This window comes from Helicoverpa armigera, chromosome 28 (genome assembly GCF_030705265.1).
Source record: "Helicoverpa armigera isolate CAAS_96S chromosome 28, ASM3070526v1, whole genome shotgun sequence".
NCBI classification, from domain to species: Eukaryota; Metazoa; Arthropoda; class Insecta; order Lepidoptera; family Noctuidae; genus Helicoverpa; species Helicoverpa armigera.
Window position 1 is genome coordinate 1,619,305 of NC_087147.1, and position 523,435 is coordinate 2,142,739.

The window sequence follows — 523,435 nt, forward strand, 5'->3', positions numbered from 1 at the left end:
TACATATCAAGTCCTCATACCTACATTATTTTTAGTTTTTTTCGGTTCTGGAAAAGCAGCATACTTTTCTAAAACAAGCCATTTTCGCCCGGTTTCACCCACGTCCCGGGAAAACTTCTCACCGTACCTGGATAAAATATATCCTATGTTTCTCAAGAAGCATATAGCTTTCCAATAGTGATTTTTTTCAAATTGGTTCAGTAGTTTCAGAACCTTGGGGTACAAGCAAAAAAATATTTTATCTTTATTATCTTAGGTGAATCTCGTTATAAAAAAAAATCTAGGAAAGTCATAGAAAACAGCTATATTCCTGTATATTGCCACGCCAACTTGGAAAATCTTTAACATATTCATTCTTTCATAAATGCACAAATATGTAGGTTCATGCATAAAAATATAATATGCATTTAAAGAACACTATTACTACGGTCGCAAACAGTGCAAATACAGGGTGTATTTTTTCAGTATCAGGGTTCTGTTTTTGAAAAAGTAGTTTTTTTCTACCTATTTACTAAAAACTAACACTAACACTTTGTAAAAACTACGGCTGGTCCCGGGATAACATACAGTTGTATATAATGTTACTCGTAAAGAGTGCAGCTTAATAACATTGAAATATTTTTTCCAAATTGGTTCAGTAGTTTCGGAGCCTTTAGTGTACGAACAAACAAAAAAATATTTCCTGTTTATTATAATAGTACCTACCTATAGAAATTACTTTTTTTATAGCCTGCCTATTTAATTAATGTTTCTGAAACTGAAAAGCTTTTCGCAAATAACTACAGCAATTCATTTAAACAAAAACAAATAACAATACTACTAAGAAGTCTTAGCAAATCCTTCGACTTTTCCTCCCTATAAACACAGCAGTTTGCTCAAGGGATAAATAAATTAATCCTTACTAATGAGGACGGAACCAATTCATTTATTTCCCAACCATCCTGTATACAGGCAATATGTATTCATTATCTATACTAATATTATAAAGAGGAAAACTTTGTTTGTTTGGTTGTAATGGATAAACTCAAAAACTACTGAACCGATTTTAAATATTCTTTCACCATTAGAAAGCTATATTATCTGCGAATAACATAGGCTATATTTTATCCCGGTGCGGGCAGTAGCTCCCACGGGACGTGGGTGAAACCGCGGGAAAACGGCTAGTGATATATATTCTTTCAGAAATCTGATATCAGTAATATATTATGGTAATATCAGTTAGTTTTATGTACGGCTGATCATCGGCCGAATATTAATTCGGCTAGTCAGCTTAGTGGTATGGTTTGAATGGGTCTTGCAGGCGTTTTGTCTAAGCCTTTTTGTTTTTGCCTAGAAAGGTATCGGATTTCAGTCTAACTTGATGGGTGAATATTCTAGAAATCGTTTATATCATATTCTTGCTCATTTCACTAGCACTATTTTAAGACAAGATTTTGAGGAATTTTCCTACTTACAAACCTTTAAATTTTTATGACTGATAATCTACCAGTAGCAAAAAGATACATACTGAATGGAAAGCCTTCAAAAACCTTCAAGGATTTTAGCTTATCCACAGGAATATACGAACTATCAAAGCAATCATTAAACCTAAAATAGGTATAAATTATATGATTCCGAAATAATCTGTTAATTTCCTGGATATTTTACAGAAGATTGCTTTAATAAGATTAACCTTAATTAAAGACGTAATTATTAAAAGTAATTAATAGAAAATTAATGTGTGGAAATAATTACTAGGTTAATTGAATGTTTCTCCCACAAACTATTTCACCACACAACTGACCTAAATTGATCTGTATGTGAAATCTTTAAAAGCTTAAAAAATATACAGGTAAATGAATAGTTAAAGAAACACTAGAAAAACACGCTTTTACAAATGCGCGTAAAAATCCTTTTTTATGTACTTTCTCATGTATCTACATCCTCATATACCTCCTTATGTACTTTAATACGTAGTCTCTTATGTACTAGCCTTATATACCTTTTTATGAACTTGCTCATATACTTATAGATATGCTTTCTTATACACTTTAACATTTCCCTTATGTACTCGCTATATTAAGTTATGTTTGTTTTGTGAGATATTATGGACTTGCCTTATATACTTCTCTCTTATGTGCCTTGTGTTCCCTATTAGCCATCACGACTTACCATACTATTATATCTGAGAGAAATAGGTAGTATTTCTACAGATAACATCGTCGGCAAACACAAGTGTATAATTTTAAATAACGATTACAATATCGTTACTTTACAAACCATGGAGAACAAAATGACGAGCGGAGATGTCATAGCGCAAAATCTCTTAAGAAAGTAGCGCGACAACATGCGGGTGTGCGGGGGACGAGGAACGTTACTAGCTCCACCCTTACACGCCTTCTTTGGAACGCGTCAATTATTTTCATAACAAAATTACAAATCAATCAAGAGGACATATTTCTTTTCATTTGACAAGGAAGCAGAACGCCTCGTTAGTTCTAGTAACTGATCACACCTTCCGTACGTTACTTGACCTACAAGAAGGCGCCTGACCTACCTTCCTTATGGCATCTCCGCTATCTTTCCTTCCTCCGTGGTGAAAACACATACATTTACTTTCAATATCTACATTCTAATGAGTTCTGGAGATTGCAACCGATATGCGATAAGATTTCATTGCAATTTAATCGCATCTAGAGTTATTATTAAGTTGATAGAAATACAAGAAATTCTAAAATAGTTAGTAGTTAATAAGTCGTTTTAACCTAAGCTTGTGGTATAGTAATTCATTTGTTTATTTTATTTATAAGTAAAATTATACTTTTGGCTTTACTTTACGTCATATTTATGCATGGATGCATGGACTAAAGCTGAACGATATGTCATTCGATTTTCACGAAAAGATTTATAGTGTTAGCTATAAGCACAAACTTAACGAAGAGGTTAAGTTTGTAAACATACGACGTTGTAGAATTTCTGGATCTCCTGAACTGCTTTTGAAAATTCTTGCTTCTTCAAAACTGCGAGAATTAGCTAGTGTCATAATTGCGTGTATTCAAGTCGTCAGTAAAGTATAGCACTCTTGAGTATAATATTCATATCTACAAGTTTTTTAGACGTCGACGCTAAAAGTTTCACCTTTCATTACATATTTATAGTACTTAAAAAATCATTGTTCAAATCGGTTGATAAACGACAGAGTTACGTGCTATCAAACATAGAAAAAAACAAACACCCGAATTGAAAACCTCCTCATTTTAGGAAATCGGTGTAAAATATGTGTTGTGTACCTAATAATTTCAGAGAAAACTAATGTGTGTTTAACATGAACTTATATTGTACGATGTAAAGCAAGGACCGTGTGGCCTAATGGATAAGGCGTCGGACTTCGGATCCGAAGACTGCAGGTTCGAGTCCTGTCACGGTCGAAAAACCACTTTTTGTTTTCTTTTCTTTTTCTTAAATAAATATGAATGTATGTACAACGTTTTCGTTGCTAAAAATATCTTTGATGACACCGTTTATATACTTGCTTCAGCATTACTAGAACAGATCATCAGACTAATAATATGAAAACTTTTACTTATGTGTGATTGTTACTTCTTTAGCTTAAGGGATGTGGTTAAAATAACAGATAGGCTGCTTTTTGTCTGAATGCGGGAAGTGATTCCATCGGATAGTGGGTGAAACCACTGGCGAAAGCTAGAATGCATACAAAAATAGCTTCTAAATATGAGTCTACTTGTAACGTTTTTACTCCGAAACGGTAACGATTTGTTTTACGTTAGATTTTTACCAGTGTAAGAGCCATTTATACCTTCAAACACAGGCAAACACGCGGGAAACAGCTAGTACCGCACAAAATAGTCTCTGCATCATTAAAATACAGTTTTAACAAGCATATCCATTGAATAAAGCCAGTAATATAGAAATAATCGATTTAGTACGCGCGAGTATAAAACCCGGTATTGTCTATTAGGCTAAACGGGAAAACGGTTACACCGGAAAACGGTATTACGTTATTTACCGGTAACCTAAATACCGGTAAACAATATGACTGAAAGTGGCATTAGAACTCCCGCACACTGCAAACTTTTAGTCGGCCGATAGTTTGTTTGGGCTCAGAAATCAGTATGCAGATGAATGGTAGTACGCACATTACAAAAATCAGGTATTTAGCCGGTATCAGACCGACTGAAAACTTTGTCAGCAATCATGGGAAAACCCCCACCGCACGTTTCTTGATGTGGGGGTTCTAAAGCAAACCTACAGTCTTCCTCGATTAATAGTTGTCTAACATTGCAAGATGATCTTTTAATCGGAACAGTAGTTCTTGTGTTTAGAGTGTTCAAACAAAAAACATATTAGTACAATCATTTACCCGCGGTTTCACCCGCGCCCCGAAGTAACTACTTAATCCATTTAGATAGCAAGGTAATCAAGCCAGCAAATATATTATTACCTATATAGCTGCCAAGTTTTATCAGAATCCATCCAGTAGTTTTTACGTGAAAGAGGAACAAACATCTCTCCATGCAAACTTTCGCGTTGATTAATTTAAGTAGGATACACACCAACCCGCATTGAGCAAGCGTGGAGATTAACGCTCAATCCTTCTCCGTGTGAGAGGAGGCCGCAGCCCAACAGTGGGACGATAAAAAGGCTGTTACAGTACATACACTATTTTCCTCAGTAAACTATAGACATACTTAAATCCAGAAACATAAACTCAAAACTTCCTGTCACTTACGTACTCAGTTACTTAGGGAAATGCACCGGCGGCCATTTTAATGTGACGTCACTTCCTAGAGAGCAACCGTGAGTGCAATTGCAGTGCATCTATGAATAATAATTTCTTGATATTATGCACTAGACCGTGTTTTAGTTCGTTTTAACTTCCGACAGTAGATATTGAGTGTATAGGTGCATTAGTGGTGCACTTGAGTGCAGATAATTTGGGCCAGGAGCAAAAAAATCGCACACCTTGAGCAATCCGGTAAAAATACTAAGGCCAATTACACTAATATATGTATTAAAAAAGTTTTTGTTTAAATAACCGATTGTTACGTAAAGGACTGTCAATGAACTGTAGGTACTTATTGTTTACGCACCTAAAAGTAATGTATTAGTTTTCACTCATGTTTGGAAAAAATAATAAACTCCTACCAGGAATCGAATCAACTATGGTGGATATTTGATAAGGCAATTTTTTGTCATTCTGTTGTAAAGATAATCTTGATTCAATTTAAAGTTTTCAGTTGGTCTGATGCTGGCTAAATAAGTACCTGATCTTTGTAATATTCATCTTTTTACCGTTGATTTATGAGCCCAAACAAACTGTCGGGTGACTAAAAGTTTGCAGTACTCTTAGTCATAAAGAGTACGATACGTTCCCAGACTCGAAAAAAAGGGAAAAATAATGCATAAGAACTTTAAAGGTAAACAGAAATTAACTTAACTATGGCTTAACATATTAATAACACCAAAATGTATGTTTTAGTTAAATAATAAACGGAATAATACTTCATAGGCTATTTACATAGTTAACAAGCGTTACTGTTTGTCTGACTAATATGGATGTTAAACCGAATGTTGTAATAATTTGGACATTGAACCAAAGTTATTGAAGATAGGTTATTTTGGCACGTGTTGAAGATTTGAAAGGAATTTAATTAGACTTTGTTATCCTCCCCGGTTTGACCCGCGTCCTGAGGGAACTACTTTTCACACCCGGATAAAAAGTAGGCTTTATTTTATTTTTAGATACGTATAGGCTATGTCACTGTCAAGTTTCATCAAAATCGGTTCTGTAGTGAGTTACTCTTTCACGCGAAAATTACTGGTTAGATTTTGAAAAGACTTGAGAATTTGGGATGCGGGTGAAACCGCAGGTGGAAGCTAGTACTACGAGCAAAGTAGGGTAGTTATCTGCCCTTTAAACTAGAGTAAAGTAGAACTTGAAGACACTCTCTTAGAAATACTACATTGCTACCTGCTTGAATGACCTGGAATCGAACCCGGAACCTAGCGCTTGAAAGGCAAAGGCTTTACCCGCTAGGCCACCCTTCCCTGATCACTATTGGAATTTTCTAAAGTTAGAAGTTCTATGATTGAACAAAAATTTTTTTATACTTACTTCTAGGATTCTCTGATATTTCTCGTAGATCTAGATAGTATATGATTATACATTTTATAGGTCCTGAAGACACCTTAGAGAACTCAACTAACTGGAGACGCCAGTGTCTGCCAACCGTAGGAGAGCGCGAAGCGAGTGTATTTCAAGATGGTCAGCAACCCAGTACCTTAGGGCTAAAGCCTGCAGGGCGTACATAAAGGGCTTAAGAAGGATCTTGATGGGTTTGAGTCAGCAGGACACTCCCTCATGCTGCTTGCTGTGAGGGAGTGTCAGACTCTTCTTTATTCTTACTTCTATCTACTTTCTTATTATAAAACACACATCGGAAATTATTTGAATATTTTCCACCACAAAATAAAAAAGTTGGTGTCAAGGTTATGTTTATGTTTGTCAATTTATCCGTACCCATCCCTTTGTAGTGTTAGTTTTTTTGCTATAGGTGATAGTTTTAAATTTTTATCGTAAATATTTGTAAATGTGTTTGTAAAATTTTAAATTTTGTGATAGAAAATGCATGAGTGAGCTATTTGTTGCGTTCCCTCGCCTACCGCGTAAACTGACAGACTTTCGCATAGAGATTTGTTCTCTAGGCGGTTCCAGTTGGTTCAATGCTCTTAGGTCCTGACAGAATCTAAAGGCCCGCGTTTTATAGTTTGAGATAAAAATATAGCTGCAATTGGCTATAAAATGGAAACCGTTATCATAAAATACTTTAATTAAAAGGTTACTTGATTGACAAGGATAATGGAAATAATTGTTTCTTGAATTAAGTCATTATAAATAATCATACTATCGTCATCTGTCTTTTTATCGTCCCACTGCTGGGCACAGGTCTCCTAAAAAGAAAAAGGAAAAAAGAAAGAAAATAAATTTTATTGCGCAATAAAAGACGCATACACATTAGACGTATTTTATAAAAATAATAATAGAAGGGGAAAATATGTGTCTCAAAATGCGCAATACGACCCTCCTCTCACACGGAGAAGGATTGAGCGCTAATCACCATGCTTGCTCAATGCGGGTTGGCGATTTCTGGCGCTGTGGGTCCATGGATGAGCATGGTGAGTTCCTCCGTTAAATTGGTGTGTCTCGGCTGTCAGTCTCACCAAGGGATAACTGGGTTGATGAAGTCAAATAGACAGTTTCTCCTTGTAAAACATTGCTTCTTGACTGCCAAGAACTGACTAAAGACGCTATAAACTAATTTAGAAAAACAAAACAATTAAATATTACAAAGTACACATCTTAAAAAATCTAAAATTGTTGATAAAAAGTTAAATGTAGCTTTGGAAAAGATACTTTCTATAGAGGTAAATTACATTAACTTTACATATGTATGCTATTTATATCATTGTTTTGTCTTTAGGGAGTATGCAAACAGCCTCTAGGTTTATTTTAAGCTTAAAAAACTTTTCAACGAAACCTGTAGGCTTGACTGAGTACTGAAATCTGTACCCTTGATGTGTATTTCAGAGGTCATAGGAGGTAATCAATTTATAGTTATTTTATGAGTAAAAAAGTTAATAGAAAAACTAAAGTAATTTCAGATTAAAATAGGATTTTTATCAACAGAATCAAATTATGACATGTCTAGTCTACCTACATGATTTTGTGAATGATTGATAGATTTTATTACTTAGTTATATTAAATTATCTTCGTACTAATATATCCTCAAAAAAAAATGTTTCTTAATTTTGTTATGTTCCACAATTCACAAAATAATACTAAAAAAAATAATACTAAAGAATACGGTAGCCAAGCCATATATAGAGCAAAACTGTGTATTTACATTCATTAGACCGCTAACTCATGAAACTCAGTTTACATCGCGGCGCCAATTGCAACTGTTTATCAAAACAAATCTCATAAACAGCTGTGCTATAAATGATGTACAAACATGACGCAATAACAGACATCTGCTTTATTTTATTGCTTGTACCGTCCAGTTACATTTCGTGTAGCTAATTATGTATTTGTTTAATTAAATATGGAAATTATAATGATGTTTATGATAATGAAATGTATCAGACAGTATAATGGTTGTTTTTATCTATGTCTAATGGTTTTTAGAAGTTATTTTTGTTTTGTTCGTAATGCTTTTGTAACACGAAGTACTTGATTGTGCAGTGGTACCTACCTACATGTAAAATCAATAGGTTTTTTTTGAACATACATGCGAAAGTATCTCTGTCTGTATGTTATCTAATCACGCTATAAACGGCTTCACAAATTGAAAAGAAATTGGCACAGAAAGAGGTAGCCCTTTCCAACTATGTTGAGGTCGGCTTCCAGTCTAACCGGATGTAGCTGAGTACCCGTGTTTTACAAGGAGCGACTGCCTATCTGACCTTCTCAACCCAGTTACCTAGGCCACCGTTGGTAAGACTGGTTGCTAGATTTACTGGCTTCAGACTACCCGTAACGACTGCCAAAGATGCTCAAATGACCGCCGGGTTTATTAAGATAGAAAAGTCTGATTGAAAAACCCTTTTTTTCTGAAATCAATTCAAACTTTTTAACTTCACAAAATTAGAAGAGATACGTCCTAATTCTTAAGTTCTGTAACCGTGACTTGAAAGTTACCGGTGCGGTTAAATTGTCAAGAGGACTTAAACTTGCGCTCTGAACTTCCGTTAACTTTGTACATGATATGGGTATTAGAGAAGACATATTTGTTAACTTGTAGGTATTTTTATAGACGACTTTATGACTCCAGAAAAGGCACCAAAAATATAAGTAGGAATAATAATTATAAACCGGCAACTCACTATGCGTGAAAAACATAACCCTTCATGGCGTTGCTTGGCCATTTTTTGTTTGTTTATTTGTACCCTAAAGGCTCCTAAATAAATGAACCGATTTTAAAAATTCTTTAGTTGTTGGAAAATTAGCTTTCCGAGTAACATAGGCTATATTTTATTCCGGTGCGGGCAGTAGTTTCCACGGAACGCAGCTGAAGCAGCAGGAAACGGCTAGTTCAATATAGAGGCAATTTAAGTAGTTCTTTTGAAGTACTTAGTTATAACTTTTAAGGTGGAATAAATGATTTGATATTGACTTTGCCGTCGAGGAAAAAAGTCGATAGCGCTACCTATATTTTTGTAAAAGTTTTCAATTTTTTTTCTATGTTAGTATTTTTCTGTTAACCCTAGCCAATTCTTAGTACGAAACTAACAGTTGCAGAAAACTATCAAAATGTTTAATTCTAGAAATGTACGCGATGCTACGCAAACGATTCATGAGATGCAGTGGGTGAGCGCTCAAGCGGGAAATAGAGTCGCGATGCACATACATACAAACGAGTATACATACATATTGTGCATGCTTAGAGCATTTAAATAACTGGAGACGCCGTTCCTGTGCTAAAGGTGACGATGATGAGGTCCTCCTAGCCGATTACCGGGTACAGATTTTCGCATACTTATAAGGAGATCGGGCAACTGCGCAGGACATATAGTGCAGGCGCATTTGCTTGGACACAGGTGCACTCCCTATTCCTTCACTCTCATAGCCCGATGGGACGGCAATCCGACACCACCGGAGAGAGATCAGGCGCGGGACCGACATTTACGTGCTCTCCGATGCTCGGGTGTATCAATCACCAACTTTCAGACTCCGGGCTGGTTTGTGAAAGTCTCTAACACAATTTCGACACTTTTTCGCAAATTTTGTGTTCATTTTGTCTACGGTTGTTTGAATGCTCTTAGTAGATATGTATGTATTGTGTAGCATGTCTCGCGTTTGAAGCTCGCGGATAAATAACAGTTTTGTTCTAACGGGTGAGGTTAAGCTGCGCTTGATGCGGCTGGTTATATGATGGGTGACCGCTTTTGTAAGACACGTAGAAACACTTTAAGAAGGCGTATTTGTATAATAGGGTAAATAAATAAGGTAGTCCTTCAAAAAGAATATCGATACCTATATAAACCGTTTCTGGTAGCTACTAAGGACAGCTCTAAATGAGGTGAGTGCAGCTATTGTCAGCAGTTCATTATATTACCTACATAAATGTAACAAACATTTTAATGTTTCTTTAATAACTATTTTTATTTCTAAAAGTAATTAATATTTAAAAACGTAAATACTTATATGTTTTTCAAGAAAGTATGTCAAATACCTATACGTGCATTTTTCTTAACATTTTAAAGAAACCCGTAATTAATATGTCTTGATAAAATAAAAATAAATTGAAACTAAAAAACGCCTTAACCTTCAGTTTATCCTACGTCCAATACGATCAGCTGCTAACTTTCCCACAATATAAGCTTTGTAATTGACAGTTGATTGAGACCGAGTATTAACGGGCAACTGTTGGTAACCTAATCGATTGGTTAAACAAAAACTTATTTAAAACGACGAAAAAAACTTAATTTTGTTGCATAACCTTGCGTGTATAATCAATAGTTTTGAAAATACCTTATTTTCCAGCTGAGTACCAGTGTTTTACAAGGAGCGACTGCCTATCTGACCTCCTCAACGTAGTTACCCAGACAAACTTTTCGAAGAACGGAAGAACTCGTCATGATAAAGTAGTTACCCATCCACGGACCTACCGCACTAAGCATTGCTTAGGATAGATCGATCGTGCTTTGACTTAGCTACGAGCTCTTCGAGTTTTAGAAATGTTAAAAAACCCTAAATATTGTTTACCTTCGAATTTTAGAACTGTTAAATTGTGGTTTATAATCACTTACTATTTCCTTAATCGGTCCGTCATCTAGTTGGTGAAATTGATCTTCAAGCTCGCTGCGGACAGCTTTATTAAACTGTCGGCTAAGCGACGAGTATGCACGTGTAATAATAGTGTAATACCTGTCATTATTTGTTTATTGTTCACTTCAACTTGCCAGTGCGGTTACACTGCGGAGAGTGCATTGAAATGGCGTCCATGAGTGTTGGTACTTAAATGCACGTCTAGTGCACCTCTGGCTTATATTTTGGCACGTTATAGCTACCTAGTGCAGAAGCTATTACTATAAGGAGTTGTATATGCACCTATGGATTCTAGCGTTACCACATTGCAAATATTTTTATTATGATTTAATAGTTATGATAGTTGTTAACATGTAAAATACTCAGCTGCATCCGGTGAAACTGGAAGCCGACCCCTAGGCAAGATCAGGCTAGACAGTACCTATCTATATGGTATGTATGTATAATAATTTGATTGTACTTACTAATAATAATGTTCAGAAACATAAGCCAGATCGTGTATGTGTAGCAAGTTTCAACTGATTCGGCATTTAAGCAATTACATAGGTCATGTTCAGACATCACTAGCAGAAGCCCACATACATTAATTTAGACATTGAAACTATAATGGAATATCTAGCCTGCAGGCCATTCCTAGAATACTAGAAACCTTCACCTAAAGACCTGGATTTAACAACTCTGAAGCTAATTCCAATAGGTGACGAGGTTAGGTCATGTCATTGATACCTAATTGCAAATTCATTAAAACTTTAAAAGCCATTGGAAATGCAACGACTTACTGACGCATTTTTCAATGAATATTTTAAGTTTTATGAGAACTGATTATCCATAGGTATTATTTAATATTATAAAGTTGAAGTTTAAGTTATTTGTTTGCTTGACCGGGCTAATCTCAGGAACTACTGGTCCTGTTTGAAAAAATATTTCAGTTTCAGACAGCCCATTAATCGAGTAAGGTTATTGGCTAATTTTTAGCACAGAAGTTTCTACGGGATGCGGGTGAAACCGCTGGCAGAAGTTAGTGTGCCATACTTTTGCAAAAAAAACGACTAAAGTCTTAAAAATAGAAATAATTTTAAAGAAAATTTGAACCAGGGTCAAAATTCCAATTGTTTAGTGACACAGTAAGGTTGATCTTAATCTAGAAACATTAATTGAGCGCCGGCGCTGTTTCTTTTCTTACAGCACGTGCAAAAAATACCTAATCTTCAAAATTAAGCCTATTACTACCAATGACTTGATTTGTTCTCATAATAGATCATGGAGAATGAAATGACGAGCGGAGATGTCGCGGAGATGTCATAACGGAAAATGTGCTATGAAAGTAGCGTCGCCAAAATGTAGGTGTTCGGTTGACGAGGATCGTTACTGTCTCCGCCCATCTATACGCCTTCATTAGAACCAAAAATCATTGACAGATGGCTCAATGAACGCCTCGTAACTGATGGTTTTAGTCAAGCCCACCGTCCGTATTTGACCTACAAGAAAGCGCCTGACCTATCTTAATAATGGCATCTCTGCTCTTTACTTACTCCATGTAATAGATCAATATATCTAATGTGTCCGACAAAAAAGTTAATCTACATGAAGATTGATAGCTATCAATCATTCAAGGTTAAAAAAATACCAGCCATGAACAAACGTTTAATGACTGTGTACTTTTGTACTCGTTTGTACAGTAGTAAAAAGTACCATAATGAAGATTAATTTCGATATTTATTTAATCGACTTATCTGTAACGAATGGTTCAGGTAATAAATGATAGGTATTTAAATATTTAATCACAGTAATTTAGTATGGAAAAGAAATATTTTGTCTGTAACCTTGTAAAGGGTGTTTAGTGTATTAAACTGTAATGATAAATTGTATACTTTTGTGTTACAATTTAAATTGACATTTAAGTGATCTTAATAGGGCTTCACTGTGTTGGCTTTGGCATCACGTTCCCTTTCCAAAAATCTGGTCTGGCGGGCACAATCGAAATATTTCAGAATAAAATTAAGAATTGTAAGTTTTGAGGCACTTTTTGCCTTTTTGAGACTTTATCTACTAATAAAGGAGAGAAAAAGTTAAATCTAGCATTCTTAGTACAGTTTCAAAAAAGTAAACTTTAGCTAAATGTACAAAAGACAGCAAAAAAATCGATACAACTGTAGTTATCTAATCGATACAGCTAGTAGTAATGTAGTAATTGGCTACTCCTTAGGAAAATTATTTATTCAGTTAAAGTGTACGCTGCACTAAAAGGTAGAGGTACCTCCAATTTGAACAGCAGTGGTCGATAATAATGATTGCTTTGAAATTTTATTGAGATTGAATGTTAATTAATTTATGACTTTCAAGTTGCTCCCCGAATTTATTAGCTACTAGCCGTTTTCCCGCGGTTTCACCCGCGTTCCGTGGTAACTACTGCCCGTACCGGGATAAAATATAGCCTATGTTACTCGTGGATAATGTAGCTTTCGAATGGTGAAAGATTTTTTAAAAACGGTCCAGTAGTTTTTGAGCCTATTCATTACAACCAAACAAACAAACAAAGTTTTCCTCTTTATAATATTAGTATAGATAATGCGCCTTGCGGGGCCCTAAAAATCATGTCGGCTGCCAGTCTAACTAGATGCAGCTGTGCACTAGTGTTTTAGATGGATTAACTGCCTATCTGACCTCCTCAACCCAGTTACTTGGTCAACTCAATAGCCTTTGGAAGACTTACAAGATAAGGCATAATAAACATCACTAAAATCATATCTGCACACCAAATCTAATTGTATTTAATTCAGTGCATTTTGCTGTAAAAGCTCTCATCTGCCTAGCCTTTTCCCAACTGTGCTGGGGTCTTCTTCCAGTCTAATTAGATGCAGCCGATTAAATCGCTATACAACAATACATAAATCATATATAACAATTTAAATCACAAATATAACAACTTAATTCTCTCCACAGCCAAAGGTCTCCATAATTTACATTACACACCCTGGCAATAGCAACGGGAGTTTATTATGGTATCCCAGTGAAGTCAGACAAGTTAAATGAACTGAACTAGTAGGACGGGGTTTAGAATAGTTCACGTTAAATAATGCAACAGCTGGTTAGGGACGCTAATTCTAGGGCATAGTGGTTTAACTGTTGGACCTTTGTCAATTAGGTTGCGCGTATTATACATATAACTTGCATTTTTTTTTGCAAGATTTTATTACGACTCTTTTTTTTATTTTATACAGAGTTATTTTCATATAACCTTCATTAAAAATAAAGAGTGAATAAAAAGTGGATGCTGATTTACTTAATAACAAAAAATAAAACTGACTACCTAAAATACCTAACACCTTCTAGTCTGTAAGTCTGACAAATACTATTTTGAATACCATATCAAAATCGGTTCAGCTAAACGTGAGATAACCGCACATAAACATACATACCAACAGGTCAAACTGATAACCTCCTTCTTTTTAAATGGGTTCAAAATATATAGTTTTGGATCAGATACCTACCAAAAAGAAATCCTTTTCACTATCAAAAAACGGGCATTTGTTATGCATAACAAACGAGGAACATTTGGGACGAATCTAAGGTTTTATGTATAAAACATAACGTGCAAAATTACCTATTAATATCTAATGTAGGTATGGGAAGCGCACAGTCCCTTGTCCGATGAAAACTACTGAACTGAAATTGATGTGACAGCGTGTCAATCGACCGGCCATGACATGCCACCTATTTTTAGCTATAAACTAACTAAAACCCGCCTCGTAATATTCGCCTAAGAAACAAGGAATTATAACAACATTTATATTTAAAAGGTCTCGCCAAAGCCTAAGGCTTATCAAGTTTAATTACCACGCAACACTAATTTCGGCAGCCACGAAAATAAAACAGCAATTAAAATTTCAACAGTGAAATATTTCGTGAAATAATGTTATTTTACTTACCAAACTTAAAACTAAAAAACGGTAAACAAATCCATTCATTAAATTGTATTAACAGCTTTTTAGTATCAGGAAGCCAACAGTTGGTTACACCCTAATTAAAAATTCGAATTTGGAATATCGATAAACGCCCGCTCTATTTTTTTTGTGCGAGCTTACACGATTTCGCTGCGGCGCACGTCAGTCGGGCTTCTACGCTCGTGACGGTCGGACGTTGAGACACGTCGCGCGCGCATTCTCACCAAAATTACGTACATCGTAAAATTGACGAAATACAGATGGATTTCAGTGTTACGTTTACCAGTATAAAGTTTTAGCCTACAAATGGGTTATTTTATGGAGTTTGGTGTGTGATCAAAATGTTTTATTGTGACGGAATTGTGTGAAATAAGATTTATTTGTGGTGTGGTTTGTGTTTGACTTGACGGTTAAAGAATTCTGGGATATTTTCGTGTCCGTTTTAATCAGGTTTGTTTGTTTGATTACTTGTTTTTAATGCGTACAACTGCTAAGTATTTAAATGGTCTAAGCTTACCTGTCTAACTCGTCATAGCGTCCCATGTTCAAGAAATTGCCTATCGGTGGTATTAACCGATAAGACTCGGGAACAAGATTGTAGGTGTCATATATTTTATTTATTCAGTCAGATACATAGGCGTGTAGGCATGGTCAAATCTCAGTTTTGAATTTTGAACTTTAAATGGCATCCAATAATATGAGTGATCTAGTTCCAATAGTGTTTTCGTAGGTATCAATTTCTGAGTGCTTACGCACGGGTGTAGGTATTTATGATGTGGCTAACTTCTTCACAAAAGTGATGAACAAATTTTAATGCTGAGATTATTTCAGTTAATCTTCCATTATTTAAATAATATTTAGGAAGTCGTGGTGGCCTAGTGGGTAAAGGACCAACCTCAAGTACGAGGGCGCGGGTTCGATCCCAGGTCAGGCAAGTACCAATGCAACTTTTCTAAGTTTGTATGTACTTTCTAAGTATATCTTAGACACCATTGGCTGTGTTTCGGATGGCACGTTAAACTGTAGGTCCCGGCTGTCATTGAACATCCTTGGCAGTCGTTACGGGTAGTCAGAAGCCAGTAAGTCTGACACCAGTCTAACCAAGGGGTATCGGGTTGCCCGGGTTACTGGGTTGAGGAGGTCAGATAGGCAGTCGCTTCTTGTAAAGCACTGGTACTCAGCTGAATCCGGTTAGACTGGAAGCCGACCCCAACATGATTGGGAAAAGGCTCGGAGGATGATATTTAAATAATATTTAGGTAGGTACCTATCTCTATAAAAATCGAACTGATGTGCCAGACACGATTCATAATTGGTTTTATTTTTAAAACATACCAACTGTTTTAAATTAGGTATCAACATTATAGAATGCAATTGATTTTCGCAAATTACCTATAAGTACCTACATTTTAAATTACGCTCATTGTGGAATGCAATAAAGTATAGCTTTTCGCAATTTACCTAGGTACATACCGTGTTCCAAATAGGTATAAAATCATTAATCTTGGTGAAAAATCTATCTCGATAATGACCTACTGATCAATTTACTATGATTGATAATATAAGGGCTAGACTGCGGTTAGGTATTATAAACTGTTAAACGTTACTAAGCTAGGTATTTTTTGAAAAATCTTGAATATCGGAAATACCAACTAATAAAACAAACATCATAGTTTTAATTTCCGTTTATTCAAACATTCAATTAATAGAATACCCGCATAGAAGTTGCATTTAATCGTTATATTATGTAAATGTAATTTGTTTAAAACAAATTATTAACGTTTTATCACTATCGGCGCATCTATTTCAAATGTAAAAACGTAAAAAGATACCTAGGTAGTCTTGATAGTGGCTGCCATTTTGAAATTCCGCATTTTATGTTTCACGGCTCAATGTTTTCAAAAGGAATGTGAACCAAACTCCTTACGTTCCAGATTTAATTTAATATTTTAATAAGAATTCTATAATTGTATCTCATTATGGGTTTTCTGCAGAAATTGGCCAAGTATAAAAATACTTAAGCTTTTAGTCACTCTCATTTAACTAATTTATAAGTTGTTAAGTACCTACCGTGGTTTTATGTTAGAGTAACCGTTTTCTCTAGGTTCCATCCGTGTCCCGTGGGAACTAGTCTAAGTAACGGGATAAAATATAGCCTATGTTACTCGGGAAGAGTGTAGCTTTCCAACATGAAACAATTTTTCAAGTCGGTTCAGTAGTGTCAGAGCTTTAAGGGTACAAACAAACCAACCAACGTTTCATCGAGTTATTCCCAATTTGTCATTAGTACCGATTGGTCACCAACTATTTTTTCCATACACCAAATCCCAATTTGTCATTCGAGCAAAATAAATAATTTAATAGTTAAATTTTGAGTTCCGATTGGTCACCCGCATAAAATTTCACGTATTAGAGTACCGTCAGAAATAAAAGTGTTAGAAGAAATTTTAAATGAAGAACTTCGATGTAGGTAAAGGTATAGCTCTCATATAAATATAATAAAATTTACATTAAAACACAGGTGAAGACAACATGGGCATTTTATAAACCCGAAGATGTGACTCGATACTTTTTGTGCCGGTAACAAAAGTACCAGGGGCCCATAACTAGCAAAGAGATTGTATACATAAAATGATGAATGATGGTGTAAATTAGTATGTTTATCTACAATTAGGAAAAAAACGTAAAATCCTGACACTCTTGACTGCTATACTCCTGTAAGTTATGCGGTCCTAGTACACGGTGGGCAGTTCCATGGACACTCGTTGATTGGTATATTACTCATCTGATCTATGCGATCCTGCTATTTTGGTTTTGGCCGTGCGGTGTGTGACGCCGTTGAAATCGCGATTTTATTAATAGCGTCTTGCCATATTCGGAAAAAACATAACCAAAATAAATAAAAAAAACATATTACAATATTGTAAAGCTTATCTTGTTGACAGTACTTTTTACAAAATAAAGTACGGATGACCAATTGGGACTAAGCAAAATAAAATATTTTATTGAATGACCAACTGGGACACGTTTTTTATGGATGCCAAATCACTAAAATGACGAATCGGGCATAACTCGTTTCATCTTTATACCTACCTATGTACTTTATTAGTTTAGATTGCTTGTCTAACGATAAATAAATAGAGCTAGGTTATGAATCTAAAACTAACTGACATAATGAATTTACTGATCCATAGATAGACTACCTACGACTGCTAATTCTGTGAGAGTATGTGTATAATGTGTATTCTGTGAGATATATGTATATGTATAAGGTAAGTGTAAACTGTAATAAAGCTTTATTTGGACACTTTAGTGATGAAATATATTAGGTATCTATTCGATTTTATGTGAAATAAGAGAGGATTAAGCCTTACACGTTTTATAGACAATCTAGCCAGCCAGATAGACGTATAAATCTGCCATTCTCAATGAGGCACTCGTACTTATTTTTATGAAGCTGCCTAGGTAGGCCTATCGCTTGATTTCTAACTGTCTATGGCGTGAAAGAGAAATTTCTAGACGTAAGGTAACCTTGTCTTTGGAAACTTAGGAATTGTGACAGGTAGGTAATTCACATTATTTGCTTTTTATTGAACCGATTTATTTCATGAATGAAAATCAATACCTACTTAGGTATTTTAAATTCCTAGATGTAGGTACGGGGTACCTATTATTATCCAATACCCACCTACCTATAAATATTCTTAAGAATGGGAAACTTTTATATGTACCTAATTTTGTTCTGTGTACTCGTGTTTTACAAATAAATTGTCTTTATATTTGTAGGTACCGTACCTACATGGTATTTCAACATAAGTACATACATGTATAGGTACCGTATGTACCTATGTATGTACAAAACAATCTAAAAATAAGTTGAAGCTACCTATGTATTGTTCAAAATAATCTTTCTTTCCTATATTTAGGTACTTAAAGACATAACGTCAAAGGTCTCAGAACTTTTCTAAAGATAAAAATAAAAGATAGATAGGTACTTAAGTAACACCTATTTGCAACTTGCTTGAACATTTTTTGCGTAGGCGCACTTAATTTGCTTCCTAAAAGAAAAAGTGAGGTATTTTCTCGAGAAAAATGCTTGGTGCTATTTCTTAGATATTTAATTAGGTTACGAAAGTACCTGGGAGCTTAAATAAAATAAGGTTAGTAGGAATACGGAATGTTGTAATGCAAAGTTTTAAGTGTTATTTTCATCGGATACTTGGTATTATTGGTAGGTATTCCATTTAGCACATACCTATTTTAATAAATTGTACCTATGTAAACAAACCATATAAAATTAAAAAGCATTCCTTCATACGTCCATTTTTTTATTTCGGAATAAAATTCTTACTGAGCTCAGTATAAACGTCGAATAAGTGAAAACAGAATGAAAAAATTCGATAACATTTTTATCCTACCCGAGCATCGAACCTGAATAATTATTGTCAAAAGTCATGTTTTAACCTCTAAGTAGATACCTAGGACGGGATTGTTCGAAAAAGTTATCACGGCCCTGGTACATAAAAGGCCTACGACGGAACACGACGGTTTTTAGTCAGTAAGAGTCTGACACTCCCTCACCGCTGCTAACCCACAGCAGGAGGGGTTTTTGATGATTTTTGACGTCGTTAAAAAAAAGAAGGTACCTAGGAAACCAAAATAAACATTCTCTAGTCGTACTTTGAACACTGAGTAGTCTTAAAAACTTCAAAATTTTCTCCTGTACAGTTTTGCAAGCACGTTTCAGATAGAAGTCTGAAATATTTGTTCCATGTAGAAACTTTGTCCATATTTCTGTCCCAGTGAGAATAAAAATGCATTTCTGACCATTTTCTCTCGTTTTACCTATAAACCACGTTTTCCGGTCGTCGGGTTGATTTTTATCAGGTACGGATCAATCTATTGTTTTTATACGTTTTCATGCTTGCGAAAGTTGACATTATATTATTTTCATGAACAGATTTTGATGAAACTTGACAATAATGAGCTGGATTACAATAAATGAAAATGCATTAATAGTTTTCAAAACCTATTTAGAAAATCCAATTTAAGTAGACCCTAGTAGTTTTTATGTAACATATATTTTTTATCTTTATCATTATATACCTAGTTACAAAAAAGATAAGTAGATTACGTATGAAAACAATGGCGGAAATACTCTACGCTTCTTGACTTATAAACTTTATAACGATGTTATAATAGCAAAATAACTAAGCTACCATCTACAATCCTATTATTAAAAATGATATTTCGAAATAATTAAACTAGGCAAATCAAAGGCATTTTATAAATGACTAGTTCATGTATTCACGGAAGAAGAAAATTACATAGGATTTGTTTTTGACCTTTAAGAAAGTTAAAGTAAGAAACATTATTAATAGTTACTGGTATAGTTCCATTCATAAATGGTTTGACCCCATTATATTCCGTAACTAGCCGTTTTCCCGCGGTTTCACCCGCGTCCCGTGGTAACTACTGCCCGTACCGGGATAAAATATAGCCTATGTCACTCGTGGATAATGTAGCTTTCGAATGGTGAAAGAATTTTAAAAAAACTGTCCAGTAGTTTTTGAGCCTATTCATTACAACCAAACAAAAAAACAAACAAAGTTTTCCTCTTTATAATATTAGTATAGATTGTCAATTTCACTTAAATATAACCGTAGTTCAAGTACATAAATTGTATACCTGTTAGTAAAAAAAAAAAAATGCGAATATGAATACTTCTTTATCTGCCTAGCCATTTCCCAATGTTGGGGACGGCTTTCAGTCTCGCTGGATGCAGCTGAGTACCTACTAGTGTTTTACAAGGAACCACTGCTTACCTTATCTCAGAAATTAACTACAACGAACGCACAAGAGAGTGCTTACTCAAATGATATAGGAGATGTCAAAATCACTGCTAAAATCCATCAAAACCAATAAACCTAGTTAAAAGATTATCCTCAAATGTTATTGGTTATTTTAACCAATGCCGACATGGTTAGGCTTAAAACCATATGGGTACAGACTCAATATGTCTGTGTGTCTGACATAGGCTATGTAATGAGACAGTTGATAGGTGTTGAATGAATTGGATATCAGTAACTCTACTATGAGTTGAAATACATAGTATTTGTATACTCGATAAATGTAGAATAAGTCAATTTTTATGTATGACAGTAGAGTATTGACAAATATATGTAGGTACAGATCTAGTTACTGAAAAATCATCGTGATTTATTTTGACAATAGCTTTTGTTGGTTTAGCTTATATGTTATTTTGATGAACCTATACGCTAGATTACTGTCAAGTTTCATCAAAATCCATTCAGCTGTTGTCGCGTGAAAAAGTAACAAACATTAGTGCTTTAGTAGATAAAGTTAAGTTAAAGATAAAGTGCAGTTAAAATATTAGGTATGGTGCATGTGAGTGTTATGATAACCAAAGCAAAAATGCAAATGATTAAAAATGTCCTCCTGTTTGGATATTGGTTAAAATTTCGTAACTGAAAAGCAAGTAAGTAATTATCTTTCAGCTTTCAGATACTGAAAACTATTTTGGTTATTACCTAAAGAATTTGGTAACATCGTGTCTAGGGTCGTTTAAATAATGTCTGTAACCTTAAACTGCGTAATAGCTTGGAAAATTTCGAAATTAACCAAGCAAGAAAACAACATTTTTGGCGATCATAATAACTACTGACACGCCAAGCTACCTAAAAATAAACAAGGACTAAATTATTGTTTCTTTCTCTATTTTTATGAAATTGGTATGGGAATGTCACTATCTTTACATACTTTATTTAATATCCTACCCTGTTCACTTATCCTTGCCAATATTTTGATGTCAAAGTATCACTGTGTTTTTCATGTTTATATTAATTACGTTGTCACTAAAAACTACCAAACTACTTTCGGTGGGTATAGACAGTTTAAAATCTGACTAACCAGACTGCCTTTTACTTGGTATACCTACTAATAATGCATAAATAGCTCGAAGCTAAGCTAGGAAATACCACCTATGTACCATTCTTATTGGATATTTCCTCAAATAATAATAAAATAATATAATAATGTCGGGACAAATAGCTTGAACTTAACTAGCAAATATTATCTATGTACCATTGCTATCAGATACTTATTTCCTCAAATAGCTTGAAGCTTAGCTAGTAAATAGTACTATATACCTTAGGAATCCGGGTAAAACCGTATGACACATTTAGTTCTCCCTAACAAGACGAAATGGAGTGCAAACGTTTGCATGGAGAGCCTCACGTCAGACTCGGACAAAGCCGAGTCGTCAGATTAGTCTTACAACTAGGTTGCGTTCCGTTCTTTGGTAACTGACGAGTATGGTTAAGATCTGTTTAATCCAAGGGTGAATTTAGATTGAACGAACAAAGAACTAAGCTGTTACAAGACCATTCTTTATCCTTCTTCTTCCTGCCGTGTTCCCAAGTCATTTAGGGTCTGTATTTTTCTTCCATACCTCTCTGTCAGACGTCGTACTAACATCCACTCCGTTCTTATTCATGTCCTCATTCAGGCAATCAATCCATCTTTTCCTCGATCTACCCCTGCCTCTCCATCATGACCAAGACCTTCCTTTATCCAATATCAAATAATTTATTCTTATGGTTTGACGATTATCTTAAAATTAATGGAAAATACAGTTCTTTTATTATGCCTTCAAATTGAGCTGCTGAACCGAATAAGATGATTCGCAATTGTATTTTTCCGAAGATATGAAGTATGTAGTTGCTTCGGAAACTAGAATACATTAAACTTAGTTTATAAGCTACTTATAACAAAGGAGTCGTGAGTGAAACCACGTGAAACACATGGCTAACTATATCTAATAAGTCTAACAATCCTACAGCCACACAGTCACAGACAAAACCGGGTCGTCAGCTTAGTGTTACAACTGGGTTGCGGTCGGCTTGCAGTCAGAATTCTCAGTACTTTACCGTCTGACAAATATGTTAGACTTTACTAAGTCTGACGTAGGTATTCTAAGGTATATGGTGAAGTTTCTGCTATGTAAGTAATTCTGGATACTATATAATAACAGGCTACCTGTTTTTACTCTGAAAAGAAGTGTTATGTTGTTATTTGTGGCTAGAAAGGTCGACGTTCACCATATTTTTTTACATGAAAATATTTAAACTTAGTTTAATTAACAACTTAGATGCTATTCTTACGCCTTATGATATATTTTTTTAATTTGGTTCTGCTCTTTACTATTTAATTTTTAGTACACTTTCGAGCTATAGACGTGTGGAATTGATGAATTAATAAAAACTCAGAACTAAACGATAAAGAAAAAAGTAACTTATTTAAAGTAGGCTGAGAATAAGCACATTACCAACAACGACTTTAGTAAAGACAGCACCCAAAAACGCCTGCTCGTCACCACTTTCTATGTGTTTTTGACGGCAAGAAGAAAAGGTGGAACAAACTCCCCAGTTTCAACTCACCTAATCCCATATTATATAAAATCCCTTAATTCGACCTAAAATAAATAATTAGAACTAAAACAACAGACACTGCAGGCATTATTTACGCTTTGTGACACGGAATCACAAAGTCAGTAGTTGGCAGTTTGCCGAAACACAATCAGTGCACTTTAGTGAATTCGATTCATTAATCTAGGCCACAGGAATTAACGGAACTTGATTTCACTAGTCCGCTATAAAAAGCTAAAGGTTCAATCCACAATTGAGCATTATTAACTTTATTTTAAACTACGATTTAGTTCCATTGTCATCATCATCATCCTCCTGCCCTTATCTCAATATTATTTGTGGTCGGCGCAGCATGTTTTCTCCTTCCATACTCTTCTATCTGCAGTCATCTCGAAATTTACCTGTCTACTCTTTGCCCAACTGCACTCTCGGAATAAAGGTTTGGGTTGTCATTTGAACATATTTAGCATTCATTACTGGTAGTCAGAGTCCAGTAAGTCTAATAACCAGTCTTACCCAGGGGTATCGAGTTGCCCAGGAAACTAGGTTAGATAGACTGTCGCTCCTTGTAAAACACTGGCACTTAGCTGCATCAGGTTAGACGGATCGTGGTTTGGTCCCTGCCAATTTTTTGAATAATCTCTCTAATCTTTTTACAAAAATGTTATGAGAACTAATTTATAAGGAGCGACTGCCTATCTGGAGAGGCCTATGTCCAGCAGTGGCCTGCGATAGGCTGATGATGATGATGATGATGACTGCCTATCTGAGCTCCTCAACCCAGTGACCCATGCAACTGATGCAACCCAATACTGCATGGTAAGAGTTTGTCAGACTTTCTGGCTATTGACTTCCCGTGACGACAGCCAAAGGCATTAACACTTTAAAACCTTTGGCTTACATAAAGGAATATTAATCTAGTATTCAGAATATAATGAGACATCCACATTCAATTTTATTTCTGTATGTTTTTTAATACTAACTTGTTCTTTCATAGAAAGACCTGACTTAAACCGAGATCAACTTAATCCGAGCCTAATTAGTGGTTTTAGTGCAATCGGTCCTTTAGTTCAGTTCTAATCGAGATGCATCCGATGCGGATTCATGCATAAAATCATGCTTTGAATACAAAGCCTTATATTAGTGAGAAAGTTATTACATGCAGTATGATATTAAGCGGATCCGGGGTATGTAGTATGTATAGGATCGTATTAGGCGAATAGACTTTGTGTCTGTTTTGTGATTGGAATAGGAAATAAGTAGGTGCAGTGTGAATACTGTTATTTACTTGAATACAAAGTCATCATCATTGTATCAGTTTCTGGTATCGTCGTTTCTGTAGAAAGACGTCCACTGCTGGACTGCTGCCTCGATCTTCAGCAACCCGCATCCACTGCTTCCAGGCGACCTTGGCCAGATTTCCAGTACCTATAATCATATGCCTATCTGACCTCAACCCAGTTACCTACGATTCCCATACGCGTTTGTAAAACTGGTTGACTGACTTTCTGGCCTCTGACAGCCAATTTAACGTGCCTTTCGAAAACTTGGAAGAATTCTCCATGACAAGATGGTCACCCATTCCCGACCCGTGTGGCTTTTACTCCCACGAGTTCCTCCTAAAACGGTTAATACAATTAATTTAATAACACAAAAAAAAATAAAAGAAACACTATAAACTGGGATAAAAATAATAAAATAAACGATGATGGACGCGTTCAATTAAGAATAACAATTCTTACACTAACTGGGGGAACTTGTAATTAATGGTTTAGATAAAATGTCGAGGACAGTCTTCCACGAAATTACTAATAGTTATATCGTACTTTAGTCTTTTTCCCGCGGTTTTACCAGGAACTTCTGCCTATACCGGGATAAAATATAGCCTATGTTACTCAGGAAGAGTGTAGCTCTGTGAAAGAATTTTTCAAATCGATTCAGTAGTTTCGGAGCATTTAGGGCACAAATAAACAAACAAAAAACTGATTATGCATACATAGCAGTATGATGTTGTAGATAAATATAATACAAGCTTTTTTTTAACGACGTCAAAAATCATCAAATGACCCCTCCCGCTGGGGGTTAGCAGCGGTTAGCAGCGGAGTGTCAGACTCTTAAGCTTTGGTTTCCTAGGAAAGCGGTGCCGTCATATAGCGACCGTAATACAGCGGTGAAAGACATCACCAGAACGTTGTCTATGTAAACAAAATGGAGCGGTTTCCTAGAGAGCGGTAACTGATGCCGTAACTTCAAAAAGCGGTGCCGCCATTTGCATGACGGCCGTCTTGACGGTGTCAGATAGTTTGGTGAACGTTTTATTGAAAGCGGTGAAGCTTTTTTAATACGTATTTGTGTTTTTTTTTTTCGGAACAACGTCAAAAATTTGTTACAACTCTTGGAGCAGCGAGGACGACGAAATTTTAATAGATTTCGTTCGAAACCACGAAGGCAATATCTAACATAAAAAGTAAAGATTATAGAAAAGTCAACTAAAACAGAATTGGTGTTGTGAAATTTGAGAAATCTATACATATAATAAAATGATAGGAAAGTCAAAACTGTACATTGAATATTTTTTTAAAAGAATACTTGGGGGGTGATCCATAATCGATTCTGAACCCAAATATGTAGTTTTTAGAATTTTTGTCTGTATGTCTGTTTATCTGTTTGTCTGTATGTTTGTCCCGGATAAACTCAAAAAGTACTGCATGGATTTAAATAAAATTTTGCAGGACTATTACCTGGAGGCCGGTTCAACACATAGGCTATATAATATCACGCTATCACCTACGGGGGTTGAGCAATGAATGATTAAATAAACGAAATTGGAAATTCTATACTGCTCACGCAGACGAAGTCGCGGGCAACAGCTAGTATTAAATAAAACAGGTTAGTAAGTATGATACAACGAACAAAAAGTTCATGACGGTGTGTTAAAACGGCCGTGGAACTTTCCACATGTAATCACCGTAAAGACGACCGTCTATTTGCGTCCGTAATAAGACGGCCGCTATATGACGGCACCGCTTTCCTAGGAAACCCAAGCTTAACTGACTAAAAACCGTCGTGTTCCGTCGTAGGCCTTTTATGTACCAGGGCCGCGGTAACTCTTTCGAACAATCCCATATAATACAAGCTTAGAAATAAAACACATGCGTCAAGAATTTCATTTTCGAAAGTCCCCAATATCATAAAAAAAAACTATATATCTATGCACTTCTTCGTAAAACCTCTTTCATACATAAGTAACATAGCATTTTTAAAATAAACGACCGAATGTATCCAACGGCTGGCAGTTCCAATGAATTCTGCAGGACATGATGTAATAAGAGTACGTTCGTTCGTTCGTTCGTTCTCTACTTCACTCGCCCGCTCTTTTGGTTCCGGTTCATTCGCTCTTTGAACGGGGTTTGAAATTTCAAATTTTGAATTTGGAATTTCGAACGAAAGGGTTTTGTGAAGCTGGCGTTTTGAAGAGGGTTTTGTACTTTTGTTGTGTGAGAATGTATTTAAGTTGAGAACGTAATAAGTCGAGAGTGTGAATTGTACAACGTGTGATTCTAATTTTAAATTCTTGCTAATGTCATAAACGCGAAACCGCTGAATAGATTCAAAATTGAATTTGGTTGGAAAAATTTAGAGCTCGAATAAGGACTTACGTCCCCTTTTTATCCGACTGCTTAAAGTGGTAAGCGGAGGAAAAGCTAGTAATTAATATTTTTAGAGAAATTACACGAATAAACATACCTGCGCTTGTATTTGAAACTGATCTCGCTGGAATAAAAAAATATAGGAATCCTCTAAAATTGGAATATTACCAATTGCGATGTGGTTTTTAAATAATTTTCTTTAAAAAGTTTTCAGTACTTATAAAGTACTTTGCAGATTGAGTAGCTAAACGTAAAAAAAATCTTTACACCGATGATATTCCCGTCATCAAAACAATGTGAGCAACAAAATTAATTAACAGGCATTTAATAAATAAATACTGAAAACATAACACCCTTTTCATATCACACGAAAAGACTCAACACCACCTCAAACAAAAAAAATACATCAAAAAACCCTCATAATTTTTACATTCAAAAAATCCACAATTTTATTCCCATTAAAATTTGACCTCCTGTTATGGGATCCGACAAATCAACCCTCTTTATCCTAAAAAGGGGTCTTTTGAAACAAAAGGTGTCGACAAGACCCCGCGCCCTGTAAAAACCTCAACCCCGAGGAAGCTATTTTTCATTCCTACAACTTTTTTGGACCATAATACAGGTTAGATGCAGAAGTCTAACGATATAGAAATAGGGAATTTCATTTATTTGAGGAGTATTTTCCACATTATACATTAGGTACATAGATAAAAATAAGTTTTGTATGTATAGGAGCTATTCCTACTTTACATAAGTATGATTTGTATTTTTTTTTTAATCTTTCGACTTAAGTACCTAAGAAGGGTTTGTGCATTTAGATCCGGATATTTATGTGTATTATACCTGCGTCTTAATCTTATTTCTTTCTTAGAGAATTCGTCTACTTATTTTACAATTCCTTTACTTTCCTTATGTTAGGAGGCCTTTACTTCCTTGCCCATGTATAAAAATCAATCAGTTCAGTCTACCCCCCCCCCCCATCCTTAACAACAATCGTCACAATTTAAATCCTCAAAACAAAATACCTCACTTTCCACAGCAAAAACTTCAACAATCCAATAAAACCTACCGCACCACATAAACTAAACAAACAAACAAACAGATGCAGAACTGACTTTGTTGCGGACAGATCACATGCACGGCGTATCTATTCGCTTTACTAATATTTGTTCTAGTAGGCTCTCAAACGTTCTAAGCATCATTTAAACAACTGGAGGAGTCGCCGCGTCGTGAGCATCATCTCTAGGTGAAAAAAGTCTGTCAATTAACGCTCAGGGGAGTGGCAACGCAATAAATAGTGATAGATAACTGATGCATTTTCATAATACACACAAGAACATTGACACACAACCATATCATCATACCAATCATACATCTTCATCATCTGCCTAATCTTTTTCCAACTATTTATGTTGGGGTTGGGCTCCAGTCTAACGGGATGCAGCCGAGTATCTACCTGTCTTTTACAAGGAGCGACTGCGTATCTGACCTCCTCAATCCAGTTAGACCTTGGTAACACTGGTTGTCACACTATCTGGCTTCTGACTACCCGTAACCACTAGCAAAGATGTTCAAATGAGAGCCGGACCTATCAATATATGATGTATTCCAAAACACGGAAGAATTCGTCATGACAAGATTTGCGTCCATCCACGGACCGACCGCGTCAAGCGTTGCTTGGTTTTGACTTAACCCGTAACGATAGTGCAGAGAAGAAGACGCATCAATGGCTTATCCAGTTAGTTCAATGCTCTAAGTCGTAGGCTGATGCAGTGACGTTCCCCCTTGACATTTAGGTCGACTGAAATCTTCATCGCGTATCGAAGCTTTGCACAGTGATTCACGTTCCATACAAAGGCGGCCATAAATACGAAACTCACAAATACTTTTAATTAATTTATTTTACACGTTGAAATATGTTCAGATAAGTGTAAATTATTAAAATTATAACATAACCACATTCATTTAAAAAAAAATATCATACTATTTAGGTGTAAAAATGTCTCGCAGTAATTTTGTTTTAGACGATAAACCTAAAACATGTCATACTGCGACTTTTAATGAAAAATCGATATAAATAATGGTTATTTATATTAAAAACAACCATAAAAGAATAAAATAAAATAGCAAAAATACATGAACAACCATTTTTGGAAATACACACAAAACACAAAATATACCAGAATACATTCAAGCTCAAAAGTATTTACTACAAACAGATAACAAATCTAGTACAAATTTTGATAGTACACCTTTTGTTTTTGACAGGTAACTTTCGTAAACTTGTTAGGAAGGAGGAATGAAGAAGTTGATGGTTGGAACTTTGTCAGACTTCAGGGACCCGATTCTCCTAATTTTACTTTAGCGCCATTCGATTGACGTTCGACTCGATTCGACTGAGATCCAATCCCGACTCGATTACGATTGAAGCGTATGTGGCATTCCGCTATTTTTTCTTTGAAATAAACGTTTTTATCCTTTTCTGTCATTCAATAATAAATCATTGTGTCTGCAAATGATTTACGATTGCAAAATTATTGTACAGCAAACTGCCGTATAGACCAAAATCATCAAAATAGCAGACCAATCGCACACCAATCAAATGTCAATCGAATACGATTGGTCTTTTATTAGTAGCAGAATGCCCGATATGGTTAAAACTGCTATTACGATCATATTGCGATTCGATTTCTATCCGATTTTGACATTATTAACTTAGGAGAATCGGGGCCCTGAGATACATGTAACTCAATTCGCTCTACATCAATATTTTCAACTACATTCAGCCAATCTGAATATTTCTCTATAAGCTTAGACCTACTACGATTTGATTTTGCCCAATAATGAGAAATTCGTTCATATACATTCATAATTTTATTACTTAAAGTCTCTAGTTTGATATTTCCGATGTCATCCGAAAGGCACGATGTTTCGGTCAAAGTATTCAGGACATGTTACATTTTTCATTTGGACTACCCTCTTTAGAGTGCCAAATGTCAAAAATAGTCGTCCTCGAAACAGAACATTTGAAAGCTTTACCTAAAACAACATGAAAGCTGAACTTAAAATATAAAGTTTTTTCAATACAATGGACATGCATACTTTGACACTCCTTTAACCCAAGAAGGGGCAAAAAGATGCAGATGAAACTTATATGGTTTTATAAGAACATCCTCTTTATTCGAAAAACATTTGCCTCAAGTGCAGCACTGAGCAGCAAAAAGTTATAGGTCCAAATGAAATCAAAGTATACCAAACAAATCTTCAAAAACGCTACCTTCAATAAAAAAATAAAATAAAATATTAAGCGCATTAAAAAAAATAAAAAAGTAGTTGATAATAGAAGTACATACCTTGGTCTTTGACCTCCATACTGTCACCATACGTAAACACTTGATTTAGAATAGTGACACTCAAAAACAAAGTGTTAAGTTTTGATGACACACACGTTGCGATAATTAGACTCGAGGTGCGCTAACTTCCGATGCACAAAAGTGGTTAATAAGTTGACCTTATGACACGGGTATTTAGAGTTTTCGGAAGCTTCTAAACTTGTTAATCACTTAGTAAGTAGATCTAATGGGAATAAGCCAATGACATTTTTCGATTTATGGCCTTAGAGTGAATCACTGTGCTTTGGTTGGAAATATCGCGCGGTTAAAAATACAGGGTTAGTGAGGTTAAGTGGAAATGAGATTTTTTGTTTTTTTTTTCTTTAATTTTTTTTGTGGATTTCGTATTTTTGAAATGCTTTGTTTTTGTTTAGTCACAGTCAGTTTTTTTTTATATGAGTTGTGCTTATTGTGTAATTCTGCGAGTTGTGAGAACTATTTCGCGCTCCCGGAAAAAAAGCCTATCTATAGGCTTCCTCGATTTATGGGATATCTAATATTGCTTTGTTTTTCCAAATCGGTATTGTAGTTCCTGAAATTGGAGCGTTCAAAAAACAAACAGCATTATACGTCAGCTTTATTACATAAAATTAGATTACCAAGTACTGCAAATTGTAAGAGGTTTTGAGAATAATATTTATTATTTTGACCAAAGACAAAATATACTAGTACTTCTGCAAGTTTTCTGTCTTATGTCCGTCTGTTCGTAAATGATAAAAACAGTGGATTTGTTGGTGAAGACTAATATTATCCACAGATTGACTCCCAGCGTGTTTGGTACAGGCATGTGATAACATTAACGTGCTCCTTTGTTCTTTATGACAAGTATTTTTGATGTATACTAACTCAAGTATACTTCCAGCACTTTGATAAAAAATAACCTATTTGCTACTCTTTTGTAAAGCTACATTATTGCTAAGTTTGCGCGTCGAAAAGCTATAAAATATGTATGTTATTTTCATGCCATATTGTATACTTATCAGCTAAATTAATGCCCAGCATCATCAAAATCCGTTCAGCTATTTTCTCTTGAAGAAGTAATAAACAAACTTATTACAATATTTAGTGTTCGGAAAGTAGGTCCTTCGGGAGCGGGTGAAACCACTGGCGGAAGCTAGTTACTGTTAAAAAACTATAAAACTGTATGTTTTCCTTCATGAAAATCTTTTCATCTTTGACCTACTGAAGAAATTGCATGAAATAATAACTTTTTGATTTAACTAATCGTAACTTTGAACTTTTGTCTTGCTTCTTAAGGCTTTGGGGACACTCAATCAGCTTGGGGACTAAAACGGCTCTTTTTTCTTCTTCTTTTGTAGGTTAAATGTGAATCAGACATGGTGATAAGTTTCCATGCCTGGCATTTATTATATTAAATTACTTAAATTACGTTGTTGGATTAAGTCAAAAAAGTAAATTTTTTGTATCCCTTTTTTGCACTCGTATATATACCTCCTTGAGAGTTACAGGATATAAGATTCACCTTTTGCCCAACAACAGTCTAAAAATCCTGCTATTTCCATCTTCTTCCAAACTTCTTTAGCCATATTGACTTTCACAGTCTGCCCATTGGTTCTTTTTATACTCTTCCTCTACATCCCTTCAAGATGTTACCCATAACATGATCCTCATTCCTCCCCATGACATGCTTATACGCTGGGAAGTGATCTATTGCTGCGGGATTGTTCGCCTGAGTTACCGCGGCGCTGGTACACAAAGGGCTCCAAAAGGAACATGATGGGTTTTAGTCAGTAAGAGTCTGACACTCCCTCACGCTGCACTCACGGCGGGAAGAGTCATTTGATGATTTCCTACGACCAAAAAAGTGACTCTATGAGGCCCTTCGAAAATAAGGCACGGTGTTTACTATCTAGGATATTATTATATTAGAACTTTGAATGATTTATTTCACAACCGTTTTCCTCAACCGTATTCAATAACTGCGGGTCCCCAAATAATGTTTTTCTTAGTAAACAACATAAGATTATTAAGCAAGTTTTTTTGTTTTGCGATTTCTTGGTCCTTATTAATAATATCAAGATATTAAGTGTATTAGAAGTGGTGTTTTCTATAGTAATATTTGTTATTTTTGTGTCCCTTGTTGCCACGTGGCAACACAGTGTGAGAAACAAAAATATATGGTACAATGAGATGGAATGGAATATCATATTATACGAAAATTGAAAATGTATTCAATTATTTTGTTTTTTTTTGTTCAAGTATGTATTTGCTTATAATTATTTATTTTTTTCATATTTTTTTGTACTTACTATTTTTATCTCCCTTTAACCCGATGGTTGACCTGTAGAGAATGACTTTTCTCATTATGTCCGCCAATATATACTTTTTTTTTGTACATGAAGTTTCATAAAAAAATATATAAATACACCCTATTGTTATAATAAATTATGAAACTATATAAGTAAAATAGATAATTAAGAATCAATAGAAAAACCTTCTTTCTATACATCAATTTTCTTCACAATTTTTTTTACAAAAATAAGTTCAACGAACAGCAACATTTTCCCATTTCTAACATTAGTATGACGTGCCAAGATTATTTACACTTTAAGGCCAAGAAAGATAGAAGCTGACCTAAATATAAAGTAGTTACTTAGCAAGAGCGAGCACTGATCGATCCAATTCAAACTTGGACCGAGTTTTGTAAAAAATATCGAAATGCCATTTTTAAGGGTGGTGTTCAATGATGTGGTACACGAAAAGATTTTTATTTAAAGTATGTATTGGTACGCTTAAAGGCTGATTTCGAATAGTGTGCCAAAAAATAACGCAATGATCTTATGACGCGTTTCTGGTATTTGTGTATGTTTAAACTAGAGGTTTCAATCACCTTTTAAATCCTCTGTAACGCAATATTTTTAGCAGAAACAGTGGTAACTTTAAGATACATTTGTTTTTTTATGCTACTTAATAAATGTTATAAACGCGAAAGTATATAAGGCTCTAGTTGCCACTCTTACGCCCTTAAACTACTAAATGTAGTTTAATGAATGCTATGACAAAAAGACTTTAAGGCTAAACCACTCACTACTGTTTTTAGCCATATTCGGGAAGTAATTCCTTGTGTCATAATTACTGACATTTCGCCTGATTACATTTTGAGTTTATTTGTATTTAAAATCTCGAATAAATTAAAAATATATATTTTAAATCTAAAATCTTTCCCGTACCACATCAGTGTGCACCAATCTTAACCAACAAGCAGCGAAGTGGTATTTGCACTGCGCTGAGTGAGTCTGACTTGACAGTTCATATTGACGGCCCGATAGAGATCAGATGAAATAATAGCTGCATTATTTCAGAACTGAGAAAACATTTTGACTTATTTATCCTTTGAATATTTGTGAAATCGGAAAGATCAATCGCTTTTCTGTTGTGATTTGATCATCATCGTGAGTGAGTCATCATCTTTAGGCCTTGCGAGTAACAAAAATCACTTACCTAATTCAGTCATCTGTCTAACCTTTTCCGAACTATGTTGTGGTCGGCTTCCAGTCTTAGGGGAATGTAGATGAGTACCAGTGTTTTACAAGGAGCGACTATCTGACCTCCTCAAACCAAATACCCGAGCCCTAGGTCTTACCTACTCTAGTATTTATAGTATTATTCTTAATAATATATAAACGCAAAATTATCTCGTCAGTCTGTTTGTCGCGCTTTCACGCCTTTTTGCGTAGAAGGGACGGAAACAAACATCTTAGTTCTGCATTTATAATATAAGTAAAGATACATCCTACAATGTTTTCTTTCAATTACTAAGTTAAGCAACATTCTACAGCACTTTTAATAGTCATGTTTGCGAGAACTAAGCATTTACTTAGTATGCGGTTAAGTTTAACTTTATTGCGAGTGCTAATTGCAGTTGTGAATGTTTATCAGTTAGTTTTAATAGACTATTGCAGTTTTATAAATCTGGTCTTGAACATAAAACTCGATCGAACTAATGTAAGAGGGATTTTGAATCTATGATTATTATGATGATATGTAATCTCTGTATTATGCTGTTAAAGTGTTTACTTGAACGTTTTAATCTCAGGAACCACTGGGCCGATTGAAAAACTCTTACTTTTATTGATATTTCGGTGCAATTTAACCGATGAAAATGTATGGTTATTCCTTGGTATAATTCAATCCGCGTATGTATATTAATAAGAAGGTTTCAGTAATCTGTGTGTCTATAGATTAAAAAAAATTAGTCTCAAACATAATTATGTGCTTACACATATGTTTATGCTGTGCCTTATAGGGTCCATATTGTTTCTAATCATAATATACCACCTGTATAACATATGGAATGCTAATAAAGAATTGAGTATTGATTATTTTTTTTTTTGAAATTTCACTAATTTTGCGTCCTAAAATACATATCTACTTAAGTAGGCTACTTTATTCCTATTAAAAGTAGTAGCAAAAGTAAAATTATAAAAACATACGTCAAGCTTGTCTATTAATCTGACAGATCTGTCTGTCTGTATGTCTGTCATTTGTCGGAAGCCGGTATTGCTTGACACTAGTAGGTTATGTTTAGACTAGATTTGTTTTTAATTGGTTGAGAGAAATGATACAAGTATATTGATAGATGCTATTTTCGTGGTTAACCAAATAAATAGTTTTGCGATTAGATATTGAATTTTGTCATAAGCTTCATATAATTTTGTTTTTAATCTCTATTGGCAAAACCATGGATAAATCTTTTATTGAAATCCACAGAACGTCAATAAATCATACGATGAGTGACCAACCATCTTAGTCATTACGACTTCCTCTGTACAGTCTCTGTGACGGGTAGTCAGACGCTAGTAAGTCTGACACCAGTCTAACCATGGGGTATTGGGTTGCCCGGGTAACTGGGTTGAGGAGGTCAGATAGGCAGTCGCTTCTTGTAAAGTACTCTTCTGAATCCGGTTAAACTGGAAGCCGACCCCAACATAATTGGGAAAAAGGCTCGGAGGATGATAACTTCCTCTGTGTGTAAGTTTCCGTGATTGGAAAGAGAATATTTACTTGCCGCTAATAATTATATTGCTGCGTGCTAACCCCGTTTAAAATAAAAAGCTTTAATTTGTAAAACCGTAATTAAGTAGCAGCTCAGTATATCAGCCGTTTTGCTGGTTAACGATGGACGTTTTGGACATAACGGCAGTTTGGTAAATGTTCATAATATTTAGTCGGTTTTACGGTCTTCATATTTGTATTTTCCATGGAGTTACTGTCTATGTGAAGGCTGTTTTGTTGAGCTGCTGTTTAGTGATCAATTTACTTTTAGGCACCTAAAAGCTGACGTTTACATATAATTATATATTTCTATTTAACAATAGCTTAAGAATCTAGTCCATCTTAAAGCACTTTATTATTTGCGGGCTTAAATAAAATCTATTCCATGTCTTACCCAGCTGTCATACCCAACCCATCTAATTTGAATAAGGAAGCAAGTTATTTGAACTAATCAAACTATTCAACATCTAAATCAGTCTTAACCCTTTCATGATTGTGAAAACAGACTTTAACATAAACATAATGTACCCAACAATTCCCTTTGTTATTTGTCCGAAAATAGCCCACCAGACTGGCCGGGCGAAAGTTTGTTTATTTACGAAATCTTTCAACTGAAAACCCAATATCGGATAGGAACAGTTGCATAATAAACATTACCTAGAGCTTTTCCTAGAAGATTTGGTAAAGGTTGACTATTCTAGTTATCTTGGTCAAAAAAGACTCGTTTTCAGAACCAAAAAATGACAAAATATGCAACACTTTCACACTAGCGGATTCCACATTCGGTTTTTTTACGCGCGACACATTCCGATCGGCAATAAATCGGTAGCTCGGATTTAAATGTCAACTTACGTACCGAGTTGACAGTGCCAGAAAATCAGCGTAGAATATCCTCTAGTAAGGCATTCGGAAATAACCCTTATCTTTGGCGGGTTTTTTCTTTGGTTTGTTTATCTATTTATTATTCTTTAAAAATATTTCAAAACCTTACAACTATCATAAAAATCATTAATTCAAACTTGACTGCAAAACAACACTTTTTGAACGTCAAAATTTGCAAAAGACAGCCCCCAAAACGGCACCACTTCCTATGTGTTATTGCTGGGAAGAAGAAGTGGCGCAACAAACTCCCCAGCAAAAATGATAAAACTAAAAATAACACACGATCAACAAAAGTGATATAACCTTGATTTTGCCTTGAAATTGCTCATACTGACAAACAGGCGTACGTCACATCCGTGCAAAAACCTATTGTTTGAAAAATATTCTAGGTTCTAGGCATTGTAATATTGCTTGTCAAATATGACCTTGTTTTAAAAAGAACAAACCCAATATGGCGACCTCAAACAAGAAACGGCATTTTCTCTTTTGTCATTTTAAATATTAAGTATGTTTTGCAAAACCAACGTTTTTTTTTATGTCAACGTAAACGCCAAACGAAAAAACGGCGTACAGATTTTTTTTTTTGTCAAAAATTAAGCATGATTTGCATAATTTTCTTTAATTTAGTAGGATGCAGATGTGGGTGTAATCAGAAATTTACAAAAAAGGGAAATAAATATTATTCGTGTTAAAGATACACAAGGTAATACAAGCTGTAGATTTTTTTGAAAAAATAAAAATCTAATACACTTAGCTGATTAAACACAGCTTACCAGTTTTTTTTGGGTTGTTATTTTTTTTCTCGTAACATTAGTCTGAAATCGACACCCGGCATTTGTGTGACCATTTTTTCTGCAAGAATTTACGTACATTAAGTAGGTACATAAAAATCACAAATTATTACATTTCAAGTTAACACCATATGTTAATGTTTGCTTTAAGACCTAACAGGTCTCTTATCAAAGCATCTGCTTGGATTTCCTGTCTTTATCTCTACATCCTTAACTTAACATCAAGGAAAAACCAACTTTAATGTCTTGTGTTAAGAGAGTTAATTGCTTGACAAGGTGAAGGTGTGTCTACATCCTTAGTATCAAGCAAAAATCAACTTTAAATTCTTGTGTTAAGAGCGTTAATCGCTTGATAAGGTAAAGCTGTGTTTATGCTTTGCTTATGCGCAGGCAAACAGTTTGATTCGCTTTCTTAAATAGAGGGAGATTTACTTAGGTATGTTTGTGTATTTTATATCGTTTTTAAGCACAAAACATGTAGGTTATAATGATATGAAAATAATATTATATCCGTAAGTTCAATTTCAGTATTTCTTCATACAGCTTTCGTTACATAATTTCACATAGTGTTTGACGAGAACTAAACAATTTTGTGAACATGCAAACTCTGAGTCTACTTAACCTTTTCAACACTACAGCTACGCATAATTGAAAAACTATTGTTTCTGAGGTCATCGGTAGCTTTCAAAGACTTTTAACAATAACCTTTGTGGCTAAACATATGTAAATTTTAACAAAACTGTGTATATTTAAACTTATTCGTCATACATAACCTTTGCCAATATTCAAAATCCATTTTCTACGAACTTTAGGCCACTCATTTTTAGCTGCATAAATTACGCTGCGCTCACGGTTGGCTAACCGCCCCTTTCTTCGTAATATTTTACTATACCTATGCAAAGGGACAGGATCACGGAGAACAAAATGACTAGCGGAGATGTCATAACGCAAAATCTCATAAGAAAGTAGCGCGACAACATGCGGGTGTGAGGGGGACGAGGAACGTTACTAGCTCCACTGTCGCACGCCTTCTAGGGAACCTGAAGATTATTTACAAAATAAAATCATCAATCAATCAAGACCTATCTTTGACAGATTGGTTTTGATTTCACAAGGAATCCGAACACCTCGTTAGTTCTAGTAACTGATCACGCCTACCGTACGTTGCTTGACCTACAAGAAGGCGCCTGACCTACCTTCCTTATGGCATCTCCGCTATCTTTCCTTCCTCCGTGCCTGGGATAGAGTATTCGTGCGTAAGATTTGAAAATGGAAGCGTGTAAGATTTTTTTTATTTTTCCATGTTGGTAACAAATTAATTTGGCTAATTTAACGGGACTGATTGTTCGTGGAAGGATGACTGACTTTATTATTGTTACCTTTTTTGTATACGACCTAATGTTCATTTATTTTGCGGTAAAGAAGATTTGTTTATATGATATACCTACTAGATTTTGCCTGTAAATTCGTAGTTTCTTCGTATTAATGATAGTTGTATCTTGTTTATGCGCGTTTTGAGCGAAGTATTTCCACCTGAAAAAAAAAAATATTATTATTCATGTCCAAGAAACCACCTGTCTCTATGCCAACTTTTATGAATATTGGTTCAGCAGATTTTCCGTGAGAGCGACTCAAACAAGTAAGGACGGCCCTGCTATTATATTTTGCGAAGTTTAAGATATGTAGGTACTCTGAACATTCATACGGCCTGGTGTCCAATTAATTCATACGGTATATTGTAGGTACGTATTTCACAATACGTTTTAGCTAATTGTCTAGCATCAAATACCTTCGATAGAACAACGGTGTATCTGTGCGAGAGTAACAAAGGGTCAGTGGGTCAAGCAAAGGGCCGCTTGTAGAATAAACGCGCTTACGTTTTTATGGCAAACTCGAAACTTTTTATGGTAAACTCGTAACTTATTATTCTGAAAGCGGTTGCACTCACTTCCCAAGGGAACTACTTCCCGCAGTCGGGTAAAAAGTAGTCTATATGTTGTTTTAATACTGTTTGTTGATATTATGTATAATGCCACAGTAGTTTGTAAAAAACTGTGTCGCGGCCATTAGCGCCCACCTCCAAAAGGCAGACGACAAATATTATCTAATATTAAAAAAACCCACGAATTGACAACCTACTCCTTTTGGAAAGTATGGTAAAAAATAAATGCTACTGTCATTTATGTATTATATCATGTATGTAATTATATCAGTCGTTACTAGTAGTCAGAAGCCAGTAAGTCTGACAACCAGTCTTACCTAGGTATAGGGTTGCCCGGGTAACTGGGTTGAGGAGATCAGATAGGCAGTCACTCATTATAAAACGCTGGTACTCAGCGACATCGGGTTAGACTGGAAGCCAACCCCAACATAGTTGGGAAAAAGGCTAGACAGCTGATCACTCTCACACATTGCGAGTAGCAGAATAACTTATCAAAATAAATGTAACTTCTGCCTTATATTATGTTTAGCTTCACCTGTGTTTGTCCCATATCACATTCAATAGTATATCTATATTGCACCCACATTTTTGTTACCATTCAATTCCCAATATAATCTACATCATCAATGACCAATAACAATGATAGGTAAAGTCAGCCATTGTGAACAAAAACCTATTGATTCCATTTGTATAGAAACCCATGGAATTCGTTTACCTGTACAATGATATTTGTGGTTTAGAATGTTTAGATAATTGAATTCCAAAAGGTATGGGTATTACCTGCACGCATCGCATTTATAGTTTAAATATTATCGAAATTGTGTTTTAGTCTAGTAGGTATTGATATTTTGGTCTAAAAGAGAAAGGGCAAACATAGGTAATGTTGTTCGATAAGGCATCAATCGGTCTAATATTTTCTATTAATCGGTTTATTTCATGTTATTTTTTGACTTAGTCGATATTTTTTTATCGATAAAGCCTCCTAGCGATGTTACGATAAACAGTCTCCTTGTCGCCGCGTTTAATTATTTCAGCATTATAAATAATCCAGCTAAGAAAAAATTGACCATGTTTGTTGATAAGTTTTTGTTACATATACTATAGAGGTGCATTTATTAGAAAATCTATCACCTAACGTCGCTAAGCGACAAAAGCTTTTTTAAAAAAAGCTTCTGTCTGCTGTTCTTTGTCTATTATAAATACCATCAACAATATCCATATTATACCTTTAATAATCGTAGTTCTAACCATAGAGACGTCAAACTCAGATCATTAAACAAGCAGACTTTAAACTTTATTACTATGACATTAAAGTTTACATTCGCTTTTACGAGCTCTAACTGTGTTGACAATAAAATTGATAGTTCATTTGTGATATGAGTAGGTAACATATAAGGTAGAAACATTGTTAAGTATTTTTTTGTAATTCAAATAAAATATATCAGACTTAGCAACGTCAAATCATAATATTGTAATTTTATCTACACTACAGAATCAATTAAAAAAAGTTTCTTAACAAAAAAGTGTTGGGAACAGTCGATAGTTTTTTTGTCGATAAACAATATAACAATATTCGGATATTGGTGCTTTCAATGAGAGGGGCTTTCGATCTTTTTATTTATTCAAGCTTTATGAAAAGTTCAGGTTTATCAAAAGTTAGTTAAAATATTTCACGTTATTTATTTTATTCGGTTGTGTTTTCAGCGTTATATGCAAAGAAAGATGATTGAAAGATTAATGAAAAGTTATTTTTTTACATTGTTTGTTGATTGATATACAGATTGAACTTTATTTTTCAAAGAACTACGTACACGTATCAAGCCATTACAAAAATATTTAAATACCTACAATCTACATGTTATTCCATTTTACGTTTTAAATACCTTTTTCTGTTTACTTTAGAAAAATAGTGGTTGGTGTTGCTATTTCCAAGTTCCATGCATTAAAAACACCACTAATTGGCAAAGAAAACGTGTATTTGTTTGTGTTCTCATATTCTCGGAAATTGCTGTGTTAAAATTGTTATTCTAAGTTGTCAGTCACGCGACTTGAATATGGGTTTTTGTTGCAATTTATTATGATTAATTGTGTTTTCGTTAAAACTGGGGAAAGTTTGTTTTTTAAACGACAGAGGTGTCAATTAGTAAAATTGGTGGATTTTGGCTTGTCACCTTGTTTTATTAGTGTAGGAATTAATTTTAATTATGTGGTTCATATAAGCGCCTTAAAACACTACATATTAATTAAATACTTTTGTGTTTAGGTGATTAAGATGTTCGTGAAAACTTGAAGTGTGATATTTTTAAGCTACTCGTATTACAAAAATTTGCATGATACATATTATAATTACTTATTTACCTACTTACGAATAAAAGGTAAAATTCATTATTTATTGTAATTATTTATACACTTACACTAGCACTACTAAATTGATGATAGACTTCTCGAAAATTTTAAGCTCAAAATTCTGAACTCGTTCAATACCTCTTAGAACTTAAGATTAATATAAGCACCTTAAACTTAGTAGATTATACATTATAGTAGATTTAGGTAAATAATCAGGCAGAGTGGGTTCAAATTCTAGATTATTTTGAGATAATCGTGTCATAAACTTGAAAAGGCTGAGTAGATTTGTCTTAGCTAAATCCTTGTTTACTGGTATTGTTTTAGGCGTTGTGTAACCAGTTGAGTATTTCTTGATAAAGTCTGCTGTCCTTGGTACGACCGAGTTAGTTTGGTTATATAAAGTTTTAGAAGTAACTGTTCATGGTTGTACTTGGTATCAGAAGATTACTATTGTTTTTGCTAGATTTTATTTAGCTTATATTGTCTCACTGCTTTACAAAGACCTCGCCCATACTCGGCCATCCATTTATGCTGGAAGAGTCCTGTCAATAGTCGGCGAGGGAGGTATCCAAAACTTCTCAACCAAGGCAGGTTGCCTTCCAACAAATGTATCATTTAGTAGGTAAAATATGTGCACATGGATCTTGATACCTTTTCTCTCATAAATGTTAAAGGTTGGTACTTGCTGCTAGTACTTAAATAGAGTCATGATCAGCCTTGTCTTTTTTAATACTTTTATAGCTAGACTCTTCTCGGCTTCAACAAAAATCACGATTTTCTAAGGCTTTTCATCAAATTCACATGTTTCTTCAAGCAAGTTTCAAATTGATACCTAAGTACGTTAACCGCAGTTTCTCAGCACGAACTCATTTAGTAACAGGTGTGAGCTTATATTAATTGAGTAATGATGTGCTCTTAATCTCCGTAACACCTCAGACTTCGAACCCGATACCTCATTCCTCAAGTGAGCAATTTAATTTACTCCACCTTATTTATTAGACTAACAAAGTGAGCCCACAAAATGTTCTCAACAAATTGTCTCCAAGTAAAGTAGTAGGCAATTTATTTGCCTTGTACTCGTAAAAATGTAGACGACATTATAACTGGTCGTTTGTGTAAGTCTGTTTGCCTAATAGGGCTTTTAGAATAAGAGTACTCAAACATTGTAGACTAAACAGTCGGCCGACAGTTGACCCGGTTTTTGGCAATTTTTTTTAAGAATATCTTGATTCCAATCAAAGTTTTCAGTCGGTCTGATACCGGCTATGTAGCCTGATCTTTGTAATGTGCGTACTACCATTCATCTTCATACTGATTTATGAGCACAAACTATCGGCCGACTAAAAGTTTGTAGTGTGTGGGTTCTCTATAAGTGATGATTGTGTAAGTCTGTTTGTATAATGGAGCTTTTAGGCTTCGTAATGTAAGTACATAGACCAAATGTTTGCCCTAGGATGTAAAAAGACACGCCACTTAGAAGTAATCTGAGCATGTTGACTTCAGAAATAACATTTGAGCGAAAAATTGTGGTTTAACACAGACTTTATATAACATCAGAAGTTCTGAACTGTCTTGTATTCTTGTGAAGTCTATTCCACTGGCAGGCAGACGTTTACAGGAAGCTTTATTAAGTTTATTTTCTATAGATTCATTATTTTTCCATAATGTTTGCCATATTGGCTGGTCCTGATGCATCTAAGGTCTTCATTTCATTACTTGATTTCTTTCTTGGGGTTTGGATTACTAGTTCAAGCCTGCAAACTCTGGTGTTAGTCTGATAGTCTTTAATATTATGCCTTACCGCCATCTAACCATATATCTTTTAAGGACTTCCATAAACCTTAAGGAACTTTAGCCTAACGAGTGTTTAACATGGAGTGATTGCCTATTTGACCTCTCCAACACTAGGCAACCCCTTGAGCTTGGTCAGCGAGGTAACAACCAAATACATATTTTGGTCAATTTTATACTTTTTTGCAAAAGCCACTCTCCCGTTGGTCCTGTCAATACAATTGCCATATTCGTCATAAATAATTCCACCCTATTTAATTCAGCCCTGTTACATAAAGCATAAATATTAATGACCACCGTCCAACTCGAATTAATATTGATAAATAAGTTTATAACAAGTTCATTAATAATTCCACTTGGATAAGATTCTGTCTATCAATTAGTTTTGAAATGGTAACTTCTTGAATTTCATTTGACCCTCAGGTTAGGTGGGTCATCACAGATTGAGGGCAATTTGTAGTTATAGAATAACTAGCTGTTCCCTGCGGTTCCACCTGCTTTGCTAGGCAATAACCTCCCGCATCTGGATAAAAAGTAGCCTATATAATTGTTCTGGCTGTGGACTTACCTGTGCTCTTACCCATTTTTATAGATCGATTCAGGGGATTTTGGAGTGAAAACGCTACAGAATTAATTGCTGTTTTATTAGGATTATTTTAGGTTTTTTTATATGTATTGTAAATATGTAAATAAATAAAGTTATCCCAAAATTTAATTGCTGGTCAATATGACAAAAAAAAACAATTATGTGAAAGAAAAGAGAAACTACCTAAAATAAAACAGAAAAAGTACACGTGTAAAAAAGTTTTGAACGGTTAAACTTTCATTCTTGTACGTCGAGGGACTGGAGTTTGAAAGTGTTTTAAAAATTGATGACCTGCCGTCAGTATATTAGTGTGGGTTTTATTTGCTGAAGAAAAACTCTCAAACACGTATCATTTGTTCTCTTTTGGTTAGATTTTTAATTTACCAGATTGAAAAATTTGTGTTCTACATGGTTTCATCCGCGTCTCTATGGACCTAATTCCCACATTCGGCAAATTAAAATAGTAAAAAAAAAAACAGTTCTGTACCTACATTTCAAGATTACCTGCTCCATTTAGTCATAAAATCATAATTCACAAACATTAAATCTTCATAATATTAAGTATAGATTTCTTATTACAACAAAAAAAAGCAACATACTCAAACATCCTTCTCCAATATCGATAACGAATCACATCACTATTTTATCGACCTTACCAAACAATACGAGATACGTAATAGAATTTTTACGGTAACATCAGTTACGTTAGTTTTACTAGTTGCAACAATTCCATTGGTTTCGGGTGTAATCGTAAAATATAATGTTATTCGATTCAATCGTAGGTATGAATCACGGCGGAAGGAAAGGTAGTGGAGATGCCATAAGGAAGGTAGGTCAGGCGCCTTCTTGTAGGTCAAGCAACGTACGGTAGGCGTGATCAGTTACTAGACTTATCGAGGCGTTAAGATTCTTCGTCAGTCATCAATCAATCTGTCAAAGATTAGTGAGTTTATTTTGAAAATTGGTGGGTGCCATAGAAGCCGTGTAAGGGTGGAGCTAGTAACGTTCCTCGTCCCCCGAACACCCGCATATTATCGCGCTACTTTCTTAGGAGATTTTGCGTTATGACATCTCCGCTAGTTATTTCGTTCTCCATGGTATGAATCGTAATCGTAAAAATTGAAGGACGTCGTTGACCGAAATGTCGGAATATGTCTTAAGTTTTAGTACAGAAATAGTTTATGAGCTTTTGTTGTAAGTTTCGAAGGGATTTGGGATTCACTGGTTGAATTGTGTAAGCGGATACTTGAAGATTTGTTCTAGTTGTGCCGTATTTTGAAAGGGTTTTAGGCAGATATGTAGCTAGTTATAGATCAAGTTCGCATGCGTCTCTATTCATTAGATGTTAATTAAAGTTTTGAAATTAAATGCTTTACGAGTGTACTATGATGTATCTATGATAGGTACTAATCTTACTTGTGTTTTTTTGCTGGTACGTGCTTATCTCAGAAACTACTTTCTCTACTGGGTTCGATTTGAAAAAATATTTCATTATAAGATAGTCATTTGTTGAGAAAGGCTATTGTTACATATTAGTTAACACATTTACTAATAGGCTACAATTTATTCGGTTGCGTAAAGTAAATATCCCATAGGAAACGCGTGAAACCGCTGGAAGAAACTAGGATACCTATTACTAAAGTAAAAGAAAAATAACAAATCTTTCAATATCCCTTAGAAAACCACCTTTCTTCACCACTATCTATACGAGAAACATCTCCACACAAGCACAGCACTTGCAAGTTACAATGTAGGCTGCATCTCTACCATTTTTCACCGTCACAAGACCAATTTGTCACTACTTATGCACTATGCAATTCCGACGCCAGAATGCACTTCAAACTGTTTGTATGTAGGTATGTGTAGGTTTTTATTTCGGATCTACGAAATTGGGGATTATTATGGTTGAAGAATGTTGAGTTTTGAAGTTCTGGGGTGTTGAGGATATTTCCTGAGTATGAACGTGGACGGATATAGTGGAAAAGGAAGGCAAAGAAACGATGGATGGATTGTGTGAAAGCAGATATGGTAAGAAAGAATGTTACTAGTGAGATGACGGCAGATAGAAGAGTATGGAAGGAAAGAACATGCTGCGCCGATTCCAAATAAAATTTGGATAAGGGAGGATGCTGATGATGGGGATATTTCCTGACATTTGGCTTCATAGTTTATTTCCTTAATGGTTAAAATATAATGCTAATATTAGAGGTCGTTTGAGAGCTTAATCGAGATTATCTCAGGAGCCATAGGAACTATTTGAAAAAACTTATGTTTAGACAGGAAGGCTACGGGTTACTTAGGATCGATCATAAGGTTAATCAAATCAAATCACCTTTATTGTCAGGCATCAAAGGCCCATAGATAAATACCTTAAAACTAGCATACATATGTTATACAAAATTATTAGTAAATAAAAACTTAAAACTATGTTAGTAGCACTATGACACTGTGCGGTCCTGTGGCAGCGACGGAACACCACGTCCTGTGGCCAGAAGTTTTCATCCAACACGAGGTGCAGGAAACACGTCGGTACTCGCACCACGAACGCCTTGAAGTTGGCGTTATGGCGCGACTCCAGCAGCTGCACTCTCGGGGCGTACTTCAGCTTCTGGCGCACGTACTCCGCGATGTCCTCCGCCTTAGTGGTGTAGTGTAGGCGGGAGATGTACACCGGGGTGTTCGGCTTGGCGGCACGAATTTTGATGTTTGGCTCAATAGGAGCCGTGCCGCAACGATTCTTGTTGGTTCGCTGACGGCGCTTCCTCCTTTGCACCGTAACGAACCCCTCATCGTCAGCCCGATTCTGTCCCTTTACGGGCACGGGCTTCTTCGTAGCATCAATTTTGCTACCGGTGACGCTAGCGTAGTCTCGACGTACATGTACGAAGCCACGCTTTACAAGCTCTGAATATGTATGGGTGACCATCTTAAAATGGTAACATCCTCCGTGTTTCCAAAGTTAAATTGGCACAATTTTAACCAGCTGCAGAAAAACTTTTACGACTTTATATTATACGTGCATCAAGCAGCTAATACAAAACCTAAAGTAGGTACAAATATTAGAATTTTGTTACCGCTAAAAATGTCTCCTTTCAAACATCAAAATTTTGATTGAAAGCAACCCTTCACTCACACAATATTAATAACCCTTCAATCTCCTTTAATCTGAAGTTTGTTTACTAAAATCAAATCAACAAAGGCTCGTATTTACAATGACCCGAACACTCGGAGTAAGGAAAAGTTAGCGGAGATGCCTTAATGCAGGTAGGTCAGGCGCCTTCTTCTAGGTCAAATACGTACGGTGGGCATGACCAAAACGATCAGTTATGAGTGAACCAAGGAAGCGTTCGGGTTCTTTGAGACATTTGTCAACGATTTTTGGTGCTACAAAAAAAATCGGGTCCAAAGAAGGCGTATAAGAGCGAAGACAGTTCGTCGTTCCTCGTCGTCCGAACACCCGCATTTTGGCGCGTTACTTTCTTAGAAGACTCCGTTATGGCACCTCCGCTAGTCATTTTGTACTCTGTACCCGAACCCAATGGACCTTCAGCTCCGTTTGTGACGTCACAGACGCCATTTTAATCAACTCTGAATGTCATTCTGTTGTTAAATGAGTCAATAATTTAATTTCCGTAGTTGCAGTGAATTTATGTACTTGTCTACCTACTTACATTGAATTGGGCGTGCCTTTCGGTGGGACGGGTTACCGATTCTGAGTAACGATTATCGATTTGTCATTGGTTGGTGTATCGAGTTTAAATCGATAAGTTTCGTGTATGTTTCGTCTCAGCCTTTTTATCGTCTCATTACTGGGCTGCGGCCTCCTCTCACACGGAGAAGGATTGAGCGTTAATCACCACGCTTGCTCAATGTGGGTTGGTGATTTCAGACTATATAGTCCAGGCTTCTTCAAGATGCTTTCCCTCACATTTTGATCAGCTATTAGTGTCCAAGATGTACCTGGAATGTACATTCAAACTTAGAAACCTTGCATTGGTACTTGCCTGACCTGTAATCGAACATACACATTCATACATGAGAGGTTGGTGCTTTACCCACTAGGCCACCACGACTTATGTGTAAAATATTTATAAATGTGTGTGTGAAAGTGTCTTTCAATGATACTTTTTGCCAGGAAGATGAAGTAACTTGCCTAGAATTCTAGAGGAAGCAATAGTTTAATACAATAAAATGAAATAAAAAGTATATTGTCAGCAACAGGTCAAGACTTATCCTGACCTGCTTCTCAACTAATTATAGTGTAGTTTCCTTTTGTTCTTATTTAATAAAGTACTGGAAGGAACCTCTTTTATTTCTGTTTCAAGATAACTTGTTGCTTTAAGAGTTTGGCGTTTTGTTGATGTAGTCAACCTAAACATAACTACCCTTGACAGTCGGGTAAAAATAAATCTAATCCATCATCTGCCTAGCCTTTCCCCAACTGTATTGGGATCGGCTTCCAGTCTAACCGTAAGCAGCTGAGTACCAGTCCTTTACAAGGAGCGACTGCCTATCTGATCTCCTCAACCCAGTTACCTGGGCAACCCAATACTCCTTAGTAAGACTGTCAGACTTACTGGCTTCTGAATACCCGTAACGACTGTCAAAAATGTGCAAATGACAGCCGGGACCTACAGTTTACCGTCCCTTCCCTAAAAATATATCGAATGAGGAATAAAATATTTACGAAAAATAAATAAAAACAGAAACATTGCAATGACGAAAATACGTGAAGCTATTTTTACCGAAACGCTTTTAAAACAATTAAATTATTTTTGTATTTGGTGTACATTTTGCTAAAACCTTTGACATTTCAAATTAAAAGTGCAAACAACACAGTAAAAATAATGTTTTTGACATCGGCTAACCAAATGTCTACCTACATCACTTGAAAACATTTCTAAACTACAAATATAAAATTCGTTCAAAAAACGTAATATCATTATAGTTTTCAAAAGTTTTGCTTTTAACCGACTTCAAAAAAGGAGGTTTTCAATTATACTTTAAACAGCATAGTGTTTTTCAGACTTAGATAAAGATTTAAGGTGTATCCACGCTCTCCTTAAAGAGATGCCAGCAACCCCAGAGGGGCCCAACAGGGCCAAGGCCTGCCGGGGCTGCGGGATTGTTCGAAAGAGTTACCGCGGCCCTGATACATAAAAGGCCTACGACGGAACACGACGGTTTTTAGTCAGTAAGAGTCTGACACTCCCTCAACGCTTCTAACCCATAGCGAGAGGAGTCATTTAATGATTTTTGACGTCGTTTAAAAAAAAGGTGTATTACTGAACTCGGTTTAGTTTTTATATTATATTTCCTTTTAAGATTATATTAGGTTTTCTTGAAGATTTTCCTCACTGCAGTCTCATCTAAGACACAGTTAGACACGCTTCGTCGCGTTTCTTTGATTATAGTATAAAAAGTTGCATTCAAATGCATTTTTATTTCTGCAGTTTCTGTTAAAGTAAGCTGTAGTCTTGTTCCGTAAGAGTGAGAAAGGCAATTCGGTTTTGTATTTTGCTCTTTAGAATAGAAACGAGGTTAAGATTCGTTTTTATTGTGGTAGTTTAAGATAATAACTCTATTAAGATATGGATGGTTTTAAGAATTTGCAAGTTGAAATCAAACTAAAAAAGGAAAAAAAGCCCGTTGCAGTTTTATTTTTATGTTTCAATTTAGACAACTCTTTATTTATTTAAGTCTTGTGCTCCCGTGAGTAGGTACTAAGTACTTTGCGCACTCGATCAAAAAGTTGTCTTAAAATTGGCCTGATAGTTTCTAATAGCGCCCTGGAACTAAGAAATTTTCAGCTTTACAGGGCCCATTATTAGCATTCATGGACCATATACAAAGTCAAATATAAAATGTCTTCAATCCAAACATACAAAGGCAGTACAGTTATACATACACCTATCCACTGCGCAAAACAGACAAAAAAGAAAAACTAACTATGACTGACCACAGTGACCACTAACCTTGTCACCACAAAAAATACAGTCCCACTACTGTCAGTTTAACTAACATACACTCGCATTAACCCTCCATTTTCCCTCCCATAAGCCATGGGCTATTTCACCATAAAAACTGGGCCATGCCATAAAAAAGGTCCACCTGAGTGGTACAGGTGAACTGTCAAATGGAGTGTGAGATCATGGCGAAAGTTTGTGTACTTAGAAATAGAAAATATTTATTTGCAAAAAATGTAAAAAAGACTCCAATATTCCAATATTAATACCTAAAATTGAAATTATTATATGGCCTACAAAATATCTTACAGAACAATAGTATTTACTTATTAATAGTTTGCTAAGTTTATATTTTAATAATTTTATGACTGTTTAAAACGACTGAAGGGTTTTTGATAAGGGATTTATTTTATTCAAATGTATTCCACATAGGTACAGTAGACTGCACATTAGTGGTAACTGTCATGCACCTTAACTCAATAGTAATAAGTACGATTTTCATATAAAACTGTTACCACTGACCTGAAGTTGACTGTACTATAATGCCAAGTTTCATAAAAATCCATTCAGTACTTTTTCAAGGAGTAACAAATGTACATCCACTTTACAATAAAGTAGGATAATAATAAATACACCTTGCAATTTACTTTTATATTGAACAGTAACATTCTTACAATAAACAACCCCAACGAGGAAGGAAAAAAGGGGGGAATTTATAATAAGCTCCCCAAAGGGTCCAATATTTACCCATGTTGTTGACATCTTACCTAATATTAGATGAATGAGCAAGGAAATAGACGAACAAATATTAAATAATCGATTGAATGAGTCCTTTCATTTGTTTTGGGAGTAATGTTTTTATGGACTTCTGTAAAAATAATTTAATCGCTAAATAAATCTATTTTTGTTTCAGGCCAATAGGGTTGTTTCCAATTTTCGGAAATCTATTTAGATAGCTTCTAAATAATTTTAAGATCACCCTCTCTTTCATTTTTCGTCTCAAATCTTTTTATTTTTTATGTATTACATTTTTTTCTATTTCTCTTAAAATATTGCTCGGAAAACGCTAGATCACGTGACTGTGACGTCAACGTTCTCTGTTCATTCCTTTACATTTTAAAGCACATCTAACGAGAAAAAACTAACATACCAACTAATGGATTTCTTAATTTTTAAAATGTATTTTTATAAAATAGCTACAAAAACTATAATATTTTATACATATAAATTATTTTTATACATTTGCACAAAAATAAAATACCTCAAATGTTTTGAGTTGTGTACGCGGAAAAATGAAACGGTGCAAAGAAACGTAAAGTTTGTGTTTATTTATATTGAGGTTATGTTTGTGTCCGCGTTCAAAAAGATTTGATGCTTTTTCAAAAAACTTAAATTAAATGAATGTCTACAAGGTTTGTGTTGTGCGAGACTGGAAATACGACCATTAGTGCTCCAAATAAACTGTTCATCCACGTTCCGCTGAAAAATCTTGGTTATTGGCAAAGAATTGAGCGACCATAGAAGAGTCTACTCTTGGCAGATTGGAACTATCAGCTTTCATAAATCCTTTCTCCATAATTCTTTAGCAGTTGTATCACTTAAATGCAATTAACACACAGAACTTCACAGAAGCAAATAAACAAAACATTAATTCTGAGGTTATTTCGATATATCTGTCACAGAGAGGATGACGTCATCGGTCTCTTCTCGTCGTTTTTAATGGCGTGACGTCATAGGCTCTAAATTAAGATTTCATAAATTAATTAAAAAAATATATGGTCAGTTATAAATAATATGATATAGCTTATCGTGTTTCTAGTTTTGTGAACTTTCGGTGCATTTATTTATTTTTAACTAAATGAATACCTACTAGGAAACAACCCTATTATATTTTTAACCGACTTCCCAAAATCCGGTTTTCAACTCGGATGTTTGTATTTTGTTTAAGCTTGGAATCTCTATTTACCAATCAGTTATTAGTAGAAAGAAAGATTAATTAAAAAATGTTTTCATTTGCAGGTACTTAATTCAATCTATATTGCTGTGGAACAGATCGACAAGGGCGCATAAGGTAGATGATAAGATACATGATAGTAGATTAACTAAGTTATATAATAAACTAGCTTTTCCCCGCGGCTAGACCCGCGTCCCGAGAGAACTACTTCTTTCTGGACCCAGTACTTTAAGCTATTTTTCATCCATATGCGGGAAGTTGCTCCCTCAGAATGTGGATGAAACTGCGAGACGAAGATATTTGTTACTATTTTCACGGCATTGCTATAAAAAAAAGACATCGTAGTCTCAAAATAAAATCAAATTAAATTAAAAAGCTTTAGGACAAAATCTTCAGAAAATACCAACATGACAAAAATATCTTTCTATCTCCATCTTTCCTATTGTATATCTCACATAGCAAAGAAACATGGTTGAATTATATTAAAATTCCTGCGCACCTATGTCGCTTTTTGACCGTGTACGCCAAATAGGTATTTAATTTAGAAAGGGTTGCGTAATTAGTTGCTTTTCGAAAAGGGTCTCGGGGGTTGGACATTTTTTCTTGTTAAATGCCATTTGTGTTTTTGGGATTGATATTAAATTATTTATTTTGGTTTTGTTTGGTAAATAGAAGTTGGTACAATACAGTTCCAAAAATAGACTCTTGATCTGCCTCTATACTGTCAGATTCGGGCACAGTCCTCTATTTTAATGCAGAGAAGGAATGAGCGTTAATCACCATGCTTGCTCAAGGCGGCTTAGCGATTTTTTTTAAATCGTTGAGCCCAATTTCCCAAAGATATCTCACTTGATGTCTAGAATATACTTAGTAAGTACTTACTTAGAAAAGTCACAATGGTAATTGCCTAACCTTTTTTTTTATGGGAAATCATCAAATGACCACTCTCACTGTGGGTGCAGCGTGAGGGAGTGTCAGACTTACTGACTAAAACCCACCATGTTCCTTCTTTAGCCCTTTGTGTACCAAGAGCTATTTTATGGCCCCTAGGGTTTGGCCTTAGTTTAACGTTTCGAAAGAGATTTTTTGAAATAAAGTAAACGAATTTTAATAGGAAATAATATAGTCGGGACAATAATATAATATAGTCGGGACACCTTTTTCACACACGGTCGGTTAGCCCCATGGTATGTTATTAATGAACTTGTGTTATGGGTGCTAACACAACTGATAGACTACATAATATACCTACGTATATACATATTTATAAATACATATTGTAACACCCAGACCACGGCCAACAAGCATGCTCATCACACAAATGTCGACCAAACCGGGAATCGAACCCGAGACCTGAGGTTCGGCAGTCCGGCATGGTTACCATTGCGCCATCGAGATCGTCAAAATAGGCCAATAATATAAATATATGTCGGAAGCGCCATCACGATGGCTGGCACTATCGTCCGACATCAGAGAGGGTAATCGTACAAAAGAGATAACTCAAAGAGAACTCAACACTCAAGAACGTTTATTCAAATTAGTCAGAACAAAAGACATCCCCCAAAACGCCCGCCCTTCGCCACTTCCTATGTGTTTTGGCTTGGGGAGAAGAAGTGGCGGAACAAACTCCCCAGCAACACATGTCTGTCTGTCAGGTTAGAAGAACCTTTACATTTGAATCTACAACGGTACTACAACGCTAGGCAATAACACTAGGTACACTAGACGTGACGTAGGGTAGTAACGCCACGAACACTCAATGAAGACTCGACCAAGACTCAACCGAGAGTGAACTAAGACTGAGCTCCGCGGACGCCGCGCTGACCGCCACGACTCCGCCAAGCGCGCCAAATTGTTGTTTCACCGAAAACGCCACCAGAGGGCGCGCTTGCGTCTCGTTCAGTGACCGTACTATTGACTATCTCCGACACGGCCATAACTGACATACACACGTCCTCGTGTGGCTACACATTGTACCTGGTGACAGAAGAAAACAAAACTGGAGTAACTTTTCAGCTCGGCCTACCTGACTACACGATTAGGAATGACAAAATAATTTTAAACAGAACAGAAACGAAATGTTTAGAAAGAATGCCACAATCTTAAAATCAATCGAAATCAGATCACTCAATCTCGAATCAATGCACCATGTAAATGATCCAGACAGACCTAAGTCAATCAGGAATCGATAGGCTCCAGTCCTTCTCACTGGGCGTGTCAAAGATGAAAAATGATCAGTCCTTCTCACTGATAAGTTGTCACAATGACGATATCTTTGACACAAGCATTCCAGTCCTTCTCACTGGAACACTCCTAGGGTCTACCCAAGGGATATCAGTCCTTCTCACTGATATGGTAAGGTAGGAATTGCATCTGAACAATGAACTTTGCAATGGAATTAGTAGCATTAACTTGAAATAAAATCAGTGAAATCAATTCGCACAAAATCAGTCACAATTATCAGTCAGATACAATTATCATGCGTGCACTAATTAGAGTTCGATGAAGTACCTAATCAACAGTAACTAAATCTCATTCAGCAGCTTGGGGCATCCTTATATCGTGGGCATACTTCTAGGTTCTATTACCAGTTAAAGATTTCAAAACATAGCGATCGCTTTTAAGTAACTCAAGAATTTGAATGGCCCTCTAAACTTAATTTCTTTTCTTTTTAATCAAAACTAGGTTACCAAGTTATCAACGAGACAGATGCCTCTCAAGTTTAAAAATGTCGTAAAACAAATAACGTCAACATAAAGCAAAAATGGATCGGTCTCACCGGGTTTCCATTCAACGAGCACGACGATGCGCTCATCGCTATTTTGCGCAGTACAGCGAGGCTTTTGCGGACGTGAAGCCACGGAGATGCACGAGCACCAACACTCCGAACTCACGATAACACACGACACGTTGGGCTCCTGGTAGGCAGCTGGGATGTTCCATTCAACGTCGTAATTTTCTCGCCGAATTACACAATAACCACCGTCATTGTTGAAACATGAAAAGAAAGAAATTCGATTAATTTTCTAGCATACCCTCCATAACTCCATAGCTCGACATGTAAAAATGTCAAACGATACCATTACCATAACCGTGGTTACCATACTTGTACCTTCGCTGAAATTCTTAATTCAAATTATCGACGTTCCATTTTTTTTTTTTGTTAGTGGGTAGAAATTTATCTTCGCATGGCGAATTCGAAACGCATGTGGGCATTTGGATTGCATCCCACTTCTGATGTCGGAAGCGCCATCAGGATGGCTGGCACTATCGTCCGACATCAGAGAGGGTAATCGTACAAAAGAGATAACTCAAAGAGAACTCAACACTCAAGAACGTTTATTCAAATTAGTCAGAACAAAAGACATCCCCCAAAACGCCCGCCCTTCGCCACTTCCTATGTGTTTTGGCTTGGGGAGAAGAAGTGGCGGAACAAACTCCCCAGCAACACATGTCTGTCTGTCAGGTTAGAAGAACCTTTACATTTGAATCTACAACGGTACTACAACGCTAGGCAATAACACTAGGTATACTAGACGTGACGTAGGGTAGTAACGCCACGAACACTCAATGAAGACTCGACCAAGACTCAACCGAGAGTGAACTAAGACTGAGCTCCGCGGACGCCGCGCTGACCGCCACGACTCCGCCAAGCGCGCCAAATTGTTGTTTCACCGAAAACGCCACCAGAGGGCGCGCTTGCGTCTCGTTCAGTGACCGTACTATTGACTATCTCCGACATATATATGTTTTGGTAATAATAACTATATTATCTACAATCTAAATATAAGTTCAATCATCATTTCAGGAGTCAATATTTATTAATAGGTATATACCTGTCCTTCGTACTGATGTTCGTGATAACTTACAATTTGATGTCGCATGCTTGAAGTCGTTTGTCAATGATGAATGATCCGGCGCAATAATAAGTCAAAGCTATAAATATCTACTTAGCATTGATTTAGTTGAGGTTACTGTGGATTTGAAATTATTGATTTGTTATTAGATTTCTTATTAAAAACTAGTTGTTTTCTGTACTTCCACCTGGTTTCTGAGAAAACTAATTTACGCAGCCGGTTAGAAGTAGCCTATATTTTCTCTTCTCAGGCTCTAAAGATTAAATTTAAATTCAAAATTCAAATATTTATTTGCTAGAATATGGTATATGAGGTGTTACTTTAGACTGTCTGTATACCACATTTAAATCGATTCTGGACCTTCATAATTGATAATTAATTTATGCTTAATTTCTACTTCTTTATTAATGCTCAATCCTTCTCCGTGCGAGAGGAGGCCTGTGCTCAGCAGTAGGACGATAAAAAGGCTGTAGCAGTATAACTGTACCTTCTTTGATTTCTACACATTTTTCATATCAAAATAATCTGTTCAGTAAACGCGACAGACAGACAGAATGAGTTGCTTTCGCATTTATTATATTAGTAAGGATTGAATTTTGAAGCAACCAGCTCCAAGTAATTTATCTATTGCTTTATTTCAGGTAATTACAACAAAAATATAATGCGAAATATGCATTGATTGAAAGCACTCAGGAATAATATAACCCCACCCATTAGTAAAATATTACTGTAATTGATATTCAATTTATATCAATATTGGTATTAATTATTATTTTGAAATTATTCCTAGAATATGACCAATACTTGAAATCAGATATACCTAGTACCTACTTAGTAATCGCTGAAATGAATATTGTTTAATTAACATTAATATCGTTCATTTCATAGAATTTTACTATTTTCGTTCTCCCCAGGTTACACATACAAAGACAATGTGCATTTACATTCACACACACACGTATGGCCCACCCGCTTTCGTAAAACAAAAAAGCGGCCAAGTGCGAGTCGGACTCGCGCACGTAGGGTTCCGTACCATCCAAACAAATATTCAATATATATTTATGGATATCGGGCAAAAATGAGCAAAAAAATCACGCTTGTTGTATGGGAGCCCAGAAATGTTTGTTTTAATTCTTGTTTTCAGTATTTGTTGTTATAGCGGCAACAGAAATACATCATCTGTGAAAATTTCAACTCTCTAACGATTACGGTTTATGAGATACAGCCCGGTGACAGACGGACGGACGGACGGACGGACGGACGGACAGAGGAGCGAAAACAATAGGGTCCCGTTTTACCCTTTGGGTACGGAACCCTAAAAATTGTACATAAGTACACAAAAGCTACGTCCACTATTACTAAGTAATACACCACAATTTCTAAGTACACGAAATGTAATTTGACATTCATAGTAAAACACCTCAGCAGTCTAAATCACTTGTATTTCTGAGAAAATTCACATCATAGTGCATAATGCTTTGCAACATGCATAAGATGATATGCACCCGATAATTCAAATTTCATTACTTTGCTAAGGTGTTTCAGACGGTATTGTGCTGTCGAGCGGCAGTTTTTATTTACCAAATATTTTTCTCCAAGTACTCTCTATTACTTATCTGTAATGATGAAGTAAATAATATGAACTTTAATAGCAGTCGGATAGCAAAATAAATATGTAGAGGATGTAATTGTTAGTTGCTTTGTAATAGAGCATAATGATTATGGCATTAAAATCCTTACTTACTCATTCACGCTAAAAACGAAACGAATTGGATTTTTTTTCTCCATTAACTCGTAGGATATTGCTTATTTATAAAATAGACATACTGCATAAATATAGAACCTGGGATAATAGTCTTATTTGCACCTATTTAATTTGACGAAAATAAGAAGACATTTCTCGCCCAGGAACTCATAAAGTTAGGAATCGATGCGACGGCTCACTGACAAGCGCACTTGTAATCTTAAAACCAAATCGTCGCTACACGTCCATGACGTGTGTGACCCCTCTAACATTGGTGTAAGTGAAATAAATTAAAAAATACAACGTCCGTCGAATAGGTAAAGCCAGTATTTTGTACTGTCGAATGCCCCTTTTGCGTGTACAATACTCATTTGAAAACCTTTACAACGAACAGTGGATGGTGTTATGCAACGACAAGGTTTTTTTTGTGTATACCAATATTAAAAAGGGGGAAAAATTGTATTTTTGTTCGTAATGGATACGCTCAAAAACTACATGGCTGATTTAAAAATCCTTTCACCAATTAAAAAGGTGCATTATCTGCGAGTAACAGTTTTTTGTTTGTTTGTAAAGGCTCCGAAACTACCAAACCGATTTGAAAAATTCTTTCACTGTTGGAAAGCTACACTCTTCCCGAGTAACATAGGCTATAGTTTATCCCGGTACGGGCATTAGTTTTCACGGGACGCGGGTGAAACTGCGGGAAAAGGCTTTTTTTTAAATATTTACATTGGGGAGAAAGGGTAACACTTATGGTATGTCTGCGCCTTTCTCCTGACTGGTTTTGGGTTGGGGAGGTATTGTGGAGGGGTTTTAGATGATGTGGGTAGTTTGAGGAGGGATATGTTTTATCAATTATATAATATATACATACATAATAAATAAAATATAAAACTAAATTTACATATATGGTACAGAAATTATGGGATGATGTAATGTTGGGAAATGGTGGGATGATGGTATGGTAATCGGCGGTTACAAATGGGCTAGTTGTTGTTGTTAAACCGCTTGAGCTGCCTGACAATCTGAAAGATGTGATTGTGCATGGTGTCCATAGCTTCTGGCGTCAGCTGGGTTATGTCATAGGGGCTCGAACCATCCGCCACAATCAAGTGGTCATTCCGAGTGGAAGAAAAGCGAAGACATTCCTGAGTCAGGTGTTTCCAGGTCTGAATGCTAATCCCGTCACATGGACACAGATTATCGGGGGTGATGTGGAAGCGGTGAAGATAAGATTTGTGGTAGCCGTGGTTGGATAAATATTGCGTGATCGCGAAGTTTGGTTTGACTGACGCTAAATATATTTGGAGCTGCTCATAGCTGGGGATAAGAGTTTTGAAGTACCAAATATAAGGTTTGTTTGATCGATCTTGGATACGTAAAATAATGCTGGCATTTTGATATATTGTGAAAAATATTAAGATTAAAAGCTTTTTTGCTGAAGATTTTCATGTTATTTTTTTTTCGTTAAAGTGAGATATAAATCTTAGAATGTCTTTTAGCACTTTCTCTTTTATTATTTATCTTGATGCTATATTTATTTCGGGTCGGAGTTTTCTTTGAAACGTTAAATAGGTATTCAAACATTTCAATACGACCCATTTCATTCAAGACGTACTTTTTTTACATTACAGAATTCTTGGTTTTGATTTATTGTACTGAATAAATTACTTTTGAAAAATATTACTTACTAGCCCATTTTACCACGGCTTCACTCGCGTCCCGTGAGAACTACTGGTTTGTACCGGGATGAAATGTACCCTATGTTAACCCGTAAAGAGTGTCGCTTTCCAATTTTTCAAATAGGTCCAGTTGTTTCGGAGCCTTTAGAGTACAAACAAACGGACTAAAAAAATCCACTTTATTATATTAGTAAAGAAGTATAGGCTACTTATTCTTAACTAAGTGCTGAATATTTTAACCTAGAAAATAAATAAAAACTACACACATCAATACAATTATAAATGATACGTGAAATAATAAAAACTTCCTCTTTATTAAGCTGAATAACGATATTGGATATAAAGAAAAATAAAATACACAATAATATGTTCCTTTTCCTTACCCTCGGTTAGTTGAGGGAGCAATGTACCTATTACTTACCGAAATGACGGTAGTTATTTCCTCGGGAAACGAATCCGTTTTGGCAGACATTTTACTTATATTTTAGGAATTACTTACGTAACAATAAGTTCTCAAATACAACCATTTTTTAACTGGTAACGTTACTAGAATGATTCATCATCATGAGCCTTTGTATCGTCCCACTGCTGGGCTGCGGCCTCCTCTCACACGGAGAAGCATTGAGCGTTAATCACCACGCTTGCTCAATGCGGGTTGGTGATTTCAGACTTTATAGTCCAGGTTTTTCTATGTTTTCCTTCATTTTAGTCATTTTTACTTTTTACTTTTAATTTACTTAGGTATATCAGGATTCTATAAATTCAGTTCGAAATTCGGTTTAAGGCGTTGCAGTTTCTTACTAACAAATTAATTTGTTAAAACATACCTACGTATTAATTTACCCCAAGACAGATTAAACAAACAACTTCGAGAATTTATTTAAAACGATAAATAAAGCTATTTATACCCATAATTATATTGAAATTGCATGTTCCATTCTAACATTTATTTGCAGTGTCGATTTAATTTACTACTTCTCAATTTTACCATAATATACTAACCATTTTACCGCTCGTTTTTAATCTTGTCCCTTGGAAACTACTGTCCGTACCGGGATAAAATACAGCCTATGTTATTCGGGAAGAGTGTGGCTTTCCAACAGTGATAGATTTTTTCAAATCGGTTCAGTAGTTTCGGAGCCTTTTGGACACAAACAAACAAAAAATGTTTCCACTTTATTATATTTGTAGATTATAATTAAATCATCATACTATTTGTTTGTATTGTAAATATAATTTACTGCTTCACTACTACATAAAACTGGCATTCTTAGTTGCGTGTTAAAAAGAGACCGACTTAATCAATGAATGCATTACAGATTTATACTAATACTATTAATTAAACATGTAATAACGGTTTATTGAAAGCTTTCTTTATTTTATTTTAATGGATTTTCTATGAAATAGAAATTTAATTTACGAGAATTTAATATTTGAATAGCAGCTGCACGCGATTGATCATAAGGTTAAGCAATGCTTGGAGCCGTCAGTTCGTGGATGGGTGACTATCTTGTCATGATTAGTTCCTCTATCTTTCGGTAAATTGGTGGGTCCCGGCTGTCATTTGAACATCTTTGGCATTCGCTACGGGTAGTCAGAAGCCAGTAAGTGTGACAACCAGTCTAACCAAGGGGTATCGGGTTGCCCGGGTGACTGGGTTGAGGAGGTCAGATAGGCAGTCGCTCCTTGTAAAACACTGGTACTCAGCTGCATTCAGTTGGATTGGAAGCCGACCCCAACATAGTTGGGAAAAGGCTAGGCAGATTAGATGATTGTTAGACTAAGTTATTTGTGCGTGATTATTGGTTTAGATTTCCGAAACCAGTAAATTGATACAAGGTTTTTCCATATAAGGTTTCTATTTATAATTGTCATATTATAGTTAGCAATAAGACCTAGTGAACTAACGCAATTAGTAAATATTAACTTCAAAATTATAATTAAATTCAATATTATGTAAATCTCCAAGGCTTCCTAGAGGCAATCTGTTTACTCCTTGTCCTAGTAATTTACTCCTAGCTGGCCTAGGCAGATAGAAGGTTGATAATTAATCAACTAGTTACAAGTATTATCTTGGGTTGTAACATTAAATATACCTAAGTTATTACAAGTACTTCGGCCTAGAATCCAGGTATTATAAATAGAAGTTAGGCTTTAAATATCTGTGTTTGTGCAATATGCAACACCTGTGTTTAATTGATGTCTTAATTTAAGGCTAGGCAGAATAAAGTACCTGCGTCTTTTGTAAGCATATAATTATAGGTTTCTGTTTGTTTCTATATGAGAGGTCGATTTATCTCTGACTAGCAATATTCATTCATCAATGTATACTATGTATTATTATAAATCCGAGGAGTTGCTTGTTGATTTGAAAGCGGTAATCTCAGGAACTACTGAACCTATTTGAAGAATTATTTCAGTGTTATATAGAACATTTGTCGAAGAAAGGCTGTAGTGGTTCCACTGGACGTGGGTAAAACTAATAGTGAGAAATAAGTGGTCATAGATAGGTCGTATCTTTCGGAAAATAGATAAAAAAATCCTTTAACAAAAAAGAAAAACTGACTTTAATTATTTAACTTTCTTACAGTCTGATAAATACTATGCTGTAAACCGCATCAAAATCGATTCATACTGGTCAAACTGAGAACATCCTTTCTGAACTCGGTTAAATAGGCTTCCCCTCACTGGGACAAATATAGGCCATCGCAAGCATATTAATCACGTTACCTGACCACCTCAGGGTTTATCAGTTAATAAGCCATGCGACCCAATACCTCGTTTCTGCAGTCGGTGCAGTTTGCAGTAACATCGCTGCGATTTGTGTCACATTGGGCTGACATCAATTTCTGGACTGATTTAGCGAGGCTAAAATAGTGGGGTTTATTTCCGTAGATAGATAGATGATGGTCGAATAGAGGTTATTTTGCGGCAGTGTGGGGCAGCTAATGGGTTGTCGGAAAGAGCTAAAAGGTTTTAATTTCAATTAAAATGTCTGAATATTTGTAACGATTTAGGCTGATGTAGATTTAGTTAGAAGTAAGTAGAATGTTTGGAGTAAATGTTTGTACTGCATTTTAGGTACTGTTTCGGATGAAGACATGATCAAAATCGATTCATTCAGTAATTCTAGAGGAACAAGAAAAATATCTAACAATAGGAAAATAACTCTGTCACTTAATTCTGTATTATTTTACAGTTAAACTATCGTGAAACTACAATTGCATTATTTCTTAGTTAAGAAACTTCAAAACGCTTTAAAGCCAAAGCAACTAGTAACAAAATAAATAGCATACATTACAAACAGACATATCTACTAGAAAATCTTCTTAAAATAAATGGCGTGTTCTAAACGGGTTACCCCACGGTTACCCACAACAATTTGTACCGGCAAACTGCAAACTTTTAGTCGGCCGATAGTTTGTTTGGGCTCTTAAATCAGTATGAAGATGAATGGTAGTACGCACATTACAAAGATCAGGTATTTAGCCGGTATCAGAGCGATTAAAAACTTTGATTGGAATCAAGATTTTCTTTAAAAAAAATTGCCTTCCATCGGGCAACTGTCGGCCGACTGATGATAGTAAAAAATATTTTTAATTAATATATCGTGAATATATTCAAAGTATTTCGTCGGTCTGATACCAGTCAACTACCTGATCGTCGCGTCGTTAAGTGTGCACTTCCATTCATCTTCCTACTAATTTATGAGCGAAAACCAACTATCGGCCGACTAAAAGTTTATAGTCTATGGGTACTCTTAAAGACCGGGATATAGATTGATTCGCAAGCTATGATTAGTTGACTACCATTGCTATTTATAAGCTTCAATTTACTAGTTAAATATAACCATTGGTATTTGTAGATGTAGTCCGATATGATGTCTGTTTAACACAAGGTTATTTGGTTCCTTTATATTTGTATTGCTACTGGGATTGTTGCTACTTGATTAATTTTACCCGGTCAAAGGCCCAGAAGCAGGCCGAAACTGGTTGGTGGTTGAATGTCGTAAAGAAAGACATGAAAATCTGTGAACTCGGAGAGGAAGAGGTCCTGGATAGAGCGAAGTGGAAGAAGAAGGTACGGAAAGCGGACCCCGTCACAAGTCGGGATTTTTTTATAAACTTTAAGAATAAGAAGAAGCTATCTGACTGATTTTGAAGAAAAAATAATATAACACTTACAACATGTATAGAAGAAATCCGAAATAGCTATTTTTGGAAATAAAATCCATTGGCATAGCAACTAAAATAGTTTTATATTTCTGTTCTAAACAGGGTTTTTTTGGTTCGTTTAAAATCTTTAACAAGTCTATTTAATTAAAGGTTCGGGGCTATTTTATCAACATCAAAGCTTGTCTTGTCAGAATCCTTGGACGGGTTAAAGAAAAAGTGAGACCTACTTACAAAAAAGAAAGCATAATTCTAAGTTTTTAAATGCTTCAAAAATCATCAAATGACCCCTCCCGCTGTGGGTTAGCAGCGGTGAGGGAGTGTCAGACTTTTACTGACTAAAAACCGTCGTGTTCCGTCAGAGGCCTTTTATGTGCCAGGACGCATGTTAAAATTAAAAAACAAATAGACAAATGATGATAATTTTGCTCATATTCTTTGCTTATTCTTCATTCTTAAGCTTAGTATAAAGTACGATAATAGCATAGTAAGTAAGAAACCGCAAAAATTCTAAGAAGCATTTTATTCAAATCTGAATTTAATATCTACCCCATTTCTCCAACAACACATTATTTCATATTCGAGTTCTTATGATTCACATGCTTAGCACGCGTAAAAAACGACGGGTTTTCTATTAAAATATAAACGCGGTGAGTTTTTATGAGGCTGTTAACGTACTTTCACACTGTAGATTAAATAATCGGCCGACAGTACAAAAAAATAATTAAAGAAAATCTTGACACCAGTCAAAGTTTTCAGTCTGTCTGATACCGGCTAAATACCTGATCTTTGTAATGTGCGTACTACCATTCATCTTCATACTGATACATGAGCCCAAAAAAACTATCGGCCGACTAAAAGTTTCCAGTCTGCTTGTACTCTTAATATTTTTCTTTATCATACCATTTGCATCGGAGTCGGTTTTCCGAATAATTTTATGGTAAGCGAACCTTTTTGGACGAGTATGTTTTTTCATGTCATTTGTGGTTGAGCAAAAAGCGAGGTTCGATTTGTTAGGGTTAAGGTTCGGTTGTTGCGGTCGGTCCGTGGATGGGTGGTCATTCGTATAGAAGAGGGTATCTTCCGTGCCTTGAAAAAAACATTTTCAATGGTTTGAAGTTATTTTGGAATTGGATGATAACCAGTGACTGGTTTGGGGAGATCAGATAAGAATACTATACGTTGCTTGGTGGTTTTTCATAAAAAAAATGCACTAATATTTCCTGGAAATGGTATTAGTAATAACTTTAGCCATGTAGATAAATTAAATATGAATGGTCTTATGAACTTTGCTGTTTCCAAACAAAAGTTAAATAAAGTCGTAGTTCGTTGACCCCTAAGTAAAACTTATAAGTAAAGGTTAGCCGTAGGAGTAAAGTTCAAGGCTTCTGCGGTCAGTTTGTGACCATAACTTGGAAATATTGCCGCCTGAAATAAGTCAGCAAGTTAGGAAATTATTTATTCTTATCTATATGAGAAACATCACGAATCACTTTGGCAAAAGTATCTTGCCTAGCTAGAGCGTTTACGCCATCATCTGTCTAGCCCTTTTCATCACAACTATGTTGGGTTGGGTGGCTTGGTGTAAATATTTCATTCTTTTCCAGTAAAAGAAAATAAAATATACGTATTTTAATACTTATTCGTTTTCGAATTTTGAAAAAAAAAAAAAAAGCTATCCCAGACTAGCTTCTGCCAGGCTGTTTCGTGTCAAGTGGGAGTTAAAAAAAAGTAGAAAACTGCCCTTCCTAGTTAAATGGACTGTCTAACACTGAAAGTTTTTTCAAATCGGTCCAGTATTTCCTGAGATTAGCGCGTTCAAGTATACAAACTCAAATCAAAAAACTTTTTGCCCAATAGAATGAAATTCCCGCCTTCCGAAATTTTAAACATTGCATTGCAACATTTCCGCATAACTTTTCTTTCATTTGAAAATTATAATTTGCGCCGGGAAATTACCGCGGACTTTGAGGATCCCTTTTTAAAGTTTCAAGGAAAGTTGGGGTCTTTTAGAAAGAAAGAAAGACGGAATGAAAGGAACTGTTTGGTTGTTGATACTTTTGAGTCTAGTGTTCTCTGGTAGTGGTATTGGTCAAAGTTTTGCTTTCATTGTTTTCTTAGAAATGTGTAGACTAAGACACTGCAGACTAAACTCTCGGCCGATGGCTGACAGTTTATTTTCAAGGCAATCGTAAATCCAATCAATTTAGTCAGTCTAATGTCGACTGAATATATGATCGTTGCAATGCACGCATTTCATCCCCATCGTTACTTTTATTTATTCATTTATGAACAACAGAATGAAACTATCGACTTATTAAAAGTTTGCTCTCTGCGATGTTTCTAAATAATTCGTATTCTTTCTATTCTTATTAATAAAAATAATTCTTCTATAAGTAATAAAAATATGTAAAGATTCAAGAATATGTTTTTCAATCCAGTTGGGCCCGTGATTAGCACCTTGAAGCAGATAAACTCTTCATTTCTTCAGCTTTGAATTTTAACTGTACCTAGATGTAAATTATTTTCGATCCCTAGTCACAATACAGACCATATCTATCCATGACCTCCTTACTACTCAAATCTGTCCCATCAAATAAGGAAGGGGTAAGATTGAAACCCCGATATCTGGCTCAGTGGTCGCTTAATCAAACAAATTTAACTTACACAAAGACCAAAGGGTTATTGTTAAGGATTTGTTAAGAACTCCTCTGCACAACAATGGTATTATTTTGACCTATTTTGTGGGAAAAACTGTAGTTATGTTAAACAGCTAGGCGTTAATAAAACGACGACATTTGGTTAAATGTTATACCATCTTAAAATGCAGAAATGATATGATGATTACTCTTGAAGTAACCGAAATCTGTAGACTAAACAGTCGGCCGACAGTTGATCCGATGGTTGGCAAACCTTTTTGAAGAAAATTTTGATTCCAATCAAAGTTTTCAGTCGGTCTCAACCAGCTAAATACCTGATCTTTGTAATGTGCGTACTACCATTCATCTTCATACTGATTTATGACCACAAACAAACTATCCGACTAAAAGTTTGCAGTGTGCTCTTAAACATACACTTAAATGAAGATACTCTCTTATATCAATAGATTCGGCTGTGAAAGGCAAGTATTAAGTATAATATACTTACTGAATCCAGAAAGCAATTCATACAGTCCAAGTTAATGTGGTCTGCGATTTATAGGCCGGTTTCAATAAAGAGGTTCCTATAGAAATGTAATAAAATCTTCTAAGGCTGTGTTCAGACGACGCGTTCATCGCACGAAAATATCGTTACTACTCGCGACTGTTTTCCGTGTCTCTTTAAAAAAACATTAATAAATTAAATTGCATTTAACCAGCTCCAACTGAAAATTATTCTAATGCCAATTTTTGTCCCTTTTAAGTGCCTTAATAAAAGTCAAATTGAATCCGAATGCATTATGCATGCATAATTGCATAGCCAAGGAGACCAATTTTCTGACATAGTTTTGCCATATTACTATCTGGAAGTATTTCATAATATTAAGTGTGATGACACGCGTAACGTGTAGGCCTATGCTATGTATGGTAAGCGCAGCTATAATTTTTTAGTTTTAAATGTTTCAACGCCCCGCTTTAGGTGCAGAAGAAGGTACTATCAGACTCACTGATTAAAACCCGCCATGTTCCTTCTAGAGCCCTTCATGTACCAGGGCCGCGGTAACCCACCTACGGGCGAAAACTAGTTAGGTAGGTATGTCATGGTATGTGACAAAATTATTCTTTGCATGTCTAATCTTGATTTTTATATAGAGCGCTCTGAAGGAAAGCGTACGGGGTGGGCCGATTTTTTTGCACGCAAGTGTATATGTATGTTCCTTCTAGCCGCGGTAGCTCGCGCGACTTCACGGCCCGTCTGAACACAGCCTTATCCTCAAGGTTTATACTCAATGAATTACTGGGCTTCGAGATGTTCGCTTTTCCGCCATTTTGAAGATAAGATGCTTTGCAAATGGTCGTGTTTATAGGGATTGTGGTTTTTGGAGAAAGTATGTGTTGGTACGTTTGGCAGTAGTAAATATGGGACTTAAACAGCTTTGTAAAAACGTCACGCATGGTTTTTTCAAAAGGATGATTGGAAAAAAAGTTTCGTTTCTTGAATATGAGACTGAATTTGCCCTGTAATTTAAAAAATAACCTTCTTTTTGAAGGTCGGGTAAAAATATCCGCTTCCTTTTATTTGTAGGTATATTTCTAACATAACACCATAGTTTTACACCAATTACAGTTTCTCAAAAAGAAGTGTTTTTTTTTTATAATTTTGTATTTAATTTTAATTGTATACCTATATAGTTGTAATAGAAAACCTATAAAGTTGTAATTGTATATAATTTATTACATATCAATAATATTCCTATACCTATATAAATAACATATCAATAATATTCACAAACTTTCTCACTGACCTATTTAATTCCAATAAATCTGAACCGCACAAGCAATTAACTGAAGAATCGATAAAATTAATTAACCACCACCTCGACTCTCAAACTCTTTAAAGAAAGTGTTGGTGTTCCAATAAACACTAATAACAGCCAACACTCAATAAAAACAATTAGGACTACCGTACATTTCTACTAATTAATACACGATGAAATTTCACCCACTCAAGCAAAAATCAACCTTAAGTTTGAGATGTAAGGTTGATTTTTGATTGGAGGGAAAGAGCAAATTAAAATATCCTCACTTGCAAGAACTCCCCATTGTTTTCTAGTGTTAACTTTAATAACTGACTTACAGAAGTAATTGCACTTTCATTTGTTTATTAAAACATCTTGTGAGAACAGTTTGTTTTGATCGCGGAGGAAGGAAAGATAGCGGAGATGCCATAAGGAAGGTAGGTTAGGCCTTCTTGTAGGTCAAGCAACGTGCGGTAGGCTTGATCAGTTACTAGAACTAACGAGACGTGAGGGTTCCTTGTCAAATCACGACCAATTGGTCTTGATTGATTGGTGATTTTATTTTGAATATAATAGATTAGTTCCATAGGTGTGTAACGGCGGAGCTAGTAAAGTTCCTCGTCCCCCGAACATCCGCATGTTGTCGCGCTAATTTCTTAGAAGATTTTGCGTTATGACATCTCCGCTAGTCATTTTGTTCTCCATGTTTTTGATGTTCTTGCTACCAAGCGTTTGGTAAACTTGCTTTTTAAGCCTTTTTGAACAAGTTCTCCTGTTTTTGAAGTTTACTCGAAAGTTATGAGATGCTAGTTCATTTTTGCGCTGTTAAAATAGTAAGACAGTTATTATGACGAGATGGGGAAAGTTTTAAAGTTTGGATGCTGTTTTGAGATTTGCCTTCACATGTCAGAAAGTGCTTTCTTTAATGCATGTTTTAGTTTTTATTAACTGTATAAAATGTTATCTAATTTCGTCATTATAATTTTACGTCTGTTTTTGCTTGAGAGAAATACAAGGCCCTTTCTTCTCCGGTAAAATCTATTTTTAACCATAAGCTGCTCAAAATTTTCTCATTAAGATTTCCCCAAAAATGCTTTCAAGCAAAATTATAGCCCTCAAACAATCGTGAGTATCATTCCGGCAAAAAAATTGCGCAAATAATTAAAAGCTCCAGAAATAAATGAACCGATCCACAGGGCCATACAAAAAGCCGTTAAACTAAATTAACTTGGTCCAAAAGAGACGGAAAAAGATTAATTGTGTAACGAACGGCTTCTTAAGAAATCAATAAGTATTTTTCTCCCCAAGTTAGGGTAGAATATTCAGCATACTTAAGTAAATGAACTGGAGGTACGAAGCCGGCATTATTACAAGGCTGTTGTTCCCCAACTTCTTTAAGAATAAATTCAATTACGTTGAAACTTTGGCTCGGAAAGTCTTAAGGATGCAAGGGTAGGTATTCAGAGGAGCGTTCCCGAAGACTCTTAGGCTTATGAGTTTGTTAGGCCGTTAAATAGGTCACTTCCTCTGCTGTTTGGTTTTGGAGATAATTGAAAGAGTGGTGATGGAAAAAGAAGTCAAGGGAGGCGATCGAGAAGTATTTTCTTTTATTGAACCACTTCAAAGCATAGATCTCTTTTCATAAGGAGAAGGGATAAGTGTTAATCACTAAGCTGACTTAGGGATGTTTCAGGCTTCAGTTTTCTCAAGATGATTTCCTTAATCTTTAGCAAGTTGAGGGGATTGCTGTAACCCTAGTTTACCACGAGAGGTGCTTTTATCTTTTTTGACTCTATTGGTCGATCAGACCACACAACTCGATTGTTAAGCTAGCCCTATAAGGAATCACCAAAAATGGGAAATACTTGCGGAATCTCCAATTTAAGATACCTCTTTTAATTTTACAATCGATTTGTGACAAATATGGGTTTAAAGAACTAGTTCAGTTTACCCATTAGAAGTTTTTAGGAAGTATTGTAATGGGATTATACTGCCCACTTAAAATTTTAGAACCTCCGCAGACTGCAGACTTTTAGTCGATAACACTTCTAGATAAAATGTTATAATAGAAGGATGCAAACCACAACATTATGACTTGATATTGGTTTGAATGTTAACTATTTCCCCATAGTAATTGATACACTTGCTATTCCAAAACCGCAAATGTATATTATAATGAATGTTGAGACGTTTCCTTGACTACCGTGTGATTCCTCATGCGTACATTTAGTATTTATTACATTCAGATTTCTTTATTAGATAGATAGATAGATATACTTTATTAGGTACACCATTTTTACATTTTTGATCTTAATCTAGTTAAAGTAGGTGACATAATGGGCGATCTTATCGCTAAGAGCGATCTCTTCCAGACAACCCTAGGATGGATTGAGACGAGAAGGAAAAGATTATACATATAGGCAGTTAGTTGTCTTTAATTTAGATTATTACTAGAAATATCAGGAGTTTTCTGATTAAGAAAAAGAAGCTGGCGGGGTTAGCCCATAGTCATCGCGCTGGTCATGAAGTTTTAGCTTTCCGGTATTGATTCTTTTAGAATATTTGGTTCCGTTTAATGTAGCTTTAGGATGCCTTTAGCTATGAGCAGAATTCAATAGTAAAGTGTTATTTTCTTGCCTTATTTCGGAGCTCCAAAAACCACCTTACACATTCCTTTTTCGTATCCAACTTACTTCCCTAATTACATCCTCTACCCCATAATTAAAAACCTCAGGAACCACGAATGCTTAATAAAAGTCCGGTACAAAGGGAGTAGGGAGACATGTTTGCTTAGGCCTGCTGTCCGGATAATCCGGTAATCAGGGCTGTTACGACATGGTTAGACCGGTTGTGGTGTTGACACTGTTGGGGAAAGAGTTATGGATTGGTTCAGGGTAAATTTTGTCTTTTGTGTAAGCTTGTCCGATATATGATTTGGTGAAGAAAGATGGTGACAGAAAAGTACTTCGCAAACAGTATAAATGAGAGAGTATGGGCATGATTAACATAATGTTCGGAGTTTAGGCACATAAATATACACTCAAATTATAACGCTAAAGAAGTTGTTTGTTTGTTTGCTTGCTTGCTTGAACGTTAGTCTCAGGAACTACTACGCCAATTAAAAAAATAAGATTGCTACCTACCTACAAAAGATACCATTTATATGATAGGATGCTTTTTATTCGGTTTTGCGGAGTAACTTTTACAGAACGTGGGTGAAACCGCAGGCAAAAGCCAGTAATACATATTGACCTCAAGTCTGGTAGGAATTCTTTCAACAATTCCTTAGTTACACAAGTCCTTACAGAATTAATTAATCGTCTACTATAGTTCGGCCGTTCAGAGAATGCGTTCCTGACACCTATCAGTTAGTCAGGACTAGTGATGGGCACAACATAACACTGAGTTCGTTACCGTTCCCCCAAAATAAACCGCCGCATTATTTTAAGATTATTTTCGTTTTAAATTGGCGGAATCATTTAAAATTTATATTTTAGTTATTTAAGTGGAAACCAAAAAAAGGTAATATTCATATAATAAAATTGTTTTATTTATTCTTTGTTACAAAGTTACAATCTGTATTTCTATGCAATAAAGTAAGTACATTGAATTGAATGTGCGTACAGAATGTTAATCAGACTCCGATTCGCTTGAGGAGGTGGTGTCTTCATCATCATCTTCGCCTACGTGTATATTAGGTATTATCAATAACAGAATCAATCCTGATATCTCGGTCAAAATCTTCCTAAATCAGGTTTTTAGAGCTCTACCTCACTGGGACGCCATGGCGACGTCGCCAGCGGCACAGGTCTGGCTACTTCTGGCATCCAAATGTCGCCAAGTCGAGTGGCCATGGCGTCTCGACAGTCAATTGTTTACGTCGTCGCTCAAGAAATTGCAAGCTGACTGGCGACCACATTGGCGACTGTGTGAGGGAGGTGCGCTTTACCGTGTACATTATAGTGGCTACTGTGGCCACGTCGCCAAATTGCCACGGTAGCCAGAAGCCACATAGGGAACTGTAGCTCGTGGCCACGCCTCCAATTTGGCGACGTTACCAAACCGTCGCCAAGTGAGTTAGGTTCCATACATTTCAATACTAACTGCTTGGATACGTAGCCGGCGACGTCGCCATTGGCGTCCTAATGAGGCAGGGCACTAGCGCACGAAACGACAACAAATGACTATTTAGCGTCACAAAATGACGGCCCATGATGCCATTTGGGGTTACCATTTTCAACCTAAATATAAAAATGCTACTTTCTTTCGCGCGTTCACATTGATCATAGTTTTATTTTTATATTTCATAAAAGTTATCCTATAGTCCATTATTTTCAAATTCTTAAAAAGAAAAACAAAACGTATTATTTTATATTATAAGTATAACTGTATAAGAACCATCAACCAGAACAGATTACGATACTTGCCTGTTATTTTTAGCACAGCACTACAAATATAAAGCGCTGACATAACCTTGTAATAGCGCAGTATAGATTTAGAAAAATATTGTTTACCAAGTTATTTGACACTCAATTTGGCACAAAATTACAACATTCATTGATTATTATTAATATAATAATGTTGTTTTAATGCTCAACAATTGTTAAAACGATAAACAACCAGCAAAAATATTTTTATCGTACTGCAACGCCATTACAAAGTTACGTCGTCAGTTCAATCGCGATGTGTCAGAAACGCATTCTCTGAGCGGCCGAACTATAAATTAAATTTCCTCTGAAAACACAGAAAGCTGATCGTTGAACTGAAAAAATAAAGTTTCGGGACAAACCAAATTGCTTGTTCCCTAGACCTCATATTTTCAGCGTGTTTTTATTTAATTATCGCGGTGCGTAAAAAGGCCTTTTTTAATTACAATTAAATTTTAATAAATTAATTAACCAATGTTTACTGTTCTCGATGGAAATGAGGGCCAACAGTTTTTCCGACATCAGATATGTTACGACGTAGCTATCTTATTTTACCTACCTACCTACATACAGTTTAACGTGCCCTCCGAAACATAGTCATTGGTGTCCAAGATAAACTTAGACGGTACATACAAACTTAGAAAAGTTGTATTGGTACTTTCCTGACCCGGAATCGAACCCACACACTCGTACTTGAGAGATTGGTTCTTTACCCACTAGGCCACCACGACCCTACACACACGACGAGGGATAAAATTACATGCTATTGATAAAAACTTTTTCAATTTATTTCCCGTCAAGCACTAAGTTTTAATTACTTCTTCGACTTGTTAAACGTCTAAGAATAACGAAAAAAAGCGCTGATCCAACCATCCCTATAGAGCGATGGTGTATCGAAATCATGGAGAACAAAATGACTAGCGGATGTGCCATAACGGAAAATCGCCTAAGAAAGTAGTACGTTACTGTCTTCGCCCTTGTACCATTTTTCGTAATACCAAAAATCATTGACAGGTGTCTCAAAAAACCCGAACACCTCGTAACTTCACTCTTAACTGATCGTTTTGGTCATGCCCACTGTACGTATTTGAGCTAGAAGAAGGCGCCTGACCTACCTGCATTATGGCATCTTTGCCCATCTTTCCTTACTCCGAGATCCAAATTAATAGTCCCAAATGACGGATAAGAATTAATTGAAGTCAACGGGACAAATTTTTAGCATTATCAAGTCTTTTTATAATTTAAGAGTTACAATTTGTACCAAAATTCCATCTTAAATTGAAAATGGACATTTTGGAAACCACTGAACTGTTCTTTTGATTAAATTAATGGGTTTAATTTTTAATTAAAGTTGCTGTAGCAAGTGAATTAGATAGAATTTCTTGGGAACTGGAATTTGAACAATTCAAGAGGCGAGCGTATAAGAGCATTTTCTGAAAGGACTTTCAAGAGCACTTCCGAATGAATGAGCAATTAATTGGCGTGTTTTTGAAATAGATTAAGATTTTTCTATTTTTTATTTATACTTTTACAAGATTTTTATTACACTTTATGTTTTTTACACATTTTCCCTTTGGTGCTGTTGCCAATAAATAAATAAGTAAAAAAAGTGAAAGATTATTAAATCTCGGATCATAATTGACTACATAAAACTCTCACAACGTAAGTTATATTCTGTACAAATTAACACAAATACGTCTGAACGTCAAATATTTCTCACCACCGGCCACCCATCCACGAACCGACCGTGCCATGCGTTGCTTAACCTTATGATCGATCCGCGCATTTTTGACATAGCTACTAACTCTGTCCATTTTGTCATGTTGTGCACAAAAAAATACCGCATTTTCTAAACGAATCCGGAACAGCATCAAGATTTAAAATTCCTACCCTCACTTGCAAATGATATGGAAATGTATGCTGCTCTGAAAGACGGAGGAAACAGGGCTCATTCTACATATGTATAGGTTTCTGATTTATATGCTTTGCGTTCTACATAGGTAGGGTTTCTGTTAATAGGAAGGGTTTTTTGGACTGTCTATGGGGTTTTGTTGTAGAGTTCATAATGATTTTTAAATAGAAAGGACATACTTAAGTACATATTAATTCATCTCAAGAGATTGTTTTTCAGTGTGCGATTGGATAGGAAATATTTTGTTCGTTTAACTAGTTACCTATATGTATGTGTCAGTTCGCGGTAAAAGGTACCTTATGGGTGTTGGCACTTACGACATTATGTTTTTTTAGTCTAAGCAAGATTGTAGAATTTGTATCTCCAAATGACTTAAGCGCCAAAGTCCATAAGGTACCTTTTGTCATGAAATGACAAATATTATTTATGTTTATTTTCTTATTTCACTTACCCATAATTATGTTCTATTTCATCCATCATATTTTTTCTATGTTTTCGAGGAAAGCTTAAACAAAGTACCTATGTAATGTACCACATAGTAAAAAAATTGAACTTAAATATCATTTTTCAAAAACGTATAGTAAAAAATAGCTTATAAACAACCTTAGTACAGTAATATTCTGAGCAATCAAACCTAGGATGACTAAACCAACCAGGTTAATAACTCAAAACACTAACCAATCAAATACTCATACATTACGAAATTTCTTTTATCGGCTAACCATGATTACAGGTTACACCGTCTACACTATATGGGCACCATAACAATTTTATGGGATGTCATAATTGAGCCACCGTGGGCTGTAAACCCCCATATCCTTTTATAGCATCTCATTAAGGTATACCACAAAAAATGTGGTTGTTTATCATAGATATGGTTGTTGTTCGTTATTTTTTATGGCAAGTCTATTTATGATGTGGTCTTTGGTTTTTGGTTTAGTTTTTGGGTTTTAATTAAAATTGTGGTTAGGTGGTTTCTTTGGACTGGTAGATGAAAGGTTAAGCTGTGGTTGGTGACGTTGGTTCGTTGTTGGGTGACCGTCTTTAATCCTAAAGATTTGTTGAGACCTATAAACTGTAAAATGAGCAAAAATATATTATTTGTTTTATCCTATTATTTAAGTTTCAAATTATTTTAAAAGAGCTATCTTTCGATTTAAATTTGTGAAAAAAACAATCTCGCTAAATGTTCGCTTTTCTTTTGAATTGTGTGTTATTCTATCTAGAAGTATAAAGTATATAGTAGGTACTGGTTATCAAATAAACTGCCCAGAATTCTTAGTTGAAAAGTGAAATTTTGGCACATTTTCTCTCCTTGTGAAAATAATATTATGGACTTAAAGTAGTTACCAGAACTAAGTTGTATCCTATTAGTCTCAAAGCCAAACCCAAAATAGTTGCGAAAAGCCTTAAGACATCTTAATAAGATTTCGGAGTCAAATATTCTTAGTTGCCTTACACCTCGAGCGTTTTACCAAAAATAGTATTTAGCTTTTGACACATTTTTGGTCTTTAAGACCAATTAGTAGCATAATTTCTGACATGGAATAAACCTAACTATTCATACAGAAAATACCAAAAGGCAGTATTGAATATTATGCCGGTTTCACAGAAATCCTTTAATTATTTCTAGGTACGTAGCTTAGCGCTAATTAACTGGTTATATTAGTTTTCGGTATACCTATATTAATATACGGTATATCTATATTAATATTACCTCTATACAACGGAAGAGTTTATTTGCTAAAAGCTTAAATCTCAAGAACTACTGGACTAATTTGCAATATTTTATCTCTGTCTGATAGCCAGTTAATCGAGGGAGGCTTTAGACTCCTTTTATCTGGATGTGTGAAGGTATAGCGTATAGAAAAAAATATGGTATTTTCTACAACGATATCCTTGAAAAAATTACTCCATTACCTGTTGTATTTATACTCAAGTCTAACTCCAAAATTGCTTTATTATGAACTGTTGTTATATTAAACGCTATAGGGAATTGTGCAGCAAAACAATATTTTTTACAACTTCCCTCAGTTGCGCGAATTACTTTAGAAGTACCGTCGTATATTTTAATAGGAGTTCATTTTGAGTTGTATACGTCAGGTGAGGACTCCTGCTGTTTTTAACTTGGGAACATATAATTTCGTTTGTCATGTATGTTGTAAATCTTATAGTATTATTACAAAATTATCTAACGGGGTGTCCTGCGTGAGCGACGAACGCGACGCGACGCGACGCAACACGACGCGACGTAATGCGACGCGATGCTATACGCGACAAATGTCCTACGTGATTTTGTCATTACTTCTCAAATCATGGCGAAGTACAGTACAATTTTGCTTGAAAGTTCATATTTAAAGTACATACAGCTACATTCTTTCAGTTCTTTGTACTAATAAACGATTTCTATAATGTTTATGTTTTTTGTCCTACAACGCTTCTGAATAGTTCGTGGTGTCGCATCTGGTCGCCCTCAAATCAAGTGCGCGTTACGTCGCGTCTCGCCGCAGACACTCACATAGGCCACATGTAGGGCATGCCGTTGAGTTGATCGTGTTCGTCGCGTTCGCAGCGTCGCGTCGCGTCGCGTTCGTCGCTTACGCAGGACACCGCGTAAAACTGCCTTGCCTAGCGTTCACTTAACGAATTGTAAGAAAAAACTTCGACCACTGAGAAAAACAATCAAGTATGTATTGATTAAAGTGACCCTTTATATTTTAAACCGGGGACCTGTTACTAATAAAGTGTCTGATAGCCTACGAGGATATTATCTGGCAGATAAACTAAAACTTTTGGTTTTACAGGTCTCGGACAGCAATATCTGACAAAAGAGATAAGCAGTCTTTATCTAGTAGTTATTCTTGTTCTGGATTTTATTAATGTAACTGACATTTTATCGGTAACCAGTGAGTCCGGGCCTTAATCCCAAACACCGAAAAAGTATGATCTCCCAATAGTTTTTTGCATTAAAAGTAATGTGAATGTAGTAATGTCATAAAAACAGTACGATATTTCGTCAAAAGACAAGTAAACAACAATTGTAGTCTTTAAAGCGATTTCCTCCGATAGTTTCAACAATTTCCCTTTTAATTGAGCATCAATTTACTTAAAAAACTCTTGCCAATTAACTTGGGTGCTTAATAGCAGTAATTTGGGTTGAATTGGAGTGTTTTCAGGGCGTTTTCAGCACACTTCAGTGTAGGAATTTTCAAGTTGTCTCGTTTTATGGCCGTTCAGAAATTGAATTTCTCCTGTTTTGTCAATGTAGCTGTAATTACTGTTTTGAAATTAAATGCTGGAATGTTTCTGTCGATATTTGTACTTAATATTTTGCTGAACATTTTTGGGTCAACGCTTTACCCTCAGGAACTACTTAAGACTTTCAACTTAAACAAATCTTTCAGTGTCTTAATAGAGAGTCCTATTCAAGGAGGAAGACTAGGTTACTTTTTATCCGGGTGCGCAGAATGGTCCCACGGAACGCGGGTGGTATCATGTGGAACAGTTGGTACAAAAAGAAAGACCGAGATATGACTTCGAGAAGGGCTATTTTTATCCAGGTGCGCGGAGTTTCCGCGGGACACGGGTCTCATAGGAAATAGCTAGTCAGTATATAAAAGTAAATCCTATATTTGACTTTTACAAAAAATTACAGCTTTTATACTTTCAATAAAAACACCGGTTTAAAAATTGCATAGAATGAAAATGATAGAGAATTCCGGTAGCAACAACTTTTCTTGAGGGAATACTCGTTCTTCGTCAAGTATTGTAAGGCTATTGTACCGTAACTGTGGAATTACTAAGCGTTTTTAAATTATGACGCTACAAAAAATGAGGATAGTTGGAACAGTGCATAAGTAGCAAAATATTTTAATGATATACCCCCTTACTTATAAAATCTCTAATCACCTTCTAAGCAACATTTTAACTAATCACTACTTTAAAGTCTTAAGTAGTGATTAAATGTTAGTTAAGACACGCTTAAGTATTACTTATATTTAATTCACGTTTATAAGTAAGGCTGATAATGTTTATCTGTACTAGGATATAATAATGCTCCAAATAGGCTCCAAAACTGCTGAACCGATTTGAAAACTTTTCACTGTTGAAAAAGTACACGCTTTCTGAGTAACATAGGCTATATTTTATCCGGGTACGGACAATAGTACCGATGGGACGTGGGTGAAACCACGGGAAAACGGCGAGTATGTTATATATTCGCGGTAAATTGACTGAATTCTTTTAGAATTTGCTCCAGAGATCATCATCAGCTTTTTTATAGTCCCACTGCTGGGCTGCAGCCTCCCCTCACACGGAGAAGGATTGAGCGTTAATCACCACGCTTGCTCAATGCGGGTTGCTGATTTCAGACTTTATAGTCCAGGTTTCCTCAAGATGTTTTCCTTCATTTGATACAAAGATAGTTGAGGCAAATAGTTTTGACTTCTAGTTTTGATTGCCTATGGGTGCTTCAAGTAGAACTCTCGATAGCATTAATATATGAAACAACGGTAAATACACAGTTAATCTTGTCTCACTATCCAAATCCTCAAGATTTACATTTAACCTACTCACAGACGATTCATCACATCCCTTCTTTACCCAACTCGGATCGCGCGAAAATAAATAATAAGACCATAGAATGACTTTCATTTATAAAAGTACGTAAGACGCCCCCTAATGGGGCTCCGCTGTCATAACTAATGGGGCCCATAGAACCCCTTGGCAATATTTTGGGCTCAGTTCACGGTTATGCCGCTTAGATTATAAAGGTATGATTCCGAACCACGCTGCACGCAGCAGTGTTGCCGCAGCAGTGCTGCCACTAAGGTTCTGCCCAGCAGTGCTGCCTGCCGCGCTGATTCCGAGCAACGCGGCAGTGTCGCTCTGTTCGTGGTGATGCGTTGTTGTGTATTCGTTAGTTTACTTTTAGTAGACAAGATGTCGATTGATGACCAACTTTTATATTTATAGTGTTGGAAGAGGAAGAAGTCTGAGTCAGAGAAATTCATCATTTTGCTGTCAATTTACGTGTCAACATTCAAGTAGGTACTCTTGCTGCGGCGGCAGACGCGTCACTACTGGTCTGTCGCGGCGGTAGGGCGTCACTGACGCGCAGCAGTGCTGCCGCTACATTGCTGCCGCGACAAGGCTGCCTAGCTCGAAATGTAATCTCATATAAGCTAATTGAAATTGTACGGGGACCAGTAGTGTCGCGGCAGCACTGCTGCGTGCAGCGTGGTTCGGAATCATGCCTTTATGCTGCTAAGATTATAAGGAGAATAAGCCCGATTGTTTGGGGTTAATAGAATATTTTTGCTTTGATGAAGTTGTATGCCGTTTTCTTTGTGGACTCGCTTTCAGGAAATGCGTGATAAACGTATGTGAGATCGAGGATTTGCAAGTTTTAGTTTATGTCTAAGCTTTTCTCCTTCTTTTTACGTACATGGAAATAACTTGGGTTTCTGGTCAATTACTATAGAAGTATCACTTAAGTAGATGATGTTGATCATGGGTCCAATGTGTTTGTAGAAACTGTTTTTTGATTTCATAAATTAAATGAATCTTTTTCTTTTTTACAGGTATGGCTCGTTCTCCAATTCTTCAACACGTCTTCTCGCAAGCCTGAAATGTGAACCCAGGTATAATTAAAGTTAACTGTATTTATGGATACTATCTTTTTCGGGTTGTCATACACGAGGAGCTCGTGGCTAAGTAGGTACCAGCTGGAGGAATGAATTGATCATAAGCAACTCTTAGTGAGGTTGATTTATGGATGGGTTATGGACCACCTTGTCATGACGAGATCCTGTGGGTTTTAAAATACGCGTCAAACTAGTGGGTCCTGGCTACCAGAAGCCAGAAAGTCTTACAACCAGTCTTTCTGACCAGTATCAAGTTTTCCGGGGAAAAGGTTTTGCAGATAATTATAAACTAAGCTCTTCAAACATGAACCTACATATATGCAGTAGTTCACAAATACGAATCAGCATGGCTATCATAAATCCCCTTTTCCAGGTATCATAATAATCGATATTAAATTGCCATCGGTACGGAACCCTGGCCTATAAAAGTTAATTACTGTACCATCTAATTTTGCGGTTCACAGCGTCTAATGAACTTGATGTGTTTTTTCTTTTATTTCATGACGTGTCAGAGTCTTCCTTTGTGAGTGCAAAATTGAGGTCTTTGGTAGGATATTTTCATAGGTCTTTGCTGTAAATTTTTGTTTATCCGTTAGTGGGGAAGTCCAAAAAGTTTTGTTACGGTCTACGCTGATTAACGGCATTGTATTTTTAATCGACAAGAATCCGTATTAAAAGTAACTGTGATTGTGTGCAATTAAGCTTTCGCACCAAAATTACGGAATCAATTTAAATGAAGTTTTCGTGCAAAGTCTACTAGAGTCTAAGAAAAGGCATAAGGCTTACTTTATCTGGCTGCCGAAGGTTCCCTCGGGACGCGGATGGACCATTGAGGAACAGCCAGTTAACTATTGGTATGATCACAAGTGTTATTCGTTAAATATAACTACAAGGTTCTTTGTAGCAACAAAACATGAAGATAAAAAAGGCAGTTGGCTGAAAAATGTTTTATGCTACGAAAGCACCCCCAAAGCTCAGACTATTTTCCGCAAAACCCCCAAGAAAATGGGCGTTAATCACGAACGTAGATTATACCAGAACAAACAAACTCCGGTATAATTGGCGTAAATCCTCCAAGTAACAAACTAAACAAAAATAATTTAGCCGTTTAATATCCTAGCATAAGCCGCATTTTTGCAGCTCTGTAATAGGGTTCCGGCATGCCTTAATAAGCTACGGCACCTCCATGGCTTAACCATATCGGAGGACGGTGGCAGAAGTTCTATAGTGAAGAGGGAAGAGCAAGATATTATGTAGTTGCAATGTGGCAAACAAGCGGCTAGTATTTTGGAAATAATACAAAAGTTCTTGGGTATACTAACTACGGAGGAGTAGGAACAATTGTAATTCTTGTGGATTCGATTTCATTTTCTTAGCGATGTCAATACTGTCTGATTAAGTACTAGAAACATAATATAGTATTGATTTTATAGGATAATGAGGACCAACATCGAAGTTTTCTATAGTGTTTTCCTAACTTAAGGGCGGCTTGCAACTAACTTCAGCGATTCACTGATGTTAGGCGAAATCTATAAAAAACTTATAACTTTATTGTTGTACATACTAGGTCCTAAGTTGTCCCTGATGTGATTTAAAATTGTATCACAAATTATATAAAAAGACTAGCAGTATTTCACACTAATTTTAGGTTCACTAACCAAGTAATTCTTACGGTCAGTTTTCTCAAACTTCCGTATTTATGCATTGAATTTTATTAGACCAACTGCAGTCTTGAACAAAACGAACCTTCTGCCTACACCATCTCACACAATGGTTTACAAGCCAACAAGGCACGAAGCTCCGGGTCGTAATTGGCGTAATAATATTTCAGTAACGTGAAGATCTGGGTAATAAATTCACATGGAATCATCTTAGAAACTACGCATTAATGTCTGAGACCCTAGCTATGTTTATGGGAAGAAGATTATGGGAAATTTGAAGTTAAAAACCTAGTAATACTGCAATGATGCTCAGTCTCTCACCGCTCGTGTCGGATTGCCGTCCCATCGGGCTATGAGAGTGAGGGAATAGTGAGTGCACATGTGTCTGCGCAAATGCTTGTGCACTATAATGTCCTGCGTAGCTGGCTGATCTCCTTAAATGAGAACAGCTGCCGACCTGGATGACAGTTGTTTATTATTACATTTAATTATGAAAATGAAATCAAAGACACTTTAGTCTTGGTTTGAGATCTGATAAATCAAGATATCTCAAACGAAACAAATTATATTCTGAGACCTAAATAATTTATTAATATTGAGGAGTTGTTTATGTAAATATGTCGAACTGGACCCGAGGGTCTGGTTTGAGGTCAAACTATCAAAGGCCAAAGCTAAGCTTCAGAACCCTTCTACGTCATTCATCTTTGTAAAGCATTTGCAACTTAATTAACTACAGTATAGAAGTTATTTTCGAATGGCCGGGTCGGGAGTTTAGGACTTAGGAACCTCTCGTTTTTAGTTGAGAAAATTCTATTTTAGGGTTTTCTTCGGTGTATGAAAGTCAAAGTTGAGTTATAAATTAATTAGGGTTTTCAAGGTCGCATACTAGGTTAAGACTTACTTATACCTAATATTTTCAAGATTAGGTGTCTACGCACTAAACAGCGGCTAGTTTCTCTAGAATATTCCATGAATAAAATAATATAGTCCATAAATATGTACTGTCATTTGAAAATCTTTGGCAGTCGTTAAGGGAGGTCAAGAGCCAGAAAGTCTATCAGCCAGTCTTACCAAGGCATATTGGGTTACCTGGGAAACTGGATTGAGGTGGCCAGATAATTGATTGTAAAACACTGATGTAAAACTCAGCTGCACCCGGTAAGACTGGAAGGAAGCCGACCCCAACATAGTTGGGAAAAGAATAGGCAGTTGATGATTCTCTACTTGTCGGTATATAGGTAATTTACTGTCCCAGAAGGTGTCCTGAGAAAACCTTTCTTCTCATAATCATCGCTCCGAGAAAACCCTTTTAATCCCAATAGTGGACAAATCCTACACTTAACATAAACACATTGTACCACCGTTAACTTTTTTGACAAATGTACCCCCATTTAGTGCAACTTAACCCTAAAACATACATCATAAACATAACAAAACAAACGTAGTTTTAGTGTCCGCTAACCCGCAGACTGCAGACTAAACAGACGGCCGATAGTTGACCCGATAGTTGCCAAAAGTATTTGAAGAAAATCTTGATTCTAATCAAAGTTTCCAGTCGATCTGATACCGGCTAAACACTTGCCGTCTTACCACAAAAACTCTTAAACGTCAGTTTAACACCTGTCTAAAAAATGACAAATTATGACGTTGAAATAAGGTCAATTTTGCAGCCACACTTTTTGTAGACAAGTGTTTGTCACATGTTTAAGTTTTTGTAGTAAGACCAGCTTTATAATGTGCGTACAATTCATTTTCATATTGATTTATGAGCACAAACAAACTATCGGCCGACTAAAAGTTTGCAGTGTGGTCCAACTGTAGCCCAAAACTATAGATTAAAGTGACATTTTCCGGGTTATAAATAACCGATTTCATTTGCGCAAGAGTTTTGGTTTTAGATTTATGTTACGTAGATACTAATGTTATTGCGTTTGTTAATGTGTTTGTGGGGTAGGAATTAATCCTCACTTATGTTAGATTGTGTGTGAGTGTGAAATTATGATGTTTAGCCTTTAAACCTATGATGCAAAAAGAGGGCATAGAAGTTTCACAGCTTTCAGGCCTTTCAAAAAAAAGGGTTGGTTATGCATAAGTTTGACCGCTATGTATGTATGTATGTGGTGGCATCGTAGCTCTTAAATGGATGAATTAATTTGATAGGGTTTTTTAAGTGAATGTTGATGTTCTAGCGGCTATCCTTAGACTTGTTTCATTAAAATGGACATGATAGATAGATAAAACATTCGATCACAATGAAATTACTTGAAAAATATTGTTAAAATAACTTTGGCACATAGCACTTGAGACACGACAATCATAGCAAAGGAAGCTGCTAAAACCAAAATGACCAGTTACGAAAAAAAAAACAACGTAAACAAACCACTCATTAAAATATTCCTTACAGCAGAACTTACACACCATTTAAATCCAACATGGGTGCCCAACTGGTTTCCAGTTGCTGCAAATTGCTGGTCCTACCATGTGTTTCACTGATTGGCGCAGGTAGGGTAAGATCACAAGGCTAGGTACAACAAGATTGTATGTTGGAAACTTAAGACGTATGGGATAGAAATGGGATATGTTTTTGTGTGGGAAAATTGGTAGAAGTCACGACAAATAATTTTGCTGCTGTGAAGTTTTCTAATGATGACTGCAAAACAGTAATGTGTTAACAAGACACTTAAATAAAAACCGACCAAGTGCATGTCAGACTCACACATATGACACATATGAAAAGTTCTGTACCTATATAACTGTACCTATGTATCTATAAAATGTGCAAAAAAATACGTTTGTTGTATGGCCCCTAAAATACTTATATTATTAAATTTTTCATTATTTGTTGTTACACTGGCCACATAAAGGAGAATGAGCATTTTGGTCTAAAGCTTATTTCATGTGGAGTATTTTCTTGTATTGCGGCTACTGTCATTTGTTAGTATTAAGACAGTCAAAACTCGTTTAATGAAATAATAGCTACATGAAAAATAATATGTATTGATGAAAGGCAGGCTTGTAGACTGTATTTCATGGTTCATGCTTAGCCTTTCAGCGGTTTTCAGAATAGAATTTGAACCTGATTTGAAGCGTAATAAATGTATTAACTGTATAGTTATCTGTACTAATAATAGTCAGTTATTTTACAACGCAACTCGCGTGAAAGCCTAATAACTTAAAATAATTAGTATCGTTAATTAATTAACCAATGCATTTAAGAGTTAATAATGCACGAATTAAACGCTATTTTAACTGTACTTATGTGCATGGTTTAAATATTTATTTCATTTACTATATTACTATTATATATTTACTGATATTGTATAAATACAACAGCTGATTTATATCTTTTATATTTATAAATAAGTACATAATTACTAGAGTTAATTATTAAAAGGCTAGCTGTTCCTGGCAGCCACCACCATCCTGAGAGAACTTCTTTTCTGCACATGGATTTTCCAAGGATCTTTTTCTCACACATAAGTTTCGAGATCCTCCAGATACACTACTGTATACGTACTTGTCGTTTTTATGATAATGGTTTACAGAACAAATTCAATAGTAATTGGTGTTAGAACACTGATATCTGAGAACGGAAGAATATTGTGGAAGCCAGAAATGGCGGCTCAAATTGGAACTAGATCTTTGAATTTCAAGTTACTGTAAACTATGGTTGTTTAAATCGCATTATTGCGCCTTTTATGTAAACTAAAGGTTCTAATAGTGTGGTTAAAGAGCCATATATCGTTTGTTCTTTCCCACTCTTGTTGGTATCGGGTTATAGACTAACTGCCTGCAGCTGAGTACCAATGTTATACAAGGAGCGACTACGTATCTGACCTCCTCAACCCAGTTACCTTGGCAACCCGATTCCTCTTAGTCAGTCTTTGATGAACAATGATAACCCTCGGAAAGAAGGCATATAATATGCAGCAGAAGGGAATACTACATAAAATATTGGTTCCAGAAATGTATCAATGTTAGATTACCTAGCCATTTATCGAGGAAAGCTATAGTCCTTAATATACTTCTAAATAGCCATATCTGATTAACACTAAACAACTGGAGTGCTTAAAGTAGCTTCCTCGGTTTACCAGTGTAACCTTTGACGGAAGTTGGTATCTAAATAAATTACGAAATATATCATAGTCATATCCTATAATAATATAGTCTCAATACAATAACGATGACGTCACTATGAACAGAGGGATATTCTGATGACGTCAGGGAGTAATAAATGAGCTGTTTAATGATAGTCGATAGAGTAAGAAAAGAGCGGAGATGCCATAATGCAGGCAGGTCAGGCGCCTTCATCTAGGTCAAATGCGTACAGAAGGCATGAACAAAACTATCAGTTAAGACAGAACTAACGAAGCGTTTAGGTTCTTTGAGACATATGTCAACGATTTTTGGTATTACAAAAAATGGTCGGATCCAAAGAAGGCGTATAAGGGTGAAGACAGCAACGTTCCTCGTCCCCCGAACACCCGCATGTTGTCGCGCTACTTTCTTAGGAGATTTTCCGTTATGGCACCTCCGCTAGTCATTTTGTTTTTCATGTGATAGTCTGTAATGAGCATGCGTAAATCATAATGACCGTGTGATGGGTGGTTTTCATACTTATATTCTCTATGATTATTAGAAGTGAATCTTTTTTTAACCGACTTTAAAAAAGAGGATGTTCTCAGTTTGACCTGTATGTATGTTTGTGCGCGATTATCTCGCGTTTGGTTTGGTCGTACCGATTTTGAAGCGGTTTTCAGCATAGCATTTGTCAGATTTGGTATAAGGTTTTAGGTATATTATTGAAGTCTCTTTTATTGTTTTGAAAAAAGTTTTTTACTGAAATACTCATATATTTTTATTATTGTAGTTAGGTTTTAAAACAATGAATTCATGTAAATAATACGCTTTTTTTGAACATATTTTTTCTTCTTCAATTTTGCTTATTTGGTCCGCTTCTTTTCCGTATATATTTTTTTACCCATTCGCCTACAAAATAATGCTATGATTTTTCATAGCCAATACTTTTTGAAGGCAATTTTTTTATGAAATAATAAAACTTGAATTTTCAGCGTCCATTAAAAATATTGAATTCTTTTTGAACTGGTTTATTTTAGGCTCTGTAGTACGAAATATTATTTTACTCTCTGCCTTTGTCGGCATAATAAACTTCACAAAAGAGGCACTTTGGTAATCATTTTATGTTCTAAACGAGGTTATTATTTTCTTCACAGCAGGAAATCTCCACATGACATTTAGTAGTTCGATACATTATGTAAGTAAGGACAGAAGTATTAGTAGAAGTAAGGAAGAAATTACAAATATTTCTTCTTGTCTACTCGCTCTAGCAAACAATGAAGATTGCTTGCGAACATTTTCAAAAATGTCCGCAAAGCAGCTCTCGAGGAGCTCGTGTCAAAGAAACAGCTACACGGGTTGATCCATCATAAGGTCAAGTAACAATTGACGCAGTGATTCAGTGGCTAGGTGACCATTTATGTCATAACAAGTTGGAACTGCAAGTTTTGACTGTCATTTGAACTGCCTAAGCAGTCTTTACGGGTAACAGAAGCCAGAAAGTCTAACCACCAGTCTTACCGAGATCAGCAGGCTGGATAGGTTGAAGACATCAGATAGGCAGTCGCGACTGCCTATCTGATGTACACTGTAAAACAGCGGTACTCCGCACCTGGTTGAACTGGAAGCATACCCCTAATACCACCACCTGATATCCTGAAGATCTGATCACTATCAATCAATAACTTTATGAACCTTCTGTCCTCAACCGTTAAACACAGTAAAAATTAAATATTCCTCTTATTAATAGCCGCGCTGAGTTGTATATTACTGTAGCTATAACTATTTAACGTTATTCAGTTTATTGCGTGTAATAATGCCGTGATTATCATTAAAATTGTTCAAATTTATTATTGGTTTACCTACAGAGTTGAGTAAAACAGCATTATTAGGTGTTTTGTTAATAAGTGGAGAATCAAAATCAGAAAGGTTATAATGGCGTCCAAGGCCGATTTTGACCACGGCGTTTGTTCTCATATAAGGAAATCAGCCAGTTGCGCAGGACATATTATAGTGCACAAGTATTTGCTTGGACACAGGTGCACTCACTATTCCTTCACTCTCATAGCCCGGTGGGACGGCAATCCGACACCACCGGAGAGAGATCAGGTATTGAAAATTCAGCTTATCATGTTCAAAGAGGCATGGTAACCTATTGAAATATTCTGCTTTCACGCAAAAACTACTGGATGGATTATGATGAAACTACTTGTATTCATGTGCGAGGATTAGTTCCCATAAGGACGCGGGTGTCACAGCGTTTGGAAGTTAGTAGGAAATAACTGTCTATCAAAGTAAAGAGCATTAACATGCTCTCACGAAAATTAACTGATTCATATTTCAATTGATATTGCAACATTAATTGGTCTGAACACGTTAGATCAAAGGAAATAAATTATATTTTATTGAGATCTAAACGGAGTCTAGACATTTAATTAACAAGGATACAACTCTGTTCATGTTGTTTTACGGAAAAATCGACTTTATTTCTTATGCCGTAGAGTAGATTGGAAACACATTTATGAAAAAAAAAAAATAATTCTAACCCGTTTCCATCATCAGATCCTGGACCTGATGACAATGAGTCCAATTAGGAAGTACAACCCTTAAAAAAAATATTATTAAAATCAGTTAGTTACCGACCTCTTTTTTGAAAAGTCGGTTAAAAAGCGTGAGAAAAGGCCTATTGTAGATATATGGGAAATCATCAAATGACCCACTGCGGGTTAGCAACGTGAGGGAGAGTCGGACTCTTACTGACTAAAACTCATCATGTTCCTTCGTAGGCACTTTCTGTACCAAGGCCGCAGTAACTATTTCGAACAATCCTACAGTCCCGGCAGGCCATGGCCCTGGTGGGCCCCGCTGATGAGAGAGGAGGCCTTGTTAAAACTAAAAATAAATCATTTACGTTACAGCACTAGTTTTAAACCAGTAGACCGGTTAAAACTCCCGCAGCAGTTTAAAAACAACTATAGTCTGTTTTTTAATCTCGTAGACTAAATTGACACTTGCAAAATGTCAAACTTTCTAATAATTTTGCTAGCTCTGTGGTGCAGTGTTGTACTTACGATACCGGTTCATTGAATCGTAACTTTTTACAATAAGTCATCCTGAAATAATGGGCTTATCCTTGATGATTACGCATGGCTTTGCGTGGTCAGATATCCCTGGCAGTTTGTAGCACGTCGTACAGCCATGTGTACGAACGTGAATTTTAAATATAAAACTTTGAATGAATATTAAATTCGTCTATTATAGATAAAAAGTTACGATTCAACGAACCGGTATCAAAGTACAACACTGCACCACAGAGCTAGCAAAATTATTAGAAAGTTTGACATTTTGCAAGTGTCAATTTAGTCTACGAGATTAAAAAACAGACTATACCAGTCGTAAACTGACGTTTACGAAGCAATGTTGCTAACATTGTATCATCTAATTAGTTGGTAACATTGTATGTCAGTGTTGCCAGTTACAGCTAAATAAGGTTATTTTTTTAGTTTTACTGACATCTGTTGCTGTTGAAGGGAAATCTATACTAACACTAGCTTCTGCCAGCGGTTTCACCCGCATCCCGTGGGAACTTCTTCCCGTACCGGGATAAAAAGTAGCCTATAGCCTTCCTCGATAAATGGGCTATCTAACACTGAAAGTAATTTTCAAATCGGACCAGTAGTTCCTGAGATTACCGCGTTCAAACAAACAAACTCTTCAGCTTTATAATATTAGTATAGATTATAAACCTCTAGATTGTTTTGCCTTTTGAAACCGCTTCAGAAACTACTTTTTAGATTAAAAAAAATGTGTTGTACATATGTCAGTTTTAGATAGCCATTGGTCAAAGACTACCTTTTATCCGGATTCGAACAACAGTTCCCATGTCACGTGGATTTATGTTTTCAACAAAGTCTAGCTAGAATCATTCCATTGAAAACCTCTTGACCACTATAATATCAGCAGTAGATATATTAAAAATAAATATTAAAAAAATAAATAATAAAAATCTGAGTATACTTTTTCAAATTGGTACTAAATTCTTATATTTTGTTTTAAATCAAATCTTCAGATAAGCAATATTTATCATCAAACATTTCAAATAATTTTGGCCCTTAAATAAAACCAATATAATTTTTACATCGGTTTTAAACAGCAAAATTATAACCATAGCGTGCCCACCACGACTTGATACTTACATCAAAACAAAACATTAGCACAGAAGTAAAATGAATTTAATTCAAGATTAAAGTGGAATTAAATGGATGTTCTCTTCGTGAGAGCTTTGTGCTGTACTGAGAGAGATATTACGTGCAATTACTCATCTTAGTGGATGATAAATGAACTGAAACATGCATATTTTGATAAAGTTTTGAATTATTAATAGTTTTATATACTTACCTATGTATTATGTAAATCTAGTATATTTTTATCCTTCTGAAAATGTTATACAAAAAAAATATGCGGCGTCGAATTGGCAGGTTGACTTCCTTTTTTAAGTCGGCCAAATAAGTCCGTTGTTCTCTCAAAAGTATTGATTTAGAGATTTACCACTATGTCTGGGCGATAAAGGTTAATTTTTATCCTCGGTACGGGAAGAAGTTCCCAATGAACGCAGGCGAACCCACTGGAAGAATATTTTATGATTTCTGAGCCTGATCCGAGAATAATTCAGAAACCTTCCATTTATAAGAAGAGGCTCCTGTCGAACCGAAGAGCATCTATGCCTTATGATCTGTTAATTACCTACCTATTAAACCACCAACACTTTACAAGAGTTCAAAACAATATTTAAAAAACGGCGATAATTTGCTCTCATCACCATAAAACATAACCAGAGGTTAACCTGCAGCTATAATAAGCAGTTTCTTAGAAAGATAAGTTGCATTAAATCTGGTTTTGTTTGCAGAGCGCTATGATTTGCTCGCTAGCTTGATTCTTAAGTAATTGCTTGCAAACACTTTAACTTTGGACTTGAGCTTTGTTTGGGTAAGTTTATTATGTACTAGCTGTTTCATGTGGTTTTACTTGCGAATTTAAGGCACTACTTCCTTTGCTAAAATACAGCCTACTCGGGGAAAGTGTAACTTCTCAATGCTGAAAGATTTTTTCTGATCGATTCAAAAACAAACAAAAAAAAAAACAAAAAATTGATTCCTCTTTATTATATTTGTAAAGATTAGCTGTTTCCTGCAGTAACTACTACATACACCTGGTTAAAATATAGCTTATAGCACCAACGATAAACGTAGCTTTATATGGGTAAAGGAATTTTCAAAATCGGCTCAGTTAGATCAGATGCAACGTGATCTTACAATACGTCTATTTAACAAAGTTGTTTGGTTCAACAGTCGAATTTTTAGGAACAAAACCGTCCAGTTCCAACAGCCTAGATTATTTTGTCAGTTGGCAGAAAATAAATCACAGTTACATTTAGATATTTTATTTTATACCCAAAGAAAGTATGTCATATAATACAAATATATAGGTACTTCAACAAAAGAAATAAAAATCTTGATACTTGAACGCAATCCAAATTCAAAGACTAGACAAACGATTAATCACAAAACCCTTTTTGTTTTCAACAACTTAGTATTTATTAAAATTGTTGTTGATTAATGGACCCTTTTGACATCTTGGAGAGCTAAAAGCTTACCCCTGAAGAGAAACTTGAGTGAAAAAAAAAACTTTTCGAACAAAAAACTTGAATGGAGACTGGAAATGTGCTAAGACTGTTTTTGTCATTATTCAATGGGTTTTAGGTTAATAGAGTTTTCTGAAGTAAAATCTGAGTAACTTAATTTTAGGGCGAAAAATTTTGAACTATCTAAAACAAAGGACTGTTGAAAAGGCTTTGTCACTTTTCATAAATTCTTAAATTATCTTTAGTATAGACTTACTCATTAAACATTATGCTATTCCGCTTAATTTTAAACCAAAAATTCTGATAAAATCTGGTCTATTTTCTGAATAAGCCTTTAATAATACATTTTCTGAGCGAGGATCAAGACATGTTTAGCCTGATTGAAGCACAAAGGGCGAATAAAAAATACATCAACCATCAACTGCTATCTTTTGAATTTAGAATATCGTTATAATACGTTCTCAATTTGAATAAATGCGAAAATCGCAAAAACGGTTGCACGTAAATTCGAAATTCTAAATTTGAATTATTAATGTTCACCCATCGTATAATGTTTGACATTCATTGTCCTTATTTGTATGAATTACACTCGTATTCAAACATGGAACGTTACATTTTTGAATCGGTAAAGCCTCGTTCACACTTTGTATTCTGTGCGAGTTGCTCGCTTAATGAAAACATTTTCAATCATTCGAACATCGTGTGCGTTTGTTTGCGATTGGTTGGTTTTGGCGAGTGAATAATGACTTGGTATATAAACTAGTATTTAACAGAACATTATTGTTGGCCGCACATTTGCTGTTATACAAGCACTAGATTTAATTCGAAAACATCTCCCATTTTGTAAACTACAGTACAAATGTGTGTTATTTTTCAGCAGAAAAATAATTACATATTTTATTACGCTCATCTCTCTTAAAAATTATTAATAAGTACTCGAACAGAAAATAAGATATTTTTTGATATGCAACTCCTTCGTGTACTCATCCATTTTTCGTGGAAAGAACGAAGTGTAAACAGGCCTTAAGCAAGGCATAATTGATGTAAAATAAAAAAGAGATTTTCATTTTTGCCCCAATTTTCCTTGTACATTTAATAAAATATGTTTGCCAGATGCCATTCGAGTTTTCATTCAAAAATAATTCTTAAATAAAAATGTTTTTGAATTTGATTTTAATTTTAAATATCGAACGGAATGGTTTATACTGTTTAAATAAGCTGCATAGGATTAAATTTTGATTTGTAGCGTGTACCATGTGTGACTTTCATTTGTTTTTTATTTATTGCATTTCACGACGCGTTGAATTTTTGTGTTATTTTGGAAAAACATTTAGTATTTTTTTAAAATATCTAGTTATTTTTTTAAGTATTGTACAACATGTATGTAATAAACATGTACGTAATAAATGTGCACAGCATAGGTAGATGTAATTTTACATAAAAAAAATAAATAGGTAAACAAATGTTTTTTTTTTAATGTAAAATTACACATATTTTTATATTCATAAAATTCTATGCATAGAAAAATCTTTGTCTATTAATGTTCCAGTAAGTAAGTAGTTGAAGTGACAAAATAATAATGACTAAAAACTCTCGTCAAAGACTAAAAAAACAGTAAAGTTCTCACTCACACCAGTCACTTCTACCTCTTATTTGTCTGATTACACAGATTATGTCTCGCCAGAGGCTACTTTCCACACGTTCTTCCCCGAATTATCACTTCACGTGTTTTTGCCTACTAAGTACCGTCCGAGTGTGATATTTTTTTTTTATGAACAAGGAGGAACCGTGAGGAAAAGACTGGTATTGGAGAATTTGTGACACGACAATATATTAGTTTAATTATGTTCAGGTACTGTATAACACTTACTGATGTCATAATAATCACTTCATCTTTATGAATAAGTAGTAGGTATGTGTTATGTAATTGTTTTTTATTTAATTGAAATCTTACGAAACTCGACACACTCTTAGTTTTATTTATTAAAATCGCCGAATCGCAGAATTTCGTATGCAAATAATTGCTTACCCTTCAATAAGAAAAAAACTTCTGTTATTTTTGCAGCGGCTACCAAACCCAGCAATCATAAAATCATCTCGTCTGTCTGCGTGTCTGATTGGTTAACCTGCCACTTACGTATATTGTACCACCATTTCGGGAACTATAATCATCTTCACCTTTTTAGGGTTCCGTACCCAAAGGTTAAAACGGGACCCTATTGTTTTCGCTCCTCTGTCCGTCTGTCACCAGTCCGTATCTCATGAACCTTGATAGTGAGATAGCTGAAATTTTCACAGATGATGTATGTATTTCTATTGCCGCTATAACAACAAATACTGAAAACTATAATAAAATAAATATTTTGGGGGGTTCCCATACAAAAAACGTGTTTTTTTGCTCATTTCAAATAATGGTACGGAACCCTTCGTGCGCGTTTCCGACTCGCACTTGGCCGGTTTTTTGTTTCTGTGTAATTAGGCATTTGATGCGCGGTGTCGCGTCTGATTGCTTGTTCTTTGGGTCATTTCGGTGGGTGATGAACCACACCTACTTTGACTTTCATCAAAGATTATGGATTTATTAATACCTATTTGACCGTCATTAAAATATACTTAGTATCAGAATAAAGATTGTTTCTTATTTTTATCCTAAAGGCTTCCAAACTACTGAAACGATAAGAAAAAATATTTTACCGTTGGGAAGCTCCACTATCACCACGAGACATAGGATACAGGTGAAACTGAGAGAAACAGTACCTATGTATTAAAATAAATTCAATTAAATAGATTTTTTTGCAATATCTCAACTAATGCTAAGAACGAAGTCGTTAAAGAGAGAGCCTGTTTGCTAAGAAGTAACCTATTCACTCTTGACTTAAAGTCTTTCAGTTCTCAATTTCTAAAAACGAGTGAAATTATCAGGAAAAACAGTCTCAAGTGGGGAAAATTCCACCCTTTAGCTTAACTCGCATAATAAGTGTTCCAAAAACGTTAAAAGCTTAAACAAATAACCTAATGGATTCTTAGAAAACTAATTCTACTTCTAAACCCTTATGTTATCACGTTATACTTAGTCATAATATAATAATTAATTCAACGTTAAAGAACTCATTAATTATAATTATATTTTGCTCGCAAAATACTTCATCTAATATTATAGGTGGAAAATTGTCTATATGTTATTCTTATAATAATATATAGTCATTGCTAAATTTCATCAAAATCCAATCAATATTTTTTGCGTGAAAGAGGAACAAACGTCACTACATTTATCTATGTATCCACACATACATGTTTGTATAATATATGCAGTTTATACACTTTGTAATTACATAGCTTACATATATATCAGAATAACATATAGACTACTTTTTATCTGGCTGCGGGAAGTAGCGCCCTCAGAAAGCGGGTGAAATCGCTGGCAGAAACTAGTTAAAAACAATTATGCTCGCAAGACACCTTAATCATATAATTTATATGCTTACAAATTCACTGAAGACAGTCTTATTCGATCCCTAATTGTAATCGCGAGTTAATTTACCCTAAAACCTAATTAATACCTAATTGCTATGCTAGAATGTGCGCCAATACATGGAGAACAAAATGACTAGCGGAGGTGCCATAACGGAACATCTCCTAAGAAAGTAGCGCGACAACATGCGGGTGTTCGGGGGCGAGGAACGTTACTGTCTTCACCCTCATGCACCTTCTTTGGACCCTAGCATTTTAGCCATACAAAAATCGTTGACAGATATCTTAAACATGGGATGGGGCTGCGGGATTGTCCACGCGAGTTACCGCGGTCCTGGTACATAAAGGACTTAAGAAGGAATATGATGGGTTTTAGTCAGCAAGAGTCTGACACTCCCTCACGCTGCTGACCCAAAGCGGGGTCATTTGACGAATTCCCATAAAAAAAGATGTCTCAAAGAACCCGAAAGCCTCGTTAGTTCACTGGTAACTTATTTTGGTCATGTCCAACGTACGAATTTAACCTAGAAGAAGGCGCCTGACCTACCTGCATTATGGCATCTCTGCTCGTCTTTCCTTACTCCGTGGCACTTATCGGAATGTATATAACAATCACACTAATTAACTGCAGGATATGGTTGACATGTTCTCAAATTGATAATACATTTAATTTGTCACAGATTAGGGAGTTTCACACGAGCTGACGTGCATTTTGTGTCGCTGCGTTTTGGTTGATGTTGATTACGTTATTTTAGGGTGTTTAGGGGAATTTAATTTGTTAATGTAGGTACACATTGTTAATAGATGAGTGATATTGAAGTAAATTACTTCGAAATAATGTGAAGTGTTAGATATAGAGAAGTATGTATGATGTGAAGAGTTTACTGTGTATTAAAAATGTTTTGCATGTTTTTACGATATTTATTAGATTTTTACTTTTAACCATAATTTTTTGTACCGTCTAGAGTTATGGCATATAAAAAGATGGCAAGTAAAAAAGATGTTTAGTAAAAATACATTATTGTGTCCTAAACAATGGATGCTTGTAATTGAACAGATGACAGTTTTCATATTTTTTCCATCTAAATACTTCTGTAAAAATTCAAAACTTTTTTGTAATTTATTAAGTGTTTATTACACTATAAATAGAACACCTTTCCCACCCAATTTCTCAAAACCGACAATATCACACATATAATATAATCCATTCAATTTTCAGAAATTCCCAGCTCATCAATTGAACACACGAATTCCGAAACTGACAGTTCCACGAATTGGCGTGATTAATTAAATATCTTGTGACGTCACAACGGTGACGTCGGCAATTGGCTTCAAATAATGTTTAACGTGTTTCACGTGAGATGTTTTGCTCTAATGATGTTACGTTCTGTGTTACGTTAAATTATTTGTTGAGTTGACGATCATTGTGTTTTGGTGCTATTTTTGGATATCATTGTGGATCTGTTTTCTTGAAACAACTGGTTGGTATGAATTTATACTTTCAATTTCTAAAGTTAAGAATTGTTTTATGAAAAACAGACCTTTATATTGTTGGTGAAATTGTGCCTAAGGAATTTTGCTGTCTTCCTAAGTTTTACACAAAAATCAAAACAGCACTTTTTGAACGTCAAAATAATATGAGACTGCTTCTAAAGCGCCCGCCCTTCACGACTATCTATGTGTTTTTGCTGGGAAGAATAAGTGGCGGAACAAACTTCTTGACAACACATTCTTCACACTTTCATTACTCACTGTTTAAATTGATTTAATTACGTATTTCAATTAAATAACAAAAAAATAAAAACCACAGAAAAAAACGCTACGTCCGTCTGTGCATACCTTAAGACAACTGCACCATACACTTAATTGCAAAATAAACCTTATCTACCAACATGTAAGATCCGAAACGCAAAAACAGACCACTCCCAATAATTTTATACTCAGTCACATCAAGCCATTTTAATATATTTTTCTCAGAACTGAATTTAGCTGGAAGGCATATTTTAAAAATCTTGACACTTCCTTGTCAGGTTTTAAACTATGGATAATAAGTATATGTATAATATGTAATATTGCACAGAAGCCATTTTGTTGTAATTATGTTCAAGCTGTTTATAGGATAATGAGTAGGCAGGAAAGTGGGTATTTTTTTCGTCAAGTAAGTGTATCTTCCTGGGTACTTGAGAGTAGTATCGGCTTATTACTGAAAAAAGTTATGCTAATCGAAGTATTATAAATAATCAAGTGATGTCGGAAACCCGTCAGTATTGAATTCGTTTGGCAGTCAGAAACCAGTAAGTCTGACAACCACTCTTACTAAGGGGTCCTGGGCTGCCCGGGTTGGGTTGAGGAGGTCAGATCGGCAATTGCTCCTTGTAAAGCAATAGTATTCAGCTGCATCTGGTTAGACTGGAAGCCGACCCCAACATAGTTGGGAAAAGGCTAGGCAGATGATGATGATGAAAAGTCATAAAAATTCAAGAGAAAATAGCAAAAACATGACAGAGATCTTTGCCAACCAATATGAGTAGAACACATAATATTTATATGCTAACCATATAAAAACTTCATTTAGAAATAACGCTCCAAATCATTCCCCTCTAAAAATATCATAATTCCTGTCAAAACTAACAAGTTGAGATTTTTCCTCAAAAACTATACCTTTTTTCATACATTTTTATCTGAAGTATCCTATTTTCTTTTGCAGGTACGTCAAATAAGCTTGCTGAGTGGATCCCGTTTTCAAGATCCGGGTTATCCGGATAAAGGGCGAGTGTTAACCCTTTCGATTTACCTGTAAAACCCTTCGTAACTAGATGGTTGTTTGTTCGGCACGCGGGGGTTAAGATTTCATGTGACGTTTCAAGTTGTTTATTGAGTGATGTGTTTTTTTGGATGTGTATGAGTGTGTGTGTGTGTGTGTTGATGTATGGGTGTGTGAGTGATTATGATTTAGGTTATAGGAAATATGGATTTAAATTGGTCAACAACTTTTAATCATTGGCCAACAGATTTGCAGTGTCCGGGGGCTCAGCGTTTAAATTTTGTTGAAATGTATGAATTGAAAATATGTAAAAAAAATAGCTTTAATATCAGGATCTAGACAAAATAAATATTAATATTACAAAGTATGTGTAAATGCTTTTATTATTTGACTATATAAATCAGAACTGTAAAAATCTTCAAGAAAAACAAATCTATTCCAGCATTGTTTCTCAAATATTTCACTAACGCGATTATAACAAAACCGAACTCTATTTTCCAAAAACCCCAGTTAAACACAAAATAGTTAAAATAAACCAGAGCAAAGTTGACAGTTTTCCAGCATTTGGCATCGTTACAGAACACAGCGGCGTTCAAAAGGCTACAAGTTAACTTTAACTGTCAACGTTAAACAGCAGACTTGGCTAACCGTACTATTATTAGAAGTAGACCGAAACGGTTATTTACCTGAATAACATAAGGATATATCTGATATATAAAAGAGGATTTTTTACTTAAAAGAGCCGAAACTACTTACTGAAATGATTTGAAAAATGCCTTCACTAATATATTTTGTCCAGGTACACGGAAGAAGTTCCCTCGGTATTCGGGTTATACAACAGCAAATAGCTAGTTATAATCCTTGCTATTTATATAGCTGAGACTAAGCCTTGATGTAAGAAATGGTTAAACCAATTTATGTGGAGTTTTATGTCAAATTGCTTAAAACTCAATATACCTCTTTTCATTTGCATCCGGTTAAGATGATAAAGGAAATACTTCTTAGCATTACTTTAAGTGCATAAGGCAGCTTGAAAATAATGCTCATTACCCCAGTTCCCACTCCTTTAAAATCATAAGTTCATAACATGAGAAACCAGACATTCAAAAATGTCTATTACAACAAATAGCTTCAAAAACTATTCTACCAATATTATTTTGAACTAAGCAAACTAAAACCGGTAGTTTTTATCCCCGCATCAGCAGGGATTACCGATAAACACACGTGGATGCAAAAACCGGAAAACCGTCAACGCTATCTTTCGCAAAGATAGGGAATTTTCTTTAAAGAAAAAAGGTAAAGATACAAAAACGTACTAGGAGTGCAAAACCTTGAAGTTGTATTGAAAAAGGGTTAGAATAGTGTTTGGATAACTGTATTCGTTTAGGTAAACTGTTTGCTCAATTGAGACAAGATTTTTTACAGAATAAGATGTTTTAGGTAAGTATTTTGATTGAAAAAGTACCTATGTTGTATCATCATTTGTAAATACTTTTTGTTGGCTCTATCTATCTTGAGATATTGATATTTCTCTTTTCCAGGTTTTATAAACAGTTAATTTACAATTTATTAATACACTTTTTGGCATAACTGATAGCAGCACTTAACTAATTTCTGAGCACTAGTGAAATATGTCCCCTCACGCCAGATCAGAGTCATATTTTCATAAAGAACCGATTGTTATGTTCCCAAAGAATATTACTTGTCAGATAATGGCATACAGAAGAGTACGGAAGAAGAACACATGCTGCGCCGACCTCAACTAAAACTGCGATATTGGGCAGGAGGATGATGATACAACCAGACAAAAACGTTAAGCTTGACAGCTACAAAACATGTACAACAAGATAAAAAACCCGGATCCTACATAAACCCTAAATCAATTTGTAGACAAAGTTAAAAATCCTTTATGTCCACGCCTTAACCCCGTAAAACTTGCGACCAGAGCAAGGAAAGATAGCAGAGATGCCATAATGCAGGTAGGTCAGGCGCCTTCTTATAGGTCAAATACGTAAAATGGGCATGACCGAAACGATCAGTTACGAGAACTAACGAGGCTTTGAACTTCTTTGAGACATCTGTCAACGATTTTTAGTATTGCAAAAATGGAAGGCGTATAAGGGCGAAGACAGTAACGTTCCTCCTCCCTCGCACACCCGCATGTTGTCGCGCTACTTTCTTAGGAGATTTTCCGTTATGGCACCTCCGCTAGTCATTTTGTTCTCCATGCTTGCGACTTAACCCTCGGCTCTTCTCCATACCGAGTGAAATATATTCGGGAGTCCAGCACGAGTTATAATTCCCAAAATGCTCGTATTCTAACACTTTAGTCATATAATATCCTTTATGGGGCATCTAGAATTGGTTTGTGGTTTAATTTATGAGCGCTAGCGACGAAAATTTATACAGTCTACTTTATTTGTAAACTTAATAATAAATTTAAAAAGTAGGTACACACTGCCCGTATCGGTATATAATATACCCTATGTCACTCGGGAAGAATGTAGCTTTCCAACAGTGAAAGAATTTTCAAATTAGTTCGGTAGTTTCGGAGCCTTTAGGGTACAAAGAAATAAACAAAAAAGTTTCCTTTTTATTATATTAGTAAAAAAACAGGGAAGTGGTCACAATTAATTTAAATAACAAAAAATATCTCAATTTCGTAGTTAACGAGCGAATAGGCGATATTAGAAGTAAAACTAAAGAAAATTGAGTTTTAATATTAGAACGTATTATTACTGAACGAAGTGTAATGAGATTTTGATGGAAGCTAGTTTTATTTTTAGAATATTATACAGATCTAGTAATAAAATTAAACCTACGCTTTTTACGTAAGTTTTTGAGTAGGCTAATTTACCTGCGTAGATCAGGCTTGGAAAACTTTTTTAGTTCCTAATAATCAATATATTTCAGTGCTAGTTTGTGGTCATGCAGTCACAAAAGTTCATATTTTGTATGATGTTTTGTGTTCAGTAGTTTGAAAAGTTATGCCTTAGTAACCTATTGATTTGGTATATATGTGGCATGTAAATTGAAGTAAGGAATGACAGCAAAATATATGTATTTAAATCCAACCGCATGACACGATATAAATCATATTTTCTTAATACCCTAAACGCTGCCGCTACCGCTAATGACTTAACCCTAGCACTTCAACAGGACTTCTTATCCTGAATAAGGACTTAAGAAATTGAATTTCTTCTCATAACTGAAAAACAGCTAAAAGAAGAATTATTTTAATTCTTTCGTCTAGGTGACTTCTTTGGCAGTCGTTATGGGTAGTCTGAAGCCAGTAAGTCTGACAACCAGTCTTACCTAGCCGTATTGGGTTGCCCGGGTAACTGTGTTGAGGAGGTTAGATAGCCAGTCGCTCCTTGTAAAACACTGGTACTCAGCTGAATCTGGCTAAACTGGAAGCCGACCCCAACATAGTTGGGAAAAGGCTCGGAGGATGAGACACTAAAAATAGCCACTTAATCATATGCATAGCCCATCACAAACACCACTTTAAACTGTAATAAATATTTGACAACAAAAATTTATTTCGACTCAAAAACAAAATTGCAGAAAAATGTAGCCACTCCAATACTTTCATTTTCTTCACAAAAACTAAACGTAAAAATTCCTTACAATACAATACAAAGCTTGAAAAATCTTTTCACATGTCAACAACCCTTGTTATGTCATTGTAAATGTTTTTTCGTCCATAGATCGCTCAGTAATGGGATTCCCATCAATCATTTACGATTTAATGTTGAATTCCCATCAATGGTACATACGTACATTTCTGTTTGTGAATATTTTAGCTTTTTGTTGTGTCCCGTTTTTTTTGCAATCGAGTGTACGTGTATGTTTTTCGTTTATCCTTTGGTAATGGTATGTTAATGAATTGGGATTTGATGTTTGACTGAAGGTTTTAAATTTTGGTCTTGCTTATAGCTAAGTGTGGTAATATATGATTTGTTTGTTACCGTTTCATTTGAAAACTGCTTAAACGATTGAAATTAGGTATGGGTATACATTACAGGTGATATAGGCACGCTCGGGGATATTATCGGGGATATAGGGGCTCTGGACACGATTATAGGCATTTTTTTTCTGATATCTAGCGTATAGAGTAATTCTACAAATGAAATTTAAAAACAGCTTACTATTTTAGTAATAGTTCTTAGTTATTATCTATTTGCATAAACCCTATATAAATGAACATTTTAAGTAATTACTTAAAATATTTCTAATGGTATAAACAATATCCTTGACCGTAACTTGAACCTAAAACTTAACAGACAAAAGGTTAATGAACTCACTTCAAATAATATTAATTCAAATTATTTGATTATTCAGTTATTTTCAGTCTTTCAGTCCACAGAATCTTACAAACAGCTGTCTCAAGACAGCCGTCAATTTGTTCAAAACGAAACTTCGTAGAAAATTCCAGTTCAGAAACAATAATTGAATTTATTGTTCTTTCAATTATAATATTGTTCGTACAAACAAAATAAACAATGAAGTTAATAGAAAAAGGGTATTTCTGTGAAAGGGCTCGCCACTTATCTGTCTTGTCAGAATACAGAGAAATATAGAAGGTTAACTTATTTAAATATAAAAAATATTGTGGAATTTACCAAAATACGCTTTTTCAGATTCTGTTGGCCAACTTTGATGAAGATCCTGTAAAGAGAAGAAGGCTTTAACAATCTTACATAGCATTCACATAAGCGGCTTTTCCGCTCGGTTTTTTTGAACGGATCGTAACGCATAATGTTTTGTTGCTAGGAATGTCGCGCGTCAAAAGTTGAACAGAATATCTGCAGGTGTAAAAGCGCTGTCAGAATCTGGGATACGGTAATTTTTATTAAGACATCGCAAAAATATCAAATACCTATGTAATCGTTTTAATATGAATAGTTATAAAGATGACTTATTTTACGGCGTTCTATAAAATCTAAATTAATAGTGTATGCTAATCATTTGTATGAATCAGTTAAAGCCATTTTATCTTCAAATAGAAATAATTGTTCTCATTCATAATAACTATTATAATAAGTAATATTAATCATTTATATAGATTAACTAGTGAACCTTTTGTTACCTTTGTTTTAGGCGCAAAAGGTAGCGTTGGCAGACAGAGATATATTTTATTCATTACCTAATATTTCACTTATTTTTATGTTAGGTTTGGACTTAGGGAGTAACGCTCATGTCAGCTAGGAGAAAAAGGTTTATTATAGTAGGATCTTATTATATTATCTATGTACATATTACATGGTATCCTTGCTTTGGTAAAATGGACCTTAGAAAGATGGACATAGGGGTGAAACTTGGGTGACTAGGTGAAGGATTGCCTGATGATACACGATTATCGCTGCCCGGAAAATCAGAAGAGTTTCTAGAGCGTTGCTGACCTTTTAAAAAAACATCAGAATTGTGCACCTCATCCTTTTTGGGAAGTCGGTTGAAAAGTGCCTATCTTTAGGATTATTTGTCTGTTTTAGATAATCTAAATATAGCAGGTATTTTGCCAGTGGTTTGCCCAAATCCCAAGGAAACTACATAGCATATCCTCGATAATTGGGCTATCAAATACTGGAAGAATGTTTACTATCGTTCATAGTTTCTGAGACTTCCGCGTTTGAATAAACAATCTCATAAATATATAGATATTTTTTTAGTATTGTAGAGCTGTAGTCTTAGTTAGATACTTTTTGGTGTTTTATATTTGATACCTGGCCGGACAATAATGTAAATAAGTATATTCGATTTGAAGTAGAATAGTTTTTATATTGAAGTATGTCACTTCACCCCCAGTCAGCGAATAAACGCAAGTTAAAGTTATTATTGAATGTTTTTAATTAAATATCCTGAAGATCTCCGGTTCCTAGCGCGCCACGCGCTACATATGGTGGAGGCGCCGACGCCAAAGCCCCTAGTATTTTTCAGGTCACGCATAAAAGTCGCGTAAAATTCGCTTGGTGACATTTTGAAGTCGGGAAGAAGAAGAGCCTGGTAGAATAATCCTGGGCATAAGTTCTGATAAAATATCGGAACAAGGATCATAAAAAGAGCTAAGTGGAATTTTATTTATTTAATGTAGAAAAATGTCCAAAGATATTCAGTTTTTCTCCGGAGTCGATGACATATCAGTCGACGACTTTCTTTTCGAATTTCGCACAATTGCGGCGATAAACAAATGGAAACTACTAGGTGCATATTTGCAAGGTCCCGCTCTTGCATTTTACAAATATAATTATGTCGATGGGATTGAATATAAAACCATATGCGACAAATTAAGGGCGGAATTCCCTGATAATGTAAATTATGTAGAAAAATTCTACAACGCTCGACAGGAGCAAGAAGAAGAATTATTGTCATATTATTATCGTCTGTGTGGCTTACAGACAAAAGCTAATATTGTAGACGACAACATTTTTATAAAAACTTATTTAAAAGGTCTTATTTTTAAGTATAAGACCATGTTAAGCTCACAGATTTATGCAACCAAATCTGAGCTGCGTGAAACGCTAGTGCAAGTGAGATATTTGTTCGGAAAAGAACAAAATCAAATTATCGATTTGCCTGTCATTCCACCGAGGAATGATGACAGGAAATTCTATGACAAAGAACATGAAAGAAATGCCCCTTGTTCACATGTTAATACACATAATGCTTTTAGTGTGGAGCAAGAAGCACCGCCCAGCAAAGATGTGGAGATGGAACAGCATGATCAGGAGCAGCATGCGGAGCAGCCTGTGGAACTGCTGGCGATTGGATCGGAAGTAGAATATAAGTCTGGTGAGACCGGTCCAAATATTAATGTGTTGATTGCTCAACAGGAGTTCAGGGCGTTAGTCGACACAGGAGCGTCGATTTCCTGTTTATCTGAGGCGTTCATTTCAGAACTCAACATTAAATACAACAAGAGCAGTTTTTATGAAGCTTCTTCAGTCTCTGGTGCGCAGTTGCATGTACTGGGCGAAACATGCATCAATTTTTTGATAGATTCGTGTTTATTTAGGCATAAATTTCTAATTATAAAAAATATTCGCCAAAACATAATTTTAGGAAGAGATTTTCTTTCCAAAAATAATTGTATTATAGATTTTTCCAAAAATAATTTAATTTTAAAAACGAGGTTTATTGCAAAATTTATTAAAACTGATATTGACGGAAAAGATGGATTAATGTCAAATATGCTGACAGATAAGGGTCACCATAGTGACAAAAATAATGACAAAATGACATGTAACATTGTCAACAAAATAAATAAAATTAATTACATTTATTCTCAAAATAAAGTGAAAGAAAATGATTTTCGGAATAATGTTTCGCGAAAACGAAAGAAACGTATTGTTTCGAAGTCTCGAAAGAATTCCACATCATCAAAGGTGATGATAAATGATAAGAAGTGTGTAAGTTCTGGTTATTGTTATGGGAAAAATGTTAAGAAAAATAATGAATACCATTATTTTTATCCTTCAGAGGGGAGGATAGACGCGCAGTACAAAAAGCAAATACAACTGCGTAATATTGATAATCATTTAGCAATTTTAAATAAACAAAATGTTAATAAATATAAACACAGGAAACATTTTGACTGATTTGATGAGACTTCTTTTTCTAATACGTGTTTTATAATTTCATGTTATCCTGTACGAGTGCCGACGAAGGGATAAGATGATGAGCTGCGTGAGAAGATGATGTCCACGGCAGAACTACTTCATCTTCAATACGAAGGAAGATGAAGATAACCAATGTGGTCAAGCTTGTGTTATTTTTATAAGTTTTTTTATGTTGCTCTGTAAATCTGATCCCAAAATTATTATCTGATTTGGTTTTGAAGAAAAATATTTGGATGGTGAATTGAGGTTGAGATCAACTTCGCAATAAGGGGCATAGCCTCGCGAAGAGTGTTTGCTTGACACAATGGTTTCTGCCGAAGATTTATGATCCCTATATTTGATTTATTTATTATTTAATATTCCAAAATTGAAAAAATAATTATTGGGTAAGATGTTTAATTACACGATAGGTGAGAAACTTTGATAACGGTGACTTATCCCTTCATCTGACACGTTAGCGTCCGGCGAAGTTGTAAGTTGTCAATACAGAGTTTTTCTTCGCTTGAAAAGTAATCTCTTCAGGACGGGTGTTCACTTTGAATATCCTTTGCTATTAGAAGCACGTTTCGAGGCTTTTTGCGTGGTTTTGCCGCGAAAAAGTTCACGATAACATGTTTTCTTACAGTGCAGTTTGGCACACTTAAGTAAATAACTGACATGTTATTGTAAACTATCCCGTTGTGAGGGACGTGTTTTAATTTCCACGCATAGGTCAGTTTTCGGTTAGATGTAGGTAGGTAACATTTGTATGATTGTCCGCCTATAGTTGCGCTTTTGTGATAAAGTTTCAACTTTATCCTAAGGGCGTAGCTGATGTAGAGCTGTAGTCTTAGTTAGATACTTTTTGGTGTTTTATATTTGATACCTGGCCGGACAATAATGTAAATAAGTATATTCGATTTGAAGTAGAATAGTTTTTATATTGAAGTATGTCACTTCACCCCAGTCAGCGAATAAACGCAAGTTAAAGTTATTATTGAATGTTTTTAATTAAATATCCTGAAGATCTCCGGTTCCTAGCGCGCCACGCGCTACAGTATATACCCATTTATTAAGGTGAATTTTCGTGAAAAGTCTAGGTACTACTTTCATAAAAGCTTTGTTTTTTCTACATTTATATAAGCACTCTTGAAAAAATAACAAGGGCTGAGTTCAATAATGTTTTTGCGATAAAACCATACCTTTTCCTAGAAGTAGGTTATAAATCAAACACTAACGGTTATGCCAATAGATTTGGTGCCTAGATATTCCTAGAAACAGCTAAGGTCTAGATATTTTTGTGGTCAGATTAGTAATAAAAGTTTTTTCTAGTGTTATAGCTACAGACAGTACTTATCTTTTAAGGTAATATCTGTTCTTTTCTTAAATTCTTTAACCAAGTATGACTGGTTTCTGAGTATTTTTATCAGCGGTTTATCTATTCATTTTATATTGACATTTTTAAGTTTTGATGGTACAAAATAAAACAACACCGTTGATCTAGTAATTGCATAGCCGTAGGTCTCGGGTTTGAATCCCGGGTCGGGCCGAAATTAGTCTTCGTAGGTCTGGAACCCGTGCCTCGGAGAACACGTGAATGTCGGTCCTGCGCCTGATCTCATACTATATTTCCTCTTCTTAACATACCATATTTACTATATAACCTATCCATTGGTTGGCGTTGATTATTTACATCAATGTAAAAATTACAGTATAAATACAAAACCCATAGATTACCTAGTGATTAAAAACTTATAATTAATACTTTCTGTTTCTAATAAATCGTTTGAAATAACACCCCTTGCGATATGTCAATGTACGGAGTGGGTGAGATACATGGAGAACAAAATGACTAGCGGAGATGTCATAACGCAATATCTCTTAAGAAAGTATCGCGACAACATGCGGGTGTTCGGGGGACGAGGAACGTTACTAGCTCCGCTCTTACACGCCTTCTATGGAACCCGCACATTTTTGTTAAAACTAAATCACTAATTAATCAAGATCAATCTTTGACAGATTAGTTTTGATTTGACATGTAAACCCTAGTTAGTTCTAATAACTGATCACGCCTACCGTTGCTTGGCCTACAAGAAGGCGCCTGACCTACCTTCCTTATGGCATCTCCGCTATATTTCCTTCTCCGTGGTGATAGTACAAGTTTATTAATTCGTGGCTATTAATATAGTGTGGGTGGGCTACTCGCGTCACTATAATGTCAAGTTAGTCTATATTTGAAGTAAAGTTATTAATAGGCGTAGGTTATTAACGAGACAATTTTAGTTTAAAATATATCACTTGTAACTTTACACCTGTATTTTCCGTAGATGCTATCTCTTGTTCTTTTAGGTAATATCTGTTGTATATTCAAAGTTATTCAAGAAAATTTCCGTAAAATTAGACACTAGCTGTTCTCCCGTGATTTTGTGGGAACTCTAGACTCGAGAGCCTATATTGCTCGGGAATAGTGTCGATTTATATCAATCAAAGTATGTTCCAAATCGGTTCAGTCATTTCGAAGGGTGCAAACGAAGAAACAAAAAATGTTTCCTCTTTATTGTATGTATTAGTTTAGATAGAGATAACAACGGACTACAAACAAACAGACCTTTTTTAGCAAAAGATTCATTACATATATCAAGTAAAAAATCTATATAATTATACCTAAGCTTATAAATACTTAAGACATTTACTTCATCTAAACCTATAAATAACTATATTCTGTACTAAATAGCTATATATAACCGTTCTGAATGGAAGTCCGTCGGAAGTCCATTCACGCGAGAACATCAATGGCTAAAGTATTGAGACTTCAAAAGCTTACATTTCTATCTATCCGCAAAGTTGTGGTATCATTTTATACGTATTACTTACTTGGTTAGTTTCATCCTTACTTATGTTATACAATGTATGATTGTGTTTATCTTAAACATTTTACACACTACATATTTATACCTACAAACTTAAACTACTTATCTTTATATAAAACTAAAAATAAAATACTATATACAAAACATAGTTATATAAACATAAAACATGTATAAATATTCTGTTTATCTGTCCCGGTAAAATAACCGAACTAATTTTAATGACATTATCGTACCTACAAAGATAGTCTCTGGAGGTCAAAATAGGATATGTGGCGAACCCAGAAAAGCACATAACCTTTCTTGATAAATAAGCAATCTAGCACTTCAATATTTTTTCAAATCGGACCAGCACTTACCTAGACACTAAGCAAAAAAACTCTGCAACTTTATATATATATATTTTTTAGTTCCGGACAGTCCCACTGCTGGTCAAAAAAAAAAAGTCGTGGTGGCCTAGTGGGCAAAGAACCAACCTCTCGAGTATGAGGGCGCGGGTTCGATTCCAGGTCAGGCAAGTACCAATGCAACTTTTCTAAGTTTGTATGTACTTTCTAAGTATATCTTAGACGCCAATGACTGTGTTTCGGATGGCACATTAAACTGTAGGTCCCGGCTGTCGTTGAACATCCTTGGCAGTCGTTACAGGTAGTCAGAAGCCAGTAAGTCTGACACCAGTCTAACCAAGGGGTATTGGGTTGCCCGGGTAACTGGGTTGAGGGGGTCAGATAGGGCAGTCGCTCCTTGTAAAGCACTGGTACTCAGCTACATCCGGTTAGACTGGAAGCCGACCCCAACGTAGTTTGGGAATAAGGCTCGGAGGATGGACAGTCCCACTGCTGAGCAATTAGATCCCCATTTATCCTCAAATTTTAATGGGGATTACTTTAAACTGTATTTTTAAAAAACTTCTATGTCTTCAAAACCAAGATTATTGAAATTCCCCTACACTCCGTATAAACCGATCGCTGTAACTGAATTAAGTTAACAACCAATATTACTAACAGTTATCTAACTAAAGTTTTAACCACGTTCTATGTTCCGCCCTATTTCGTATCCTCTGTACGTTAACTGTGAGATCAGATTTAATCCCAACTTACATGTACGGGTATGTATTGTCCTAATTAAGTATGTTTTACACTACAAGCTAGGAAATAGCTAAGATAGTCATACCATCTTCCGAACCTTTTTCCCAACTATGTTGTGGTCGGCTTCCAGTCTAACCGGATGCAGCTGTCATACCATCTATACTAATATAATAAAAAGAAAACATTTTTTATTTGTTTGTACCTTAAAGGCTCCAAAACTACTGAACTGGATTAGAAAAATTTTTAGACAGTTGGAAAGCTACACCATTTTTTTTACTATTTTCCCGGGGTTTCAACCTTGTCCCGTTGTAACTACTGCCAGTACCCGGATAAAATAAAGCCTATGTTATAGGAATAGCCTTGGGGATAGTCTAGTCCCAATGGTGAAAAATAGTAGTAAATAGTTTCAGAGTCGTTAGGGAACAGACAAACAAAATAAATCCTCTTTTTATGTTATAAGGCATAGGTAGATTAATCATCTATCATCTATTAATATATTCTTTATGCTCTTGCTAATGAAAACCAAACGAAAATCGATAACCATTTATTATTGAAAAGGTAATGGATCTATTTATCTGCCCGGAAATGTTCATGATACTTTGACATTTGTACGCCTAGTCATCATTTATGAATAGACCGCCATTTTGGCGACATAACCTTTGACGATTAGCTTACTGGCTCTTGTAACTGAGAAATGGATTTCAATAACCGATGTATGCGTCGTTTTGCGATTAGAGATTGCATTTTGACGGAGGCTTAATATCAATTATATCAACTTATAATCTATAATGATAAAACAAAAGATGGGTTATTGAAATCCGCAGTTAACTAACAAAATGAAGGGCGTGGCATGTATAATTCAGCATAGGTATTACTTTTGTCTTATAAATATGCAAACGTATCTATGTATTACTTGTTGAGATCTTTGGACATCATTTTCTCAATCTCGCTTTAAAGGCTCAACAAAGTTGATGAAACGTGGCAGTAGCAAAAAATCGGCTTATTTTTACCCTCCTACGTAAAAAAAAATACTTACCCTAGAGCTGCTGGTGCAAATAAAAATATATCTTATAGCATATCTTACACTATACAACAAGACGCAAGCCCCAACTATGGCGGCACCGTCTGATTAATTATACGACTGGCTAAACTTGGATCTCGCTATCTTAAAGCCATAACTTATTACTTACACTATGTACACGCTTGTGAGTAACTTGTATACTTGTTATTAAATGTTTACTACAATGTACAGACGTTTTATTGTGAAGTTAGCTAGAAATAAATCTAAGAGGAAGCTCTATTACGCTTGCGCGAGACAGCAAAAGGCTGACTTCAGAGTGACAAAGATATTTGACGTGAGCTACTCTAGATGTTTGAATAAACTCGTTATTTGACGCGAGTTACTCTAAAAGTCAACCATGTCCTGAAAGTACCTTTTTGTATAAAAAATAAAGTCCATCTCCATTTTGGGAAGTCGGTCAAAAGTTTCTTTCTCTTAGAAGACGATAGGCAAGTGTTAGCGATGTCGCGCGTTGTTCTAAGCGCTTCTAAAAGAGAGTCAGCAAGCCTGCCGGGGTTGCGGGATTGTTCGAAAGAGTAACCGTGGCCCTGGTACATAAGGGGTATAAGAAGGAATATGATAGGTTTTAGTCAGTAAGAGTCTGACACTCCCTCACGCTGCACCCACAGCGGGGAATACTGCTAAGAAAAACGTCTACAGAATCTTTCCATTATGTCGCGACATATGCAGACTAACTTAAGCTATCCTATAAAAATAGAACATAATAATACCTTCCTACTAGTTTATATTTCTCCTAAGAAAACCTACCAAATAAACATACATTTCTTACTTATATTTACCTAACAAGGCAAACTCACAAATAAATAGGAATAGTTACATCAAATCAAATTAAATTCTATAATATTTGGCCAAATATAATGTTCTACCTTCGTAGCCTATATCAATATTTATTTAGGAACGCTCGAACCAAAATGGCCGCCGGAGCTAAAACGAAAAATGGCTGAAAAACGTAGGTGTACGAATAAAAATAAAAAATCATTCAGTATAGAAAACTGTAGGACCATTGTCCCGTAGTTTTGTATTAAAAAAATCTGCACTTGACGTGTGAAAATGTAAAAATATTGGGTTTCGATTTTGTTTTTCCAGATTTATTGGAATACAGGTGATTTTAATTTATATAGAACACAGGGCCATGTATGATTGAGCATTTATGCCAGATTTGGAAAGAACTTTAAATCGGTGGGTCTCGGTTGTCATTTGAACATCATTGGCAGTCGCTACTGGTAGACAGAAGCCAGAAATTCTGACAAACAGGCTTACGAAGAGACTATTGTCTTGCTCAGGTAGCTGGGTTGAGGAGATCAGATAGGAAGTCGCTCCATGTAAAACACTGGTACTCAGTTACACCCGTAAAGACTGGAAGCCGACCCCAACATAGTAGGAAAAGGCTGGACTTATGATGATGATGACAGTTGAATGTGGGTACCTACAAGGTCAGTGAAGCAAAATAGGTACTGAATTTAATTCATAATCCGATATAAGTATGAAGTACATAATCCACGGCAAATCATTAATCATGAAATAGCTAGGTATTTTATATAATAAACAGGTATTTCAACCACAGCTATTCAGCTGACCAGATAAGGCCATCATGACCAAACTCTTCAACATCATTTCACCCAAATTATATTGAAATAACATGCAAATTACTAGGTTTGCTACCCAGTGTGGTTTCGTCAATGTTTCATGTAATTTAACCATTGTTTTTAAGCTTCAAAATAGGGCTAATTGTATTTGTTTATACTGATTGCTAATTGAGAGTGGAGGGTCCACGTTTTGTTAACGTGTTAAGCCTTTTTAAACATACGTTCAAATGGGCTTGATAGACTGATCAGGTCGTTTAGAAAGTCCTGGATATAGATGGTTTATTCAGAAATAAAGTCGTTACAGTTTCTTGAAAAAAAAAGGTGAAAAAATATTTGAAGAAAAATACAAATCTCTAATATAGTTAAAGTCTGATTAGTTCGAAAAGAATTGTAAATACGTGTACCATTTGAGCAATTTTCAAATACAGGTCTATAATTACTTTAATTTTCAGTCCGAATAAATGGAAATTCACCCAATACATCCCGATTTTCAACTGAAAATGTCTTCAAAAAACACTGAACCAAAATCGAGCTCTCCTAACAAAAAAAATATACCGACCGTACCTAAAAATACAATGTACTGAAAACCACATCCAGCATTTTTATTCGTCGGTTTCTGCAAAAAGACGAGTGAAACCACGGGCGTATCTATAGTCTTCAATATTTCCCACCCATGGAGAACAAAATGACTAGCGGAGGTGCCATAACGAAAAATCTCCTAAGAAAGTAGCGCGACAACATGCGGGTGTACGGGGGACGAGGAACGTTACTGTCTTCGCCCTTACACGCCTTCTTTGGACACGACCATTTTTTGTAGTGCCAAAAATCGTTGACAGATGTCTCAAAGAACCTAAACGCCTCATTAGTTCACTCGTAACTGATCGTTTTGTCGTACGAATTTGACCTACAAGAAGGCGCCTGACCTACCTGCATTATATCATCTCTGCTCATATTTTCTTACTCCGTATTTCCACCACATTTTTACAGTCACGTTCTTCGCTAGACGTTTTATTTTGTTTCCCTTATTTCTTTTTTACACTGCCTTGCAAAGTTATAGGGTTAGTTACGGGGAACATGATATTGAAAGATATCCTTTTAGTTTTGCTGTGTTTAATATCCCTGGTAGAAGAGTGTTTTTTGCTGGTTAGATATTAGTTTATATTTTTCAAAAAGTAATTTAAAAAGAGAGGAAATAGAGGAAGTATGAATTCCGAGTGTTTTTCATACAAAATGCTTCAAACTGTCGGTGGGCCAACGATATGAAAGGTTACGGGAAATGGATGGATGTGGGATATCCATGACTAGTATGGTTGGCGTTTCTAGGTGGAGGCCTATGTTCAGCATTGGACAACAAATGACTGATATGATGATGATAATGAAATTAGTGGCCAGTTATTTGAAGAGGGCTTTAGATTTTCTTACGATTATGTAACTATAGTTAAGTTATGTGATGAGGTGGCTTCATATTTAGAACACTATCTTAACAATAAATTGCTAGACATGTAAACACATGTCTAGTTAGCTTAGCATATCTCTATTTAAACTGCCTTAACAACCTTGACAGTCTAACAGTTAACTGAACTTAAGATGAACTTTACATCTAGTTACTGTTACTGAAATAGGATCCTTTGATGTAGCACATATTAGTCTCCTACAATGCCTTACTTATGGCATCAAAATACTAATATTGTAACGCTGAAAAGTTTGGTGTTAACCGACTTCCAAAAAAGGATGTTCCAGCATTTATGTATAGTGTTTGGTTGGACCGATCGAGAAGCGCTTTTCAGCATAGTATTTGACATATTTAGGAGAAGGTTTTAGGCATACCTAAAATGTAAAATTTTATTTTTGTCCGGGAATTACTGAACCTATTTGGAAAATTATTTCAGTGTTAGATAGACCATTTATCATGACAGACTAGGCTTCTTTTTTATCCGGATGCGGGATGTAGTTTCCCAGGGACTGGTACTAAAAGTTATTCGCTAATATTTTGAGGAACGGCGATGTCATTCATACCTCAAAAAGTCGCATAAATCTACACTTTTCGCAAAGAGATAAACTATTTGGACATATAAATCAAAACTTTGTTAAAAATGTTTGTTTTTGAAACTAAAACGTTTGATAAAAATGTTATGGCAACACAGATTGTGTCTGTCACCGAAATAGTTTTAGTTAGATTTATAACATTCACAAGTAGGTACAGTTATGTGCAAAATACGGTAAACAGATTTTATGTGGTCAATTCTTTTAAAACTAAAAGATTTTGATTTTGAAATTGATACGGTTCTATATGTTTTCATCATTTACGGCATAATAAAGTTATTCTTTGTAGTAGCAAACATTAACTTGAACCAATGTAATCTCGAGAAAGTAACAAAATATATTATTTTTTTCTAAGAGCCGATTCTATTTTTTTTTTTGATACATTGAAGGTTATATTGTTTTGAGATATACAATTTACACTATTATATCATACTATTTAACAAATAAATAAAATAAAAGTTCGGAAATTCTGTAAATACCAATTTTGTCCAGTCTTTACAAATAGATGACAGCTGTTGACAATTATTTCTGAAATGACACACAACACGATTATCGAACAAAAGTATTGAAAAATTAATATTATAGTATCTAACATAATCTGATATTACTATCATATCAACCCATAGCCATTGAGCCATGCAATAATGGATCACAATAGACCACAACGACATACGTTTTGGACATCAAAATATCCTGTTTCCGTCAATTTAATGTACCAACGTGTTCCGAATCATAAACATTTGGTACACATTTATTTGATTTCCAGACCAGAGCATAAATCTGTGTACCAGTAAAAAAATACAAGCCAATATCTACCCTATGACATACAAATCAAGGTTGCAATTCCTTTGATTAAAATTTTCTATGTGTACCAATAAAAATACAGGTCAATGTCGACTTTATAGTGTAGGATTCAAGATTGAAATTCGTTTGTTTATTTTTTTATTGACTGTCAATATTTCTCATTTATTTCCATTATTGTTCTTTTCATTTTGTGCATAGCTTCATTCGATTGTCGCTTGTTTCCGCGACTGTACCTACGGGACGTGAACTGTATATTTTTAATTTATTTCGACTTTTTTTTGGCTTTTGTTTGTGACTGTACCAATATAAGGTTGGCTGTTGAAAATATGTTTTTTTTTACGTAAGTTTTACTTTCATGCTTTTTAACCTACTTACATTAAACATCTGCCTAGCCTTTTCCCAACTATGTTGGGGTCGGCTTCCAGTCTAACCAGATGCAGCTGAGTACCAGTATTTTACAAGGAGCGACTGCCTATCTGACCTCCTCAACCCGGTTACCGGACCAACCCATTAACCCTAGGTAAGACTGCCTTCATAGGTAAACTACCTATAATATTACGTTTAATCATATCCCCGACTATACTCAGCCTTAAATGATCACCTATCCCAGAAATGACCACAACAAGAGCAGCTCAACCAACATAATTATCATTACATAATTTAAAAAAGTTTTTTCTGTCCCATTCCTTATATAATTCTATAAATAAGGTAAATTCTACTACAAAAAGATTAGCCGTTCTAAGAAGGTCGCCCTCCCACTCAGATGGCCTCATACGGAAAGCAGATAAAATATGATTTTATGTAAGAAAAATATAATGAAGTCAACTACCTTGATTTCGCCCACTGGGTTAGTAACCTGATTCTCAAAATATGATCAGATTTCTGTTGCTTAGGAGTTTTTTGATAAAAATATTCTTATACAATGAGGGTACTAAGTCATCATCTGCTAAGCCTTTTCCCAACTAGCTGAGTACCATTGTTTTACATGGAGCGACTGCCTATCTCACCTCTACAACCTAGCTAAACAGGCAACCGGATATCTCTAGATTAGACAGGTTGTAAGACTTTCAGGCTTCTGAATACTCGTGGCGTCTGCCAAAGATGTTCAAATGACAGCTAGGACCCACCAATTTATCGTGCCTTCCGAAACATCCGTTCCGTCATGACAAGTTGGTCACCCATCGACGGATCGACCGCGGCAAGCGTTGCTTAACCTCATCGATTGATTCGTGTGGTTGTTAGATACTTAGCCACGAGCTCCCTAAAGTTTTTAACACATGTGTCTCTAATTAAACTATTGAATTAAAAATCTAAAACAATACCTAAATATAGTCTTAATTATAAAAAAATCTATTAGCATCAATTGATCGCTTGTTACTTTAAGTGGCTGCTTCTAGAGCTAAGTTCTGTTATCCTAAGTAGCCCCTCCATTAACTCAATACCTTTCACCTGATTAGTATTCCGGTGGCAACGTAACAGCCACTTTTGTTTCCTTATTTAATAAGGGTGCTACTTTATCAACCTCCTTGTATTGGGTAAGATATTTTTTGTGTTAAACGTTTGGTGTTTTGAAGACAGAAATAGTTAAGAGCAAAGATGGCCTATCCTATTTTTGTAAAGTACTTTTCTTGGGTTTTTGTTTTAGAATTATTTAGTTTGTTTTTGTAAAATAGGGAATTTATAGATACAAAAATGAAATTAGTTTCAAATAGTGTATCGAGACTGATTAATATTATAAAGGTGAATGTTTGTGGATTTAGATATTTCAATGTTTGTACTTCAATCACGCTTTAACAGCTAAACAGATAACAGAAAACAGAAACTTGGCACCTATAGTTTATACATTAGAGTAAGATAAAGGCTGTTTTTAGGGTTCCGGACCCAAAGGGCAAAACGGGACCCTATTGTTTTAGCTCCTCTGTCCGTACGTCCGTTCGTCTGTTTGTCACCAAGCTGGATCTCATGAACCATGATAGTTAGAGAGCTGAAATTTTCACAGATGATGTATTATTGTTGCCGCTATAACAACAAAATACTGAAAACTAGAATAAAATAAATATTTTGGGGGCACCCATACAACAAACGCAATTTTTTTGTCCGTTTTATAAATCGGTACGGAACCCTTCGTGCACGAGTCCGACTCGCACTTGGTCCGTTTTTTTCATCGCGCTACGGTAAAAAGTTCCTTCAGTACGCAAGCAAACCCGCAGATGGAAGCTAGTATAATATTTTACAAATTCTGCCAGCCTGTTTTCCCTGTTCATCGTTTCGCATGATTTCCTCGACAGGGAAACGCCATTTTAAATATATTTCCTTAGAATACCAATGCTTGGCAGCCGTCAAAAACTTCAAAATATTTTTTAACTTGAACATTTTTTTTTGAGGAAAAAACAATCCCTTGGCGGTCTCAATTGTCCTGAGGTTCTTAATTATTTACGAATATTTAATTAACTTCTCTTCTGAATTATATAATTACCTACCCAATTTCTTTTTTTTGCTTGTTTTTACAAAAGAAATACCTAAAAAATAAATCCGAGCACAAAAACATCATTTTTTGTGTCATCATAAAGTGTTGACACAAAAAATACTAATAATACTAGGTCCCGCCAGCGATTTTAACATAGCATTGCGAGAAAACATCTTCCCCGCACATGGATAAAAATTACTCAACATTAACACTCACAAACACATGGCTAAGATACACTGCCAAGTTTCATGAAAATTATTCTATAAGTTTTTGTGTTAAAGAGTAACAAATTAACATTCATTCTTACAAACTTTCACGTTAGTCATTTTGTAGGATTATTAAAATAAAATAGGCGATACATGAAAAGTCAACTGTTCCTTTCTCTTTCAATGAGCTTTAACTTCTATACCTACAAACGCAAAGCTAAGAAATATAAGCCGATTATTTTAGAGAACATCTTACTAAGTATATTTTTGAAATATTTCCCGATTTTCCAAGTACCTATCCCAAATAACTTGGAAAGGATTATATCTGTTAAGGACCCTTTTTGGGTTCCTACCATTGAAAACAAAATGACTGGCGGAGGTGCCATAACGGAAAATCTCCTAAGAAAGTAGCGCGACAACATGCGGGTGTTCGGGGGACGAGGAACGTTACTGTCTTCGCTCTCTTTTTTGTAATACCCAATAATTGATGACAGATGTCTCAAAGAACCCGGACGCCTCGTTAGTTCACTAGTAACTGATCGTTTTGGTCATACCCACCGTACGTATTTGAGCTAAAAGAAGGTGCCTGACCTACCTGCATTACGGCATCTCCGCTATCTTTCCTTACTCCGTGGTTCCTACTGATTCAAGGTTGAATCAAGGTAAGAGGTATTCAAGTACTCTTTTGGTTATCATTGCGAAAAGTTATCTAAAATGAGACTATATTTTGACTGAATTTATCTGTTTATTTGTCAAATTAAATTATGCTATCTAGTATCTACTCAGTAGGTTGTGGAACAAATATGCACTACTAGTAATTCCTTTGGTTACACCCGAGTCTTGTAAGAACTACTTACCGCACTTAAACAAAAAGTAACCTATGTATGTATGTCTCTTCTCACACTCTAGCTAGACCATCTGTGTACCAAATTGTATTCAAATCTGTTAAGTAGTTTTTGAGTCTGCAAAAAGACACAGATACAGTGTTAAAACGTTGTACTTTCGCATATTTATGCTTATCATTAGTAAGGTTTCATTTTAATTATTTTAAGGTGGTCTGTTATAAGACTTATGTCATACATTAAGTTACCTAGGTTATGCATTAACTTAATCCTACTTGAAATATTAACATAATTAAAAGCCCCACTTATCTAGATTAAAATCAAAACACAAAAGTTCTTAAGACGACCTTCAATGAAACATAGGTCTTTCGATTCGCAGCCCGAAATATTTTTCACAAAGTCAAGCAAAATAAGTAACAGCGAAATTTAATTCTAAATCCCTACTGATTTATACACAGAGCCATATGTCAGTTTGTTTGTGAAATATGTATCGTGAATCTGTATTATCTTTTGACCTATGTTACTACGAATCAAACGAAATATGAATTTCTATGTCATCATCCTCCGCGCCTTTTTTTCCCAACTATGTTGGGGTCGGCTTCCAGTCTAACCGGACGCAGCTGAGTACCAGTACTTTACAAGGAGCGACTGCCCTATCTGACCCCATCAACCCAGTTACCCGGGCAACCCAATACCCCTTGGTTAGACTGGTGCCAGACTTACTGGCCTCTGACTACCCGTAACGACTGCCATGGATGTTCAATGACAGCCGGAACCTACAGTTTAACGTGCCATCCGAAACACAGTCATTGGTGTCTTAGATGTACTTAGAAAGTACATACAAACTTAGAAAAGTTGCATTGGAACTTGCCTGACCTGGAATAGAACCCGCGCTCTCACACTCAAGAGGTTGATTCTTTGCCCACTAGGCTACCACGATATTATTTTCTGTGTATGTATGCAAAAATGGATACCCTTTCGTTTCTGTTTTGCTATTCATCAAGCATTGGTTGTTAGTCGAATATTTTTTTACAGTGAAACGAAGCAATGTATTGGTATTTCGGTCGGATTTTTAGGGTTCCGTAGACAAAGGTTAAAACGGGACCCTATTACTAAAACTTCGTTGTCAGTTTGGCACCAGGCTGTAACTCATGAACCATGATAGCTAGAAAGTTGAAAGTTTGCAAAATGCGAAAATCATCCATCCTCCGAGCCTTTTTCCCAACTATGTTGGGGTCGGCTGCCAGTCTAACCGGATTCAGCTGAGTACCAGTGCTTTACAAGAAGCGACTGCCTATCTGACCTCAAAATGCGAAATGTGATATAAATATTTTTGCAACCAATATATTAAAAAAAATATTTTATAGATGACTAGCTTACAGCCTTCCTCGATAACTGGGCTATCTAATCTGTAATACTGAGAGAACTTTTGGAATCGGACCAGTATTTCTAGATATTAGCGCGTTAAAGCTCTTCAACATATTAGTATAGATGGTACGGAACCCTTCATGCTTTACTCTGACTCGCACTTGACCATTTTTTTCATAGTTATGGACTAGCGTTATTTCATGACTTTTGATCTATGTGTGTATGTATTGAATTTGGTTCTTTTTTTCGAATACAATGTTGTTTTGCAACATCGTTAAAATGTTGTGAAATGAAAAGGACTTACCTATCCCGGTTCTAATAAAAGAACTTTCCGGTAGTTTTTTTCAAAATTTGATTATAAGAGCTCTGCCTCACTAGGACGCCATGGTGACGTCGCCAGCGGCTCAGGACTGGCTACTTTTGGGGGCCAAAAGTCGGCCACTCGAATTGGCGACCTGCGATTGTCAAATTGCCGATTTGACAATGGGTGGCAAGTATACGGCTGGTTATGGTTTGGTTATCTTTATATTAAAACGGTGGAAGTCAGCTGGCTTCTAGTAACGTCAAAAGTTACCGTCCGTAGACCGTAAGCAAAACGGTTCGTTTCTTATTCATAAGAAATCAGGTAATAAAGAAAAACTAATAATTTCTTACATAAAGGAACTACTAAGCATTATAGAAAAGTTTCAACAAAAGTCGATTTTCTTATTTATATTTATATTGTTTAGCTTCGTAACGTTGACATTATTATAGTCGACAAAATACTTTGTTTTTAAGGTATTTTACTAAGTTGTTGTTTGTTTTCAGCAAAGTTTTTGGTAAACAAACAGGTCTATTTAAATATTTCAGGTTTAAGCCCACTTTGATGTAAGTAGATTTTCTTCCATACAAGCTTATTTTTTGCCTTGTAATATTGATATTGTTACTCAAATTTTCACAAAGATAAAATAAAATAGAACTGGCAAAAATAAACTGTGACCCTATTTAGCCCTTTATGAATCTACTCTACTTAGCCACCGCGACTTACATAAGAAAACTAACTTAAAGACACAAAAAGGTTAAGCTGTAACTCCATTCCATTTTCTAAAGCTTGGGTTTCCTAGGAAAGCGGTGCCGTAATATAGCGGCCGTCATATTACGAACGCAAATAGGCGGTCGACTTTACGGTGATGACATGTGGAAAGTTCCACGGCCGTTTTAACACACCGTCATAAACTTTTTGTTAGTTGTATCATACTTACTAACCTGTTTTATTTAATATTTCTCAAATTTCACAACACCAATTTTGTTTTAGTTGACTTTTTCTATAATCTTTACTTTTTATATTATATATTGCTTCGTGGTTACGAACGAAATCTATTAAAATTTCGTCGTCCTCGCTGCTCCAAGAGTTGTAACTAATTTTTGACGTTGTTCCGAAAAAAAAAAACACAAATTCGTACTAAAAAAGCTTCACCGCTTTCAATAAAACGTTCACCAAACTATCTGACACCGTCAAGACGGCCGTCATGCAAATGGCGGCACCGCTTTTTGAAGTTACGGCGTCAGTTACCGCTTTCTAGGAAACCGCCCCATTTTGTTTACATAGACAACGTTCTGGTGACGTCATTCACCGCTGTATTACGGCCGCTATATGACGGCACCGCTTTCCTAGGAAACCAAAGCTTAAGCGACACAACTTACTTAAGTGCACTACGACCAAAAACAGTTATCTTAGGACCAAAAGAACACTGCAATACCAACACACTGCAGACTAAACAGTCGGCCGATAGTTGACAAAAAACATTTTAAAAAGAATATCTTGATTCCAATCAAAGTCTTCAGTCGGTCAGATACCGGCTAAATACCTGATCTTTGTAATGTGCGCACTACCATTCATCTTCATACTGATTTAAGAGCCCAAACAAACTAAAATGGCGTCCACGGCCGATTTCGGCCACGGCGACTGTTCTCATTTAAGGAGATCAGCCAGCTGCGCAGGACATATTATAGTGTGCACGAGCATTTGCGCAAACACAGGTGCACTCCCTATTCCTTCACTCTCATAGCCCGATGGGACGGAATCCGACACGACCGGAAAGAGATCAGGCGCAGGACCGACATTTACGTGCTCTCCGATGCACGAGTGAACCAAACAAACTATCGGCCGACTAAAAGTTTGCAGTATGCTCTAATTTCCCTCATCCACTTAGTTTTTCATTCTCAAATACCTGGGACACACATAAATAGTGCTGTTTTTGAGTGCCTAACACTATATTCGGCCTTAGTTTGGACGAAACATTTTCGGCCAGGCCGACCCCATTTGAAATGTCAAGCGGTTTAAAATAAAGGTGTGCTAGGGTGGGGACTTGGTGATGACTGAAAATATACAGTAGGTACACTTGGTACAAGAAGAATGTAGAAATGAAATGGGAAAAAAGTTGTCTTAGTTTTTTTACTTTACATAATTTTTAGATTATGGTATTTCAAAACCTTATAGTTACTTCTCTTATTATATTATATGTGTAAAAAAATAACTTTTTTCGATAATACGCTCATGATACGCACTTTTTTCTTATTTTTTTTTAAAGATTAAGGTACATAAAATGTAAAGTTACGTTTTCAAAATCTGCTTTCTCGTAACGTAAATATTATGGTATATGATATTTTTCCACCTTTTACTTAAAAGCCCTCGAAAACACTTATACATAAGTATGTATTTATTTTATCCTTCCATACCTACTTTACCAAAAAAACCATTTTACTTCTGATAATATCACTACACTTTGCAAAAACAAGTCCTTAAGCTAAAAGCACTCTAAGTCGAATAGGTTTAATGAAATTAAAAGTACAAATACTATTCATTGGTCCTTCTGTATATTTTTTTGGTCCTAATGTCATTCTACCACTAAAATACTTGACATATAGAAGAGCTCAGGTTTGTAGTTAGATACCCTTGTAAGGTAGGATCATGGAGAACAAAATGACTATCGGAGGTGCCATAACGGAAAATCTCCTAAGAAAGTAGCGCGCCAACATGCAGGTGTTCGGGGGACGAGGAACGTTACTGTTTTCGCCCTCATACGCTTTCTTTGGACACGAACATGTTTTGTATTACCAAAAAACGTTGACAGATGTCTCAAAGCACCTGAACACCTCGTTAATTCACTCGTAACTGATCGTTTTGGCCATGCCCACCGTTCGTGATTGACCTAGAAGAAGGAGCCTGACTTACCTACATTATGGCATCTCCGCTCATCTTTTCTTACTCTGTGGGTTGGGTATAGTTAAATGCCGACACCTTTTGGATAAATGCCTACTTGACAAGGTTAAGTTCAAGCTATACGAATAATATGAAGCTGAAAAGTTGGTTTCATTAGCTGGATTCGATGTGAAAACCTCTTTCAGTGTTAGAGACCCTATTTTTCGAGGAAGGCTACAGTTTTCTTAGCTCGATCTATCATAGGGTTAAGCAACGCTTGGTGCGGTAGGTCCGTGGATGGGCGATGATCTAGTCGTGATGAGTTCCTCCGTGTTTCAAAGTACATACGTTATATTGGAAAAACTTTTAGTGAAACCGCTAGCTAGTGTAAGTTATTTTATGAACAAAAATTTCGAGGTCTAAAATTTTTAGGCATTCAGGAAATTGTTTAGCGTTTTCTCTTAGTGGAAGGTAATTTTTACCCCGTTTTTACTTCAAACATTTAGGATAATAATGCTTCGTTATTAATTATGACTACATTTTTCCGACAGTTTCGAGCTTGAATTTCGCGAAGCATTGTTGTCTTATTCAAATGGTGTTAAAAATTTTTGTTTAAAATATTTGTTTTCATTGACAAAAGTATATTGAATACTGTTTACTACTACTCTGCGCACCCGGATAAAAAATAGCCCAAACCATCATCCTGCTAACCCTCCCAACTACCCTTTTACTCATTAAACAATCATCCACTGTAATATTGACCATACAATCTTCCAGTAAAAACAAAATTTCAACAACCATATCGTTTTCCCAAAATAAATACCGGGTCCAAGCAGTATTTAACCATTATTGTTTAAACTTTTTGATTAAATAGCTGCGAGGCCTCAGCCATTTAATGGAATATTAAAAGGTTTAAAAATTTCTCTTACCTCCGGACAACGAGGTTTTTATTCCTTCATACAATACGTTTTACCGTTGTTTCGGTAATTTCTCGTATTTACTTCCTGATTGAAAAATCATTTAAACCCATGTGCGGATGAAAATGAATACAATTGATTTTTCTTCTCTGTCGAACCAACTGTTATTTGTAACCTTTTAAATGTACACCAATATTATAAAGAGAAATTATTTGTCTGTTTGTAAAGGCTCGGAAAGTACTAAACCGATTTGAAAAATTAGATAATCTGTAGGTCTTGGCTGTCATTTGAACATCTTAGGCAGTCGTTACGGGTAGTCGGAAGCCAATAGTTTGACAACCAGTCTAACCAAGGAGTATTGGGTTGTCCCAGTAACGGGTTGAGGAGGTCAGATGAGCAGTCGCTTTGTATAAAACACTGGTACTCAGCTGCATCTGGTTAGACTGGAAGCCGACCCCAACATATTTGGGAAAAGGCTGATCGTATTTAGCGAAGAAAATAATAGTGAAATGAATCCGCTATCAACATGTTACCGTAAGAACAACTTTTCACATAATACAATAAAGAAAAGCTATAACATAGTAACTAATAATTTTATTTTATGTGACTCCTTAACTAGTTTTTCACTTAAACTTACATAAAAGCGTGTATCGTAAGCCGCAACGATTCTTTGCAAGTTAAATTACTATTAACCGTAGTTTCGGAGCTGAAACTAACTGAAAAAAGTACTTATTTAAATGTTAATGTTTTCAGTACGTATTACGCTAATATTATACTAGGCGAAAATTTGTGATAGTGGATTTTGATGAAACTTAAAGGAACATTATTTACGTACATGCTTTTTTATCCTGGTGCGGTAAATAGTTTCCTTAACAAGCTATTGAAACTGCTGGAAGAAGCTGATAAACAGTACCAAAAAATCTGACATATATTTGAGTATTTCTTGTAGCGGGAACAATAAAATAAATCAACAATGTAAAATTACAACTGTCTATTACGTTTCATGAGATACAGCCTGGTGAAGTGGTGACAAAACGACAGCAAAGTCTTAGTAAAAGGGTCCCGTTTTTTCCCTTTAGATCACACCAAAACACTGGTCTTCACATCCATATTATCTGCTCTTTAATATCCCAAAAAGACTGATACGCTACAAATAAGTGCACTAGATCACCGGTGCAGCTGAAAGTGCATTTTAATTGCACTTTGCTTACCCATCGGTCTACTAAGCGTACTTAATACGTCAATGTCCCCGAGAGGTCGTTTATTGTGGCTTTTCGTGTAGCCCAATTTGGGTCAGTTAAGCTATGGTTTATTCAGTGTATTAATTAGAATTCTCTGGTTATTGATGGTATTTTGGAGGTTATTCTTCTGCCTAGGCTTTTCTTTGGTATGTTGGGATTGGCTTCCAGTGTACCTGGTTGCAGTTGAGTACCAGTGTGCCACATGGAGCGCTGCCTATCTCGTCTCTTCAACCCTGTTGTCTGGGCAACCTAGAGATGTAAAGTGACCGTCACGTTATAACTGACCGATTAATCTGACCGAGCATATTGGACATTTATCCAATTTGACCGGTCACTTATTGTCATTTATTGTCAGCAACGTCAGAATCGTTTTTTTGTATAAAAATATAATTTATTAGAAATAAAAGTTTTTTCTTTCTTTATTTTATAAAACTACGGAAGTTTTAGAATCATCGAAGCTAACCAAATGTCATTCATCGATCTTTAAGATAAGATTTCGCCCGGCGGGAGATGTCGTGCGGTGTTCCGCAGGGGTTGGTTCTGGGCCGCTCTTGTGGAACATCGGCTACGACTGGGTGCTGCGCGCCGACCTCCCTAGCGGCGTCAGCGTGGTCTGCTACGCTGACGACACGTTGGTTCTGGCACAAGGGAGGTCGCACCAGGAGGCGGCCGAGATAATGACGCGCGGGGTTGCGACGATCATCGAGAGGATCTAGCTGCTGGGCCTGGAGGTGGCCTTGCACAAATCCGAGGCCATGTGCTTTCATGGGCTTCGGAACGCGCCACCTTCAGGCTCCCAAGTCACGGTGGGGGGGGGGGCTATTAGGCTAATCCGGGGGTACCGTACGATCTTCCGCGAAGCAGCTGGCCTACTTGCTGGACTGCCATCGTGGGATCTGGAGGCGAGAGTCTTCTTGCGCCTGTACGACTGGCGCGAGGAGACACTGCGCCGGGGGGAAACTCCACTGCCGCGGCAAGTTGTCGCGCAGCGGGCGGAGCTCCGGCGCGATCTCATGGTGGCCTGGAGGGAGCGACTGTCGCAACCCAGTGCAGGGCACGCCACCATCGTGGCGGTAAGTCCCCTCTTTGAGGAGTGGCTCGGGAGGAGTCATGGCGCCCTCACGTACCGCATGACGCAGGTCCTCACCGGACACGGTTGTTTCGGGAGGTACCTGTACCGAATCGGTCGTGAGGAGGCGCCCGGGTGTCACCACTGTGCGGACAGCCCCGAGGACACGGTGGACCACACAGTCCAGGTGTGCCCCGCATGAGAAGGGCACCGCTGGGTCCTCGTCGAGGCTTTAGGCGGCGGCGACCTCTCGCGTCCGGCCCTGATCCAGGCCATGGTCCGGGGCGAGAGGACAGGGATGCCGTTGCCTCCTTCTGCGAAGCAATCATGCTCGAGAAGGAGGAGGCGGAACGCCAGAGAGTTCGCACCTCTCATCCCAGCCGCCGTGCTGGACCAGGTAGACACCACGGGCGCCGGATGTCGCGAGATGACTCCCGGCCACCGTAGGTGTGGGTCTGTGGGCGGTGAGTTCCGGTGGCTCATCGTCCCTCTGTCTACTTAGACGACAGACCCGTGTCGATGGCGCGCGTTGCTCCACGCGCTCCTCAAAGAGATGTCAGCAACCCCAGAGGGGCCCAGTTGGGCCAAAGCCTGCCGGGGCTGCGGGTTGTTCGAAAGAGTTACCGCGGCTCTGGTACATAAAAGGCCTACGACGGAACACGACAGTTTTTAGTCAGTGAGAGTCTGACACTCCCTCACCGCTGCTAACCCACAGCGGGAGGGGTCATTTGATGATTTTTAACGTCGATAAAAAAAAAAAAAAGATTTCGCCGACACTCTATGATTAATGATTTGTCAGTATACATCAATAAAAATAAATACGTACTTGAGAGTCTATCTTTTTAAAAGGTTATCTATGCACTATGTTGGTTTAGAAAGGCGATTATAGGTATTATTTCACATTCATAATGTTTTTAATTTGCTTGAGACGAAAATAATAATTGTACCAAGTAAAAAATACTTATTTAATATATCTGACCAGTCTGACAATAAATGTCCAATGTGACCGGTCATTTAATAGTAATTGACGGTCACTTATCGTATGTGACCGTCAGTTTACAACCCTAGGGCAACCCGATACCCCTAGGTAAGACTGGTTTTCAGACTTACTGGCTTCTGCTAGTCGTCATGTCTGCCAAAGTTGTTTAAATGACTGCCGAGACATCAACTTAATCTGCCTTTCGAAAAATTGAGGAATAATATTGCCACTTCGAAAATTAAGTAACTTACGATTCTCAAAACTTTTGCTCATCATGTATGAATCCCTTTAAAAACAAGATTTTATAACAGGTCTCTTAAAAAGCAAGGTCAATCAAAAAGTTTCTATTTTTTATCTAAATAATACACTCGTGTTTTGTGTAAGCTATTTCGGAATACACCCTATTCAACAGTGCTAAAAATTCGTGGGTCCTACACACCCGGGGGCTGTAACCACGCATAACATTTTACGATACTTTGCCCGCGTGTGAACTCAGATTGTTAATACCGTCACAATGTGCGTTTAAATGCGTAGTTAGGAACGTATAGGGTTGAGCCAGTTCTATATTAAAGGGTTTAAATTAAATACTTACTAATATTAAATGGAAATAAGAAAGTGAATACGTTTTTAAAATCATGCTTTCGAAAATAACTAACTATATCTACTAAACCGGTTTTATATTTTTTTAACCTGGTTTAATTTCGCAGAGATATAGATAGTGCCTTGGTGACAATATCTGTCTGTTGGAAGTAGTCACCTTGGATAATCCTACTAATATTATAAACGCGAAAGTTTGTATGTATGGATGTATGGATGTTTGTTACTCTTTCACGCAAAAACTGCTGAATGGATTTTAATGAAACTTTACAATAATATAGCTTATACATCAGAATAACACATAGGCTACAATTTGTAAACATATTGTTCGAAATACTAAACCTGCGCAGACGAAGTCGCGGGCACCAGCTAGTGGATAATAAAGAAGAAACACCTATTATACGTGGTATATGTCACAGCCAAGTTATTGAAATAGCCGTTCAATCAAACAGCTATCCATTTCATTGAACAACGCCATTTAATTACACGTCTATACGTCATTTGGCCCATCCATTGAATGCAGAATTTGTCGAAGAGTGGAACTATATTATATAGGCGAATGATGTTCATAATAAAGTAGGTACAGTCTACAAGTAAAATGCTGATCCAAAAAATCTATAGATTCACCATGACTCTACACCCTAACATTCAAACCATGGAGAACAAAATGACTAGCGGAGATGTCATAACGCAAAATCTCCTAAGAAATTAGCGCGACAATATGCGGGTGTTCGGGGGACGAGGAACATTACTAGCTCCGCTCTTACACGCCTTCTATGGAATCCACTATTTTTCAAAATAATACCACCAATCAATCAAGACCAATCTTCAACAGATTGGCTTTGATTTGACAGAAGCCCGAACACCACGTTAGTTCTAATAAATGTTCACGCCTACCGTACGTTGCTTGACCTACAAGAAGGCGCCTGACCTACCTTCCTTATGGCATCTCCGCTATCTTTCCTTCTCCATGAAACACATTCATGATTATTTACGAAAGATCTATAGAGTTTCATGGGGTAGCTTTTGTTACTAAAACGCCCTTTGACCGTTAAGGCGAAGACTTCAGAAAAAAAGGTATTTATGCTCTGAATAGAATGAAAGGGAGAGATTTTATAGCATTTTCACCAGTTACTGTTGCCAGTGATTCTTATAGAATTGCCGGATAATAGCTGGTAGGGATGGCCCTAATGGATTAACAGATAAATCTTGGAGTTTTGACTGAGGATTGACGGCTGAATTTTGTTTTGTTAGTTTGGTTAATGGGCTGGCGTTTTATGTTTTTTTTTTTTAGTGGAAAAGCCAGTCTATGTTTTTCGATAGATATGACCTGAGAGTGTATAGGTTACTTCTAGGCAAGTTTGTTCTATCTTCGATTAATTTGTTTCTTACCTCTAGGTGAGATAGTGGTAATACATATTTTCTCATCAATCAATAGCCTTTTGGCACTATAAAATATGAATGGAAAGCCGAAGAATGTTTTTTGTTAATTGAACGCAAACAAGACTTTTCAGCGTTATGAATACCTATGGGTGTTAAAAGTTAACTTAAACACCTTCATATCGACAAATATAGTAAGAAATTGTCCTCATGTGACGTGTCTAATAAAAGCATATTTACAGAAGAACTAAATAATTTCTTCTTTCTTGCCTTTAACTTTAGCAAGAAATTCGTTGTCAAACATAGACTTTATTACATCTTTCAGTCGATTCTGTATCTCAGAGATTTTGTTTTATTTATCCATTATATGCTTAGAGCTTTGAATCAACAGGAAACGCCTTGAGCACTAATCTCCTCACTATTCTCCTTTACTTTATAAACGTTTAAAAAAAATGAATCCCACTTCAAAAGTATACCATAAACCTTCTCCTAAGTTTGACAAATACTACCTATGCTAAAACCGCATCAGTATTGGTTCAGCTAAACGTAAGAAAGTGCGTAAAGAATACAAACACACGCATAAACTAGTAAAGTCAACTTCAGGTCAGTGGTAACAGTTTTATAGGAAAATCGTACTTATTACTATTGAGTTAAGGTGCATGACAGTTACCAATGGTGTGCAGTCTACCGTACCTATGACAGGAGCAGCCTCGTACATTATTTTGTCAGAGGGACGTAAATAGCGTATCCAGTTAGTTAAACAGTCTAAGATTACGTGTCTACTGATGTTTGCTTCAAATATTTATCTTATGTAATGGGAATTTCATTTGTCCCGTTTTATTTGCTGTAGAGTTCTAGTAAAAATAGTATTTACTTTATCTTTCTAGTAACGCGAAACTTGTGTTGGATTTTCTCGTACTTTCACAATGAAGTCTTTTATTCATATTTTCCATGAAAATAGATTATTTACTTTCACTTTGTTAACTAAAATACCATCATATAAAGGGTCGTACTAATTTACTGGTCTTTCACACTAGCGGATTTACCGCGCGGTTTTTCCGAGCTGTGTAGATATTGACAACTGATCCTACTAATATTATAAAGGTGAAAGTTTGTGAGAATGTATGGATGTATGTTTGTTATTCTTTAACGGAAAAAAGGCTGGGCCGATTTGGTTGAAATCTGGTATGCAGATAGGTGATACCCTGGATTAACACATAGGCTATTTTATCAACACACCACGAGGGCGAAGCTGCGAAAGCTAGTTGGTCATACAATTGACAAGTGCCTTTTCAAACGATGACATACGAAACCGTGCCATAGGTTTTTTGTCAAAACCGAACGTACAATCCGCTAGTGTGACGGTGCTGTCATGTAAACAAAAATTGTGTTTCAATATAAATTAAAATTTTCAATAAACATACCTCAAAAGTTTTAAATTCCCATAGGACTTGCCTGCTTGTTTAGCATAAAAACCATCGATTAAAAGAATAAAGTGCTACATTAATATAGGTTATGCGTGACACAACCCTGTAGGGAAAACCTGACAATTAATTAATTTCGAATAATTCATTGTATATCTACACTAATATTAAACACAAAGAGGAATTTGTACTTTTGTTTCTTTGTAATGGATAAACTCAAAAACCGGCCAAGTGCGAGTCGGACTGGCGCACAAAGGGTTCCGTACCATTATTTATAAAATGAGCGAAAAAATCACGTTTGTTGCATGGAAGCCCTCCAAAATAGTTATTATATTCTAGTTTTCAGTATTTTTTGTTATAATGGCATCAGAAATACATCATCTGTGAAAATTGCAACTCTCTAACTATCACGGTTCATGAGATACAGCCTGGTGACAGACGGACGGACAGAGGAGCGAAAACAATAGGGTTCCGTTTTACCCTTTGGGTACAGAACCCTAGAAATCTTCACTCTTCCCGAGTAACATAGGCTATATTTTATCCCCAAACGGGCAGTAGTTCTCACAGGACACGAGTGAAACCGCTGGAAAACGGCTAGTTCAACATAAAGAAGTAATTCCTACATCCAGGTATTTATTTAAAAACAAAAGAACAACCTATCTAATTATGCCAGGAGAATTTGAACTCTATGTTTGTTTAAATAAAGGTTATATTAGAGAAACTGTAGTTAAATCAAAACTAAATTTTGCCCTTATTTCCCAGGCGGATACAATCTCTATTGTTGGGGAAATAACATTCGTAGATGCACCAAATTTGAATCTTAAAGAAGCAGAAAATGAAAGGTGAATCCTTGGTTCTATTTAATTTTTAAGACGAAAATTATTTGGACTCTGTTGGGGCTCTTTTGCAAGAATAAGCCTGTCTTTGCATATGCGGAAAATATTAATACAGCAAGAATCTAGAGAAAGGTGACTTCAAAAAATATTTAATTCTTTGAAAAACAGCATTTTTTGAGATCCCATGTGTTGTATTACTAACTTTGTGATCATCTGTCTAGCTTTTTCCCCACTATTTCAGTCTAGCTGGGTGCTACTGAGTACCAGGATTGACATGGACCGACTGCCTTACTGATCTCCTCATACCCGGACAACCCGATACAACTAGGTGTATTGCTTTATGAACACAAAATTCGTAAATATTGCAACTTAATAGACAGAAAATTCGGGAAAATTCAGAAGTAGCTTTTTAAGTAAGAACCCCCTTTTAATAATTTCGTTTAATTAAATTAAGTGCAATTCCTCATAATTTCTAACAATTTAACTCAAAATTTTAAATGATTCGCTCAAAAGCTTGCAGCTCAAACATCGTGCTCTCATAATTAGATAGCTTCATTAAATTTTTAATTCCACAAGGGTCGCTTTTGTATCAAAATTACTTGACAAATTAACGGTGGCATTTGTATTTGTATTTTATTTTGCCTTTGTTGACATAATTTGAGGAAGCAAAGCAATTAATTTAATGTTTGTGACTACTTGTGTTTTTTGCAGTTTCAATTACGTTAAGTTGATTCATGCACCTAAGTATAAATGCTGCTATGTTCTTATTCATTGTTGATCCACATCCACCGTGGTTCCCTTTTTCTTCTCTATCTTTCCATGCTCAAGACCTTGACTTCAAGTTCTGCCTTCGTTTACTCTTCTTCAATGATTTTATCTTATTTTTCCATTTTGTCAATGATCGACCTTGCCTTTCCTCAGCTATATAAACGTTACGTATATGGAGCGTTTTCAACTAAAAATAAAATAAAAATCTGACAATTATATAAAATGATAAACATTAAAAGGCGTGTTTTATTAATGATCTCTTATTAATCAGCCACTTGACTATAACGCTTTTTCTTTAGTCCCATTTTCTATTACATGTCATAGTTAACAGTCGTTATGCCAATCATTAACCAAATTAAACATATCATATACCACCAAACCAGGCTTTTTTGACACATCAGTACAATCTAGAATATTCTGCCTTTCAAAAACGTCAAAAGCAATCTTTTGTCACGTCAAGAAAACGCTCACAATTACTTCTGAAATCTTTCTGATATGATTCTCTCGTCACAGATGTCGGGGTAACATAAGTCTGGTTCGGTTCCATCTTTAAATTATTTTGTTTTTTTCATCAAATAATGTGGTGACAGCAGGTGATCGCGATACGATTTAATTATTAGATGATTTGAGTATTTTAATTTGCCTTTTCGTTGATTTGTTTTTGAAAGGTAAGACTTTCTGTCTACACTAAAATTATATAATAAAACTAATGTCTGTCCTTTGCTTGAACGTGCTAATTTCAGGAAATACTGGCCCCATTAATACCTAGCTCATTTAAAGAGAATTGTTTTATCCGGGTGCACGAAGTAGTTTCAACGTGACGCAGTTGAAACGGCAAGCGGGAACAGGCTTACTAATAATAATTTATAAATCTTTATTTGAGTTTTCACTTCTTTGAAAAGGACAAAACTTTTCCTAACGTTTTATGTCATGGATTTCCATAATTTTACTAAATAATAATTTAATGATGTGACATTAAAAACCCAGCGTAGTTACAAACTGAACAATCTACACATAGAAAATACGCAGTAAAATAATAAACCATACTTCGGTATAGCCTACGGTTCATTATACCGATTTCCAGTCATTTGCTAATGCGAAATTAATCTACCAGAGAACCTTTCGGCGAATTGCAATGTCGAACAGCAAATAGTTGGGGTTGCCATATTTCAAAACAAAAACCAACCATTCTGACCTCATTAATGAGTTTACAGTAGAAACTTCACTTTATTAAAAAACTAGTTTAACAGTACGCAAACTTTTACGCGTCGTTTGGGCTTTTTTTTAACGATTTCAATAATCATCAAATGACCTATCCCGCTGTGGGTTAGCAGCGGTGAGAGAGTGTCAGACTCTTACTGACTAAAAACCGTCGTGTTCCGTCATAGGCCTTTTATGTACCAGGCCGCGGTAACTCTTTCGAACAATCCCGCAGCCCAGTTTGTTCGGACTCATAAATGAGTATGAAGATGAATGGTAGTACGCACATTACAACGATCAAGTATTTAGCCGGTATCAGACCAACTGAAAATTGATTTGAATCAAAATTTTCTTTTAAAAAAGATTGACAATCATCATTGTCTACAGTGTTCGGGTAGTCTAACATAAATTCAAAATCTAGTTTCGATTTTATCACTGAAAATGAAAATTAGGTACTTATATTTAATGTTTTTCATTATATTTTAAGCACGCCATTTATTAAGATTGTGCTAGTTTTGACTCAGATTTTTAAGACTCGTTTTAATATCAAACTTATCTGCTAGATATTTTACCCGAATATTTATAAATATTAAAAAAATGATGAGTTTTATATGTTTGCTCGTTCGCGCTAATCTTAAGCCTACTAACATATTTATTGATGAATGCTTAAGCTTGTTTTTATCCGGTGAAGTTAGTCTTAAGATAATCTAAAAAACTAAAAAGTTTGTTTAGTTTAAAGCTTCAATCTCAGTTGTTTTAAAGAATGTCCCATTTTCGAAATATGCTACAGGCTCATTCCAGAAAGTTGTTCCCATAAAATCCGATGGATATTATAGTTTATTCGGCAGATGATGATGAGATATCTACTTATCGAAAAGTAGTAAAATAGTACCTACCTCATTCTCCTGTATTGTATAGACAAGTCAGGAAAGTCTGATTTGTTTCTTTTATAAAAAAATAACCATTTATAGAGATAGTGTTAAGATAACTATGAAGACTGAAGAAGAAGAAGTTGATTTGTTCCTTTTTTTATTATTCTTTATTGCACACACTGCCTATAAATTCTTAAACATTAATGATTATGTACGGTGACTTAACCCGGAATTGAGACAGCAAACCCAGTTATCGAGAAAGGCTATTCAGGTATATTATAACCGAGTGCGTTGAAAGTAGTTCCCATAAAAATACAGTGGACATTATAGTTAGTTCTATAGACAATACCTATTAAAAACTGGTAAAACAGTAGGTACCTCATTCTCCAGTATTGTGAAGCAGAGACAAGTATCCATCGTATTAATCTCCGGTAAGGAAGAACTTGCTAACTCTATTTCCTGAGCCTTATTTTTCTTTAAATTAAATTGCGAACAGGTTGGGACTTGTCCCTGTTGTTGTATAAGTGTTTGTTCAGAAGGACAACCTTTTTAGAGGTCTTGGATTACCTATTTACTTTTTGAAATATTATGTCTTCTGTTTATTTACTAGCTGCTTGTGGTTTCACCCGCAGCGTCTCGTTTTCATTACGTCATGCTCCCGGATAATATCATGAGTAGCTAAAAATACATATGTCTAAATCATAGTTGGTTCACTCTATCTATCTTATTAAAAATAATTCACAACAAATTAGCATATGTTGTGAAGTTCCTCAGACCCTGCAAGAAACGGCTAGTAACTATGAAAGCGACAACCTGCCTCAATCTGTCTAATTTCTTCAATAAGTTTTAAACCTATTTTTTTGCGATGACAAAAATCATCAAATGACCCCTCCCGCTGTGCGTTAGCAGCGGTGAGGGAGTGTTAGACTTTCACTGACTAAAAATCCGTCGCAAGCCTTTTATGTACCAGGGCCGCGGTAACTCTTTCGAGCAATCCCGCAGCCCCGGCAGATCTTGGCCCTGTTGGGCCCCCCAGGGGTTCCTGACATCTCTTTGAGGAGGACACGGGTCTGTTGTTTATACAGATGAAGGGACGATGAGCCACCCGAACTCACCGCCCACAGACCCACGCTTACGGTGGCCGGGAGTCATCTCGCGACAACCGGGGCCCGTGGTGTCTAATGGGTTTTCAACCTTATCCCCTGTCAAAATTCTATCTTTGGTAAGCAAACAGTTAGATAGAATATTGGGACGGCTGTAAATAAAGTGGTCCTTCTGACAAAGTTTCCTATTGACCCGGGTTTATATTACTTGGGATTATAACAGTTGTTTTTAGAAGTTATAATTACGTATCGTTCTCTGTTGCTTTTTGTGCCGCTTTGTAGGTCTTGTTTCAAAGAAAAATACAAATTCCAGTTGGTGAAACTATTCGTGTAATTAAATGTAGGATTGCTGTAGGAGTTTAAAAACACAAATGTAAAGAATGACTTTATATTTTTGTTTGTACGAATTTGTAAGAAACAACGAAAATAAATCCTTACATGTTTTTCGTAAAACATAAAAACTTGTATGACATTACGTCGGCCGATCGTTTGTTTGGGCTCATAAATCAGTATAAAGATGAATGGTAGTACGTACATTACAAAGATCAGGTATTTAGCCGGTATCAGACCGACTGAAAACAATTGAATCAAGATTATCTTTATAAAATAAATGCCAACCATCGGGTTAACAGTCGCCCTACTGTTTAGTCTGCAGTGTTTTCTTAAACATAAAAGACTTAATGAAAGTGAGAGAGAAATAATGTGAGATGATGGTAAAGATGAAATTACAGAACGTGTGAATTAAATTACTCCAAGCCCTTTAGAGTATATCGTGTTAGCAATAAAGACACTCAAGATATTCCGTGTTTCGGAAGGCACGTTAAATTGGTGGGTCTCGGCTGTCATTTGAACATCTTTGGCAGACGTTACGGGTAGTCAGAAGCTGGAAATACTGACAACCAGTCTTGCTTAGGGGCATCGAGTAGCTCGTGTAACTGGTTTGAGGAGGTCAGATAGGCAGTCGCCCCTTGTAAAGCACTAGTACTAAGCTGCATTTGATTAGACTGGGAGCCGACTCCATAGTTGTGAAATGAGCAGGCAGATGACACAACTAATGTACAGGTAAAAACTTCAAGAGTAGTTTATAAAAGATAATGAGAACATTATCTACAAAACCTTACCTTAATAAACCTGAATATTTTACAAGCAAACAAAATACCTTTCGGAAGACAATGTCCTCGGAATTTATTGACGCTGAGCTTCAGCAGAACGTAAAACAATTTTATGTAAAACATAGTTGGGAACTTTTATGAATAAGGTATTCGTTCCAAGATGTTCCTCGGTGCCCTAGGTACCACGGACGTAGTTATGATAGCGGAGATGCCATAATGCAGGTAGGTCAGGCGCCTTCTTGTAGGTCAAGCAACGTGCGGTAGGCGTGATCAGTTACTAGAACTATCGTGGTGTCCAAGATCCTTGTCAAATCAAAATCAATCTGTCAAAGATTGGTGATTTTATTTTGAACATTATGGGCTAGTTCCATAGAAGGCTTGTAAGGGCGGAGCTAGTAACGTTCCTCGTCCCCCGAATACCCGCATGTTGTCGCGCTACTTTCTTAGGAGATTTTGCGTTATGACATCTCCGCTAGTCATTTTGTTCTCCATAATTCGGAACTTTTATGAATAAGGTATCGAATGTTCCTACGGTGCCTTAGGTAGGAATAAAATAAGTTTTTATCTGTCTAGAAGTTGTGTAAGTCATGTTGAAGTGTTCGAAGTATCTCGGGAATTTTAGGGTCTTCGAGAAATGATATCTTATTGTTGGGATGTCTGGTCTTTTTCAATGTTTTTTTAGGTTACGTCTGGCTGTCAAAATTGTGTCTACTATATTTTCCGCCAGATATTTTACCTCGTGTCCGATGGGGATTGTTTTACGCACCCGGATAAAAAGTAGCTTCTAGCATCATCCTCCGAGCCTTTTCCCAATCATGTTGGGGTCGGCTTCCAGTCTAACCGGATTCCGCTGAAAAAAAGTAGCTTCTAGCTTTCCTCGATAATTGGACCAGGTACTTAACACTGAGAGAAAGTAACACTGAGTGATTTTATAGATTGCCCTAGTAGTTATTGTGATTAATGGTTTTAAACAAATAAAATCTTCTGCCTTATTACATTAAGATCATGATTGACTACGTGTCCTAAAAATGGTACCCCATCCATCTCTTTACTTACAATTATATAGCTTAACGTTTATCAACATAGTTATCGATACACTATTGGTAACTATTATCCTAAACAATACAAAATCAATGCTATTTTCAACCAAACATTTAACAAAATTGCTTTCTTTTACCAACTTTTGCGAAACTTTAGAGCAAGGTTTTTCCTCACATCCACTATAACATGACCTCTTGTAAGATCGAAAATTAAGTGGGACCTTAGAATAGAATAGATTTATTAATTTGTAAACATATATGAGTAGGTAACATAATAGGTAATCAGTATCTTACAATAATGTACCTATACAGGTAAAAATTATATTTGGCCTTTCTGGCGTACTTTTGTCAATATTACAATGGCAAACATACGTAGAAAAGTTGCATTATTACTTGCCTGACCTGGGATCGAACCACGCACTCGTATTGAGAGGTTGCTTTTTTGCCCACTAGGCCACCTCTCTCGTTCTAGATATTTATCCCCCATTGGTGGTGGGGTCACCTTTCCTAATTTGGTCCACTAGGCCACCAGTAATCATAATAAAATAACACTTTTCTGTTAATAAATCCTGTTGCTTCATTTTAAACTGTCTTATATTAATTTATTCTTACTTCAGTTTGCAAGTGTTACCTCCATGGTAGATCAGGTTAAACTGGTTGTATGAAGCTACGGTATTTAAATCTGAGCACGCCAGGATACTGAGGTTTCCGAAGGCACATAGAAAGGTTTGGTCCCTTCCCCTCCCAAGGGAGGAATAAAGAGTTATCGATAGATATCCCTTTGGTCCACTTTTCTATATTGCTTCTTTAAGAATTGGGTTGTTTTTTCACAATAACGGTATTTAGGCGGGTGTGTTAGTAAATGTAAGTTAAAAGGGAGATGCTAACTGGTTCGATGTTGACTTTTAATGTATGGCTTAGTATCTTAAGGTAATTTTTTGACTCTGTACCAAAACTAGACTGTCAAGTAGGTCAGTCTAACCTAACAGTCTAGTATGTGTCAACAAAATTATCTTTAATAGCGTTTTTCACATTAGCAGTTTTTCCTTTCGTTCGCGACTTCAAACAATTGACAACTACAAGTTTAAAAGATGACACGTATTTGTCGGTCGGAAATTCGGAACGGAAAATCAGCTGGTGTGTAAGCACCATATTTATGTACTCTCCTATATTCAACTATTTGACTACAAATTGTAGTAAACATCAGACAAAGTCTTAGTTTAGTTTTACGCGTCTATTTTCAATCAACCTTTACGATTTCAAATCGCTGATTAAGTTTGTAATAATTATTTTATTGTTTTGTTTTCAGGTAAGCGTTATGCTGTTTTGACCAAATCCAGGTATTTACTTTGTTCAATAAGAAAGCTAATAAAGGATGAATCATTATTTATTGGTTTTTTGACTGTTTGAATTCTTGAAATAAAAAAAAATTGAAACAAAAACGCATAATTATAGAACGCCTGTTGAATCGCTGAGGTAGTTAAGATTCTCGACAAATCAGCATAAGAAATCAAGTGTGTTATTACAGTAGCTCTCTACCAAATACCTTGGGGTTAGACGTACCTAAGTAAAGATCTCGCCAAACTTCATGGCGGCTCCGTAAATCGAGCAGAAACCATTTTCGGGTATAGACTATATTATATGCTCAGTCACATGTTACTCGCGAGCTACCATTGTTTTCTGCTAACAAAACTGTTTCATACTACCATTATACAAGTTCAAAAATAAAACAACAGAAATGACGTTATCGAAACAAAAAAGTTTTCGAAATCAAATCCTGTCCATTTCACACTTTCACAATGAAATTTGAAAACGCGAAACAATTGGAACCATTATGAAATGGAACACATTTTGCTTCTAAAAAATACACAATTTTATTGCATAGCAATTGTTTTCGAGATAAAAATCGATTGTATCGATAAAAACAGAATCGAATCTCGTTTATGTATTTCGATTAGAAATAATAACGATTGTATAACCGCAGGTATTGTCTAGTGTGTAGGAAATCGGGTTTTCGCAATATGAGTTGAAAGTCGATTGAGTTTGTTTAGGTATATTATGAAACACGCTATTTATTGGCATATAGCTTTTTGAAAATCAATTTTATCATGTTTTTGTGCAATCAAACTGTGCAAAAAAAAATTTTTATGAAAGCCAGATTACCAGTATTAGGTATAAGTTTAGTCCTTAGATATAGATACCAATATGAAATAAGTAGGTATCTTGTATAAAATTATCTAATGACCATTATATCAGAATTACCTCTTCACACCTATCAGTGTTTCTATAATGTGAAAATGGTTTGTTTCTAATGAAAAATAATTGAAATTTTACTTCCAATATTAATTTCCAATCAATACACCACATTATCGCCTACCCCCATATAACCCATTACCCATTAAACCTTTACCCAGACGATTGAACCTTCCGTTAACCGCATAACCTAAAGATAAACCGTTCAAACGGCGAGTCTTTGAAGTTTAAACTCTGGTTCATTTGCAGTTTCGCGGTTAAACCAATGTGGTTTCGGGTTAAAGTGAAATAGTTACGGATCTTTGTTTCTTGTGGAGTAAATTGATCTTGAGGTTAAAATTGTAGGTCAATAGGTTTAACGTAATGTTGTTAATGCGGATGTATATGTTTAGTTGGGAGCTTAAAAACGGCTATATCATAAGATTTATAAATAAGACGACTTTAGAGATGAACTTCCGCCAGAGGTTTCACCCACTTCACTTCCTGCATTCAGACAAAAACCGGTCAAGTGCGAGTCGGAATCGCGCGCGGAGGGTTCCGCACCAATATTTATAAAACAGACAAAAAATTACGTTTGTTGTATGGGAGCCCATTATATTTAACCTATTCTAGTTTTCAGTATTTGTTGTTATAGCGGCAACAGAAATACATCATCTGTGAAAATGTCAACTCTCTAACTATCACGGTTCATGAGATACAGCCTGATGACAGACGGACGGACGGACAGAGGATCGAAAACAATAGGATACCCTTTGGGTACGGAACCCTAAAAAGTAGCCCATATTTAATTCTAATATACAAGCTATACCATAGTCAATTTTTAACTAAATTAATGTGGCAGTTCTTACGTAAAAGAGGAACAAACATACGCTCAAACTTTTGCATTTATTTTATTAGGATTGGTAGTACTCTGCTAAAAATACCAACAATTCATTCAGAAAATCTCACTCCCACAGGAAAACCTATATAAGTTTACAATACCAAAGAATTTTATCATTAACATTATAAAAGAAAATTAAAATTCCTGCTTACACATTAATCTTTCTCCCAAGGGCGTTAGCGTGATAGCGAACTGTAAGAGATGGTATCAGCCCAATAGGTGATCAGAGCACCCTTTTATGATGTCCGTTCGTGAAAACAATGGTTTAGAAACACGGAATGTAGAAACTATGTATTTTGGGCTTTATATAGTGTAGTTATGTGTCAGTATTTTTGTTATATAAAGGTGTATCATATTGTAATTTAACGTATTTTAAACATTCAAAGATCTCTAGTGATAAATTTTGCATTCTTCTTCTTTTTGCCCTTTTTTCAAGTTTATTGGTGGTCGGCGCAATATGTTTTTCACTTCCATTCCTCTCGATCAGCTGTCATCCTACTATTTTGCATGTTTTTGTACTACTGCATGTTTAATATATGTAAATGAGTAATATTACATTATCTAATCCACCCGTAATAAAAGTATTTAATTAGTTTTCCTAAGCCAACCGAACTCACGATACCGTCGACACGATACCGTCACTGTCCAACATCATCTCCTGAGCCTTTTCCCAACTATGTTGGGGTTTCCTGTCTAACCACGCGCAGCTGAGTACCAGTGTTTTACAAGGAGTGACTGCCTATCTGACGTCCTGAACCCAGTTACCCTCGCAACCCGGTTGCACCTGCAAGATGGTCCCCCATCCACGGACCGACCGCGCCAAGCGTTGCTTAACTTTCTGATCGATCAATCCGCGCGGCTTTGACTTACTTACTTTAGCCACGAGCCATCACTGTCCAATTATTGAAATTTTGTTGCCTACCCGCAAATAAAACATTAAGTAATACCCCTTAATGTTGCCATAAACTGTTTTGTAAGGCATCGTAAACTCTATTTTTTATTGTATTTCAAGCGAAACGTGATTTTTATCTTTTCGATAAGTGCTTGTCTGTCTGGGTTTAGTTTAGGAGGTTATCTGAGCTATAACTAAAATAGGAGTAATAAAACGTGCCTAGAATTCAGTCTAGATTTCGGGTTTCAACCTTGATTTGCTGTTTTTATTGCCTTTTATTTTGGGACCTTTGATTTTCTTTTTCTAGGCAGGAAAACAATAAAATTCGGGTAAAGAAACAAATTGTATTTACAGGTTACAGCTTCAGCTTGAGAGAATAGTTTTATATACAAAGAAATATAATGTCAGGACACCTTTTCACACACGGTCGGTTAGCCCTATGCTAAGTTATTAATTAACTTGTGTTATGGGTGCTAACACAACTGATAAACTACATATAGCTACACATATACATACTTATTATAACACCCAGACCACACCCAGACCCACACAAATGTCGACCGAACCGGGAATCGAACCCGGGACCTCATTGAGGCCGCCAGATGAAAATGAGATAGAAATTTACTTCAAGGTAATCCTCCAAGTAAATTTTCATCGCTATAGTCTATGCTCTTTTGTCTTGAATACGCTTTGAGAAATAGGTTCTATACCATACTAATTAGGTACATAGAAATCAATACATTGATTGGCTAGAAAATAACTTGTTCCAAGAAAATAACGCCAATCGAACTAATTTGCTGAGCATCGTTAGGCATAAATAAAGTATTTCTCGTATCGGAAAAGTATAAATCAGGTCGTAGTAATTTGTCTACTATAGGTATATATGAAATTAATATATAGAATGTTGTGTTAGTTACAAGTAAGTCGTGGTGGCCTAGTGGGTAAAGGACCAACCTCTCGAGTATGAGGGTGTGGGTTCGATCCCAGGTCAGGCAAGTACCAATGCAACTTTTCTAAGTTTGTAAGTACTTTCTAAGTATATCTTGGACACCAATGGCTGATAAAAAGGTGAAGGAAAACATCTTGAGGAAACCTGGACTATTAAGTCTTAAATCACCAACCCGCATTGAGCAAGCGTGGTGATTAATGCTCAATCCTTCTCCGTGTGAGAAGAGGCCGCAGCCCAGCAGTGTGACGATAAAAAAAAAGGCTGCAACAGGTATTAGTTACACTAGTTATGATTCAAGAACGGCTGAACCGATTTGGCTGAAAATTGGTGGAGAGGTAGCTTAGAACTGGAATCGCTTGTAACACCTAGTATGATTCATAAGTAAGTAACTCTGTATTACGCAATTCCGCTAAAAGCACTAAACTGATTGAGATGGAATTCAGCACAGGGGTAAATACCCGTGGAGATGGACATACTACAACTTTCTATAAGGACGTGAGTAAATTCACCTCAAAGCAGGTGAAATCGGTTGCGGAAGCTAGTTATCTAAAAATAGGGAAGAACGAATCAAAAAATATCTGCAAACACCCAAGAAAATAAGTATTTATTCAAATGGGTTTTCTCAGAATATTATTTTCAGCCGCAGTTTTCAGGATAACGGATTACACGTGCGAATTTGCCTCCGAAAGTAAGTGCGTGGTCCAAGTTTCGAAGTAGCTATTACGATATTTACCTATAGGAAACTAGCTGGTTGCCCACGATTTCTTTCGCGGTTTACCTATCCAAAGTAGCATAAAAAGTACCCTTTTTTAACGATGACAAAAATCATTAAATTACCCTTGCGGCTGTGGGTTAGCAGCGGTGAGGGAGTGTCAGACCTTAACTGACTAAAAATTCATCGTGTTCTTTCGTAGGCCTTTTCTGTACGAGGTCCGCAGTAACTCTTTCGAACAATCCCGCACCCCCGAAAAAGAACCCTGTGTAGATAATTTTGTTTGGCCTTTTTTACTTGCTCGCATAATTATATAAATATGGTATTTTTACATTTAGTATTTTAGGAAATGAAATAAAAAGCTAGATAGATTAGAGATATCAGACTTTAAAGTTCTAAATGTTTTAGAGGTAATTCACCACTACCCACTAAGGTATCCAAGATACATTGCTTCTTGCTTGAAATGTCTTGGAAATTAACTAGCACCTATGTACTTGAAAGTTACCAGTTTTTACCATTAGTTACGGTTCAAAAGTTTATAACTTAACCCACACGCGTAACACAGGTCGTTACCGGTACCCTTTGAGCCGAATAGTTAGGCGTCTGACTGTGCCTAGTTCTGTGTTAATCTCCATACATAGTTACAGACTACCGACACAAAATGTGCTGTTACAATCAGGTGAAAAATACTACGTGCTGAATTTAATTCGATACTTAATTTTGTACTATATAGCTGAAGAGTTTGTTTGCTACTTGCGCTTTTATCAGGTACTATTGAAACGATTTGTAAAATCTTTCAGAGATGGATAGTTCATTTATAGAGGAAGGCTAGGCTTAATATTCGGGTGCGTGAATCAGTTCGTACGTGACACAGATGAGCTTTCAGAAGATAGTGATGTTATAAACATGTGAAGTTTAAGAGGCTAGTAGATAGAGGGTTGCAGACAACATACAAATATGTCGCTACTGATCTATTTCATGTATTATTTCCAACTCCATCATCATCATCTGCCTAGCCTTTTCCCAACTATGTTGGAGTCGACCATTCCAATTCTATACATCCTTCGAATTAACGCCCTCTATTAAAAAAAAACACATACTTACAAACTACCAAAAACGATTCACGTTTCTACCATTCTACCGTTTCTAATGCCCTCATCTAGCAGTAACGAGGTCTAGCGCAGTAAAGACATTGTACCAGTCATGGAGAACAAAATGTCTAGTGGAGGTGCCATAACGCAAAATCTCCTAAGAAAGTAGCGCGACAAAATGCGGGTGTTCGGGGGACGAGGAACGTTACTGTTTTCGCCCTTACACGCCTTCTTTGGACCTGATCATTTCTTGTGATACCAAAAATCGTTGACAGATTTTTCAAAGAATCCGAACGCCTCGTTAGTTTGAGTGACTAAACCTTTTGGTCATGTCCACCATACGAATTGATAAACTCTCAATTGTTTATACATTATACAAGAAAGCAATGAACTATGTAATTAATATAGATACTATCTTACTAAACACCCTCCTCTTTACTAACTATTATGCTGCTCTCGCTGTGGCGGCATATTGGGCTGACAAAGTGTAGTCTCACTATAAGACATGTCATCGACGCGAAAGAAGAAGAACTAACTATTTTGCTGTGCCCATCAGGGTCCCACGCAGGGTCCATAATTGTGACAACCATTTTACATTCTTCGCCTAATGGACATTATGGAATGCAGTAAACGACATATGATAAGAATTTGACCAAGAAGAAGGCGCCTGACCTACCTGCATTATGGCATCTCCGTTCATTCCTTACTCCGTGGCACTATTCCCCGATCGCCCCTTTGTCCAGGCTCTCGCTTCATTTGGCCCACAATGCTAGTAAAATAAAAACGAAAGGGCCGCTAATCGCATAGAAATAGGGTATTATCGTGATGAACCGTTTTAAAGGTATAAAGGTACGAATGGTTTTCTGATTAAAGGTAATAGGGCGTTAGTGTTTTATTTTTATTATTTTACTAGCTTGTGAAAAAGGTTTCATCGGTTTTTACTTCGCGTATCTGGATAATAAGTAGCCTACAGCATTCCCGCCATAGCACACATATGTATGTTTTAAATGGCATATGTATGCTTATAATGCAATGGCAAACGATGACGCCTAAAACTGCATGAAAGATTTTTATCCACTCGGAATGTGTCGCGCGTAGAAGAACCAAGCATATGTTTATGAGTATATCATGATATGTTGCACGATATATGAGTATGCATATGTATAGAGATTTGCTGGTGATACTTATATCATAATATATTGAGTATGATTATGTATAGAGATATACATGAGAGACCGACGACTCCAAGTTTTGCTTAACATTATAATCAAGAACAGCGCTAAAACACAAGTTCCCTATCGCGAATTTCCCCACCCACTTAATCCAAACTATTAAAACACCCAAGTTTAAAACATACAAAGACTTCCTTGCACACGGAAATAAATCTACCTCTGAAGTCAGCATGTATGTCATACAGACACTCACTGAAGGAAAGTTGAGCAAACACGAAGTTTAAGTTAAATTGACTTTCGCAAACCATGGACGGAATTTATGCCTTTGAGGCAGTTAAACAGGGAATTCGGAGTTGAATTATGTTCGTCATCACGACGAATTCCTTTGGGGTGAATATAGTTGCAGTTTGATGAGAAAGCTATTTAGTTTCAACTTGTATTGGTCAGCCGGTTTCGTCAAAGGATGCATTGCAATATGATGAATAGTGAAAAGCAACACGAATACATTTAAGAGCGGTTTTAAGATCGCGTAACAAATTCCGAGCGGCAAAAAATCTGTCGCGCTGGTTCAGCTCATTATTAGCGTACATACGTACACACTAAAACCACCGTTGTCTTTATGTTGAAAACTAAGCTGAAATAACTAAAGCTAGTAAAACTTTCTCGGCTCAGTTCTAACCATGGAGAACAAAATGACTAGCGGAGGTGTCATAACGGAAAATCGCCTAAGAAAGTAGCGCGACAACATGCGGGTGTTCGAGGGACGAGGAACGTTACTAGCTCCGCTCTAATACACCCATTGGACCCATCATTTTTTTGCAATTCCAAAAATCGGTGACAGTTGTCACAGAGAACCCGAACGCCTCATTAGTTCACTCGTAACTGATCGTTTTAGTCTTCCTCTAGTTTGACATAGAACAAGGCGCCTGACCCACCTGCATTATGGCATCTCCGCTCATCTTTCCTTACTCCGTAGTTCTAACAATGATATAAACTATATTATATGTAGAATGTATGTATGTCTCTATGTTTTATAGTCACGTTGACAACGGAGATACACACGGATAAAGTTTACAACTTTGTTACAGATTTATATAGGAGTATATCACATTTGTTTGCCTGTCATTGGATGTCTTTGGCTGTCGTTACGAGTAGTAAGAAGCCAGTAAGTCTGATAAACAGTCTTGCCTTGGGGTATTGAGTTGCTCAGGTAACTGGGTTGAGGAGGTCAGATAGGGCAGTCGCTCCTTGTAAGACACTGGTATAGTTATCAGCACGAATCTTGAGCTCTGACCTTCAACTGCGCAGAAGTAATTTATTGGGTCCCTTTTGTGGTATGAAGTGAGGCGCGGGGGCGGTCTAAAGCAGTGATTGGCGTTTTTTCTTCTCAGCTTGAACACAATGCGTCTAGATTTCTGACTCAGAAATGTATGATTGACCTGGACGACATAAAGTTTGCAGTGAGCTCTGAGACCTTATCTCAATTACCAAAAAACCTTCTGAAAAAAACATCACTCACTTAAATAAGCTCAACTTATCCTAAAACAGATTCCTATAAAATTTTCCTTTCCCAGAACATGTTCCTACAAAATCAGTTCGCCAATGACCTTTAATCTAACTACTTTAATTACTGTAGCTGGACTAATTAACAGTTTTAATTGGAAGTCAATACAAACTAGAGAGCGTACAATTAGCTGGTCCATTAAAAGGCCCATCAACATTAGTCGTTAGGGAAATATACTCGCTCTGATAGCTTTTAGATATACGGACATTAAATTCTTTAGTAGTCTGTAGTATATGTGTAGGTGTATTTTTGCCCTGTTTAAAACTCCCGAGACATGTAGAAACCCTGGATATACTTTATCCAATAAAAACGAACGAAAACAATAGGGTCCCGTTTTACCCTATGGGTACGGAACCCTAAAAATAAAACGAAATAAAAGGCCATGTTAGATATTAAGTTGTTACCATTAGCAATCAATTTGGAATAACTAATATATTGTAATTATGTAAACGATATTGTTAGTATTCAGTTGCATCATTATAGTTTTTAATAATTGATTTTAGTATCAAAGTATTCTTCTTAAAATGTTTTTTACTATTCTCAATTTTCGATGCTATTTGAATCTTTATTTTAATTTAATAGAGAGCTATCTCGAATTTAGTTTCTGAAATACTTTAACTTATAAAGTAAAAATATTTTTGATGCAATAAAAATCTTACCCAGAAATAACTCTTTTTCTGTGTGGAAACTTATAAAAACCACCTTTAATTTGCATTAACCTTTTACACCAAAAGAAAACCACATTAAGTATTAAGTGAGACTAAGTTAAACTTAGCGTACATTTGCAAAAAACTTATGCAAAAACTAACGTATTCCACGCATAATGAGAGGTTTTAAACTTTTCTTAATTTACATTACTTTGTCGCGTTATATGCAGTGACTTAAAATGGCCGACTTATGCTGTGGTCTAAAATTATGTGACGTCATGGTTTCAATCTCTGTGGCCGCGTGAATTTTTGTTTGCGCCTGCGCATATGTGTATGGGTGTGTTAGTGTGTGTGCGTATGAGTGTGTGTGTGTGTGTGTGGGACGTCATGGTTTGAATCTCTGTGGCCGCGTGAATTTTTGTTTGCGCTTGCGCATGTGTGGATGGGTGTGTTTGTGTGTTAGTGTGTGTGCGTATGAGTGTGTGTGTGTGTGTGTGGGACGTGAGCAATCATCATGCTTTATGCTTGTCTGTGTTATATCTCGTTATTTTCATAATTGTTTTTCTTGATGTTTCGTGTCTTTATCATTATTACTCTCAGCCGTAGGAATACTGCTGAATATTGACTTCCAAAAAACATCAGTTTTATTACACGCCGCCATATTAACAAAAAAACACTACATATTTTCAAGAAAAACACACTATTTAAAAAAAAATACTACCTACATATTTAACTAAACAAACAATAGTTCCAGATTAAACTAAAGACCATACTTTTCAATTAAACAATCACAGTTAGCGACAAACTTAACAGTTATAATATAACCGGGTTCTCTCAGACTAATCTAGTTACAACGCCTGAAGTTTTCAGGATTAGACACGGGAAGACAGTTCGGTTTTATTATAATTGCACTTTGGATCTATGGAGAGAATTAAGCTCAGAGTATTAAGCGAGAGAGAAGTTATCTTTTGAATTAAATAGTTTTATAATTTGGTTTGGTGTTTAATTCTCTTAAAAGATCAAGGTTTTTTATCTTTTGTGACTGATATTTTGTACACAATATTTAGAGTTTCTTTGAGACGCCTCTAGCTGTTATCATATTCCATTCAGCCGTTTCCGCGTTAGGTGTAAACAAACATAAATACTCCCAAACCTTCGCATTAATAATGTAGAATATAGTGTTCGTAACCAGTAGCCATATCGGTGGTTTGTTCATTATATTTTTTTTGTCCTGTATGAACTAGGTACCTACTGCCAGTAAAGGGATAAAATACAAGCTATGTTACTCGAAAAGACTGTAGCTTTAAAACAGTGAAATATTTTTTCAAATAAGTTCAGTAGTTTCGGAGCTTTCAGGGTACAAATAAACAAAGAAACGTTCCGCTTTATTATACCAGCAAAGTATAGATGTCACCAAATCTACGAAATAATGCATAATGCGATAATAATTTCCACTTTAAAACATAAAGCCAAGTGTTTTACCTTTCTTTTATGATATACCTAACGAAGAAATAAAATGTTCAAGGAGAGACTTAGAGAACGTTTCATTTGCAAGCGAGCAATATAATCTCATTACTGCAAGTTTCTTGACTTTATTACAATGCAGGAAAATACAGACTATCTGTGATGGTTTTATTTTAATAGTGTGTAAAATGTTTTGTAGGGAAAATGAAGGTGTAAACTTGTGCTATTTATAGTGCATAATTGATAAGATTTCGTGTTTTTTTTTTGTTTTTGCCAGTGCAGTCATTTCCATACAAAAAAAAAACTGTTACAAATAAACCGCCTTCAATAACATACTACCTTCTCTTAAGCTTGTCAGATATCATGCTTGGAAACTGCATCAAAATCGGTTCAGCCAAACTTGAGATACATACCTACATACGTAGGGATCAAACTGAGAACGAGTTTTTTGTGGGTTAAAAAAGTGAGTAAAAATACAACGGAATTTCACTACTTTCTGCACGAAATTAATCAAGAAAAAACATACATACAGCAGCACAACTCAATATATCTTTCCATTCTATTTATATTTATCCCATTTTCCCACATAAAAAAAACTGTCCCTTTTCCTAGTTTTGTCCGCAAAAACACAGAAAACATTTAATAAGATAGGTTGTCGAACTTGTAGGCGGTTGGCATCTATCATCATTGATGACGTCATTTGTCTAACTGACCCTTCGAGAGACGCCACGGGAATGCATAAGTGGTAGCGTGTAAGGTATGAGCGGAAAGCGATTATGTGTTTTTGAAAAATGTTTGACAAAAAAAATATTAAGCTTTACGTTCTTGTCTTCACAGTTTATCAGGGTTTCGTGTTTACTTGTCTTGACAGTTTATCAGTGTTTCGTGTTCAATATTTATGATATTTTTGCGAATTGTAATTGAGTTCATTGATTGCCATCTATTTTCTGAGCTACTTGCAGTATTATTTATGATCTAAAAAATAGATCATACACAATGATGTATATATTAATAACGTAATCCTATATCCTGTTTAATTTTGGTGCTGTAACTAAAAACACAACTTTGATATTTTTTTTCTATAAACATATTTATCCAAAATAAGTGGGGCCTTTTTTACAAGGCACTGAAATATAAACGTCCTGGTACGTCATTGGCACTAAGCTACATCCGGTTAGACTGGAAGCCGACCCCAACATAGGTGAGAAAAGAGGCTCGGGAGATGATGATGAAATATGAACGTCCAAAAACTTCCAACCCCCAAGAATTAATTAGGTACTCACAACAACAAAAGCTTATACCTTACACCACACAAAGAGGTCACGTATCCGATATTTACAGCACAGGATGGATAGAGTACGACCCGCCCTTTATTTTCATAAGTAAATCAGAGCACCACTATACTATTATATTAAGGAAATCGGACACAACTTCCACAGAGTTTTTCCTTGCGTATTTTCTTATGTTTTCCTTATGTTTTGCTACAAGGAACTATAAATCTTGGTACTTGCTCCAAATATATATTTTGTGTGAAATTCTGTTACATTTATCAAAACTACTTATATGCATGGGTTTTTAGGTAATGACTTTTATTCTATTAACATAGATATTAACGTCAAGCGTATACGCAGACACAAGTGCACACTCACTATTCCTTCACTCTCATAGCCCGATGGGACGGAAATTTGACACAACTGGAGAGAGATCACGAGCAGGACCGAAACGTCATTAAATTCTCTCCAGGACTTGAAGTTAGTCTAAACATTTAATTGTGAAAGTAGTTTCTCCTAAACTCTTTCCCCTGGCATACTTAAGAATGATTGCAAAAGCATATTTAGATGAATTTATTTCAAATTTTTTTACTGCGTAATTTAATAAAACTGATGCGTTTGCTTGAACCCTAATTAAGATTACGAACTACTAATTAAGAACTACTGGTCCGATTTGGAACATTCTTTCAGTGTTAGATAGACCATATATCGAGGAAAGCTATAGGCTACTTTTTATCCAGGTTAGTGCAGAGGTTCCCACGGGATGCGAGTGAAACCGCTGGCAGAAGCTAGTAAGTATATAAATCCGTCTATCTATCACAACAAACCACTCTATTAAAAAGATACGACAACAAAAAATATAACCCTACGTTCTACCTTTAGTGAACTAAAAATAACATTTTCAAGTACCCTCCACATAGTATTTGCCGAACAAAGGCTTGACCTGACTGGCGCGCTATGGAAATATTATATATTTAACCGTAGCCTATTTCTATGAAGTTTTATTGAGGCCTGAGATTACTCTGAATAGCGGGTTTTAAGGCCAGTTGAAGGCCTTCGGTCAGGCTTTATTATGTACTTTTATGTTAGTGTCGACTGGGGAATAGTGTTCAGGTAAAGTGGGATAGTTGTCTACCTCTAGTTCATAAAGGTGACAGAATAGGATAAGGTGGACGGTCAATTTGTACTAGTGACGAATACGAGTAAGTATATAGTTATACATGGGATTAGGGCAATGGAACGATGACGAATTTGTTTAATTGTTTATATTAGTGACGAATAGAAACATGAGTGTTTATATTTGGGATAATTGTGTATATTAGTGACGAATAGGAACTTGGGTGTTTATATTAATGATTAACAAGACGCTGAGAGTTTTGAAAACCTTGCTGCTCTGAAGTTGGCTTCAGTGATTATTATATACAACAGCCAAAATGACAACAAATTGGTTTTAAAAATATTATAATTTCCACCTTTAGGGTAATCTGTGTAAAAAGTAGATTTTGTTCTTTTTCAGCCTCCAGAAACTCTAGATTATCAGTGTACCTTTAAAAACGTTCTATAATTTCACATTTAAATATTATTAACTATAATTCCTCCTTTCTCGAACAAACTAATATGTCAAAATTTAACATCTATACGTAGGAAAACGGAATGAAATCCTCTCGCACAATGAGAGCAGATAACCTATTGACATGCAGACTCCGATTGGTCTATTGTGGCAGTGACGCGGGCAGTGTGCGTGGAATTGGGAACCAATTGCAAACGTTCCTGTTCGTCATATTTTATTATATTTGGAATTTTTTTTTTTAAATATAATTTGAGTGTGTTTGGGTGTATGATTTGTTGTTTTTGTAACTGGGTGGTTAAGTTGCTTTACTTTTAATTTTCACTAATATTATAATGGAGAAGTATGTTTATTTAGTGCGTTTTATAACGGAGATATACAGTAGCAGATTTTATCCGGAAATTGAAAGTACCTTACTCCCTTAATACAAGGCTAAAACTGCTAAAAACAACTATATATTTCTATATCGGCCTTAAAGTATTTAATCCACTTATAAGAATGTGCGGTAGAGGTCTGGTAAAATATAAAACAGTCTTTCGCCACTTTTGTTAGATATCGACAAGCTCAAAAATTACAGCACATACTTTCATGCAGTTTATTCCACACCCTCAAAAAGAGGGTTTGTGAAATAGCTTTAATTTGAAACCTTATTATTAAAGCTACTAAAATATTAATATGGATAAAAATCCAAAAATTCCATCACTTTTTGCAAAGAACAATTTCAATAATCAACTCGGCAGTCTATTCCCAGTTGTGGGAAGAACTTAATCCGATCTTTTGAAATGAAAATTTCCATCTTTATCTTTTTATAATTTTTCCTTTTTATCTTTTTCAGGTATGAGACATCTGCGATTAAAATTAATGATCAAGAATTAACGAAATGATGAATTTAATTAAGCTGTCGTCAAAGATTAAAAGGTGAGATCTTTTTAAAAAGAAAGGAAAAGATATTATGTTTAAAAGGTTCGACGCAATTAAAAGTAGCTTACTCAGCTGGTTGAAAAAAAGGTATGGTTAAAAAAAAACTATACATACTTGATAATTCATTTGTCACTGGAACATCTTTGGCAGTAGATACGGGTAGTCAGAAGCCAGTAAGTCTGATAACCAGACTTTCCTAGGAGTATTGGGTTGCCCGGGTAACTGTGTTGAGGAGGTCAGGTAAGACAGTCGCTCCTTGTAAAACACTGGAACTCTGCATCTGGTTAGACTGGAAGCTGATCTCTACACAGTTAGAAAAAGGCTATGCTGATGACGATAACATGCATGCCACACGCGAGCAGTAAACATACTTAAAATAACGAAATGAAACTTTATATAAATGATTGTTCAAACTGCACAAAACAAAGGAAAAATAACCCGGATAAAAGTACTGAAATCTAATTCAATTTCTATCTGTATTTTTGCACTGAAAAAATTGTATCTAAACCTTTATTTAACATTCGAGTTTTGATACAGATTAATTACTAAAAATGAAAACCGGTGATAAATATCCGTTCTTTGAACAGAACCGGGAATAAATCTGGATCAAAATCGCTTTGGTTTCAATGCACTTTGTGTTTTATTGTTAAGGAAATAAATCAGGTTTTTCTTTGTATTAGACCATTGTAAGAGCGACCGCTATTGTGGCTTGGAGAAAACGGATTTTAAAAAGGTTTTACTAGAAGAGTCTTGTGAAAGAGTGGCTCATGGGTGCTTGTTCGCGCACCCGGGTGATAACTAAATTCTATTTCGATAAATAGACTATCTAACTCTAAAAGAAAGCCGAGTAGTTCCTGAGACTAGCGAGTTAAGACAAACAAACAAACTCTTAGTTTTATAATATTAGTAAATACATACTAGTTTTGCCATCCGTCCGAAGCTACATCCCACATTCGGTAACATATATTATGTGTAATGTTGTCAATTTTCAGCATAAGAAATTTTATCATAATTTGGCCCAGCCGTTTTCTCAAAAAAGTAATAAACAAAAACGCTCACAAAATTTGGCTTTATTATTGTGATTTAGAAGCATTTTCCAAAATAAATTGTACTTAGTCCAAGTATTTCTTAATTTAAAATTCAAGAGCCCAGTCTATGGTACTTAATTATGCATGTCGAGACGGCAAAATAATTACTTATAAAGATGATGGTACTGAATTTTTAATAAAAAATATAAAAACAAAAATTATTCATGCAAAATAAGCGTTAAACGATAAAAATCTTCACTTTTTTTTGTAGTTTTAAAAATGTCAATTCAGTTTTTGCTTTGTTGATTATTGTAAGAATGACCGATAAAGGTTCTTCGATAAATAGTTTTATAATATTAAAACAGGTATTTTTTTAAAGCTTCATTTTGTGAATAACAATAGGTATGATTTTCTAAATAAAAGGAATAGTATTTGACTAAAGTTGAAAAGTCCTATAGTATTTTTTTTTAAATTATTTCCTAGCCGGTTTACCGCAATTTCACCCCGTAGGAATAGAAAAAAAAATAGCTTATTTTACTCGAGAAGAGTGTAACTTTTAAACTGTTAAAGAAGTTTTCGAATCGATTCAGTAGTTTCGGATACTTTAGAATACAAATAAACAAAAATCAATTTCCTCTTTATTATTATTACATTAGAATAGAAGTATAGACTACGCTCAACCCCCGAATCATTAAGCCACATCCAGTGACTACGAATTCCTTACACAGTTCGGAAGTGCTTGGTCGCACCTGCGATCCTATATTGATCTGCACCAGATGACAGGGACACTTTTAGTAGAACAGTTTCCGTGTTTCTCGTTTTTTTTTATTACGACTTTTAGTACTGTTTGCTCTTTGCTACAAAAGTGTGAGAAATAAAATTTGTGTAATCGTATCTAGAGTTTGTGTGTCTTTGTAATTTTGAGACAATTTAGACATGTAGAAAATTGTTAATGGTGAACAAGTGACGTTAAGCTGCATTTGATGAGGGCAGTCAATAGATGGGCGACCAGTTATTATCCCTTCGAGTATAATTGAGATATAAGCAATCCTAAGCCATACGTGATAACCTAGTGATAAGTGCCTTTAAATAGTTTTTTATTTTTTTGCTACGCTTTCGTTTTCATTGTTTTTTTCAGCAAAAATATATGGGAGTGGTGAATAGAAGGCGTGTTAGGGAAGTCTTTTGCAAATTTTGACGTTCAAAAAGGGTATTTTTTTAAGTTTGTGCTTATTTTTGCTGAAAGCATTAGCTTTTTTTAAAAATAAAATATGTGTAGATATATTTAGGTAAGATATCTAGGTGCCTTTATAAAAACATAATAGGTACCTTCTACCCCATTTCCAAGTTAAGAAATACTTTACTAACATCTTAAAGTAACCGTTATTTATTGCTCAATAAACATCCAATACTACTTATCCAGCTTATACTACAAACTAGAGCTTGAAGATAAATAGTTACATAGACTACACGTAGGGTTGCCAGTATCTAGATCTAGTAAAGATGAGCGGAGATGCCATAATGCAGGTAGGTCAGGCGCCTTCTACTAGGTCCAATACGTACGGTGGGCATGACCAAAACGATCAGTTACGAGTGAACTAACGAGGCGTTCGGGTTCTTTGAGACACCTATCAACGATTTTTGGTATTACAAAAAATACTCGGGTCCAAAGGAGGCGTATAAGGGCGAAGACAGTAACGTTCCTCGTCCCCCGAACACCCGCATGTTGTCGCGCTACTTTCTTAGAAGATTTTTCGTTATGGCACCTCCGCTAGTCATTTTGTTTTCTATGAGATTACAGCTGCGGTTCAATTAACTATCTAGCTTAGAAATATTAATTATGATCTTTATTTCTAAGTCGCTTAGGTTTCTATTTATGAATCTTTTTTTATTAAAGGATTTAGTTGAGAGCCTTATTAATAACATTACTTAATATTATAGGTATTAGTAACTGCTATTGCAGAAAATTATTGTTACTGAGTAAAATTATTTAGATATGGAACTTACTTTCTACTACACATAAATGTAAATGACACAAAATAAACACAAAAAAAATAATAGGATTTTTGTTCAATTGCAAAAGCAAAGTTGCTATATAAATGTCAAACGCTATGCTACACTATCAAAACTTTAACACTTCACACTTAGGAACAGTCTGTATACACTGCCTTTACAATGAAGCGTCTTAATCTAAGTTAATACGTATCTTAGCTCATACCTTCTGGCAACTGAAACAGAATTACTTACGACTGAATACTGAAACGCCACTCCAATTTTAGTGATTGCTCAAACATCATTCTAGCACCGTCTCACTACGAAATACTTGAAGTTAGAACTTAAAGCTAAGTAAAAGTTGAGTGTGTAATATTGTCCAGCCCGAATTCCCAACCTCTCCTGCCCGTGGTTCACCCTGCTGAAAAATGGATGAGGCTCTCGCGATTGACTGGTAGCAGTATAACTGCCACAGAGTAGGTACCAAGTGGGATATTCAATGCCTTGCTCGGAGATAGGCAGCAGCATCACCGAAGCTACAAATAATCCACACTGCGCTCACCAACACCCATGTCGAATATGGACAAATCTACTTCCTTGCTGGAGGAAGCAGTCGAGCAGTGAAGGTCGACGAAAATTTGAGTATTTTGTGGCTAGTTGCAGACAGTTTCAGACTTGCGACAGCCCTAGTAACACCCTATATATCACATTGCAAGTGGCGACGTCTTAACGCGAAGCATGTCAAGTTAGATGGCTGTTCATGCATTATATCCCTAACTATATGTTACTACATATACATGGACCTAACCACTAACTGTATGTATATGTGCAGGTAGCCTAAATAAACGTGGTGATTAACACTCATTCCTTCTCTGTATGAGAAGAAAGTGCCGTGAAGTGAGAATGTGAAAAGGCTAATGATGATGATAGGTAAAGTTAGTTCTGTCCTTCATGAGAAAAGCAAGCGTGTCACTCTATTTTTATTTTCTGTAAATACTTCATAATTTTCATTAATGCGGATGACATTTCAGTAGTTTTTTGCGTTAAGTTTACAACATAAGAAAACAAATTACCAATTAGCAGAAAAAGCCAAAAAATCTGACAACAGTCCTCCCAAAGAAATTTAGTTGAGTAAGTAGTTCAGATAGGCAGTCGCTTACCATTAAAATACCAATCGTTAATTTGAATCAATTTCCTTGCAACGCAGTATTAAGGCGCGTCTACACTTGCGCTTGCGCAAGTTGAGGCACATGCGCAGGTCACGTGCATTTTAAAAACGTGCCGGTCAAGCGACTCGCGCATGTACCGAAGCAAGATACCCATCCGCGTGCTCTTGTCACTTGCGCATGTTAACTTGCTCCAGCTACTTGCACCGTGTAGACGCACCCTAACTGTACAAATGCGCCCACTCTCCTCACAGTGTGACTACTAACATCGCATATTACTACATTCATCTTGTCACTCTGAGTAACAGAGGGCCAATTCACTTTAACTGTAAAATATTCAGTTGCAATCCAATGGCGTTTCAGGATGCTTTTCAGTATTAATGTATAGTGAGTTGGTTTGTGCGAGTGTCTTGCTGAAAGGGCTGAACGGATTGTGATGAAATTTGGCTGTAGACGGGGATAGGTTCTTATCTGCATGCGAAAGAAGTACCCTAAACACTCAATGGCGTAGAATTCCCGGGAGAAATTAAAAAGAAATAAACAAGAAATGTGTACATGTAGTGGTGAGAAATAATCTTATCATCTAAATTTGTTCAGCAGTTTAGTCACGAAGGATAAGCGTTTTCTTGAAAGATTTACTTCCAAAAAATAATCTATCTATGGCGTGAAGTGATTTCTTTAAGGCTCCGAGTGAACCATTAGCAAAGGTACCACTAGTATTGTAAATACATACATTAAAGTAATTCTGTATACCTATTTGTTACACATTAACCTTTTATTTACTGAAACAAAGGTGATAAAATCCAACACAATGTTACATTTTAATCTGAGTAAGAGACTAAGGTAAATTTTACGCATCATGTAAATAGTTCCCTTAAGAACTGGCAAAACGAAAGCACTGCGAAAAACACTTAAATACTCTTAAACCTAAACTATAAAAGCCTCAATTCATAGCTAAACATTGACCTAATTCCCTTTACTTACAACAAAACTACAATAAACGTCCAAAATTTCGGTCTACCCTCTTAAAAAAACAGTGAATTAAAGGTAATAAAGTGGTCAGTTTATACCCGTCAGTTGTGAAGTGACACCAAAAGATACGGACGCCTTTCCCTTCCATTTTTATTCAGTCCATTGCGGTACATCTTAGATCATCTAACATACTGGATATGACATGACCGTGCACTTTTAGAGTATACGCACACTGAAACTTTTGGTCAGCTCAGAGTATGTTTGGGCTCATAAATCAGTATCTCTAGCTCATACATCAGATGAATGGTAGTACGCACATTACAAAGATCAAGTACTTAGCCGGTTTAGAGCGACTGAAAACTTTGATTGGGATCAAGATTTTCTTTAAAAAATAATTGTGCCCAGCATCGGATCAACTATCGGCCGACTGTATAGTCCTATTACTATTTATTACTTTGCCTTGCCTTGCGAAAATTGGCAGACTTTTACGCATAAAAAGTTTTCCCGGCGGCTCCGGCTGGTTATATGCTCTTAGTAGTAAATCTATTTATTCGCGGCGAGCTTCAAGTGGTTCAAGTTTTAATTATTTTGTCGCTGTTTTTCGCTTCATTTCAACCAATCAACGCTTGGATGCAGTTTTTGAATTAAATTTCAATTATTGGATTTTAAGCTGTTGCTTCTTTGATTGGACTCTTACTTGAATGAATAAACACAAAAATAACTTAAGAAGGTTAAGATACTGCTTTAAGCGAACTTGGTACAAATGTTATAGGGCACATTATCTTTGTATGACTCGGCAACTCGGCCACTCTTGGTATTGACGATAGGTATGATCCAGAAAATTCACAATATTCTCAATGTATGTATGTATAAACAATTTGAAGCTGAAGAGTTGGTTGGCTTGAGAACTACTTATATTACACCCCTAAACACTGCTTACTCTATATTTTTGATGGTGGGAAATCATTAAATTACCTCTCCCGCTGTGGATGCAGTGTGACTGAGTGTCAGACTCTTACTGACTAAAACCCACCATATTCTTTCTTAAGCCCTTTATGTACCAGGGCCACGGTAACTCGCGCAAACAATCCCGCAGCCCCGGCAGGCTTTGGCCCTGGTGGGCCCCACTGTAAATTTACACACTCAGAAATGGCTTACCCTAGAAGATTTACAGAATTATGTATTGCTTACATGTGATTCCTTTACTATATTGTATAGTTTATGCAATTTCTGTTAGTAAGGCAATGTCTACAAGATCGCAAGCTATGAAGCGAATGTGATTTATAGAACTGATCTCAGCCTAAGCTGTGGGCTTTAGCCATGTTTGCAAGCTGGCTTGACCTAACAGGCTTAGAATATACACATACATGAAACTATCGGAAGCTGTGATAATTCTCAACAGGGACTTATAATATAAACGTGAAAGTTTTGTATGTATTTATGTACCATAATACCTATGAGTGTTTGTTCCTCATTCACGCAAGATCTACTGAATAGATAACTGCAGTAATGGATGTTCAGGTAATCCTGGTGCGGGATGTAGTTCCTTTGAGACACAGGTGAAACCTCTGGTGGAAGCTAGTACCGTATATGGCAACAATATCCAGAGTGTTGTTTACACTATTTTTTAATTATGTAATATCTTTGTCAGAGTTCTTCCGTCTATCGGAAGGCACGTTAAGTTCGTGGGTCTCGGTTGTCATCTGAAATCTGCCAAATATAGGCAGTCATTACGGGCAATCAGTAGCCAGAAAAGCTGACAACCAGATTTACTAAAGGGTATTCGTTGCCCAGGTGACTGGTTAAAGAGATTACATAGGCAGTCGCTCCATATTAAACACTAGTAGCAGTCCAATTAGACTGGAAGCAGACCCTAACATAGTTTATAAAAACTACTGACTTAAACCATTTCTTTTAACCTCAAATCTAATTCAAGCTGACATTACAAGTGTTTCTTGAAGACATAAAAATGTAAACTACATAAGCTAACTGTTTTCTTGCATGCAGATAATTGCAGCTATGTTTAACTATGCAAAGCATAGCTACGTTGTATCAACAATAGCTAGTTTATTTGTAAACATGAAACTAACATTGTTCTATTGTTTTTCTCGGCTTTGTAATATAAATGAGGAATTTTCGCAGTTTTTGGTGACCTAACTTTGTTTAGCTTGCAATGTATGCTGAATAAGTGAAAATTTCACGCTTTTTAACGTTGGCAATATTATTATGTTCTAGAAAAGACCATTTTTTTATGAACTGAAACTACATCAGCTTTACCTTTTACAGAGCTTTTATAATAACCAATTTTTAGCGTAGAAAAATCGAGTGAACACGCGCGACACATTCTGAGAGAACCCGTCTTACCAAGGGGAATCAGGTTGCCCGGGTAACTGGGTTCAGAAGGCCAGAAAGGCAGTCGCTCCTTGTATATTACTGGTACTCAGCAGTATACCGGTAGACTGGAAGCCGACCCCAACATAGAAGTGAAAAGGCTATATGATGATCATGACAGTTACAGAATAATTTTATCTTATGAACCAATCGCCAAAAGCGATGATTTTGGGCGCATTATTATCTAGCTGGACTGCGTGAATTAGCACATAATTAGTCTACGCTTTCATCAAAAAAATCTATTTATGTAAATAAGTATCTAGATAAAAAACGGTCTCTTTTGCGATTAAAAAATAAAATATTCAGCTATTTTTAAACTAGGCCAGCTTTAACTATCCCCTTAGTTTTTCTATTCTATTGTGCCTCGAAACTGAAACGGCCTTTTTTCGTTTTATTTCAGGTACCGTTACTTAACATAGAATAAAGCTTTGTATATTATTAATGCTGCTACCTTCTTCGGAACCCAAACTAATGAACACTGGCATTCTGAGTGTAAAGGAACGTTTTATCTATCCCTGGATATAGGGTTGTCGTTAACAAGTAATTTTGTTCATTTTTTAAGCTTTTATAGACATAGCCAAATTATAGACATACTATAATTTGGGCAGAAGTACTCCATATTACAATTTCCGTAGGTTCAGCACTTGGATAAAATGTAGCCTTAAGTAAAATTTTGCCATTTTCGTCAATCGCATCAGCCGTTAACCCCAAAAGCGTAACAAACAAACTAGCTTTCCGTTCTTATTTTCGCTCTATGACACTCAGATTAATAGAAAAAAAAAAACAAACAGGGTAAGCTAAATAAAACCGCTTAAAAATCTTTCGTTATAGGGAAACAGCATTACACCCATAAGCTATGTTTAATCCAGGTACGGGAAGTAGTTTCGACGGGACGCGGTTGAAACTGCGGAAATCATCTAGACCATATGTAACTAGACCAGAAACACTCGAAACACGACCAAAACGATATGAATCCACTAACATCTAACGCGATCCCAATTATGACGTAACAAAACCCAACCAACAAACGCGAATCAACATTCCGAAATTCAACAATTCAGACCAAATCAGACCGAATCAGACCAACACCTCATACCTCGCATTTCTCTACCCTGTAATTGTGGCAGTGCCAACGTGACAGCCCTACAGAGCAGTAGGTAGTGAACATAGAGAATAAAATGACTAGCGGAGGTGCCATAACGGAAAATTTCCTAAGAAAGTGACTGCCTTGTTGGTCTAGTTGTCGATAGCGCGACTGCTGTACACGAAGTCTCGGGTTTGATTACCGGGACGGGCCGAAATAGCTTTATGTGTTTTAGAAACTTTCACAAAGCAGCCGGGAGTCTGGAAGTTGGTGATGTTTCACCCCTGTGCCTGGGAAAGTAAAGCCGGCGTTACCGAATACTACTCAGTAGCAGTAGTTGTTACAATTCCACGTCAGAGGCCATCGGCTGATTTGAGAAGACTACCACCAGTGCTTGCTGGGTGATTAAACCTGCAACTAACTCAATAAGAACAAGACCGTAGATACAAATATGACCTACAAGAATGCGCCTGACCTACTTACATTACGGTATCTCTGCTCTTACCTTACTCTGTGTTAGTGAATCTTTTAACACTACCGCGGCCTCTGATTTGAATTTCAAATAGGTTGTGACCATCAATCGTGTCTGTTGATGGTCAATCGTGGACTAAGGAACGCTGTGCATTGTCCGTTGGTAGATGTACGGCTGTTTTCGTTAATTAATTTAAGTATGCATTTTCGGGGAGTTTGTGGGCCAGTATTGTGGCCGTCGAATCAAGTAGATTTATGTTTGCTCTGTAGTGTCTATTTTGCCTTAACGCTATTGCTTACGGCTGTATTTTTTGTGATAAGTATTTCTGGCAGTCGATAGGTACAGGTAATTAGAACCCAAAACAATTCAATATACCGTATCTAATACAATGGAGCTTCTATTTCGCTGGCAAAATTTTCACGTTCTCTCTCATAGCTGGTTCTCCTTTGTCAAAACGTGTTAGTTGTAAAAAATTAAACTCTTAAGCGATCATTATTCATGTATTTTCTGTGTTTTTTGTCACCTCAATAACACATAGTGCAAGACATATCTCACTATTTAAAGAAGTACTCAACAAAAGTAACCTTTTTGCTCTTCCACATTTTTACACATAAACTGTGGACAATAACTTTTTACTAAAAAGGCTTTGCTCATGTTACGAGTGGCTGGCTAAAACTAACAAAAAGTCGTAAAGGTCAGTTTATACCTGACTACATGAAAACTTACTTTCGGTGGTCTCCTGAGATATACCAAGATAAACTCTATGGGCCTTACTACAAAAACTTTAAACCCTGTTTTACACTTGTCTAATAAAATTTTGGCTGCAAAATGAACCATATGTCAACGTCATAATTTGACATTTTTTTAGACAAGGCATAAACTGACCTTTAAAAGTTTTTGTGGTAAGACGGTATGGGTTTAGAATGTATTAAGAGTACATGAAATAGGGGTTTTATTTGCAGGTAGTTTATGGTGCTGAACTAGCTGTTTCTCAGGGGTAGTTTTTCCCGTAACATTCGTAACACACGTTCGACAAAATATAGTCTACATTACCCGGGCATAGGCTGGCTTTTAAGGAATTTTTGAAGTCGGTTCAATAATTTCGGAGCCTTTATTAGTATACAATAAAATACAAACAAACAGATGTTTTCTCTTTGTTATGTAATAATATACAGTATATAAGTCCTTTCAAAGACATTTTTTACTTAATTCGACAAATTTTAACCCAATTAATAAATGATTAACCACATAAAAAGATTATAAAGACAATAAACCCCTTTACAAATAACCAGAAAGCAAAAATAAGCAAAAATTCTCATCCCAATCCCACTGCGCGGCTTTCCTTACGCATAAAGCGAGGCTTACACAGCGTCAACTGCCTCCAATTAGGAATACAAATAGAGAAGCTAGATACAGCCTAGCTTTGAAAATGGCGGATAGTTACAGTCTTCATTAAAGTTCGTTGGCTTACTGAAACTGAAGACTTTTTAGCTTTTTAGTGGTTGTACTATGAATGGAGAATAATTAATTAGAGTAAATTTTTTTTTAAGTGGTGTTGGTCTAGTCTAGTGGTTAAAGCTGCACGTTAATTTTGGTCCTGCGCCTGATCTCTCTCCGGTCGTGTCGGAATTTCCGTCCCATCGGGATATGAGAGTGAAGGAATAGTGAGTGCACTTATGTCTGCGCAAATGCTTGTGCATTAGGTATAATATGACCTGCCTAGCTGGCTGAACTCCTAATATGAGAACAGCTGCCGTGGTCGAAATCGGCCTTGGACGCTATTATTACACACACCACAAGTAGTCCACTTTAGACAATACCCTATCGCAATATTTTAGTCTGCTAACATACATTACTCAACATATTGGTCATTCTAATTACAGTTAATGTGTGAAAACAGCCGGCCGATGTGGTTAACACATTACGCGATTGGTTTCCGTGGTTTGGAATCAATGCTAATAGTATTAGAAGTGATTTATTTTGGATAGCTTGGTCATTTCTGGTAGTGGCTAGATAAACTTGTTTGTATAATAGTTATTCATTGTTGTTTTATCAATCAGTAAATAAGAAGCTTTATGTAATAAATAAATTTATATTATCAATGTCATCATATTCTCCCGAGCCTTTTCCCAACTATGTTGGGATCGGCTTCCAGTCCAACCGGATTCAGTAAAAGTGTTTTAGAAGAAGCGACTGCCTATCTGACCTCCTCAACCCAGTTAGCCGGGCAACCCGACACCCCATGGTTAAACTGGCGTCAGTTTTTTTTATCAATGTAAAATGACTTTTCTCTTTTCCACCATTTTCCAACTGTATGCGAGTTGAACTCGTGCAACATAAGGTTTCATACCATTTCCAAAAAAAAGACCCAAAAAGGATCCAAAAACTCGTTTGTGGAATAGGAGTATTTTTGAAAATGTTTTAGTATGACTATTTGTCTCTATTTCTCTCAGGATGCCAAATATAACCGCGAGAAACAACTTTTACTTACATAATTCGTACTTGATTAATTTAGCAAGGTCTCAATTAAATAATTCAACTAAAACCAGGCACGAGTTTGAAACTAAACAGACAGAAACCCCACAATTTCTTAGAGATAATCAAATTTTCTAAGAAACAATTTTCTAGGTAAATATTATGTCTAGAAACTTTTGATTGTTTGTTTGAACTTTTAAGTCGGTCAGTTTCTGTAAACAGGTTAATTTAAGTAATTATTTTATAATTAAAGTCTTGGGTATCGAAGGTTATATAATTTCTCTGTTACGTCATTTGTTTTCGCTACAGTAACTTGAGTAACTTTAGCCATCTTTTTTTTTGTTATTATTTAAGAGGTAAAAAGATAATTCATTTTATGGCTCAAGCTTCTTTTTACCCAAGGGCGGGAAGTGGTTCACTAATCACGCGATATGACATAAAAAATATAGCTACTCAGATTTACTACGTATATTATTTATAATAAGTACTACCTCGACCTCAGTTATCCAAAAATACACCTTATATTTAAATTAAAAAAATCCATGAATACTTAACATAACCGCGCCGGCTTCAAGTATAAAACTAAAAACTGAAACCTTCACTAAGGTATCATAAAATTTCATAAAGCTGTTCCCGACAAGACCAAAAAATAATATATCTCGTGAATTTTAAACCGTGTTATATTTTTAGGATTCCGTACCCAAAGGGTAAAACGGGACCCTATTGTTTTCGCTCCTCTGTCCGTCCGTCCGTCTGTCTGTCACCAGGCTGTATCTCATGAACCGTGATAGTTACAGAGTTGAAATTTTCGCAGATGATGTATTTCTGTTGCCGCTATAACAACAAATACTGAAAACTAAAATAAAATAAATATTTTGGGGGCTCCCACACAACAAACGTGATTTTTTTGCTAATTTTCTAAATAATGGTACGGAACCCTTCGTGTTTGTGGCCGGTTTTTTCACTGTTGTTCCTATGGCTGGTTACCCACGATGAGCACGGTTTTAAATTGCTGCAGAAAATTTTCATACATTTCTGTGCTGTGCGATCTCGATATTCGGTAAGAGATGAATATTTTTGAGGGTATTTTATCAGCTGTGAATAATGTGCATCGTGGTTTGATGCGGTATTGAAATTTTTGGTATTCAATAGAGGAAAAATGATTTAGAATGAAGTTTAATTTTGTTTATTTCGAGCACAATAACATTACGATGAAATATACAGAAAATTATTGCCATACTTGTGTGTGCAAATATACATACACATTGACTTTGTATGCGTAAACTCGGGAGTGCTCAGTAGTGGCCGAGTCGCCCAGTCATACATAGACAATGTGCATGTACTTTAATACACACATGTATGGATCACCCGCTTTCGTGAAATAAAATACCTGTTGGTACTGAAGTGATTATATGTATATCTAGGCATGTAACTGAAAGATTTAAATTACATACATAAACGAATGAATACGATTCAATTGATTCTTGGGAGTAATTTATAAGTTAACCTCACAATTAAAGAGTTTGTACACTTTAAAATAAAAAAAAATGTGAATATAATTTTAAACAAGTTCCTAAAAAAAGTACTTTAACTCGGGAATTACACAAAACCTGCTTAATTTGCTCATAGTTTTTGTATCGCATTATCTCGTTAATAAGATTAAAAGATTAGACTACGTTGTCTCCGTGGAAATCAGTTTACGTTTAATCGAATTAAACAGTAAGCTTAAACAGATTAAGAGGAATTCGCGTTTAAAACAAAATTTTTAGATTATTGCGTAATAGATTTTGTAAATGAAGTACTTCTTTGGAAGATTGTAGGTCACGGCGGCTGTTTAAGGAGATTTGTCAGCCAGCTGCGCAGGACATATTATAGTGCACGAGCATTTGCGCAGACACAGGTGCACTCCCTATTCCTTCACTCTCGTAGCCCGATGGGACGGCAATCCGACACGACCGGAGAGAGATCACAAGCAGGTATCGAAATATTACAGTCATATCCGACTTATATGAGAGTAATTTATATGTATGTACCTGTATTCTTTCGATACCCAAAAAAAAGTAAATTCTCGGTACCTAATTATATCCAAAACATTTCAACCGTTTTAGCGTGAAAGCGTAACAAACACACTTACATTTATAATGTTAGTAAGAATTTCTAAATCCCCTCTACTTACATTGAAAAATATCTTCATGTTAACACGTGAATATAATTTACAGCACACTTATTTGTAACAAGTGTAAAACTTGCTTGGGCAACAATAGCCCGGGCTATAAAAATAAACTAGCTCCAGAATATACGAAGCGGTTGTAACTAGAAATTACTGCTTTGTTATGAACTAAAAGTTTTCAGTTTTTGAAGGATTCATTTAAATTGTAGTTGGCGTTATGGTCACTGGAATTTTGAAATGAAAAAAAAATAAGTCTTTAGTTAACCGTCTTATATTTTAAAAAGGTTGTTATTATTTGAATGATGAAGAATGATTCTAGTTTAAAAACTGTAATGTGAGCTATGTATAGTTTCTAAAGTAAGACTTTTCATAAATAATATTGAGATAGACGTCATCTTACTCACCGTTTGGCTGCTTATCAAAGCTTCACCTACGACACTCATCTTTTGAAATTACATTTCCAAAATACACCAATAAATGAATATTGCATTTCAATATTTCACGTTCCGAATAATCCATTAGAATGTCGACTTTTCAAAATACATTTTTGCCAACTAGCTGAGATTTCCGAATTTCCTCCGTGTGATATTCCCCCGCAATAATATGACCGATCGGTATAAATATTGTACTCTCGCGAAATCTGCTTCGAAGAAATTTTCTCAATAAGTAATATAGATAGCGAATATATTACTTGCTACGAGCTACGGCTACGGGCTACGAGCTACGCGCTACGGTACTACGCTTCACGGTTGAATTCGTCGGAAAATATCGGGGAGACCAAAATATATTGAGTTTTTTTGTTGTATATAAGTAAAAGTATATTATTTTGTAAAGAAATTGTGTTCAGTATTAAGCTAGGTTTCTTATATCTTAATACCTTAATCACAAAGTAACTTAAGTGGAACATTGCGGCCGAGATTTTTATTATTCCGAAAGCAGATAAAAATGTGTTTTTATTTTCCTGTGTGCGGTATTTATGAGAATTTTGTTCCGTTTTGTGTATTGTTAGAGGATTTTAGAGTGCACTGTTTTTAAAGAAACTGCTTTATATAGAGCTATTTTAGTTAAACTAAGATATACTCAAAGTCATTTATTACATACTAGTTTTTATACATTTCATGTTAACATTTTACTTACATCAAGATTTTTTATTTATTTTTATTTCCTGTAATTGGCATTCGATCAATGAAACAAACTCTTCGGGTTTTTAGGTTGCTAACCACACACAAACCAATCAAAACAGTGATCACTGCTAAGTTTTTATCACTGCTGGGCTGCGGCCTCCTCTCACACGGAGAAGGATTGAGCGTTAATCACCACGCTTGCTCAATGCGGGTTGGTGATTTCAGACTTTATAGTCAAGTTTTCCTCGAGATGTTTTCCATCACCTTTTAATCAGCCATTGGCGTCCAAGATACGTAGAAGGTACATTGAAAAAAGTTGCATTGGTACTTGCCTGACCTATCACAGGTCAAAAACTGAACAATTAATCTTAAACACCCCTTATCTGAACCACTAAAACCCAACATTCAATCTATGGTGCTCCATATTACGACTACCCTCAAAGTTATCTAATCAATATACCCCCATAATGTCATGGTTAGGATAACGGACCACCATTAAAACTATTTTAATGGCTTCTGAACGGAGGTCAGTTAAATATGTAAATACAGGCTGATGTTTTTAGGTAATTGTTTTAAAGTGAAAATTTTAGGGTAATTTGTTAAGATTTTACCAAGTTTTTAATGTTAAGAAGTGTCTATGATTTCTAAGTTTTGATAGAAAAATACGATTTTGACTTTGATACAGTAGATTTTTTAAAATAAAAATTGCACTGTTTGACTTTTATACTTACTATTGTATCTACATTTTAAGTATTTTACTTCTCCATTTCCCACGAACATAAATCAGTTATTACATTTTCAATACCCCAGTTAAGTTATTCGATACTTTGCCAATAATTCACCGTATTTTCCATATTTTACCGGCAACAAAGAACACAATATCCTTCATTAATACATTTAAAGTAACAGCGGCCTGAAATACAACACCCTGTATACACTCCGCATATTATACTACCCTCAATTGAAGTAAAAGTATTTAAAACAGTTTAAACGTAAAATGTGTGTTCTAATATAGTCGAAACTTTATATTTTACGATCAACGTGAGTTACAATATTCGGTAATTAGTTCAAACAGTGATATTTTACCGAGTTTTCGGGAAAATTTTAAGGTTAAAATGTCGTTTGTGATAAGGGACCGTTTTATTTATTTTAATCGGTAATTTTGGAAATTGCGGTTTGTAATAATTTGTGGGAATGTTAATTAAATGTGGTTAACGATTGAGGTATCCTTCGGTTTTAACCGTGTTTTATCGAAGTTTCATATTGCATTATATTATTGAAGAAAAAAAGGCTGTATTATGATGAAGTTTCTTTCTTGTTATCTACGCTATTACTTTGACTTTTTGGCAATTCATAGAAAACTTTGGAAAGGAATATTACCTATTATTTATTTATTTTCACATTCCAATGCCATTAAACATCTTTGACAGTCGTTGCACCTAATCAGAAGCCAGTAAGTCTGACAACCACCCTTACCAAGTGGTATTTGGTTGCCGAAGTAACTGGGTTGAGGAAGTCAGATATGCAGTCGCTCCCTGTAACACACTGGTACTCAGCTGCATCTGATTAGACCGGGAGCCGATCCCAACGAAAAGGCTAGACAGATGATATTTCAATAGAAAAAATAAAAATTGTTTTACATAACGAAGTACTTTTTGACATTGAATATTCGGACAGACATCTGTCAATCTAAACCAAAAAATGAGATCGGTAATAAATAAACCATTTCTTAGAAGTGATACGATTTGGATTCCAAACATTTTTCTGACATCTCTAGAGAGAACAGGCGTGATCTTATCGTTTTAGTTACGTAATCTTACCCTGTGTTACCGATCTTACCCGGGGTGTCTTAGCCTTGTTACCCGTCTTACCCTCAACATACAAAACTCGAATAAAATACTTTGACGTCAGAAGTTTTGTTATGCTGGGGTTACATGAGCGGTTGAAGATTCGTGTCGCGTTGACGTGCCAAAAATAGTGCATGGGCCAAAAGCTATAGGTATGATTTGGATAAACTTAAGCAAAGGTAAATTCAACGTGCCGGATTGTGATCAAACTTTTTTGGTCCTATTTGATATTTTACCTAGATAGCCCATATCGATTAACGTGAGTTGCGCCATTAAACAATAGCGATAATCTAACCTTAATCGGCCATGAAACAGTCACCCATTGGTTCATAACTGAAATGGTGAAGTTATATTAATGATTTTTCTCACCATTAGTCTATCATTTTCTTCCAAATACTATGTATGTACATATTTTAAAGACCATATTATCACTATCAGCCAGTTTCTTCATCAAAAGTAAAAGCCAAAGTAATGTCATAAAGTAAAAGTAACGGTCAAATTCGTTTTTTCACGACCTTGACTATTAGTTTTAACTTTTACTTTGATGAATAAACTGGCTGTATATCTCGTATACTCACCTTAGCCCGCTAGTGTAATCCCACCTTTAAAGTAAAAAGTTGTAACTGTGACGTCACGACGCACGCGTCAACGATTGATGACGTCATTTGTTTTCATTCGTGTGTGTGTGTGTGTGACTTTGTTACGTAAGTAGGTCTCGCTGTTGGATTGTTGAAACTTTTTAAAAGACTTCCAAAGAAAGAAAAGTGTTTTCAGTGCGTTTGTTGTTCTTGAATGTTATTGAAAGGAGAGTGACATTTTACTGAACTTATTCGGTTTTATTGTCTTTGACAACGGACGCTATTTTTGCATGAAAATCCAGAAAAGCATATAATAACTTGCATGTGATGTTTTTTGCATGTGAACTTAAGAAGGCATAAAACCGGGCACCTCGTGAGCTATTGTGATGATATTGTAATTTGAGGATACCTAGTAGGCCACAGGCATCGAATTGGAGACATATTATAAAACAAGATAAAATTGTTTGCAATATAATGTAACATTGTGTCATCTATCGATAATTAACAGCCTTACTTATAAACGTGAATTAAATAATAAGTAATACTTAAGGGCTGTTTAAGAAAAAAGCTTACTCATAAACGTGGCTTAACTAAATCATTTTCTTAGCAATGTCTAAAATGAGCTGTCAAATTAAGTAGCCTCACACCCTTGTTTAACCCGCTAATTAGCAAAATGGCTGGATTCGTAGCAGCTGATTTTTCATTTCCGGTTTATTGACAGCTCAACTTTTTAATTTTATATTTTACGGATGCCATTGTTGCCATTACACAACGTTTTGATGACAAATATTTTTTTAAGCTACCAACATTCCGGTAGTGTTGAGAAATTAGTATGTTTTTATGTCATTATCTGTTCATTACTTAAGACATGCTTAAGCAACGTTTATAGGTCAAAATAATTTAATCACTACTTAAGGCTTTAAGTAGTAATTACTTAAAACAATGATTAGAAGATGATTAGTTGATTTTTATAAGTAAGGCTGTTGGCTTAAAAGATTAGGTACCTTAGTTCACAAGGGCTGTCAACCGACTCAGTTTTAACCCTGTAATCTAACTTCTTTTAGATCGAAAACCGTTTTTTTACAACCCAATGTACTCTCGTGTAATTGTCCTTTAGACTTTAGTATTCAAAGTCATTTAATATTGAAATGGACTTCAAAAGATGCTGAGTTGAATTTAAAAGTTAATTATGTGTCTTTGAATAACTAGCAAAGTCAGTTAATAGTTTTTAACCAACGATTCACTTTTGGTAAAGCTTATCTCGCTATACTCACAAAGTAAAGTAGAGGTATATAACTTTCATCGACATAATATATGTACTTTTTGAGACATCGGGACATAATGTCATAAATCAAAATACCTAATTGTGAATTTTATTTAAAAAATTAATAGTTTTTTGTCATGATAAAAAAAAAATCTCAAAGTCGTAAGGAAATAAAAAAGTAAATGAAAAATCATATTTATTCTACTCCCTTAATTCTAAAAAGTCTGCAAAAACAATATCCTAAAACAAAAGTTCATTGACACCAGACCAATAAATTCGAAAACACACCGCGACACCCACAATTTGTCCAAAACCTTCACATATTCTACCCTCACTTTATTTCAACCCGTAAGAGTAGCACACTGCAAACTTTTAGTCGGCCGATAGTTTGTTTGGGCTCATAAATCAGTATGAAGATGAATGGTAATACGCACATTACATAGATCAGGTATTTAGCCGGTATCTAGGGAAAACTTTGATTGGAATCGAGCATTACCTTGCCACCAGCATTAACTTTGTAAATTCTTTCTTTCCTGTCATGTTTCTATGTATACAGTGCGCGTACTAAAAATCATAAATCTTCTTCTTCCTCCTGCCCTGTTCTCAATTTTATTTGGAGTCGGCGCAAGATGTCTTCCACTTCCATTTTCCCCTGTCACTCGTCATACTGACACTCACTCCCTTCCTATACATGTCATCTTTCAGGCAATCCATCCATCTTTTCTTAGGTCTTCCTCTTCCTCTCCATCCATCTTCATTCATACTTAGCCAACACTTTGTTGCATGCGTATCATACCTAAATCCGTACTAAAAATAAGATTTTATGTAAAAATTGCCATCCATCGGGTCAACTGTTGGCCGACTTTTCAGTCTGCGGTCTGCATTTACTAAAATATAGCCTCTGCCATTACACGTACGAAAACCTTTCTTTCTTTATTTGAAGTCAATATATTCAGAATTCGGGTGTGTGATAACTCAAACCACATTACTGGTAGATGGCGACGAATGACGTCATCAGTCAAGATGTGACGGTGGCCGCTCGCTATATTTTTGGCTGGTGTGATGTCAGCGATAGGTTTTTATTAGGGTTCCTTAGCTAAAGGGTAAACCTTAGTAAGATTTCTCAGTCTGTCTGGACGGGTGTCTATGTCTTATGAGCTGTGATAGCAGCTAGGCATTGAATATTTGCACAAACATCTGTCAATCTAGACCAAACAAGATATCGGTAATAAGTAAATCCATTCCTCGGAAGAAATACGATTTGGATTCCAAATATTTTCTGACGTTTCTGCTGGGAACGAATGTGACAGCTAGATAGTTGAAATTTTCACGTATGTTGTATTATTGTAGCTGCTTTAACAAATAATATTAAGAACTAGAATAAAATAAATACTTTAGTGGCTCTCATGCAACAAACGTACGGATATGTTATAGATACGTATGGAACCCTGCGTGTGCAAGTGTGAATCGCACTTGGCTGGTTTATTTGAGTTAAATGCTATAGAACTTAAGATAGACCGATGTGCGTTCAGTTTTATCGCCTTCATAAAAGTTTCTTTGCTTATCTATCATTCGACTGACTGGCTCGATCATCGACACATAGACTCAAAATCAGTGGATCAGAAACATAGTCTAGAAAAAATAGAAAATCATGCTAGTTACGTCAATTTTACTTAGGCCGAGGCCTAATCGATTTAGATAAATATTGGTATGATATACTTTTTATCCCCATCAAAGCCCAGGAAGTTCTTTCTTCGGAACCGTAGGCAGAAGCTAGTGCTGATAAAAATATTCTTCTTATCTTCATACAATAGTTGTATGAATGTTTGTTCCTTAATCACGTTATAACGGCTGAACGTATTTTGATGGCACTTATCATTTAAGCAGGTTATACAACAGAGTACCTAACATAAACTATTTATACTGAAGCGAGAAGTAGTTTCCTCAAAGAGAGATTAAAAGATTAGTGTCAAATAAACCAAGCACATGATTTTAAAAACATCTGTACTTCAACGAAAGCTTTTCCTATAATTTTCCCGATCAATGTTTGTACTTTAAATGAAATCAATTAAGGTTAATAATTAATGCATGCATGCATGCTAGCGTGATGAATCATTTGGCTTCGACGTTCCGTTTACATGGAACTCTGCGTCAGCACTCTTTGACGTTTTCATAATTAGTCCTGTAACGATGAAATTCAGTTGTTGGCTGAAATGTTTTTTTTAACCGACTTCAAAAATGATGGGTTAAGTTTGAGCTGTTTGTATGTATGTTTGTGCATAATTATCGCACGTTTTAATGAACTGATTTTGTTGCGGTTTTCTGCATAGCATTTGATAGATATAGGAGAAGGGTTAAGGTTTATTATTAAAGTCGATTTAATTTTTCGCTGTAGTTAAAAACTTCAGTTTTTGTTTTTGCAGAATTAAACAAACAGTATTTATTTTAGTTTTTTCTGATGAATTCCAGTTATTTTTGTAACCTTATACAATTTAATATAATATTGTATTTATTCGCGAATAAAATATACAATATATCATATTATTTACTTCATTAATATAAACATTGATCTTCAAAAGTACAATTGAATTAAAATTTTCAACTGTTACACATTTCGTTCGCTGAAATATGCATTATTTTCTTAGTTTTCATGAAAAATATTTTTGATCCTGAGTTCTAGACATGCATAAAAAATATTTGACTTCTTAATATAGGTAAATATTCAAATGTAAATTCCTTTGGGATATAATAATACTATTTTTTATTTCATATTGGTGTCTAAAGAAAATATATTTTCAATATATTGTATGCTTGGAATGCAAAATGACGTAGATTAGTTCAATTTCTTATGCTATTGCCATGCTTTATATTTTATACACACTTTTTTTTAACGACGTCAAAAATCATCATATGACCCTTCCCGCTGTGGGTTAGCAGCGGTGAGGGAGTGTCAGACTCTTACTGACTAAAAACCGTCGTGTTCGATTTTATACACACTTATTCTTGAATCTTTAATCTGTATATTTGTACAAGTATAGCTTTTCCTTAAAAATGTCATAATTGATTACAAAGAAAACATGTAAATATATGTAGATACATATAGATAAATACATGTTAGAACATGTCAAAGACCACAGAACATGGCTCCCCAATAAAAACGCCATTTAAATCGAAATAAAACAAAACACATACGATTCGTATATAACCGCCGTTCGAGATACAACTCGTAAGAGTGTTACATATAAATTGAATACCAATATATTTTCTTCTACTAACCATTCTTTTACTGAAAATTCAACCTTATGCGTCTAAAGTTAAGTTACAAAATGCAACTTTAAAAATGTCTTTGATAAAAAAATCCTGTATTGAAAAATCTAACTTATGCTCTTCAAGTTAAGGTTCAAAATGCATGTGCTTTTAAACTCTGATAAGAAATTGTCACAAGACAAGAATAACGACAGATCTCTGTTAACCATCTTTTGTATTTTCAATCTCTTTGAGTGAGAGAGATCATTTATTATTTATACTTGTATGTGAATTGTGAGGTTCGAAAAGCTCTTTTGTTTAGTAGCTTATAATGTTTTTTACATGACAGAAAAAACGGGTTTGCCACACTCGAAAAGTATGTCCAATAGTGGAAAGCCATTGATAGGAATGACTGATTTGTTTGTACCATTCTAAAAAAACAATAAAAAATACCAAAAGTTAAAGATACATTGCAGGTTAGTATTATTATTGCCAAGTAACTGTTCTTGTCTGAGAATCACTTTCCGCAATAGGATAAAAGCTTTCCAAAAATGGGCTTTCTAACACTAAAACAAACTAATCTGTCTAATAGTTGCTGAGATTAGCGCGAGTAAAGCAAGCAAACAAACTCTTCAGCTCTATAAAAGAACTATACATAGATTTAGCGTTACCTTACAAGAGTAATTTTAGAAGCTTAATTAAAAGAATACCAAAACCTTATATGCTAGTCTTACAGTGTCAAATACACTCGTATTTCCAAGGCCTTAGTCGCTTCAATATGTCTACCTACCCCCCTACTTACAAGCCAGGGGTAATGACATGTGTGTCAAATAAAAAAAGTATCTAAATTCTAAATTGATGGTATCGCGGGAACTCGGCAAGGTTATCCGACATCAGGTGTCAATATACCGGGATTGACACAAGAATCCGCCACTCTTCTCGCGTGACCCACTTAAATGTTGTGAAGAGGGTTACCAAGAAAATGTAGATAGAAGGTCCATTTCTTCCATTCGAGGAAAATCTAAAAAAAAGTTGTGGTGCCATAGTGGGTAAAAAACCAACCTCTCAAATATGTGGTTCTATTCCAGGTCAGGCAAGTACCAATGCAACTTTTCTAAGTTTGTATGTGCTTTATGATTATCTTGGACACCATTGACTGTGTATCGGAGGGCACGGTAAACTGTAGGTCCCGGCTGTCATTGAACATCTTTGGCAGTTATTCCTTGTAGTGAGAAGCTAGTCAGTCTGAAAACCAGACTTACCAAGGCGTTTTGGGTTGAGGAAGACAGATAGTCGCATGGTTTTACTTAAAGCGCCTCATGTACTACAATCTCTTTTTTATGAAATAAAAAAAAGCGACTGCCTATCTGGCCAACCAACCAATAATCATTGTCAGTACCAACGTACTCAGCTGCATACGATTAGACTAGAAGCCCAAACAAAGTCATCAACATAGTTGGAAAATGACTATACAGGTGATGATGAAGAAATATCCAGCCGTCTATTCCAAGTACTTTTTCTCATGACACTGTAATAAAACTGCTAAACCTTATATTTACTTACTCCGAAACCTAGTCAAAAAGCAAAAAAAACCGTGTCCTAAAGGAACGAAGAAAAATACGGGAATTAAATAGTACATCTTTTACGTGGCCCACTTTCTCTTCTGACCTTTTTTTAGTCACGTTACCTACAGAGTGCTTCTTTTTAGTTTCATTCAGGGTGTATTTTAAACCTTGCTAGCTGAACGATGTGAAAAATAAAAAGAATTCTATTGAAGAATTTTTTTATTGTTTAAAAGAACTAGGTGTGAAAGTGCTTTCAGTTCCTTTCTTTCTTTCTTTATTATTTCTTAATTAAGCTTTTACTTTGCAAGTTTGTTGGAGTGAAGATCACTTTGAAAGTATGCAATTTTTTAGTAAGAGAAGGTAATACTTAGGAACAGTCGATGAGAATTCTGGCTTGAAGAAGCTTTTTTGGTACTTATCAGTCTTTTAGATAAAGAGATGCCTGCTTGTTCTATCTTATGTGAAATAGGTACTAGCATATTATGTACAGCACAAGATTTCCTTCTTCCCAATAAAAACACGTAGGAAGTAGGGAGGTGTAGGCATTTTTGGAGGTTATTTTTTAAAACTTGACTTTGTGCTAATTTACTGACTACTTTGAATCAATGACTTTTGACCACATCGCTCATCTTTTATCGCAGGTGCAAGCACAGATCTAGTCACTAACTAACTAGATTACCTATGCTAAATTGTGACATAATTCAAAAATTATATTTGTGTGTACATTTTTCTGCACTCATCTGTTACAAAAACACATTTTCAAAAGACCCTTTTTCCCAGGAATATTCTTTTAAGAAAATTTTAATATCACTTTGAAGCATAAACAGCTGGCTATTATTTCTAGCGCTTATTCTTAAGTTATAACCAACGTTAACGTTTCAGTATCCTCTTACATATTTATAACGCCATTTTACTTAGACTGGACTGGCTAAGACTTCAGCGCTTTCGCACTGGTGGATTTACCGCTTAGTTTTTTACGCGCGACACATTGTACGCTGCAAAAAGTCACTCACTTTTACCAGTGTTTTCACACTGACGGATGTTTGTTGAGGTTGTACACGCGAAGTATACTAGGCAGCATAGTGTTTCGCTCGGTTTTAAGCATCACCTTTCGCACCAGTAACTGTCAGTTGTGTGCTGTCGCGAGTACAAAACAAGAGTTGTAGCGGGAAAATTGTGCGGAAAATCCGCCTGTGTGAAAAGAGTGTTAGGGTCATTGCCAGGATCTTGTAGGTTTTTGGTACTTTTCATTTTTTTAATGTATTTACCTAAGTAGATACTAAATTCATGTCATGAGCGTAAAACCGTATGAAAAGCTAATTTATGAGTAGGTACATTATGAATGTTATATACAAATCTATAAAAAATACTATACAAAATCAATTTAGGTATTTCAATTTCCCAACACTTTTAAGGAGATTAAGTTTTTTACTCCACAAAATTACAGGTTAGGTACGAAATTGAATGAATATTTTAAAAGTTAATAGAAATCTTTTTAAGGGTTGTTTCAAAAGGGCTATAAAGTTAAGCAAACCTTTTAAAGGGTTGTAAAAAAGATGGATGAAAGATACCAAGATAGTTCTTTTAGCTTTTTATTGGGGCATTTATTTTTAGACTGGGTTTTGGCTCGTTTGAAAGATTTAGGTATTTTAACAGATTCAAAGGGTTTGCTTTAAAATATGTAATTTGGAAGTATTTATGTATGTATGCTATTTATTTACAAGTTCATTCTAGACGTAGACATAAATCTAAATGATTTTGAAAGGACTTTGATGAAATAATCCTATATTTTATGGGATTAAAATGTAAGTACTATTATGTGATGCATGTAGGAGTGAAACATTGTTAAAAAAGTACCTAACGAGAAACATTGATAAAATAAAGTACTTAATGAATAAGGTATATTTAAATACTGAGGTTCTATCATCATCATCAGCCTTCTTTACTTTTCTGTTGCTAGACACAGGCCTCTTCTCACACGGAGAAGGACTGAGCGTGTGGGTTGGCGTTTTCAGACTTTGTAAGTCTAGTTTTCCTCGGAATCTTTTCCTTCTAATTTAAGAATATGCAATAAATTACATACACACTTATATTTTTACTTGTCTTGTTTGTAATCGAACTCATGCTCAAAGTTTATCGATAATCGATAATTCAACACCACGATTACAATAACGACCGAACTTCGCGCCTTACGGAACAAATTCTAATATTAATGACGTAGTACATACGATGATTGATGACGTCACAGTTACGCATAATCGCGATAACAAATGTTGCCAAACTGAGCGATTCGTATCTCGTTAAGTGCGGTTTGTGATCGATTTAGGGTAGAATTCGTTGATAGTATAAACGCCGGTTTTCTTTAAACAACTGTTAACGTAAGGTCTGGAAGATAGAGCTTCAAGCTAACTGCTGCCGCTTTGATCCAATACTATTTCATATAAAGAAAAACCAGTAGGAAGCTGAGGCATGTGCGCCGTGCGGTCGGCAGTTGCAGTCGGCAGCTCGTTTCCAAAACGCACCTGTAACTTTGAATTTTCACTTTCAATTTTCAAAGTAATCAGATCTAAATTTATCCTATATCAGATTGCTACATAAGTTTGTTTCCCAGGGGGAATAAGTATTTGTTGTTCGTGGACTTTTGAGATATTTCTGACGCATTTTTACAAATCTATAGGTAATCTCTCTAGCAGTCGATCTGTTAAGAGATCTGTCCGGCGTAATGCAAACTTTTAGTCGGCCGATAGTCTAACCGGGCTCATAAATCAGATGAGTGATAGTGCACACATTACAACGACGATCAGATATCCGGCCGCTATCAGACGTTTGGTTAGCCAAATGTTGGACTGATATACAAATGCTGGATGTGGATAACTAAGGAAAGCAGCTGAAAAAAAATATATATTTACTTTGTTATGAGTTTTTCCTAGGTAGGTTCCGGCTGTCATTGAACATCTTTGGCAGTTGTTACTTTCATCCTAAAGCTAATATAGGCTAATCTAGAAAGTCTGACAACCAGCTTCACTAAAGGTTTGCCGTGTTGCTGTTTTGAGGATGTCAGAAAAGCAGTCGCTCCTTGTAAAACACTGTTTCAGCTAAGTCCGTGTAGACTGGAAGCCGACCCCAACATAATTGCGAAAAGGCTAGACAGATGTGTTACATCTCTTCACGTGCAAAAGAATCCTTAATCTAGCTATTAATCCCGTATTACCTAAAAAGGGTCCTATAACCTCTAGTCTCAGTTTGACCTTACACTATCCGCATAAAATCTGGCCAAAATGAGATTATCTTTTATATGACAGAAAACAGGTAAGTGTCTAGGGAAATCATCACGGATGCGGGTAGTTTGTGGTCAGAAACATCGCTTATTAGTTTGAGGTAAAAGTAATATAGTAGCTGGGTTTTTAATTAAAACCATGTGAGAGAAGGCTGGTATTAAAAGAAAGAAAGAAAATAAACGTAATTTTTACGTGCTGCTAGTCTGAAAATACATACCTAAATTTAGCTGGAATACTTTTTACTGAGTAGTCGAACTGGCAACCAAAGTAATGGGCTTCCTCAATAATAGGTTATCAAACTCTTTAAAAAAAATTCAAATCAGTCCAGTAGCTCCTGAAATTAGCGAGTACAAACAAACTCGTCACTCAAATATGACTACTTAGAAGCAAAACTTAATAACTTTTATTTTTGTTTACAGGTAACTGAAAAATTGCTGTAATATCACCTACATCTTATGTAAGTGTATAAAGATTGCATGGAACCTAGTATACATATAAGTACCTACAAAATTACTTTAGCCGGCTGCGCGGAGTAGTTCCCTTGACACGTGGCTGGAAGCAAGTGTCAATATAAAAGCTTTACAATTGTTTGTAGCAACTACTACAAATTCGCTTTTCAGTCCAGAATAAATATTAGTGTCACTAGTTGAATACACTGTTGTTCGGGCGTTTGTGAATGCGAGATTGGTTTTCGCTAAAGCTAGTACAAATACAGAATATATCAAAAAGGTAACACCTCATTAAGGTAATGGATTTTGCCTTTTTAGAGTTCTTCAATGGGAAAAATGAAACTGACCAAGGGCAAGACGGCATTGCATTTATGAAAGGCCAAAAATCACATTTATTGTATACTGTTTCAGCCTTTTTATCGTCCCACTGCTGGGCACAGGCCTACTCTCACACGGAGAAGGATTGAGCATTAATCACCACGCTTGCTCAATGTGGGTTGGTGATTTCAGACTAATTTTACCTTTTGACTACACAACCCTAAAAATACTCGTTCCTTTATGTATAAGAACAAAAAATCTAATAACCCTATATTTTATTTGAGTGCGAATCTCAACTTCTTGCTTCTTTACACTATTACCTCTATTCTTGTTGGTATCCTGATTATTGTGTTTTGTAAACTTAGAAATAAAGTGTGCTCTTGGAAATCAAGGTTTGGGGTCAACCATTCCTGTCAAAGTAGGGTAAAACGTCAAAAATTACTTTAGCATTTATCCCAATGCTCAAATTGTCACGATGAGTTTAGTGGGTCCCGGCTGTCATTTGAACATCTTTGTCAGTTGTTACGGGTAGCCAGAAGCCAGTAAGTCTTACTAATGTTATCAGGTTGCCCGGGTAACTGGATTGAGAAGGTGAGATAGGCAGTCGCTCCATGTGGCACACTGATACTCAGCTGCATCCAATAGGCTGAAAGTGAACCCCAACATATTTATAAAAAAATAAGCAGATAATTATACAAAATTAGGTTGCTCCTTTTCTTTTTTTTTATTTCAGTTTTAATATTTTTATTTATTTAACTGAAATATTTACATTTATAAACACACAAATTATATACACTTATTAGGTAGGTTATTTCTGAAGATAACTGAAAGAATAAGTTATTTATTTACATAGATATTTACAGAAGTAATTATGTAAGTTATTATCTATTATTTGTTGTTCCTTTTAGGTGTAAAACTCGTTCTTATTTAACCGTACATTTTCCTTTCAGATTTTAATCACGCGAACTGAACCCATGGTTAGCTAAGTTATTTTAGTGCCAAAGAAAATGTTTGCCAAACAGATATATATCTGAAGTGCATATTTAATGGTGTGTTTTCGCCAGAAAATAAAGACTTAAGTATTTTCTTTTGGACTTTGTGCTGTGATTATCTTGGTACTTAGTCTTTTTTGTGCTTAGCTTCTTGGAATAAACAGACTGTTATCGCTTCAAGCACTTTTATATGCAGTTTGACAAGCTTTCGTCAGTGATTTCACCCGCACATCTTGAGAACTACTACAGAATCGGATAAATGGTAATCGTACACTGACATATATGACTAACAATATTCTTGATCATACTATTACTACATCAAACTAAATAGGTAACATTTACAATACATGTCAGGAAAATACCACAAATAAAGTCAAATATATCATCATCATCATCCTAGGAGGATGATCGCAATTTTATCTGTGGTTGGCGCAGCATATTTTCTTCTTCCATACTCTTCTATCTGCCGTCATCTCACAAGTAACACTCTTTCTATCCACGTCGATTTTCACACAAACAATTTTCATAAAAACAAATACGACTAACGCAAAATAGCAGCACATATAAAAATCCCGAAACTAAAACTTTCTACTAGAAAATCCGACCATCGAAAAACAAAAGAATAGAATAAACATTTCAACTCCATCCGAGCCATAATTTACAAAAACAAAACAAAAGTAAAGTCACTAATGAGTACATTAGCAATAGTACTTACATTAAAAAACTTTTGCAAATCACGGAACTTTTCACACAAAGTCTGACTTCCAAGTTAGGAGACAGAATTTAAGGCAACATACACTCGAAATTAGGCTCAAGAGAGCACACCGCAAACTTTTAGTCGGCCGATAGTTTGTTTGGGCTCATAAATCAGTATGAAGATGAATGGTAGTACGCACATTATAAAGATCAGGTATTTAGCCGGTATCAGATCGACTGAAAATTTTGCATAGAACCAAGATTTTCTTAAAAAAAAATTTTTTGTTACCATCGGGTCAACTGTCGGCCGACTATTTATTCTACAGTGTGCGGATACTCTAGAGTTAGTATAATGTCTTGCTCAGACGGGGACACATTTGTGTTGTCACCCAGTTGTTTCAAGTTACTGCATTATTAAAAGTTCGTGGCTTTTGTGTGTGTTTATTGGTGTAGTTTGGCTAATTGAAATGTCGTGGGTTGTTGTAATAATCTTCTGTGTGGTTTTAAATGGTTAAGTTTAATGAAGGCGTTTTAAAACTTTGGTTAACTTTAAATGTTGAGATTAGCGGTTTGTGGTGTAAATGTATTTTTAGACATGACTTTTGTTGAGTACAAAATCCTTGGTGAGTAAGGTAAGAAACATGTTGATCTATTTACCTAGTTTATGTATTTGGATCAATCAATTGGCCAGTCCTTCAGTGTATTGACATTCAACCATTTTTTATTACGGAACGGGAATTTTCGTAGAACCTACTTTTCTATCCGACTTTGCTTTGCGAATAAATCGTTTTAGGCACACAGGTCCTAGATAATATAGTGGTGCATTCGTCTATTCGAGGTGGTTAATTTAATTTATCCTTATTCTAAAATATAATTGGTGAATTATTACAAGTAATCGTACTAATCTTTATATCAATACATATTTTACTTTCATATACCTATCTGCTATAAAAATAAATATTCATAAAAGATACTCTTGTACTTTACCAAACCAGTCTAATTCATGCCCAACAAACAACATTTATCCATAACCAGATTAAATCTATCTCCGAAAGCATTTTTCCTCTTTCATCTAACACACTAGGACCGTTACATAAATATACGTCAAAGCGCGCCATACTCTCGCACGTCACTCCAATGCGATCCATTACTCATATATTGACGACATATGTCGCGCCGTCTGAACACGGCCTTACAAATGGCGAGCATTATTCGAGTGTTAGATAAGTACTTTGTTTTTCTTGTGAATAAAATGACTAGCGGAGATGTTATAGCGCAAAATCTCGCAAAAATGCGGGTGTTTGTAAGACGAGGAACGTTATTAGCTCCGCTCTTAAACGCCTTCAATATTTTCAAAATAAAATCACCAATCAATCAAGACCAATCTTTGACAAGGTTTTATTTGACATGGAACCCGAATCTTTAGTTCTAGTAACTGATCATGCCTTTCACGTTGCTAGACCTACAAGAAGGCGCCTGACCTACCTTCCTTATGGCATCTCCGCTATCTTTCCTTCCTCCGTGGTTTTGAACAATGGTTGTAGGAATGACATAGTCTAACAAAGGTAGTAAAACAATACTTGGTGTGCTGGTAATTTATTCATGTGTTTGTTTTGTGTTTATTTAGCATGTGTGTTTTGAGAAAATACCCATGTTTGTTGGTGTTGTACCTATTTATTTACTTTTTGGTGCAAGATTAAATTATCAAGGTAAATATAATATTCAGTTGATGGTAACCATATAGTAGTAGTTTGGTACACAAATACTAAGAAAAGACAGACTTCTTTTATGTATGGGCGGAAAATACCTTTACTGGGAACATCCCCCTAAAATATGCATTTATTCGTTTTTCTGAAAACAACTGAAGAAGCCTGAAATTTCCAATAACAAAACGTTTTGAAATCTGAAGTTTCATCGATTTCCTAAAACAATAGATTCTTCATTCAACAGATTTTATCTCAACAATTTCCATATTTGAAAAAATATATGTGCACCATATTATTTGATGATAGAAACAAGAACTGCTTACGGCACTATTTGAACAATCAACCTTGTGTGATTAGCATAGAGTACATATTTGTCTTACAGTTATCGAACGGAAACTTCTGTTGATCTTAATATAATAGGATATCCTTAAGGCAAATATCTTATTAATAATATCATGATATTGTTATCTTTAATTTGAATATTATATTGAATCGTGCGTAGGCAGGTAATTAACTTGTTGACTGTACTTCAAGTAAAATGAAGCTGGTTATAATTAGATTTAAGACACTTATCTATATACAATTCTCATTGCACATAAATCATAATAGAGACTTATCATCTGCCTAGCCTTTTTCCAACTATGTTGGGGTCGGCTTCCAGTCTAACCGTATGCCGCTGAGTACCAGTGTTTTACAAGGAGCGATTGCCTATCTGACCTCCTCAACGCAGTTAACCGGGCAACCCAATACTCCTAGATAAGACTGGTTATCGGACTTACTGACTTCTGAATATCAAAAGGATGTTCAATGACAGCCGGGGCCTACAGTTTAACGTGCCATCCGAAACACAGTCATTGGTATCTAAGATATACATACTTCGAAAGTACATACAAACCTAGAAAAGTTGCATTGGTACTTGCCTGACCTGGAATCGAACCCGTGCACTCATACTTGAGAGTTTGGTTGTTTATCTAGGCTACCATGACTCCTTTTACTTTTAGTTCATTAATACATTTATTTAATCCACTTTCGAAACCAGTTATCACAATTTAACTTTAAGAAGACCACCACAGATCTCGCAAAATTATGATAAAGTATTAATTACATAATACAACCGAAAAGCATACACAACCAACATGGGAGCCTTCATAATTTTTGTCCGTTCATTAAGCGTTAAATTTTCAGGAAATAAATCCGTACAGTTACAATGTAATAAGCGTTTATCATGTCCGATGCAGCTGCATTGCTGAAACGTATGAAATACATAATCAGTTTACGTTAGCCGTACTTTTCGGGACTTAAACCTCATCTGTGAATGCGAGTAAGCCTTTTTAGACCGACAACATAAACGTGTTTCATAAAACTACTGTTTGCTTTGAATATTGAAAGTGAAAATTAATAGAGAACTGTTTTAAGAAAACTTAGGTTTATATTGTTCATGGACTTGGTACTACAAAATCTTAGCATGGTTTATTGACCACGTTTTTTGAAGCGACGATAAAAAAAGAACGGTTATGATCAACCACAACAAGCTGCAAGTGGTGTCATCTATATAAAGCGAAAAATGGGCTATCTAACATTGCAATTATCGGATATCTGTGGAGGTCTAAGGGGGAGGCCTATGTTCAGCAGTGGACGTCCATCATTGGAATAAGTTTTCAAATTGGATCAGTAATTTCCTAATATTAGCAGCGCTTTCTATCAATTCTGAAATACTGCGAAAGGCTGCAAGCCTTTGTGCACGAATCGCGTTGACGAGAAGGTACTATTATTTTCGTGAACAATTTTGGCAGAATCTCAGAACCATATCAAAAAAACACCGAATGAATATTTAAAACACGGTGCAACTTTTATTAATATGACGAAATATCTAATTTATCTTTCATCAAATCCGTGCCATCTTAAATAACCCTGTCTATATTCTATCCACGACCTGTATATCCTACCTAACAGCCTATCCAGGTAACAGCATAGTTCTGCCTGTCTCATAACGGTAACAAGTATGCCGTCTATACGTCGACGATTTATGATCTCGCAAACTGCCTTCCATGCATATATCCTACAATGCAGCTCTCTTGTGAAGATTTTAATGGAATTTTTGTATGGGATATCAGGTATTGGGGGATAGGTTTTGAAGATTTTTTCGGGGTAAGACCGATGTTTGATGATTTTTAGGTATATATAGTTCATTGGATAAACCAATATACAAAGGTATGACATGAGTATATATGGCAGCTGACAGTAATTTGCAAAACTCGATAAGAATTTTTAGGAGTAAATAATTAAAATATACCATTTAATTACGTGTCTACTATCCCTCCCCAATGCAGACCCTTTGTAGCAGAATTCATTCACACTTGGCGATTTCCCTTATGAGCTTGTTAAACATGAACCCCAAAAAAAAAAACAAGCTTTATCCTATTAACACCACTAGGTCGCTAACTTGGCACAGAGTCAAAAAAAAGAAAAATACAGGACATAGTTATTTGCCTTACGGTCTCCAAATAGCTTAGTACTTGAAATACTACATCATGATCAAAAAGCTTGTAAAAGCCACTTAAGCGAAAAGGGGACATCGGATTCATAAGTATGGATTATGTCAATAGACTTCCAATATTGACCATTTTATATTGACCTCTGGTATCCCGAATTCAGCTATTAAAACTAGCTTGATGTTAGTACGTATGATAAGATGCTGGTTGGTTAATGGTTTATTTTGGCTTAGCTATACGGTTTCAAAATCTTTTCTTTTATCCCAAATTTGACTTACTCGGCGGCCTGGCGTAAGCATATTTTTGATACCATTTACTAAATAAATAAATAAATGTATATACGTATATAACCCGCGCAGATAGAGAATAGATCTGAAAATGGCGTCCGCTCGCATGCGTTCTCGCTCACTCTTTATCGCTGTCTATACTCACACAGTGTAGTACGCGCTACAAAAAAATAATCAGTCAGGATTCGCTTTGCACGCTACTTGACGCACTCCGAGTTATCGTTAAATTCGTTCCGTTTTGTTGTTTTTGTTGAGTTTCATTGTTATTTGTTTGCGTTACGTTTGATTGTTATTTATTTTTGTTAAGTTTTTGTTACGAACGTTGACATTTTGTGATTGATTGACAATGGCTTCACGAAAACGTGGCAAGATTCTTCACAGTGATGCACGTCAGATTGTTTACAACGTGATAAAATACTTTGACGACGAGAAGAACTTGGAGCGTTATCATCCATTAAAGTACAGCGCCGCACGCGCAGCGATGGCGACTAATTTATCGACGGCTACTATATCGAGAATAAAGAAAGAAGGTAATTACATGGTACTTACACATTATTTTACGCAGTTGCTTTATGGGCGTGACCAAGATAGATAGATATAGTTATTTGTTATACAAGAGTGCAAAGTTGCTTTTTAATCGCGTGCTCAATTTTGTTGACCGAGCAAGCGAAGGATTCTAAGATTCTAAAAAATTAGAATCCTGAGCGATAGCGAGGGAATGCACCTATTTAAAAGCTCGGTTTTAAAATGTAATCAATCTAAAATCTTAATTTTTAAAATCGATCTAAAAACAAGAAAAAATAATAATTTCATCCCACCTCATAGACAAAATTACCTACTAAATGCAAAGAATGAAAATGGCGTGCGCATATTCGTATCAAATTAAAAAGAAGTACCTATTAAAATTGATTTATTCAATAACTCAGTTTAAAAATAATATAAGGTTAATAATCGATCTAAAAACAATAATAAAAGTTAGGTACTTAATTAGATGAATCATTATTTTAAGCAGTAGTTTATTTGTTTTATAATTATGTATTTGTTTAAAAAGTCTTATCAAGATTGTCACAAATGGAGTCTTGTACACGATGTTCTAAATTCAAATCAGCTCTATAACGATAACTGACAGTAATAGTAATATTTTACTCTTATTCCAGGAAAACTTGCAGAACAAACCAACACCAAGATCCGTACGCCGAATAAGGGCAGAAAAGGCAAAAATAATACGCGTGTCCCCATGGGCAGCTTCGATATTTGTGCCATTAGAAATATTGTTGCCTCAATATACGACGTTCGAAAGGAGGTACCTACGCTGAACAAGATTCTGGCGTCAGCAAGAGCTGATTTAAACTATAAAGGCTCCAAAACTACATTAAGAAAGATTTTAAAAGAAAAGCTCGGATTTCAATTTAAAAAATGCCGCCAGAACCGAATGGTGCTCATAGAACGAGAAAACATAAAAGCGTGGCGAGTTAAATATTTACGCCGCATCCGACAAAATGATGCCATGGGTGTGGAAAAAAAGAAAGTAGTATATATGGATGAGTCGTGGATCCATGCCCATTATACTGTCAGCAAGTGCTGGCAGTCATCCACCGATAAAGGCGTTCGCAAAAATGATAGTCCCGGACAAAGGTGGGTGATGGTTCATGCCGGCTCAGAGGATGGGTTTGTGGAGGGTGCAGGATTATTATTTAAAGCTAAAGCAAAAAAAGGTGACTACCATGACGAGATGGATGGTAATAATTTTACGAAATATTTAAAAGAAAAACTAATACCAAATCTGCCTGAAAACTCCATTCTCGTCATGGATAATGCATCCTACCACAGTATGCAGGTGGATAAAGCGCCAACGACTGCAACCCGCAAAGCGGACATAAAGATATGGATGCAGGAGCACAATGTCTCATTTGAAGAAGATTGGACAAAAGCAGAGCTGCTCATGCAGCTAAAAAAGCATCGCCCAGAGAAAAAATATTTGGTGGACGAACTTCTCCGTGAACATGGCCATGAAGTCCTCAGACTCCCTCCTTACAACTGCGACCTGAACCCGATAGAACATGTCTGGAATTTAATAAAACAACGGGTCGCAGATAAAAATGTGGAGCAACACGAAAATAAAATTGAGGAGTTCACAAAGAGGCCATAGCTTCAATTACGCGAGACGACTGGAAGAAACAAATAAACCACATAAAAAAAGTCGAAGAAGAATACTGGAATCGCGATGTAGGTAGGGAGAGTGAAATAGAAGACTTTATTATCAGTGTTGGTATGAACAGCGACAGCGAAGATGAAAGTGACGATTACGAAGACCAGGACTGTGAAAGTGACCAGTCCATGGAGGATAATAATGAATTGATGGAGGGAATTGAACCAATTATGGGTTCAGATGACCAGGATACTGCTGGACCAAGCGGTTTATAAAACTTTGTGTATGTATGTGAAGTGGTATTTATGTAATTCACAATTAATAAAGACAAATTTAAAAATCTAGTGATATTAATGTACCCTTGCTCCTTATTTATTTAATTAATATTTTTGTCATTATTTCTACTATTATTAATTAATAATATATAAAAATAATCATAAACTTATAACAAAGTCAATAAAAATCGATGTTTGAGAACTTGTTTTGCCAATCGTACCATGAGTACCCGCCGCCATTTATAAATCTATTCTCTATCTGCGCGGATTATACTCATATTATAAAGCTGAAGGGTTTGTTTGTTTACTCGTACGTTCTAACCTCAGGAACTACAGGTCCGATTAACAAAAATATTTCAGAGTTAGACAGCCCATTCATGGAGAGAGGCCATTACCACCCTCGTACGGGATAATAGTTCTTACGGGACACGGGTGAAACCGCTGGCGGAAGGTAGTTTACAAACTTCTAAAATTGAAGGCTCACATCTTTTCTCTATAAAATGAAGTCTCTGACCCCAATAGACAACACAGACAAATGATGAGGAAGATCAATTTAGATTTCCAAGTACCCCCATAAAACTGAGATCAACATGCTTGTCTGTTCCTACAAAAAACTGCCTGGAACATGTTTATAGCGTAGCCAGAACTATTGGCATGTTACCAAATAGACGCTGATTTCTGATATATGTCTGTATCGTCCTGCCAAATGTTTTTATGGAAACCATTAGACCAACCGTCTACCAATTACTTGGAAAGATGTTTACTATTAAGAGCGTTTTGTTAATGGAATGTTTGAAGAAGGTATTGTTGGTGTTCGTGATTTAAATGATGTTCAGGATATCATATTATGACCATCTCGTCATGACGAGTTCCTCTATGTTTTGGAAGGCACGTTAAATTGGTGGGTCCCGGCTATCCTTTTAAGATCTTCGGCAGTCGTTACGTGTCAGGACTAGTCCTATCAAGGATTATCGGGTTTCCCAGGTAAATGTGTTGAGGAGATCAGATGGGTAGCTTCATGTAAGTGACCGGTGCACAGATGTATCCCTGTAGATTAGAAGCCTCGTGGAAGCATCGTAGTAGGAGGAAGATGATGGCCAGGATTTTTTATAATTATATCATCAATAATCCTGTGACCAAAGGGTTATCTAAAAGACTTCAAAAGTTGTCATAGATTACATAATGAGAATTAAACATCATGGTATATTTAGTAACTAAGTTTATCCACATTGACCACCAAAGATTATAAACCCCATTTTTCAAAATGACCCCCAGCATTTTTCATTGATCCTTTATCCAGCTGACCACACAGCAATAAGCTCTCCAATATTCATAAAACCGAGTCCCTGACTAAACTCTAAACATTTTTGGGAGCCTTGGGTCTTTGCCAAAGGGGTCAACTTAAACTGGACCTCTCTGAATATCGCTAAAGGACCAGCGTAATTTGAGCTATGCAAAAGTTTGTTCCGCTCACTTCTGAATTGGATTGTCCGAAATTCCACTTTGGCCTATACTGGGTCTGAATTTCAGCAACTTTATGTACAGAGGTTCTGATGTTGCTGTTAAAGTTTTAATTCTGGGTTATGTTAGATCTTTTGAGCTTAATTTTAATGCTGGCTGTAAAGTTGAGATACCTTATTAGCATGTTTTAGTTTTATATGAGGAAGTGTAGGTAATGTAGTTTACAATAAATAGAATCAACTAAATGGCTTGAGTCATGAGCTCGAAAATCCTGACACGTCACACTGTTATCTCATCTCTCGTAAAACTGGAAAAGGCTGAACCAATTCATGTAAAATATCTATAAGAATCACCGCTAAAACCCCCGGCTTTATTTTAAAAAATAGTTCGCACATCCGTTTAAGAGCCATGGGAACAGGGCAGGAAGAAGAAGGTGCAACAGACAAACAGACACACAGGTCAAACTTATAGCACCCTTTTGAGTCAGTTAAAACACCTGAAATCCCCAAAATTCACACTTTTTAAACCACATAAACTAAAATATATCTACACACAGATATCCATGTTTAGTAACTCGGTCATGAAACTTTGCATCGCTGAAATTATTGCAGCCGTTTGACTCTGTCAGAAGCACGCATATTATTTGCAGAGATTCAGGTCATTGACTTTCAGGACAGGCCTTTATTTTGTACTAGCTGGGCCCCGCGGTTTCACTTGCGTACTGAGAAATAACTTCTCATACCTGGATAGTAAATAGCGTCGTGTACCTTAAAAGGAAATGTAAAATTGTTAACCCATTAAGTATACCTACAACGGAAACAATATTATATCTAACAATATTAATTACAACTTAACTATCCAATCCCGTCTCTGAATACGACGAGAATCAGTCTACACACAAACACACACACACATAACATTGCAATCATACTGCAGGAATCCTGAAAAAAGAAAACTATAAAAAACTACTTTATATTTTGGGGTCCAAGCTTATATCCAAAAAAATCCTACTTACTATAATCGGCCTTACATTTTATGGACCAAGTTCTAAATTTTGAACTCTACGCTGTCTTTTAAGTGTAGTTTCATACAAAACTACTTAAAAACAATCACATATACTAACTGAAACATCTTTCAGAATACAAATCCTAGAGCAAATATCCAATCCCATTCTTTGAAAATGCGACAAGGATCAGTCGGAGGAAGAAAAATAGCGGAGATGCCATAAGGAAGGTAGGTCAGGCGCCTTCTTGTAGGTCAAGCAACGTACGGTAGGCGTGATCAGTTACTAGAACTAACGAGGCGTTCGGTTTCCTTATCAAATCAAAACCAATCTGTCAAAGACCAATCCGTCTGTCTGGTTTTTGGAAAAGGGCGACAGGTGCCACCCAAAGAAGGGCGGAGCTAGTAACGTTCCTCTACCCCTGAACACCCGCATTTTTTCGCGGTACTTTCTTACGAGATTTTGCGTTATGACATCTCCGCTAGTCATTTTATCCTCCATGGCTCATTCACACACACAAACACAGAGATTTGTAACAAAATAGAATCCGTCAGGCTTATCGATACCAAACGTTTATGCGATCGATCATCGTGGTCTTAGAAGTGAAATGGGCTATTTCGGTCGGGAACCACATTGCAAGGTGGCGTCTTGTGGTTCGTAACTCAATTGTGAGATGGTTGGGCCAATGTTGGTGGTTGGGACAAATGTTTGCTAGTGTTTGTGTGACCTCAAAGACCTGTATTTTTTTTTTCATTTATTGAAACTGGCTTCCTTGTGACTTTGGTCTAAAATAATGGCTTAAGACTTAAGATCAGGAAATAAATTCAAATAAACTTCTGGCCAGTTGCACCGGTTACTGATAAAGTGTCTGATGAAGTGGCGATCAGGAACTTATCTGACAGATAAACTATAACTTTTGGTTTCACAGGTTTCGGATGGCAATATCTAGCAGAAATTATAAGTAGCCTTTTTCTGTCAGATACCATTAACTATCAGACAACTAACTGATACTTTGTAGGTAACCAATGAAACCGGGCCGAGTTGTACAAAAATATAAGCTTCTACGATTTTGTTTCCTTTAGATATGTTTTTACTTTTAACCCATAAATATATATAAAAACGTAGCAAAGACTAAGCGTCTCTTTCATAAATAAAATAGGATTTACTTCGCAGGTCATTCTCAAACAATGCAGTTTTTATTCGGTCCAATAAAAATGATTTAAGTTCCCAGCTTTATTTAATATAAATCTGTTTACCGGTAAAACTTGCAATTTGGCAGACGCCCCAAAAATGTTCAGTTTTACATGTTTTTTACACAGCGGTATTTAAATTTATAGTAGGATGATTAAAAGTTGCTGTCATGCTAACAATATTCATTTAGGGTTATTACTCCTATTCAATTTTAATATATTATCCTAGTTTTTAAGTTAAGGAAAATAATTAAGTTATCAAAACTTTACAAAAACACGCAGGTAGTCAGAAGCCAGTAAGTCTGACCACCAGTCTTACTTAGGGGTATTGGATTACTCGGGTAACTAGGGTATGCTGGTGTTTTGACCTCATACATAAATGAATATATTCATAATCTTAAGTAGGTATAATAGGTTAAACATCAAAGTTTACCTGTACTATCAAGGATTAAAACCAGAAATAATGGTCCCTTATCATTTGTAGTTTCAGAGGCAGTATATTAATAACCATCATCTTCCTGCCCTGTTCCCAAGTCATTTGGGTAACCAATCTCAAAAACACTAAATATACTCAAAAATCAATTCCAAATTACCCTAAACTTACAATTTAAATCACTTCAAACAAACATTGAACTCATTACACGAAACATAATCCTGAAACTCCCAAATAAGACAATTTGATATACCAATTATTTTGAAAGGGGGCCTAAAGCACCCATTGCGACGCACACGCCAACTTTTGAAGGGTTAAAACTGTTTTGAAACTCCCGAAATTTGACGTAAAAAGTTTTTCGAGATGTCATTTACATACCTTTTGAGAGCATTTTGCGTATTTCTCATACATTTTGGTCTTTATAAAGGCAATCTTTACCTTTTGTTTTAGACTTGATTGCTGTTCTCTTAAAGGAATATGGTTTTGAGTGTTTCTTAATCTTTTCTCGTGTGTTTATTTGCTATTTTGGTTGTAATAGCTTTTGTAAGTGTGATTCTTACTTTGAAGCACTCCATATCTTAAAATGGATCATTATTGCCAGATTTCCCCAAAACATCGACTGTATAAGTATTATCAAAATACATAGTTCAAGACTATCATCATCTTACCAAGGAGTATGTGGTTGCCCGGGTAACTACGTTGAGGAGGCCAGATAGGCAGTCGCTCCTTGTAAAACACTGGTTCTCAGCTGCCTCCGGTTATACTGGAAGCCGACCCCAACATTGTTGGGAAAGTCTAGACAGATGATGAAGACATAGAGAATACTATATTACTGCGAAGTTTTATTAAAATAATTCCCATCGTTTACGCTTGAGGAAGTAACAAACATACATTCATATACGAACTTTGGCCTCTATAACATATGTAGTATGTATGATATATGGTAACCCAAGCCCCATATCGATTGATGGTAACCATAATACTATCAGTTTCCTATGGGATTCGCTTTGGAAACAAATGAACAATGCTGGCCAGCGGTCCCTTCTCGATTCTCATGTTAGAGCATTTCGGTTTATATGAGCCGTAAGGCTGTGTGTGTTTGTCAGCGATTTTATAAACGGTTTAGGTAAGATAACTTATATTTTTGATATGAGTAAGTTTTACTACAGAATTGTAATCTGAATGAATAAAAACACTACTCTGTGCAACGACGAACCGTTATTTTTTTAGGTGGAAAGTCATCCCAGCTATGTATGCAGCTTGAGGGAATGTTAAGAGGGCTATCACAAATTTTCGCGAATTTAAACGTTTTATACGAGTTTTGATGCTTTGGATATAGTCACAATAAAAAAACAAAAATAAGATTCAGAAAGTTTGATCATTTATCTTGAAAGTGTATTAAATAAATATTTTAATTTGTCCACGTACATCAGTAAAATCTTTGTCTCTGCAAAGGATGTTTCATAAAATGTTGCTTTTGGGTATCTTTTGATGCTTCGGTACTCCGAGGATATAGCAATTTAACCATTTATAAAAATGTTCAAGATACAACTATATCTTGTATTTGGAAGTGCTTAAATCAATTTATTACAATTCATACAGTATTACACCAAAAATAATTCTATAAAACTGAGAGTTACTGACAATTTTCCGTACGAAACTATATTTTTTATCTATGAAAGTATAATCCAAATTCAAATAAAAAACATTTAATAATTAAGGTGGTATTGTTATAAAGCTTGAAAAAAAAAATTGGTCTATTTAAAAGTAAAACAATATTTTAAAATAATTTTTGTTTGCAATGCAAAAATCAATATAAATCTTGTGACGCGCGGTGTTCAACTTTAGTCAGCGCCAGGCGCTTACCGAGGAGGGACGTATCGCTCGCTGTTGCGCCGCGTAAACTCGCCGGAGTTCGAAAAATATAGCGCAACCTACGCATCTAACACGTTTTGATACTAGTGAGTTTTATTTTATTTATTAGTTATAATGATCTGATTGAAATGTAATATACATAAGTATTAGGCCATGATATTCTAATTCGAAAATGTTATAGATTGGGTTCTCTTTTTTTGATGTTGGTTATAAAGCAATATGTACGTAAATGTCATCGTCGTTAGTTTCGCTGTTGCATAATAATGTAATTGGACTTCTTTGATTCTTGCAGGATAATGAAAGCATATTTAATTCAGACTATCAGACTCAATTGAATACCAGTACAAATAATATGGTAAGTATTTTTTGTCACCCGCAAAAGGTATACGTGACATATTTGTTTTAATAAACTATCTACATTCCTAGTCTTCATTGTTGCAGGAAAATGAAGATACAACACATGGAAGACGAATTATAGATTTTAGTTTTTTTTATAAATCAATTACTTATAATTGATAAACATGGTGAAAAGTTTGGTTGTCGATTAAATAATTTAAAAATTGTAAACGATTACTTGTTTATTGTAACTCAATCGAGCTATTCTAGGTTATAAAATTCATCGGTACAAATAATATTTCATAAACTATAAAAACAATAAATTTTTCGGAAAAAAGTGGCAAAGTCTCAAGTTTGTTTGTGCCGCGTGGCGGTCCGCAGGTGTGCGTTGCGTATTTCACTAGACGCACACATGCGCAAGTGCTGCCGGCTATCGTCTAATTTACCTACAACTGAGCAATTCGATTTTGTAATAGCGCTCTTAAGTTTATATTATTGATGCGCGTGGTAGCGATTTCAAAATGAGTTCGTATTGCGGTCTCAGTGTTTCCTCTGTTATGATTTGCACAGATGCATTCTGGAGATACCCAGGTTTTTTTATTTGCCGGGGAAAAATACTCAAAACTATCTATGTTTATGTCGAGGCAGGCCAAGTGGTACTTTTTGTGACATTTCTCCTTCGAACATTCCATATAAGTATTATCGAACAAGCTCCGCAACCGTTAGGCATTGTTATTATTTCGACGGTTTTCAAAAATCAAATATAAAAAAAAAAACAAATAGTGTGAGTAACCGTCCCACTACACAATACGCTGCTGTGCGACAAAGACGAATTATTAGTTGCGCGCAGCCCGTCTCTGTTACTCGCGGTGAGGAAGAGCCGACCTCAGCGCATTAGACAGAGATGAATTATTTGCGTTTCGCAGCCTGTCTCTTTTACTCGAGGTGAGGAAGAGCCTTCCTCGGCTAACGCACCGTAAAAAAGTCACTAATTAGTTCACTCCATACTTATTGCAAAACTGTCAATACACATTAGGTTCTATTATTACATACAGTAACACACCTTAAATTGGGTAAAACAACAAAAAACACGTCCGCACTAGAGCACGTAGGTGCGTTGCATGTTTTATTATAGGTACTATATTTATATTACCTATATTACACTACACTACTGTATTTACTACTATGTTTATTTTACACGCAACACAAATCCTCAGCGGCCGATTGTGTAAACACCACAGGCCACGCTGCGCCACGATTCCTTTGAAATGTGCCCAAAACACCGACAACTCCCCGATTGCACGCCACGATTGACAATTGTCCGCCATCATATAGATACCAATACCCCCTGTACACAATGTTGATGGCGTGTAGTGGCCACGCATGTGCATTTGTTTACTGGGGGCTTAATAGATCCCTAAACGTATAATGCTACTGCTCCACCTGCGTCTTAACGCGTTAAATTTTGGCATTACGCAGATGTGGCCAACGTTTTAATGTCAATTTATACTAATGGCAATATAAATAGCATTAAACGTTAAGCGATAACTCGGGTGTCGGTTTTTTGGACGCAGCAAAGGGTTTTAGTGCGTAGCTTATAGCGCTAAGTGATGTTGGCTACATTAATGCCATCTCATTGCACGCATGCAAGGACGAGTGTAGATACTTTGTTTAAGTTGTAACTGCATTTTACGAGCACGATAATGGAATGGTCAAATGAGAAAGCTTTAGTTTTTAGAATTATTTTGTGTGTCTGAGTTTAATCTCTTTAATGTATGTTAACGCGTTACTTCATGAGGGATTAACAATTTGCGTAAGTGTAGCCAACACGCATTTTTAATGCTATAAGTAACGTGTAGTTGGCCATTGACATTAACGTTAACGCTAACGCAGGTGGAGCAGGAGCATAAAAGAGAGCGTTCACGCGTTCCACGATCATGCTTGTGCTCTCTGTCTCACATTGTATCTAGAAACTTCGTTCACGCGCACCGCTAGCGGTACGGTAACGTCGGTAACTAGTCCGAACGCGGCGTCCAGTAAGAACGCACGTCGTTTTGTTGCGTTCCAAGTTTTCATCAACAATGCCTGTGTGGTCGAAAGATATGATAAAATTAATCGGGCTGATTAGAGAAAGGAGATTTTTGTATGACGTGACACACAAACATTACAAATGCCACCGTTTGATGAGAATCGAGGCATGGAAGGAAATCACTCATGAAATGGGCTCCGGCAGTGGTAAGTGATACTACTTTTTGTAACAGCGCCATCTAGGTGTCTATCATGTGAAAGTTTACGTCCGTGGAAATAACAAGTGCATTTGTGTGTTGGGCACAGAGTACATTAATATTCATAACTAGCTGATCCCGCGAACTTCGTATCGTTTAAACCTTCCCTGGACCTCTACAAACATTTTAAAAAACAAGAAAAGCCAAATCGGTATAGCCATTCTGGAGTTTTAGTAGGACTAACGAACAGCAATTCATTTTTATATATAAGATAAGATAATATACGTACACCGTACACGAATTATTATTTATGGGTGGACCACTGTTATTTGTTTTGAAATAATTTTACTTGCGGCTTTCCATTAATAATCGGCAACTGCATAGCAATACCTACTTACCTAACTTGTAAAATATATACCTACCTACTACATACAAAATTTCAATTTTTAGTGAAGCTTTGGAGGACAAAGTGGAAGGGTTTAAAGGACAACTACGCGAAGCACAAGAAAGCGAACCCTCCTTACAACGATATCCTTTACAAGAAGTACAAATACTGGCTCTGGGCTAAATACATGACGTTCCTAGACCAATGCAGAGGTGAAGGCGGTGAAGGCAATAGAAACCAAACGCGCATTTTTATTTACACAAACGAAGACCAAGATACAACGCAACATAACGCTGAACTCCCGGACGCCGATGACGCAAATTCTTCAGTAGAAGACCAAAGCGAACAAGAAACTGACATGCTAGAGAATATGGACGACTCCACCGAAGTTGCAGAGACTGACATGGTATACAATAAACGAAAAAGTCAACATATGAACGACTCAATCGAAGGTGCAGAAACTTCGAAAAGAAAAAAAAGTGATGACAAAGACGAAATAGATGGTGTAGATCATTTTTTCTTAAGCTATGCTCAATCTTTCAAACAGTTACCGACTAGGATGCAAATAATGCTAAAACTAGAGATCGCCACTTTATTCTCTAGGTACGAACAGCTAGCAATATACAACTATATCTTGTATTTGGAAGTGCTTAAATCAATTTATTACAATTCATACAGTATTACACCAAAAATAATTCTATAAAACTGAGAGTTACTGACAATTTTCCGTACGAAACTATATTTTTTATCTATGAAAGTATAATCCAAATTCAAATAAAAAACATTTAATAATTAAGGTGGTATTGTTATAAAGCTTGAAAAAAAAAATTGGTCTATTTAAAAGTAAAACAATATTTTAAAATAATTTTTGTTTGCAATGCAAAAATCAATATAAATCTTGTGACGCGCGGTGTTCAACTTTAGTCAGCGCCAGGCGCTTACCGAGGAGGGACGTATCGCTCGCTGTTGCGCCGCGTAAACTCGCCGGAGTTCGAAAAATATAGCGCAACCTACGCATCTAACACGTTTTGATACTAGTGAGTTTTATTTTATTTATTAGTTATAATGATCTGATTGAAATGTAATATACATAAGTATTAGGCCATGATATTCTAATTCGAAAATGTTATAGATTGGGTTCTCTTTTTTTGATGTTGGTTATAAAGCAATATGTACGTAAATGTCATCGTCGTTAGTTTCGCTGTTGCATAATAATGTAATTGGACTTCTTTGATTCTTGCAGGATAATGAAAGCATATTTAATTCAGACTATCAGACTCAATTGAATACCAGTACAAATAATATGGTAAGTATTTTTTGTCACCCGCAAAAGGTATACGTGACATATTTGTTTTAATAAACTATCTACATTCCTAGTCTTCATTGTTGCAGGAAAATGAAGATACAACACATGGAAGACGAATTATAGATTTTAGTTTTTTTTATAAATCAATTACTTATAATTGATAAACATGGTGAAAAGTTTGGTTGTCGATTAAATAATTTAAAAATTGTAAACGATTACTTGTTTATTGTAACTCAATCGAGCTATTCTAGGTTATAAAATTCATCGGTACAAATAATATTTCATAAACTATAAAAACAATAATTTTTTCGGAAAAAAGTGGCAAAGTCTCAAGTTTGTTTGTGCCGCGTGGCGGTCCGCAGGTGTGCGTTGCGTATTTCACTAGACGCACACATGCGCAAGTGCTGCCGGCTATCGTCTAATTTACCTACAACTGAGCAATTCGATTTTGTAATAGCGCTCTTAACCTCTTACTGACTAAAACCCACCATGTTCCTTCTGGAGCCCTTTATGTACTAGGACCGCAGTAACTCTTTCGAATCAACCCGCAGCCCCGGCGGTAATTACCTAAACTTACGATAATGATGATGATTTTGCGGGCAATGACGATTTTATATTCTTTCCCGCTAATCGCTTGCATTGAGACCTAGCCTTATACCATACATTCTATTCGCTGTAGAATTCATACCGCCGGCAAAATCGTGTTTCGAGAGAACTCCAAACTTTGTAAGATCTTGATTAGGCCAATTAAACTTGTTTTGAAACATCAAAGATTTTTGGGTTGTTAAAAATTATTATGGGTCTTGTTGAAGATTTTTTTTTTTTTTTTCTCTTAAGTAAGTATATTAATAAACTTTGGTTTGATTTTGGCTTGGAAATGTTAATTCGAATGCCTGTGTGTATGTCGGTAACCTACTTTTGAGTTCACTGAAAAATGTTTTTAAATATGCTTTCTGAAATTTTATCTCAAAAAATTTTTATTCTCTGTTTCAGGTACGTCTTCATCAATACCTCTAATTTATTGTAAGTAGATACACAGCTTTATAGTGTATTTCGGTCTATTATGCCCTAGCTTCCCCCTAACAATCTTACCTGTGTCCCGTGGGAACTAATTCGTTCACCCGGATAGAAAGTAGCATATAGCCATCCTTGTTAAATAGGCGATCTAACACGAAATCATTTTTCAAATCATCATATTAGTATAGATTCTGAAATTTTCTTTGGCAGTCCCTACAGGTAGTCAGAAGGCAGTAAGCCTTTAAACCAGTCTTTCCTTGGGATATTGGGTTGCCCAGGTAACTGGGTTGAGGAGGTCAGATAGACAATCGCTCCTTGTAAAACACTGGTACTCAGCTGCATCCTGTTAGACTGGAAGTCAACCCCAACATAGTTGAGAAAAGGCTGGACAATTGATGATAGATTCTACAATTCAAAATCAAAAATTCCACTAAAAAAGCAATTTAATAACAGCGCCCCAATTAAAAATGTCATGCGGTTACTATTTTTATTATTTTTCTATCGCGGTCCGCAATCAAATTGGATGTCAGAATTCGCCTGAATATGCAATATCTAGACTGAAATGATTTGTGGTGACAAATTGCGTTTGTCAGCTATACCTGAAAACTAGATGGATTACCTAACACCCAGGTTTCTATTGGAAAAAAACTAGGAATAACGGTTTCTTTTTTGCAGATATTTTTTGGGTTAAAGGTTGTTTGTTGGTATTTTGAGTGGTTTTCAGTTTCGATTCTATTATTTTTCGTAAACTAGCTTCTACATGCGATTTCACTCGTATTTTAAGAAACCATTTATGGTATACGGAAGGGGGATAAAAAGTATGCTGACCTAACCAAGTCTTTTGCTTCTAAGATCCTCATTAAATTTTAGGCATACCAGTTCAGCCGTTCGTAAGTTATAAATAGTGTAACTAGCACCACTTTCTTTTATCAACTTCCTAAAAAGGAGGAGGTTCTCAATTCGTAGTAATCTTTTATGTTTTTGTAGGAAGAAACTACAATTTCATCAAGTATAAAGTAAAATTCGGTACTTATCCCAATAAATCGAAGAATCCAAGTTAAAAATACCATGTTTTTCGTTTTAGCACGAATACCTTTTGGCTAGGTATCCCCTTAGTATTCCACTATCGTCGTGACTATAACTCAGCTTTTAGAATTCCGTTCAGACAAAGAGAACACTCAAATTTCTTGAGATTCTGCCAAGGCAGAAGTGTTGGCTAGTGGAATAATCGATGCTGGAACTATATGCTAGATAATGGGGATTTTTAGATCAAGACTGTTTTGGAAATGATATTTCAGGAGCACTAATTTTGTAAGGTGAACGTGCTAATCTAAGCTGTTGACCTCATTAAAAAAAAACTGTCTATGTTAGATGGGCCATTTATCTAGGGCTCATGGCATGACTCAGGGCTATATATAATCCAGGTGAAATCATTGGAAAAGCTAGCTTCAGAAGTATTGATTTCAATGATTCACAAACAACCCTTGCTATGCGCACTTACAACATTAAATTAATTTCTTGTGATTGATTCATTTTGCGTTACCTTAGGCAGGTAAATTATTGAATCCAGTTCCAATCTTAATATGTTTGTTATTTAAATACTCAGTTTAAAAATTAAATAGTAATTGAATCAATTGAAACATTATTATATGCAATTCCTAGTTTTGTTTACTTTTACTTAATATCTGTTCTTCGTGTCAAAAATTCTGACAGGATTGTTTACCTTTAGTTAAGTGTACATAATACATACTCATCATTTAAAGACATATACTACCGCTTTTCACATATCCCCTTGTTTTACAGCTTGTTATTACAGTATCCAACAGTTTTGAAAAGCGAGCAAATGGCTTGAATTCTAAGAGTATCCGCACACAGCCAACTAAATAGTCGGCCGACCCGATGGTTTTCTATTTTTTTATAAGAAAATCTTGATCCAAATCAAAGTTTTCAGTCGGTGTGTTCTACGACTGTCGTTGAACATCTTTGGCAGTCGTTACGGGTAGTCAGAACCCAGTAAGTCTGACAGCCAATCTTACCTAGGCCATTGGGTATTGTGTTGCCCGAGTAACTGGGTTGAAGAGGTCAGATAGGTAGTCGGTCTTTGTAAAACACTGGCACTCAGCTGAATCCAGTGAGACTTAAAGCCGACCCCAACATAGTTGGGAAAAGGCTATTCAGATATAATGTGTGTACTACCATTCGTCTTCATACTAATTTTTGAGCCCAAACAAACTATCGGCCGTTTGCAGTATGCCTCTACTCTAAACCTTTAGAAATCCAGCGATGCAGCGCTGACCTGATTTTTCCATCTCAACACATAAATCAGGCAAGCGGCTGAATGGTGAAAAACCAATATTTCGTTGGAAATGTATGGGGTTTTTGGCGCGATAGTGAATTCCTGATTCCTTGAATGTATTTGGTTTTAGTAGAATGTGTCGTTGCTTGTTAAATTTATTTTATATGGTTAGATTTATGGTAAGGTAGACAAGATTAGTTTTTATTGTAAATGCTTGTATGTGTGTTCTGTACATACCCTGGCACATAAAAGTTATTACATAAAATAATTAGATTACGGTAAAGGAAGTCATTCAAAGGTTGACTTTCTATTATTTCTATCAATGTGAATTACATACAAATTCACACACTATCATTATAAAGCTGAGGAGTTTGTTTGTTTGAACGCTCTAATTTACAGGACTGCTAACTAGGTACATTAAAAAAATATATTTCAGTGTTACAAGGCCCATTTAATGTATGTTGCTTCTTTTTTATCCCTACATGAAGTAATTTCCATGGAATGCGGATGAAACTAGTGATAAATAATTCGGAAACACCTATATAACTGTAGTTTTAAGAGATTGGGTGCGACTGACGTATACAGTTAGAAATCTATGATCAAACATAATTAAATTGACCTTTGTATTATTAGAGAATTCTGGGGACCCTTTTAACCCCAAGATGTCGAACTGATTTTTGCATTAAGTGGAAGGTCTGTTTGACCCTACGTAATTTGGAGCAGCCGTAGGGTTACTCCTGTCTAATAAGGGTTTTTTTGTCAATATTACTTGAGGATATGGGGAATAGATTAGAAAGAAGGGATGAAAATGTGGATGAGATTTCGGTAAATTAGAATTGATTTATGTCAATTACGTATTACGTAACAAATGTATTATAAACATAGATACTTAATGTTAGTATAGTGGCGACAAAAGGAAATTACTATGTTTTAATTTCATTTCAAAGTTTCATAAGAATCTTTCGGGTACTTATCACAAAATACTTTGACGTCTATTTTCATCACGAAAGGATTGATAGTCCTTTATAAAAAAATAAAAACTCATTAGCCTCGTCTATCTTGCTTGGTAAGCATAAGTATCTGTGGAGATCAAAGGGGGAGGCCTATGTTCAGCAGTGGACGTCTTATAGCTGAGATGATGATGATGATGAAGTATTAGTACCTTTTTTAGTATATCAATTTGCTACCAGCTTTCGAAACTACACTTTGAAATAACTTTCCCGCCTAATCCTTTTGTACATCCTAATATCAATTTCTAATTCGGCCATATTAGTGTAACTTAACACAAAACATAATTCCTATTCAAACATTTATTTAAACCGCCATTCGAATACCGCGTCGGCATAATGTGTCGGCCAATGGTCGGATGCCGTCAGCATTGTCGGCGAAACGCACACTACGCCGACATGTCGAACAAACGCGCTAATCCCATTGCATTGTCAGCGAACACAGAATTGTTTGTCTGTTTTGAAATGCCTTTCCTTTGATGAATTATATCGTGGAAATTTCACAAATTTACGTATGTAGGTACCTCTTGTGTAGTACTAAGTATGTTGCCTAAAGGGGAAATGTACCGAGGAAATATGCTAGCATATGTACGTAATATCCACTAAATAAAAATACCCATTCAAAGTGCCATTTGAACGTGTGAATTGCGCGTCGGCGAAATGTGTCGGTTAATGGCCCTTGGACGCCGACAGCGGTGTCGGCAAAATTCTGAATGCCGACATGAGGAACAAACTCGCCAATTCGGTTGCATTGTCAGCGTATGTCGAAATGTTTGCAGTATGTTTTATAAGCTTTTTGTGAATTTTTCATTATTCGTCGTCCTAGGCTGGAATTTGGTAGCTGTCCAAATATTTTTTATTGTTTAAAAGATGCTCTGTTGTTTTGGCAGCTTGTTTTGACATTTCTGTAGGGTCCGTGCATATTCTATTGACAAACGTATCACCTGTAGTAAAACTTGAACTACCAAAAAGCTATAAAACATACTGCATTTACAACTTAATACCCTGACATCCCTACGTTGGTGTCGGCTTGCAGTCTAACCGGATGCAGCTGAGCCTCAACTCAGTTACCCAGGCAACCTAATGCCACCTACCAAAGATGTTCAAATGACAGCCGGAGCCTACAGTTTATCGTTCTTTTTGAAACACGGAAAACTCGTTATGACAAGATGGTCACCCATCCACGGACTGACCGCGCGAAACGTTGCTTAACCTTGTGATCTGTGTTCCTACATCCGTACAAGACACAGGTGTATTTCCTTCTTATGCCCATATATCCATAGTTTCCCATAATAGCATAGAACGACACCCCAGAGAAAACAGTCGTGACCTACATAATAAGAAACACACGGTAAAAACTAATTTAGCCGACATTTCCTCACGAATTTTTCACCGACTTCCTCCGAGTTACTGGTTTCCTGGTACCTGCTATCATTGGTTTAATCGGCCTCCTTTGTCTAAACTCGTAAACTAATATTATGAAGAGGAAAAAACTTTTTGTTTGATTGTACCCTTAAGGCTCTGAAACTACTGGACTATGATTTGAAACAATCTTTCATTGTTGGGCTATAAAAGCTACACTATCTCTGGGTGACACAGGCTATATATTTTATCCTAGTACGGGAAGAAGTTTCCCGGGACGTTGGTGAAAGCGCGAGAAACTATACAGAAATTTTAAAAGCCGGTCCTATGGCATCATACTTATGTACTAACTTCTTCATTATAAAAATCTTCCATTACCATGTCCAATGCATGAAAATCTCCTGCACTTGAAGTACGTATCTACGTATTTTACTTTCTGCTAAGCATAAGATATATTTAATTCTTAATAATACTTCGTTTCTCACAAAAAATGAGCGCCCCACCAAAAATTCTTGTCACAATTTTTCTCCTTAATATCTTTTGTCTACACCCACACATTAGCACATTAAAAAACAACAGAAGTACATATAAATATACATTATACGCTCCTAATATGCTTTAATTTAAATTCTCGGTTCGCACGTATAAATCAGCCGCGGCTAGTGTTGGGAGACATCTCAGATTCCCGGACCCCGGGAACGTCTCTAAGGAAATGCTACGTGGGGAACGGTTCCGCATTTTCCATTTTGTTCAACGCTACCTGCCAATGACGTGCGACCCGTTTTAAAAGAGATATAGGTTTTCGAATAAGTTTAAAAGAATAGGTGTCGTTTTTGATGTTGATAAGTAATGCAATAATGTTCAAGCAAAGAAATTGATTTTGTAACGATTTTCAATTTAGAATGAAGGCAAAAATATCGTAGACACATAGGTACTCTTAACTCATGTATATCCTGTGTTTTACTGTACTTAAATGATTATAACGTTTACAAAACAAAATCCTACGGATTTGTGAAATGCAAACTCTGTTTTCTACGAAATACTCGTATCCATCAAACAAATCATAATTCTCTAGAAAAAGCAGGATTCAGAAAACAAAGTTATGTCAGCGGTATTTACCCAGCCAGACCGATGTATGTACGAAAATATGACATAACAACGAAAATCCCGGGATTTTACCACAATTCCCGTATTTTCCATCCCGATGAATTGCATACCATCACTAGCTCGCACAGGGAGGAGAAATATAACCCAAATGCTGGATGTAAATATACAGGCGGAATGCTTTTGTTAAATGACCTAAGTGACAAATAAATAAAATGGGGATCGGGTCACTGGTAGCGAATGTGGCTCGCCGCTTTTTTGAGAGTCTGTACATAGGTATGTTGGTTTTTGTAATTGGATTTTTCTGCTTCAGTTCAATTATTTTTGGGAGAAATTAATGACTTTGTTTGAAAGTACAATATGCTGACTTTAATCAAAGCGGCTGTCAGTGAACATCTTTGGCAGTAGTTATGGGTAGTCAGAAGCTAGTAAGTCTGACAACCAATCTTGTGAAGGGGTATTGGGTTGCCCGGGTAACTGGATTGAGGAGGTCAGATAGGCAGTCGCTCCTTGTAAAACACTGGTACTCAGCGGGATCCGGTAAGACTGGAAGAAGACTCTTACGTAGTTGGGCAAATTAAAGGCCGTCTTTGTAAATCAAATCATATCTTACTTTCATCACCATTTTTATTTAAAGGTGTTAGTACTTAACTAGGTAAATACTACTGAAAGTTTCTACCTACCTAGATCTACCTAGATGTTTTTTTTTAGTTGTTTATATGTCGTGACACCTTTTCACAGACGGTCGGTTAGCCCCATGGTAAGTTATTAATCAACTTGTGTTAAGGGTGCTAACACAACTGATAAACTATATATAAATACAGTAGAATCCGGATATAACGACCTTCAAGGGACCGACGATACTATGTCGTACTAACCGGACGACGCACAAAACGGACGGATTATTTCTTAAGTACATAACTTAACTTGTACATACATACATAACTTACGAATACATATTATTATCTTTATCTTCTTACATAAAAATGAATTGATGTTAGTTAGTCTGACAAAAACTCCGGAATGGCTGGACTGATTTGGCTTATTTTGGTTTTAGAATGTGTGTAGAGGTCCAGGGAAGGTTTAAACGATACGAACGCGGGGCGGGGGTACGAGTGCGTAGGTAAACAAAACATTGCGCGTGTGTCGTTTTAACCGGACGTATTATAATAAATATTGGTCGCTATAAGCAGTTGGTCGCTTAAACCGGAGTCGCACTAAACGGTTATATTGTCTTAGTACCTATATACGAAACCTAACTTTAGTAAAGATTATCGTCGCTAAAACCGATTCGTTGTTATAAGCGAAGTCGTTATATATGAATTCTACTGTAGTTACATATATACATATTTATGAATATATATTGTAACACCCAGACCACGGCCAACAAGCATGCTCATCACTCAAATGTCGACCGAACCGGGAATCGAACCCGGGACCTCAGGTCCGGCAGTCCGGCATGGTAACCATTGTGCCATCGAGTTTCTGATCGAACCAACATTCATAATTCAGAACAAATCAGCACTTTTGTAACTGACCCAAATATAATGTTAGCGAGTGTAGTGTATTATATTATACCAAAGAAATAATAAGCGATCAATCAACAGTTTTGATGTTTGCTCTACTTATTTACTCGTAACTCTTCGTGTGTATGTATATTGTACATAGAAATAATCTATATCTTTACTAATGTAATAAAGAGAAAACATTTTTTTGTTTGTTTGTTTGCAACCATAAAGGCTCCGAAACTATTGAACCGATTTGAAAAATTCGTTCACTGTTGAAAAGTTACACTCTTTCCGAGTAGCGTAGGCTATATTCTATCCTGATATATATTACGTTTCTATACAATATATCCTACAGAAGAAGGTGCTTTAATTGTAGTGAGATAATCCCTACTAATATTATAAATGTGAAAGTAACTCTGTCTGTCAGTCTATTACGCTTTCACGTCTAAACCACTGAACTGATTTTAATAAAATTTGGTGCAGAGATTGAGTTGACCTTGAGAAAGAACATAGGATAGTTTTTATCCGGACTTTTGAAGGATTCTCTTGGAATCGCGATATAACCGAACTCTACGCGGGCGAAGCCGCGGGCGGAAGCTAGTTGTTTATATAGGAAGTTGTAAGCCTGAGGCGTAATTACAATTAATTTTGGAAATAAAAATCCAAAATTAGCCACAAAAATTTCCAAGAAATATCCAAAAAAAATTACGACTACCGAATGATCTTCTCAGAAATTCATTTTTTTAAAAGAACTTTTCTTTTGTACACAAAGGCTTAAACCTTCCTCCTTTTGAAATTAAAACAGGCTTTTAGTACCCTTTCGGGGTCCTGATTAAAACGTCAAGAATACACCTTAATGACATAGGTCGGGTTCCGCATAATTATGTAAAAACAGCCTTTTAAAAATATCCTTTAAGCGGACTACAGGTGGTACCTTAATTTATGATTTTCAGCCATTTTCAGTAAAGCTGTAAGTACTTAGATAGATGATTTAAATATCTACGATATGCAAATTGATTTTAATAAATTCTAATTTTGGTCTTTGATGTTGAAAGTAAAATAAATAGATGTAATATCAGATGGTATAATCATACAAATTATTACTTACAATTGATAAAGAATTTTCTGGTTGAATGCCCCGATAACCTTATGTTATTATTTCAAACGTATTGGATATTATTAAGAATTCTTCGTTTTAATCAAATGAGCCAGATGTTGTTCATCTTCAATTAATATTATACTAGATTTCTCTCGCGACTCCATAAGCGTACCAAATGACTTAAGTCACTGTACCTGAGTAATAATTAGTTTATTTCAATCTCTATACCAAACACTGTTACATACCGTTTTAAAGTGAAAGCATTAAAAAATACTGACTCACTTTCACATTTACAATAATTAGGAAGGATTATTACCTATGTTTTTTGCTTTTTTGCATTAAAAAAGATACCAGTCTCTTAACCTTTGTGTTTAAGCTCTTAATACTCACATTAGCAAGACTCATATAACTCAAAATTAACACACCTAACTTAATCCGCAAAAAAAGCTTATACCACATAAAATCCACTTAAAAAAAGGTCAAAGTTAACAGGCAAAAAGTTAAATCTATCACAATTAGTTAAACGAGAATTAAGTTACGACCATACGATCGGTACTTAACACCGATAGTCTTGGGTAACAGCCAAATGTTACATTTTATACTCTTTTACTACCGAACCGGGTGTAAGCAATCACTTGGAAAAAATCACGCCATTTAGCGAAAACCGATTTTTTTTAAACCACTAAAAGCCACTTGTTAAACACTAGCCGTTTTATCTAGCCAAAGCCGGGGCTGCGGGATTGTTCGAAAGAGTTACCGCGGCCCTGGTACATAAGGCTTGAGAAGGAACATGGTAGGTTTTAGTCAGTAAGAGTCTGACACTCCCTCAATCAATCAAATCAAATCAAATCAATCAAATCAAATCATTTATTTCATGTAGGCCTTTACAAGCAGTTATGAACGTCAAAATTATAAATAAGTTTGATTCTAGTTGCCCATTCCAAAAGTAGCTTCCTATGGAGAAGAACGGGCAAGAAACTCCATGGTTACTCTTTTTAAAAACATAATAGGTGTTACAATTTGTATGTATTGATACATACGATAATAACATGAAAAAGAAATGTTTACAATATTTTTTGGACCCCTCACCGCTGCTAACCCACAGCGTGAGGGGTCATTCGATGATTTTTGACGCCGTTAAAAAAAAATGAACTTAGTATCTTTAGACATCATAACTACCAACACCCATTTTTAAGCCCCGATGCAAAAAGAGGTGTGACATATTATAAGTCTAACCATTATGTACATAAGTCTGTCTTTAGCACTGGCACTTAAACCAGATGAACCGATTTGAATCCGTTGTTTTAGCTGATAGCTGGTTTTTAAAGAGTGGTTCTGACACTTTTCGTAATTATTACCGTCGTATTGTTGGTTCACAATTTTCAGCGACTAGTCCATAGTAAAAAAATATTATGTTACATTGTGAACAGCATCTTTATCAAATTAGTTTCTTTTTCCGAAAAGCTCGATTATCAACTGCGCTACAGTCCCTTTTTTGTGAAAACAAGAAATACTAGCGGCCCATGACGATCCTCAGAGTGTGGTGATAGTAAGTATGTAATACTTACCATACATTTTCGGAAAAAAACACGGTCATTAGCCTGACCTTTTAGATAACGATTCCTCACTCCCACTACCCGCATTCCCGGGTATTTTAGGGCGGGAATTTCGTCTGGTTTAGGGTAGATTACATAGTACTACAATTAGTTACTAGACTCAGAACATGTTAGGCTGTGTAGGGGATTGCGAAACCTAATTGCGACTTAGTTCCTAAGTTATTTCTTAGATACTTAGGTTGTTACAGTTTTTCTTACCGTTTTTTTTTTCGTGGAAGTTTAAATGCTTCCCTTTTAGAATTGTATCTAATATTAAAAGATGAGTGTACAATATAATCTGTGTATGACGATATTTCTCTCCTATTGATTTCCAAAAGGATGCTATAGAAGCGGATTGCGTCCATCCTCTACCGCTTTTTTCAGTCCTTTGCAAGCAATGCATGAGAATTCTGATTCGCTACTGAAAATTCCAACAAAGAAAATACCAAAACACGTCTCCTTCATAACTTAATTAAACGCAGAATTGAAGGGAATTCTTAACAAAACACAGACAGAGCCGAGTGTGAAAATATAGCTAGTATACTAAGCCCGAATATTTTCAGCCAACATCTCATTTTAATATATGAGTGAGCCGAAATTTTGCTCATTCGCTGAAATTGGAGTACACACCATATTTTCAGAGCATAGGAGAATATATCAAGTCTAATCTGAAAACCTGGGTTTGCTTGCACGGTTTTAATTATAGTAAAGTTTGCTTTAAGCGGGAAATAAAAAGAATTTTGTTTAATTTTGAAAGCTTTGGGGTGTAATACAGGTGTTTTTGAAAGTTTTAAATGTGGGGTTGAATTTAGATGTAGTGTTAAGTGTTTGGTAACTTGATAATGTTATATAATATTGTTTTTTTGTGGTCAATGGTACACTGTTTTTTGTCTATCTTTATTTTATTGTTAAAAGCAAGGTATTTTAGTGAAACGTAGAGCAATGAAATTGTACAATCCACATGGGCAATATTTTTCATTTAAATAGCTTTCAAGATTTTTATCGATTTCAGACATAATATATATTTCACATATTTTGTTGTTTTTCTGAGAATGTATGAACACAAACAACCTTCCTCCCTTACCTAAATGTATTAAAAAAACCCTACCTAAATGTAAAACAACACAATTCCCGAATCGTCGAAAACAACACCATTTTCAAAAGAGCGTAAACAAACAAATAATATGAAAAAAAAAAACTTGCTAAAACACCGAAAATATACTAACAAGGACAAACTGGCGACACGTAAAGTCAAATTAGGGGTCCCAAAGACGTGGATTATACTTCATACCAACGTGATCCCTTCCAATTAGCTCAAACGTGGATACAAGGGGTCTTAACGTAGCCACAATATATTTTGGCAAGAATTTTGCCTTATGTACCTCAAGGTTATAGATTAATTTGATTATTTGATTATAGTAGATTTCAAAGTTCGAGTACGTTTTGTTGGCAAAAAAATAGTATTGCGCAATGCAATTCAATTCATATAAATTTTGGAATTGTTCGCACGCCATTTGTAGGTATACGTTAAACTACCGCATACTTTTGGACCTTATTTAGTTATAAGTTATTTTAAATATTCGTTTCCCCGCAGTTTCACTCGCGTCCTGGATTAACTTCTTCCCATACCCGGAAAAATAAAGCAAATGGTACCTATTCGGGGATAGTGTACCTTTCCAAAGGTAACAGAATTTTTACAAACGGTTCAGTGGTTTCGCAGCCTTTAGGGTACAAAAATCAAAAAAAAAAAGGACGCTATATTATATTCTAAATAATACTGATTTGTCATTCAATATACTTGAATTTATAATTCTTTCTTTAACTAAGAATTCATAAAATTACTTTACTTCGTCAATAATTTCGACGTCTACCACAAACGTTCACCATAATTCGCTTACTAAGCCTATTTGGCGTTTCCTTGGAACATTTTCCGAAGTTTTCCTCTCTCAATAATTTTCCTCAACTTATATTATCGGGAAATATCTGTGGGCTTGTCAAAAGTGTCATCTTTAACATCGGCTAATCAGTCGAGGTGAGTGAGCGAAATTTCGTTAGGTACACGAAATGTGAAAGATAAGTCGCTATTATTAACCTACGTCAAATAAAGGAGGTTAGGGAGCGTCACGGTTGTTTTTACGAGTTCGGGAAGAAAATAAATAATGTGGTTTATTTTTGTTGTCTACTTATTTTAATACGGTTGCGAATTCGTAACACAAAATATGATGTTGATGCTATACTTTCCTCCAGCGGTTTCACCCGCGTCCCATCGAAAACTACTCTTTGCATCCAGATAAAAAGTATGACATAGCCTTCCTTGATAAATGGACTATCTAACACTCAAGGAATTTTTGAAATCGGACCAGTGGTTCCTGATATAAGCGCGTTCAAACAAACTCTTATAATATTAAGCACTTCACACTTTTGCATTCATTTGACCACATCCCATTCATACTTTCACCATAACCACATTAGTCAACACATACATACAAAATACACATTTAATTATCACACTTGAAGATAAGACCTTTTTTCGAACCCCATTGATCCCAATTTCCAAGCTCAAAGACCACATCAGGGACAATTCGTAATAAAGATTATCTTAATTACATTAAGAGCACACGGGAAACTTTTAGTCGGCCGATAGTTTGTTTGGGCTCATAAATCAGTATAAAGGTGAATGGTAGTACGCACATTACAAAGATCTGGTGTTTAGCCGGTATCAGAAAGACTTGAAAACTTTGATTGAATCATCAGCGATGATGACGAATTCTTAGACGCTTTTCAGAATTAGGTTTCTAGTATTATAGTTTTTAATTTTTATTGTAAGTATTTGTAAATATGATAAGTAAATAATTTCTTTAAAAAAGAAATTGCCTGCCTTCAAATCAACTGTCGGCCGACTGTTCAGTACAAAGTGTATTGCTACTCTAAATCCGACCATATAATATGAGCCCTATTTGATTAGAAATGTAACGGTAACATAAGAGGTCAGGATCAAATGAGAGGTCATTTTATATTGGTTTATGTATTTCTAAGTATGGAGAAATGGATTTTGCGTTGTAAATGTGATGATGATTGAATGGTTTATTCTTTCATTTTGATGTATTCTGGATATGTTACGTTTCAGTATGAAGAAATCGATACTTTTGCTTATGTAAGTAACTTTTCTTGTGAGGTAGGTATTGGATCAGCATTATTGACGACAATTGTTGCACAAGCTCGTATTTTGCAAGATGATGATTTTTGCATCGTCTGTCTAGCCTTTTCCCAAAGCTGCGCTCGGCTCTCTATGTAACGAGATGCAACTGAGTGCCGGTGTTTTACATGAAGTTACTTACTGACTATCTGACCTTCTCAAAACATCGTAACAGCTACCATAGGTTGCCCATTCATTACTACATATCGCCAAAAATCCTAAGAATTGTGAACCCTTTATTTTGAGCTGCCACAATCAAATGGTATATTGTCTCTGAGGAATGGAAGGCTACCGAAACCACCTTTTAGTGCTCAAAATTCCCCACTTCATCAACAATTCACAAATCATGTTTTTTACCTTTATACTAACTACAAATACACAACCAAAGCTACAGAAATAGAAATCGTATAATCCGTCCATCGGATCGCATAAAAATCAATTATCTCCGAAAACCAATTACTTTTCTCTCGCCCGTGACAGCGATTAATTGGAAACTTTTTTTTATTGATTTTCAATATTCTTTTATTAAAGCTTCCTCTAGTAATCTCTTCAGTTTGAAGTAAAGATAGGATCTAGATTATAACAAGCTCTAAGTTTTGAGCTTAAGAGTTACATACTGCAGACTAAAAAGTCGGCCATCAGTTGACCAGATTTTTTACAAACATTTTTTTTTAAACAAAATCTGGTAGTACATTTAGGTGTTTAACAATTGACATAAATGAACTCCTAATAATAATACACAGCTTTAAACTAATAAACAGCATCGAAAAATTGGTCCTCATCGCTGTCACAAAATCTTGAATTCCGATTAAAGTTTTCAGTCGTTCTGATACCGGCTAAATACCTGACCTTTGTAATGTGCGTACTACCATTCATCTTCATACTGATTTATGAGCCCAAACAAACTATCGGCCGACTAAAAGTTTGCAGTATGCGGGTATTATGAAACGTCTTAAGTTGTTACCGTATTTTTGATGACAATAAGTTGAAAGTTGTCTTAAGACAGCCGAGGTTTTCGGATGCTGTAATCTTTCGAGATAACAAAGATTTAACTACATTTGTTGAGCATAGAACTTGAGTATTATCGGAGAAATATGGAAATGTATATTGAGGGGAAGTGGTCGTTAGATCGATTGTAGAGATTGTTTTAATTTACACTCAGGGACAATGAATTTGGGTCAGTTATTAAATCAAAACGAAATACAAAATATGATTATAAGTAAATAATTATAGAACCGTTTTTTGTGCAAACTTCACAAAAACCATCTACTATATAATCCGAACAAAGCCTAAACATTTGGTTTGGATAGGTAAGCCCGTTCTTGAGTTATAAAATTACAACGAAAAGTGGCATTATTTTTTATATCTATACTAATATTATAAAGAGGAAAACTTTGTTTGTTTGGTTGTAATTGATAAACTCAAAAACTACTGGACCGATTTAAAATACTCTTTCACCATTAGAAAGCTATATTATCTGCGAGTAAAATAGGCTATATTTTATCCCGTTGCGGACAGTAGCTCCCACGGGACGCGGGTGAAACCGCGGAAAAACAGCTTGTAATATATAGAGTAAAGATTAATCTAAACTCTTCCTACATTTTTAAAAGCTGAATAATAACAGTAACATAATTAGGAAACTTCGTAGTTTCCATTTAATGAGGTTTTTGACGAGTCACAGGCTGCGGTTGGGCGTATATCCTTAATTTGGAGATCAAAAGGAGCGCTCTGGTCAGATGTCCGCCTGACCTCTAAATCGGATTAGTTTAGGACTTGCCGTTTGACAAATATATCCCAGAGGTACTAACACTAGTATATATAATTTTAGTTATTTTATTTTCAACCTGGTTAGTCGGTGTTTAATGTGGTTCTTTATGTAATGTACACATATTTATAAAAACCTTCCAATAATATTATATATACAGCCTATACTAATAAAGAGCATAACTTAAAAAAAAATTAGAGATTTTGTATTGTAGCTTTTCTAAAAAAAAACATGTAAGTGTAACAATGAAAAGTGGTGTTGAAGTACATATGTATTCTCATACAATATACAAAATATTTATTTATTTTTTGTAAAATAAAATATGTGGAGTACCTATCCAGATTAGATAGAAAACAAAAATATAACAAACGAGCATTCCTAGAATTGTTTTGAAAAAACTGACCCGATTTTTTTGCTGTAAAGTGTATCAAAACAGATGACCTACTTGAAAGCTTTTATTTTGATGCAATTTATGTTATTTTTTGTTCCATTGGCATGCAATGGAAAAAAGGCTAAAAGGCTTTTTCGCCTAATTTAATTTTGTACGTAAAATTGAATATTATTAACACTGGAAAAGCCTGGTTTTGTTATAGAACCATTTTTTTCAGTCTAGTTTGGTATTTGAAAAATAATCATTTGACATGCATGTATAACAAAAATTTAATTCATTTGAGTGGCACATATTAAATAAAAAATAACAATCTCAAACATTTTAGTGACATAGTCTCTAACTTTTTGGGCATTATAGAAACATCTATAGATACGTGCGTCTTGTGGGAACTACATACTTCTCGCCTCGCCTCCTCACAAACTACAAATCTTCATTTCCCCTAAAAATACCAAAAATTCAAACATCAATCCATCTATAAGACCGCATCTAGGAAACGCTCAATGTCACAGGTAGGACGACCCAACAAATAAAATTCTACCTCCTTATAAAAGGAATTTTACAGAACTAACTTCACCGGCATCTTGTAGACGACACCGCTGTATGAGAGTTGTATAAATTCAGTCTAGTTCGCGTAGGATTTCCTAGAAAATGTTGGTAAGCTTTTAGGAAAGTCCTTAGCGAATACTACGTACTAAGTTACCGGTTGTAGGGTGACCGCGCATGTAGGAGGAAGAAAGGATAGCATGTTTACATTTTTGTGTAGGTAATACTTATTTCTAGTGAAAATAAGGTTTTTTTTTCGGAGAAACAGTGGCAGATTAGACGGATAATATGTGTGCGTTTTTGTGTGAATATTTCTAGTCAAAATAAGTTTTTTTTCCGAGAAACCGTTTCGGACTAATGTCTAGTGTTACAAAAGGTAAAAAAAAAAATTCTGTTTAGTAATTAATAACTTCTTAATTCAACATATCCATTAAAAATATAAATTAGACGCTTAAATAAACACTTTAAATAGTAACTTCTCCACTTTCTCACATTTGTATTAATTTTCTTTTTTTTCACTTTCTCTTTAACAACATGTCAAGAGAAAATCCAAGAAATAACTACCAACCCATGGCCACCCTAGCACGTAAGTGGTACACATGCAGTTTCATTCGTTGTCTGCAGTTACGAACTCTTGCGCATTCACAATGTGAATCGCATTCCTAGGATATATTTGCGTCAACACTTTTAAAGTCCAGCTTTGTATTTTCATAAATCTTCTTCTTGCCCTGTTACCAAGTTATTTGGGGTCAGGAATTTTCAAAAATAATGTTGGTTGCAATTATGTTTGAACTTGCGGCTAGTTATCGACTTTTAGTCTTAGTGGATTTAAATAGGACATCTACTACAAAATTTTCAAAACGGAACCCTTATAAGATTTTTTGATATTTTTTTCCAACTCTATAGTACATTATCGTAATACATATCATATTTACTTACTATCTCTTTGCTTGATTGATTTTCTACAATTTATTGGTATTGCATATCCCAATTATTTTTCGCCTATGAAGAAAATTCTTTAGCCAGAATCAAAGCCAATATTGTTTCCCTACAACTGGTAGTATTAAAACCGCTGTCTATATTTCTAGTGGAGTATTTTTAAGTATTTCTTCGTTCTCAAGTATTTACTTAAACATAAAGAGACCCAGCTTCACTATATTTACCACAGACCAACAAAAACTTCCAGACGGGACTATTGCAATACAATTTTCCAACATACCAAGTTCAAAAGTCATTACTACAACAGTTGTATAGTTTCATAGTTCTATAGTTTAACCTAACGTGTTTATTTCGGTTTTGCTCGAATAGTTTTGAAACTTCAACACAAATGGTAGTTATGAGCTCTTCAAAACCGGAATTTGAGCTTGCGAGTTTCAAAAATTATGCTACAAGTTGAATTCGAAAATTCACCTACCTGGGTGTTCTAAATTCTAGTTTCTATGTTGCATACAATGTATGCTTTTACCAGCGTGACAATGCAGCCGGCCTTTTGGCCACGATCCCCGCTGACAACGAGGCGGTTTATGATACTTAGTTGTATTTTTTTTTGTGTTAACTGCCATAAACATCGAATATATAACTCAAATGCTGGTGTTGTCTTATTTTTCTAGGTGATTGTAAAATCTTATTGCACTTCAGCTTTATTAGCCGTTCCCGTGGAATCAGACTTTCCTACTAGTATACGTCTGTGGATAAAAAATTGCATATGCCAGTTTAGCTGGACTATCTTAGCACAAAATTTTATTTCAATCGGTTCAGTAGTTTTGGTGTTACAGCACGTGACAGTTCCGCATTTGTAATTTTTATATTTTTTTCTAGAATGTATTATAAAAACCTACGTATTCAGAGGAGTTATCTACACAATATATTCAGAAAACATTTCTCTTTTAATTTTTGCCGTCTAATGTGCGGATTAGGCCTTTGACCCTCAATTATCCCCAACAATTAACCCTTCGTAAAAGGTTTGAGGAAAACTCTTACACACATACATACATACATGCAACCTAACAATATAAGCCTAAGAATCCAATTCATGACGGATTTTTTCCCCCACAATTCGTCCTGGTCATTAAGAGTAACAAAAACTAAAGCTGGCCCAACTTTCTCGGCCATACTGGTAAACTTTACACGTCAGTGCAAAAAAATGGGGAAACTCCGAACGTTACGTTTATATGCCTTGTGTCGTAAAGTAAAAGTTGGATACTAAATAAAAGCTATACTTTCTAGTCTTGGACGGTTAAGAAATATTCATTTTCTTTATTTGCATTTTATAATATGAAAATGTGAAATAAAAGGATTTCAACTAGATGCAATCGTAGAGTCAGTGGAGCAAGCAAATTGTATTACAATAAAGTGTCTACGGTTCACTTGTTTCTAAAGTTATGAATAAAATACAGATCTAGATACATAACAGTTTTTATTGCTAACTATACTGTCAAAATATAATGTATAAGAGCAAACGAAACTTATAAATGATCAATCTTTTTAAAAAAATTGACTTAAAAACAGTGACCCATTTTTTCTGTCTTACTAGACACGTTTTGCAAATAATCGGGACATCTCATAAAACGACATTGCCCTGTTTCGGCACGATACATACTTACAAGTTACAAGTTACGATATGTTCTCAGTACTTAGAGATAACAGTATTTTTCCTAAAGTACGTATATACGAAGACTGGCTTACGTAAGTGTCTTTGGATATAAACAAAGTTCAAATCTCTGTTGGAGTTTTTTTTTCTATTACCTAGGTAATAAGAAAATATGTTTACAGGCACCGAAACTACTGATCCGATATTAAAAATGTTTAACTTTTTTTGACGACATCAAAAATCATCAAATGACCCCTCCCACTGTGGGTTAGCAGCGGTGAGGGATTGTCAGACTCTTACTGACTAAAAACCGTCGTGTTCCGTCGTAGGCCTTTTATGTATACCAGGGCCGCGAAAATCTTTCGAACAATCCCGCAGCCCCGGCAGACCTTGGCCCTGCTGGGCCCCGCTAGGGTAAAAATGTTTCACTGCTGAAAAGGTAAATGAGACTTTTTATCCGTGTGCGGATAGTTGTATTCTCGGTACGCTAGTGTTGAATAAAATACAGAATTTCAAACAAGAAAATCTGAATAAATTGTCAACGGAAGTCTTAAAACTATCTCGGTTGCGACTGCATTTCAAGACACTAGTAAATTATGTAAATATCTTTATACCTTTATTCTGTCTTGGTGTCCTAGTAATATTATAACTGTAAATGTATTTCTGTCTGTATTTTTGCATCTGTTAAGCATTCGCTGTAATTAATTATAGTTGAATTACAATTATATGTTTTACCTCCCCACTCAGAGACATTTAATGCTTACTTAAGTCACTCCTTAGTGACGGAATGTCATACAAATCCTTCACTAAGGAATGGCTTAAGTAGGTAATCATTAAATGTCTCTGAGTGGGGAGGTTAGAGAGATAGAGATACTTGCATTTGTCGAAAAATACTGCAAAAGTATTTTACCACACGTTGCACGGTTCGAAGGAGTAAGTTTCATGGAGAAGAACTGATAAGAACAACGCAGTTTGAAGAAAAAAAATGTTGAAGATTCAGCAATAATATTGAAATTAAATTGTATCCTATAAAATCTGATCCGGCTTAGAAATTTTGCGGTAAAATAGCCGAAAGGTTATTCGGCAATGAAACAGATTGTAGTGTGCGATAGGACTTAAAAAATAAGTGTTATCCTTGTCTTATAAATTCAAGTGACAACACGACAAACAACTGATTCCTATATCTTACTCCATGACAGAATAAATGGCTTGTTCACTTAATACACTACCGGACACCCGAGCCAATTGTTGTAAGTTAATATTTTACGTATAATATTGTAACTGTCAGATATTCAGTCGTTGAAACTTTATTCGGAGTTTATAGTTTTAGGCCCTGTTTGTATAGGTACTGTTGAGGACATAAGTTGATAAAGTTATTTGTATGAAATACTAGCTTTGCTCTCGATTTCGCGTGTGTAGAAAACTACTTACCGCGCTTTTTTCTTACTACAAAAAAAATATTCTGGCTATCTTATTTCTTTTTGTCAAAAGGCAAAAAACGGTTTTTAAGCTGATGGCCATTGCAGTAAATCTATGTGTGAGCTGCACCATTTAACTATAATTATAACCGCATGTACCCGATTGGGTGTGATTTGGTTTCGTTATAATCATGATTAACTTAATCATAAATTAATTTCAATTTATTTACCTTTATATCTCTATGATTTTTGTCAAAAAATATAAAGGAAAAACAGTTTAAATAAAATGTTTTTCCTAAACTACAAAGATTTGTATCTCCGTGTCAAAACATACGGATAAACATAGCATGGCCGCACGCAACGTTTTTTCTTCGCTAGTAGAAATAAAGTTTATTCTCACAACTATCATAAAACTAAAGTAGCACTTTAAACTTTACGTTTGTAAGGATTTTACGCTGTTTTTTACTGAGTTTTTTTTTGTTTACAAAAATACAAATAGAGGTGTCTAAAAGTATTCTTCTAAGCATTGTTTTGCTGTTTTAATTTGTCTATTAATAGAAATACATTTTTATAGAGTCCTGTAGTAACTGTGCATCCGGGTCAAAAGTAATATGTCTCCGTCTTTAAGATATCTATCTCCATGAAAATTTTCATATTACCTGGTTGCGTCAAACTCTCTTTCGCATTTATAATACCAACTACTAAACATTTCAGACATTTTGTCTCATGTTCCCGAGGAAACCCCTAGATTTATACAGAAAAGACATTAGGTTAATGCTACTGAAAGCATTTACAAGTATCAAAACATATAATTGTAATAATACATTGAGTAAAAAAAAAAACAGTGCAATCTAATTCGCCACAAAACACTAGAGCAGACATTAAACTACTTTAGCACGCGACTATCCAAAGCAATCTACGCTATGACTCAACGGGTTTACGAGTAAGTAGTCCAGTGTTCAACACGAACTATATGTAGAATAAACCTATTGTAGGTACGTATTATGATGACAACTGTGTGCCTTTCAATGAGTGTGCTTTTGAAATTAAACTGTGTAGGTAGGTACAAAGTTGTAGTATTGCGGTTAGAAGATATGTCGGTTGACGTATTCACTGTGGATATATTTGAATGTAGAAATCAAACTCAAAATCATTTATTCAAACTTTGCTGCAAAATGACACTTTTGGAATGTCGAATTTGCAAAAGGCAGTCCCCAAAATGGTGCTACGATCAAAAAAAGCTCCCTGTCGCATACCTTTCTACTACTGGTACTAGCTGTTACTAGCTGTTTTCCGCGGTTTCACCCATGTCTCGTGGAAACTACTACTTCTTGTACCCCGATAAAATATGTCGCCTGAGGATAGTGTAGCTTCCCAACAGTAAAATATTTTTTCAAGAAGTTTCAGAGCTTTTGGTATAGATGCAGAAGAGAACCTTTATATAATAGTTATATGATTCTTGGACTCTTGTGATAGCTATTTTTGAAGTAATTATTTGGTAGTAAACTACTTTATTCATTTTGATTTTTTATAATCTCCAAAAAAATACATTTCTGCTTATCTTCTCTAACAATAAAAGCGTTATATTGGGAATACCTAAAATAATCTAGTACATAATTGGTTCGAGATCTAGTTAAACCGCGGAGTTCTCACAAACTATTGATGAAGAAATTCTCCAGAGATTCTGAGAAGAATCTTATTAGCTTCTCTGCTGATTGGCGTTCGTAGTAAATTAGTAATAGTTACAGGTAGGTTTAGTTATAAACTAAGTTGTAGTTAACTAGAAATAATGATGAATGAAATATTTTGGTTTTAATTTGTAGAATTTAGCAACTATGTATTGTAGCTTATTTTATATTACTAACCTTTTAAGTATGTATTTGAAAATGGATATTTGTTTTCGCAGTGTAAAGTAATTAATCGAAGATATGTGTAGAACCTTAAATGACCAAATTCGAAGTTATCTGTTCTTATACTACGAAATTGAAAAGTTTGATTGATTGCTTGAACGCGCTTATCTCGGCTACATTTGTACCCATTCAAAAACTCTTTCTGTTTTAGTTAGTCCATTTACCGAGTAAGCCTTTTATGCATTATTTCCCTACACTGTCCAGTGTCCGTACAATAAAATTATCTTCAAAACTAATTAAAAAACGTGACCAAAACTACCTAAAACATTCAAACTCAACCCCCTACCAACAGCCAAAGAAAAAAACAGTCTACAAGCTACACACAAAAAAGAACTCGCCATGAAAACCTTTTTGAAAAAAAGCCTTAATTACTATATTCATAATCATGGAGACCGCACTAATGATGACGCCTGTGTTCGCTCGTTTGAGCACTCTTGTACCTGTGTGTGTTGGTCGGTTAATATTACCCGTGTGTGCGAAGTTAGGGGCTATTGAAAGGACTTAGCGGTGGGAATTCTATGCGTTTTGCGTGGCATTGCACTTTTTTATAGGGTACTATTTTATGTAGTTTTATAACGTAACAGTAACATAAAAATATAATTTGCTTAGGATTGTAACACATAAACATTATTTGCCTATTATAGCTTTTTTCTAAGTATGTTGGGGTCAGCGTCCAGTTTAACCATATGCAGCTGTGTACCAGTGTTTTAGATGGAGTAACTATTTGACTTCTATCTACTATCTTGTGGGTGGAGGTCAGATAGGCACTCACTCCATCCAACCAAAACACAAACTTATTAAATTTTAATTTCAAATAGGCCAAATTTTAATTCAAAAAAAAAATTGTAGCACTTTGAAATTGAAAGAAAAGCTTTATTTACTCACACTTGAAACACCTTATTATTTCCCATAAAACATTTAACCTTCCCATAAATAAATACCTGGTACTAAATAACCGGTACTCTCCGCTAAATGACTTGACAAATGGTACTATAGTGCCATGTGACCTCACACCATGAAATTCTGAAATCTTTTGTTTTATCGGTACCTTTTTTATGGCATCCGTTTTGGGTCCCCGCCCTCCTTTTTGCAGAGTAATTCGTTTGTCACTTTTTAGTGTTGTGTGTCGTTTTGTCGATAAATTGAATCTAACATTGTTTTTGGGACTTTAAAGAGATTGCAATGGCTAAAATAATAAATAAAAAATAAATAAAATAGATGATAGTACCTACTTATCTGATATATCTAAAACAATTTAAATAAAAAAATAAAAAGATTTTACCAAGAAGTCTTTCATAACTCTGTGAAACTGTTCATAAAAGCACTTAATATTATTACATCTATGTGTATAATAATACTCCATATTTCTATTGTATTACATAAATTTTTGTGAAATAAAATATCGTAAGTAATCGCAGATTTTTCTTTTAATATTTATCAACAAAGAATCTTTTGTTAAAGTACGAACAAGTTTTATGAGAACTTATTCCAATTTAACGATGGGCTTTCAAGTATTCTTAATCGTCTTTAGTACACAATACTCATTATATTTAGAAAGCTCGATAATTTACTTGTGACACTGAAAAATTGACGCATTGAAATACAGCGTAACTCGATTCACACAGTCACAGATATTTTATCGGAATAATATTTCATTTACTTTTCTCGAGTTGAAAATTCAAACTCGCGAAAACAAATGTCGAAAGTTTTCACTTGAAAAATATATCGATAGACCATAATTCACGTCACTAGCTGAAGTTTACGCAAGGGTATCTTCTATAGACGAACATTTACATACAAATGTCGGGTAGTACTGCGAATGACATAACATTATAGACTAAGAGCTCGCGTTTTGGGAAATGCATCATATTTTTCTGAGTCACAATTATTTTGAACTAGCTTCCGCCTGTGGTTTCACCCGCGTCCTGAGATAACTGCTTCCCGTAGCTGGATGGTGACAAAAACTATGCTATGTCCTTTTTCCAGGTCTAAGCTACTTCCCTCCTAATTTTCAGCTTAATCGATTTAACCATTCACGCATAAAGGGCAACGTGCAATAGGGAATTATTTTTATATATGTAGATTATTCATGTAATATATAAATTTATTTTTAACTCATGAAGTCTAATAAAATCTTATCAATTGTTTCAGGTAATAAAATGCTGAATTCAAGTTGTTACTATTGGTTCGAGCAGAAAACTTACAAATGATTTTATCTACGTACGTCATTTATTGGTAAGAACCACCATGATATTTTAGTACCAAAGTTTTGATAGCACGATCCTTCAGTTACTGACATAAGTACTCGTACCATATCTATGGAGAAGAAAATGACTAGCGGAGGTGCCATAATGGAAAATCTCCTAAGAAAGTAGCGCGACAACATGTGGGTGAGCGGGGGACGAGGAATGATACTTTCTTCGCCTTTATACGCCTTCTTTGGACTTGACCTTTTTTGTGATACCAAAAATCGTTGATACATGTGTTAAATTTCCTCATTAGTTCCCTTGTAATTGATCGTTTTGGTCATGCCCACCGTATGAATTGGACCTAGAAGAAGGCGCCTGACCTACCTGCATTATGGCATCTCCGCTCATCGTTCCTTACTCCGTGGCTGTGTCTTAACACAATCACCCTTATCCAGTGGATTAGTGATCTATTTTATTATTATTGTTATGTCTTTTATAAACTATACTCGATATTGGGTAATTGTATGGATAAAGCTATGGGTTATAGAGCCAATCCACGGTAAATATTTTTTGTTCCAAGAGTCGATCTTGTTTAGTTAACAATAATAACTAAATTCTTGTGAAAGACAGAAAGACATAATAGGTATACAGATCATCTAAAGTTATCTGTACTAGTGTAAAAAGGAGGAAACTTTTTATTTGTTTGTTCCCCTTAAGGCTCCAAAACTTCTGAACCGATTTGAAAAAATACATCCTTTCAAAGCTACTGCTTCCCGAGTAACATAGGGTATATTTTAATGTTTTGGTGTTCCCATGGGACACGGGAGAAACCACGGCAAATCGGCTAGTAATAACTACATAGATATAGAGCGAGTTCTAGGTAATGATAGGTCATTGACATTTTGTGTACGGAGTCATAATAAAAACTTACCTATTACTGTAGGGGAAAGCTTCCGTTCCCAGTCTCCCCGACTACGAAGAAAACAAGCGGAAAATGGCGGACTATTAACTTAACGTTTTATGTGTGTTATGATCGATACAATATGAGTTTTGTTTTGTGTAAATAAGGTTCAATTTTGTTTAAACATTTTTGACAATAGCTGTCACAAACATTGGGTTACAATAGCTTGGGTAATTTATTGATGACAACTTTCAGAATTATGTGCAAATTTTTTGGGCCATGTAAATGGTTTGTAAAATGGAGGTCTTATTGATACGTTGTTTGTTAGGAATCAAAGTCTTTGAGGGCTGGTTTTGGGTTTTGCTGTATTTTTGTTGAGGATAAAAATATTAGCTGCGAATCGTTTGAGTTTTAAAGATTGATAATTGAATATTATTTAAACTTGGTTTCAAACAAAAGAGTACTCGTTGTACCATTGTACGTCAAAATATATAAAAGCCAGCCCCAGAACGCCCACCCTTCACCACTTCCTATGTGTTTTTGCTGAGAAGAAGTGGCGCAACAAACTCCCCAGCAACACATGTCTGTCTTTAGGTTAGAAGAACCTTTCAACAATATCTGATACATAAATTGGCATACACTGAGTATATTGGTGTAGGTATTTTGTCACACCCTTTCACATTGCTACTTATCTTTCTAATTACCACTGCATCCTACACTGTGGTTTGTTTAGGTTTCACTATACCTAATATCATCTAACTTTCGACTTTTATGTAGATCTCTAAGATTTAAGGACCTTCTAACACCCTCTTAACAGCTATTAAAATTCAGTCATCGCCATTTCACTCCACAAAAAATGAACTACTCACCCAAGATTGATTCACAAAATCAATTCAACAGTTTAACAATTCCTCGAGCTCTTAGACTAAATTGATGACCATTGTGACGTCACAACGTTACGGTCTTATCCAAAGAGAACAAAATGACTAGCGGAGGTGCCATAACGGAAAATCTCCTAAGAAAGAAGCGCGACAAAATGCGGGTGTTCGAGGGACGAGGAACTTTACTCTTTTCGCTCTATAAGAGCGAAACGCCTTCTTTTGACCTGATCATTTTTGTAATAACAAAAATCGTTGACAGGTCTCAAAGAATCCAAACGCTTCATTAGTTTATTTGTTACGGATCGTTTTGGTCATGCCCACCTTACGAATTTGAGCTAGAAGAAGGCGCCTGACCTACCTGCATTATGGCATCTCCGCTCATCTTTCCTCACTCCGTGGTCTGGTCCCTGATAACAATTGTCAGCTGAATGCTTTATGTCCCTCGAGGGATCTGAAGTTCTAACAGATTACTATTAAGATGAAGCAGATGCTGGGTCTTAATAGTGGTTTGAAGGAATGGTAAAGACGTCAGTTTTCTGTGAGGCTTGAATGAGGGACTAAAATAGATAGTATAGTTTAGTTTGAGAAATTTTGACATTTTACCTAAGAAAGCTCCTGTTTTGTCTATATTCAGCCATTAGGTGACCTAACCTTTTCCCAGCTATTTAGGTAAGCTTCTAATCTAACCAGATCCTACTAGGGAAAACCAATTCTTTAGATGAAGTAACTGCCTATATGACATCCTCAACCCAGTTTAGTTTGTAAAGTTTAATTGTATCGTCTTCAAATCACTAGTACCCTGTTGTTCAAAATGAGCAAATGTCTAAATGAGCTACGAGAAAATTCTTACAAGCAAAACATTTACCACAATTGTGTGTCAGGACGAGGAATAAAAACATGTTATACTTCCTTCGTACATTTGAAAAAGAACTGTTACTTATCAGATATCACCATTGACCTCGATCTTTCCTCCAATTCTTGACATACAAAAAATCTTCCAACTGCGAGTCGGACTCGGTTACAAGAGGTCCCGTACCATGATCCATAAAACGAACTCAGTATTTTTGCTACTTTTTACAGAACACGCGGACGACGTCGCTGGCATCAACTAGTTATATATAAAACGAGTAGTAACTCACCTTCAAATAAATACATCACCTTTGAACATAGGCAATTTTACAGGTGTTTCATTCATAAAAGTTCTGACGGCCCATTTCAACAATTCTGAATAGATATTTTCTGTATTTCACTTAATTCATATTAACTATCAAACTAGCACAGTTTATGAGATACAGCCTGCCAACAGACAGACAGCAAAATCTTATTCATAAGCTCCCATTCTACCCTTTGGCTACAGAACTCCAAAAAACATACCCCTTTATTTCCCCAAAACAATATTTCTGCAAGAAAAATGCTTTCCACTTATTATGTAAGTGAGAAAGCTCATGTTTCTAACGTCGTCTGACATTGAGTTTAACTCAGCTCACTGCATATGAGGGTAGGAGGAATGGCTCGTTTTGCATAAATGGGGGAAAAGGGGAGAAGGGAATAATGTCGAATGTTCTTGTGTGGGTTGATCTGTTTGTTATATTAGTAGTTTTTTGAGCTTATTAATATTGATTTTGTAGGGTGAAGATTGTGGTGAAATGTAAGCCGAATCGGGAAAGTAATTACTTACTATGTAGAACGTTCTTTTCTACGTAGATTTAAACTTATTGTAAATAGATCCGAAGGCGTTATAATCCGGTAGTAAATTCACCTTTTTTAAAAGCTTTTTTTTATTTAGTGATTCCAAAAATTATTCATACAGAATCCAATCACTCGAGAATAAATGTATAAATAAAGCTTTTTGCCGGTGAAATGCCAGTGAAGTAGTTTTAGGAATCAATTCGGTATTTACATAGATTCATTTTCCGTCTTTTTTGCAGTTTGCATGTATCTAAAAATAAATTCAAAGAATTGGATAAATGAAGCCATTTAAAAGTAATTTAGCACTCAGATAATCTAGAGCATGAGAAACAACATAGGCTATTTTATATACAGCTACGGGAAGTATGGTTCTCTCAGACCGCGAAAAGCCAGTTTAATATACACGGAAAAGCACAACACACTCCACAAAACAGTCGGAACGACATTCAATTACAAACGCTTACAGATGAAGACTGCAAACTTGGAAGTTTGCATAAATTTCCCAGAAACATATGCATTTGACTGTCAAGTGCATAGTTTAGAAACTGCACCGTTTATATAGTTACCGCTTTCAACTAGTTGGGATGCAGACCATTTGGAGTTAGTTCACAGATGGTACCTTTATATGACGGATTCATGGAGAACAAAATGACTAGCGGAGATGTCATAACGCAAAATCTCCTAAGACAGTAGCGCGACAACATGCGGGTGTTCGGGGGACGAGGAACGTTACTAGCTCTGCACTTACACGCCTTCTTTAGAACCCGCCCGTTTTTTGACAGATTGGGTTTGCTTTGACGTGGAACCCGAATCACAGATTTATGTAATAGTTACTACCCGAATGCCGTGTTATTTCGGATAACTGATCAATGCTGCCATACCTTATTTGACCTACAAGAAGGCGCCTGACCTACCTGCTTAAAGGCGTCTCTGATCATCTTTCTTTCTTCTGTGATTTGGAGTAACTTCACAGATGGGGCACTGAAGTCTTTGTATGATGAATTCTATTCCGTCTTTCAAAGATTGGTGTAGTCGTAGGACATAAAGGGATATTGAAGGATTACCAGATGTGATATTGAGTCCCACTGTATCTTATAAATCATTAAATAGTTTCCAGTAAAGAACCAAGACCTTACTTTCAACCTAAAAACCTTATATCAATGATATCTATCTACCAACAATTATTGAACTACGTCAGACATAAGTAACATACCGTGACATTCAATTAAACAGCGCTTGCAGCGCTAGATACAGCGGAGTTAGCGTAAAATAGCGCTGCATGGGCAATTAAGCGGAATACACGACTATTGTTGCTTCGTGCATGCCGTACGCGGAGAACAAAATGACTAGCGGAGATGTCATAACGCGAAATCTCCTAAGAATGTAGCGCGACAACATGCGGGTGATCGGAGGACGAGGAACGTTACTAGCTCTGACCTCCACTAAGAAGACTAATATTTGACAGACTGTTTTTTTTTAATCGCGACACCTTAAATCGCGTTTTGTTAGCCTCATGGAAAGCTATTTATAAGCTTGTATTATGGATGCCTCTTTGATGGATGGATGATCTGTGCCCGAACGCCTCATGAGTTCTAGTAACTGATCAAGGCTACAAATCAAATCAATCAAATTATTTATTTCATTTAGGCCTTTACAAGCACTTATGAACTACGTTACTTGACCTACAAGAAAGCGCTTGACCTACCTTCCTTATGGAATCTCCGCTATCTTTCCTTCCTCCGTAATGACATACGTTTGTATGAAATGTCGTGCGTGTATTGAACGTTATGTTTTGATGCATGGGTTTATGGCTTAGAAGTTATGATGGTCGTTAGTTGGAAGGAAGGTTTTGGGTTAACTGGGACAGATATGTGGTGATATGAGGTGTCTTCGTCATCATCATATCTGCCTAACCTGTCATCAATAGTCTACGATGTTAGGCAATCGCGGGGAAATTAGTCTGATAAATAAGGAAATGCAATCAAAAGCTATATTAGTTTTGAATAATAAAGAAACAAATAAATAATGACTCAGCTCAGAGATGCCACTAAGACGCGATTTTCCAATTACGAAAGTCTATATGTTGTTTAAAATCTCTGCTCTGCTCCGCTTTGGCAGAATCTGGACCATCGTTTAAAAGCAGACCTAAACAGGTTCGTAAATGAAATCTCCATTTAATTTTACGACAAATAGAAGGTACTAATATTACCAAGTACTAATACAATAAAGTACTACATCTTGTAGTACTCGATGTATTTAACTCTAAGTTGCACACATAGCTGTGTCGACAGTGCATATTTATGTGCACCGCGCTGCATTGCGCTATATATCTTGCAAGTTCAAACGCCAAGACAATTGCAAATGTAAGTGACTTTGTGGATGAAATATACGGGGTTTTATTTGGGACGGACACGTTTGTTTTTCAAAGCTTTTGAAATACGAAACTTTTAAAGTAAATAAAGTATATTAATTAGTAGACTCTGCCAGTGGTATATTCCTAGTCGTGTGGGATTTGCTTAGCGCATATGGATAAGAAGTAGCCTATTTAAGCCTTCTTCAATAAACAAATGTTCCAAGTCAAGCAAGAACTCCCCGAGATTTGGAAGTTCAAGCAAACAAAGTCTTCAACTTCTTCAGCCACAGTGCTAAGTAAAGATTTTCAACAGCAAGAAAAGTTGCGGATAATAGAGATTACCATAATATCATCTCAGTAATTTGAAGAATGGTTGTGTGCTCAAACATACATATATCATACATTTTAACGTAGACGTATACTAAGAAACTGGTTTTTATCAAGACCAATTTCCAAGGACGCTGCGGTCATTCCCAAAATGATCCCCCGTACATTTCCAAAAATGTACAAAGTAAATGGTATGCACTGCAAATGAATATCAACTAGCAGGCGGTGTCGACGCTTACTGCAATATATCTGCGAGAAATATTATATTTTATTATATATATAATACAATTTACTGCAGTATCCTTGTGACAAGTTAACTTTTTAGAGTGACTGTACCACTTAACTGGGTTATGAAGATTTGTGTTATGAAGTTCTAAGTTTCTTACGTAGGATGTTCTAAGTTTTTTAAGAGTAGAAATACATAACTGCTTTGTTACCTAGCTTTTTATATATTGGGCTGACAAAGTGTAGAATCACTATATGACATGTCATAGACATGAAAGAAGAAGAAGAAGATGGCTTTTTTATATGTTTACACCAAGAGTATATAGTAGTTTCAGGCCTGAGTTCACCAACAACATAACCATCAGTTTTCTAATACCTAAATGATTTCATGTTTCAAGGTAAATAGTTGATTTAATAAAAACTGACGTTTATGCTGTCGGTTAAAATGGGCCTGATAACTCAGCATTTTTCGAACGTCCACCTTTCATCACTTCCTATGTATTATTGCTGGGAAGAAGAAGTGCCGCAACAAACTCCCCAGCAACACATGTCTATTGAGAAAGGATTGTAAACAATTAAACAAATTTAACAAAATAAACATAAACAGAACAAAGCCTTAATTCGTGGGAAGGTCAGACACCATCAATAAAATAATTCAATTAATCAATTAACAACTCTATTTCCATTCCAATTAAATTGACCTCCTTCTATAGAAACATCGGATATAAACTTAGAGCGTTGAACCAATCGGAACCGACACACAAATCCTTAAGCAAATAAGTCTACTTATTTACGCGGGGTAAAGCAACGCAACAAATAGTGAATCGACTTAAATTATCTACATATCTAAAATCTTCTCCTTAGTCTGATGAATAGGTACTACCTATACTGAAAACCGAACCAAAATCGTTCAGCCAAACGTGAGATAATCGCGCAAAGACATGCATTCATGTATATAGGTCATTTAACTAGAGCTACTGATGTGTTTTCTTCTTTCACGCGATAACTTCTGAATAGATTTTGAAACTTGGCCGTAATATAGTTTAAATATCCGAATTAAAGTTACTTTTTACCGCGAGTCGGCCTGGTGCCTTTTGCCAGAAGAGAAGGCACCGCATTGGCGTATCCAACAGGTTCACTGCTCCAAGTACATATATAAACTAATTGAAACAAAATTTAGAGCGAAGGATTTATATACCTACACAGAGTAACGCTTTGTTATCAGTTTTCCACTCGATAAAGTTAGAGGTCCTATTCAGATGTTTTATGGTAAATATCTACGTAGTTTACTGTTGCTAGTTTTGTTGTTTATTTCATGAAGGATAAAAGGGGATTGTGGGTATTATGTAACGGGAAGTAAAGGGTTAGGGGCCTTGCTATACGGATGTAATTTTGTATAGTTATGGGCACGAATCTTGAGCTCTGACCTTCACCTGCGCAGAAGTAATTTATTGGGTCCCTTTTGTGGTATGAAGTGAGGCGCGAGGGCGGGCTAAAGCGGTGATTGGCCCGCAGTGCATCGCGTCATAGCCGTCACTCGGGTTGGTTCTTTGCTAATAAATCACTTCTGCGCATATGCAGGTCAGAGCTCAAGATTCGTGCCGATAACTATATCAGAAGTAATGTAAAAAACGGTGAATGGAAATCGAGCTGTCACGGTCAACAATGATGGAATATAAGTTTTCTTTTTCTTCCTTTTTTGAAAATATTATTTATAATGTGGGTGAGACATTGACAGTAGACTTATTGACCCTTTTACATTCCTTATACGTCACGTACGGTAGACTGTACATCAGTGGTAACTGTCATGTACCTTAACTCAATAGTAATAAGTACGATTATCCTATAAAACTGTTACCACTGACCTGAAGTTGACTATATCTATGTATAGAAATATGGATATTTGACTTTATTGAATTCATATAGTCAGTCACTGCATACAACAGATTTAAAAGTAGTAAGGAAATAAAAAGATTCAGTTGAGTATAGAAATATTCTTGTATTTAAGTATCCATAGAGTTTTAAGAGATTAAGTTAGGTATATTACAAGCTTTCAAACTAAAACACTTTATTATACCGACTTACATTAAAAAATCCAAAAAAATATCCTCCTCAAAAATTCCGACCTATAAAACTTTCGGTACAGTAATTCCCGAGATTCGAACACGCATACACATCTTTATTAGTGAGATAAGCCAATTTTATTCGTTTTAAACGTAGGAGTTACAATCTACGCCCACTGTACACAATAAATTGAAATGTCTTCATAATAAAAAGATATATCTCTATTAGAATTTTATTTATGAGGGCAACTTCTGACTTGTTTGGTTGATCCAGTTACTCTTACATCAGATGCTTGTATTTGTAGCAAGTTTCATATAATATAAATCGTCAATAGATACTTATAACTGTACCAAGTTTCATTTAAATCGCTAGCCATTTTAACCAAAGGGATATGAGTAAATAAAATCATGTGATTAAAGGGTTAGGCAAATAGGAATAAACGGTAAATACAAACATTATATAATGTTAGACACAAGTTCCTAATATCTACATTGGTGTACCTAATAAAGAATATCTATCTATCTATCTACTTAAAATATAAGCCAAAACTAGCTTTTGACCGCTATTTTACCCGCGTTCTGAAGAATACTACTTCCCACGCCCGAATGAAATAGCTTAAACGGTATTCTGATTGCTGTATTACCTACTACCAACTTTCATCAAAATTGAATCCAACGTACACACAAACATACATCCTTTCAAACATTCACGCTTATAATATTACTAGGATTCGCAGAATAACTCGTTCCTAAAAGCATAACTGTCCCGTAAAAACTAACACTCAGTCATTAAATATCAAATATCCAGCACCCAGACCTACATAGGGCCATTATAAGGCCCTAATCGCCATTCCCGAACGGCCATAAGGCCATAAGCCCCAATTCCTAGCCTAGAACTGTGTGGAACTTTCTAGAACTCGGACATGAATTTGAATGAGCCTAAGTACTCATCCATTAGGAGTTTGTGAACAAACACCGATAGTTTTGAACTGGGGTTCAGTATTTCTACGTTATGGTAGATGTTTCCTGTGGTTTTAGCCACGCCAAGGGAGTATCACTTTCCGCAATTGGGTAAAAAGTAACACTGCAATATAATATAATATATAATATCGGGACACCTTTCCACACATGGTCGGTTAGCCCCATGCTAAGTTTTTAATTAACTTGTGTTATGGGTCCTAACACAACTGATAAATTACATATACATAGCTACATGTATACATATTTATAAATACATATTACAATGAAATGTCTTTTCAAATCAGACCAAAAATTTCTGAGATTAGCGCTTTAACAAACTTCAGCTTTATAACATACTACCTTTCGACGGCGGTTTCACCCGCGCCCCTTCTCCCGGGGCTAAGCTACGTCCCCTCTAATTTTCATCTTAAACGGTTAAACAGTTCTTTACTTGTAAGTAGTGTAACTAACACGACTTTGAAACATAGATTGATTGAGACATATCCAAAGACACAAAATTGATTTAGTAGAATACTTGTGACTTTTACAAGTTGAACTATAAATACTTTTAATACCTCTTTTGTGTATGGGAGGTATAATCTTTTTATGTGAATGTTTTCCATGCAATAGTGGAGCGATGGGATAATAAATAAGATTAGTTATTTATTGATAACTTCATTTTAAAGTTAAGTATGATATCTTAATGTTTGAGTGGGGTATCAAGTTATATGGATTAAGAACAGCGGACTTTTTAATGTAACATGGCTATTTGAGGATCTATCTGCCTTTTCCTGGAATATAATTATGTTTTAGTATCTACATTTAGTGGTGGTTATTTATTTATTATCTACCGAGGCAATTCGTCTCAAAAGGAATGATCTTGGCTTGTCCGAAGCGGATTGTCGATTTCAGAAATATGTATAATTCCAGGTTTCCTCAAGTTGTTTCTTACAAAAACACTAACAAAGTCTTTATTGATTTCTTTATTTAAGGACAACCAACAAAGCATACACCAGAAAAAAAGTATGTAAAACATACTCAAATTACATCGGTTCGGTACTTACCTAATCTAGAATCGAAGCCGCCCACTCTTACTTGAGACTCTTGAGAGAGAATTTTAACCAATGGGTCAGACTTTCTACTATCATCTATTTTAATACTAAATTCGAAGCGATATTCTAACATTGGAAAACACGTAAAGCCCTCAGTCTTAGGCCCGGTTGTTCGAAGCTCGGTTACGTCAAGGTTAGGGTTAAATTGTAGTTAAAGTAAAATTGACAGGGTTTAAATTCAAAAAGCGTTGTTGAACGTTAAAATTTCTTAGCAAAAATGTCAAATTAACCGTGGTCAAAAATGACAACGGTAAAATTTTAACTTTAACTTTACCGTAACGTACGAACAACCGGGCCTTAATGACCAATTCTAATCTGATTCGCCTATAGCTATTCAAAGTATTGCTCAATTGGATCTAGACTATAGATATTGCCTATTTATTAGCTTAACTCTAAGTACTATAGTATATACTTCATAAAACCGTTCTAGAAACAAGTTAATTACTCACCAGTTTAAACTTAATAATCCAAGGAGGAAGGAAAGATAGCGGAGATGCCATAAGGAAGGTAGGTCAGGCGCCTTCTTGTAGGTCAAGCAACGTAGTAGGCACGATCAGTTACTAGAACTAACGAGGCATTCGGGTTCCTTGTCATATCAAAACCAATCTGTCAAAGATTGGTCATGATTGATTGATGATTCTATTTTGGATTTTAAAGAAGGTATGTAAGAGCTGAGTTAGTAACGTTCCTCGTCCCCCGAACACCCGCATGTTGTCGCGCTACTTTCTTAGGAGATTCTGCGTTATGACATCTCCGCTAGTCATTTATTTCTCCATGGTTTAAACCGAACTGCAGAAACGTAATAAACACTTTCCTAGAAATTCAAAATACGTATAAATGTTTTCATTTGGAAAATTCTAGTTTACTTGTAACTCAGAAAATTTCATTGGAACTTTATTAACGTGCCTCGCGGTATTTTCTTTAATAAGTCGGTTACCTGTTAATTTTATTTCAGCGGAATCTTGGAAACTCGCTCTCTGTGAGATTTTGTTCAGAAAAGCGTGAAATTCAAGTGCTATACTTGTTGTATTTTCTAGTGGTTTAGTAGTTAATAAGCTTGGCTTAAAATTTGGGTAATATTTCAAAAAATGCAGTTTATGACAGAAATAATCTTTGAAAAATTAAATTAAATTCCAGTTTGTTAATGGTTACAGCTAATTAATGTTTCTTTATAAACTGAAGAGCGATAAAATGGAATAAATTAATAGCTAAGTTACTAGAACTACACGCTTACCTACATGAAATACAGGTAAAAAAGTAAAGTAGGTCCAGTTCATATCTTCCGGCTCCTTCATTAGCTCAGTTCGTCAGTACCATTGTCATCAGAACTACAAACAACTGGCTATTTTCATGACACTACGATGCATGAAAGATGGGTAAATTAGTTACCTCAGATCCCATTACATAGTTAGTTACAGGTCGACCTAACAAAAGCGTGTTAAAAATGAGCGTTCAATTGTTTTGAAACAGCTCAAAAAGTAACTAAATAAAAACAACTAAATTAATTTTGAAGTTTGAAAACATTTACAAACATTCTTCGGCCTAGACATCATTAAATTTAGGCCCAAACAAAATAAATAGCCAAGTTTTACAATAAAGGGCCTAGGCCTATTCTGAGGCCTAGACTTAGTTACCGCGATAATACAGGTCATGGCTCTTAAGATGAAACGATAGTTAAAATTAACCTTTCAGTTACATGCTACTAGATTTCTGATAACTTTGTACGTGAACCCACTAATTAATTTTGTGCAAAATGTAGTAAAGTTTTTTTTGTTACGATAAAATAGTGGCTTACCTACTTTCTGCTGATTCTAGTATCGAAAACATGTAACCTAAGAAGAACACAAGTCAAGTCTTCCTCGAAACATGGACTATCTAACTGATTGAAATGTTCTTCAAATCAGCCCAATGAGTCCTGAAAAAAAAAACATAAATAAACAAAGCTTTAAAATATTGGTATATACAGAATCTTTCAATAATTTCCCCACATGTAAAAAATACAGATAAAACAATTTTTCCATTTCACCATAACTCCAAAAAAAACAAAGGCCATAAAATATTCTCTTCCACATTTTGAGGCCTACATCCGCCATTCCCGATCAAGGCCTGGTCCCCGCAACAAAATGGCCGCGGTCTCAACCCCTGACGCGTGAAATAGCAATTAAAATAAAATAACTTTTCCCTCAGTAATTTGTTTAAATTTCGCCACTGGACTGGTAATATTTCAAAAGAGCATTGTGTTTATTTTATCATGCTTTTGACATTAGAAGTTATTGGGTAGCATTTTGAGGGCTAAATGTAAAAGTTGGATTATGAAATTAGTATATAGGATTTACTGTGAATTTACAGATTAAAGGTATAATTAGTTTACTTGCTATAATTTCCTTCTCATAGCGGGAGAACGACTTCACGCACACGATAGTCTTAGACAGCAGAGTTCTGTAGAACTTGCGTCACCCATAGTTTTCGAAATACCTTCAAAAATGGTAGTCAAATAGATTTCCAAAAATTTTTTTTCCAACATTTTTTTGAAGACACTTTCCAATTTACATTGGTAAACTATAAAATGATCTCCACATATTTGAAATTCTGGTAAGGTAGCCTATATCGTATTAATAATACCTATAAAAAAAGTCAGTAAGCCCCTATTTGTTAAATTATTGATTTTCTGAGTTCGTTCATTCAACAGCACTAAGTAATTATTATTTCAGGTGCACTAATGGTGTTTATTATTCAACAGTATTATTAACGTAGAAGATTATTAAAACTACTTAAACTTTTCATAAAGCCCAGCGCAATTTACTGGCTTAGTTTCACCCATTTTTTTAATTTGTACGAAGTTTTCTTATAATTAAAACCCACGAACTTTGCAGACTGTTGATTAAGGCGGCCTCTTAAAAAATAAGTCACGAATAGTTTTTACAAATTTTAGTTCTACGTGACCCTAATATGGCCTAGGGTTAGTTAAAAATTACGTCCAATCTTTATTTTTAAACTTATTTTTTACAGCTAAAGTTAATTACAGAACGAACGTGAATTATTAACCTTTAAGTACACGCGTTGTTTATGGTAACGTTTAGTCACGCGTGGGGTCCGGAAGTATCCCCATAAGTATTTTACATTTATGCTCCGTATTTTTGAAAAAATCTTAAATATTAATTTCGATTAAAAGAAAAGACATATTAATACGTATAAAAAGTTTTTATTGTTAGCAAAACAATCAGTCTTTACATGGTGAAAAAACATTTAACGAAATGACATCCTATACATAGCAATTTTTTAAGGCACTTAACTAATGTTCTTAATTTTTTTTTTATTATCAACTTTTGACTAATATATTCTCACTTTCTAATAAAATAGGAAACAAAGAAACGTAATCTAAGGAAAACTAAACAATAATCAAACTAATACAAAAAATCACAACCCCTCAATATTACTGTCGGGCGCTAAAGTAAAAAATAATTCTTTTGGTTGGCATGGTAAACAATAAGTAATTGCTACTGAATGAGGCTTACAAATAGTTTTTTTGCAAATAATCTACAAACAATAGTGCTCTTTTTATCCTTAGACCTTGGACAAATAGAGCACCTCCGCTTCATTTTTGGAGCACTAGGACCAGCCTCATCTGAACTAGGCAAAGGCTCTTCTTTGTCGATCAATTTGTATCAATATCTTCACTTTCAGAGTCACTAATATTCTGTAGAATTTGTGCGATGGCATCTTCTGATATTTGGCGACTCATTTTTGCAGTTTTCAACAGTAATTCTGAAAAAACAACAAACTGAAAAATTTGCAAAGTGAAAAAAGTTACTACGTATAATCACGGGTGGGGTCCACAGGTATCCCCGCACAAGTAAAAAATGTACTTACCTTAACGGTAACGCCACGTAAGTTCACCCGTCGAAAGCGTCGGCGGCGCACTGAGATTAGCCAAAATGGTGCAATCGTAGCTTGTCAATTTGAAAAAATACAGTTAAAAAAGAGCGCGTGGGGTCTGCTTAGACCCCGCCCGTGACGTTAAAGGTTAAAACAAACAACATACCACATGACTGTGCCATATGATGTCACAAAAATAAAACATCACGTTTTAAAACGCAAGGAATTCTGCCTACCCAACATCAACAAGGATTTTACGACGTCATAAACTGCCAAAACAGTCAAATCACCGAAAATAACCACAGACAAAAAAAAACAACTTTTAATTTCGTCATGACAGAAGTGTAAAAAAAATGGCGGCGTTCTTTATAACCTAAAACGTAAACTGGGCCACTAAATCAGCTTGTTCGCGTATAATATAATCAAAAAGGTTTCTCGCTCATGAATTTTGGCCACAAAAAAAATATGAATCTCATTCCGCACAAGAATTAAGATAATTCCCGACGTAATTTCTGTCGAAATGATGGGAAATCAGAAGTACCATCCAAAACAACTGAACACTAGTTTTTGATTAAAAACTATTAATTGACAGAAGAAGAAATAACGGGGAATATATAGGATTTAAGCAGTGCAAAAAAGAAACTGGTGATCCAAAATCATTAACAGAACATATCTGCATCATCAGTAAAAAAAAATGTTCATGTTTTTACCCGCCCTAAAATCAACAAAATATGGATACTGTATAAGAATAACGAGGATAGAAATTAATAATTGAACGTATAAAAATATAGGATCCAAAACGCATCAACAAAGTAAGATTCGTGGTACGTGGTTTTAAAAATAAATAAGTAATAACAGCATGTGAAAAACACTCAATCCTTTTGTGACAGGATCAGAGAATATTGTGCATTTATCATTACTAGCTTCCGCCACCGGCTTCGCCCGCGTGGTGTGTTCATAAAAGGAAACCTATGTTTAATGAGGGGTATCACCTATTTACATACCAACGTTGGACCAAATCAGTCCAGCCGTCTTTGCGTAAAAGAATAACAAACATACATTCAATACATTCTCACAAACTTCCACATTTATAAAAAAATATTTTATTTCTTTCTTTCATTTATAATATTAGTATTAGTATAATTTAAAGTCCAATTGACGGGATTACCAGGAAGGATACTGATGAATGATACTGAACCTGTAAATCGTATGGTCTGAACCTACTGTCACTGTGTTTTTAATGTGAACTTGTCAGGAGGTATCAGGTTGGCAGGAGCAGGGATTATGCATGTCCGCATGTCAATAATTTAACGAGGGCTTCGAAGCTAAGCCACTTTTTATTTGTTTTTTTTTTGTCACATTTTAATACCTACTGGTGTTAATATTTTCAAATACATAAAATATAATTTAAGTTAGAATACCTTGAAGTATTTATAACACAGTGACCTAATTCTAACTAGTACAACTACTATTAAAACGTAAGTGAGAAAAAGCTACCATTGCAAATGTACCTATATGATAATCGGGCCAAGATCACTAAGTACCTATATTGAAAAAGATTCTAAGATCAACCGTATGACTACACTCTACAATCTACATGAAGCCAAAACAGACTTTTATTAACTTTTGCACGCGTTCTATCCAATATAGCCGACGACGTAATTTCCTCAATAGCAAGCAAAACCGCAGTAAAAAGCGAGTTCACACATAAATTGAATACAAAGCTTGCTCACGTTAAACATAAAATAACAAAAAACCTCATCAAAGTAAACCTCCCGCGCGTAATCTTTTCCCGCCAAAACGGCGTAAACGCGGATTATGCACGTCCGCCATTTTGAAGGCCCGTTCGAAATTTAAAAAGTCTTCATTCTTTATTCAAAAATGTTTCTTTTGTCGTCTAATTGGGCGCGACCGTGCTAAATCGTTGGGTCTTAGCCAATAATTTTGAGCCGATTTACTTAATAGAATGTCGTATAAATCTTTTAGGTAATTTTATTTTTGCACGGCGAAATCCTTTGAGGATCACGACGTCTTTAGTGAAAAGGTAAAGATCGATGTTCGAAATGGGATTTTAAAGTTTTGTGTTAAGATTGGATTTTCAATGATGTTAATCTGCTCTAGTTTTCATTCTTTGTAGTGACTAATAATATAGGCGATCAACTAAGCACATTTAGATCTATCAAGATTAAAACATTCTGGTAACCAGTAAGCAGTAGTCAAGTAAATGTGAAAAATATATAGAAAAAAATCTGAAACGCATATTCACCAATGCATATTTACTTCTACATGTCGATTTTGCTTTCTAGCTGTTTTCTCGCGGTTTCACCTGCCAAAAATTTTAATATAACCTATGTTACTCGGGAAGAGTGTAGCTTTACAACAGTGAAAAAATTTTTCAAGTCGATTTAGTAGTTTCGCAGCCTCTATAGGATGTTTCCTCTTTATTATAGTAGTATAGATTAAATTGTCAATTTAGATGATAACCACACTATATTTAATATATTTCTCAAACGCCATCTTATATTAAACTCGTATATCATGCTATCTAGGTCTTGTCATAATGAGTTTTTTCTATCCGACCGTTTCCACTCGTGTAAGCACATTCACGCGCAAAGAATAGATTTAACGTGACAAATACAAATATCTCATTGATTTTCGTTTGTTTTTCTTGAACACGGTTTATCTTTTGTGTAAGAGAAGTAGGTTTTTCTGGGTATTTCTTAAGAAAAGATTTGGTACAACACAGCTTTGTTTAAATGGGGAGTAAGAAATAGCAGCTCAATTACCTTTAATAAATTACGGTGGTCACCATTTTTGAGTAGATCACAATGAGTAGATAATTTGATATCGTTCGAAGTTTCATACTGAAGCGTTCAATCAAACAACTTTATCTATTTAATGAAACGGGAATTATGGCGATCATAAAATTAATCCGTTTCTGGTGTCAGAATTTCTTGTATTATCTTGATTCCAATCCTTTTTCAGTCGGTCTGATACCGGCTAAATACCTGATTCCTCTTCACATTAATTTATGAACCCAAACAAACTATCGGATGAATACAAGTTTGCAGTATGCAGGTCAGGTACTCGAAGAATGTGAGAGAATAAGTATTTATTTGAAAGCCAACGGCGACCATAATAAGTCAAAGTCGACAGAATTAATTGAAACTATGTTTAATGAATGAAAAACGTTGTGTAGGTTCATAATTATTAATTCAACGAGTTTAGTAATTAGAAAAAACAAATATAGCACGCGGGACGTGGAAACTAATCATTGTTTTACTGTTTGGGATAAGTTAAGAACTAGTAGCGATTTTTATATATTATTTACCTACTTAGCTCCAAATACATAACAAAAGCTGAAGAGTTTGTATACTCGTTTTTTTCCTTGAACGTGCTAATATCAGGAACTACTGAACCAATTTTAAAAATAAATGCTAGATAGCGTACTTATCGAAGAAAGTTACAGGCTACTTTTTATCCAACTACTGGCGAAATTTATGGTGAATCTATTCTACACGGTGCATGTAGCTGGAGCAAGTTAACATGCGCAAGTGACAAGAGTACGTGGGTGGGTATGTTGCTTTGGTACATGCGCGAGTCGCTGGACCCGCACGTTTTTAAATGCATGTAACCTGCGCATGTGCCTCAACATGCACAAGCTACTTGCACCGTGTAGATGGCCCCTTAACCACCTTTACAAGTGCGTTTTCCCGCTATCGCTTATGCCTTAAACCGCTCCTAAGATAAAATCGGACCTATGTTCATTAAGACCACATTAATAAATCAGAAACTCTCGCAAGACGCTGTTACGACATCCGAATTCTTTGTAAATACTGTCTCTAGTCCATATAAGTTAATGTCCACGTAGATGGAATACCTACTCATTTATTTAAGAACAAAGTCTTGTGATGATACGAAGAATTTTGGCTGTGTCATGGAGAACAAAATGACTAGCGGAGATGTCGTAGCGCAAAATCTCCTAAGAAATTAGCGCGACAACATGCGGGTGTTCGGGGGAACGTTACTAGCTTGTTTGAAACCCGCCCATCATTTTTAAAAGCAAATCACCAATCGATCAAGACAATTTTAAACAGATGTCTCAATTTCATATATATAATATTTATCGTTTTGGTAACGTTATTTGCTTTTATGAAGGCGCTTGACCTGCCTGCCTTATGGCATCTCCGCTATCTTTCCTTATTCTGTGGGTTATACAAATGTCTGGTGGGCTATATGAAGTAGTTTTTAACTGGCTACTGGAAAGTTTTCGATTGTTTGAGAAAAAATCGAGTGCCTATATTCTATGTCAGTGAGAAAATCCACCAGTGTGAAAACGCTGTTATAGACTATGTGAACAATTGACTGGTATAATTTTATACTCCAATAAATGAGTATGAATGGTGTATGTGAAGATTATAACCATTTCCAGTAATCCTTGATATAATAAGCCACAAGCGTGATTTGCTTGAAATAATGTTGCAAACCGTCATTGTATTTTGCGTACCATTGCAAAATAAAATTATGAGGATAGCCATAAATTATAGAGAAAACTGATGAATTTGAATGAGAAATTGCTATATTATTATACGGTATTTTCGTAATAGTAATTAATACTAGTCACGTACCGATTTCAGGCTGTTAATCTTAATGATGAGATTTAATGAGCGTTTTATGCACATCATTGTCTGTAAATTGTTGTTGTTGCACTTTTGCTATCGATAGTACTTGACTATCTAATGGTTTTCCTGAAGTGCGAAAGTTAGTGATCGAGGGCCATGGATGACAATATGACTAGCGGAGATGTCATAACGCAAAATCTCCTAAGAAAAGAGCGCGACAACATGCGGGTGTTCGGGGGACGAGGAACGTTACTAGCTCCGCTTTCATGCACATGTTTTTAGAATCCGCCTATCATTTTCAAAATAATATCACCAATGAATCAAGACCAATCTTTGTCATTGGTTTTGACTTGACAAGGAACCCGAACGCCTGGATCTATAATTTCACCTACATCTGTGTCAATCATTTCAAGTAGTCAAAAGCCGACGACACCCAATCTTATCAAGGGGTATCGTGTAGCCCTAATAACTACATATATTAAGGAGATCAGATAGGCAGTCGTTCCTTGTAAAACACTGGTACTCAGCTGCATCCAATTAGACTGGAAGCTGACTCCAACATAGTTGAGAAAAGCTAAACAGATCATGATTGTGGAGAATCAAAAAACCCAAGAGTAAAATATACACATCAAATTACTATGACAAGCTGTCAAACTACGTTTTTACTTACCAAACTCTACAAAACCCCACCACAAAAGCCATCCAAAAATCTATATTAATAAAAGTATCACAAAGGTGCAAGCGACTTCATTCCTTATAGACTTATTCGTCAATGTTTGAGTGACAATAGACATCATTTGAGTGACATATCTGCTTTCAAAGTCGACAATGGCTTGCCCCAATTCGGAGAATGGTCGGCCGATTTTGGGAGGCTCGTCGTGATAAAAGCTGGTATGTTTTTGTGTATGCTGTATGAGTAATGAATATTTGTGTTGAAATACCTTTGGATAAAGCTGAAGATATGTCAGTATTGGGATATGCAGTATTGAAGATTTTCAATTATCTTTTCGTGTAAAACTGTAAAGATACAAAACCTATGATTGAAGTAAATGAGAAATTAAAACTATAGGTACGTTCAAACTTCCTCCTAGGTATTACTCCAATACATACCTAATATCATTGAAAATGTACTCTGAACGATTATTTTTGTTAAGTTTATTCGGTAACGTGCTTGTTATTTTATTAACTTAAGTAAATACCCATTTGAAGGTTTCAGTATTACTAATTTTGCTATCAAATACCAAAAACAAAATTCGAACCCCCAAAACTCGGTTATAAGTACCGTAACCCCACCAAAAATCCAATCTCATTTTATTCGAATTTTCTAAGTCCCCTATTACACTGTCTTGCCAAACCTAAGAGTGGCCCGCACACTGCAAACTTTTAGTCGGCCGATAGTTTGTTTGGGCTCATAAATCAGTATGAAGATGAATGGTAGTACGCACATTACAATGATCTGGTATTTAGCCGGTATCAGACCGACTGAAAACTTTGATTGGAATCAAGATTCTCTTGACGAATGCCGCCAGCCTATTGGATACATTTCCGTTTGACAGCGATGAGAACCAATTTTCCGACGCCCTTTATTAGTTTTTTAAGATTGTTTTTTATGTAAATATAGATTTAGTTTATTTTGAAATAATTACAGTTTGTGTAAGGATGCATCTACACGGTGCAAGTAGCTTGCGCATGTTGAGGCACATGCGCAGGTTACATGCGTTTTAATAGCGTGCAGGTCCAGCGGTCTCGCGCTTGTACCAAAGCAAAATACCCACCCTGCTCTTGTCACTTGCGCATGTTAACTTGCTACAGCTACATGCACTAAATAACGAAAATAAAAGATTTTCTTTAAATTTTTTTTAAGCCATGGGGTCAACTGTCGGCCGACTGTTTAGTCTGTAGTTTGCTCTTACACCTTACGCTTACCACATGCAAATGAACAGGCTCGGTTAGATATCTAATATAATAACATTATAACGTCATTTGTATGTGAAACACGTAGGTTTCGGTTCAAAGGAGGCTGTAACCACTGTCTTGATAATTTTAGTAATATTAGTCTATCTTTTACCTACTTGGAAGAGTAGGTTCTTACTGGGCCAAACGTGGCACAAAATTGTATTAAAGCAAAAGTTTAAGCCTGTTTGCCTCGCTATGTAGAAAGTATATAATGCATTAAGAAAAACAGCTTGTATACCTACTTCATACAAATTACCCAGTTACAAGTAAGTTTAAAGATAGTTACGGAAAATAATAGGCATAAAAAAGTTTTGTAAGAACGTATAAAAAAGCAACTAACTCATGTTCTGCGAATTTGCCCGCGATCCGTGAGATCTACTTAGCGCACCTGGCTAAAAAGTAGCATACGGCTTTCCTTGATAAATGGGCTATGGGCTAACCCTGAAAGAATTTTCCAAATCGTTCTGGTAATTCCTTAGATTAGTGCGTTCAACCACACTCTTCAGCTTTATAAATATGAATAGGTACCTATAGATAGTAAAAGGCCTTCTATATTCTGGGCCTTAACCAAGTGTTAATAAAGAGTGTTAGGTCCAGTCTATTTAATGTTATGGTTATTGGTGTTCAATGCTCATTGTTAGTGTTATGTTATCGGCTGTTTTAATTAAAGAAGGTTGTGTTAAAAGAGTATGTGTGGGATTCATTATAGGTATGTAAAGGTAAATGGGTTATTTTGTTATATCATTATTATGATCCTAATTATATATGAGAGTGAAGGAATAGTGAGTGCACCTGTGTCTGCTCAAATGCTTGTGCACTATAATATGTCCTGCGCAGTTGGCTAATCTCCTTACGTGAGAACAGCCGACGTAGCCGATAATCGGCTTGGAGGACATCATCATCATCATGATCATAATCCCAATTAAGGTCAACAAGGTACCATTTTAAGTGTATATATGTACTTGTGATGTTGTGAGTAAAGAGCCTATCTCTCAAGTATGTGCAAAGTCTTAGACACATTGGCTGAGGTTTATAAAGTCACTAACTCGCATTGAGCAAGCGTGGTGATTAACACTCAATCATAGGGCCTACTCCGTGTGAGAGGAAGCCGCAGCCCAACAGTAAGACGATAAGGGCTTTGTCAATTACCCTATATTACGACTTTTCAAATAATATTTACTTACTCCTCTGTCCAAGGCATGGCCAATTAAGTAGTAGGTAGTTTTTAAATGAATGAGCTTATTACAAACGTAAAGCCGATCAAAAGTCCTACTGCAAACTTTTAGTTCACCGGCCTAAAAACATAAGGTAATTCATCCCTTAACAATATTTTCACAAAGTCTTAGAAAACTTTTTAGGTAACGTTGAAAATATAATCAGAAAAATCCTGTATCTGGTTTTACAAGTTAATAAAAACTTAGTAAATTGCCATTTTTTTTGTGTACAATCGTAATTGTATTTTGTAAGTCGACTTCGGGTCGAATTTAAACTTTTTTGTTAGTAACTTTGACACGTTTTTGAACTTTTATTTTGTCTTTTTTTTAGCTAAGGATAAGCACATTTCGATAGAGAATAGTAACATTATTAGAAAGTCAGTAAGTAGTAGTTGCCTACAGAAATGATAGAAGGCAATCTGTTGTCTTGGTGAGGACAAGATTGTAGTCCAATAAATTTGACTTATTACATTGTTATCGGCAGAGTCGTAGTTACCCATTCCTTAGTCCACTAACATCCCATCACAATAGCTCAAGTAGATTTATACCACATCTAGCAATAGTTTACCTCAATATTGGAGAGTCTCTTTGGGTGTATGAAGTGTATCAGAATAATCGACAGTTATGTGCCATTTCAATAATGTTGTCTCAAAAGGACTTCAGAGTGTTGGCTTCGGCCCTACAATCATCTTTTGAAAATCCGGGACTCTCATGATCTGGTAAAGTCAGCTTCTATATAACATATCGCCATAAGATGATGGCATTTGAAATCAGGTAAAAGATGAAATTTAATGTAATTGTTATTATCTTTTCTCCACTATTTTTTACGTAACAATAAAGCAACTTACAAACAACAACGTAAAGTAAAAATCGATTGCAAATAAAACGGCTCGTGTAATCGAGTCGGACTCGAGTACAATCGCGTTGGGTGTTGTTACTCGCTACGGATGGCGATCGGGTTAAGAATGCGGCATTCGATACTAGTATCGATTGAAATTAATTGATGTTTCGACTCGGATTTTATTTGCTCTTGTTTTTTTGTAGGTTGTTACTTTAGTGGACTGTTGAAGTGTGTAGTTGAATAAGCAAAAATAGTTGATACTTTTAAATGATGACGATTTAATATTGAAGATCGGCAACAAAATTTAGAAAGTCTAAGATGCCTATGGTCATTATTTAGTTCGACTCGGACAAAAATACCTTTGATTTCAAATTCTGCAAATAAACATCATTTGATACCAAACAATGTAATATTTTTATGAGGGTGAATCCTTTTATGTCTATTATATTTTTGAGGTGTGAAATCATTAATGACCCTTCTCGCCGTGGGTGCATTTGAAAGAAATGTCAGACTTCTACTGAGTAAGAAAATAAATTCTCTATACAATCCCTTTTCATTCTTTCGAACAATCCCACACAGCGGCAAATGTGAAATAACTTATTTTAACTTTAAGTACCCATATATTTTCATACACAAAAGCTGACAACACACTTAAAAATAGCTGTCAAAGCTAAAATTAACTTTATTTTCAACTTCAAACAAGTCTTTCTCTATTTATAGTCCAAATAATACCACTTGGACGTGCCGATAATTTAGTACCTACATAATTACTACTGAAGCAATTTTGGATTGATTGGTTATACTCGGCGTAAGCATATTGTAGAGGTATTCAATACTTTTTGATTGGACATCTTTTTCAGTCGTTACGAGTAGTCAGAAGCCAGTTAGTCTGATAACCAGTCTTACCTAGGAGTATGGGGTGCCCGGGTAACTGGGTTGAAGAGGTCAGATAGGCAGTCGCTCCTTATAAAACACTGGTACTCAGCTGCGTCCGGTTAAACTGGAAGCCGACCCCAACATTGTTGGGAAAAGGCTAGGCGGATGATGGTAGTCATCCCGATAATTTAGTACATAATTACTACTGAAGCAATTTCAGCAATCGATAGTTCCAGCATTGTCGTTACTGACGCGAGATTGCTGAGTATAGTCGATGTAAGCCCATTGTATTTGGTACTTGTGAAATATTACAAAATATACCTAACCTTGATGCTTTTTCACTGTGTATATATATTATTGAAGTCAAATACCAGGTTAAATCTAAATATGTATATCGAAAAAAAAAAACCAAAAGTAAACGAAAAATAATAATAAAAACCCCAAAATTTTTATAAAATTCTGAGAAAACTACCTGAATAAAAAATGCAAATGTTATTTTAAAAGCACATCAAAGTGAAATTTATACGCCCAAAGCGTTTTATTAAATATCTACTCTGGTTTAATATTCGCAATATTATTTCTGATAACGCCCCAGATACTGACAGCGCAATTCGTTGAATTTATTAAAATAATAACTCTATATTTTAAGTAATAAAATAATAACCTTATTTTTAACCGGCTGTTCAAAAAAAGTTATCGATAGATCGGGGGGTCTTCATTTTTTTTTTGCTTATTACTACTGTTTTTATTTTGTTCGTAAAAAGATTTCACAAAACTCTATCACAGTAAAACCATATAAAAGCCTCCTCAAATAAAAAAAATGCAATAAAACACACATTTTTCCGCGTCACTCCGACTGACCAATCAGAGCTGTCATTTGGTACATAAATTTTAAATCAGCCAATAAGCGTTGAATGTTTCGTCGTTAATGAGAAATCAACTTGTCGAAGTGACGGCTTAATTTGCTCTGCTTATTAAAGCATCAGTCAATCGGTTGTTTTTATTGGGAATCGGTTAATTGTTCCATTTTACTAGGACAGGGTAGTAGTTAACGATTGTTGAGTATTGTAGTTGAGTCGAGTTTTGAGAGTTTGGACTTTGTCTTTATAAGTGGTCAGTTGTAAAATAATATTTCAGTCAGTTTATTGGTCACCAAGTTTCACATTTTAAGAGTGGTTTGATTATAAAATTGTATATTTATATCTGGATGATTTAAGTTACGAATTATTTTTTTTACCCCTTTTCGTTCTTAGTTAGGTTTTAGTTTGTTATGATAAATCCTGTAAATTTTATGTAGGTATGTATAAAAATTGTAATTAAATACATTCGTTACATTAAAAGTTATTTACACTAAAGACATAAAGACTACATACATATTTGACGAGTTTCAATAGTTACTTTCTTCTAGAGCGAGTAGCCCAGAAGAAACAATTGTGTGCGTCACATTCACACTTCGGTAGTCTTCGGAAGTCGTGGTGGCCTAGTGGGCAAAGAACCAACCTCTCCAGTATGAGGGCGCGGGTTCGATTCCAGGTCAGGCAAGTACCAATGCAACTTTTCTAAGTTTGTATGTACTTTCTAAGTATATCTTAGACACCAATGACTGTGTTTCGGATGGCACGTTAAACTGTAGGTCCCGGCTGTCATTGAACATCCTTGGCAGTCGTTACGGGTAGTCAGAAGCCAGTAAGTCTGACACCAGTCTAACCAAGGGGTATAGGGTTGCCCAGGTAACTGGGTTGAGGAGGTCAGATAGGCAGTCGCTTCTTGTAAAGCACTGGTACTCAGCTGAATCTGGTTAGACTGGAAGCCGACCCCAACATAGTTGGGAAAAGGCTCGGAGGATGACATTCACACTTCGGTAGAATCTCGCCTACAGGCTGTAGTGTCAGAGATTTCTCTAATCCGTCCCATTCTGACATGAACTTCTAACAACGGCTGGTATTAACGTAACAGTGGCGGACAAACGGCTTAACGTGCACCGGGATGTACTGTAAACTACCTGAAAAAGTTTGTAAAAAACTTATGAAGTGGTTTTGAAATACATCGAAGGAGTCGATATTTATAGTTACATTCTTTCTATGTTACACCATTTATCGAGGAAGGCTATAGGCTACTTTTTATCCGGGTTCGTGCAGAGGTACCCATGGGATGCGGGTGAAACCGCTGGCAAAAAGCTAGTGATAGAATGAATTAACCGGATAGAATAAATAAATCATCTTCTTTGAATAGCTATTGTATTAAAATTAAATAAATACTCGATCTCTTTTTAATTCTTACAATATTTTCACAGCCCAACAAAACTCAAATATCCCATTTTCTTTTGTTTCAGAAACTCCAATCGACCTCAGTGAAAACAAGTGCTAGTGATGTGCCACTCCAAAGTGTTTCATATCGATAGATACCGGTAGTCGATGTTAATATCGATAGATACCGGCAGTCGATGACGATGTCGCTGTCGAGGGGTCACGTGATCTCCGGCGTGCTGTTCAGCATACTCCTGCAGTACTGCGTGGAAAGCCAGCAGGAGAATCTCATTGAGGAAGCAGGTATGTGGATAATGTTAAGAATACTTAATAAATGTTGCGTATACAAATTCGGAGAAGGATTAACGATTTAAGTTAAAGAAATAAATCTACCTTGTATAGTTAAAAAAAATAGAAAATACGTTCTATAGTGGCACGTAAAAATAATTACAAGACTTTTCTAATTAGTTGCCTTAGATTCCATTACACAGTTTATGTACAAGTCGACTTAATAAAAACAATTACGTGCTAAACGATTTTTGCTAAGATTTTCAAACCTGAAACGCCGTTCTAACATAGTGTTTTTTTTTTGCCGGGTTGCTGAACATTTCAATGTTTTCGTCACATTGAATTCATGGTGCTTACATTTTTTTGGGAACGCTTTGAATTGGACTGTTCTCGACTTTTTTTCGTATTTCAAACGATATTTTCAGTAATTATTATTTTCAATGAATGTAAATATTATTTATTATTTCTCCGTCTTCTGATTATAAATTAAATATTATTCAAGTAAGTACAATGTACATATTCTGATCAACTGCGCAACGTTTTCTTTGAGAAAATCTTATTGCATTTTCACATAAGCTGGTTAAGCTTCATATGATTTCATATTACTATAATATTTCAATATATACGACTTACTTCACCTTTGCAGAGAGTTTAATAAGATTATATTGTTGGTTTATTTATTTTAACTTTATTTTATTAGGTTCTTTAAATCTTAATCTCAGAGTTTATCAAAAAGTATATTTTTTTTAAATAAAGGCCATAAATTAAATTATGGGTAAAATATTATAAATATGGGAGTAAATTCATACCAGCATGATTATACCACGAAGGAATAATGCAATATTTGTATTAGTGCACGATTAGTTCAGTAATTCTCGAGATAACTGCTCACAAAGTAAGAAAATACCCATTTGAGTACGAGTAGTTTTTACATGAAAGAATGACAAACAAACATCCATACGTCCTTAAAAACTACCGAATTTATAATATAAGTAGGTTACCTACAAAATAAATTTGGATATTCCCAGCACACGTGCAAGGGATTATGATTAATCGACTATCGATATATTTCTTGTAATCACTATTTGTATATAATGGAAAAACAGTATTTATTCCTCCATCACGAATACACGTGTTTCAGATTATAAATTGTTATATAATAATAATATTGTAAAGGTTGATTGAGTCTGTAAAAGTCTTACGTACGGGTCAATCGATCATAAGGTTAAGCAACGATTGGCATACTCTTTCGTGTTTTAAAAGGCGCGTAAAATCGGTGACTTTCATTTGTCCCTTTACAGATAGGAGGAAGCCAGAAAGACTGACAACCAGTCTTACCTAGGGGTGGGTTGCCCGGGTAGGTAACTGGGTTGAGGAGTCTGTAATGTGCAGGGGCTTTTAAACATAAACTAGCTTCTGCTAGTGGTTTCACTCGCGTCCCCTGGGAACTACTCCGCCCACCTGAATAAGAGTAGCCTATGGCCTGTCTTGATAAATGGGCTGTTTAACACTGAAACAAACCAACGATCAAGCTATTAAAGTATAAGTACCTATATAATAGTTAGATGCCTAGACTTACCTACATACTGGATAATATTATAAAAGATCTCACGTCCCACCTAGGCAACTATGTAATTACTCCATAACCTTAATTTATCAATATTTACAGCCCAAATATTAATATAATAAAGTTTTACGACATATAAAAACAGCGCGACACATGTTCTATTAAATTCACTAAAACCTTTCCCACAAATTAGCCATAGACCCTCATTATACCATAAAATAAATAATTAACAATAGCTGCCAAACAAAATGCTACCTTAATCACTTACACATAAAGTTGAGTTTGGAATAAAATATCGTGTTTATAGGCCTTCCTAATTACGTTACTGTCAAAACAAATTTTGACATAATCATGTTAATGTCCAATTATTTGATGATGTTTTTTGATGGTAGCAGAATGAAATTAAAGATGAAGAATATTTTTTTTCTGTCAGTAGAAAACTGTAGAACTTCATCAAAATTAATCGTTTGTCAGAACTTGCCCCAGAAAACCACCAAACTCTGTAAAGAATTTCATCTCAATCGTGTCAGCTATTTTATCGGTTCCAGACCATTTTTCAAAACTGCATAACTCAATTATCTTTTATCTTAGTAAAGTATTACAAGTACAAAAAACTAATATAAAAACCACATCAAAATTTTGATCATAACTTCGTAAAAAGTTTTCGAAATCGAATTAAAGTAACCATTAAAAGTATCGAAAAACTTTGCGAAAAAATTACTCACTATTTGCTCATGATTTGTGCTTATTCTAACTAGTTCAAGTATTCAGAGAATTATGCTAAAAGCATGGAGAAAAAAATGACTAGCAGAGATGTCATAACGCAAAATCTCCTAAGAAAGTAGCGCGACAACATGCGTGTGTTCGGGGGACGAGGAACGTTACTAGCTCCGCCCTCGCACCTTCTATGGATTTCATCAATTATATTTTCAAAATGAAATCACCAATCAATCAAGATTCAATTTTGATTTAACAAGGAAATCCGAACACCTCGTTAGTTCTGTAACTGATCACGCCTACCGTACGTTGCTTGACCTACAAGAAGTCGCCAGACCTTTCTTTCTTATGGCATCTCTGCTATCTTTCCTTCCTCCGTGACCAAAAGTTAAAGAACCAAAAAACCAATGGAGTCGAAAATGGTCCAAAAAGTTTAGTCGAAACGAGATTTACGTTAACCGTTTTTGCTTTCAACAAGACCTATAAATTTTTGAAGTGGCTATTCCAATGGATAGACTTTCAGTGTTTAAAGTCGATTTAATGCACTGAAGTCGGAATTCGAAAAGCTTTGGCTATCTTTTGTAGACACTGAAAAAGTACTGTTTGGTTAAGGTCTATAAGCTATTGGATTTCAAATAAAAGAAATAATTTTCTTGTTCCCGCAAAAATTACTGAATGGATTTTGACGCTTATAATCAGTATCACATAAAAACTGTTTTATCCGTGTGCGGGAAATAGTTCTTTTAGAAACTGTATGTTCTTAAAATAAGGTAAATTTTATCCTTATATTTATACCTTTTCCTGGATTATAATATACGTGATATTCAAAAGGCGGATACTATCACGGAGCTCATGATACATAATATGGTTTCTTGACAACAGAGCAAAATAATATAAGTGCAAAAAGCTGGTACCAATATACTATTTCCCATACTCTCCCCAAAGTATAAAGGTCATTGCAAACATGAACGGCACAGCACGGAGCAGCTGTTCTGTAAGCTCGCTGTCGCCCCGCCGTTGGCTTTTTATATTGACGTTATACATATAATGTTTTACATGAGATACTATTTATGGTTTGATAGCTTCCCTGTCTCATAATACATATGTGATACACACCTATTGTTGAACTATTATCTACATCGTGGACAGTGAAGAATTTAAATTCAATTGATAAGTAAATCGCTTGGTTGTAGCTGCATCGTTTACGTATGCCATAACCTTTACCCATACATTTCGCCGAACCCCGCCCCGAAATTTTGAATTACGCCACTCGGAAAGAGCAAAGTCACACTCGGGAACTTTCGGGAATTCTCGGCAATTTCCGCCACCGCCGTTCCGAACTCCCGACGAGATTGGATGATTAAATTAGAGTGACCACACAGCGGACTAGAATATTCCGGATTGAGGAAAAAAGTCTTTTCCGCAAATATATTTGTTTTTGTCTTATTATTTTGTTTTTTTGTTTGTAATTTGAGTGCTTGTGAAACATGATACTGTGGAAAAGTATGGAATTCAATAGAACTGTCTTTGAATGCCTTTTTGATCTATTTTTTACGTTGTTTGGGAATTCGTTGGAATTTTGTATTTCGTTTAAGTAAAATTCTTGTTAAAGCCCGCTTTGAGTACAAGTTACATGACGTGTATTTTTAGAATATGTTTCTCTTTATGAGAATTAGTAGCACTGTTTCCTGAAATAATAACGACCAACCAGCCTTCAATTATCAACAAATTGCTTGCTACTTTTTAGAGAATTCAACATAAAAAGACCTTAATAACTTTATATGGGATACACACCGATTGTTTAACTATTACTACTTGAACTAACTAACTATTGTGTCTACAGCATTGATAGTGAAGTGGTTAACATTGTCAAGTAATTTGCTACCTTTTATAATTCGAATAAAGAGACCTAACCCTCTAATGTTAAAATTAACCTGTATACAAAATATATTCAACACGAAAAGGTACATAACAAAAATTAAGACATCGATTTCTTCTCGAAAACTTTTATCACCTCCATCATCCTCCGAGCCTTTTCCCAATCATGTTGGGGTCGGCTTCCAGTCTAACCGGATTCAGCTGAGTACCAGTGCTTTACAAGAAGCGACTGCCTATCTGACCTCCTCAACCCAGTAACCCGGGCAACCCGATACCCCTTGGTTAGACTGGTGTCAGACTTACTGGCTTCTGACTACCCGTAACGACTGCCAAGGATGTTCAATGACAGCCGGGACCTACAGTTTAACGTGCCATCCGAAACACAGTCAATGGTGTCTAAGAAATACTTAGAAAGTACATACAAACTTAGAAAAGTTGCATTGGTACTTGCCTGACCTGGGATCGAACCCACGCCCTCATACTTGAGAGGTTGCTCCTTTACCCACTAGGCCACCACGACAAAACTTTTATCACCTCCACTACCTAATCTTCAAAAAAAAAGTCTATCCTACAACTAATTACAGTCTCAATTTTCCAACAACACCCCTATTTACCCCGTCACGTCTCATAAACTGAAGAACTTCAGCATAAAAGATGTTCCAAACAATCTTGGAATATATTTCTGCTGACTCGCCAACGCAGCATTAATCAACACATTTTCTATAGAAACACTAATCTAAGGTTTCTCTTCTGAAGATAATGTTGATCTCTCATGATGTACGTCCTCTAATTACGGACAAATATTGTGTCTTGGTAAGGAACTGTTGATCCAATGGTATTAAGGGTTTTGGCAAAAATTCGGCGAAAAATTTTGGAGTAAACAGGAGTAAAGTTGGGTTTTGGCATGGAGAAAGAAAGGTAGCGGAGATGCCATAAGGAAGGAAGGTCAGGCGCCTTCTTGTAGGTCCAGAAACGTACTGTATGCGTGATCCGTTAATGGAACTGACGCGGTGGGTTCCTTCGTGTATCAAAACCAATCTGTCAATGATTGGTTTTGATATAGCTTATTTTATTTTTTAAATAATGAGAGGGAGGGCGTGTAAGATCAGAGCTAGTAGCGTTCCTTGTTCCCTGAACACCCACATGTTGTCGCGCTACTGTCTTAGAAGATTTTTCATTATGACATCTCCGCTAGTCATTTTGTTCTCCATATGTTTTTTCTTCCTTTTTTGTTAATCCTGGTTAGTTATTGAAATATGAAGTGCGCCATTTTTGTGAGGAAGTTTTAGATAGTTTTCTGTTTCTGCCCACTTATTCGCCCACATGTTATTGGAAAAATATCAACGGGATACCCTTTGGTTTTCCGAGAAGGTTTCCCCTTAGCGATCTTTAAAAGCCGATGTTTTTTTCTTTGTTAATCCAACTCGAATGTCATAAACTCAAATGTTATAGGCTATTTATAGTTTTGCTTTGAATGCTATTCATTTGAGACTACGAGGCCAATTCACGTATTCATAATTGAACTTGTATAACAAACCCACTTCGAAATACTCCTAATAATATCTCGATTAACATCTAAACATAACATTCGTTTGTGTACCCAAAATTATGGTCGTTCCCTTTAACCTATTAACAGTTAAGTCTCCTTTGTCAAAACCAATGAATTGGCTAAGCCTGCCCACACACTGGAGACTAAGCAGTTGGCCGACAGTTGCCCATATTTTGTCATTTTTTTAAGGGACCCCCCACACTAGCGTCTTTCGAGCGTCGTCGTCGTGCCAGCGTCCGCGCAACGTCCACCCGACGTCGACATCGCGGCGACGCGACGCCAGCGCTGGCCGGCTGCCGAACGCCGAGCGTGCGCGGCGCTGGCGTCGCGTAGCCGCGGCGCGATTCAACTTTTTTTTGCGAACAAGTACAATGCTCAACGCAATCTATTTGCCCCGCTCCCCACCAGTACCTCGCCCTCTTGTATCAATTGTAATAGTTCGTCAAATATTCGTTTTGGCATCCGTAAATAATCATAGAAGTATTTTTTATTATTTTTTATATGTTGACTATACAATACGTAATAATCGCTTTCCTGAAATCTAACACTACACAGAGGATGTTCCCAATGTTGACGACGACGTTTCCTTTTTCGTTTCCGTAATTTTAGGATCAGTAATATCAGCAGCAGTGCTTCTTCGTCGCAATCCATTTTCACACTGCTTGTACGCGACAGGAGCCGCGGCTACGCGACGCCAGCGCCGCGCACGCTCGGCGTTCGGCAGCCGGCCAGCGCTGGCGTCGCGTCGCCGCGACGTCGACGTCGGGTGGACGTTACGCCGACGCTGGCACGCCGACGACGCTCGAAAGACGCTAGTGTGGGGGGTCTCTAAAAGAAAATCTTGATTCCAATCAAAGTTCTCAGTCGGTCTGATACCGGCTAAATACCTGATCGTTGTAATGTGCGTACTACCATTCATCTTCATACTGATTTGTGAGCCCAAACAAACTATCGGCCGACTAAAAGTTTGCAGTGTGTTAACAAAAGTTGTTATTTTATGGAAACTACTGGACCGAATGTAATATTGTTTTGTAGTATTTACATTCCTGGCTCATTGTAAATAGTTTTCATTTCATATTGAGTTAGATAAATAAACCATGCTTAATAAATTAGGGATCGAAATACTGAATTGTAGTTATTTACTCAACTCATGTAGTATTATGATTTATGTGAGGTAAATAATATTAGATTGCGTAGTTTTGATTGTTTCGATAGCCAGTTTTGGCAGCTTTTTTGACTCATCCGTTTAAACCATTGAGGTATTACTGATCACCAAGCTTACTCAAGTGGATTCGCGATTTTAAAGTCTTTAAAGTCCGGGTTTCCTCAAGATGTTTTCCTTCAACTTTTACTCAGTTATTTATGTCCAATATAAACTTAAAAAGTACTTTTATAACTTCATTGCATATACATAGAAATATGTTGATATCAACAACCTTTTGACACTTGGGACTAAGATCTACCTACTCTAGAATCAATATGGAAAATGGCGTGATACTCACTAATACTGTCATGTCACATCTCATACAGTCTACTCCCTTGAGTGTGTGCGTGACGAGTGTATTGAAATACACTGAATATGCTGAATATATCATACTTTCTCTTGGCTCAGTCATAAGGATCGATCAGATGGTTAAGCAACGCTTGGCGTGGTGACCATCTTGTCATGACGAGTTCCTCCGTTTTTAGAAGGCACAGTGTGTTCAAGGCACATCAGCTTTCAGATTTCAGCTGGGTTGAGGAGGCCCGATAGATAGTCGCTTCATGTGAAACACTGGTACTCAGATGTATCCGATTGGACTGGAAGCCGACCCTAACGTATCTGGGAAAAGGCTAGGCAGATGATGATCATAGCATCTTTGTTTGCGTGTTTTGAACACTTTGATATTTTACATCACTGGGACTCCCTCATTTTTATTTTAGAATGTACTAGAATTTGATCTTGCTTAGACATATTCCAATTCTTCAAATTCTCAATTAATGAAAATTCTTTCAATTTCTCAGTCAGAGGCAATATGCGGCGAGGACTGGGACTTTGAACTCAATATATAGTGATTTAAATCATATATACTCACAGACACACAAACTAATAACATTAATAGAATAGGATTCTATTTAACAAACACGTTTAAACATACTCACCACACGTCAAACCAAATAACGTCTACATTAAATATTTGCTTTTCTAAATAAACTCTATATATACAGGGTGAGGGCGTTTGCAAACTCATTTCGTAATTTATTACAACAAATCCACGTTCTTAATGAAGATATATTTTATTCATAAATGTTCAATTTCAGTGTAATTGGACCTAAAATGTATATATAACTATAACTAGCCGTTTTCCGCGGTTTCTTTTTCTTTACAATTTGTTTCAAGAACTAATATCGAAAACTGATTTACTTTATTTTTAGTACAAGCTAATACTGTGTAGGTACAAAAAAATATATACAGCTATTCAGCAACTTTCGTACATCACTGAATCCCAAATAATTCATATTTACAATATCTCAGAATTTCTGTCTAGGTAAATTTACAACTTGACACTAGCAAATCAAATGAAAATATGCCTTATTGCGCTTAAGTTAAGAGCTATGGCGATCGTAAATTAGTTGGTAATTGGACTAATTCCCTGGATTGCCGCCAGGGGTCGCTGTGCCAATATGGCGGATTACTATTCATTGAGTTTGATTGTGACATCATGCAAATGGCTAAGTTTCTGGTATCTGCACTAAGTAATATAATGAAGACGAAACATTTTTTATTTCTTTGTAGGTACATTAAAGGCTCCGAAACTCCATCCTCCCATCCTCCGAAACTTTTCCCAACTATGTTGGGGTCGACTTCCAGTCTAACAGGATGTTGCTGAGTTCCAGTGCTTTACAAGGAGCGACTGCTTATCTGACGTTCTCAACCCAGTTACCCGGGCAACCCGATACGCCTTGGTTAGATTGGTGTCAGATCCACTGGCTTCTGACTACCCGAAACTATTACACCGATTTGAAAAATTCTGTCACCGTTGGAAAGCTACTCTTTTCACGAGTAACATAGGCTATATTTTATCCCGGTACACGCTGTAGTTCTCACAAGACGCGAGTCAAACGGCTAGTTATACTTAAAGTGCCGCTTTACAGTTCCTAAGTACAATTTAATCTTAATTCTAGACCTACAAATCCTGCAACAAACTACTGAAACAACTTAGAAATATAAATATAAGTTAACGGCTAACAATAACAAAGTACCAGGGGCTCATAAAAGCTGAGAGGGCAATATCGTTGTGAAAGGAAAATCGGTCATGTGGAGACTTGACCCCAAAACACTGAGGTTTAAACTGAGCTGTGTGCTGTTTGTTTTTATAGTTTATAAGCTTAGAATGTGTAGATTTTAAGTGGGTGTGTTTTGTGAAGGAAAAGTGTCTGATACAAGATTTACCTATTACTTTTTTTATATAATTTTCTGTACTCAAACTGGCTGCTTCCGAACTTTTAGGTGATTTCTTTGACTTACATGTAAATCGTCGCAGCATTTGCTTTTATGATCAGGTGACAGGTAGTAATAATCTAGTACCTACCTATTAAATGCAATGCAATCAAAAATTGTTCTTAAGTAAATAAGGTTTCAACGTTAAAGTAAAGACAAGCGTTTTCCCTACTTTCTAAAATTCGATATTCCAATATCGTTAAAATGTAATTCGCTCTAATCCAATATCTTTCTATTTTATTTTAGCAAGAGTTCTCCATAAAAGCACAGCGGAGTGCCCCAATTCCAATTTCACTCCAAACCTTCACGTTAATTAGTCCAAAGCAAAAATCCTAGCCAAATACACTCAAAATCTTCCTAGAAAATAAAACCGTACATTCTTTCATTCTTTTAAATTCCAATGAAAATACCGTTCGATTTAATTCAATTGCTAAGCAAAGATAAAAAGGAACTCCGGAGTCTTTGTATCAATAAATTAATAGCTTTGGCTCAATGCTCCCGAATAAAGCAATAGGATTGTTCTAAAAAAATCTCCAGTTCCAACGGTCGAAATTCGAACAAAATTCCGCCATTTTAAAACTGGACACACTACACAGACACGTCCATGGAGAATGAAATGACTAGCGGAGGTGCTATAACGTAAAATCTCCTAAGAGAATAGCGCGCCGAAATGCGGGTGTTCGGTGGACGAGGAATGTTACCGTCTCCGCCTTCTTGGGCGTGATAACCTGCTCATTTTTCGTCATCAAAAATAGTTGAAAGATGTCTCTTCAGTCCACTCGTAACTAATCGTTTTAGTCATACCCACTGTACGTCTTTGACCTAGAAGAAGGCGCCTGACCTACCTGCATTATGGCATCTCCGTTCATCTTCCTTACTCCGTGGAAACGTCGGATCAATTTCGGAGTCAATTTTTATAATTCCGTTCTTTCGGTATAAATTTCGCATTTCGAAATTTGGAAATTTAATTTGAATACAGCCTGTATGTTGGCGATATAAATAATAATTGTTGCTTTTTGTACTGAAATTGGCCGAGTATTATTTTAAGGAATTCAGGGAAGGGTTATTTTTGCGAGTTCGCATTTTAATTATTGTGTGGGTTGGACTATGTATTTATAGAAACTTTGAATCGACGACTAAGAGTAGGTAGTAAGGTACCAGCACACTGCAAACTTTTAGTCGGCCGACAATTGGATCGGGCGCTTGATAAGTATAGAGATGTATGGGAGTGCGCATATGCAATAATATTTTTTTTTCCGGTATCAGTTCAACTAGAAACTTGAAATATATTCACGATTTTCTCAATACAGTATTTTTCTAACTATAGCGCCACCTCTAGGCTATGTCCTAGACTCGCGAAGAAAGAGATTGTTATTGATACAAACTGTAATAAACTGCAGACTACAAAAACACTTCAAAAGTTTCGTAAATAATTCTAGTCTATTTAAACACTAACCCAATCCCTACTAATATTATAAATGCGAAAGTAACTCTGTCTATATGTCTTTCTGTCTGTTACGCTTTCACGTCTAAGCCACTGAACTGATTTTAATAAAATTTGGTACAGAGATAGAGTTGACCTTAAGAAAGAACATAGGATAGGATAGTTTTTATCCCGAACTTTTGCAGAATTGTCTTGGAAACGCGATATAATCGAACACTACGCGGGCGAAGCCGCGGGCGAAAGCTAGTAGAATATAATTTAAGTTCAAATTACCAATACGTAATTAAGAAAGACACTGACAACTGAAACATGTAAATAATTAGTAAATCTCCATTTCCCAGCATCCGTTTCCATCTATAAATTCTAACTAAACTTCAAACGGGATGCATCTTTAAATAACTTGCCCGCAATTTCAACTGAAATTATCGTTTGAGCGATTAGTTGGAAAATGCAAAAGGTTCATTTGTAACAGTTTGTGTAATATAGGTAAAGACAGAATTTTTGTCTGAAAAGTTTCATTTCTATTAGGCTGAAATATAAATAAAACAGTGTATCGAAAACCATTTTTGATTCTAAATCTAGATTAGTAGATTTTTGGAATAGACAGGTGACTAAATTCTGTAGTCAATAGATATTAAAATAATAATGGCGTCCACGGCCGATTTCGGCCACGGCGGCTGTCCTCATTTAAGGAGATCAGCCAGCTGCGCAGGACATGTTATAGTGCACGAGCATTTGCTTGGACACAGGTGCACTCCCTATTCCTTCACTCTCATAACCCGATGGGACGACGGGATATTAAAATAGTTAATGATTGGAAAACGGTTGATCCAATATGGACAATGTGCCTAGAAACCACCGCAGGGAATCCCATTTTTCATATAAAAACGGCTCTGAAATCAGATCATCACTTTAAGAGCTATGGTGCCACAAACAGACTCGGATAGAGGTCAAACTTATAACACCCCTCTTTTTGAAAAATAAAACATGATTGATAGGAAAAGTATAGCCAAATAAAGCTTCTGAATCTACCCACAATGTGATGGCAAAGAACAGAAATAAAAATTTTAAGTGCACGGCCACAGTCGGTCTGTCAGACAATGAGGTAAATGCACCAATTACCGGCGCTCGCCAGTAATTATAGAAAGAAAAACTTTTATCATTTCATTCGGCGAGTTTTAAATTTTTTAAATAGTTCCGCCGATTTGTAGGACGGTTTTAAATGTCTGATTTATCGACTGGTGGAATGGCTTTTAAATGTACTTTGAAGTAATTATTTTCTAGGTTTGATTTATTGATAGATGTGTGGGAGTCCGATTTTCATGCTCTTTTTTTTAATAAAAAAAGCATTTTACAGAGATAAAAAAATCTGGAGTAATGTAACTCCAGATTTTTTTATCTCTGTAAAATCTGGAGTAATGTAACTCCAGATTTTACAGAGATAAAAAAAATCTCTGTAAAATGTTTTTTTTATTAAAAAAAAGAGCATGAAAATCGGACTCCCACACATTTATCAATAGTATCTAACATAATTATAAATTTTATTTTCAGACTGAAAATTATTTCAAAACGCCAACTTCTAAGTTTACAGCATAATAAAATAAAATGTTCAGCATAAAATATAATTTCTAGACTTTATTCAAAGACGAAGAAATTAGTAAAAAACTAACTTAAGAATTTTCATACCTCTTTAACCAAACCATTTGAAATAGGCACATAAAAATGGTAAGAGTTAACTGGAAATTGTGAATTCAATTAAAACTTTCTCCTCAACTAAAGAGTAACTACTATATAAGTTTAATCAAAGTTCACTCAGCTCAAGTTTTACAAAAAATACTTTACGCACGCCTTTTCTATGTAGAAATGAATATTTTCTAGAACTTCGCTGTGAGGTTTTTTCTTGAATAACTTTTATTACTGAAGTGGCTTAGTGTCGAGTGATCAGAATTAGGTCATGTCTAATGGAAATTTTTGGTTTAGAAAAGTACCTATGTAAAATTTATCACCAATGACTAAGTAAAGTAAAAAAAAAAACAGTGTGAAAAGAGGCCTGGGTCTAAAATAAAAAGAGGGACGATAGGTGTTTAGTGGTGAATTAAAAAAAGAAAACTTGAAAAAGAAATAATTTCATTTCACTCCAAAACATCTTATAACAGTCGTCATTTAAAAACATAAACGCCTTCTCTACAGTCGAGTAAAAACCGCTTGTCTATTTACAAACCAACCAACACACACAGTACGAACCAAACTCATAAATTCAATTAAAATTCGCGCAACTAACGAAGGTTTTTTTGTATTAAAAAATAAACCTAAACTATTGTGGTGAACCTAGTTGGACAGACAGACGAGAGGACATTTCTATCGGTATTGTCCTCGCCTAACAATAAAAAAAGCTTTTTTTATTTATTTAAAAAAATATTCGGATGGAATAAAAATAGCAGGTTGATCAATTGGCGCTCCTACCCTTAACGTGAAACGAATAAATGTGAGTAAAAAGTATTTTTGGCTTGTTTTGTGAAAAAAGTGTTTTTATATTTTTTTGGAATTTATTTTCTAACAGCCTACCAGCTACAAAAACTTAAATATCTGTTGGACACTTGTCTAAAAAAGTCAGGCTGCAAAACGGACCTTATTTCAACGTCATAATCAGATTTTTTTTTGACAAGTGTTCAACAGACGTTTAAAAGTTTTTGTGGCACGTCGGTTTGTGTTTAGTTTGCTACCTCACATAGCATTAAAATTGCCTAAGGATCGACAAATACTATGCTGAAAACGTCATCAAAATCGGTTTGGCCAAACGTGACTGCTCAAATTGAGAATCTCCTTTTTTTTAAAGTCGGTTAAAAAGGTTGATTTGTGTTGAACTTAACGGCGTTTTTTAATAATCAATGTCATTGTTAAACACAGTTTATCCAAAAACATGTTTACGCAGTGCTTAAATATCTTTTGTAACACAACTGTAAACATTCTTGCGTCTACCTTCATTACAAAAGGCAAAGCCATATAAAATTTTACAATGTACCATTTTACCGCACGATCCCCAATCCCATAAGGGCCCGCACACACCTACCGGAAAGTCGTATATCTGATTTATTATCCCCAAAACGGGCGCGTAAAAGAAGAGCAATATATTACGCGAATGTGGGCAAGGAACAATAAATCAAACGAAAGAATTATTAAAATGTGGCTTCCTATATGGGATTTCCTGTACTGAGGATTTGTGAAAAAAGTACAGCTGATAAAAAGGGAAGATGACATGTATGTAAATTCTAGCAATCTTACCCATAAAATCATCATCTACCTAGCCTTTTCCGAACTATGTTGGGGTCGGTTTCCAGTCTTGCCGGATGCAGCTGAGTACCAGTGTTTTACAAGGAGCGACTGCCTGTCTGCACTCCTCAATCCAGTTACCCGAGCAACTTAATAAACCCATGAAATTGTAAAGTAATAATCCTTTTATTAAGGGATCCTTATGTGAAACTCGTGGCTAAGTAATAGCAGCATGGGTTCGATCGATTATAAAGTTAAGCAATGCTTGGTGGGGTCACTATATGTATCATCTATATCATGACGAGTTCCTCCGTGTTTCGGAAGGCGCATTAAATTGGTGGGACCCGGCTGTCATTTGAACATCTTTGGCAGTCGTTACCAATCAGAAGCTAGTAAGTCTACCAACTAGTCTTGCCAAGAGGTTTTGAGTTGCCTAGCTTACTTTGTTGGAGAGGTCACATAAACAGTCAATTCACGTAAAACACTGATTCTCAGATTCTCAGCTATATCCTGGATTGGAAGCTGACTGAGCACACAGTAGGCAATCAAACACAACTTACTATTCCTAACAAAATAAGAACACAACAAAAAACATAAAGAAACTCTATACTACAAACTACCACAAACAAAACGAAGCGTACCTATCTTTTTATCTTTTATCCTAGAAAAGTATTGGGAAAGCCAAAATATCTTATATCTTACGTGACATGACTCAAACGGGATATTTCTTTTTGTATCAAAGGATTCAAAATCGTTTTCCTTTCATATATATCTTTATCTTTATATAAAAGATATGGGAAGTGCGTGTTGGAGTAAGTAAAGTGGGGTTCTGTATGTTAAATTGATTTTTGATCTGTATTTGTTTGTGGGTATCGGGTATTGTGGAAACCGCTGTCTTGTGGTAAGTCATAAAGATTGGAGTGCGAAGAATATGTATGATATGAATGTATATGGTGTTATACTTAAAAACAACTTGTTATGTTTATGAGATTATTGTTAAGCAGTCTATGACAGGTTGATAAGTTTAATCGATTAAAATTAATGTTTTTAACGCCGTAGCAAACTACTTAATCTGTTTTGGAAGAGCCACTTTTTTCGGTTTATATTTTTATGTAAGGACTAAGAACTAACTACTGAGAATTATTAAATGTCACTCAAATTTTGACGTAGCCCTTTTTTTACACGTTCTATATGGCTTGGTCTTCTACTTAACGCATACAACTTCTGCTTATCAACTGTTGGTGCTTATTTAATATTCCTTACGGAACCCCAAAAAAATATATATATCTGACATATTTTTCTATGTCACGACTAATATAGGGTTACGTATACTTCAGGGACTTACGTGTCTCTGTGTGTTTTATATTATTTTAATACGTCATGAATTTATTAGATCTTAAAAGGGTTATAGAATATTTTTTCCTTTGATGTGGCTATGTACAGAATTCATTATATCAGTACATTGAAGAGAGAGATAAATAAAAGTGAAAAAGGTTTTCTTTAAATCGTTTTAAGTCTGAAAACCAGTCTTTCCTAAGGGTATTGGGTTGCCCGGGTAACTGCGTAGAGGTCAGATAGGCAGTAGCTCCTTGTTAAACATTGGTGCTCAGCTTCATCCGGTTAGACTGGAAGCCGACCTCAACAAAGTTTACCCAAAATCATAATTATTTAGATTTTGATACAAAAAGGTTAATTGTTAACAAGTTACCACCAGCGGTTTCACTCACATCACATGGGAACTACTCCACGCACGCAGATAAAAAGCCTCGAGCTATCTAAGATTGAAAGAATTTTTAAATCGGACCGCCACTGATATTCCTGAGATTATCGCGTTCAAGCAAATAAACAGCTCAATTTTTATAATATTATGGAAGTATATACTATTTAACATTAAAGCGTACATATAGTATCAATTTCTTCTCTCCCAACTTCAAAACTAGGTCTTTGTAAAATATAGGGCATAGACGTTCCTTGAGATCTAGACTACTATTACACAGGTATTTTAACTAACTTTAAGATCTATCTATCAAAGTTTTGGGACTAAAATTGAGACTGATCGTGTACCTTTAATTTACATATCAACTTCAGTAAATGTACATTATTGAGGCCCAAATTCACTGATAATATAAACGTCAGTTTTCTTAAAACAACCGTGTACTATGAATTTTCAAAGTAGACAGTTGTTTGGTCGTTCATATGATCGGTGAACTTGGGTTACTAATGTTATAGATGGGGACGTTATCCTAGCTTTTGACGAGTTATAAATTTAATTCTTTTACTTTGACTAATTTTCTGTCTGGCTTCTGACATCCAAAGATGTTTAAATGGCAGCCGGTATCCACCAATTTAACGTGCCTTCCGACACACGGAAGAACTCGCCGTAACAAGATGGTTACCCATCCACAGACGATCCACAGCAATCGTTGCTTAACCTTATGATTGATCAACTCCTGTAGTTGATACTTAATCGCGAGACAGAAGGGCCGAACTATACATGAGATAAAATATATTTAACTTTCAAATGTAATTTGTACTGTCACTATGTTAGCAATAGATTTTGGAGATAAAAGAAAAAGGTTAGGACACATTATTTTTTATTTGTAAAGGTACGTGAAATCACTTCAAAGGTGAACTTGTGGACTAGGAATAAATTCCCATTTGTAAGGGCTGTTGAGACCTTTTATGTGATACTAAATGAATTCCCCTAGGTTTCGAAGATCAGGTATATATGTATGATGTTGAGTGATTTTGATGATGTTGAGTGATCCTTTAGCCTAAAGGTTGTTGACCTCTGACCTTGGGGTGAAATATTTTTTATAAAGTACAGTTGACGATTTTAAAATGAAGATTGATGTTTTTGATATGGTTGTTTGTGTATGTTGAATGTGCTGTCAGTGAACATCCTTGACAGTCGTTACGGGTAGTCAGAAGCCAGTAAGTCTGACACCAGTCTAACCAAGGGGTATCGGGTTGCCCGGGTTACTGGGTTGAGGAGGTCAGATAGGCAGTCGCTTCTTGTAAAGCACTGGTACTCAGCTGAATCCGGTTAGACTGGAAGCCGACCCCAACATGATTAGGAAAAGGCTCGGAGGATGGAGGATGGATGTTTGTGTATGTTGATTTAAGGTTTATTTAATTTTTTTGTTATTTTATCTTGTTTTCGGTTTAATTAAAAAAATTGAAACTTTTCAACATAAGGTTTTAGGGGTTTGTTCCCACTAGTTCTACTGCTTAGTTCTACCGTAGAACTAATGGGAACTTTTTTTCCCACTAGTTCTACTATTTGAGATGTAACAAAATAGTAGGACTAGTGGGAATTATGGTTTTTATTGGTATTCCCACTAGTTCCACTGAACATTGGCAGTAGAACTAATGGGACATAATTTTGTTCTACTAGACAGAAGAAGTACAGTCGACGGCCGATAGTTGTGATTTTTTTCAGAGCTCAATATCGATAGCAGTCAGAATAACTTAATTTTTTTCATGAATTTCAACAAAAATCAATTGTTTTTCTTTAGAAAAGTACTAGGACAGCAGAAATGAAGAGGACCTAGTAAATCTTTTTTGTTCATCTAATTTTATAACACCTCTGTGGTGGTGTTTAAAAATCAGACATTGATAAAAAAAAAACGCTTTAAAAAGTTGGTTTGATGTGAGTGTTGTGTTGGAAACTAACAGTCTTATTACAAAAAAAACATCTGTTGAACACTTGTCTAAGTAAAGTGTGGCTACAAAAGGGACCTTAGTTCAACGTCATAATTTGTAAATTTTTTTGACAAGTGTTCAACAGACGTTTATTTTTTTTTGTAATTTTTTAAAGCATGTTTTTAAACTATTTTTTTTATTTGTTTTTTTTTTTTGTCTTAATCATAGGGTTGCAATTCAAATAGTCAATCAGCAAATATTTTTTTGTATAATTTCAATACTACATTAATTTTGTATAATTTAATGTAGTATTGGAAATGAATATCAATGTCTGATTTTTAAACAACACCACAGAGGTGTTATAAAATTAGATGAACAAAAAGATTAACTAGCTCCTCTTTATTTCTGCTGCCCTAGTACTTTTATAAAGAAAAACATTTGATTTTTGCTGAAAGTTATGAAAAAAATCTAATTTTTTCTGACTGCTATCGATTTTGAGCTCTGAAAAAAATCACAACTACAGATTACCGGACACGGCGAGATGTCACCCAGGCCGTCGACTGTACTTCTTCTGTCTAGTCTAGTAGAACAAAATGTCCCATTAGTTCTACTGCCAATGTTCAGTGGAACTAGTGGGAATACCAATAAAAACCATAATTCCCACTAGTTCTACTATTTTGTTACATCTCATATAGTAGAACTAGTGGGAAAAAAAGTTCCCATTAGTTCTACGGTAGAACTAAGCAGTAGAACTAGTGGGAACAAACCGTTTTAGGTTGGTTTAACAGGATTTTTAAAAATTATATTTTAACTCATTTTTAATCAGTTTATAATTTCAAACCATATCACAAACACATTTTCAAGTTGTAAGTACAAAAAATCGGCTTTACATTTTTATGAAAATTATCCTCTTAGGAAATATTAAGTCGACATTTTATAAGTATCTCGACAGGGAATTATTAATTCTCCGATTATATCTAAAAATGCTTAATCTTCTTTCACTTGAACGCAAATGACAAATTAATTATATTGATACCGTGTACAGTCGCTTACATAAATGTTTGAGCCATATGAAGACTTCGGAATTTTACAATTTAATACATTCGCTTCAAAAACCGATTAAACACGAACTCCACTGCATCCACAGATTCAATAACTTATCAATGCATTCATTAATTAAATATATTTGAAGCCTAAAGACCACCATATACCTTCTGAAGCCCTTTATGTACCAGGGCCGCGGTAACTCTTTCGAACAACCCCGCAGCCCTGGCAGGCTTTGGCCCCAGTAAGCCTCACTGAATATATTTGAAACCTAACTTTGTCATTTTCTGATTGATTTCACTGCCTATAGAAATAGTTAAAAAAACACGCTTTTTGTAACGTTTCTTAGCTAGTCATGTATTGTCATCAGAACTCAGAGCGTGCGCAAAATTTTATCTTAATCGAAGACCGGGAAGTGGGTCAAATTATGATTCCAAAATTTTCTTACAGAGTTAGTTACAAGTGAAGCTAATATAAGCGTGTTTGTTAAAAATACGAATATTTGAAAGTGGACTAAAAATTTATATCCGCGACTGTACTTACTTACGAAAATTCTCTAATTATGTTCTTAATTATTTATTGACGGCAAGAACACGCAATCTTTGAAGATTAAGTATTAAGATTGAAATTAATTAATGACTTCATCTTTATTTAATTATGGCGGCAATTTACCTGATAAATTATTTTGGTCGGTAATACAGTATGGTATTAATCTTTCGTAGTATATTTAGTAAGAAATTTTGTCCACTGATCACAGGGCTTTTAATATAACCTAAAGTAACGTTTCTAAGCTAAATTAAGATGTCCTATGAGGGTGAATCATCACACCAAGACTTTGTGACAATACCAATGCAACTATTCTATGAAATAATAATTTATTGTATGTACTTGTATACCAATCTACGTATATCGTAATGAATTAAACGTACATATACCTCAAAGACCAACGTTTGATTAATGGTGAAGGAAAACGTCTCGAGGAAATCAGGATCACAAAGTCTGAAATCACCTACCCGCATTTATTAACACTCAATCCCTCTCAGCAGTGAGACGATTAAAATAAAATATTCCGACATAATGAGAACTTTTTCCTCTTTCGGAAGTCGGTTAAAATGGCTGATGTTGAAGATCTCGCACAGCAACCCTGCAATAAGACGATTAATACAAAAGATCCCGACAAATCGAGAACACACTTCTTTTTCTGAAAAAGTCGGTTAAAAGGCTGATGATAAAGAAAAGTTTAAAAAAAATCGGGATCTAGAAGTTAGTGGTGATACACGTGCTTGGAAGAACTCATTAAGCCTGACTTACACAGAATTTGGTATACAAGCAACTACGGTTAAAAACCGCAAAACCCTTTTAATATTCCGGTAACCAGTACATAGCTAAACATAGTATAATTTTGGACAGAAACTTAATCCCTGTTTCACGGACCCGAGTCGGGTAGTTCGTTTGAATTCTGTCAATCCAACGGGTCGGTCAGTTTTGGGGTCCTATTTCGATCACCTTTGATTATTTATTTATGTTTTTTAGATAATAAATTTAGCTTCTAAGCTATTCTGATATATGATTGTACATATGTATGCATAAGCTATGTTACTGCCAAGTTTCATTTTGTTCTTTGCGAGTCGGTGCCCTATTTGCTCAATGTATTGTCAATGGCGACATACATACAATCAATCGATCAAGTTTCATCAAAATCTATTCAGTAGTTTGAATCCTCACAAATAGCATTTATAAAATTACTAGGATACAAGTTGTTTTATAGGATTGGTGTCTATGTTTGTAGTTGAAAAACTTTACGGATAAAGTTAAAGATAAAGTAGGATTCAATAATATAATTCTACATGACGAGAAACAAGCTGTACTTAAAGATAGACACTGTAATTGTATTTCTGTGTACCTATCCGTCTAATTGTCTTCTGACATTCTCAGACATCGGACATAGGTATTTACCATCTATTGTCATGATCCTCTGCTATTTTTAACCGACTTCCCAAAAAGGAGGAGGTTCCTTCACAGTACGGTAGACCGCACATCAGTGGTAACTGTCATGCACCTTAACTCAATAGTAATTAACAAGTACGATTTTCCTATAAAACTAATGCCACTGACCTGAAGTTGACTGTACCAAGCCTCTAAAACTTCAACCGTCTTAGCACAAAAACTTTTAAACCTCTGTTTAAGACTTGTCTAAAAAATGACAGATTATGACGTTGAAATAAGGTCCATTTTGCAGCCGCACTTTTTTTAGACAAGTGTTCGACACATGTTTAAGTTTTTGTAGTAAGACCACAAGTTTTTATTTAATCACTAGCCGTTTTCCCGTGTCACGGGTCCCCCATGAGAACTACAGTCGTACCAGGATAAATATTGCCTATGTTGCTTGGGAAGTGTGTAGCTTTCCTACAGTGAAATAATTTTTCAAATCGATTCTGTAGTTTCGAACAAACAAACAAAAAATGTCGTCTTTATTGTGTTAGTAATAGATGAAAACCAATAATACTCATAAAGATAATATAATTGTCGATACCAATACGCCGATATCGATAACAGTACAATAATTATATCAGTATCAAAGCGGTATTAATGATCTGATGAGGTTATTAATTAAGTAATTTGATAATGTGGTAATCAACAAACTAAATGCGATCGAGTGGGCGAAGATATTATTTTAATTGAATTCATTGAATTCAATACGTTTATTGGTTAAAACCATTAACGGCTTTTAATAGTGCGGTAGTTATTTTTGTTTGAATTAAGATACAGTTTTAACCGACTTCAAAAAAGGAGGTGCTCAGTTTGAGCTATATGTATATAGGTGTGTATGTTTGTGCGTGATTATCACACGTTTGGCTGAACCGACTTTGATGGCCAACTTCCAGAATATTTTTGTCAGACAGACTATTTTTTTTTTTATAGAAGCTACTGAAGAAAAACTATGCACCATTGTTAAGTACAAAACACGTACCGAATAACAAATAAAAGTACACAATAGGGTAAAAAAGAAAATCAGGTCAACGTTACTATTTCTTAAACAATTATTAACAAAAAAAGAAAAAAAAGAAGCAAACACTCATCCCGGCTCTCGTTACGGTAAATTTTGAGAATAGGCCCTCAAAAAGGACGGTTGACCCTACGCAGTCAATATTAGCATTGCTATGTAAGGGTCGGGTTGTTTTGTCCAGTCCTTTGATAACAAGAATTACCTTGAAGGTATTTTGAAGGAAAATCATTGTCTGTTCGTCTGATAAAGGTTATCCCCTTATCAGTGAGTCAGTTGAAGGATTCTGTAATTGGCTGTGAGATGGTACTATTTTTGGATTGGATTGTTATTTAAGTGGGAATTATTTTTAGTTCGCTTAGATTGTCTGTAGGTATGGGAGACGATTATCTATCTTATAGCGGATGGTCTTTACTAATACCTTGTATGGACAATAGTATGTATGTCGCAGCTAACCAGTTCATAACCATTTGATCAAAGAGCTGGCCCTATGACTGAACCAAATCATTTTATTAGACACATATGGATAAGTTAGAAACAATAGTTTTCATCGTTCTAGTATCGACGGTCTGTCGATCGTCAGAATATACGCACAGTTAAATAGTATAATTGCTGTTAAACCTACTGATTAAAATACTCAGGCGATTTTACACCATCTCCATATTAACAAACGAAATACATCTTTGATCAAAACCGCAGCATCGAAATTCAAGTCAGATACACCAATTCATATTTGTACTGTCCTTTTTCAATGACAATCTCAGTAAACAGTACAAAATGTAGTTTTGTTTACAACATTCGCAATTCTGCTACGATTCTGACCACGTGGGAATCATTCAGTATATTTTACTGCGTCATAAATCTCGAGAACATGGAGAACAAAATGACTAGCGGAGATGTCATTACGCAAAATCTCCTAAAAAGTAGCGCGTGAAATGCGGGTGTTCGGGGGATGAGGAACGTTACTAGCTCTGCCCTCTTATGCCTTTTATAGACACTACCGTTTTTTTTTAAAACCAAATCCCCAATCAATAGAGACTTATATTTGACAGATTTGTCTTGATTTGACAAGGAACCCGAAGTTCTACTAATTAATCACGCCTACCAAAAGTCAAAAGTCAAATCATTTATTTTATTTAAGCCTTTACAAGCACTTATGAACGTCAAAAATATAAATAACTTTGATTTTAGTTATTTGACCTACAAGAAGGCGCCGGACCTACCTGCCTTATGGCATCTCTGCTCATCTTTCCTTCCTCCGTGCTCGAGACGGATTCCAAGATTGACAAACTTGCTGCCGACACTTCCAGCTTTATTACCAAAGCAATAAAGTTGAAAGTTTATTGTTGTAACTGTAATATAAGTTTGTATTAACAATGGCACATATTCCTGTTTTGCAGACATTTTAGTGCATTTACAATGCAAATGATGTATAGAGATGCTTGTCGCGTTTCGTTATAGTTTGTTTTTAAATGGTTATCGTGGGAAATCGGTAGCCAATTTTTTCCTTTTATCTGTGGAAGCCGCCTTTAAACTGTCCATATTTATTTAAACTTAATGTAAAAAAAATGGTACATTGGTGGACCATATGTTTGATTATTTAAAAGGCCCGACTTTGAATTGTAAGTTGCATCAGTTGCAATCAATCAGTCAAATTGAATACTGAGACTAAAACTTGAATTATTTTTGGGACCTTTGAAGAGAACACTCGTATTTTATTTTTACAAGTAAGTCCAACCCTTTTTCCCACGCATTGCAACTCTGCGAATACCTACAAGTGACCCAAGGGTCTTAGCGTATAAGAGAACACACCACACACACTACAAACTTTTAGTCGGCCGATAGTTGGTTTGGGCTCATAAATCAGCATGAAGATGAATGGAAGTACACACGTAACAACGACCACGTATTTGTTCGGTATCGGACCAACTAAAAACTTTGATTGAATTCACGATCTTTAAAAAACTAAGCATAGTGTTAGCTGTCCTAAAGTGGAGAACTTAATCAGTAATTCCTGGAATTGCGTCAATCAGACTTAACGGATTTTTCAAACAATTTAAATTCTTCAAGACATAGTAAAACGTGTCTCAAGATTGACATTCCTTCAACTTTCTGAAGAGTTCCTGATTAAAAAACCGTTGGTCATCTATCTAAACCTCCTGTCAAACTAATGGGATCCTGATCTCTCAACTTAACTTCACCTTTGTGAATCGCCGACCGGTTTAAAGCTATCAATTTACTTATTTTGAATTTAAATGCTTGATTGAGTCTTGTTCTTTTTAAATCACAATTGAGGTCTATTGTTTTAAGTGACGTTTTTAATGGGTATATGGGATTGTGTCATAAGTATGTATGAGGTATTTTTAACTATTAAGTCATAGTTGTCCGTCGGTGAAATGACAGCTGCATTTTTTTTCTTAATGGCTCTTCCCATTAACCTTTAGTTAGAAGGTTATTAAAGGCTAGCCGATTTCTGTGGTTTTGGATAAAATATAGTTTAATGATAATCTGTTCGTAAACGTAATTGAAAAACTGTAGAAATTTAAAATTCAAGATTGAGGGATACATGAACTTTTACCCTTGCAAACACACAAACGTAACCTCTTCATAATACGAATATTAGTATAGATAAGCTAAAAGGTGTGCATGAATTCAGTATTGTTGTAGTTTTCCATCAGCATACTCCTGATTAAGAAATGGACATCGTAAATCAAGATGCAAAGAAATTTTTCAAACAAAAACTGTGCAGTGTGCACAGAATTTCTCTGTGTACAACACCCAAAATAGTTTATTCCTTTCATCTCGATTCTTGTAAGTGAAAAAGCTTTTATGTTCGTTTGTATGTCTGTATGTCCGTTTCCTCAACGTCTAAACAATAATAGATATGTCTATTAAGCAAGCAATTCTTATTATTCTTTCGAAATGTGATGAAAGTTAGACAATACGGAAATTATGACGTCATTGCGTATTGTTTGATTGATGATGCAATTTTTGGATGCACATCCTTTGTTTGTTAGAAATAGAAGTTTTGTTAGTTACTAGTTGTTTCTCGTAGTTTCAGCCGTGTTTTGAAGGAGCTGCTGAACGTATGCGTATAAAATATAGACTATGTTACTCGGGAAGAGTGTAGCTTTTAGACAGTGATTGATTTGTCAAATCGGTTCAGTATTTTCGGAACCTTTATATTATACAAACAAACAAAAAAAAATACCTTATTATATAAGTACCTATAGACCAGCCGTTTCTCTGGTCCTGAGGGAACTCCTTCCCGCTCCAGGTAAAAACTAGCCTAAGTTTGTTATTTCTGAGCCTTTAGACTATCTGAGTAGGTACCCAACATAAAGTTCAGTAGTTTTGGCTCGAAAGCGTGACAGATAGTCAAAGCTACTTTCGCATTTACTCATAATATTAACAGATATTGATACCTGTATTTACTAAATAGGCATTATATCCCAAACACACAAGGTTTATAGAAAACAAATCCCATACCAAGAGTACCTTCCTTCAATGGGAATGTCACAATGAAAGCTCATGGTATAATATATGGTTACAGTAGATACAAACGGCGCTTGTCCTAAATATGGGACGGACCGACAATGGAACATCTCATATTGGGTTACAATATACAGTGACACGTGAGTGTAGGGTTACAAACAAACGTGTAAGATTGGGGTGATTTTTGTACAGAAGTAGGATTTTATATGCTGGTAATTATAATGAAGACATTTTTGGGGTAAATTTTTATGAAGTGGTAAAAATGGTACCTTCTCCGTGTGAGAGGAGGCCTGTGCCCAGCAGTGGGACGATAAATAGGCTGTAACTAACTAACTAACTAACTAAAAATGGTACAGCCAACTTCAGGTCAGCGGTAACAGTTTCATAGGAAAATCGTACTTATTACTATTGAGTTAAGGTGCATGACAGTTACCACTGATGTGCAGTCTCCTGTACGTGACAGTTTAAATGGTAAGCTTGCGAAAGTTAATCTGTGCTAATATTTACTATTTTTGGTGTTTGATTACAATTTTAAGTGCAGTCCTGACTAAGATACAAAAACTATTGCAATTTTCTGGTGCTTAAAATTTTTATTTTGGTTCAGGTATTAAAACATTTAATGGTGGTAATTTTTGATCCCTTATAATATTATAAAGTTTATTTTTAGTAATTGATAGAAAAAATATTCTTTGTTAGTAGGAAGGATAAATGCTTTTTTATCTTCAACTGCGCAAAGAAATTCCCACGGGACGCGATTGAAACAGGCCAAAGCCAGTAACTACATAACACAATACAATGAAACAAACGGTAGATAGCACTAAAACAAGCACTTTAATTGTCATGACAACGGTTATTTTAATCTCCATACCGCATACCGTGTCGGATGGCGTCATAAAACAATGCATAAGTTAGTACTTGCAGAACTGTGTCAACTGCAAACTGTTGTGGTTGAAGATTTTATGACTGTGTGTACGGTTCTCGTAATTTTGTAGGTGGCTAGGATTTGTTACTACTACCTACTGTCAGGTTTGTCGTGAATTTCATGTCATCTCATCATCTTCTGAGCCTTTTCCCAACTATGTTGGTGTTGGCTTCTAGTCTAACAGGATGCAGCTGAGTACAAGTATTTTACATGGAGCGACTGCCTATCTGATCTCTTCAACCCAGTTACCCGGGCAACCGATTGGTAAGACTGGTTGTCCAATTTACTGGCTTCTGACTACTGTAACGACTGCCAAAGATGTTCAATGCCAGCCGGGAACTACAATTTAACGTGCCTTCTGAATCACACTTATGTATTTTTCTAATATTTTGGATGCAAAAGCGTGTTTTGCTTGTTTGTACGCTATCATGGTAAAAAGGCTGTACCTATTGAGATCAGGGGTCGGAATTGGGTTATATCTTTTAAGGTTTCGTACCCAAAGGGTTAAACGGGAACCTATTACTAAGCCTTCGCTGTCCATCCGTGTTGGTCACAGGACTGTATCTCAAGAGCTGTGATTGCTTCACATTACATTTAGTATTACTCCTCCGCTCCGCTTTGGTGGAGTCCATTCTAAACTACAGGCATAAATTAAGCTATGCTACTAATGAACCGAGTCTCAATGTGGCCTTCCAAATACATATGCTTCTGTTACTTATCAAACTATTAAGCGGTTTACATCACAAACGATTGCCGAATACCAAAGCTGTCACCCTTAAGTTACACATGTCAAAAACAGATGACAGTTGACATGTAAGTAGCAGCACTGTTTGAATTAACGGGATCACGTCACTAGTGATGTCCTCTGATTGGATTTGTATCGATATATTACGTAATCGATGACGTCCGCCCTTCGTCAGTTGTCAACGTTTGTCGATATTATTTTCCGGCTTATACGTAATTGTTGGTATTGCATTCTACTGGTTTTGAGATTTGTTTTGTTGCGGTCGTTCGGTAGTTAGGCAGATAAGTTGTTATATTTTTTTTGTTTTCCATTTATTAAATTAATGTTTTGATATATTTTGGGCGTAACTTACATAACTTGTCATTTTAAGTAGGTAAATGTTTTTGATAAGATGAAATATTTGTTAAATAAAGCTATTGAAATTCTTGTTTTCTTATCCTTCAATTTCTTTAAAACCTTATCGTCTTATTTACAAGTTCTTTATTATGGTCAATTTTAATAATTAAATAATATTGAGTTAATTCCAGTTACTTGTTATTTAATGTTATCAAAAATGACTTTAATTTATTTCATTTTTCTTACCTTCTTGCTCTGCAAAGCAAGATTCTACTCTTAATGAATGCATAAATAATAATTAAAACTGTATTGCATACACAGAGGCTTTTAATAAAGATGTTAGCGCTTATTAAACTCCCTTGGATACCATAAATAATAATGGCGTATAACATTGCAGTGGTAATCCTTATTACACATTCAAAGTTATACAAAGTACGAGATTAGCCTTCAAATGTCGGCCTTTTATTCGCAACAGCATCTATTTATCGTAACGCGACTCTCGTTTACACAAACAGCCAATATTCAACAACAACAACGCAAACTAAGTCACCTGACCCGCAGCTAATTAATCCTATCGACTATCGATAAATCGATACTTCACGTCACTATAATCCGTCACCCGTTGCCCGCACACGGGTATCGGATTACAAATGCGCACTGGTACAACACTAGATACTTTGTTGGTTGTCCCTTTCACACTTGGGTAAAGTTTTACTGGCTAGAAAGAGATGGTGTCAGTAAGGATCTCTCGAAAACTACAAAGTGTGAGATTCGAGGAATGCTTTCGGGAGTGAAAAGTTTGCTTGAATTAAGGTCAATGACCCGGTGGGAGATAAAGTTATTTTTGGGTGCATTTAAGATGGTGTTTTTATTGTTTTGGTCAAAGTGATTTAGGTTAAATGGTTGTAATGGTTTAATTGTAATTGTCATGCTTTAATGTTCTCTGTCAATTCTCTTTAATGTGACCGACAAACACAACTTACTATTGTTATAAAGATATACTTACAATTTTTTTTGTTGATAAATATTTTCAGTCTTAGATACCCAATTAATCGAGGAAGGCTTTAGACTATCCATACTAGCTACCGCTAATGGGTTCACCTGCATCCCATGGTTACTTCGCCCGCCTGGATAGAAAACCTATAAAAAGACAGCCTTCTAGCTAAATGGGCTATCGAACACTAAAAGAATTCTTCAAATCTGAATTTGGATCCTATGATTAGCGCTCGCAAACAAAAAACTCTTCACCTGCCATATATAAGTAGGTATAGATGGATTTATTAGCCATGATTAAGAAACACCAAACACTAAAAGAAATACGCATTTTAAGTACATATAAAAGAAACCTTAATAAAGGAGAAATCCCCCAAAAGAGTCCCTTTGATTGATTCCCTTCTTTCTTGAGAGCAGGCGTTCAATCTTTTCAAATTAATTAGTTGTCGCTCTCGACAACGGGAAGCCATCTCGGATTCCTATCGTATACATCTCACACTGGATTATTAGGGATATAATTGAGATATATAAATTGTATTGGTGAGAAAAGAAGTGGGCTAATTTGTTATTTTGTGGTAGTGGGAATTAGATGAATATAAATGATTTTTTATTTAATTGCGGTAGCTTTTATTTTGGAATAGGGGTTTGAGAGTAATAACAGGGATTCCCGAGCCATAGATATATTAAAAAAAAATAGTTACAGCGATTAAAAATGATTTTACCACAATTAAGTAGGTGGGTCTCAGGGCCGGGATGGTAGTCGCTCATTGATATAAACGGAAATATGCTGATATGATGATGATGATGACAGTTAGGTTACGTACTATCATGGACAATCCCGGCTGACACAACTAAGTTCTTTTTTAGTAGAACTTCCTGAAAAATATAAAGTCTCTCGTTGACCTTAAAAACGAGATTGTGCTTTCGTAATGGGTGAAATCTTTAAAGGGTTACATTAAAACAATGCGACATTATGTAAGCAAAATTGCAAAAAAGGCTGATCAGGCTGTAGTTCCCTGATTATAAATAAGAAAAAGGTATGTACTGTACCTATTTGCCGTCATCAGACCAAAAAATCTTTTGCTGTAGCTACTCTTGTCCTATTTTCATTCTAATTTATTTTAAAAACAAAAATGTCAATTTCAAAATGGACTCGGTTCCTCAGTTGTTCACTCAAGAGGAACACAGATAATTGAAAATTGGACGTCGAACAATGGCTCCGTACAATTTTTTGTTTTTCCAATCAATTCTATTAGAATTTTGTTTCCATTTCAATAAGTAAGTTTCGTAATATTTCTGTTTTTCGGGATATGTATCCCAATTTGTAAAACAATGGGCTTGTTCTGTTTTTCTTTGGTACAATTTTTCAGTGGATTTGTATTGGATCATATTGTGATAAAGCATTATTTTTGTCTGTTTTCGAAATGTTTTATATAAAATTAAAAAGCAAACAAATACTTTTTGTAAGTTTTAGCCTAGATGGAACAAATAGCTTTTTTTAACAAATTCGGAGCACATACATCCAACTAATATATACAGATTTCTTCCAAATAGTACGATTTTCTTTTGATAGAAATCCATCTGTCTAAAGAATAAAAAAAAAACAATAAGAGAACGAAACAAGAATTCTATCTGTAATTTAATTTTGGGATAAAGTGCTTTCTTTCATAACACGACTAATTCCCAAAAATAAAATAACAAAACAATAAAAAGAAAAATTATTCCCACAAGAGAAGATTAAGTGAATTTCACTTTCTTTTTCGGACCCTAAAAATTTTGCGGAGGTCACAGCTAATAAGTTTCGGACAAAATGGCGGACCACTAAACTGTTTACGTCTTACACAAAAGTCTTGATACTTTAGCTTATGAAATAAATAATTCTTTTTAGAGCACACTGCAAACTTTTAGTCGGCCGATAGTTTGTTTGGGCTCATGATGATGATGATGTCCTCCTAGCCGATTATCGGCTACGGCGTCTGTTCTCATGTAAGGAGATTAGCCAACTGCGCAGGACATATTATAAGTGCACAAGCATTTGCGCAGAAATAGGTGCACTTATTATTCCTTCACTGTCTGCACCCGATGGGACGGAAATCCGACACGACTGGAGAGAGATCAGGCGCAAATCAGAATGAAGATGAATGGTAGTACGCACATTACAAAGATCTGGTATTTAGCCGGTATCAGACCGACTGAAGACTTTTATTGGAGTGAAGATTTTCTTTAAAAAAAATTGTTTAGTGGGCGATTGTTTAGTATGCAGTGTGAGGGTTCTCTGACACAAAAGTCTTGATACTTTTACTTAAGAAATAAATAATTCCGTTAAGATAAATAGAAAGATTTTTCCTTGTTTTTCAAATGATTGGAGTATGTTTGCGGAAGTTTGACTCAAATAATTTCTCTGAATAAGCTTCTGTGTATTTTATTTATGCGGCTTATGTGCTTTGTTAATGTTATTGGCTTGTTTTATTGTAAGGGCCTGTTCTTATAGACATACCAAAATTGTCACAAAGAAAATAAATACGAAATGAAACTTTGAACGCTTTCAAGGCTAGACTGGATAGATTTTTATGAAAGTCAGCATGGGAAAGGCAGAAGCTGTCCTACTTTTGGGATACTAACCGTCGTACCACAAAAACTTTTAAACGTCTGTTGAACACTTGTCTAAAAAAGATCAGATTATGACGTTGAAATAGGGCCCGTTTTGCAGCCACACTTTTTTCAGACAAGTGTTCAACAGATGTTTAAGTTTTTGTAGTTAGACTGTATTTCCCAACTAAACCGAAATAAATACGCGATGTAAGGTTAAACATTTAAAAGTAAAGTTATATCTAAAGATTTTTAATTAATGAAAATTATCGTTTTCTTATCGTTGTAGTTATTTAATTTTTTGAAACCCCTACTTTGACAATATGGCGTCTTATTGAGTAATGAGAATAGTGTCCTATTTATAGTACAACCAGCAGACCGCACAACATACTGCTAAGCGGAATCGATACTCAATTCCAGAATTCCAGTAATCTTTAGCGCTTTATTTGTTTATTTGTGTTGATGTTTGGTCAGTTTTTGGAATCTACTAATGGTTTATTAGTTTGCGTTTCAAGCAATATACATACTATTATAAGTCACTAGCCTTCACTCGCGATTTCTTTAACCCACTTTTCAGGGAAACCACTTTCGACTTTAGACTGCCTGCGTATTAAATTGCAATTAAATGGTGCAGTAGTTTTGACGTGATACCGCGACAGACAGACAATACTTGAGCGTTATGAATATGATATAAAGTAATTGGTCAGGAGAGATAAGATAAAACAAAACCGACAAATTATGTATAACCCTTTTTGTATCCAATGTGAATAGACAAAAATATATACATAAAATAAGTCTAATAAGCTTTTTTCATGATAATATTTACATTTTACACACATATAAGCACAGCTCGTAATACGGTAGTCTCTCGTAAAAATAAACAAGAGCCGTATTTCAAATAGCAGCCATTTGTATACAAAACAATCATTTCGCATGAGTTACCTTTTTGCTGTCTCTAAGTGTACTTCATATTTATATGATACGTTTATAAAAATATGTAGGCAATATGTATAAACATACATAAAATAGCTCGTAGCTAAGTCAAAGCCCGATCGATAGATCATGAGGTTAAGCAACGCTTGGCGCGGCCGGTCTCTAGATGGGTGACTACTGATGGGTAGCTTTCGTTTTGGAAGGCACTATAAACTGGTGGGTTCCAGGCTGTCATTTGAAGGTCTTTGGCAGTTGTTATAAGTAAGTTTCATAAGCCAGAAATTCTGAAAATCAGTCATAACAAGGGTATCGGTTTGCTTAGGTGGGTAACTAGGTTATGGAAATCAGATAGACAGTCGCTCCATGTAAAACACGGGTACTCTGCTGCTTCTGGTTAGACTGGAAACTGACCCCAACATTCTTGGGAAAAAGGCTAGGCAGATGATGACGCGAATGAAAATACATTATGTTGGAAAGTCTGTACATATGTAAACAAAAACACTTTTCGAATACCTAGTTCTTTCATATTATGACTATACTGATTCAATTGCCGTCACATGAAAAGTGAAATAACTGACATGCAATGATTACACTTCAGTGCAGAAAAAAGTACCAACAAGATTTTCGTCAATAAAACAAAAACAAACAGTGAAATGAATCAATTTTGTTTGACACCGTATTTTCTCCCAGCTATTCAATTTTAAAATACAAATTCAACTCGGAGCTGGCGGTGGTTTTTCAGTACAAAATAAATTGTTTTCCATATCGGTCAGCCGTTGTAGGGGAAGCGAAATCAGCGCGCTCATACAATCGGTAATTTTTTTTTGTATGAAATGAGTAATATTTGTTTCCCGCTCGAGTTTTATTTTGACCTGCTCATACGGGTTAATATTTGTTTCCTTTGTAAAACCCTTCATTTTACGGTTAGAGAATTGATTTGTATTTTTTCAATTTGCTAATTTATCTAGAACTAAGTATTTGATCTATAGTTGTAGTATATCACGGTCCATGAGCTGACATTGTGTATTATGTAGAAAGATAACAATTATTTATTTACTAGCTGTGTTAGTGGGGGATAATGTACCTTCCCAGCAGCAAAAGAATCCAAATCAGTTGAGGAGTTTTGGAGGTTATAAAATTGGGTACAAACAAAACAACAAAATGCTTCCTCTTTATGATATTAGCTTAGAAGCATAGAAACATTTCTAAGTTAAGCTAGAATAAAAAAAGTTTACAAAAGCTCTATTTACACTTGCGTGCAGAAAAAGTGACTCAGAAAACTTACTTCATATTATAATATTTTATTATAGGTCTAAATAGAAATATCTTTTGTTAGTCTCTTTATTAGACTTTGTGCTCATTGTGTAAAGAACTGGAATAAAAGATATTAGTTTAGCTTAAACTGAATAAGTTGTGAAGTTTTGCCATAAATGTATAAAGTCATAAACATGTGTATATTTTTCTTTCTTTATCTTTGCATGTTACATTTGTTCTACAAGATAATTTTATTTACTTTAAAGAGAAAGTTTATTTATGTTGTATTACAGCTTTAGTTACAGTTACAGTTAGAATATGCAATAGATTTAGAAAGTTTTCATTATTAATTTTAATAAAAATATTTAAACCATAGAAATAAAATAACTCAATTATATTTTCGCATAACCTTTGATATGCCAAATTCCAGACTAACAGAATACCTACATATGCAATTCGCATTTGTAGTGTTACTGATATTTCATGATTTTATTTGAAGCATACTTGTTTATTCACGAATATTAGAAACGGGTGGAAGTCCCAACAAAAAAAAAATTACTGAAAATAATTAAACCACGATTTTAATATATTCTTACTTCTCAAAATAATCTTAAATTTTTAAAATGTTATTTAGTTCAATTTAGGCAGTAAGTGTATCTAGAAGTAAAAAAGAAATCATACCTGTATTTCCCAGCTAATTTCGTCATATGTAAGGTTTTTATTCTGAAATTCTACCATTGCCAGGCGAAGTGGTTTCCGCTTCCAATCCTTTGAAGCACTCTTACGAATAAAGTGGCTTTTCACCACTTGCCAACGTCTTTTAAAATACAAAATAAAAAAGAAGTATTCAAGGCATTTTTTCAAAAAAATCTCATATTGTGAGCAGCTTTTATTCTGGTTCATGATTTCAGAGAAATATAAAAATACATAATCAAATGAAATAATAGGAACTTACGTATAACAGGAACTTACGAAGATAATAAACGGACATTTAGTAAGAATCGCACAGTTTTTTTTTATAGTATTAAAACAGAAATACAGTTCTCAGCGTGTATTTACTAGGAAGCTAATTTTTCAGACTAACTTAAAGTTATTTATTTATTTAATATTTTATGCACATTTTGTACAATGACGGACTTGAAGCCTTAGACGTTTAAGTATATAATATGTATATTTCACTGGAAAATAACGAGACTCGTAAGTTGATCAATTTCTTAGGTAGTTGATCAACTCTCGGAAAAAATTAACGGCAGTTGAAATGTACTATAAATATTTTATTGTATACAACAAATATTTTATTTACAAACAACCCCCAAAGTGACAACCCATCAAAAGGACCAATCCCCAAAAGGTCCCCAAGTTGACTTGAATTCCCCCAAAAATATATCTATGACCCCTAAAAGGCCCTTGCACGCGAAGTAACTTTCCATGTAGTGACTAGGTAAATTGTAAAAAATGTTTAGATCCCTTTATATATCTTTATCATCTTGACGTTTAACTATACTTCAGGGACGTATGTAAGTGCCCTTATTTAAGGGATCGGATCTTGTAAGATAGAATATAATAGTTGTAGACATAAATGTTGCTATAGTTTTCTGTGTAGTATTAAGAATAGGTAGACAGGGATTGGGAAAACAATAATGACATTGAAGCTTCAATGCAGATTACTGTTTTTAAGAACGTAATTATTTTAACCTTAAACCTTAATATAGTAAATGCTTCTGTATTTTTACTATTAATATATGATTATTTTTAATTAGAAAGCTCCTGGGTCAAAGTCGCACCGATCATAAGTTTATGCAACGCTGTACTCCGCGCGGTCCTAGGATAGGTGAAAACCTTGTCATAGTAAGTGCTTCAGTGTTTCGGAAGGCACGATAAACTGTTTGTCCATTTGGACCATGTAGTCATTTGAACAACTTTAGTAGTGAATGTTATACTCAATATTTAATCATGTCACACAAAAAATATACCTACCATATACTGTCACTACATATCAAAAAACATCAAAACATTATCTAATTATCTTCCATACTTGTAACACATTTTAGCAGCAGTAACTAGCAAAAGCTAGAAATTTAATATACCCCAGTACAGGGCGCCAATCATGGGTTCCTAATTAAAGACTTTGCTATCGAGAGTTCAGCTGACGTTGATTTTAATTCCTAATGAACAGATTGTAATGGAAAATCAAAGAGTATTCGGTAATATAATGGGGATTTCTACGTAGTGTGCTAATTATAGGCGAAGGTGGTAAATTTTAGGCTAGTCTAAATGTTAATATGTCTGTGATATTTAGGCTAGCACTTGTAACATTAGAGTGATATTAGCTAAACTTGAGTTGCAAATTGCCGGATATTTTTTCACATATTGCCAATTTAACGGTTTTCAAATTAAACTTCGAATGTTAACTAATCTCTCTGTTTTTTAACTTATAAAAAAAAGGATTTAAAAGGTTTGAAAGGATTTTAACATGAGAAGTAACATGAAATATGAAAGCGGATCATTTTAAAATTTCAAAGAAACTGTTCAATTCTCGATATATTTTTGCGTTTAATTCGTAATATAAAGCCAGAGCCACAAATCCGAAATAATAATTATGTTACAGCGGTTACAAATCTCGAATTACAAAACACACCACAATTTCAAAAATGCATTATCAAAATATGCACATATCAAAAAACCCACTTCACATGAATTTTCGACCAAATGCATTCGAGTTATTCCATACAAAGATATGAGGTTAACTCATAAAAAGGATGGTTCACAATATAAATCAACACCTACGTTTGCAGAAGGTAGATATAAAAACTATATTGTTCTATGACCCAGCGTTTTTTTGAAGATAACCTTAGGAGCACACATTATTGGACGACCGCCCGCGGTGGTACGATTTTGTGGCGCGCAGTGTAAAATAAATGTTAGAAGTTCAACTCTGATCTTTGTTTTATTTATTTAAGTGTTACTTATTGTCAATTTTGTTAAGTTTGTTTTGATGATAGTTTGACTTCGTTCTTTTTTTTTTTTTCATCAAGTTTTTCAGATGTTAAATAAGTAAAATTTTACCTAATAACTATTTTATAGTAAACATAGAAGTATTTACCTACTACTCTGATGAACTCGATGACGCAATAGTCACTATGCCGGAATGCCGAACCTGAGGACCCGGGTTCGATTCCTGGTCTGGGTATTATAACATGGACCTCTTTACAAATTAGTTTATTCACACCCATAACGCTAGTTATGCAAACTGTATTTTTTTAACAACATGCAAAATGTATTTTCTCTCACAATTTTAAAACGTGGACCTTCTGTATTTTCTGTTCAACATTAAAACAAACTACAATAGGTTTAAGCCTTACATCTGTTCAGTTTTTGTGAACATTATAAATTGTATAACGTGGCGGTAAGTTGTGGATTAATGTGTATGCGCGCACGCATAACAATAGTCCCTTTTATTCAATCTAAAGGGTTTGGTTTTGGCTTGTGTTTAAAGGTGACTTGAAGAAATTAGCCCTTACGGCTGTTTTTAATACTCTATGTGTTGGTTTGCTTACTAACCATGGGGTATTGGGTTGCCCGGGTAACTGGGTTGAGGAGGTCAGATAGGCAGTCGCTCCTTGTAAAGCAATGGTACTCAGCTGAATCCGGTTAGACTGGAAGCCGACCCCAACATTGTTGGGAAAAGACTTTTCCCTTCTTGCTTGTATGAGGCTAACATTCAAATTTTAATTAATTCAATTATTACTAACGGCAGTTGCTGTTGAGAAACATCATCAGCTGCATAGACTTTTCTAAGCTATGTTGGGGTCGGCTTCCAGTCTAACCAGATGCACCTGAGTACCAGTGTTTTACAAGGAGCGACTGCCTATCTGACCTTCTCAACCCAGTTACCTAGCTTCGATGAGATACGTAGAAAAATCTAGAAATACAAATAAGTACCTTTTGATCAAAAATCGGTACAAATGTTTTTGTAAATATCTCTAGACAGCCTAACAAGGTTAGTTCCCTAGAGTCTTAGGCTGATCTTCTCAAATTATTCAGTACACAAGATAGATCGGCTCTAGAATCGATTGATTCGATTCTTCTTGATTGATTCGATACCGCTTGATTGATTGATAAGGGTGTTTAATTGGTAGTTGTCAGAAAAATGGGTCGAGAAACTATCCTGTTGTTTTATAAGTAAATAGAAGATTATTTAAATGTACTCAAAATGATTTATGTATCAAGAAATTATCTGAATTTATTTTTATTTCATTGGTGACGGAAAATCATCACATGACCCCTCCCGCTGTGGGTGCATCGTGAGGGAGTGTCAGACTCTTACTGACTAAAACCCGCCATGTTCCTTCTTAAGCTCTTTATGTACCAACGCCGCGGTAACTCGCGCGAACAATCCCACAGTTTTAAAAATGACTTTAGCCTTCTGTGGGTAATACTGGAGCTTGTGAAATATTAAGTACATTATAGGGCATTTTTTCTGATACCAAAACCAATCAATATCAGTCTTAAGATTAACATCTTATTACATACAAAACCAGTACTAATTTAAAAATAAACCTTTCGTATCGAAATAAAATAGTTTATTTACTTTTGGATCACCTTGTATAGACTACAACACGGCTTACAAATAGTGCACCTTCGAACGCATTAGTCACTGTACCCGTTATGGCAGAAAAAATAATTATGGGCCCACAATGTATTACTAAATATGGTATAAGGGTGATAAATGGGCCCCACTGGGCCCCACTGGGCTTTCGCGATATAAAGGCGAAATTACGTCACAATTTTAAACTGGGTTTTGTTCATTTGTTTTATTTATGGCATGCAAAATGATCAATGTGGAGAATTGAGATGTATTTTATTGGTGCTCCATTTTTGTAGCAGGTAAAGCTGGGTGTGTTTTTTTTGGGCCTTTGAGTGTTTTTTTCTGAAAAATCATTTTGGTGTTCGTTGTACTATTCCCAATTAAAATGGCTATTGGATAGTGTCTGTAGTACTCGAAAAAACGTTTTCTAATGATTTCAGTTACTTTTTCTTATTAAAAAAAAGTATAACTGAGCAAAAAAAAAAAAAATTGATGTTTAAAATCCTTAGGTACTAATATTAATAGCGGGAAAGGTGATTTGTCTATCCGTCACACTCTCACGCCAAAACCACTGAAAATATTTATGTCAAATTACGTAAACACACAGACAGCCTAAAACCTGATAAAGGAATTAGGCTACTTTTTATTCCTTTTGACCATGGCTGGACTGGCAGAAAGTAGTAAAAAAGTAACTATATATATCTTTATTTTTACCAAGATTACGTGCCATAAAAAAACCTCAGATACCCCCTCCTCTTCCCCCCTCCTGTCAACCACTTCATTAAGGCGGAACACTCATTAATACTAGCGATAAACCCTGACTTCGCCCAAGGGAAATCTCTTACCGAGATCGTCAGCGCTTAATCTTTGTAATAGCATTCTTTGTATATGATTCCTGTTTGTTAGAATTTTATTGTTAAGATTATAATGGCAGAAACGATTGTGAAAAAAAGCGATTTTTTGCTTGATTTCCCAAACAATGAAAGATGGACGTTTTAAGTGATTGCGATTCAAAAGTAAGAAAAAAAATGGTAATCTTTACCATAATTATTATATAAAACGAAATTCCCGGAATAACAAAAGATGAATGTTTTAAGTAATTGCGATGAAAAAAAAATTGATGGCAATGTATAAAATTCAAAGCAATGTTAAATGTACCTATACCGTCTTACCACAAAAACTTTTTAACGTCAGTTTATGCCTTGTCTAAAAAAATGTCAAATTATGACGTTGACATATGGTTCATTTTGCAGCCAAAATTTTATTAGACAAGTGTAAAACAGGGTTTAAAGTTTTTGTAGTAAGGCCCATAGAATCTAGCTAAGTCTAAAGTTTTCAGAATGATTAAACACACTGCAGACTAAACTGCTGGCTAATAGGTCTCTGACAGTTTATTGAATAATTTTTTTTTTGTCGTCTGAAACCGACCAGATACCAGATTTTTGTAATATGCATCATTTAATCAAAAGTAGCCTAACTTATATTTAGATATATAAGCTATAATATTACTGCCAAGTTTCATCCATTCAGTAGCTTTTGCGTGATGAAGTAACAAACATACATAGATACATCTTAATAAACTTTCCTATTCACAATTAGTAGTGGGATTAATTGGATCAATGTGACATATAGCAATTACTAAACCAAAGCCCACAAGAGGTTCAATATCTCTAATTATAGACGAACACTAACAGTACCAAACTGCAAACTTTTAGTCGGCCGATAGTTTGTTTGGGCTCATAAATCAGTATGAAGATAGTAGTACGCATATTACAAAGATCTGGTATTTAGCCGGTAGCAGAACGACTGAAAACTTTCATTGGTATCAAGATCTATCTAGGTGGCTGGTTGACGCTTTTCGTAACCAAAAGGCTGGCTATTACCTCGGACAAAGGATCAGCATGGCGATCCAACGAGGTAATGCTGCCAGCCTCTTGGGCAAGCTCCCAGTCGACAGCGATGGGGACGAATTATTTTAAGCTTTTCAGTTTTAGGTTTTTTTACTAGAACAGTTTTTAATTTTAATTGTAAATATATGTGCATGTGATAAAAAATTAAAAGATTTTCTTTAAAATAATAATTGCCAACCATCAGGGCAACAGTTGGCCAACTGTTTAGTCTGCAGTATACCAGTTGTCTATCTAATACGACTATCTATATTGATATCAATCAAAGTACGTTTGTTACGTTAAAGCCAATGAATGGATGTTGATTACTATCGAAGTTCGAACCGAATTGAGTTAGTACTTATATTATAGAGGTATTGAGTTAGTCGAGGTAGGGACTTAATAGATTTCTTCTTTAATATTAGGATTTCCTGGGGATATTTTAAAATCTTGAAAAAGAGAGGTTTTGTGTGTTTTTGTAAACCTTAAGACCCGGAACGTCGACGGCCTTAGGCACGGTGGAGTGATGACTTGCGCAAGACGGCTGGCAGGAGCTGGATGCGAGAAGCCGAAAATCGATCTCAGTGGCGTGCACTTGGAGAGGCCTATGTCCAGCAGTGGACTGCGATAGGCTGATGATGATGATGATGATGATGAAGACCCGGAATGTACTGAACCGATTCGATTTTTGTTTTCACTATTGAGGAGCTATAATATTATCAGGGTATGGGAAAGAGTTAAACCGCTAGAAACAGCTATTCGTTTACATACATGGACAAATTTTCAATGAAGCTAGCAATAAAATCGCAATGAAAAAAACTTGCAGCTCTTGTCAAATATCTTTACCAATCTAGAGTGGGCTGGTCACTTAGCAACTTAGTCAAAGTATATGAACTGTTGCGCAATTGCGAGCTATTAAGTGGCTGAATTCACAGTAGCAAAAATACATACATACATAGAACTATGCAACCAAAATCAGAAAATGATTTATTTCTGAGATATCGTTTGTTGAAAGTATTTTTGCTGTACGATAATGAGCAGTGATATATTTTATCCAATTTATTTACAAAAAAATCTACAAACTTCCGAATTTACCACCTCCTTTTTAGGAAGTCGGCTAAAACAAATTATGCCCTTTTTCTTAAAAAAATCTTTTGGTGCAATCAGTCTTGTAATTAAACAGGATGACGTAATACACTTGGAGCATACAAAGATGGATACGAAATTTTGAAATTGAAGACTGAAATTAAATGAGATAATTCCGTGTGCTTCCTTTATTAATTTGTGGTTTATTCGTTTCAGCTGTTCCTTAATTAAATTGTAACGTTTAATTAATTTTAGAACGGTAGAGTTTGTTTGTGTTTTTTGTTCGTGGTTGATGTATGAGCTTTAGAAATGTTTATTTATTTAGAAAAACAACAGAGGTTTTTCTAAATAAAAAAAAGTGAAAGGTATTGGGTAAAGACTAGGTAGATGATTTAGAAAGACTTATTTGAAAAAGTGTACTATAGTGCACTTGGAGAGGCCCACCAGTGGACTGCGATAGGCTGATGATGACTTTCATTTATACTGCTACCTGCATAACTTTGATTTTAAGTGTAAATAAATATCTTAATTTATTTATAAGCTGCTGCTATGAAAAGCGATTGTATTTAATGAAAAATATTTTACCGAAACAGAATCAACCCACGTTAGACGTAGGACAGATAATTGGACTGATTTTTTGTAGGTGACTGGGACTAGGATTTTTCGATCGAATTTTCGTAGAATGTGTCCTACAAACCGCTGTGGCGTTGCACTATTGCCATCATCAGTATACTCTATTTTCTTCCTTAAATCGGTCACCGTTTGATGTACATGGGTAGACTAATTAAAATAAAGGTTAGGAATATCCACATTCACACAATCTAGGTATCAAAGTAGGAAGTTCTACGGAATTAACCGTCACCGTGGCGGTTCTTTTGTTTTTGCCGACAACGGTCCTCTGGTTAAATGAGTTTTGTTGTGTTTCCAGCCTCTTTTGTACGAGAATACATAGGTACATATAGAAATGTGTGGCTTGAGAATATAATGTATGAAGTGTGTGAGATTTTTTTTGTTGAATTGGGCTTGGAGTTGTGTAGAAAATGTGTTAAAGTTTATTGAAATTTATGTTTAGTTATTGAATTAATGGAAAATAAAAGTATGTAGATTTGACTTAAATGTTAAGAACTAACCCCCACACTCAGAGACATTTGATGATTACTTAAGTCACTTCTTAGTGACAGATTCTCATAGAAATTCTGCACTAAGGAACGGCTAAAGTAACCAGTCTCTGAGTGTGTCCATAAGATATTTGTAGCCGAAAATTAAAATTGTATTAGATCGTAATTTTGACCTATTCAAACTTGCTCCAATTTTATTTAGGGTCATGTCTTTTTCTTCTATACTCATATGTAGGTATATTTGACGTCATCTCAGTAATTTTCTTTAATCAATTCATTATCATTATGTGTCATACTACAGCAATAAACATACCTAGAAACATCATAAATGAATAGATGAAGACCTACTTTTTGGAAAGTGGGTTAAACAAATGACACTCGAAATACCAAAGAATACAAAAATTTAGATTTCCTTCGGTTTAAATCTCCTTGCTGAAACTGTAAACATTATGCTAGATATAATTCGAGTGTGCTCAGGAGCTCAGATAGTGTAGGAATTAATACGACGACGGTATCACGTACCGTGTAAAACTTGACGATTCAAAGTTTTGTTCAAGTCTGTGTTCAGTAAGGGCGGGGTACCAGTTAAAGAGATATTTTTAAAATACAACTGTATAGGTATTTGGTGAATATATTGCTTTTTGTCTACGCAAAACTCAGAATAGACACAAAATAAATGGGTAAAAAAATATTTTATGAGTGTAAATCCAGATTTAAAAGTATATATGTATATATGGAGTTTCTTGCCCGTTCTTCTCCATAGGAAGCTACTTTTGGAATGGGCAACTAGAATCAAACTTAGTTATAATTTTGACGTTAATAAATGAAATAAATGATTTGACTTTGACTTTGACTTTGACTTTGACTTTGATATACTTATTCTCACAATGTCTTTGAATAGAAATAATCTGTTGTTATGCCACGAAATCGATTAAAAGTGTGTTGACAAATATACCAATCTGTTCTTAAGAATTTGGATCCAAATAAACCGTCGTAATGTATTAAAATGTCTACTATATGTATTACATATGTACATTATGTAAATAAATAAAAATACAAATAAAACTAACTGTACAGTGAAAGCTTAAAATATGCTATCAATATCAGAAAATCACTACACTATATTGCAATATATTGTACCTACATAAAACCAGCTTTATGCAACAAATAAAACAAACAGCTAAATAATGACTACAGAAATCTTTCCGATAATAAAAATTGTAAGCACAATATTTACTTCCATATAAAATCGGAAAAGTAACCTTTAGGATTTTCAGATAAAAATTTATGAAAATTATACTTTCAGCAGTAATAGTAAAAGTTTTGTATTGTTATTGTAAGCACAGTTAAAATAATATAGTAGACCAGTTTCTAATACTGTTCACGAAAATTCCAGTGTTATAGTTCATTGAAAATACTTAAATAGTAATGTCTGAATCTAGGTATTTTGAACTTCCCCGTACTAAAAGCCACCGAGAAACCCATTGCAAAATACTATTCTGTATTTATTATTGGTTCTCAATCGAACCAATTTCAATTCAGATTCGGTGAATTAAGAATTAATATGATGTTTACTTTGGAACCATTATTTCCTGACAGTAAAACTAGCAACAAAACAGAAACCTCTTTCATCATTATTATAATAAGCATAGATGAAAATAATTGGCATAGCTTAAATAAAACTACTTTTACGGATTTTATCGCGGTTATATTAATATGATTTTGATCAAGTCGTGCAACACCTAAGTCTGCCTGTGACCATGGATGCTGTAAAAGATCGGAAACGTCGGAATTAAATAACATTATTGTAACCGCGATAAAATCTGTAAAAGTAGTTTTATTTAAATGTCTAATTCGCGTAAGTGTCAGAAATCAACAAATTATCGCTTACAATGAGCCCCCAGCCCAAACGGAACTACTGTCTACCCGTATACCCATTTCCCTTACTCATTACCCATGCAACTACTTAATTGAGTGCCTACTATATTACTCGAGTGATGCAGGATGTATGAATATTCATGAACCATTTAAGCAGTTAATTTTACGTAGGAAACCAAAATTTTGGTTCGTAGACGCGTTTTAATTATTTGATTAGGTATAGCGCCTTGTTTGGGTAAGTAGGTAAATAATTATTCTATGTAAGAGGATGATAAGTACCCTAGTAAGTTCTTCAGTGATTTATCATCTGGCTAGTCTTTTTCCGACTATTTCGGGGGTCGTTCTTTCAGTCTAACTAGATGCAGTTGAGTACCAGAGTTTTATGTGGAGCGACTGAGTATCGGACCTCCTCAACTTAAGTACCCGGGCCAGACCTCTTGATCAGACTAGTCAGACTTTCTTGCTTCTGGCGACCCGTAACGACTGTCAAAGATGTTCAAATGATAGCAGATAGAATTTGATTAAAACATCATGGATTAATTTTTCTTCGGGTGCAAGAAAATGTTTAAAATCTACAATATGAATCCTTTGAGCAACGATCGTGCTTACGACAATTTTACCAATAAATACTTTATAATTGTACACAGACATTATCTGCTTACCCCAATAACGACAAATCTATAAACCCGAAAGTTGGTCACTTAGATACCCCGCGGTTATGCGGGCGCCAATAATTCCTACTCACGGAGTAAGGAAAGATGAGCGGAGATGCCATAATGCAGGTAGGTCAGGCGCCTTCTTCTAGGTCAAATGGGCATGAGTAAAAAGATCAGTTGCTAGTGAAATTATGAGGTTTTTGAGACATCTGTCAACGATTTTTGGTATTCCGAGAAATGGTCGGGTCCAAAGAAGGCATTAAAAGGGTGGAAACAGTAACGTTCCTCGTCCCCCGAACACCCGCATGTTGTCGCGCTACTTTCTTAAGAGTTTTTCCGTTATGGTACCTCCGCTAGTCATTTTGCCCTCCGTGTTGCTACCATAATAATATCGAGTTCTAAACTGCTTATCGATATCGATATTTCCAATCGAGATTTCGATTTGGAGTTCCGATTGCGAATACTGAAGCTTACATGTTAGTTGTGCCATTCGATTTAAATTAAGGGAGTTTGAAAGCTGTCTGGATTATGTAACGTCCTCAAATTTTGTGCTGCGATAGATATTTCCTAAGCAATGTTGTTTTGGATTTTAGAATAGATAATTATGGAGTTTTTAAAGTGGAGACTACCTATGTACTGTTTTTAGCTACTCTTGTTTAATTGTGAGACTAAAAACCACAACCCCTAAAATTATAATGTTGAAGAGTTTGATTGTTTAAAGGCAGTGCTGTCAGAAAATGCCGGTTTGAAAAAAAACTGCATTATATAGCCTATTCATCGAGAAAGGCCAGAGCTACACTCTTCTCTTATCCGATCCGTGCTTTTAGTAGTTTCGAAAAACAGCTCGTGGAAGCTATTTTGAGAATACCATATTTTATTGTGGTGCCTTTTCTCTGTATTGACTTTGCCATAGTGGCATTGTTAACTATAAGTGTAAAGTAAATATGTGTAAAATGTTTTAAACAAGTTTGTTTTTGTTCAAACAAACATTTATTAGGTTAACATAATTACGCACTAAAAGCAAACTGCAAAATGTGATCAATTTTACAACGCTATTAGCTAATAACATTATCGATAATTATTTTTATCGATAGATTTTGCAAACTGTGCGTGACAACCCTAATCCCGAAGTAATCAAACATTTGTAAAACGAATATTAAGTTAATGAATTTTATGAAAATTTATGGGTTTTTCGTTATATTATAGTTGTAGGGAGATTATTGGTTTCCCATATTGATTTATGCCTAAAAAGGGTCTCGGTAAAGGTCAGGTTTTGTCGAATAACTTTATTATTACAACCCGTATTAGGTTGTGAACAGATTTGCGAAATTCGGATTAGATTAAAGTGTTAATATTTTACAATGATTTTAGTTGTGGTCTTAGAGTAGGGAATTCTTATTGGTATTAAAAATGCGAACATACATCTTTTCTATTTGTTTTGTTTTCTTGGGTAAATAAATATCGTGACACCTGAACACACGGTCGGTTAGCTCCATGGTAAGCTATTTATTAGCTTTTGTTATAGGTGCTAAAAACTGCATTTACTTTACATATTATGTGGAACTGATTATATTATAAGTATATATTTAGTCAAGTGAATCAAATAAGATTCAAGTTTAATTATTTATCATTTTTACCCGAGCTCATTTAACAGTTCATTTGAAAGACGCGGACGAAACCGCGGGTAAAAGCTAGCTCCTTCCATAATTGACTTATATTCAACACTTTAAAGTATAATATATACCTATACTTACATTCGCAGTCACATATGACTATTATAACTATCTAAGAGCCATTAATAGACTAAAGTGGTGTGGTTGTCACTAGAAGTGGAGGCGAAATGCTAAATTACTAGGTGCCTAGGTCAAAAGGGTAGCTAGGAATAGTGCTTTGTTACGTTAGAATTTAGGTCTAGTTATTTTGGGAGTGATTTGGGCAATTGTCAAAAATATGACACACAGTTAAATAAGTGTAAAAAGCCCGCTACCCACTCACTGTGGGTGTGTTACTAACGAATTCGCGAAATTGTCGTCATCATCATCATTATTATACCCAATGGCCGACCATCCCTTTCATGGGCAGCTTGCACCCATTCTTCAAAACTATGTATGTTTACTAATTATTGTTTATCTTTCTTTCACAGGTAAGTTTCGAGTAATGATGTCAAGCTATAACATGGTGTACCAGATAAGTAAATAGAAGTACTTAAAAAAGGTATTCTTTAATCCACCTTGTAATGGGAAAGATTCAAAAATATTAATAATATTTGCAAGGATTCATCAAATTGCAGTTATCGACAGCCATATCGTAGCTTCAGCTGTGGTGTTTTGTGTGTATATTTTGGATATCCTCAAGTTATTAAGCATCTTACTTTTTAGATCGAAAAAGCTCGTGGTTGACTCGACCCCAACATAGTTATTGTAAGGCGAAAAAGTTACTGTGAGTAGGTCCTGTACTGACCGCGACTGACCTTCAATTCTATTCAATTCAGTCCTTAAACAGACTCCGAACGCAGGTCGGCCGAAGCAAAGACAATCGGTCCAGGTGGGGTTTCACGGGCGGGACGGACCTTGGGTGCGAGTGCGGGGCTGCTATGCAGACCATGTCCCACCTCATCACATGTCCACTGTGCCCTGAAACTTGCTCGCGGCAGGACGGCCGGTGGCGGCATATTGGGCTGACAAAGTGTAGTCTCACTATAAGACATGTCATCGACACGAAAGAAGAAGAACCTTCAATCAAAAAAATACAAAAGAATGATTACTTAACCCTATTTACATACTCTAGAGATTCATAAACAATTTTAACTAAAGTTATTTAAGATAAATTGTTGTACGTAATAAATCTGATACATTTTGAGGTTAAGTATAGACATAAATCACGTTTTGATTAATGATGGGCAGTTAACGGCCCTTGTTTGGACTTCTAAACTAGTTTGGAATTTTGGTTTTGTTTGTATTTTGATTTGATTAAAATTCTGTATCTTGTAGGCTAGATGTTTCTCGCTGTTTTACTTGAACACTGAAAGAATAATTACTAGATGTATGTACTCGCATAAGAATCAAAGTAACGTAACGTTTGTAGAAAATAAGTATATATTAAATCAATCTTATATTAATTGGTATATAGTAGATATATTTAGTTTTCTTTAAACTCGTAGGAAACAAAAACACCAAAAAAATCGCATCATCTGTGTTGAATGTATAATTTTATTTAGTTACTTTAGTAATTGACCGCACTTTTATAATCTGTTGTGGTTTGCATCTACAACTGTTGTTACTCTATGGTTGTAACTACTCTATGATTAATTTCTGTATCTGTCATGTGTGTTCGGACAATAAAGTGGAAACGTTTTTGTGCAACAAGAAAATCTCTTTTTCATTGAAGAATCCTATAAATCTAATAGGTTATGCGCCCAGGAAAACTCCAGAAATTGAAGAGCAAAGTAGAAAACAAAAACATTTCGTAGAAGTCACGAATATTGATCGGTCATATTATTAAGACAGAACCTCCAAAATGGACACGCGATCAATGAGTGTTGAAAAATTCGACGGAAATAATTTCCGACAATGGAAATTCCAAATTAAATGCGCTTTAAAAGCCAAAGGTATTGACATAAGTCAGCCGAAGCCAGACGCAGACAGTTCTACATGGTTAAAAAACGATGGAATGGCAATGTTCATCATAACATCCAATATGGACTTGAAACAAATTACGTTAATAGAAAATTGTGAAACAGCGAGTGAAGTTATGTTGAAACTCGAATCAATTTACGAACAGAAAAGTGAACTGAATAAAATGATAATACAAGAAAAGTTTTATCAGTACAAAATGGCACCCAGTGACACAATTGCTCAACATATCTCGAAAATTGAAAATTTAGCCAAGCAATTGAAAGAAAGTGGCGAAACTGTGAGTGAAACAGCTATTATGACAATGGCATCCAAGTATATTAAGTGATGTACTATATGTTCCAACTTTACGAAGAAATTTATTTTCAGAGGGTGTTATAATGCGTAAAGGTTACTCACTTGTCAAGAAAGGAAACACTGCATTAATCTACTTGAACCATGAAGTGGTAATGAGTGCACAAATCAAGATAAATAATTTGTATGAATTAAATATTAAAACTGTAGTCCCTGCAAAATGTAACCTTGTGCATGATACTACTGACATCAAGAAATGGCATGAAAGACTAGGGCATATAAATTTTAAAGAAATTAAGAATATGAGTATGAACAATGTGGTTGAAGGTTTGAAGATTAAAGGTGACACTGAAGAAAAATACACCTGCGAAGCATGTGCTTATGGGAAGCAGCATCGTCTATCATTCCATAAAGCATTAAGAGGTGACTTACAGCCAGGTGAACTGGTGTACAGTGATGTATGCGGCCCGATGAGTCAACCATCAGTGCGAGGTATGCGATATTTTCTATTGTTTAAAGATGCTAAGACAAGTTACAGGCATGTGTATTTTATGAGGAATAAAAGTGATGTATTAGAACATTTTAAAATTTATAATGCTATGATAAAGAACAAATACATGCACAGTGTGAAAATCTTACACACTGATAATGGACGAGAATATTTAAATACTGCATTTGAAGAGTATTTAAAAAAGGAAGGCATAACACATGAATGCACAGCACCCTACACTCCAGAACAAAATGGTCGTGCAGAGAGGGAGTTGCGAACTATAGTCGAGAGTGCTCGCTCAATGTTATATGCTAGGGATGTGCCATTATATTTATGGGCTGAAGCTATTAATACAGCAGTATATTTACTCAACAGGGCCACATCAAGCCAATCTTCCGGTAAAACACCTTTAGAATTATGGACAGGTGTAAAGCCGCAGTTAAGTCATGTGCGGGTGTTTGGTAGTGTAGGATATGTACACATTCCTGATCAGTTAAGAAAGAAACTAGATAAGAAAAGCGAAATGATGATACTGGTTGGATATGATAACAACAACTACAGAATGTATAATACCAAAAACAAACAAATAAAAATATCAAGAAATGTGATTTTTGATGAGGATAAAGCTCCAGAAATTAGGAAAAATGTTTCAAAAATTTTCATAGACGAAGAAGGCACGGACAATGAAGGCAATGAGAGTAAAGAAAATAGACAAGAAACTGAAGGAAATCTCAATGACACTACATCATCGGAGGATACAGCTGAAAGTCTGCACAGCTGTGCAGATGATGACGATCCCACCTTCGAACCATCTCAGGAGATAGAAGAACCAGAAATAAGACATATAAATCTAAGACCAAGACACAACAGAAATTATGAAGCAAACTTTGTGGAATTTACAGTACCATCTACATATGAAGAAGCAATGAATGATCCTCAAAAGATTGAGTGGTCTAAAGCTGTGAGTGAAGAACTTGAAGCACATGAAGACAATAAGACCTGGACACCAGTAAAAAGAACTGATCAAAGAACTATAACAACAAAATGGGTTTTTGCATTAAAGAGAGATGAAAATGGACAGGTCACAAGATACAAAGCTCGCTTATGTGCACGTGGATTCAAGCAAGTAAAAGGCATTGATTATGAAGAAATATTTTCTCCAACTATACGATTTGATTCCATAAGAATCATTCTTTCTCTTGCAGCTAAATACAATTATGAGATCCAACAATTTGATGTCAAAACAGCCTTTCTCAATGGTAATCTTAATGAAGACATATATCTGGAGGTGCCCGAGGGAGTCTCAGTGAGTAAAGATTATATCCTAAAATTAAATAAATCTTTATATGGTTTGAAACAAGCCTCGAGATGCTGGAATAAAAAGTTTTCAAATTTTCTAAAAGAATATGGTTTTGTACAATCTCAGGCAGACAATTGTGTTTATATAGGAGATTTTAATGGCATCAAAATTTACTTATTAATTTTTGTAGATGACTGTCTTATAGTTTCCCCAAATAAGATTTTAATTAAAGAAATAATAACATATCTAAAACAAGCCTTCAAAATCAAAGAAATGAATTTATCTTACTTTGTGGGCATGCAAATAAAAAAGGAGAATAATTACATTGTTATTCATCAAAGAGATTATATTGAGCAAATCATAGCAAAATTCAATATGAGTGATGCAAATCCTGTCAAAACCCCGTCTGATATAAATGTAATTATCTCAAAGAATTTAGATGAAGAAATTGTTAGTTTTCCATATAGGGAATTAATAGGATCACTGTTATTTTTATGTTCAGTCTCAAGGCCAGACATTTGCTATTTAGTAAACTTACTAAGTAGATATGTAAACAGTCCGAAACAACAACATGTAAATGCTGCTAAGCGAATAATAAAATATTTGATTGATACTAAGGATTTATGTATTGTTTATAGTGAGAGCAGCAGTCTTACTGGATATTCTGATTCAGACTTTGCTAGTGATGTAGACACGAGAAAGTCTACCACTGGATACATATTTTTGTTAAATGGAGGACCAATTACATGGTCCAGTCAAAAACAAAAGACTATTGCTCTCTCTACTACTGAAGCAGAATTTGTAGCTGCCAGTGAGTCTGCCAAAGAAATTATATGGTTGAGACAATTGTTATCAGACTTAGGTGAAGTGTATGATTCTGTTTTGTTACATGTAGATAATCAAAGTGCAATAAGACTGATAAATAATCCCATCTTCCACAAAAGAACTAAACATATAGATGTTAAATATAACTTTATAAGAGAAAAGGTTGAGGAGGGCATAATAAAAATTAAATATATATCCAGTTCTAATCAGTTGGCAGACATCTTAACTAAGTCATTGTCAGCTCAAACATTTGTATTTTTAAGAGATCATTTGTTAACTAAATATTAAGAAAATACAGGGTGTGTAAAATAAAATTATAGAGAGGGTGTTGAATGTATAATTTTATTTAGTTACTTTAGTAATTGACCGCACTTTTATAATCTGTTGTGGTTTGCATCTACAACTGTTGTTACTCTATGGTTGTAACTACTCTATGATTAATTTCTGTATCTGTCATGTGTGTTCGGACAATAAAGTGGAAACGTTTTTGTGCAACAAGAAAATCTCTTTTTCATTGAAGAATCCTATAAATCTAATAATCTGCATAGGTATTTCGTGTACCAATTCTGGGCACAGGCCGCTTCTCATACAGAGAAGGAATGAGCGTTAATCATCACACTTGCTCAATGCAGAGAAGCAATTTTTCAAGTCCACCGATAACTTTGATGTCCAAGATACGCTGTAACTTATATTGGTACTTGACTTACCTGGAATCGAAACCGCGCTCCTTTACTTTAGAGGTGAGTAAGTAGCCTAGAAGTCTTAGGTAGCCTAACCACTCGGCACACACACTTTCCACACTCAAAAACTTTCCCATTCATTTAAGCCTAGTTTATTCAGAAAATTCCGTTTCACAAAATCAAAACAAAGCTTAATTAAACTGTTCGGTGTTGCTACATCAAATATTTGTTATGTTGGTACATATTTAAACATTTGAACACGTAATTGGGGCGATGCTGGCAACATTACGAAATTTCTTCGTAGCAGGATGTTAGGAAGTATCAAATAAAGGATATTAGAAGCTATTTATAATCATTCTAGTCCTTGAGGCTTAAATTATTAGATTTGTCTATTTTTGAGCAATTAGTATAAGCAGTGTTTTTGTTAATAATGAAATTAAGCTGCAGAAGTCGAGAAATAGATTAAGAAAGTCTGAATCAGTCTGACTCTATACTGATTGAAAATATTTTCCATGTTTCATTTTTATTTACAAAGAATTTGGATTTAATTTGAGCTATATTGAAAGAAATATTTTTTTCCTTGGAAATATTATTGCAACTTGTAAACTATGATAAATATTATACATAGTTTATATGCCAGTGCAAGTAGGCACTAAATAAAGAAATCAGTTAATATATTGGTGCAGCTCCAGTAAGTATTTTGGAGTCGTAACTTAATTAAATCAAAGTATTAAAAAACATGTATTGCAACTCCAGTAAATTATTTTGTATTGTAAGTATATTAAATTAAAGAAACATGTATCCATTAATACCCACTGAGATTCGTTGTCAAAAGATTTTGGTTAAGAGAATAGGAGTCACATACTTTTATCATTATTCAAATAGTTTTTAATTAAAATGTAAATATTTGAAAATATTCCAATATAATCGACATTATGTTAACTATAGACAAAATGATTATTCAATGTATTTTATGTAATATTTTTGTATAAATAAATTAAATGATTTGGGGCGTGATATAATTAATAATTATTTAGTGGTACAATGGCCAGATTATAACGATTCATTATTTAATATTACGTGGGCGTTTCAAATGAGATTTTAGTACTCTGGCATAAATTGACCGTTTATATTTGAGTCACGTTCAAATAACGATATACTGTATTACAATAATTCTGATATTGGAAAATGGAGTAAGGTATGTATCTAAAAACTGACTGCCAATAGTGAAGCTAAACCATCATCTGCCTAGCCTTTTCCCAACTATGTTGGGATCGGCTTCCAGTCTGACTGGATGCAGCTGAGTACCAGTGTTTTACAAGGAGCCTCTGCCTACCTGACCTCCTTAATCCAGTTACCCTTGAGACCCGATAACCCTTGGTAAGACTGGTTATCTGAAACGTAAGGTCACTGATAAATTTAACATATACTTAATGTATGTTTACCTACATGTGTATTTTTCCGAGGGATCAAAGAATATGTAAGTATAGAGAATTCTAAATATCACAGAATATTACTTTTTCTTACCTTTATGATGTACACTAATTAACTAAAATAGCTATGTGTGTTTTGAACCCACACACGCCAGCGTGCTTCATATTTTATAAGTTCGTGAGCTTTATATTATTAACCACCCACGGTTTTAAACTGCTAATAAAATATTATAACCCATAAACACCCAATAATCTACATAGTTAATTTAATTAACTTTGATTGAGCAATTTTTCCTATCAATATGCAAAGTAGCAAGAACTACAGTCGAGTGCAGAAAAAATGACTCGGAAATCTAGTTTCTAAACCTCCTATATAGTTAAGTGTAGAGACATAATTTTCTTAGAATGACCACCCACAAGTTTATTTAATAAGATTCTATTTTAGCCGACTTAATGAGGAAGATGATTTTTAGCCTAAGATTAAAAAAAAATATGCTTTTCCTATTATGAAGTGGTAAGGTATGTATGAGATTGTGAAATTGAAAGCTCTGTTCTGCAAAAACGATTTTAAAAACAGATTTTTGAAAATAAATACCATCCTACTAATATTATAAACTTGACAGTTTAAAAGAATGTATGATTAATTCAGGTATCTGTGGCTCTTTGAACTACTAAAAGGATTAATGGAGTCAAGTGATATTTTTTAAGTAACTAAATATTGTGGGTCGCTATGGTAGTTTCGGAAATTTTAAAATAGGTACACGAATTTTCTTTTTCATTAAAACCTAAAAAGGTTTCCTTTTAATTATGAGGGTCTTGAATACTTTTTAATTTGTTCATGGTATTCTTAATTATCTTATTTTTTGGCCAAAAATTGTGTTTACCTTAGCGGTAATTGGGAAGTCCGAGCGTTGTATGTTTTTTTTACCAGAAGTGTAATTAAAATTCTGGTCGGAATTTTAGTTTCCTTATTTTTTCGTTAATAACAGTTTGATGGAAAAAATGTTGTTTTTAGCTTTCACTATGAGGAAAGGTTTTTTTTGGGAATACGGTAATATTATTTTCGTAAAATCTCGCTCACGATTTATCTTGTTAAGCATTTTTTTTCTAATGCTGATAATATATTATATTTGAAATGGTATTTATTATATTATAATATTTACATAATATTTACATTAATTTTAAAAATTAAATAAATAATATAATTTGAAATTGTTTTATATTTTAATATTATTTTATAATCTTGTAAATAAAAAAAAAAGAAAATATGTTATTCATCAATACAAACTACAGTTCTCTGACAGCACAAAAGTACCGACCAGTTTCGTACCCAAGAAATAAACCAATTTATCTCAAACCATGTCCTCGAAGTTAACCGACTTAACTAAACGAGGATTAAGCAAACTAACGGATTAAGTAACACGACACTTGTTTACTAACTCCGTTTGACATCGTTATAGCGTGTAAACTCTATGGCATGGTGCCAAATACTGACAAATTGTAAACACATCCATAGTACCATGGAGAACTAAATGACTGGCGGAGATGTCATAACGCAAAATTGCTTAAGAAAGTAGCGCGACAACATGCGGGTGTTCGGGGGACGAGGAACGTTACCGGACGAGGAAGTCGCCTGACCTACCTGCCTTTGGTAGCTTCACTATATTTTCTTCCTCCGTGATCAAAACCAATCTTTGACAGATGTGTCAAGGAACCTAAACGCCTCGTTCTTTGACTCGTAACGGAGCGAGTTTACTAGTAACTGAGCAATTTTGTTACGCCTACCGTAAGTTACTTGACCTACAAGAAGGCTCCTGACCTGCCTACCTTGTGGCAAATCTGCTGTCTTTCCTTCCTCCGTGATCAAAACCAATCTTTGACAGATGTGTCAAAGAACCCCAACGCTTCATTATTTTACTAGTAACTGATCACTTGTTGATTGACCCAAATGTTTTGTTATTTCACTAGTAACTGATTACTTACTGATTTACTAGTACGGTACGTATTTGACCTACAAGAAGGCGCCTGACCTAAATGCCTTATGGCATCTCCGCTATATTTCCTTCCTCTATGACTGGTACTTTCACCCTATTGTTCTTAAGATCATTCGCCTTTACAAGCGGCTTCCTTATTCTTCGTTTCTTCCTTATTTTCGAGTACTTTTCGTGTAAATGGGAAAAACAAAAGAATGACGTATGTGTTCATCGTGTGAGTGGGTAATCGTCAATGAGGGTTTTCTAAAATGGCGTCCACCAGGTGGCAGCACCGAGTCGTCAGGTCCAGGTAACTGTCAAAGTGCTTATCTTTACTATGAATAGTGAAGGATTTGAGTGTTTTTTTATTTTATAATTAAAGCACTGCATTATTGTTTTACTATTGAGGTTGAGTAAATAAAAAAAACTAAATCATATTGTGTTAACAAATTTTTCAACAAGCTTTTCCTTAGTACCAGTGACTTTTGCACCCTCTCTCTTAGCTCAATTTTTAGTTCGGAAACCTTATTCTGACCGTAGTCCATAATAAAATCAATAACACTTCCAATATAACAGAATTTCAATAAACAATAAGTTCGGACCCTACAATTCCATACTATTTGACAGCTGTTTGGACCTGACGCATACGAAGCGCCGCCTGGCGGCAGAAAAAGTATCGAAAACCCTCATTTCAAAATGGCGATGTCGAGTATTTTTTATTGGAATCATTTGTGTTTTAAATTGGAAGAATCGAGAAATTAGAAATGTAATTTGAAATCATTGATAAAATATATACTGTTATATCCTTTTTATCATCCCACTGCTGGGCTGTGGCCTCATCTCACACGGAGAAGGATTGAGCATTAATCACCACGCTTGCTCAATGCGGGTTGGTGATTTCATACTATATATTATTTATGATGGAATATATAAGTTTTCTTATTTACAAAGTTAAATACTATAGTTTAACTCGCATAGATGGGATGGAAATCTGAAGACACCTGAAAGAGAGCAAACATTTATTAATTCATTAAATCTTATTCCGTCTTATTAAATACTTAAGAACAATGTGCAAGTAAATGTTTCAGCTCTAATAATAATATGTATGTAATATGTTTATAAGTAGAGATACCGTTTATAACGAGAAGTTCGCTTTAATGAGTGCAAAATGTGTTCAGAGGGAAGAGTTAATTATATTTTTTAATTTATACTGCTTTGCACGCGTGTCTCAAATTGTGTCATAAGCGGTAGCGTTTTGTAACGTTGTAACTAGAAAACCTACTAAAATTTTTCAAACTAATGTTCAAGCCAATTTAAATAAAAATAGATTTAAAGCCAAAATTAAAACAATTTGTATGGTTAAGCGCAGGTAGTAATAATATGGTATAAGACTTACTTCGAAATACTCAAACTTTACCTAAGCTATGAGTCATACGTAAAAAGTCCGACGGTCACAGCTATTTTTTTTTGTGTGAAAAATACGATGTTTGAGCTGCAATTAAAGTGACTTTTTAAAAGTATTATTACTTCTCTTATTAATACCAAAGAAGCATTTAAATATCAAAGCCACATTCATTCATCCCATCTCTAAAATTAAAAGCTACCCCCAACAAAAATCAGTCACGCATCACGAATTTAACCCCTTTCCCCTTTACCCACGCTTCGTTACCCCGTTACCCGCTTCCGCCCATCCATTACCCCACAAAAAATATTATTGAATTTACGTACATTTACGAAGGCTCTTAACATTTTAGTAGAGAATAACTGGCAAAATTTTGTTCCACCAATTATACAGTTAATTTTGTAGCAAAGTGCCTTAGGCTTGTTAAGGACCTAGTTACGTGTTGTGAGAAAAGTATCGATAAAATATATATGTAGGTAGTACTTACAACACTGAAGTGGGTTTATTATTGAAAACGTTATCGATAATGTCTCGAGTATGTATCGAGTCAATTCGATACCTAGGATTAGATGTACTTCATTGAAAATATTTTTGCTTTCTCAAGAGATTATAAATACCTGTAACATAACCTGTTCGAATACCTTACTCATATTTGGAATGCTAAAGTAACCCTGTGAGTAACGTTATCACTCCAGAACGGCTGAAACGTATAAGATGATTTTGGTACTAGATACTCGAACAAAGACTAGGTACATAGGTCTGTTTTTTACCCGGGTGAAGGAAGCAGTTTCCCAAACTATGTCAAACTGTGAGCTGAAACTAGTGTCTTTTTTAATGTTACATTTTATCGATAATCGATATAATTGAAATTGCTAACATGACTAGTTATGTTTTGATACTTTTTTCAGACTATACCTAAGTCCTCTTAAATTGGATACTTTGTATTAGATAAAAAAGTTTTGTGTCTACGTTTAAAAGGTGAGGTAGCCAATTTTCTGACCCATGTTTATTCTTATTTTATTTTCTTCGTTTTTGCTATGTTTTGTTTTGTACTCGGTAATTGCTTTCGAAATGTATTTCTAAGTTTTATTCACTGTTTTTTAATACTGTACGTTTTTGTGAGCAAATTATAATTTTGTTATTTTTAAATTAAAAAGGGTTACTTGTAGCAAAATAACTTTGTTTTTGAGATAATCTTAAATTCGAATTCTGCTCACGTAGATTGAAATTATATTGAGTAAGTAATAGCCCTTTGCTTGAGATTTTGGTCTAAAAACTAAAAAACACGCTTTTTATAGAAAAACGAACTAAAAAATAGGAAATAAATTTTAATGAATTTAAATTAAGAAAACAGTGTTAAAAATTTCAATGAATATAAATTAATAATAGTGTGAATACAAAAAAAAATATTTAAAAAAAAGCGTGGGGTGCATGGTGTCAATAGTTATAAATATTTTATTGACAGATATGAGTACAGTGATTTTCATTTCGATAATATCTTAAAAAGCACCCCACGCTTTTTTTAAATATTTTTTTTTTTGTATTCACACTATTATTAATTTATATTCATTGAAATTTTTAACACTGTTTTCTTAATTTAAATTCATTAAAATTTATTTCCTATTTTTTAGTTCGTTTTTCTATAAAAAGCGTGTTTTTTAGTTTTTTTAAACTATTATTTATTTTCTAATTTTTAGTTTGTTTTCAAACTATTATTTGTTTTGTAGAATTAAAATTCTCTTTAGTATACAAAAATTTGTCAATATTAGAGAAAACGGCTAAAGATAATTATTGGAAATAAAAATTAACATCAAGTCCTGCCTTATCGACTGTAGGGAAAAATTCTAGAAATTTTTTATTAATTTTCTTACCTTATCGACTATAGATGAAAATTATATAAATTAACAAAGATCATATTTTGCAAATTGAAAAGCCTAGAAGTCGGTGTCTAATGGATGTTACTAAGTTAATTTTGCCACCGACTTCTAGGCCGATGCACCTAAAATTAGTTTTTTTTTGCGTTTTAGTGTTTTGGGAACTCGGTTTAATTTTTTTGTAAAAAGGTTATTTATTTAAAGCTTTTCAGTGATACGAATAGTTGTCACTATCCATACAAGTGGGAAGTTCTCATCAATACAAAGAATATAAGTCCAAACGAGGTATTTTACATATTCAGTTGTCGAGTTCCCTTGACTTTCTCTGGTCTCCTTCATCAGGTCAGCTCCAAACCTTCACTGTTGCATAGGTCTTGTCAATACGAATAATTTAAGCCCAAACACGAGGTAGTTTACATATTCAGTTGTCGAGTTCCCTCCATTTTCTCTGGTCTCCATCATCAGGTCAGCTCCAAACCTTCACTGTTGCAAAGGTCTTGTCAATACAAATAATTTAAGCCCAAACACGAGGTAGTTTACATATTCAGTTGTCGAGTTCCCTCGACCCTCTCTGGTCTCCATCATCAGGTCAGCTCCAAATCTTCACAATTGAATAGTGCTTTTAGGCGTACACCTAAGTGTCAAGTTTTTACCCTATCTATGCCTACAAGTTTTGAAGGTTGCCCTCGATTTCTCAGGGTTTCCATCATCAGATCCTGACCTGATGAATATGGGACCAACTGGCAGCTATTCCAAGTCGAACAAAAAAAGAATCACGTAAATCGGTCTATAAACCTCGGAGTAATCGATGTGTATGTGTAACCTCCTCCTTTTTGGGAAGTCGGTTAAAATGGAATAATTTTATCAAATTAGTGTATTGTCATCGGTCCTCAATAAATCTACAAAGTTTGAACGAAATCTGGCCGTTTAAAGTGGGTCAAAATCGCGCCCAAAGAAGTCGGTTACAAACAAACATACAAACATACAAACCTACAAACATACAAACATACAGGTGAAGCTAATAAAAAGCGTGTAAAAATATACCAAAATATACACACATTTAGTTCGAGAAACTTAATTTATTTTAGTATTCGGCGTAGTTGTATTATTTAAACGAGTAATTAAGACGCTATCGTCAACAAAAGCTAGTCAAATAGTAATTAAAATGAAAATACCACGCCGCAGAAACCAAGCACAAATTAATTCAGCAATCATAAAAACTAATTGACTTCTACCACTATTATAATGGAAACCATTTTCAAATTGAACCTTCAGGCCAATCTATTAAGAAAACGAATAAAAATCCAGTTGAAATTACCACTTAGTTCGCTCAGTTTATTGCTAAGTTTTTAGTGGGCTGATATCGTTTTGAGTAACGTTTAAAAACCCATTGAAAAGTAGCGATAGTATTATTTAAAATTTTATTTGACATCGATCCCCAGTTTCATTCGGGTCCTAAGTTACTCTTTGAAACAGGGTAAATTAGTTGCCTATACTTTATTCTGACGGATAAACTACATTACTATCCAGTTTCATCATATAGGTACGATTCGAAGGACAAACATCTGAACATCTAAAGCCACAAACGTTTACATTTTTAATACATGTAGAAATTATAAGTCACAAAAAAAAAACAACGAAAGTGGCAGAAGTCACATAAAAACTTTATAGGCATTTTAAATACCTAATACAAAAAACAATTCAATAACAGCATGGATGCAGAATGTATCCTTGGCAGTCGTTACGGGTAGTCAGAAGCCAGTAAGTCTGACACCAGTCTAACCAAGGGGTGTGGGGTTGCCCGGGTAACTGGGTTGAGGGGGTCAGATATGGCAGTCGCTTCTTGTAAAGCACTGGTACTCAGCTACATCCGGTTAGACTGGAAGCCGACCCCAAAAAAGTTGGGACAAGGCTCGGAGGATGATGAAAATAATGTCATGAAATAGAAATTACATTTACTTAGGTATTTAACTTTGCGTAATGTAAAGTTTCTACTGTCTTGTAGACTGTAACTTTGTCTTGGAAACCGCAGTTTATATAAAAAACCTTTTTACATCAAACTGTAGTTAAAAAAGTCGGTAGTTGCGTTAATCTCAAAAATGATTGGATCTACTCTCTATTGTTTTAAATTAGAAAATAATACGACTAAGATATTTAAAAAAAACTTCCTGTGTGTATTAGTTCCTTGACCCGGTAAAAAACAATACTATTTCTAAACGATGGTTTTATTCACTAAAACGTTTATATTTTACTTTATAGCGGCAACAAGCAGTAAAGTTCGGTTAGAAGGCCTCCTACGGTATAAGGCTGTTTACAAACTCACGATAATACGCAGGGATCACGGAGAACAAAATGACTAGCGGAGATGTCATAACGCAAAATCTCCTATGAAAGTAGCACGACAACATGCGGGTGTTCGGGGGACGAGGAACGTTACTAGCTCCGCCTTTACATGCATTGTATGGAACCCGCTTATAATTTTCAAAATAAAATCACCAATCAATCTTTGACATATTGGTTTTGGAACAAGGTGCTCAAACGTCTCATTAGTTCTAGTAACTGATGATGCTTACTGTATGTTGCTTGACCTACAAGAAGGCGCCTGACCTACCTTCCTTATGGTATCTCCGCTATCTTTCCTTCCTCCGTATTAGGGATTGTCTTACGTAATTCAAGTTTAGTGGGTCGTGTCGTAAGGCTTATATTTCAGTACTTACACTTATTTTATATAGCCTACTGTGAAAATGATTATTTATTGTTTTAATGAGGTTTCCCCTGTTTTAGTAAAGATATGAGAAGTGCGCTTAAAAAGGGCTTTGTACTTTTTATTATGAGTAACGACGGTTGGTGAATATATTAATGGAAATGTTACTACATTTTACATTCTTTATTTTTGGTGGTAAATCATCATATTACCCCTCCCGCTGTGTGTGCACCGTGAGGATATCAGACTATTATTGACTAAAATCCACCATATTCCTTCTTGAGTCGTTTATGTACCAGGGCCGGCAGAAATGTAACTATCTAGCACATTGACTATTAGTGCTTGTTATAAGCTCTGAAAGTTTTGTATGTGTACAAGGAAAATATCACATATTCAGACATTTTTCATTTAACTTATTTAAATCACAAAGTAAATCTGTAATACGAACAAAAAAACAATCAATTAAGACACTTTAAATAACAATGAAGATAAATTCTAAAACCAAGCATCACGTCTAAAACAAAACAAAGTCTATACAAAATTAAAATTCTTTACATCGACTTAATTTATAACCTCTAAAATAGTTACGATGCACGACAATCGTAAGACTGTGGACCGCCTAAAGTGCCTCATGCAAATTCGATGTTTTTTATTGAATTTCAAAAGGAATAAAGTAGTCGCTATTGACTCATTAGGGCAGAATCGAAATTTTATTGATTCTTAAAATCGGATTTAGGGAAATGAGATGTCAAAGCGAAGTAGTAATTGAGTTTCTTTTGTTTTTTTGTAAGTCCTATTGAATAAGTTGTGGGTGCCGTGTCGTGTTTGGTCGTGGGTTGTTTGAGGTCAAATTATGCTTGGTAAGGTCATGATTTGATGATTTCTATGAGTTTTATAGGTCCCCCTGTTATGGGGCAAAAAGCATATTTAAGTATTGATGTAGCTTGAGATATATGAGAGTCACTATAGAAATATTTTGATGCTCTTAAAATTGACAATTAGCATTATCTGCAAGTATAGTATTGTCTGACGTAAAATAGTGAACTTTCAGTAGCAAACACTGAATATGCCGAGTGCGTGGCGAAAAATTGGGGTTTCCTTGGACATCGACTACCAATCCAATAATGAGTAAGAAATAAGGCTGGAGGCCGATTGGAATATATTCAAAAGAGTGACGAAAAAACAAGATTTTAAACATTGAAATTAATGAAAATGTAATACTATCTCAATTTATATTTAAGTGCAATTTAACCGTTTCATATTTTATTTAATAAAGTTGGTATTTAAAGACTTTCCTTTCATACTATGTTTTCTGAAAACGTCAGAAATATAATACCTTTGACGGTAATTGAACTGATTATTCTGAGAATTTGTTCAGACTTAATTAAGTTCTGTAAAATAATGCTTATCCTGTTTTAAACATTTTCTGATTTACCTTGAGCTGCTTATAGTAATTATGTTTTTTATTTAATCGTGTTATGGTCGCTTACTTATTTTGTGGAAGTTTTTTTTTCAATCATTTATTTAAATCACTTGCAGTTTTGAATTTTTATGAATTAAGTATATTTTCATGACTAAACGTGATTGTAACTGCACACTGGGGGCTTTAACAGTCGGCGACAATTGGCCGTGTGGAATCCATGACAAATCTGTTTTTGAAAATCATGATTTCAATCAAAGATTTTAGTCTACCTGATACCGGCCAAATACCTGATCATTGTAATGTGCGTACTACCATTCATCTTCATACTGATTTGAGAGTCCCTACAAACTAAAAGTTTTCAGTTTGTGAAAGCGTTAAATTCCGGTATGAAAATGCGCTTTAACACCACTAAATATTCCGAGTTGCCAATGAAGAAGAAATGCAGCACATAACAGTTACAATTTAACCAAACAATGCCCACAAAACTACAATACTAACCATACAAAGTGTTTACAATAGTAGAAAATGCTTAGAGCTTTGAACCAACTGGAACCGCAATATGCATCAAACTTTTTGGTCTGCCAATTCATGCACGGGGGGCAACGCAACAAAAAGTGACAGACACAGACACATGCATTTTAGATCAAATCCTTTCGCATGCACACGAAAAAAATAATTTAAAGAGTCTGAAACGAGTAGGTAACGAAAAAACCGAAGTACCTTTATGAAGGCTTAATTTAAGATAATTCGTTTACACGTGTTATGTAACTATTCAGTAGGACTTCCTTTAAAAAAGTGAGACCATGTAAAATTTATGTCAAAAAATATACCTAATAGATCTTTAGGAAACGTCAATAGCTCATGTACAAATGATGGTCTGTGCTCTCGCACCTATGGCGTCTCCAGTTAGTTCAATTATCTAAGCAAAAAACCTATTAGAACTAAGTTGTAAACTGCTGTATGTTTTTGCGGGTAGATACGAATTTCAATTTTCTAACGTGTTTGTATGTTTGTGTGTGTATGTACTTACTACTTGCATATTGGAATAGCGTATCGGAACATTTTAATTCGCGCTCCGTGTTGGTGCCGATCGCTTTGAACCATAGATTATGTAATGTTTAGAAGTGGCGATAGGTTAAACAAAAAACGCTACTAAAGTTTCAAGCGTCGATTTATGTTATTTATTTAACTTTTCCGATAACTAAACCGTGACCAGCCTAAAATTGCCTCCCATTGGTCAAATCAGCGATTTGACAACTGCAAATGGTTCGGTCACCGTTAAAGTTAATGGTGCATCTAACCGTAAGAGATTAACTGCTCATTCAAAAATAATCATGCTTTGAGTTCACCAAATATTAATTCAAGAAACTCTAAAAATATTAAGGCGAATTATGCTTGGCCGTAGTTCTAACCGAGGTTATAATAAATTAATTATCAGACCACAAGAATTTTATCGTTTATTTTTTCTCAATAAAACCGTCAGTTACTTACATTTAATTTCCAAATTAATCCTCTATGTTTTTGGCAAGATTTTGTAAACTTACAGTAGGTACACTCAATATGCAGATCAGAAATGTACCTTCTTAACACTACCTAGTCTATGAACTACATTTGCATATTGCATGCTCAGTTGCCGATGTAATCCCATCGCGCTATGATAGGAGATGAAAAATTGTCGCCATTACTGGTTTAATATTAGATGGTTATAACCTGGGTTTAGAAGCGTGGTTTATGACCTAGGTTACCAGGGTTATCAGGTTGTTAAATATATTATGGTTTATGAAGCGGTTTCATGAATGGTAGACGGATGCGTAGAATTTTATATGAAAAAAAAAAAAACAAGGACAGTATTTTCTCTTATAATATTATAGGTGTTGTAAATATTAGTTACGAGCCGACAATAGGTTTGGAGAAAAAGCATCTGATAGTCTATTACTTGGTATCTTATTTAACTCTAAAATAAATGTGTATAAATCTAATTTTTCCTTTTAATTTTGCACACAAAAAATAAAATGGCATTTTATAATTTACGAATGAAAAATGCCAGATTTATGAAAGAATTACCCTTTTTATAATCACTCTAAATTCTGCTAAGCAAAAGTAATCGAAAGCTATTAAAACTAGATACAATACACATATTTTACTGCAAATTAACTACTTACATACAAAGCTTCTATATGAAAACTAATATAAAACAAACATGGCACTCATTACAAATTCACTACCTCGTCTCAGTTACATGTATAAACTTGTCAAATATTTCACTGCACTTCTGCTGCACTCTACTATGCACACAGAGTAAGGAAAAGCGGAGATACCATAATGCAGGTAGGTCAGGCGCCTTCTTGTAGGTCAAATTCGTACGGTAGACATGGCCAAAACGATCAGTTACACGTGAACTGACAGGCATTCGGGTTCTTTGAGTCAACTGTCAACGATTTTTAGTGTTACAAAAATACCGGCCAAATGCAAGTAGGACTCGCGCACGAAGAGTTCCGTACCATTATTTATGAAACGGACAATAAAATCACGTTTGTTGTATGGGAGCCCCTAAATATTTATCTAATTCTAGTATCCAGCATTTGTTGTTATAGCGGCAACAAAAATACATCATCTGTGAAAATATCAGCTCTCTAACTATCACGGTTCATGAGATACAGCCTGATGACAGACGGACGGACGGACGGACAGAGGAGTGAAAAAAAATATCGGGTCTAAATAAGGCGTGTAAGGGCGAAGACAGTAACGTTCCTCGTCCCCCGAACACCCGCATGTTGTCGCGCTACTTTCTTATGACATTTTGCGTTATGGCACCTCCGCTAGTCATTTAGTTCTCCATAACTGTGGAGTATGCAAGCGTTGCAAGGGTGGCAAGTTTGCACTTTGCAACAAGCTGCGGTTCCCAAGTTTTGGTGTAATTAAATTGCGTAATATTTTGGGTTGAAATTGAACTAGCTATCGCGAAAGGTTTTACCAGCATACAGAGGGAGTGTGTGCCGTTCTCCGAGAGCCTATAACAAAACCTAAACCTCTAAAAACTTAACTTAAAGGTAAGTATATATTTAATGGTTCAATCTACAATCTGACAAAAACACTGGCGTCTAGCTTTTTCACAACTATATTGGGATCGGCTTGCAGTCTAACTGAATGCAGATTAGTATCAGTATTTTGCAAGAACTCAACTCCAGTTATCTGGGCCAATACTCCTTGTTGGTAAGACTATCAGACTTTCTGACTTTTGACTACCCGTAACGACTGACAAAGATGTTCAAATAACAACCGGGAATCAACAATTTAACGTGGTTTCCGAAACATTTGAATTGTGATAATTTATGTGACTCAAACTGACGCATAAATAACTATATAAAATTGAAATGTAGTATGTACTTCTGTATAAATAATTTCACACCCACGAAAATGGTTATAGAAATATTGTGTAGGTACAACATATTTATTTGTCCATACACGCAATTCAATATACACACAATACAAATGTAAAACAGACTTTTAAACAAACGAAGAATTTTTACTTTTGGATATATTTTACTTTATAAAATGGAAATAAAGATAGCATCTTGGACAAAGTTACAATAAAAATCACACGCTGAGACAATATGGCTGACAAAATGTACATAAATATACATTATAATGTTAATATAACTACGAGGAATCGTTTTTGAATTTAATTTTGAAATGGGTCGGAAGTTATATAAGGGTTAAACGCTGTGGGAGGGTAAAAGTGTCCGCAAACTGCAGACTTTTAGTCGGCCGATAGTTTTTTGAGGTCATAAATCAGTATGGAGATGAATGGTTGTATGAACATACTAAAAATTTTGATTAGAATCAAGATTAGTGTAATATAATTTGCAAGCGATTAGTGGAGTCCACTCGTGATCAAAAGGCTGACCTCGGGAAAAGAATTTGCATTGCCATTCAGCGTGGCAATGCAGCCAGCCTTTTGGGCGCGATCCCCGCTAACAGCGATGCGGATGAGTTTTTTGATACTTTTCTCTATTCCTTATTAATTATTTGTAAATTCTTCTGTTAGCCAGTAAGTCTGACAACCAGTCTTACCAAGGGGTTTTGGGTTGCCCGGGTAACTGGGTTGAGGAGGTCAGATAAGCAGTCGCTCCTAGTAAAACACTGGTACTGAGCTGCATCCGGAGAGCCTGGTAGCCGACGTCAACATAGTTGGGAAAAGGCCCGGGAGATGATGATCGGATCAACTGTCGCCCGACTTTTTAGTCTCCAGTATACTCTACACTCAGTGTACTATAATACCCAGCTTTGTCAGCAATTGGGTTTTGAGCACCGCGGCTGTTTTGTTCCGTCAATATTAATCAGTTTCGTCAATTTTAACCAAATTTCTATGCGAACTAATATTGTAAATGCGCAAGTAAGACTTTTGGGCTACTAGGTTTAAGTAGATGTACCTAACTTTAGGAAGAATATAGGTATGTTTCAGTAGTTTGCATACTCTATATCTCTAAAATCAATATTAAAGAATAAAAAAGAATTAGTTTTTTTGATTGTTTGTTTGGTTGAATGCGCTAATCTCAAAAACTACTGGTCCGATTGGAATATTTCTTACAATGTCAGCTAATCTATTTATAACGGGAGCCTATAGGCATTATCATTAATCAAGTATCGCGAGCTATTTCAATAAAATAATACCAAAACTCGGTACGAAATTGATCTAACTATTACTTTTTGTGTCCCAAAACCGAAACATAATTCCAAAACGCACAATACACATAAAATTAATAGAGACAGCTTATCCAAATCACACTTCAAAATTGATTTACGTTTCAGCCTTCCATTAAATCCGAACTAATGATAGCAATCGAATACTTCAATCCTTCATAAAATCTAATATGCTGAACCCGTTTCAAATATGTGAAAGAGATTAGCGTATGTCAAATATTTTAATACCAGGGATAAGTCTAGACCGATTTCAATCGGTTCTAACAAAGGATTTTGGCAGTTCTGTTACGCATTTTATTTAGAGCTGTCAAAAGAATACATTTTAATTTTATTTTGACTCGTTTTTGATGTGGTTAGACCTTGTTTTTAGGGTCAGGATAGCTGGATGTAGGCGTCTAATCAATCGTTTGTTGGTTGTGTGAAATGGTATTTTTATCTGACTAGGATGAGGTTCTATTTTTGACTGGTATATTTTTAACTTAACTCATCATCATCATCCTCCTACCCTTATTGTAATTTTATTTGTGATCGGCGCTGCATGTTTTCACCTACCATACTCTTCTAACTGCCTTCATCTAGCAAGTAACATTTCTATTCATAGCTTTTTGCCTTAACTATGAAGGAATTTTATTTTTCTGTAAGGAGCTACTCATACTAGTTTTCGATTGCATTAAAATCACACTATAGGCACACGAACTATTATTGTCATAAATCAATAGATTACTAAGATCAATATTGATCAAAATCATCAAGAGTATCTATCACCTATTACTTACAGTGAAAAATCCACGATTCTTCACATCCAACTATTTTCTATGTAATACTGAAACATTGACATTCCGTTGCTGACTTAAAATCACATACATCGTCCCGAATACAGATTGCTTCGAACAACTCAAGATAATATATTATTCCGAGTGTTTCAGATACTCGTACATCTACAATTCTAGTTTGCTCGTATGTTTGTTTGTATGTATGTTCGTTTGTTTATTTGTCACAAACATTGCACTGGGTTTTGAGTAGGGAGTTAATTTCGTGGCAACTGTGTTTAAGGATAATTATTATCTTCATCTAGGTACTTTAAAGAAGTCCAAAACATTATAAATAGGTATGTATTAAAGTAGGAAAAATAACTATAAGTAGGTACTATTTACATTAAGTATATGTTGTTATTTTTAGCTGTGTTGCTGAAGACTTTCTTTGCTTGTTTGGACACGGTTTTCTCTGGAAGTACTGGATCGATTTGAAAAATGTTTTCAGTGTTAGATAGCCCTTTTATTGGGTATGGCTATAGTGTATTTTTTATCAACAGCAACTCAGGAAAATTAATTATTCCGAGTGTTTCAAATACATCTACAATTCTAGTTTGCTCGCCTGTTCGCTTGTGTTTTGTTTGTCACAAACATTGCACTGGGTGCTGAGAAGCTGTGTTTTCTTGTGAATACAAGTAACTGACATTTGGGGGTTAATTTAGTGGCAACCTTAAAGGTTAATTATTTTGCTAGTGCAAGACAGTTATCATAGAAAATGTTAATATTAATAAACATATAAGCTGAATCAAATTTAATTTTGCTTTGTTAAAAGATGGGGTTACCAAAGACGTCTATTTTTAAACACACTTATTTCGGTCTTGACTTAAAAATTGGCGATAAACGCCTTTTATGTTCGCTAAGAAAGTGTTTTTAATTTCTCGAAATAGTTCCCTTAGGGCTCGTTTCAAACCGCCTGCAAATGAAGTACGGCAATTTACACCCCTTATTTATATCCAAAACGCTATCGAACAAACAAATTCTAATGAAAATAGAAACAGCACAAAGCAAACACTAGTCCACTCTCAATAATACATATTTCTATTCAAATCCACCCACTAAAACTGAACACAATACCATAATGTACGGGAGAATTGTGACCGCTGGCAACACTGAACATTCGCACATATCTAAATGTTGCCACCCGCAAATTGCGAGCCGAATTCATCCCGGCGAATGGGTAAATATGGCACTATTAACAAAGTCTCTTCATTTCAATGCAGGTTTTGACATTGTAAAGATATGACACAGAAGGTTTATTTATATACTTTACATTAAAAATACGAAAAAACTTAAGACTTGTAGTTAAATGAAGAATTTACATAAGACATCTGTTTATCCATTTCCCAACTGTGTTGGGGTCGGCTTCCAGTCTAACGGGATGCAATGCAGCTGAGTGCCAGTATTTTACATGGTGCAACTGTCAATATGATTTCTACAACTCAATTGCCTGAGAGAACCGATACCGTTTGCAAAGACTGGTTATTCGACTTCCTGGTTTCCGACTATGCGTAACGACTGTCAAAGATGTTCAAATCACTGTTAGGACTCACTAGTTTTACAAGCCTTCCAAAACAAGGAGAAACTCATCATGACAAGATGGTCTCCCATCCACGAATCGACCGTGCCAAGCGTTGTTTAACCTTATAGTTGATCGAACCGTGTGACCTATGAGCTTCACTTCATATTAAATGCACCTTTTTATTTATAACACTTTTCGTCGGTTTTTTGCTATTTTAACCTTCTGTTTTTCTCAGTATAATGACAATAATGTTAACTTCTGTACTTTAAACTCTAGCGGTTCAGTTATTAAGGTCGGAATACATTATCGGTGATTTCATTAGAAACTGAATTTTAATTCAGTTTGTTTGAGCGGCCCTTAGTTTTTGTCGCTTATGTGTTCCGGGTTTAGTGTTACGAGGGTAGTTTGGAATTTTAATGAATGCGTTTATTGATTGCTTTGTTTTACTTAGTTTTCAAAGTTTTTGGTGTATGCTCTCGTGTTTAATAGGTACAGCATTTAAATTTGTAATGTTTTTCAAACACGATTTTAAAATTATATTGATACGTTTGTCTACTTTTATATAACCTAATTGCTGTTTCCTGCAATCTCACCCCATACCCGTAGACACTTTTCCCGCATCCGGATAAATAAATACTTCGTAAAAATGTTGCCTTTGTCACTCGGGGATAGTGTAGCTTCCTAAAAGTGAAATAATTTTTCAAATCAGTGGTTTCGGAGCATATTTTCAAAAAATAATGTCATCTACTAATAAGGTTTTGATAAACTTATTAAATATGTTTCTTCTTTTTTCAGGTAAGTTTAGCTGAAAACACGTGAAAGCGGTCTTTGGTTAAGTAATATATTTCTAATATTTATTACCTTTCTTGTAATAGGTTTTTGTTTAAACAGCACGTTATAAATGGTCGGGGAATGTCGCTTGATTTATAAATGTACGTGTTAGGGTTAATAACTGTGTTTTAAGGTGAAAATGAGCTAGGTTGTATTAAAAAGCCTGCTAGGTTTTACTGAAGGGTTAGAAAAAGTTTAAATTTATTACCTTATTAAATACATACAAGCCAGTTTGTAAAAAAACTAAAAATATTTTGCAAAACACATAAGCTGGAAGTCAGTTATAAAAAAGATAAAATAAAAGGATTTTGTTAATACAACGATCCTGAAACAGGTATTCAGCTAAAAGCCGACCTTAACATAGTTGGGAAAAGGTTAGACAGATGATATCCCTATCTGGTGATGGTGGTGAGGATTATAATATCTTCGACTTATTAAACAAAATTGATTTATAATTTCTAATATTTCCGCTTTCAAAATACGATACGATGATCGATATTAAATTTAATATAGGGATCAGCCTCTTGATCCGTAACTTCAAAATAATTAATCGTTCATTACTCTCAGATTAATATTTTAATTATTATTGTAATTAAAATGGATGTAAATGTATAATCTCAAAAGATATTTATCGTAGTTTAGCCCACGTTGTACGCTATTTCACTTAAATAAAACTGTTTTATTCATCATCATCATCAGCCTTTTTATCGTCCCACTGCTGGGCTGCGGTCTCCTCTCACACGGAGAAGGATTGAGCATTAATCCCCACGCTTGCTCAATGCGGGTTGCTGATTTCAGACATTATAGTCCAGTTTTCGTCGAGATGATTTACGTTACCTGTATAACTTGCCTTATTCACAACACTAATTTGAAACTCAAAAATATATCAAATTTACTTGGTTCAGTATTTCTTTCCCAAAAAATTGTTAAAATGCCCCAATTACAACCAAAAAAATGTGTTTAAATCCTGAAAATATGGTGACTAAGTATAGGCAAGTCGCCAAGATTTGATCACCACTTGGCTCGCGATTGCAAATCTTAAATCACCGTTAAATAACAATTTTAAAGTGAAAATATATTTTTGGTTATTAAGAGAAAAAAGTTTTGGCACGTGTGTATTGATTGACCTATTGATATATGTTTTGAAAATGGATTTTGATCAAGCCTGGCTAAGGTAGTGGCTATCTCAAAATCAAATACCTAGCTATGTCAACCTGTATATTTTGTATAGAGACATATATTGATATTTGCGAAAGGATGAAAGATTCTTAATTCTTTACTAATATTATGAGCCCTAAAGTTATAAACTGCAACTTATTTTTTGTGAGCTTATGTGCGGAAATAGCTTGTAGCCTAGGAACAGAAAAAACATATGTAGTTCATTTAGCAATTAAGCCGTGGGAACTATAAACTATAGTTATAAAAACAAGACATAACATAAGAACTCAGAGTAATCTACTACTGTTATTTTCCAACGTACAATAATAATCATATCTCATTCATAAATCTGTTTTTCATTACGTTAGTGTGGAGCAATAATGAAATATTTCATTTCAATATTAACTTTACGACTATTAACACTGAAAAGTCATTTCAGTAGCTCCACTTTATTTTAATGAAAACTAGCTGCTTTCTCGAGATTTCACTCGCGAACAGGGGAAACTATTGCCCGTACCCAGATAAACCCAGATAACGTGGCATCCAAACCGTAAAAGAATTTTTCAAATCAGTTCAGGAATAGTTTCGGTACCTTGGGTACAAACAAAAAATGATTTATTTATATTATATTAGTGTAAAAGATTAAGAGCAAAGAAACCTTGCTATCTTCTGCCTATCCTTTTTCCATCTATGTTGTTCGTATTTCAGTCTAACCACATGCAGCTGAGCACTACTATTTAATATAGAGCGACTGCCTATCTGACCTTCTCAATCCAGTTACTCGGACACTCCTATACATGTAAGACTGGATGTCAGACATACTGGCTTCTGACCATACTGACTGCCAAAGATGTTCAATAATAGCCGTGACCATAGTCTCCGAAACACGGTCATTGGTGTCCAAGAAATATGTACTCATAAAGTATATACAAACTTAACTTGCGTTGGTACTTGCTTGACCTGAAATTGACCCCACTGTCATACATGAGAGGTTGCACGAAATTCAGTCTTCTACAGAATCTGTGTAAAATCAACCTTCTGAATGTAACTTCTTTATGTCAATACATAAGTCAAACGTATTTTACGTACGTACTTATAATTTTCATTACAACGTTTTGCGGTTTGGCAATCTCGAATGTTCGCGAGTTCAAACAGTTACTATATTATATCATAGTTTTATTAAACTTTACTTCATATGTATATTGTTTGACAAAGTTTATTAATTACCTCTATCTAATGAGATATTGGTTCTTTACGGTTGTACACGAACAGTATTCTTTGACAAAAAATGTGTTTTTCATGGTGTGTCTGAAGTTTTTCTTCCTGGTGAAAGTTATTTAGACTTATATTTTAAAGCTGAAGAGTGAGATGATTTTTAACTTTGAGGCGAAAATTTCAAGAACTGTATCTGATTTAATCCTAAATAATTCTATGATCTATAGATTGAAGGCAATATCGCAATCAGAAGCTTGTGTCAGTTCAAACTGTATGTGGTAAAAACAAATTGATAACTAATAATCGTAATTACACTAGGTGCAAATAAATATGTCTTATATACAGTCTTTCTAAATAAATGGTACAATAATCGTTAGAATCATAGAGCATTTAATATAATTAAATTAAAGTCACTTGCCACTAAATTCGAAATGATATATACAGGTGGTTGATTTTTTTTTGTGATAGCTAGTCACAAATACCGTCATATCATTGAACTTAGTTTTACTGTTAGAGATTTCAGAGTAGAATATGTGATTTTATACAAGTTATACGCGTTCGCAGTTTTTCTAAGAAAAATATTATTAAAATAAATGATAGATACGATTCGAATACTGAACCTCATTTCTTTGAATGTAATTCATAAAATAAATATTTCTTTTGCTATTTATCTTCAAAACGTTACTCATATTTATTTGAGATTCAAATTCAATTTCTGAAAACTAAATGTTTTATACATTTATTCGAGCTTTTCTGAAAACCAACGCCCTGTATATATACAAATGGCGTCGACCCTGTTAATGGAGAGCTAACTTTGTTTTAAACAAAAGTTTAAATTTAATTATATTAATGTTGAATTCGATCCGTCCCTTCTCTGTTTGAGAAGACTGACAAGACTTGGCTGTTAAATGAAGAAATATTTAAGGAGAAGAAAATGTTCTTGATGTTTTGTCATCAAATGGTTTGAGAGTACGATGTAATAAATAACCTTATATACTAGAATAAATATTTTATTTAGTATCATTATATGCTGTTAGTTAAAACTTTCGAGGTGGATGTCATGACGAGATATGAGAAATATAACATATTTATTTCATATTTGCCCAGTGTAAAATTAGATATGAATCGTGATCTTAATACCATCTACACCTTATATGGTAACAAAAGACGAAAAATGTTATTGTTTCTTTGTTTGACATGAATAGGCTCCGAAACTTCTTGACCGATTTGAAAAATTCTTTCGGTATCTTAAAGTGGTTCTTGATGCCATTGTTTAACTTTTTTTGCAATAATCACACGTTTTAATTAATAAAAAATATCAAAATTGCGTCACAAACATTCAGCAGAGCCGCTTCCTAAATCCAAAACCACTAAATTATAGTCAGATATACTACCTCCCAATCACAGTTCAACAAAACAAAACACAGCAATAATTACACTATTAAACCCACACCATAAACCTATAAAACAATGCTATACAAAGTCGTAGATAACACCATAAAATTGTGTCCTTACCCCATGATCGAATAAAATCGGTAAACGGCATTCACGGAGGAAGGAAAGATAGCGGAGATGCCATAAGGAAGGTAGGTCAGGCGCCTTCTTGTAGGTCAAGCAACGAATGGTAGGCGTGATTAACAACTCAATACAAACATCGCATCCGGGTCCCTTGTCAAATCAATACTTGTCAGAGAATGGTCTTGATAAGAATAAGAAGAATCTTTATTTGCAGAGACACGGTATTAGGTACATGTGTTTTGGTAAAGTTACATAAAGTACATGCATATCTCACCGCTCAATCGGTATGCAAATTTTGAGTAGACACTGGTATATACTACATTGATTGACTGGTGATTTTATTTTGAAAATAATAAGCGAGATCCATAGAAGGAAAGGGTGGAGCTAGTAACGTTCCTCGTCCCCCGCACACCCGCATGGTTGTCGCGCTACTTTCTTATGAGATTTTGCGTTATGACATCTCCGCTAGTCATTTTGTTCTCCATGGACGGATCAAATAAAATCGGTAAGCGGTTGGCTTGCTATAAACATACAAATAAAATTGAAGTGTTCATCTGTAAACCTGCATTGTAAATGCTTAGGAATGTTTACCTGTAGTAAAATCTTGTGGCTTATCCTGTATACATTTTTGTCCGTCTTTCTGTGTGTTTTTTTTTTTCAAATAGCAATCCATTTTTTGCAATTTTGCAGCGGTAGATAAAATGGAGTTCTCATGGAGTTTCTTGCCGGTTCTTCTCCATGAGACCCACACCTTGAAATTGTGCGACCGGCTTGGTTTAAGAAAAAGAAGTAAAAAAAATCCGTGACAATTTCTAAAGTTTAAATTAAAATCGTTTTCCCTTTTGCAATAAATTAATACTTATAGGAAACTGCAATTGATAGTACTTAAAATAAGTCTTGCGTCAAGCAATTTCGTAAAAAATACCTTTATACAAAATAAGGCCCCACCAGGAGTCAACTACTAGTATCAAATAAAATCAGTAATCCTTATCGGTCCGCCATCTTGTAATAAACTCGATAGCAGCCTGTAGCTCTCACCATGATGGGGTGTCCGCCTTAGTTTATGGTAGAATTATAACATAAAATGCCATGGGTTAATGGTTGGTAGTCCAATGAGCTAGAATTTGATTGAAGTCTTTTATTTTGTAATGTATCCTGGTTGAAGTTAATATACTATAACCGGTTTCTGGTACAGTTGACAGTTGCTGTCAGTCAGTACAAACAATAATATTTTCACTTGAAAACTGTCAGCTGTTTACTGCACAAAAAAAATCTGTACCGTGTGTTTTTATTTAGACATAGTTTATTTTTTTATTTTAAAATACAACTGTAATTTAAAGACTTATTTACGTAATATTCGGTTTGCCATCTTGTAATAAACTCTATAGCAGTCTGTAGCTCTCACCATGATGGGGTGTCTACGCTAGTTTATGGTAAAATTATAACATAAAACGCCATGGGTTAACGGCGGGGCTCGGGTTTAAAGAGGTTGGTAGTCCAATGAGGTGGAATTTGATTGTAGTTTTCGTTTTTTTGACCTGGTTGATTTTAAATGATGCTGGAGACAATAACATTGTGTTTAAAATCACTTTTTTTAAATTTTTTATTTTATTTATTCCTTTACATCAGGCAACTAAGGCCCATAGCAAATACGATACATAAATAGTTAACATAACAATACTTATAGGTAAACTAATACATGTGAAGAATAAAAAACAATACATAAATAATGAAACAAAATAATAACTATAAACTAATACATAAAAAAGGACACAATTTAGTATATTAATATTATTTAGACGTAAGATAAAAGATAAACAGATTATCTTTAAAATAAAGATATGAAACTCATTTCTGGAATATTCAACAACTTTTTACCTTTACAAATAATTACACAGTGGATTTGATTAAGCCATTCTGATGTTTTTACCAAAAATATTGTCTCTGTTAAATACATTTTCATAAATAGGTACCTTTTTTGGCGCCATATAGAGCTTTTAAAATAGCACATAACTTTTTGTTTAAAAAGAAAACATTGTTAGGTATATATCCCATTTATTTTGTTCAAGTAAAGAGAAATCATTGTTAGGTATCCCATTTATCTCGAAAGGCATAAGCTACTTTTTAGCCAGTTGAAAGGTACATGACCTAAAATACCAAGTACTTACTACTACAGTCATAATCCGATGGTTTAACGTACAAAAGGCTCTGAAATCGATACCACAGTGACTCGATAACAAGGCCATTAAATACGACAAGAATTTACTACCAAAGCCCGATCAACCCTTATTTATTTAAATTACAACATCGGAACTACCTGTTATCGAGTCCAATTTAGAGCGCACACTACAAACTTTTAGTCGGCCGATAGTTTGTTTGGGCTCATAAATCTGTATGAAGATGAATGGTAGTACGCACGTTACAATGATCAGGTATTTGGCCGGTTACTCTAAGAGTTTAGTATTAGCTGCCTTATAAAAAGGACATTTAAAGTATCTGCATACTATACACTAAAGAGTTGGCCGACAGTTGACCCGATACTTGGCAAAATCCTTTTAAAGAAAATCTTGATTCGAATCAAAGTTGTCAGTCGGTCTGATACTGGCTCAATACCTGATCTTTGTAATGTGCGCACTACCATTCATCTTCATACTGATTTTTGAGCCCAAACAATCTATCGGCCGACTAAAAGTTTGCTGTGTGCGGATGTTTTGAAGGAATTTAAATCGATTTTGAAATATGGTCTCGATACAGTCGATTCGATTTTATTTTGTCACTTTCTGTTTAATACAGTTGTTTGGGATTAGAGGTGTGATTTATCGTTGTTTTGTGTTTATTTTTTATAGTGTTGGGGTTCGTTAAATAAAATATCTGTTGGCATATTTCATTCATAGTTTGTTACAAAAGGTATAACACGTTCTGAAGTTATGTTTTTAGGGTTTAACTTTTTTTTTAGTTTTTACAATTAACAATTAATCTTAGGTATGCTACTATGCATACCTCAATATTTATATTACAAAGGGTTTTTTGGTTGTTTCTAAAACTTGTCATTGTTGAACAGCTAAACTATCCCTGGGTGACATAGGTTATATTTTGACTGCGGGAAAACGGCAAGTTATTATAAAATTAAATATTAATAAACAAACTTTCACTGTCGGGAACCTACACTATTCCTGGGTATAATAGGTTTCATCCGTTTAGTTCCCACGGGATACGGATGAAGCCACGAAAAACCACTAGTAGTTAATAAGATACAGTCTGTAAACGGCTAGGTATTGGAATATTGCGAAATAAAACCACTCTTGGCTGTTAGTCAGCCACTTAAACCACTTATAACGTGATGCCCTATTTATTTCCACACTATTGTACAACGTTACTCATCTAAAAAGTTCTATATTTAACGTACTGAAATAACTTCGTAGGTAATCGTATTACTAGAGTAAATAGTCGGTATTTTCCATTGCGTAATTTTCTTCTGAATTCAATGATATGAACATTTTTGGCATTACCAAGGGATATTGGGTTGCCCTGGTAACTGGGCTGATGAGGACAGATAGGTAGTCACTCCTTGTGGCACACTGGTACTCAGCTGCTTTCGGTGTGACTGGTAGCCGACCCCAACAGAGTTGGGAAAAGGCTAGACAGATGATTATAACTACAAAACTTCTCTACCAATTCAAATGCATGTGCATAGCATCCAAAATGAAACGCAAATCAGTGTTACACACATATAAATCTCATTTCTGTCTGTTTGTTCAATTAAATCTGCAATACTGAGTGGTAGGGTATCCATGTTTTTGTAAATAACGGGATTTCCCAGAATAATACTTTATTTTAACTTTGTATATTTGCTTTTATTAATATTGGAGAGTGAATTTAATCACTCAAAGTAAAAAGCTCACTGAAGCTTTAAATAATATATTTATAGATATTTTGCAAAAAAAGTTCATGTCAAATTTTGCATTTTTGTTAAATGTTTATTTATTCAAGAATAAAAGTTATTTAATTTCTTTGTAGGTAGTTATTGTACGCTGGATTCAGTGCAATAATATTCCGAGAATATCATAAAGCGTAGTAGCCCTACACTTAATAGTTGCGGATAACTGATCACAAGCGATTGGTTTTACCTATTTGTCGCTTCAAATTAATATCACAGCTGTATTTGCAATTCTAACCATATAAAAGTTAGTAATTGTAAAGACCACCAGTGGTTATCTTATGTATATTCTTATCGTACGTGTGACATAAACAATATTCAATTTTTTTTACAATTTTAATTTGAAAAGTAATAAATGTCCTGAGATTATGAGTATTATGGTTACTACTCTCTTCTACTGCTGGCTAATAAATTTTTTGTTTGACAATTTATCGTTAGAAATTGATATTAAAGTGACAAAAGGTTCAATTATGATAATAAGATTTGTTATTATCCTATTTCCTAAACATAGAGCGGTAATTTTGTAGAATAGATTTCGACATGTTATTCAAATACCTACTGTATAAAAATGTTGTTTATTTTTGAGCCTCCGGTTACTTTTTTTGGATCTACAAGGAAAACATAACTTTTTTCCCTCAAATCATTCCTAATCCTTTCCTGCCGTAAAACCCTTGCCATAAATTCTCACTTCGCTCGCAGTTAATTCGGCCAATAACCGGCCAAATACGGAGGAAGGAAATATAGCGGAGATGCCATAACGAAGGTAGGTCAGGCGCCTTCTTGTAGGTCAAGCAACGTACGGTAGGCGTGATCAGTTAGTAGAACTAACGAGGCATTCAGGTTCCTTTTCAAAACAAAACCAAACTGATTGATTGGTGGTTTTATTTTGAAAATAATGGGCTAGTTCCATAGACGGTGTGAGAAGAGCTAGTAACGTTCCTCGTCCCCCGAACACCCGCATGTTGTCGCGCTACTTTCTTGAGAGATTTTGCGTTATGGCACCTCCGCTAGTCATTTTGTTCTCCATGGGTATTACCAGTAAAGGTTGCACACAAAATGTTGTAAATCGTTGTTTATTAATGTGTTACAGTTTAGTACATTCGACGGCTAAAGTGTTAAATATTTTATTGAGTATACAGCGTGTGGTTTTTGGTTGTAGTGGGAAGTTTTACCTTTTAATTAATTATGATTATAGTTTGGGTTTCAATTATGTATTGGAGGTTGTTAATTTTAAATATTTATGTCATGTTTGTGTGACATTAAAATATTTTTTTCTATGCAACACTTTAAGAATCATTATATCTTTTCGGTGAATTTTAAGCTGTCAAAACCACTAAAATATTTTAAATTCCATCATAAAGAATTCTATCATCAAAATTATTAGATTTTTTTTTTAATAATATAGTATTAATTCATTTAGTTCGCCATAACAATATATAGACACAAAAATATTTGAAAATTTCAAAAATCATTTAAAAAAATCATCGCATATTGAACTTGACTGTACATTCCCGTATGTGGCCATTAAATGAGCGATGTGCCTAAAACGCGTTGATGTATCGTTAAACTGCGATTGTCGTAACGCGACAATAAAAACGCAGAAACGTGCGACAAAATAATACAAAGCTATTTGTTATAATTCTGGTGTTTGCTGAGTTATTTACAATGTTGTGTTGGGGACATTTTAATGTTGGTTTATGATGGTTATTTGGTACCCCATACCTACCTGTTTTGTGAGGCACAGTCGGGTAATCTGGATTACGTTTTCTGTAGTCATAAAATGTCATAAATAATTTAAAATGTAAAATGTTTATGTGTTAGGAATAATGTACGGAATTGAACTGATTTTATATTATTTTTTATTTTAATGTCAGTCAGGCGGTCGATTAGACACGGCTTTAACATGTCATGTTGTAGGTACTTATGTATTGGTAATTTTATAGAAAAACTTAAAATTATATAAAAATCAAAAGAAAGACCCCAACGCCAAAATGAAAGAAATAAGTTGAACATTCATTATATTCAACTGGTTTCTACATATATTTTGCTTCAAATATCGTCGGGATATTGATTTTAAATAACCTCAAAATTATAGTTATAAATAAGCTTATATAGTTCTCTAACTTTCAGCTTGTATAGAACTGAGCTTTAAACAAAACTAAGTTTAGCAACCATTTCGATTTACATTAACATGTTCGTAATTTAATAATAAACAATTTTGGCCCGTACAAACTTCCCTATTAAATTACCTAACAGTTGGTTGCCATGGCAACCTTTGAAAATATCCTTTTCAGCTCTCGAGATCAATTCAAAGGGGTGTAATTGGTATTCTGAAAGTTTCAGATAGATTCGCATTTGACATTTAGTTCTCAAAACTGTCTGAAGTTTCTGAATCCTTTTTGCTAAAAGGCTATTTGATTACTGTTCAAAATGTTCTAGAGTTATAGTTAAACTAGCCGTTTTACCCGCGTTAAGAGGAGACCACTTCTCGCAATCGGACAAAAAGTAGTAGTTGGCTAGTTTGTCCTTTCTTAATTTTAACTTTCATTTCAATCTATTCAGTAGTTTTCCTAAGGAAGGGCTCGTGGCTAAGTCAAAGCCGCTCGGATCTATCGATCTTATAAGTTAAGCAACGCTTGGCGCAGTCGGTACGTGGATGGGTGACCATCTTGTAATGACGTGTTTCGGAAGACACGACAAACTGATGGGTTCCGGCTGACAGAACTTCTCTGACAGTCGTTACGGGTATTCAGAAGCCAGATAGTCTACCAATTAGTCTTACCAACGGGTATCAGGTTCCCCGGATAACTGGGTTGAGGAGGTCAGATAGGCAGTCGCATCTTGTAAAACTCTAGTACTCAGCTGCATACGGTTAGACTGGCGACACCAGCATATTTGGGAAAAGTCTAGGCAGATGATAATGATTGATCAATTAACTTATCAAGTCGTAAAACACTGTTTTTGACAATTATAATTAGGTTTACTTACAGTTATTATTTGACATATTATAGACGTAGGGATCTATAGTAACTTAATTAATAATGCAAATACAAACTGATTATTGTCAATAATTAATTTCCGAAAGCTTTGTTTTCCTGTTAATTGTGAATTCTGTGTTGATTAATTGATAATGACAAACAATGCGATCTAATTTGTTATATTTTGATATTTATTTTGGTAATGACACCTTTATAATTGACTTGCTTCATTATTACTAATAAATACATACCTACATATTAAATAAAGAGGATCTTTTGTTTTTACCATAAAGGCTCCGAAACTACTGAACCGATTTAGAATATTTCCCTGCAAGCTATACTATTCCCGAGTAACATATGTAAGCTATATTTTATCCAGATGCAATCAGAAGTTCTCCAGGAACGCGAATAAAACCGCGGAAAACAGCAAGTCTTTACTAATATTTTGTAACCAAAGGGTTTGCTTTAACGCGTTAATTTCAGGACTTAGCCTAGACTAGAGGTTATAGAATACCTTTTATCCGGTTGCGCGAAGAAGTAACCACGTGAGTGAGACCGCTGGTGGTAGCTAGTTCATCATCTCCCGAGCCTTTTCCTAACTATGTTGGGGTCGGCTTCCAGTCTAACCGAATGCAGCTGAGCAGCAGTGTCTTACAAGTAGCGACTGCCTATCTGACCTCCTCAACCCAGTTAGCCGGGCAACCCACTATGGCGGAAGCTACTTATTTCACTTAATAAAGCTATCTGAATTCATAAATCCATTACATACTACACACAAGACATTAAAAATCATTTCGCAAAGTTAAACTAACCGCGGGTTCAGTTAGACTAATTAGAAGTACGAAAAGTTACCGAAATGAATTAGTTAACTTTGTTATTGGGTTATGAAGAGTTAACTGGCCACAGTAACTTTAACTGGTCACGTATGGGCTGTGTAGGTATTTTGCTTTTAACTAACTGGGTGGAAGAGGTAATGTTTTGAGTTTGAGAGTTAATTATATTTAAATGTTTTAGGAATTGTACCTACTTGCCAAGAGTTGCCCATTTTGCTAAGAGATACTGAATCAACACTGTATTTTATAATCACCATCAGCCTCTTTACTAAATCACTGCAGTACATAGGAATCTCCTTAAACAGAAAAGGAAACTTAAGTTGGATGTGCAATTTTAGAGCCCAGGAGTTTTCGAGTCGAGGATTCCAGGTCTCTTCAAATTGTTTCTTTCACTGTTACTAGCAATTGGTGTCAACATAAGTACACAGAAAATACATATAACTTAAAAATGTTACATTGATACAATGCCTGCAACCCGCACACTCATACTTGAAAGACTGATGCTTAATCCACTAGGCTACCACGACTACTTGTCTAGGCTTTTCCCAACTACTTTGGGGCTGGCTTCCACTCTAACCGAATACAACTGACCACCAGTACTTTACATAGAGCCGCTTCTTCCCTACATTGCTTACAAATTAACAACACATAATTACAAATTCTTACCCCCAAAAACCTAGGTACTTTAACACTGCGATAATCTTGTAAAATATTATTAAACGTACAAAGACTGGCCTCCATAAATAAGGGTGAAATTGGGGAAAGCTTACAACTTATCGCGAATAAATTTTCGAAGGCAATTAAAGTAGGACAAGAGAGCGAAATTTTCAAAAACAAATTAGTCATTTTAATTAATTTCTTTGAAAGTGTACGACAGTTTGACTCGAATGTTAATTGGTGTAATGATTTTTTCTTATTTATGTTTTTTTTTTCTTTTTTTGGTTTTAATGGTGGCTATGTTTTCTGTGATTTGGTTTTGTATCTTTAAGGAATTGGTATTGGCATCCAAATAATAGTTAGGTATATTGTATTTCCGTAACTTTCAATATCTACACATTTATCATGTAAAACTGAGATGTATTGTTGAGATGTATTAATATCAGAAATTGGTTTATATTAGATAGCCCATCATCAAGGAAGGCTATAGGCTACCTAACACTTACATAATACCTACAGATGAAGCTTCTGGCATATAAATAAGGTAATCATAATGTGTATTTATGTATGTACGTCATGCAATAACTTTATGTTAGCTTTAACTGAAACAAAGTATTGAAAATATCAGGATATCCTTTGTCTTTTACAGTAAAAACCTTATAAGTACGCAAACATACTGACAAATACCTAAATACCGTAACATATATTATAGTACATTACAAAAGACATATCTACCAATAGAAATAACACGTTTCTAAGATTAAAAACCGTTTAATCACCCTGCAGCAGTCGGGTAAGTGCAGCAGAGATGGCTGGTATTGCTCGTTGTTGTAATTAAAGAGAAATGTCATGATCAATCAGTGGTAATTGGCTGATCAGAAGTAGTGTGTGCAGAAAAATAAAATCTCTTATATGTTTAGGTTTTTTATTTATTTTAAAGTGTAGGTACAAGTATTTTTTTTTCAAGTATGTTTAGATATAAACAGTATTATCAAATTTCATTGTTTGATAAATAGACAAGTAAAAACCTGAGCCACTGCACACTGAAAACTTTAAGTCGGTCGATTGATTGTTCTGACTTATAAATCAGTATGGAGATAAAATATGTAAATGCTAGAGCGCAAATTACAAGGGACATTTGTCCGGTATGAGACGGACTAAAAGCTTTGATTGGATACACACTTTTGTCGGCAGTGTGCTGATCAACCAAAAAATTTACATATTTTGTTGAATACTCAAAAATTGATAGAGTTGAGCGATAATGAATGAATACTACATTTGTTGAATACTAGTACATACGTTTCTACAATATACATTTTAAATATAAATACTTAAAATGTTTTTTTATTTGAACGTCTACGTTCATAAAAAAAAATATATTAAAAATAACTATTGTTATCTTCCTCCGTTAGACGCTATTTCTGCCAACCGTACACTCCAATAGCCATCACACTCCCGTACAGCCAGCAGAACAATTGGAACGTTCAGCACGTTCGATAATCACTCAGGTATGGCAGTGTGGCAAATAATTGCCAGTTTGCCACCTATGGCACTTGGCAATGGCATGCCAGTGGCGTTTGCGGGTTGAAATCACGGAGTAAGGAAAGGCGAACGGAGATACCATAATGCAGGTAGGTCAGGCGCCTTCTTCTAGGTCAAATTCGTACGATGGGCATGAGCAAAACGATCAGTTACGAGTGAACTTGCGAGGCGTTCGAGTTCTTTGAGACATCTGTCAAAGATTTTTGGTATTAAAAAAAATTTACGAGTCCAATGAAGGCGTGTAAGGGCGGAGCTAGTAACGTTCCTCGTCCCCCGAACACCCGCATGTTGTCACGCTACTTTCTTAGGAGATTTTCTGTTATGACATCTCCGCTAGTCATTTTGTTCTCCGTGGTTAAAATCAAACTGTGATGGTGATGGCAGTTCGATGCGGTTTCTATTGGCTTCTATTGGCTGTTTAGGGTTGTGTTAAATAGAATGGGTGTGAAACTGGTAAATATTACTTTAAGTCATCTTTAAGTCGTAAAGTTTTAGATACCTTTTGTTCTTTTGTTGAGTAGCGAAGATACGCCTGACGACTTAATATCATGCCTCGTGTACTCCATTAAAAATATACTTACATAATATCATTTTATTTCAGTTTTTCTGACCACTGTTTTTAAGTAGGTATTGTATTGTAATAAATACTTTATTACAATTAAAAAAAATGAGTGCATGTAATATAGCTAGTTATGTCTAAAACACTTACTACTTCAACAAATATAAAAGTTTAAGCAAATAAAAACTAATTGCTCAATTTTGGGGAGACCATTTGAAATAAAATACATAGTTAAAAGGCCAAATAAGTAATGAATAGAATGAATACCTGTATTGTCTTCTTTAATTCAAATGAAGCTGCAAGGAATACCTAACTCGTTCTTAGTAGGTACTATACAATACTGCATTATTTCTTTTAAAACAAGCTTTCAAAACAAAATGTTATTTTAAAAACCATCCCAGAAACTATTTAAATACCATTCGGATTTAAAAATGTTTTCTCGTTTTAAAACAATGTTTTGCAAAACCTTTTTCGTACATTTTTAACGTGCCACATTTTTATATTTCGTTTAACTTGTTTCAAGCATTTGCTGAAAACTAGAAATAAAACAAAAGTACTAGGTATACCTAATAAACTTTATTATTTTAGGATTCTAGTCGTAAATTTTACGTACATTTAGAGTACCCTGAAGACTAAATAATCGGCCGACAGTTGACCCAACGGTTGTCATTTTTTGCTTGATTCCAATCGAAGTTCTCAGTTGGTCGGATATAGGCTAAATACCTGATCGGTGTAATGTAATTCATCTTCATACTGATTTATGAGCCCAAACAATCAGCCGACTAAAATTTTGTAATGTGCGAGTATTCCTACAGTAACTATTAGGTACTTCTAAAAGTATCAATAGTACATGCAATGAATCACACAACACGAAAAAAGGCTGAACTTACTGATATAAACCTTGGAAAGACTTGGATGAAAACATACATATAATATGTATATGTATCTACCTATCTTCTTCTATTAACAGTGCTAATTTCAGCACAACACAAAAAGAACAATATAAAATAAAAATAATTGTAGGGTGACCATAAAATTTCACAATAATCGAGGACATTCCCGAAACTGTCATTATGTCATAAACCCACATGAGTATGAAGAATGCGCACAATAGTTCAAGATTGCGGTCTCCCCGGTATTTCATTAATACCGCCAATAATGGCCGTTTTGGGGTAGTTTTATTTGTTTCTGTTTCCCCTCTTGGTGATTGCTGTGGTGATAAATGTGGTCTGTTATTAGACATCACCAACAATTTTGGGGAGCTTGATAAATCAGACGTGTTATTGGTCTTATTTATTGACAGTAGTACGATCATTTCTATAATGATGGATGAGTGAAGCGAGCAAATACTCATTTTCACTGCCGTCACAACGGGCTATGAGAGTGGAGGAATAGTGAGTGCACCTGTGTCCAAGCAAATGCTTGTGCATTATAGGCCAGGCTAGGCTATAATCACTACTTATGACAAAACAAAGTCTTAAGTCAATGAACTCAAAAATATAATAATTGTAATCGTATATACCTGGTATTTTGAAACAGGAAACTTTATTAGCGTTCATGAGAAGGTTTTTCACAATCAAATCGAGACAGAAGAATAAATTCCACAAAAATGAACTAAATACTACAAAATGAAACAAAATTGACAGTATTAAACGCATATATCATAGAAAATGTAACAAATAATAACCACCAAATAATAATTATTATAGCTTGTTTTTATGTATTAACATACATTTCCAGAATATTCCCACACAATTACATTATATGCGTAATATTCTATTTAATGCGAATTTCTATTCATCTGTAAATTAGGTATGTATTTCGACATATTTAGAACACTATTGCAAGCTGCGTGCACTGATTAAATACCTATACAATTTCTATATAATGTCGGTTTATTACAAAAGCATGTATATTGTATAATACAATACAATATATTAATAATTAACCAGTTATTTCAAATGAAACGGCCAGTATTGAATGACAGAATATATGGAGGCCACGGAATAAGCAAAAATGAGCTGAGATGCCATAATGCAGGTAGGTCAGGCGTCTTCTTCTAGGTCAAAGTCGTGGACATGACCAAATCGATCAGTTACTAGTCTACGATTTTCGGTATCGCAAAAATTTTTCGGGTCCAAAGAAGGCGTATAAGGGCGAAAACAGTAACGTTCCTCGTCCCCCGCACACCCGCGTGTTGGCTCTCTACTTTCTTAGGCGATTTTCCTTAGGCAGTAGCACCTCCGTTCGTCGTTTTGTTCTCCATGCTAATGTCCCTATTCATATCTCTCAAATAACAAATAAGCCGGACACTTTAATCCAGTAAAAACATCATTCAATTATTATCAACTAATTAATTAATATTGTCAAAATAATATTGTGACGTCAGTTACGTTGGCCACACGTACGGATTACCGTGGACTTTAATATTAGTGTCCCGCCGATAAATTATTGCTCAGCATTAAATTGACATGTTGGATAAAATTTATTCCGACGACCAGATAATTTATTGGCTTTTATTGAATATTGGGTAGTAAAGCTATTATGTGGGAGATTTTAATTTTAAATACAAGTGAATATTTTAATTATGATTTTGGTAAGTAAGGGTTTGGAAAATATATGGGATGTTATTTATGATACCTCAATTAAGTTGTGTGTCAGTAGGGGAACTTTAATGTCAATATGTGAACTTTGGTGGTACTTTAAAGTCGAAAGTACATCTGTTGAATTTCAGTTCCTTAGTAACTGTACTAAAGTAATAGTCATCATCATCAGCCTTTTTATCGTCCCACTGCTGGGCAGATAGGCCTCTTCTCTCACGCAGAAGGATTGAGCAGTAATAATATAATCTGCAATAAAGATATCTATACTCTCTAGTTATATAATAAAGAGGATTTTTTTTTTGTATGTTTGTTTGTACCGTAAAAACTCCGAAACGACTGATCTAATATAAAAGATCTAAGTTGGCAAGCTAAACTCCTCCCAAGTAACATAGGCTATATTCTATCTGTAACGGGCAGTAGTTCCTATGGGACGCGGGTGAAACGGTATCAAATTGGCCAGTCTGTAATAAAGATTACACCATTGATTAAAAAAAAAAACTATGCCCTACAAACATATTATCTTGTCATCCCTTACAAAAAACATACGTAATAACACACAATAATTTAAAATACACGTTCGTAATACCCTACCAAGAATTCACTGAGCTAGAAGATTCATGTTGCAACATTGATTCTACTCGACGGAAAACTAATAAGTCCGCAGTAATTTGTAGTGTGGTCACCGTGTGGTTTCGCAAAATGATACGAAAATAAAATGATACGAACGGAGTATTAATTTGTATCTGATATGGGTTGTGTCTGTTCGTATTAGTGTTATGATGTAGCTAGTTTCTATTTTGGTTTTGTTTTTTCGAAATATTTTTAGATTATTATGTTGATGATGTTGTTAGAGGAAATTTAATTTTGTTGTAATAAATGCATGCTTTAGATGATTTTTAAGTATTGGGTTTGGTAGTTAAAATACAGATGGATGAGTATAAAAATTAACATGAATGAGAGTGAAATATGTGTTGTATTACTGCTAAGAATATTTGAGAAAATTAAGCTACTAATCCCAATTAAATTGCTAAGAGAACGAGTAGCAACATAAGCAATTAATAAATTAAACGCACATACTTTTTTCCCTGTTACAACTCATAAAACTTCTGTAAAAAAAAGACTTAAATACCCAATTCCGTGAGACAATACGAGTGCCACCCATCTTTTATTGCCCCCATAATTCTTGCCATGACACGGATCCATGTATCTCTGCCAGGATCCATTGGTATTCAACTCTCGAGGTCCCAAGGACAACATTTTTAAAGGACCTCTACGTGAGCTGAGGAATAAGACGAGTTAAGGACGTATTTTTATTAAATTTTTACTAAGACACCGTTTGTTTTCCGATGAAATATTGAAGGTAATTTTTGTGGGGGTAATTAAATAAGGACTCGTTTTGTGTAGGCTTGGTTTTAGGCTGCCTGTTTAGTGCGGGAAAACGGAAAATATTAACTAATTGGATTTATTTTATATGATATTGCAGCAAAACCACATAGGAAGTGAAGGGCGGGCGTTTTGCGGGCTGTCTTTTGTTTTTGACGTTCGAAAAGTGCTGATTTATCAGCCTAATTTGAATAAACGTTTTTTAGTTTGAGTTTGAATTGTCTTAGAGTGGTATATAGATTAAGCTTGATTCTTCTGTAACTTAAGTCTTTGGTCTGCACTTTACAAGAACATCTTGGATCTGTTACAGATTTATTTGTGTTTAGGATTCGGTTACGTATGAATGGCTCCAGCTGATTTTACAGATCCTAGATCAACAGGATGTCCTCTTGGTCAGTATTTGAAACATCTAAACTTGTATATGTAATCTACAAAATATTTTTAACACTCATTACAGCGTTTTCTCCATAATTATCACAGAAATCTTTACCCAAACAAAACAAAACGACAAACAATGATATTTAAAGCATCCCAAAACCAGTATTTCAGACTTAAAGCAAAAGATTCGTGTAAAATTCATTAATTCAGTTCAGTGCTTATGGAGTTTAGCTCAAAGCGACTCGTTTGGGCAGAAAGGCAGCTCCACGGAGTAAGGGAAGATGAACGGAGATGCCATAATGAATGTAGGTCAGGCGCCTTCTTCTAGGTCAAATACGATCAAAATCATCGGGTAAGAGTGAACTAATAAGGCGTATGTTAACGATTTTTGGTATCATAAAAAAGATCGGGTCCAAAGAAGGCGTATAATGACGAAGACAGTAACGTTCCTCGTCCCCCGAACACCCGCATGTTGTCGCGCTACTTTCTTAGGAGATTTTGCGTTATGACATCTCCGCTAGTCATTTTGTTCTCCATGGGCAGCTCAAATTAAACCTATGCTTCAACGGTTTCTTGGTCAGACAAACAGATTTTATCGTACCACAGTTTTGTTTCATTATTTCTTCTATTGTCTATTTTTTTCTTAAAAAAAATTTGGGAGTTCAAATAGATCGTCGTTTTCTCATCGTTTGATTTAGTGTTGTTGAGTATTTTTATGGTCTTTTGAACTTTGAAAATTTCGAAAAAAAAGTGTGGGGTTGGTTATTTTCGCATACAATTGTACTCAGAGAGAGAAGTATGGACATTTTCAAGTATTTTTCTGATGCGAAAAAAGCTGTCTCAGCCATTTTTTTTTAACTAAGGTAACTACATGTTTTACTCCAAGCTAATATTTTATTTACATAGGTTATTTACATTTACAAAAAAAAATGAAACATGTTTTAAATTAAATATATCAGTGACAAAACCCAAGCACAAAATATGACACCCTTATACATACTGTCTACCTCCTTTCACATTCAATTCAGGGCAAAACGGTCCTGATTTTCAGTGCCATAGAATTCCTGAAACCGCGGTACATGTCTAAATTAGTGACGAAAGGGGCAAAACCACCCTTACATTAAATTTTAAATTATATTCGTGACTAGCTTCTGCCAGCGGTTTCATCCGCATCTCGTGGAAACCTCTGCACGAACCCGGATAAAAAGTAGCCTATAGCCTTCCTCGATAAATGGGCTATCTAAAACTGAAAGAATTTTTCAAATCGGACCAGTAGTTCCTGAGATTAGCGCGTTCAAACAAACAAACAAACTCTTCAGCTTTATAATATTAGAATAGATGAAACTGTATTTACGCATCCTGTAGATGGTGAAGTTATAGGGTGATAAAAAGGAGTCTTATGAAATGAAATCATGTTTTAAATATTTATGCTTAGTGTGTAGTATATTCTTAGACAAGCTTCCTGTATTAGAAAATTTAATATTTATGCTCGTTATATGTAGGTGTTTCTTGCAGTTTCACTGGCATTTTTGATAAGTTGTTTATGCATTTGAATAAAAATATTAAAGTTCTAACATCCTTACATTTTGGAATTGTCACAAATGTACTTAGAAACTTTTCATCATTATCTCACTCAATGGTGTCCACTTCTGACTATAAATCTTATTGACTTCTAAAGCCACTGGTAAGCTACAGCTTGTATTTTTGTAAGTACCAGTGCATGAAAGATGGTATGAATGTACGTAATAAGAAGAGATGCTGCGTCAAGCCGAAATAATGAATTGAGATAAGGGAATGATAATGAGTATTTTGTATACTGTGTAGGTAAAATTGTAAGATCTTAAAACATTGTTATGTAGACTGTAACATGCCTAATTATCTCTAAACTGCCTCTTTAATACGAAATTATCCGTGAAACACGTAATGTAAAAGTTCATGTAACATTATATCGGTAGGAATATACAAATAACCTGTATAGTGAAGTATTTTGTCTGTTTGTACGCGTTATTATATTCAAACTTTCACTTTAAACTATAACATTTTCTAGACAGATATCATCATCCTCCTGCCCTTATCCCAATTTTATTTGTAGTCGGCGCAACATCTTTTCTCCTTCCATAGGTACTTTTCTATCTACCGTCATCTCACAAGTAACATTCTTTCTAGCCATATTGACTGTAAGTCGGTAGCTTAGTAGCTCATTTTCTTGGCAGATGTCATCATCATCATCCCCTGAGTCTTTTCCCAACTATGTTTGGGTCAGCTTCCAGTCTCACAGGATGCATCTGAGTACCAGTGCTTTACAAAGAGCGAACAGTGGCAGAAAATTAGCTATTGTAAAAATCAGACAAAACATAATTTAGACCATAAAAAACCAGTTTATGATCAAAAACCAAGCGAATCCATATCACAAACCTTAACGCTGAAAACTCCGTATTTTCTCAACTACATGATCTTTCAGGATTTAACAAAGTTTTCTTACATAACCGTCGTGTTCAGACTAGTTACAGAAGTGGAACGAACAAACTTCACCATATCTGGGATTATAGAAGATTAAACCAGTTTCTGAACTGGGGTATGTACTAGTATGTACGTTGTGGATGTTAAAATTTGATGATTGCGTAAGTTCTTTTGGTTTAGTTTAAATAGGGGTTTTTTTGAGCTGTGAGGTTTAGGTGTAGGGTCCGTAATTGGATGGGTGAGCATGGTTTTTGCTGCCCAATATAAAAGATAGCAATGTTGGTCTTGGCTGCTTCGGTAGTTGAAAATCACACAAATTCTATAAACGTGAGTTTTAATGTGTGATATGTCTGTAATTCTTACATAGAAGAACTAGTGGACAGTTTTTGAAAAAACTTGGCAGAAATATAGCTTATGCAATAGAATAATATATAGGTAACTAACTAAATTCATACACATATTTGTTTGTAATGTCCTTGTCCATGTTTGGTGTACAATAAAGAATATTCTATCTTTCTATCTATCTATAAATCAGCAATCAGCATTGAGCGTGGTGAGAAACGCTCATTCTTTGTATCAGAAGTGGCCTCTGCCTTGCAGTGGGATAATAATAATTAAACTATTTTTATCCAGGTTTAGGAAATAGTTCCTTCGAGGCGCCCAGACTTCTAGTTTAAAATAATTTTAACAACTTCCCACACAATTATAGTTTATGAACCACAGTTCTTTGAACCAATAAACAAGTGTACAAGCAATCGAAATAGCAATAAATAATAATTGCTATCCAAATCGTTATTGCTATTGCTATCTGCAATCTTTATTGGTGACTATAAGAATACCCAGCATACTGCAAACTAAAAAGTCGGCCGATAGTTGACCCACTATAGACAAGGCCTGCCAGGGCTGCGGGATTGTTCGAAAGAGTTGCCGCGGCCCTGGTACATAAAAGGCTTACGAAGGAGCATGATAGGTTGTAGTCAGTAAGAGTCTGACACTCCCTCACCGCTGCTAACCCACAGCGGGAGGAGTCATTTGCGGATTTCCCATAAAGAAAAAGAAAGAAAATCGTGAATTCAATCAAAGTTTTCAGTCGGTCTGATACCGGCTAAATACCTGATCTTTGTAATGTGCGTACTACCATTCATCTTCATACTGATTTATGAACCCAAACAGTCGGCCGACTAAAAGTTTGCAGTGTGCGGGTGGATACTTAAAATATAGTGCGGATTGATCGCAATTAATATGGCGCCGGGACGGTCTTGAATCCTGTTAAAATCGTTGTCACCCTACACTAGCGTTATTTATTGTTATTGGCTTGATAGACAAATGTAGGCTTTTTGTTTTATTTTTATGATGTTCTTGTAAACATGTGTGTATTGTTTTGTATCCTTGTTTTTAAACGACTGTTCAAGAGAGGACGGTTAAGCTTTTTGACCATGCAATGTATTATCATTAAGGCGAGTGTTTTTAAATTTTGTTCCACGTTTAATTTCCGTCAGTAGTTTTATCGGCGTTCAGTGGGACCTACTTCACGCACCTGGATAAAAAGGCAAAATTTTTCAACACTTTTTTACTATCAAAGTCGTTTTAACCCATTTCATGTTATGTACCATGTACTCAATACGGACATTTTGTGTTTTCCTTGATCGTTTTGATAATAAACTATCTCAAAAACATAAATTTTATTTTCCTTTTGATGTAAATTGACATACAATTAATTGACAACAAGCCAGTACCCGGCCTATATAAAAATAAATAAGTCTTAACTGCAGTAAACTGTAATACAAGTAAGTCCCGTGTATTTCAATATGCTTGTTTAGTAAACAATAATAATTAACTGAGCTGTCAGAGGGTTGGCAGAAAAATCTTTCGATTTTACGGAATAATTTATTTATTTTATTTCCTATTTTATATTTAGTTCCGTTTATTATTTAATAAAGAGCGCGTCGCGCGCCGCCTGCGCGCCGCTCGCGTGCGGCGCTTAGGTCGCGCGCGAACTGCGCGCGGGCGGCGCAGAAGCGGCGCACGAACAAAAATGCACGCGCGCAGCTCGCGGGCAGGTCGCAAACGGCTCGCGAGCTGCACATTCGCGGCACATTCGCCAGATGTGGACTAAGATGTACCCTAAGATGTAAAATTTTTGAAGCATTCTTTGCATTCTCTTCCTTTAAAATGGTTACGATTGAAGAATCTGTTTTCATATATATTTTTGCTAACACACCGACCTTAGATATTTTTGATTAGTGAGTCTGACACCGTTGCACCCATATGAGTTTATTTGATGGTTTTCCACTACCCAAAATAAAATATAAAACATGATTTCAAGGTATCTAAAAACGTAACAAATGGTGTATCATATTTGAAAATGTATTTACAATTAATGGATATACTTAGTGAAAAAGAACAAACAAATTGTATCTTTTAGTATGACATGCCACTTATGTCAATACTCTCACACTTTTCTGACAACCCTACAAACCAACTCGACCGATCTACCAACTCGTCACACAACCGATCGGTAACAGTAACAGTAACAAGATATCCAATTACCGACGAGTTTATAGATTGAATAATTGCTGCTGTCTGTACTTTATACAGGGTGTTGTGACTACGATTATAGAGTATTTCGGGACATTTGTAATTAGTTTATTTAGTCAATGTATTGGTGGGATAGTGTATAATTAGGTTATGGATTTGAATGATATTGCTAGGGAGATATATTTGTCCTTTGGCATACGATTATGATTGACATTTGATTGCAAAGGGATACCAGATTACAGCAGATTACTATTGAATAGTACTCGCATTATACTCTTGAATTTGTACAGACTTAAACTATCCGAATCTGTCAATTTGTACCAATCGAACATTAACCTTCCGCCATTGTGATAGGGTTGAAAATCTATTGAAATTTGACAGATTGAGGGTAAGTTTATGTGCACCTGTACCAATGTAGCGAATAATATAAAAGCTTATTGTTCATTTATCAGATTTTTATTTCATTCTCATTGGTTCATCATCCTCCGAGCCTTTTTCCCAAACTATGTTGGGGTCGGCTTCCAGTCTAACCGAATGTAGCTGAGTACCAGTGCTTTACAAGGAGCGACTGCCCTATCTGATTGGTTATTAATCTCATTGGTTAATATTATATAATATTTTATCTCACGAAAATGAGTGAGTTATATCAACACACACTATTATTGTTTTAATATGACTTAATTGGCGTCTCAAAGACAATGTGCATATACATTCACACACACAAACATGCCTCACTCGCTTTCCTCGAAACAGTTGTACGCATAACCGAATACGCGAATATTGGAACATCTTGCCTGTCATATCTTCAAATTAATTGGCACACTTTTTACCTACCTGTTACACCCAAAACTACCCCTTTCTAAACCATTATAACTTACACGAGCATATTCTCAAAATGTTCAGAGAAACACGCTTCAACGCTCGCGGTTCAACCCTTAACATAATTCACCTTATGCTGTTGAGATAAGGTTCAAAATCCCTTGTAAAATTACGTTTAACCCTTTACACAATATACCTTATGTAACAGAAATAAGGTTCAAATTCCCTTGTAAAACTAAAGTGTATAAATAAATTCGAAAACACGTGTATTTGAGAAGCGTTTAGTTAGTAAACAAGGTGAATTTAGTTATTTAGTCAACATTTTGGAAGTAATAATAAAACAATTTGATCAAAACGGCTTTTGAAGTTCAAAGGGCAGGTTTATTAGACCACTGTTTTCCGATAACGGTGTTAGTTTACAAAAGAAGGGCTGATAGGGGTCAGTTTAAAGGTCGTGGTATATGTATCAAGTTTACAATGGGTTGTAACCATGTCGCCGGTACCCATAGACATATAAGGTTCCTCCAGCGATTTTTAGTATTATCTACATATGGTAACTACCCCACGCATCTGAGGAAAAAGTTTAGTCTATATACATATGTGTTCCTCAATAAATGGGCTTTGTAACACTGAAATATTTTTTCAAATCGGATAAATAGATATCGAGGTTTGTGCATTCAAACTAAGAAACAAACTCTTCAGCTTTATAATAGTAAGTACTTTACAGCCTTACTACAGAAACTTAAACATCTGTTGAACACTTGTCCAAAAAAAAAAGTGGCTGCAAAACAGACCTTATTTCAACGTCATAATTCGACATTTTTTTAGACAAGTGTTCAACAGACGTTTTTTGGTACGATGGTTATAGATTGTTCCCATTTGAGACCATTACGTTAGAAATATTGTGTAATAGGAAGTTTCATACAAAATGATACTAAATGGCTCCAGTTGATACAATGACGATCTATTTCCAAGTTATGTGGGTTACAACCACTATATATTGTTAGCATTTAAACCTACATAGGTAAGTCCTTTGTGTTGTAACGTAGGTATAATTTATTTATAGGCATAACAGAATTACCCTACGATGTGGCCTAGTTCCAGTGCTTTAAATAGAGCGACTATCTATCTGACCTCTTTAACTAGTTAGTCAGAGTTTTTAGCTTCTGACATCTCGTAGTGACTTCCAAAGATGTCTAAATGACAGCTTGGAACAATCAATTTAATATGCCGAAACACGGAAGGACTCATAATATAAATAAGATGGTCACCCATCCTCGGACTGACCGCACCAAGCGTTGCTTAACCTTATGATTGGTCCACCTTTTCTGTGGTAACTTAGATACGAGCTCCTCCCAATATAAAATATGCTGTTGTTACTGCTACAGCCTTTTTATAGCCCCACTGCTGGGCTGCGGCCTCCTCTCACACGGAGAAGGATTGAGCATTAATCACCACGCTTGCTCAATGCGGGTTGGTGATTTCAGACTATGTAGTCCAGGTTTTCTCAAGATGTTTTCCTTCACCTTTTTATCAGCCATTGGTGCCTAAGATATACTTAGAAAATAAGTACAAACAAACTTATAAAAGTTGCATTGGTACTTGCCTGACCTGGAATCGAACCCTCGCCCTCATACTTGAGAGGTTGGTTCTTTATCCACTAGGCCACCACTTCCCTTAATATAAAATATAGTACAAGCCTTAATTAAAGTTCTAGTAAAACAAATAATAAACTAGACAGTTTAAACTCTGAGCCGCTTAGAAAACTATTATTTCCAGTGACTTTTACAGCCTGTTTTATACAGCATCAGTAAACACTGCATGCTATCCGGCTTATTCTCAGAGGAATGAAATAGCGGAACACGGATTAGGAACAAATGGAGTGTTCGTATTGACGAGTAAGTCGTCAATCAGAAGTGGCTGTTTTCTGTCAGAATGCTCGCAATCAAAAGAATGCGAAACCGTGAGGTTTGCTGTTTTCTAAATAGAATAGCAATCTTATCATCTACCTCATCTATCTATCTATTAACTTGTTAAATGTCAAACAAATATTTAAAGTCGTGATGGCCTCGTGGTTAAAGCACCTGCCTCTCTGTGTGACGAGTATGCGGTGTCGATTCCGGGTCAGTAAATGTAACTTTTCTTATGTATGTGGCAAAAATGTACTTTCTAAATATATCTTAACTACTAATGACCGAGTGAACTTAAATATATTTTTTTGAGGAAACCTGAACTTTAACCCTTTGTGGGCCCTGATATACGCGAGACACAATTGATTTTCTATTGTTTTATGTATAGCGGTATACAGTGTTGTTAAAAGGCATGAATACAAATATACAGCAGAAAATGTGTGATCCATATTATACCACATCCATAAAAGTCAATACAGAGTAGAGCAGGATATAGACAGTAATAAGTACTCCATTTTACAATACTCCGTGTCCTCATAAAGCTATGACCTAAATTATCTTCGAAGCATGTTTCTCTCGGCTTGGAAGTTTTTAGAGCGTTTTAAATGGATCTAACGTACCATGTCTTAAGACCTGTTTTACGTTGGTACGTGACTTTATATTATATTGCTGGAAGATAGAAATGCCATTATTTTCAGCTGCATTATTGTAATTAGAGTGTTATATTTTACGGAGTTGATTTTAGAGTGAAAGGAAGTTGGTATACCTTACTTAATTGTTTGTGCGCCATTTTTGGTTTTCACCAATGATTTTTTATAGTACAGATGTGTTACCTTCATGTAATTGCAGTTTTCAATCTGTTCCGCGCAATCGAAAATTGCACACATTGACAACTTTTACTGATGAGTAAAACAAAAGATGCGTAAAAGCACGCAAATGAAAGAGATAGATACACCCGTATTTATAAAGAAGTAAAAGTAAGTACTTGAGTAAAAGTAAATACTTAAGTAACGATTTGTCTTCTATAGTTAAGTAATTGCTCAAACTTAGAACTGTCAAAAGTTAGAATTCTCAGCCAAGTAATAGTCACCATTTCCTTTACTAAAGCACTACTTTGACGTTATTTGAATAAAAAATGGACACTTTGGATAGTATCGAAGCGGTTTTTGCTGTTGTAGACAATATAGCTGATAATATATTAGAGGAGATAGAAGTTGCTGAACCTAGAAATCCCAAAGTTTACTTTCATGATGTGGATCCATTTCATGACTATTCGGAAGATTGTTTTAAAAAGAGATTTCGTTTCACCAAAAGTGTTGTGGGACATGTTATTTTACCGAGAATTGAAGACACTTTACAATCAGAGACACAAAGAGGGCTTCCTTTAACTCCACTGTGTCAGTTGCTAACTGCTTTACGTTTTTATGCCACTGGAAGCTTTCAGATTGTATGTATGATTGCAAAAGTAAACATTTAAAGGAGATGGCCAGAAAAAAACCCAGAGTCGACAGAAACTTCGTATGTATGGTTGGATTCAGTGTAATTTGTCGATATTAAGTCTAAAAAAAAAATATCATCTAAAAACCATGGGGTTCTCTTTTTACAAGGTTTTTTCGATGACGATTTTAGTACATAAAAAGCTTAACTTTTCTGATTGCTGTTCATTAGAAGTTGTGCATAGGGTAAAAACTTAACACTCAGGTGTGTGTCTGTTAGCACTATACAAGAGTGAAGGTTTAGAGCTGACCTGATGATGGAGAAGAGAGAAGGTCAAGGGAACTCGGCAATGGTAAATATCAACTACCTCGTGTTTGGGCTTATATTATTCGTATTTTATTTTTTTTCCGACGTCAAAAATCATCAAATGACCCCTCCCGCTGTGGGTTAGCAGCGGTGAGGGAGTGTCAGACTCTTACTGACTAAAAACCGTCGTGTTCCGTCATAGGCCTTTTATGTACCAGGGCCGCGGTATCTCTTTCGAACAACCCGCAGCCCATATTATTCGTATTGAGGAGAACTTTTCACTAATGCGAATAGTGACTAAAAAGCTAAAAAAAAAAAACATTTTTTTTATTAACCTTTGCCAGTTCAGAATGTTACATATAATAGGGAAACCTCTTCAAGTAGGTAAGGTCGGTACTTAATCGTATCTGGAGTGATTCATGTCAATAGTGCAATGGGTGGGGTCAAACTCGAGACCTTTTAATAACCAGGCAAACTCTGTAACTATGGTGATATTACTATTGGCATGTATAATGTTAATATACTTTATTTTTTATGGTCCTTTAAGTAAATAATCTCTAAAATCAACATAAATTCAACATAATCTATTTTCGACTATTACTTAAGCATTTGCTCAAGTAAGTAACGTGTGTTACTGAACTATAGAATGAGATTCTGTATTTAAGAATTCTAACCATAAGTAATGACTTAATTAAGAAATTACTTAGCAACAAGTAATTACTTCTTTATAAATACGGGTGTTATTGTTTTAGTCATTGCGCTTCAAATGTTTACTAGTTCATTACTAACTACTAAACGTCCTAATTGGGTGGTATTTGAGTCTTCACAACGCGCGCGCTTGTAACAAATCTATACTATAAAAAATCATTGGTTTTCACCAAATGTGTGCTCGTCAGTGTGAGTCTTCAGCTAGCACATTATCGTCAACAAAGGTTGCAATTTTGTGGACATTTTGAAATATGTACCTACTTATTTTTACGAAATATTTATTTGTGTTATTGTGTTTTATCTGCTATATGTATAGCTAATGATTCTTCTACCTACCTAATAAACGATTCCTTTTTACTCAAGAGGGTTCTCCAAGCATTAATATTAAAACGCTAAGCACATTTCTCCTCGTGAAATCTGTCAGTCCCCACAAACTTGGGCTATTTTTAACCTGGCCTCAGCTATTTTTAGATGTCAACCTCGACCACTTTCATAAATATTTTTATTTAGGTCAGAGCTAGATCGAAATACTAAAGGTGGGACTTTTGGCCTTGTTTTTAGACTAGATTTTGCTGGTACTTTCACCTGTTTCTAGTAAGAACTACTCTAGTATAAAAAGTAATCTAGTAACCATTCTTCGTAATACCAGACTTTTTGGCCTTCATTCATACCTGGATTCGAACCCACATATTTCTGGGCTTATGTTTTAACCATGAAGATACCACGACCAGGATACTAGGCACTAAAGACAAAAACCTACTACCCAGAATTCATTAAATACTGAACCCAAAAAGTAATTCATTCTATTTAAATATTAGTTGTTCTGTAAAAAAATGTCCCCGTAATGGATTTTAATTGTTAACATCTTGGCTTACTTCTAATGAAACAAAAATATACCCAACCAGAAGCAATCCTGTCAACATTAAAAGCGTGCTTATAAAAAAGGTAATAACCCACACAAAACGACTCCTTGGATCCTCTCAACACCTTATGAATGGTTAAAAAATCCCCGACGAGTTCTAAGCACACTGCAAACTTTTAGTCGGCCGATAGTATGTTTGGGCTCATAAATCAGTATGAAGATGAATGGTAGTACACACATTATAAAGATCAGATATTTAGCCGGTATACGACCGACGGAAAACTTCAACTGGAATCAAGATTTTCTTTAAAAATATATTGGCAATCATCGGGTCAATTGTCGGCTGACTGTTTAGTCTCCAGTGAGCGGGTACTGTAAACAGTTCTCGGGCTCCCAAGCGCCTTAGAATGGTAAAAAAATCCCTTAACACTCCTAAAAGTAGCATTTTATCGTTCCCCTAGGATCCTTCAGACCCTGTCGTAAATAAACCTAACTGCTCATTTATTTACAACAAAATATTTCGTTAAATACAAAACCGGTATTTCTTCATTAGTTTTACGGTTTTTTGGGAGGCATAACTCATCGAGTTACTGAGTTTACGGTTAAAGTTTTCGGTTTTTGTTCGCGTCTGTTCGGTGTTTATTTTTTTATTGTTTTGCATGATTAATGGTATTGTTTTATGTGCATCTGTTTTGTATAAGGCGTAAGGATTTACAGCACTTTCACACCAGCAAATATTCTTGTATACACGATACATTCCGCACGACAACAAAATAAACAAAAAAAAACACTGGTACTCAGGTGCATTTCTATGACAAAAACCCTGACGCGAAATTTAATATGTCATCATTTGAACTGGTAGTTGCTGATCAATCAATCAATGATGCAATTCTTTGCTGATGACGATACTGACTGTCGACCTTACGATTCGCTCGGAAAAACCGAGCAGAAAATCCGCTAGTGTGAAAGCTATTCATCATAGAAGCATTTTAGGCTGCTTTTTATCCAGATGCGCGAAGTAGCTTCTGCGATAATTCATAGTTCTTTGGGGAAACCAGTAAAATCGTTACCGGAAGCTGGTGTTAGTATATCTTTATACAAAACTATGAGTGCCAAAAATATTTTAATTAGATAACCTAAATTTAAACTAACAAACTGACCTCAATGACAAGCATTTATTTTAAATATCAACTAAAGCCAACATTATGACATCATTAAGCTAGAACCCAGTTAGGATAACAAGGATTAACCAACCCGACTTCATAATACACTGTTATGTGGCCGATTTAACTGGGATGCTGTAATCTGAGATTAGAGAGATGTTTGACTGCTAAGTAATGGTGACACTTGGCTCTTGTCTTGAGGATACAGTTAGTAGTGTCCAGTGAACCCCCAATTTGGGTTAATTGGGGGTTTATATGACGTTTGCAAGTAAGCCGCTGTCGCTTTCCTGGTCAGACTGTCTTATTGTTAAGTGCTCTTTAGTTTTTATATTTTATGTTAAAGTGCAGAATTGCTTTGTGGAGATTAAATTTTGCTATATAAATATTGTAAAGGTGAAATCAAAGATTGACTGTTTGTCTTTAATCTTTGTAATTGCAGAGACGATTTTTGTTATTCTGTGCTACAATTTCCCAGGTTGATAGACTATACCTTTTATTGATATTTACAAAAGCAAAGAGGTAGGGCTGATTCAAGCAATATCTATTTATTGTTAGACTGATTATCAAGTAAGAAATGTGTTATCATGAGCATGCCTTTGTGTATTGGTTTCCAGTCTTACTGCAGCTTATTACCAGTGTGTTGATATAAAAGTAATAAGGTTGAAAACAATCTTAATCTATTCAATATATCTGCTACCACAAATAACATAACCATACATTTAACAGTCCCCCATTAACTTCAAATGACCCATAATTTCCCCATAAACCCCATATATTTCGACGACTAAAGTTATTGATCATAACCATGTACATATCTGCATGTGAGTCGTATTCAAACAACCATTAAGAAATCCTGACATTTTAATGAAATTCCCCCGTTTCCCCCAAGATGTTCCTCTAAGTACCCCAGTTTCCCCAAACTCCCCCTTTATGTCCTTTCGTTCCTAAACGTGTTTTAATAGATTATTTGGACTGTTTACCGACTTCTTTTAAAAGAGGATGGCACGTTTCTTATGGTGTACGTATGTATGTGTGGTTTTTGTAGGTTTGTGGGGACAAATAAAGGTGGAATTATTATTATTTGTGGATAAAGGAGTAAACTAATTTTAAATCATTTATTTTTTCCATTAGAACACGTGGATTTTATAAAGGTGATAACAATAATAAAGGTTACGGCCTTGTAACTTCTCAAAAACGGGTGAATCAACGACAAGACAATGTGTGTGTATACTGACATACTAACACACTTAAGTATGACCTACCCGCTTTCTTGAAATAAAACTACTACAGTACACTTCTACTCTTTATGAACTAGCAGAATTCACAGATTTGCAGCTCAAGAACTAGCAGATATTTAAGAAAATCTTGGATAGTCTTAAAGCATACCTCTTCTATTATACTCCAACCCAGATATACAGACCTGGCTGTTAAGTAGAAAGATTTTAACACTTGGAACATGCTGAGATTTCTCACGACCATTTCACAAAATTATTAGTACTGGGACTTGGCAAACGCGACACTTAAAACCCCCTTTTATTTCAAGTAATCACGACTGATATAATTGTTTTAAAGACACAGTATATTTTATAATGTTATTATAATGAATAATATACGTTTTAATATTACTGGGTCGACTTACAGTAATTTGGGACGCCTTAGTGGGCAATTTAATTAAGATTCCTTGAAATTTGGGATTGCTACTTGATTGCTTGCTGGAGATCAGAGTGGTCCAAATTGAAAGATGTCGCGATTATAAGATAATATAATTATTTTCACTATATACCTTGTGCTGACGGTTTTTACGCCGTTCCTGGGTTTTCTCGTGGACTCGTATATCTAAAAGTAGCCTATAATCTCCATTAATAAATGGGCTTTTTAATGTTGAAAGAACTTTTGAATTAGGACATGCAGTTTCTGAGATAAATGCGTTCAAATAAGCCAACAAACAATTTCTTCAGCTAAACAATAATTACGTCATTGATATCATTTACAAATATGCACAATAATCACTAATTTTATAAAAGAAACACAATGAATACACTTGTAAAAGTGTCTATTATTTTACGTTCCAATAACAAAAAAAAAACCCACGAAACACATTTTAACCCAACTTCTACACAACACATCCAAACCCATTAACTTTCGGTTCAGTTGCATCAAACAAATAATCCTAATAGTTGAATATAAAATACTTGCAAACCAACATAAAATCCAGCGGCAGTTTGCCAACAGAAAGATGAAATTGCAAAAGTTTTGAATCGAGAAAATATTCAATCCAGCTTCCCTGCCAGATTTGGTTCAAGATACTGTTCTGTGTTCACGGGCCGTATTTATTTAAGATGACGTTAAAGTTTATGTAAACAGTCATGTTTTTAAACTATGTTAAACTTGGAGTCTTTTTAAATAGAGGTCGTATTTTGTCTTGCTTGAGGAGCTAGGGGTAACAGCCGTACGAGTCGGTAGATTTTAAGCAATGCTTTCGGTCAGTCTATGTTGTCATGACGAGTTCTTCTGTGTTTCGGAAGGTTTTTTAAATTGGTGGGACCAAGCCGTTATTTGAACGTATGTGACAGTCGCTACGGGTAGTCAGAAGCTAGAAAAGTCTGACAACGACTCTAACTGGGTTGCCCTGGTAACTGGGTTGAGGAGGTTATATAGGCAGTCGCTCCATATAAAGCACTGGTATTTTACATCTGCTTTGACTAGAAGCTGACTCCAACATAAACATGTTGGAGTCAGCTAAAAGGCTAGGCAGATGATGACATTTTATGTAAGTTTTACATAAGTTCCCGAGTTAAAAGCGTTCAAGAAAACAAAGAAGCTTTTTAGAATCAAAGATGAAGTTCGTCTGTATTTAATTAATCTTCTTTCAATGTTATATCCCCATTTTGTAACTTAAACCACACAATATGTCCTGTTGATTTGATTTACCCGACCTCTAGCGATCCGAGACCAACCCTTGAGCTTTGAAATATTTCTTTTTGTTCCCTTATTAATTCAGTTTAGAAGTCTACTCATATCATTATATCTTAGTACTTAATGTATCATCTTTTTCTTGAAGTAAAAGATTAAAAGATATGATACTTCGCTTGGATATTTCCTTTGAAGTAATTTTTCGAGACATCTTTTAGGTCATTGACTACAGTGATTGTAATTTTTAGGGTTTCATAGTGAAAAAGTAAAACAGGAATCTATTAAGCAAATAATTTGTCCGTATTTCTGTTACTGGGTTATATCTCATGAACCGTAATAGTTAGATAATTGAAATTTGTACAGATGACGGATTCATATTGCCGCTATAACAGTAAATAGGTACTTCTTCTTCCTCTTCTTTCGTGTCGATGACATGTCATATATTGAGACTACACTATGTCAACCCAATATGCCGCTCCTGCGAGCAAGTTTCAGAGCACAGTGGACATGCGATTAGGTGGGACATCGTCTGCACTGCATCCCCGCACTCGCACCCAAGGTCCGTCCTAATAGGTACTGAAAACTACAAGTAAAATTAATATTTCAGTAAGCTCCCATATAATTAAAGTGATGTTTTTTCCTAGTTTTATTAATTCGATATTATGTACGGAACCTTTCGTGTGGGAATCCGGCTCGCACTTGGCAGGTTTTCTTATTTATTGAAACGATGTGTGTAGGCGTATACGACTTTTCCTCTTAATATTAATTTTAATAAATATGTTCATAACAAAGGAGATACATATTTTATTTGTCTCTTTACGTAAAGGTCATGAAACGAGCTTGTGTTATTTTTATCTTATTAAAGATAATAGATAAGGATGTATCTACCGTTTTGATATTTTCTTTAACAATGTTTGTTTATAATTTTTAAGTGGCGAAAATCTGTTTGGCTTGTGTTTCTATCGTCTCAAATGTCAAATTACAGCACTTGAAGTAAAATTCCGGTATTGTATGTCACAAACTGAACTTTATATTTTTCAAATCGGTTCAGTAGTTTCGGCATATTGGGCTGACTAAGTGTAGTCTCACTATAAGATATGTCATCGACACGAAAGAAGAAGAAGAAGTAGTTTCGGAGCCTTTAGGCCAAAAACTAACAGAGGGACAAAAAATTTATCTAATATTTATATTAGTATAGACAGTATAGATTACTGTGACGACAAACGATTTCACTAATAAAGTGTTGACAACTTTATCTCATAATTATCGCTTATTCACGGTGGTCTGATACTACTAACACCTTTGCGTTTTGGACCTCTAGGCCCATAGGGTGGTCCCAATCGTTAAGGACCCGTCAAACTAGTTTCTATGTAATGGCTATTGAAATTGGATCAAAGTTAAATGTAATAAAATGTGGATTACTGGTTTCAAATCGATGGAGTCAACATTAAATTTTTATTCTGTGGTGGTACTGTGGTCCTTTGGGATCAAGTACCTATGGAAAGAGGAATATGATTTAATAAGTTAAATGCATACTGTTATGCTTATATTATAAAGACGAAAGTTTGTGTGTGTGATGCACAAATGGTGGAATGTATTTTGATGAAACATAGTCTGTTTTTTATCCGAGAGCGGCGTAAGTCTCTCACACAATTCGTTTATCGTTTCTCCGGCTTTATCTACACTAGCTTTTGCTATTGGTTTCACCCGCCTGCTCGAATTTACTTTTTCCCACACCCAGGTAAAAAATCCCTGTATATCATTCTAAAATATAACTACGAGTACATAATATTATCGCCAAGTTTCATTTAGCAGTCTTTGCGTCAAACAGGATCAAACGTCCACACACTCATAACAACTATGAGTATTTATGAACTCATAACTACTATATACATAATCCACACAATGATTTTGGACAAGTCTGTTTAGGAGAACATACAAGGAATTAGACATTATGTACCTAAACATATATATGCATGCAACATAATTATATTACCTCCGTCAGATGTCAATTGTCAAGCACCATACGACTGTACTCCATGGAGAACAAAATGACTAGCGGAGATGTCATAACGCAAAATCTCTTAAGAAAGTAGCGCGACAACATGCGAGTGTTCGGGGGACGAGGAAAGATACTAGATCCGCCTTTACACACCTTTTCAAAATAAAATCAATATTCAATCAAGACCAATCTTTGACAGATTTTTTTTGATTTGACAATGAATCTGAACGCCTCATTAGTTCTAGTAACTGATCACGCCTATACGTTACTTGAACAATGAGAAGGGGCCTGACCTACCTTCCTTATATAATTCCTCGATAGTACTACCTCGTTAGTCTTGTTGTCGTAAGCGCGGCTGCTGAGCATGATATCTCGGGTTCGATTCCCGCATCGAAATCGTTTTGTGGGTTTTCGCTAAATAGCCCGGTGCCTGGAAGTTGGTGATTAATACACCCGTGCATCGGAGTACGTAAATGTCGGTCCTGCGCCTGATCTCTCTCCGGTCGTGTCGGATTGCCGTCCCATCGGGTTAGAGTGAAGAAATAGTGAGTGCACCTGTGTTTGCGCAAATGCTTGTACACTATAATGTCCTGCGCAGCTGGCTGATCTCCTTACATGAGAAGCCGTGGCCGATAATCGGCTAGCATGACATCGTGGCATCTCCGCTATTTCCTTCCTCCATGATACATACATATGTACATGTACATGGACATATATATCTTGATATCGATCGTGGACAAGCCGCCAGTTACTCATGTCACATTAACTAGCTATTAATTCAGCTATTAGTACTACTGAACCACATTGTCAGTGCTAATGCTTGCTTTAATTGTTCATAGTGGTGTACACATTTAATTAGTTGTGTTGTGTATGAAGGTCATTTTTTTAACCAACTTAAAGAAAGGAGGGTCTCAATTTGATATGTACGTATGTTTAGCTGAACCAATTTTGGTGCGATTTTCAGCATAGTATTTGTCGGACTAGTTGAGGAATAGGTGAGATATTGATTTTTAGAGTCCTGCAGACGGTTCAATATTTGTTTTATGAAAGGCATAAGATAATCGTCACTATGTTATCACAAAAACAGTACATATATATGGCAATATTAAGAACTATTGTCATTCTTCTGAAAAAAATAATGTTTGTAACAGCAGTGATATAGCCATGGGATTCCTATTGCAAAAGTTACATTTATTCTCATTTATTCGGACAAGTGACAGTTTCATTCCCACAATAAAACCTTTAAAAGCATTTATAAATAATAGTTTCACAAAAACATACAATACAAATCAGCTGTTGAAATGTCCATTAAATTTTAACTTCTGTCACATAAATAACTTCACGGAACATCAAAACAACTGTGAAATAAGGACATACATACAAACATTCCGAAATACCCAAAAATTCAACTTAATAAACCCATTTTGATATACAGACACAATCAAGACATATATCTAACAAAAATCGAAGAAAAAAACCGGCCGAGTGCGAGCCGGACTCGCGCACGAAGGGTTCCGTTCTATTATAAAACGTTCCATAATTATAATACATTCTATATACTTTGAACATTTCAAGCATCTACCTGTTGCCTTTATCGATATCGAGCAAAAATGACCAGTAAAATCACGTTTGTTGTATGGGAAAGCCCACCAAAATATTTATTTTATTCTAGTTTTCAGTATTTGTTGTTATAGCGGCAACAGAAATACATCATCTGTGAAAATTTCAACTCTCTAACTATCACAGTGCATGAGATACAGCCTGGTGAAAGACGGACGGACAGACGGACAGAGGAGCGAAAGCAATAGGGTCCCGTTTTACCCTTTGGGTACATCATCCTCCGAGCCTTTTTCCCAAACTACGTTGGGGTCGGCTTCCAGTCTAACCGGATGTAGCTGAGTACCAGTGCTTTACAAGGAGCGACTGCCCTATCTGACCCCCTCAACCCAGTAACCCGGGCAACCCAATACCCCTTGGTTAGACTGGTGTCAGACTTACTGGCTTCTGACTACCCGTAACGACTGCCAAGGATGTTCAATGACAGCCGGGACCTACAGTTTAACGTGCCATCCGAAACACAGTCATTGGCGTCTAAGATATACTTAGAAAGTACATACAAACTTAGAAAAGTTGCATTGGTACTTGCCTGACCTGGAATCGAACCCGCGCCCTCATACTCGAGAGGTTGGTTCTTTGCCCACTAGGCCACCACGACTTGTAACCCTAAAAAGTCTCAAGAAATGCGCGGGAACTCAAATGACAAGCGGCCATGTTTTTTTTTTGTGATGGCGGCAGGCGTCAATAGCACCTCATTATTATTCGAGAAAATAATCGAATAAAGGATCGATTTTACGTAGCCGATTATCTCGGTTTCGGGGAACGATCGCTAGATTATACGAGAAATGAACGGGCTCTTTGTTGGGAAGGAATCTGGACCAGAGATTGAGAACACCTGGCGTGGGTCGTTTGTACTTTGTAGTGGTGGGCATTGTCGATGTTTAGGTTTGTCGATATTTTATTCATTAGGATTTTGTTACGTATTTAAATACGTAATTTTTCAACAAGAGATTGGGATTTTATTTAACGCCATTTCATTAAAAACATATTCATGTTATTTTTTCGTCTCTGGGGCCGTTTAAGCAGAGATACCTTGGACCCTGTGCGCGATATCGGTGGCCACCTATTTTTATATTTTCATACATATATATTTTTTTGTATTACATGTTTTAAAATATCAATAAAATGTTGTTAAGTAAATAAATGAACAATAAATATGTATTAATGGAATATTTGAATCTAATTTAAGAATTACAATTGTGAAATATTTAATTATAACTATCTAGTACAGATACAGAGATAATAATATATTATCTAATTAATAGAAATTGTCAGTCTGGAGTGAATGTCACATATTATTTCATTACGAAATTGTGTTGCGTTAATTAATTAGAGAATGGCGATAGACTGTCTGTCATGTTATAAATGTTAGGATTTATTTGAATTGAGCTTGATTAATGCATTGTGGAAAGAGAGACATGATAAATTATAATTAAGTTTTTGTCAAAAAGAGGTTTTGCCATCTAGAAGGCATAATTTGAATTCCTTTTTTTCTTATATGCTACTCATGTGCATTTGTAAATTTATGTGGCTCTAATTAGGCTGGTTTGAATTAACAAATTACAAAATTTACGAAATATTTTTTTCCAAAACAAAGGAGCTATTGCATTTAAGTATTCCACTTTCTTGTAATAATATAAAGCTACCAGAAACACGATAAAACAAAAAACTATCGATATCGACATATAATCACCTAATTAACGCGCCCAACCCTACGCAATAGACCGTAAGATCGTAAAATTGAACTACAAAAGCATTCCGTCTACGACGCTTAGTTCTGAATAGGCACATATGCACAAAATATCGTTGGGTACCATGGAGAACATAATGACTAGCGGAGGTGCCATAACGGAAAATCTCCTAAGAAAGTAGCGCGACAAAATGCGGGTGAGCGGGGGACGAGGAATGTTACTAGCTCCGCTCTTATACGCCTTCTCTGGATCGGACCACTTTTTGGTAATGCCAAAAATGACGGATATCTCAAAGAGGATTGTTTTGAAAGAGTTACCGCGGCCCGGGTACATAAAGGTCTTAAGAACATGATGGCTATTAGTCAGTAAGAGTCTGACACTCCCTCACCGCTGCTAACCCACAGCGAGAGGGGTCATTTGATGATTTCCCATAAAAAAAAGATGCTTCAAAGAACTCGACCGCCTCGTTAGTTTAATCGTAACTGATTAATTGTCGTACGAATTTGACCTAGAAGAAGGCGCCTGACCTACCTGCATTATGGCATCTCCGCGTTTCCCTACTCCGTGTTGGGTACACAGACTTAGAGAATATGGAAGGGGCTTCGAACAATAAGCTTTAGTTTTGGCACACAATACATTTGATGAATGTCATGATCTCGCTTATATCCGTTTGGGGGAATTAGATCTCGGAAATAGGGGTCTTATATGGCATTCCCTTTGTTTTATAGTGTTAGGATTGGAGAATAGTGTTGGGTTATTAATGGGGTTTTGCTGTGTTTATAGATTCATGTGTACATATTCATACTAACCAATGAAATATACATCACTAAATTCTGGTACATGGAACATTTGGGGGCTTGAGGAGGTCAGATAGGCAGTCGCCCTTGTAAAAAACTGGTACTGAGCTGCATACGGTAAGACTGGAAGCCGACCCCAACATAGTTGGGAAAAATACTAGGCGTATAATGATGATAATAATGAACGTTTGAGACAAAAAATTGGGTGTGGCGATGTAAAAACCTAGAGAGATAGTAATTGGGCTAGTATTTCGCTAAAATAATAATTTGATCATCATGAATTAACATGAATTAATCAATGGGAATTAGTTGTTATAATAAAAATACAATGTGTGTTATTTAAATGTTGTTCATTAGAGTAATTCCACGAAACTGGCTAACACGAGTTAAGCGTATTAGACGCATAATTACGAAACACTAATGGATGTGCTTAATTAATCTAATTAGTCTAGTGTTACTATATTAAATAGGAATTTCTGCCTGTATAAAAGACACAACTATATTATTATCATCATCCTCTGAGCCTTTTTCCCAATCATGTTGGGGTCGGCTTCCAGTCTAACCGGATTCAGCTGAGTACCAGTGCTTTACAAGAAGCGACTGCCTATCTGACCTCCTCAACCCAGTTACCCGGGCAACCCGATACCCCTTGGTTAGACTGGTGTCAGACTTACTGGCTTCTGACTACCCGTAACGACTGCCAAGGATGTTCAATGACAGCCGGGACCTACAGTTTAACGTGCCATCCGAAACACAGCCAATGGTGTCTAAGATATACTTAGAAAGTACATACAAACTTAGAAAAGTTGCATTGGTACTTGCCTGACCTGGGATCGAACCCGCGCCCTCATACTCGAGAGGTTGGTCCTTTACCCACTAGGCCACCACGGCTTTATTATTACGATATTATTATCTTACTATAAATCATTCTATAATAGGAAAAAAAATCTATTTCGGTTACAACTATGACATTTTCTTTAAATAAGCTGATTATTAATTACCCTGTTCCACTAAGCACCTGTGTATTTATTAAGAATTAGCGTCCTTTTTCACAAGTAAGAAAAACAGTAGGTATTTTTTTACTACCAAGAAATACATTGATTTACTACTAAACGTTACAGACACGGTTACAGTCGTCAGCCACCAATCTATTTTTAGCACAATCATTTAAAACTACAAAAAAAACACAAACTCCACTTAGCAGGCATTTTTATTTAAAGTGCAAATCCCTGTTTACATTGTAAGCAACGCTCTTGTAAAACGTTACAAAATAAAAACGAGTAAATGTAATAAAAAAGTTGGGTACGCTTAAAATTTACACAATACTGCGCTCCGTAACACATCCATTCGTTATGCATCCAAAAAAACTTGGACTTCACTCAACGTGGGTGATTTTGAAAAAATAAGGTAAAAATAAGTAGTTTTAGCCTGCCAGTCATTATTTGAGACCGTTGAAAATATTTACAACTTCTATACCTTTGTCGATGGCGTGAATTTGGTTAATACTTTGCTTTTTGCGTGTTTACCGTTATTGTTACGTATTTTTGCTAACTTACCTCAAGTTCATAGAGGTTTATGTTGAATCTGTTAATTAATAGGAAATTGATCAATGCGAAATAATGTTTTGCTGATCTTCTATCGGTATGAAACTTAAATTTTATGACAAAATAAAAACAATGAATAAAAAATGGTTTTACTTTAGTTAATGAGCCAATATTTGAATAAAATGACGTTACTAAGCCCCAAAAGTCGAAAAGAAATTGACCACCCATCCACGGAATAACCGCGGCAAGTTTGAACTCTCAGATCTACCGAGCCTTTAGCTATTATCTAATCCTGAGCATCTAATCTTAATTATTATGGATATGTAACTTACACACCCATTAGTTACAAACTTAAGCCCTATGTTGTTATGCAGTAAATATGTATATTGATTAGTGTTACATATCTGTCAATTTATATACAACTAGCTTCTGCCCGCGACTTCGTACGCGGATAAAGTCCCTTATGCCAGCGACTACGGGGTCAGCAAAATCAAAGATCTGAACCGTCTGATATTGAATTTTAAGGGCCCGTTGACTTGAAAACAACGGAATAAGCATAGCCATTAGAAACGTTCCATATATTTAATTTTTGTACTTCAACGGCAAAAGCACAGCAGACTAAACAAAACGCTGAGAACTGAACCGCAAAAGACGTGACTATAGGGATAAAAGTAGTGATGCTAATTAGTCCGCATTTAAGTTGTGTGTGGCAAAAATATTACGTAAAAAAACATTAAATGTTACTGAGATGACAAAGGCGTGATGACTTAGTGGAAGTCTGGTGGTTTAGTGGGTAAAGAACCAATCTCTCAAGTATGAGCGTACGTCTTTGATTCCAGGTCTGGCAAGTACCTGCCAATGCAACTTTTCTAAGTTCGTATGTACTTTCTACGTATATTTTGGATACCAATGACCGTTATTTGGAGGGGATGTTAAACTGTAGGTTCCGGCTGTCATTGAACATTCTTGGCAGTTGTTATGGGTAGTCAGATGCCAGTAAGTCTGACCAGTTTTACCAAGGGGTGTTGGGTTGAGCGGGTAACCTGGTTGTGGAGCTCAGATAGGCACTCGCTCCTTGTAAAACACTGGTACTCAGTTGCATCGTGACTGGAAGTCGACTCTAACATAATTGGGACAAAGGCCGTTGAGATAATAACGACAATAATAATGAGATATAAGCACCGCAGGATATCTGAGGCTGATGACGGGGAGTAGCGACCCCGCGGGGCTATATATACTGAGTTCTACAGGGAGAGAACTGTCCTCCAGAGAACTGTACCTACTGTCCCCCATCTCCGGCCGGTCGGAGTGAACCATGACGGGGGTAGGTCTCACGCCTCTGGCTTGGCTTGGCCGTTCAGAGTGGAGTCGCTAGAGCAGGGTTAGTAGCCCTGCTCGGACGATAGGTGCCTCGTGGTAAGTGGCGAGTGGGCCGGTGATGCTGGACCCACAGGGAGCGCGTGATCTGCGTTTAAAGTCCGCCGAGGTATCTTCACCCTTCAGCCGCTCATGTCCCTGTTGCCCTCTTATTGCTATTCTGTGACTGATTCCCGGGGGCCCAGTAAGTGAGCTGGCGAGTCTCCACCTGCCATTTTTACCATTTCACCATTTTTGCATGTATCTAATACATTGTCGTCGGCAGGTGCCATAGTTCCCGTAGTTTCCCCATTCCTAGTCCATTAGCATCCCATCACAATAGCCCAAGTAGTTTTCATCAACAGTTAGCAATGGTATAGCACAGAACCGGGGTTGTCTTTTTTTTAACGACGTCCACCGGGGATTGTCCTTGGGTTCATTTCTATAGTGTATAAAGGGATAATCATCGGTTTTGTGTCACCATTTCATAAAAGTTGTCTTCAGCGTGTTGGTTTCGGCCCCACGTTTGCCTCCCAAAAATTCGGAACTGTGTAGTCCCGAGGTCTGGAAGAGACATACAAAATAATAATACATAGGACGCAACAAAGTCGGAGAGTGGGGGCTCGTGACGCCACGTCTAGGTATGTAAAATTTGGACTAAGCAGTGACTTATCTATACTTATTATATACTTGTGTACTTATTATATAGTGACACGAAATTCAAGCGTTGTTGTATGTTCGTTATTATTTGTTTGTGAGAGAGAGAAAAGAAAAATACGTGTCCATTATTTCAGAGTTATCTAACAGACGGACTAATTACTTTTTTTATTCACCATACCCATTTCATAACATTCATTTCTATGCATTTCAAGTGTAGTAAGTATTGCTCTTGAAGTTCCACATCAGGTGTTCCAGATCTTCGATGTTCATACGTCAATAGAGAGTGCTTATCAGATTGAACCACTTTTGCTAAAACGTCATATCTTCATAATGCTATAGTCTAGCTGGCCTCCTGGAGTTCCACATCAGGTGTTTTAGAGAGTGCTTATCAGATTGAACAACTTTTGCTAAAATGTCACACCTCTATATGCTATAGTCTAGATGGGCCCCTGGAGTTCCACATCAGGTGTTTTAGATCTTCAATTTGTATAAGTCAATAGAAAGTGCTTATCAAATTGAACAACTTTTGCTAAAACGTCATACCTTTATATGGTACAGAGAAGCTGGGCTCTTGGGGTTCCACATCAGGTGTTCCAGATCTAAATTTTTTTTATCTCAGCTGAAAATGCTCATCATATGAAACAATTTTTGCCATGGCACCATTTTTGTATCTCTTATAGTTTGGTTGGTCTGTTGGTGTTCTGCATCAGGTCTTCAAGTTTCGAAGATAAATTAGCCTATATGTTAACCAGGCTAAATACCGATACAACAAAGAAAAAATCATTGAAATCCGTTCAGTAGTTCCGAAGATTAGCGTGTACAAACAAACAGACATACAGACATACAGACATACAGACATACAGACATACAGACAATTTTTTTTTTTCGGATTCGTGCTCCATTACTGTGTCTAAACCCCACCCAATTATTATTTTTTTAATATATTCAATGTACAGACACAGTTTTTTTACAGATTTATTATATGTATAGACTATGGTATGAAACTAGCTATATACCGTGGATTTAATCGTATATACTCTTGTTTAGAATATTATATGGCTTTATTCAGATTTTCATTTATTTATTTATCAATATTCCCAGGTATGTTGGGGTCGACTTCTAGTCTAACTGGATACAGGACCAATGTATTACATCGAGTGGGTGTGCTTTCTCTTCAGCTCAGTTACCTGGGTTAACACGATACCCTTTGGAAAGACTGGTTATAAGACTTTTGAGCTTATGTAACTACCTGTAACGACTGCCAAAGATGTTCAACTTACAGCTGTGCTTTGCGAAACATGGAAGAACTCGTCATGACAAGACAGTCACCCATCCACGGACCGTGCTAAGCGTTGCTTAACTTTATGATCGATATAATTGTGCCTATCAACTCTAACTTTTGAACTAACGTGCTCTTAAAATGGACAGAGTGACATTTGCATTTATAATATTACTAAAGATAATGATCAATCGATACCATTATTATTTAACTCAAAACATTACAATACTAGTTAACTTAATATTATAAGATCAACCCTTCCATTTAAATAAACGGCCTAGCCGCGGGTGACCAAGGGAAGTAATAAATAAAGTCGCGTAACGAGAAAAGAAACAGACCATTTTTAGGGTTCCGTAGTCAAAAGGCTAAAACGGGACCCTATTACTAAGATTTCGTTGTCCGTCTGTCACCAGTCTGTTTCTGAAGAACCGTGATAGTTAGACAATGTAAATTTTCTCAGGTGATGTATTCATAAATAATAGCGTCTAAGGCCGATTTCGGCTACCTTGGCTGTTCACGCATAAGGAGATCAACCAGTTGTGCAGGACAATATATTGCACAAGCATTTGTGATTATTGTTGCTGCTAAAACAACAAAAATATCGAAAACTGCAATACAATAAATATCTTAGTGGGCTTACGTACAACAAACGTGATTTCCTTATTTGTTATACGGAACCTTACATGCGCCAGCCCAACTCCCACTTGACCAGATTTTTAAATCACAATAAAATTAAGACTCCTTTGTTATCTGAAAGAGAATCGTATACATCACTAGTATCGAGATTAACATATTGATGTAACGTTAAGGTAAGATTGTGACGTCAGCGCGGTCGCTGATTGGTTATCGTAACAGTGCAGCTGGCTGGTAAGAATTGTTTTATTTTTGATTGTCATTCCGAATTTAGAGGTATAGTAATTTTTGTTTTCATTTTAGAGTTGTTTGAAATACTTCTTACTTCCTTACTGATATTATTAATGTGAAATTAGGTCCGTTATCTGTTTGTAGCTTTATCACGCCAAAACTACAGAAAGGATTTAGACACACAGATAATCTAGAGCCTAAAGCAGACAACTTTTTATCCGGATGCGGGATGTAGTTCCGTTTCCATAAAATCGTCATGTTGCGGTTCATACATACATATATCCATCGAATATAACTTGATAAAATTGAGTTTTTACTGTTAACGTAAATTATTAATAATATGTATCTTTATTTATTAATTAAAACTTTAAAAACACATTTAAAATGTATTTTTATTTAGATTACGGGATAAATAAAACAAAAAATACGTTTTATTTACAAAGAAAACAGCCACACAAAACTGTCACCATCCGTCTTTACAATGGGAAGTTAGTTCGTTGCTTTTTACTCTAGTGCGAGATAATTGTGTTGTCTTCTTTAATAAAGAATGATACAAAGAGCTTTTGGAACTACCCATGTAGGATAAAAAGGGAATTTCAAGGGAAACAATAGGTGAATGAAACTCAGGGAGTTCTAATCCGGTTTGACAAAAATAACCAGTGGTAGATAGCCTATTTATCAGCTACAGGCTACTTTCTATCTGGAGCGCAAGATGGCCTGAAAAAAAATACCTGAAAAGTATTACCGGAAAAATAATACCTGAGATTATCGCATTTAACCAAATAGACAAGACATTACCAACCTATTAGTAGAGTCCACTCGTTACCAAAAGGCTGGCCTATACTTCGGCCAAAGAATATGCATTGCCATTCAGCGTCGCAATGCAGCCAGCCTTTTGGGCACGATGCGAATGTTGACAGCGATGCGAATTATTATTACATTAAAAAAAATAGACTATTCAGCTTTATCATATTACCTATATCTCAAGCCAAAGTGCACATTTCATCAACAAGGTATCAAAATCAAAACTTCGTCTATAATTACTTTAGCAATCACCGAAAGGCTATTAAAAATGTGTATTTATATGTAGGTACACATAATATAACCTACCTACATTTTCCTATTTGAAACGTGCAAAAAACATTGTTATGTTTTATCTTTTTTACATAAACATAAGAAAATTGTTTATTAACATCTCAAAATAAAGTAATTAGTATTAATTGATAGGTACCGTACCTATAGACATCATTAATCACATGCTTAATTCTACGTAACTAAATAATTAATATGAACAATTAGCGGTAACCGCATTAATTTTATTAAACTTCGGTTAAACGTTAATTAGTGTCTAATTACTGTGAAATAATGTTTTGGTTCAACCTCAAATAAACAGGGTTTTGTGTGCTGTGATAATCGCCCATTTAATAAAGGAAGTTCAGGAGTTGGCGCTGGATAGGCGTAGGTGGAGGGAGCTGCACCGACAAGAGCTGGGCTCTTAAATTGAAGAAGAAGATAATCGCCCATACATTTTGCAGTCGTCCACTTTTGAATACAGGCCTGTTGGAATTTGCGTCATGTCTATGCTTGACCATTAAAACAAACAGTAATTGCAAAAAATATAACGCTTAAGAGTTGTTTTGTTTAGTCTGGAGCCTATTAAAAATATATCAATGACATTGATATATATTTTTTATGACGACGTTGATTCAATGTCATATGCCAATTTATCCCGGCAGCAAGTTACTTTTTATCCGGGTGCGTGGGTAACTCCGCTGGCGGAAGCTAGGTAGAATATAACAATTACTGTTAAAAACACGTTGACTGTAATAATGACATTTACTGAAACTTGATTTCGATTGACATAGCCGAAGGTATAACATATAGTTTTTTTAAACAATACTAGGCTTTGTCTTTGTACAAATATCATCATCATCCTCGTTGGTCTAGCTGTCGCAAGTGCGGCTGCTGAGCACGAGGTCTCGGGTTCGATTCCCGAGTCGGGCCGAAATCGCTTTGTGGGTTTTAGAAGACTTTCACAAAGCAGCCCGGAGCCTGGAGGCTGGTGATTGATACACCCGTGCATCGGAGAGCACGTAAATGTCGGTCCTGCGCCTGATCTCTCTCCGGTCGTGTCGGATTACCGTCCCATCGGGCTATGAGAGTTAAGGAATAGTGAGTGCACCTGTGTCTGCGCAAATGCTCGTGCACTATAATATGTCCTGCGTAGTTGGCTAATCTCCTTACATGAGAACAGCCGCCGTAGCCGATAATCGGCTAGGAGGACATCATCATCATCATCATCCTCCGAGCCTTTTTCCCAAACTATGTTGGGGTCGGCTTCCAATCTAACCGGATTCAGTGCTTTACAAGAAGCGACTGCCTATCTGACCTCCTCAACCCAGTTCCCCGGGCAACCCGATACCCCTTGGTTAGACTGGTGTCAGACTTCCTGGCTTCTGACTACCCGTAACGACTGTCAAGGAAGTTCAATGACAGCCGGGACCTACAGTTTAACGTGCCATCCGAAACACAGTCCATGATGTCTAAGATATACTTAGAAAGTACATACAAACTTAGAAAAGTTGCATTGGTACTTGCCTGACCTGGAATCGAACCCGCGCACTCATACTCGAGAGGTTGGTTCTTTTGCCCACTAGGCCACCACGACAAACAAACAAATTCTAAAATTAAAAACCAAAACACGTAGAAACGCATTGAAAAAAAATGCTGCCCATTTTATTATGATCGTTACAAAAAAATATCAAAAATGAAAAATCTGGCGTTGCGTGGCGTGGCGTAGCGTCAATATGTCTCCTTTATTGATATTCAATCTATTGCTCGGGTAGCAATTATACCTACATATAAAAAAAATGTTTTGTTTTTCCATTTGTCCAAAGCAAATTGGTTTTCGTGGTACGAATAAGTAATTGCTCACACATTAACATATTGAATTGTGATCTAAAAGATAGGTAATGCTTTTGTTTCATTAATTTATGACTGTTTCTCATTGTTTTACTGAAGTTATAATTTACACTAGAACAAGTCTAAGCTAGTAAATATATAATGACCACAGAGCTGATTTGAAAAAAATCTGTCAGTCTTAAATAGCCTATTTATCGAAGAAATAGTTCCAATGCGGGTGAAATCACCAGCAGAAACTGGTCTCCATCTTGAAAATATTAACAAAATAATAATAATATTATTAGTTATATATACCTATATTATATAACTAGGTATATTATTAAGACTATATAGTCTGAAATCACCAACCCGCATTGAGCAAGCGTGGTGATTAATGCTCAATCCTTCTCCGTGTGAGAGGAGGCTGCAGCCCAGCAGCGGGACGATAAAAAGGCTGTAACAGTATTAGTTCACATATTACGCTTAAACAATTATAATATAAATACATTACATACATTAAAGTTACTATATTTACCAATATTCTTCTTCAATATTATATTTACCATAGAAGTTTTATATTTAGAAAAAAAGACGTGGTGGCCTAGTGGGTAAAGGACCGACCTCTCAATATGAGGGCGCGGGTTCGATCCCAGGTCAGGCAAGTATCAATGCAACTTTCCTAAGTTTGTATGTACTTTCTAAGTATATCTTAGACACCATTGGCTGTGTTTCGGATGGCACGTTAAACTGTGGATCCCGGCTGTCATTGAACATCCTTGGCAGTCGTTACGGGTAGTCAGAAGCCAGTAAGTCTGACACCAGTCTAACCAAGGGGTATCGGGTTGCCCGGGTAACTGGGTTGAGGAGGTCAGATAGGCAGTCGCTTCTTGTAAAGCACTGGTACTCAGCTGAATCCGGTTAGACTGGAAGCCGACCCCAACAGGATTGGGAAAAGGCTCGGAGGATGAGAAGTTTTATATTTATGAAGAAATTTCGTGCATATTTGCTTGCAAGAATATAATAAATTGCCCGTAACGGTTGCCATGGTAACTTCAGATTGCGTACCCCTGGGGTTTGATAAAGCCATTATGGTAGAAATGGGTAGAAATTGAACCAGCTTTTAGTAACCAGTTTATTTTTATTTTTATTCAGGTAGGTCTATATGTATATGTATAGTTTTATTTTGCTTTTAAGCTTCTGGGAATTTCATAAAAATATTTTTAATGTTAAATCTGAAATGAAAAACGAACTAAAATATAACAAAAAGCTTTCATGTGGCTTTCTATTATATTTTGGGTTTTTGATTTTTCAGGAGTATTGATTGATTATACTATTTTTGACCACTAGTTGTTAACAGCACTAGTCTATACTATTATCAGAAACAGCAAACATATTTTTGTTTGTTTGTAGGTACGCTGAAAGCTCCGGAGCTACTGAACCGATTTCAACAATTCTTTCACTGTTAGAAAGCTACATCGTTCCCCGTATTAAAGGCTATATTTTATTCAGGTACGAGCAGAAGTTCCATCGGTGAAACCGCTTGAAAACAGCTTGTATTAAAATCGTACAACAATTCACTCTTAATTAAACCTAATTAAATATATCAATTTAACCAGTTTAAAAAGGTATGGTTAAACCAATCCGATTTAATTTCAGGAGGGTAGTTTATACAGGAAATGACGTCACATGCAATCTGCCACATTGCCATACTTCTGGCAACTAGCCAGAGGTTTTAATAAAAGTTGCCATGTACAGTCGTAGTGAATAAATACTTTTTTTTTGTAGTGGCAACATTTTTTTGTGGTCTATAAAAAGGCAGGCTCTTTCTTGTCGTTTCTTTAAAGAGTGTGCCAAATCGGTTCAGTCTTTCAAAGAATAAATTTAGGGGTCTATACTGGACTACCTTGTCCTCGCTCTAGGATACAGCTGAGAACCAGTGTTTTACAAGAAGCGACTACCTATCTGACCTCCTCAACCCAGCTACCCAGGCAACCCAATACCCCTTGGTAAGACTGGTTGTCACACTTACTGGCTTCTCACTACCCGTATCGACTGTCAAGGATGTTCAACGACAGCCGGGACCTACAGTTTATCGTGCCATCCGAAACACAGTCATTGGTGTCCAATATATACTTAGAAAGTACATATAAACTTAGAAAAGTTACATTGGTACTTGTCTGACCTGCGATCGAACCCACTTATTCATACTTGAAAATTTGGTTTTCTCATGTCAGTTACAATATAATTTTTAAGTACCTACATATGTATATCTTCTTCTTCTTCTTCTTATACATAAAAATGAATTGCTGTTCGTTAGTCTCACTAAAACTCCGGAATGGCAGGACCGATTTGGCTTATTTTGGTTTTAAAATGTTTGTAGAGGTCCAGGGAAGGTCTAAACGGTGAGCAAATAAGGAAAAAATTAAAAAAAGTATCGGCGGTACGAAGTTCGCCGGGTCAGCTAGTAATGAATATAAAGCAGTTTCTACAGTATTTTTTTTGTTTCGCTTAAGCGGCTACATAAAACTAATTAGTTCGATTGAACCGACCCTTGATTTAACCGACCCATCCATTACAAAACCACACATTTACCTGTAATCTGACTAATATGAACAATGACTAGTAAGATGAGCTTGCATCAATTGGACACGGGAGGCTGCGCTAAGATGAAGCGAGATGATTACCATGCAAATTGATGTTCATCCCGGTTAGATTCCGCTGAGATGAGTGTTACGCCCAGTGCTCACGGGTTTAACGGTGGGCGCACACTTGCGGTTATGCGACTTGGGACGGTTTGACTTTTTGGTTTGGGAGTGTTTTAATTGATGTATAAGTATGATTTTTTATTAGTTTTCTTCCAATATTTGATAGTAGATTATTCTGTGATTTCGTTTGTTAATTATTGTTATTAAGTTATTCATTTCATTTAATCATTAACTGTGACATTAATTATGTAATATTAAAGCACTGGTACTAAGCTGAATCCGGTTAGACTGGAAGCCGACCCCAACATAGTCGGGAAAAAGGCTCGGAGGATGGATACTAACTGTGACATGACGAAAATAATCAATTTAATTTATAAAAAAAAACTCTATCACTCCACTTTTGTGTACTAAAACTACCATAATATTCAAAGGACGCAAGTGTGTCTACACCCTTATTCAGTAGAAATTCACTTTAATTAATATTTGATTAGCTGTATTTGTAGTTATTAATTTGTGACTACTACCGGAATTTGCATATTGTTTCCAATTAATACTGAAATTTAATAATAATTTAATCATGGCGTACCGAAAACTCTTAATACCTTATCTAATATGATGATAATAATGATGATGATATCCTCCTAGCCGATTATCGGCAAAGGCGGCTGTTCTCGTGTAAGGAGATCAGCCAACTGCGCAGGACATATTGTAGTGCACAAGTATTTGCGCAGACACAGGTGCACTCCCTATTCCTTCACTCTCATAGCTCGATGGGACGGCAATCCGACACGACCGGAGAGAGATCAGGCGCAGGACCGACATTTACGACATTTTCTAATGTAGATAAACAAAGGGCATATCAATTACAGCAGTGCATGTTATTATTACCGAAAAATGTATCATCCTTATCCTTAACCATTATCTACTTAAAAATGCGAATAATTCCATAAAATAACAAATGACGTTCAAATCGCATGGTAATAAAAACCATGGAGAACAAAATGACTAGCGGAGATGTCATAACGCAAAATCTCCTAAGAAAGTAGCACGACAACATGCGGGTGTTCGGGGGACGAGGAACGTTACTGCCTCTTGCCCTTATACGAAGTAACTATTAAGTAATCTGTGTTTATACGCCTTCTTTGAAACTTGCCAATTATTTCCAAAATAAAATCCTATCAATAGACTACTTAATCTTTTACAGATTCGTCTTGATTTGACAAGGAACCCGATCGCCTCGTTAATTCTAGTTAACTGATAATGCCTACTGCCGTAACTGGTTTATCTGGTATCTCTACCAAAGCCTTACACTAGCCCGAACGCCTCGTTATTTCACACAACTTATCGTTGTGGTAAGTTTTGACCTAGAAAAAGACGCCTGATCTACCTGCGCTATAGCATTTCTGCTCATTCCTTACTCCATGCGGCAATATAATACCATTTCTCCTTTCGTACATTCAGAATTATGCCCCGAAAGCACATATTAAAATAATGCCTAGTTCCCTGGTATATCATTTAAGCACGATATTTCTTCGCGAATCGTTATTTTATCGTGATAAAATAACAGTGAGAGGAACTGTTATTTTTTCACCGTGATTATTGCCAACAGCTTGGGGGCGATGAATGATTGTATCGAGTCGAGTTTTTATCGATACTTTTTTGTTTTGATACGCGAAGTGATAATGATCTAATTGTTGCAAAGCGCTAATTAAAGCTAGGGTAGGTAACTAATTAAAGATAATTATTTTCTGGATTAAAATAAATAAATAAAGATTTGATTGTAACGTGTAGGAATGAATGTTTGTATAAATCCACTATATAGGAACCATTCCTAATGTTGTAGTAGAGGTTATTTAAAGAAGATAAAAGAAAATAAAGTAAAAAAATATTTGCGTGTTCATAACTGCTGCTAAAACAACAAATTAAAACAAAACACTATCCTTTAGTTTGTGAAATCAGAACCGTCTATAAAAATGTGAAGTGCCTAAACTGCGGATTGATTTGGTTACGGAGAGTTCCGTGAATGTACAAATCGCACTTGACCATTTTTTTTTTAGAACATGATAAAAAGCGTGTAATAATCTTCCCTATGTAATTCGGTAGTTACTGAAAATAAGTTATTATTGACACAAGAGGTTTATTGTAATAATACTGCCTTCGAGCACTCGGGGCATCCGCCATTTTGTTTCGTAATTGGGCTGTCAAGTGCTACTGTAATCATGCTGTATATTTTTATCGGCGGATCCGATATCACCCTGTATTTATATTTTGGGCTTTAATTATGCAAACGGATCGGTAAATGGATGAAATATACTTTGAAGCAACTGATAATTATGTAATTACTTATAACATGAATATCCTTACCTATAATAGGTATTCATCCATATATTGTTTTGCTTTCAAAATTGAACGTGAAAATTCTTAGTAGGTTTTTTAAGAAAACTGACGTTTATGTTGTTGATAAACTTTGGCCGTATAGAAAATCGAAATGTTCTATCGTTACAACTTCGAGCTTCTACGTCATTTCGACTTTATAAGCCCTTGTCTTCCTTTACCATTGTTATTGGATATTCTAAAAAACACTCCGAAATTGCATATCACTTTATTGACCTGTAATTGAACCCCAACAGTCGTACTTAAGAAGCAGGTGCTTTGATCACTGACTAAGCCACCACGAATTATTATTTTTTCTCTTCCTATAGTTTAGTAAACTGGGTATTTATGCCACCATTTCTTCCTACCTGCTAAAATACATAGAAAGTAGTGAAGAGTAGGCGTTTTAGGGGATTTTATTTTGATAAATTGACCTTCAAAAGGTGCTGATTTCGGCCTACCTTGAATAAATGGCTTTTGATAAATTGTTAAATGTTCCTTATATCTTTGTTGCAGCATCAATCGAGTCCCTCCATGCCCCTACGGGAGGCGGTGTGGAGTTGCCCTGTGACGTCACACCGGCGCTGGCCGAGGATCGCATGGGGCTCGTCATATGGTACAAGCAGGGGCATGAGTCGCCTATTTATACGTGAGTAAATACATACATTATTGTATTATTTTAGTAGTGGCCCGTAGTGTTTACTACGCTACGTAAATAAAAGAAGAACGGCTCGACTGATTATGTGCAAACTTCACGTAGACCTTCTACTAAATAGTCCGATGAAAGCCTAAATATTTGGTTTGGAAAGGTGTGACTGTTCTAGAGTTATAAAATTTCAATGAAAAGTGGCATTATTATTTAGGTACATATCTAGGTATACCTATAGATTAGGAGGTGGGTAATTATTAAATGTTGTAGACAAAGGTACTGTATTACTCCTATTGAATAAAACCAATTTATGTCCAGTCGAACAATTCCATTGCCCAAATAGTAAATAGCTCACCTCATCATAAAATTGAACTATTTTAAAAACTACAGCAAACAGACTTCCTTCAAACTCTTACCTACTCAATTAAGCTCTAGAATATTAATATTTATTTATCAGAACAACATACATGCTACTTTTTATCCACCTTGAAAAAAGACACTCTTGAGTTTCAAAATGATCCTTCAATTAATCAAATACCGCAGGTGTTACAAACCCATTTAAACCACTCGAAATATCAAAGCCATATCGCTTCGTCATTAAAAACAAAAACGAAAACAATGACTAATCAAGGGGCATTACAATTTGACGTATGACGTATAGATAACCCACGAAGTAAGGAAAGAGCGGAGATGCCATAATGCTGGTAGGTCAGGCTTCTTCTTCTAGGTCAAATATGTGAGAGTGAACTAACGAGGAGTTCAGGTTCTGTGCGACATCTGTCAATGATTTTTGGTATTACAAAAAATTGTTGGGTCCAAATAATGCGTATAAGGGCGGAAACAGTAAGGTTCCTTATCTTTCGCACACCCGCCTTTTGGCGCGCTACTTTCTTAGGAGATTTTTCGTTGTGGCAACTCATCATCTCTCGAGCCTTTGCCCAACTATGTTGGGGTCGGCTTCCAGTCTAACCGGATTCAGCTGAGTACCAGCACTTTATAAGGAGCGACTGCCTATCTGACCTCCTCAACCCAGTTACCCGCGCAATACCCCTTGGTTAGACTGGTGTCAGACTTACTGGCTTCTGAAAACCCGTAACGAATGCCAAGGATGCTCAATGACAGCCGGGACCGTCCGTGGTCCGTTATGGCACCTCCGCTAGTCATTTTGTTCTCCATGGTCTGACCCCACTCAGACGTGACTCAAATCAATTGGAGTGGGTATTATGGAACACCTGACTGGTGCTTATGTGATTTGAGTGCCTGTTATGTTCGAGAGGATCGGTGACGGCGTAAATCAATGGTATTGGGAGGTTAAGCTGTAGTACTTCTTTTGAAAAAACCGGCCAAGTGCGAGTCGGACTCGTGCACGAAGGGTTCCGTAAATTACAGTTAAATCAACCTATCTCAAAAACTATAAGAGATACTTTGATCAAACCAAAAATCGTTGAAAGAGTTAATTAGCATGCATCACCTCTATTTTTTTTAGAATTTTATACCCCGTAGTTATAAAAATAGAGGGGGGGGGACATACTTTTTACGACTTTGAGAGCTGATATCTCAAAAACCGTTCACTTTAAGAAAAATGTTTTTTAGAAAACTTTATATCATTTTAAAAGACCTTTCCATTGATACCCCACACGGGTATGTACATCGAAAAAAAAAATTTCATCCCTCAGTTACATGTATGGGGGGCCCCACCCCCAATTCTTTTTTTTACTATTTAGTGTCATATTTTTGTGTCAGTTTCATCACTGTAGTACTTATAGTTTCCGAGTAAATCGGCTGTGACAGACGGACAGACGGACAGACGGACAGACGGACATGACGAAACTATAAGGGTTCCGTTTTTGCCATTTTGGCTACGGAACCCTAAAAAAACGACTTGTACATGAAGGATTCTGTACTATTTATTTGTAGAACTGTCCAAAAGAACTACGTTTGTTCAAAGTTAAACATATATTTTTTTAAATAGGTCTGACAGTTTTTTCGAAACGTCAAGCTAGTAACACGGTTCCAAAGATTTGGTCTCTTGGAGAAGAACCTGAAGAAAACTTCATAGACACTTTTGTTTTACTTGTCGCATGGGAGCCCCCCTTTTAATATTTATTTTATTGTAGTTTTGAGTATTGGTTCCTGCTGAGAAGTTTAAGGTGCCGTGCGCCCTAAACATCAAACCTAGATAGGTTATAGAAATCCGTCATAATCCGCAACTCAAACCGAATCTGTCTCCATTGATTTGCAAGATCTCAATCCCCACTTCAGCATCAGGTTGAGCAGTAATAGATGTAGTGTTACCTAGTCTGTGGTTCTCAAGTAACGAGGACAGTGAGGACACCTAATGGGTGACAAGATGAATACCAATTATCACTGACACTATAATTCTGATGGGTAACTGTGTGATATGTTTGATAGTAGCTGGATTTGTGTGTATATAAGTGGTATTTATGTGGTATTGGTTGAATAAGGATCATAAAAAAATGTGATCTTAAAATCCAGTGAATCATCATCATCATCATCATCAGCCTATCGCAGTCCACTGCTGGACATAGGCCTCTCCAAGTGCACGCCACTGAGATCGATTTTCGGCTTTAGTGGATAGTGTGTGCTAATCACTTCATCCTAATCCGTCAAATAGTGCTGGTTTGAACTAATAGGCACCTGATCTGGTACAACCTGAGTATGGTTAAAAGCCATGCAGTCCGTCACCTTCCGATATAAAATTACTTACATTACGTTGCATAGATTTCTTCAGCCCATTTGAGAAGCAACCACATTCCCTATAAAATATGTAAAGAGACGATAAAGCAAGTAATACAACGCCCATACCACGGCTTCACCCGTCCATAAGATCAGCTTACGACACGTGAACTAATGCAGTTAATTCTATATTAACCTGATTCGTGTATCAAATGTGCCGCTGCGTTAAACTGGTAAGCTATTAGGCCGTTTTGAACCGTGGTCTGTTTTCACTGTCATTGTTAAAGCTGGTTTGATTTAGAAATTTACCATTTCATATCAGCTCGTATAATACTCATCAGAACAAAAACGCATAGGAAGTGGTGAAGGGTGGGCGTTTTGGGGGCTGTCTTTTGTTTTTGTCGTTTGAAAAGTGATCAGCCTAATTTGAATGAAAGTTTTTGAGCTTGAGTTTAGTTTGGACTTATGCTCGAATGCGCAACTTCTGTGTCAGAAGTCCTGGGTTGGATTGTTGGTCAGCCGAATATGCTTTCAGGAACTCTCGCAAATTAGCCCGAAATCTGGAAGATGTCCGTGCAATCCGTGGGATTGCGAGGGCCGTAAAACTGGCATGGCTAACTATAACAGCAGTTGTTGTAAAAATTCCCACGACTCGAAAAAACTCTGACTAGGGCTTGTTAGGTTATTAAACCTGCACTTGATAGGAAGAAGTATGCAATTATGCAAGTCCAATCAGGATTTTAAAACAATTGCTAGGGAAAAAACGCATATCTGTTCGCGAACAATATGCTTAGAATATTAAGCAATATAGATTCTCAATTCTGTTACCTAACTACAATCTATCCCAAAGTATAGTACAATAAACTTGTAACAAAGTACGCTATACTCAAATACCGTATCGTAAACAACAACGGAATTAGTCCCATCTGTTGTTAGACATTGTTTCTTTTAATAGCCTCGGCTTAAAGACGTTTATCTGGCCTTAGTCCGTTGTTACAGCTTGTTTATATTTACCACGGAGTAAGGAAAGATGAGTGGAGATGCCATAATGCAGGTAGGTCAGGCTTCTTATAGGTCAAATTTACGGTGGACAGGGTAGTGTCCAGGGTCGAAATAATGAAATAATATTTAGTCCGCTTTTTAGATAATCAAAAAATATTGGATACGTATTTTTTCTTTTTTTAATGAAACATAAAATGACAAAGATAATACACTTCAAAAATTAGGAGTGGGGGCCTTTTACGTCACAGTGTCCTGAAAATTGTAGCAACTTGTGACGTCACACTCAACTTTAACACGCTATATCTTAACAAGTTCTGATCCAATTTAAAAAAGAAAAAATACGTATCGCTTAATTTTGGACAATCTACAAGACGGACTAATTATTATTTTTTAGGAAACTAACCTATTACATACAAGTGAAATAATGAGGCGTTTGGCTACTTTGACACATTTGTAAACCATGCTTTGGTATAACAAAAATGGGCATGTTCTAAAGAAGGAGTATAAGGGCGGAAACAGTAACGTTCCTCGTCCCCCGAACACCCGCATGTTGTCGCGCTACTTTCCTAGGCGATTTTTCGTAATGGGATCTCCGCTAGTCATTTTGTTCTCCATGATACTTACGCTTTTATCTCTTTAAGGTATAGGCAGTAAGCTAAGTATCAAGACAGACATGTAATCTCATATTAGTAAAAGGAAGCATTAGCTAGAATAACAAGGCTAAGGTATTGTTTGAAAGAGTTACAACTTGGTTTACAAAGGACGTTTAATTGTACTCGGAGCTCTGCCAACTACAATATCCATACTAACTTCCAGCTATTTCCTCTTTATTAATTGACTTCCCAAATGATTGTTTCCCGGATGTTTTAATTTTACAAATATGTATGTGTTTTACTAATATACATACTTAGTTGGTATAGGTAGAGTCAGATAGGCAGTCGCTCCTTGTAAAACACTGGTACTCAGCCGCGGGCGGTTAGACTGGAAACCGACTCCAACATTGTTGGTGAAAGGCTTGGCAGATTATGTACTTAATAGGTGTAAAAATACATACTTTAGTAAATAAAAGATATTGAAGAGTTCAAGAATCAGTTCTTGATCATGAACGTAGATAAATATAAAGGAACAAGAAGACAAAAAAAAACGATGAATAGATTTTTTCGAGTCCTGATAAAACTATTGGTGATTCTAAAATAGGCTACATGAATAGGCGTCATCTGCAAATTTCAGAAAATGACACTGAAATTTCGAGTAAAACAGCCAAAAATAGACATTTCAAGTAGGACAAAGTAATAACATTAAATATTAAATGAAACCCAGCTTAATTCTAACTAGTCTGTCTGTGGCTAAGACTGCTATTGATTACGGATCAGACTTAAGACGTCTAGATCTAGAATTCTAGATAAACATGAGATTAAGTCTGAGATCTTTTAATGTGTATCAAGAAAACCCTTGTGGGTAGCGTTACTGATATTATCTAATAGAAGATAATAATATCTGGGCTTTTAATAGAAGGATTATTTGAATGATCTGAGCTTTTAATATTTGGATTAAATATAGTTTATCTAAGTATACCTTTAGTTCTAAGTTTGGTAGCTAGTTTTTAGGGTTCCGTAGCCAAAATGGCAAAAACGGAACCCTTATAGTTTCGTCATGTCCGTCTGTCCGTCTGTCCGTCTGTCCGTCTGTCCGTCTGTCCGTCTGTCACAGCCGATTTACTCGGAAACTATAAGTACTACAGTGATGAAATTTGATGGGAATATGTGTTGTATGAACCGCTACAAAAATATGACACTAAATAGTAAAAAAAAGAATTGGGGGTGGGGCCCCCCATACATGTAACTGAGGGATGAAATTTTTTTTTTCGATGTACATACCCGTGTGGGGTATCAATAGAAAGGTCTTTTAAAATGATATAAAGTTTTCTAAAAAACATTTTTCTTAAAGTGAACGGTTTTTGAGATATCAGCTCTCAAAGTCGTAAAAAGTATGTCCCCCCCCCTCTATTTTTATAACTACGGGGTATAAAATTCTAAAAAAAATAGAGGTGATGCATGCTAATTAACTCTTTCAACGATTTTTGGTTTGATCAAAGTATCTCTTATAGTTTTTGAGATAGGTTGATTTAACTGTAATTTACGGAACCCTTCGTGCACGAGTCCGACTCGCACTTGGCCGGTTTTTTATTTTCATTTATTTATTTTTAAACATATAAGTTACATTTTTAAATATTAATTAAAAAATAAAAAAACATTTAAAAATATAAAAACGTAGCTAGTTTATCATTAAGTTTTTTTTTTTCGGCTTAATTTTGAGTTTTATTCAGTTTTCTTTTTTATATATGGCAAGCGTTTACTGTTTAGGCAAACACTTTAAATAACCTTTTTCTGGTTTAATACACAAATATTTACAAAAAGATAAATTACTAGTTATTCCTTGGACTATTACGTACCCCGATTTCAATATAGTAAAGAGTCATTCTGATTTTATTATTTTTACTATACATAGCATAAACTACAAATAATCTTTTGATATGTGCACAAATTGCAAACAGTCTTACATATATACCATCCAAGACGTATGAAAATCCACTAATCCACAACTTTGCCAGTCCTTTTAAAAGCAAACAAGCGTGATATTCTATTTATTATGACCAAACCAAGTTTTGGCAATGCGACAAATAAACAAACGAACAAAACACGCTTTTGTTTTGTTTTAATGTACCAACTTTTGATCGTATTTGTTGAATTTTCAATTCGTTTTTATGTTAGTTAGTTAGTTAGTTACAGCCTATTTATCGTCCCACTGCTGGGGCACAGGCCTCTTCTCACACGGAGAAGGATTGAGCATTAATCACCACGCTTGCTCAATGCGGGTTGGTGATTTCAGACTATATAGTCCAGGTTTCCTCAAGATGTTTTCCTTCACCTTTTTATCAGCCATTGGTGTCTAAGATATACTTAGTTTTTATGTGCGCACCAGAAAGTTCAGTTTATGGTATAGGAATTCGGGCCATGGGGTTTGTAGGAAGTAATGGTAGTCTTAGTTTTAAATGTGGGTTTTAGTTTTTAGTTATTTTGTATTTTTGTACTCCTGATCTTTAGTTTGTGCATATTTTATAAGGAAAACTATTAAGTGATTTTTAATAATGGTGACACATTATCTATGTTTTGTTTCGAGAATTTATTATATGCTTATTTACAGATAAGCAAGCCCTACTTTTATGTAGATCCCAGGCAATTAGAAGCGGTCTTTACTTGGTACTTTTAACCGACTTCCCAAAAAGACGAAGGTTCTCATGTTGAGCGCTTGTTTTTTGAGCTAAGTCACACTTAAAAATAGGTTAAAAGTACTCTTTGGTCCATTCGACAGGCGACCAAACTACAATTTAATTAAACCATTTCAAACCACAAAAAACAAATTTAAGCATTAAGTTCTCACGAAAAGGGTTGATAACAAAACTCAAGTAGCGCCGCGACACAAACTAGTGTACATTAATCCTTATGATCTGTCAATTTGGATCCCGTGTCTATGGTGTCAACCATTTCCTGCCGCTGCCATAGATGCTTTGTTTTTTTTTTTCAATCGATTGAATATGCGTGATCGAGAGATTTGGGTTGAGAACACACAGACCGCCAACTAAACTGTCGGCCGACAGTTACCTGATATCTAAGAACGTAAAGATCCTTAGTCCTAGTATCCTATATCTACTTAGTTCGCAATAAAGATTTTGAATTTGAATCTTTGAAATCATCATCATCTCCCGAGCCTTTTTCCAACTACGTTGAGGTCGGCTTCCAGTGTAGTCCAATGCAGCTAACCGCTGACCTCCTCAACTCATTTACTCGGGCTATCCAATACCCCTTGGTAAGTTAATCCGATAGTTACAAAAAAATCTTTTTAAAGAGAATGTTAGTCGGTCTGATACCGGCTAAACACCTGATCTTTATAATGTGCGTACTACCATTCATCTTATACTGATTTATGAGCACAAACAATCGGCCGACTAAAAGTTAGTAGTTTGCCGGTTCTCTTAGAGGTCGGTATTTGGGGGTTAACGAACGTTTGTTAATTGGTCCAAGGTGGGTCTGAATGTGGTATGTGGTACATGACTTTAAATGGGTTGGTTCGGTTTGAATTGTTGTTATAGGATGGTTTTCTATGGCCTGTTAATAGATTGTAGAATTTTTATGTTAATAGTTACGCATATAATCAAGCTAAGCTCATTCAAAAAGGGCTACCTTTTTACCGGGAAATAGTTCCCTTGGGCCGCGATTAAAGACCCAGGCAATACCTATATTCAAAGGTTTTTATTTCATATAGACCACTTGAAGGTTCTTACAAAATGTCGATAGCTAGGTGCACGGTTAGATGCTACCGAAAAACCTATCAAAAGCTTAAAACGAACAGTTTAAAGTTTATCAACCTCTAAAACGATTCATTGGACCCTTTCAAAGTAAAAATAAAAATTTCCCCCATACGAAACACGTCCAAAAATCAAAGAACGCTAAAATTTCAAACAATTTTTCACAGAAAACACTTTTTGAAAGAAACTGCCAAGCGGCACTCGCCAGTATTAATTGCATTAAACTTGTTTTCTCGAGTGAAAACTGTTTCAAAAGAATTTCACGGAAAAATACTTTGGAAACCCACTGAAACTTTTACTTTAGGAAACAATTTAAGTGCCTACCTAGGCTTAGTAATATTATAAATGCGAAAGTTTTTAAAAACTTATGTATTATATTAAGTGGCAGATGGGTAATTTCATCATCATCATCATGAGCCTTTTTATCGTCCCACTGCTGGGCTGCGGCCTTCTCTCACACGGAGAAGGATTGAGCGTTAATCATCACGGTTGCTCAATGCGGGGTGCTGATTTCAGACTTGCAACGTCCAGGTTTCGTCAAGATGTTTTCCTTTAAAACTCAGTCATTGGGGCCCAAGATTTACTTAGAAAGTACCTATGTAAATTTTAGAAAAGTTACATTGGTTCTTGCTTGACCTGGAATCGAACCAGCACACTCGTACTTGAGAGGCTGATGCTTTAGTCACTAGGCCACCACGTTTATTGTCCTACACAGAATTACCATAGGAAGCTATTTCCATACATTATGTAAATAAAAAAACCATAATGAGTTCAAACTTTTAATCCAAAATTACAACCGTCCCCAATTTAAATCATAAACTACGAAAGATATTGCATTTTAAATAAATAAAAGCATAAACTATTAATTTTTTAAACGAACTGTTGAAAATGTAAGTCGTTTAAACTAAAATGCTTTTAATACGTAATTTATTTAACTATTCTTTTGAATATTTTATCGATAACTTTAACTGTTTGAAATCATGGAGTTAAAAATATCTTTAGGTTACGTAACAAGATGGTCATTTTTGAAAAAATAAATTAAGTTTTCACTATCTTTAAAGTTCTCAATGAACATTGTTTTGTTAAAGTTCTAGTAAAATATATGTTTTTTTAATATTAGTAATCTGAAGCAAAACGGATGTTGATGGGAATTTTAATTAACCTATATATATACCTCATCATAATTTAGGCTTAGACTAGTTATACTAGTTGGATTGTGTAATACATATTAATATAAATAATTGTTGAAATTAAAAATTTGATGGCAAATAGTGCTTGCTTTAGATTACCTTATATTCATGTCATGCCGCGGCGTCTTTGACTACCACTGTCCAAATTAATATTTTCGTTTATTCATTTTAAAACATATTATTTTAATTTTTAAATATATTATAATTAGGCTTCTTTGATGGTTTTTTTTTAACCCTAAATGCCTTAAAATTACAGAACCGATTTATAAAATTCTTTCACTGGTAGGAAGCCATTCGGCGATAAATCTTGTCCATAACTTGCTGTGGCGTATACTAAAGTTGTTTTACTACTAACATTATCATAATGATTTTACGGCCATGCTTATATTTATATGTAACTAACTGAAGAAATGTCGGTCTGTTTGTGATGCACAAAGCATAGATAACAGATTAAATAACTGTTTTATAAGTCGTTATTCTAAGCGTTATTGTTATCGTTATTTTAAACGTTATTGAGTAGCATCTAAATATATAAAATTCAAAGGTGACTGACTGACTGACTGACTGACATAGTGATCTATCAACGCACAGCTGAAACTACTGGACGGATCGGGCTGAAATTTGGCATGCAGGTAGATGTTATGACGTAGGCATCCGCTAAGAAAGGATTTTGATCAATTCTACCCCCAAGGGGATAAAATAGGGGATGAAAGTTTGTATGAAACTTTGTCAATTTTAAACCGATCGGACTGAGACTTTGCATGCATAAAGCTACTATGGCGTAGGCAACTCTTAAGAAAGGATTTTGATAAATTCCATCCCTAAGGAGATAAAATAGGGGATGAAAGTTTGTATACATCTTCTTAGATTTGTACACGCTAATCTTCCGAACTACTGAACGGATTTCAATGATTTTTTCTTTGTTGTATCAGTATTAAGCCTGGTCAACATATAGGCTATAATTTATCTTCGAAACTTGAAGACCTGATGCAGAACTCCAACAGACCAACAAAACTATAAGAGATACAAAAATGGTGCCATGGCAAAAATTGTTTCATGTGATGAGCATTTTAAGCTGAGATAATAAATTTTAAGATCTGGAACACCTGATGTGGAACCCCAAGAGCCCAGCTTCTCTATACCATATACAGGTATGACGTTTTAGCAAAAGTTGTTCAATTTGATAAGCACTTTCTATTGACTTACACAAATTGAAGATCTAAAACATCTGATGTGGAACTCCAGGGGCCCAGCTAGACTATAGCATATAGAGGTATGACGTTTTAGAAAAAGTTGTTCAATCTGATAAGCACTCTCTGTTGACTTATAAAAATTGAACCACACCTACACCTGATGTGGAACTCCAGGAGCCCAGCTAGAACCATGACGGGGGTAGGTCTCACGCCTCTGGTTTGGCTTGGCCGTCCAGAGTGGAGTCGCTAGAGCAGGATTAGTAGCCCTGCTCGGAGGGTAGGTGCCTCATGGTAAGGGGAGCGCGTAATCTGCGTTTAAAGTCCACCGAGGTATCCTCACCCTTCAGCTCATAGGTACTTGAGAGATTGGTTCTCTACCCACTAAACCACCACGACTTCTACTAAGTCACCACGACTTTGTCATCTATTTAATGTTTTTTTACGTAATAATACTTGTGTAATTTGTGTGTGGCAAAAATATGCCACACACAAATGCGGACTAATTAGAATCACTACTTTTATCCCTATGGTCACGTCTATTGCGGTTCAGTTCTCAGCGTTTTGTTTAATCTGCTGTGCTTTTGCTGTTAAAGTACAAAAATTAAGTATATAGAACGTTTCTCTTCGGTCCCTTAAAATTCAATATCAGACTATTCAGATCTTTGATTTTGCTGACCCCGTAGTCGCTGGCATAAGGGACAGGATCCGCGTACGAAGTCGCGGGCAGAAGCTAGTTTAACATATAAATGTTTATTTGATGGTTTTTAGAAATTAGGTAGTCGTGTTTTTTGTCAGTATATGACGTTTTTCTTATCATCATCTGCCTAGCCTTTTTCCAACTATGTTGGGGTCAGCTTCCAGTTTAGCCCGATGCAGCTTAGTACCAGTGTTTTACAAAGAGCGACTGCCTATCTCACCTCCTCAACCCAGTAACCCTGGCAACCCAATACTTCGGACTGGTTCGACTTACTGGACTCTGACTACACGTAACGACAGACAAAACTGTTAATTGAAAGTGAAAATGCAACATTACTAAATAATAAAGGAAATACTATTATCTCTTTGCAATATCTAAAAGAAATACTAAGAGCAAGTGAACCGGTTTATTAAAGACTTAAATTAGTTTTTCAAGTGTGTGAAATAGTTTCACAATAGAGGATATAAACGTTATTAGTTTTTGATATTAGCTTTTCAAGTATTTCAGGTTTCATCTTACGGAAGTTTTCGCACAGTTTAAAGTTGATCTTTTTCTTTCGTCGCTTCGAAATTAGTCTGGGTGAATTTGTCTTTCAATTTTTTTTCTTCAAAAAATCATCAATGGAATCAGAGGCTTTATATTTATTTATTTTGGATTGTCAATAGAGGCTGTACAATTAGATCAGTTAATAGGTAATCATATGACAGGATAGGTTCAGCGTGCGCCCTCAATTATTGGCGACCACATAACTTGCATTATCATGATCAAATAATAAAACTAAAGCTATACTTTAATAATATAATTAAATAGAATTTTTGTATCTTGTATGTAAATAAAGATATAAATAATATAATTTATTTATGTTTTAACACGCTTATATTAGCTTCACTGGTAACAGTATATGTAAGAAAATATTGGAATCTTAATTTGACCCACTTCCCGGCCTTCGATTAGGATGAAATTTTGCACACGCTCTGATTTCTGATGACAATACATGACCAGCTAAAAAACGTCACAAAAAGCGTGTTTTTTTTTAAATTATTTCGTTTTTATATACTCACCTTCTAATATCATACTAATTAAACCCTCTTCCTCCTCAGACTGGACACCCGAGAAGGCGTGACGTCACACTGGGCTGATGCTACCCTGGGAGTCAGAGCTACCTTCAGGAGCGACACCAGACCTGCTGTACTGGTCCTCACTAAGTTAAGGTAAGAAGTATCATCAAGTTTTTTTTTACATATGTATGTATATGCATAGCAATTTTCCAACTATCTTGGAGTCGGCGTCCAGTCTAACCTGGATGTAGCCGAGTACCAGTGTTTTAAATGGAGTTATTGCCTATCTGACCCAACCCGGACAAGCCTATATCGGACTTTTCGATAATACTTGTCGTCAGATTTTCTTGGATCTGACTTCCTCGATTTCCACAGACATTCAAGTGACAGCCGAGAACCCACAAAGTTGAAAGTGCCTTTCGAAACTTGAAGAAACACAACAAGGCTCCACATAGATGGTCACCGTACCATGCACCAACCACGTTAATAGCACCTTAATCTTAAATCCGCTATGAAGATAATTGTAATGCTAGATCGGTTTTACAAATATTTCTCATCTCATAATTTGCTCAGGACCCCAGTAAAGCAGTGTAAAACAACTATATTCCTCTTACAACCAACATTAAACGCTAACAAAACTCAGAGATAAACCAAAAACACAGTCGCAGATCACTCCGGTCGTATGTACTGGGCTTTATAGCCCAAAACACGGTGTTAATTAAGGCTGAAACACATGGAGAACAAAATGACTAGCGGAGGTGCCATGACGGACCGGGGCTGCGGGATTGTTCGAGTTCGAGTTACTGCGGCCCTTGTACATAAAGGCCTTAAAAAGTTTCACGCTGCTAACTCTCAGCGGGAGAAGTTATTTGATGATTATTATATTTAAAAAAAGGTGACATAACGGATAATCTCCTAATAAAGTAGCTCACCAAAATGCGGGGGACGAGGAACGTTACTGTTTTCTCCCTTATACGCATTATTTGCACCCGACCATTTTATTTAATACCAAAACTCATTGACAGATGTCTCAAAGAACATTAACGCCAGGTTACTTCAATCGCACCTGATCGTTTTGGTAATCGCCACCGCATGTATTTGACCTAGAACAAGGCGCCTGACCTACCTGCATTATGGCATCTCCGCTCATCTTTACTCGGTGGCTAGAACACAACGCAATATGGCCGCCGCGCTAATGTGGTGTGCTTAGTAATATACTGGCGTTGTGATGATTATTTGATGAAATATCCTCTTGCAAATGTGAAATAGACTTAAATTAGAGCAGGCTGGACTTTAAAGTCTGAATTTGCCAACCCGCATTGAGCAAGCGTGGTGATTAACGCTCAATCCTTCTCCGTGTGAGAGTAGGCCGCAGCCCGGCAGTGGGACGATAAAAAGGCTGATGATGATGACACATACTTATATAGAACTAGCTTGAGCCAGCGGTTTCGCCCGCTTCCCGAGGGAACAACCTGGATAAAAGTAGTCTTAAAAGAAGCCTATATGTTGGACGAAATCCATCCAGTTATTTTTGCGTGAAAGAAGAATAAACTTCCAAACAGTCGTTTCTTGCATTACGTAAATACTACATACCTATTATTACAACAACTATAACATATTAGCCTTCTAAGTAATTCAAACTGTTGACTTTGAAACTAACTTTAACGATAAACAAAGATCATCGAATTTGAATTTAACGCTCATGAGCAATAATAACATTAGTCTAACTCCCTTACATGTCAAAATCGTAGTTTGAACCCCAACTATTTGCTGTGTTAAGCTTCGCTTTCATCACTATCGAATGTCGCTGCGGACAGTTAATGCGTCAATCATCACAGTATGCGAATGCGAAAAAACAGCGAACACCCAATGACCAGAGGTCCGAATTAGGTCGATGATACATACATATTATACAGCAAAAGAATACTTGATGTACCTCAAATCTCTAAGTAGCGTAATTATGAAAAAACAGAAAAAAATAAAATTTGTGAAAGAATCATCAATCAATTACTGTAAGATTCATCATTTATTCATCTGACGACGATGAAAGTACATAAATAACTCTACCTAATTCCGACCTCTGCGGATGACAGACGTCAAGCGTCATTTGCATAATGTAACACAAAGCACGGCCAGCGGCTTAGAGCTCCTGTACCCAGCACGTATTTGCCTTGAAAATCTACGGTAAATTCACCGTATGTAGGTACGGTGATCAGTTTTGATTAGTCAACATAAAAACCGTGCTGAAAAAAAGGTTCCACGGCATGGCAAATGCGCCGGACGGTCAAAGAAACGCAGCGTGTACAAGAGGCTTAACGGCAGCGACAGTCGCCTATATCGGAAGGGCACCTTTATATCTAAGAAAACGTGATCTAGCAAAACTGGTGCACAGTTTAGCAAGCGTACGAAATCAATAGCTTCCTCCGTGTTTACGTTCACCAAATATCTTTGAAACTTAACACGTTGTGAGCTCGGATTTTCGATTAGTCCGGAATCTTAGGGGTGAGGGTACACTGGAGTGTGCGATTTGAATATATTCGTTTGTATCGAATGCGAAGTGATTTTATACTACTGGTGATAAAGAGGTAAAGTGACGTTATAGGGGGTTGTTTCTAAATAGCTGACTGATTATATACTGTACTGATTTTATAAATTATTTTATCAAGGTAATGCTACATTAGTCTTGAGTGTCATAGGCTATATATTTTATTTCAGTATGGACAGTAGTTTCTCCGAGACTCGGATGAAACCATGGGAAAGAGCTACAAGGGTTCATATCAAGCAGAAACTTGCCAATAAGTTTGGAATCGTTTTTGCCTTGAAGTTTTATGCGTCTGTCTACTCGGCTCATGCCTTCTCTTTACCAAAAGTGGTTTTTGGCGAGATAAATAAAACATCAAGTTATAATAACTAAGAAAAATAATCGATGACATACATATACACTTTTACACCGTTAGACCACAACAGAAAATGCGACACAACTGTCAGACACTCGGATATAAATGTCCATGCCGTTTCGTGTTCACACTTCAATAGTTCCATGTTACAACACCTTTCTGAAAACAATAGGGTGACAATAAATGGTACGCTATTCTATTGTTTTAAATCGAAATATGGCAGGTTCGAGCTGCATTCATTCGCACAGAAATTGGGACGTAAGGCTATAAAATCTGTAATTTATTAATTCTACAAGATGGGACGAAAAATATAACCAAATAGATTACCTAAACCAAATAGGTTAACCTAGGTGGGTCATTAAAAAAAAACTATATTGGGGTCTGTGTTTTACAAGGAGCTATGTACTGTCTGCCAAAGACTTCCAAAGACCGGCTTCAAAAGCCGGGACCTACAGTTTATCGTGTCTTCCGTAAAAAGGTGGTGTCCAAGATATACCTACATAGAAAGTACATGCAAACATAGAAAATTATTTGCCTAACCTGGAATCGAACATACTTGTAAAAAACTGTTCAAAGATCTATATTTTTTTCGATGTTAATTTCGGAGTTTCGAATTCCAAGACGCTTCAATATATACCCACCTTTACCGACTTAAACTTTACGCAATCTTCGATAAACAACATCTGTTCATATGAGGATTAATTAATATGGGAAAACGTGTGGAAAATTACTTGTTGATCGATTCAGGCAAATTACTGATTGAAAGCTATTTAATTTGTATGTTATTTGCCTTTGTTTGGTAATACGAGATTATTGTTTTGGTTAGATAAACGGTATTTAGTAGGGTAAGGTTTAATTAGGTTTGGTGAATAAGTTGGTAGGAGTTTTGTATTTTTGGAGTGCGATTTACATGTGATCTGAAAAGGCCTTAAAAAAAACTTTTGCAGAGATATGTTTTTACGCCTATTGCCTGGTTTCCTTCTTATCGAGTGATCTTTAGGTTTTAATCATTTGACAAGCCCTGGTATCAGAGTTTTCTCAAATCCGCCTGACGGCCTCTGACGTGGAATTGTAACAACGACTGCTACTGAGTAGCATTCGGGGACGCCGGCGCCACGTGCCCTCCCAGGCACAAGGGTGTAACGCCGCCAACTTCCTGACTCCAGGATACTTTGTGATAGTTTCTAAAAGCCACAAAACTATTTCGACTCGGCACGGGAATCGAACTCGAGGAATAGTACATATGTAGCAATTGTGATTACTGGACTAGTAACGAGGCTGTTTTGTGTCTGAAACTTTCAGCTTTTTCCTCCAAAACTATAACCGTCTCGTTTTCATTGAATAAATCTTGAGTTGCAATTTCAAACACGCAAAAAATATTATTTTATCTGAATCATATTATAATGTCAAAGCAAGATATTGTTTCAATAAAATTTTGACAGGGCACTTTGATTTTTCATAGCGATTTAATGCCAAAAACAGATACCTATAAAAATATACAGCCAGCTATCAATATGTGAATATAATATTGTTTATGTAAAACACTAGCTTTTGCATTCGATTCCATCTGTATCAGAATTTATATGACTACTACTTCAGTATTCGATACTGGTGTATAACTATATACATTTTTTGTAGTCGATGAAAAATCTGTCAGGACTTTCCTTTTATATCATTAGTTTTATAGACAGATATAATTATAAAAAATAAGTTAATTAAATAAATCTGAAAACGTGGTTTAAACCTACAAATCTGTTTATCAATTATTATTTGATTATCAACATAGGTAAATGCCAATTTCACTTCTTACTTGTACTAGTAGACACATTTCCAAATCTTGCGTATCATATAAAAAAATAATCATCCAAAGCAATCTTCCCTAACTTTATATATCGCTCTCGATACGAAACCGATTAGTTTCGTCAATTTATAGCTTTAAAATCGAGTAGAAGATATATTGTATCGATATCGATATGAGATATCGTTTCGATTCGATGACAGACTCGATAGCAATGCAATCGGTCTCGTGTTTTATTGCTTATCGATTGAGAATCGAGTGGCATGACTCCATTTTGTAGAAGTTTTTTTTTTTCAAGTATTTTATTCAGTTTATCAATTTATTTATTTTAAATAATAAACACAATACACTATATAAGCAAACTGGACCCTTTGTATGCCGGAGCGCAGATATACGCGAAACACAATTGATTTTCTATTGTTTTATAATTAGTGGCGTACAAGCACTTAAACCATCTTAAAATACTATGTTCTAAAATATAAAACGCATATAGTCGTCGAAGTATTCGTTCGGAAACGTGCCCAGAAGACTGGTTGCATTGCTACGTTTTTAAAGTGATTGTAAAAAGTCGGTTTTAGTGGGTAGCGTAAATATTTTACTGTCTGTCAATTTGTTGATAGTCAAACTGTAATTAGAAGTGTTCAAATTGTATTTCACAATCAATAATAGATTGTAAATTGTGAATTCGATTACGTGCTACGAAAGTTCATTATTTTGTATTTTATTAAAGTGTAATTAATATGGAAATTATATATCATATTTTTATAACACAGTGACTTGAAACTCCATAGCATTAAGGAACATATTTAGGAAAATATAATTTGACCAAAATATATTATCAGGTAAGCAGTCGCTCCATTTAAAACACTGGTACTCAACTGCACCAAGTTAGACTGGAAGCCAACCCTAACATAGTTAGAATATAATAGAATAGAAGTAAGGAAAAGGCTCGACAAGTTAAGAATGTTTCGCGTCCACAGTTTGCATTTAATTTAACTAGCTAACGATCGGACCTACACCAATTAAGATGATTAATTGTCATACATAGTTAATTTTACCCACGTAAACGAAGTTTTTATTTATCTCCAGTGGTGTGATTCTGTAAGACTTCATTCTTAACTTCGCATCTGAATCCGCCGTGAGTTTCGTGATTGGCATTCTCAGACTACACTAGCGCTACTCTTGCGAGCGTGTTTGCGAGTTGAACTAAATTAAATTCGAGATTTTGACAGATAAAGTATGAGATGACTTTTAGAGCGTTTTGAACCGAATGCGAAGTGAGAGTGAATAGCCAAGTGAAATGCGAGTTGTTGTCTGAATTTTATAGAATCGACGTACAGATCTAGCTAATTTTATATCTTTACTAATACAAAAAATTTCTTTTCAGGCCTGAAGACAGCGGTCAATATCGATGTCGGGTAGACTTTATAAAGTCACCGACAAAGAACACGCGACTTAACCTCACAGTGCTAAGTAAGTGTAACTTAGTTAAGTAGTATTAAGTTATATGTAAGGATTAAGCGATAAGACCTAGGCTTTGGGGTGTTAGTTACGAAATATATTGAGGTTAGAGAAGTTAGAGAAATGTAATTGAGAACACATTTATATGACTTACCTACTGTTTTTATTGGTAGGTTAACTTTAGTTTCTACATTTAATTGTTATACATAACATATTTAACACAAGTTTTAACAAGTATTCAAACAACGAAATTGCTTCATAGAATGTGAAATCGTACCTATACGTCATTTTCATTTCTTGTAAGTAAACCTGATTTCTTTCAAAAAAGTATAAACTTGTCAATACTCGTATCAACTTATTTAAGCTTTATCCACGGAATTGATGTGGTCCAATATTTAATTCTGGAGGGTAGCAATTAGGTAGCAATTTGGGTGAAAAAAAAACTCAATACTTTAGCGCCGTTTCTTCACACTGGGAAAAGTGACAGCCATCCTGATATCAGAATGGTTGTCATCTTTAGATACTGAATATCTTAAAAACCACGAGGGTAGCGATTGATAGCAACTAATGGTAGCTGGTAGCAATTAGGTAGCAACTCTCCATATGTATTTCGAGAGATTCGGAGAGTTGTGACAGCGGTCCAGACGCAGACTCTCAGTCGCTTCTCATAAAATTTCCTTATTCCCACAATTACAACAAAGTCCAAATCTGACATCATTATTACCCGACTTCCCAAAAAGGAAGAGGTTCTCTATTCATTTGTTTTAATTTTATTAAAAACTTTGTTTATTTTCTCAGTACCGCCAGAGCGGCTGATAGTCCTGAACCACGAGGGTAACGAGATCCGAGGAGGTGTTCTTGGACCTTATGATGAGGGGACCGAAGTCAACCTGACCTGCATTGCTGTTGGAGGTAAGATATACCATGATTTGGTGAAGAGTTCACTATAAAATTAGAGGTTTCTTTGCCAGTTACATACTTTCGGCCACCGGTTTCACCCGTGTTCCGGAAGTTTTTGTGCACGAAAAGTAACCTAGGTAGCCTTTCTGGATAAATAGGCTATCTATCATTGAAACAATTTGTCAAATTAATCCAGTTGTTCCTGAGATGAACGCGCTCAAAGAAACTCTTCAGCTTTATAATATTAATTGAGATAATAAATTGTAACAGGTAGACTAACATATTTATGTCATTCTATCTTTGTGCGCGGAATTGGGATGCGGGTGAAACAGTGAGAAACAGACAGTTTTGTATAATCAGGGCTATCAGTAACACCATAATACATAATACCCTACTTATAATCCACAAAAGTAAATTATTTACCCCAGATCAGCGTTACATAATTTCCCGTTTAATAAACTCCCCTTCAACGCCATTTTTACCTCAAACTCCCCCCTTTTAAATTACGTATAACGTACCTTACCGTAACACGTCGGGGGAGTACAACAGTTTATATCAATAGCTGGGTTACGGAGGAAGGAAAGATAGCGGAGATGCCATAAGGAAGGTAGGTCAGGCGCCTTCTTGTAGGTCAATGTGATTTAAATTAACGATGACGAATTAACTACTTTACTATCCACGATGCAGACACAATAGCTAAACATTAGGTGCTTCCAAGTATTTCTTAGACACCAGTGGCTGATAAAAAGGTGAAGGAAAATATCTCGAGGAAACCTGGACTTAAGTCTAAAATCACCAACCCGCATTGAGCAAGCGTCGTGATTAACGCTCAATCCTTCTCAGTGTGAGAGGAGGCCTCTGCTCAGCAGTGGGACGATAAAAAGGCTGTAACCATAACAGTGACAGGTGTACATATATCACATATGACTCAATGGACAGGGAAGTTGTAAGATAGGCGTGAGAAGTTACTAGAACTAACGAGGCATTTGGATTCCTTGTCAACTCAAAAATAATCTATCAAAGATTGGTCTTGTTTGATTGGTGTTTTTATTTTGAAAATTATGAGCCTGTCAAAGATGCGTCTTGATTGATTTGTGATGTTATTTTGAAAATAATGAGCGGTTTCTAAAGAAGTAAGGGCGGAGCTAGTAACGTTCCTCGTCCCCCTCGCATCCGCATGTTGTCGCGCTACTTTCTTATGAGATATTGCGTTATGACATCTCCGCTAGTCATTTTGTTCTCCGTGGTTTATTTCAATAGCTGTGTGAACATGCAACGTGCGTTAGACAGCCTAGTGACGTAATGACTATAGCTGGGGTTAATAATCTTTGGTTGTTGTGAACAAAAATAATATTGTAGGCAGTACTTTAAGTTCAAGTTTGAGCTTTTTACATTGAAACGCCTGTAGCATATTTTCAGGTTTGGTTAGACAGTTCAAACTATACTTTTATACCTGAGTAAATTGCATGCAATTTTCTTTTCAATTAAGTGTTTTTAAATAATCTGATAAATAATTTATTATATTATGTTGATAGCAAAACTTGGTCTTAAAAATCTATAATCTTCGCCTTGGACCTCTAATTTATTATACATAAGGTTGCACACCATTTTTTTAAATAAAAACTAAATATAGTTACTATCCCGCTGTTTTTCCGATTTCCTTCCTGTTTTCTTGTTTCTTTAAAAAACTCATTTCTTAGCCTTCCAAGTCACGTGTTTTATTAAAAATATGTTGACATAAATCCGGTCCCAGACATTGGTGAACATTAGGGACTCGCTGCAATGCGGAAATTGGTCACTTTGTTTAATTTGAACTTTCTACTAAACAGTTACATCCGTGGATGTGACTTTTGATCGAAGTTCATCGAAGGAAGACATTTAAAATTATCAACTTATTAATATATCATGTAAAGTGTAATTACAACACCTTCACTTGCCTTTCGGTCTAAGTGGAAGTAATCTTTTTCGGACACATATAAACATACACTAGGTGTATAATTAAACAGAGCAATAATCATACAATAATACAATTACCTTCGCATCAAATAATCAGCAACTCACAAATGGCGAGTGATCAAATTCAAACATTACATGTCATGTTACGCGTAACTCGCAAACGTTACACGGGTGTGTGGTCGCGGCCTAACAGTGTTGCAACCTGTATCAACCGTCACCCTCGGGTGTTCCGTTTTCACGAAAAATGTCCGATTCACGCACACGATTTACGCGTGGGTTATTTCATAAGCGACAAGCAGTCGAGGGTTTTTACAGAATTTAATAAACATTATACACTTATGTATATAACTTTTCGAACTTGAGTCTATATCTTTGCTTTCTATTAGATACTGTTAGAAAAATGCGCGTCACATCTGTGGCATTGAGAACTAGCAGTTTTACCGCGATGCAGCGGTGTAGACCGCGTCCAGAGGAAACTTCTCTACCCGAAAAAATATAGGCTATGTATGTTGCTTGGGGATAGTCTAGCTTCTCAACAGTTCTGTAGTTTCGGAGCCTTCAGAAAAAAATGTTTCCTCTTTATTATTAGTATGGAGAACAACCTAACACGGCTGATCTGAACGATATCTCTGAGTGCAAGAAAGTGCCACGCTTCCAAGTCGAGCCAAAAAGGCAAAACCAACCCTTATTTTGATCCATTTTACATACCTTTTTTATGTAATTAACCTAAAAAATTAATAAGACTACTACTATAATATCATCCCACCATCTCTTATAACTTACACCGTACCCCACACCCTCACTTGACGAGGGTACACCACGCCATTGTTTTACACGATTTTTTTATTCACTCAAACCATTCACGCTCACAATATAAAGTATACGATTATATGTCTAGCCTTTTGTACCAAGCAGTAATTATGTGGGTTCGCTTCCCGTGTCGGTGAAATTGCCGGGCTTTTTCGAGAACTCGACAATTCTGGGTATATAAGCTTTTTGTTGACAAAATTCTCGGAAAAGACGACGACTTTTGTTAGCTTGGCCGTTTTTTTGCCAATTTTGTAATCATCTGACAAGCCTTTTCCGAACTATGTTAGGGTCGGCTTCCAGTCTCACCGGATCCAGCTAGTACCAGTGTTTTACAAGGAGCGACTACCTATCTGACCTCCTCAACCCAGTTACCCAAGCAACCAAATACCGCTAAGTTAGACTGGTTGTCAGATTTACTGGCATTTGACTACCCGTAACGACTGCCAAAGATGTTCTAATGACAGCCGGGACCTACAGTTTATCGTGCCCTCCTAAATTTTCCAGTATGGTAAAGTGTAGAAATTAAGTTATAAGAAAGTCTATTTTTACCGTGTTTATCTTTCATTGTTTAACTAAGAGGCTTTTACGATACTTTCTAGAAATTATTTTTGAAATTGGTAGGTTAAAGGTCAGGTGCTAAATGTATTTATAGATCCTTTGTTTGAAATTAAGGTTACAGAAGTTACTATTAATAAGGTATTTTTCTGTAAATATTTATTATTTTTTAAAGGTTAGCGTGAGTCTTTGTCTCCTGTTAAGTCATGTAAATAAAATGTTTTCTTCCAGACCAGATCTTACAATCGAGATGATTTTAACTAAAATTAACAGAAATATCTCAAGTTACTTAAGCTTTATTTAAACTGCAACACATTTTTCTTAAAATGGATTTTAATTGTAAAAGACAAGCGATTTAAGTTTGTAAATATAGTGTGTATATATTTTATGAATGTACATATATACCTTTACGTTTTTGTGTCGAAGACGTTTCTGAAGAAATTCAATACCTTATTAATCTGTGAAGGGGTGGTATTTTTGCGAGTGCTGTCATTTTTGTAATTTTGACGTTAAAAAGTACTAATCTAATTAGCCTACTTTAATAAACACGACTTTGACTTTGAATAATCTTGTACCTATCTAATATTGATTTTCCTATGTCCAGGTCGACCCATAGCACGTGTTTCCTGGTGGAAATCGCACGCCCTGCTGGCCAACTCAGAAGCAAGGGCTACTGTCTCCTTCAGGCTTCAGAGGTCAGACTTCGGAACTGATGTTACTTGTCAGGTAAATATAGTATATAATATATCATACTCAAGCGGTGGAAAGCCTTGTTGACAATTATAGGTATTTTCGAACTTTGGGGTTGAAACCCTCGGATCATGGGATCCAAATGCCTACATTATATTCAGAGATCTATCAATGCGGCTGGTTGACGCTTGACGTGACCAAAAGGCTGGCCATTTCCTCGATCCTCATGATTTGCGAATGCAAATTTATGAATACTAGAATCTTTAAGCAAAAGCCAAGGTTGTTAAGCACTTAGCTCTATCTAGAATTTTAACTCAGTGGGTACATTGTACCAGTCTAGACCTGATGAAGAGTGATATTAGTAACCCATAACATATATATTTTTTTTATCTACAGGCTGTCACCGATCCCCTGATAGCTCCAGTTTCAGAAAACATATCGATTGATGTCAATTGTAAGTACTCTTATTCATATATTATCATTCAGCTTTCACATTTCAGGTTGAAGATGTCTTATTAACGACCAAAAATCTAGCTATCACCCTTGATCTGTTGTAGTTACTACTCATGTCTAAAAACCAAAAACCTCAATTTTTGAAGTCGGTTAAAAAGTATCATTGCTCAGAATTACTGCGTTCTATCTTGAATTTGTGCCACACGATACAATAAACTCGTAAAGGCGACACTTAAACTTCGTACAAAACTAACAAACTGCAAGATATCTAAAGATCAGAAAAATTCCCAACTTAAACGCCACTTACCCCTTACAATGAAAGTTCAGAAAACTTAGTTCTAACATAAGCTGAGCACATCACTACCCTAACTTTAATCTCAAGACAAAGTCTTAAGAAACGTTGAATCAACGTACGCTAACTTAAGGGTCCGTTCAAACAGACTGGCTCGGAGAGCATCGGCGCATTTTTCTTTTCACACAGACCGGAATCGGCTCCGATCGGCTGCGTGAGCTTGCAATCGGAGCAAAACGCCGAAAAAAAGTAAGCGATCGGAGCCGATCAGCTCCTCTTTATTTCACACCAAGCGCCTTCGAGCATTCTTAATGTCAACAGCAGTGCACATGCAAAAATAAACATTACTTCAACTCAGTCTCCCCAACCCAGTTACCCGGGCAACTCAATACCTTTTGGCCCGAGCCGGTCTGTGTGAACGGACCCTAATGCTAACTTAACGCTAACTTAGTTAAGTAGACGGGAGCTTATTAGACTTTAATTAAACTAAACTTTTACTTAGTCAAGTTGAACCTGTCTTATTATTGGAGAATAGTTTTGGTTAAGTATTTAAGTTAGTTTTAAGTGGCAGGTAAGTAATATGCAGATGAGTTCATTTGTAACTTATATTCCAAACATAGTATTGATTAAGTTACCTGTGTAATGAGTAAATTATTATGTACGTAATGTTCAGAACGCCTGCAAAATGTTTTTCATTGAAAGAGTTTTCTTTTGTTAACTTGAAACAAAATACATACATTTGAATTGAGAGCCTCCACCTTTTTGGGAAGTCGGTTAAAAAGATCTGATTTTCAAGATTATAATTTTGCTCTTAATTTATGAACTGGTTTTGAAAATCTATTAATAATTTCTGTATGTAGGTATCTATTAGAAATTCATGAGCTAAGAGCACAGCTGCAATATTTCAGTTTATTGAACCACGTTGTATGCATCATGTGATATCAATGCATCATAGTCCTGGTGCATTCTCTATTACATACTCTTATAATTTGATGATAGAACAAAACCAATAACGGGTTTTAACCCTTGTAAAGATTTATAAGCGACAGGTATCGATATGTTAAGAAAGCGGTCACAAAATTCCTTGACTGACTATGATAAGTCCAGATTAAATAAGATTGTTTGTTTCTTTCGCTTTCGGTCTAAAACAAATGAAATGGTTAAGATGGAATTTACCTACAAGAATATGGATGAGTAATGATACAAAATCATTTTTATAGTGGTCATACGTGATTATCCTGTTAATAATTAAAACATAAAAATATGAAACTTAGCAGTAGGCTACTTTTTATTTTAATGCAGAAAATAGTTCCTTTAATCGCAGGTGAAACCTGGGTCCTGACATATTTCTTCCTTCAAATACTCTTCACAAAATTAGTTCACATCTCACGCATTAATATGATCCTACCTCTGATTGACGTACCATTACCGATACAGATTATATAATATTTGTACATGACATGCACGTTTCAGATATGCCACCTCCTTCACTCACGTCTTACCACGGAGTAAGTAACGAGCAGAGATGCCATAATGTAGGTAGGTCAGGCGCCTTATTCTAGGTCAGATCCATGCGGTGGGCATGACCAAAACGATCAGTTACGAGTGCATTGATCAGGCGTTCGGGTTTTGAGACATCTTTTCTTTATTTATTTCTTTCATGCTATATCATCAAATGACCCTACCGCTGTAGGTTAGTGAGTGAGTAGCAAGGTGAGGGAGTGTCAAACTCTTACTGACTAAAACCCATCATGTTCCTTCTTAAGCCCTTTATATACCAAGGCCGCGGTAAGTCGTTCGAACAATCCCGCACCCCGCTGCAGTTATTTTTGGTATTACAAAATATTATCGGGTCTAAGACGGTGGATGTAGTAACGTTGCTCGTCCCCCGAACACCCGCATGTTGTCGCGCTACTTTCTTAGGAGATTTTCCGTTATGGCACCTCCGCTAGTCATTTTGTTCTCCATGCGTCTTACAGACTCTGTCATCTCACTCCAACGAGCTGGGATTATCATGTCGATATTACGCGTGTATCGATCGGGTATACGAACACAAAAGTGGTTTCTCAAAATAGTTTTCAATTAAAATTAATGTTTGAAGTTTGAAGAAACTTTGTTGTTTGTTCAAAAATGTTTTGGTGAATAGTTACAATATTGTATTGTCTTGGTTTATTAGAAGTTCGGTTTATTCATGGAAACTTTGTAGATATTAATACGTCATTGTTTATTATATTCTATTATTGATAGCTATATCAAAATATTAGGTAATACATACAATAAGAAAGGTCAACATTTGTGTGAGAAGTATGTTTGTTGCCTGTGGTCTGGGTGTTATAATACATTATGTACTCATACATAAATAGGTTTATTTATATACATTTTTATTTCCATTTCATAATGTTACAATAGATGTTGAAGTGGCTTGGTACAATTATTGACCCTGTTAGGGCACAGCAAAAAAAGGCTTTACAAAATTAAAAAAAAATGCATAAGAAAAACATAGGTTATAATAGTAGAATGATCATTAAATTACATTTCTATCATATAGCTAGGTTACTCACTGACGCTGTAATAACACTTGCATATATATAACTATATGTAGTTTATCAATTGTGTTAGCACCATATAACACAAGCTAATAAATAGCTTACCACTGACCGACCTATATGATAGGTGTCGAGATATTATTAGGTATTAACCTTAGAGAGAACACAAAAAAAAATAACCGCAAAATATTTCACACACATTTTAGCACCAACAAAAAAATACCCAATCAAAAAGCTCGCTTCTTAAAAGTCACATTACCGCAAAATACGTGACCCCATATAAATCACCGGAATCCCCGAAAACGGGAGATATAATCACCACACATATATAACTGTGAAGATAATCTAAAGAACTCTAATTGACAGTTTGATATACTTTTGTTGGCGATTGTACCGACATGGATTCTGGTAGTATGGATGTGGTATTTTTTTCGTTTTTTTTTTTGTATAAATAAGGTGCCGTGAGATTTGGTTGTCGAATTTAAGTGATAGATGAGTTTATTTTTACTCGACTGCGACTGAAAGCGGGTTATGATTTTGAGCAAAGAATTGTAGGTGAAAAATAGTTTGATAATAATTTCTTTATTTTTTATTTACTAGTTTATGTACACGATAAAGATTATCTATATAAGAAAATATATTGTGCTACCTTATACATATATAACAAAAGATTGGTATAAATTAACCGCTTTAAATTAAAGGAACAGAGATACTTAGGTAGGCGTTTCGAAAAGGACATACGCAAATTTTAATCCGGATGCGAAAAGAAGTTCCCTCCAGACACGAGTATAACTGCGGGGACCACCTAGTAACGAATAAAGAAAGCATAATCTTTCCCCTTCACTAATTAAACATATCCATATAAAGTCAATACATTCAGCGGTTAATTAATCGTAATTAACATAAACTTAATGAAACGCAATGACGTATTATCCAATTTGATTTAATTAATGTTTCGCCAAACATTATTGAGTAAAAACCTTGGAGAACAAAATGACTAGCGGAGATGCCATAACGGAAAATCTCCTAAGAAAGTAGCGCGACAACATGCGGGTGTGCGGGGGACGAGGAACGTTACAGTCTTGGCCCTTATAAACCTTTTTTGGACCCGACCATTTTATGTTTTACCAAAAATTGTCGACAGAGGTCTCATAAAACTCGACCGTCTCGTTAGTTCACTCGTAATTGATGGTTTTCGTCACGCGCACCAAAATCATAATATCGTATATTCAAACTTGACTGCAAAACAGCACTTTTCAAACGTCAGAAATTTACAAAAGACTGCCCCCAAAACGCCCACCCATCAGAAATCAGAAATCAGAAATTTTATTTGCTAGAAACATGGTATGGTATTACAGATGTTACAGTAGGTATGTGTTTCACATGTCTCGCCGTTTAACCGGCATGCAAATATTATTATGACCATTATCATAATGTGGAATTACAATTAAAAAAATCTAAAATAATATTGAATATTAAAACAAAGTCATTAGGCATATTTGACAAACCAAATTATATGTATATAAATAAATGCGATTTAACAAAAGAAATTACAAATAACTTTCTATATTTCTCGACGTACAAGACATGAATTCAGCTATTGAATAAAAACATTTGTCAATTAGCCATTTCTTAAATTTAATTTTAAATTTTGCAAGTGTCATCTCTCGGAAATGCCTGTGAATTTTATTATAAATCTGAACTGCCATGCAACTGCAATTTTTTTTAAACAGAGTTGAGGATTTACCTGGGACAATCAATCTGGTGGGATCCCTTGATGAATATTTTTTATTAAGACTCGCTTTCTCAAAAAGATGGCCATGTTTTTTAACAAACACAGCGATTTCATAAATGTATAGACCAATAACAGTCTGAACTTTTAGTTTTTTAAATAAGGGCCTGCAAGAGTCTAGTGGCCCCACCCCACATATTGCTCGTATACATTTTTTCTGAGAGATCAAAACCCTATTTATGTCCGTCGAATTACCCCATAACAAAATACCGTAATTTAAAACAGATCCCACATATCCATGATATGCCAACAAAGCCATTTTGTCACTTGCCAATTTTCTTATTTTTCTAAGGGCATAGACAAATCTGTTTATGCGTGTACACACATTATTTACCTGGGCTTTCCAATTGCAATTTTTGTCTAATAATATACCCAGAAATTTTGTTTCATTTACTTCTTCTATACCTTGCCCACAGTGATCTATTGTTAAACTTTGATGTGTACTTTTGTAGTTTCGGAATTGTATAAATTTTGTTTTATGTATATTTACGGTTAGGTTATTTTCAGCAAGCCATTTTATTATGTTTTCTACTGCACTTTTTAGTATTAGTTTATAGTTATTGATGTCATTGTTAGGATCGGGTATAATGACTGATATGTCGTTTGCAAATAACGTACATTTGTGTTTAGTTGCTTTTGGAATGTCATTTATGTAGATTAAGAAAAGGAGTGGCCCCATCACACTCCCTTGGGGAACTCCAAATCTATTAAATTCGTAGGTTGATCTATTTGAGGCACAGTTTAAGTTACTATCAATACCAGTAATCTCCACACATTGTTTCCGGTCACTTAAGTAGCTCTCAATCCACTGAAGAGCATTTCCTCTAATCCCATAATATTCACATTTTTGTATTAGAATTTTATGATCTACGAAATCGAACGCGCTGGACATATCAAAGAATATTGCTGAAACACGCTTCTTTTTATCGATCGATTCGGTTACACTTTTTATAAGCGAAAATGCGGCCAGCGTGGTAGACTTATTTTTCTGGAATCCATTCTGTTCTTCTGATAATATGTTATGTTTATTTAGGAACTTTACTAAACGTGTGTACATTAGTTTTTCAAAAATTTTGGAAATAATTGGAATTAAGGTAACTGGCCTGTAGTTTTGTATTACTTCTTTGTCGTCTTTTTTGTGCAACGGTTTAATTACTGAGTACTTTAATTTTTCTGGAAACAGCCCTTGCCAAAAGGAAAGATTCACAAGGTGGCATAAGATAGGAACAATTTCGCGTTTACATGCTTTTAAAATACTCGTTGAAATGCAATCATAACCTACTGCACCAGTGTTTTTTAGAGAGGCAATCGCTTTTTCTACTTCATGTTCAGAGCACGGTGTGAGGAAGATCGTGGAATTATTTTTATCTATTAGTGTGTAGTTTGGAGTTATGTTATTTACTTTATTTGTTTTAGAAATATAGAATTCATTAAATTTTGTAGCAATTTCCTCCGGATCGTGTATAATTGTGCCATTATATTTAATGTTCATGATATTATCATTACTTCTTGTACTATCGATTCTGTCTCCAATTATATCCCACGATGCCTTACATTTATTGGTAGCTTTATTTAAATATTTAGAATTTATTTGTTTTCTTGAATCTACAATACATTTCTTTAATAGTTTATTATATTTTATATACCGTAACCGCACATCATTTTCATTTTTTTTATAGCATTCATATCTGAGACTTCTTTTTGTTTTAGTAGAAATTTTTATACCTTTTGTTAGCCATTTTGGAGACTTAGTATCTGTTTTTACTCTAATTTTACATATAGGGAAACATAAGTCATAAAGCATTTTAAAGTCTTCATAAAACAGTTCATATGCTTGATTGCAATCAGTTGAATTTTGTACTTCAGACCACGATAAACTTCTCAGATATTCTTTGAATTTTTGTATATTTTCGTCACAGAAATCCCTTTTCATTGTAAATATATACTGTGTACTTGGCTTTTGATGTTTAATCGGAAAAGTAAGGCTTTGACCAGTGTTATGATCTGATAGATATAATTGATGAACTTTACCTACTGCATCCTTTATGTTACTGATTATGTGGTCGATACAGGAATCCATACGCGTAGGTTCCGTTATATGCAATTTTAAATTTTGAGTTTCAAGAAAATGGGTCAGTTGCGATGATGTATTATTATTCTTTAGGGTATTTATGTTTATATCACCAACTATAATAATTCTTTTATTTTCCTTTAAATTTAATTTATATATAAGAAGCTCTAGTTTATCAAAGAAAATAGTTACATTTGAAGACGGTATTCTGTACACACATATGACTACACATTGTAATGACGGAATATCTATACCACAGCACTCGAATGTTTTTTCACATGATAAAGTATTACATATATCGATGGGCTTACAATCTAAATTCTTGTCAACTAAAATACACACCCCTCCGCGTTTTTCATTTTTTCTAGAGAAACTACTAGCTAATTTATAGCCATGTAGGCTAATGTTATATTCATCACCTAACTTGACAAAAGTTTCCGATAAACAGATAATGCGAACTCGAATTTTATTTTCTTTAAACTCATTTATACATATTTCAATTTCTTCCAATTTATTTAAGAGCCCCGCAATATTTTGATGAACTTCACATAACCACCTTCTATGTGTTGAATGAACATCACATGAACATCACCACTTTCTATGTGTTTTTTTGCTGGTAAGAAGAAGTGGCGCAACAAACTCCCCAGCAACACATGTCTGTCTGTAGGTTAGGTTAGAAGAACCATATGTAATTGACCTAGAAGAAGGCGCCTGACCTACCTGCATTATGGCATCTCCATCTTTCCTTACTCCGTGTTACACTCGTTCAGTTGATTATATTTTGCTCCCAGTCTCAATCATTGTCGGCATTTTATAATGAACACGGTAAATTTTAATTTTGTTACTTTATCATGTTGATATTTAATGATGATTTACTTACGTTTGTAGTAATATTAATTGTTTGTTTTATTTGTCCTTTTGATATCTGCTTTCGAAATCCATTATTATCTTATTTCGTTTATTTGTGCTTTTAATATTGCCTTGTGAAAGCAATGTATGTATCGGTACGTAACTATGAAAAATATATTTTTATACAATTCTTTGTTGATTGTTGATATTTCTTACTAACCAATGAAAACTGGGTCAGTTGCTAGATTTTAGTTCCGTTTTAGTAAAATTGGGACAGTCGTTTTGGCAGTCAGAAGTACGTAAAATTAACTATTTTCTATCTAATGAAATAAAGTGATCTTATGAATAAAGAGGAAATATTAAAAAGATTCGAGCCTACTTAACAATTCTTTAACTGTTGAAAAGCTTAACTATTCCCTTTGTAGATAATTTTAGAAAAGTACTTCAGTGAAACTATTAAAGAAAATCTAGGTACATATTTTATCTAGGATATTTTCCGATCTATTTCCCCGCAGTAGAGTATAAAAATAACCCTTTGCCTTTGATTTATTTTTAAACCTACTCAACGACCTGAATACAGGTAAACTACCTAGAAATAGACCAGTAACTACTTACTTACTAAGGCCCCATTTTTCTTTCATCAGTTTACTTCTATAGCACGGGTAACTGCGTTGAGGAGGTCAGATAGGCAGTCGCTTCTTGTAAAACACTGGTACTCAGCTACATCCGATTAAACTGGAAGCCGACCCACATTTGACATTTCTGTCAGTCAGTACAAAAAATGCTATTTTCCCTTGAAAATTGGTCACAAACAAATTCGCATCACAATTTAGCTTAACCACCCATATAAGCCTTTTACCCCATAATATATGGTGTAACAGTAACTCAAACGCCTTAAAACGAATACACATACTTTACGGTACTATAAACTCTTTGGGTACATAACAAAGATTATCATTAAAATGCAATATGGGCACAAAAGACGCCCTAATTCTGTAGAACAGTAACGTCGCCATTTTGTTTAATATATGAGTGTGTTTGTTGTATACAAAATGGCGGAATATGGGGTACGGATCTTGTAAGAGGTATCCTTGTTTGGTAAGTACATTTGTTTCGTTTTGTTTTGTTACATAGAGTATGTGAATTTGTTTTACTCTTAACAAGTTTAAAAAAAAATACAGAAAAAATCCCCTACTTTTAGTGTTCCGTACCCAAAGGCTAAAACGGGATTCATTACAAAGATTAGGTATTTAGGCAGTAAAAGACCGACTGAAAACTTGATTGGAATCAAAAGATTACTTTTAAAAAATTACGTCGGTCGTCTGTTTGTCACATGAATAGTAGACAGACATATTTTTGTTGCAACTAGCTGAAAATATGAAGAGGAAACGATAAGTCTCACAAGTATGTTACAAGGTTACTCATCTATTATATAAACAAAGAAACCGCAGCTTAACTCTTATCAATCAATTATTTCCATTCGACTCGACCTTCTCACTTTAACAATTAATAAGGATAGAAGGTTACTCAAGCCAGAACACAATAAATAAATGCAGATTTCTATAACCTATCTTTATGTTATTTTGCGAGTGTGACATAATTTTATAAAATTGCTTATTTTAGAATAATATATCTAACCGCAAAACAACGCAAAGATAATTTTTCTATAAGAATTCAACAAAATAAAACATTATTTATATACCCAAAATTTTGTTGAGAAAGGAAAGCTCCCGGAAGGACAAAACTAATTACCACTTCGATCAACAAAAAGTATTTATTTCCTTATTAACCCTTTGATCATACCATTAGTTAATTGAACGTCCTCACTTCAAACGTTAACCCTTCAGCGTTCCACCTTTGTACCGACAAGTTAACCCTATCACAACTTAGTTTAACTGTTGTTAATAGACTTCAGAATGTTTATCAACCGTTACGTTAGCTCCATGGAGAACAAAATGACTAGCGGAGATGTCATAACGCAAAATCTCTGAAGAAAGTAGCGCGACAACATGCGGGTGTTCGGGGGACGAGGAACGTTACTAGCTCCGCTCTTAAACGCCTTCCATAAAACCCAGCCATTATTTTTCATTATTAATTCACCAATCAATCAAGACCAATCTTTGACAATTACCTGAAACGCCTCGTTAGTTCTAGTAACTGATCACGCGTACCGCACGTTGCTTGACCTACAAGAAGGCGCCTGACCTACCTTCCTTATGGCATCTCCGCTTATCCTTCCTCGGTTACCAGCCGTCACGGGTATACAGCCTCAAAGTTAATCTGTCAAAATAATTAAACGTGGCATTTTCCGCCCAGAAACAGGAGAAGTGCGTAACAAATTATGAAACTTTGGACTAACTTGCACCATATTTCATTTGGCCCTTGAATATGAAATTTGTTTGTTTTTAATATGATTTCATCTCCATCCATCTATTTGTTTAATTTTGAGAGAAAATTTTGGTAATATTTTGCTAAACAATAATATAGAAGTGCCGAATCTCTTGTGCAGTTGGCAATTATCAATTTTCAAGAGAAAATACCGTTGTTTGTATTGCCTGACAATACTATGAACAGCACCAAAAAACGGTCGGAATATAATGTAATAGAAAAAATACAACTTCAACAAATAAGAGTAATTTGCAAACGGCTAAAAGGTCCCGTATAATTTCTATATCTACCAATTATTATCTTCTATATCTTTATTAACTTTCAACCGTAAAACAGGAACATACAAACATAACTACATAAGCAAATATCGTGTCACCATTGCATTTCCTTTCTCTTAAAGTTATTCAAGCCACACTTCCTCTAAAATCAGATTTTAATCAGCTCTCTTCAATAGTCATTCACAGCTTAAAAACTACTTGTAAAACAAAAAACAACGGTTTGTTCACTTAACAAAAACACCTAAGAAAATTAAAATTGATTTTATCACGGTACTCGAAACAATAAGCAAAAAATTTCGCACTTCAAAAAATTCTCACACTAGCATTGATTTTTTGAATGCATGTTGTTAAACCTACAGGGTATTGTAAACCTTAATTTGTAAACTGTAAAGTCTATAATCGTATGCGGATTCGATTCCTTTTTGTTGACGCAATTCAGTTTTACATACATACGAATTTGAACCTTATGCGGAATGGTTTTAAGGTTTATTTTGATATGTAGGGAGGTGCTGTATTAATTAATTTTATTTTTTATTCCGTGGGATCCGTAGCTTTAAAAGAATATCGATTTTGTTTACTGCATGCAAAATTGTTTAAATCTTTTACAGGCGTTTCGTAATTGATACATTTATGTCGATGCGGATATATGCAGTATGAAATCTCTTTGTGCCGTTCGGGAATATTTAAAATGGCTACCTATAAAGTAATATCGTGCCCGAAAACGTTTTATTAGGCTCTAAGTAATTAGTTGATTACCATGCTGAAATTTTGATTATGAATCACACACAAATAAAAATTGTCGATAGGATTTCATAATCATCTGCCGAGCCTTTTCCTAACTATGTTGGGGTCGGCTTCCAGTCTAACCGGATGCAGCTGAGTACCAGTGCTTTACAAGGAGCAACTGCCTATCTGACCTCCTCAACCCAGAAAGAATTTCTTAAATTCCATTTTATATGAAGGTTAAGACAAAAAAACTGCGCTTTTAGAAAAAAATCCTGCAGTTCTAAAACACAACGTTCGTAATTCAACCCCTTTTCAACAAAACCTCGCACGCAATTGAAAGTACAAAAAACACTAAATGTTCCTCACATTACAAAAAGGTTTCACGCCACTCCCGAAGGTACCCTAAAAAGGGTTAGAACAACAAAAAAACTCGGTTAATTGTCTTAAGTGGTCTAAATAAAAAATGGGATCGGATTCTTTTGAATTGTAGTTAAGTTAGCCCATTGTCTTCCCACAAGTGAGCTATTGTTAAGCCCACAATGAATTTATAAAACAGTAGGCCATAAAAAGTTGGGCTTAGATATTATTTTTTTATAAATTTCGGTCCCACTTTAATTATATTTATTTGTGAGTTAAAACTATTTGTCTGACTCTAATTGACTTTTATGAAAATTTTGTAACATCCAAACTGATTATTGGTCACGGCACCTATTCTTGATACCGCTGAGTACCAGCGTTTTACAAGGAGCGACTGCCTATCTGACCCACTCGGATCATCTCAGTAACCTGGGCAACCCAATACCTCTAGCCAGGTAAGACTGGTTGTCAAACTTACTGGCTTCTGACTACCCGTAACGAGTGCTAAAGATATTCAATGACAGCCTGCTGGGATCTACAGTTTAAGGTGCCCTCCGAAACAAAGTCATTGGCGTCCAAGATATGCTTACAAAGCACATACAAACTTTTGCCTAACCTGGAATCGAACACACACTCATACTTGAGAGGTTGGTTCTTTACTCGCTAGGCTACCACGAACTTTTTTTAGCAACTACTAGACCAATGAGATACAAACAATTCCTAGTTAAAACCATAATAGTGAGAAGTCCTTAATTATTTTAGGCATATGGCTTCCACCTGGCCCAATCCCCATTCAATCAACAATTTCATTACAAACTTGATTGATTGATATTTGATATGCATAAGTAAATTCAATTTCGATGGAGCGGAAGGGAACCAATTTAATTGATTAATTGAAAAATGACATTGAAATTCAATTTTGTTTTCGTTAAAGTTATCTGGCCTTATTTGGGGTTAAATTAATCATTGGAATATGAAATATAAGACAGTTGAGTGTTAATGATGGTAGAATAAAAGGAAGATTTTGATTAATATTTTTTTGTTTTTGGATGTGAATTTTACTATTTTGGTTGTTCAAGGTTTATTTTGGTGTTTATAGAAAAAGTAATGAGGTAACGCGTTTTATGTATCGAAGCATATGCAGGGATTTTCGGTTTACTTCCTACAATCTCTTCTCCATTTAAGACGTCATTTATTTAATGAAATGAGTTTTTATTAAACATCAAATCCGCCTAATAATACTATAATAACACCAAAAACATCTTCAATTTTTGCACCAATAATTCACATTTTGACCGACTTCCCAAAAAGAAAAGTTATTCAATTCAGAAGATTGTGTTTTTTTTTACTTTTACTACCATTAACTTTTGCATTTATAAAAAGCGTCAGAAAAAACTAAAAGTATTGTGTTCAGTATTCATTTTCAATTCTTAATATTGTTAGTCCATATGTAAAACATATTGTATATCTGTTTGAAAAGTCCAAAGAAAGTTTATACATGAATAAAGCGTGCATGTATTTCTATTATTTCTTTATTAACCTGATACCTGTTCTCCTCAGTACGACCACTATGGGTGCGTCTCCAAGGTGGCAAGAGGCCGCTGGTGGCTGGTCAGAGCACGGAGCTGGTCTGCCAGGCTGTGGGAGCCAGGCCGAAGCCGACCATATCCTGGTGGAAGGGAGGCACCAGGCTCAAGACTGTGAGAGAGACTGTGAGTATACTTGTGTTATTTTTGAGGGTGTAGGGAGTGTGAAGGATAAATGGGTATCTTTTCGTAAAAAAATAGGTTCAGAGGAAACTTTATTTTAGCTCTGAAAAACTAAAAATGTACATAAAACCATATTTAAAAGTAGCGTTAGTTCTTGTCCATAAAAGTATGTCAAGTTTCTACGGAATTAGGTGAATAGATTTTAATGAGAATCAAGTTAAAGTCTAGAGAAAAACAGTTCCAGTTTAGTGTCATTATGTACCTCCATTTATTCTTTTATTTGCGTTTTACGCTTACGGAACTTTGAGAAAAGGCTTTCTCTTAGTCTTTACTCTAAACATGTTTACATATTCAATTCTAAGTTCTAAAACAATACAACAAGATAACAAAACTAAAGCAATAAATCCCAAATTCAGAGACTGCCAAAAACAGCTCAGAGCGTGACCAAAACACTACTTCAGTACCGCCGATACCAATACGGCCAATACCAGACATTTGCATGATAAGCTTATCACAACATTAGTCCATCGAACTTCACCAACCGACCGTTTGTTTACATTGCATCCCATTTCACACCAGATGGCCAGTGGAACGATAAATACGGACGAATAGTGATGTGCTTAAATAAGGTTATGGTTTCGGCCGAAACCAGAAATGGACTCGGCCGTTAGGTTAGGTTACGACAAAGTAACATTCTCTCTTCAATCTTCTTCTCCTTCTTAGCGTTTGTCTCGTCTTGTGACGTGGTTTGCTCTCCGTATCTTCTTCTTCCACTTTGTTCTGTCCAGGACAATTCTTTCTTCAGTAATAAAAGTAAATAACATAACGTTAACAAAAATACCATATATAACTTTACCTACCTTACTAGATACTTTCAAACTATAAAATAATACCAAGAACAGAAATAACACCACTGGAAGGTTTGCCTAGCTGATTATAAAACATAAACAACTAACTTAACTAATGCATTCAATTTCATTAATACAATGTTTAAAATACTTTTTATATTCAATGTTATCTTAATTGAATGACTGTATCGCTTAAAACGATAGTGTCACATTAGTACAATTTATGAAGCCGTTTATAACACTATTAAAGTCAGAAATCGTGAAATATATTTAAACAAATGTCTATTTTACGGTTCCATTCTAGAAACACTTACTGTTAGATTGCAATCTTTGCAAATATATTTCGGTATCTGTCATACTATAAAGGCCGAAAGCCGAGACTTAAATTTTAGTGTGAGTGCAACACTATTCACAGGCCCGTGAACAACATTGTTCTGTAAACAATATGCTGATCGGATTTCTTTCTTTATTTCCCTTTGTATACTTTCCTTTCTTTTTCAGTAGAGTAACTCCGGCTTAATTAAAGTGGTTTAACAATTGTTCTACAGAATCCACTTCCAAATGAAAGTTCAGTATAATCTTATCTAATGGAAGCTGTGGACAGTTTAATTAAAATATACATTAACCCAGATTCTAACCGCAATTGTAAAAACAAAAGCTCGAAAATCGATAAACTCGAACCTACTAGCGCCATCTCTTATCGCAAACGTGAACTAGTTAACCAAACTGATTTATACCTGAACTAGCCGTTTTTCCGCGTTTTTACTCACATCCCGTGAAAACTACTGATCGCGTAGGGATAAAATATAGCCTATGTTACTCGGGAAGAGTGCAGCTTTCCAACAGCGAAAGAATTTTTGAAATCGGTTCAATACTTTCGGAGACTTAAGGCTACAAACAAACAAAAATTGTTTTTCCTTATTATATTGGTTTATAGATGTCGCTGCAATCGCGATGCCCTATTCGAGTCAACGAACCTAATTACTTAGTATTACGAGGATCTAGAGTGACATCGACAGCACAATGGTGGACTGTCATTATCCAGGAGTTGTGTATTTCAAACCTTAAGGACAGAATCGAGAATCGGTAATGGCTCGACTCGATACGATTCGATTGATTGAATAGTAGGGTTGGGTCGTGAGTTCTTTTTTTAAAACTGATTCTGTAGTAGTGCTATGACTATTTTTGTAGACTTCTTTTATTTAACTTTTTCTTAATGTATTATATAGCTACAGTTTAACAAAAACATTGATAGGTACTCAGCTGCATCTGGTTAGACTGGAAGCCGAGCCCAACATAGTTAGCAAAGGCTAGGCAGATGATTAATTAGCTACAGTTTACTGAATAAGAAAATGCATTAATTTATATTTAAGTGTAGTTACTTTGAACTTAAATTAACCTTAAAGTAAATATACCCTAAATTGTAGTTTTCCATCTAGAAATAGGCGTCACCTAGAATTACTTTCCACATTTTTATACTCTGAAATGTGTCAGAGCTGTCGACGGCATCACGTCAATCTAAAGTGGTGCCTACCAGGTGGAAAAATTGTATTTCATTGTCCTTCGCGTGTTTTTTTAATATAAGCTTTAGTTATTTTTTATAGAACTATATACTTCATCAGCTATATATGTAGGTACTTACTTACTTACTTAAACATTCAAAGCATGTGTGCAAAATTCAAATCATAATTTAACGTCTCAAGTAATTTACGATAAACAATGTTGAAAGATTTTTTATATAATATGTACACTCTGGTTAAATTTAGACTAATTGTTTTAGAAGTCCCACGTTTTCGTCATTTTTATAGTATCGTATCATATTTATTTCATACAAATGTGTATCATGAGTAAACTTGTTGAAACCACTTACCTATTTCATAAATTAAGATTTTCATGATCATTTAAACATACAATCGCGATTCACGACTATCGATTAAATCAACCCCTTTCTGTCATTCCCTCCATTTTTGGAATACGAAATATTGCAACATTTGTTCAGAATAACTACTGACATTTACATATCCAGATAAGAGGTTTTATGACTGCCAGATCTGAACTGAAGTAAATTATTCTTATTGGCTTCTTCAGACAATTTATTTGGTACTCCTAGATAGGCAGTTTGTTCATCTTTGTTTTGGTTTCAATTATGTTCGTTGTGGAATTCTAAGGCTGTGTTCAAACTGACTGTTAGCCGCCGAATGTGAGCGAATGTTACACAATTTATTGTATTTCTTTACATATTCACTTTTTCGTTCACATCTGACCGACGATACTTATTATGAGAAATATGCATAGACGCTGACAGTCACTTATTATTGAACCCAGCCCTAAATATAATAAAAACTGTGGAAGTGTAAATATTGCATACTGTGATAGTTTTGTAACACATGATGAACAAAACACTACAATGCTTGTAGCGTCAAATGGCTGACTCTGACATGTATTTGGCGTGATATGAGTAAGTGGACAAATGTCACAAACATCGATAATTCCTGTTACTATGTAAAAATCATGAATATGTAAACATTAAACGGTTATGTAGCAACCCTAAGTTCAGGAACTAGGAACTCTATTGTTTGCCTTTTAAGACCAATCCTTTCAGCAGTATTTCGTGAAACTTTCTACACATACATATGCTGGAAATGTGAAAGTTATCTGATCAAAATCTTTGACGTAGTTTTGCAATTTTATGGAAACAACGCCAAACAGATTGGAATGACAGATTTAGTGTTTTATTTTTTTTCTATTTACATGACTGCTGAGGAAGTATCTTTTTCGCGTGTATTTTCGTCTTTGATAATTCCAGCAGTCATTTGTTGAAATGGGTGCTTTAAAAAAGTTTACAAAAAAAACAAACAATTTTATATACTTATAAACTATAATTTAATGAAGAGGAAACATTTTTATGTTGGTACCCTAAAGTCTCCAAAAACTAAAGAACCGACGTGAAAAATTCTTTCACTTTTAGTAAACTACTCTATTCCCGAGTAACATCTATAGGCTATATTTTGTCCGGGTACGAGATGTAGTTGCTTACGCTTTGAAATGTTTATTTACAATACCTTAGTTATTGACAAATTTACGTTCACAAGCTCGACAAAGGGTATATAACTGTCTCTGTGAACATCAAACATCAAATTGACCATCGGGCTACCACACGGAATGCTAATTACTTCACAGAGAATACCTTTGACAGGGTTATCGTATTTATGGCATTATATACCGACCATATTGTCCAGCAACCGGTACCAATATTTGATCTATCTGTGGGTTTGCTTAAGAGCCTATCTCTCTGATATTGAATGATATTGTATGGGACTAATGTAAAAATTCTGTCTCTATTAATCGAATCTACAGATAGGTTATTGGGAGCGACCGTTAGATATTTTGCGCAATAAGACTTGAAGGATGATGCTGTGAATGTAGCTGTTGATTCTAGTAGTACGAAAGTATTAAGAATCTGTCCTATGTATGGTTTAGAGCGATGTGTATATTTTTGGTTTCTTGAAAAAAGTAAAAGTGTCTTGGAGCCGTCTCCTATAAATTAGCTATCTAAAACTGAAAGTTCTTGAAATTAGCACATTCATTTATTCGAGTACGCGAAGTTCCCACGTCGCGTCGCGTGTGTAAAATCTCTTGCCGAAGTTTAACATAGTTGTTACAACAGACCCTCACTTCCCTCTACCATGACACTAATCACGACTTCCCCACCAGACGTCAACGGATGGCAACGTGACGAGCAGCATCCTGACCTTCGTGCCCACAATAGAGGATGCTGGCCGGGTGCTGTCCTGCAGAGCCGTGCAGCCGAGTCTACCGCATTCCACTCATGAGGATGGATGGAAGATGGAGATACAACGTAAGTGAAAATTAAGCAGCATTTTCACCATATTACAAATAAATGGCAGATAGTTAAAGCCTTTTTTTGGCCTCAATGACACGAACTTTCTTGACACTCAATTTTAAGTGCTAATCAAACATCATTAGGTTGCGTAAATTAAGTACTAATACTGTAGCTAAGTTTAGTAACATTTGAGTATTCTGACATAGACTCGGACTCTGAGATTTCACATAAAACAACACATATTGATTTGTTTTCCCCTGGTTGTATCTCAGTTCTGCCCATGTAAGTTGCGATAGCAAAGTGCAAAAGTATCTGTGTGCAAAATTGTGTGTGAACATTTGTGAAATGTACGCGAAATTGCAACTTTCAAGCACGAATGCAGTACTTACTCTAAAGCCGCCAACAAGTCAATGTACGCTAACAATTTTAGTTAAATCCCTTTTGTATTACATAGCAATATATATCTTCTTCCACCAGATCTACCGGTAGCAAAACTGGAGTTGGGTGCTAACCTGGACGCCAGCAAAGTGGTTGAGGGTTCCGACGTGTACCTAGACTGCAGAGTACGAGCGAACCCGTGGCACAACCATGTATACTTCACACATAATGTAAGTATTTAACTAATGTACTGTTGTAGTATTAGTAGATACTATGAATGAATAAAATATGACCTACAATTTGGTCCTTTGATCTGATAAGATAAAACTCATTTAGTCAAAGTAGGCTGAAAATCAGCACTTTTTAATAAATAATAATAATAAGATTCTTGAAGGTCACAATGTAGCTACTAAAACGCCCCTACCTTCACCACTTTCTACCTTTTCTTTCGAATGAAGAAATGGTGGTACAACCTCCATAACAGTATTTTTTTTTTAAATAACCTGTTTCTTAACGGATAGTAGTTTTCGTGACTTATTTCTATGAGACTTTTGTCTAAAAACTACTACCTTCTCGCAGTCCCTTATTACTATAGCTATCTGAAATCAACCTTATTCTTCCATTCCTCCAGGGTGTGGTAGTAAAACCAGGTCCCGGAGTACTCCTGGCGAACCAGAGCTTGGTGCTGCAGCGGGTGTCCAGGAAGGCTGCTGGTGCATACGTCTGTTCAGCCAGGAACAGCCTAGGAGAAGGATCTTCTGAGAGCCTCGTCTTGGATGTCAAATGTGAGTACGAGGATTTTGAAATTGTATGGAAATAATGGCTATTATACGTTTAGCTTACGAATGAACGAAAAGATTGATGAATAGATTATTCGTTTTATTATATGACAAGCTGTTTCACTCAAGCCACTTCCCGCAACCGGACAAAATGTAGTGTGTGTCCTTCTGAGGTTCTAGACTATTTGAGTACCACATTTAAATGGGTTCAGTAGTTTTGACTTAAAAGCGTGTAGGTAAGTTATACTAAACTTGGTTAAAAATGTGAACCATCTATGTACGTAACACTTTTTCACCACTAACCTAAAGTTTACTAAAATAAAAAGTGAATGTGTGGCAGCACCTATCGCAAAAGGTATTTTAGTTGTTATCCAATATTCCATTTTTCTAACAACTCTCCAATTTTAGTTTTCATCGAAAAAATATCCATATTTTTAGCAAAAAAACCCCAAAATTTTCAACTTTATTTCTACATGTTTTTTAACGAACAGAAAATCGTCTTTATCTAAATAGATCAGTACAAATTCCAATCCCCCTAAATTCGCATTTGACAGCTCCCGAAATTCCCCCAACTTGAAGAAATACCATAATTTATGTCCCCAACTTTAGCTGAACTAAGTTCTGGTGTCGTGACCTTACTTGACCTTTCCCGTGATTAATATTTCATCTGACTTTCCAAAGCCGTATTGATTCCCCCAATTTCCCAAGTTCCCCTTAATGTTTTAGTCATAATATCGAATTTGTTATTCCTTTTACACTCGGTAGGATGATGGTCAGCTTTGACGAATGAATATGGAAATTAGCTTAAGTTGTTTGGAGATCGATAGGGTATAATTTCGAGGTTTCTGTTTAGAAATATTGTGTATCAATTATTTAGAACTTTTTATTTACATGGATATTTACAATATATATAAAAAACTATCCTAGTAAAACGTATTGTTTTAAGTTTTTAAGCGTTTCTAATATGTCATTTGGCACGGTTTTCTTGGTGTATCAACCAAGCCGTGTCTTGAGGGTCACGATTTTGATTCAACGAAAAAATAGTTTGTAAGAACAGACCCAGAATCATTTGTCTAGTCTAGATGCAGAATTATCAATCCTTATATTCGACGGTCAGTTCTATTGTGTTTATATTATTTTTTTGCTTCATCAAAAGACATATATTTAAGTTAATTTTCTTCACACAGTTGTGCCAACCTGCAAATCATCACAGCCAGTGGTGGTGAGGGCAGCAAGAGGAGAGGTCATTGACATCGACTGCGATTTGGACGCCAATCCTAAGGTAAGCGCTAATTAGCTAATGAGTGTTCTTCATACCCTGGACAGTATGTACCTATAATTTGCCTCAGCTTCCCATGGTTCTTTTGTTTTAAAGAAGGGATATTCATCAGATAACCCCTCCCTCTTTTTTTTCTCCAAATGGGAAATCATCAAATGACCCTTCCCACTGTGGGTTAGCAGCGGTGAGGGAGTGTCCAGACTTTTACTAAAACCCATCATGTTCCTTCGTAGACCTTTTATGTACCAGGGCCGCGGTAACTCTTTCGAACCATCCCACAGCCCCGGCAGGGCTTGGCTCTACTAGGCCCCGCTGGAGGTGACCCCTTCCTCTGTGTTGGACTTTTACTGACTGACTCACCCCTGTTCTTTCTGGAGCCTATTGCAATACAAAGGTCTAGGTAACTTGCTACAAGAAGCTTGCAACCCCGACAGCTTTCGGTCCTAAGGAACACATAGATATTAATATGAAAACTACATACATCATTTTCGAAGAAATTACGCTTTCTTTGTTAAAAATCATCAAATGACCCCCTGAATTATACCGCGTTCAAACAAATTGCTATCAAAGATTATTTATTAATACATCAATAAATAGCTCTGTCCTGAAAATATCTTCCAAAGATTATACCACAAAAGATATCAAAGAAAGGAAGTTCGATTCAAGGGCGACCCCAAAGGTCATTTTGTAATTGTTACAGTAGCTTTGTATGAAAGTTAAGCCCAGTAATAAAGTGACCTTGAAAGTTGATTCTTGATGAAATTCATCGATAAGTGTCATAGAGTAAAAAGTTTTAGAAGGACAAATAATATTGTTTCGGACCTTCAGGCCGTAACAATACATTTATTCGGATGAAAAAAACTCCTTTACATTTATTTTCTAACTAGCTTTTCCCCGCGGTTCACACGAAACTACTTGACGCTCCCAAATAGAAAGTAAGCTGTAACCTGCCTCGATAAATAGGCTATCCTATACATTGTCATATATTTTCAAATCGAACCCATAGTGCCTGAGATTTTCACATTGAAAAAAAATCTGTAAATTCTTAATCTATGTACATGTTATCAGGCCGTGGCTAATGGCTACCTAAATCTTCAATTAATGGGTTAGTCAGCGTTTTATTACGTTGAAAGAAAATGTAAAGTTACTCGCCTACCCTTAAATAAATTATCCGGTAACATTCTTGGAAACTGTAGGTATGGTAATGTTTTTGGGTGAGCTATGTATTAATAGTACTAATAGCTCTATAGATTTTTTGTAAGCGAACCAAGCTGTGCTTCTTTGGTTGCACGTTGCACCCATATAAGCTGAAAAGTAGCATTTATGTCTTTTCTCATACCCTGGACTACCTATTCATCTTCAAAAAATTTAATCTATCCGTGCAGTGATTTTGGCGTGAAATCGTGACAGACAGATACAGTTACTTTCACATTTATTATTTACCAAAGTAAGGACAAAAGAATATTGTGAGGTATTGTCTGTAATTTTGTAATTTTACTACAAACTCCTACACAGGTACGTACTTAGTCCCTGAAAAAATCCTCCTAAAATAATATCCAAGCATGATCTGTTTCGTCAAAAAATGGCGAATTTAATGAAAATCTTTGAGGCTTCAGTAAACATATGTGTATGTAGATACATACGTATCTATATCTTGATACATTTTTAATATCCCATCGCACACACATAAGGATTCCTCGGAATTCGATACGTCTCGCTGTAACGATTGAAAGGAATTTATTTCTTTGAAAAAAGTGTAATAAAATAATATAATATCATACTTATTCTTTTTAGAATGGATAAGCAGGGTTTCATCATCTCCCGAGCCTTTTCCCAACTATGTTGAGGTCGGCTTCCAGTCTAACCCGATGTAGCTGAGTACCAGTGTTTTACAAGGAGCAACTGCATATCTGATTTCCTCAACCCAGTTACTTCAACCCGATACCCTTTGGTAAGACTGGTGTCAGACTTACTGGCTTCTGACTATCCGAAACGATTGCCATAGATGTTCAAATAACAGCTGAGACCTACTATTTTAACGTGCCTTCCGAAACACGGAGGAACTCGTCATGACAAAATGGTCTCATATCCTTTTGTTGAATATATAATACATATGTGGTTCCATTTAATGTCCATCTATGTGTATAATTCACCTTACCTTTTCATAAAAATAAAAAAATAACTTAAAAGTGATTTTAAAACAACTTCAATAGTTTTTGGTTACCAATGTCATATTTATATTTGCTACTTACTATTTTTTATTTATTTATTTTATTTATTTATTTACAAATTTTTGTACACACACATAATAGAGAAAGATGACAGGAAAGAAAGAATTTACAATTCTAACAATCTCATTGTTAGAATTGCAGGATATTAAACTTTATGACAAATGCAAACTATAAAATATATCCTTTAAAATAAATAATAGCTCCCGCCAATCTATTCTGAACTTTATGCTCAAAGATTTTAGGTCTATTTTGATTTGAAGCTTTGTATCCGCAATTACAGTAAATAATAGCTGACGCCAGTCTATTCTATACTTTATAAATAAAAAAATAAAAAAAAAAAAATCTTTTATTTTCAGGCATCGACGGCCCATAGCGTGTTAGTAAACAGTACAAACTTACAAACTATGTTAGTAGTAACACACAAGTACAAAATAATATAAAATAATACACACAATACATCCAGGATTATTAGAAGATTTATCAAGTCCCATGTCTAACATGCAGCTTGATAAATCTATCCATAACAGGCCCTTCTAGCCTTTCTGAAAATACCTTTTATGCTCCAAGATTTAAGGTCCATTTTGGATTGTAGCTTTATCTCCGCAAATACGAGGCTCCATCAAATTTTATCAATATTGACTCGTTCAAAATGGTTTTTGGACTCACAAATATTGTTATTTTCAATTCTCTGTATAAAAATATTATCTCTCTGTTAGTTAAAATACAGTAACTGTACGGTTAAACTCATGCATATTTATTGGATCTATAACTTTTAATAGGATAGTAGTTATTTTGCTATATTTTTTGGGATTGCCACTCTTTTTTCCGAATGTTAAAATCCGTTATATCCGGTAGTTTGATAAAACTGCCTTATATTTAGATGATATCATAAATACACTATCTTTCGCCCTCACATTCACTTAACAGCCTAAAAACTACAAGATAAACATTACCCTACTTACCCAAAATCTATCCAATAATTTTTGAAACAAACCAAAAGCATATTTCGGTAATTTTTATTACTTTTACGCTTTAAGCTCTCGTAATATAAATATAATTTTATTTTTAAGCCATACCTCTTTCGTGCATTATATTTCCGAAAACACATTTTAAAAATACGAAAAAGACAGAAACAGATCGGAAGCTGATCATAACACAGCATACCGCTGTCCCAAAGAGAGTTGCCTCATGAATAACATAATACTCCATCAGGGTTGCTATATTACCTGTGTATTTCACCCATGGAGAACAAAATGACTAGCGGAGGTGTCATAACGGAAAATCTCCTAAGAAAGTAGCGCGACAACATGCGGGGGCCGAGTAACGTTACTAGCTCCGCCCTTACACGCCTTTTTTGGACCTGGAAATTCTTTGTAAAATCAAAAACCTTCGACAGAAGTGTAAAAGACCCCGAACGCCTCGTTAAGTCAATCGTAACTCATCGTTTTGGTACATCGTGGAAGGGAAGGTCGAAGGAAAGAGGGGAAGGAGTCGTCCAAGGTATAGCTTACATCAAGCAAATTAAAGAGAAGGTGAATTTTGTGACGTATAAGAAGTTCAGGAGTTGGCGCTAGATAGACGTAAATGGAAATAGCTGCACCGACAAGAGCTGGGCTCTTAAATTGATGATGATCGACTGCCGTACGTATTTGACCTAGAAGTACGCTCCTGACCTACCTTCCTTATGGCATCTCCGCTATCTTTCCTTGCTCCGCAATTTGACCCCAGATTTCGTTTTGTTTACTATACTGGTAAGCACAAAATATGGGGCAGGTAGATTACTTAATAAACTATGTTGTTTCGCGGTTTATATGGCCTACCTATGGTTTTATGGTTATTAATGACTAGGTGTTTTCCGCGGTTCTACCCGCTTTCTGAGGGAACTTCTTAATCTGGGTAAAAGTAACTTTCCTCAGGGTATGGACTATCTGTGTGACATATTGGAATCAGTTTTGTAGATTTGGCATGAAAGAGCAACAGATGAATAAATATTACTGTAGTATGACTTAATTGGCGATTAGCTTACTACTGAACGCTTCCAAGTTTAAACATACAAAGACAATTTGCACGTACACAATTACACACACAAGTATGTCGGACCCGCTTTCGAGAGAAAAAACCGATGTACCGTAATTGTTTCGTATTATTTTTCTAATTCTGACCCGCTTTCGTGAGATAAAACCTCTGTACTGTAATTATTTTATATGTTCTTTCTAATTCTGTATTTCTGAAAAGGAAGGATATATGGGCTTAGTCAAGTTTATTATATTTGAGCAGATATATCGGACTTAAGGACAGTTTCAAGTTTAAAGGACTTTTCAAAAAAAGATCCCTGGTCCTTTGATGAGCTTTGAAAACTTTGAATGTTTACCTGAAATACCTTTTTCTCATATCTGTGCTGTGTAAATACGCGAAGAACTGTTTGTGATATTCAACTTAAATATTGAAATGAAAAAGGTTTTTGGAAATTGTTTGTAAATCACGGAACCATTAATCCTTTACATTTAATTCGATCACTTTAACAATGTTAATGAAAAGTTATTAATATAACAAGATAAAATAACAGCAACAATATCCACTGGATTCACAATAATTTTCATTTTGAAAGCAAACCCACTCGTAACACTGAAATCGCATCAATTATTGAAAAGAGAAATAACCATGGAGAACAAAATGACTAGCGGAGATGTCATAACACAAGCGCGACAACGTGCGGGTGTTCGGGGGACGAGGAACGTTACTGGTTGCGCCTTTATACACCCACTATTTTCAAAATTAAACTCAAAAATTAATGAAGACCAATCGTTGAACCATTTGTTTTGTTTTTTCAAGGAACACAAACGTCTCGTCAGTTCTAGTAACTGATCTCGCCTCCCGTAAATTGCTTGACCTACAAGAAGGCGCCTGACCTACCTTCCTCATGGCATCTCCGCTATCTTTCCTTCCTCCGTGGTACAACCTATTTAATTCCAAATTGAAATAATCAAAATGGCGTCCAAAATGGCGGATTGTAATAACTACTGGTGAAATGGGCTGAGGAAAATCAATTAATATCAAGTGATGAAGTCTGTTTTCAATTAATAGGTGCTGTGAGGAATTTATGAGGTCAACAGTAGGTTACTTTTTAAATAAATATGCGTGTTACACGATGCAAAAAGAAGGTAGTTACAAGTTCGACCGATTTGTGTGTTATGACTGAAAATTATCTTTTGTATTCGTTAGAGGTTTACAGCGGTTTCAGACATAACGTTTTATGCGCATGTAAGGTATATTCAAACCATTTTTGGAGCGAACACACTTACGGTATTTTGTACCATTTAACTTTAGTGATAACCGAATGACGTGAAGTTGTCAAATCGCCAATTTGAATGGGCGATTATCGTAACTTTTAATTGGTGCAACTCATCCTTAAAGTCCTTACTTAATAGTAATATTTTTTTTTTGTTGAATGCGTATAAGAAATGAGAAATTATAAATATGTACTTTGTCCCCAGGAGCCGATGTCTTACCACTGGTGGTTCAACAGCTCAGCTCACAGCAGACATGAGCTCACCACTACTTCCATGACCACCATGCCTAATTTACCAGGTAAATATTATCATTTTCTTTACATCTTTTGCCATCGTAGGTCTTTGTTATAGTGTCTGTTTAAGGCACCGTAGCTCTAAAACGGCTGAATCGATTTTGTATCTGCCTATTTCTTTTGGCTAATCTCTGAAATGACCAAGAGTAACTTGGCTACTTTTTAACTCAGGTGAAATAGTGAGGAACAACTAGTTAGAAATGATTCAGATATTCCATTTTTAATCTTCTCTGTGTTATGTATTTTTAATTTGTAAACTTCTTCTAGGCACATACATATACATGGTTAATACATCATCAGACTACGGGTGGGTGCAATGTTCGGGATCCAACTCTGTGGGACGACAGACGAAGCCGTGTCTCTTTCATATATTGCCTGCTGGTAAGTATAATTTCGTAATAAAATATGTTAAAAAATATCTTCAATTATAGCATACACAAGCATAAAATTACATCTCAAACGGTTTTTTTTTCTTCACATCCTAAATTCAAAACTATTTTTTCATTTTAAAATCATAATGACAGCTGTCACTTTTGACATATGTCAAAGTGACAGTTGAGTTTAGATATTGCCCACATCAAAAAATCCTTTCAAAATGGTAGGTTTGTTATTTTTAAGTAGAATCTCTGTACACAAAAAACAAAAAAGGATAAATATACTGCCGCGACGCAAGTCAGCTCAATACAAATCAAAAGCCCTAGGTCGTTAACGTAGACAGAGTGAGCTACGATCAATTTCCGAAGCTTATTCACATAAAATATGATGCTCGAGCTTCCTGTACTAGACGTTCCTATATTGACACACAGCTGTCAGATTGACAGCTGTCAATTTTGATACATGTCATAGTGACAGAGGAATTCAAATATTGCCAACATCAAAAAATCCTTTTAAAATAGTAGATTCTAAAATAAATAAAAAACTAGATTTTCTGTTAAAAAGGACGCGAGTCAGCTCAATACAAATCAAAGGCCCTAGGTCGTTAACGTAGACAGAGTGAGCTACGATCAATTTCCGAAGCTTATTCACATAAAATATGATGCTTGAGCTTCCTGTACCAGACGTTCCTATATTGATGTGAGAGTGAAAATTATTGGGTCGCGACTAGACTTTAATGTCGCTTTTGTCGTTAAAACGTTGTAAGTTTTGTGTGTTCAATTATTTTTTATCTGGTACGTAGTGTAGCACATACCAATAGTATTGCACTGAGACTGCATTTTAACAGTTTTGGAAATGAAAAAGAAAATATAACTCTCTCTCACTCTATGGGTTTAGTAAAATCAACTTTAATTAGCGACTTCAGTTAAATAAAAAGCATACAAACATCCGCATTGGGAACCTCTTTTTTGGGAAGTCGGTTGAAAACTTTTTTAAGTGGATGTACCTATTTAGGTACCTTCAAAGTCGTTCAGTTAATTCCCAATAAGAATACCCTTAAAAGATTTTCCTTAATTATCTAATAAGTTTTAGTCTAATGTTAACATTTTATCTACAGATAAACCATCTACCCCGAAAGCGTGTGAGATTACCAACGTGACTTACGACTCTTTGACACTAAACTGCACTCCCGGACACGATGGTGGAATACATCAGTCTTTCTTATTAGAGGTAAGTTTTAATATATACTAACTTATATGATACAGTAGAAGAGTTTGTTTGAACTCACTAATCTCAGAAAACACTACGGATTTTAAACATTCTCTCAGTGGTAGCTACTTTTTGTTCAGGCGCCTATTGTTCCCATAGAGTTTGGTTGAGACAACGCTAACCAACTATATAAAAATTGGATATGTAAATCCTAGTTATAGATATTTTTTTATAATCTGGATAGATCTTACGTATAAAGCAGTCACAAGAAAAAAAAGCTCTGCTCTGCTAAAAAAAAGTGACGATATAAAAGTAGACACCGTTGTAGTTAAATGTATTTTATCCAAACAGGGTCATAAAAGGTCAAAATTTTCACACAACAATAACACAAAAAAAATCACAATATATCAAAATAATAACAACACAATAGAAATCACGTTGTTTCTTAATAAAAGAAATATATAGTGTATCTTTTGTTAGGCTTCATAAATTGTGTTAAAGAAACCAGTGAGCTTCAATATGTCTCGTTACTGTCACTTAGCTGCGACAAATAAATCTTGGATCGACACAAAATCCTTTGTGAACAATCTATTACATTTTTCTGGGTATCGGAATAAAAGATAAATATAAAAAATAAATATTAAGAAAATACTGAAGCCGTATGTTGGACTTATTCTTTGTTATAATTGTTTTTGAGAAGGCCTACTGAAACAGATGTCTAAAGAGATGAAAAAGATAAAATTGTAGACGTAGAAAAGCCATTCATTCAAAGTAGGCTGAAAAACAGCGCTTTTGTATCATCAAATATTACCTACATGAGACAGCCCCCAAAACGTATACTCTTCATCATGTCCAATTACTTTTGGCTGACAAAAAGTGGTCATATAAAAGTATTGTATCAGTATACAATTTCAAAGTACAAGATACTTTATTTATATAAACATACGTGTTCATATAATTATGCTGGATGTTTTAAATACAACCATGTAAAAAAAGGATTCAATCAAAATACTACTCTATTACATAAAAATAACAATTTGTTAATTCAAAGGCTGAAAACAGCACTTTTTCGACGTCAGAAGTACATGACACAGTCCCAAAAAATGCCCGCCCTTCACCACTTCCTATGTGTTATTACTGGGAAGAAAAAGTGGCGCAATAAACTGCCCAAGCAACACATGTCTGTTTTTCTTATGTAAAAAATCTTAATGATTACAATTTCAATAACTATCACAATAACCTTCAATGATTTATTTATTTGTAAATCTTACCTAAAACTATCACTACAGATCTATGTTCCAATGCGACAGATTGGCCTTACAAACTAAATTAACCTTCTCTTCCCCAGATCTTCGACATGGCGACAGGCCAGTTACTCCGCAACGTCAGCAGTGATGACCCAGAGTTTGAAGTAGCTGGGTTATCAGCCAGTAACTCCTTAGCCGTGTCAGTTAGGGCATTCAATAGGAAGGGGTTTAGTGAGGCCCTGACTTTAACCTCCAGTTTGCTGAAGTACCCTCAGAGGCATACAGGTATGTTGTTCATAAGTGATCTTGAATATTGATGAAATTAAATTTCAGTTTGAAAATATGTGAAAATCATTTATGTTTTAAAATGTTTGAACTGAAATGGCAGTTGATTACGGAAAAGTTGGTTATCATGAGTCAAAGCGGAGTTAGTTTTGATTAAAGAATTTAAACACATTTTAAACAGTCACATAAAAGAAGCTATATTCCTGGTTCATAAATAAACCACAACTTACTCATGCACCTACAGGAGATTAGTTGAAATATTGTTTTGAACACTCCTCCACTATTCTTTAATGACAATTGTTAATTTTTTAATATTATTAGTAAAAAAATCTACCATTAAAAAAACCCATTAATCTAGTTTTTACCTTCATTACCATAATACAAAAAAAATGTAGACTTTGTTTTCGATGTCGGTCACCGATATTTTTTTTTAAGTTTTTGTGTAGCTATCTAAGAATATGTCTAGCGGATAAATAAACGCTCAAAAAATACCAGACCAATAAAATCCACAGTGTTGCCCACAGCGCAAGTTCCCGTCAAGGTGGAACTGACAACCGTGCTGATCATAGTGCTGGGAGCAGTTGGAGTCATCGCTACCATGACTGCCGTGTCAGCTGTGGTCTTCTGCTGCAAGTACTGCAATAAACGGGAGAGTGAGTAGTGTGTTCATTGAATAGTGTGGGTTTAATTGAAATAGGGAGTGGGCTTAATTGAAATGGGTTGAAAGAGTGTGTGGGTATAATTGAAACTGTAAATAATTGTAAATCAATTATTTATGATGGGTTTTGAAATAAAATAGTTTGAATAGGTACTTCAAATGAACTATTGTTTGTATTTAAAATAATTAATTGAACACGTTCTAAATGACATAAAAGTTTCAAAAAAATGATCAATATGTCTAACCCGATTTCGTAAAACACTGAAAGGGAAAAATAAAACAATTCACATGACTTTCAAAGTCACTGCTGTGTTTATATTGCTATACATAGTAATTTCATTTTCAACCATGTCAATTCACCACTATAAAATACTACTATTTCTACACCAAATTTTTAATATAATGTTCTTCTCTCACAGGAAAACACGAAAAAGACAAAAGGCAACAGGACGAAACGTCCAATATTCCTCTAACTGGCACTAAGGAATCGGAGAGTGTAGACAGTTTAGGTAAGTGGCTTAACCATGGAGAACAAAACGACTAGCGGAGATGTCATAACGCAAAAACTCCTAAGAAAGAAGCGCGACAACATGCGGGTGTTCGGGGGACGAGGAACGTTACTAGCTCCGCCTTCACCTTCTATGAAACGAATCCATTACTTTTTAAATATCACCAATCAATCAAGACCAATCTTTGACAGATTGACAAAACCGATAACCTCGTTAGTAGTTCGGTAGTTCCTGATCACGCCTGCCGTACGTTGCTTGACCTACAAGAAGGCGCCTGACCTACCTTCCTTATGGCATCTCCGCTATCTTTCCTCCCTCCATGGGTTTTGACTCTCAACACCGTTGCCATGGTGACGTGGAAACTTTGAGAACGTTCGAGAAATCTTCCATCTTTTATCGTTTTTATTGGATCTGAGTAAATAATAACTTTTTGTTGTTTTTTTTTTTGTGAGGGTATGTTATTTTATTACTTTTGTTGTTAGTTGAAATATTAGTAGTTTCGTTCTTTGTAGTGGCTAAATAGTTATTGGTTTTTTCCACATTTCGAATTGCCTAAGATATTGTGATTGGTGGGCGTAATACTTAATTGTTTCTATTCTGGTAATAATAATGTAATAGTCATTTGTATCTAAGTATAAATTCTTACAACCTTATACCTATATTAAACGTGGTCTTAAAAAATACCAGTTTAAGTGCTAGGTTTAAATCAGTAGTGCTAGGTTTAATCTTGAAGAAAGTTGTTGAATTAAATCTAGCACTAAAATCACGTTTTTTTAATAGGTTATCAAAGTCGGTTGGTCATCAAATATGTATACCTAAAAGTGTAGTATTTCTTCATGTATGTACATATAGTTACTCCAATACACCAGGAATTTTCATACATATTCTCGAATCGTCTTACACTGAAAATCCAAGCAGAAATTCTCCCACAGCTAATCTTCCAGTTACACAGCATATTCCTAGGTTTAAGATAACCTGTATACTGCCAAGCTTAGACCTATGTACCGGTTTGTACCCGTTTGTGCCGGTATATACCGGTATACACCAGCCTAAGCCGGTCTGACCCCTTAAGACCGCTTGGACAAAAGCTAGACAAATGAATTTGTAAACCTGACTAACCACTGATATAGTTCTGAATATTTAATTGAACTACCCTCGGTCTGGGCAATTTGAATAGCATTTTGGTCCTGTGGTGAGGTAAGATCGGATTATGGTCCTTTCGGTTGTTTTGTTTTAGTTAGACGGTTTTAGAATGGAAGGTACGAGAATAGCTCTGGCTTTTAGAGTGATTTTGAATTTCCTATTGTTTCCTGCTAATATTATAGACGGGAAAGTTTGTATGTACATAGGTGTTTGAAGCTGGTTGACGCAACAACTATTGAAATGAATTTTGATTGGCAGTATTATATTTAGCTGAATTATTATAAGTAGATAGGTATACCTACGTAGTTGTTTGTACGTACCCCTTTCACGCAATAATTTCGGTTGGGTTGTGATGAAACTTGGCAGTAATAAAGATATTAGAATAACATATAGGCTACTAGCTTTTACCCGGGTGCAGGAAGTAGCTCCTCCAAGAAGTGGATAAATCCGTTGGCAGAAGCTTACATAAATCGTGGTATTTATCGAATGTGAAGCTTTGCTCTCTGCTTTCAATATCCTCAGTTCGCGAAAAAACGTTTTTTCCTCGAAAGCAAGCCTTTGAGAGGGCTGCCAAAAATATTTGATTTATCTCGACTGACTTCAGATTCAACAGAAGCAATAAAAAAGGAAAAGTCTTCAAATATTTTTCCATTCATTTCTAGACGTGGTATCTTGTTTTATTTATTTTTATTTAAAAGTACACTGCAGACTTTTAGTCGGCCGATAGTTTGTTTGGGCTCATCAATCAGTATGAAGATGAATGGAAGTACGCACATTACAAAGATCAGGTATTTAGCCGGTATCAGACCGACTGGAAACTTTGATTGGAATCAAGATTTTCTTTAAAAAATATTGCCAAACATTGGGTCATTTGTTGGCCAACTGTTTAGTTTGCAGTGTGTGGGCTCTAAGAGAACTGTATGCGTTTATACATAGCTCATTTCTACAAGGGGTATATTTTAAATACACAGCCACTTTTCCCTAACCCCCGTACTTTCAGACCCACATTTACAAAGTAAAAACCGCTAATTACGAACCCAAAAACATCAAATACACTCGCTCGTACTAAAAGAAGATTTATTTTCTCCTTTCAGATAAAAATCCCGACATAATACCTCTAGATGGAAAAATAAGCGACAGCTGCTCAAATAAGTCTTCAACTACAGACTACAGCTCAATAAGACCTTTGATATCTAAAACTACGGATAAATACGATATGACGACGAATTGCGAACGGTTTTATGATCATAACATCGATCCTTGCAACCAATACATACAAGTCAGACCAATGGACTACAGAAGACCAACCTATGCGCCAACATTGCAGATGCCAAATCTTGGTCCAAGTATACAGAGTTTGGGCCCAATGAGTAGTTTGCATATGGCCAATGTTGGGCCAAATGATTGTCATAGACAGCCGTATGATAAGGTGTATGAAGATTGGTTGAAGTATAAGAATGCATTGCCTTTGAATACTAGTGGTTTGGTAAGTATATAAAGTATCACGTTGACTAAGGTTTCTTTTGGACTTTAAACTAGTATTAGGTACCTAATTTCATTTGTCTGTTTGTGAGCTACTTTTTAACAACTTAATACATTTACCTATACCTGTCGGTCAAGAAATAAAGTTGGACATGGATTGGTTTTTAAAAGAAAACAACCCTCTTACAATTTAAATTGTTCCTGCGATTTTTACTCCAATTATTCATAATATTACTTTAAATAGTTATGCCCATTGTATGTTTATGTTTCCATGTATGTCATTCATTCTTATTTTTTTTATTTATTTGAAAGGAATAACAAACAGCAGTATATTACACAGTAGGCATACAATATAGAGCTTATAATAAAGTAACAAATATACTACTCAACACGTTATCCACAGATTACAATACAGAATAACTAGCTATAGTGGAATACATTAAAAAGACTTATTAGCTAATTACCAGAGTTGTGATCCTTTAATATAGTTATGATTTCGCTCTTAAACACATCTTTGCTGAGAAACATGATATCAGTAGAGCCAAACTGTTTATTGTAGGTGTCAACCAAGCGGTGCAATGGCGATATGTACATAATATATATATATATATAATATATGTACCAATTTTTAAAAATAAAATATTGGTCCTTAGTTCCACAAAGTTTTCTTACTGCTGTAAAGATGAACTAAGTTGAAATATGTGTAACTATGTACCAACTTTTTGTCACTAAACATTCATTTACTTATAAGGCTACAATTCAATACAACCTAACCTCCAATTTTTTTCCAGCTGCCCGCGGAACAACTGTTGCCCCCAGAACTATACGCAACACCGCCCCCGCCATCTCTCTACAGCAACCCCAATAGGAACCCATTGAACCTGACGCAAATGCCTGAACTCGAACCCAGGTACCACCTGGAACCAAGGTCCCTGGTCATGGACTCTAGAAGTTGTAATAACTCTCCCCCAGTGAGGTTCAATACTGAGAATAATAGCGTGTATTTCAATAAAAGCGTCCTAGATAGGACTGCGACGTTGCCACATTTGAAACCTAGTAGGATAAATGGTGAGTTTTTAAACATATTTATTTGATAAAATGCTTTATTTCATTAAAGTGGGTGAGTCATACCTACTTGTGTGTGTACACACTCATACCTGTGGTCTTTGTATACTCGAAGACTCGGCCACTACTGAGAGCTCCGTAACTTACGCATACAAAGACAATGTGCATGTACATTTACAAGTATAGGTAGGTACAAGTATAACTCATCCGCTTTCATGAAATAAAACACCTAACTGACTTGCACCGGTTTTTGGTGATTTCAAATTAACTTTCTTACTCACTAAATACTTGTGGGTATGCTCGTAGCTTTAATTTTTTTAATTCACAAAGGCAAAGTTATATCTATTTATCTATATCCTCTTTTTTGTATTGTCTTGACAAAAAAGCAGACAGTTTGAAAATATCCCAAAGTTGTAGTCAGAAGAAACCAACTTACACGTAGAGGTAAATACAAAATGGATCTAAACCAGTAGGCAAATCTCAAACAAAAAAGCATATATTTCTCCATAAAAAAGGAGTTTAAAAAAAGATTAGCAAATATCAAAGGACTTTTTTTTCCTTTTCAAGATCTAGCAAAACGAAATAAAAAGTGCAACTATCTATGTTTTCATTGAAAAAGTCTCTCATTTACTAGGTTTTCAAGGAATAATTAATTATCTTGTTAGTTTCATCTTGTTTGTAAAACATCGCTGTTTGCGACCGTCCGATGTGCAGTTTCTTTTTTAAATTAATTGTCTTTTACTTTTTTTGTGTACATTCGTGAACAAAATTTTGTTGCAAAGGGAACTATGTTTTTAGGATTTTTTTAAATGTACCTACTTTATCAATTTCGAATTGTTTTTGAAAGATTTAAATTTATACGGTAACATATATTTTGTAATCTAGAAAAGAGTTGAAAATTAGGTACTAAAAAATAAATAAATAGTTGATAATAGAATTATTTTTTCAAAACTTTTTCAAAGGTTTAGATTTTTCAAAAATTTTCAAACTTTTGCACATAAATTAATCCACCCGTGCAAAGCCGGGGAAAATCGCTAGTATATACAGGACAGTTATTATTAAACCACTTATCAATAATAAAACCGTTTTCCTCTTAAAATGTTTTTGTTACCGTAAATATCGATCTGCGGTTTCAGATTAATTCATTTTCATAAAATGTATTCAGAGATCGGTAATGTCCAACAATCTCTAGTAATTACATTATTATATTCAGAATCACGGTTGGAGAAACGTTATTTATATTCCTATAGGAAAATTGCTGACAAAGGTTAATTTTTGTCAAATAAGTAGGTATTATTGAAGTTCCAGAAAATTTATTTTATTTATTTTTTAAATTGTGACAGCTTAACTTAAGTTTTATGTGGGTATTGAGTTGCCCGGGGTTGGGAATTGAGGAGGTCAGATAGGCAGTCGCACCTTGTAAGACACTAGTTCTCAGCTGCATCCGGTAAGACTGGAAGCCGACCCCAACTTAGTTCGCTAGGCAAATGATAATGATGAGCTTAACTTAAGCCATTGTAATGTGTCTTTTGGAAAAACACAACCTTCTCAATGTTTGTACCAACAATTTTTACCTACATTTTTTCACCGACATAATGTTAACATACCAAAATTTCTTTTGCAGGAAATTCACCGACACAAATGCCTAGTGAGCCAAAATGTGTGACAATATCTACCGACACCACTCTAGAACATACTAAAGGAAGCAAGGAATGCGACTGAGACAAAAAATATTAAAAGGACAATGCACTTTGAGTGCTGCCAACATTTCCATGGAGAACAAAATGACTAGCGGAGATGTCATAACGCAAAATCTAAGAAAGTAGCGCGACAATATGCCGGTGTTCGGAGGACGAGGAACGTTACTGGCTCCATCCTCATACGCCTTCATTAGGTGCAACCCATTGCCTTCAAAATGAAATCACCAATCAATCAAGACGAATCTTTAACATATTGGTGATTTGATGAGGAACTTACCGTACGTTGCTTGACCTACAAGAAGGCGCTTAACCACCCGTATGGTATCTCCGCTATCTCTCCTTCCTCTGTGGTTTGTTCAGACAAAGTGACCTACAAAAGTGGACTAGGTAATATGCCTCTATGTGTACTTTTACAGGCAAATGGCCTAGATAGTTAGAACCGAGTTTAAGTGGTGTGAAAAAGTGTAAAGTGTACGATTAATGTGATAAAATTGCGTTAAAAATCGGTGTGAAAATTTGGACCCGTCCGTTGTGATTTTTTTCTTTTTTTTTAATTTTTTGTGTGATTTTTGTTTTTTCTTCGACTTCAATTGAATTATATGAATGTTTCGCTAATTTTATTCGACACGATCAATTTATTGTTTTGTATAATTTCATCTTTTAAAACACTGATTAATTTATTTGTCAAGTGAATGTGAAAATTTTCTTCTTTTTATTGAATTGATTATGATATTTAGAATGAACGATATAAATGTCAATTTTGATAGAACGAAATAATAGTTTGTAAAATAGTTTTGCATCTTACTCAAGATGTATAAGACTGAATTTGTGTAAAATTACACACAGTTTAGGTAAAATAATTATTTGATTACATTATTGTAATTAATTATTAAGATTGATAACTGTTTAATGAACGCAGAATCTTTTTTTTACACTTTTGTTCAAAGTGACTTGTTTGCTAAACTAAAAATTTGATAAAAACTAAAAATCACTTAACAAGTTTTTAATCAAAAATTGACTAAAGGAGACTAGGTAAAACAAATATAGATAATTACGTTGTGAATGTAAATAATGTAAATATTAAGTATGTTATACGAAAAGTTGCCATACTAGTTAAATAGTTATTACTAAAACATGTATCTTAAAAATAATGATTACTGTCACAAAATCGAGCTTTTATGTTAAAATAATTTTGTTTTTAAAAGAAAAGATAAAGGAAAGTGGGTGGTTTCCGAAAAATATACGAGTATTAAGATTGTATTTACACTTGAAAAGTGGAAATGTTGAATATCTTCGAATTGTTGATTTAAAAATATTTCGGAGTATGGAAAGCTTGCTCGTAAAGGGAAAAGCGATGTTATTTCAATGTAAATTATATATAAATAAAATATTATTAATATAAATATTTAATGTGATATCACTTGCATGAATAATTATACCTCAGTTCACGATGGGATTTGATTTAAATCTTTAATTTTGAAAAAAAAAATTGAAATCTGGCCTAAAGTTAAATTTAAAATTGCATTTTATTTTTATTTTTTTTTTGCAGAAATTAATCATAGCTAAACAGTATCGTTTAAAATAAAAAAATGAAAAATAATTTCTTAATTAATATGTCACTAACAAAAAGTTTTTTTTTTTATATAAAAATATAATTATTTTTTAAAGTTCGTGAACTGAGTACTGAGATTAAAATACTTTATTTTAATATAATAATTAAAATAGTTTTTACATATTTATTTTAATTGTGTTTGAAACAGACCAAAATTTATTGCTGACAAGTTTATGATTAGCGTTATTTTAAGTTTAAAAAATAGTACCATGACTTAGATTTTTATAGGTATTTAAATGGTACAGTCGCTATTAAATTCATTTAGTTACCACACTCAACGTGAGTAGTCAATTCGCAATTTAACTGGCACGAAACTGCCAATTCCGACTAAAAAAATATAATTTTTGTGTACGATATTTTTTATTGTAACTATTTTTTACTTGATTGTACTTTAGTTCGATTCGCCCACTTTATTCACATTTGTGCGAGTTGCATAAACAAAAAAAAAGATTTTTTAAGTCGTGCGAATTGACTACTAACCCCAAACGAACACGTTTTTAAATTATAATTTACTTAAAACAAAGAAATTTTAATTTCTTACATAAAACACGTTTTTATTCTTGGTAGCGACTGTACCATTTGCTTTGAGCATTTAATTATTATTTTCCGTAAGAATTACTTACTAACTAGCATTTTGTAAAAACAATCTTAAGTGATTATTTGTTTTTCTTAATTTTGTGATGTACAATTATTTGGAAATAATAAATGTGAATTTATAATAATTGTTTGTTGTTTTTTTACTCATTAGCCAAATTTCCGCATCTGGATAAAAAGTATTTTAAATTTCCTTTCTCAGGATCTAGTAGACTGTATGCTAATATCATTTAAATCGGTCCAATAGTTATGACGTGAAAGCCTGTCAGATAGACCGACAAACAGGCTACCACTTCACATTTCTTTATCCCTAATTAGTCGTCCAAAATTTCCCAAAAAAAAAACTTTCCTTTACTAAACAAAGCTACTTAACCATGATATCCCATAGAATACTCAAACATCTACAAGTGTATTTGTGTTCCCCATAAAAGTTATGGGAACTTGACAAGGCAAATATTTTGGCTTCGCTTCAGTGAGAATCAATATTTGTAAACATTTGACCAGGGTACGCCAATGATGACCAACCTCTCAAGTATGAAGGCGCGGGTTCGATCCCAATGTACCAATGCAACTTGTCTAAGTTTGTATGTACTTTCTAAGTATATCTTGAACACCAATGGCTGACAAAAAGGTGAAGGAAAACATCTTGGGGAAACCTGGACTATTAAGTCTGAAATCACAAACCCGCATTGAGCAAGCGTGGTGATTAATGCTCAATCCTTCTCTGTTTGAGAGGAGGCCGCAGCCCAGCAGTGGGACGATCAAAAGGCTCCAATGATCGTGTGCTTGTCCTTATTTATAAAGCACGAAAAATATAACGCTTTTCTTGGCAGTCGAGTAATAAAAAGTACTAATGATACAATGTAAGTAAATAAAAAGTAATTGGTGAACCATTTTTGTTTGTACCCCAAAGGCTCCGAAACTACAGAACGATTTAAAAACTCTTTCGATGTTGAAAAGGTTCACTCTTCCCGAGTAACTTAGACTATATTTAATCTCGGTATGGGCAGTAGTTCACAAGGGACGCGGGCGAAACCGCGGTAAAACGGCTGGTAATAAATAAGAAGGTAAGTGTGATCAACTCCGCGCATCCGGATAAAAATCACAACTTACAGCTTTCCTGGATAAGTGGGGTATCTAAATTACACTCGAAAGATTTTTCAAATTGGTTCAGTAGTGTAATATGGGTTGCCGGGGTAACTGGGTTGAGGTGGTCAGATAGGGCAGTCGCTCCTTGTAAAACACTGGTACTATGCTGCATCCAGTTAGACTGGAAGCCGACCCCAACATAGTTGGGAAAAGGCTCGGAAGATGAAGATGATGGTTCAGTAGTTTCTAAGATTAGCGAGTTCAAACAAACAAAGACTTTAGCTTTATAATAATATATTAGTATGCTGAATGTCGAGTTGTTATGTCACTAAGACAATGTTAATATTGACATTGTCTAATTATAGCTCCGTCGTATTTGATACGTTTCTGTTAATTAAGACAAACTTCGGATAAATCCGGAGCGAATTATTATTGTTTACTCGAAGGATTAATATAGCAAGGTATGGCATGTAGGGATGTATGATGTTATGGCATATGTATATAGTACATAATATACATGTCGGCGGCTCGCCACAATAGGATGACAAACAAAAACACGTGCCCGGAATAACCTCAAAATTGAATCAAATTTGTTGATTGTAATTAAGTAAAAATTGTAATTTAAATCATTTTATTATCAAAATTAGTAACTATGGTAAGAGTAGAGATTATTTCAATGTATATCATGTTGGTGAGGAACTACATTTCAAAAATAAAAAACATTCATTATTTTTACCACGTGTTAGAATTAAAAATAGATTTACGCATGTTAATTGATTTAAAACATTTGTTTATAAAATAGTAGCAATTTTAATGTAAAAACTAATTTTAATGTGTGGAGATTGGTGTTTTGTTCAATGAATGACTGAATGAATGACGCACCCATTTCTACTATAAAAGGCCGAGCGCTCGCCAGACTCGGGCATTCTTACTCGAGCTGTCGTAGCGATCGGACCTCCCGAGTAAATTGAAATAAATAAATCAAGTGAATCATCTATTTAAATTACTTGTTTTAATTGCTAATTATGAGTGTAAACCCTGACCAGGGAGACTTTTTAAAAGCAACCACGAGAACCTTGCCTCGTGCCTCGCCTTGTTTTTCCATTAATCTCAGGAGCTAAGTACTGAACCGATTTGAGAATTTTTTTCAGTGCCCATTCATCGAGAAAGATTGTCGGATAGACCAATTATCCAATTATGCCAAGCTGATCTCATAGGACTAATTTATCATTTTTTGACAATAACCGCATCATATACTCTCTAATTATTAATCAAGACTCAATAATTATTAAAAAACAAGTGGTACTACTGTTTTTAATACCAAATTAGTACTTATACAATTAGGTCTGGTCATGCAAGGTATAAATTTGTCTCTAGGAAATCTGTTTACTTTTTGAGAGCTATAATGTGGTCTAAGCAACATTTTATACAAAATATTTTGTGAGATTATTGTGCAAAAATTGTGACTGACCTTTGAATATATGTACATATATACATATCTAAACCTTGTATAAGATACCACCAATTACCACTAAATAATCCAATATATCACACATACCTTACTTAAGTGCATAATTCAACACAATTTGCAGTCCAATTCACTTTTTAACACCAAAAACAAAAATGTATCGAAAACTGCCCCAATTTTGTTAAAGGATCGACGCCATTTTGAAAATTGTTATGCGTTTATTCGCAAAATAATATCTCAATTTATTTTAAATGTTTTTTTAACCTGTCAGCGATCAAAAGTTATTGGGTATTTTTTTTTGTTATTATTTTTATATGTGCTTTTAGTTGCAAAGGCAAAGTTGGTAATTTGGCTCAATTTGTCGATTGAAGTTCAACGTTCGATGCGGATGAAATACATATTGGAGTATTATTGTTTAGTATTAAGGTAAATCCTGTTAATATTATAAACACGAAAGTTTCCATGCAGGTATGGTCGGATGGGTGGGGATGGGTGGCTTTCAAAAAATTTACTGGATTAATTTTGATGATAATTGGTTGAACTTAGCAGTAATATTACTTTATTTGCCTAGCCTTATCTCTAGTTTGGTTTTCCAAACCAGACTGGACCGACGAAAAACTTTTTAAAACAAGCCTTTTCCCAACTCCAGGGTCGGCTTCCAGTCTAACCGGATTCAGCTGAGTACCAGTGTTTTACAAGAAGCGACTGCCTATATGACCTCCTCAACCCACTTACCTGGGCAACCCAATACCCCTTGGTTAGACTGGTGTCAGACTTACTGGCTTCTGACTACCCGTAACGACTGCCAAGGATGTTCAATGACAGCCAGGACCTACAGTTTAATGTGCCATCCGAAACACAGTCAATGGTATCTAAGATATACTAAGAAAGTACATACAAACTTAGAAAAGTTGCATTGGTATTAATTTATAATTTAAAGTTTTTATAATTGGTGCATACTCGAGAGGTTGGTTCTTTGCCCACTAGGCCACCACGACTTAAAACAAGTTACTATGGTGATTAATATACACCACCACCATACCGGCTAATAAAACCTTAAATTAAAGAAATAATATAAGAGGAAGAAGATTCAATATAACAGTCTTATTGAATCCAAAATCAGACCACACCATTTTCAAAATTTTACCACGTCATTATAAAAACTCGAAAAAGTTTAATAAAACTCCGTTCGCTAAATTTAATGGTCATCAGGGTCCATTTTACAGCAATTGGGGAAGATTACAAGCCCATTTCAATTAATTGTTAAGCTTTGGAGATAATGAGGGTTAATTTCAGAGTTCCAGTTCAAAATTATGCAGTGGTAAAGATGGAATGGTGTTGGTGTATAAATTAGGGTAAGGTGTGAATATGAAGATACGAAGATAGGTATGTAGCTATAACCATGTAGTCTTGATGTGGTATCCCTACTAATATTATAAATGCGAAAGTAATGCGTCTGTGTCTGTTACGCTTTCACGTCTAAACCGCTGAACCGATTTTAATAAAATTTGGTCCAGAGATAAAGTTGACCTTGAGAAAGAACATAGGATAGTTTTTATCCCGGACTTTTGAATAATTATCTTGAAAACGCGATATAACCGAACTATACGGGCGGCAGCTAGTATAATTATCTTACATGTTTTAGTTCAGCCATAGGTACCATAGTTTAAATAAATAAAAATGGCTTCCAAAAACACGCATTCAATCCAACCCAAAAAGCCCTGATTTCTTAATTCCACAAATTCTACCACATTCCCAACCAACTATTAGAGTTTCCCAGCTAAATACGAGAACACAAAAGCATTACTTCCCACTATCTCGGTCGGGTAGGCCTCGAGATCCCATAACCCTCCTCACAACGACTACAGATAAGATTATCAAGAGGTTATTTATAAAACCGACTTAGTACCGGGTAGACTGCAAACTTTTAGTCGGCCGATAGTTTGTTTGTGCTCAATAATATATCATCATCTGCTTAGATTTCTCCCAACTGTCTTGGTCAGCTTCCAGTCTAAACGGGTGCAGCTGAGTACCAGTTTATAAAGAGCGACTATCTGACCTCCTCATACCCTCAAATCAAAATCTTTTTATTTCACATAGGCCTTTGCAGGCACCTATGAAACGTCACATTAATTGCCCAATACCCCTTGGTTAGACCTCTGACCCAATACCCCTTGGTTACACTGGTTGTCAGACTTAAGACTGACTGACGGACTGGGTTTTAACTGCCCGTAACGACTGCCAAATATGTTCATTGACATGGGCTCATTAATAAGTATGAAGATGAATGGTAGTACGCACATTACAAAGATCAGGTATTTGGCCGGTATCAGACCGACTGAAAACTCTGATTGGAATCAAGACTTTCTTTAAAAGTTTTTGCCAGCTATCGGGTCAACTGTCGGCCGACTTTTTAGTTGGCTGTCTGCGGGTACTCTTAGAAACCATTATGGCTACGGGCTTGGAAGATATTTAGAAGAAAATTTGTGTAAATAGAACGTTGTGTACCTTCAAGTGATGTTGGGTAATACGGGCGAATACGCGTCATGTTTGTAATCCTTAGATACTAGGATACTAGTCATTAATTCCTTAATTAATACAAGAAAGTCGGAGTAATATTATTAGCAAACGGTTTTTTTTAGTTTCACCCGGATCAAAAAGAAACATCCGGCTTATGTATACACATAATAAGAAAGAACTAAACTTCTCTAATATAATAGAGAAGAAACAATTTTTTTTGTTTGTCTGTGTTTAGCTCCCTAAAATCTCAGAATCGACTGACCCGATTTAAAATTTTGTCACCATTAGAAAGACACACTCTTCTCGAGTAATATGGGCTACATTTTATCCCGGTACGGAATTTAGTTCCCCGAGTGAACCTGTGGAAAAACCGCCAGTCTACTACAACAACAACATTTTATTTTAAATAAAAAAAGGCACACAAACTTAACCCTCAGATACGCGAACTCATCAAAAGGACACGCAAGTAGTGGAAAACTTACAACGTTACAAGTCTGTAAAGCCCCCCGGCTGAGATAAGACACCCTTTCACCCCTCTCCCTCGTCTCTTTGAACCCCTTCGGAGATGGTAAAACTTCCGCGCATACACAGCATAGCTCAGGTTTCAAGTATTAAGTATAACGTTTTTTTAACCCTGTAGTACCGGTTAATTTAGTTTTTTTTTGTAAATGTGAAAGCTGATTAATAAGAAAACTAGTGTTAATGAGAAAACGGTGTAAATTAAAACCAACATGTCATTTATTTACATATTTACAATACTTATAAAAAAATATCCTAGTAAAACAAAAAAAAAGACACTATACTAAACTAAAACGCGTCAAAAAATTCATCCCCTTCGGTGCCAACTGTGTTATTTGGAAAGTAACTTGTCTATTAGGTACTCGGGTCTTATTTAGTTTTACACAAAGACATGTAGTTTTTTTGAAGTTTGATCGATTCGTTTCTGAGGAAGCGCTCCAAACGAATGTTAATCAATGGATTGACATTTCAAAAAACTTGACTCTACTTTTTAAGAATTTGAAACAAAAATCATCATCATCATCTTCCGAGCCTTTTCCCAGCCATGTTGGGGTCGGGTAATTTGAAAGAAAAATAAGAAAAGAAATACTAGATTTTTTCCAACCTTTGATCACAAAACTGTTTGAAAACTTGACAGCTTAATACGTAACCATTTTGTAATCTACGAAAACCCTTTTGTAAATAAAGGAATACAAAGAATAACCTTTAAGGCTAATATAATGAAAAAAAATAATAGTTTAAAAAAACTAAAAACACGCTTTTTATAGAAAAAACGAACTAAAAAATAGAAAATAAATTTTAATGAATTTAAATTAAGAAAACAGTGTTAAAAATTTCAATGAATATAAATTAATAATAGTGTGAATACAAAAAAAATATATTTAAAAAAAAGCGTGGGGTGCATGGTGTCAATAGTTATAAATATTTTATTGACAGATATGAGTACAGTGATTTTCATTTCGATAATATCTTAAAAAGCACCCCACGCTTTTTTTAAATATTTTTTTTTTGTATTCACACTATTATTAATTTATATTCATTGAAATTTTTAACACTGTTTTCTTAATTTAAATTCATTAAAATTTATTTTCTATTTTTTAGTTCGTTTTTTCTATAAAAAGCGTGTTTTTAGTTTTTTTTAACTATTATTTATTTTCTACTTTTTAGTTTGTTTTTTAAAACTATTATTTGTTTTGTAGAATTAAAATTCTCTTTAGTATACAAAAATTTGTCAATATTAGAGAAAACGGCTAAAGATAATTATTGGAAATAAAAATTAACATCGAGTCCTGCCTTATCGACTGTAGAGAAAAATACTAGAAAATTTTAATTAATTTTCTTACCTTATCGACTATAGATGAAAATTATATGAATTAACAAAAATCATATTTTGCAAATTGAAAAGCCTAGAAGTCGGTGTCTAATTGATGTTACTAAGTTAATTTTGCCACCGACTTCTAGGCCGATGCACCTAAAATTCGTTTTTTTTTGCTTTTTAGTGTTTTGGGAAGTCGGTTTAATTTTTTTGTAAAAAGGTTATTTATTTAAAGCTTTTCAGTGATACGAATAGTTGTCACTATCCATACAAGTGGGAAGTTGTCATCAATACAAAGAATATAAGTCCAAACGAGGTATTTTACATATTCAGTTGTCGAGTTCCCTCGACTTTCTCTGGTCTCCATCATCAGGTCAGCTCCAAACCTTCACTATTGAATAGTGCTTTTAGGCGTACACCTGAGTGTCAAGTTTATACCCTATGTAAACCTACAACTTTTGAAGGTTGCCCTCGATTTCTCAGGGTTTCCATCATCAGATCCTGACCTGATGAATATGGAACCATCTGGCAGCTATTCCGAGTCGAACAAAAAAAGAATCACGTAAATCGGTCTATAAACCTCGGAGTAATCGATGTGTATGTGTAACCTCCTCCTTTTTGGAAAGTCGGTTAAAAATGGAATAATTTTATCAAATTAGTGTATTGTCATCGGTCCGCAATAAATCTACAAAGTTTGAACGAAATCTGGTTGTTTAAAGTGGGTCAAAATCGCGCCCAAAGAAGTCGGTTACAAACAAACATACAAACCTACAAACATACAGGTGAAGCTAATAAAAAGCGTGTAAAAACTTACAATTGATACAGCTGTCGATATCACAGACATGTTTCAAAATCAAAATCAAAGGTCATTTATTCAAAGTAGGCTGAAAATCAGCACTTTTTGAACGTCAAATTTACAAAAGACAGCCAACAAAACGCCCGCCCTTCTCCAAAATTTGAAGCTAATAATGAGGCGAGATTCTACCAAAACTGTTCACAAACAAAGATTGTGTACGCATCGGGGCAAGAGTCCACTGCTTGCATGTGTTCGCTAACACAAAGGTTTTGCGGACACTTCAGAAATGTTCGCAAGTGATAGCGAGTGGATCAGAAGGTATCATTTGAGTGTGTCACAGTGGCGCACACTGGTGAAATCTTGCATATACTATTTCTTTTGACATGAAAGACACATACATATTCCTACTGTAGGTATTTAATTGTCTAAAATAAATAAAGCGATGAATTCGAGTTATAACTATGAAAACTCGATAGCATTGAATCCACTATCTATGTCATGTCGAATTCATCAGTATTTCGAAAGGCACATTAAATTGATGTTTATAGTGAAACATCTTTGGCAGTCGTTAGAGACAGTCAGAAGCTAGTAAGAGTCTGATGGCCAGTCTTACCAAAGGGTATTAGGTTTAATTGCAATTGCTCCATGTAAAACACTGGTACTTAGCTGCATCTGATTAGACTGAAAGCCGACTCCAACATAGTTGGGAAATGTCTAGACAGATGATAAAATTCTAGATCAATATAAGGCCAACAAACGTTTCGGCGTCATATTTTTTATCGATTTCGAATGATGGTTGTATTTTTTAAATAGAATTATTTTTGGATGAAGATAATGTGAGATCCCCTAGTAACTTGTACCTATACATAGTGACATTGAAAACACAGTATAAATATGTATGTATACATACAATATATACTTACACCTTTATATTGTGTTAAAAGGTTGTTTGAGCTAACATTGAGCTGTCAGTATTGTAAATGATAGGCAATTGTAATAAAGCTGAGTAAAGTGATGATTATTTATAAAATGAGTTTATTTAAGTAAGGTGTACTTTATATTATTTAGGGGTTAATTCTGTGTATTATTCAAAAGGCCTAAAGGTATTACAACTAATAAAATAATTTGGAGTGTTTTTTGAGTTTATGGTGCAGGGGTAAGTCAATATAATAAAAAAAAACTATTAAATATTAATACATAACCGGACATGATGAAAAAGTCTTCAATAATATTGAAAATCCTAAAACAATACCTGCATAGTGAAATAAATAAAGCAATATTTTTTCAAGTAAATTAGAGTTACCTATAGCAGTATCTACGAAGCATTTTGTATCTAAACTGCAATTTTTAAAACCTTGCAACATACACTTACAACCCGTAAATACGACCTTTCTTCAAACATTACACTGAGTTGCAAGTTAAAAATAATAAATTGGTTCCGTCGAGTGCCGAGACTTTGAGCGGACATTTTTCATTGAGGGAATATAAAATTACTTAAGCGTTCCTTATTTCTTTTGCACGGCTGTGTAAAGCTGAAAATAGGGAAATACTGGATTGGGATATTATAACTATACCGGTATTTTTTACCTTTAGTAGAGGAAAATAATAGTGTTTTTGTAATGGCTATCGATGGGATAAAAGTCGGAAAATAAATTTAAATAAAAGCATTTTACTGGCACCACTTATAAAGCATGTCAATTCTCTGTCTATCTGACTAGTATGGTCTCACACCTAACTACTGAACTGATTTATATGAAAGTTACACAGATTAGATAGTATGGAACTTGAGAAGTTACATACTTTTGTCCGGGAATATGCGGATATAACCGGACTAGTTTTTTATAACCTTCCTTTATATGTGACTATATATACTATTGTAGAAACAGTGAATCTTAATAACATAATATATATCAATCATAAATAGTTGGTAATTTGGTATTTGGGAGGAGAATAGCATTATTATACCTACTATTCTCTCCCAGTCCCAAAGTCCAGTTCGAAAAATATGTCGAAGCTTAAAAACCTAGCTTTTGTTTCATATATTTTTTTATATTGATTGTTACATATCGGTGTGACACAAGCCTAAGAGATTGTATGTACTCGTATGTATGTACATATATGCTCAATAAAACATGTTAAAGAAAACGTGGGAACTGCCACTTACTGCCATAAAACGTAAGAAATACAGAACTGGAGTTTTTATCGTCAGGGTTGTCAAAAACTGACTTGAAACATGAAAAACTTTTATACATATAGTAGCTCCTTGGTTTGGCAAGTATTATTTTGCGATAATTAAATCTAAGTAGTAAGTATTTTTATAGCCTATATATAAAAGGTCGTGGTGGCCTAGTGGGTAAAGAACCAACCTCTCGAATATGTGGGCGTGGGTTCGATTCCATGTACTTTCTAAGTATATCTTAGACACCAATGGCTGATAAAAAGGTGAAGGAAAACATCTTGAGGAAACCCGGACTATAGTCTGAAATCACCAACCCGCATTGAGCAAGCGTGGTGATTAATGCTCAATCCTTCTCCGTGTGAGAGGAGGCCTGTGTCCAGCAGTGGGACGATAAAAAGGCTGTAACAGTACAGCCTATATATAAACGACAGAATTCCTACTTAGAAAAAATGAAATAATCTTACTATAATATCAAAAACTGCCAAATGGATTTATTTTTTAACCGTGGCAGTAATTTACCATAGCCCCTATAAACACTAATAAAAAACAAAATAAGCAGGTATATATAAGAATAATATTACCCGGTAACGGGAAATTATTCCCAAAAGGTGCTGGTGAAAGCTAGTATCTCATAATTAATTTCAAATCTGCTAAAATTAGCACAGCCCTAACTCCACTTAGAATCACAGCGAGAGACACCGTGAAAACTAAAGTTAAAATAACAAAAATTCAAGTTAAAATTTAATTTCAGCCGTCGTCTCGTCTTCTCACGTAACGTTTGCTGAAAAGAATTCGCTGAAAATTGCATCTCGACTAAATAAATATAATACTGAAACATTTGGCGAAATAAAAGATGGATTTTAAGACGAAATTTTAGTTTTCTTCTGTTTGTATGAAATTGACAATTTTGACCAAGAAAGTTATTAAATGAAACCCATTTTAAATGTAATTCATAAAGATTTTTTTAAAATTATGTAAATGATTTTATTTATATTGTCTCTTTTACCCACTATATCAACTGTAAAAAAATCTAGTACTTTTTGAGATTAGGGCGTTAAAGCGAACAAAGAGACTGAAAATAAAAGTACCGGACGAAACAGATCCAATAAAATAAAACATGTTAAGAAATGAAATTAAATGAAAATATTAAGTACAACTGTTAAGTAAACTCAGAAATATAAAATACTACACGTAATTTTCCAATAACACAAATCTATACTTTGTAGCACAAAACCAAATAGAAATACCAAACAGTATTGCCACTAAGTTAAAAATATCATTTTATTTTTCTGATCTGATATCCTCTAAAAACTAAGTACTAACATTGTAACGTGTTTTCAGCTTCCTAATTCTGAACTTTCAATTTTCAACCTTATGTTTAGAAGTTTAGAGTTGAATTTTAAGTATAATTTGACATCATGCATTATGCACTCCGTACATAACATTTTATTATGAATTGAAAACTTAGTATTTGTTTCATGGAGAACAAAATGACTAGCGGAGATGTCATAACGCAGTCTCCTAAGAAAGTAGCGCGACAACATGCGGGTGCGAGGGGGACGAGGAACGTTACTAACCCTTACACGCCTTTTATAACAATAATAAATCATTTATTCAGATAACCAAGATCCTTTGTCCAATCACCATCTTAGCTAAGATTGGAGAAGTAATATCTTCCCCTATTATTTTAGGATGCTGTTGCTAGTTTGTCGTTCTCTGCTTAGCAACGATGCAATTTTTATGGGCCCGTCCATTATTTTAAAAATAAAATCACCAATCAATGAAGACCAACCTTGGACAGATTAGTTTTGATTTGACAACAGACCTCTTAGTTAATTCTAGTAACTGAACACGCCTACCGTACGTTGCTTGACCTACAAGAAGGCGCCTGACCTACCTTCCTTATGGCATCTCCGCTATCTTTCCTTCCTCAGTGATTTGTTCCGTATGCTAACAAGCATTTGTTTGTACGTGTTCTGCAAAAGTTAGTACATTTGCTTTTGTCGTATTTTAATGTTTATTTAAGTTAGATAATGGCTAAAGAATGCCAGTTTGTTTTAACGATGTTCCGCTATTGGAGTTCAGGCATTATATTGTTTTATGGAGTAGTATGTTAAAGTTCAAAGCTACTTTTTAATCGAAAGAAAACTTTGTGAACGTGTAGGTACATTTTAATAGGCGCACAGGACGATCGATCATAAATTTCGTATTTGGGTGACCACCTTGTCACGACGCGTTTCAAAAAGCACGTTAGACAAATGAGTCCCGGAAGTCATTTGAAAATTTTTGGCAGTCCCTACGGGCTAGTCAGATGCCGGAAAGTCTGACAATCAGTCTTACCAAAAGGGGTGTCGGGTTGATGAGGTCAGGTAGGCAGTCGCACCCTGTAAAACACTGGGACTCAGCTGCATTTGGGCTAATAAGAGGGTATAGATTGGTAAAAAATGTTGCTAAGTTTTATTTAGCATTTTGAGTGAAGTGTTGAGAACTTATCATAATTATAGATTTACCTTCTCTCTTTAAAACCAAATAGTTTCTAGAAAGATCAATAGCTTAAAACTACAGACAAACAAAAAAAACGAGCTGAAATCACCGTATTTCACTTACCAAAAACCAAGCTACTTACTTCAAAGGAAAAATGCTTTCCAGCTTCCGAGCTTTTCCGAAAAACGTCTAACTTGAAATGTTGAAACAAAATAAGTAAGTAGGTAACTTAAACATAAATCTGTTTTCGAAAATTCTTCTACTTTGGAGCGAAGTATTTATTTTGCGAAGCTTTTAGTATTTTTGCTGTTTTGACACTGTGACCTAGTGGTTTCATGGCTTAGGGAAGGTGGTTTTGAAGAAAAATATAGGGCAGGTCTGATGTTTATGTTTTTGTAGGTTGCGTATGAAGTGTTTTTGAGCAGATCGGCTTAGAGGTATATTACTGCGTCCGTTTTAAAGTTTATCTAATTCTACCGGCACACTGAAGACTAAATAGTAAACAGTTGGCCCGTTTTAAGATATTTTTCGAGAAAATCGTAAATTTCTTAAAAACTAAGTTTTAAGTTAATCTGGTACCGATCAAATACCTGATCGTTGTTATGTGCGTCTCCAATCCATCTCTGTACTTATAAAGCTCTGGATCCAACTATCCTCCGACTAAAAAGTCGGCAGTTTGCTCTCTACTGAAACTATTAAGCCGGTAAAATGACAAGTATAATATAACTCTGTGGCACACACAAAATGTCTAGTTTACATTAGCCACATTTCTAAAATGTCCACAAAAGTGGACTTGCGCCCGTTTACAATTTAAGTGAAATCTCGCCGTAACCGAAGCAAATCTGTCTAAGCATGGACATTACCATTTCACAATTTAATTTCAGAATAAATCATCTGCGCAGCACAAAGCCGAAACAAAAGAAAAATTCGACGCATTGATAAATTCCACAGGCTTTGTACCATGGAAAACAAAATGACTAGCGGAGGTGCCATAACGGAAAATCTCCTAAGAAAGTAGCGCGACAACATGCGGGTGTGCGGGGGACGAGGAACGTTACTATCTTAGCCTTCATTGGACCCGACCATTAAAAAAAAGACCGGCCAAGTGCGAGTCGGAATCGCACACGAAGGGTTCCGTACCTACCATTATTTAGAAAATGAGCATAAAAACCACGATTGCTGTATGGGAGCCCCCCCAAAAAAATATTTTAGTCTAGTTTTCAGTATTTATTGTTATAGCGGCAACAGAAATATATCATCTGTGAAAATTTCAAGTCTTAACCATCACGGTTCATGAGATACAGCCTGGTGACAGACGGACGGACGGACGGTCAGACAGAGGAGCGAAAACAATAGGGTCCCGTTTTACCCTTTGGGTACGGAACCCTAATAAAAATCGTTGACAGATGTCTCAAAAAACCCGAACGCCTCGTTGGTTCACACGTAACTGATCGTGTATTTGACCGAGAAGAAGGCGCCTGACCTATCTTTCTTATGGCATCTCCGCTATCTTTCCTTTCTCCGTGCTCCAAACACAATAGAGCGTAATCCCCCACCAAAAGAAAGAAGGAAAGAAAGTTGAAATTACTTATGCTTAGACAAGCGCGATAGCGTTGATCGATAGCCTTGAGACTAGCTGATAATCACGGAGTAAGGAAAGATGAGCAGAGATGCCGTAACGCAGGTAGGTCAGGCGCCTTCTTCTAGGTCAAATACGTACGGTGGGCATGACAAAAACGATCAGTTACGAGTAATCTAACGAGGCTTTCGGGTTCGTTGAGACATCCGTCAATGATTTTTGGTATCACAAAAATTGGTCGTATTCAAAGAAGGCGTATAACCACGAAAAGATTAACGTTTCTTAAAATTATTGTAGGTATGCCATTATGGCAGGCCTTAGCTGTATAATACAATTTTGGAATCATGTAACAACTTATTACTTAACTATGTACCACAAAAAAACAAAATATTTATTTGCTTCTCTTCTTCCGCGCACCCGCGTGTTGTCGCGCTACTTTCTTAGGCCATTTTCCGTTATGGCACCTCCGCTAGTCATTTTGTTCTCCATGCTGATAGTCCAAATACCTACTTGTCAAGGGATGAAATTAGATTCCAATAAAAAACTGTATTCGGCCTCGGGGTAGAATGAAAAATGGCGGCCACATTATCTTACGGCTGTTTCCAATACTCTATCTGTTGATTTGGTTACTATGGATAGAAGTTTAACATTAGCCCCAGACAAGTAATTTCAAATTCCTAGTTCTAGCAAAAACAAGGGGTCGTACTACAAAAACTTAAACATCTGTTTTACACTTGTCTAAAAAAATTGTGGCTGCAAAATGAACCATATGTAAACGTCATATCTGACATTTTTTTAAACAAGTCTTCAACTGACCTTTAAAAGTTTTTGTGATAAGACGGTAATAGTTTAAAAAACACGCATGTATTGTCATCAGAACTCAGAGCGTGTGCAAGATATTTTCATCTTAATCGAAGACCGGGAAGTGGGTCAACTTAAGATTCCAAAATTTTCTTACATACATAGTTATAGTACATAGTACAAGTGAAGTATGAGTGCGTGGGTTCATTGGGTTGCCCGGGTAACTGGGTTGAGGAAGTCAGAAAGGCAGTCGCTCCTTGTAAAACGCTGGTACTCAGCTGCATCCGGTTAGACTGGAAGGCTCGGAAGATGATGATGATAGTTACAAGTGAAGCTAATATAAGCGTGTTTAAAAATTGATCGATTATTGGGATTGGCCTTCAATCGTATATCAGTAGCTAGGTTTTACGAAGTGGACCGGGGGTTGTAAGGGGTGGTAGAAATATCGCAAGTTCTCGGTCGAAATAAGATTTAGGAACGGATATCGAAAGTATGATGAGTTTTTCAATAGTAGAAATGGTGTTTTTTTAAGACATATCAAAGATATGTTCTTACTTTGAGAATGTTTTTGTACATGTTATTAAAGAAACATTATAAGAATGGGTTACCATCTTGTCGTGACGAGTTCCTCTGTGTTTTGGAAGGCACGTTAGTTGGATTTTGGCTGGCATTTGAATAATTAGTTAATGATAATTAGAAGCTAGAAGGTCTGACAACCAGTCGATAGGGTTGTTCGGGTTGAAGAGGACAGAAAGCGATGATGAATAACACAGAAAGATCAAGAAAAACTCCATCCATTTTTTATTCAATATATGTAGTTCAATGCAAGTACAGTACACTTTTGCATATTTCTTTTTCGGACAGTACTTTTTTTTATCCATATGTCGAGAAAGGAATTCGTTTGTACATTAAAATGTTTTTCAGCATTCTATTAATTAAATTAACTATCAATAGAAGAAGTGAATACTTCAAAGTAAACATACATTTGTACAGCAGTATTCCAAGAATTTTAAAACAAGGACAGATTTCAAAGAAAACACAAATTCAAGAGTAAAATACGACGAAAAATTTGTATTGAGATTTATAGCCGTTTGTTCGAAAGAAAAATAATATTTTCAGTTCATGTGACAAGCGTGAGGAATTTTCAAAATCTTTTGTGACTGCCAGAAAGTTCTATTGTAAGTTCTGACAAACGATTTTATTGTTTACATAGCGTTGCATAAGTATTATGTTAAAGCATGAACCGAGGAAAAATATATAAGTTTTGCTTGACCCGGTTAGTCTATGAATGGGTTGACCATTTATCTTAAAGCATTGGAATTGAGAACCTCCTCCTTTTTTGTAGTCGATTCGTAAAAATCAGACAAGTTACACGGGTAAAAAAAAATTGTATCAATTACTCATTTACCTATACACATACTTACCACACTTTCTCTCGCACTTTTTTCATGTATTATATTAATTACTAAACTTGAGTCTTCTTATAGGTACTATCCAGGTCAGGCAAGTACAAATGCAACTATTTATAGATATAACAAACTTTATAAATATGTACTTTCTAAGTATATCTTGGTCACTATTCACCGACTAAAGGTGAAGAAAAACATATATAACAATAACTTAGCATGGGACTAACCGACCGTGTGTGAAAGGGTGTCCCGACATTATATTATTATCTTACTAGTATAATCAATAAATCTACCCAGTTTCCTAGGCAAGTGAAAGCCAGTACACTGCATTGCACATTAATGTACACAGCGGAATTGTTCCGCGTGATCGCGTCTCTACGGAGCTTGTGCTGGATAATTGCACTCACGTGTAAGCCCGGATACTGGTGAAATGCTGCTCCTATTAACTCCTATAGTATGCGTAAGGATTCTTGCTATTTAGGAGTAAATAGAATTTAAGGAACTAACACTTTTCTTCAAAAATTGGTCATTTCTGTATCTACTACATCAAAAACTAGCTCTTGCATGCGGTTGCACCCGCTTTCCGCGGGAATTACTTTCCGCATAAGGGTAAAAACCGGCTAAGTGCGAGTCGGACTCGCGCACGAAGGGTTCCGTACCGATTTATAAAACGGACAAAAAAATTCGTTGTATGGGAGCCCCACAAAATATTTATTTAATTCTATTTTTCCGTATTTGTTGTTATAGCGGTAACAATAATACATCATCTGTGAAAATTTCAGCTCTCTAACTATCACGGTTCATGATATACAGATGGACGGACAGAGGAGCGAAAACACTAGGGTCCCGTTTTACCCCTTGGGTACGGTACCCTAAAAACTTGCCTACAGTGCAATGATCAACACAAAAATAAATGATTATTTTTTCTAAAAAGTCCCCCGTAATCTAGAGCCTCCTTTTCCCCAATTTGGGGGAACTAATGAACAAATAGTGAGCACCAGGGCTTATATAGTGAGGTATTTGTGGTTATATCAGCTGTATCGGGGGAATACTTCGGCGCCTGTATAGTTAATGAGACAACGCGGGGTAAGGCTTGTGAGGTATATGGAGATAGGCGAAACTATAGCTAGGCGAAGCTTTAATAATATTTTGGGATCGGCTTCCCGCCTAATCGGATGCAGCTGAGTACCAGAATTTTATACGAAGCTACTGCCTATCGGGCCTTCTCTAACCAGTGACCCAGGCAACCCATTACCTCTAGGTAAGACTGGTTGTCGGTAAACTATATTTGTCAAGTTATAGTTAAGTGTAAATATGAGTTGATTATCTGGAAAAGGTTAATCTCATCTGCCTTAGTCAGTCATCGTTTCATGTTAAACCTTAGTATTCGGAAGGACCCAATTTTTTTTCGAAATATACCTAATATAGTGGAATCTAAAGGTGAATTCTAATATCTACACAAATATTATAAAGCTGAATAGTTTGTTTTCGCTTGAAAAAATGCTTCTTCTTATCTACTCGTTCCAGCAAGAAGTAACAAACTGCGTGCAAACACTTCTAAAAACTAGAACAAATATGCACGAATTACGTATATTTGGTGGGATCACCCCTTAAGTATTTATAGCATTCTGTAGAGCAGCAGCTTTATCTAAGTAATTCAGTATCGCCCTCGATGTAGATTTTAGACTAGAAGCCGTGGTGGCCCAGTTTGCATTACTGCTACGTATTTATGTGTTGCAGTATTAATATTACAAGCTATTGACGTAGGTGGCTGTTATATGAGTGTTACTATTCCAATGCTTTGATTACTACAAATAATAAAAAAATACAATTAACATTCAGGACGTCGGTTTTTATAAACGACTCCATATAACAGTCCTCGCTTCGCAGATTAATTATTGTTCAATGTTTAAAGATCAATTAGAATTAAATAAAACTACATATATTGAGTACCTATTTATTTAGTTTCAACTAATACAACTAATCAATCACGCTAATGTTATATACGCCAATGGTAGTGAGTGTATAGTTGATACAACTTTACGCGCAGGCAGCTAAATGGATTTTGATTAAACTTGGCAGCAATATAGCTCATACATACATAATATTATGTTATCTACATTTTATCAGGTTGCGGGATGCAGTCTCTACAAGAAACGGGTGAAACCGCTTGCGGAAGCCAACAAATATATACAATTTATTCCCAAAAACGCAACAACTTGTCCTTCTCCTACTTGAAACAATTTCTTTGTTGTTCTTCACTTTAAACATTGTCATATTCATACTCTGTCGCTATATCCTTGTATCCACGTCCACTCCTAATCCGGACTCCGGACAGCATCCGAAATTGAAGACCAAGCTTTTTGCTGGACTTGTTGTGAATTATAAATGTCTCCGTCCGAACTGGAATTATCGGAAGACCTCCAATTCCGATCGGAAATAATGGAAGAAAAGCAATTTTTAGAGTTCCGTACCCGAAGGGCAAAACGCGACTTTTTTATGTCACCAGGCTGTATCTCATGAACCGTTGATAGTTAGACAGTTATTCACAGATGATGTATTTTTGTTGCCGAATTAGACAAAAAAATACTGATAAAAATAATACATAAAATATTTTAGGGGGCTCCCATACAGCAAACGTAAAATTTTATTTATTTATTTTGCCATTTAATTCAGGCATCTAGGCCCATATCAGTACATACAATACCTACTATATTTTGTATATAAAAAAACTTAAATATAGTACACAAATTCTTAAAACTTATGCACACGAAGTCCGTCGGCGTATTTAGATAGCTTGTACGGAACCTTTCATGTTCTAGGATTTTTTGCTTTCGTGTAAAAGTGCAAAAATAGCCTTTTGAAATTGGTCTTGTATTTGGCGTTTGAGAAGGATATCAGAAATGTCCAGTTCTATAAGTAGCTAGTGTTTATTAAGATGGACGTGTTTTAGCCTGGAATTGAAGAAAATAAGAAAATTGTTCTCAATAAGGTCAACACCAAAATAGGACATTGACATTGGACTACGTAAATAGCACTTCTTCGCGTGAAAACCCACACGCTAATTATTTAATGACACTGTAAATGATTATATAATTAGCAATATTGTAGGAGAAGACCTTGATAAAAACCTATTCTACCGCTATTCTTCTGCTTTGGACTGGAAACCAAACCCCAACATAGTTGAGAAAAAAACTAGGCAAATGAAAAGACTGAACAATTTTGTTTTAGTTTTTGACGTTAGAAAAGTGCTGATTTATCAGCCTAATTTGAATAAACTTTTTTGAGTTTGAGTTTGAAATACTTTTCGCTGCAACCAAAACGGAATTCTTATTTAGATGATTCTTTGATAGAATTTAAAGATTAAAGATAAAAAAAAACCCAAATCAAAAAAAGAGGTTGCGGTAACTCTTTTGAACAATCAGAGCACCAAACCCTTTAAGGAAAAACAAGGGTAATGGTTAAACAAAACCATAAAAGTACCCTCAAATGCTCTCAAAATCAGTATTTTCGTAATTTCGCTTCCCCTTTTGCGCTTTTAACACCTGTGCAACAATTCGATGATTGCTCTATACCCGGGGGATGGCTCGTTATTGCCGAACACGGATATACCCGGGTATACGGGTAAACCCGGATGAAAAGCGCAATGTACACCGAAATTATGATTATTTCTCGCACTGTTGTGTATTGGGCATTCGTTTTGTTGGTGTGATGTCGAATGTGATATTTTTGGTAAGTTGTAATAAATAAGCTATTTAAAATGTACTTCAGTTAATTACAATTAATCCGTGCCTGGATAAAAAATAGTAGGTATATGTTTTTTTTTTTAATTAATAAAATCTTATCGCAAACAAACATTATAAACTTGGGGGTCTGCGCTTTTAGTTTCATTTTTAATACTTAATTACAATTATAGTCGTCTTGGCCTCACAAACTTATGTCAAACTGCTGATCTTAAGACTATGTGAGTCCACCGGATACTTAAGTGGATCATAACTTCATTGTACTTTTATTATTCGTTATTTACCAGGTCCATAGCCGTTGTTTAAGACCTAAAAGGGGTTTTTTTTAAATAGTTTTCTTGTACATACATAAGTGTAGGTAATATTTATCAAAATTATTATTTTTGTAAATATGTAAATTAGGCAGGGTATGTAGAATATGTGTGTATAAATAGGATTCTTTATTTTTTATTTATGCTTAAAATAAAAAATAAAATGTCTTCTTTCTTTATTATGTGGGTGTACGATTTGTAAATAAATAAAATAAAAAAGTTTGGGAAAAAAAAATTAACACAAAAATATTGTTATTTATTTTAGTCTTAGTTTTATATACAAGACTCAAAAACAATCTCAATTAATTATTTTCAGTTATTCTGGACACGAAATAAACTTAACAGATTACCAAAGTATCGTTATTTAATATTGTTCAGTTTCGAATACCTTGAGTGTGTAGTTCTGAAAGTTTCAGTGTTTCAGCGCTATCCATTAGCTTCTAGCTAAATATGAGTATCAGGTACATATATGTAAAATTTTAATATATACAGAAAATCTGTAAGTACCTCTGTATTTGTACTGCTAACAAAATTACTTAATTTTCATACATTATTAAAATACCAACATACTGTGTACAAACTTACTGTCTATAATTAAAGAAAAAATTAAATATAAAAAATGCGTAATTTAGCGTAACTGAACCAAATTCAAATTGCATTTAGGTAATAGTTTCAATTAAAAAAACCGCCACATGCAACCAAAACCACAAAAGCATGTCACATACAAAATAGCGAGCATACCCGCGGGCAAAACCAGGCCAATTTCACCGAAACTTGTATGTAAGGTACCCACGGAGTAAGGAAAGATGAGCGGAGATGCCATAATGCAGGTAGGTCAGGCGTCCTTCTTCTAGATCAAATACATACAAGGAAGGCATGAAGTAGCGAAGCGTTCAGCTCTAAGAGATAGATCAACGATTTTTCGTATTACAAAAAATCGTCAAATGAGTGACTCTTACTGACTAAAACCCAACTTTCTTAAGCCCTTTACGTGCCAGAGTCGCGGTAAGTCTATCGAATAATCCCGCAGCCCCGGCAGGCCTTGGCCCGGCTGGGCCCCGCTGGGGTTGCTAACAATTCTTTGAGGAGCGCGTGGAACAACTCGCGCCGCCAACCAGGGTCTGTTGTCTATATAGAAGAAGGGACGATGAACCACCCGAACTCACCGCCCACAGACCTGCGCCAACGGTGGCCGGGAGTCATCTCTCAGTTATGGCACCTCCGCTAGTCATTTTGTTCTCCATGAAGGTACCCAATTTGGGGTACATGATAGCCACCCCGCGGGGTGATTTCAAAACTATACAACATGGTCCGGTAATTAGAGGTCGTCCCAAGGGTAGTTTTATGAAATATGCTACTAGGGGTTAAATTTAGTATTTGTTGTGTGGTGTTATTTGTGTATTTTGTGGTCTGTTACGAGTTCAATGTATGAACGGTTTATAGGTTTTTCAGAAGGGTAAAAATATGGTATACTGCCCTAAGGTAGAAGCTCATTTGTGTGTCAAGAAACAAAAGGGTTTATAATCACGATCTGTTGGTAAAAATACCTCTATCGATATTATATTTCATGCCGACTTTTATCAAAATTGATGAGTGATAAGCTAGAATAAAATATCTGAGGACAAAACTACACGAAAAATCTATTTCCATACTATTATTATGAAAAAATTGCAATGAAGAAAAGCTACTTAATGGTTCGATTTCAAAGATTCTTTTGACATTTAAATGCTACATAATCTAGGCCACATTATACAAAATAGAAGTGAAACTGCAAATAAACACCTAGAAAAAAAAGAATCCAAAACATAATATATCACACACGATCACCTTTTTAACATCATTCCTCAAAATATTTCATATTTATTAGTCTACTGAGAGAGGTTCCGGTTTTCTGGCCGCAACGGGACGTGACGACCGATAGCCAATGCGGGGATGTTTGCCAAAAACCGGAACGGGGCAAAACCGGCTCGGAAACGGCTCGGGTTTACCGGAAATGCTGTCATTTGCGGTCGTTTGATTTTAGAACTATTTTTGCGGTTTATAGATTAATTTTGGGTTAAATGGATGGATGTGTTACTGGCTTCGTGGTTTAGTTTAACCGGAATGCGATTGGTTACGGGTTTTTAAATTATTAATGTTGTATACCAGTTCAATTTAGTGTTTTTGTCGTCAAAAAAGTGGTTTTGCTATTTCTTAAAAAAAAGATTAGGTTAAGTTAGATTATCAGATTTTAAGACATAAAATAATCCTGAAATACGTTATCAGTTCCTGAAATATGCGAAATTGTTGAAAAACTTGTAGTTTCATTCTGATCTTAGAAAACATATATTTTGAAATCAAGATTACTCTGCATATTTGTCCTTCAAGAACAAGTTCCTTAACCCTGCAAAAACACACGACACCTAACAAAAATCTTGCATAAATTACAACAGCCTATAAATATCCATCTCGAGAACCTATCTTTGTAAAAAAACACACAAATATCTATCCCATCAACCACTTTAACTTGAGCTGTCACATTTCAACCAAGTCCTTCTTTGAGACCCAATTTTTTGTATGCAAGTGGTGTCACGGGAGGTCAGGTTATGATGGGTGCATCTCCATAATGTGGTTGTCAATTTATCTTTGTCAGAGGCGTAGAGACTGATAATGGAACTGTAGTTATGATAAATGTATGTTTCTGAGTCACAGTAAATCTCGATAGATAAGTGGAGTTTATTTTTTGGGGCCGTGGTTTTCGTGGATCGCATTTTTCTTGTCCCACTGCTGTAGAAAGGAGGTCAGTTGTAGGTAGGTATATCTGAGGTTGAGAACTCTTAACTTTTGAATAAGGGTTTTTTAGATGGGGCTACTGCCTATCTGACCTCCTCTACCCAGTTACCCAGGCAACCCTATACGCCTAGCTAAGATTTTCTGGCTTCTGACTACCAGTAACGACTGCCAAAGATGTACCAATGATACGGAGGAACTCGTCATGACAAGATGGTCCATCCATGGACCAACCGTTCTAAGTGTAGCTTAACCTTAAGATCAATCGAGTTTTGTGGCTGTTATTTTGCCACGAGCTCCACTTTAACTACAACATACATATAGTAGCTTTGCCTTCTTAGCCCTTAAAAAAATTATCAGTATTTTTGTTCCGATTTGAACCCGCTACTAAGTATTGAAGAACGAAATTCACAAAGCGGCTTCGACCAACGAAAATATTCAAATGATTTTTATAAATAAGACGCTTTTAAAAGAATCTTTCATAAGTCTTCTTTTCAATATGTATTTCAGGATTTAATAAATTGGAAAGGCTGACATTTTCATTGACTTAAAGCGCTTCTTTGAATATTTTTGTTACAAGAATAATTTTCTTTGTTAAGTCTTGATTGGATTGTCTGTTCCCGGGTTAAGAATTGTTTTGAAATCTTTTCAACCCTAACAAATAATTTATATTAGGGTTGAAAGTCTGACATAAAAAAATCCTTATTAATCTATACTAATATTATAAAGAGGAAAACTTTGTTTGTTTGTTTGTTTGTTTGGTTGTAATGGATAAACTCAAAACTACTGGACCGATTTTAAATATTCTTTCACTATTAGAAAGCTATATTATCTGCGAGTAACATAGGCTATATTTTATCCCGGTGCGGGCAGTAGGTAGCTCCCACACACAAACCGCGGGAAAACGGCTAGTATTATATATAAACGTGAAATTAACTGTATCTAGCTGTCTGTCGCTTTCATGCCAAAACTGCTGAAACTTGGTACACAGATGGTCTAGACTTCTAAAACATATGAAAAGCTACTTTTTATCCAGGTGCGGTAACTAGTTTAAGCAAAACAACGAGTAACTATTCAGTTCTGTGGATTTATTAAGTAAAAAAATCCTAGAATATATTAAACGACTATCTAAAATATCTAAAAAACATTACACTTTTCACTCAGCAAATCACAGAACCCTTTCAAGCGCATCCAACGTCCCCGCTCGCGTCGCTAGATGGCGCTTTTTTAAACCTCTGAAATAAACCACTCAGGTTACAGGAAAAAGGCATTAAACTGTAAGAGGTCAGGTTAAAACATTTCCAGGCAGCATTTTATCGACACAAACTTTGTCTGCGTAGTAAAAGTTGGTCCTGAAAGTTGGTCCTATGTTGGTCCTGTATTTTAGGGGAATTAGAGAGTACCTGACCCTGTTTAGTGTTTTAAGAACTAAATGTTTTTAACTTCTGGTTTTTTTTTTTCAAGAAGATGCCTATACCAGTAGGTACTCATAATAAAACAATTCACTACTTTTGACTTATCAATTGACAATTGAAAACTCCTGATCCGATATTAATAATTGGGTCACAATATACCCTAGATTCTGATAAAGTAGGTACATAGTCTACATTTTCCTGAGTTTCGAGTAAGTGGTTTTACTGGAAACTTTCCTAAGAAATAAATCCAAAAGTAACTACAATTAAACAGGAAATAAGAACTAAAAAACTATTCCCATTTCAAGTTACCTTTTCAATAATAAATAACAGTTTTAAAGCAATTAATAAACTCAACTATACAAGCTTAGCACCTGGTTTCGTCTACATTAAACATGAATTGAAAGTTTAGTTATAACTTAAAAGCGTTTAACTACGGAATAACTAGGACAAACATTATTTTAAATGCGCCTCGATTTATAATAAAATCTGGTGCCAACAGTACAGTGGTACTGGGACATGACAATGCTGTTTTATACCTATAAAATAAGATGTAATAGATAATTTTGATAAAGACATAAAAACCACACTTAAGTACATATTTTTTTTGTCCACTCTGTTTGTTACTCTTTCCTGAAAGAACTAATTTTACATTGTTTAATATAATAATTACCGCATTATAATCCTTAATCATCTAAATGACCTTACCAATAAATAACCCTATCTATAACCTCAATTAACACTTCAGTATCTATACTTAATCTTTACCGCAAGACTCAATATAAAGTAGACCCTAATAAAGCCAAGAAGAAATTAGTTGCTACTAACCAACCTAATTTCCATGATTGCATAAACCAAAAACCAAAAAATAATGCACTCAAAAACACTTGACAAGAAAAAACGTTGGTAACTTCATTATACCAGTTTCACAATTTCTAATTTTCAAAATAAACAGGGGCAAAAGATAATAAGGAAAAGATAAAAGAAACCACATTATTACTGAAAACGAAATAATATAGTCGGAGAGCCCGGAGCCGAGGACTGATGTCAAAAGATAACAATAGATTTATGTTCCTAGATAAAAGATAAAAAAATGCAGTTAACTTAGAACCGAAAGGATGTTGAATATTATTTTGTATGCAGTAACTGAGGACAATTTATTTTGGTTGTCTCTTTTTCTCTCGTTTTTTGCGGTATTTTTCCTATTTCTGAAAAAAAATTATGATTTTGGGTGCGACACTAAGTGGCTTTCTTGAAAATGTTGACAGTTTCTTCGTGGTAAATGATTTTAAATTCAAACGTCTGGAACACTGGGTGTGTGGGAAAATGATGATATAAGTACAATTTCGTTCAAGTGGGTAACGTATAAATCGATAACAAAGACAAACGCAGAAACGCAATGTTATTGCAGTGATTCTATTCTAATGTAACCCTTTCGAAGCACGGCCTTTCATTTTTTTATGTCAGCGAATCAATTCTTTTTTTATTTGACTTTTTAGATTGATTTAATTTTATTTGTAAATAGATCCATAAGTAACTATCCTAGTAAAACAAAAAACCAATATAACTAAAACGTGTCAAAATACTTTTTCCTTACAAAATAACACTTCTAGCTCCCGAACTATTCAGAATAGAGGACACACCCCTTAATTTAAAATTTCGGACTGTTTTGTTCAAGGATAAGGGGCCATGTTAACACTTGCTTACAGAAAATACTAGCAAAATACAAATATACTCACAAAAAATAAAACCATTTTACTAGAAAGTAATTTGTAAAACACCAATGAGCGTCGAAAAATAACTACTTACATATTTTTGTGCTAGAATCTTTTATTGAAATGCGAAAGTAACTCTTTCTGTCACTCTAGCTTCTACGACAAAACTATATAACCGCTTTTAATGAAAGGTACACACACACAGATAGTCTAGTCTAGAGCCATAATATATCCGGGTGTATTAAGCAGTTCCCTCGGAACACGTTAGTCATATAGTTTATACGTTATAGTTCGGTTATATGTATTGCGTTTTCAAGAGAAAAGTCCGGGATAAAAACTATCCTATGTTCTTTCTAAAGGTCAACTCTATCTCTGTACCAAATTTTATTAAACTCAGTTCAGTGGTTTAGACGAGAAAGCGTAACAGACAGACAGACAGAGTTACTTTCGCATTTATAATATTAGTAGGGATTAAATACCAAGTTTGTCTATGCATATTAAACCTATGCAAATACAAAACAAAGATCTAAAATCCATTGCTCACTTCGACATCCAACTTGAGAGCAGTTCTCGGAACATCACAGGCATATCCAGTAACAAGCAACAGTATCAAATAACATGGATACTTGAACCAAGCGCTGGTATTCCAATAAAATCCATTGTCTTGAGCGAAGACAACATGCAGAAACAAATGACTAGCGGAGGTGCTATAACGGAAAATCGACTGAGAAAGTTGCGCGCTAACTTGCGGGTCTTCGGGGGACGAGGAATATTACTGTCTTCGCCCTTATACGCCTTCTTTGGACCCAATAATTTTTTGTAATACCAAAAATCTTTGATAGATATACCAAAGAACCCGAACGCCTCGTTAGTTGACTTGTAGCTAACCATTTTGGTCATGTCCACCGTACGAATTTGAGCTAGAAGAAAGCGCCTGACAATTTTTTTTTAACGACGTCAAAAATCATCAAATGACCCCTCCCGCTGTGGGTTAGCAGCGGCGAGGGAGTGTCAGTCTCTTACTGACTAAAAACCGTCGTGTTTCGTCGTCGGCCTTTTATGTATCAGGGCCGCGGTCACTCTTTCGAATAATCCCGCAGCCCCGGCAGGCCCTTATACGCCTACTTTGGACACGATCATTTTTTGTAGTAGGAACCAAAAATCGTTGATAGATATAATATACCGAAGAACGCCTCGTTAATTCACTCGTAACTGACCGTTTCGGTCATGCCCACCGTACCGTATTTGATCTAGAAGAAGGCGCCTGACCTACCTTTTTTTTTTTCTCGGGGAAATCCTCATGGACTTCCTCCGCCTGGGGAGAGGCGGAGGGGTGTGCCGGACTCTTACCGGCTAAAACCCCCCTGTGTCCTCCTTACACGTGGGCGCGGGGCCGCGGGAATCCAAATTCTTCCGCAGCGCGCCTGACCTACCTGCATTATGGCATCTCCGCTTATCTTTCTTTTGTTCGAGGTTGGCAAGCAATATTTAACGGAAAGCATTTATTTGCTGAATATTTCAGGCTTTGTGGCCGGGTAGGTATGTGTGAAAGACATTTTTGTGTAACACTGCGTATTTTTATTGTTTCATCTCTTTTTTTTAGCTTTTTGTAAAACGCAACGGTTTAAAATGTGTTTTGTAGTTCAGAATAATTATGAATAATTACATTGGAACAAGCCAAGATCAGCCTTTTTATCGTCCCACTGCTGGGCACAGGACTCCTCTCACACAGAGAAGGATTGAGGTTGGTGATTTCAGACTTTATGGTCCAGGTTTCCTCGAGATGTTTTCCTTCACCTTTAATCAGTCATTGTTGTCCAAGATATGTATACCTACCGAGAAAGTAGATACTAACTTAGATAAGTTGTAATGTTCTTGCCTGACCTGGAAACGAACCAACCACTTGTAAATGAGAGATTGGTGCTTAGGCTGCATCTACACAGTGCAAGTAGTTTGCGCACGTTGAGGCACATGAGCAGGCAGGTTATTTATTTATTTATTTATTTAACAATTTATGTACACACACACAGAATACAGAGAAGAAGAAACATAGAAAAGATAGTACAAAGGCACAGCTTATTTCATTAGAAATCTCTTCCAGCTGGCCCGTTATGAGAGAGTTAGAATAGAAAGAGATGCAGATAGAGTGCGTAAAAAGAAAAGAAGCTATAACTAACATAAAATAATCACTAACTTAACCTAAATATGTATATATAAAATATATATCAATATATATATTTTATATATGTAATTTTGTATATATAAAATATATATCAATATATATATTTTATATATGTAATTTTGTATATATGAAATATATATCAATATATATATTTTATATATGTAATTTTGTATATATGAAATATATATCAATATATATATTTTATATATACATTTACATATACTTGCATTTTAAAAACGTGTGGATCTAGCGACTCGCGGATGTAGCAAAGGGACATACCTATACCCATAGAAAGAACACACGTGTGTGCTCTTGTCACTTGTCACTTGCGCATGTTAACTTGTTCCAGTTACATGCACCGTGTAGACACACCCTTACCGACAAGACCACTACGTCTTAGAACATAACAATAGTTATGGTGAAAATTCCCATTCAATACTCAAACTCTAACGATCCAGTGTTGTATGGAAGCAGAAAGCTGAAAGTTTACACAACAGGTCTTTGTTGAAAGCTAAGACTACTGATCTTAGATATACCGACAGACAACTGTTGTTTAGTTACTCTACACACTACTTGTAACTAGTAAGCTTGGATGATAGTAAGAGTATTTAACTTATTTAGGTTAGTTCAATTAGTGAGGGACCTACATAACTATGGAATTTATTAAATACCTACACGTAATGCCTAACATGTGTACCTTCATTTGAATTCATATCCAGATACCATTCACATGTGAAACAATTACAAAGATTTCACCCGTTTTCAATGAGAACTACTTCAGGCACTCGGATAAAAACCAGCCGTGATGAATGTGCTTTCTGTCATTGAACGATTTTTTTTTAAGTTGATCCGTTTAAAAAAAAAACAAACTGCATTTTTGTAATAAGAGTTTATATGACTATTGATATGATTATACAAAATTAATTCCTCGCAAATAAAAAAACGGACTAGCAAGCGCAGCGTAGGACGTCTACCAACGAGGTGGACAGACGACCTTATAAAAGTCGCCGGAAGACGCTGGATGCCGGTCGCCTCCAACAGGTATCTGTGGAGATCAAAGGGGGAGGCCTATGTTCAGCAGTGGACGTCCTATGGCTGAGATGATGATGATGATGGTGAAATAAAAATGATGTGCATTTCCAAATAACTTTCACTAAAAATCACTGAAAATTTCATAATCCTCTCTGAACAAATCAAATCATAAGTTTTGAATCGTCCGGCATTGAACCCGCGTCAATCAATCGATGTTCATTCACTTTTGCATCTGCTATTAATGATCGGCACTTCATATCGAATATATGAGTGGAATACGTTTGTCTGTTTGTCAAAAATATAGGTATGAAATAAATAAATATTAACTACCTATAGGTGAGCGCAGTGTGTAATAGCTGAATCGATTTTGATGACAATTACGTAACTACTTATGTTATTACGGGAAATTGTTGTTACTGTAGAAGCTTTGTCATTAAGAATATCAAATATGGAGAATTTGAAACAGAAACACCATTGAGAACTGTTAATTACAAGGTTCTGGGAATCAAAATATTTACCTCACGATGAAAGGGATTTTCTACCCATAATACTCCTAGACTTTTGAAGTAGGCTTAATTATTAGAAAACTAGTTTCCGCCAGCAGTTTTTCCTGCTTGTGCTACTAACTTCCTACATTCTGCACCTGGATAATAGGTAAGCAACCAGGGAAGTTATCAAAAGGTTACCTAAAGTACCTTCCTTGATAAATAGGTTATTTAACACTGAAGGAATGTTTCAAATTAGGCCAGTACTTCCTGAGATTGGCACGTCCAAACAAACATATCTTCAGCTCTATAAAACATTAGTATAGATTTACAGTCAACAACAAGCCAAAATGCAATTTCCTTTATACATAATTTAAGCTAAAAGATAAAATATCTGTTTTCGAAAATGCAACTCAAAATAAGAGACAGAAACATTTGCAGCTGAAATCTGAAATAAATATTATTGTGCAAACAGCATTACTACGAACAACTCATTAAGAGTATATTCACACTGCAAACTTTTAGTCGGCCGGTAGTTTGTTTGGGCTCATAAATCAGTATGAAGATGAATGGTATTACGCACATTACAAAGATCAGGTATTTCGACCCGACTGAAAAGTGACTGGAGTCAAAATTTTCTTTAAAAAAATATTTTGCCAACCATCGGGTCAACGGCCCGACGTCAACGGTCGCCCGGGTAACTGGGTTGAGTAGGTCAGATAGGCAGTCGCTCCTTGTAAACACTAGGACTCAGCTGAATCCGGTTAGACTGGAAGCCGACCAACATAGTTGGGAAAAGGAGATGATGATCGGGTCAAAGGCCGACTGTTAAGTTTACAGTGTGCGGGTACTATAACAGAACAATTATTTATTCAATTAATCAGGTTTTATGAACAGTTATTGGTAATGAGTATATTTCATTTCTGATAACTGAATCTGTAATGTTCATGTATTAAAACGGGTAAACCCGCAGCAAACAGTTAGTGAATAAAATCTCTCTAATCCAATGGTAAGGCCCACACATATACAAACTAAATTGTTTGATGTATAAGCTTTTAACCTCTCAAGATTACAAATAAACAGTGGCTCGGTAATCGTAATTAACTCAGTATGAGTCACGCAAGCATTTGCTAATTTTATCACGATGTTTTAAGGCTTGTTACACATGGAGCAACTATTACAGCAACGAGCAACTAGCTCATCATCGTCATCTCCCGAGCCTTTTCCCAACTATGTTGGGGTTGGCTTCCAGTCTAACCAGATGCAGCTGAGTACCAGTGTGCCACAAGAAGCGACTGCCTATCTGATCTCCTCAACCCAGTTACCCTAGCAACCCAATACCCTAAGACTGGTTGTCAAACTTAGTACTAGGTTTCTGACTACCCGTAACGACTGCCAAAGATGTTCAATGACAGCCGAGACCTACAGTTTATCGTGTCGTAAAATTGCGGCAACCACATAGCAATTGTACCAACTGCAGCAACCATAGCAACCGTATTGCAATTATTTACTTTTACTGGAAAACAAAAAGTTGATAGTTGCCTCAAGTAAAGTTGCTCCGTGTACAAAGCGCCTTACATGCATTTATGATGAATACCAGACCCCTTTCCATGTTAGTTTATGGGAATTAATTAAAGGTTTATAATTGGGATTGTAAATAGGTAGGTACATATATGCTAAGTTTAACTGTAAATATGTACTTCCTCGCTTCGACGGAACTACTTCCGGCACCCGAATAAAAAGGAATATCTTATTATATTATCAAAATTGACTAGTCAATGTGATAGATTAATCACTTTATCTGGATCTAGTTCATAATAGCTGGTAAATGTTAGCCAAAGTAATAAATATGGTATAATCTCGTCTGAGTACTTACTAATTCTTAGAAACGGCTCAAGTTATTGTCGACTCTGTTTATGATAAATCATCAAATGATTTCTCCCACTGTGGGAGAGCAGCGTGAGGGACTCAGAGATCGTGAGCGTGCAGCGTGAGGTCAGACTGTTAGTGGCTTAAACGCGCACCGCCGAGACGGGTCCGTGTCTCCCAGGAGACGGAAGGCCGATAAGCTACCCGAACTCATCGTACAGGCCCACGTCTACGGAGTCGTCTCTCGACCACACAGAAGGAGACGATGGCATCTCAGTACCTCTCGCCCCGGACCTTGGCTTGAACCAGGGCCGGGTGCGAGAGGTCGCCGCTGCCGACTGCCTCGACGAGGACACGGCGGTGCCCTTCCCGGGCAGGGCACACTCCGGGCCGTCCGTGCAGTGGCCCGAGCCATACTTTTCGCTACTATTATGGGGTGCACTGTGCTAACTAGCCTTTTTCGAATTATATTAAGGTCAGCTACCAGGCATTTTAGTTAGTTAACATGAAATAACAATCTTTACCTACTTGTTTTATTACATTATCTAAGTCTATGGAGATATTATATAAAATTGCTAGTTAATGTGATTAATTCTGTGTCAATTATCACTTTATCCAAATTGAGTAGATATTATAAATAATAGCTAGATAATATGTATAATATGCGGACTTATTACTTTGGCTGTAACATATACACAACCTTTTAACCTTCAAAAAGATACATAGACAAGATATCTTTACCCTTTTTTTCCAACAAAAACACCCTTCTAAAATAAAAACAAAAACGCAATTTTCCTGAACAAAAAGTATTTTACCGACAGTTTATTAATAAATAAAGAGAAAGGCCCTACGTGTCTGTAGCCGAAGCGAAATAATATCAATAATGCTGGGACCCTGCAACGTTGCAACACAAATACAACGTGGTCTAAGGGTCATCTCAGACGAACGAATGTCGTCGTTGAAAAACTTTGATATGGTTATTATACGGCTAACTACAGCTGCTGGCTTCTGTCTGAAATTCTGTTCGCTCTATGTTAAGAGTACTTTATGCATTTAGATAAATTTAACTATCTAACACTAAGAGGTTTTTTAAATCAGACCAGTACTAATAGTTTACCTTCGTAGTTCTTCTTAGTTCAAGAGAGCTCTTAAGCTTTATACCTTATACGTATTATAAGCAGATATTGAGATAGATGAAGCTTCTTGGCATAACTAATGAATTCGTCTTGAAGAAACATTTTAAGCAAGATTTATTAAAAACATATGGATAAGGTTACTTTAAACATTTAGGTAGTAAATATTATAATCAATTTTGTCTGTGTAAACCTAAGTCTTTTAAAACTAAAAAAAACATAAATAAATAAGTAAAGTAAAATTGCCAACAAATCGCGCGTTTTTTCATCCGTCTATCAGACCTTAACATCGACAGCGTAAAGGAAAATGTTTGTACAATAACAGCAGGGCCGTGACCGTGCATCCCTTAGAGAATACGTTTACGTCTTTAAACCTATTTTTACTTAACTTTCTTTGAACCAAGCGTTTCTAAATGCACCTTTATTAAAATTGCTACGGTATTTTTTTATTAGAACCTTTTTTTTTTGTTTTGACTGGTATGTTGCTGGCTGGTTTACTTAACCATAAAGTAGTTATATATTTTTATTCGTGATTTGTTAATAAGAACGTGTTAATATTCGCCTGTTGAGCGTTCATTTCTATTTAAGGGCCTTCCCAATATTTAACGTATCTGTTGATGTACTAGAGATAGACACTAGCACCCGTCACAAGACGGGATAAACGTTAAGAAGAAGAAGAAGACACTAGCACCATACATGAAATCTCAAAATCCCATCTCAAGAAAGCGAGACCACATATAGACAGAATATATTAGGATTGGCAGTTACATTTTGTCACTTTATATCTAAAGCGGAATGAATTCATATTTAGTTCTTGAAAACGAAAGTTGAACATCAATTTATTTTATAAAGATGGGCAGGGATATGTTACAAGAGTTAGTTAAAAAGAGAAAAATCTACAAAAAAGGCAAGCGTGCAGCCGTGTTAAAAAAATGGAATTAAGTAGAAACCTCACACGCTTCGAACATGTTTTCAAATAAAAAGAGTAGCGCCTAAGTATCCTTCATCTTGTGCAAAAAGGCCCAATTTTAGCCATCGGCGAATTACTGTAGGGATAGTAAACAATTTTGCCGACTTTCTGATTCCTGGTAAACTAATTTACTACATTTTTGACTAATTTGTATGAATCATGTTATAGTGAAAGACGATAAAAACATTTTTGTAATAAAATAAATAATACAAATCTGCGAATTAATTTTCAAAATAAAAACTAACATTAAAATAACAAATACATAATTAATTCGTCAAACAAAGAAGTTTTGTCGAAACCTATGTTATGAAGAATTGTTTGTTTGTAGCGTAAAGGCTCTGAAACTACTGAACCGGTTTGAAAAAATATTTCACTGGGGTGCTACACTATCCCCGAACAACCAGAAGTTTACCCAGGACACGGATCAGACTTCGAGACATAGACAGTATTTCTTTAATATTTGATTAGAATGGCAAATAAAGCAAGTTTTTTTGTTAATATCAAAACAAGACTGAACCGACCGATTAGCGACACCATCAACTTTAAACTTAGAAGGACAAAAACTATTATTTCATCAATCATTCAGAATTCAAAATGGCCGCCAATGCCGCCCTTTTTAAGCAATTGGTTGTTGATCCCTGACTGTTTCAACGATGCCCGGTGTATAATTTAAATCAATAAAACTTGCAAGCCAGCTACTTAAGAGAAGAGTTGCAAATTAATGTTTAATAATGTTCCCGAGTAGGGTAGCTGCTCTTTCGAAAATTTTAGGACAGGAATTATTTATGAGAAGCTTCCGGTGTGGGTTTAATTTGATGTTTGTTTTTATGGTTTCCAACGTTTGTTTTAGGCAATCAAAAAACAATATAAATAGTGCAGAAAAATATACAGAAGCATGTACGTGAATACCGGATAATTAATAATTGTGTCTCACCGCATAGGAAAAACGGTCCAAGGTTTAAAAATTATTTTCATTATTTTTAAAAAGCAAATCTATGAAAAAATAATTTTAAAAGTCTATATTTGATGGCTACTTATCCATTCGTAAGGAAGATACGATCAGAATAAAATTTCCAATAACTTCAATACCTAACTTTGTATTTTTATTGCCATACTTTATTATCTTTTCTAAAACAAACAGCAGAAAACCAATAAAGCTCACACAGCTCATATACATATTTCTTTACTAACTCACTAGTTTCATACATAGGAACCGCTTCGAAAATCTGCATGGTATTAAAATCTCTTTGATATTCCCATTCATTCAATAACCATGGAGAACAAAATGACTAGCGGAGATGTCATAACGCAAAATCTCCTAAGAAAGTAGCGCGACAACATGCGGGTGTTCGGGGGACGAGGAACATTACTAGCTCCGCCCTTACCTTCTTTGGATCCAACTATTTTATGTAATGCCAAAAATCGTTGCCTGATGTCTCAAATAACCCGAACGCCTGTTACACTCGTAACTAATCGTTTTAGGCATGCCCGCGGCCCGAATTTGACCTAAAAGAAGACGCCAGACCTACCCGCATGGCATCTCCGCTCATCTTTCTTTACTCAGATATAGAACCCGCCCATTTTCAAAATAAAATCACCAGTCAATCAAGACCAAACTCTGACAGATTGGTTCTAGTAACTGATCACTCCTACCGCACGTTGCTTGACCTACAGGAGGGTGTCTGACCTACCATCCTTATAGCATCTCCGCTATCTTTCCTTCCTCCGTGCCTTTCATATTCCTATTCAAAGATTTCAATATAGCTCGGGCTCCACAAAGGTGCAATAGCCATAATTCTTCAAAATGTATGACGACGCCATAGCTCTCTGGACCTGTGGAATGGTCATACATGGCTAAAATATTGCTTGAATATAAATGCATATTAGATTTGGTCGTGTTATACGTATTTTTGTATTGATCGAATGGTTCCGTTCCTTGACTAAAATTTTGTAATCTATTTCCTAATATATAATTGTATATAATTTCCTTATTAAGATTTTGTAAAAGTTATTTATAAACAAATCCCCCTATTCCTAATGAAAAAATCTCAGTTATATGGCATGAAAAATTGTGTTTTGTAACAACTGTTTCTTTTTTGTTTTTTGCATATCCCTTGCATTGCTGTCATTGAACATCTTTGGCAGTCGTTACGGGTATTAAGAAGCCAGTAAGTCTGTCACTCAGTCTAAGTCTAAGGGGTTGCTCAGGTAACTGGGTTGAGGAGGACAGACAGGCAGTCGCTCCTTGTAAAACACTGGTACTCAGTTGCATCCGGTTAGACTGGAAGCCGACCCCAACACAGTTCGGAAAAGGCTAAGCAGATGATGTACCTATATCCGTTGCATACCACACATTATAAGAAAAGGTAATATAGAGGTAGTAAAGTTAAAAATGTATATTAAAAAAACTACAAATGATGGTCACCCCACAATAATGATAGCATACCATACCCATAAAAAAGATTGATGGAGCTTTAAACATTGAAAAATTAACAGCACATGCCGACGCTTCACGTCTGATTTCACAGAAACGGTCTGACAACGTCTGACAAAGTATGCTAAATGTACGATGTATCTTTATTTAACACTTCGCCGATTGCGCACTAAACGGTATAATTTGGTATTTATGGTGAAAGATATATTACGTTGTATATTGGTAAGTGTAAGGCTGGAATTTTATAACGTTAAAGACAGTGAACGGGGAAATGGTTGTCTTATTGCTGTTGTAATTAGTGCTATATTAGGCGCTTGACTAAAAATATGTAAAAGCTAGATATCTATATAAGATATCTATATAATAATAACTTTGACCATGAATATAGCGCTAAAAAATGTCCCCAAATACCAAATGAGGTTTTCTTTTCATTTTAGGCTTGGTAAGTTAACTTAAACTAAATGAACAATAAGCAAAACAATCATTCTAAAAAAATATCAGCCAAAACAGCAAAACCGAAACAGGAACAAAGTCTACACACAAACAAACTAACTTCTAAATATAACAGAAAACGAAAACTAAAGTACCACAAAACGACAAAATTAAGTAGAACAATAATCATGCTCTAATCTCAAGCTGCAACAACTATATTGCTATTGCTGCGAAGCAATATAGTTGTTGCAACCGCTGGCAATAAGCTTGGACTATGCAACCAACTGGAAACGCTAATGGCTGCCTTAATTACTGCCAAAGTCCGTCTTCTATGCTTCAATATACCTACTAATGTAATAAAGTACTTTTAAATTATTTTGATTTGACTTGATTGATTGACTGCCTCGTTAGTCTAGTGGTCGCAAAAGTGACTACCTACTGTGCATGAGGTCTTGGGTTCGATTCCCGGGTTAGGTCGAAATAGCTTCGTGGGCTTTAAAAACTTTCACCAAGAAGCACATAGTCTGGAAGTTGGTGATGGATACACCCGTAGGTACATCGGAAAGCACGTAAATGTCAGTCCTGCACCTGATCTCACTCCGGTCGTGTCGGATTGCCATCCCATTGTGCTATGAGCATGAAGGAATAGTGAGTGCACCCGTGTCTGCGCAAATGTTTGTGGACTATAATATATCCTTCGCTGCTGGCTGATCTCCTTATATGAGAACATCCGATGCTCCTGATCATGAACATCTGATCCGATTCTCCTTATACGAGCCGTGGCCGATATCGGCCGTGGACGCCATTAACTATTACTTAAATATCTATGCTTATGATTTTTTATGTGCACTAGTTGTTGCGTAGCCTCGCTCCCTGCGTGCTGTTGACTTGACTTGACTTAGACTTCTCATTATGTTCACGGCTTATCCAGTTGTTTAACTAATCCAAGGCAATATGCTCGCGACTTGCCACCAGTATTGGCACCAGTAACTTATATTGCAGTGCTTGGGGCTATGAAACCGTGGCGAGTTGCGAGTACGAAACTTTACTGGCTTGTTCAGTCGTTAGTATAGTTGTGGCTCTGTTGAGTTGCGGCGGTAATAAGGGGTTATTAGAATACTAGTTGTGACCGCCAGTTTCACCCACGTTTCGATATAACTGATAAAAACTATCCTATGTCCTTTTCCCGGGTCTAAGCTGCCTCCTCTCTAGCTTAAATGGTTCAGTCATTCTTGTAGTGTAACTAACACGACATTATTTTATACATGTTACTCGGGAATAGTCTAGCTTCCCTAAAGAATTTTTTAAATTAATTCAGTATTTTTGAAGTTTACTCAACATTGTATCTGTATAGAAACTACTTCTCACACGTAGATAAGTATAGCAAAGTATAAAAGCCTTTCGCGATAAATTCAATTTGAAAATATCTAACATTTTCAAATTGAACCAGTAGTTCCTGCGATTAGCAAACAGACTCCGTTATACTTTTTGTCCACATGCACGAGGAAGTTCCCTCAGTACGCGGGTAGAAGATTAGAAATTGTAAACGTCGAAGATAAATACTTAACAATATCCAATTAATACCGAGACACATTTAAAATGTCTTTATTTTCACATAAAAATACACTAGGAATACAATAAGATCTTATTCTTATTGTTCACGCACTCAAAAAAATTGTTATTTAGGCTGCATCACGTTAATCAACATTTAAGCCTGATTTAAGGCACTGTCTAAAACTTGACTTACATGATTAAAATCCAAACTAATAAAAAACCTCAATTAACCATCATTACCTTTCTGTAAGGTAAATAAAAGTTATAATTCTATTAACAACAACAAGTATCTACCAATCCCTATAAAGTTTAAAAAAGGCGGACTCGCGGATCCTTTTAAATATGATTTCATGCTAAGACAAATGACCGGTTTCTGAGAAAAATTACAACACTCGTTATATCGATGGTTTCATTAATTTCTGACACCCCATTTCCCCTCCCTAGGGAATAATGTTGTATAGGCCGGGAAACCGTAATTTAGTTTTTCTAAAGTAAGTATGCGATATTGTAATCTTAATTTTTTTTTTCTTTTTAGGGTTCCGCACCCAAAGAATAAAACGGGACCTTATTGTTTTCGCTCCTCTGTCCGTCCGTCCGTCAGTCTGTCACCAGGCTGTATCTAATGAACCGTTATAGTTAAAGAGTTGAAATTTTCACAGATGATGTATTATTGAGCGACTGCATTGAAGAAGACCTTAGAAAGATGGGAAAGTTTACCAACTGGAAAAGAACAGCCAAGCTTCGTAATAACTGGAGGATGATTGTAGAGGAGGCCAAGACCCACAAAGGGTTGTAGAGCCAACGGAAGAAGAAGATGTATTATTGTTGCCGCTTTAACACCAAACTAGAATTCAATAAATATTTTAGGGGGCTACGTGATTTTTTTGTCCGTTTTATAAATAATGGTACGGAACCCTTAGTGCACAAGTCCGACTCGCACTTGGCCGGTTTTTTTTATTATCATCCGGCTACGGGAAGCAGATTTCTAGATTATTCAAGAGCTCCACCAAAATCGATCCAATTTTGTTAGAATTACTCTCTTGGCTAAATTAAATCCCAAAAAAATCTGTTATTCCTCTAAGACCATTACATCATATTTTATCAATAAATTGCGTCAATTTCAATATGATTTATTGAAGCCTAAAAAGATAACAGAGAAATAACAAAATATAAGTTACAAAACAATTTCTTATTTCTAACCACTGAACGTTTCAATATCTTTACTTATCTATACTATCCATTGTAATAAATATAATAAATTTTTTGTTTGTTTGTACCATGAAGGCTCCGAAACTACAGAACTGTTACTGTTAATGCCTTTTTATTGTCCCACTGCTGGGCTGCGGCCTCCTCTCACACGGAGAAGGATTGAGCATTAATCACCAAGCTTGCTCAATGCGGGTTGGTGATTTCAGACTATAGTCCAGAACTACTGTTACACTACGGTCCGAAACTACAGAAACGACTTGAAAAATTCTTTCACTGTTGGAAAGCTACACTCTTCCCGAGTAACGTAGGCTATATTTTATCTCAGTACGGGCAGTAGTTCGAACGCGACGCGGGTGAAACCACGGGAAAACGGCTATACACGAAATAACAATAGTAAACTCAATGTGTTATTTCCAATATAACAATATCTTAACTTATTTGTACTGAAGTAATAAGTGAAACTTGGTGAAACCACATCTGTTCTTTGTACCGTACTTAATTAATAACTTTATATATGACTTACATACGCTACTATATAAGTTCGCTATATCTATTCTAAGTAATACTATGAGTATGAGTGTGAGTATGTATGTTAATTACATATTCATTCTGTGAAACAGATTTGAAGTAAATGCTTTGATGGCACCGGGAAATGCGGAATTTTATGACTATTTATACATATGTAAGGCCGTATACAGAAAGAAAGCTGGAAGAAGCTGAAAACTTATTAGCTTAAACTTATTAGCGGGTTACCAGCGCTGTCAAGCGCTGATAAGCGCTTATAAGTTCCAGCTTTCTTTCTGTATACGGCCTAAGTTTGTTACTTCTTCATGCGAAGACGGCTGAACGGATGAGACTTGACAGTAATATAGTGTATGTATACGTCAGAATTACATGCAGGCTATTTATTCAAGAGCAGGAATTAGTTTCCTAAGGAAGCAGGTGAAACCGCTGGAAGTATATTCATAGAAAAGTATAATTTTTTGTTGGTTTATTTGTACCATTAAAAGCTTCAAAACTCCTGACGCAATTACATTATTTTTAATTGCGGGAAACAGCTATACTATTTATCCGAAAGAAGTAATAAGTAGTCACTGTAATCTTTGTTTTAATGAATATACTTTACAAACGAAATAATCCCTTTGTCTCAATATATCTCCGGCTTAAACTAATGATTGTCGCAACCAACTTAATCCGAGGATTATCAAATTTATTGTTATACAAATTCCGTGATACTTACTGAGTTACGGATGCGAAACATCTTGTTTTACAATAGGTACTTAAGTAAATTCATTGTAAGCTGTGTTAACTTATGCTATCTCATTTGTTATTTAGGTATGTATGGGTAATACATTCATTAAACATCTTTGGCATTCGTTACGGATAGTCAAAAACCAATGAGTCTGATAACATGTCTTCGTCGGGAAATGGGTTGAAGAGGTCAGAGAGGCAGTCGTTCCATGTAAAACACGGGTACTCAGCTACGTCCGATTAGACTGGAAGCCAACCGAGCATAGTTGAGAAAAGGCTCGGGAGATGATGATGATGATGATGATGAAGGTATAATACAGATTCTTGCCTTTATCTAATTTTAGCATAAGATTGTTTAAAAATTATAGGGGTGGCAATGGGTAGCAACTAATGAGCAGCTGGGAGCAAGTATCCATATATGTATCTACAATAATCTACATATCCATATATAACTATCCATGTATTTCAAGGAATTACAGAGTGAGTGGCAGCCATTCTGATGCACCCAGCTCCTGGACTATAAGAAAGAAAGTCTGTGGGTAACAAATGACAATCATTCATAATATTTCACCCGCGAATGTATACGATACGTACTTATTAAATATTCTTGCTTTTTACAGCTTTACGTAAAAAGCACTCAGACTCATTAACCGGGTGAACGAAGAAGTTCCCACGGGACGTGGGTGAAACTGCTGGTAGAGGCTAGGTATATCATAAAACTACCAGGATTATGACTCTTCCACCCAAAAAAGTTTACCTATAATGTAAAAACAAAAAATAATAACCAAGTTATCCAAATTATGTCATCCATTTATTTTACCAAACAACTTAACAAGTTTTGAAGCAAGAAGCAACATATGTATATATACATAACATATCAATTGTAACAACAAAACAATATTTATTGTGCCAAAAAACACAAATTCACTGAACCAATTTTATGACATCACGTTTCAGATTTTCAATATCACACAAAATCCAATATGGCGGCTAGAAATAAATAAAAACAGTAAATAGTTTCACTCTCGACCGAACTGCGATAGTGGACGATATAACTTGTAATATATTTTGATTTACCGTCCCACCGATAAACAGTAGATAGGTATATATTTTTTGTGATATACGGTTTTTAAGTAAAGAGCAGAAAGCGATTTTTTGTAGGCCTTTTTGCTTATAGGTGAAGGAATTTGTATAACAATAGGTGAAGGGATAGACATAGAAATCGTTTATTTGCCAAAAAATCTGTATAAATAAGGTGTTACATGAATAAAAAATAATCCTTGTACATTCCTTCCATTCGATTGAAACTTGGACTTTCAGGTCTGAAATCGACAGCCCGCCTTGAGTAGCCAAGCGTAGTGATTAAGTAGAAGAGACCTGTGTCCCGGAGACGGATATTAAAAAAAGGCTGATGATTTTTTCTGTATTTCAAAACAGTTTCAAGTCTTTTGATCTTAAAGACTGGCTTTTATTTGTTCCGCACAATGATTAAGCATTGCCATCCAACGTGGCATCAAGCCTTTTGGGTACTTACGTTCTTATTTCAATTACCAAATCCAAAGCGAGTTTTAAAGAAGCTCATCTTTTTACAACTTTCAAAATCGCTGCCTCTTTTGAATTGCACCAAAATCGCCACTTTTAGTGGTGTGCACCATTACTCTTTTTGATAGATTTTAGGCCAATTTATTATGTATTTCGCCATAAGCTGACTAGTTTTCGATGTTTGAGTATTTTTTATCATTAGATACGACGCCATTTTGGTTTGATTTGCTTCCGGACAAATGTTACTTGTAATAAATTATCTTAGTATGTTTTACTTACCGCGATTACATTTGAGTGAATAGATATTGTAGTTGCGGGTTCCGTGAACATACAAGTTTAGTTACAAATGCGATTTAGCAATAGGCTAATGAGTAAAGAAACATTAAGTTAGGCTTGCCGCAGTTAATTAGAGCTGGATTGAAATGAATGGTAATTCATTTATTACAAAGTAATTTACAACAGGCTATTGGTAGATCTTTGACATGTCCCATATGCCAAGATATGTCCTACTTTACCTATTGTTTTTCAAACCGAAATAAACCGGCCAAGTGCGAGTCGGACTCGCGCACCGAGGGTTCCGTACAAATCCTGTATAGATAAAGAGTCTCGGGCCAACCGTTCAGTTTAGAACAATCATAGTTATAGTAATTTCGTGAGGGTCAAAGTAGTTAATATTTTTTTCATCCCACCATCTCGGAAAGAGTAGTTTTACCCTTTGATATCTGAGCGCAAAAGCCGTTTTTATCCTCTAGAGCGGCAAAGTGATTTGAATTTAGAACATCGTGTGCAATACTAAATTTGTGACAATCTTGATAAGATTTTTCAAACAAATACATATTGAACAAATAAAATACTGCTTAAAATAATTATTCAATTAATTAATTTTTATTATTGTTTTTACATAGATTTTTAACCACGTTTCATTTTTAAACAGAGTTTTCAAATAAATTAATAGGTACCTACTTCTTTTTAATTTGATGCTCATATGTGCGCGCCATTTTGTTTTTTTGCATTTAGTTATTTCCTCGATGAGGTGGGATGAAAAGTTACGTGTTGCACTCGAGTGCAAAGATTTTTCACCTTGTGCTCTTTTGATTCCCTCGCTATCGCTCAGGATTCTAATTATTGAAAGACTCGCTACGCTCGTGTTTCAATTTTAGAATCCTTCGCTTGCTCGGTCATCAAAATTGAGCACGCGGTTAAAAATCTACTTTGCACTCTTGTATAACAAATAACTATTATTTTATAATACAACTAAAATAGTAGGCCAGTACCTTGTAAAAGTTATTTTATTAAAGTTATTTATATATTATTTATATACAACATTTTATAGTCATCTTTCAGAAATTTGATTGAAAATAACTAATTATGTCTTAAAGGTCATTGGGCATATCTGACCCGCTTTGTAAAAAGTGGCGGACATGAATCAAAGTAGTTTTAAATCGTGGAGAATGGTATGACGTTTCTTTGAATATAAGTATTTTTTAAAATTCCATGGAGACGAATGTCCAGGATTGTTTAAAAAATATAAAAGACAAGCAGTTTCAGAGGATTGTACAGGTTGCAATGCTAGTTTTTATTGTTAAAGACTTTTCATAAAGAAGGAAGATGCCAATTCGGATGACCAGGATCTGATGAGGATCTGGAAACCTGAGAAATCGAGGGTAACTCTTGAATATCGTAGGCACGCATCGAGTCATAACCAGACATGTGAGTGTATTTTTGAGGGTACTGGTAAACAGTGAAGGTTTGGAGCTGATTTGATTATGGAGACTACAGAGAGTCGAGGGTACTCCTGAACGGTATGTTACAACTACCACGTGCTTGAGCTTATTTTATTCGTATTGGCGAAGACTTTCCACATAGATAGGTTTGACTGCCATTGTGGGATCGATAGCAAAGATTAGATATAGTTATGGGAACTCCTTTACAATTTATAACGTAACCTTGTGTTGGAGCTTATTTTAGGTGATGAGAATTCACTACTAACTTGGGTTAAAGCAGCCATTGCAGGAATGGGATCTTTTATTTTTGAGGGATTAATCGCCTAACGAGCCCCAGTTTCAGGTTTTTTTCGAAACCGCCTGACGACTTGTAGCTATCGAATTGTAACAACGACTTCTAGAGAGTAGGATTCGGGTCTGCTGGCTTTACGTTTCTAGAGCCTTGACAAAAGTGTAATTCTGTCCCTTTCTTGGTTTTATAAAATCGGCTTTATTTTATTTTGTAGCATTTTGCACACATATCTAACTTCAAACATATAAAAAAGCAACAAGAAAACAAAAGCAAGAAATAAATTAAAAAGATGTTAGGTGCATCGGTCTAGGAGTCGGTGTCTAGAGGATGCATCTATATTTATTTAACCACCGAGATCTAGACCGATGCATATAAACAGTTTTCTTGTTGTTTTTAGAAGTGTGAAGTGAAAAGTTCTCGTCAATACGAATAATATAAGCCCAAACACGACGTAACTAAAACATACCGTTAGGGAGTTCTCTCGACTTTCTCACGTCTCCATCATCAGGTAAGCTCTAGACCTTCACTGTTTGATAGAATCACCAGACATACATCTGAGAATCAAGTTTTAATCCTATGCATGCCTACAATTTCTGATAGTTGCCCTCGATTTCTCAGGATTTCCATCATCAGACCCTGACCTGATGACAATGGAAATAAACGGTGAGTATACTCTTTCACTACAAAGAAATGATTTCTCAAATCCGTCAAACGTGGTCGTTTAAATTCCCCATTGAAATGAGGAAAATATTTGATGTTTACACCTGATTTGCTCTAGATTCCCATGGTTCACATTGATGCGACTAATGCCATAGTAAATCAGAGCCTTTATCGTTATACTGTGCTATAATTCGTTCGTATCCGCCGTGGGTATGGTTTCCATACTAAGGTGCCCATTGACCTTTGAATGATTTAAAAATTTTCACAGTTTAGAGGCAATTATATTTAAGAAGTGTTTGATATGAATTTCACTTTTTATTCAAAACTTTAATATCTCTACGCGTTCATGTGAAAAAGGGTAGGTAGTAACTTTATAATAATTAATAAAATATTTTACGTCATGTAAGCAAAATAATATTTTTAAATTTTATGTAACTTCAAATTTATCATTTTCGCAATTTTTCCTTTATCTGTACTACATAACGTTGCTTCGTGCCGAATTTCAAGATTCTGAGTTCACGGGAAGTACCTTGTAGGTTTTGATTCCCTAGCGTGTGACGGAAATTCGTCTAAGGTTTCGGTAAAACTGCTGTATCTTTTGATCGCTTTAACTTAGAAGTTTGATTTTTTCATTGCTTAAAGGGACAATAGACCTAGGTATTTGGTATTTTCAATTTGGTACCTTTATTCGTTCGTGAGAAATAAGGTAGTAAGTTTCATTTTATTAAAATATTTTTATTATATTATATAACTAAAAAAATTTGATTTTCGCAATTTTTCCTATATTTGCATTATATGACAATGCTTCATGCCAAATTTCAAGATTCTGAGTTTACGGGAAGTACCCTGTAGGTTTTGATTCCTTTGCGAGTGTCGAAAATTTGTTGAAAATATCGACATAATCGGTTGTATCTTTTGATTGGCTTGGCTTAGAAGTTTGATATTTTCACAGCTTAAAGGGGCAATAGACTCGGGTATTTCATGTGAATTTCAGCTTGATACGTCCACGCGTTCTTAAGATAAAGGGTCTTGACAGACAGACAGACAGACAGACAGACAGACAGACAGACAGACAGACAGACAGACGGACAACAAAGTGATCCTATAAGGGTTCCGTTTTTTCCTTTCGAGGTACGGAACCCTAAAAAAAGGTCAAAAAAGGTGTCCCGACATTATTATAAACAATATTACGAGACTACAGAGTTTGTTTGTTTTTATTTCTTCGTTTGATCGCGTTAATCTCAGGAATTATTGAGTCGATTCGAAAAGATCTTTAGGTGTTAACAGTCCATTTGTCGAGAAAAGCTACTGTTCATCCGAGTGCACGAAGTAGTTCCCACAGTGCGCCGCTATATTCGTTGCTGTCTATGTGCTGAATCAATTGTGATGAAATTCAGTATAGAAATAAATGGATGTAAATGCAGTTGTTACATACGTCGAAGATGGGGGAGACAGATGACTACATACACCAAACAATCCATTATACAATCTTTGCAAATATTGTAAATGCAAACACATAAACATGATAAACTAACAAATATATCACAAGCCATTTAAAATAAACCCCGCGTCCCACAAAGGTCGGCGAGTGCGAAGCTACTTAATGCTATATAATACATTAGAATTCTGAGCCGACGATCGCCACCGCTGTACGTGGGTTGAGGCCTTAAGTGGAAATATGGCAAGGATGGCACTTGAGAGGCTGGAATCTAGCCTATTTAGGTTCTAAGGAAGGCTAAGTCTTTCCTTATCAGGGATTAGGGCTAGACTTTCTTTCCTTTTTTAGGTTTATTGTGAAAAGGTAAAGAATTGGTGACAGAGTTTGTTTTCCAATTTTTTTACAGGAAATTAGTGGCAAAAACGATGAATAGTAGCTATTTTTAAGTCTGTAGTATGATGCTTGGAGCATCAAGTGCCATGTAAGTTGGTGATTGATTCACCCGTGCATCGGAGAGCACGTAAATGTCAGTCCTGCGCCTGATCTCTCTCCGGTCGTGTCGGATTGCCGTCCCATCGGGTTATGAGAATGAAGGAATAGGGAGTGCACCTGTGTCTGCGCAAATTCTCGTACACTATGATATGTCCTGCGCAGCTGGCTGGTCTCCTTATATGAGAGTAGCCGCCGCGGCTGATAATATAATCGGCTAGGAGGACATCATCATCATTTGTACCTATTACAAGTAAACAAGTATCAAAACTTGAGTTATCTATTTAATTTGTTGTGCTGTGTGTTCATTTATCTTTTCCAAGTTAGATAACCTACCAAAATTCCCCAAAATTTTCAAGGCCACGTCCCACATCTATACTATGCCTCGCTAGCGATTAGAATTCAGGGCGAGCACGACTGTATCTCAACAGCCCATTCCACTACGTGTATTGAGAGTTAAGTAAACGTACCTATATTGTTTAGGGTTTAGACAGAAATATGAGATAAATCTCCACTAATCTTTGATTTATTTGTTGCTAGTTTTTTTGGTGAAGAATGGAGTGGAAAATGTTTCGGGTTTTTGGGGTAGAAAGGTCTGGAAATGTGTCTAGTTTTCTGCTCAATGAGTTACTGGTCAGCGTTCTAATAATGAGGGTCCTATGTCTACGGATCAAAATTGGTATATTGCCTGGAAAGTATTGATATTGTACTAACATAACACACTTAAAGTTCGTGGGAAATCATCAAATGACTCTTGTCGCTCTGGGTGCAGCGTGAGGGAGTGTCAGACTATTACTGATTAAAATCCACCATGTTCCTTCTTAAGTCCTTTATGTACCAGGTCCGCGGTTATTATTTCGAACAATTACCTATGTTTAACGTTTATGTGTAGTGTCAATGGAGTTCACAATTTTGAGTATTTTTAGATTTATCAAATTGAAATTCATTTGTTCAGTAAGATATCGGAGATCCACTGTTTATGTTAGAGGTAGGTATACCCACATATACAACTTTCTGCGGCTTTATTCCCTAAACAATACAAAATTATAGCTAGCCCGACGAAGCAATCTAACAGACCTCTTTATTACAAATAGCAAGCAACAGTTGCACCCATCATAATACCAGCAATCTACCTCATTACAGACAATAAATCCAGACCATTCTACCAGGAACATGTGACTGATTAATTGTTTCCTACCTAGATTACGGCTACATAATTATGTACTATCAATCAAGGCACGGAAACGGGTCTAGTATCGGCCTGCGATCGTGGTAGGCTAGTGCTAGACGATAGATTTGCATCGAAAGTAATTAAAATTTGGTTCGGTAAGACTAGCTCTCTGAGGCACGTAAGTAAAGGTAGTGGAATTTTTGAGCGCCTAGTTTTTTATTCCTGCTTTTCGTAAGTGTTAACTGGACTACACCAATTTATGTAGGCACTCGTCAAAATTTTAGATTTTATCATATGCAGAAACTAATGTTTCTTAAATTAAAGATAAAAATCATTTATTCAAAATAGACTAACAATCAAAGCTTTTGGACGTTAAGTTTACAAAAGACAGCCCCCAAAACGCCCACCCTTCACTTACGTGTTTTGCTGGGAAGAAGAAATGACCAAACTCCCCAAAATTTTGTTATTATGTTTATGCCAAGAATATGTAGGTAATTGCATATTTATTGTGACGATATTTTGGTTTATCATTAGTTGCCAGCTTTTAGGAAATTTCAAAACGTGTAATATAATAAGCCAGTAAATAGTGATCATGTTCAGCGACATACGAAACCTAGTAAAGTGTTACAGAGTGCATGCAAATTACATTAAAAACAATTTCCAAGTTTCTTGAAACCTCTTGGCCTCACAACTCCATTATTCAAAAGCAAGAGCATGTTAAAACATTTCTTTTTGAACAAGAAATGCTAGTTTTCAGAGGCTGTTTGCTATCACGTGTTTCTGAGCGGGGCAGAGCGGCCATTTTTTATTTTTCACGATTTGCGAGAACGCTGCATGGGGCACGTACGATGCGGTGTGAGGTATGAGCGGTAGCGAGTGGCGGTAATTAATGGTCTTGTGGTTTGGAATTCTTTTGTTACGTTTTGAAGCTGTAATTGTGTTGTTTTTGCATGTTCTGTTATTTGGTTTGATATTTTTTTTATAATGCCCTGTGGGTAGGATCGATTTTTATAAAACAATAGCTGACATGTGGCATAGAAAATACAAATTCCTAATAAGCACTAGCTACAACAACTAGGTAGACACACAAAAAACTTTCTCAATACCCAGTAATCAAACATTTAAATTTTATGATTAGCATGTACCTACACATAGAATAACAGCCCAAACCCATCATCTGGACAATCCCATCCCAACTTTGATAAGGTCCAGTGTTTTTTTTATTTATGTATCATTAAATCAGGCATCTAAGGCCCATAGAAAATACAACATGGATGGATGGACCTCCTCAACTCCTCAACTTAATAACACGAGCCACTCCTTGAAAAGCCAGCTTCTCATACTTTCTAGCTTACAACCCTCACTAAACCATGAAAAAATCTCTTCAAAAATATCCTAATTCCAAAATCGCTATCAGCCTATGCCTTAACCCTTAACATCACAAGTCACGCTCGGAGCACAAACGCAAGCTGCAAGGCATACTAAAAGCATTTTTGGTGCAACCCTAACTTAACCTGCTCTATCTCAATTACAAATTGGCTTCACCAGGCATCGGGTTTAAGTGGAAAGATTACAGTTTAGGCCACTTTTTTATGCTCTTTGAGGGTATGTGACGGTATTTCAGTGTTGAAATAATAATATAAAAGGGAAATTCTACACAAATATGGTACCCAGCCCCGGATCTTCAATTTTTATTAGGCGGGGCAAAATCTGAAAAATGCCGCCCCGCCTACCTACTTATGTTTATTTTCACCTTTATCATCCATATAATATTAGCTATCAATATGTAGGCAGGCAGGGCCGTCTCTAGCTCATGTAGCGCCTGGGTGCAATCATCACCCACGCGCCAACTATGTATTGAAGTACTTACAGTAGTTACAAGGAATATAAATAAGAACGTTCGAATGAAGTGCACTTTTTTGATTTTTGGTAAAAGGACTTTAAAAAATGTGTCCAATTAATTGTAGGCTCAAACTGTTGCTTTGCTGTTTTCTTTGCTGTGCACTAGAAGAAAGTACTACAGCAACAGTTAATGGGCCCCACGTTTTTATTTTAGTCTAATATGACCAAGACCACCTACGTAGGTTGACAGGTAAGTAACTATTTTTTTATTTTCTAGTTTTCAGTGCACATATTAAATTATTTGTATGAAGACTCACAAATTAAACTGGGAATTATGTACAAAAAACGTGATACGTGACCGAATCAATGACCGACGACCGAGTCAATAAAAATAATAAACAATCAGAAAAACAGTAGGTACAAACATTGTCATTTAACCGCGAGCGCAGCGAGCGAGAATTTTTTCACTTCGTTGGAGGATGTTAAAAGTAAAAAATAATGAAAATGATCAATCAAACAAAGCGAAGGCGCATTTTTTAGGAACTTTGCCTGTCAGTATCGTGATACAATATGAAACTTCCTTATCAAACGGATGTAATTTCATCGAAATTCGTGGTGGTGGAGTGTCCCGCGGCGCCCCTGAGACCGAGGCGCCCGGGTTATTCGCACACCCTGCACCATAGGTTAAGATGGCGCTGTAGGTAACTATTACAGTAATCTGTAATTTAGGATTTAAAAATAAAAATAAATATGCGATATTCCTGGCTCATAGATGATCGCAAATAATTTTTAATCAATTTTAGTTTGCTAAAACTTCGCCTCGTGAATAATAAATGTTCGTGCAGTCGTGCAGCTTGTGTTACTCCGCGCTCAGGGTATCGGTCAAGTTTATATGGCCATGAAATTGCTGTACTTGTGCTATTTTTATTTACGTATACCGTGGTCAAAATTGAATAAATGATGAGTTATCCATTGGTCTGTGAATTTGGCAGCCGCCTGATTTTGCCGCCCCCTGAATTTGCCGCCCGGGGCACAGGCCCCGGCTTGCCCCCCCCTAGATCCGGGGCTGATGGTACCTGACACTAAATTATATTTTTAGATTTAAAGCAAATTTTTATGATGTACCTGGTTTAAAATTGCATGTGAGGATTAATAGCCATTTATAATAGATAAGTCCTCTTGTACATTTATCAATGTTCTTAGAGGTAAAGCTAATACGGAGCTAGTAACTAGCAACTAGAACAGACTCTGATGCAGCTTATAAGCTTTTTGATCACTCTAGCTAAATTAAAAAATAACCTTCCTTATTTGCTCTTTGCGTACCTAGCTGCCTACTCCTATTTCCATGAAATCGATTACAATGAAAACAACCTTTATCTTACATCGAAAATACAAAGACTATGAGAAGCCCGAGAATCCATACTAACTACCACAATAAAAATATTGTATATACGTATTATATAAAAACGTTTTTAAAAATATCCCAAAATCGTCCAAAACACAGCACTTTCATATCATAAAGTTGTTTCACCGCATTGAATCCGCTCTGGAACCATTTCTCCTGTCTCCCGACCATAACTCTGAAATGAATGAATAAACACGCTATTTTTGTGACAAAACCACTATTTCTCGTAAGTAGTAGCGATCTTGAACATAATCTGGACTGCTTTTCTACGTTTGTGGTGTTGTATACGTAATAAGCTGAGAGCGTTTCATAAGTATTTGCTTGTCATGCTATTTGTCTTTCATCACCGACCTCTCAAGTACGAATGCGTGGTTTCGATTCCAGTTTAGGCAAATACCAATACAAGTTTGTATGTACTTTCTAAGTATATCTTGGACACCAAAGAGTGTGTTTCGCAGAGCACCTTAATGTAGGTCTAGGTTGTCATTGTACATCTTCGGCGGTCGTCGCAGTGGTCGCAGTGGTCAAAAGCCAGTAAGTCTGACGCCAGTCTAACGCGGTGTCCTGCGTGAACGACGAAGTCGCTCCTTATTAAACACTGGTGCTTACTCAGCTGCATCTGGTTAGACTGGAAGAAAATCCCAACATAGTTGAAAAAGGCTCGGGAGATGATGATGTAAAGAGTATATAATTTCGCTGCCTCTTATAACTTGTGCTATCTCAAGAAAGTTGTAAACCGGGCCAAGTGTTACGTTTTATGTGTTTATAATGTCAAGCAGCAGCCTGCTTCTATACCATAATATTATTATAATAAATACTAGCTACTATTGCAAATAAACTTATATTGTTCAGGGTATTTTAGGTACGTTTTAGAGGGAAAAGGGGATTATGTACAGGTTGCAATTTTAAGAATAAAACGCTCCGAGAAAAGGTAGGTTGTGCCCTTGCGTTTTGCTCGACTCGTCTTGGCGGGGACTCTGCCGTGCCCCCAGATAGTCTGTACCACGGAGGACGAAATAACTTTACAGTTTGCTTGTCTGTTTGCTTGTTTGCACCCTAAAGTACAAAAGGCCCCGAAACTGCGACACCGTTTTGAATAATTCTCTCACTGTTTGAAAGCTACACTATTCCCGAGTAACATAGGCTATATTTTATGCCGGGACACAGATCCGACGGGACACGAGAGAAACTGCGTTAAAACGACTGTTCTTTATAAAATCTGTGTTAGAAAAGTTTGAAATAATAAGACGAAACGTAGATTCATAAATTACGTATTTTCTTTTCAGAAAAGTTTTCTTTGAAAAGTCCCTTTTATACAGACGAAAATATTTCGTTCATTCAAAGAAATTGACGAAATACATTTTGAAATCCGGATATACTTCGCTCGTGGCCTTTGAATGTCATTTCCGTCGCGCCGGTATCGGAAATATGACTTCTATTTCCAAATAACTGAGTTTGTGTTGAAGGTTTGACAGTATCCGGTTGCGACAACCAACTTGGTTAATAGACATTTCAGCCAAGAACTTAGGTTACCTACCTATTGGATTAAAATAGTAAATAGGTATAAATAGGTATTAGCAAATAGGTATAATAAATGTAAATTTTGTCCCTCTTATATTTCCACAAAAAACAGTAAAATGAATTTTCGATAGAAATATGAAGACAGGAGGATACTTCAACTTCAAGACCTTAATAGGATTTTTAAACACCAGTAAATAGGTTCATCTTTGCTTAAGAATTTGCCAAAGTCCAAAGGATTGATTTGTAAATAAATAGAGCTAAGTACATGAAAGGTATTCAGTCATAACAAAATGACATGTAAACGCAAAAGTTTACATTCTTGTATGAGTGTATCAGAGTAATTTTATTTTATTTGTATTCTATTATTGTATTGCTGCGCCCTAACAGAGTATCATGTATGTACCTCTACATTTTATAAGACCTATGTATCACTCATGATCGCAATAAATATTTACAGCCTTACTACAAAAATTAAAACATCTGTTGAACACCCGTAAAAAAAGTATAGCTGCAGAACGGACTTTCGGAATTTCAAAATCGTAATCTGTAATTTTTTTAGACATGTGTTCAATAGACGTTTAAAAGTTTTCATGGTACGACGGTTTAAGTTTGAGTAACCAAAATGTTTCTACTTTTACTTTACCTTTCTACTTTAATCCAACTTGAGAGGCCTTATAAACTTTTTTACTTACAATATAATTATATTATAGTTCTATTCTAGTCATCTTCTCGATTTTAAGCAAAGCTAGCATAACCTACTTTTATCTTAAAGCAGCATTGTATTCGAATTTAGTATCATAGACATCCGATTATCATTATTATAAATTGTGACGTCATTTCCCGTTGCATTTGGCTCTCACCTAAGAGTACCCGCAGACTGCAAACTTTTAATCGGCCGATAGTCTGTTTGGGCTCTTAAATCAGTATGAAGATGATTGGCAAGTACGCACGTTATAAAGATCAGGTATTTAGCCTGTATCAGACCGAGTGAAAACTTTGATTGGAATCAAGATTTACTTTAAAAAAAATGGCTAACCATCGGGTCAACTGTCGACCGTGTCGTGCTGAAAAAAGTCTATTCTTTTGCGCTGTTTCTTCATGTTGGAAAAAGTGACAGCCATCCTGATATCAAAATTGCTATCACCTTAAGATGCTAATTATCTTCAACACTACGAGGGAAGCAATTAGGTAGCAACGAATGGCATCTGGTAACAATTAGGTAGCATCTCTCTATAAGTATTTTGAGGGGATCTATGAGTAGTGACGGTAACCTGTCGGCTGACGGTTTAGTCTTCAGTGTGCTAGTACTCTTAACAATGGTTTGTCTGCCAAAACATTAATTGAAACTATAGTTGGCACACGTTTGATTCGTAAACTATTGACTAATTCACATTCGGCTGTGGCTTTATGCCAAATAACTGTTTATTGAGTTGTAGGTAACGATGGGTGAAGTTATATGTATGTATATAGGAAATATCATCATCTGACTAGCCTTTCCCAAAACTCAGTCTGTCATCATATTGTACGGTATATCAGGCGGAGCTCCTTGCCATCTGCCATTCCACTAGGGAAATCCTCAGAAGAAAGGAGAAAACTTACGCGGTATACAGTGACTCCATGGCAGCTCTCCAGACCATAGCCAACCTAACATCCCTACATCCTCTGGCTGTAGAAACACGCGCAAACCTGAGAACCTTATCACAGGACAACAAAACTGTCGTTTTGTACTGGATTAAGGCTCACGTTGGCCTAGAGGGTAACGAGCGAGCGGATTATTTGGCAAAAGAAGCGGCCTTGAAGTCCAAAAAGAGTGCCAATTATGACAAGTGTCCCATTTCATTCGTTAAGCGATGTATACGAATGCGGTCGCTGGGCGAATGGAATGAGAGATACAGGAACGGTGATACCGCGAGCATTACAAAAATCTTCTTTCCAGACGCAGTTATAGCCCACAGGGTAGTCAGGAAGATTCAACCAAGTGGAGTCATAACGCAGGTAATGACGGGGCACGGTGGTTTCTCGGAGTATCTTCATCGCTTTAGATGCAAAGAGAACCCATCGTGCATTTGCGAACCTGGTAGAGCCGAAACTGTCCCACATCTCCTATTAGAATGTCCCATTTTCTCGATGGAAAGATTCGACATTGAAAATAAAATTGAAACCAAGATGGAGTCATCCAACATAGCCAGTTTAATGCTAGGTAAATAATTAGAATACTGTAAAAACATAGCCGATAAAGTAATTAAGAGAAATAAATAAGTAAATAAATTATGTTCACAAAATATTTTGAAAATATTTTAGTTAACATATAAAACCAATAGAATAAGAATATATATTAAGAAAAATGTATTGTACGAAAAGTCTGTAGAAAAAATAATAATGTATAAGCATGTATAGAAAATACCTAGATGTAAGTGCAAAATTGTATAAAAGAAGAAATAGATGTTATAACTAAGAAATTGTGAAATAGAATTAAGATTATCAAAAAGTTTAATAAAAATAAAAACGGTAGGAGGAGAAAAATGGGAACTCCACCCAATTTATGAGCAAGAGAAATAGAGCGAGAGTGTATGATATAGAAAAAAAAAAAAAAGAAGTTGGCATGAAAGGTAATAAATGTAGATACAGTCTGCAGCATTACTGCTGGAGGTAGGAGCAACAATGCCCTGTGATGACGGGTGCATTTAAAAAAAAAAAAATACTCAATACTTTTATTGCTTTCCACATGTATTCTTAGGTGGTCGTAACTCATAAATAGTTCACATGGACCCTGTCGGGCACAGCAAAATAAGTTACCCAGTCAATCCGATATCCCTTGGTAGTGACGGTTGTCAGATTTTAACTACCAGAAACGACAGCCAAAGCCAAAATGTTTAAATGATAGCCAGTTTAGCCAGGACGTAGTTATTTTGTCCTTCGTAGCCAACAAATTCAGGGTGCCTTCCGAAATACAGAAGAAGTCAAGATGGTCACCCATCCACGTATCAACTCCGACGCGCATTGCTTAACCTTATGATCTATTAATCCGTGCAACAGTTAACTTAGCCACGAGCCCCCTAATAAGTACCTACACCTTTAAGGTATCTTAATTTAAACATAGCAATTCCAGTTAATAACTTAAACCAACAAACCCAACTAATCTTAAAAACTAATATTTTTCTACAACCTCCCAGTCTTTGATCTTAACATCAACTTAGTTATTTGAACTTTAACTGCGAGTTAAAGTTTAACCACGACGTTACAGTTTTATGAAGTTTCTATTACTTTGGTTCAATCGAAGTACGATGGAACTTTTCAATCATAGAGATGCTTATTACTTGGTTATAAAATATACCTAAAACATTGAAACGGTAGAAAAAGAACTGAAAACATCATCTGCCTAGCCTTCTTCCAACTGTTTTGGGGCCGGCTTCCAGTCTAAGCGGATGCAGCTGAGTACCTACCAGTGTTTTACATGGAGCGGCAGCCTATCTGACCACCTCAACCCGATAGCCCTTGCCTAGCCCTTGGCAAGACTGGTAGTCAGACTTTTGGCTTCTGGCTAACCGTACCGACAGCCAAAAGTGTTTGATAACAGAGTACTGAAAACTCGACAACATGAATTTTGCTTAATAAACCTATTCTAATAAGTCCCACAGAAATCAGTTTCATAACCTAATTTTCCCCAAAAAAATCTTGAAGAATAAATAATCCAAAACAGAATTTCTGAACAAACAAAACTCCCGCTGCACTATTTGTCTCCGTTAATTAATTACGCAGCTCAAACAGATAAGGAAAGTGTGATTAATAAAACAAACATACATTTATATTAATATTTATATGCATGCAAAAGCATTTGTTTATGTCAGGGGGCGGGGATGAGGGATAAGGGATGATATCTGGTGATTGTATTGAGGGGCTCATGGTTAAGTATGGATGATTTATCTTAGGAAAGCGGATGAGCCAAACTTGTGTGTGTAACAGTAGATAGATGCACATTGTGTTAATTTGTGTTAGTATTACTCGGTGACTCTGTCACTATTGAGTGCTACTGATTTGTCTTTTGTGGGAAAGCACCATATGACTCCTCCCGCTGTGGGTGCAGCGTGAGGGAGTGTCAGACTCTTACTGACTTAAACCCACCATGTTCCTTCTGGAGCCCTTTATGTAGCAGGGCCGCGGTAACTCTTTCGAACAACCCCACAGCCCCAGCAGGCTTTGGCCTTGGGCCCTAAGGGGCCCACTGGGTTTGCTAAATCTCTTTGTGTCAATAGTCACCCATCCAAGGAGACTTTCTGGCTTCTGACTAACTTAAAGACTGTCAAAGATGTTCAAATGACATTTGGTGTGACCCACCAATTTATCGTGTCTTCCGAAACACGGAAGAACTCCTCATGACAGGATGGTCACCATTGGCTTTAACTACGAACAAGTACATACACAGTTTCATATTTTTAAGATTAGGTAAGAATATACAAAATATTGTACGTACATACTTACTTCTTACTTAACTAACATTAATAATACGAAAGGTTTATAACCCCGAAGAGTAAAAACAACAAAGTAATCCATTACCTCGGATTATCATAAAACATGTAATGTATGTAAAATGCGTGTAATATTGTGACCGCGCCAATAAATGTAGGTAAGTATATAGTATATTTTGTCACTCACACTCCGATCTGAGACGAGTTTTATGCTTTTTAGATGTTAGGTAAAACTGTGTAAGTAGATAAATCAAAAAAAATATATATTTGTTAAAGAAAAGTTTTTCGATGAGTATTTGGTTTTATCATTTCTTGTAATCGGTGTAGTGCTTTTTCTATTTTTGAAGGAATAAAAACGTTATTACAGTAAGCAGTTTTAAATTTTTTAAATTATACTTTCTAAAACCTAAAGTCCAAATCAAAGAAATCTTACAATTTAAATAAATATAAAAATCATAAAATATAGTGGAATATAAGGTCCTTGCAGAAAAAAAAACCGTAGTTAGGTGGAATGAATTAAAAGGCTTTGTAATTAAAATTGTTTGAAATGGTTGGGGAAGTCGGTGTGTCACTCTGATTAAATATCCTACTTAGGCCGTCTACAAGATGCTGCTATAAAACAGATAGGCACTTCAACACAAATGCCAAAACCGTCTTGTATACATCCCAAAACAACACAAAAAAACTTCAACACAACACACATTTTTAATAAAAACCGCCCAACAAGCTTATCGAAGCGTAAAACAATTCTCCCACCCTGAGCCGAGCTGCATTAATTTCTCAAAAAAATCCGGTTACGCCATTTTCCCGTGCGACGGCTTATATTTACTCCGTACATATTTTACGGGCGGATTCCATCGGATCGACAGATGACGTCGGCCGTATTTTACTGGGCTTTTACTACCTTTTGCACTTACGCCCCTTTTCCTAATGAGAAATGAATACTTGGTATGGTTTTAAAGCTGGTTTTTCACACTTTAAAGAATATTGCAAGTTTTTTTTATCTATAAGGTAGGATTTTTTTCTTAATCTTAACGAGGAAAGGTTCGGTGTTGCCAAGGAAAGATTTAGTTTTACCCTAAATCTCCTAAACTACTGAACCGATTTGAAAAATTCGTTCATTGATTTGAAGCTACATTATCAACGAATGACGTATACTTTCCGTATTCGTTATATTTACTCGGTACATATTTTACGGGCGGATTCCATCGGATCGACAGATGACGTCGGCCGTATTTTACTGGGCTTTTACTACCTCTTGCACTTACGCCCCTTTTCCTAATGAGAAATGAATACTTATAGGTGGTTTTAAAGCTGGTTTTTCACACGTTATAAAGAATATTGCAAGTTTTTTTTATCTGATTAGGTAGATTTTTTTTCTTAATTCTACCAAGGAAAGATTCGGTCTTGCCAAAGAAAGATTCTGTTTTACCCTAAACCTCCTAAACTACTAAACCGATTGAAAAATGCGTTCACTGTTTTGAAACTACATTATCTCCGTGTGACGTATATATATTTTAAGTTTTTGTTATATTTACTAGGTACATATTTTACGGCCGGATTCCATCGGATCGACAGATGACGTCGGCCGTATTTTACTGGGCTTTTACTACCTTTTGCACTTACGCCCCTTTTCCTAATGAGAAATGAATACTTATAGGTGGTTTTAAAGCTGGTTTTTCACACCTTAAAAAGAATGTTGGCAGTTTTTTTATCTATAAGGTAGATTTTTTTTCTTAATGTTACCGAGGAAAGATTCGGTGTGGCCAAGGAAAGATTTAGTTTTACCCTAAATCTCCTAAACTACTGAACCGATTTGAAAAATTTGTTCACTTTTTTTGAAACTACACTATCTTCTGGTGACGTATATTTTCCGTTTTCGTTATATTTACTCCGTACATATTTTACGGGCGGATTTCATCGGATCGACAGATGACGTCGGCCGTATTTTACTGGGCTTTTACTACCTTTTGCACTTACGCCCCTTTTCCTAATGAGAAATGAATATAGGTGGTTTTAAAGCTGGTTTTGACACCTTATAAAGAATATTGGCAGTTTTTTATCTGATTAGGTACATTTTTGGGTGTTCTACTAATGAAGATTGGGAATTGGTGGCCGTTAAAATGTTCAAATGACAGTATCTTTGGCCGTCGTTTGGAAGCCAAACACATTCAGTTTTACCAAGGAAGGGTTCAGTATTACCCTAAAAGCTCCAAAACTACATAACCGATTTGAAAAATTCTGTCACTAAAACACTAAAATCATCCCCGGGTGCCATAGCAGATATTTTATCCATGAGCTGAAAATAGTTTCCACGGGACGCTACTCAAACCTCGGAAAACAGTCAGCTAGTTTATATAAAGTTATCATCAAATTCCGTTCACCAAGTCTAACCAAGGGGTATTGGGTTGCCCGGGTAACTGGGTTGAGGAGGACAGATAGGCAGTCGATTCTTGTATAGCACTGGTACTCAGCTGAATCCGGTTAGACTGGAAGCCGACCCCAACATAGTTGGGAAAAGGCTCGGAGGATGATGATCAAATTCCGTTCATCTATATTTCCGTAACTGCAGTCATTGATAGATTCTGATGTCATCAACGCAAAGTCACCACTCGCAAACAATTAAACGCAACATAAATAACTGAAAACTGAAGTGAACTGGGAATAGCAATCGTGACAACACATAGAGCATGTAAACCACCGGATACGCCATAAGAATAAATTAATGTCTTTCCGAAAAAATCTGCAAAATTACGCACAAAAGGCAACCACACATACTATCGGTTGATCTATTCTCTAGCTTTTGCCAGCGCTTTCACCCAAATCCCGTGGAAGCCACCACGCAACATAAAAATAAGCATATATGTAAGTATTTCTGGACAAACTATATAATACGGAAGGATCTTTCAAATCGATCTAGTAGTTCAATTCTATATTCTATATTAGAGCAACTTTTTTGGCTGAAGAAGACTAAGGAAAATATGGATTAGGTAACTGCCTGAAAGAGTACCGGAGTAAGAAGGGAATGAATATTAAATTGACGTCTGACAGACAGAAACGAAAGCAAAAAACAAATTGCACCGAAAAAAACTTGGGAACAGGGCTTGTTGCCTCGTGAAGAAGAAGACACGTTTTTGGTAAAAGAAAAGGCAATGGCTTATCCAGTGAGTTCAATGCTCCTAGAGACAACATGACATTTGACAAACACAGTCCCCGTTAATGGCGGCGAGTGAAACTGCTAGTATTAATTACTGCGACCCGCGGCGCATGTACACTGCTGTTGAAAACGGACATTTATTTGTCCTACTACCCAGTGGACCTTTGGGCAAAATAGTTGGGTATAACAAAGTATGTCTGTCTTTCGCGATAAACTCAAAGACGAATGCCCGGATTTTCATAGGATTTTCGCCAATATTTAATAATACGTCCAAGACCGATTCCGGCCACAAAAGGAGATTATCCAACTGCGCAGGACATATTATAGTGCACGAGTATTTACGCAGACACAGGTGCAATCTCTGTTCTCTCACTCTCATAGCCTGATGGCACGATAATCTGACACAACCGAAGAGAGATCAGCCGTAGACCGACAATCACGTGCACTCCGATCCGCCGCGTGTATCAATCTCCGACTTTCAGACTACGGGCTGCCTTAAAAATTTTTGTAAAACCCACAAAGCAATTTCGGCCCGACCCTAGAATCGAACCCGAGACCTCGCAACTATGCCAACAACATGCAACTAGACTAACAAAGCAGTTTCAAAACGAAATCACAGATATCCAAAAAGTAGAAATAGGGTTATATACCCGCCTCTACGAAGCTTGAAAAAGTAGATACTTAATTTCTAATTCCCACAATAAATAGACCAACACACTTATCAATAATTAACTTATCTTTCTAAACCAGTAATTCGGAAATATCCAATACACATTCTTCCGAACTGCCAAGATAATAAGACTTGCTACCCAAGTACCCAAGTCCGACGCGATTCATCTTGCACTATCTTTGTAATTGCTATACTTAACTATAGTTTTCTAAATGTCAGTGTATGTTAGACTAGTATATGGAAAGATTGATATCTTACAGATAGAGGGATATAAGAAAACTTTTGCTACAAATCATTACATAGTATAAAACAGAGTCGCTTTTTCTGTCTATGTTTCCCTATATCTCTATGTCCCATTGAATCTTTAAAACTACGCAACAGCTTCAAAAAGCTGTTTTTTTAATAGATGGAGTGATTAAAGAGGAAGATTTATATGTATAATACCTAAAATCCATTAAATAGTGGGGAAATACTGTTATCCTGTGCGAAGCCGGGGTGGGTCGCTAGTCTATGTATAAAGAAAATCGTATTATGGCGCATTCACACAGGCGGATTTTTCTTGACTTGTGCGAAAGATAACGTTGAAAACGACAAATATTTGAAATAAATGAGTCTCGTTTTGCTATAGGTATACACGCATCAAAAATCCTCTTTATTTCATACTTAACACAATCAATTACAATTGTTTAAAAAAAAGGCTTTATCAAAATCGGTTCATCTTTCTAGGAGCTACACTACCACAGTTTGACACAAAGATACCCATGATAAGCATTAAGTACATGAGTATCAACGGCGTGTATCAAAAGACTAACAAAACATGAGTATTTCTCCCGGGCTCAAAAAAGGTAACATTAGAAGCAAAAATATGTGTTCAGTTTTACGCACTTTATAACAACCGAGGGGTTAGAAAGGTTACGAAAATTCGGCTTCGTCATAATTAACTGTTGTATGCATGAGTTAATTGTTTTGACAGTTTATATGTTGTTCAGAAAACCGTTGATTAATGACTAAATGTATTGTTAAGCCGTATTTTGGGTAATTGTTTTATACTGCATGTGTTTTTTTTAATTGAGAGCGAGTTTTTCGTCCCTTGTTTTTCGACTAGGCGGGAGAGTATAAGCTTTTTATACAGAGATGCTAACTTAAAAAATAATAAGGTTTCGCTTAAAAAATATATATGACTGTGGGATACCTAGCTGGATATTGATAGACCTAGCTCGGCAAGCAAAAAGATGGGCAACAGTATCTCCGAAACCAAAAATATCCCACACTGAGGTCAGTCCATACTATATATACTATATAATAAAGTATATTATGTACATGTTACATACTATGTATATGTTTGTTTTTGGTACCTTTAAGGCTCCGAAACTAACGAGCCGATTTAAACATTCTTTCACTGTTATAAAGATAGAACCTTCTCGAATAACATAAGCTAGGTATATCTCATCCCGGTACGGGCAGAAAGGAAAACAGCTAGTATAAAATAAAAGTAAACGTGAGTGAAGTCTTTCGAAAAGAGAATATAGTTCTATTAATAAATAAAAAGCATTTTGGGCCACAAACCCACAAAAATTACGAACCAAAATAAAATACCTTACCAAATAGTTTTTCATTGAATATCCAAAGCCTAAAGGAAAGTTAAAATGCCAGCATCCAATATAAAATTAAATAAAGGAAACTTGTACCAAAGTTTTCCCATTTATTTCTCTCTCTGGACTTTTGGGTTGCCACAATAAAAATTATGTTTTTAATTTATTACGGAACCACCTGCTGCTGGTGGAACAAAAACAGTATTTTATGGTCTTATTTTATCTGGCAACCCTGTTATAGAAATACTGGTTTATCCTACCACGTACCTGCCCACGTACACGTACCTATTTTTAGTTTCTGTGGTAGATAATAAATGTTCAAGTTTTTATTTTTTAGGTGTTGCGAAAAATAGTTTAAACTACATATTTTAGGACTTTTTGCTACAAAGTGTTTCGATACGTTTGTCTGTCTGTCATCATCGGTCTGTCCTTATTGCCAACTAGGTTGGGGTGCAGCTGAGTACCTACCAATGTTTTACAAGGAGCGATTACCTATCTGACCTCATCAACCCAGTTACCCTGACAACCCAATACCTCTAGGTAGGACTGGTTGTCAGACTTATTGGCTTCTGACTACCCGTAACGACTGTCAACGATGTTCAAATGACAGCCGACCCCTACGTTTGTCTGTCTGAAAAACAACTGCGCGACTGTTTTTTCTCAATGTATAAGTTTGTAAATTCATTAAAGTTTAGTTAACATACCATGGGCAAAGACGGGGCAGGCTTCTAGTTACTTCTACTCAATCAGAATAACGTCACAAAAATGATTGTTTTTCACTTTAGAAGCAAAATACAGAATTGAATTTTGGCTTCGTCTGCATTGTTATATTCTTGGCAGTCGCACGATACTGAGATCTACGAATAATGGATAAGGTATATTGTCAACAACAAAAGGGAAGAAGGCAGATGGTGTATTGGTTCAGTAAATGCTGTCATGTTTTGTAAGATTTATATGTATCAGAGTTTTAATTTACATAGAAAAGTAGGTACTTACTAGCTTCCTAGCAAAAGTCTTTTAAAAAGTAGCCTACATAAAAATACTTCATCAAAAGAATCTATCTAAAACAGAAATAATTGTGGTGGTTCCTGAGATTATCGCGTTCAAACAAGCAAAACTCCTTCAGCTTTATAATATCAGTAGGTATAGATATGGTTTTATAGAGATAAAGATCGTATACCTATTTGTCCAAAACATGAGCGTGCGGTACAAACAAGTTTGAAAAGCAAGATGTTACCTACATAATAATCACATTCTTGCATGTTTTGCCCACAAGGAAGTGATATCGCCGTGATGAACTTTAAAATACTTACATTTCTAAAAAGGTACGTACAGTCAACTTCAGGTCAGTGGTAACAGTTTTATAGGAAAATCGTACTTATTACTATTGAGTTAAGGTACATGACAGTTACCACTGATGTGCGGTCTACCGTACAAATGAATAAGAGTAATTCTATCTCTAAAGACTATACTTTATACCTACCCACCTACCAAAAACAAATAAAATTATACTTCAAGAATGTCACATCTACTCTCTCCTGGCTCCCTGTTCTAGATATCGGAGAACGTCAGTCGGCGGTGAGATATGGCGTTATTTGACATTCGTTTTATGATTTATTGTACTCCACCGAATACAACCCTTGGAGATACGGAGAAAGTGACTGAATGTAGTGTTGCTAAAATATGGGAGTTTCTCCCCGAATTAAGGGAGAAAAAAAATGTAAATGGATCTTTAGAAAGATAAAGTTTTGAGCTAATTTATTAATATAGTAATTTATATGTTATGATCAGCCTTTTTATCGTCCCACTACTGGGTACAGGTCTCCTCTCATACGGAGAAGGATTGAGCGTTAATCACCACGCTTGCTCAATGCGGGTTAGTGATTTCAGGCTTTATAGTCCCGGTTTCCTTTAGTGTTTTCCTTTACCTTCATGCATGCATGCATTCACGCATGGGTGTTTAGTCAGCAAGAGTCTAACATTTCCTGTGGTGATTTGACGATTTCCTTCTTACCAAAAAAAGCCTTCAAGCCAAGGTATTTCTTTTGAACAATTTCGCAGTCCCTGACTAAGAAAACTAATCTAATGTCAATCAAAGAAAACTTTGGTTAGCAGTTAAATCTAATTAAAGTAAACTTTATTTTATCCCCGGAAGAGATATTTCCTTTAGTTCATTACGATTCCGAGAAATATCGTTTTCACTCTTTGTTATGAAACTTAATTTCAGTTTCAATTATTCTCACGAATAAAATCAAATTAATATTATTTCTCGCCATTTTGGCTGTGGTAAAGGCAGGAAAAAGTTATATTTTACTTATTATTTTATTACTATCTATTTTCTCACGGTTTCACTCTGATTTCTTTCTGGGGAAACTTATGTTAGTTACTGGAAAAAATATAGCCTATGTTACTTGGGGATAGGGCTGCCATCCGTCCGGGTTTCCCCGGATTTGTCCTCGTTTGGAGGTCGTCCGGGGGCCGCCCGGGCGGGGTTTCAAGAAGTGTCCGGGGAAAACCCGGACACTTTTCATGTAAGGAAGCACCTCATTGAATTTAAGAATTTGTTAATAGTAAAAGGCTTACAAATTAGGTATTATTTACGGAACGTACTCGTTCGGGGGAAAAAATGCGATTTACGCCAAATGTCCGGGTTTTTTAAATGTTTGTCCGGGTTTGGCGAAACTCGAGATAGCAGCCCTACTTGGGGATCGTGTAGCTTTCGAACAGTGTTTTTTTAAATCAGTTAGGAAATCGGCTAAGTAAGAATCGGTAGAAGCCGACTCTTACTAATATAATAAAAAGTATCAATTTTTCTTTGTTTGCTGAGTACAAACAAACCAAACAGCCCGCCAAATAAAAATTATAACTTCGCTAACAAAATAAATTAAAAAGCAAAAAGTTCCTACCAGAATTGCCCCCAAACTTATGCCAAAACATACAACCTCTTTTATCCGCAAAAATAAATTCGAATAAAAAACATAAAGAAAGACATAAAAAGAAGAATACCCGTGTCATTAGAATGTCATGAAAGCAAAATTTTCTAATGTGATCCTATGTAATTTACAAATAAACTTGTTGAAACGTAAATCTTGCGTGCCTACTACAGATTTTTTGGAAAATGATTTGACTACCAAAATAAGAGGTTAGTAGAAATTTCATTACTTGTGTTCATACCTATACATTCTATGTACCATATAAAAGTACGTATATAAGTGTGCAGTCACAGTGTGCGAGGAGAGGGCAGTTGGAGTTTTTATGGGTAACGCAAACATATATTTTTGTCAGTCATTCCCGCTCACTCGCTCCGCTCGCCTCATTCCAAATGTTATCCGCTTGCGGACTCCACTGCCCGCCCCTCACACTTAAAGTCGGCGGTAGCTCAAATTATGATACTCTTAAATTAATAGGCTTTCGATTTTTATACTCTAAAAACAATAGCATAAAGTTAAAAGTCAAAACTAAAGCAACCTGACTGCTATGTAGCGTTAGGAACACCACAAATTAGTTTAAAGGTAAAACTTACTGTCCCATTCGTATGTACGGATCCGAAAAGGGACTAATTTATTTTCAAAACCCTTTTCTGTCCCTTCTCTAGTTTGCACGCGAAAGTTTTTGGTTTCCAATGTAATAATTACGACAATTACTTATTATAACGCGTTTTCATAGTAATATTAGTGAATTCAAGTTGAGATACTAATAATTAAGGCAATAGTGACGAAAAGACGTATTGCGAGAAACAAACAATCACACACACAAACATAGCTAAAGAAAATGACAACGATGAATAGAATACAAATATTTTTGGTTACAGAAGAGGAGAGAAGACATTTGAGATGGGTAAAAGGCCCTCTGAATCTAAGCGCAAAGACAAAGATGGAGAAACGAAAGTTCTATTCAAAAAGTCAAACGCGACCATGTTCGTACACTCAAGAACTGGTTCGGCAACATCACAGCTATTCTCTAGAAGCGGTATGCTACTCATCAAGAAGAACTTAGAGAACAGTCACAATTACTACACGGACAGAGGCAAACTTAAAAGGGATTTGAGTGTTGAAACAGACTTTTGCATAATGCGCAGGTACTACAGAGGTAAGAAGAACAAAATGTCCACACAAGACGGCTCCGCCAAGTCTAAATATTCTACAGTAGTCGACACAGAAGTGGAAACTATAGAAGAGTTCCCAGATATGAGTGCCTGTGGTGATAATGATACTGATAATAAAAGTAATCCACCTTTAGATCTAGCATCAGTAATGCTAGATAACCTTAAAGATCTCATTAACCAATGGATTCAAAAACATTTGCTAGAGAATAAAGATACAAAACAGAAAATAGATACAGTATTGGATAATTTAATGCAGAAGTTAGATCAAAAAGGGAATTTAGGATCATCTTCGGGATCTACATATGTCCTGCACAGGGAAGCTACCAACCAAGAAGTTAAAAACAAAAAGGTTTCGACCGCATCCATTACTCGTCAATATTGCAAACATTCACGTAATGTAAAAGTTGGATCTTCCAGTAACATCAGTGAGAAGTCGTCATCCCTCACTCTCCCTTTACAATACAAAGATATCAGAATTATCTCTACTTTGAGTATTCCAAGAAGTTTCCATAAAAGGGGAATGGAAGAAAAGAAAGATGACCACGGTTCTTGGTACAAGATGAAGAAAATCAAACATAAGAATATAATTCTTTCCATTGATAAGTCAAATAAACTAATAGATTCGTCGAGCTACGATTTAGTGGCGATATCTACCAAATCACTGACGAAAAGATGCAATTACGATATGAATGTGAAGAAGAAAAAGCGTCATATTGTATTTTTTCCAAAGCCTTTTTATAAAAGCGCTACAGATATTTCAAGTACTACAAATAATGAACACTCCAAGATTAATAACATTGAGATTACTAAACATCATTTAGATGATATGCCGAGCCTTCTGAAAAGCCTTTACTACAATGATCCTGTTATAACAAGTACACTTGATAAAAATATTCAATATGACACGAGAAATGATAATGGCACCATGACTGAGAAAAATTCGAATGAATTAATAAATAAAGCTAGATCTGAAAAGACAAAAGATGGATACGTTAAAATAAAGAATGGTAAATCCCTGTATGAGGGAGATCAAAGCGAACCGATCGTTACTATTGATTTTGTAGATCAAAAAGTTAAATATCCTACTCCGAAAAATTCCAAAACTATGAAAATTACTAAAGAAGAAAATCTCAAAATTAGTAAAAGCTATAAGAAAATTTCAGACAAAGGTAAAATTAACAAACGGAAGAAGCGTACACCAAATAAATTGACCTCGAATTTTAAAACACCCAAATACCAAAATATTCACAACAAACAATTTACGTTTCTCTACAAGAAAGCAAATGATCAAATGTCTCAAGGCAAAGAATTCATGAAACATTGTCAAAATATTATCCAGTATTTTGAAGATTACAATGGAAACAAAAATATCAAACTAGATGTTCGCATAAATGTATTCCCGATATTTGAAAATAGGACCAAAGATGTATGTACGAATATTAGTAACGAAGCTTCTGGTATTCATGATACTATGGGTGGCCCTACTCTCCTGTACAATGTGCGACCTACTCAAGAATGTGCACCGGTACAAATAGATGAAGAATCTATAAAAGATCCAACAGAAAACAGTTCATGTAACTACGTTCCTGAAATCATTCCCCTACTTGATGGCGCAGTTAGTCAAACTAAATACATTTTCAATGAGAATCCGAGAGAAAAACTAGACACAGTTTCTAAACATAACAGTGTTATAGAACAAGGTACTTTAACAAGTGAACTAGAGATAGTGCAAGAGATTAGTGAACTTAGATCAGTTATAAAAGATTTGGCTGCAGCAGCTGAAAAATTTGTAAGTGAGCAGGTGAAAAGGGACTCGAATAAGTCAAATGCTCAACAAACTAACATGTCGGGAAACGAAAGCAACATTTTCATATCCAGTCCAAAAGCAGAAACAGCTAATCAAAAAAATCCGTCCATAGCTGTACAATATTCCAGAGAGTTTAACGAGAAACAGAAACTGCTATCGGGCTTGAAGATATCCAAAGAACCAAAAAAGAAAGACAATTTTGAGTTTTACAATAGACTCGCCAAGAAAAGCACTTCGTACCGTATTATTGATAGCGAGTCTATACTCAGAGTAACGGACATGACATCTAAAGGTAATGAGTTTAACGAATACAAGCTGATGCATGCTGACGAAGCTTTAACGTGTTGTTTACCTAAATCAAGATCTTTATTTGAAATGACATCAGATCAAATACGTGGGCGAAAACTAATAGCCATGTACTGTGATGGATATCAGAAATGTACCCAATGTCGTGTATGTAGTGTGCATCCAGCTCCATCTTCAAGTTCAGAAAGTTCAAAAAGCACTTTTAAAAATTGGTTCTGTAGGAAAAGGAAGGTCGACAGGTGTTGTGTGAAGAAGAAAGAAACTCCTCCTCCTGCTAAAAAAAAGAAAAAAAAGAAAGTCGAAAAGAGTTTATCATCATGTGTGTGTAGATTGGCTTCTATGTCTGCAGATTCGGAGCTGCAGGAGAAGCCAGAAAAGCAAGAGAAACCAAAGAAAAAAAAAAAGAAAGCGGAAAAGAGCTTATCATCATGTGTGTGTAGAATGACTAGTGATGCAGATTCGGATCCTAATAATATAACCATGTTGAAACCAGAGAGTCTAAATTTTGGTTACTCTTCTACGATGTCCATTCCTCCAGAAAAACCGCATGAAAAGGTGAAAGAGAAACGGAATTATTTGGATGAAGAAAACAACATAAGTGTGTGTTGTGACATGACCAAGCAAAAATGTAAGAAAGTGCGCAAAGGAATGGGCTTCGGGGAAGGCTGTGTGTACTGTTTATTAATGTGGATACCTATCTTAATCATATTAATTTTGCTATACGTATTCGTGTTAAAGAAGAATATGAATTACCCCGACGAAGTGAGGGTCGTCGGCCGACAGGGACCGGAGAGAGCGACGACCAGACCCATTCCGCGGCGGAACCAGTCTTCACTCTTTTATGTTAAACTTGCTGATTTAGGATTTTAACGCGGTGTTGTTGTTTTTATTTATATTTGTTTTTACTTTCTAAATAAAATTATAATCCATGCTTTGTTTTTCTTCAACATTACCTTGAAGGCCTTTTTGCCAGAAAAAATACATGTGCATCTTATTTTGTATTTTTTTTCTCAGGTGGCAGGAGTAATTTTGAATCTAAATGGAAACAACTAAAGAATCAATCATGAAAAAGGGAAAAAGACCAAAATCAGCAACGAGATACCCTAAGAGAATGCCCACGTATGTTGTAGCGTTTGCTGTTCAGGAAAGTCATGATGATCCACCAACAAATCAGCAAATACCTAAAAAGCGAAGTTTCGAAACTGGTACACCAAGTATCAGGTCAATCTCACCTTGTGGTTCCATCAATTCATCAAACACATTCACCATAACTCCGACTGAAAAACGTTCGCATGACATAGCAACAATCAGTGAAGTAAAGATTGATATTATAGATGAAAACCAATGTGGCGATGTAGAAAAGAAGTCCCCTCAAATAAGCAGCTACTTTGTGCTGGATAATAGGATGGCGGACGAACAGCCCGAAATAATATTCAATGCATCAAAACATATAAAAAAAAGTAAAGAAAACAACAAATTTACCAGGAAGAAACCCAGGAAAAACAAACGTGTCATCAAGTTCAAGAATGTACACTTCAAATATAAAAATCCTAAAAATAACATCTCTAGAAGGCTTGAAAAGTATTATGAAAAAACAAAAATGAATTCACCAAATGCTGAACAAATCCAGAAACAGATTTGTTCCAACGTTTTATCAAAAGTGGTTTCTAGATCGCGAGTTCTGAAAAAAGTACTAGCGAAAGAAAACCTTCTTGACGAAGCCGGTCGAATTTCCTTTTCTGATGGTACGAGCGTAAATGACTTCGATGACGGCTCCCTTAGTTCTTCACCCTCAACTACCAAAAAATCTTTCGTAAGCCACACAAGTCAGAATACCTTAGTACGCAAAGGCTCATCAACATCATCAAGAAATGATGACTTTTACAGCATAAAAACTGCAAATTCAGTCATACAAGTATCTTCAGATATTACACCTTATAAAACAGATATAGTCAATATTGCTGTCGCAGTGGCTTTTAACTCAGCGAAGCCAAAAAACAATACAGATGTCCTCACTCCAAGTATTCACGAGACATTTATGCAAAAAGTTAATTTAACCAGCCAAGAAACATTTTTTGCGAACAATACCGAACTTACGTCAGAAACACCTTCTGAAGAAGAACCCAAGTACTTCAAAATTAAGTACGATGAACTCCCTCCGATGGATCTAAATGAACTCACCCCAATTAACCACAATAAAAAAGAATTCGGAAAAGAAACCCCCACAATGGACAGCAAAAATATGGTTGGCATAATGTCTAGTGAGGACGATACTTTTGTTATCGCACGAACAAGTTCCGATTTCAATAAATCAAGTATCAACTCTGGCTTCACTTTTACATCTAACTCAGATACAACGTTACGGACTGAAATTGAACAACCACTCAAGAAAGATGAATTTGCTACCCAAATTAATAACCTACCAAGTTTGTTAGACAAAGTGATTAATCTTGGATTATATCCAGGAATAACACCTTCAACTAGCTCCGGGGCAAACTTCGAAAATGAATTGAACGATGTCTCAATAACGGACAAGAAACCATTAAGCTTTACAATAATCCCAACTAACAAAGGTGACGATCTTCCTGAAGATTTTAAAAATAACTTAACCATGCTAAGAAATCCTTATGAAGTAGACAAGGTTGTGAGCCCTCAGAAACTTCCCTTACCTAACGAAGTACCCATAAAAACCAAACTTAAAGACACAGACAGACCTCCGAGAAGAACAGGCGCTGATGAAGTCAGAAATAAATATCCCACAGACTTGGGCGAGATGTGGGAGCGACTGACTTTGGTATTAGATTTAGCTGTTCAGAGATTGGAGACTACTTTAGCTGACAAGATTGCTAAGGACGTAAAAGCTTCTTTAGCAATCTTCAATCAGCAGGAATATAGAGTACCAAAATTAGAAACCCGACTATTGCAAACCACACCTGTGCCAACCACGTATGAAAGACCGATCCCGGTGATGTCACACAAAGAAGTATTCGTGGTAGAAGACCATCTGAAACAAGATACAAGTACATACGTGCAGTGTGATTTGGTGCATAACCATGTGATAGATCAGTTGATGCATCATTTGAGTGTAGATGGTCAGCAACTGATACCGACTTCCACAATGTCGCTAAAGAAGTTGATGAAACCACAGCTTATTAAGGATTATTATGAGATTTTGAAGACGCCTACAACAGTCGTTGACAGTACGATATTGGAAGTTGGGAGAGGAGATACGGTGACCGTTTCGACGGCTACAGCTGAGATCCGCAGAGAGCAGGGATTAGCCCACAAGATCCTGTTTTCCGGGACATTGACGTTTATCAGGGAGAATTTGTTCATACTCACGAGTGTGCCTACCTTTTTCGTTGTACTGTTATGTCTTTACGGAATTCTTCTAATTATAATGAAACCTATGTAATTTTGGTGAGTGATTTTTGAGTTTTATTGGTTAACCTTTCAGTTAATAAGACTGGATATTTACACGACTGTTCGACTGTTGTGACTTTTTTTCTTGAGACGCCACTTGTGAAGTTATTTTGACGTTCATATTTATCAAATACAAAATTCCATATTAATAAAAAAAGTCTAGGAGTTTATTTCCCTTTATCTTATATATAACTTTCCAATCTTTACTCGGAACTTCATGTGTGATTTGCAAAAATATTTCAGTTTTAAATAGCCCATTTATCGAGGAAGGCTACTTTTTATCAGAGACCAGGAAGTAAGTCTGGATTGCAGATGGAACCTCGTGTAGTAATATAAATAATTCAACATTTAAAATAAATAATATTTTTTATTTAAAACATATTCGTGACTTTTCTGTCGCAAAACAAATTACATTAAATATTTCATATTTACATAGTTTGAATATCCTGTTTTCTGTTTTTACATTAAATAAAATATGCGGGTAACAAAATGTTTATATAATACTAATTTGGGTAATAAATAAACAGTAGGTAAGAAATTTTTAACAGAACTTTAACATCTGCTTGAAAATACTTGATTCAATTTACTAACCCTACCAAATAAAATCATGTTTTCCTAGAAATTGTGAAATGTCTTGTCTCACGACAACTGGTGAGCCTTACTTATGTGTGTTAATATACTGAACGTACTGACGTACTCACCTACATAAATGTTATATGTAATAATGTTTATATGATGTTTTTTCTCACAAAAATGTGAGAAAAACTTCATATAAATGACATATAACAATTTTACTACTTTTTCGATGAGTTGCACTATTTAACTATAACGATAACCGAACCATTTTCAAATGTCTAACCGATTTGACCAATGGGCCGCAATTTCACGGCTGGTTATCGTTATAGTTAAATGGTGCAACTCGCTCTATGTATGGTTAAATACAATAATACAATCTAATCCAGAAACTGATTTGAAATAAACGGTACACTTGCTGGCAAAAAAACTTACACACTAATAAAGTGAATTAATAAAAGCGTAATAAAATGAAATAATATTATCAGAAAGAGACAAAATGTTCCCATAATGTAATAGAAATTGCGAATAGACGGTTTGACTTTTCAATTCAACATTTAACTTTCCAACGGCCAAGCAATTATGATAATTATCAAAGTTCTGTCAAAAATAACAATGGTATCTTAATGTCTATTGTTTTGCTGTCGGCTTGTTCATTGTCCTTGCGCCAATACTAAGTGTCCTGATCTATCCAATGTGAAAACTGGACGGACGCGACGACTCCTGAAAATGATAATTTAAATTAAATTAAAATCGATAATTTTGTAAAATTTAAGAGTTTGTTTGAACGCTTACTTCTCAATAACTATGCGTTGCGATTTGGAAAAAATATTCAATGTTTGATAGCGCACTTTTCGAGTAAGGAAATAAGCTTTGTATCCAGATGCGCGGGAAGATATCTCATGGGACGCAAATTCATTTGTGCATGCTCTTAAAAACCATTGTATTTTAAAAAAGTATTCTAAAGAATGTTAACTACATTTATGTATATCATAAACATTTATTTGAATACTTTTGTAACTGGCCCATATTTATTGCACGTAAGTGTAGTTATTGCTTACCTTAGCTTAGCACTCTTCTTCCTGTTGCCGTCAGCAATGGCGACAGCCTGAGCTACCACTGGCCCGTCATCTGTCACATCCTGGTAAAATACAACATCCTTATTAATATTATAAACAAGATAGTTTGTATTCATGTATGGAGGTTTGTGCCTCTTTCACACAAAAAACTACTGGAGGGATGCTGATGAAACTTGGCAGTAATATTACGTTCCGTACGTAGTGTTAGACTTCCTCTGTATTTCGTCTGGCAGTCGTTACGGATAGTCGAAGTCTAGAAGGTCTCACATCATGTAGCTTCTATGTACCAGGGCCGCGGTAACTATCGAAAAATCCCGCAGCCCCGGCAGTCTTTGGCCCTGGTGGGCCCTACTGGGGTTTGCTGACTCTCCTGAGCCCAGAAAGTTTGATAACCCAGCTCAACAAGGGGTATTGGGTTGCCCGGGTAATTGGGTTAAGGATAGGCTGGCGTTGAATTTATAACACCTATACTCGCCTAACATAATTAGGAAAAGGCTAGGCAGATAATGATATACATACCTCAACAGTTGATTCGGTAGTAGTGATGGATCCTGGCGCCGCTTGCACTCTCGGCACGGGGTAGGGGGAGCCGTATAGTGGTTGAACACGGGGCTGAGTCCTGTTAACAAATAGTAGTAATAATTAGGGTGTTTAAGAAAACATAGCAAATGAAGTTAATATTACATGGAGTTAGTTTTTTACTGTCTGCTTTGAAAATAAAACGTGAAAATCATTATTATTGTAGTCCAAACCATATTTGTACGTATAACCATAGACAGAACATAGCGCACTATACTTATTTTTAAGATCTACATTTTATTAACCTATGTTTTACAAATAATAAATACTGACTTTAACATGATTAACAGTTTTTTTAAGAAAACTGACGTTTCGGACAACTTGAGCCTAAATAATTTTAGTACCTAGTTCGGTCAACCAGACTAACAACCCAACAACTGATAATATAGGAATCTTTCTTCACGGCAATTTTAACCTTAGGATATCGGATTGCCCATGTAACCGAGTTGAGAAGATCAGATTGGCAGTCGCATATGTAAAACTGATGCTCAGCTGCATCCTATTAGACTGGGAGTGGCCAAGTACATCATGATAAGTACCTAATATTAATAGACTGTGATGATGACTAACCTACCCCAAGCCCACAAACAATTGCCAACACACTATAAACAGCCTACTATCGTCACGCAAGACGCATATAAGACGTATTACATTAAAATACATCAGTATGCACCCTCAAACAGGGCAATGTCTATTGTTACGAGAACATTTACATTTGCAGTCGTACGTGCGTCCGATGTAAGAGTAAGCGCACACTTTGCGATTTTAAAACGCAAAAGTTATTTCAAAACATTTGGTCCCACAAGTAACTAAAATACCAAAAGAAATAAAAGCTTGTTGTAGAATACGGAAGATCTGACAAAAAAAAACTAAACGTAATATACAAAATATTATGACACTTTAAACTGTAATAATGTCATTAGCCAAACGTAATGTCACATAATAAAACATTTTGATTGATCTTGTAGAAAAAATAATTGTTCATAAATCTTGTTCGTTCACATTTAAACACATATCTATCAACATAACGTCTCGAAACATTATCCTCATATATGGAGAGTGACCATAAAATAATCACCAAATAAAATTACCAATTCAATCCACATCACAGCCTTCGATTGCGACAAAACTACAAAACGCGACACAGATACCCGACCTTCACGACAATCGCATATCTGCACACACTCTTATCCACATTAAGATTCTAGAGGAACTTCGACTAACCTTGCTCCAAAGGCCGTGGCGACTGCCGTGGCTGTTCTCCCTTCATCCTGGCTGTCTTCTTGATCCTGGGGTTCATCCAAGTCATTTCCTTGCTGGTTTACATCTAAACCACTTTGGAGAGCATCTGGACTTTGTCCTTTATTCTGGAATTGAGTTTGTTGCTCAAATTGCGCTTGTTGCATGAATAATTGGGCTTGCTGTTGTTGTTGTTGCAATTGCGCTAAATCTTGCCCTGGGTAGTTTATAAGCTGGGCTTGAATATAACCAGGTTGGGGTTGAAATTGAGCTTGGTATTGGTTAGCTGGGACTACGAAGGGTTGCTGGTATAACTGGGGCTGGTCATTTGATTCGACATCTCGACTTTCTTGGTCGGCTTGGGGCTGGTATTGGCTGGGTTGTGGCTGATATTGCCCTGGTTGGGGTTGGAATGGAGCTGGCTGGGGCTGGAATTGAGCTGGCTGGGGTTGGAACTGAGGTGGTTGAGGCTGAAACTGCGCTGGTTGTGGCTGAAACTGCGCAGGTTGTGGTTGAAATTGGACAGTCTGGGGTTGATACTGATTCGGCTGCTGGGGCTGAGGTTGGAACTGAACGGTCTGGGGCTGGTACTGATCTACTTCTTGTGGTTGAGGCTGGAATTGAGCTGGTTGCAGTTGGTTAACACCCTGAGGTTGCAATACTACAGGTTGGGCAGTAAACTGAGGGACAGGTTGTAATTGCTGCTGGGGGAAAGCGTTCACAGTTTGGTATTGAGGAACTGCTTCAGCATTAGACTGTCCATAGAAACCCTGAGGCTGTACTGCCTGAGCTGGTTGCACTGCAATGGGCTCTGCTTGGAATTGCGGTTGCTGGTAAGCAGTCACAGGCTGAATTTGAGGCTGAGGTTGAGGAGCTACTAACAAAGCAGGACTTTGGAAACCCTGCTCAACTTTCTGCTGCTGCAATTGCTGTTGAGCGATAATCGAAGGCAAAGCAGCGAAATGGGTCTGAGCATCAAAGCCAGCTACTTGCTTTTGTGACTGAACTGGTTGCAGATACAAAGGTGATCTTAGCTGACCAAACTGTTGTAGAGGAACAAATTGTGGCTGCAACTGTAATTGAGCTAGAGAACTTAAGAACAGTTCTCCTGGGTATTCCTGAATTTTCTGTTTTTCTACTGAAACTTTAGCGTCTTTCTCATCATCATCCAAGGTTTCTCCTTCATTTAGATTCACTTCTGTGGTGGTTACTGGTGTGGTAGCTTCGGTGGTTGGTGCTTCTGTTGTCGAAGTGGTTCTTGGAGCGAATTGGGCAGGGATCTGGGGTTCGGGTAACCTGTTTGCAGCGAGCTGGGCATCTCTTTGACGCTGTCTTTCGAATTCGCGGTAACGTTGCTGTTGTTCTTGGTACTGTGAATAAATATTATTTAGTTATCAGAAGGTTCTTCTATTATGTTATCTATTATTTTTATCATGTTAACCGTTAGCTGTGTCCCGTGGTTTCACCAGCGTCCCGAGGGAATACATTTTCGCTGGTGGATCGAAAGTTTCTTTTTTTTTAGGTTCTAAACTATTTGTGTACCAAACATTTAAATAGATTATATCTACATAAAGATATAGTTATTTTCGCTTTTATAATATTAGTGAGGATGACAATAATTTTGGTAATAAGTCATAAGGTTGTTTTTCTGTTTTTTTTTTTGTTATCATTGATTTTTAAGTAATGTCTCAACAATTACCTGTGTCTGCCTCAATCCTTGATCCAGATTCTGCAGATCAGAATTGAAAGCCTGTCCAACGTTCTGCCTGCCGTTCACCGGTGATCTTTGGAAGAAAGGCACCTCCTCTCTCTGAGGAGGCAGACCCTGGACTGACACGTCTTCCTCTTGAGGAGTTCCATATTCCACGTTGGGGTTTGGGTTCCGAGGGTCTAAAGGTAGGCCTGCCGGTGGAAGGTACTGTGATGGCTGCTAGAAATGAAGATTAAATTAGTGGGGTACTCTTGAGGGCATGAAATTCGGGGTCAGTAATTTTTTTATTGAATGATAATGGTTTAGTTAGTGATGAATCAATTATTGTATACCTTAATAAAGTAAAAAAAGCTTTTGGGTCGTGAAATCGAATCAGTCTTTTTCTGCTTTTTATTAAGCGTAAATTTTTAGTGTTTGTACATAGCAGGTAAAGCAAGTTATAAAATTAACTAGATTGCACACAAGATTTTTTTAAACCATTAAATTCATCAATCATATACTTTTTCGAAATTATATTCCATCATTAAACAGCACAAAACTAACTTAGCTTATAAAGCAATTTTCATCTGACTTATTATAAGACCCTGCAAAAGCCTGTTAACTTTAACTTGACTTTGAAACCTACCTGTTCTTGTCCTCTCTGAGGCAAAACGAAGGCCGGTCCGTCAGGCCTCCACCCGCTCGGCGCATAGGGCGCCGGGGGCTCCGCTACCGCCCCGCTTACTAACAACGATATCACAGCTAACAGCTCCTGTAATAAAAACAATAATATAATATATTAACAACCTTTTATTAATATTTATTTATTTATTGATCAAAAGGTACATTTTAAGTTTTATAAGGTACATAATGTCCAACAAAACTATACACATATTATAGTTTGTCTGTTGGATCACAATTATTATTCTTTACTCATTATCAAATTTTTCTCACTGGACACTAGACTGAACACATAAGTTAAGCAACGCTTGGCGCGGTCGGTGGATGGATGGCCATCTTGTCATGGCGAGTTCTTCCGTGTTTCGAAAGACGCGATAAATTGGTGGGTCCTGAATGTCAGTTGAATACCTTTGACAGTCGTTACGGGTAGTCAGAAGTACTACTCTGCGCATCCAGATTAAAGTAGATATTGTCCTTCTTCAATCAATGGGCTATGTAACGATTTTAATTGAACTTGGCAGTAAACATCAGAATAACATAAAGCTTTTATCCGGGTGAAGAAAAACTTCTCCCGGTATGGTATGCAGGTGAAACCGCGTAAAACAGATATTTATTATTAAAAAAATTACGGCTCTCTTACAAAAATCTTCACAATATTTAAATACGTACAAAATGAAGTCTTGTTAGAGTGATTAACCTGGGGTTAATAAGGGTTGCTATCGGACCCTCGGCCGCAACCCCTGTTTGGGGCGCGTATTGAAATGAAAACAATAACGATAATATTGTGAAAACGCTAATTTTAATGTCGGATATAATTTTCTTAGGAACAGAGTGGACTGAAAATCCTATAGTTGCATTCGAATTTGTCATGTTTTGTCTATTGAAAGGATATTTTTTGATTAATTTTATTAGAAAAGAAGAACTTATGAATTATAAATTGGTAATTGGAGCAGTAGTTTTTGTAATTATCTCGAAGTTCGTCTGACAGAAAGAATTACTTTTTTGGTCATTTTCCCCGAAGTTCCACCCACATCCTGACGGAATTATGTACTTTGCGTAAAGGGATAAAACGTTGCCTGTAACCGTCTTCAATAAATAGCTACCTAACTTTAAAGGATTTTTTTAATAGGGCCAGTGACTCAAGTGATTAGCGCGTTCTAACTAGCAAACAAACAAAACCACCTAACTAACATTTTCAGCCATTTTCAAATTGTCAAATCGCTGATTTGACTAACGGGCTCCAAGTATACCACTGGTTATCGTTTGATTATCATTATAGTTAAATGGTGCAATTCGGTTCTTGCATTACACGTTAAGGGAACAAGCAATAAAGATTTTGAATTTGAATTTGAAAAAAACCATGAACAGCCTACAACACCAATAAAGAAATACATGGACTGCTTCTTAATAACTTAGAAAAACCCCATGGACGGTTGCTACCTCAAGTATATAATAGTTATGTATTAGTTGTACATATACTTGAGCAATGGTATAGTATACAATGAGATCACGTTATTACTATACATAGCTTATGTTCTTACAACATTATGAGGTAATCTAACTACTAGGGGTTTTGAAATGTGTCACGTTATCAATTTTATTTGAAATCTTTAATTTAATCGTTATTTTTAAAGCTTTTAATAAAAAGAGTGACTATGTAATTTTTATTGGGTTGGCAAGGCTTTCGGCGAATTTTCTTGGCCAAGCATTTTTTTCAATTTTATTTCAAAGATCAAGTCATTTGCTAAAAATAATTAACTTTAGTTGTAATTTTTACTCGGTTTGGTAAATAATTTAATCAGATTAAAAGTCACTATATATTTTTTTTTAATAATTAAATATTTATAAAAAACTGCACTTCAAAGAGACTTCAAAAAACAATCCACAACACGACAATAATAATAAAAATTTCAAAAAAAACTTATATCAACAAAAAAAATGCAAATCCAAAATTCCACACAAGCACACATAAACACACAAACAGAACACTATTTAAATTGTAAACATTTAAAAAAAGAACGTGTGATCACCTTCATTTTCGTGGACTTTCGTTCATCACTCGACGCCTGCGCATTGCTTTTATAGACAATAGTGTTTCGTATTGGCATTCGATGCGCGCGCAGCCGACCTTAAGTTTTTAGGGCTGACGCTTTTTAACATACAAGGTGGTTGAAACAAAAAATATTTTTTTGTTAGAGTAATTTTGTAACTAAACAATATAATAAATAAAAATAAAGATTAGTTAGTATTTTGTAATGTCTTTTCGGTTAATAAATTACTGAAGAAAAAAATATTATTCAAAAGATGCACATGTAAAAATAAGATTCCTAATGTTTACTTGTTCTCCTTCCAGTTTTTAACCAGACTCTTAACTACCTTTTTGCACCTGGATAAAAAATTGCGTAAGTATAAGTAATCTTTAGCGAAATTTACAGTTTTACGAATAACAGGTACCTAGTTACTTTCGCGTTTAAGTATATCAGTAAGAATTATGGTTTCTTTAACATAATTTAAACTAAGACTATTTGTTGATTCTATACTAAGTATATGCAAAGGCAAAACAAATATGCTAATCCATTGATTGACTGTACAATGATAAAGAGTTTTTATTAAACCCATTAATAAACAATAAAGTTCCCATCACACGGAAACTCTTATCCGATCTTACTGATAACCGTTCTTTGTCACTTATACCAGTAATTATATATAAATAAAATATTTTCGATCAGAAATATGGTCACTTACACACAGAACTTAAATCTGTAACAAGTATTATGAAAAAAATAGTATAGACCATTTTACGTTATACGAGAAATAATTACCTCTTTTTTAGATTAACATTGGTTAAAATGACATAATTTTATTTACATTTTGACAATAGAAACGTGCCAACCCTAGACAATTGACTTACAAAATATGACTCACTGCCAGCCCTTAGTGCTCTTAAAAGGACCACGTGATGAATGGTCCTTAATAAGTGCCAATGGGTTATTTTTACTTTTAGCCTGTATAATAACACGGCTGGGAAAAATCTTCCAATTCCACCCCATACTAGTTTTTCGAATGTTTCCACCAAACTTGGTACGGTAGACTGCACATCAGTGGTAACTGTCATGCACCTTAACTCAATAGTTATAAGTACGATTTTCCTATAAAACTGTTACCACTGACCTGAAGTTGGCTGTACCACTACATGTTTACCAGCTTCTATCAATAAGTGGTTTTAACCGCGTCCCTTGGAAACTACCGCATCCTGATAAAAAGCATCCTACAGCGTTCCTCGATTTTGAAACATTGAAATATTTTTTCAAATACACCAGTTTAGACCAGTAATCATCCTCCGAGTCTTTTTTTCCAACTATGTTGGGGTTGACTTCCAGTCTAACTGGATGTAGCTGAGTACCAGTGTTTTACAAGGAGCGACTGCCCTATTTGACCCCCTCAACCCAGTTACCCGGGCAACCCAATACCCCTTCAGACCAGTAAGTTCCTGAGAAAAGCGCGTTCAAAAACATAGGCCTTGCACGCAGCGGGAATGTTTTTATGCAACTTGCATAAAAACATTCCCGCTAAGGAGTTTAGTTTCTAATTTATAACCCATATTCAAATTATTTGTGATCAAAAATATCCTAACATAATCATAATAAGACATTTACTGACACAAATCCTTTTGGCATTCCGCCGGTGTTATGAAAAACCCTTTGCCATTGTGAGCACGTTCCGTATGTCTGTTTGAAGTCTGTCGTGTTCTGACATAGTTCTTATACTTACTTATGTAATATTGTGTTTGCTGTGATTACTGTGAGTTGCAAGTTTGAATTTATGAGATAGGATTATAAAGTAAATAATGTAAAACATATTAAGTACGTGCACCTTGCATGGCCTTTGAACCGGTTTCAAAAATGCTAAAATTAGTTCAGTCAAGAAATGTTGCGGTTCTTTAGATTGATTTGATGTTCTGTGACTTAAATTAGTTTAACTACTACTTATTTAAAAATGTTGACTTTCTCAAATTATGATCGATCCAATTTTGACTTCCTCATCCTTAAAAACTTACCTTTTGACCTTCACCATTTTATTTTGCCGACACCAGCGACTTCTTAAAAACTATTGAACCGATTTATCATTCGGTACACAGATAGTCAAGAGCCTGGGAAAGGATAATACAGATAGGCTTCATTTTACTCGGTAGCGGGAAGTTGTTCAACGAAACCAGGTGAACCAAACTCGTAAGAAAAATTCACAATCTGCATCTCTTCTCAGAAAGAAAACCAAACATCAATCCAGTTAGGAAAGTGCTAAACTTAGATTTTCCTTCTTTTGCGTACATCATCAAAATATTTCATCTCAATAATTGAAAGAGCTACATTTACAGTTTTCCACTATAAAACCCTGGGGACAGAACAGAGTTTCTGATATTTAGGTCAACACAAAAGTGGGATATATGTTTACTTAACTTTATATTATTTATACCTATTGCAGAAAGTGGTATGAGCACGTGTTGGTTCATGGTTAACTTAGGTTGTAAGGTAAATACTTCAGATATTGGGATAAAAGGGAATTTACAAGCTCCTACTTATATCATACAAAATATCGTATGAATTAATTCAACCGTTTTATCGGTAACACATTGCAATTGAAATACTACTTTTTTTAAGAAATCGGGATAAAATATGTTAACAATCTATCAATCTTAAACTCAAACAAAACAGTATTTTCAAAAGTCACCACTCTTCACCACTTATGTTTGCTGGGAAGAAGAAGTGACGCAACAAACTCTACTCAAATTCACAAAAAATAACATCAATAATCCAGAATTTAGTCAAGAAACATAAAGAATCTCCTACGAAAAAACACTCAACGTAGGTACAAACAACTTATAAATAAAAAATGCAAAACAGAAAATCCGTACTCAAACAATTTAATATCTTCATCCAAAAAGTCTTATAGAAATTTCTCAAACGATTCATCATTCACAAACCGAAAACCGGGGCTCACATCCTTCGTCGTATTTATTAAATTTTCATTTAATATAAGCTGAGTTGAGAGAAAATATTAAAATGTGTTCTGGCTTTGATCCAAGTGTATCCATTGTACTATTTGGCGGGCACCCTGCATTGTAAACAGAAAAGGTTCCGTTTACATGGTATCGCCAATATTTGGTGTAAGTTTGGCTATATAAAAAGTCTGTGTATATACTTATCTAACTGCCACTCATTTACTGAAAGTTATCTAAATTCATCTTTCTTTCACCTCCTATAGAGTCTGAAAAGGCGAGGCAGATGATAACGATAGTCTGTTCGAGTCAATTAATTTTTCATTTCTCAAATTAGCGATTTGACTCATTGCACATTTCGTATAGATCTTGTCTGAAGGTTACTCCTAAAGCTAAAATGTGTACAGCTTTAAATGGCTTACCTAAGAAATGCAAAGAAAATTAGATAGCGCTAACTGTCGGTATTTAAAACAGTTTTTTGGAGATGATATGATTATTACTGGAGAAGGTCAATAGACAATCTTTATACAGCTATTAAGTATATAGGTGAAACCACAGAAAGAAGCTAGTATATTCATGCCGTTTATTTGCTTCACCCGTAAAGGGAAATCGACCAGTCGGTCAAACTGTTATGGTGTTTATTCAAGCAGAAATTCTAAGACTGGATGGGATACCAATTGAGGGCAACGGGTGCCATTGCAAGGAACTTCAAATACATAAACTGGTAAAGGGTGTATTTGTGTACATACATACTATTTGGGTTAACAGGTATGATGTTCATAAAGCTAGTTCTTTGTAGGAAATCATCCAATGTCCCAATATGGGCGCAGCGTGAGGTAATGTCAGACTGTTACTGACTAAACCCACCATGTTCCTTCTGGAGCCCTTTGTGTACCTGGGCTGCGGTAACTCTTTCCAACAATCCCGCAGCCCGGCAGGCTTTGGCCCTGTTGGCACTGGGATGTTGATAAAGCTGACATATAAAAAAAATCTGCAACGAACTGTGGTCGTGGTAAGGACACATTGGTAAATAGAAAAATATAGGTCATAATTTATGACTCGTCATATGGATGAGTAGAAAGGGACAACCAAAAACTTGACAGTCAATCTATTGAAAACTATTTATAAAAATAATAGAAATACACAACGTATACCTACATTCTTCTATTATTATAATCGAAAATAAATAGAACCATTAAACACTATACTAGGGACATAACCTTTTAAATCGGAAATTGTCATGGTCAAATTATTCATCCTTTTGGATTTCGCTAACCAAAGTTACCTTTCCTAAGCAAGATAGCAACAATAACTTCTTTATAAATACACCAAGCTACATCATTTAAACAATATCAAGACTATCTAGGATCTCAATGAAGTTGTAAATACTGATTATTATGCACAGGACACAACGTTACCACATTTGGCAATGTACCAGTATCAGAATATCAATGACCACGTCAAGTGTACGAATTGCGATGGTCAAGATTTTAAGGACGATGGTGAAGGAATTTCCATGATGGTTAAAGGTTTTGTAAGGTTCTATGTGAGCAGTATTGTGAAGAAAGAACTTATTAGATATTTAGTTAAGAAATAACCAAGTAGGACATATTTCTGAAGTTGTGGAACGTAGCAAGGTACTAAGAAACCCATCATGTTCTATTTGTCTAGTATTCGAATAGCGTAACTGCTTTGGTTGGGCTGAAATCGTTTTATGGGTTTTAAGAAACTTTTCACAAAGCATACAGGAGTCTGGAATTTAGTGGTTGATACACCAGTGCCTCAGAGAGAATGTTCATGTCAATCTTGCGACTGATCTTCGGTCTCGTTGGATTGCCATCCCCTTGGACTCTGCTGTGCTGAAGTCAACCACTTGATGCATATAATGTGGTTTTACAGTCACTAGTAGCCAACTTCAGGGCGGCAAAGTTATTTATTAATCAAGGAATACAGACAATTTCATTGTCCTCACCTTCAATTTTCTATGTACTTTTTTTGAATTCCACAAAAGAATCACGTTCGTGTCATAATTTGGAGACGTTTCCTCATTCAGTTGGCACCCTTTCAAAGTAAGCCTGCTCTGCATACGTAGAGAACCTACCACTATACCTTCATCTGGCCTTCAAATGATTTAGGCTTGCTTTTAGGAAAGTCTAAATATTAAATTGCTCAAATGCTTTCCTTTGTTCTAAATGCGAAATAGTTTTTTCTTTCTGTATTTGTTCGTTACGGTTACGGTATACAGCAAACGCCTGAACTAATTTTAGTGCAATTTCATGTAGAGATAAATTGATGTCTTGGACACAGAAACAGCCTTCTTTTTAGACTGATATGAATTAATTCCTTAAGAAAACAGCTACGCTACGCTAAAAATACTTTTCTTTTTAGTTCGCGTAGATTGCATTATCCATAAACCCAATATTGGCCACAAACGTTGTCTATTAGTCCCAACATGTATCACCACCATTATATAAAGGTCTGACTCAGATATATGCAATTTTAAAAACGGAGGTGTGTCATGAATTCTGAAGAACGGTTTAAGAAGCCATTTTTCAATGTTCCTTTTCAGTTTGTACATGTATTTATTGTGAATTTGACGAATATTGATTATTTTCTATGAATATTTTTGACTGAAGTTCACAAACACAACATTTTTTGGGTATTGCAAGACTGGTAGATATTCTAATTTTAAGCAATCAATGTAAACTGCATTACTAATTAACATTTGTTTATCAATAGGTATTAAACTTTAAATAAAAAAGTTATTTTTGTTGTCTAGGATATACATTTCTTTCTTTCACTCTCCAGAGTTTCCTATAATAAAAATTCCTATAACAAAGATAGCAGGCTAATTTCAACTCAGGGCAAAAGGGAACTCTTACCTCATATTTAAATTAGTCAGTTCAAAACTTTGCATAATATAGTTTTCGCAAGTGGCCTATACCCCTCCCGCAATTGCATGACCCGATAACACCATTTTTTTTGTTGTGGCTGGGCTAAAAAATCGCATCCCCGTCTCGTCGGGGGACAGGAGAAGGGTATGTGAGACTCCCCAGTAAAGACGTTCCCAGTATACCCACTAAAAAGGCCCAGCGGCACTCCCACTTCGCCTGAGGGGGTCTGGGAATCTATGGCGTCCAGTCCCCCAACTGCGACTGCCCGCCTAACGGCAGGCCCCTCATACCTCCTCCAGTGGGGAGGGGTAAATTATGGTTTCTGCGCAGCGTCCAGCGCAATATTCCGTGACGACAAAAAGTTTGGCGAAGAAACCCACAGCTTATTTTCAAAATCCCATAGCAACAATTAGTAAATCATTCCCCATTCTCGTACATTTATGTAATCAATGTATTTTGCGTGTATTGTTTCACTCATTGCCGGTCAAACCACGATTCGATATTGACCTGAACGAGATCCGCATTCTAAGCGCGACCCTGGGCTTGTGGCTAAATGTTTTCAATATAAGAACATTGTCATGAACACTGTTTAAAGTTTTCTTTCCTCATTTGGCTAGCCTTTTCCCTCGTGGGAATCGGTGTCCAGTTCAACTGAATGTAGCTGAGTACCCGTGCTTTTTGCACCGACTGCCTATCTGATCTCCTCAATCCAGTTACACCCTTTGGACTACCCGTAACGACTGCTAAAGATGATCAAATGACAGCCGGGACTTAATCATCACTTCTTCAATTTGCACAAAAAGCTACTTCGAAATCATTCTAATTATAGCTTATACATGGCCTAACAATGTGTTTTTTCAGACCCTATTTAAATACTTCATAAGGATTTTCACGTACATATTCATTTCACGTTCAATTTTCAAAGTGTTAACATTCCTTTTAAAAACCAGACGTTTATGCTGTCGATGAACCTAAGTATATAATATTTTTTATACTAATACTATGAAGAGGAACCATCTGTTTTTCACTCACACTCCACGCTCTTCCCGAGTAACATAGGCTATATTTTATCCCGGTGCGGGCAGCAGTTTCCACAGGACGCGGGACATCGGTTAGTCAGAAAATAAAACAACAATAAACCAGCGTTATTCTTTATATTCAGCATCCGCGACGGCGTTGTGACGTACTTCCTCATTCTTCGATTCCTCAGGGGGCAGTGACCAGACACCCTCCGCTTCAAATGCTTTCTGCTGACCTGTTAGAAAGGTAAAGAACGTATCTTCTTTTACCCTGGAACAAATATTTCACAATACCCATGACCGAATTTGTGCGTAAGTGCTAATAGTGCTATGACTGGTTAGCTAGCTAAGGACACTCCCATGGTCCACACGGGATTTCAGTTGCACACGCAACAGTCTTGTCAGTGGGAAATCATCAGATACCCGCTGTAGGTATAGCGTGAGGGAGCGTCAGACTCTTACGGACTAAAACCCATCATGTTCCTTCTTAAGCCCTTTATGTGCCAGGGTCTTGGTAACTCTTTCGAACAATCCTGCAGACCCAGGTCCCACGTTCACTTTTAATCACCCTCGCTATCTACCTCCTGCTCCCCTCGTGGACCATGGGATTGTTTATGACCTAATATCTTCAGGAATGAAGCGATGATACAGTAACATACAGCAAAATCTACTTCAGCGTGTATAATATTAGTAGGAAACTACCTCAAGAACAGGATAAAATACTTTTTTTCTCTGTACCAATAGGACATGACTTGTTTGCAATCTTGGCGATGATGTCAAATGATGCTCCAATGCCAAGTCTTACCTAAATGGCAGTAGATTTGAATTTATTATAACGCCTATGT

The 523,435-nt window shown here is 35.5% G+C and overlaps 4 protein-coding genes and 1 non-coding gene across 7 annotated transcripts; 4 read left to right on the forward strand and 1 right to left on the reverse strand.

Moving 5' to 3' along the window:
• The first annotated feature begins 3,334 nt into the window (after window positions 1-3,334).
• Trnar-ucg (transfer RNA arginine (anticodon UCG)) lies at window positions 3,335-3,407 on the forward strand. The gene has a single exon. It is a non-coding gene; the product is annotated as a tRNA-Arg (tRNA).
• An 11,539-nt stretch (window positions 3,408-14,946) lies between these two features.
• On the forward strand, window positions 14,947-433,507 carry LOC110381138 (nephrin). The gene is made up of 22 exons (XM_064042420.1): window positions 14,947-15,223; window positions 249,528-249,744; window positions 373,886-374,018; window positions 386,264-386,374; window positions 392,304-392,389; window positions 393,176-393,289; window positions 397,203-397,324; window positions 397,685-397,742; window positions 410,601-410,752; window positions 415,312-415,456; window positions 415,919-416,049; window positions 416,451-416,604; window positions 417,786-417,880; window positions 423,603-423,696; window positions 423,959-424,072; window positions 425,184-425,296; window positions 426,624-426,807; window positions 427,332-427,460; window positions 427,885-427,974; window positions 430,212-430,603; window positions 431,391-431,667; window positions 433,289-433,507. The coding sequence occupies exons 2-22, from the start codon at window positions 249,639-249,641 to the stop codon at window positions 433,384-433,386; spliced, it is 2,898 nt and encodes a 965-aa protein (XP_063898490.1). The 5' UTR covers window positions 14,947-15,223; window positions 249,528-249,638; the 3' UTR covers window positions 433,387-433,507.
• On the forward strand, window positions 185,729-188,160 carry LOC126054533 (uncharacterized). Its single transcript, XM_049840552.2, has 2 exons — window positions 185,729-186,201; window positions 186,829-188,160. Exons 1-2 carry the CDS (start codon window positions 186,018-186,020, stop codon window positions 187,818-187,820), a joined length of 1,176 nt encoding a protein of 391 aa, XP_049696509.2. The 5' UTR covers window positions 185,729-186,017; the 3' UTR covers window positions 187,821-188,160.
• A 67,692-nt stretch (window positions 433,508-501,199) lies between the features above and the next one.
• LOC110381137 (uncharacterized) lies at window positions 501,200-507,845 on the forward strand. Of its 2 annotated transcripts, none has more exons than XM_064042457.1 (2): window positions 501,200-501,341; window positions 505,432-507,845. In XM_064042457.1, exon 2 carries the CDS (start codon window positions 505,457-505,459, stop codon window positions 507,830-507,832), a length of 2,376 nt encoding a protein of 791 aa, XP_063898527.1. In that variant the 5' UTR covers window positions 501,200-501,341; window positions 505,432-505,456; the 3' UTR covers window positions 507,833-507,845. The 2 variants fall into 2 exon arrangements, with proteins under 2 accessions (XP_063898527.1, XP_021197020.3); XM_021341345.3 differs by lacking the exon at window positions 505,432-507,845 and adding an exon at window positions 502,011-505,346.
• Window positions 507,846-508,248: 403 nt separating this feature from the next.
• Window positions 508,249-515,818, reverse strand: LOC110381136 (uncharacterized). 2 transcript variants are annotated; one of them, XM_064042455.1, is made up of 7 exons: window positions 515,712-515,818; window positions 513,647-513,772; window positions 513,010-513,237; window positions 511,296-512,680; window positions 510,012-510,111; window positions 509,475-509,554; window positions 508,249-509,136 (listed from the first exon to the last, which is right to left on the reverse strand). In XM_064042455.1, the coding sequence occupies exons 1-7, from the start codon at window positions 515,787-515,789 to the stop codon at window positions 509,067-509,069; spliced, it is 2,067 nt and encodes a 688-aa protein (XP_063898525.1). In that variant the 5' UTR covers window positions 515,790-515,818; the 3' UTR covers window positions 508,249-509,066. The 2 variants fall into 2 exon arrangements, with proteins under 2 accessions (XP_063898525.1, XP_063898524.1); XM_064042454.1 differs by having other exon boundaries at window positions 513,010-513,240.
• Window positions 515,819-523,435: the final 7,617 nt, after the last annotated feature.

What these genes read in the sequence shown, in the direction of transcription:
- LOC110381136 (XM_064042454.1), bottom strand. Translation starts at nt 515,789, where the DNA reads ATGCCAATACGAAACACTATTGTCTATAAAAGCAATGCGCAGGCGTCG. An exon ending in CTACCGAATCAACTGTTGAG is followed by an intron (nt 509,555 to 510,011) that starts GTATGTATATCA and finishes GTATTTTACCAG; the next exon opens with GATGTGACAGATGACGGGCC. An exon ending in AAGAAGAGTGCTAAGCTAAG is followed by an intron (nt 509,137 to 509,474) that starts GTAAGCAATAAC and finishes TATCATTTTCAG; the next exon opens with GAGTCGTCGCGTCCGTCCAG.
- LOC126054533 (XM_049840552.2), top strand. Translation starts at nt 186,018, where the DNA reads ATGGCTTCACGAAAACGTGGCAAGATTCTTCACAGTGATGCACGTCAG. An exon ending in ATCGAGAATAAAGAAAGAAG is followed by an intron (nt 186,202 to 186,828) that starts GTAATTACATGG and finishes CTCTTATTCCAG; the next exon opens with GAAAACTTGCAGAACAAACC.
- LOC110381138 (XM_064042420.1), top strand. Translation starts at nt 249,639, where the DNA reads ATGACGATGTCGCTGTCGAGGGGTCACGTGATCTCCGGCGTGCTGTTC. An exon ending in CATATCGATTGATGTCAATT is followed by an intron (nt 397,743 to 410,600) that starts GTAAGTACTCTT and finishes TGTTCTCCTCAG; the next exon opens with TACGACCACTATGGGTGCGT. An exon ending in GGAGAGTGTAGACAGTTTAG is followed by an intron (nt 427,975 to 430,211) that starts GTAAGTGGCTTA and finishes TTCTCCTTTCAG; the next exon opens with ATAAAAATCCCGACATAATA.
- LOC110381137 (XM_021341345.3), top strand. Translation starts at nt 502,033, where the DNA reads ATGGGTAAAAGGCCCTCTGAATCTAAGCGCAAAGACAAAGATGGAGAA.